The 576,716-nt window shown below is 43.0% G+C and overlaps 2 long non-coding RNA genes across 5 annotated transcripts; one reads left to right on the forward strand and one right to left on the reverse strand.

The window, feature by feature from the left end:
• Nucleotides 1-4,662: 4,662 nt before the first annotated feature.
• LOC134929359 (uncharacterized) lies at nucleotides 4,663-112,134 on the reverse strand. Of its 2 annotated transcripts, XR_010178504.1 has the most exons (4): nucleotides 111,856-112,134; nucleotides 65,720-65,883; nucleotides 8,194-8,282; nucleotides 4,663-4,845 (listed from the first exon to the last, which is right to left on the reverse strand). It is a non-coding gene; the product is annotated as an uncharacterized LOC134929359 (long non-coding RNA). The 2 variants fall into 2 exon arrangements; XR_010178505.1 differs by lacking the exons at nucleotides 4,663-4,845; nucleotides 8,194-8,282 and adding an exon at nucleotides 64,708-64,877.
• Nucleotides 112,135-112,170: 36 nt separating this feature from the next.
• Nucleotides 112,171-353,552, forward strand: LOC134929360 (uncharacterized). 3 transcript variants are annotated; one of them, XR_010178509.1, is made up of 6 exons: nucleotides 112,171-112,241; nucleotides 157,413-157,662; nucleotides 172,205-172,341; nucleotides 321,580-321,818; nucleotides 349,260-349,363; nucleotides 353,406-353,552. It is a non-coding gene; the product is annotated as an uncharacterized LOC134929360 (long non-coding RNA). The 3 variants fall into 3 exon arrangements; XR_010178507.1 differs by lacking the exon at nucleotides 349,260-349,363; XR_010178508.1 differs by lacking the exons at nucleotides 172,205-172,341; nucleotides 349,260-349,363.
• The last annotated feature ends 223,164 nt before the right edge of the window (nucleotides 353,553-576,716 follow it).

Genomic DNA, 576,716 nt, shown 5'->3' on the forward strand with positions numbered 1-576,716 from the left:
AGAGTTGGAAGTGACACAGAATTAGGCAGCGGCCTGCTACTTCTGGTTTGGCATTTGGAACGCAAACCGAGGATTAGAGATATTTATTAATAGCCAAGTATGCTTTCAGTATTTGTACTATAAGTGATGTGTACACCATATCTTTGGATGGCAGCAGCTTGGTCAATAATGAATATTAATGATGTATCTGAGCCTATATTGTTGATAATTAATAGTCTGGCCTAGTTCCTGTGTGTGGAACATGGGAGCGGATCCTGTGGTGAGCTTTTGGGATTTTATAGGCCCTGTGGGGCCTTTGGTGAGTTATGCTTTCTTTACTGGGGCATCTGGGTATTGAGAAAAGGCCATACTGGGCCCGAAACGTTGACATATGCTTTGGTGATGTATGATGTCTAAATAAATTCATTTCTTTGCTATATAAGGAAGACTGGTGAGCGCACTCTCTATGTTTGAATATATGGAGGCTGACCTTGAAATTTCCTGGAATGCCTGAGTACTTTTGCACCCCAGAAAAATGATGCTATTAATCTTGTGAGTGCCACTACTACCTATGGACTATATATATATATATATATATATATATATACATAGTGGGGCAAAAAAGTATTTGGACAGCCACCGATTGTGCAAGTTGACCCACTTAAAAAGATGAGAGAGGTCTGTAATTTCCATCATAGGTACACTTCAACTGTGAGAGACAGAATCTGTAAAAAACCTAAGAAATCACGTTGTATGAATTTTACACAATTTGTTTATTCTTGCGGAATATAAATATTTAAACAATCAAAAAGTTTAACTCAATACTTTGTAATATAACCTTGGTTGGCAATTACAGAGATCAAACGTTTCCTATAGTTCTTGACCAGGTTTGCGCACACTGTAGCAGGTATTTTGGCCCACTCTTCCATGCAGACCTTCTCTAGATCTGTCATGTTTTGGGGCTGTCGCCGGGCAACACGGACTTTCAACTCCCTCCACAGATTTTCTATTGGGCTGAGGTCTGGAGACTGGCTAGGCTACTCCAGGACATTGAAATGCTTCTTATGGAGCCAACCCTTAGTTGCCCGGGCGGTATGTTTGGGGTCATTGTCAAGCTGGAAGACCCAGCCACATTCTATCTTCAATCCTCTTACTGTGGGAAGGAGGTTTTTGCCCAAAATCTCACGATACATGGCCCCATTCATCCTCTCCTTAATACGGATCAGTCGTCCTGTCCCCTTTGCAGAAAAGCAGCCCCAAAGCATGATGTTTCAACCCCCATGCTGCACAGTGGGTATGGTGTTCTTGGGATGCCATGCATCATCCTTCTCCCTCCAAATATGGCGAGTGGAGTTTATACCAAAAAGTTCGATATTGCTCTCATCTGGCCACATTACATTCTCCCAGTCCTCCTCTGGATCATCCAGATGGTCACTGGCAAAGTTTAGATGGGCCTGGACATGTGCTTAAGTAGGGGGACCTTTCGGGCGCTGCAGGATTTCAATCCATGACGACATAGTGTTTTACTAATGGTAACCTTTGTGACTGTGGTCCCAGCTCTCTTGAGGTCTTGGCCAGGTCCCCCCATGTAGTTCTGGTCTGATTCCTCACCATTCTCAAGATCATCGATACTCCATGAGGTGAGATCTTGTATGGAGCCCCAGGTCGAGGGAGATTGTCAGTGATCTTTTATTTCTTCATTTTTTTTATAATTGCGCCAACAGTTGATCTCTTCTCACCAAGTTGCTTGCTTGTTGTCGAGTAGCTCATCCCAGCCTTGTGCAGCTCTACAATTTTGTCCCTGGTGTCCTTAGACAGCTCTCTGGTCTTGGCCATGGTGGAGAGGTAGCAGTCTGACTGTTTGAGGATGTGGACAGGTGTCTTTTATACATATAACCAATTTAAACAGGTGCCATTAATACAGGTAACGAGTGGAGGATAGAAGAGCTTCTTAAAGACGAAGTAACAGGTCTGTGAGAGCCAGAAATCTTGCTGCTTGGTAGGTGTCCAAATATTTATTTTTTACAAGAATATACAAGTACATTGTTTAAAAATCATACAATATGATTTCCTGTTTTTTTCCCCTTCAGATTCTGTCTCTCACAGTTGAAGTGTACCTGTAATGGAAATTACAGACCTCTCTCATCTTTTTAAGTGGGTCAGATTGCACAATCGGTGGCTGTCCAAATACTTTTTTGCCCCACTATATATATATATATATATATATATATATGGTGCATGTGAGGGATGGCACTCCAGGTCTGGATAGCGTTTCAATAAATTACCAGCTGGAGACAAGCTGTAGCCAATGTTTCAGAGCGTAAGCTCTTTTATCGAGACTAAAAACACAAGTACAGAGATAACATACAGTATATATAGCTGTGTACTCACCCCCGGGCTCCATAATTCCCGCCATCTCCGCACATTCAGGGAGCCTGGTTACGTCATAGGCAGCCACCGGTACCCAGGTTCTGAATCAGGAGGCGGTGACGCAGTGTGTGTACCGTCACCATGGTGAAAGCATGTCATTGTCAGAAAGGCAAAGGCAGCGCTGAGCTGTCAAAAGCAATATGCAGGTATATGATATAGCAATCAAAGTAGGAACCTTGCCAGGGCAATATACAGTATAATAAAATGAATTAAGCATGTATATACTGTACCAGTAACTTAGGCAAGCACCTTATTTCAACTTTAGAGAGCTTTTATAGTCACAGTATATGCAATAAATGTCTGATAAATATAATACAAGGGCTTGTATCGGGCCTATCTCAAGCATCCTACTATCTTGTAGGTAGTGAAACACTGCCAATTAAAAGTGTAGACAAACAAAAGCTGGTATTAATCTATCCCCCTATAGAGAGGGAGGGTGTGTCTGTAACACTATCTAGCTGCTCCTGGCTATTACATCCTATTACATGCCTATAGATAAACAGCGAGAAAGACCCTTATAAATAGTAATGGGCCGGTATGTAACTTAAATAAACCTACACTAGAACAAGAACACGAGGAGCATGAAAAAAAGTCTCATTATGAAAAAGAATGATTATAGAAAACATGTTAGAGACAGAGACTTGTTGAGACCCAACGGATGCAGTCTGGAGATTATAAATCCATCTGGCTTCTTTTTGCAGTAAGATACATCCTCTGTTGCCACCCCTGGGATTGGGTGGTACCCAGTCTATAATGCGGTATCTAATAGAGGAGAGATTGTGGTGGAAATCCCTAAAATGTCAGCCCACTGGCTGGTCACAGTCCTTTCCTTCAATGGCTGCCCGTATACTGGACCTGTGCTGAGTCATCCGCTCTTTCATTTGTCTGGTAGTTTTGCCCACGTATAAAAGGCTGCAGGGGCACTTGATATATTAAACTACATACTGTGTGGTACAGGTTACAGGATGTTGTATTTTGATGATTTTTCACAACATCGGATGTGCAAATTGATTACTTATTTGTAGAAATCTGCACGTAGTGCACCCCAGACACCGGTAGTTGCCTGCTTTTCTGCTCAAGAAATGTATAGGCTTCTCCATGGAATGTTTGCTGATGTCATTATGGACCGCAATGTCCTTTATATTTCTCCCTCTGTGATATGATGGTAGAATCCGCTGTAAAGCCGGTAAATTACGGTCATTAGCTATAATCGTCCAGATGCCTTTGGCAGTCTTCATAAGAACTTCACTTGCTGTAGTATACTGTTGGGTCCACACTACCTGATTGTCTTCTTTGGGGCTTTGTTTGTTCAATGCTTCATGTCTGGAAATGGAGAGAGATTTGTCTCTCACAGCTTTCAAAGCTTTGGGTTGATATCCTCGTAACAGAAACTTTAATAACATTCTCTCCATTTGGACCAATGTGTCCTTGGGATCACTACAGATATAGAATATTCTCAAGAATTGGGAGAAGGGTAGTCCCTTGTTCAAGGACAGCGGGTGATGGCTTCTTGCCTGTAATACTGTGTTGCGGTCTTTTTTTTTTATAGTACATTGAAGTTGATAATTCCTAATTACTTTTCTGTGCTATAAGCACATCCAAGAAGTTTATCTCATTCACACTAGTTTCCATGGTAAACTTGATCAGGGACTCCCAGCTGTTGATGTCTGCCATTAATATGTAGAAGTCTTCCTGAGATCCTTTCCAGAGCAGCCAGATGTCATCGATGTAATGTGTATATCTCACAATTTGTTGTTGTACCATTGTATTTTAAAAGAAGAATTCTTTTTCTACGGCGAACATGTATATGTTTGCAAAACTGTGCACTACGCAGGACCCCATAGCGCATCCTGAGCATTGGATGAAGATATTACCGTCAAAGGTAAAGTAATTACGCTGTAGGGTTAAACGAAGTAACTGGATGAAGAAATCCATTTCTGGACCGGAATATGATGGCTGTCCACTGATGTATTATCGCACCATCTCTATACCATGTTCATGTATTGTGCTATATTATAAAATATGTGAATAAGGATTTGTGGCTGCCTTATTACACTGGGTTCTCTGCTAGTCAGAACCAAAACACACAACAAACAAAACAATAGTGAAATTGGCACCCTAGGGGAGGTATACTCCTGACCCCTCTTATGTTAGTATCTCTTTTAATATATCTTACAGAGAGCATAAAATACACAGTGAGTTCCAATATACAGATTTTTTATTAAAACATTGCTAAAATATCAATTATGTCGTTATATCCTTAGATGCATTAACAGATGACAGCCTCCTCACATAACATGGAGGTTTGATTTCTCATAGATGAACAGATTGCTTCTTTCAAGAGATCCTCCTTCCAATGATATAGGTTGGAGGTTACATCAAAGCATAATAGAATACCCAATGCGTTTCGCCAGATAGACTTTTTCAGGTGTGTATCTATAATATTAGAGCACAGAACTCTTTAGGACATCATAAAAAATTGCATATTCAAATATATAACAATTGGAACATCACAGAACATATACAGGCTACAGACGTACAGACGAGGAGAATACAAGTTCGAATAGCGGACAATGTACAATACAGGGAAGCACATACCTTCATCAAAAATATGTGTTCATAAGGCAATGTTTGTAGACAATATTTTCCATCAAACAGGCCTCACACAGTAGAAAAGGTTGCCTATCCAAAAATATATATATACCCATTCTTACATAATTAATATAAATAACGCACTTGATTGAAGAGGCTGGTTCATTCCCACCCAGGTTACATACCTGATTGTGTCTACAAAAGGCATATGATACTTAGGACATCACAATCGTGAGAAAGGTTCACAGGAAAAACTCTGATTCATTCAACCTAATGAATACCATTAGACGTAACCAGTATTCAAAAATTCATCACACTAAATATATAATAAACACTACCAATTAGATACATGAAATAGACCCTATGTATGTATACATTGATGTTTACCCAATATCGGACATAATCATTAGTATAGAGGATATGTTAAATAACATATCCGTATACGACTAGAACTCCAGAAAAAAATGCTGACCATAAAGTAACTACATCCACAATAATAACCTCTACATTGGTTAGTCTTTGAGATTACCATAAATTATTATGGTCAATACAATTTACTCTTAGTATTAACATAAAAAATACAGAGTATATAATGAATATAGGTGAGGTCAAAATTTACCAATGTAGCCTGAAGATATTAACACAGTACATCCTATTAGGCTACAACCCTAAATCATGTGCTTCTCATCTAGTGAAAATGAGCAGTGCATCCAAATATCATGTGTATGATGTGGAGTGCACTATCCCTCCTATTTATTTGAAATTAAGTTGTAATGACATTTAAGTATCCCATAATAAATTGTTATATAACCATAGCTCCCTAGATCTGATAATTAATATACATCACTATTAGATATAGACAAATAACTTAAATGACTCTTTGCCTACCACACCTATTAGTCCCTGGTGGTCACCCATCCAAGTGCCAGCAAGGCCCAAAGCTGCTTAGCTTCCAAAATCAGACAAGGATATGCACATCCAGTGTGGTGTAGTTGCAGATAGAAATGCTCCACTAGGCAATTAGTTTAATATTAGCCTCCCCTTTACAGGAATTTCTCTCCGGATTCATATTTGTTGGTAAATGCCACATTACTATTCTGCTCTCTAAAGGTTTTCTAAGTATCATATAGTTGATTGCTATACAGCTATTACCTCCATAATAAATACTAGTAACCTCTAACCTATATATATATATATATATATATATTTATATATATATATATATATATATATATATTTCTCTATGTGTGTGTGTGATTATGTGATCAATGTGAAAATTCACAGGTGGGTGCACTGTATGGTATTTCCTGACAATGGGTTGAAAGTTATTTTAGCCTCAATTCTAGATGCTTTTTTACACTATATAAATAATACAACTATAAAATGATAACATGCAGCCCAAAATGCGTTGGAAACGCAACTGAAAACTAACCAGATGACCGGGACTCTGCATAGCGGGCTTCACAGCCCATGAGAGCCACAGCCGGAGCAGGGACCAGCTAAGAGAGGAAGCTTTACTTCTGGCAATGTTATCATGTGGCATGATGAACAGAAAGGTTGCTGCATGATGCACAGCTACCCCTATCTACACAGTACTCAGTGAAAGAGCTCTGAAACACAGTGCTCATAAATCATTCTTGTGAGACTCAGGATAAGGGATCACTTCTCAGACCCATGGAGATAAGCAGCCTCAAGTGAATGATGCATCATTAGTGGCTATTGCTTGAGATCACAATAGCTATCTACAGAGGTAGTTATACCATATATTGCTGTGCTAATGTCATATAAAGATGCCAGGTAATAGTTTTCTGATACACTACAATAGCAAGGTCAATCAACCAATGGACACTTCACTAATTCAGAATTAATTAATTAACTAATTAAGACAATTAGTACTTTCACTGGAGAGAGGGCATCTCCATATCACATAGTACCCCAGACCTATGATAGCTATGGCTGTCTGTGTCTGGCGACAGTGGCATCACTGGGGTTGGTGACACCCGGTGCACCAAGTAGCACCCCTGTATGCGCCTTGGGTGCATATTACCAAAAAGTGGGTATGGCCTCACTGGAAGTGGTGTGGCCTCATGACATGACTCCATTCTTATAACTCCAGGCACTCCCAGAGAGGCAGGGTTGCCGCCAGAGACTACTCCGGCACTGCCAGCTCCTCCCTAGTGCCAGGAGCTGGGAACTGCATGATAATGTCACAGTGCAGCACCTGGTTCCCAGTCACTGAGGAGGAGTTGGAATTGTGGTGTCACTGTCTTAGAATTTAACACCATGTGTGGTCTGTACCCCCCGCACCCACTAGTGATGCCTCAGTCTGGCAATAGCATCTCCATGCAAAGCATGGATAAATCCTATTTAACAATGACAGCGGCACTACATATACCACCACTGTCTTCCCATCGCTATCTCAGGACGGTGATAGCAAAGGTTTCTGAGAGAAAAACAAGAACACTTTATTACTAAAATAATGCATTCTTTTCTCTGCTAATTATTTTCACATTCTGTAGCTTGGTAAATCTGGCTGCATAGCAGACCTAATAGAAACCTATAAGAGCTGATTTGTGGTTGGAAATGGAGGGACTGCAGCAGATGGCAGAGATATTTGCTGCAGCCCCTCCATGTTATATGCAGGGGATCCTTAATATTTGGAGGTATCTCCTGAAAACCCATATTTTCAAGGGATATCCCATGAATGTTGTTTGATAAATAGTCCCCATAGTGCTCCACTGTATTTAGCAAAGCTAAAAATGCCTTTTTGGCAGCATTTTAGCAGAATGGTAAGAAAAGTCCATAGGATTCAATGAGGGTCACAAGTACTGTTGAAAGGTCGGTTGGTTGGTATCCGTATGCCAACATGGAGTATGAATGTGTTACAGGGTATTCCTGAATCCTAAATTTTAGAGAAAATAATATATATTTCTTACAAATAGATTAAGCTCTGGTTTTTGTCAGTAGAAAACTGGTTTAGAGTGTTTTCTCACAGACTTTTACTTAGACTAATTAACATCTCTACACATGTGCTCATAAACCCTCTGGCTTTGGCCCTGTACTAACTAGGATTCGACAGCATGGCCGGCTCACCTGACATAAGGCTTCACCCACTTCTTCTTCAAGACCCACCCATAGGTGGGACACAGGAACAGTATACCATCTAAATTCACAGAGCACACACTCACTTACTCTCCCAGATGTTGCTAGACATGACTCCAGAGGCTCATTCCAAAGGTGCAGCTCCAAACACCAGGATGCTTGGAAGCTTCTAATCATGGCTAAGTATTTGGATAAAGAAACACAGTATTGGGATTAATGGCATAGTATAGTTAAATATGGTTTTAGTGCAACAGTGCTGGTTTAATTAGGATATGATATTGTAACTTGTTTGTTGTAGATCTGGGAATACTGGATTAACATGTGGCTGGTTTGTGATAGTATATCTTGCTAATCAAAAATGTCACCATGCGGTTACTGTGGTAATGTGTTTGTAGCAATGGCATGCTGGGATGTGTAGTTCCACAACAGCTGTAGGGCTGCTTGTTGTTCACCCCAGCCTTGTAGGCATGGGATTGGGTATTATTGGCTATATTATGTTAAGGCTGTGATATACAGTAGCATAGCAGGCATACAATATGTTCTGTTTATTGAGGTACTGTGTTGGCATTTAACTGTAGATACATTTGATATGGAAAAGTAGAATCTGTGCATATGTATTATACACTGTATTGTAGCTTCTGAAACATATAGTGGCGTCTTTCTGAGATATATCACAAAGTTGTAGGAGGTGTATATTTCAGGTAGATTGGTAAAAAAATGATGGCTAGCGCCATGTGATTTTTATAGCCTAAGAAAGAATGCCATTTGCTTGAACCTTGGAGACATAGGATTGTGGCATTATTATAGTATTGTGAAGCTTGTATGGTGAAGGATGTTATTATTGCTATAATCATGGACTGAAATAAGTGTTTTTGGGAATGCATTTAGGTATAATTATTGAATACATTTGCCGGAAATGTCGTTAAGACAAGACACCATGCGGTCTGTGGCCTGGACAAATGCTGCCCCTCCTCTGCACATCTCCACACTGGCTATATCCCTCCATGCATCTTTCTCTCTCTCTCTCTCTCTCTCTCTCTCTCTCTCTCTATGTATGTATGTATGTATGTATCTATGTATGTGTGTATAATAATATATATATATATATATATATATATATATGTGTGTATATATATCTTTTGTCTTACATTGACCAATACTCTTTAATGATATATGTGATAATTCTGATTATTAATTGTTTATGTGAATACATTCTTCTGTTTTACTTTCTATGTGCCTGGTGTGCATTATTTTATGAATAGAATATTCCTAATAATTTTAAAGGTATATTTGTGCGTATGTTATAAAAAAGGTACATAATTGGTGATTAATTATAATAAATCCGTAAATTGTTAAAATAGTACATTTGCGCCAAATATATAAGTTTAATAATAAAATACAAATAAAAAGGACAAGGAGACTACTCCTTTTCAGATTGGATAGGACGAGGGGGTCCCAAACCGTAATCTTGCCTCATGGTGTCTTCATGATGACCATGAGGTTTGTACTTCCTACACCATCTGTAGATGCTTTAAGTAGTGCAAACATAAATAGCGGTATGCTAAACTTACCAATGTTTTCTAAAAACTTACAGTATGTCATAGTCTTGATATGATGATGCTGGACATTTTCTGAATGTGATATGCTTCATCAATGATACTAAGGGGCCTATTTATCATTGAATACTTGCGACATGTATTCAAGGGGAATACCCACAAAAATTAAGGATCTCCTGAATCTTCGTATCAAACACCATCCTTCCATTCCTGACAGTACCTGCTGATATGTTGACTGACAGGCCCTCTTTCTTGCCATACATTTCACAGAAATGTGCTGTATCGGTAGGTTTGTTACAACTTGCGTCTACTTACATTACTGTACATAATTATGTTTGCTTTATGTTAACAGCTGTATAATTTTGTATTTGATGAACAAAAGCGGGTCTTCCCTATGTTATTCCCACAGTCTTCCTTTTCTCCCATTTTCCCCCTATCTTGTCTTCAAGTTTTTTTGTTTTGACTGCAAAATGTTATTCTTTATGATGACTTAAATATAATTGTATTCTTTCACATCACCACCTACAATATTTTGCAACTTATCGGTACATTATTGTTAAACCTCTTTGAATTGTTTTAACTGATTTTTTCTTTATTTTTTATTATTGTTTTCTCTTAATCCTTTTTTAATTTTTTTATTATAAAAACAAAAAACAAAAAAACAACTTCATAAGGCTCTGATGTGTCCAAGCCTCCAAATATAGTACTGGGTTTCATCAATAAAAACACTCAAACTCTTGATGCATTTCTGCAAAATATTATAAAGGTGTCTTTAATCATGATATTAAAATACAGTACATAGCTGATGTATGTCAGGGTATTCTACTTAAAACCCTATTTTTCCGTTTGTATTATATTTGTTTCATGAGTTTCAGTGACTTTGTATCAGTATTAATTTATGTGTCAGGCTGAAAGTTCTCTCTATGTAAAACTTGAGAAACCTAAAAAAAAAAAAGTATTAATACTGTTTAAAGATTCTTTCACATCAATAAGCAAATGTTTAAAAAAATGCCAAATTATTTTTTGTTTTGCCTGACTTTAGCTAACATTGCACATTTGCAACCCTGTACAACTCATAATGTATCCATAAGTTATAAGAACATTCTGAAGCTTTTTTAATAATTAAAAAAATCTTTTACTTTTTTCAACTGGCAAACAAGTATTACAGTAAATAGGTTCCCATCTTCATCTAACATGACATCTAACCAATATAGGCATCACAAAATTAATAATTTATGGAAAATATTTATTTAAAGAGCTGTAATTTACCTTGCATTTACCATATGTCATTCATCCAAGTATCAATATAAAATATTCATTAGAAAAACTCATTAAATCAAACTTCTATACAATGAGGCTATGGGCCAAAAAAATACATCAATCAGTTCATTCCAAAGCTTTAAGTTGTTGCTGGTGAGCCTCGCTCTACAAATATCTCTAACTACCAAATTATGAATGTTTTACTCAGGCAGAGGAATAACCATCTATCCTCAAAGGACAGTAAATGTTTTCCCTTCATTTATTTTAATTTTAGTCAAGAAGTCAGTGACAGTACAAAAGATCTATTTTCTAAATGATGAAATAAAGCGGATATAGTAATTAATGAGAAATCTATAATTAATCTGAAGGGCAGAAGAACTAGGCTTGTATAATGGTCAACTTTGGCGTGGTGTAACTCTTTGTAATTGGTCATGACAGCACAAATTGCAGAAAAGCAATCAGCAAACATTAGCAAAACACCCATAGCATCTAGATCAAGATATATACATTAGAGCTCTAAATGAAGTAACACTGGGTGGTAATTAGTATATGAAATGTCAATAGCTAGATTCGTCAAGATTGTTTTCCAGTAAGTTTAATCAGTATATTTTTCTTCTCTGCTTTATGTTTTCATTATGTGCCTTGCAAACTGATTTTATTTTAAGTACAGCCATATGTTTTTGTTTTTGTTTTATTTCAGGATTTTATACTAAAAAATAAAATAAAAAATAAATATCTTACTGGGGTAATGCATATGTATACACTTCATGTGCTGGGTTTTCCTTTCCTTCTAGTCTGTCTATCTATAGGTCATTTACAGATGCAGTCATTTATGTTTTACTTTTGAGACTAAATTTGCCACAGCTGAACCAGCTTATACAGGTAAGTGCATGGCTTAGTGTATCATGACAGAGCTGAGTCTTGGAGAGAAACAGTCTGTTTCTGAGGCAGAATTAGGAGTTGGTCAGAGCATTCCTTACTATATATGGACTAGACCAACATTTTGTGGTTTTGTACTTTAACGTGCTTTAAGGGATGGTGATTGAGCACATTAAACAAGATATTACTGCTATAGGAGCCTGGTGAAGGATTTCTTTGCTCTTATAAAATGATCCGATTTTTACAACTTTTTGAAGTTGTTTGCAATTGAACATTAGTATTTCTTTCCAGTTTGACATCTTGTGTGCCACTTATCAATATATTACTGAAAAAAAATTAAATATATATATATATATAGTATATATATATATATATATATATATATATAGTATATATATATATATATATATATAAATATATATATACCCCCAATTCAATTGGACTCCTAATTGTACAGAGAGGATAAATACTCCGAACAGATATCAGCAAAAACATATGGCAGTGGAACTACCCAATACCAAGAGGAGTTATCTAAACGGGCAATTTCCAATCAGAGTCCCGGAGACCACTAAACGGGTTCTCTAAGAGGTGTATGACCAAAAACACACCAAAAACCATCTATAAATTGATTGTCACTTAAATGAGCAGTTCTAAATTAGAGTCCTGGTGACCATCATCTAGTTGTAAAAGATCCACTTTGTGTTTAGACCACATTAAGAATTATATAGTCCCACTGTATAATTGTATAGTTCCATTACCAATCAATATTATCTTAGAAATGGAAAACTCGGTTGTGTAAATTACCGCACCTGAAGAAGTCGCCACAGATGAAACGCATTGGAGAACATTTTTGTCATTGTTACACAAACATACCATATTGGCTCAATATTTTTTGAGAACTACTATATTCACAGTATATGTGAATTGTTTTAACTATGTTTTATGGATATTAAATTGTTTTAAATGTACATATGTTTAAGAATTTTTGGGTGTACTCAGGAGAACTGTAAAAAGGAATCAACAAGCAAACATATATCACATGTAGGGCATTCCCTACATGATCTACTAGGTGAGAACTCTATTTCCAAATATCCCTAATAGAGCACTCCCCCAAAATAACCATTAAACAATCTATTTAAATTAGAAGCCTATACTGGCAAGGGGCCATTTTTTGGGCAGCTGCCAAATACAGATATTAAGTAATAAACACTCCAATAATTTAAGTACTTTAAAATAAAAATAAGGAAATCTCTTTTGAGATCATTATATCAAATACTTAAATTAGCGCATTGAGGTACCTTTGCATATATACAGTATATATATATATATATATATATATATTTATTTATACTACCATTTAAAAGTTTGGGGTCACACAGACAATTTCCTTATTTTTTAAAGAAAAGCACTTTTTTTTCAATGAAGATAACATTAAATTAATCAGAAATACACTCTATACATTGTTAATGTGGTAAATGACTGTACTAGCTGCAAATGTCTAGTTTTTAAAGGATATCTACATAGGTGTATAGAGTCTAAATATTTCTAAAATACACAGCGCTTTATGATAATACCACCAAGAAATCTGTTAATTACTGCCCATAATTGATTAAAAAAACACACCTAATCTCTACTGCTCCCACCGGTGGTACTGTTCCACCAATTACCAAAAACCACAAAATATATTTAAACAAGGGAGCGCTAAGAACAGGGTCAGTTTAAATCACACATTTATTACAATCCACATATAAACAGCAAATAAAATCAAGGATAGTATCCGGATATTAAAAACAATATAGTGCACTCTTTATTTAGTCCCATGCCCTGAGCTCGAATTAGTAATTGTCTATTCACACAGATAGATCCGTACAATCTCCACTGGTACGCATTAATTGTGTCCAATTGTAACCATGCTGTCTTGATAATTAATTGGCTTTAAACAAGGCAACCTTCTTATTATTTGTATCCAGCAAAAATGTATCAGTCACTGGAAGGCTCCTTAATAGATAGCAGTAGGGGGAGAGCGCTGTGTAGTAAATGGATGCACAGCGGTATGCTACGACCCCTACGTCCCAGCCGCAGCACGTCTTTTGAAAGGTTACTCACAGCCGCCTCTGCTTCCCTCGGGGTGCAGACCGTTTTGCACTCGGTCCTGCTGTTGCTTTATCCCCGGTCAGGTTTCCATTGCGCTGCGTGCGGTAGTGGGATCCGTTTGTGGAAGGGCTCTGGGCACCGGAATCCAAGTAGTGAACGCCCCTCTTACGCGTTTCTCCGCCCACGGGTTTCCTCAGAGAGTTGCTTAAAATATATTTTGTAGGTATATAGAGGCCCATTTCCAGCAACCATCACTCCAGTGTTCTAATGGTACATTGTGTTTGCTAATCGCGTTAGAAGACTAATAGATGATTAGAAAACCCTTGAAAACCCTTGTGCAATTATGTTAGCACAGCTGAAAATGGGTTTGCTTGTTAGAGAAGCTATAAAACTGGCCTTCCTTTGAGCTAGTTGAGTATCTGGAGCATCACATTTATGGGTTCATTTATACTCTCAAAATGGCCAGAAAAAGAGAACTTTCATGTGAAACTTGACAGTCTATTCTTGTTCTTCGAAATGAAAGCTATTCCATGTGAAATATTGCCAAGAAACTGAACATTTCCTACAATGGTGTGTACTACTTCCTTCAGAGAACAGCAAAAACAGGCTCTAACCAGAGTAGAAAGAGAAGTGGGAGGCGCCAGTGCACAACTGAGCAAGAACACAAGTACATTAGAGTCTCTAGTTTGAGAAATAGACACTTCACAGGTCCTCAACTGGCAGCTTCATTAAATGGTTCCCACAAAATGCCAGTGTCAATGTCTACAGTGAAGAGGCAACTCTGGGATGCTGGCCTTCTAGGCAAAGAAGCAAAGAAAAAGCCATATCTGAGACTGTCCAATAATATAAAAAGATTAATATGGGCAAAAGAACACAGATATTGGACAGAGGAAGATTGGAAAAAAGTGTTATGAACAGACGAATCAAAGATTGAGGTGTTTGGATCACACAGAAGAACATTTATGAGACACGGAATAAGTGAATAGATCAGTGTTTTTCAACTGCTGTGCCGCGGCACACTGGTGTGCCGCCAGCTGTGTTATATGTGCCGCCGCCATCAGAGATACCTGCTTCCCGGACCTGGCTGCTACCGTCTTCACTGCATGACGTAACTGCGGAAGAGCTGCCTGAGCTGCCCAATAGTGATACTATACACTTATAGTATCACTATTGGGTAGCACTGACAGCTCTTCCGTAGCCCGGCCTGTGACCCTTACGACGTGGTGTGACTCACAGGTCACAAACACCAAGTCGCCATCCTGACCGTGCTGCTCCGCTCCTCCCTGTCCCACCGCTCTCACCACTGAGGGGGGAAAGAACTTTAAAAGGTTTGGGGCAGTGCTTTTTTTTTACTATGGAACCAGTGCTTTTTTACTATGGGGGACAGTGTGTGTGTGTGGTGGCATTACTACAGGGGCACAGTGTGTGTGTGGTGGCATTACTACAGGGGTACAGTGTGTGTGGTGGCATTACTACAGGGGGACAGTGTGTGTGTGGTGGCATTACTATGGGTGGCAATGTGTGGAATTACTGTGACAGACAGTGTGTTCAATTACTGTGGGGGCCAGTGCATTATTTTAATTATTGTTGGGGACAATGTGTGTGTTTTTTCCCCTTGGGGACCAATATATGTTAGTTTTATTTCTCCGTGTGTGTGTGTGTGTGTGTTGTTTTTCTGTGGGGTACTGATGGTGTGCCGTGGCAATTTTCAGATCTTGTGTGGTGTGCCGCAAATTGAAAAAGGTTGAAAATCACTGGAATAGATGCTGGAAGAGTGCCTGACGCCATCTGTCAAGCATGGTGGAGGTAATGTGATGGTCTGGGTCTGCTTTGATTCTGGCAAAGTGGGAGATTTGTACAAGGTAAAAGGGATTTTGAATAAGGAAGGCTATCACTCCGTTTTGCAACACCATGCCATAACCTGTGGACAGCGATTGATTGGAGCCAATTTCCTCCTCCAAAAGGACAATGACGCAACGCACACATCCAAATTAAACAAGAACTATTTAGGGAAGAAGCAGGCAGATGGTATTCTGTCTGTAATGGAGTGGGCAGCACAGTCACCAGATCTCAACCCCATAGAGCTGTTGTGGGAGCAAATTGACCATATGGTAAGCAAGAAGTGCCCATCGAGCCGATCCAACTTGTAGGTGCTTCAGGAAGCGTGGGGTAAAATTTCTTCAGATTACCTCAACAAATCAACAGCTAGAATGCCAAAGGTCTGCAATGCTGTAATTGCTGCAAAAGGAGCATTCTTTGACAAAAGCAAAGTTTGAAGGACAAAATTATTATTTCAAATAAAAATCATTATTTCTAACCTTGACAATGTCTTGACTATATGTTCTATTCATTTTGCAACTCATTTGATAAATAAAGGTCAGTTTTCATGTAAAAAATTTAATTGTCTGGGTGACCCCAAACATTTGAACGGTAGTGTTTATATAAATATATATAAATATATACCCCATCTGTGTAACCCCTGTCTGTCTGCCCCTCCCCTTTAGAATGTAAGCTCTCATGAGTAGGGCCCTCTTCCCTCATGTGCTTATCCTTTTCTTACTTTAATACTCCTCATCTGCCCAAATCCTGCAGTTTTTTGTCCACCTTGAAACTTATCTCTATGTCGTCTACTGGTGTAGTTATGCTTAGTTACCCTGTTCTTGTCCTATATTGTCTTCAACTGTAAGTCACTGTTTTCCTGTTTTGATTATGTGCAAATGTACTTTGTAATTGGGTGCTGCAAAACCCTTGTGGCACCATATAAACAAAGGATAATAATATATATATATATATATATATATATATATATATATATATACAGGTTGAGTATCCCTTATCCAAAATGCTTGGGACTAGAAGTATTTTGGATATCGGATTGTTCTGTATTTTGGAACAATTGCACACCATAATGAGCTATTATGGTGATGGGACCTAAGTCTAAGCACAGAATGCATTTATGTTTCACATACACCTTATACACACAGCCTGAATGTAATTTTAGCCAATATTTTTAATAACTTTGTGCATTAAACAAGGTGTGTGTACATTCACACAATTCATTTATGTTTCATATACACCTTATACACATAGCCTGAAGGTCATTTAATACAATATTTTTAATAACTTTGTGTATGAAACAAAGTTTGTGTACATTGAGCCATCAGAAAACAAAGGTTTCACTATCTCACTCTCACTCAAAAAATTCAGTATTTCTGAATATTCCGTATTTCAGAATATTTGGATATGGGATACTCAACCTGTATATATATATATATATATATATATATATATATATATATACAGGTAAAACTCAAAAAATTAGAATATTGTGCAAAAGTTAATTTATTTCAGTAATTCAACTCAAAAGGTGAAGCTAATATAGTATATAGACTCATTACATGCAAAGTGAGATATTTCAAGCCTTTATTTGTTATAATTTCGATGGTTGTGGCTTATAGTTTAATAAAACCCCAAATCCAAAATCTCAGAATATTACATAAAATCAATAAAAAAGGATTTTAAATACAGAAATGTTGGCCCTCTAAAAAGTATAATCACGCATATGTACTCAGTACTTGGTGCCCCTTTTGCATGAATTACTGCCCCAATGCGGTGTAGCATGGATTCTATCAGCCTGTGGCACTGCTGAGGTGTTATGGAAGTCCAGGATGCTTCAATAGCGGCCTTCAGCTCTTCTGCATTGTTCAGTCTCATGTCTCTCATCTTTCTCTTGGCAATGCCCAATAGATTCTCTATGGGGTTCAGGTCAGGCAAGTTTGCTGGCCAATCCAGCACAGTAATCCCACGATCGTTGAACCAGGTTTTGGTACTTTTGGCAGTATGGGCAGGTGCCAAAAGGGGCCCAAACCAAGTGCTGAGTACATATGCATGATTATACTTTTTAGAGGGCCGACATTTCAGTATTTAAAATCCTTTTTTATAGATTTTATGTAATATTCTAGATTCTGAGATTTTGGATTTGTGGTTTTCTTAAGTTGTAGCCACAATCATAAAAATTATAACAAATAAAGGCTTGAAATATCTCACTTTGCTTGTAATGAGTCTATAAAATATATTAGTTTCAATATTTAAGTTGAATTACTGAAATAAATGAACTTTTGCACGATATTCTAATTTTCTGTGTTTCACCTGTATATATTAACATTTTCAAGGTATAGGCACTCACCACTTTAGTTCAATGACATTTTATTCAGTCACAGATACATCAGGATAGCCTTACGGCTTGTATAGTGTTGACGTTTAGGCCCTTTGTGGACCTTTGTCAAGAACAGCAACAATACAGCAAAGTCATCCTGCAGCCTACAACACTGGTCTGACCCTTATATAGCACACAAAGTTAGCAAATCTCCTTCCCCAGTGACACCCAACAGGTAGTGTAATGTGTAAATGACTAAGGGCTATAAACTGTCCAACAGTCCAAATTAGACTCTCACATAATGGGAGATTAACTCCCAAATCATGGGACATACAAACTGATAAGCTCAAAAGCACAAAATTCTATAAACAGAGACATATCAGCTCTAATTACCATGATCCCAGAAGTGCCGTGCGTTCCACTGCCGGTGGAATGCACGCCACAAACCGGAACCTGAAGTGACTTAAGGTGCCGGTATCAAGGGAAGGCTGGTAGCAGCGCTGTGCGTTCCACTGGAACGCACAGCAAGGCTTAGCAACTGAGAGCAGAAGTGACCTAGCGCTCTGCTAACAACACAGTTCTGTATTGTTGCTGTCCTTGACAAAGGTCCACAAAGGACCGAAATGTCGACACTGTACAAGCCGTCTGGCTAACCTGATATATCTGTGATTGAATAAAATTTTGTTGGACTAAAGTGGTGAGTGCCTATATCTTGAAAATGTTTATTGATGGGTCTGATTGGCCATTATGGAGCACTGCCTTGTGACTTAATGAAGCTGTGAGTGTGGACCTAGGACACTATATACAGGGTGATTCAAAAGTCACAGTACACCCTTTCATTTCAAAAACTGTGCAGGAAATAGGAAAACTGAATACTCCAGTAAGGTATGGGTGTGGTGGGCTATCTTTTAGGGTATGTACTGAACAGAGGCTCCATCTTGAAATCGGCCATCTTGAATCTAGGTCAGTTTTTTCAAATGGAAAGGGGGTCGTGTAATCAGAATTTGCTTAAAAGTGTATTGCTGCAAACAGATTTGAAATATCAGTTATGGTTCAAAAGTTACAACACTATTATTAAGAGAGTATTTCCAATAGCCTTATTGGTGTACATTCTCTCACCTCTGAACTTTTTCTTCTACTGTCTTCTTATTCTTCTTCCTATTTAAAATTGCAGAGCGCCAGCAATTTTTTTCTTATTTTTTAATAATTACAAATAATAAAAATAAAAATTGCTCTATGAGCATGTTACTGTCCAAACTATGGTATATCTCCACGATGGAGAAAATTACAGCATCCTTGCGTGATAGATCGGATAAATATATGAGGATTTGGGAACCCTGGTTCGCTTATGCTAGAACCTCTATTGTCCGGGTGTGATATATTATGCTGCAGCCTCAATGGTTGAGTGTCAAACCCCACGAGTGTACCATGGATACCCTCCTTAGTGGTCTCTCGTTTTCTTACCACCCCCCCTTTTTCCCCTATCCTCCTCTTTTCATCTCTGCTCTTTTCTTTCTTTCTTTTTCTCTTCTTGACTCGTAAAATTACAGAAAATCTGTTGTCGATATTCATTTTGTATTGCTGATGCACCCGTTTTCTTTTTATGCCTCAACATATTATTCTACGGAATATAATGTATGTTCTGTTGTACTTATTGGGTATCATCATCTCTTGTTTGACCTGTACTGTTTTGCTCGACTTCCTTTCAATAAAAATATTGCATTAAAAAAAAAAAAATTGCTAAAATTAGAAAAATAGTTTAATATATTTAAATAAATGGAATTTTTTTTTTCTCCGACATGGCAATACCTTATGAGGACAGCTGGCAGTATATTTACCACCAATGTCCATGGTAAAAATGAAATAAGTAGCTTCACCATGCAAAGTATTGCAGGAGTACCCCAGCAATGGCTTCTGTCAGCTGTAGGGCTTTAGAAATAGAATGAAGCCCTGTGCCCATCAAAAAACATATATATGGAAACCCCCCAATAAATCCTGCATTTGTAACTGAGCTACCCGAAGTCCATATGCCTGGTTTGCTACTTATTGCCATTATCAATGTGCACTTGGTGCAAATGATATAATTGGGAATAGCCATATATAAGTTTACTGCAAAAACTGCACAGCTCACAAATTCCATCAACACACCCTCACTGAACTTTTCCTACATGAGACTGTTCAAGTCCAATTCTACCTCTTTAGTTGCTAGTAGAGCAGGCAAAGAATGAGAACCAATTTGCATTCTTAGAATTCTATTTATATAGCTGCGAGGAATGCAAGATACAGTACTTGACAAATTGCATTTTGAATGCGATACATTCCACCACTGATCACATGCATAGTGATGTTTAGTAAAACTGGATGAAGATGAAGATGAAGATTTGTAATTAAAATCGCAGCAATGGACAGCTTTTCCAGTGACAGCTGTCCTTTGTGTGGTTCTTCTGGGTTCATGAGCCGGGAGTCCTTCTGTGCAAGCAAGTCCATCAGTCAGCGTATGCATGAGCTGTGGAGGACATTGAAAGGAATCCTATTGGATCCCTATCTGGTAACCATGCAAAAATAAGCCCTTGGGCTTTATTAGACAACACCATCTATAGATGGCATTGCCTACTGGGTAAAAGTTTTGGAAAGTATTGCTTATCCAGAGCTTCATGCATATTAGGGAATGTGGTCAAACCTCCAAATATTTATTTTTTTGAGGTTGATGGCATTTTTGAGATTAGTGCCTCCCAGCCTCTGTGAGATAAGGGCTGTAACTAGTGGTGTGTGAGTGTTGCCATTGCATAGGGTGCAGAGCTATGGAGGCACCACCATTGATGCTCTGCAGAGCCTACATGTGGCCTACAGGGTGCCTAAGCAGGTACCAAGCAATCTGTACCACTACTGCAGAGCCGACTGGAGCATCCAAGGGACACTCTGGGCAGGTGCTCTGCAGACTTATTGAGCTGCCCTCAGCTCTACTTCCAAGAGCCAGTGGCCCTGCCCCCACAATGTGACATCACAATGTCATGGGTTTAGAGAACGTACTCGGCACAGGGTGCACTGCTGTCCTGTTACGATGCTGTGTGAGAGGATCGTGGCTCCAGCTAGCAATATTTTAGGAGGAAAATTTCTAATTAATATTTGCGTGATTAGAAATTGACAACAGGTAGGACTTTTGGAAAGTCTCTAATTTTCCTCTGGCATGTAAAAGGCTACAAAGTTTTTAGTTTCTGGAGGTTGACAATTTAAACCAAAAGACCGTGCACCTGCATATTCAATACAATACAATACAATAGTTGAATGTTCACAAAGGTTGTTTGCTGCACATCTGATTTCCTCCCAGAAAGTACCCAACCCTCACTATCTCTACACACACATGCACGCATGCATGCACACACTAGTATTGTATACGCTACTTTCTTTTCCTCTATTAAATACAGATTCGCTCAGTAAATTTAAAAATTTTCTGCATATGACAACACAAGCAAATACCTAAACTATTCAGGAAAAGTGACGAGCCAAAAATAAATTTATGGGATATGGCGGAAAAAGAATTTCGACTTTCCATACCAAGTTATTCATTATGAAGTTCTGTTAAATATCCACTTCACATGTACTGTATTTCTAGAACGCTGTTGATCTGTGATTAAATGCTTTAATAAAATTAACTGGCCAGGCTACAAACAGAACATCTGGAGTTATGTTTAAGTCAATGTCAAACTTAGACAGGAAACACCTGTCTAGGTGAAGTACATTTTTTCTGTAAATGACATTAATCCATCTGTTGTGGAAATGTATGTCACATTTGTCACATTAAACAGTAATGTCAACAAACACAGAAACCCTAAATTGTTCAGGACATAATACCTTCTAAAGTAATCCAATTTTTTTTTCATACATTTATGCCAGTTTTGTTGTGACAGCATGCTTTCATACTGAATAAACGCCTTTATTCTGGTACTTTAAAAAAAAAATATATATTTTGCCTTTGCCTTTTTACAACTGCTAAGCGCTAAAACTTCCAGATGTGAAATTAGTCTATAACAAATTAGAAGATTAGAAGCCTTTAATATAGCCTGCACTGCACACACACACAAAAAACATAAAACCTTTACCAACAAAAGTTGTAAAAGATCATTAAAGTCAGTTAAACACAGCTGTAAAGTTACATGGTAGTCGAGTTAAAAGAAGCCAAAAGAGAGAAGGATGTTTACCAAGCGAAGTCATGGCAGTTTCATTTGAATAAATCACTTTTGTTTTATTCTCGTACAAGGTGGCAGGATTATTAATGATAATATTCCATACAAATAAGTGAACAGGAAGTTTTAGTGGATTCCATTGTCCAAATTATGTATTCATTTTCCTAAAGCCTTCGTATGACGCCTACCTAGATAGAAATAAAGTCTGGGTTTTTTATGTTGCTGTTGGTCTGTCTTTGTTATTCTTTCTTATGAAAATATGTAACTTAAAAAAAGGACATGTATATTTTTTCTTATGTAAATATGTCATTAAAAAAAATCCATATTTTTTTACACGTTGAATGCTTGTTTTTTTTTGCTAAGCTGGCACGCACCTCATGAATCTCTCAGCCTGTTTCACAGCACCATGCACGTAGGAATCTCAGTGGCAGTGCAGTGTGTGTGGTGTAGTGAGAACATACAGTATACAGTAGATGAAGGGAATGCCTGGGAAGATGGTATAAAAGTGTGATGTATGGAGGAAGGAGTGACAGACCATCCCAGCACTACAGTACATACTGTCATTGTTTATTTACTTATTTATTATTATTATTACTACCAGTTATTTATATAGCGCACACATATTCCACAGTGCTTTACAGAGAATATTTGGCCATTCACATTGGTCCCTGCCCCAGTGGAGCTTACAATCTATATTCCCTATCATATGTTCACACACACATTCATACTAGGGTTAATTTTGTTGGGATCCAATTGACCTACCAGTATATTTTTGGACTGAGGGAGAATATCGGAGTACCCGGAGGAAACCCACGCAAGTACGGGGAGAATATACAAACTCCGCACAGGTAGAGCCATGGTGGCAATTGAACCCATGACCTCAGTGCTGTGAGGCAGTAATGCTAACCATTACACCATCCGTACTGCCCATATTATTGTATATAAAAGCAACATCAATTAAGTTAAATGGTTACAAAATAAAAATGCGGAAAACTACTTTACCATGTAATATTATAAGCTGTATAGGACACATGCATAAAGGCTCTAACACACACACTTAAAAATAAAGTAGTTGGGTCATTCCATAAAATATAGGACAAAATACATGAAAATTAAATGTCACATAACCGCTAACATTTTAGTATATTTATGCTGCTAAAAGATCGTAGTATATTGTGTAATAATTGAAAATCAATATATTTATCTCGTATCGATTTCCCCCATGTGTAAACATTGAACATATATGGAAATTGTTGAAGTAGATGCAAAATCGGCTAATGGGCTTCACCAACTAATAGAACTGAGACTAATGGATGGGGTATATTAATGTGACTGATTGATGAACTATACTTACGAAGATTGTTCTCATGGGAGGGTTTTTTATATTTTTCATCCAATTTCATGTTTTTCATAAATTTGTATTTTGCATGTCTAATATGTGATTTGTAATTATATTTGCACTCTCATTGATGATAGCTATACCATCCCTCTTTATGTTTGGTATACACTGGGTAATGCAGAATTACCCATTAGATTGCTGCAAGTATATAATAGGTTATCACAGTTTATGTATGGGTTATATTGATTGCGCCTGGAACTATTTTGTGTTATTTACTATAAAACAACCTATATTAATCTAACACAACAATAATAATACTCCTTTGTTTAGTACAAGCTAACTTAACATAAAACCATGTTATTGTTAATTTATCACTGATACAAAAATAAATGCAAGTAATACCAATATTAATATAAAACACTTGATTTCCTGATGATTTGGAAGTGATATATTGGGACTGAATTGGCGTTGGACAGATCACAGGTGCACACAGCGAGACCTAGCATATAGTGTATGTACAGATATGATATAATGCATTTCTACATATGTCCAGCTAGATTTGCCTTTCTGTAAATTATGGTGACAACAATATGAGCACATGGAACTGCCTTGCTAGTGGGAATGTCATGGGAGTGTTGTGGGCATGTATTAAATGCTCCATGTAATTCTGCGCCTGAAGAGAAGCTTGTGTGTAATGCATCTCTTGCACCTAGTATGGGGCTGGTTGAAGTGCAGATACTAATGATTGCAGTTGCAGTGGCTGGCACAAAATCTATGAGCAGCACACATGCATGGACCCCATATTAGCCCTATAGATTCACGTATTAGTCCTATGGATTACCGCATTAGCATTAAGTAGTAAATCTGGCTTCTGCGCTGGGCCATAACTGCAGCCACTTTGTGTGCAACTCTGTATCAGCCCCATTATGAGGAAAGCTGTGATTGGCTTCAGGATTACGTTGTAATCAGGTGGAATGCTTGACCTAGTGAGGGGAGTGCAAGGAGTGCAGCTGCTATGGGGTCCTGTGGTGAGAGGGGCCTACCTTTACTGTCACAGTTACATGTGTGATATACATTTTCACCATTGGGTGGTACTGTACATACTGTAGGGGCACTTACTAATTTTTGCCTTGGGATCTCCAATATATCTAGTTATGCCTCTAACCCTGCTCATTGTAATGTGGTATAAAATTAATTGAGTTACTGTAATGTGACATAATATAAATTGGAGGCACTGTAATGTGCACAATATGTATTGTTGCACTACAATGTGGCATAATATGTATTGGGGCACTGTAAGGTGACATAATATAAACTGGAGGCACTGTAATGTAGCAATATAAACTGGAGGCACTGTAATGTGACATAATATAATTTGGAGGCACTGTAATGTGCACAATATGTATTGTTGCACTACAATGTGGCATAATATGTATTGGGGCACTGTAAGGTGACATAATATAAACTGGAGGCACTGTAATGTAGCAATATAAACTGGAGGCACTGTAATGTGACATAATGTAATTTGGAGACACTGTAATGTGCACAATATGTATTGTTGCTCTACAATGTGGCATAATATGTATTGGGGCACTGTAAGGTGACATAATATAAACTGGAGGTACTGTAATGTGACAATATAAACTGGAGGCACTGTAATGTGACATAATATAATTTGGAGGCACTGTAATGTGCACAATATGTATTGTTGCACTACAATGTGGCATAATATGTATTGGGGCACTGTAATGTGACATAATATAAACTGGAGGCACTGTAAAGTGACAATATAAACTGGAGGCACTGTAATGTGACATAATATAAACTGGAGGCACTGTAATGTGACACAATATGTACTGTTGTACTACAATGTGGCATAATATGTACTGGGGCACTTTAATGTGGCGTAATATGAACTACGGACACTGTACTGTAGCATAATATGAACTCTGGGCACTATAATGTGGCATAATGTGAACTGAGGGCATTGTAATGTGGCATAGTATAAACTGGGGACCCTGTATGTCATAATGCGAATTGGGATACTGTGTTGCAGAATGTGTACTGGCAGCCCTACAATGTGACATAATGTGAACTAGTGCACTACTAAGGGGTGTACCATTAGCTAAGGGACTAATGTGGTTCAGAAAATGAACTAGGGCACAATCATGGGGCATAAAACAACTGCATCAGAGAGGTGTCTCTCAAGAACCTTGGGATAGAGATCCATTCAAAATGTTACGATGGGGCCTACAAAGTTCTGGTTATGTCCCTGTCCCTACTACCTCACTGGGGAAATGGGCATTCACTGTGGCCTGGTCTACTCAAAAGTCTAGATATTCTGGGAGAGTCGGCCAGTTTGCTTCAAGATGCTCTTTCCGACTAAGATGCTTCTGAAAAACATTCTTTTAGAGCTACTGATGTTACTAATCTTATGTGAACTACTGTACTATTACTACACACATTAGTAAAATAATAACATCTGGGATTATATAATAGAATACTAACAGTAAATGTACTGTACAAATGTCACCAACAAGAAATTAGTATAAAACACAAAATTTAGAGTCATATAATATACATAAATTTTTTTTTATGTGGATTTGGATATGGATTTGAAAAATTCTTAATGCTTACTAACTCTGATCTGTACTTAAACAAGATAAAAGAAACAATGTTTTGACAGCTTCTTTATATAATCTCTAGACTTCTGTTTTGCTGATCATAGTAGAACTGTGCGGCTCGGTACAGCTGTAAAAACAACTTTTCTGAAATGAAAAAGTCAGTGGGGTAGAGCATCTCTGAGTACTTAGCCATGCACATGTCTGATCTAATTGTCAGCACAGCCAAATAGAAGACAGACAACAGAAAGTGAAATTTAACAATACTTCTACTTCATTTTAGACATTTACTATACTTAGCTGATGAAAGCCCAGTAGTTATATTACATAGTTTGAGTGAAATCCAATAAAAATAGACATTTCAAGATTTTTAGAATAGTTTGTATCTTTATCTCATTAAAGACGTATTAACTCTTTCTGTACCTATGCTGCATTACAGCAGGCAATGCATGATATACTGTAGATGGCCTTATTGAGAGGTGGATGCAGAAGCACCCGCAGCTGCCTCTATTAGCTCATGCCCATCTGTGACTTTATGCAAGTGCTGCTACAAAGCTGTCCCCTTGTATTCATTTGGGCATTCCACTGTGCAAGCACTGAGACTCCCAGTTTCAGCATCCTTAGATGTACCATTGGTTGCACCATCGAAACTTGCACCAGTTCTATGGCAGATGCAGATTATTATTCCAAGTATGGCCACCTCCGTGAGTATCCAAACAATTTCAGTGATGCACCCGAAACACTTCAATAACTGTTCCATAAGACGCACCATGTCTGTGTGTGTGCACCAAGATACCTCCCTGTCATCACCCACTACATTTTCACTTTTCCGTGCATGTGTCTGTAATTGCAACTGCAGCTCTGTATGGTCACAATTGGGACACAAGCATGGTGCAAGCACAGTAGGAAAAAAATCACTTCACTGTGACCAACATCAGCAATGCATACACCTCTGAATCAGGCTAAGAGGTATCAGAGGGATCATGGATCCCTAACCATTATAAAAAGTGCTAATATATCTGTCCATGACATGTGCAGTGAGAGTTGGATGGAGGTGCATGTGTGCTCTATCCCCTTTCCACCCATCACCACCCACTCATAGCTCCCATTACCAACATTGACATGCGTGACCAGTGGTTAATCCATGTGCATTACAAAGATTATTGCTAAAGTGGTGCACTTGATCAGTGGCAACAAGCAAAGAGAGACTACCAGAAACAGATATATAGTAAAGAAAAATCCCTGGAATTATTACAGAGTTAAAAACAGAAAAGGAGAGTTAAAAAAACGGTAAACAACATGGGGTAGGTAGTGGAGGAATGAGGTGTAATGGAGCAAGATGGTTGTGGAGGTGACATGAAAACCTTGGTAAACCAGCAAAGAAATACAGTACACACAACTGGAACAGAAAAAAGTGTCAAAGCAACACAGACTAAATCTAACAGAGAAAAAATACAACAATATTGTAACAAAAATACTTTTACTAAAACAGAAATAAACAAGACAAGTGCAGGAAAGCAAGGTGGGAGTGGTAAACTAAAAGAGAAAGAAAAAAAGGAGGACGAAATAGGGCAACAAAAAAATGAGGATCAGAGAAAACAGAAGGTTAGAAAAAAGGGGGAGTGAAAAAAAGAGGAGGTAAAATAGGGATGACAGTGAAATGGGAGGAGAGAGTAAACCATGGGTAAAATGAAAGGTGTAGACAAATGGAGAAGAGTGGAGAAGTTAAAAGGGACAGAGAGACAAGAGATAGAGAGAGACAAACATTGAAAAAGTGGCAGAGACAGTGTAAGGGAGAGAGTGAGGTAAATAGAGAAAAAGATAGCGACGGTGGTCGGGGAAGAAGGGAGAGAGACAGAAGGGATAAGACAGAGAAAAAGTGAGAGATATGGGGAAAAGGGAAAGTGAGATGGGAAGGTGGGGGAAGAGATATAATAACCCTGCCCACAACAGCTACTGAGCCAGCAAGGTAAAGATAGATATTGACAAGATGGGAGAGAGTGAGAGAGAGACATGAGGCAGACAGATGGGAAAAAATAAAGAGAGAAAGCTACAGGGAGATTAGGGTATTCAAAGGAGAAGGAAGATATATAATAATGGCATGGGAGAGTAAAAGGGAGTTGTGAGAGATGATATGATATGGGAAGAGAGGCAAAGAAAAACCACTGTGCACAGCAGCTATGGACCCAACAAATAATGTATCCAATATACTATAGCAATTGCTTATACCGCTTTAATATGAGCTAAAGCGCATGCTGTCAGGAAGATGATCTAAAAAACAGTTAGGTTTTCTCTGCTGTGCACTTTCAAATTTATAGACTATGGGCCCAATTTAACAACAATGCAGGAGTTAGGTCCCCATTTCAGTATTCCACAAACAATGATAAACTTTGTCACTGTATTGCTTATGCCTTCAATAGATTCAGTGCAGCCTTTCCACTTTTAGTGAAGCCTTCCAGGCATTGCTGAGTTCCCACCAGGTGAACAAATCATGCACAGACTGGCTGTTGCATATGCGCATGACAATAAAGTCTATCGCTGCCAGCAGCAGAGTGGAGGATGCGCCCAAGGTGGAGATGGAATATGTGTGGCATAATGGGAATTGGGGGCACTACAGTGTGTTCAGCACTTTTGCGGTGCTAGGAGTATTAGCATCAGAGCCGTAACTAAACTTGTTGGTGCCATGTGCCAGAGAGAGAATTTGTATGCCACCCCCCTCCCCATTTTTCCAAAAGAGATATATGGTGCATGCCTTGTGGAGAAGTAGCATGACAACATTGATCCCAGAGAAAGCCCATGTTATGATGCCCCTTCCCATATTTATATATATATATATATATATATATATATAAACAATTGGAATAGGCGGCACTCATAGGACTTTTCAATACTGAAGATAATCAAACCCAGCAGTCAGTGTAGTCAACGTTTCAATGTAGTAGATAAATTTTCGTCAGGACATCAATAAAAAACATATACAAGCTCACCTTATAAAGCTTCACCCAGTGCACAGTTCCTGCCGCCGCGTCCCGCGCTGGTCACGTCTGACGTCATCATTGCGCGCCCGTCCCGGGTTTCCTGACGTCAGGTTGCCAGGTTACAGGGAAGCACAGCGGCCAGTGTAAACAAACCCCTCACCATCAGATACTGTAAGGAAATGCGGCAATATTAAGGATTCTATCTATCAAACAAATATGTAATCAATTAAACCGTTAAGGCAGTAATATACATAAATATATTTTTTTCTGGTGATTTTAACTATACCGCAACCACTAGAGTCATATAAAGCAGTGGAGGCTAAGTTGATCGTTCAGTCCATGAGGTTTTACTGTATTCAATTCATGAATCCAGCGTGCCTCATGCTGCAGTAATGTTCTTGCTCGATCACCTCCTCTGGGGCTTTCAGGAACAAAGTCAATCATTTTATACCGTAATGTCGAAAGATTATGCTTAAACTCCTTGAAGTGCTTGGCGACCGGTTGATCAATTTGTTTACCATCCAGTGCTTGACGGATGGCACTTCTATGTTGTGCCATGCGTTCACGTAAAGTACAAATCGTTTTGCCGATATAAAATAAGCCGCAAGGGCAGCGTATATAGTATATGACAAACGGCTAGTGCAGGTCAGGACATGATGAATTCTAAATTTCTTTCCCGTTCTGGGATGTGTGAATGTATCTCCTGGTTCAAGAAAACTGCAAGTGGTGCAGCCAACACAACGATAGTTCCCTGGCTTCTTGGTTAAAAAATGTTGTGACTTGCTACTCTTCAATGATATTAACTCCGTGATGTCCGTGTGTACCACCCAATCGCGGATATTTTTAGATCTTCTATAACAAGGTAGCAATTTGGTATTCTGCAATAAAGGAAGGTTTTTATCACTTGTGATGATTGGCCAATGTCTCTTAGCTACTCCAGTGATTTCCATACTGGATGTTGAATATTCATTTATAAATGTGATTCTATCTTCTATGTTAACATTCTTGTTCTTTTTCTTTAATAATTCAGATCTTGGAATAGACATGGCTCTATTCATAGCCATACGCAAGGTCTGTGCTGAATACCCTTTTTGCAAGAATCTCTTCGTCATGAGATTAAGTTGTTCACTTTCATCAGCAGAGTTGTCACAGATTCTCCTTACACGCAAATATTGGGAGTAAGGCAAACCCTCTTTTAGTGCTCTCGGATGATGACTTGAAGCATCAAGCAGGGAGTTGCAATCAGTTGGTTTGTTAAAAACTGTGGTGTTAAATTTTCCTTCTTTAATTTTTACATACACATCCAGGAAATTGATACATTGATCACTGATCTCAAAAGTAAACTTGATGTTAGGATCCATCAAGTTAATATCTGTCATCATATTGATGAATTCATCTTTTTCACCATGCCATAACATAAATATGTCATCTATATATCTATAGAACATACCTATTTTGGCAGACAAGTGTGGATTGCTGAAAAAAAGATCTTTTTCTACTGAAAACATGAACGCATTGGCATACGCCGGGGCAACGCAATACCCCATCGCGCAGCCAAGGAGCTGAATAAACATCTCCCCATTAAACAGAAAATAATTTCTATTTAAAACTAATCATAAAAGCTCCAGAAGAAAGTCCAGATCTGGTCCCACATATTTGGGGTTGTTAGTTAATAGCCTCCTTGCTGCTTCAATACCTCTAGTGTGTGGTATGTTGGTGTACAGACTTACGATGTCTATAGTACACATCCAACATCCCTCCAGAGAAAACTCTACTTCATTCAGCTTGTTGAGAAACATAGTTGTATCCTGAAGATAGGTGCTTTCTGCCTGAATCACCGGTTGTAAATATATATCAAGATATCGGGATACATCATAAAACAACGAATCTCTTGCCGAGATTATAGGTCTCCCAGGTGGTGAAATGGGATCCTTATGCAGCTTTGGCAATAAGTAGAAAACAGGTGTGCGAGGAGATATTTTCAGCAGGGAAACAGCAGTACTAGAAGAGATATGATTGTTATCAACTGCTTCTTTCAGAGTTTTCTCCAATTCTTTACTGAATATTATTGTTGGATCTTTCTCAATTCTGCAATACACATTGTTATCATTTAACTGGCGATAGGCTTCGGTCATGTAGTCATCGATATTGAGGACAACAATCCCGCCCCCCTTATCAGCAGGGCGGATTACAATATCTGTATATATAGACAGATTCCTTAATGCCAATTGTTCCGATTTATTAAGGTTACACAAGATATTCGACTGTTTAGTTGTTTGTGTATCTATAGTAGTTGTCATTGTATTAGTAAAGGCTTTGATCGTAGAACTAACAGAAGGAGGATCAAATAGAGATTTGTTCCTTATCGGACAGGTTTTGATGATGTTACTTTGTTGTTCTTTTTTGTTCCCGAAATATTCCTTCAATCGTAATTGGCGGTTGAAACAATAAAGGTCCACCTTACTTCTAAATCCATCGTGAGTATTGGTCGGGACAAAATTTAAACCCTTTCTGAGAACAATAATTTCATTCTCAGTGAGAGTCCTATCTGATAAGTTAAATATTACTTTTTCATCTTGGTATTCCCTCTTCCTCTGCCTTTGGCACTGTTTCCCCCTCCTCGTTGGTGTTCTCTTCTGCCATCTGGTTTTGCACGGGTGATCACTCCTAAAGGGGGACTGGTCTCTAAGGCATCCTTGCTCGCCCCTTCACCTTCGCTGTTAGAGGTATTTTGTCCGCTTTCAATGTCTGTTTCCAGTGGGAATCGACGATGTCGTCTGTATCTGGAATTGAATTGCCGCGGCCTCCCTGGAGTTGAATTCACCCAGCTGTATACACGTTTTTCTTCATAATCCCGTTTTACCGTGATCAGTTTATTCTTTTTAAACTGAATCAAGTCCTTTTTGTATTTATCCACTTGGATTTGCAGTTTTTCCATCCAGTTAGTGGCAGCATCCGTTGTCAGTTTTGCTAGATGAGCGTCCTCAAATGCTTTCCTTAATATTGCCGCATTTCCTTACAGTATCTGATGGTGAGGGGTTTGTTTACACTGGCCGCTGTGCTTCCCTGTAACCTGGCAACCTGACGTCAGGAAACCCGGGACGGGCGCGCAATGATGACGTCAGACGTGACCAGCGCGGGACGCGGCGGCAGGAACTGTGCACTGGGTGAAGCTTTATAAGGTGAGCTTGTATATGTTTTTTATTGATGTCCTGATGAAAATGTATCTACTAAATTGAAACGTTGACTACACTGACTGCTGGGTTTGATTATCTTCAGTATTGAAAAGTCCTATGAGTGCCGCCTATTCCAATTGTTTATGCATTACTTTTTGGAGGGCACCTAGGTTGATGCTACTTGTAAGGTGGAGTGCCGGGCATTTGTCTGCATATATATATATATATATATACACAGTATATATATATATATATATATATATATATACAGTATATATATATATATATATATATATATATATATTTCTGTATGGATTTGGACACAAATCCCCTTTATACCACATTCATGCACTTAACTTGAGAGCTCGTTGTTATTCAGTTACAATACCCTTTATTAAATAATGGGTGTAGTATGGTATGATGGTGGCCGGGCTCCCGGTGACCAGCATACCGGCGCCGTAAGATTGACCACCGGCATACTGACAGCGTGGTGAGTGCAAATGAGCCCCTTGCAGGCTCGCTGTGCTCGTCACGCTGTGCTCACCACGCTGTGGGCACGGTGGTGCACTACGCATGCCACGCTATTTATTCTCCCTCCAGGGGGGTCGTGGACCCCCACAAGGGAGAAAAAGTGCCGGTATGCCGGCTGTAGGGATTCTGGCGCCAGTATACTGTGCGCCGGGATCCCAGCAGCCGGCAACCTGAAGACCACCCTTAAATAACACATTTCAATATTCTACCATATCCTGGATTCAAACCTATAACCTGTTGAATTCTAATCAAACACCCTACTCATAGAGCTATTTGAGCCTGCATAAAAACTATGAACACTATATGAAGATACTGGTACTTTGTAAAAAAAAAAAAATCAACTTTGCAATTGAGTATATCTATGTAGTGTGCAGCCACATATCCAATCTCTTGCAGCCAAACACTACATAGATCTGCTCAGCTGCAATGCTGATCATTGTTTCACAAAGTGCAAGGTAAGCTTCAAACAGTTAGATTTCTAAAGCTTAGCATTATCTAGCTTTCTACGCAAGGGAAGATAGCTCAATGAATAGATTGTCTGACTGCAATGCCACGGACAATGGGTTTGAATCCTGTTTGTCAGCATCTTGAAATGTAATAAAGGACAGTGTGACTGAATAATAAAGAAATCTCAAGTTGAGTTCATGAATGTTGTATAGGTATTAGCAACAGAAGAGGTCAGGGTAGGAGACAAGAGCAGTCAGGTGATGCTGGGCTTCAAATAAGGGGGAAGCTGCAGGTAAAAGTAATGAAAACAGATAATTGACAAGTGCCGCCAACAGCGGCCCCTACCCTGCAGCATTATGGGCAGTACCCCCTGCGCACACACCTAGTTACAGCCCTGATTAGCATACACAAAAACCTATTGGTGCTGATTATGTGTGATCAATGTAGCCATGTATGGGTACTGCTGAGTCCCCAGTGGAAAAACAAATAAGGAACACAGCACAGAGAACAACTAGAAAACACTTACCTGGAAAAAAAAATACATTTAATGTGCAATGTTGCAATTAACAATTACACAACATGCAAAACATACAAATACTGAATACTCATTGCCTGTACCTAGTTGCAGCAGTGGGATGTGAACAGGCAGCAGTGAAATGCATTTCACTGGTAAACTACTAATCCTGCCAGCAATTTATTCTTATATATGTTACAGATTTTAGGTTTGTATTTTTGTTTTGCAACATTTTAACTATTGTGTTTGTTTTGTATTGTAATTGTTCTTTGCAACATTGTTCATTAAGGGGGTGATTCAGACCTGATCGCTGAGCTGCTTACTTTGCTGTCCTGCCTTCAGATAGTCGCTGCCCCAGGGGGAGTGTAAATTCGTGATGCCGCCGCCCCAGGGGGAGTGTAAATTCGTGATGCAAGGGTGCTATTGCATGTGTACACCGAGCTGCAAAAATCCACTGTGTGCAGTCTCTGCACAGCCCAGGACTTACTCCTTCAATGCAAAAGACACAGGCTGATCGGTGGCGGAACTGACGTCAGACACCCTCCCTGAAAATGCTTGGGCACACCTGCGTTTTTCCGAATAGTCCCAGTAAATGGTCAGTTGCCACCCAAAAACCACCTCTTCCTGTCAATCACCTTGCGAACGCCCGCGCGGATAAGATTTTCACACCATCCTGTCACTGACTGGCGACGCCTGTTGTTGTCCGATGCGTGTGCGTATTGCGGTGCATATGCGTGTGCAGTTATGACCTGATCGCCTGCTGAGCGAAAATGCACAGCAGCGATCAGATCTGAATTAGGCCCTAAATGTGATTTATTTGTACATGGCAGTCTTATTTTCTGGTTGTTCTCTGCAGCAATGTATAACTTTGACAATTTTATTGGTAAGGGACCCCAAAAGTTAGTTGCTATGGGGCCCAACAAGTACGGCGCTAACCACCTATCCCCAGTGGTAGTTCTCATCGGTAACATTTGAAAGTTATCACGGACTCAGTAGAGTTTTAAGTAGGGAATTTTGAATATTATTTATTACAAAAATATATATATATGATTGATCCATGTTAAGCTACGGTATGTATAGCTACAGAGACTAACAACATATCTATAAAAAAGAGTGTCATCTACTTAATCCATAGCTATATTGCAACATTCAGTGCAACAAAGTTACATGAGGAACTGATTCAGAATAGAGATCAATTGACACTTTAAGAATTTGCAAATCATATCCATGCCATGAGTATCGAACACACCACTGCACCATTTTGGGCATTGTGGGGTTCATCCTCTGTTACACTGGACGTTCAAAATAAATAAGAGGCTGATTCAAAGGTGGATGCTAATTGCACCTTTGTACGCAGTGGCATTGCGAAGATCTGCAAAATCTGCAGGAGGTGTCTGTAGTTAAAAACGCCCACTGCCGGTAACTCTGATACACTGCTACACATGAGGCAACAGCCACTTGCAACAATATACTGTATCTAAATTGAAAACCAACTCACCTGGAGTCACTCTTAGATCCTCCAGATGGCAGGTGGGCATGCTGGTTCTTGTAGTGCCATTTGGTGGATTTAGGGGTGATTCTAGGTGATTTGGCTTTTAGTTTAGTTTTTTTTTACTGTAAATATGTTTTTGTCTGTGCTGTTATCATGTAGCATAACAATAAGCAATTATATGACCTAGAGTGGGTGCGCCTTATGATGTAGCATAACAATCAGTGACACCAAAATGGCAGCCTCTGCTCAGTGACAGGAGCCGGGTGCTGCACTGTAACACTACATGCAGCACCTGGCTCCTGTCACTGTGTATGAGCTGGCACTGCAGCCATAGCACTCCCTTCGGGCTGCCTGTATCTTCCGAACCTCCTGAGTGCCGAAATCGGGAGTTCAGGCAGTGATTCCATGCCCACTTGCTAATCCATGCCCCCACATGCAAGGCCACCCCCCCCCCCCCCCATTTTGTGGCCTTCTGCACCGGGTGTCATCAAGGGCAGTGATGCCCCTAATTTAAATAACCAATTATATGACCCATAGTGGGTGCTATTATGATGTAGCATTAGTGACCACCAGTATCACAGAAGTGGTGGCTTACCCATATCTTTGCAAATTTGTGCAGTTTTCTATTTTCTATTTACATGCACTGTTCAATTCTTATTGCTGATTCTTTTTCTAATGCTGGGGGAAAACTTTTTTCTTTTTCTTATTTAGAATAACCCCTCCCTTTCATGTACCAGAGACGTTTTACTAAATTGATTGAACAGCTACCATTTTATATTGCCTTTATATTCATAAGGCTAATTATTTGTTTTTAAATGGAAGTTATATGGACATTTAAGACTTGTAGTACATCTTCCCTACGTCTGTTCCACCTTTTTGCTTTGTGTTGGTCATTTCCATTCATGGTCGGTCATTAAACTTTGCTTTTTGGGTATACCAGTCCCTTTGAAGAGCATGATTTACAAGCGGGACTATATATATTTCCCTCTACCTTACCCATAGTTCTTACTCTTATATTGGAGGAGTAATTAAGTAATGTTTACTGTTAGTAGAAAAAGTTCTATATTTATTGGTATGCCGGTGTTAAAAAATTAGATGTTGAGTTTATGGGTTGGTTAGTCATTGTGTGTTTGGTTTTGCCAGTGGGTATGCCGGACATAAGAAAAGCCAAAAAACAGTATATAATTAATATACGAATAGTCTACAAATGGTACACATGGGTGAGGAGTTATCCCCTAGCATGAATAAAAAAAGAAGTTCCCCATGGACACACATGCCAGAGGGCCTGATTCAAAGATTACATAAATCCCCAATGTTTTTTGATCTACACATGTGCAGGAAACTTAGGGGTGTATTCAATACCTGTGGGAAATTGCCATCTTGTTGGAAAGAATTCCTGACTTGTCCGAAAACACATGGATTGTCGGAATCCATGTGTGTATTGTTGGGAACGCGGCTAAACCTACAGGTTTTGGCCCTGTTTCCAACAATGTCAATACAACTTATTTTAAAGTCGGATTACCATTGTTGGAACTGGGGAGATGAGTCGGGGAAGTGGGGACAGATCATGAGGACGAGTGGGGACAGGTAGGAGGCATTGGGACCATGGATGGAGGAGAGCGTGGACAGGTGAGGAGAGGAGCGTGGACGGGTGAGGCGAGGAGCGTGGACAGGTGAGGAGAGCATTGTGGATGGGTGAGGCGAGAATCGTGGATGGGTGAGGTGAGGAGCGGGAAACAGCAGTAGCAGCATGAACGGGACAGCTCGGGGTATGAGTGGCTGTGACAGTTGTCAGGAATGGACAAATCCTGCAGGCGATTTGCCCACTCATTGAATACTGACCTGTCGGATACTTTCTGTTGGAAAGGATCTGGCAGGTATTGAATTTACCCCTTAGTGGACATGTGCAGATCTGGTACTGCAGGTTGGTTGCAATGTCCCAAAAGCCAAACATGTCAACATGCTGATGGTATTTGGAGGCGGCAATGGGTAGCGTTTCAAAACACAGAGGGGCAGATGTATTATGGAGAAGGGATAAAGAAGTGATAAAGCAGTGATAAGTGCAAGGTGATAATGCACCAGCCAATCAGCTCCTAACTGTAATTTCTCAAATCCATAAAGACTGCCTGGTGCGTTATCACCTTGCACTTATCACTGCTTTATCACTTCTTTATCCCTTCTCCAGGCTTAATACATCTGCCCCAGAGTGAGATAACACTGTTTTTTGGGTATGTTGAAGTCAGCGGCTGCGCCCTTAAATGCAGCTTGCTTGGCCCCGGCAGCATGGTATTGCAAGACATCCTGAGTAACTTGAGGGCTACTCAGATGTCCGGTGGTCACCCAGTTGATCTGATGCTACATCTTCAGATGAAGTAGCAGATCAGAGAAGCTGACAAGAGGCATATTTTTTACTTAAGACGCCTCCTACGGCTTTTACTAATAGTCGCACAGCATTAGCGTAAATCTATGGATCAGGCACTGATAGTAGGAAAATAAATCTACATAAAAGTTAATTTAAAGTCTTTTTAAATTTTGAAACAACTAATAACATATAAATCCCATTATCAATTCCAGCACAATTAAGTTTATTATACACTCTCCATGACATATACACTATATTCCAAATATGGGATCTATAAATCAAAATATCGCAAACGTGGTCATTTAGACATGCTAACAAAGCAAGCTTTCATATCAGGTGTTTTAATCATTGACTGATTCGTTCTAAAAGATCCACAGGTGGTAATAATTTTTAAGCAAATAATGTAATATATCATAAGCAACTGGTGAAGGCAAAGTTTACTGTACGTTTCAGGGGTGTTTTGGTGCCAGTATAAAGAAATGTGACTGGAACTAACAAAACCATACTTCTCAGCTTTCTCTCGTTAGACAGAAGTGCAGCCAAGGTGGCAGCAGGTCAGGCTACACTTCTGCTCTGCTGTTACTGAGCCAGTCTCAGACTCTGGTTCCAGCATTATACCAACTAGATTCACTCCCTGAGCACCCAAAGACTACAATTACAGTTAACTATGATCGCTGTGTTACCAGTGAAGATCTATTTCCATAATACGATAGTTCGGTTTACCTAATAACATTAATGGGATGATTGTCAATAAGCGATATTGGGGACGATGTCATCAAACTCCTCTTGACTTTAGAATCACATCTAATATTAGTTCACTATTACAAGTAACAACATAAATAGGTTAAAAAAAGAACTAGACCAGGACACTTCAAACATATTTATAATTATTACTCTACTAAAAAAAATGCACTTGAAAAAACTTCCTTTCTAATATTATCCAAGACCATGATATACATCATATGCTAACAAAAAGCAATGTGGCACCATCCCCCACAAAAAAATACCATGCCCAAAATATTCTGCCAGTCGGATATCAACATTATGCTCCTATATACTGTACCTACTTTAATTAGGCTTTCCATAAAATCCCTTTACTCCGGGATACTTATGAATTTCACAGGCTCTGTGGTTTTAGTTAGCTACAGAAGCTCTTGGGTGCGTGGAGAGATAGTAATTACTGCCTCTACAGAAGTCTCTCCACCCAGCCCAGCACACATGCTGATTGTGTGGGGGGGGGGGGGAGCAGCTGTAGAGGCAGTCACTCCTCTCTCTCCCTGCGTGATTTGTGGGGGTAAAGGAGGGGAACGATCGCGTCCATCACCAGTAGGTGGCACCCATAAGCCCCCATGCTGGCGCCCTACTTCATTTTTTTTTCAAATTTACTAAGGAGGAGGACAGGCCACCCCTCTCTGCTGTGCCCATGCTCCCTCCCATTACCTAGGTCTGGCACAGCTGTCGGTGCCCCCTTACTGTATGGGCCTTCTAATTGTATCACTCCATCAGCACTGTGGATAGTTTTGGTATCCATGTATTTTGTAAAACATATGGATTACTTGGGGTCAAACATCAGCAGTTATTTAAGGATTACTCATGTACTCAATGCAGAAGTGCTGGCCCAGCAGTGGAGGGGTGCCAGAGTTGTCCTCTGTTCGGGGGTGCTGCCAGTTTTGGCAGTGCAGGAATGCTGGCAGTGGGGGTTATTCCGAGTTGTTCGCTCGCAAGCTGCTTTTAGCAGCTTTGCACACGCTAAGCCGCCGCCTACTGGGAGTGAATCTTAGCTTTTCAAAATTGCGAACGAAAGATTAGCAGAATTGTGAATAGACACTTCTTAGCAGTTTCTGAGTAGCTCCAGACTTACTCGGCATCTGCGATCAGTTCAGTCAGTGTCGTTCCTGGTTTGACGTCACAAACACACCCAGCGTTCGCCCAGACACTCCTCCGTTTCTCCAGCCACTCCCGCGTTTTTCCCAGAAACGGTAGCGTTTTTTCACACACACCCATAAAACGGCCAGTTTCCGCCCAGAAACACCCACTTCCTGTCAATCACACTCTGATCACCAGAACGAAGAATAAACCTCGTAATGCCGTGAGTAAAATACCTAACTGCATAGCAAATTTACTTGGCGCAGTCGCACTGCAGACATTGCGCATGCGCATTAGCGACTAATCGCTCCGTTGCGAGAAAAAAATAACGAGCGAACAACTCGGAATGACACCCAGTGTTCAGTGTGTGGGTGCTGCCAGTGCTACCAGTGCAGGGGTGAAGGTGGTGACCTCGGGATCCGGTCTCTAGGTCGACAGTAACAAGGTCGACACTATCTAGGTCATCCACTATTGGTCGACAGTAACTAGATCGACAGGGTCTCTAGGTCGACAGGTGAAAATGTCGACATGAGTTTTTCACAATTTTTTTTTTTAAACTTTTTCATACTTAACGATCCACGTGGACTACAGTTGGGAACGGTAACCTGTGCCAAGTGCAGTGGTAGTGGAGTGAGGCACCTTGCCTGAAGCATGGCGAGCAAAGCGAGCCATGCGAGGGGACACAGTGCACTAATTGGGTTTCCCGGTCACTCTACGAAGAAAACAACACAACCCCCCCATAAAAAACTCATGTCGACCTTTTGACCTATCGACCTAGACCATGTCGACCTAAAGACCCTGTCAACTTAGGGGCCCTGTCGATCTAGTTACTGTTGACCAATACTTGTCGACCTAAACACTGTCAACCTAGTTACTATCAACCTTCCATACCACACCTGGTGACCTCAGTGCTGGTGACGGTGGTGTCATCAGTGGGGGGTGCTGGTGTTGTCATTAATGCAGGGTTTCCAGCAGTGTTGATAGTGCAGGGGTACTGGCAGTGTCCTCAGTGCAGGGGTGCCCCAGTGTTGGCAGTACAGGGGTGCAGGCAGTGTCAGCAGTGCAGGGGTGCTGGCTCTGTCAGCCAATCATCAGTTGAATTCAAATTGGTGCCCAGCATAACCCGCAAGATTCAACAGCAGAATCTTGAATTTTTAGCTTGTTTTGAGATCCGGGGTAGACAGGGAGATCCGGGGCAGGCAGGGAGATATGAGCTGCGGCTGAATCGCCTCAGATCCCGGAAGTTCGGGTGGGTTTGGTTTACATGGAAACCGAACTGCTCATCTCTAATCGTTATGAACAAAATTAACTGTGGACTAATACAAATCTAAAAATGAAACTACTATTTATTGGATTAAGAATTTAATTTTGAAATAATCTTCAGACAAGCTAATTATAGTAAATGGGTGCCAATCTGTAAATACTTCTCACATGTGTTTTTAGCTGGGTTTGTAGTCTAACTGTTTTATTCCAAAGCACTTTACTAAAAAGCGTTTGATAGTTTGCAAGCTCACATAATACATTCAGAAATGTTTGCTGACATACCGTATAAATTAGCCAGAGTTTATATTGTATGTTTTTATTTTATTTCACAATATATTATCTTAGTAGCATCAAAAATTTCTAGGCTGCTGTGAACTTTTTATGTTATGCTCTAAATTATAACTTAATCATACCTTTATGATGTAGGCAACCAATAACTTATAGTTGCTAAAAGCATAAAATAATTTTTTCTCTCTCTCTCTGTTTGTGAATATACTTGGCCGAGTAAGGCATCACAGTTAAAAGAGCACCGGCATCCTGGACAATGCTGTCAGCCTACCGGGGAGCCCATGCATCATAGTGGCAACAAGTGACCGGCCGCCTCCCACGTGACTGGGCAAAGTAGTAACAGTGACAGCAGGCAGCAGTGTGAGTCTGTGATCAGAACTTGGAAAGTGCGCAGGAGCCCTCATTGCTGTTGCCGCTGCCTGCTGTGCCCCAATTTGGACATCTCACCTATGGAGGGGAGTATGGTCCCCAGCCAGCGGGGAAGGTGAAAGCCTGCAGATGTGTGGGCACCATGCTAATCTCCATGATTCTCCTTCCACCCTTCAGAGCTGCCACTCTGTGCACAGGTACTGAGACTTTCTCCCCAACTTTGAGGACTTCTCCCATGCTACAGTGTCAGGTCTCAGGAGATAGCAGTGCCAAGTTTCAGGGGACATTAGTTCAGTTCTCAGGGGGCCGCAGTGTCAGGACTCATGAGGCAGAACAGGTCTTCTATATGTAATAACAAACAGGGCTGGCCGTCCCATTAAGCAAAATATGCATCTGCATACAGTGCCAGGCCTGCAAGGGTGCCATCTCTTTTCACCAACTGGGTCAGACATCCCACTGACCGCATTAAGGTGTCACTCCAGGGACACCAGAGGTACTTTTCATCTGGGAAGGAGTGTCCCTGTACAGTGTGTGTGTCAGTGTGCCCCTTGGAGCCAGGGAGGGAAATCTCCCTGTCTCCCCAGTCACACACTATCTCCATGTCACCCCACACTCCTCAGTCAATTACTATATGCCTGTCACCCCAGCCTCCCCAGTCACCCACTATCTCCATGTCACCCCAGCCTCCCCAGTCACACACTATCTCCCTGTCACCCCAGCCTCCCAGTCACCCACTGTCTCCATGTCACCCCAGCCTCCTCAGCCACCTACTATCTCCCTGTCACCCCAGCCTCTGCAATCACCCACTATCGCCATCAACTCTGCCTCCCCAGTCACCCACTATCTCCCTGTCACCCACTATCTTATTGTACCCTTGGGGATACTATTGTGTGGCCACACCCCTTCCTTGTGAAACCTTACCCCTTTTAAAATTTGATCCTGTTAAGGAGAGCAAAGTCTAAAATCACTTACCAAAAAAATTACGCTCGGTTTGGCCATGTATCTGACCCTTTAATAGAGTAATGATGTATAATTTCAGTGTACTGTCTGCAACCTGACATTAGAGAAAGGGGTGGGGGCCTCTGACAGTGAGGTCCACTGAGGATGTTCTCTGTTCTATGTCCTGTAAAGTACTTTAATTATAACACACATAATTACGTTTATCTCAAATTATTGTGAGCCATAAAAACAATATATACCAGCAGACAGCAGGTGACAAACTTATTGTTTTGTCTGTTTGGTATTTGGTCTGTATCCCCAGTCTGTTTCCCTGATCCTCATTTTCCCATCAGTCCACTATGCCCAAACACCAAAGCCCACTTAGAAGTCATAAATGTCAAAAACGCACTTGGGCATAGTGGATTGGTGTCACGACACAGTAACGTCATTTATAGTAAGTAGGACTACTGTAACTGCCGGGCAGAGGATCGGGGAAACAGACAGAGGACACAGGTCACATACCAAATGGACAAAAAGATAACTTTGGCACCCACTGTCTGCTGGCAGATATTGTTTTCATGGATCACAGTAATTTGAGATGTACTGTACTTTACTGTGTGTTATAATTAAACTACAATATAATACTACACTATGATGCACAGCCTTTCTCCTTCATTCATAGAAGCTGACTAACCATCTCCTGAGAAGAAGGGACAAAAAGGGGAGCTGCACATAGTGAGGACATTGACTGCTAAGGACCTGCTGCTGCTTCCATTGGAGTAACACATTTGCGCTTGGTGATATATGTTACTCTTTGCTTAGAAAAAAAATCTAAATATATATATATATATATATATAAATAAAACATTATTTTTTATATATATATATATATATATATATACATACAGTATATATTTGTACAGTATGTATATATGCAACTTAAATAAATAGTATTTAAATTAATTCAGCTACAGCTTTGGTGAGATCAGGTACTAATGTTATCCTAGAGGTATAATGTTATATTGGGCACTAATTCATCACAGTGATATTTCATTGGATTGAGAAGAGGGCTCTGTGTAGGCTGGTCAAGATCTTGCTGCATATTTTGTAAAACATTATTCCTATATCACTAGAATTTTTATTGACTTTTAACTGCTTGCTTTTTATTCAAATTATAAATTTAGTAGGTATGCTTACAAGTCACAGAAATATGATTTCATGTTATTATGAAAAATAAATGCTTTATTTTAGAATATGAATTGGCATATCAACAAAATTGAGTTGAAGATTTAAGATTTTGTTTTTGTTGAATTTGTTGCATCATCACAAATTAAACTTTGAAAGACTTGCTGTTTTTTTCTCCCAAACATACTAAAGTAATGGCGGCTAGTATATTCTACAATTGCTGCCTACAGACACCAACAAGTATTGTCTGCACTGCCTCAAGATTTTGCAAACGGCAAAAGGTTAAAAGACTACATATGTATAACCACCACATCACAACTTTAGAATTGTTTTGAAATTGTTTAAAAAAAATGTAAAAAAAGCAAAGAAATTAGGTAAAATGTAAAAAATTCAATCTAGAAACATATTTCAAACTACATAATAAAAAATCTGCAAAAGTCAAATGATACTTCTAACTTTTAAAAGCTAAACTATAAGTAATAACATCTAGTTTGTAATAAAATAAACATTATTTTAAAGGTTTTAGTTGTTCGAGTTAAACAGTATAAACATCTACTGTTAAATGTATTAAAATACATCAAAGAAATATATCAAATGTGTTTTATTTTCTTTCTTTTTTTAGTTGAGGTGTTTGAGCTGTAAGTTGATGGTAATAAAGACAAATGCTTCTGTTTTGCTGGGGTAACATGCACATAAGTAAATCCTATATAGCTGCTTAAAAGAAATGGCACTATATCTGGTTGCAGACCAAGATTAAGGTTAATATAATAACCAGTTCTCCAGTATGATTAAAAAAAAGAACAGAATTACTTAGAAGTAGCAGAAATGTAACATAAATGAAAAACACCTGTACTAAAACGGCTCCAATTTTCTAGATGAAAAATATCTACACAAATGTTTTTCATCTGCTACCTGCCCAGTATTTGTGCCAGGTTATTTAATTTCCCAGATGTTTTTAGACAATTAGCGGAATGACTTCAAGAACAGTTCAGATTCCACAAGTGTCTCCAAGAGTGACTATAATATAACAGATGGTTTAGATCTGCTGCATAAATAATTCAATAATATAATGAAATGACTGAAATGTTAAAAAAAGTTATTTATATTCCAGTATCTCATCAATAACCAGTGAAAAAGAACTATTAATGTAGTGGATACACAGTATGTTTAGAATTAAATTGGGTGGGTAGAGAATTTTGAATTCCCATGCTTATACATGGCAACTTTTTATTATCTGACTTTTTCATCATTGCTGAAGGATTTTTATTTCATACAAAACATCAGGATCAGTTTTATTATTTCCTGTTTTATAGTGATCTTACCGTTTTCCAAGTTGCATGCTTAAGTACTGTACAAATACAACACGTCTGATTTACTATAAAATATATTTTTGAGGATTGTCTCTATGTTGATGCTGTAACCATATTCATCATAATGCATTAGTTATCTTCTGGCACCATATTTATAAAATAATGTTTTGGTGAAGGAAGATTTTCAAAGGTCTAGGGAGATGCAAGCTGGATATAATGAACAGTATGCAGATCTGTGAATCATAGGGTACGAGAGAAATTATTTTAGATATGTATTTCAAGACTAGAAACCAAATATCATGACTTTGTTGAAAATTTATTTAACCTAATGATGAAATAATATGCTTTTAGTAAAACATTTAATTAAGTATAGATACTAGACAAAAAACAATTTAAAGGGCTAATATTTAGTACCCTCATGCTTTACATTTTACAGTACCTGATAACTCTACTTAACAGAAGAGTTCTCAAAACCTAGGGACAAGACTCTTATGAAGAAAGCCCAACTTTCTGCTTACTGGCAAAATTCCTTTACCAGATCCTCACTGTACCATGGGTCAGAATTTATAGAAGCATTACTGTTCCTAATAACTGACATGTCTGGCTCAAGTTCCTCAGATCTTGACATCACTCACCTCTTGACAAGGCATCGTTCAGACATCTTTATAACTGTTTTATGTGAATGTTTCTGAAGAAAGTCTTTTAGAAGTCTGTTTAAATGAATGTTCTTGCAAGGTTCCCAAGATCAATCCTCCAGTATATAGTCCTTCCACTTTAGAAAATACTAAAGGTTCTTCAGTAATCTTAAAAATCTAGACTTTCAGCTACAATGAATTCCAGTTCTTGTACTTCAACAAGAGCTAGTGAAGCTGGTAAACATCCCAGAAATGGATTTTACTTTATGGCAGTCAAAAAAGGAAGCTTTTTAATGAATTAAAAGTCTGCTAGGAAGCTTTACCTGAAAAATTACCAGATTAACTTTTGTAATTTAAATAGCCCTGTGATCTTTTCACTAGTTACAACAATTGATGCAGGCATTTGAAATATAAATATTGCATGGAAAGTTTTTCTCCTACTACATAACATTCACTTTGATGTCAATGTGAGTCTGCAAATGTTTTTGAGGATTGTGCTACTTTGGTTAGGTTTTGGCTCACTTTGTTTTGGATACCTCTTAATATCTTCATACTGCCTAAAGCAACTGGAAACAAGATCTCATAAGAGCCACAGGGCATGTACTTGGATGATCTGAAACTTCCCAAAAAGTGGTTGGATTAATTGATTAAGGAAAAAAGTAATGTATGAGAATTCTGATGTTGGTTAAAGTGAGAGTCAATTATTTGCTGAAAATTTGTCAAATAATTCAGATATTGATTGAGCACCTGATTTGTCTGCTCAGTCAGTAAATTTAATTGTAGGTGTTTGGATGTGGGCAGGTACAGATCAATATTTAATAAGTTCAAGAAACTTCAGAAATGGAGGGTGGGATGTTATGGAGTACAAGATTGCCGGAGTTACGGTATGCTGACCGATCTAGGACATTTTTAAAAAGAGCCAAATACAGGGCAAAACCATGCTTTGTAAGTGATTGCCCTTTTAAAAAACATCAGAGATCGGCCGGCATCCTCCAGTTAACTCAGACTCCGTTACATCTCTGCCGAATATATAAATTTATAGCCCATGCCAGAGATTCACATACTGTATCTGATAAAAGCATTACATGGCTAATACAGATAGAGAAAAGCTCAGCTCAAACTCATGGTACCATAGGTACAAACAGGCATCTAACATAGTGAGAAATAAAATATATAATGTTGGGTGTTGCTTGGTGCTTTGTTCTATGTTCTAAAAAGAAGCAATATCAAGCAGGACTTACAGTAATTAATTTACAGATGACCAATTATATATTAAAATACTACAACTGTAGCTAAATTATATTCAATGCATACAGAAAGTCGTCAGGTAATGTCAAACAAAACACTCTGATATACAGTTATCAATTAAAGCTCAGAGCCAGCATTTACACTCTCTAGGATCACTATTTGAGTCTCCATTCAATACTACAGCATATATGTGCTTCCCATCCATACTGATTTATTGGGACATTCCTAGGTTTCATGGACTATCCAATTGTCCCTCTGCAATGTCCCATGGGGAGTGAAAAGTTGAGAGGACACTCTCACTGCTGCTCTGAATTGAACAGAAGTGATGAATGGATGGGTGTGCCATGACATCTAAACACTGTTATGTGAGGCTTGGCCAGCCCAGCAGTTTATGAAGCACTAAGAATGCCTCTAACATAACTAGTATTAGGGGTGGGGCAGGCATGTCAAACTCGTGGACCTCCAGCTGTTGTTAAACTATAAGTCTCAGCATGCTTTGCAAGCATACCTTCCACTGATCAGCTGGTAAAGCATGCTGGGAGATGTAGTTTCACAACAGCTGGATAACCATGAGTTTGACATGCCTGGGGTGGGGTGTGCAGCCATGCCCCAGATGTGATCTTAAATGGAGGCATGATGCTCTGCTATAAGTTATAACCCCTTTATGTGTACAAGCCTTTTATGTCCCCCTTTCCAAAATGTTAGATGGTATGCTATGGATCAATGCTTTATCAATGAGTGATAAAACTTGTTGCGTATGATAAATGGTGCTCCTGTGAATCAGCTCCCAACTGTCATGTGTTCAGCTCCTATCTGTGGTGTTGAAAAATGACAGTTGGTAGCTAATTGGCTGGAGCACCAGTTATCATATGCAATGTGTTTTATCATGCACAGCGAATCAGCTCCCAACTGTCATGTGTTCAGCTCCTATCTGTTGTGTTGAAAAATGACAGTTGAGAACTGATTGGCTGGAGCACCATTTATCATATGCAATGTGTTTTATCATGCACAATGAGTTTTATCACTCACTGATAAATGGGCCATTAAGTGCCATGCTTAAAAGCTATTGTTTCCATCAGTAGTATGACATAACCCTTAATGGCATTATCATATACAGTTGTCGATAAACCCAGAAATAAAATGCATTTCATGCTCTGTCAACAAAGACAACCAGCATGCCCAAGTTCAAAAATGTACAGGAAAACATTCATAAAAGAGAATATATTTTCTGACCATTAATCTTTTAATTACTGTTTGTTTTTGGTTACGTAGAATCCTATCCACATGAATACTTTTGTCATAAAAATAATAATTGCACTATTTATGCTGATCACTATTTAGACACGGGGGAAAGAGATATCCTCGAGATTGCTCTTCCCATGCATTACGGTGTGGTCCCAGTGCCAGGCAGGAAAAACCTGGTGATGTGATTACAGATGTTTCCTGTCTAGTATTTTCCCAGATTACCCCTTTTACATTTCACCCAGTGTTAGGTCATGCATTGGGATAGTGTTTAAAAACAATAAATACAAACTTTTAAAATAAAAAAAATACATGGGCCACAACATTCTGACAACACAATTGCAGACTTTTAGCTTTAAGTCAAGAGGTTAAGCAAAAATATTGTTTGAAAAGTTTAATAATTGCAACCATTTTTATACATAGTCATCTATTTTCAGTGGCTTATATGTAATTGGAAAAAATAACATAATCATAAATAAAATATATTTTTTAATACTTTGCTGAGAATCCTTTGCAGGCAATGACTGTCTGAAGTCTGGAACAGTTTTCGAAGGGGGGCGATATAAAGCTTATGATTTATCGCTACTTCAATATTTCTTAGTAGAGAAAGTATCAGTGCTAGGATCAAGCACGGGATCCTAACACTGGAACACCAGTGGCATTGTGTCCCTCTGGGGACACATCTCCGTCTGCGGCAATGCTGGGATGGAGACTGAGATGTGTCCCTCTGGAGCTACATCTCCATTGGGAGCCCGGAGCATTGGGTCCCAGCTGCAGTGCAGTTTAAAGTTAGCAAAGACCGCCAGCCAATACAGCCCACGGGACCAGTTGCCAATTAAAAGAATGGGTGGCTTTTCTTAAATCTTTTTTTTTAAGTTTGGCTCACAGACCACCAGTCAATAAGATTCAAAAAGTGTCTCCTTCTTTTGACTGGCAGACAGTCTGCGAGCCGGGATTGGCTGGTGGCCGGTACCAACTTTAAACTGCAGTGCAGCTGGGACCCAATGCTGCCAGCTCAGCCTCCATCCCAGTGCAGAGAGAAGTGTGTTGGGTGGAAAGAGAATGGAGTGAGAGGTGCAAGGGGGGAGCGAGGTGAGTGGGAAGTTCAGGGGGTGGGAAAGGGGAGTGAGAGGCTCTGGGGTGAGAGATGTGAGTGAGAGGTGCAGGGGTGAGATAGGGGAGTGAGAGGTTCAGCGGGTCAGAGAGAAGCAGGGGCTGAAAAGCTAGCAGGGAGTGAGAGGTGTAGGGGTATATAAAGGAGAGAAAGATGCAGGTGCTCAGACACAAAGGAGAGAATATAGTAGTGAATAAGATGGTTACCTATGATGAAGATATGGACATATGAGCAGAGTAACAAAGACAACGGAAACATGACACATGGAAGACATAAGAGAGGTGAGCAAAGATTGTTCAACATATCCTGATACATTGTGCATCGCATCTAAAATTAAAAACATATTATCAAAATCCTTAAAGCTTTGGGTGGGAGTGTTTCAAACTTCCATACCCCCACTTCTAAATTCTGATTTTAAGCACTGGTCTGGAACACATGGACATCTCCAAATGCAAGGTTTCTTCCTTTATTATGCTTTACCAGGCCTTTGCAGCAGATGTCTTTAGTTGTTTGTTTGATGATTTTTCTGCCTTTAGTATTGTCTTCAGCAAGGGAAATACATGCTTAATTGGGTTGAAATCAGGAGATTAACTCAGCCATGATCAATATCAAAGTTGGCGGAATCATGGGGGCCGATTCAGACCTGATTGCTGCTGTGCGTGTTCGCACAACGGGCGATCACGTCTGAACTGCGCATGCGTATGCACCGCAATGTGCAGGCACGATGGGCCGCACCACTGGGGAGTGCCGGGCAGTGACGGGATGGTGTGAAAAAAGGTATCGCACGGGCGATCGCAAGGTGACTGATAGGAAGAGGCCGTTTGTGGGTGGCAACTGACCGTTTTAGAGGATTTTCCGGAAAAACGCAGGAGGGACCAGGCGTTTGGAGGGAGGGTTTTTGACGTCAGCTCCGGTCCCTATCATAACACTGGAAGAGTAAGTCCTGGGCTGTGCAGAGACTGCACAAACTCCTGTTTGTGCAGCTCTCCTGCACATGTGATCACACCCATGCACAGCAATTTCCCTCTCCCCCTGTAGGCGGCGACTACCTGATCGCAGGGATGCAAAAATGGCACCCTAGCGATCAGGTCTGAATTAACCCCATGGTCAAACATATAGGTGCATAGTGTGATCACATTTCTGCATCTAAAGGGCAAATCAGCAGCTGAACTAATCGCCAATTTGTAAAGGTGTATGGTGATAGTGTGATGTCATGACGCAATACAATGCCTGTTCACAGCAACCCAGGTCATTTTCAATGAATTACCCATTACTGCTTATCTTGAACTACTCATTTTGAATTCGTTATCAAAGGCAGTGCACAAAGCCCAAGCCTGCTTCCATGACATGACATTATCACCATACACCTCGACAAGTTGGTGATGAATTTCAGATACTGATGTATCCTTTAGTTGCAGAAATGTGATCACACTATTCACCTCTGTGTGTGACCATGTTTTTGCCAGCCTTGCCCCTTGCCAGGGTCTCTGTTGAATATCGCCAGCATGTTAGACTGTGCGCTTTTGTTCAGGGTCTGTGCCAATCCCAAGATATGGGTTGCAGCCAAGATCCATTTATGATTTTGTGACAGAATACTCTGGCCCTCAATATGGATGCCACTGTCAATCCCTCGCCATGAGATTTGCTGGAGAATTTCCTTGCCAGAGTCGAGAAGCAAGAGCATGATCATGCCCAGATTATGTAGTGCCTATGGACACTTATGAGTCGATACCATACTGTCACCGCCTGTGCAGATGATGCCACTACTTGCAGTGTCCATTTAAGCTACAGGAGCTTCCACACCAATGTGGATCCCGAATCCCTCAAAATTGTGGACCCCAAAAGTTGTCAGGGATTTCTGAATCAGTGATTAATTAATTTTGAGATTCAGTCTACAAAAGCTTTCCCTCCTGTCCAGACAGGCACTAGCATGGGCTTTACATAGTGGGAGAATTTTTTTTCCCCCTAGTAAACAATAGCAATAATTTGCTAGCAGCCTACAGGAAAGTTTTTGACAAACCTGGATGGGTGTCCACCACAACATTAGGTATCCTGTGACTAAGACAAAGCACCAAGTCCATGGGTCAATATGCTGTGCAGTTCAGAGACCTTACCTCTGAGCTTGGTTGGAATAAGAGATGAGCGGGTTCGGTTCTCCGAGATCCGAACCCCCCCGAACTTCCCCTATTTTACACAGTTCCGAGGCAGCCTCGGATCTTCCCTCCTTGCTCGGTTAACCCGAACGCGGCCAAATGTCATCATCCCACTGTCGGATTCTCGAGAGATACGTATTCTATATAAAGAGCCGCACGTCGCCGCCATTTTCACTCGTGCATTGGAGATTGAACGGAGAGGACGTGGCTGCATTCTCTCCCTGAAAAGCTCCATATCTGTGCTCAGTGTGCTGCAAATATCTGTGCTCAGTGTGCTGCAAATATCTGTGCTCAGTGTGCTGCAAATATCTACGTTCTCTGCCTGAAAACGCTCCATATCTGTGCTCAGTGTGCTGCAAATATCTGTGCTCAGTGTGCTGCATTTTGGTGACCAGCAGTATACATATAGTACAGTACAGTAGGCCATTGCTGTATCTTGCAGCTCTGTGTCAAGTATACTATCTCTGTGCTGCATTATTGTGAGCAGTATATAGTAGGACAGTGCAGCATTTTGGTGACCAGCAGTATACGTATAGTATAGTACAGTACAGTAGGGCATTGCTGTATCTTGCAGCTATGTGTCAAGTATACTATCTCTGTGCTGCATTATTGTGAGCAGTATATAGTAGGATAGTGCAGCATTTTGGTGACCAGCAGTATACATATAGTACAGTACAGTAGGCCATTGCTGTATCTTGCAGCTCTGTGTCAAGTATACTATCTCTGTGCTGCATTATTGTGAGCAGAATATAGTAGGACAGTGCAGCATTTTGGTGACCAGCAGTATACATATAGTACAGTACAGTAGGCCATTGCTGTATCTTGCAGCTCTGTGTCACTTCTAGTATCCTGATCAGTGCTCAATATCTGCTGCATTGTTGTGACCAGTATGTATACTGTACTGTGCGACATTTGTTATACACCTGGTGATTTTATACATCCTGTAATCTGTACTGAGCGATGTGTGAGATACACCTGGGGATTATATACCCTGTATACTGTACTGTGCAACGTTTGTGATACACCTGGTGATTATACACCCTGTTAACTGTACTGAGCGATGTGTGAGATACACCTTGGGATTATACACCCTATATACTGTACTGTGCGATGTGTGTTATACACCTGGTGATTATACATCCTGTAATCTGTACTGAGCAATGTGTGAGATACACCTTGGGATTACACACCCTATATACTGTACTGTGTCATGTGTGAGATACACCTGGGGATTGTACACCATATATACTGTACTGTGTGATGTGTGAGATACACCTGGGGATTATACACCCTGTATACTGTACTGTGCAACGTTTGTGATACACCTGGTGATTATAAACCCTGTATACTGTACTGAGCGATGTGTGAGATACACCTTGGGATTATACACCCTATATACTGTACTGTGCGATGTGTGTTATACACCTGGTGATTATACATCCTGTAATCTGTACTGAGCGATGTGTGAGATACACCTGGGGATTATAAACCCTATATTATTATTATTATTATTATTATAATTATCCTTTATTTATATGGCGCCACAAGGGTTCCGCAGTGCCCAATTACAGAGTACATAAATAATCAAACAGGAAAACAGCAACTTACAGTTGATGACAGTATAGGACAAGTACAGGGTAAATAAACATAGTTACATCAGCAGATGACACTGGAATAAGTATCAGGTGGCAGAAGACTGCTGGATGTGGTACAGTTGTAGATTATTAAAGTAAAACAAAGGATAAGCACATGAGGGAAGAGGGCCCTGATCGTGAGAGCTTACAATCTAAAGGGGAGGGGTAGACAGACATGGGTGACACAGATGGGGTACATAGAGAATGTGGAACAGAGGGTTAGGATAAGATTTGGCTGGGTTTGGTGAAGAAGTGGACCACCAGAAGGCACAAGTCAATACTTAACATTGCAACATTTTACTGGGCTATGCAGGAGAAAATTCAAAATCGGGGACAATTAAAAAAAAAAAAAGAATCGATAACTTCTACCGCGTTCAAAAAGGTCAATGGAAGCTGAAATAATGGACAACTACCTCATGGAAGCCAGATACAGTATACCAAACAGTACTTAGCAGAGTTAGGAATGAGTGCTTGTGAAATACAGTAACATTTTGTTATAATATTTCAGAAACTGCAGGGCTGGTCTCTTGCACTCTTTTGCTCTAATACACCACCTGCTTTAGGATTTATATTCAAAAACATTATGTCTCCATAATCCCAAAAACGTCAGTCTTCTTGGAAAGTGGTTGTTCCTTTGTAAGGGAGAGAGAACAAACGTTCTCAAACAATGGTTTCTCAATTTCTTTTTCCTCTGGGAAGGGATTGTGGATTCACAGGAATATCTGAGCATTTCTGTAATCAGAAAGCAGATACTTTCTACAAATGTTTATGAATAATTCCAGTGATTTTGTCATTTTCTTCCAGTGATTTGGACCAATAATACCATTGATTAGAACAAATAATTCCAGTGATTTTGTCATTTTCTTCCAGTGATTTGGACCAATAATACCATTGATTAGAATGAATAATTCCAGTGATTTTGTCATTTTCTTCCAGTGATTTGGACCAATAATACCATTGATTAGAACAAATAATTCCTGTGATATTAAGGTGTTTGTGTCGCTTAGCTTAGCCGTCCAGCGACCACAGTGCGCCTCTTTTTCTCTTTTCTTGCATCATGTGCTGTTTGGGGCCAATTTTTTGAAGTGCCATCCTGTCTGACACTGCAGTGCCACTCCTAGATGGGCCAGGTGTTTGTGCCACCCTATTGGGTCGCTTTGCTTAGTCATCCAGTGACCTCGGTGCAAATTGTAGGACTAAAAATAGTATTGGTGTGAGGTGTTCAGAAAAGACTTGAAATGAGTGGAAATTGTGGTTAAGGGTTTAAGCTGTTTTTGAGGGGTTTTTGAAAAAAAAAACACCCGAATCCAAAACACACCCGAATCCGCCAAAAAAAATTCAGGGAGGTTTTGCCAAAACGTGTCCGAATCCAAAACATTGCCCCAGAACCGAATCCAAAACCAAAACACAAAATCCGAAAAATTTCCGGTGCACATCTCTAGTTGAAATAATAAAGCCCTGGTCGCCGCACTCATGCAAGGGCTTTTGGAGTGGATTAAAGATGAACTGGCTTCCAGAGAACTGCTGACATCCCTGGTCAACTTGATAGCTTTATGTATTCTGGTAGACCTCTACCATAGAGAAAGAGCACAGGAAAGGGAACATACACAATGCTTTAATTTCAGGCTCATTTCTTGTGTCACAGCTCATGTTGTACCTCCTGAAGAACCCATACAGGTTGGGGAATCATGCCTCCCTGCTGAAGAGAGCAAAAGGAGATTTAAGAATAACCTATGCTTAGACTGTCGTGAACCAGGTAACCTTCTTATTGGTTGCCCCAGTTGTCCGGGAAATGAGAGGACCTAACTAATATAAGGGTGATCAGATAAGATGCATTTTAACACCTGCCAAAAGAAAGCTCTTCATGAGAATTTTTGATGAATATGACCCTGCTTTTGGAAAAACCTTATGAAACTTGTCACGATCCTGACTAGATTTCTCATGTTCTGTGGCTTACCTCTGCTTATTCTGCAAACAGGCATCTGCTTAACATACAAACTGCAGTCTTGATTACTTGATGGGTAGCACCTGAGCAGGAATTCCAGTGTGTGTGTGTGTGTGTGTGTGTGTGTGTGTGTGTGTGTGTGTAATTGCCAAGATCCAGTGTTCAGCAACCAGGCTCTCTGTTCATCACACCCAGCTTGCAGTAAAGTCTTTACATGCTGTTCCTGCATAGCTCTCTCAGCATAATGTCTGCTTCCTAGTGTTTAGGCCTACTAGGCCTCAATCCACATCAGAGCCTAAGCCTTGAGTACTGCTGTGACAAGTCCTGATCACCTGACTGCAGCACAGCCAATTATGTGACTGTCTGAGCTTCCCTACACCACCTGATCATCCCATCTAATCCCTGCACAGTGGCTCCTATAAGAATGCTGGGTAAGGACTGCCTGATCGCTAGTGCTATGATTGTCATACCTTTTATGAATGTTTGCGCTCAGCTGCTTCCAGGTTACCTTGCTCCAGGAGATTCCATTCTGCCCTGAGACCTGAGTTCCATCCTGCTTGCAGCTCTGCCTAGCTCCATCGGTGTTCTGCCATCGATCTCCAGCTCCATCGGTGTTCCACCATCGATACTCATCACCATCAGTGTTCTGCCATCGATCTCCAGCTCCATCGGTGTTCCACCATCAATACTCATCACCATCGGTGTTCCTCCATCGATCTCCAGCTCCATCGGTGTTCCACCATCGATCTCCAGGTCCATCGGTGTTCCGCCATCGATCTCCAGCACCATTGGTGTTCCACCATCGATCTCTAGCTCCATCGGTGTTCCGCCATAGATCTCTAGCTCCATCGGTGTGCCACTATCTATCTCTAGCTCCATTGGTGTTTCATCATCGATCTCTAGCTACATTGGTGCCCTGCCATCAATATCCAGTATCATCGGTGGTCAGTAACATTTTGCTTTCCTTTACATTGACTCCCTCAGTGGTTAACACTGCATCTGTGTCTTCTATTGTGTGCTCAGTATATTGGGACTTCATCAGTGGTTTATACTGCAACTGTGTCTGCTATCGTATGCTCATTATATTGGGACTTCATCAGTGGTTCACACTGCATCTCATATTACATCTTGCCATCGATGTTACATATGCATCTGCATTATCTGGTTCCTGTGCCAATGTTACTGCATTATCTGTGATACCGATCATTGAGTCTAATACCATCTGCCGCTATCTGTACCATCTTGCGAGCTGAATAAAAGACTTATTTTATTGTATATTCTCCTCCATTCTTATCACGCCTTCGGGCCTACGCTCAAGTTTACCATATCCTGGTTATGTATCAAAGCTCTCAGATTCACATTCCAGTCAGCCCCTACGCCTGAGATCTCCACTGGTCAGATTCGGACCTTAGGCGTGACAAAACTCTCAAGGTCATTTTGGAATCTGACGTTGATGGCAACATCATCACAGCCAAGAAAGTTCAGGGGTTAGGAATTCCTGGTGTACCTCTACAAATCTACTCTGTCATCGGAGTGGATGGGAATAAACTTCCTAAGGCTATCATTCGCTCCCGTACTACAGAAGTCACCATGCAGGTTGGTGCACTTAATAGGGAGTTAATTTCTTTCTGTATACTCCTATCAGCCGAGAGTCTGATTATTATAGGTCTTCCATGGCTATGTAAGCATGCTCACACATTGGACTGTAGTGAACCCAACATAATGAAGATCTCAATGCCATCATGCTGACTATCAGACCTGCGCATCGAGTTGTTTGGGATTTGTCCATCTCCAAAGATGACCCTCTGCCAGCTCTATATCAGCCCTTTAGGAATGTGTTCAACAAGAAAGCTGCTGAAACACTTCCTGCTCATCTGGAATGGGACTGCTGATAAAATGTTACCTCGGGAAATGTATCCTCAAGGAAGAGTATTTCCTCTATCACTTCCAGAAAATCAGGCGGTAGCTGAGTATATATGGGAAATGGAGGTAGGGGGAAGCCGCTCCCCACTCCATGGTGACCCAGTGCTGAGTTTCCCACCCAACAGAGGTGGAGTCTGTGGCAGCAGCCGGGAAAGGCAGCAGGAATATTTAACCTCAGTGACTTAGGGGAGGTCATCCAGCTGCCAGTGGATCGGTGTGAGCGGTGGGAGTGTAAGCTGAGCTGATATACCGTATTACAGTCCTGTCTAGACTGACAAGTGGCTTACACCACACTGCAGCAGCAATTAGCTATTGGTTTTAGGTGTCAGTGAAAGGATTAGTCTATAATGGCACCTGCAGTAGCCATAAATCGAAGGAGCTAAATTTCATTCCATACAAAGACTGAGGAGTCTCCGCTAAGGACTCTTTATCATTAGGGGCTTTTGCTATCACTGGAGAAACATCACTTGAGTAATTGCAGTTAACTCGGAGAGGGGGGCTCCTAGCAGGTAGAGACTGATAGCACTGCAAAGACTGGTATCCCTGCCCACCAATAATTTACATAAGATAAAGTCCCAAGGGGTTTCAAAGTATGTATAGTAACAGGTTAAAGACATAGAAGTAATAATGGCCAGTGCTGAGGGACCACTCAATAGAGAGTAAAAGGGATGCTGTAAGAAGTGAAGGACAAGTCAGCCAGCTGTAAAAACTTCACTAGCCTATCCAGGGGATCAGCTAACACTCCCTAGACTTCATTGATACATAACAGGAGAGCTACGTTGTGTAACTTGTTGAAAGCAGCATCTATGTTATGTTGGTCCTGCTACATGCATAACACCTCTGACTAGAATCACCAGCCTCTGCTATTGTAACCTGTCGGAGGATATTTGATACTCAGTGGATAGCCACCACTGCACATGACCCAGTAACACTGACTGTCCCAACCATCAGACATATTGTCAGGGATTTAACGTGACAAGTACTCAGTTCCAACTTCTATTTAGCTAGGAGAGCTGACAGTGCGGTTACAATTATAGCTCAACCGGAAGCCAGACTGTTAATTACTATAAAGTGAGGAATGCGGTGTAGCCGTGAGGACAGCGGTTCATGTGAGTTCAGCCATAATCCAAATTAAGTGGTTCTCGCTAATACTAAAGGCCCCAACAGTGCGCTCAAGGACTAAGACAAGCCGGGTTGCTCTTCACATTTGACTACTTAAGATTTCTTTTGGGAAGGATATCTCTTTTTTGTATTGCATGCGGTAATTTATGTATAGGCAGGTTATAGTATTAGAACGGTACACTGATTTATGAAAACTGGATAAAAATATGTCATGTTGACTGTTACTTATTGAAATTAAATGAAGTCTATTTACTGGTGGAACTGTCGTTGTATCTGCAAAGGAGCCTGTAACAAAGGAAACTGTCCATTGTACACCTTTCTATCTGGTTACATAACCATAACCTTATAAGATAGGCATACATGCGGAGGGTGATTACCAATAATAGCGGTATAGTGGGTGGGCACTAATCTTCCCTTTCCAATCTAGGCATTCCCAAGTCAGCCGGGGAAAAACATAATCCCAAATAGCTTGGGTGGAGGCACATTGCTCAAATACCCAGTACCCCAAGTTAAGACAAAAAAGGGGGTTACATGAATAACATTATTCAAGACCATTTATACGAGAATGTGGTAGTGTATTTGGATGACATTCTGATGTTTTCTGAGGATGTAGCAAGTAATCACCAGCATGTATATGAAGTGCTGTCTCAAGTCCAGGGTAACCAGTCCTTCTGCAAATTAGAGAAATGCTCTTTAAAGGAAAAAGTACTCACATTTCTGGGGCACATTATCTTGGGCTCTAGCATTCAGATGGACCCAGAGAAACTCTCCACCATTATCAACTGTCCTTGCCCAACTTAGTTGAAGGCAAAGCAATGCTTCCTGGGATTCTGCAACTTTTATTGACAGTTCATCAGGAACTACTTGTCTGTTGCAGCTCCCACTTCCGCACTCAATAGAAAGGACCAGGATAACAGGGAGTGGCCTGCTGAGGAAGAAGTGTATACTCCACTGAACAGTGTTTCATCTCAACACCCATTCTAAGAGAATTATACTTTAACCAGCCTTTCTTTCTGGAGGCGTTTGGGGTGGTCATTCGCGAAAAGATGAAGAGGGAAAATGTTACTAATTTGGCTTCTTTTACTGTAAAATTTCAGCTGCAGTGAAATATTATGCTGTTGGGGATAAAGAATTGTTAGCCATTAAGCTAGCGTTGCAAGAGTGGTGATACCTGTTGGAGGGGGCAAACTTCTAAGTGACAGTCTTCAACTTTAATTCCATAACTCAGTCTTCAAGGAGCCCTAATGGTCCAGGTTTTATGGATATCCATGCTTAAGCACAGGCAACTTAATTTGTACATAATTCATTTTTATTAAACCATTTGTACTCAAGCATGTATATCCTTAACTATCCTGGACTATTAGAGTGCCTTGAGGACAGAGTTTGGGAAGCAATGGTGTACACAGACCACAAGTACCTAATGTCAAGATAGCTTACTGCCTGAATTACAATCAGTTCAGATGGTCATTATTCTTTGATTATTTTTACCTGGTTATTATCTGCCATCCAGGAAGCAAAAACATTAAAGCTGATGCCTTGTCCTGGGCATTCAGTTCAACAAAGGAGCACAAAATTTGAGAGGATAAGTCAATTCTAAATCCTGCTTGCTTGCTTGGCAGGCCAAGATTCCTCCAGAGAAAATATTTGTGGCACCCGAACATCATGCAAGGCTACTCCAGTGGGCTCATTTACCAGCCACGCAGGGGTGAAGAGAGTTTTGGAATGAATCCTCAGGAATTATTGGTGGTTAACTATAAATTTAGACGTCAAGGATTTTGCAAATCAAAAGCAAGAAAAGAGTCAATGGCTTCCTTTGGCACATGGGGAAAACATGAGACATAGAGGAGTAATTGTACTTTCCTAGCTAAACTGGTATGATGTTATTGTTTGGCGTACCCCCACTCACGATAATATGGAGCAGGTTACACACATCAAGGTATCTTTATATTTTCCCACATCAAGTTCAAGGTTTAGAAATAATCCTGGGTGTCGTACCCCAACTCACACAGAAATAGAAATCTGGACTCCTATCAAGGTTTCTTTTTGTCATCCTCTCAAAAACAGTTCATGAAAATGTATCTTCAATATGTAATGGCCTCATTCACATGAAAATGAGAAAGAATATCCAATGTGCAGTAATTTCTTTATCATATGTCATGTATAAAATTTACACCAAATAATTATTTCAGTGCTTTTATTCCACCATGTGAAATATCCTTATGATTTCATATACACCATCAATCAGTGGGCCCTTCACCCAAATGCTAATACGGTGTGCGTACCCCTCACTCACACAATAAATGTGGGGGAAACTCATATAGCGGTATCTTTGTATAGTAAGAAAAGATGTATCTAGCGGGCGTACCCCAACTCACAAGTAGGTGTGAAAACTGAATCCCATCAAGGTATCTTTATCCAGTCTTTTACTCCACCACTGGTATCAAGCACGGAAAAACCTATATAGCACTTTGCAGTAGAAAACACGTGACCTCCAAACACCAATTCAAAGTGAAAAAAGGTTCAACAGGATCTTTCCTCCTCATAAATCATGTGAATCACAAACATGTGTAAACAAATGTTCCACAAAACTTATTAAAAAACAAATAGGAAAAATAAAAAAGTCCATAGGAATATATCTAAAAAAAATTCTTTAAAAGTAAAAAACATGTAAAGACGTTCCCATCAATTGTAAACAAAAGTCCATAAAAAAATTATTCCGTTGGAAAAATGGCTACTCAGACAGACCACTGTGTACAGTAATATATGATGAGGGTATAAAACAGGTCACTTTATACATAGTGAGGATATTTTCATTAAAAATAAAAATATCCTTTGGAATACAATCTTCTTACCATTTCTGTCAACATTGGGTGGGGTCCCTTTAAAATGTTTGCTATGGGGCTCATAGAATTCTAGCTACGCCCCTGCATAGCACTAGTAAATGTTTGCTGCTCCTGCTAATCTAATGACTGATCTTGATCTATATAGACTCTCAGAGTTTATTTTTATTAATGCAGTGGTACAGCATCTGTTTATTAAACACACAAGTTGTACAAAAGTGATAAAAAAAAGCACCTGTGAGTTAATGTATTAGGAGCATAATATTGTTGATATTTGCTTTGGTGGTCTAATGACTTTGCTCTCAGACAAAAAAAAAACCCACAGTGGCTTAATGCTGCTCTTGTATTAGAAAAATAATATAGTTGATAATTACCCTGGAAGTCCAGTGACTTTGCTCTCAGGCCATCATCTACGGTGAAATGGCACCTGAATCAACGAGGGAGGGACTTATATTAAATCCAAAACACATGAGATTCCACACCAAGAAGATTAAGTTTTGCCTGATTTTGGAATTCGAGCCTGGCAGGAAAACCCAAAGTAAGGATTAAATTCCCTCAGATCCCGGATGTTCAGGTGGGCTCGGATTTCAGAGAACCAAACCCGCTCATCTATAAAGCTTGCTTGAGCAAGGTCCACTTCAAATTTGGCCACTATGTCATGCTTGATGTTAAACTGGTAGACTATTACATACGATGACTGACCATCGATAAATGTGAGAAAACATTTCTTCCTTTCTGCATTTTTCTCTGTTCTTCGCTCTACACAATCCAGTTTGTATCCTAACTAATTACATCCCCTCTGTACAGTGTATACATAGCTTTACATATTTTCTCTACCTTCACTTTCACATCCTCCTGACCTTATACAAACTTCCTTGTCTGACTGGATCATACAGCCCACTAAGAACTCCTACAGTTTGGCTGGACCAATATGCAATATGAAGCACTTACCCTATTTTATGAATGCCTATTTTCCTATAGGATGTACACTTGCGAGCAGGACCCACACAACCTTATGTCTTTCTCTTATTACCAGTCTTATTTTATTACTATTTTTTCCCAATTGTGAAGCACAACAGAATATTCTAGCACTAAATACGCAACTGTTAATAATTAAATAAATAAATAAATAATATATATTACAATTTTAAGTTGTGAATGTTTTAAGATGGCTTTTAGATATATGTTTCCTTGTGATTTCTGCAAACAGCTAAAACATTACTTCATCTGTTACACCAATCATTCCTGATAATCTTCGTGATCTGTTTAGTAGTTAGCCTCCCTATTCCTATGTCCTAAATACTGTGTCTGTGCTTCAAAAAAATGCAGTTCGCATATCAATCTTGGTTGGTAGAGTTGACTGCTTCTTTGGATTGTGCTTTGGCTGGTATTACCCAGAGTTGTTTCCTTTAACAGGAATGTTAATTTACGATAGTGCACTGATCATCCTCATAAAGTAACTTGCTTTCTCAGTTAATGACTGACAATATGTTGTTTTCAAGACAAGGTGCATATAGTACATTATTTACTGATAGATCTTTAAGAGTGATGATTTTAGAGTTGACTGGAGTGAAGGTACATTTCTCATAATTTTTTATGCATAGTCATTAGTTATGGACATACCTTCCAACTTTGTAAATTGGCAATGCAGGACTCTTTGGGTTCCGAAGGGTCCCACATGGATGAAAGGGGGTGGGGCTTCATGAAAGTGGGCAGGGCTTCACAAAAAGGGATGAGGCCTCACAGGACCCCCCAATCACAACACTCAATATGCTGGGCTGCCCCCAGGCTCCCTCCGGCACTGTGACTAGATGCCATGGGACTTATCTGCTTAATGCAGGACAGTTGGGAGGTATGGTTATGGTAACTTTTTCCATCTAAATTTGGCTCTAGCTATCACTGTACAGGCTGTGCTAGAAAAAATTACAGGAGCTAATTGGTTAGTACTCTCCACTTTATCTCTTTCCAAGCTTTGGTACATCTCCCAAAAATTAGAGCTGTTATCATTATCAACATTGCTCATTGCTTTGAAAATTATGTTTAAACAGTGGTGTTAAATGCAACCTGAAGTAATGTCATCCAGCTTTTTAGTGCATTTGGTCTTTGGCTGATTGTTTTGTTTCTTCAGCAGGTTCATTCCTGGCTTTCCAAACTCGCAAGTTGACCTTTAGCTGTCTAGGGGTTCTATGCCCTAAGCCTTGGAGAAAGATAAAGTACAGTCAATCAGCTCCTAATAGCCATGTTACAGGCTGTTGTTGAAAAATGACAGTTAGGATCTGGTTGGTTGGACTTTATCTCTCTCCACTTATCTCTCTCCAAGGCTTAGTACATGGACCACAAGGTCTCTTGAATGCAAAATAATCACATTGAGTCTTTAATGCTGATTCTGCTCATGCTTACACTATAATTGCTTTCACACTCTGTTGTTCCCTGAGTAAGTAGACATGGGGGTATATTTACTAAGATTCTCTTTTCTGCCGATTTCAGCCAAGATCAATCTAGGCTGACATCGGCAGTGTGAGAATGCAACTTTTTGAGAAAAAAACACTGTAATTTACTAAACTACCATGTTTTTTACATTTGAATTCACCGATTTCGGTGTAATTCACATTGCCGGCAGTGTTTTATGGGAGAGAATAGTAAAACATTACCGGACTTTACACAATGAAGCCCAGCCGGATCAGTGAGATACATGCAGGGCCTCATTGTGTACAGTATTGAAATAGTTAAAAACAAAAAAATTGTGTGGGGTCCCCCCTGCTAAGCATAACCAGCCACGGGCTCTTTGAGCTGATCCTGGTTGTTTAAATACCTGGAAAAAATATAATAGGGTCCCCTAGTCTCTCACATTCCAATCTACTTTTTCATATGTGCAGTATTTCATTATTATTATTATTATTATTATTATTATTTCATCATCATTATCCTCATCATCATCATCATCATCATCATTATTATCATCATCCACTATGCTAATGGGGATGGTACTTCATACCATCCCCCCTCTCTATCCTTATTCCTGAACAGCCAAATACACACTTTTATGACTTTGTTATAGTACATATTGGTATGATTGTGTTTACACTTTTACTTTTCTTCTTCTTCTTCTTCTTCTTCTTCTTATTATTATTATTATTATTATTATTATTATATGGCATTAATAATCGAAAGACAGCAAAAGGCAAAATACAAGTATTTTTAAGTAAATTCATTTAAAATACCTTCTTCATGTCAGCTAATGCTTAGTATCCCACTACATATCTTGGCAGTATACGGTATGACTAAGTGAGGAATTCAATTAGCAGTGGTAAATTTTTCCATGAAAAACATTGGTTCTTCCTAATTTATTGACCAATGTTTTTTTCAGGCAATTCAATGAATGCCCTTTTTTATCATAGAAAATGTAATAATTTTCATATGAAAATACACAGAATTTGGGATAAGTTCCCGCACCCATGTGTTTTCATGATCTTAGGCAAGAAAAAATGGCCCTTATCAGGGATTTTGTTACTCCTGCCTCTAGGCAGGTGAAACAAAAAACCCCTGACAATACCAGCTATCAACGTCAATTGAACTAACCCCCAGGATCAATTTACTGCAGCTAACTGAATTACCCCTTATTGTTTTACTTTATTTACCCTTAATAAAATTTACACTGCAATGATATTAACACTGAAAATTGTTACCTTAAAGTACTGTGTAGTTGTGTTTGTGTTCACACTAAGGGTGTATAAGATCCTGCTTCAAATGGAATCAAAATGAATAATAGACAACCAATCAGAGTATTTCATTTTGTAGTTGTAACAGTTATTTTGACTTTAAGTATAATGGATTTTGGGGTTTGTTTTGTTTGTGAGTTAAGGTTTGTCTGTGTTTTTGAAACTTTAAAAGACATTTTTAGCAAAGTATATTATAGTTAATGTTAACAATTACCTTCAACCTGCTTATCAAATCAGGAAAAGCAAGCTCACTAAGTCGAAAACAATAGTTAAAATTGAGTGACTTCGATGTCCGGAATGACTTAACAGCGGCTTAGTGATGGCATTAAGTCCCTCTTAAAAAATATATTGTGCATAAAGCCAAGGGGCATGTTGCATCACAGGACATAACTGTTAGGAGAGCATTAAAGAAAAAAAACACAATAGTTTGAAAAAAATGAATACACTTTAAGAACCTTCTTTTTAAAATATTATTACAATCAGTTAAAATAAAATGAAAAAACTTTTTTAAAGTTAAAAAGTTGCCATATAATCAATGAAATTAAATAATCAAAATAAATTATTGTGTCTAGTTTGATGAGCAACAAATATTTTTTCTACTTTTGCTACAAGAAAAGTGGTGTTAAAGAGGCTGGCATGACATGTAAAATCACAAAAGCTCAAAAAAGAATAATACTCATGTATGATTGGCATATACAGCACTTTAAAAATATACAAAAATAGACTAAAAGCAAACAAATATTTTCTACTTTAATAACTCAACCTTATTACAGCTCTAAGTGATTTCTGATCATGTATTTATCAATGTTGTAGACCCATTTCATTGTCATAATTCTATCATTTTAAGTTTTATGTAATCTTATTGCATATAAAATGATAACGCAAAAGAATTATATTTCTGTAGTGTCTGCAATTGTTAGTTTCCAGTCTGTGGAAAGCTTTCTAATACTGACATCTGCATGTGGTAGAAAGGTTCTAGAATCTTTAATATACAATTGTATGCTTTGTTTTAAATACATTGAAAAATATCACTGTAATCACATTTTACAATTACAAGAAAAACTAATTATACTTCTCAATAGTTCAGCCTCTTAGATTTGATTATTGACTAACATATTACCTGTTGGATTAAGTGAGCTTGTATAGAAATACATTATTTGCTCTCGGTCGGTACACTGTGCATTTTGTGTAAAGATTTTCAATTTATAAAAAGAGCTGTTAAACAGGCTTACCATTCCAGTACCGTCCTTATAGATCCAATAAATATATTATTATTGTTGCAACTTTGGCGTGATTAATGCTGTGTACTTTGATTCTGCAGGTGGTGCTTTGATCTTGCATTCTTTCTGTATATTTATGAGTCAATCAAAAAATTATGTAGGATTGAGCACTGCACCTGCAGATGACAGAGAAAAATTATTACCATACAATAAGTAATTTTGTTATGCAGCTAATCACAGAGATCTGCTTTAAGATTTATATTCACTATTAACTTTGCTAACTTTTTGCACATTTATTCTAGTAAAAAAAATTAACTCCTTTATGACCAGAGGTTGTTTGCATCATAATGACCAGAACAGTTTTTGTGTTATTATACATTCACCAGGAATAAAATTTTTATTTCAAAGTCAAATTAAGTGTACTGTATGTTTTAATGTTTTCATCAGAAGATTTATAAATGTATTTATCCATACAGTACTGTATATAGTGTAGAAAGTATTTGTCTGTGTTATGGGCATTTTTTGTGGTAAAATGGGAAATTAAAGTAGTTAAATTAATTTATGGCAAGCAATTTAATCTGACCTTGTGCAACTAAACTTTGTACTCATGCCCACATCAAAATTTATTCTAAAATAGACCTGGTTTTATTCTCTTCAACCATCTCTCTCACGTAACCTATTGTCTTCCGGAAAATGATCAAATCCAAGGTCGGATCACTCTATGGCCATTTCTCTCATCAACAACTTAGACTCTAGGACTGGTAGGCCCTCAGGGAGACTGAATGAAAGCCTCCTGAATACTCCAAATTTCCAGTTCGCAATTTTGTATTGTCTTCGGACATACCATTCCCCACTCAGGATTCTCCCTGTTCGACCTAATGTCAGAGGCCCTTATGGTAGTAGTCAGGGGACTACAGTAAGCTATGCAAACAACAATTACTACACATCACCAGTTAGCTTCAACATCTAGAACAGATTCATATACTCCGCCCCACACAATTTTCAATTGTTATCATTCACACGTTGGGACCTTAACATTTTACTTGCTGAAAAAAAAAATCTCTAGGATGGCTTAAACAGCGCTTCTACGATAAAAGCAATAAAGTAGATTCCATACTGGCTTGGAAACTTAAAAAGCATATTGCTTCTTTCAACATCCCCATGATCTGAGACTTCCTTATCCCTCAGTATAAACCCTCCAAGATTAATGACATCTTTAAATCTGACTACCAAACAATTTACATCTAAAACCCACTGGGCCCTTCTGACTATGACCCCCTCCCTGCAGTTCACAATTACCTCTCAGTTTGTTCTTTACCAAGCCTAACCATGACAAATTGTCTTCCCTCAACCTACCCATCAATGAGGAGGAAAGTCTTTCTGCTATTGAAGCACAGAAACCTTCTAAAGCACCGAAGCCAGTTCAGTTCCCAATGTCCTACTATAAGACTTTCCATTCAGTCCTCGTTTCACCCCTGACTGATATGTTATTATTATTATTATTATTATTATTATCCTTTATTTATATGGCGTCACAAGGGTTCCGCAGCACCCAATTACAGAGTACATATGCACATAATCAAAACAGAAAAACAGTGACTGACAGTTGAAGACAATATCAGACAAGTACAGGGCAACTAAGCATAACTACATCAGTAGACGACACTGAGATAAGTATCAAGGTGGCCGAGAACTGCAGGATTTGGGCAGTTGAGGATTATTAAAGTAAGAAAAGGATAATCACATGAGGGAAGAGGGCCCTACTCATGAGAGCTTACATTCTAAAGGGGAGGGGCATACAGACAGGGGTGACACAGAAGGGGTAGGCCGAGCATGGGAGAGAGGGTTAGGATGAGATTTGGATGCATTGTTTTAAATACAGTTTTGTGTTCATAGCTATATTTCCTTCATGTCTAATTCTCAAAAATCATTCTCCAAATAAACAATCTAGCAAAACACATTTTCGTAAGGGAAATTATAAAAATAAAAAAGTAAGGTCGACTTCTGATGTGCTTGGCTGTACACTGTGTGCTCTTTTGTATCAATAAACCAACTCGTTTTCTGAAACTTCTACTAAAATTACTGTGTTGCTCAAGGGAAAAACTAATTGGAATAGTGCTGACAGTGGTGTGTGTCTGAGCGTGTGTATAAACTTACTAAATGATAGATTAATATCTGCAATATATGTTTTAAATCTATTGTGCGATTATTTCGGATAGTTGTTTCACTTCCTACTTACATTTTATTCCTTTATCTAGAGGCAAAATGTTTGCAGCTTATTCTTGCTGATACAGGTATTATTGTGAGCCATTCATTTAATACGGATGAGAAAATATTATTTTGTTTATTAAAGGTGGGATTTATTTTTTTATTTTCTTCACGTAAGTAATAATATTGTTGTTGCTCTGGAAATTTCTTATAGACAAATTATTTTATTATATGAATGTACAGGGTAGAGTCAGCACAAATAGATAGATATTTTCTGGCACACACACACACACACACACACACACACACACACACACACACACACACACAGTGAGGGGTCTGCCGGGTGGGAGGTGCACTGTGTGTGGTCCTTTATTATATCATTGTGGCTTCTTCCCTGCTATACAGAGCCATGACTACCGACATTGTAACAGCAAAAAAAGGTAGAAACAACCTTGCGCTTATAACACACTAAATGGCAGCAAGTTTCAAACACATAGAGTACACCCAAATCCTCTAATATGAACTATACACCAGTAGAGGTTTGAAACTAGTGCTGTGATGAATCCTTAATTATATATAAGGTCTTGAATATAAGGTATAGAGTAAAACACACTGGGAGGCGGAGGTGTATTCAATCTTCTCCAACAGCTGTGATGCTCATAATCTTTTCTAATTACAATGGAACTTACATAGCATTCCTTTCCCGAGTGCATGTAAAGGTATCTTTTAAACAGACATCCCATCCACACTTGAATACAGTCGGAGGTATCACAAAAAGATTCACTTACATATAATTTCTGTCTCGAATGCATGCAGCATTATCTTTTGGTCTTCTGGTCACATACACATGGATCAATTTTAAGTTTTCCAAAAAGATATTTTAATGATTAAAAGTTCTAAATAAAATCCCAAAAGACGGAACAGGGAATCACAGTAGGTGCCAGTTACGCCTGGAGTGAATTAGATCTTTGAGGACTCAAACACACGTTCCGGCTGCAGACTCGGATGCCGTGGTATAGATGGTTAGAAAGTCCGGGTTCTCTTAGGTAGCTTTTCCGACACAATTACTGGTCCCCCACACGAACGGCTTCAACGCGTTTCTGGGAATCCTTCTTGACAAAGAGGAAAGGATTCCTAGACACCATCTATTACCTCCCCCAATCACCTCTCTCTGCCCCTATTCCTCCCCTGTGTGACTGCACTTTCATTGTCCTGTCTCTAACACTATCCCCCCTCTCTCTCTTTCTTTCGCTCATTGCACCACCCAAACTGGCCAGTGCCTCCCCAGACATTGACCTCACCGCACGTCACTGCCAACCGTTAATTAATTATAACTTTTACTTCAAAATACTCATTCATGTATGTAAATCTTGAAGGTAAGGGAGCCACAACACAACTTGTTTTCATGTGTCACATTAGAATACTTTTTAATGTCTCAATGACACTAAATTATACATGCATACACTGTAAGTTTTCATTCATATATAAACTGCACTTAAACAGCTCAGAAAACTGATTGAATGTAATTTCCTACAATAAATTACTGACATTACAGATATTTAAGCATTATACAGTTTTTCAAGGATAAAAGGGATACATTTGGAAATTTTCTTAAAATGCTCTGTCTGCAACCTTTGAGATTCAATAGAACATCTTGTGATACATAACAAAATGCGTTGCACATTATTGTGGCTATCTTGTGTTCAATAGAGTTTCCCCATTTGAGAAGAAGCAAACTAGGTGCATGATATCACAAAGTAAGCTTTGAGCTGTATCTTTACAAATTTTCAAAGTTCTTGAGAAACCTTTAGGGCCAGATGTACTAAGCCTCGAAAAGTGATAAAGTGAAGAGTGATACACTAGCAACCAATCAGCTTCTAACTGCCATTTTTCAAACAGGGCCTGTGACATGGCAGTTAGGTGCTGATTGGCTGGCACTTTATCACTCTCCACTTTATCATTTTTTAAGGTTTAGCACATCTGGCACCTTGTCTTAAAACCCTTTCTCTTTATATAATGAAGAATTGTTCAGAGTATTTGTAGATTGTATCTTCCGTGTTTTTTCACTGTGCACACCAGTAATGGATTTATCGCTTGGCAACATAGGTGGCCTCTTAGTGCCTGGCAGATCCCAGGGGGCCCATCTACAGGGCTGTATCAAGGAGGTCAGCCTGCCAATCTCTATTATTATTTTACATGGCCTCCAATAGCAGTTGCTCTGTTTTGCAAGACAGGCAGCCCGCTGACATCTGTCATGGCAAGCACAGTGGAGGTATGCAAGACGCTGCTGCCTGTTGGAGGGTGAGTGTCCTCGGGGTGGCCGGGGAGTGGGCTGAGTGTCCCTGATGGAGCAGCGCATGTGACAGCTGTACTGACTACCCAACTTTGAGGGTGAGAAGTGGGAGACTGGGAATACTGGGATCGTGGCCAAGGACATGTGGTGGGGGGTAGTGACATGAGCGCAGATCCTGTCTCTCCAGGCCCTGGGGCCCAGTTGTAGCTGGGGGAGGGGGTGAGGGTAAAAAGAATGGGGTGATGATTTGGAGCGATGGGGAGGGAGAGAAGTGCAGTGAGTGCAGGGGTGTGTGGGGCCATAGGCTGGGGGTGATATCAGCAAAACTGGATAAAGGGGAGGGTGAGTCCCTCAAGATGGAGATGATGGAGGCCACATTTGGTAAAGGGCTGCCAGGGCCACAGGCTTGGGGTAATGGGGGCTACACTAGGTTTTCAGGATTAGCCAACGCATGCTTTTTTATGCTAGGCAGCGCTGAGCACCTTCAGCAGACAGCTTAGATACTGCCCAACTCCCACTACTCCAGACTGTGTAGCTGCATGGCTGTGTGCAGGATGTACTGTTATTCAACTGACTGTGGCATAGTTCATTCACCTGAGGCCGTGGTTTTGCTGTGTATGCAGCCCACGCTGTGGTTATTCAGTTTGGAGAGAGTCTAGTGTGCCAAAATAGTATATTCTGTAATGGAAGGAGGTGGAGTTGTAGGGGAGGAGCAGCACAGTGCATCTAGAAGAAAAGGGACTGACCATGTACTGTTGGTGACCCAATGCAGTGCCACATCCTCAATTGCCACATTATAGCACTAGTGCCAAGGTTTGTCTGCCCTTCTTCTACAACTTGCCTAAAGTATCTAAATATTATTTATCTAGTACAATACGGTACATATAATAAAAGCATAATTTGTAAAAATGTAAAGCATTTCAGCTAGAGATGTGCGCCATCCAAAATCTTGGGTTTTGGGTTTGTGTTTTGAATCTGTATTGGTTGTTCCCCAACCACCCTTGTGGGTTTTGGTTTTGGATCTGAAATCTTTTTTTTTTAGAAAAAATCATAAAAACAACTAAAATCACAGAATTTCTGCCTGTTTTTATTCCTACAGTATTATTAACCTCATTGACATTCATTTCCAGTCAATTTTGACCAACTTTCAGCTCACAATAATCTTTTCATCCATTATAGACCAAAGCCTGCAGCGAGCTGGCTGGTTACTGACTGACAGAGCAGTGGCACAAACATACGGCAGTTTATAGCACATCTCTGAAACATTGCCAAACAGCAGTACAGAAATGAAAAGTGGTGCAAAATGGAATTGTCAATGGGCCCTCCCTCCTACCCTTATGTTGAATATTAAAAAGGACATGCATAGCGTAACAAACAAAGTGCTTCAGTGACGGGGACTGGCATTTTTGTGACTGAAGTACCTGCTTTGTTTAGGCCCCCATAAAATAATTGTTGGGGATGGACTACTGCTGATCACTAATGAGGAGGTTGATGATGAGGGTGTTAATTACATTATGATCTTGTAAAATAAATTTCATGAATTCACTGCAAATGACATAACATGGAGGAGCTGCCCAGATGGCTAACATTCCTTCCTCTACTAACTTTGGCCTCATAAATGGAGCAGAGGCTTTCACAATCATTGTCAGGATTTGTGGAAAAATAATTCCACACTCAAGAGGTGGCTTTTTGGTCTTATGCCCAGGCATCACAATGGCTTTCTTTTTATCACGGGCAAGAACTGCAGCCATTGGTGGCTTTCTTACACACATTACATAAATGTAACATCATCATCAACATCCTCAGTGTCAGATAGTAGTAATATACACATATCCTCCTCATCCTGTTCCACTTCTACACATGAATCCTCAATTTCAATTATGTTCTCATCGCCATTTTTACTGATCCCCACATTTGCAGAAATGGTGGAAGGAGGTGAAAGAGACTTCTCTATGAGGACAGTGGCAGAAATGTCAGACACATAGCTAAATTGGACACCCCTAAATGTTCCTCAGGAATGTGCGACGGTTCTGTATGCACAGTTTGATCAGCTGCTTTATTTGTTTTCATTTTTTTGACACCTCTTCTAGACTCTGAGTGAAAAGTTCTTGTAACATCATGAGAGGCAGAAGACGATGCCTCACTGACAGTTGCAGAACCACCACTAATAAATAAAGGCCAAGGCCTGAGTCTTTCCTTGCCACTTTGTATGGAGAATGGCACATTGCCAATTTTATGTTTCTCTGTAGCTAACTTTCCTTTTGATATTATTTTCTTTACCAATGTATAAATATATTGCTTCTTTGATTTTACATGCCCTGACTTAATCCCTCTATGCCTCTGGTCATCGATGGACAGACAGATCACCCATAGGTGGGCAGAGCACCCCTTGTCAGATACACCAGACTGCACCCCTGGACTGATTCTTATACGACACATCAGCCCCTGGATGTACACACTGTATACTGGGTTTTAACATTGGAGAATCCAACAGCAGGATGATTAGATTTTGCATTGTTTTGGGATCCGAGTCTGGCTTGAAACCCCAAGCTGGACTTGGATCATGAAGTTTGAGTGGGTCCAGTTCTCAGAAATCCAGACCTGTTCATATCTAATTTCCACTCATGTGGACATAAAGCTCTAGGTAGGACAATTGGCAGTTGCAAGTTAGATCAACCACTGTAAGATTACATCAAGAAAATTATGGTTTACTGTTCACCTCAACTACCTTAGGCAAAACAAATCAGAAAATTGTCATTTAGGAAACTTCATTGTTTTCTGTCACATTATAATCCAGGTCATTGTCTTTAAAAATGTCATACCAGTACTGCCTTTAATATTCCTTAATTTAGGGAACTCTAATTCATCTGCAGGGTGTGCAGCATGCTCGCTATGTCGAACAAGTAACAGTGTTAGGTTACTCTAATGTCATTAGACTACATTAGTGCTTTTATTATTTCCTAGATAATGATTTTCCAAATTCAATTAAGAACAGGATGGCTGCTTAAAAGAGTTGTTTAATGTAAGATTTAAAATCAACTTTACATTTTGGAAATTTAATATTTAAATTTCACTGTTTGTTTCAACAATAAATTGAGGCTAATTGCATTATGTGTATCTCTTGCAATGAAAACACTGCAATGCATTTTAATGCACTCAGATGGAAATGTATTAAGCTCTCCTGCCATTTGATGGAATATGGTAATAAATAACTTTGTGAGTCCATAATTTAAAAAAATATTTCTAGAATCTACATTTTCCCGTGTTTTTAAATATTGACAGTTAATTATAGAAACCGTTGAAAAGATTTTACGTTAAAAAGTAGCCAGTTTCTAACTACCATTACATTGGGATTTCTGAGTCCCATGCTATACCATTAAAATTAAATAGGATTCATTTTCTCGAAGTGAGCATCTTAGTGCAGACCTTACAACTAAAGAAAGAGAATATCATTACCGGCCTTTTTTAATTTGCATAATGGGTTTATGCAGCAATAGAAATAGAACAGAACACCTAATACAGGAAGGAGCTTATTAAAAATGTATTATGTTCCAGCAGCTTGCTATAATGTTTATTCTTTTTTTTTCAGACTTTTTTTTTATGAGTGCTTGATAATGATGTAAGGATTTAAAAGACAAGAATGTATCTGTCAGAAAAAAAGAATAAGAAAGTGATATTTTGTTTTGTTTTCTTTTAACTACTAACAACAAAATAAATGCTTTAAATAAGATCTATCTACAGTATCTATCTATCTATCTATCTATCTATCTATCTATCTATCTATCTATCTATCTGGGATACAGTCAGAATATCGCCAGCAGGATCCTGATGGTCAGAGGGGTCTATTCATACCTGAACACAGCCGTGTGTCTGTACACAGCGGTTGCATTTGAAGAGTATGCACATGCACATTGGCTGCAGTGCGCCACCCTACACCTTTCAGCCGCATCCTGGAATCAGGATGGGTTCCTTTGAATCTCCATCTTCTGTTATTCCTTTTCATTGTTCTTTCCTATACATTTAGACCCCCAACTTGTAACCTTACCACTCTGCTGTTCTACTCTTTTGACTTTGGCATTCCTGCTCATTGCCCTAGATGGCCCGTCAGTGTTTTGCCGCTACTGAGGCCCTGGAACGATCAATACTGGTGGGTTTAGCGGCTGCTGAGCCAGTTCTAATTTTGGGCCCGGGCAGTGTTGGTTTTTTCTGTTTTCTCAGATGTGTCTCAGGTGTTACCTATGGAGAAGCTGCAACATGACATCCTAGGACACGCAACTGCATCATGCATCACCATTATATTTGAGTGTGCCTTGGCAATATTTAGATCTTGTTCAGCATGCCGCGAGTTGTAAAAGGTTGAAAATCTCTGCCCTAGATTCTAAGCTTCTTGGAACAGGGCCCTCTTCCCTCATGTTCTCACAGCCCTCTACTCTTACACTTCAATTACAGCTCTCTACTACTCAGTGACAGTCAATGGGGGTGATTCAGAGTTATTCGTAGCTGTGATAAATTTAGCACAGCTACGATCAGGCACACTGGCATGCGGTTGGATGCCCAGCAGAGGGCTAGTCCACCCCGCATGTCAGTCCCTGACCCGTTGCAGAAGTACAAAAGCATTGCACAGCAGCGATGCTTTTGAACTTCAGGAGTAGGTCCTGGTCAGCACATCTCCTGCACGCTGGCCGGGAGCTACTCATTGCTGCCTGGGTCACAACAGATGAGTGTAACATCACGCAGCTGCTGCGGCCCGTCCCCCACACCGTCCGGCCACGCCTGTGTTGGCCGGAACGTGCCCACAAAATGGCCACCAAACATGCTGCCCCCTCCCACCCAGTGACCGTCTCTGTCTATCAATCAGGCAGAGGCGATCACTGGGCTATGACAGCCGTCAGCTGTCTGGCATGTGCCGGCTCTGCAGTGTGCCGGCGCATGTGCACTTCTGACCTGATCGCTGTACTGCGATAAACATCAGCGTGCGATCAGGTCAGAATGACCCTCTATGTCTGCATTTCCTCCTGCTTGTGACTGTTCATCTCTTCCAATGGCTGCCTGCCCCCAGTAGTACACCGATTACTTCTTTGCTTCCTGATATCTCAATTGTATTTTGTACTGAGAACTGTGGTTCGAATTGTTACCTGTGCTCTATTTTAGTTTTCCGTGATGTTAAGTTCTGTATACCCTTTATTGTTCTAATGTGTGTTGTATGTATGGCGCTGCAAAACACTTGTGGCGCCTTATAAATAAATTGTAATAATAATAATTACCAGATGTGACTTGCTGACTACACTTTATTGATCATGCTAGGAACCAACTCAAGGGGCTGTGATCTGCATACTGGGTGATGCAAAGCCCAAACCTCCTTGTGGAGGTACGTGGTGAAAACCAGGGAAGGTGTGTGACGTCAGGTCTGGCCCCGATCAGCTCGTTCCGATCACACCATAGGAGTAAGTCCTGGGCTGTGCTAAGACTGCACACACTGGTAAAAACAATTTACTGGTGAGTGAGGTGTGAACGGATTTTCAGCTGTCCACTGACTGAGGGATTTTTTTGCAGCTCGGCATACATATGTGATCGCACACTTGCACGGCAAATATACACTCCCCTTGGGCGGTGACTATCTGATCGCAGGACAACAATTTTAGCAGCCTAGCAATCAGGTCTGAATCACCCCCTGTATCCAACCAGTACTGTATCTGACCTGGATTCCGTCTTTAGGTCGACAAGACTTAGGTCAACACTGTCTAGGTTAACCACTATTGGTCGACAGTAAGTAGGTCGACATGGTTTCTAGGTCGACAGGGACTCAAGGTCGACATTTACTAGGTCAACATGACAAAAGGTTGACATAAGTTTTTCAAAATTTTTGAACTTTTTTATACTTTACGATCCACATGGACTACAATTTGGAACAGTAACCTGTGCCAAACACAGCTGTAGTGGAGCGAGGCACCTTGTTCGAAGCATGGTGAGCGAAGCAAGCTATGGGAGAGGACACGGTGAACTAATTGGGGTTCCCGGTCACTCTATGAAGAAAACGACACCAAAAACAATAAAAAAAACTCATGTCAACCTACTTACTGTCGACCAATAGTGGTCAACGTAGACCCTGTCAGCCTAAGTCTAGTCTATCTAACATACCACACCCATCTGACCTGCACTGTATCTGACCTGCACTGTATGCAACACAGAAAGAGGGGTAGGCTGTGCTAAATTTCTACATATAACAACAATAACATCTGATAATAAAGATTTTAATGTTAAAAGTGAATTCACTTCAGTATAAAAATATGGACCATTAATGGTATGTTCCAATGAGCATTAAAAGATATACATAATGTAATAAGTAAACCAGGGTTACCCAATGAGCCAGGAATGGAAACAGTGTTGAAATAAGGAAGTCCGTTCCAGATTTGTTCCCCAATGATGAATGAGTCCAGCAATTTGTAGATTAGAGGAGGTGTGTATATAGCCAGTTGTAAGGCTTTGCCGCTAGAGGGTATGGTGCTCCAAGATGGCAAATGGTGAGCTCCTCTGAAGTGAATTCACTTTTAACATTAAAATCTTTATTATCAGATGTTATTGTTGTTATATGCAGAAATTTAGCGCAGCCTACCCCTCTTTCTGTTTATATATTTTGGGAGTGACTCCCCGTTGTTTATGGTTGCTGCTCGGCATAGCACCCCATATCTAAGCGCCCGAGAACCTTGGGTTATTCCTCTTCTCCACACTGTATGCAACACATATTGTATCCGATACACACTGTATCTGACCCGCACTGTAACTTGCCCTGTGTCTGGCCTACAGGTTGGGCACTGAGAACAGGCATGTGATGGGGGCATGTGGACTTGTTTAGGGGGAATCCACATCTGCTGTTGCTATTTTACACATGGTTTAGGGTTGTTTTCTTGCTGTTTGTTAACTACTACTACTTTTTAGAGATGAGCGTGTTCGGTTCTCAGAGAACCGAACCCTACTGGACTTCACTAACCGAGCCCGGGTCCGAGCCCGGTTCAGGTTTTCCCATCTGACTCAGAAACCAGAACAAGGCAAAACGTCATCATCCCACTGTAGGATTCTCACTGGGTTTGGATTCCATATAAGGAGCCGCACTTCGCTGCCATTTTCACTCCGGCATTGGAGAGTGTAGAGAGGACGTGTCTCCATCCTCAGTGTCCTGCATCAGTTCAGTGTTAGTGTCTATTGCTGCATCAGTCCAGTCACAGTGGTTAAGTCAGTGCTGCCATATGTTCAGTGCTGCTGTATAAGTCCAGTCCAGTAGTGCTGTGTTGTGCTGCATCAGTCCAGTGTTGGTGTCTTGTGCTGCATCAGTCAAGTCAAAGTGGTGGTGTCCTCTGCTGCCATATGTACAGTACTGCTGTATAAGTCCAGTCCAGTTGTGCTGTGTTGTCCTGCATCAGTCCAGTGGTGGTGTCTTGTGCTGCATCAGTCCAGTCACAGTGGTGGAGTCCTCTGCTGCCATATTTCCAGTGCTGCTGTATTAATACAGTCCAGTGGTGCTGTGTTGTGCTGCATCAGTCCAGTGGTGGTGTCTTGTGCTGCATCAGTCCAGTCACAGTGGTGGTGCCCTCTGCTACCATATATCCAGTGCTGCTGTATAAGTCCAGTCCATTGCAGTGGTGCTGTGTTGTCCTGCATCAGTCCAGTGGTGGCGTCCCTGTGCTGCTGTATATGTCCAGTAGTACTGCCGTATATGTCCAGTGATACTGCTGTATATGTCCATTGATACTGTTGTATATGTCCAGCGGTACTGCCGTATAAATCCAGTGATCCTGCCGTATAATTCCAGTGATCCTGATGTATAATTCTAGTTGTACTGACGTATAAATCCAGTGTTCCTGTCATATAATTCCAGTGGTACTGGCGTATAAATCCAGTGATCCTGCCGTATAATTCCAGTGAGCCTGCCTTATAATTCCAGTGGTACTGGCGTATAAGTCCAGTCCAGTAATACTACCATATATGTTCAGTGGTACTGCCATATAACTTTAGTGGTACAGCCATATAATTCCAGTGATCCTGCCATATAATTCCAGTGATCCTGCCATATACTTCCAATGGTACTGGCGTATAACTCCATTGATCCTGCCAAATAATTCCAAAGGTACTGATGTATATGTCCAGTCCAGTGATACTGCCCTATATGTCCAGTTGTACTGCCGTATATGTCCAGAGATACTGCCGTAAATGTCCATTGATACTGCCATATATGTCCAGCGGTACTGCCATATAAATCCAGTGATCCTGCTGTATAATTCCAGTGGTACTGGCATATAAATCCAGTCCAGTGATACTGCCGTATATGTCTAATGGTACTGCCATATAAATCCAGTGGTACTGCCATATAATTCCAGTGATCCTGCTGTATAATTCCAGTGATCCTGCTATATAATTCCAGTGATCCTGCCATATAATTTCAGTGGTACTGGCGTATAAGTCCATGTTAAGTCTGATTAACTTTTAGGAAGAAAAGCAATAACTTAGATGCACAGAAGTTCAGGCCGCTGCGACCGCTAAGCGTGTGTGTGTGTAACTCCTATCAAATGCGTACACGTTGCGTAAGCATGCCAACAACTATCTATCTATACGCAATGTGCGAGTATGCGCACGCATGGCAGAACAAGTACGCGCACGGAGGCCACTCTGTGTAGTGTTTGCACTTGATGCGTGTGACTATAATATTTTCGACTTCGACAGTCCACCCTTTAGCATTCAACAATAACTGCCACCTATAACTAATAAAACTGAAAATATTACATGTACATTATATACAAGGTTCAAATATCCGGGGAAGATGTGTAGGTGGGAAATATATAGCCTAGTGGGAAAGGAAAAAGCATGTATGTATGAATTAATGTCAGAGGGGCATGTATCATCGTGCCGTATATGTTCTAAGTAAGCTTCGAGGTATTGCGAAGTATACATTAACTCCTTCTCATCCTGTATTAAGGGTCTGTAAATGGGCAAACAAACACTACCGAGCTCTTTCTAGGCAAAGGCCATTAGCCTTCACCTTTCCGGCTTCTTATACCAACAAATAGGGAGCACATTTATCTGATGATACATGGAGGGGAAACGTATGTGTATGCTACTATATGTGGATAACTTTTATCGACTATGTGTGCCATTAACTGAAGACTGCAGAGATGAAGGTAAGACACATAAAAATACATTCACAGAAATTTGGGGTATGGTTGAATTATTTTCCGGTTGGATGTTTCTGGGTAGAGGGGGAAACAGAAAGAAAAATGGTGAAAGAAACAGGCCATGAAATTAATTTGCAATCCTTATCATAACACTGTTTCTACAGATTGGTCATAAATCAAATCTGCTGCTGTAAAAACGCCCTCGCTCCTTAGACTCATCAAATTTGTGCTTTGTTTGCACCACGTCAAAATTCGAACACATCTGAATATCAGACCAATAATTATGACAACACCCAGGATACAAAGGAGAAACTTTCTTACACTCGCAATTACATTTTGCGCCCACTCTCCTAATCCAGAAAACCATTTGAGTGGGTTCAACCATGAGGCCCAGCCGGTCAATTCATTACCCACAGCCGTGAAGGTAAGGTTGCGTTTCTGTCGGAACTCCCACTTTAACTGCAAGATCTCGTCCATCTTTTGATCGATGATCTCCGTGGGATCGTCAGTGCTATTCGTAATATACGTACAGCACTTCACACCATATTGGGTTGCCAAAGTAACACAGTACCCACCTGTCACAGCCGTGACATAATTCAGGACCATCCTGTGCTGGACCAGCTCCTTCTTGTAGGCTTGTAACTCCCTGCCCGTATACCTCATCATACATCTCGGTGATATTATCTATCAGGTTCGCTAGCGCATGGATGTACCCAAAATTTATAGTTCCTCTGGCAGTACGGGTGATGTCTAATGCGAAAAGGAACTGAATCCCGGTGGATTCATGGATCAAATCAGAGGCTGCGTGCTCTGCCCTATTTATGAGGTGTCTCTTAATGATGTGTTCATAATGGGTGTGAGTATGAGGAGTCTGAGCGTTGCAATGAATGTTTTTCATTTTGTCGCGTGCTATGGTCATAACCTCTGGTAGTACTCTGCCAATATAACACAACCCTTTGGAGCACAGAGTAAGCCACTTGTACCCTTTCCTTCCACATATGAAGTAGGCATCGTCTGGGAGAACATAAGGGACAAAATGCAACAACACCATATCACATATCTTCCTTATAAAGAAACCAATCCCTAGTTCTTTCATTCACTCAGTAAAAGTATCAGGCTGGATGATGTGGGCACAATCCCCCTGCGATACTTTTCCAGCCCGCATGGTTTTGATCCCACGTGTATACCTATACCAAAAGTACTTCCCGCTTGTGGCTATCTTACGTACAAGTTCGGAGTTGATTGGTACCTTATCAGCTCTGTGTGAAAAGGTCATTGTCTGGTTATTCCATGTCACTTACCAATTTCCTGGTTTTCGGAAAGTGGACACATTAAAACACAATAGTGACCTATCTACATGATACTGGTGGAGCTTCAAGCTAGGGGGCCTAGATATATTGAATTTCTTGTCTACTGGTCTACCACCCCGTAATTCGAGTACCTCATCTATCGTTAAAGGGTATGGCACTAATCCCAACTTACTCAGTCCTTGAGGTACCTGTGAGCACACCCAGCATTCTGTTTGGTTTAAGACCGTACCCACTAATGAGTGGTAATCACTCAATGGATGTCTACCAATGTCAATATTACTGTTTGACTGACATCTCTGGATGCACCCATCTTCGACTATGTTTTCGCAATACTTACATATGCAGTATTTATCAGACAGTAACCCTTCACATTGCCTCCGAGCTCCATGACTACCAGATCTCTTACTGATACCAGCCTTGACTAGAGTAATACGCTGCTCCTGGGGTCCTACAAATCTGTACTCTCCATCAGAACCCATTCCAGATCCTTGCTCAACGTCTCGCGGGCCCTCACAAAAACAGATTGTCCTGATCAAAAACAGAGTCACAAGAAAAAGCAAGGAACACAGTCTCTTGGTGTGGATCCATTTCTTTAAGGGACAAAAGTAGGAAGAGAGAAAAAGAAAAATGTAGTGGAGGGGTGAAAAATGAAAAATGGTACAACAACCGTACTTGACTTTGCTGTTCTCCATGCTCAGGTGCTGTCCAACAGTCCTGCCTTTTAGCTTTTCTTGAACAAATTCTCTAGTGATACGAGGTTCTCTTCACATTTCTCTTTGTCACAACTTTTCTCTGGGTCAGCAACCTTCTTGCAGTGAGACAAGTGGACCCAAGTCTCTCTCTCAGCGACCTGTTGTGCTGTCGTGCTGGTCAAGAAAACTTGATACGGTCCTTCCCACCTGTCCACGAGGCAACCTGAGCGTAAAAAAATTCGAATCATCACATAATCCCCAGGTTCAATGTCATGACAAGTACTGTTCAGTAGGTCAGGAATCGCCAGTTTTAGATTCCGTTGCTGGTTTCTCAGTTGCTGGCTCATCCTAACCAAATAGTGCACAGTTATTTTGTTACTGCACTTCAAATCATCCTGGGGGTCTATCATTACATGGGGTTGTCGCCCAAAAAGAACTTTGAAGGGTGATAAGTTAAGCGTTGACCTGGGGTGGTTCTGATGCTGTGCAACACTAGTGGCAATGCCTCTGGCCACAACATTCCAGTTTCAGCCATCACTTTGCTCAGCTTGTTCTTAATAGTGCTGTTCATTCTCTCCACCTTCGCAATTGCCTGTGGCCGGTATGGAGTATGCAGCTTACTATTAATATCCATCAGTTTGCACATGACCTGAAAGACTTCACTTGTAAAATGGTTACCCCTATCACTTTCAATCATTCTAGGGATACCACACAAATTCCTGCACAATTTTCTTTGCAATGAACACGGCAGTATTTGTGGCAGCGGGGAGTGCTTCTACCCAATTTGAAAAGAAAAAGACATCAGTACATACTAACACATATTTTAAATTCCTACAGGGTGGTAACTGTATGAAGTCGATTTGTATTACCTGAAAAGGTCCATCTGTAGGAGGGATAAGGGATAGCTCCGTTGGTATTGTCTTACCAATATTCTTCCTCAAGCAAGTAAGACATGACATTGCTTTCTTACCTGCATAAGAAGAGAATCCTGGTGCACTCCAGTAGGCTCTTACCAATTTGCACATACCTTCCTTACCCAGATGAGTCAGACCGTTTGCCGCCTCAGCTAGGCTCGGGAGATATGCCCTGGGGGCCACTGGCTTACTGTGTCCATCTGTTCAAAGTCCTAAGGATTCCTGACAATATCCCTTCGCCTTCCAGACCGCCTTCTCCTGTAGGGAACACAAATTTTGCATTTCGATTAATTGTTGCATGTTAACTGTGTTAAATGTCATCAGTTGTGTGATGTTGGTTTGTATGGTGGTGCTTGCTGCTGATTTTGCAGCTTCGTCTGCCCGGCTGTTACCAAGTGAAATTGGGTCTTGGTTGTAAGTGTGTGCTTTACACTTGATAACAGTCACTCTGTCTGGTTCCTGTATTGCTGTCAGAAGCCTCTTGATGTATGACTCATGCGCTACAGGTGTGCCAGCTGCCGTCATGAAATTTCTGAGGCACCACAGAGCCCCGAAATCATGCACCACTCCGAAGGCGTACCTAGAGTCCGTGTATATATTAGCTGACTTACCCTTTGCCAACTCACATGCTCTGGGCAGTGCTACCAGTTCAGCAACTTGTGATGAGTGAGGTGGACCAAGGGGTTCAGCTTCTATGATACCTTCATCATCTACAACTGCGTATCCGGTGCACAGGTCTCCCGATTCCGTCTGTCTGTGGCAAATACCATCAGTGTAGAAGGTAAAGTCTACTCCTTCCAGTGGGTTGTCACTGATGTCAGGTCTCGCAGTTAATGTCTGGTTCAGGTATTCCATACAATCATGTGTATCAGTGTCTGCACTAAATCTTCCTTCACCATCATTCTCATCCTCCACCCTTTGTGCATGACCAGGCACACTCGGCAAATAAGTTGCAGGATTTAGTGAGCTGCACCTCTTTATGGTGAAGTTTACAGGGGCCATCAGTGATAGTTCCCACTTTGTAAACTGAGCGGATGAGACATGTCTGGTTTGGGCGGAGTTTAGCAAGGCTGATACTGCATGTGGTGTATGGATGGTCAAGTCGTGTCCTAACACTACGTCCTCGCTTTTACTTACCAGCAAAGCTATGGCTGAAACACTTCACAAGCAAGTGGGGAAAGACCGTGCTACAGTGTCCAACTGTGCACTATAGTAGGCTACCGGTCTGCTGGCATCACCATGTTTCTGTGTTTAGACTCCTGCCACGCACCCAGCATTTTCAGTACCGTATAATTCAAAGGGCTTCCCATAATCTGGCATACCCAATGCTGGTGCTTGTGACAAACACTATTTTAGTCTCTCAAACGCCAGTTCGGACTCATCTGTGTGAGAGACCCGTTCTGGTTTACTCGAGCAGACCATTTCTTGCAAAGGTAGTGCTAGTATAGAGAACCCTGGAATCCAGTTCCGACAGTACCCACACATTCCGAGGAAAGTGCGGATCTGTTGCTGAGTTTGCGGCAGAGTCATGTTGCGGATGGCCTGTATTCGGTCAGTGGTCAGGTGCCTGAGTCCCTGCATCAGGCAGTGTCCCAAGTATTTAACCCTAGTCCGACACAACTGCAATTTATCCTTTGAAACCTTGTGTCCTGTCTGGCAGAGATGAAACAGAAGCTGTTTAGTGTCTGCCAGGGATGACTCGAATGAGTCAGAGCACAACAACAAGCCATCAACATATTGTATTAGCACCGACCCACTCTCAGGTTGAAAAGATTGCAAAAGAAAAGCCTGGGAGAAAATACTTGGGCTGTCAATGAAACATTGGGGGATACGAGTACAGGTGTACTGCACTCCCCTGTAGATGAAAGCACAGAGGTATTGGCTGTCAGGGTGGAGAGGGACAGAAAAGAATGGTAAGCAGAGATCAATGACAGTAAAGAACTTGGAGGTTGAGGGAATCTGCATGCGGATGACAGCTGGATTGGGCACTATGGGGAATTGACTCTCAACTATCTTGTTTATCCCCCTTAGATCCTGCACTAGCCTGTATACCCTCCCCCACTCTTTTTTCAAAGGGAAGATGGGACTATTAGCTGTGCTGGACATCCTGACTAGGATGCCCTGATGTAGCAGCCATTCTATGATGGGGTGTACTCCTAATGCCACCTCTGGTTTCAGAGGGTACTGGGGGATTTTTGGAGCTATCCTGCCACCTTTTATTTGTACTACTACTGGGGCTACATTCGCCATCAATCCAGTGTCCTGTTCATCTTTGGTCCAAAGGGAACCTGGTATTTGCGAGATCATTTCCTCTACCTGCGATGGACATGTGTCTATAACGGTGCAGTGTAACATTAGCCTTTGAGGGGTGTCTAATATATCTTGTACCTCCTGTGCATGGTTCTTAGGAATATCTAAGAACACACCCCCAGGGGTACAGTATATGACACACCGCATTTTACACATCAAGTCTCTGCCAAGTAGATTAGTTGGAGCCGATGCAGCCAACAGGAAAAAATGTTTGGTTTGCAAAGGCCCTATCGCAATCTCTGCAGGTCTGCTCAAAGGGTATTGCTGCACCTTTCCCATTACTCCTATTGCCGAAATCGTTTTACCCATGGTTTTTACACCTGTGGTGGAATTTTGCACTGATCTGGCCGCCCCTTTATCTACATGAAAGGGTAGTGGTACCCCAGCTACATCGACCATGACCTCAGGTTCACTTCCAAGGCCAGCAATCAATTTCACTGGCTGCAGACTATAGTTATGACCTAACCTCTATTGTGTAGTGGGACCCTCCCTCAGGGCATTGGCAGCTGCAATATGTGAGGGGGATAACTGTGAGTTATCGGGGGCCTGCCAGTCCCTCCTGGGTGGGTACCTCCTTGTTTCCCCTCTATGCGGCTCATAATCCCTTCTATATGGTCCCTGATCCCAACTATGTGTCTGGTAGCGTGGTTCGTATTCAGGTCTAGGGGGTCTATGTACATTATGTGTCCCGCTACTTCTACAATCCTGAGAAAAATGTCCTTTTTTTCTACAAATGTAACATAGTTTTGATCGTGAATTACCATCAGGGGTCTGGGGTTTAGGTTGATGGGACTTCCCTGTAAGAGACTGTATACTTACCATCATCAGCTCATCCCCTTGTGACTCCCTGTGCTTACTGATGTTGCGATCATGCTCGATGGCAGACTCTCTTAGCGCACCTACCAAGATACCTCTCCAATTTGGCAGAGATGTTTGCACTCTGGTCCTCAGTGCCTCCTTTAATTCATCCATTAGTACAGAGACAGCTACCTCCCTGTGGTTGGCATTCTCCTTAATATCCTCTATCCCAGTGTATCTAGCCATTTCCTGCAGTGCTCTATGGAAATACTCGGATGCCATTTCACTGTCCTTCAAGGTCGTGGGTTCGATCCCAGACGAGCCCCCAATTGTTAAGTCTGATTAACTTTCAGGAAGAAAAGCAATACCTTAGATGCACAGAAGTTCAGGCCGCTGCGACCGCTAAGCGTGTGTGTGTAACCCCTATCAAATGCGTACAAGTTGCGTAAGCACGCCGACATGCTGTAAGCACAAAGTAGCTACACATGCGGCGGAATACACTTTATAACCCCTAACAGGAAAGGAAATGCGACACCAATGGTATATGTAATGTTGAGGTCCAACCCAGAAACAACTATTTACTCAAAAGAGGGGTACAACAGAAATACAATCAAATAAGAGAGGAGGCTACAATCAATGAATACATACGTTTGTTCGCCAGTGCCACCCGGTCCCAGTCCTCAGTCAATCTGGATAGATGACCTTCAGAGAATGTGTCTGACCGGCCAAGAGGCTTGGCTTTTATACATTAGTCCAAATCATGAAACAATAGAAAGTGTATTCTCTTCACCCATAGGTCAAAGGGCTCGTCATTTAGAGCACGGGAGGTGTCATAGGTCGGTTTGAATAGGTGGGCGATGCCTGGACCAGGTGCACTTGCAGATGTTCTCCACTGGGTTCCCGCCGAATATCAAGAGTACAGTAAATACAGTGTAATATTAATATTCTGTTCATGCACATATATGCGCAGGAGCATGCTACTTTCTGCAAACTGCTACCGGACTATTGCTCTTGAAATACTGTACAGCTGGATACCAAACACCACCTCCTAACCTAATTCTGTCCCCTCATATCCTGTAAAGTCAAATCCCTCTGTTGTTATACCTTTGAAGCAAATGTAACTCGTTGGTGTGGTGCATGTAGGCTATGTGTAAATTATGTGCTATGTGGATTAAATATGAGATATGTCTTTGTGGCTTTTCCATGCAAATGCATATGTTACCGTATTTACTCATACCATGCGCTAATACGCAGGACCTCGTGAGCCAATATACGCAATGTGCGAGTATGCGCAAACATGGCAGAACAAGCACGTGCATGGAGGCCACTCTGTGTGGTGTTTGCACGTGATGCGTGTGACTATAATATTTTAGACTTCGACACCAGTGATCCTGCCATATAATTCCAGTGTTACTGGCATATAACTCCAGTGATCCTGCCGTATAATTCCAGTGGTCCTGCCATATAATTCCAGTGATCCTACCATATAATTCCAGTGGTACTGGCGTATATGTCCAGTCCAGTGATACTACCATATATTTCCAATGGTACTGCCGTTTAATTCCCGTGATACTGCAATGTAATTCCAGTGATCCTGCCATATAATTCCAGTGGTACTGGCGTATAAATCCAGTGATCCTGCTGTATAATTCCAGTGGTACTGGCATATAAATCCAGTCCAGTGATACTGCCGTATATGTACAGTGGTACTGCCGTATGTGTCCAGATATACTGCCGTATATGTCCATTGATACTGCCGTTTATGTCCAGCGGTACTGCCATATAAATCCAGTGATCCTGCCATAAAATTCCAGTTATCCTGCTGTATAATTCTAGTGGTACTTGCGTATAAATCCAGTCCAGTGATACTGCCATATATGTCCAGTGGTACTGCAATATAAGTCCAGTAGTACTGCCGATTAATTCCAGTGATCCTGCCGTATATATCCAGTGATCCTGATGTATAATTCCAGTGATCCTGCCGTATAATTCTAGTGGTACTGGCGTATAAATCCAGTGATTCTGCTGAATAATTCCAGTGGTACTGGTGTATAAATCCAGTCCATTGATACTGCCATATATATCCAAAGGTACTGCCATGTAAATCCAGTGGTACTGCCGTATAATTCCAGTGATCCTGCTGTATATATTCAGTGATCCTGCCGTATAATTTCAGTTATCCTGCTGTATAATTCCAGTGATCCTGCCATATAATTTCAGTGGTACTGGCGTATAAATCCAGTGATCCTGCCATATAATTCTACTGGTACTGGCGTATAAATCCAGTGATCCTGCCGTATAATTCCAGTGGTCCTGCCGTATAATTCCAGTGGTACTGGTGTATAAGTCCAGTCCAGTGATACTACCGTATATTTCCAGTGGTACTGCTGTATAAATCCAGTGGTACTGCCATATAATTCCAGTGATCCTGCCATATAATTCCAGGGGTACTGGCGTATAAATACTGTGATCCTGCCGTATAATTCCAGTGGTACTGGCGTATAAATCCAGTCCATTTATACTGCCATATATGTCCAGTGGTACTGCCGTATATGTTCAGTGATACTGCCGTATATGTCCATTGATACTGCCATTTATGTCCAGCGGAACTGCCATATAAATCCAGTGATCCTGCTGTATAATTGCAGTGATCCTTCCATATAATTCTAGTGGTACTGGCATATAAATCCAGTCCAGTGATACTGCCATATATGTCCAGTGGTACTGCCATTGCAGAGGTGCTGTGTTGTCCTGCATCAGTCCAGTGGTGGTGTCCCTGTGCTGCTGTATATGTCCAGTAGTACTGCCGTATATGTCCAGTGATACTGCTGTATATGTCCATTGATACTGTTGTATATGTCCTGCGCTACTGCCGTATAAATCCAGTGATCCTGCCGTATAATTCCAGTGATCCTGATGTATAATTCTAGTGGTACTGGCGTATAAATCCAGTGTTCCTGTCATATAATTCCAGTGATCCTGGCGTATATATCCAGTGATCCTGACATATAATTCCAGTGATCCTGCCGTATAATTCCAGTGGTACTGGCGTATAAATCCAGTGATTCTGCCGTATAATTCCAGTGATCCTGGCGTATATATCCAGTGATCCTGACATATAATTCCAGTGATCCTGCCGTATAATTCCAGTGGTACTGGTGTATAAATCCAGTGATTCTGCCGTATAATTCCAGTGGTACTGGCGTATAAATCCAGTCCAGTGATACTGCCATATATGTCCAGTGGTACTGCCGTTTAATTCCAGTGATCCTGGCGTATATATCCAGTGATCCTAATGTATAATTCCAGTGATCCTGATGTATAATTCCAGTGGTACTGGCATATTAAATCCAGTTATCCTGCCGTATAATTCCATTGGTACTGGCGTATAAATCCAGTGATCCTGACGTATAATTCCAGTGATCCTGCCATATAATTCCAGTGGTACTGGCGTATAAATCCAGTCCAGTGATACTGCCATATATGTCCAGTGGTACTGCCGTTTAATTCCAGTGATCCTGGCGTATATATCCAGTGATCCTGATGTATAATTCCAGTGATCCTGACGTATAATTCCAGTGGTACTGGCATATTAAATCCAGTGATCCTGCCGTGTAATTCCAGTGGTACTGGCGCATAAATCCAGTGATCCTGCCGTATAATTCCAGTGATCCTGCCGCATAATTCCAGTGATACTGCCGTATATGTCCAGTTGTACTGCCATATAATTCCAGTGATTCTGCCATATATATATATATATATATATATATATATATATATATATACACCCTGTTGCAAAGCAGATTACTGAGGCCATAACAACTATACTAGTGTAAGACGTGCTTCCAGTATCTGCCATTAGTGCAGTGGGACTGCAATGCCAACCCTAGATGGGCCAGGTGTTTGTGCCGCACATTTGTGTCGCTTAGCTTAGTCATACAGCAACCTTGGTGCACCTTCTTTTTCATTTTTGCATCATGTGCTGTTTGAAGCATGGTTTTTTAAAGTGCCATCCTGTCTGACACTGCTGTATAAGTCCAGGGTTACTGCTGTGTTAGTCCAGGGGTACTGCCGTATAAATCCACTGCTGTCAGTGGACTAAAAAATTGTGGGCCACTTTCGACATTCAGCCACTGCGTGCCACTACTAGATGGGTCAGGTGGTTGTGTCGCTTAGCTTAGTCATACAGCAACCTTGGTGCACCTCCTTTTCATCTTTGCATCATGTGCTGTTTGGGTACTAGTTTTTTAAAGTGCCATTTTGTCTGATGCTGCAGTGCCACTCCTAGATGTGCCAGGTGTTTGTGCCGCACACTTGTGTCACTTAGCTTAGTCATACATCAACCTCAGTGCACCTCTTTTTATTCTTTGCATCATGTGCTGTTTGGGGTCTAATTTTTTAAGTGCCACCCTGTCTGACACTGAAGTGCCACTACTAGATGGGCCAATTGTTTGTGTCGCTTAGCTTAGTAATACAGCTACCTCATTGCATCTCTTTTGCATCTTTGCATGATGTGCTTTTTGGGGCCTTTTTTATTTCTACCATCCTGTCTAATACTGCAGTGCCAACCCTAGATGGACCAGGTATTTGTGCCACAAACTTGTGTTGCTTAGCTTAGTCATACAGCAACCTCGGTGCACCTCTTTTTCTTCTTTGCAACATGTGCTGTTTGGGGACTAGTTATTTAAGTTACATCCTGTCTGCAACTGCAGTGCCACTCCTATATGGGCCAGGTGTTTGTGCCACACACTTGTGTTGCTTAGCTTAGTCATATAGCCACCTCAGTGCAACCTCTTGGCATAAAAACAATATTGTGAGGTGTGAGGTATTCAGAATAGTCTGTAAATGAGTGGAAATTAATGTTATTGAGGTTAATTAGTAGGATCAAAATTACCCCCAAATTCTGTGATTTTATCCTTTTTTTGTTGTTGTTTTTCAAAAATCATCCAGATCCAAAACCAAAACCTGAAAGGGTGGTTTTGGCAAAACCAATCCGAAACCAAAACATGATCGGGGAATTAGAACCAAAACACAAAACACAAAACGTGCCTGCCGCACATCTCTACTACTTTTAGAGCAATTATATTCTACACATGATTCTCAGTAAACTTCTGTGTTGTTCTGTTTTCTATTGAAAGTTCTTGCGAGTTGGTTCAATTGATCATTGCTTGCTCATTATTAATTTAAAAAACATTTTTAAACAGAACTAACTGGCGTGTGTTTGTGCCGCTGCTCTGTTGTGTAGTTTAGCCAGTTTAGCCAGCCTACTTTGGCCTAAGTTGGTGAACAAAATTGTGAGCTGTGAGGTGGTCAAAATTGAGAGGAAATAACTGGAAATTAATGTTATTGAGGTTAATAATACTCTAGGAATAAAAAAGGCCCAAATTATGTGAGTATAAACAGTCACGACCAAAATCCAAAAATGAATCCAAAACCAAGACTGGACAACGAATTAGAACCAAAACCAGTAAAAATCGTCTGGCGTAATCTCAGCCACTGACCTATTTTTTTCATTGTATTAACTGCTTAAGCCATAAGAAATAGAAAAAATGCTTTTGAAGAACTAGGACTCCTGCAGTAGTGAGAAATTAAACAGTATACAGGATATATTGGATCTGACATATATCAAAGAAAATATACATCCATGGAGAAATCGTATGTACTAAATGGCAGATGAAATAGAAGCATTGTGTACCATGAGTTATAATGACACCAATTAGAATGTGAATAGAACACTTTACAATAGTGCTGCTTGAGAAGTCATTCCATATGAATATGAAGATAAGTAACAGGCAATAGTAAAACAAGCCTGCTGTGATAACACACGCTATATAAATAGATAGACATAAAACGCAAGAAATAAAACTGGTCTTATCAATACTACAGTACATAATGGCATGAATATGTAATGATATGGCTATGATGTATACATTGTAAATTAAAATGTTCAACAAGAAGGCTTTAAGACTTTAATAATCTGTTATTTCTTATTTTTTACTTTCTTTCTTTGGAAAAAAATTATAAAAATCAGTAATGTAACAGTTATTTTATATGAGTACCAAAAAAAACCAAGTGGCGCTTAACAATCATATAGTATAAAATATTTAATAAAAATACACATTAAATACAATGCAACAACCTCCCGGGGGTGTAAGACAATTATTAAAACATCACAATAATGTTGTGCAGCAGTGTGATAGATCAAAACACCTGATATTTGGTTAGAATACAGGTTGCAAACATGAAAAATAGCCACTGTTGACACAAGAGTCTCGGGATTACACAAAAAACAATATGTACACACTTGAAGGTGCAGCTGCAGAATAATTTCCAACTGTGTGACTCACAGTGGCATGCCCACAGGGTGGTACCCGTGACCCGGGTTGGAGTAGATTTGTTCAACAGATATTAGCAATGTAAACAGATAGTTGAAAAAAATATATAGAAATATAAATATGGTAAGTGAACCTGTTACCGCTGGGCAGGAGCTTTCGATTCCTGCTCCCTGGTGTTGTCCCGTTAGCCAGGGAGATGATGTACACCAGAGCCTCAGCAGGATGAAGCAGTGTTGTAATATGTGGGAGACTTGATTCGGGCGTCCTCACCGAGACACTGCTGCATGCGGGAGCTCCGTGTCCCCTTTCACATTGGTCGTTTGCCGATGGAGCCGGAGTGGCAGGGGCCCGGCCAGAAGCACCGATCAACAGCCCGTCTGACGCTCGTATCACCCATCAGTGTGGTAGCGGCTGTGGCTGAGGGCCGCGCGGGGTTGAAGCTGCGGGCTGGGGCGCTTATACTGCAGCCGTCGGTCTGGTTTCCCGTGCACGGCTCAGATGGAGATGGAAGTACACAGCGGTACCGGTCCTCATGAAATTTCCTGTATTCCTTCAGTTATTTTATATGTACTGGTCTTTTTACATGAGTTACTGTACTATTAATTAATTAAAGTAAATAAGATTTTACTCGCCGGTAAATCTATTTCTCGTAGTCCGTAGTGGATGCTGGGGACTCCGTAAGGACCATGGGGAATAGCGGCTCTGCAGGAGACTGGGCACAGCTAAGAAAGATTTAGGACTACCTGGTGTGCACTGGCTCCTCCCACTATGACCCTCCTCCAGACCTCAGTTAGGATACTGTGCCCGGAAGAGCTGACACAATAAGGAAGGATTTTGAATCCCGGGTAAGACTCATACCAGCCACACCAATCACACCGTATAACTCGTGATATGATACCCAGTTAACAGTATGAACATAACAGAGCCTCTCAACAGATGGCTCAACAATAACCCTTTTAGTTAACGATAACTATATACAAGTATTGCAGACAGTCCGCACTTGGGACGGGCGCCCAGCATCCACTACGGACTACGAGAAATAGATTTACCGGTGAGTAAAATCTTATTTTCTCTGACGTCCTAGTGGATGCTGGGGACTCCGTAAGGACCATGGGGATTATACCAAAGCTCCGAAACGGGCGGGAGAGTGCGGATGACTCTACAGCACCGAATGAGAGAACTCAAGGTCCTCCTCAGCCAGGGTATCAAATTTGTAGAATTTTGCAAACGTGTTTGCCCCTGACCAAGTAGCAGCTCGGCAAAGTTGTAAAGCCGAGACCCCTCGGGCAGCCGCCCAAGAAGAGCCCACTTTCCTCGTGGAATGGGCTTTTACAGATTTAGGGTGCGGCAGTCCAGCCGCAGAATGTGCAAGTTGAATCATGCTACAGATCCAGCGAGCAATCGTCTGCTTAGAAACAGGAGCACCCAGCTTGTTGGGTGCATACAGGATAAATAGCGAGTCAGTCTTCCTGACTCCAGCTGTCCTGGAAACATATATTTTTCAGGGCCCTGACTACGTCCAGTAACTTGGAATCCTCCAAGTCCCAAGTAGCCGCAGGCACCACAATAGGTTGGTTCACATGAAAAACTGATACCACCTTAGGAAGGAATTGGGAACGAGTCCTCAAATCCGCCTTGCCCATATAAAATACAGATAAGGGCTTTTGTAAGACAAAACCGCGAATTCTGATACATGCCTGGCCGATGCCAAGGCCCACAGAATGACCACTTTCCACGTGAGGTATTATAGCTCCATGGATTTAAGTGGCTCAACCCAATGAGACTTCAGGAAATCCAACACCACGTTGAGATCCCACGGTGCCACTGGAGGCACAAACGGGGGCTGACTATGCAGCACTCCCTTAACAAAAGTCTGAACTTCAGGCAGTGAAGCCAGTTCCATTTTGGAAGAAAATCGATAGAGCTGAAATCTGGAACTTAATGGAACCCAATTTTAGGCCCATAGTCACCTCTGACTGTAGAAAGTGCAGAAATCGACCTAGCTGAAATTTCTCCTTTGGGCCTTCCTGGCCTCACAGTACGCAACATATTTCCGCCATATGCGGTGATAATGGTTAGCGTTCACTTCTTTCCTAGCTTTAAATAGCGTAGGGATAACTTCCTCCGGAATTCCCTTTTCCTTCAGGATCCGGCGTTCAACCGCCATGCCGTCCAACGCAGCCGCGGTACGTCTTGGAACAGACAGGCCCCCTGCTGCAGCAGGTCCTGTCTGAGCGGCAGAGGCCATGGGTCCTCTGAGATCATTTCTTGGAGTTCTGGTTACCAAGCTCTTCTTGGCCAACCCGGAACAATGAGTATAGTTCTTACTCCTCTCCTTCTTATTATTCTCATTACCCTGGGTAAGAGAGGCAGAGAAGGGAACACATACACCGACTGGTACACCCACGGTGTTACCAGAGCGTCCACAGCTATCGCCTGAGGGTCCTTGACCTGGAGCAATATATTTGTAACTTTTAGTTGAGGCTGGACGCCATCATGTCCACCTGTGGCCTTTCCCAACGGTGTACAATCATTTGGAAGACTTCTGGATGAAGTCCCCACTCTCCCGGGTGGAGGTCGTGTCTTCTGAGAAAGTCTGCTTCTCAGTTGTCCACTCCGGGAATGAACACTGCTGACAGTGCTAACACATGATTCTCCGCCCATCGGAGAATCCTTGTGGCTTCTGCCATCGCCATCCTGCTTCTTGTGCCGCCCTGTCGTTTACATGAGCGACCGCCGTGATGTTGTCTGACTGGATCAGCACCGGCCGGTGTTGAAGCAGGGTCTAGCCTGACTTAGGGCATTGTAAATGGCCCTTAGTTCCAGAATATTTATGTGTAGGGAAGTCTCCTGACTTTTCCATAGCCTTGGAAGTTTCTTCCCTGTGTGACTGCCCCCCAGCCTCGAAGGCTGGCATCCGTGGTCACCAGGACCCAGTCCTGTATGCCGAATCTGCGGCCCCCTAGAAGATGAGCACTCTGCAGCCACCACAACAGCGACACCCTGGCCCTTGGAGACAGGGTTATCCGCCGATGCATCTGAAGATGCGACCCGGACCACATGTCCAACAGATCCCACTGGAAAATCCTTGCATGGGACCTGGCGAATGGAATTTCTTCGTAAGAAGCTACCATCCTTCCCAGGGCTCGCGTGCATTGATGCACCGACACCTGTATACGTATTTGGAGGTCTCTGTCTAGAGACGACAACTCCTTGGACTTCTCCTCCGGGAGAAACCCTTTTTTTATCCTGTTCTGTGTCCAGAACCATACTCAGGAACAGTAGACGCGTCGAAGGAACCAGCTGCGACTTTGGAATATTCAGAATCCAGCCGTGCTGTTGTAGCACTTCCCGAGATAGTGCTACTCCGCCGAACAACTGCTCCCTGGACCTCGCCTTTATAAGGAGATCGTCCAAGTACGGGATAATTATTTCGGCCATTACCTTGGTAAATACCTCGGTGCCGGGGACAGACCAACGGCAACGTCTGGAATTGGTAATGACAATCCTGTACCACAATTTTGAGGTACTCCTGGTGAAGAGGGTAAATAGGGACATGCAGGTAAGCATCCTTGATGTCCAGTGATACCATGAAATTCTCCAGGCTTGCAATAATCGCCCTGAGCGATTCCATTTTGAACCTGAACCTTCGTATATAAGTGTTCAAGGTTTTCAATTTTAGAATGGGTCTCACCGAACTATCTGGTTTCGGTACCACAACATTTTGGAATAGTAACCCCGGCCTTGTTGAAGGAGGGGTACCTTGATTTCACCTGCTGGAAGTACAGCTTGTGAATTGCCGCCAGTACTACCTTTTCTCCGAGGGCAGCAGTCAAGGCTGATGTGAGGTAACGGCGAGGGGGAGTCGCCTCGAACTCCAGCCTGATTCCGTTGTGATACTATTTGCAGAACCTAGGGATCCACCTGTGGGCAAACCCACTGGTCCCTGAAGTTCCCGAGACGCGCCCCTACCGCACCTGTCTCCACCTGTGGAGCCCCAACGTCATGCGGTGGACTCAGAGGAAGCGGGGGAAGATTTTTGATCCTGGGAACTGGCTGCTGGTGCAGCTTTTTCCTTCTTCCCTTGTCTCTGTGCAGAAAGGAAGCGCCTTTGACCCGCTTGCTTTTCTGAAGCCGAAAGGACTGTACCTGAAAATACAGTGCTTTCTTAGGCTGTGAGGAAACCTGAGGTAAATTTTTTTCTTCCCAGCTGTTGCTGTGGATACGAGGTCCCAGAGACCATCCCCAAACAATTCCTCACCCTTATAAGGCAGAATCTCCATGTGCCTTTTATAGGCAGCATCACCTGTCCACTGCCGGGTTTCTAATACCCTCCTGGCAGAATGGACATTGCATTAATTCTGGATGCCAGCCGGCAAATATCCCTCTGTGCATCCTTTATATCTAAGACGACGTCTTTAATATGCTCTATGTTAGCAAACTATTATCCCTGTCTTAGAGTATTAATATTATCTGACTGGGTATCAGACCACGCTGCAGCAGCACTATTTATGCTGAGGCAATTGCAGGTCTCAGAATATAACCTGAGTGTGTATATACAGACTTCAGGATAGCCTCCTGCTTTTTATCAGCAGGCTCCTTCAAGGTGGCCGTATCCTAAGACGGCAGTGCCACCTTTTTTGACAAACGTGTGAGCGCCTTATCCACCCTAAGGGATATCTCCCAACGTGACCTATCCTCTGGCGGGAAAGGGTACGCCATCAGTAACTTTTTAGAAATTACCAGTTTCTTATTGGGGGAACCCACGCTACTTTACACACTTCATTCATTCATCTGATGGGGGAACAAAACACTGGCTGCTTTTTCTCCCCAAAAATAAAACCCCTTTTATGTGGTACTTGGGTTCATGTCAGAAATGCGTAACACATTTTTCATTGCCGAGATCATGTAACGGATGTTCCTAGTGGATTGTGTATATGTCTCAACCTCGTCGACACTGGAGTCAGACTCCGTGTCGACATCTGTGTCTGCCATCTGAGGTAACGGGCGCTTTTTTGAGCCCCTGATGGCCTTTGAGACGCCTGGGCAGGCGCGGGCTGAGAAGCCGGCTGTCCCACAGCTGTTTTACGTCATCCAGCCTTCTATGTAAGGAGTTGACATTGTCGGTTAATACCTTCCACCTATCCATCCACTCTGGTGTCGGCCCCACAGGGGACGACATCCCATTTATCGGCCTCTGCTCCACCTCCACGTAACCTTCCTCATCCCACATGTCGACACAGCCGTACCGACACACAGCACACACACAGGGAATGCTCTGACTGAGGACAGGACCCCACAAAGTCCTTTGGGGAGACAGAGAGAGAGTATGCCAGCACACACCAGAGCGCTATATAATGCAGGGATTAACACTATAACTGAGTGATTTTTCCCCCAATAGCTGCTTGTATAAACAATATTGCGCCTAAATTTAGTGCCCCCCCCTCTCTTTTTAACCCTTTGAGCCTGAAAACTACAGGGGAGAGCCTGGGGAGCTGTCTTCCAGCTGCACTGTGAAGAGAAAATGGCGCCAGTGTGCTGAGGAAGATAGCTCCGCCCCTTTTTCGCTGACTTTTCTCCCGCTTTTTTATGGATTCTGGCAGGGGTATTTATCACATATATAGCCTCTGGGGCTATGTATTGTGATATATTTGCCAGCCAAGGTGTTTTTATTGCTGCTCAGGGCGCCCCCCCCCCAGCGCCCTGCACCCTCAGTGACCGGAGTGTGAAGTGTGTATGAGGAGCAATGGCGCACAGCTGCAGTGCTGTGCGCTACCTTGGTGAAGACTGATGTCTTCTGCCGCCGATTTTCCAGACTCTTCTTGCTTCTGGCTCTGTAAGGGGGCCGGCGGCGCGGCTCTGGGACCGAACATCAATGGCCGGTTCCATGCGGTCGATCCCTCTGGAGCTAATGGTGTCCAGTAGCCTAAGAAGCCCAAGCTACCACCAGTTAGGTAGGTTCGCTTCTTCTCCCCTTAGTCCCTCGCTGCAGTGAGTCTGTTGCCAGCAGATCTCACTGTAAAATAAAAAACCTAAAATACAGTATACTTTCTCTCTAGGAGCTCAGGAGAGCCCCTAGTGTGCATCCAGCTCAGCCGGGCACAGGATTCTAACTGAGGTCTGGAGGAGGGTCATAGTGGGAGGAGTCAGTGCACACCAGGTAGTCCTAAATCTTTCTTAGCTGTGCCCAGTCTCCTGCGGAGCCGCTATTCCCCATGGTCCTTACGGAGTCCCCAGCATCCACTAGGACGTCAGAGAAATAAGAATTGCTACTATATTAATGGACATATCTTCTACACCTCATCCCTCCATGCTATTGTGGGCTTGTGCCTCCTTAAATCTGGTATAGTTGGAACGGAGCAGGGCAGGGGTGGGCAAGTTTAGGATTGAATATTGGTACAATGATGTGCAATGCAGATAATCAGTAGTACTGTTACTGTTTACTAATTGGCTGATTACATATTAAAACCTTTAGCTGATTGTTTTTTAATCATTCGCAGCTACAGAATGAGTTCCTAAGCATCTGTCGCTTAACATAATTGACACTTGTACTTGGTCTACTACTTTAGAATTATAAGTAAGAAAACAACAGATGTTTGCATTTAAATTAATTTGTTTTAATATTTTGTATTTGTTTGTAGTTTCTTAAATTTTGAAAATGCAACATTTGCATTTCTTAATAACTATTAAGACATTATTCTCTCTCATGTATAATGTATATAACAGTACATTACATTGTTGTATTGTGTACAAATAGGGTCTTTAGCATTTACGGTACTATTAATACTGTCAAACCACATTTTACACAACATCTCTACAATTATCTATACTATCTCAATCTATATTGTGGTGCATATGTATACACACATGTTTGCACCATACATGCGGCCAGCAAGCATGCTACTGTTTTTGAGCTAGACATATTTTGAAACTGTATGTATACGACTGTACATATGCATGAAATACTGTATGTGTATTTTACATGTGTATTTTGTTTACGCAGATTTCAACCTGTCTGTGTCCACCTCTGAATTAGCTCCACATACTTTAATTGCAATGGAAATACTGTATAACTCAGGTCATCATGGTGTAAACCTGATCTTGGATAGACCTACAGTCAGACTAAATAAGCCTTGAAGCAGTGCCCAAGGCTATTCAATTGCAGCTGGAGATAAGCCTGCAGGCTGTACTTAACAATCTTTATGCAGACTTCTGTTATCCCCAGAGCCGGCCCTAACAAATATGATGCCCTAGGCAAGATTTTGGCTGGTGCCCCCTAGCACCACCCCTGGTTCTGCCTCTGACCTTGCACCTCTTTCCCAGCACCATCACCCCTCACCCATAGCAGTCCTTGTACCCCCTATATTTTAAATAGGAACAGTTCGCAAAAAGGAGCATCTTCTTGCTGGGAAGGGGCATGGCCACACAATAGCAACCCCAATTCCAATTATGCCACACACTACTGCAACTTTATTCACATTTTATCTTGCGATAGTGTCCATAATTCATATTACATCCCACAGTTGTATCACTTTACCTTATAAACGTTACACCTCACAGTAGAGCCCCTTATTCACATTACATCACACTGAATTGCTCCTTATTCACATTACACCACACCTTATTGCTCTTTATTCACATTAGACGACACAGTAGTGCCCTTTCTGTATGCAACGCCACATAGTAGAGCACCTTATACACATAATGCCACACATTAGTAATGCATTTATACACAATTCCACACAGCAATGCCCCTTACACATATGAAACACATTAATATCCTTATAAACATAATGTGCCTTACACATTATGACAACCTTTATTAATGCCCTTTTACACATAATGTACCTTACACATATGGCACACATTATTAATGCCCTTATACACATAATGACAAACATAGTGCCCCCTACACATTTGCTGCACATTATTAGTGCCCCTATACACATAATGACACACATACAGTAGTACCCTGTTACACATATGCCACACATTATTAATGCCCTTATACACATAATGACACACATAGTGGCCCTTTACACATATGTTGCCCATTATTAATGCATTTTTACATGACACACATAATGCTCCTTACACATATTCCGAACACTACTGCACAACCAACCCACTCACATGCACACAGCACTCACACTGCCACTAACACTGTGACCTCTGCCTCTGCTTGGATACAGATGTGTCCTCACAAATCTTGCATCAATGCTAACGTCGGGCACCTTTTTTTTTTATTAAAATGCATCTTATTTGCACTGCTATATGGCTAGGATGCACAAGCAGCTTCTGCTGCTTAAACTGATATGCAGCATGCCTATATACTGTGTGAGACTGTGGCTGTATCTGCATATGAAATGCTACATACAGAATAGAGGCATGCCGCATATCATTTTAATCAGCAGAAGCTGCTGATGCCCCTAGGCAATTGCCTAGTTTGCCTATGCCTGTGGCCGGCTCTGGTTATCCCCCTCCAGAGGCAAAACAGAAATGTGAGGCTTGGGCTTTCTACCTTTATCACGGCCACCACGAATGTGTTATCCTATTAACCGCATGAGGAAAAGGGCTTTAAATTGTATTGCACTGAGCATCAACTGACTACTGTTATAGGCACCATATGATCCAATACACTATGGGGTATATTCAATTGCTGTCGGGTACTTTCCAATGGAAAGGACCCTACAGCTCTCTATTCAATGCCGGGCAAAACCAGACACATTTGGACCGTTCCCAATAGTGTCAATGGGACATTTTTTAAAGTCAGATTAAAATTATCAGAAACTGGGCAAAAACCTGTCAGGGTTGGCCCCACTTCTGACAATGCACCCGGCTCGGCGGCCTAAGCCGCCAATTCACGTCTATTCCGACAGCATTCCAACAAGTCAGATTTACCAACTTGTTGGAAAAACTGAGCCCGGATTGAATAGGCCGGAACCCCTTCCATCATATTCCAGTCGGAAACTGACGTCTTTCTAACAAGACGGCAGTTTCCGACTCTAATTGAACATACCCCAAAAGTGACAATTTACCTACAGTTATTGGATTTTTTCACTTGACAATCAGGGCAGAAACTGTCATTATTCTATGATTAAACACACCAGGGCACCAGACTTTTATATATATTATACAGATTATACCGTAGATATGTAAATATGTATTAAGCTTCTACATTGGAATTTGATTATATTAGTTAGGGGCCATTGTGCTACAGTATATCACAATTAGATACAGGCTTTTATAGAGCAAATTACAAATTTCCACAGAGGTGGGACTCCTTTTTCTTACAGGCAGCTTGTTAAGACCTAACTATAAGCCTGAGTGCTTCCCTATAGTATTATACGTTAGCCCTTTTCTTTGTCCGGTTCAGTATCTCACCTAATTGAATTCAGCCCTTAGTAATGCTATGAGTGCAGTGGTGGTCATGGGCAAGGTGCATATATTGTTTAGAAGTTGAAAATAATCCTTAATAGAATTTCATTCAACTTTTCAAAATTGTTTGGATCATTTGGGTCGCACTTAAGGGGATTATGGTATTTTTTATTGTGAAAATATTCATTGAAATTATTCCCCAAAGCACTATGGGGTATATGCAATTGCGGTCGAATTCCCGAAATTGTCGAATTTCGGGTCATTTTCGACCAAAAAAAAAAATCGCCTATGCAATTCAGTGCTTTCCGACCAAAAAACGGACTTTCAAAATTCGACTTTTTGAAATTCGACTTTTTGCAAATTCGACTTTTCTGCAATGATACAAGTGCTGCAATTCGACCAAAGCATATTCAATTCAAGTTTGGAAATTCGACAGCAGTGCTTTTAGACAGCAAATTCGTCATTTTCAATCCGCCACACTTTGGAGGGTGAAAACAAATAAAAAAATTTTAAACATGTTTTTTTTTGTGTTTTTTTGGGGGGGAATAGCAGATCTATTTATATTAGAAGGGATTAGGTATTTTTTTTTTTTTTTTTTGGAGGCACAAATATTATTTATATATTTTTTTAAAATATTATTATTATTATTTTTTTTTATGCTGGAACGGTGAGATCATAAAAAAAAATGGCGTGGGGTCCCCCCTCCAAAGCATAACCAGCCTCGGGCTCATCGAGCTGGTCCTGGTTCTAAAAATGCGGGGAAAAAATTGACAGGGGATCCCCCGTATTTTTAAAACCAGCACCGGGCTCTGCGCCTGGTGCTGGTGCCAAAAATACGGGGGACAAAAAGAGTAGGGGTCCCCCGTATTTTTAACACCAGCATCGGGCTCCACTAGCTGGACAGATAATGCCACAGCCGGGGGTCACTTTTATGCCGTGCCCTGCGGCCGTGGCATTAAATATCCAACTAGTCACCCCTGGCCGGGGTACCCTGGGGGAGTGGGGACCCCTTCAATCAAGGGGTCCCCCCCCCAGCCACCCAAGGGCCAGGGGTGAAGCCCGAGGCTGTCCCCCCCCATCCAATGGGCTGCGGATGGGGGGGCTGATAGCCTTTTGTGATAATAAAAAGATATTGTTTTTTCCAGTAGTACTACAAGTCCCAGCAAGCCTCCCCCGCAAGCTGGTACTTGGAGAACCACAAGTACCAGCATGCGGGAGAAAAACGGGCCCGCTGGTACCTGTAGTACTACTGGGAAAAAAATACCCAAATAAAAACAGGACACACACACCGTCGACAGTAAAACTTTATTTCATACGTCGACACACACATACTTACCTATGTTCACACGCCGACATCGGTCCTCTTCTCCATGTAGAATCCACGGATACCTGAAAAGAAAAGATCAATATACTCACCTCAGCCATGGTCCAGAGATAAATCCACGTACTTGGCAAAAAAACAAACCGAACACCCGCTCCATGCCGGACTGAAAGGGGTCCCATGCTGACACATGGGACACCTTTCCACGAATGAGACCTGTCAGTGACAGCTGTCACAGAAAGGTCTCTAAGCCAATCAGGAAGCGCAACTTACCGCTAAGCGCAACTTAGCGGCTAGCGGTAAGGTCACCCGCCGGTCAGCGGCTGACCGGCGGGTGACCCCACCGCTACCCGCAAAGTTCCCACCATTGAAAGTAATGGAGCGGCTTTGCGATGTGCTGTCACAGTACAGACAGCGCACAGCCAATCAGGTGAGCGCCACGGAAGTAGCGCTTCCTGATTGGCTGAAGGGACGTCAGTGACAGGAGTCACGTGATGTCCCGGCATTCGGGAGAAAGGGGTCTGATGTGAAAGTATTGGACCCCTTTCTAGTCCGGTATGGAGCGGGTTTTTGCGGGTTTTTTTTTTTTAAACAAGTACGTGGATTTTACTCTCTGGACGTGGATTTATCTCTGGACGCTGGAAGGTGAGTATAATTTTTTCACAGGTACCCTCGGATCGTCGGAGACCGTGGCAGTCGGCGTGTCAACATAGGTAAGTATGTGTGTGTCGGTAGTGTGTAATAAAGTTTTACTATCAAGGTGTGTGTGTCCTGTTTTTATTTGGGTATTTTTTCCCCAGTAGTACTACAGGTACCAGCGGACCCGTTTTTCTCCCGCATGCTGGTACTTGTGGTTCTCCAAGTACCAGCTTGCGGGGGAGGCTTGCTGGGACTTGTAGTACTACTGGAAAAAACAATATCTTTTTATTATCACAAAAGGCTATCAGCCCCCCCATCCGCAGCCCATTGGATGGGGGGGGGGACAGCCTCGGGCTTCACCCCTGGCCCTTGGGTGGCTGGGGGGGGGGACCCCTTGATTGAAGGGGTCCCCACTCCCCCAGGGTACCCCGGCCAGGGGTGACTAGTTGGATATTTAATGCCACGGCCGCAGGGCACGGCATAAAAGTGACCCCCGGCTGTGGCATTATCTGTCCAGCTAGTGGAGCCCGATGCTGGTGTTAAAAATACGGGGGACCTCTACTCTTTTTGTCCCCCGTATTTTTGGCACCAGCACCAGGCGCAGAGCCCGGTGCTGGTTTTAAAAATACGGGGGATCCCTGGCCAATTTTTCCCCTGCATTTTTAGAACCAGGACCAGCTCGATGAGCCCGAGGCTGGTTATGCTTTGGAGGGGGGACCCCACGCCATTTTTTTTCCGGGTTTTTCACGTTTTTTTACCGTTTTTTAAAATTGCGGCAAAATCCGCCAAATCGGCCGATTTTCGCCCGCGACTCTGGCGAATCCGTTTTTCATTGAATATGGTGAATTCCGGAAGCCACCTTCCGGGATTCACCTGTCGAATTGAGTCGAATTAAAAAACGGCGAAAATTGCCGCGAATTCGACCGCAATTGCATATACCCCTATGTATGGTGTTGTGATTACATCTGGAAAGTTGTTAAGGTGCTGATAAAAGTTTGGTTAACACTCACCCTTCTTGATATGAATTATTTTTGACCATATCTGCTCAATAAAGATTTGGGGGTCTATTCTTTCATGAAGCAGTTAAAAGTGAAAGAAGTCAGCCAGTAGGGAAGTCATCCATGGCAGCCAATCAGCTGCTACATATAATTTGATAGAATGCACTTTACAAATGTTACCTCCACAGTGATTGGTTGCCATGGGTTACTTCGCCACTGGCTCACTTCTCCACTCTTTTCTCTGCTTCATGAATATACTATTTAGAATATTAAATTACCTATTTTATATATAACTGGTAATGCACCTGAAGGGACTTGTAAAAATCTCCTTTCTGTTCCTAAAATTTTGTACTAACTGCAGCATAAAAACAAAACTAAAAAGTAATGGTGTTTTGATCAGTGATAGCAGAGTGTCAATACACAATTAGAGGGAGAAGTTAGAAACAATCTCCTATACAACCCAGTTAGGATACAGCGTAGGGTTTGCCATAATACCCAATTAATCATGGACACATAGGAATTACTAAGGTTCTGTGGCTGATTAAATCAAGGTAACATGCAGATGCAGACTTGATTTCACCAAGCCACAGAACCTGTGTAAGGTGTATGTATTCCTGATTAAGGAGATATTATAGTAACACTAACCGACTCTCCTGTCTTCTGATTACTTCCTCCCTCTCCTATCTCCAAGATTTTTCACGTGCTGCTCCCTACAGTATCTCTGGAATTCTCTATCTCTCGCCATCCAACTCTCCACCTCTTTACAAAACTTCAAATAGGCTCTCAAGACCCACTTCTTCACAAATCCCAGCCAAATCTCATCTTAACCATCTGTTCCACGCTCTATATGTATCCTGTCTGTGTCACCCCTGTCTGTCTACCCCTCCCCTTTAGAATGTAAGCTCTCACAAGTAGGGCCCTCTTCCCTCATGTGCTTATTCTTTTTAGTACTTTAATGATTTTCAGCTGCACCAAATCCAGCAGTCTTCTGCCACCTGATACTTATTCCAGTGTCATCTGTTGTTGTAGCCATGTTTATTTACCCTGTACTTGTCCTATATTGTTGTCAACTCTAAGTTGCTGTTTTCCTGTTTTGATTATTTGTTTATGTACTTTGTAATTGAGCACTGCGGAACCCTTGTGGCACCATATACATAAAGAATAATAATAATAATAATAATAATAATAATAATAATAATATTCAGTACTTGATGTTTGGATTATATTTTTGCCATATGGCTAAAGTCCTCTGAACAGCAGGCAAACTTACAGAAAGTGGAACCATTGGCCATGTTAATAAATACACAAAAGACTACTTAACATGTAGAGGTATAGTCATGACTAGAGATGAGCAGGTTCGGTTCCCAGAGAACCTGAACTTCACGCTCCGAGCCAGGATCCGAGCCCGGCTCGGGGCATCCTGCCAGACTCGGAAACCAGAACGAGGCAAAATGTCATCATCCCACTGTCGGATTCTCGTGGGTTTTGGATTCCATATAAACGCGTCATCGTCATTTTCACTCCGGCTTGGAGAGTGAGGGAGACAGACCTCTGTGTCTCTCTGTGGGTGGTGGTGTCGGGTGGGGTCAGTGTGTGCTCTGTATGGGTGCTTCTCCTGTCACTGTGGTGTACCTGTGCTGTTAGGGGTGCTGTCTTGGCTGTCACTGGTGTTTCATGTGCTGTTAGGGGTGCTGCAGCTGTACATGAGTGTTACTGTCCTGGCTGTCACTGTATTGTACAGGGGACAGGGGCACTGACCTCCTGTATGCTGTAAAAATTCAGGGGTGCTGTTGTTAAAATAAAAGCTCACTGGTCCAGTATGCTGTGAAAATACAGGGCTGCTGGCCCAGTCTTGTATGCTGTAAAAATTCAGGGGTGCTGTTGTTGTTAAAATAAAAACACACTGGTCCTGTATGCTGTAAAAATTCAGAGGTGCTCTTGTTAAAATAAAAGCACACTGGTCCTGTATGCTTTAAAAATACTGGGGTACTGGCCCTGTCTTATATGCTGTAAAAATTCAGGGGTGCTGCCATTGTTAAAATAAAAGCACATTGTTCCTGTATGCTGTAAACATACAGGAGTGCTGCTGTTAAAATAAAAGTACACTGGTCCTTTATGCTGTAAAAATACAGGGGTGCTGCTGTTAAAATAAAACTACACTGGTCCTGTATGCTGTAAAAATATAGGGGTGCTGCTGTTAAAATAAAAGTACACTGGTCCTGTATGCCAAAAGAATACAGGGGTGCTGTGAAAATAAAGGGGCACTGTTCTGTGTGCTGTAATAATAAAGGGGTGCTGTCCTGTGAAATGGAGAACAACAATTTGGAGAATAAAATAGTGGAATATCAGGAACCACTTCCAGTTCCTAGTACTAGTGCCAAAGCTGCTGATGCCACCAGTCATGACATTGACGATGCAATCCCATCAACGTCATTTGCTAAGGACGATGCCCAATATCATAGAGGGCATGTAAAATACAAGAGGCAAAAATTATTAATCAGAAGAAAAAAAAATCTGATGAGAAACGTAAAATTGCCAATATGCCACTTATGATACAAAGTGGCAAGGAAAGTCTAAGGCCTTGGCCTATGTTCATGACTGGTGGCTCATCGTCTCATGATGATGGAAGCCCTCCTCCCTCTCAAAAAATTAAAAAAATTAAGCTTGTTAAAGCACAGGAAAAAACAACTGTGTGTTCAGAGATATCACAAATCCCAAAGGAGAGTCCAAGTGTGTCCGCGGTTGCGATGTCTAGGCCTTACCTTCCCAAGACTGTATGGAAAGAGGAGGCTCCTACCACAATTTGCACGCCACCTGCAAGTGCTGGGAGGAGCACAGCCAGTCCAGTTGCTGATATTGAGATTGAGGATGTCGCTGTAGACGTACACCAGGATGAGGTGGATATTGGTGTACCTGGTGCTGAGGAGGAAGTTGACGATGAGGATTCTGATAGTGATGTGGTTTGTTTGAATAAGGCACCAGTGGAGACAGTTGTTGTCCATGGGATGAGAAAGCTCAATGTCATGCATGTGGAAAATACCAAAAAAGCCACCTCTTCGGTGTGGAATTATTTCTCCACAAATTCGGACAACAAATGCCAAGCCATGTGTTGCCTTTGTCAATCTGTAATAAGAAGGGGTAAGGACGTTAACCACCTAGGAACATCCTCCCTTATACGTCACCTGCAGCGCATTCATCAGAAGTCATTGTCAAGTTCAGAAACTTTGGGTAAGAGTGTAAACAGTCCACTGACACCTAAATCCCTTTTTCCTCTTGTACCCAAGCTCCTGCAAGCCACACCACCAACTCCCTCAACATCAATTTCCTCCTCAGTCAGGAAAGTAAGTAGTCCTGCAGGCCATGTCACTGGCATGACCGATTAGTTCTCTCCTAACCGGGATTCCTCCGGAGTATCCTTGAGTGGTACGCCTGCTGCTGCTGCCACTGCTGTTGTTGCTGCTGAGAGTCGATCGTCATACCAGAGAGGACGTCGGAAGACCACTTGTACTACTTCAACTAAGCAAATGACTGTCCAACAGTCCTTTGCGAGGAAGATGAAATATGACAGCAGTCAACCTGTTGCAAAGTGGATTACTGAGGCCATAACAACTATGCTGGTGTTAGACGTGCGACTGGTATCCACCATTAGTGCAGTGGTGCAGTTGATGAATGTCCCTGATACCAAATCCGGTCTAGATTCCACTTCACTCGGCATGCGATTCCCGGACTGTACAGGGACATTAAGAAAAGTGTCCTCAGTGTCCCGAAAAATGCATTTGTACCCAGTGTCTACTTAACCATGGACATGTGGACAAGTGGAGCAGGGCAAACTAAGGACTACATGACTGTGACAGCCCACTGGGTAGATGTATTGCCTCCTGCTGCAACAACAGCAGTGGCAACAGTAGCAGCATCTCACAAATGGCAACTCGTTCCTAGGCAGGCTACGGTCTGTATCACAAGTTTCCGTAAGAGGCACACCGCTGACAGCCTCTTACGGAATCTGTGGGACATCATTGCACAATGGCTAACAACACTTAGACTTTCCTGGGGATTTGTGATATCTGACAATGCCACCAATATTGTGCGTGCGTTACATCTGGGCATATTTCAGCACATCCCATGTTTTGCACATACAATTAATTTGATGGTGCAGAATTTTTTGAAAATGACAGGGGCGTGCAGGAGATGTTGTTGGGGGCCTGATAAAGTGTGGACCACTTTCAACTTTCAGCGACTGCGTGCCAAAGACTGGAGCACCAGCAAACACTCCTGAACCTGCCCTGCCATCACCTGAAGCAAGAGTTGGTAATGAGGTGGAATTCAACACTCTATATGCTTCAGAGGATGGAGGAGCAGCAAAAGGCCATTCAAGCCTATACACCCACCTGTGATATAGGGAAAGGAGGAGGAATGAACCTGACTCAAGCGCAGAGGAGAATGATTTCTGTCTTGTGCAATGTTCTCCAACCCTTTGAACTTGCCACACGTGAAGTCAGTTTAGACACTGCCAGCTTGAGTCAGGTCATTCTCCTCATCAGGCTTTTGCAGAAGCAGCTGGAGAGATTGAAGGAGGAGCTTAGATGGAACTATTCTGCTAAGTATGTGGGACTTGTGGATGGAGCCCTTCATTCGCTTTGCAGGATTCAAAGGTGGTCAATCTGTTGAGATTAGAGCACTACATTTTGGCCACCGTGCTTGATCCTAGGTTTAAAGCCTACATTGTATCTCTCTTTCTGGCAGACTCAAGTCTGCAGAGGTGTAAAGACCTGCTGGTGAGAAAATTGTCAACTCAAGCGGAACGTGATCCATCATCAGCTCCTCCTTCATTTTCTCCCGCAACTGGGGCTGCAAGGAAAAGGAGAAAAATTCCTAGCCCATCTGCTGGTGGTGATGCAGGGCAGTCAGGAGCAAGTGTTGATATCTGGTCCAGACATAAGGAGCTGCCAACAATTACTGACATGTCTACTGTCACTGCATATGATGCTGTCACTTTGAAAGAATGGATGAGGATTATATCAGTGACAGCATTCAACTAGGCATGTCCGACAGTCCATATGTATACTGGCAGGATAAAGAGACAATTTGGTGACCTTTGCACAAACTGGCTTTACTTTACCTAAATTGCCCCCCCCCCCCCCCCTCAGTGTGTACTCTGAAAGAGTGTTTAGTGCAGCCAGTAACCTTGTCAGCAATTGGCGTAGGAGGTTACTTCCACTAAATGTGGAGAAGATTATGTTCATCAAAATGAATTATAAATTCCTCCAGGAAGACCTTTACCAGCAATTGCCTCCAGAAAGTACATAGGGATCTGTGATGGTGGATTCCAGTGGGGATGAATTAATACTCTGTGAGGATGAGGATGTACACACTGGAAGGGGTGAGGAATCGGGAGATGAGGATGAGGGTGACATCTTGCCCTTGTAGAGCCAGTTTGTGCAAGGAGAGATTAATTGCTTTTTTTTTGTTGGGGCATTAATTGCTTCTTTTTTTGTGGGGGCCCAAACAAACCAATCATTTCAACCACAGTCGTGTGGTAGACCCTGTCGCTGAAATGATTGATTTAAAGTCTTCATGTCCTGTTTATACAACATAAGGGTGGGTGGGAGGGCCCAAGGACAATTCCATCTTGCACCTCTTGTTTTTTCTTCGCATGATGTGCTCTTTGGGGCCTAGTTTTTAAAACTGCCATCCAATTCAGATCCAAAACATGAGCGGAGATCCAGATCCAAACACAAAACACAAAAAGTGTCTACCGCACATCTCTAGTTATGACCTAGTAGGCCTCTGTCTCAGGCCATCTTGTAGTTGTTACGCTGTCTGGTTTAAACAAAAAAAACTATTTCTCATACAATGGTTTACTATTAATTGCTACTGCTTGATACAGCATTACCAACCTCAGAAACGATAGCAAAATCCACTAGCCAATATTTAACTGCTGACAGAATTTCATTCATGTAAAAAGATGCACAAAAAGCTTGAGAGCAGCTCAGTGGCGGATCCAGGGGGGGGGGGGCACTCGGGCCCGTGCCCCCCCCTGTCATTTGTGGCCTCCATCCGCGGTGTCCCCCCCCCGGCGTCGGCGCCGCACATGACGGGCGCCCGCTGAGATTGTGTAGCCAGTGGGCGCCCGTCTCCCTGCACAGCGACAGCTGGAGGCAGGAGCTCAGTACTGAGCTCCGGTGCTGTCACTGTGCGGCATGCGCTATGGGAGAGATGTCAGTCATGATGTCTCTCTCATAGTGCTGAGGAGCGGACGCCAAGAGGAGGATTGCAGCGGTCTGGAAGCGGGAACGGGGCTTGGTAAGTATGTTCTGTTTTCTCTTCCTTAATGCAGCGGGGGCATCTACTGGGGGCAAACTACAGGGGAAATTACTACTGGGGGGCATCAACAAGGGGCATTACTACTGGGGGGCATTACTACTGGGGGCAAACTACTGGGGGCATTATTACTGGGGGGCATCTACTGGTTGCATTATTACTGGGGGGTCATCTATTGGGGGCATTACTACTGGGGGCAGCTACTGGGGGCATTATCACTGGGGGCCATCTACTGGGGGCATTACTACTGGGGGGTCATCTATTGGGGGCATTACTACTGGGGGACATTTTTACTGGGGGCCATCTACTGGGGGCATTATTACTGGGGGCAAACTACTGGAGGACATTATTACTGGGGGGCATCTACTGGGGGCAAACTACTGGGGGACATTATTACTGGGGGGCATCTACTGAGGGCAAACTACTGGGGGACATTATTACTGGGGGTCAACTACAAAGGGGCTAACTACTGGGGGCATACTACAGGAGGGCATTACTACTGGTGGCATAACTACAGGGGCATTAATACTGGTGGCTTAACTGCAGGGGCCAAACTACTGGGGTATAACTACAGGGGCCAAACTACTGGGGGCATTACTACTGGGGGCTAAACTACAAGGGGGGCATAACTACAGGGGTTAAACTACAGTGGGGCCAACTACAGGGGGGCATTACTTCTGGTGGCTAAACTACAAGCAGGCAAACTACTGGGGGTATTACCACTGGGATTCTAAACTAAAGGGGGCGGGGGTAAACTACTGGGGTCATAACTGCAGGGGCATTACCACTGGGGGCATAACTACTAGGGTGCTAAATGATTGGGGGCATTACTACAGGCAACATTACTACTGGGGGCAATACGAGTATTGTATTAGGGGCACCACTACTATGGGGTCTATATAAGGGGCACTACCAGTGCAGTGGACATTGCATAATGAGCGCTACAACTGTGGGCATTGTTTAAGAAGCGCCACCTCACATGCACCGAAGCCGCACGCAAATGTACTTGCCCCTTACATGGTGCCCCCCCTATCATTTTCTTCTGGATCCGCCCCTGGAGCAGCTGTATGAAGGGACAGATTTATGGCAAATGTTTTGTAATATTGGATCATCAGTTCATCATGGCCTGGGACTGAGGACCTAATAGCTGTTAACATATCATTCACCGTAAGGGTAATATGTAATAGCCTGCGAGGTGCAGGCTGTTGGGGAATTTCTGCGAGTCGGCCCATATCTTTATATCGGCAATAATTTACAAGGCAATCCCGAGCTTGTTTTGCCTTGTAAATGACTGATGCTTTAAAAATATGGTCTGACTCGCAGAAATTCCTGAACAGCCAGTACCTCACAGGCTATTACATATTATCCCATCTATGAGGATTTAATTGTTTGGGTGATAAGAAAACGCTAATGTCTTTTACACAGTGGATGTGAGTTTTTGGCTTATACAAAAGGGACTAGTACCTTGCAATCTCCACTGCTCTATAAATAGGGTTATATACAGATGTGTATAGTTCCCAATCACACAGTCAGTAGAGTCCATCACTGCTCTGCCTCTTTAGATGCCTGTCAGCCAGTGCCATCGGAAGCAGTGGGGTATCCATAGGAGGCTGGTCCTACCGATCTGCTGCTACAATGATGGTCTCCGGCCACAGGGAATAGAAGCTGGCCCTCCGTAATAAGTGCAGCAATCCTATCACACACCGCCAGCTGCCTCTGCTCCACATTGCTGCTCTGTATCCTCCTAAGATGGCCGCCGCTCAACTGCCAACTGTCTCAGAACACGGCTGTAACTGCCACAGCACAAGCCATCTCTCTCTCCCTGGGATTCATAGGCCTCTTGCTGACAGGTCAGTGTCCCCATGCCACGCACAGCACTCATGGCAAAGTGAACCTTATCCCTGCTGCAAAATTAACTGTCCAGCCATGGAAACATTTAACAGGGGAAGGGGCACAAAAGTCACACTGCGGTTCGTGGCAACTCCACTGTGTCCTCATACATCTAGCCTCAATACACCACACAGTGTGAGATACCTGGTGCGAGTGAGCTGCCAGGTGACATACAATGAATCACCAGGAGACTGTGCTGATTAATTTCATATGCAACACTTGTGTGTGAGTCTTAGTCTATATACAGAGCACAATGGAACTTGTATTGGAATAAAGACTGAGTTTCACACAGGTATACAAATTTCGCATATCAAATTAATCAGAACTGGTACATCCTAGTCACATTGTGTTACAACTAAGACACATTTCCTTCAAAAAAGACACCCAATGCCAGGAGAGTATTACGAGACCTGGCATGCCGAGAGGGCCTGTTTGGCGCAACTGCAGCAGTGATGTGTGAGGGCACATCTGTAGTTTCATATTAGGGGAGTCAATGGGGAGCAATTTATAATCCCACAACTACGGATTGTCTTCTCTACAGTACACACACATAAGCTTTCTCATGACTTTTTCAGTCGTATATGAGGCTAACACATGTAATCTGTCTTTCACCTTGTTAATTTCCTTATTCATAGATTTCCTTGTTTGTATTTCGCCTAAAACCCTTCTAATTTCTCCTTAAAATGGGAGTTTTTTCTGCTTTCTGGGTTTAAGTGAGATGCTCTTTCTATAAAATGACCCCTAACAACCACTTATATGCTTATAGAGTACATTTAGCAACATCATTAAAGGCATTATTAAGGAAATAATCTTGCAAAGCTAAAGTAACAGTATCACTTATATCCATTGACGCTAATAAGGAATCATTTAATCTCCACTGGATTCCCACCATTTGGCTAAAGCTATTTCTTTCTCAATTAAGTTTGCTACTGGGGATACTGTATGCTTATACTAGGAAAGGGTTCCTACTGTGGATTCGTTTACTTTCTGCAACAACAAGCTGTCCACTAAAACCAGTTTAAGATAAGTGAGAAATAGTATATAATGCAGATGATTGTTTAACCTTCCAGACATTAGACTAGTTATTGGTGGGAAGCAATGTGTGTAAGGTAAATGGGCAATGGGGTGATGTTTTTAATGAATCCATATTTTAGATTTACCTTTTTTTGGGTAGAGTATTGCAAATTTGTGATACAGTCTCCAAACAAAATGTGCAATCAACTTAAATATTTTTTTTGCAAGATTCAATAAGAACACTGTATGTCATATTGATAATTTTATTGTAAACTTAGGAAGTCATTATCAGGCAGTTAAAGAATATGTGACAACCCTTCATATCTGTATAGGTTACAAGATGTATTTACCATATATATATATATATATATACACCATATATACATGGGTTAAAGTGAGTCGGAACAGGATGGAACTATGGAGGTCATTCTGAGTCGTTCGCTCGGAAAATTTCTTCGCATCGCAGAGTTTTTCCGCTTAGTGCGCATGCGCAATGTCCGCACTGCGACTGCGCCAAGTAAATTTGCTATGAAATTTGGATTTTTACTCACGGCTTTTTCTTCGCTCAGGCGATCGTAGTGTGATTGACAGGAAATGGGTGTTACTGGGCGGAAACAGGCCGTTTTATGGGCGTGTGGGAAAAAACGCTACCGTTTCCGGAAAAAACGCGGGAGTGGCTGGAGAAACGGAGGAGTGTCTGGGCGAACGCTGGGTGTGTTTGTGATGTCAAACCAGGAACGATAAGCACTGAACTGATCGCAGATGCCGAGTAAGTCTGAAGCTACTCTGAAACTGCTACGAGATGTGTAATCACAATATTGCGAATCTTTCGTTCGCAATTTTAAGAAGCTAAGATTCACTCCCAGTAGGCGGCGGCTTAGCGTGTGCAATACTGCTAAAATCGCCTTGCGAGCGAACAACTCGGAATGAGGGCCTATGTTCCATCAGTTCCCCTTGGAGACTTTAAGTGAGTATTGGTGGGCTTGGAGAGTATTGTGGGTTTTTTTTGCATATGTTTAAGTGAAAGTGGCACTTCTACTGGGGGCTAACTACTGGGGGGATTACTACTGGGGGCTAACTACTGAGGGGCTAAACAACTGGGTGCTAACTACTGGGGGCATTACTACTGGGGGGGCTAAACAACTGGGGACTAAACAACTGGGGGATAACTACTGGGGGCATTACTACTGAGGGGCATTACTACTGGGTGCTAAATACTGGGGGCTAAACTACTGCAGGCTAATTACTGGGGGCTAACTACTGGGAGATAACTACTGGGGGGCTAACTACTGGGGGCAAACTACAGGGGGGCATTACTACTGGGGGGCAAACTACAGGGGGCATTACTACTGGGGGCATTACTACTGGGCGGCTAAACAACTGGGGACTAAACAACTGGGGGATAACTACTGGGGGCATTACTACTGGGGGCATTACTACTGGGCGGCTAAACAACTGGGGACTAAACAACTGGGGGATAACTACTGGGGGGCTAAACAACTGGGGACTAAACAACTGGGGGACAACTACTGGGGGCATTACTACTGGGGGGCATTACTACTGGGGGCTAAATACTGGGGGCTAAATACTGGGGGCTAAACTACTGCAGGCTAATTACTGGGGGCTAACTACTGGGGGATAACTACTGGGGGGGCTAACTACTGGGGGCAAACTACAGGGGGGCATTACTACTGGGGGGCAAACTACAGGGGGGCATTACTACTGGGGGCATTACTACTGGGCGGCTAAAAAACTTGGGACTAAACAACTGGGGGATAACTACTGGGGGGCTAAACAACTGGGGACTAAACAACTGGGGGATAACTACTGGGGGCATTACTACTGGGGGCATTACTACGGGGGGCTAAATACTGGGGGCTAAATACTGGGGGCTAAACTACTGCAGGCTAATTACTGGAGGCTAACTACTGGGGGATAACTACTGGGGGTCTAACTACTGGGGGCAAACTAAAGGGGGGGCATTACTACTGGGGGGCAAACTATAGGGGGGCATTACTACTGGGGGCATTACTACTGGGCGGCTAAACAACTGCGGACTAAACAACTGGGGGATAACTACTGGGGGATTATTACTGGGGGCTAAACTACTGGGGGCATTACTACTGGGTGGCTAAATACTGGGGGGCTAAACTACTGCAGGCTAATTACTGGGGGCTAACTACTGGGGGCAAATTACAGGGGGGCATTACTACTGGGGGGCATTACTACACGGGACTGCACTACAGGGGGCTAACTACATAGGGGCTAAACTAATGGGGACATTACTACATAGGGACTAAACTACATGCGGCATACTACATGAGGGCTAAACTACAGGGAGGCTAAACAACTGGGGGCATAACTACAAGTGCTAAACTACTGGGGGCATTACCACTGGGAGAGGGGCTAAACTAAAAGAGGGGTAAACTACTGGGGTCATAACCGCAGGGGCATTACCACTGGGGGCTAAACTTCTGGGGGCATAACTACAAGGGCATAACTACTGGGGGCATAACTACAGGGGGCTAACTGACTGGGGGCATTACCATTAAGGCCATTACTACTGGGGACACTATTAATGAGGGCATTGTAAAGGGGGCACTTCATAAGGGGTATCACTCCTGGGGACATAAGGGGCACTACTACTGGGGGCATTACAAAGGGGCACCACTACTATGGGCTCTATATAAGGGGCACTACAACTGTGGGCATTGTATAAGGGGTGCTACTGCTGTGGGCATTATGTGTATTATGGGGTGCTACTGCTGTGGGCATTATGTGTATTTGGGGTGCTACTACTGTGGGCTTTGTGTATAAGGGACACTAATGTGTGTCATAACATGAATAAAGTACACTACTATGTGGTGTAATGTGAATAAGATTGTGCTACTGTGTGGCATCATTTTAATTGGGGACACTATTGTGTGACCACGCCCCTTTCTTTTTGAGACCATGCCCTTTTTTAGGGGAATATCTTTCTTGCATGGCTGCTGGGGGGAGAGGGGGTGAGTTCCACCAGCTCTCTAGGACCACTTTAAACACTGCACATATATATATATATATATATATATATATATATTTATTTACACACTGCTCCAAAAAATAAAGGAAACACTTAAACAACACAATATAACTCCAAGTCAATCACACTTCTGCAAAATCAAACTGTCCACTTAGGAGGCAACACTGATTGACAATCAATTTCACATGCTCTTGTGCAAATTGAATAGACGACCGGTGGAAATTATAGGCAATTAGCAAGACACCCCCAATAAAGGAGTTGTTCTGCAGGTGGTGACCACAGACCATTTCTCAGCTCCTATGCTTTCTGGCTCATGTTTTGATCACTTTTGAAAGCTGGCAGTGCTTTCACTCTAGTGGTAGCATGAGACGGAGTCTACAACCCACACAAGTGGCTCAGGTAGTGCAGCTCATCCATGATGGCACATCAATGAGAGCTGTAGCAAGAAGGTTTGCTGTGTCTGTCAGCATAGTGTTCAGAGCATGGAGGCGCTACCAGGAGACAGGCCAGTACATCAGGAGACGTGGAGGAGGCAACAATCCAGCAGCAGGACCACTACCTACGCCTTTGTGCAAGGAGGAACAGGAGGAGCACTGCCAGAGCCCTGCAAAATGACCTCCAGCAAGCCACAAATGTGCATGTGTCTACTCAAATGATCAGAAACAGACTCCATGAGGGTGGTATGAGGGCCCGACATCCACTGGTGGGGGTTGTGCTTACAGCCCAACACCGTGCAGGATGTTTGGCATTTGCCAGAGAACACCAAGATTGGCAAATTCGCCACTGGCGCCCTGTGCTCTTCACAGATGAAAGCAGGTTCTCACTGAGCACATGTGACAGACATGACAGAGTCTGGAGACGCCAAGGAGAACGTTCTGCTGCCTGCAACATCCTCCAGCATGACCGGTTTGGCAGTGGGTCAGTAATGGTGTGGGGTGGCATTTCCTTGGGGGGCTGCACAGCCATCCATGTGCTCACCAGAGGTAGCCTGACTGTCATTAGGTACCGAGATGAGATCCTCAGAACCCTTGTGAGACCATATGCTGGTGCGGTTGGCCCTGGGTTCCTACTAATGCAAGACAATGCTAGCCCTCATGTGGCTGGAGTGTGTCAGCAGTTCCTGCAACATGAAGGCATTGAAGCTATGGACTGGCCCACCCGTTCCCCAGACCTGAATCCAATTGAGCACATCTGGGACATCATGTCTTGCTCCATCCACCAACGCCACGTTGCACCACAGACTGTCCAGGAGTTGGCGGATGCTTTAGTCCAGGTCTGGGAGGAGATCCCTCAGGAGACCATCCGCCACCTCATCAGGAGCATGCCCAGGCATTGTAGGGAGGTCATACAGGCACGTGGAGGCCACACACACTACTGAGCCTCATTTTGACTTGTTTTAAGGACATTACATTACAGTTGGATCAGCCTGTAGTGTGTTTTTCCACTTTAATGTTGAGTGTGACTCCAAATCCAGACCTCCATGGGTTAATAAATTTGATTTCCATTGATAATTTTTGTGTGATTTTGTTGTCAGCACATTCAACTATGTAAAGAACAAAGTATTTAATAAGAATATTTCATTCATTCAGATCTAGGATGTGTTATTTTAGTGTTCCCTTTATTTTTTTGAGCAGTGTATATATATATATATATATATATATATATATATATATATATATATATAAAGATAAGAGAATTCTAGCTAACAATGATCCATAGACATGTATGTACAAAGAAAACAAGATGCCAGTGAAACACAAGGTCACAGTGATGATTGCTAATAAAGGACTCTATAGGCGTAACACTATCCTGGCTAATAATTCTTGTTATTAATGAAATAATTACTATCTTCTATTAACAGTACACTACAATACATCCATATTACACTCACATGGCATCTGGTATGATATACCAACAGCGGCATCCCATCTGCCAGTATTCCAGTTGTTAGGCTAAAGTCCCCTTGTGGGCTCACTGTGCTCACCATGCATTGGGTTCGGTGGCTCGCTGTGCTTGCCACAGATTCTATTTCCACTCAGTTGGTGGCGCGGATCCACCAACCGAGTGAGAATATTGTACGGGTGATGGGCTGGCAACCGTCGCTAAAATGCCAGCTATGTGGATTCTGGCGTTGCACTCCTGAATGCTGGGAACCCGACTGCCAGCACTTTAACTGCATCCCTTCACATGTACACACCTGTGACACCCTTATGCTTCTCACGATGTACGGTGCCACAGGTCCAAATGATGTTCATATATAATGTGATGGCATTTTGGTACACATGCACAGTTAAAAAATGAGGGCCCCATTTAACATAGATGCTTATTACCAGCAGCATATTTAGTTTAGGATTGCAGCAATATTAATGAGTATGCTGTTGGTATTTAACAGTACCTACCGCATCGGAGAGATACAGCAACGGCCCTGTCCTTGATGGCATCCTCCATGTGGCTGCTGGTAACCTGCCCCTGCCAACAATGGGTTGTTGTATCATGCACTTACGCGATGAGTCTCACATATTCACCCAGCGGGGTCTCTGCAAAGCCTGTAAAGCGTCACTGAAGCCGGAAAGTCAGTTGCTGTGTCCCCATTGCCGGCAATGGGGTCAGTATTTGCTATCGCCATCTGTAGATGGCGTAAGCACTACAGTGATAAATAGCGGTAAGCTAAACTTACCACTGTTTTTTAAATACAGCATGGAGGACATAACCCCATTTGCAAGTACTAAAGGGGTTAGGCCTCATTGTTAAAGGGGGCCCTTAATATTTTCCATAAACGGATTTACGTCCATCTCTATATGATGCTATAAAGGTGAACAGCACAGTGTTATTAGGACATCGTCATTGAAAATGATAGTCGTGCACAGTATCTTATGGATACTGGAGCTCTGTGAGTTCTCATCTTTAACATTAGTGCATGACATGTTCACTTTAAGAGCTGCTGGATAGTGCGAAAGTCAGTTGAAAATGATTAATTCACCATAAAATATCTAGACTTCATATTATGATAAACTTAGATTTATGTCAAAAAAAGAAAGCCAACTAATAGAAATGAATACATTAAGATCTATATCACACAAGTTCAAGCATGTGGAATTATCGACAACGGGCAGAAAATCAGTAAATAAACAAACTCCAAAAGGCATGAAAAGTGAATAGACAAGAATGGTGGATGCTATTCATCTCGCCTCCAGCTGTGACAAGCATCATCAAAGTTGCTTATTGTGCTGGGGTTCAATACCCTTGCAATCAATAATGCATATATCCTGATTTTGATCACAACATCTTGTATATTATTTATTTAATTGGTGTAGTGTTACACACAGAATGCAATATAATGTAACATAAAACACAGTGTACACACAACATTTCATGATGTCAGTTGTTAAAATTACAGAAATAGTTTGTAAAAGAATAAGGGGAATAAAAGGTTTACATTACGTTTACAGAGTTGAAAAAAAGTTCTTATAGTCCTTCCAGTCTTTCATAAGTGCAATATATAAAGATACCAAGAGATGGGGCCAAATTAAAAAAAATAGTTATCATTTTTTAGCTGTAATAAGATCTTGTACATTTACATGAGACGTTCTATCCATGTTGAAGGAAAACGCTGTGCAGCCCCCTGCACATATCTTCCTGTATGAGCATATTTGTAGTGAAATGTTATAATAAGCTTCTACCATCAATCATTACAAAATAAAAAACAGATTAAAAATAGGTAAATAAAATCTGTTGTGAGATGTATTCAAATCAAATCGATTGTATAAAATCACTGTCGGTATCATAACTGTCTCTATGCCTATTTCCCTATAGATTGTAAGCTTGCAAACAGGGCCCTCTTACCTCTCTGTCTGTCTGTTATTGCCCAGTCTTGTTATATTACTGTTTTTCAATTGTAAAACACACAAAAAAACATACTGGCGCTACAATATATATATAACTTAATAAATAATTAATGGCACGCAAGTAAGGTCACTATTTTTACCATCAGATCTTTTATATTAATGCAATCTATATTATGGAAAAATAGTAGCCACCCACCTCAATCATATCCTTCCTTTGCTGGCAAACCCATATAAAGTCAGCTTTGGCCCAGGACATCATGCATTATTAATCTAATACACAATGGTGGTCATTCCGAGTTGATCGCAGCCAGCAACTTTTTGCTGCTGGTGCGATCAACTAATCCCCGCCTATGGGGGAGTGTATTTAAGCTTAGCAGGGCTGCGAACGCTTGTGCAGCCCTGCTTAGCTAAAAAAGTTTTGTGTAAAAGAAGACCAGCCCTGGACATACTTACCCTGTGCGACGATCTCAGCGATGATGGGGCCGGCTTTGACGTCAGACATCCGCCCTCCATTCTCCTGGACATGCCTGCATTTTCCTTACCACTCCCCGAAAACGGCCACCAACGGACAGGTGATGCCCCGGAACGCCTTCCTTCTGTCCATCTTCTTGCGGGCGCCGCTGCGACTGCTTTCTTCGTTTCCAGCGTCATTACCCAGCGACGGAGGTCACCGGGCAACGATGCGCGTGCGCAATGTGCACGCCACGCATGCACAGTTCCGACCCGATCGCACCGCTGCGAGGAAGTGCAGCGTGCGATCAGGTCGGAATGACCCCCATTATACACAAGAAAAATACACCGTTCTTCTGATGGTTCTCGAATCCAAAAGTGCCTTTGATCAGATATCCTGACCATTTATACTTTATTTTATTTTTTTCACAATAGGTTCAATTGACAAATTTCTGGACAAAATATCAGCTTTGTATCACAACAGTAACCATGTTGGCCTTTAATGTATCAAAGGATGCAAAATATGACTTTTCCCTCTCACTCTTAAAACTTGCATTAGTTATTGAGCTCTTGGCCAAATCTTTGCCAAATCCCTGCAATACAGTTATCTGCTCTGGAGCAGCAGCACATATACAGTAACTGCCTTTATATGGCGTATGTACTGCTAACAGTAACATATCCACAGCAGCCCCTCCTATATCTCACACCAGAAACAGACTGATAAGGCACACACCCAATGTTAGGGAACACCAGCAAAATTGTGTAAGAGGGTCTTATGCCTATAACAGCTGCCCATTGTTCCCTTAGTGTTAGATGGACACACCAGTACTTAGGATACCATCAGGACTTCTAGCAGTAGGGGCTTACTCAACTGGCTGTATACTGCAGGAAATAGGCTGGAGTAATTTATTAAGTAACAACAGGCTGAGACATGAAGGGTTAAGGCAGGTCAGATTCAGAACCTCAGCGGATGCAGGTGGTATGGACTACTAATTATACAAGTAAATTCAGCTGCAGCACTGCACATATGCTTGAGGCTTGCAGTCAGTGAACAGAAGCCCCAGGACTCCCTACAGCTGGCTGTTTTCCCGGTTGCCCGGTTGCCTGCCATCTCAGTCCAGCATTTCAGTTGCCTAGCAATCAGCGAGACCATCGGACCTTGCTGCCAGAAGATGCAGAGTCCCGGTGCCTAGCAACAAACGGGAACCAGCCAGGAGTCAAGCACAGTAGGGGATTTAACACTCAGGATACAAAATCAGTACTGACAAAACAGGTTTTCTTCATTGCAGTTTTGGTCAGCGCAAACTAAGAAACAAGTTTCCCTGTAGGTGGCAGTCTTTTACTAAGCTCTATCATCAATTGTTTCAAACTACAGTACTGTAACTATTCTCATCTGCTAACTAAAATAGAAACAACCTTAACTCATGGGGTAAGTAGAGGATTCATTAGATTGGCAGTTCAATTGAATAAAGATTAATGCTTTGCTTACAGTAGGTTTCTTTACCTGTCCACTCCAAAACCCTATCCATGAAACTTCCTCCAAACATTTTCAGTCCATTCAATATATACTTTTTTCTGTGCAATGCACTGAGCCTGGATAAGACTTTGAACACAATGATCTTCTCAGGGGTGTGGCCTGAACATTAAAGGGCATTAAATATATTTTTTAAATATATTGCCTAATAGTGCAAACAGCCCAATGCATGCAGTGGATACCCTCATTATCGTTCAATGCATGGCCCAGTATCAAAGCTGAGAGAATAAGATTGCAGACCTGCTCTGGCTCCCTAGGCATCATTTGCCCATATGTACAAAATATTATCCCATTTTCTCTATTCTATCTTTAGGAATCTGGGACTATGCATTTAACAGATGCCCATTAGCACCAAAACCCTGTCTTTTGGTTTGGCTTAGGTTTCTAAATTACTTTCATAAATATTTACTGCCTTTCTCAAGGATACAGAATGAATTCAACATTCCTTCGAAGAACTTTCAGTAATACTTACAGATAAGTCAATTCCATCAGACATCAAGTCTACACTTTTAGGCTAAACTTTGCCTCTTTCAGTCTTCCTTCAAAGGTTTAATCTCAATTATATACAGTATACTAGTGAATACCTGTGCTTCCCTATGGAATTTCAAGTATTTCCGTGCATGTAACTTTAATTTTGAAGAACTTGGTAAACTACATTTTTAGTCTTTCCTTCAGGCTAAATGGCCCGGCTGTCAGAGAAGCTGACTCTGGAACAGGCAACATACAACTGGCCATGGGAGAAGCAGTCACTCCTCAGATCCACACCAATCACTTTCCAACTCTGCCCCTGAGATTTGTTAATGGTCATGGCGTAGCAGACCTTTACCGGGAACTGCAGCAGTTTGAACTGGAAAGGGTATCAGAGGAATTTTTGGAATGTAGACAGTTTCAGGTGAATGCTAAAGAAGACCATAACAATCCTCCATTTTAAAATTAAAAAAAAATTGACAGATTGTCGGTAAAAGAATCATTAAAAAATTATTATTTTTAAACCTAAATTACCTAAAAATATATACACCTACTTAGGTACTTAATTTGGTCATGTTTTATGTAAGAAACAAATCTAAATCTTATCTTTATCTGGATTAGGAGATATTGAAGAATCTATAAAAAACATATTTCACCCCTTTTCACCTCTTTGGGTACTGACTTTTGAAAAATCCCTTCTTATTGGGTGCCTACGTCACAAAATTGAGCTACTGTCCAAAGTTCAAATTCCTAGTCCTCATGGCTCCAGAGATTTTGTGATGAGTCAGTGAGTCAGTCAGTGGTATTTGGCTTTTATATATGTAGATTAGACCAATCAGTTCCAAGCTCTGAAACCAAAGACCTCTGTGAACTGAAGTGGAATGCTGATTTGTGGAGGTGCTGGAGTTCTTGAATGGGACATCAGAGATAACATTGCCAGCAGATTGATATGTGTCAAAATAATGGAAAATACATATAAACGTCTGAATAATTGTTTTTACATTCCCTCCAGGCTCCATAAGCTTTATCTGGATACCTCGAATCAATGTTGAAGGGAATGCACGATAATTACTTATTTTCTGCACATACAGTGAGAATGTCCCAGACTCTGTGCATACTGGTCCTGCAGATCAAAAACCTTTTCTCAACCTGTCACTTTCTCCTGTTCCATCAGCCTAAAAATGTAGACAAATTAATTAAACACATTGCTAAATCATTATCTGCCAGCTAGCAGCTGACTGAAAATGCCCCTTTCTTTCAAATAGTCTTGTCAGCCTATGGCATATATACCCATACGAAATTCATGAGATACATCTTGAAGGGTTTGGCCAAATCATTTGGGAGTGATGGGATGCCCATTCGGTAGACATTTGCAAACAGGCAGGAGAGGTTGTGAGGCAGTCCTTTTCCCCTTAACATGAATATGTCAACCATTTTTATTTCATTGACTGATTGAATTAATAAAATCAAATTGCGTTGTTTATGTTAATCTACTACAATACAGTACTTTATAATGTACCATACAGTAGTTGCAACCAAGGGTAGAACGTTACATTTCTGGGTCCTGTAGTCAAATTTAGGAGAAAGCCCTACTTGGGCTTCACAGGCCAACATAGGTCCTGTACATGCTTGCAAGAAGACTATGCTTTGCTCTTCTAAACATGCACGGGTCCAATGCATGCATAGTGAATGCCCAGTGCAGACCAGAGCCTCAGAAGAACCTGAACTCTCTGCAGCTATGCTAATTCCACCATGGGCTACAACTCAGTTAGCTGACACCATAGTGCATTTCACTAAAGCACCCTACACACTTGCCGATGCATTCAATTTTGATGATGATCAATCTGAATGTTGATCGATCATCATCCAAACTGACTTGCATTGCAAAGCGACGGAGAACCAATGATGGATGACCGCGGGGCCATGCATCGTTAATTGTTGGTGCATACACACTGAGCGATATGAATGATTTCTCATTCATTACTGAACGAGATCGTTCATATCGCCCACACAAATCGGCAAGTGTGTAGCGCGCTTAAGGTGTGCAACAAAATGTAAACAATTGATGTGTCTGCTCAACATTGCATTTTTTTTTAAATATGCATCTTATCATATTACAATAATGTTATTTTATTGCATGTTAAACATTTTAATAAAATATATTTTATTGGAATTTATATTATCTACTCATGTTATACCATGCAGACAAAATAATGAATAGAGATTTTTTGAAATGTGTGAATTTCACTTCCATGTAATTGTAATGCGATGTACATAATACATCAACATAATATCAAATCTATATCTGTACTTGATAATCTAGTTTGCAAAATTGTATTACTGGTATCACAGATACAAGGCTGCAGGACAGGTGCATGTACAGTAAGCACATTGATTGCAGTGCAGTCTACAGTAGGTGAGCACTCTTCCATGACTTATTCACTGAACATTTTTCTAATTTTCTTACATAATATAAATATTTATCAAAAGTTTGTGAGAACAACTATTTTAATACTATTTTATTTTTACCATCTAGAACTATTGACATTATCTACTTTAGATTTCGATATGTCAAGTAATACTTTGTCTATGGTGAATACATTTGTGTCTACAGTACACTATGGTATACCGTACCACCCCTCCCACCTAGTGTAACTGACCTCTTTGTGTTTTCAATGTAAATTCGGGGCACAAATAAACATTTTTTTTGCTGCATTTAACATATCTACTCCCTACATCTTTTATCTCACAAATGAATCTAAATGACAATTAATCACACTGACTGTAATCTTTTCATAACTCAGACTTACAGGGGTATTCAATTGGTAATTGTATCACCATGGGCTATCCTATTAGCCCCAATGTGGTGCACTCCTCCCCCCCAATGCAGGCACTTATCACGGTTTATGATTCTGGCTCTTTAAGCATAGGGCCTAAATCAGACCTGATCGCAAAAGCAAAATCTTCCTCTAAAGGGCAAAACCACATGCACTTCAGGTGGGGCAGATATAACTTGTGTAGAGAGAGTTAGATTTTGTTTCTGTGCAGGGTAAATACTGGTTGCTTTATTTTTGTACTGCAATTTAGATTTCAGTTTGAACACATCCCACCCAAGTCTAAATCTCTCTGCACATGTTATATCTGCCCCACCTGCAGTGCACATGGTTTTTCCCATTACAGAAAAAATGTGCTGTTCGCAGTTCCCTGGACTGCGATTAGGCGCCTCGCTACACAAACTATGTTTGCTCGCAGACAATGTTCTTTTATTTGTAACGGACCCTTCCACTACACTTCCCCATTTGCACAATATTTTAGATATGTACTCTGCAGCATCCTATTATAAATTGAACGCCTCTAAGACCGAAGCTTTGCCCATTAATCTCACTCACTCCTTGCCCCCATTACGCGCTAAGTACCCATATAACTGGCAAACATCCTCAATACGATATCTAGGTATCTACATCCCCCCATCTACCTCTTCTGTATTTGAGGTTAATCTCCCTTCTCTGCTGTCCTCCCTTCAGATGTTCACCAAATCATGGCTCAACTATGAAGTTGCTTGGTTGGGGCGTCTGGCCGCTTATAAGATGTCGTTGCTCCCTAAATTAATGTTCCTGTTCCGAACTATCCCTTTTATTTTCCCCAAGAAATATCTAGATAAGGCCACTACAATCACCAATTATATATGGTCTTCGCGCCCGCCTAAACTTGCTCGCGCGAGGATGTCTCTACCGAGCAGAGCCAGTGGCCTGGATATGCCTAATTTGCTACTGTACCAGGAGACCTGCCTTCTGGCCCAGATTAAAGAATTCTACAAAGATGTATGTCCGGGGTGGACGTGTCTGGAAGAGGCGACCTGCCCCTGTTTTCCCCTGAAAGATCTCTTTTGGATCCCCAAACCCCTTCGCCCACAGAGCTTAAACCTCTTTCCCTCTACCCGAGCCATGCTCCAGGTTTGGGACAAATTGACTGCGGCCATATCCCCCTCTTATCATAATATGTCTTTGATATCACTACGAACGGTGGCCGCCCTAGTCCCTAACCTCAATCTGGCAGGCTGGCAGTCCAGGGGGATGGCGGTCCTGGGAGACTTGTTTAATGGGTCTGTGCTCGCCTCCTTTTCCGATATTCAGGGACGCTTCTCTCTGCCTGACTCTGAGAGGCTTCGATATTATCAAACCCAGCACTGGTGGACTAGTCTCCACCTTACCCCCTTCCCACCACCCCCTGGTATTCTGCACGCCATAGGCCGATTTTCTAGTGCTTCTTCTATGGGGGAGATTTCCTTCTGGTATAGAACATTACTCTCACTATTCCCCGTTTCTAAATCTAGAGCCCAAATCAGGTGGGAGGTGGATGTTGGCTGTGTTCTCCATGATTCTCAATGGCAACACATTTTTATGTCATGTTTTACCATGTCTAAATGCCTGAATCACTCCAAAATGCATGTCAAGCTACTCCTTAGATTATACCTCACACCGGAAAGGTTGCATACGATTTGGCCTGCATGTTCGAAGTTTTGTTGGCGTCTATGCGGAGAGGTAGGCCACCTCTTCCATATTTTTTGGTCATGTTCCCATATTCAATTGTACTGGGTGGAGGTATTTGAGCTTATCAACAAAGTTTTGAATCTTGACTTGTCCCCCTCCCCCCTTATAGCTCTGTTGAATGTATACCCATGATCCGTGGGTGCACATCTACACTATGTCTTAGGCCATATCTGTCTCGCCGCACGTCGTGCGGCTTTAGCCCAAAACTGGAAACAGCCCACATTGCCTCCCCTGTTGAAGGTGTTACACAAAATACAGCTGCACTTCTTGATGGAGACTGAACACATCCCATACTCCTTCACCGCTAAATCTCCCTTTGTGCGTTGGATGCCTTGGCATCTGTTTACCATGGAGGGTGAGGGTGCTACACTGATATTACGTTCCCCTTCCTTAGTCATGCACCCTCCAGTCCTATCGGCTGATGAGGCCCCCCCCCCCTAAGCCTGAGATGACCTTCTTTTTGTGTTGTATTTATAATATGCCCATCGCCGCCTTTTTTGTTTTTCTTATGATGTACTTGTTTGATTGACTTTGAACTGTCTGCACATGTCTGTCATAGCGTTGTCTCATGCATTTATGTACCTACTCCCCCCCCTTTTTCTTCCTTCTGTACCCCTGTTTTGCAACACGAAAATCCAATAAAAATTATTGATGAAAATAAAAATTGCTGTTGCGATCAGATCTGAATTAGGCCCATAGTCCGCAAAAAGTGGGCTGCTGGACCCACGATAACACATGGGATCAGGGTCTTTTCCCCGATCCCATGTGTTATTGTGCAATTGTGGGTCCATTTATGGCTGATGAATATGGGCAGTAATAGGAAACCGTGATAATGACCATTGGTCATTAATCGTGATATCATGGATCAGGGCTAATTGGATATCTCTGTAAGACCTTGAGTTCAACCAGTTGTAGTGAAAACCAGTAACTGGCTAGTGGGGTAGGGTGTAGGTGTAACAAATATTGTAGGCTACCAGATTCACCCAGAAAAGTGCTCATGCTGTTATCAACCATGCTAGCGTAGGTAATTAATACGATTGGGATCCTTGGAGAATCAATTTTGTTACCACAGTAGTCCCAGTGTAATCAACATGGATATTGAAGTAAATGAAATGCACACACACAATATGCTTAGTAATAAACCTTCATCTTCATCTGACCACATTTGAACAAGGGACAGTATTAAATGTGCACCCTCAGCATCCATCACATGATGAATACTGTTTCACATTGTATTACTACTATCTGATCCTGCTAATCCTCACACTGCTGGAAATAGTACGCACCACTTCTTTGAAATTTCAGTTACACTTTGTTTTCAGATGTACTGGAGAGTGATAAAGTGGATAGAGATAAAGTACCAGACAATCAGCTCGTAACTTTCACCTTTCAAACACAGCCTGTAACAGGGCAGGAGACACTGAAAGCCGGCACATGCCGGAGGTCTGCCCACCCTCTTTATATGTCTCACTGTCTGCTTGTAGCTGTGCAGCAGGGTTACTTCTGTCCTGCAGCACCACTCTCTGCCTCCACTGCTGCAGCACCTCTTTCTTTCCTGGAAGCTGCAGCCCAAGTCTCTACTTCAGATGCTGCAGCAGCTCTCTCTGCACTAGTTGCTGCAGCACCTCTTTCTGCTCCAGCATCCCCAGACCCTCTCTCTGCCCCAACTGCTGCAGCACCTCTCTCTGCAGCAGCTGCTGCAGCACCTCTTTCTGCCCTGGCTGTTGCAGTACCTCTTTCTGCCCCGGCTGTCGCAGCACTTTGTGGCATTATTTTCACTGAGGCATTGGGAGATTATCAGATCGGTGGTGGAGCAGTTTTGGGGCATTATTATCATTCAGAGATTGGGGTAGTTATCAGGTCTGTGGGTGTCACATTTGGGGCTTTTAATTTTTTTTCAGTGAGGTCAGGTCAGTCAATGCATATATAGTGTTTTTAATTTATTAAATAAGTAAATAGTTAAATACAGCTGCTTCCATAGTGACTCTACCATGGTGCAATGTGTATAAGGGGCTCAACCATAGTGTAATATATATAAGGGGCTCTACTTTGTGGCATAATGTGTATAAGGGCACTACTGTGTAGTGTAATATTAATAACGGACACTACTGTACGGTGTAATGTGAATTGTTACTATTTTGTAGCCACGCAACTTCCCAATTAAGCCATTATTTATTTATTATTACCAGCTATTTACAGAGCACAAACATATTCCGCAGTGCTTTACAGGGATTATTTCACCATTTACATCTGACCTTTCCCATGGGAGTTTACAATCTTAACCACACACACCAACACACACACACACACACACACACACACACACACACACACACACACACACACACACACACACAAAACAGGGTTAATTTTTGTTGGGAGGCAATTAACCTGCTAGCATATTTTTGTATTGTGGGAGGAATCCGGAGTACTCAGAGAAAACACATGCAAGAATATTCAAACTCTACACAGTTAGGGCCATGGTGGGAATCGAACCAATGAGTGCTGTGAAACAGTAATGCCAACAATTACACCATCCATACTGTGATGCCTCTATATTGTTATTGCAAGCCTTTGGCACACTACTAACCCTATTTTAAACATGGTGGGCACCCAAAGGAAACTTTCGCCCTGAGCTCCACAAAGTCTAGAACCGGCCCTGTCACCAATTTAGGATTTTTTAAATATTGTTTCTTTTCAAATGTAACATGCCACCATATGTTGGCTAGGCACCCAATTCAGTACAGAGGAGGAGGGTGCCAAAACATACCCTTGCTACGGGCACCATTGCGCCTAGCTACACCTCTGACTGTGATTGGCCTGTTTCATAACTTACTTGCCCATTTTTTTTGGTAAATTTGTATCTATTTGGAGATTGATTTGAGATAACAACAGTGTAGCTTTAATCATTAACCCTCGGTCAGGCGCAGCTGGCCTGACAGGTGCCCCAAAGCTGTTCTCGCTCCCCTCCCCACCCCAAGGGGGTGCAGGGGCCTGTCCCTCCTAGTACTTTCCTATCTCTAGGTGCTGTTCGAAACCCCCCTAGTGAGTTTTCCCACAGCCTGCATGGAGTGCAGGAGTGACCCTCTTGGCCTCTCAGGCCCATTTTGCCCGAACTCGTCTGACTTTTGAACGTTCGTATTTCCTTTTATTTTCATCTATTGTTTATTTTGCTCATTTTATGAATAAAAATTACAAAGGTTGTGGATATTTTGTGGTTGTCGAATTATGCCATAAATGTCACAAAGCGATCTGCCTGCCCCATACAAATATCGTCTGCCAACCTTGCACTTCACTGTGCCATTGCATCTCTACTGCTGAACTTTCTAACAGTGATTCCGAGTGAGACTGACTCTACTGTGCCTATATTTTGAGTTTTGTTCGTAATTTTAATGTTCATTTGATTTTTTTGTCATGAAAAACTGAAAGCAATGTGGTGTTGGGTCTTAAATTTCAGTATTTTTTGTTTTACTTACAGTACTTTGAGGTTAATAAATGAGGTTTTTGAATCAGATTTCAAATATTCTCTCTTTATACGTCCTAATGAAGGTCACTGATCACCTTAAGAGCATTAGAATTGAGTTAATTAGGTGCTAATGATGATTTTCTAACAGGCGCCTGTCAGGCGCAATGCGCCCGAACCTGGGAGTCCCAGAGGTGCGCCCGACAGAGGGTTAAACACAAATATATCATTGACTGGGACCTATACTGGCAGCACCTGCAAATATAACTTCCATTTGGTCCTTTCTTAAAATTTAAATGGATTTTTAAATTCATTGGTTTGTACTTACACATCTACAACTTTTACTAAATATGTTTATTTCATGATTTTCTTTTGGTTTGTATCAGCAAATCATTTATATGAGCTTTATGCAGATGTGTATTTTAACTCCTAACAAATAAGACATACAGTAACAGACTGTGGATACAAGGGTATGGTTCATTAGGTCCACAGCAAAAGGGTTGACAGTGTCTAGGTTGACCCTAAAAGGTCAACTTGTACAAGGTCAACATGAGAAAAATGTTGACACAATCAAAAGGTCAGCATGAAAATGGTCAACATGTGAAAATGTCAACATGAGTTTTTTCGGGTTTTAAGGTGTCAATGTTTTTACTTTTAGCACATGGACCCTCAAATAGTGTACCACATCCCCTCGCATGGCTCACCAAAATATGAGAAAGTTATAGAAATGTAAATGATTGTGAATAAGTTGACCATATGCTGTGTCAACCATTGTCATGTCAACCTTTTGACCCAGTCGACCTAATACATGTCGACCAATTGACTGTCGGCCCTTTTACTGTCAACCTAAAGACCGGATATCAGGTACAATTATGTTGAACTGGAGGCACTTGTATCCAACACATAGACCAGAGCTTAGCTGTTATATATTGTACTCAAAGGACTTATAATGACCTTGTACAAACCATCCCCTCTTCACACACTTAAAATGATTCTTTAACTTGAATCGGTCCTAAGCGCCGTGCAATATTGAGGGAATTGCTGCTATAGATCTCCAGCCAGCCTTATCAGGGCTTGGGTTCCTACACATCTTAATCGTGCTGGAGTTAACAACACAAAATAACTTGCCATTTTATTTGACCTGATCACTTACCTAGTGGGGAAAGGAGGAGGATCTAGGAAAGTTGTGACTAGATAATAAGCCAGTGAGTAGGCATTTGACTCGCAGTTTCCTTTTTGTTGATGTGCCAACTACAAAGACAATCAGTACAGTGTGTTAGAGACCATCCTAGACTACTTCCACATCCTCTGTGACTTTTGATTGAGATCAGTGTTCATCTGGCTTGACGTAGGTTGCCTAAAAGTAATTAGTACTGCTAATACAGTTTTATGTTATAGAAAAAACAAAAACTAGGCCTGATATAAAAGCTTGAAAATACAAGAGAAATGCTGAAAAACAAATAACTATATTTATTAACAATTGCAGGACGGCATGCTCAAATGAATGCATTTAAGTTTTGTGGAAGTTCAGAACAACCTTACATTAGATACCATTAATGATGCAATTTGCATATTACTGTTTGAGCACCGCGTAACATTATGTTAATATGATGTGGATTCACTAAGCATTATGTACAAACTTGTAAAATTAGAAAGCTCTGCACGGATTTATAGTATAATTTATTCTTGCACATAAGTAGTTGCCTCCTTGACCTCCTGGACTTCCATAAAGGTAGGCTTGATTTGCCTTTCAACTTCCAAGCTTGGGCTAGCACAGGTGCACCAGCCAAAATGTGCATTTACAGTATAAGGAAACGAGGAGCCTCATGAGTAATATTCTCAAGACTTATCACCACATACAGTATCAAGTGGATCAGAATAAGACTTAAGTTATTATATTAGTATTGTAAATGAGTTAGTTCATATTTTTTGTTTTTCAGTTCAAAAAGTATTTGATAGTTATGATCGTTAAAGAATTTAGAGACTTTATTAATCTATATCTCCATGATAAATTGTTTATCGCAGCAGGAGGGATATTCATTGTCTGCTTTGCTCTGTTTATTCACACTGTTGTCACAAGAAATTGGGACATCATACTTCTGTATTGGGGACCATATCATGTATTTTCAGTGCAGCAGTAATTTCAGTACCTGGTTATCATCAATGTTGCCCTAACTTTTACAGTAAAAAAGAAATCTCTTCTCTTCAGCACTGCTGCTCTATATAGCCCCTGGCGATGTGCCACTGCTATAGAGATAACCCCTCTGTTGGCAAGCTGCAAACAGTAATATAGTTCCATCTGATGGTGATGGACATGCCCCTGTGAGGCACTAGACATGCCCAAAGTTGAAGCTAGACATGCGTCTTGGCTGGAGCAGGATATTACCGCTGTTATTATTTTTAAGATTATATATAATTGTTTGTACATTTTTCTCCAAATGCATTCTAATCATTATATTTAGGAGTATCTTATAGTGACATAACTACACCAAATACAATATAGCTACTAAAATATAGAGAATACCTTTACTACTAAAATTACTACTACTACTACGACTACTACTACTACTACTACTACTACTGCTACTACTGCTACTACTACTACTACTACTACTACTACTACTACTACTACAACAACTACTACTACTACTACTACTACTACTACTACTACGACTACTACTACTACTACTGCTACTGCTACTACTACTACTACTACTACTACTACTACTACTACTACAACAACTACTACTACTACTACTACTACTACTACTACTACGACTACTACTACTACTACTACTACTGCTACTGCTACTACTACTACTACTACTACTACTACTACAACTACTACTACTACTACTACTACTACTACTACTACTACTACTACTACTACTACAACAACTACTACTACTACTACGACTACGACTACGACTACTACTACTACTACTGCTACTACTACTACTACTACTACTACTACTACTACAACAACTACTACTACTACTACTACTACTACTACTACTACTACTACTACTACAACAACTACTACTACTACTACTACTACTACTACTACTACTACTACTACTACTACTACAACAACTACTACTACTGCTACTGCTGCTGATGATGATACTACTACTACTACTACTACTACTACTACTACTACTACTACTACTACTACTACTGCTGCTGCTGCAGCTACTACTACTACCGATGCTGCTACTACTACTACAACTACAAGTATTACTGCTGCTGCTGTTGATACTACTACTGTTACTACTACTACTACTACTACTGCTGCTGCTACTGCTGCTGCTGCTACTACTAATACTACTGTTGCTGCTGCTACCAGTACTACTGCTACTGCTGAGAATTCTAATAATAATGATGATAATAATAATAATAATAATAATAATAATAATAAAAAATATTATATATTATCACCTTTTTTTAGCATTAGTAAGAAAAGATAATCTATTGGTACCAATGACCACATGCAGTATTTGCACTTGGGAGTGTAAGCCCTGCAGCATAATTTCTTTCCAATGTTTCAGTACCACAAGTGAATACATTGAGGTCAGTGGAGTACTCACTGCTGACCAGACTGCAAGTGCAAGAACTTGCTAATCACCATGGTGGTCATTCCGAGTTGACCGCAGCCAGCAACATTTTGCTGCTGCGGCGATCAACTAGTACACCCCTATGGGGGAGTGTATTTTAGCTTAGCAGGGCTGCGAAGATAAAAAAATTTCATGCAAAAGTAGACTAGGCCTCGACATACTTACCCTGTGCGACGATCTGTGCGATGCTGGGGCCGGCTTTGATGTCAGACATCCACCCTCCGTTCTGCTGGACACGCCTGCGTTTTCTTGTCCACTCCCCGAAAATGGTCTCCAATGGTCCTCATCCGCCCAGGTATGCCTTCTTTCTGTCAATCTCCTTTATGGTCAGCTCTGCGACCGCTTCCTGAGTTAAACGCAACGTAACCTGGCGACCCCTGTCGCTGGGCAATATCGCGCATTCATTCCGGACCCGTTCACAGCGCATCGATAAACCGATGCGTGCGAACAGGTCGGAATGACCCCCCATATACGAAAGGTGATTGTGCAAACCCAATAGGTGATCATCCTAAAGCTGCACTCTGTTGGGTGCATTGTAAGGAAGCCAACATATTTAGTCAACATTTTAATGATCTAATACAATCTATAATTCAATTAAATAATTAGTTTTAAATTATGACATTTCAAATGAAAAATGGTGTAAGTTATAAGTTATGTGTAAAGGTTTTAAAGGTGTCACCTTTTGTACATTTTACAAATAAAAGTGTTTGGAATAATTGAATTCATCAATGTTAACAAGCTTTGATATGCACACCACTTTCATTATCTCTCATATGACATACAGTGGATACAAATATTTAGAAAAATAGAATTGTATGCATCATTTACCAACAGTATGTTAACAATTAGTTGATGATTACCACTGGTAATAAATCATAGAAACCTTTGCTTTAAAAGTACTTTTGTTACTGGCTGGAATTATGCACATCTCAAAGATTCAATTATTGAGATATCATCCCAGTGTTTACAACAATCTGTATAAACCAGATGCATTTTAGACCAATGGGTAATATTAGGGCAATTAAGTATGACAGAGCCTCTTGCTGATTTGTTTTAATGTGTCTTCCCAAGATAAATATTCCATTACCTCTGTGATTGTACCATCTTCCATTAATAATTCCTAGACCTGTTCAGGCTTTTTAACATAACAATTTTATTGTAATCTTGATTTAACAGTGCAATGCTCACAACCTGGAAGGGAAGTTCTAGCAGAATAACAGTAGCCTATATGTGGATAGATAGATTGAATGTAATTTTGTTACAGTGGGCACTTAAAAAAGGAGATTAACAAAAGCAACAGCAGGGTGATTACAGGTGCCTGATATTCTCCTATAGACTACAATTTCCAGTTTAAAACACACATTAAGGCTGTTATACTGCAATTACCAGCACTATACAATATATTCCACTGGCTCCTCTTTGCAGAACAGTATGATCTACATTTACTTATTGACAGTTATTTATATAGTGCACACATATACCACAGTGCTGTATAAGGAATTTGTCAGTCATTCATATCAGTCCAAGGCCCAATAGAGCTTACAGTCTATTGTCCTTATCACATACATACACACTAGGTTATTTTTTTTCCAAAAGCCGACTAATCTACCAATATGAGTTTTGGATTATGGGAGGAAACCTGAGTACCCGCAAGAAACACATTCAAGCAGTGGTGGCTCCAGAAGGGGTGTTGCAGCGCAGTCCAATATTCAAATAGGGGAGCCACACCAACTGTCACTCGAAAACGCTGCTAAACATTACCAGCTGGGACTCACTGGCAGTTTGTGTGGTTTCCCTATTTGAATTTTGGTCTGTACCACAGCCCCACCTCTGGAGATGTCACTGCACACAAGTACTGTAAAACTATATAATTCAACACAGATAGTGACTTGTTTAGGAATTTAACTCATGACCCAACCAAGGCACTGGCTATGTGGAGTTTGTATGTGAGGCAGTAAAGCTAACCACTACGCCAACCACTGTATGCTGTCCCAGAATAGGCTATAAATAGTCTTACACTGTACTGAATGTAGTAATGGTATGATTGTAGTACAAGTAACACCTGTATGCCAATAGTAATAATAACTCTAGTTTTGCCTCTATGTGGACTGATCTCAGCCTGTAAGGAGATGCCAATATACAATTGTAAAGTGCAATGGAATATGCTGTGCTATATAGGAAACTGCTAATAAGTAATAAATACATAGAATGTTGTCAGAAAGTTCAATCACTTTAGTTGTGCATAGTCATTAAGTATCAGCTTCAGAGTACATGACCTATTGTAAGAAGTTGTTATTTAGGTTTTAGTACATTATCATCTGCTACATTAAATAAAATGTCCATATTGTAGCTCAATCAATATATAACCCAATCTAGATCACACGCAAAGTACTGTACTTTAAGTCTATCTATGTTTGAGATCTTCAGTGTAGATTTGGGTTTATAACAGTAGCTCCCAAATGTGGTCCCTCAAGGCAACCCAACAGTCCAAATATTAGGGATATCCCTGCTTGTTCAGAGATGATATAATCAAACTAAGGGGTCTATTTACTAAGCTTTGGATTTGAGATAAAGTGGACGGAGATAAAGTACCAGCCAACCAGCTCTTAACTGTCATTTTTCAAACACAGCCTGTGACATGGCAGTTAGGACCTAATTGGCTGGTACTGTAGCTGCGTCCGCTTTATCTGCATCAAAGGCTTAGTAAATAGACCCCATAATGAGGTACTAATTATGTCACCTGTGCCTAAGCATGGAATGCCTTAAAACCTGTATTGTTGGGGGTGCCTTGGGGACCACATTTGGAAACCAATAGTCTTGGAAATGTAGCGGTAAACATCATAGAGGTAATTCTGTGACATCAGCAGCAACTGGGGAGCCATCACAGAATTATGATGTTTGAAAAGTACCAAGCCTTTTTAAGCACATTGAATTGACTGATGTTATTATTTTGACACTTTGTGTGTGGTTTGGCGATTTATAAAACTTTTTCCTATTTTAGCAGCTTGGGGTATTGTTTTTGTCTGGTAGACCTGGAAAGATGCTGATATCCAATTATGCATGACCAGGCATCCAATATAAGTTTGAGTGTGCATTAATTGACTACATTATATTCAAATTATGATTACAAATGGGGAACTGATTAACATTAGTATATTTATTGATTTATTTTTTTGGTAATTTACTGTAGTTGTTTTTATTCACTTTATTTCAGATAGAGCTTGTTATTCGCACATTTCTCCTATCTAATTATTTATGACAGGTCCACTGCTATATCAGACCAAACCTGCCAACCAGAAGCAGATCAGCCTCATTGCTGTAATCACTGGTTTCCAACCTCAGTATAGTTTAGAATATAACACCAGTGGGGTTACTTACATGTTGGGTAGAATGCATCAAGCATTGTATTTTGAATATGATGCATACCTTCAATGATCACATGCATATTGGCATTTATTAACACCAAGGGCCAGATGAAAAAAACAACAACATTTTTTAAATGGACAATCCCCTACAGGCATGGTTTTGCCTTGGAAGTGATTGCCCCTTTAAAAAAATGTCCGAGTTCAGGTAGCATCCCACATGGCTGCCAGTCTCAGACGGCATTACATCCTGCACCATATGCATGAAAATTTCAGCAAAGGACAGCTCTTTTGATAAGTGCTGTGCTTTGATGTATTAGACCCCGGGAGTCCATATGTGCATGCTTTGTATGATGCACGCGCCACCATGGAGCTTGAAGAAATTTCATTGGATCCCTCTCAGAGGGTAATGTGAACAGAAGCCCATAGGTTGCTACTGGGTAACACAATCTACAGATGATTCTATAGATTGTGGCATTTTTGTAGGTGCCATTTTTGGAGGTTTGACCGCAAAATCTGCCATGATGCATCCTGGCTATTATCTAAATATAGCTACAGAAACTAGGGAGCTCTGCTGAAATGTTATTTGGTGGAAACCACTTGGTACCTCTACAAATCAAGATTTGGTAACTGGGAGAGATAAACTGAGTTTTTGGCAACAGAATTTGAGGAGCAGAAATGTGAGGAACGCAATTAAATATGGCATTATAGTGACTTTTACCATGTCAGAAGATGTAATAATGATGTAATTTATGCTATTTTTTACACTATAACCAACCAATACAAATCTTTATGATTTCTCTAAGAGGAGCATTTCTAGTTGCTTGTAAAGATGAATGAAAATAAGGGGGCATTTAGCAAACATTACTACATATAATTCCGCATGACAATGAAGAGATTAAGAAACAGTATAGGATAATATTTTTGCAATTGGAAGCAATTACTAGTCTGAAGTACCCACCAGTTCCTAACTCCACATACAGTAGTCTTCAGTATTTCATTTACTCCTTTAGGCATCAATATCGCAATGTCAGTTCCTTGCAAGATAAATCAATACATTACATTGATAAAACAATATGGTGATCTCCCAAACTATTATGGAACATTAACTATTATTAATATTGACATTTCTATTGGTGAATTGCATTGTGAGTTGGAAAGACAAGGTCCTTATTGTTTACATAGCAAATAGACAGCAATTCAAATCCAATGATGGGCAAGTAGATTTGTTTAAAAAGTTAAAGTTTCCAATCTGATGGTTTAGATCTTTAGGATTTGAAGAATGAAGTCTCTGCATTAATGTAATCTCATTCCATTCATACGTAAGATAATTCCTGTGAATAATGAACATTACATTGGAAAATAATATGGTCAATCAATACAGTAGCATGCGTGAAAAGTAAACAACAAATATGCAACTTGGGACATATATGTGTGTTAACACAACAGGGAGGCAGGAAGTAGGGGAATAACTCTTTACCTTCAGAGACTTTCAAATACATTGAATGCGGTACATTAAATAAAGAACTTGTCATAGTGATGTCACAGAATATTTTGAGTTATTTTCATAGAGTTTCTCTGGAAAAAATTGAGAGAAATTAGAAGAAATTTAAAGTAAAGATGAAAAAGTTATGGAGAAGAGATGAAAACCCAGCTTAATTGTTTGATTTTAACAGCTTTGTAAAATAATGTTGCATTCAGTTTAGTTAGAATTTATAGTAAATAAATATACTGATGCATCCACTAAAAAGTATCAATAAATTGTATTCTGATGTCTCTCGCCTTAATGGAAACTTTTATTGCTGACGTTTTGAGATTCTTTTTTTCTTTTGATCCCGTGCAACAGATGAGCAAGTAATAGCACCATTAGCTGCCTCTTGGTCATTTAGCATCATAATTCACTTGGTAGGAAGGGATAGCAATCGCTACACATGCATAAGGAGCTGCTGTTTATTGAATCACTCTGCATACACCAGCAGATTTCATGTATATGTATGTTCACTTGTTTTATCAGCAGTTTACAGTGACAAAATATTGTATTTGCAGGGGTATATTAAACAAGATCCAGGTCAATATAGTGTGGGTGTTGATTACCTTGATTACAGTGTCATGTACTGTAAAAGGCTTGAATAAAGCATTCACCAACATATATATATATATATATATATATATATATATATATATAGAGTACAAAGCATTTTAGTCTGCGTTTTATATAATAAGCACATTGGCTCTTATAGAAGCAAATAGGCTATGTCTATCACACCCTGTCATGTAATAGCAGTAATCAATATTATACATCTATGAATTTATCATATACACAGCCTCTTATTCTTTTTTATACAGGAGCCGTTCTGTCCATTAGTTCAATATTGTTCCATTTTTAATTTAAGTCTGTACAACTTGTTCTACGCACATTAAAACAGCAATTGAGAGACTGTACATTATGTACAATGCTCCTATTGTTAGATATTTTTGCTCTCAAACTGAGAAACAGTGCAGTGGATACAACTCTTCATGTAAAGCACTTTAAAAGACAAACAAGAATAGACCATAAACACTGATTAATGTAGCACTCGAAAAAGAAATATATACAGTATGCTGTACTGTAAATAAGCTTTCAACGTTTATTATGAAATATTTCTCTAAGTGCTTCAGTACATGTTATACAATAATCATAATGTATTGTCATCTATTTTTCATTATTACCTAAATGTTACTTCTGTTGATAATTCACGTGCAGTTTTTGAACCACTTTTACATTTGGGTAACTGAAAACTTTCACTTCAATAATCCTTCCACATAAGCTAAAAATATCATGACAGACGAAAAAAAAACCAGTTGTTTTGTGAAATGAGCCATTACACCTGTGTAAGATACTGCATACTGTATCTGTTTATAATCAGTACTAGTAAAAAGAAATATATCCAAAAATAATGTGATATTCATATAACAAAAGTTAAATAAAATAAAAAAATCAAGACCTTAGTTCTGACATGAGAAATACAGTAGCTGTTCAGACTGATCTCTTACAGTATATCTTGTACTCGATAAGGATCTGCTGCAAAGATGTGTTATTGCTGTAAATGTTGCATTTTGATATAATATAGAAACACATTTTTTTACAGGAGCTAGAACTGTGGTAAATTCTGGGTTTCTTTTAATAATAGCTCTAGTATTCAGAACATTTATCAGAAGTTGTTCATTGTATACTGCCGAGTAGGGGCATATATCTGTGAAATCCATTTTCAGTACAGCACAGCTCCCAGAGATCACAAAACTGTTTTAATTTGGTAATCTGTTTATTATGTTTACCAAAATGAGAAAAATATGACATGTATATGGAGTTTTACAGCAAGGGATCTCCTTTAATTTTTTGCTGTGCTATATTCCTATCTTACTGTAACTGGAAACAGGTAGGCGTGATAAAAGGCTATGATGTACTAACTGTACACAATTCCCCTCGAGTGCTACCACTAGAGAACTAAGAATCACTGACAGCAGTTCTTCGACAGCAGAGATTTTGCTTAGTCACATGTCCCGGCATGCCTTTAAATCCTCACCGGTGTTTGGTAGTCGCATTGTGACCCAAACTGACATCATGTACAGCAAGCAAAATGAGCCAATACAAACTGTGCAGTCATGGTAACTTTCCAGACATTACGGAAACACAACAAGGCTCAACAATTGCAAGAGCTACAATTTACTATGGGAATATCCATTTAATATACCGCTTGAACTGCCAGGTTTATAGCCTTGCAAATCTGAATACAAATGTTGATGCAAATGAGGATTCATTATTCGTACAACGTCTTTGTGCTTCAGCTTAATGCAGCTTGGTTTCTGTGATGGGCTTCAGGACCAGAGCTTTCAAGGCACCAAGAAATCAGGATAGAGAAAATAGAAAGAGCAGAGGATGAGCTAAGAACAGAGACTAAGAAGAACATTAAGGTTTAACGTTAGAATATTTGCACAATATAGCAATGCATCAATATTACCATAGCTGCTGCAATAATAAATCACATTTGCTTACCCAGATTATCAGCACTGAAAGAGAAGGAGTTAAGCAGCCAGACATTATAATTACAGACAGAGCAGCCTTCTTTCAATGATTATACCATATTGTGCCCATCATCCAGAAAGTGTCCTATTTCTCTTCACGTTTCAAAATTCTTTCATAATTACAGACCTCATCAGTTATAAGACACTATTCATTCAGATCTCTACCAAGATTACATATAAATGCAAAACAAAGAAATGACCTTGTCATTTTCATTCTTCTGTATCATTCCCTCTACAGAAATATTCTCAGGGAGCACAAATTGCTATTGATAAACTGCACGTTACAAAAAAACACACAGTAAAAAAAATACATATGTTTATTAAATCATATAAAACAATCATAGTTATTTAAAAAAAAAGGCTGCAAGATGTTACATGAATAAAAATTTATAGATGTTCTGCAAAAAAAAAACCATGATTAAAACATGCATTTAATCACACAGTTCCCATTTGCAATGCATCTATCGTCACATTTTCTTAACGTATAAATACCTGTGCAAGAAAAAATAACGTACTGTTGGCTCAATAACTAAAGGATTTTTGATGGTAAACATATGCGATAATTCCAAAGTCGATGCTGTAGGCTTGTTTTGTCATCCATAAATAAAGCACATTTGCATCTGTTCAGTCAAATTAACTCCATTAAAATCTGAGGTTATAATTAGCTCCTTCCACAGTCTCGTATGTTAAAATGCTCGAGCGCTTGCCGTTTTGATTAAATCCACCATTGTCTTCCAATTGCTGGTACTAATTCTTCCAGGGAAATATTCATTTGAGGTGTTATTTTATTCTGCACTGCTGTTAGTTGTTTAATTTACGCCAAGTCCCTGCAGTGCTTTCCTGTAAGCCATCCTCTTTGTCTTGCCTTTGAAATTTACCAAATCGTACAAGAAATCAATACTTAATTGATTATTCACTTTTCTGCAGCTTCAAACAGCAAGCACACATAAGATTCTAAAGTCATCACCCTGTTTCCATTGCAGAAGGTTTCTTGGTGGCCAGGATACACCAGTCTCCATCAGCAGACCCTTCACGAGCTGTGCAGTGGCGTATGGTACCAGCCTCCGGTACAGAAAACGAAGATACTCTAATGAAACAGGAAATGTTCCCTTGTGAGACAAATCCATCTTAATGCTTTAAAAAAAAAAAAAGCTGAGACTGAAGTAATAGGATACATACTTTCTCTTGCAGTTTGTCTGTTGTTTTCCTGCTTCCACTGTCCTGACCTGTGGCATGGGGAGGGAGTGTCCAGAATGCCACCGAAATCACTGAACCCCACATTGTAAACGGGGTGACTGGCACTGTACCTTTGCTGTGCAGCAAGGATGGCAAGCACGTTTCATTGCGAAATGTAGGACAAATTCAAGCGAGAGAGACAAGGCAGAGCAAGAGACAGATGGCGGATCTGGCCACCAGCCAAAGACAGTGAAAGGAAATGCATTGCTGAATAACTGTACATCAATGATTTTACCACTTGTTGCCGTTTGGCTTAAAAAAAAAAAAAGAAAAGAAGGGGGCCTTGACGTTAGTAACAATCCCCGTAAGCGCCGTGCCACAGCCGACTTCCAACTCATAAGTCACCATGTGGGTACCACCATAGCATATGCCTTGTGACTGTTCCTATGCAGATATGAAGATGAAAACAATCACGGCAATCCAGCCATTTTGTGTAATGAAGAATTGAGGACTGGCATTCAGACACGTTGCTATGTGCCGCATATTAATGCATGCAGAGTAGACTTCCTCCCCCTTTTCCGTGAGTGGCACTAAGATGAAGACCTCTCTGGAACAGCCACAGTGTGAGCAGAGATATGCAAGGCAGCATATCATTGCTACCCTATTTAATGTGGCATGTACACTGCCATAGAACAACTGGTAGCTGTCTGTACAGACAAAAGCAGATCTCTGGGTCACATTGTTTGGGTGTTTTAAAACATACACACACAAAAAAGGGAATACAGCTGAAACAGACTGTTCAATAAATGCTTCATACCAAGGATGAAGGGAAGTATTATGGCATGCCCAGGGGGGCTTCGGAATCAAATACAATGTTTGAGTAGCACAATTTGAGGTACATTATTAAAAAAAAGCTATTTGAATTTCCAATGAGGTGACACATATCTGCATGCTAATTAGACCTGTGTCAAACTAAGACTGCAGGCTTCCCTTAGAACACTCGTCCAGCTCTGCTGAGATATTTTCTCTCCTTCCTGCATAAATTATCAGCTTTGTTCTGCTGATCATTTGCAGCAAACAAACATGAAATGTAAGATCAAAAGGCGATTCTGAAATTAAAATTATTGATTGCTAGAGCCTAGATTTCAGAATCTAATTAGAAGAGGCACAAACAAAAGCTGATATTATGAGAGATTGTGCCTGAGCAGGCAGCCAGACAGAACAAGGTCTGTAATTTATCTTTGTTTATGCAGCCAAGGATATTAAAAATGTAATTAAAATGGTAAAATGAGATGATCAGAAATAGCCACCTAGTGGCAAGTATATTATTTTAAATGAATGAGCTGTGTAAATAAAACAGTGCATTTTCCAATTACAGTTTTAACATCCCATCAAGAACATGCGGGACAATTATAGCTTTACTAATACGTTATCTTTTATATCAAGAACTGCACATAATCCGCAAAACAAACAGTATAACTTAATGCTGTTTTTACAGGAAGTGCTTAGCAACTGAGACTTCTTCACCAAATACAACATGCAGATTATTACATACAGGTATTATTACACACAGGTATGAGTTACAAATATGTGTCAACATTTTATTTTAACTAGAGATGTACACAGACCCTCGTGTTTAGTTTTGGTTCTAAATCATTGTCATGGTTTGGTTTTGCAAAACCACCCTAAAGTATCTTGGGTTTTGTTTTGGATCTGGGTTTCTATAAAAATCACTGAAAATCGATAAAAACAATTAAAATCATGTAACTTGGACCTGGTTTTTGTTGCTATAGTATTATTAACATCAGTTACTTTATATTCCTGTCATTTACATTCAATTTTGCCCACACCATACACTCTTTTGAGTGACATGGCACCTAAAACCATGAGGGAGGGACTTACATGCAATCCAGATCTTGAGATTTGTTGTTTAAATTCGAGAACCGAACTCCATGGAATGAATTCTACTTGGATCATCAAAGTTCGTAACAAAAACAGATTCGCTCATCTCTAATTTGAACCGATTAAACCTAAAATAGGTATAACTACACAATATTAATAAATATAATTCATAACTATATACAGTTTATGTTAAAGAGTAAATCTACTCTCTTATAGGGACTATATAAATTAGGTTAATAACCCCATGAGCAGATTGGCGGGGTTCTGTCTCCAAAGATCCCTAACATATGTTTCATTGGAGAACAATGATAAAATGTTTGACCCGTCTTGGTTTATGTAATAGCATATGAGCCCTCTCCAAATATACAGTAATTATCTTGGCAACTAAAATAGGACAATGAGGCTGGTGGTGGTGGTGGTGGTGGTTGGGGGGGTTATTCCAAAATTATATTTGATTGCAGCTTGTTCTGTGTATCATATCCATCTTCAATTCATTGGGGGCAGTAATTGGGTCTGACATTTTTAAACCACTTATCATACAGAATAATTAATCTATGATCTTATAGTAAGTTTTCATTTTGATTTCATCACTTCAGTATTCATTTAGCATTGGTAACATAAGCAATCATGCTTTATCTACTGTAAAGTATTACTCAAGTCATCGCAGAGATTCATGGCCTGTGGAAAAAGCACCCAGCATGCAGCATTTTATATGGTCACTTGGTAACTTAAAATAACCATACTCTTTACAGTAAAGCAGTCTTTTTCAACCAGTGTGCCGTGGCACACTAGTGTGCCGCGACCAGTTGCAAGGTGTGCCGCGGAGCCAGAGCAGCTTCCTGCACCTTCAGAATGAACTGTTGGCCTGGGCTCTTCTTAGAGGATCAGTCATGCTCCAGCTATGACCTATGCCTTGGTGATGCAGCGGTGAGATATCATAGGTCACGGCCACCGGGTCTCATCACTCAGCCAGCCCACCCGCCTGCACACCTTTTCCGTCCGCCCGCTGCTCAGTATTTGCAGCACTCCACTATGAATAACCCCCGCCAATGAGGGACAGGGAGGAGGACAGCTGACCGGTAGGGGCTAATATTTGTTATGTTAATTCTCCTGTGGGAAGCAATAGTATTTATGGGGGGAACAATGTGAATAATTAATGTGGGAAGCAATAGGATTTATGTAGGGAGCAACATGATTTATGTGGGGAGCAATGTGATTGTATTTTCTGTGTAGGCCAATGTATGTGTGGATTTTTTTTTTTTATACTGTGAGGGCCAATGTGTGTTTTTGTTTTTTTTCCTGTGGGTGAACTGATGGTGTGCCTTGGCAATTTAAAAATATTGTTTGGTGTGCCGCGAGTAAAAAAAGGTTGAAAATCACTGCAGTAAAGGATACAGCTTGCTGTATAAAAATATTCAAAGACCTTTATCACAAGAGTAACTTAATAAGACATAATTCTACAAAAAAGTAAACTTTTTTTATTCATGCTATTATTTAAATAAAAAACATTATCATTACAAGTATACAATAAGCATAGAAAATCTATGAAATGGACAACAGTTATCACCATCTCTACAGAGTAACATGATTAGTTTATTACATTTATTGCATTATTATTATTATTATTATTATTATTATTATTATTATTATATAAAACATATTGCAATGCAACAGGTGCACAATTCAAATATTTGCACCTATTGCATGCAGGATAAATACTGTCTGCTTCTGCATGTACCTGTAGCATACAAATGATGGACAGTAGGGCTGTAACTAGGTGTGTGCCAACGGTGCCTGGCCCACAGCGCATATGCACTGTTGGTGAGGAACCCCCAGCAACATCTGCAGGTCCATACCCCCCTGTATGTCTGCAGCAGCTGCAGCGCTCGACTACTTGTTACAGTGCTACATGAACCAGTAGTCATGTAGCGCTGCAGCTTGCGTCCACACTCTGTGCCACACCCTGTGCCAGTCCTGGTTTCCCAATCTGTGATTGCATCGCCGTAAGGTAAAGTTCTGTGCTCATATACACACTCCTCTACCTGCATGGGATCTACCTGTCATAATGTGTATCGGGGGCTCTACTTGTCATAATGAGTATCAGGGGCTTTACCTGGCATAGTGTGAGCTCTACCTGGCATAATGTGTATCATGTGTTCTACCTGGCATAATGTGGGCTCTACCTGGTATAATGTGTATCAGGGACTCTACTGTGGTGTAATGTGTATAAGGGCCTCTACTGTAGTGTAATGTGTGTAAGGGGTACTATTCTGTGTCCACACCCCCTTTCCAATAAAGCCATCCTCCTATATTTTTTTGGTGTGCACTGTCTGTGTTTTAAATATGGTGGGAGAGGGGACACCAACTCTTTTTTCTGGCACAGGGCACCAAAATGTCTAGTTATAGCACTGATAGACAGTCTTATTTTCACTCTGCAGTTTAGATTTCAGTTTGCACATGCCCCTCTCATGATCTAAATCTTTGTACACATTAAAATCTGCTCCATGGTTTTGCCAAGGTGCAAATGTATTTGCTTTTTTCTACTTCACTCCCAACTCAGAATCAGGCCTTGTATGTGTTAATATGAATTCTGGAAATCTGATCATTCTTTTAGGCACTTCTTGGTAAATGGTATCAGGTATTTTAATGAAGTGATAGATAATCACTGTTGTAAAACCATTAATTCTACTCTAGAATAAGCCTGGCAGTGCACTAATTAGTGCAGATAGATTAGGAAATGAGCAAATCAATATATTGAAGAAGGTCTTAGGATATATATATATATATATATATATATCTTGAAGCACAAATGTAAGCTACAAATTATTCTAATATCTATTTTAGGATTTTGTCAACACAGCTGCCAGGTCTTGTACAAGTTGCACTTAAAGTGGCTAATTAATTATTAATATGTGGTTAGAGTTCTGCTTTACTACTAACCCTGAAACCATTTTACTAAATCATGATCTGGTGACAGATGCAAGAAATTTCAAGGCGCCAGCAATGCATATTGCCTTCTGCCCATCAATCTGATGGATTAATAATTTCTAGTAAATCAGGCCCAGAGACTAGAAGTTGTAAGAAGATACATGCTTTATAGTGACAGCAGAAACCTCTGCTATCTCAAGCATAAAATCAGTAGCATGCTGGCTTATTTTACCTAGTCACTCAGCTGTTTCTACAATACATGAAATCTGCCATTCACAATTAAGCATTTTCTGGCCAATTAAAGTATATTTTGCTCATTCAAGTAGAAGATTTTTATAGAACTTTGGGTTCCTGAATAGTGATTATGATTTTTTTTATTTTTAAAAGGAATCCCAAGGGAGAGTATTATTATAGGAACTAGTCTATATACCTGATGTATTCTTTTACAAATTTTGCCCAAATAGGACCCCCTGGTTTGTCTATCATTAAATTTGTGTGTGTCTGATGCTGCTGAGAGAAGCAAGCATCAGCATGCACACAAATGATTGGTTCTAACAAGTCTCTACTCTAACTAGGTAGTAATAATAATAATAATAATAATAATACCATGCTATGCCCGAAAAATATTGCTGATATCTTTGACTATGCTTTAAGCCTAATAAACACATTGGTGTTTTTCTCCAAAGGTTGGAGTGCTGTGAATGGGTTCACTATGATATGCCGGCGGTCGGGCTCCCGGCGACCAGCATACCGGCACCGGGAGCCTGACCGCCGGCTTACCGACAGTGTGGTGAGCGCAAATGAGCCCCTTGCGGGGTTGCTGTGCTCACCACGCTACGGGCACGGTGGTGCGCTATCCCCCTCAGGGGGGTCGTGGACCCCCATGAGGGAGAATAAGTGTCGGTATGCCGGCTGTCGGGATCCCGGCGCCGGTATACTGTGCGCCGGGATCCCATCAGTCAGCATACTGAAGACCACCCCTGTGAATCTGTATACAATATACCAGTGGTTCTCAAACTGTGTGCCTAGGTACCCTTGGGCAGTGTTGGACTGGGGTGGGAGGGGCTCACCAGGGGAAAGAAGTGGTAGGGGCCCATGCTTTGGGGTGTGGCAGCCTCTATAGGAGGTGTGGCTAGCTGCCACAGATAGATATATATATATATATATATCGTAGCAGAGTCCGGCACTCAGTATAAAAGGTATATTACCCAGGTATATTATCAAGTCCAATGCGGTGCTTCTGACAAATGTAGCATGCACTGTCATCAGGATATAATACTGCACAAGAGAAATGACACATACAACAAGAACACATTAACTCACCCTACTTAAATACCTGAAAAAAACACCATAACTCCTTCCACCTGTGGGCCGCTCGAGACTCTGGCTGGCTGGCTGGCATACCGGAGCGCACTGCAGTGACGTCATCCCATTGTCATGGTATTGCACACAGCAGCGGGGCACCTCCATGTGATATCCTCCCGCCGCCATGGCAACAGTTATTTTACAGCAATCCGGTATTCCAGGAACACACAAAATTATTCTTACGGTACATAGATGACCTAATTATATTTTGGTCGGGATCAGAACTAGGGATGAGCGGGTTCGGTTCCTCGGAATCCGAACCCGCCCGAACTTCATGTTTTTTTACACGGGTCCGAGCGACTTGGATCTTCCCGCCTTGCTCGGTTAACCCGAGCGCGCCCGAACGTCATCATCCCGCTGTCGGATTCTCGCGAGGCTCGGATTCTATATAAGGAGCCGCGCGTCGCCGCCATTTTCACACGTGCATTGAGATTCATAGGGAGAGGACGTGGCTGGCGTCCTCTCCGTTTATAGAGAAGAGAGTGAGACAGTAGAGAGAGACACAGTAGTAATTTTGGGGAGCATTAGGAGGAGTACTAGTTACTTGCTGAAGTGATAGATAGTGTGACTGTATATTATCTGACTTGTGGGGGAGACACTGACAGTGGGGAGCAGTTAGAGTCTGAGAGCAGGACTCAGGAGTACATATAACGTACAGTGCACACTTTTGCTGCCAGAGTGCCACACTGCCATTGTGACCACACTGACCACCAGTATAATATATATTGTGATTGTCTGCTTAGGAGTACTACTTGCAAGTTGCTGATAGTGTGACCAGTGACCTGACCACCAGTCACCACCAGTTTAATATATATATATATATAATTGTATATAATATATATATAATATTGTATACCACCTACCCGTGGTTTTTTTTTTTTTCTTTCTTCTTTATACATACTACTATAGTAGCTTACTGTAGCAGTCTGCGGTGCTGCTGAGCTGACTGTGTCCAGCAGGTCCGTCATCAGTCATTACATAATAAATATATATACCTGTCCGGCTGCAGTACTAGTGATATTATATATATATATATATATTGATTTTATCTCATTATCATCCAGTCTATATTAGCAGCAGACACAGTACGGTAGTCCACGGCTGTAGCTACCTCTGTGTCGGCAGTCGCTCGTCCATCCATAATTGTATACCACCTACCCGTGGTTTTTTTTTTTCTTTCTTCTTTATACATACTACTATAGTAGCTTACTGTAGCAGTCTGCGGTGCTGCTGAGCTGACAGTGTCCAGCAGGTCCGTCATCAGTCATTACATAATAAATATATATACCTGTCCGGCTGCAGTACTAGTGATATTATATATATATATATATATATATTGATTTCATCTCATTATCATCCTGTCTATATTAGCAGCAGACACAGTACGGTAGTCCACGGCTGTAGCTACCTCTGTGTCGGCAGTCGCTCGTCCATCCATAATTGTATACCACCTACCTGTGGTTTTTTTTTTTCTTTCTTCTTTATACATACTACTATAGTAGCTTACTGTAGCAGTCTGCGGTGCTGCTGAGCTGACAGTGTCCAGCAGGTCCGTCATCAGTCATTACATAATAAATATATATACCTGTCCGGCTGCAGTACTAGTGATATTATATATATATATATATATATATAGATTTCATCTCATTATCATCCAGTCTATTTTAGCAGCAGACACAGTACGGTAGTCCACGGCTGTAGCTACCTCTGTGTCGGCAGTCGCTCGTCCATCCATAATTGTATACCACCTACCCGTGTTTTTTTTTATTCTCTTTCTTCTTTATACATACTACTATAGTAGCTTACTGTAGCAGTCTGCGGTGCTGCTGAGCTGACTGTGTCCAGCAGGTCCGTCATCAGTCATTACATAATAAATATATCTACCTGTCCGGCTGCAGTACTAGTGTGATATAATATATATTGATTTCATCTCATTATCATCCAGTCTATATTAGCAGCAGACACAGTACGGTAGTCCACGGCTGTAGCTACCTCTGTGTCGGCAGTCGCTCGTCCATCCATAATTGTATACCACCTACCCGTGGTTTTTTTTTTTCTTTCTTCTTTATACATACTACTATAGTAGCTTACTGTAGCAGTCTGCGGTGCTGCTGAGCTGACAGTGTCCAGAAGGTCCGTCATCAGTCATTACATAATAAATATATCTTCCTGTCCGGCTGCAGTACTAGTGTGATATAATATATATTGATTTCATCTCATTATCATCCAGTCTATATTAGCAGCAGACACAGTACGGTAGTCCACGGCTGTAGCTACCTCTGTGTCGGCAGTCGCTCGTCCATCCATAAGTATACTAGTATCCATCCATCTCCATTGTTTACCTGAGGTGCCTTTTAGTTGTGCCTATTAAAATATGGAGAACAAAAATGTTGAGGTTCCAAAATTAGGGAAAGATCATGATCCACTTCCACCTCGTGCTGAAGCTGCTGCCACTAGTCATGGCCGAGATGATGAAATGCCAGCAACGTCATCTGCCAAGGCCGATGCCCAATGTCATAGTACAGAGCATGTAAAATCCAAAACACCAAATATCAGTAAAAAAAGGACTCCAAAATCTAAAATAAAATTGTCGGAGGAGAAGCGTAAACTTGCCAATATGCCATTTACCACACGGAGTGGCAAGGAACGGCTGAGGCCCTGGCCTATGTTCATGGCTAGTGGTTCAGCTTCACATGAGGATGGAAGCACTCAGCCTCTCGCTAGAAAAATGAAAAGACTCAAGCTGGCAAAAGCACCGCAAAGAACTGTGCGTTCTTCGAAATCCCAAATCCACAAGGAGAGTCCAATTGTGTCGGTTGCGATGCCTGACCTTCCCAACACTGGACGTGAAGAGCATGCACCTTCCACCATTTGCACGCCCCCTGCAAGTGCTGGAAGGAGCACCCGCAGTCCAGTTCCTGATAGTCAGATTGAAGATGTCAGTGTTGAAGTACACCAGGATGAGGAGGATATGGGTGTTGCTGGCGCTGGGGAGGAAATTGACAAGGAGGATTCTGATGGTGAGGTGGTTTGTTTAAGTCAGGCACCCGGGGAGACACCTGTTGTCCGTGGGAGGAATATGGCCGTTGACATGCCTGGTGAAAATACCAAAAAAATCAGATCTTCGGTGTGGAAGTATTTCAACAGAAATGCGGACAACATTTGTCAAGCCGTGTGTTGCCTTTGTCAAGCTGTAATAAGTAGGGGTAAGGATTTTAACCACCTCGGAACATCCTCCCTTATACGTCACCTGCAGCGCATTCATAATAAGTCAGTGACAAGTTCAAAAACTTTGGGCGACAGCGGAAGCAGTCCACTGACCAGTAAATCCCTTCCTCTTGTAACCAAGCTCACGCAAACCACCCCACCAACTCCCTCAGTGTCAATTTCCTCCTTCCCCAGGAATGCCAATAGTCCTGCAGGCCATGTCACTGGCAATTCTGACGATTCCTCTCCTGCCTGGGATTCCTCCGATGCATCCTTGCGTGTAACGCCTACTGCTGCTGGCGCTGCTGTTGTTGCTGCTGGGAGTCGATGGTCATCCCAGAGGGGAAATCGTAAGACCACTTTTACTACTTCCACCAAGCAATTGACTGTCCAACAGTCCTTTGCGAGGAAGATGAAATATCACAGCAGTCATCCTGCTGCAAAGCGGATAACTGAGGCCTTGGCATCCTGGGTGGTGAGAAACGTGGTTCCAGTATCCATCATTACTGCAGAGCCAACTAGAGACTTGTTGGAGGTACTGTGTCCCCGGTACCAAATACCATCTAGGTTCCATTTCTCTAGGCAGGCGATACCGAAAATGTACACAGACCTCAGAAAAAGAGTCACCAGTGTCCTAAAAAATGCAGCTGTACCCAATGTCCACTTAACCACGGACATGTGGACAAGTGGAGCAGGGCAGGGTCAGGACTATATGACTGTGACAGCCCACTGGGTAGATGTATGGACTCCCGCCGCAAGAACAGCAGCGGCGGCACCAGTAGCAGCATCTCGCAAACGCCAACTCTTTCCTAGGCAGGCTACGCTTTGTATCACCGGTTTCCAGAATACGCACACAGCTGAAAACCTCTTACGGCAACTGAGGAAGATCATCGCGGAATGGCTTACCCCAATTGGACTCTCCTGTGGATTTGTGGCATCGGACAACGCCAGCAATATTGTGTGTGCATTAAATCTGGGCAAATTCCAGCACGTCCCATGTTTTGCACATACCTTGAATTTGGTGGTGCAGAATTTTTTAAAAAACGACAGGGGCGTGCAAGAGATGCTGTCGGTGGCCAGAAGAATTGCGGGACACTTTCGGCGTACAGGCACCACGTACAGAAGACTGGAGCAACACCAAAAACGCCTGAACCTGCCCTGCCATCATCTGAAGCAAGAAGTGGTAACGAGGTGGAATTCAACCCTATATATGCTTCAGAGGTTGGAGGAGCAGCAAAAGGCCATTCAAGCCTATACAATTCAGCACGATATAGGAGGTGGAATGCACCTGTCTCAAGCGCAGTGGAGAATGATTTCAACGTTGTGCAAGGTTCTGCTGCCCTTTGAACTTGCCACACGTGAAGTCAGTTCAGACACTGCCAGCCTGAGTCAGGTCATTCCCCTCATCAGGCTTTTGCAGAAGAAGCTGGAGACATTGAAGGAGGAGCTAACACGGAGCGATTCCGCTAGGCATGTGGGACTTGTGGATGGAGCCCTTAATTCGCTTAACAAGGATTCACGGGTGGTCAATCTGTTGAAATCAGAGCACTACATTTTGGCCACCGTGCTCGATCCTAGATTTAAAACCTACCTTGGATCTCTCTTTCCGGCAGACACAAGTCTGCTGGGGTTCAAAGACCTGCTGGTGAGAAAATTGTCAAGTCAAGCGGAACGCGACCTGTCAACATCTCCTCCTTCACATTCTCCCGCAACTGGGGGTGCGAGGAAAAGGCTCAGAATTCCGAGCCCACCCGCTGGCGGTGATGCAGGGCAGTCTGGAGCGACTGCTGATGCTGACATCTGGTCCGGACTGAAGGACCTGTCAACGATTACGGACATGTCGTCTACTGTCACTGCATATGATTCTCTCCCCATTGAAAGAATGGTGGAGGATTATATGAGTGACCGCATCCAAGTAGGCACGTCACACAGTCCGTACTTATACTGGCAGGAAAAAGAGGCAATTTGGAGGCCCTTGCACAAACTGGCTTTATTCTACCTAAGTTGCCCTCCCACAAGTGTGTACTCCGAAAGAGTGTTTAGTGCCGCCGCTCACCTTGTCAGCAATCGGCGTACGAGGTTACTTCCAGAAAATGTGGAGAAGATGATGTTCATTAAAATGAATTATAATCAATTCCTCCGTGGAGACATTGACCAGCAGCAATTGCCTCCACAAAGTACACAGGGAGCTGAGATGGTGGATTCCAGTGGGGACGAATTGATAATCTGAGAGGAGGGGGATGTACACGGTGATATATCGGAGGATGATGATGAGGTGGACATCTTGCCTCTGTAGAGCCAGTTTGTGCAAGGAGAGATTAATTGCTTCTTTTTCGGTGGGGGTCCAAACCAACCCGTCATTTCAGTCACAGTCGTGTGGCAGACCCTGTCACTGAAATGATGGGTTGGTTAAAGTGTGCATGTCCTGTTTATACAACATAAGGGTGGGTGGGAGGGCCCAAGGACAATTCCATCTTGCACCTCTTTTTTCTTTAATTTTTCTTTGCGTCATGTGCTGTTTGGGGAGTGTTTTTTGGAAGGGCCATCCTGCGTGACACTGCAGTGCCACTCCTAGATGGGCCAGGTGTTTGTGTCGGCCACTAGGGTCGCTTATCTTACTCACACAGCTACCTCATTGCGCCTCTTTTTTTCTTTGCGTCATGTGCTCTTTGGGGAGTGTTTTTTGGAAGGGCCATCCTGCGTGACACTGCAGTGCCACTCCTAGATGGGCCCGGTGTTTGTGTCGGCCACTAGGGTCGCTTATCTTACTCACACAGCTACCTCATTGCGCCTCTTTTTTTCTTTGCGTCATGTGCTGTTTGGGGAGTGTTTTTTGGAAGGGCCATCCTGCGTGACACTGCAGTGCCACTCCTAGATGGGCCCGGTGTTTGTGTTGGCCACTAGGGTCGCTTATCTTACTCACACAGCTACCTCATTGCGCCTCTTTTTTTCTTTGCGTCATGTGCTGTTTGGGGAGTGTTTTTTGGAAGGGCCATCCTGCGTGACACTGCAGTGCCACTCCTAGATGGGCCCGGTGTTTGTGTCGGCCACTAGGGTCGCTTATCTTACTCACACAGCTACCTCATTGCGCCTCTTTTTTTCTTTGCGTCATGTGCTGTTTGGGGAGTGTTTTTTGGAAGGGCCATCCTGCGTGACACTGCAGTGCCACTCCTAGATGGGCCCGGTGTTTGTGTCGGCCACTAGGGTCGCTTATCTTACTCACACAGCTACCTCATTGCGCCTCTTTTTTTCTTTGCGTCATGTGCTGTTTGGGGAGGGTTTTTTGGAAGGGCCATCCTGCGTGACACTGCAGTGCCACTCCTAGATGGGCCAGGTGTTTGTGTCGGCCACTAGGGTCGCTTATCTTACTCACACAGCTACCTCATTGCGCCTCTTTTTTTCTTTGCGTCATGTGCTGTTTGGGGAGTGTTTTTTGGAAGGGCCATCCTGCGTGTTACACTGCAGTGCCACTCCTAGATGGGCCCGGTGTTTGTGTCGGCCACTAGGGTCGCTTATCTTACTCACACAGCTACCTCGTTGCAAATTTTAGGACTAAAAATAATATTGTGAAGTGTGAGGTATTCAGAATAGACTGAAAATGAGTGGAAATTATGGTTTTTGAGGTTAAAAATACTTTGGGATCAAAATGACCCCCAAATTCTATGATTTAAGCTGTTTTTTAGGGTTTTTTAAAAAAAACACCCGAATCCAAAACACACCCGAATCCGACAAAAAAAATTCGGTGAAGTTTTGCCAAAACGCGGTCGAACCCAAAACACGGCCGCGGAACCGAACCCAAAACCAAAACACAAAACCCGAAAAATTTCAAGTGCACATCTCTAATCAGAACACACTTTTTGTACCATGGTAGAGTCGATTAATAACCTGAAAGGTCCTATACAATTCGTGTATAAGACAAACTTCTCAGAAATTGACTACTTAGATGTACAGTTGGTCAACAGCAATGGAAATTTAATTATGTCAGTGTACAGTAAAAGTACAGATCGAAACACGCTATTGAGATATTCCAGCCACCATCCGGTAGCCCTGAAATCTGGTCTACCATATTCACAAATGTTAAGGGTAGCCAGAATCAATCACGACAGGCAACTGCTGGAAAAGCAACTTGATGAGATGGTTCGGAAATTCATACAACAAGGGTACCCGGAAAATTTATTATTACAACATAAAGAAAAGGTACTCAGCATTCCTCGCGAGCAACTGTTCACAGGTAAAAGCAGCAAACGTGAAATAGCGGAACGCATTATTTGTACAACAAATTACACTACTAGCAGTAATATTGTGCAAAAATCCACTAAGGCCCTGTGGCCCACTGTTAGCACCGATACGGATCTAAATGCTTTAAAAAAAAAAACACATAAAGCCAGCTTCTGATGTGGAAGGAATATCAAAAATGTGGTCATGTGCACAGATATTACTAAATTTGCCAACAATCCAACTGCAGGAGCAACCCAATACAGCAAGGGATGCTACAGGTGCATACATTGCACAACCTGTAGCCATATGGACAATGGCAAAACGTTCCGACACCCACAGTACATCACTATCAAGCATTCGGTGACATGTACAACTGCTTATGTCTTCTAAATCATACGATGCCCATGCGGGTACTACTATGTGGGGAAAACAATACGACCGTAAAGGAGAGAGCTACGCAACATTGTTCAGCGATTAGAGCTGCCATAACCAGTGGAGACAGGGACCAGCCTGTGGCTAAACACTTTGCAGAGCGAGGCCACTCATTGGCCAGTGTGAGGTATATGATCATAGATCATCTGCCAGCAAATCGCAGAGGAGGCGACAGAAATAAACAGCTGTTAATATTGGAGGCAAAGTGGATAATGAGACTGGACACAGTTGCTCCCCGTGGATTAAATTAAAAGATCTGCTAGAATAGTCTCATGTAGAGTTGCCTGCTGTAGGGTCTGTTAGCATTGATTATAGGATGTACGAATTAGTGTTATAGGATTTATAATATAGCATCCATTGTGACGGAGCATAGCTTATAGTAAAAGCATACTGGCCTTATATAATGAATAGCAGTGTTATGACTACATGGCTGGTTCCTATAACCTTCTGTACTGTTTATATAAGTGCCTCCATTGCATCCCTATGCTTTTAAGTTTTAATGTTGTGTGTATTTTGCAGCTGCTGGGGGACACACGGAGGTGGCGCTGTCAGCATGAGTTAGAGGTCCATGGAGATGCAGTCGTGTCCTAGGTTACCAGCACACACACTGACAGTAGTCATGGCAACAGGAGGATGTCACACGGAGGTACCCCGCTGCTGTGTGCAGTACCATGACAATGGGATGACATCACCACAGTGTGCCCCGGTACACCAGCCAGCCAGAGTCCCATACGGCACACAGGTGGAAGGAGTTATGCTGTTTTTTCAGGTATTTAAGTAGGGTGAGTTAATGTGTTCTTGTTGTATGTGTCATTTCTCTTGTGTGGTATTATATCCTGACGACGGAGCATGCTGGCACCAAAACTGATAGTATATGTTGGCAACATATGTAACATATGTATAACTCAAGTGCACAGTCTGGTAAGCTGATCCCTAGAGGATGGGGCCCCAGGCAGTTGGGCCAAATTGTGGGTTTCCCCTGAACTCCTGTGGGCCAGTTCGACCCTGTCCTGGGGTACCTCAGAGCACTTGGAGGGTGCCTTGGATTGGTGGTGCAGAAACAATTCAAATTAATTGTGGTCCATAACATAACCAGTGCTGGCGGCTGCCAACAGAGGTGTAACTCTGGGAGGCAATGGAGTCGGCTGCTGCCGGGCTCATGCTCTGTAGCGAGGCATCTCTCTTCCCGTTCCGTGTGTTCAGTGACACCATTCAGTTAAGTAAATTAATAGCTGCTGCTATCTCTTCCTCACTGCACCTTACACCACACACTTTTTTATATTTCAATGTATTCATTAAATAATTTCAAAACACAAATCAAAAATACAAAATACAAAACCATGTTGGGCAGTGAAGGTCATACTATCAGCACAGAAGCAAACCATTGAAGAAAGAGGTACTAAAGCACAGAGCAGTTGGCATAAAACTAATTTTTTTATCAATTGTAGTCAGATCATATCCAAATACTTTACTGTTTTGTATTATCTTATCTATTATTTTATTATGATTTTCTTTAGTGTTTATTTGCATACCTATCCTTCAGATAAAGGGGGATATTCAATTCCCGCCAATGAAGCTTCGAGTGACATTTCCCGATGTTTCATTGATGTTTTTTTCACCCGGGGAAAAAAACATCTTTTTCAACAGAAAACACGCAGGTTCAGGGAAACCTGGGGCTGTAAAACGTGGCTGTATTCAGGGATTTTGCTTTGCCTGCCATTTACAGTGCGGCTGCATGACATCACACGCAGCCGCTCCAAGACAAAAGATGGTGGTAGACCGCCTGCCAAAGCAGCCAGGGGAGGCAAGGGTCATCCTCTTATTGATGCGTTCACAATTAAATTGCAAATGCATTGGGGGCAGTGCAACATACATGTTGGGCGGACTTCCCCTGTTCTGGGCAGCCCGCAGCATGTGAGTAGATGGATGAAGATCTTGCTGCAGAAGCAAAATCTGTGTCCATCCCTGAATAGTCCCCTATGTCTTTTTGTCATACTTCCACCCCTTTCCAGCTGTCACTCCTTGACTTTTAGTAAATTTTAGAACTAAAATATATATAAAAAAATCTTTCCATGGTAATATACAGTAGCAAGTATATCATTTTACTTTAAGAGATGTAGAATCAGAGCTTTCCAGTCTTGAAGGAGGAAGCAAGGTCATAGTGGTCCGAGAGATTGTGGTGGCGGGGGGTTTATATATACTAAATAGCTATTTGGATTTAGATTCCTTAATGTAGATGAGATGTTGAACATATCGTAAGTAGAGAAAGTATATATAAGTATATAAAGCAAAAAAGTTTGGCAATGTATTTTCATAATGATCCTGTATCTGTATGGAAAGGAATGCAATCCATAACCAACTACAAGAAAACATCGAAGTCCACCACCATGCTCCAAGACCTAGCAGACGAGCTGAACCACTTTTATTGCAGGTTCGCAAAAGAAGTTCCCTGCGACCCAAACAATCACCTCTACGATGCCCCGAACACCGACCAACTCCAGGCACTACAAGTCACTCAAGAAGAGGTTGTTCAAAAGGGCTAAACCCAGGAAAGCTCCAGTTCCTGACGAAGTGTCATCATCTGCCCTGAGAGCATATGTGGGTCAGCTCGCCCCCATATTCACCAAGATCTTCAACAAATCGCTAGAGCTAAAAAACTCCCTTCCTGCCTCAAAAGGTCTACTATCTTCCCTGTCACCAAGAAACCCTCTATAACGAACCTGAACAACTACAGGCCGATAGCACTGACATCTGTGGTCATGAAAACGTTTGAGCGTCTGGTTTTGAATCACCTGAAAACTGTGACTGGCCCCCAACTGGACCCCCTACTTTTGCCTATCGATCAAATTGGTGTGTCGAGGATGCAGTCAACCTGGGCATGCACTACATTCTACAGCACCTAGATATTCCCGGTACCTACGCAAGGGCCCTGTTTGTTGATTTCAGCTCGGTCTTCAATACAATCATCCCCAGCATCCTCCACCCCAAATTACTTCACAAAGGGGTCCCAGAAGCTACCTGTTCCTGGATAGTAGACTTCCTGACAGATAGGACACAGGTGGTGAAAGCGGGGGAATTCACAAATCAAGCGCACACCATTAGAAAAGGGGACCCATAGAGCTGTGTCCTTTCACCCCTGCTTATCTCCCTGTACACAAATGACTGCACCTCAGAAGCACAATCAGTAAAGATCATCAAATTCACAGATGACACCACAGTCATCGGCCTCATCAAGGATGGGGACAAATTAGCCTATAGACGGGAAGTAGACCAGTTGGCCCAGTGGTTCAGCCACAACAACCTTGAGCTCAACCCCCTCAAAACTGTTGATATGATAGTGGACTTCAGGAAGAATTCAGCTAGTGCACCTCCGCTGACAGTGTGGTATCGCTAGTGGACTCCTTCAAGTTTCTAGGGACCACAATCTCCCGTGACCTTAAATGGGGGTCCAACGCTGTCACCACTGTTGGGAAAGCACAGCAGAGGTTGTTCATCCTCAGGCAACTAAGGAAATTCAACATTCCACAGAAGCTTCTGCTCCTCTTCTACTCCACGACTGTGGAGTTTGTACCGTGCTCCTCGATACTGGCATGGTACAGCTCCGCCAGCGCGAGGGACAGATGCAGGATCCAAAAGGTAGTCAGAACCGCAGAGAAGATCATAGGGGTCGACCTTCCCTCAGTCCAGGACCTGTATCTGTCCAGAGCTAAAAAGCAGGCAATGAAGATAGTAAAGGACCAGCTACATCCCAGCCAAAGCATGTTTAACTTGCTTCCTTCAGACAGGCATTACAGGGCCATCCCTGCCAGGTCCACCAGAAGCCTCAAATGTTTAATTCCTCAAATGGTTTGCCTACTGAACTCCTGAACATTGACTGACTAGATGTACATGTAACTCACTTGTGTCCCTACAGTATTCCTATCTGTATGACTTTACTTGCCCCCCCCCCCCCCCCACACCTGTTTATCTGTTACCTACTTGGCTGTTGTATAGCAAACCAAAGACAAATTCCTAGTATATGCAAGTATATCTGGCAAATAAAACTGATTCTGATAAGACTGGTAGATAACAGCATATTTGAAGACTGTGACAAATGCAAGAAACCAAATTCATTCTACTTCCTGTGAAAGTTTTTAACATTTGCTAGTATTGTGAATGTGTGGCTTGGTGAAAGGAAGAATCCAATATCACTTCCTTTACATTGTCCAAGTCACTGGCAGATTAAAGGGTGTTGATCAGGGCGTTCACACCCCCTAACATACAGCTCCCTACCAGGTACTGCTGTATGTGTGTGCCAGAGATCTGTATTAGACCAGACTATTAGGGTGAGAGTGAGACACAGAGATGGGACTGAGCCAGCAGCAATTGTGAGGAGTTAGGTGAGAGCTCTCATGAGTCTCAACTCCCTAATCTCTCGCTCTCTCTCTCTTGGACAGTTGGGATGGGAAGTGGGAGGAGTAATGAGTGGAGGGGGAGGAGTCAGGATTCATTCATAAAGTACCCCTGCCCCCTAAAAGAAAAGTCTAAATTCTCCACTGGTCCAAGCCTGAAGTGTAGCCCACCATATGAAAGAGCTACAGGTGGGAGAGTGTCTGGAAATATAGATCTGTTTGTGACATCATCCAATCTCCGTCGGGAGCTGTGGCGGGAAGCAAGTGGGCACAATGGTGAAGTTTTCAGATATTTATTTCTGTTTATGTCTTACCATGTCTTGATAAAAGGGATGTTGACCCCTGAAATATTGACCACACGTAAAGACTGAGTCTGGATTTAGTTTAGATGTTTAGCCCCTCAGTGCCAGCAGTTTTACTTGTTTTGTATATATATATCTATATATCTATCTATCTATATATATATGTGTGTGTGTGTGTGTGTGTGTGTGTGTGTGTGTGTGTGTGTGTGTGTGTGTGTAAAACACCCCTGGGGTTGGCAGGGTTTGTCTAAATGATTCAGAGAGGTATCACAGGTGTTGGGTGGCTATGTGACTGACCTTTCCCCTGAAATGTTTCCCAAAGCTTGTCTCATAGTACTGTGCTCAGAGAGATAGGAAAGTTGATGTGAATCAGAAGTGAATCAGCAATTCCTACAGGAAGTCTTTTTTATTAATCTGCAATGAACACTGGATTTAGGATGATTGGTTAATTAACCACTTGCCTGGCATGGTCGCATCAGATGTGACCATACCAGCAAGTGTCTTATCTGAAGTGGTCACATAAGATGCGACCAGTCAGGTAAACAGTGTTAGCAGCAGTAGGGAAGAGAAACTTCCCTCTGCTGCTGCTGTCAGAGGGACAGGAAGGTTCCTCTGCCTCCCTGAACCCACTCCTCAGTGTTACCATGCTGCCGATCACTGCTGATTGGTCAGCACAGCAGGAACCCCCATCCAGTGGCTGCAGACAATTGCGTAAACCAACCTCCACAATCCCCCCTGTGTACCTGGCAGCTGTCTTGGGTGTGAAAATTAATGTTGCGATGGTCGTGATGTTACTGATGTTCCTATGTTACCGATCTTCCCAACTGATGTTCGAGGAAAATATTTTGGTTTTTTAAACTAAAATTATTTTGAATAAGGTTAAATTCATGTTCCTCATCTAATTCACTCATAAAAAAACCTGACAATATCTAAGCGATTTTTTTGGGAAAAAATGTCAGTTAAGTGGCTAAAGAACCTTGCTTGGGTGGTAAATAAAAAAAGAAGACTTTGACATACAAGGCAAACAGGAAAATACAATGTATTGTACAGTTCACATCACAAACTGTCATCCAATCTGTAAAAGACAAGTTATTAGAATCATGAAGAACAATAATTAGAATCATGATGAGAAACATCTGGAATCATAAAATTAACATAAAATCATTGTAATCAGGAAAATCAAATCAGACACTGTACATTCCATTCTATTATGTGATCACAAGAAGAATGAAGACAATATATTTTAGTTATACTAAATAATGACTTCTTAACTTTCCCTAGGCAAGGCAACAATTATCTTCACGGGCAATTATTATTGGAGCTCTTGTTAAAGTTTAGTCATTGGGAAAATGGGCACACAGTTAGTGAGGTGATTCTGGGATGGGAAATGTCAATATAATTCAATTGTTTATTGCAAAGAAGATGTACCTAGTGAAGAAATAACAATGTCCCTTACCAACGACACTTATGTTACAATACGGAGCGTTGGTATGGAACAAACTCAGTTTCATTCAGTTGTAGTGCTTGATTAACACTTGTTCCAGTGTGCCATACTGTATGTATATATATATATATATATATATATATATAGAGAGAGAGAGAGAGAGAATGAGAATCGGCACTCTGTTTTTTGCTTAGGGATAATAAATCACATCAAGAATCCAGAATAGTGAAACATTTCGGGTATTTATTACCCATCATCAGGCAGTACACGCAAACAAGAGAATACAGACATAATTACTTTTTTAAAGTCTGCAAGTGTCCTCATAATCAGCTCCGGCCCACCATGCTCCCCCGCCGCCAAAACTGGAAGTTTGGGAACAACCGCGACTTTCGGTGATGGAGCTTGGCCATGGGAACCTGACGCTGACTGTGGGGAAATACAAAACAAGAGCAATGAATAGCACCATACATATAACACAGTGAAAGTAGCAACACTTTAACCTGGTGATCTCCCCTAAGACTATACATTAGAAGTGCATCGCATAACATTATTTTGTATCATTGCTGTCAAAAGCATGTGAAAGTCAATCCTCTATATTATAGTAATTGGTATCTATTTAAGCTATAAATTAAAAAAGAGAAAGAAACCAGGACTGGTTGTTAAAAACACAGATCCTTTGCACTTGTGTTTTAAGAAATCTAGGATGGTAGGTTATAAAGTTAAAAAATAGTGCATTTAATAAGTATAATCATAGGTACCATTAAACGCAAAACTTAATGACAATTTAAATTGCTATAGTAGGACACAATCATTTGGCTCCTGTGTTGGAAAGATCATACCCCGGCCAGGACTTCCTCTGGAGAAGGTTCCACAATGTAATTACGGAGATATGAAGGATAAATTGCTGGAGTCCTAATTTGTCCCCAATCCAGCACTGCAATGTGCGATGATAGGCAAGTAGGGATGGCTTCGGTTTCCCCGTTAGTGAATATGGGCCCAGAATGAGTGCTGTCCAATTTTATGCCAGGCAGGGTGAACTAAATAGGAGTCCAAAATGACGGGATGATTTCCCAAGGATGTGTCAGTAGTGTCCTCCAATCTCAACGCGTTTCGCTGGTACAAACGACCCAGCTTCCTCAGGAGCATATTCTCAAGATATGTAGATAGTCATGCACAGATCAGTAAGATCTGTGTATGTTTCTCTATGTAAAAGTGTGTAAAGCCCTGTACACATGGGGAGAGATGTGTGCTGAGCGATCTATCAGTGACCGCTCAGCACACATCTCTCTCCCCGCTCAGCACAGCGTGATGTGTGCTGAGTGTGGGGGGTGGGCACTCATCTCACCCAGCGGTGAAATGAGCGACCTCCTAGATTGTGCCTGCATGCAGGCTAATCTAGCACCGGCGATAGCGATGCGCGGGACTGTGCATCACTATCGCTGTGGGGGGTACACATGGAGAGATCCGTGCTTAAGTTCTAAGCAATCTAGTCAGATTTCTTAGAATTTAAGCACTGGTCTCTCCAAGTCTACCCCCCTTAAAAGTGTTATAATGAAAAAAAATTGCGTGGGATCCCCCCTCCTAAGCATAACTAGCCTCCTCTGGTTCCAAAAATACGGAGACAAAAGACGTAGGGGTCCCCTGTATTTTTATCCAATATGATGTTATTTTCCAACTTGTACTCATCTGTAGGATCCTTCGTTAATAACTGATGTACTGTATCCACTGAAAGCTGTCTGTAGATCTCCTTACAGTAGTTCTCCACATCCATCAATACAACACTACCTATTTTATCTGACTATATCATTGTATTTTCCCAGTTGTTTCAAGGCTAGCCATACCACTTGTGAGAGATTGTTCCTGTAGGTGTCTGGCTTTTTTGGCTTGTTGGTAACTTGTACATCAAAAGCTCTCATAAAGCCATTGATGGACGGATTAAAGGATTGGGGATCGAAGGATGATTTAGATTTAAGGGGGTAAATTCCTCCTGCAAGGTTGCATCTCCTTTGCCTTCAAATAATTTGCATAATTTTAATTTACAGAAAAGATAAATGAAATGAATCAGTGGTACCTTTAATAACAACAAAAAGAAAGGTTACTTCCAGTGCCCTAACTGCACTACATGCAGACACATGATTGTAGGCAAACATTTTTGCCACCCTCACACAGGATGAAAATATGAGATCCAATATCCACTCTCCTGCTCCAGCACCTACATGATTTATTTGATCACGTGTCCATGCGGCCTATGTTACATATGGAAAACAATTAGAAGCTTTAAAGAACGCATGGCCCTCCATAGGACGGCAATTACAGCTGCTCTTAATTTCAAGACCTCTGACTAGCCAGTTGCTAGACATTTTTCGAAACTGCAACACAATATGTCTAGTTTCAGACATATGATCATTGATCATATACTGGATAATGGTAGGTGGGGTGATCGCCATAAGAAATTACTTCACTTGGAATCCAAATGGATTCACCTATTGGACACTGTCAGCCCCAGAGAGTTGAATGAACAATTAAATTTAAGCGTCTTTTTCTAATTATCATCCTGATCTGCTGGTTGTGTATTCTTAATTGGAGAGCATAGACACATATATAGCTCAAATAGATGCCAATTACTATAATATAGAGGATTCACTTTCACGTGCTTTTTAGAGATGAGCGGGTTCGGTTCCTCGGAATCCGAACCCCCCCGAACTTCAGCCTTTTTACACGGGTCCGAGGCAAACGCTGATCTTCCCGCCTTGCTCGGCTAACCCGAGCGCGCCCGAACGTCATCATCCCGCTGTCGGATTCTCGCGAGGCTCGTATTCTATCGCGAGACTCGGATTCTATATAAGGAGCCGCGCGTCGCCGCCATTTTCACATGTGCATTGAGATTGATAGGGAGAGGACGTGGCTGGCGTCCTCTCCGTTAGAATAGATAGAGACTCTTGAGTTGATTACTTAGTAGGAGCATTAGGGAGTACTCAGAGTGCAGAGTTTTGCTGATAGTTACTAGTGACCACCACCAGTTTTATTTATTATTTAATATAATCCGTTCTCTGCCTGAAAAAAAAACGATACACAGTCACATACCATATCTGTGCTCAGCCTCAGTGTGCTGCATAATAATATCATCTATATGTATATCTGACTGTGCTGAGTGCTCACTGCTCACACAGCTGAATTGTGGGGGAGACTGGGGTGCAGTTATAGCAGGAGTACAGTGCACACTTTTGCTGCCAGTGTGACTGACCAGTGACCACCAGTATATTGTCTGCCTGAAAAAGTTAAACACTCCTGTGGTGTTTTTTTTTTTAATTCTATAAACGCATTCTGCTGACAGTGTCCAGCAGGTCCGTCATTCATTATATTATATAAATATTTACCTGCAGTAGTGTTATATTTTTTTTGTTCATCTCTATCATCTTTATCATCTCTATATTAGCAGACGCAGTACGGTAGTCCACGGCTGTGGCTACCTCTGTGTCGTCAGTGCTCGTCCATAATTGTATACCTAGCTGTGGTGGGGTTTTTTTTTCTATCTTCTTCATACTAGTAGTTTAGGAGTCTGCTGACAGTGTCCAGCAGGTCCGTCATTATATTATATATACCTGCAGTAGTGATATATATATATTTTTTTATATCATTATCATCTCTATACTAGCAGACGCAGTACGGTAGTCCACGGCTGTAGCTACCTCTGTGTCGTCAGTGCTCGTCCATAATTGTATACCTACCTGTGGTGGGTTTTTTTTTTCTATCTTCTTCATACTAGTAGTTTAGGAGTCTGCTGACAGTGTCCAGCAGGTCCGTCATTATATTATATATACCTACAGTAGTGATATATATATATTTTTTATATCATTATCATCTCTATACTAGCAGACGCAGTACGGTAGGCCACGGCTGTAGCTACCTCTGTGTCGTCAGTGCTCGTCCATAATTGTATACCTACCTGTGGTGGGATTTTTTTTTCTATCTTCTTCATACTAGTAGTTTAGGAGTCTGCTGACAGTGTCCAGCAGGTCCGTCATTATATTATATATACCTGCAGTAGTGATATATATATATTTTTTATATCATTATCATCTCTATACTAGCAGACGCAGTACGGTAGTCCACGGCTGTAGCTACCTCTGTGTCGTCAGTGCTCGTCCATAATTGTATACCTACCTGTGGTGGGGTTTTTTTTTCTATCTTCTTCATACTAGTAGTTTAGGAGTCTGCTGACAGTGTCCAGCAGGTCCGTCATTATATTATATATACCTGCAGTAGTGATATATATATATTTTTTATATCATTATCATCTCTATACTAGCAGACGCAGTACGGTAGTCCACGGCTGTAGCTACCTCTGTGTCGTCAGTGCTCGTCCATAATTGTATACCTACCTGTGGTGGGGTTTTTTTTTCTATCTTCTTCATACTAGTAGTTTAGGAGTCTGCTGACAGTGTCCAGCAGGTCCGTCATTATATTATATATACCTGCAGTAGTGATATATATATATTTTTTATATCATTATCATCTCTATACTAGCAGACGCAGTACGGTAGCCCATGGCTGTAGCTACCTCTGTGTCGTCAGTCACTCGTCATCCATAAGTATACTAGTATCCATCCATCTCCATTGTTTACCTGAGGTGCCTTTTAGTTGTGCCTATTAAAATATGGAGAACAAAAATGTTGAGGTTCCAAAAATAGGGAAAGATCAAGATCCACTTCCACCTCGTGCTGAAGCTGCTGCCACTAGTCATGGCCGAGACGATGAAATTCCATCAACGTCGTCTGCCAAGGCCGATGCCCAATGTCATAGTACAGAGCATGTAAAATCCCAAACACAAAATATCAGTAAAAAAAGGACTCAAAAATCTAAAATAAAGCGTAAACTTGACAATATGCCATTTACCACACGGAGTGGCAAGGAACGGCTGAGGCCCTGGCCTATGTTCATGGCTAGTGGTTCAGCTTCACATGAGGATGGAAGCACTCAGCCTCTCGCTAGAAAAATGAAAAGACTTAAGCTAGCAAAAGCACAGCAAAGAACTGTGCATTCTTCGAAATCACAAATCCACAAGGAGAGTCCAATTGTGTCAGTTGCGATGCCTGACCTTCCCAACACTGGACGTGAAGAGCATGCGCCTTCCACCATTTGCACGCCCCCTGCAAGTGCTGGAAGGAGCACCCGCAGTCCAGTTCCTGATAGTCAGATTGAAGATGTCAGTGTTGAAGTACACCAGGATGAGGAGGATATGGGTGTTGCTGGCGCTGGGGAGGAAATTGACAAGGAGGATTCTGATGGTGAGGTGGTTTGTTTAAGTCAGGCACCCGGGGAGACACCTGTTGTCCGTGGGAGGAATATGGCCATTGACATGCCTGGTGAAAATACCAAAAAAATCAGCTCTTCGGGGTGGAAGTATTTCAACAGAAATGCGGACAACATTTGTCAAGCCGTGTGTTGCCTTTGTCAAGCTGTAATAAGTAGGGGTAAGGACGTTAACCACCTCAGAACATCCTCCCTTATACGTCACCTGCAGCGCATTCATCATAAGTCAGTGACAAGTTCAAAAACTTTGGGCGACAGCGGAAGCAGTCCACTGACCAGTAAATCCCTTCCACTTGTAACCAAGCTCACGCAAACCACCCCACCAACTCCCTCAGTGTCAATTTCCTCCTTCCCCAGGAATGCCAATAGTCCTGCATGCAAAGTCACTGGCAATTCTGACGAGTCCTATCCTGCCTGGGATTCCTCCAATGCATCCTTGCGTGTAACGCCTACTGCTGCTGGCGCTGCTGTTGTTGCTGCTGGGAGTCAATCGTCATCCCAGAGGGGAAGTCGGAAGACCACTTTTACTACTTCCACCAAGCAATTGACTGTCCAACAGTCCTTTGCGAGGAAGATGAAATATCACAGCAGTCATCCTGCTGCAAAGCGGATAACTGAGGCCTTGGCATCCTGGACGGTGAGAAACGTGGTTCCAGTATCCATCATTACTGCAGAGCCAACTATAGACTTGATTGAGGTACTGTGTCCCCGGTACCAAATACCATCTAGGTTCCATTTCTCTAGGCAGGTGATACCGAAAATGTACACAGACCTCAGAAAAAGACCCACCAGTGTCCTAAAAAATGCAGTTGTACCCAATGTCCACTTAACCACGGACATGTGGACAAGTGGAGCAGGGCAGACTCAGGACTATATGACTGTGACAGCCCACTGGGTAGATGTATTGACTCCCGCCGCAAGAACAGCAGCGGCGGCACCAGTAGCAGCATCTCGCAAACGCCAACTCTTTCCTAGGCAGGCTACGCTTTGTATCACCGCTTTCCAGAATACGCACACAGCTGAAAACCTCTTACGGCAACTGAGGAAGATCATCGCAGAATGGCTTACCCCAATTGGACTCTCCTGTGGATTTGTGGCATCGGACAACGCCAGCAATATTGTGTGTGCATTAAATATGGGCAAATTCCAGCACGTCCCATGTTTTGCACATACCTTGAATTTGGTGGTGCAGAATTATTTAAAAAACGAGAGGGGCGTGCAAGAGATGCTGTCGGTGGCCAGAAGAATTGCGGGACACTTTCGGCGTACAGGCACCACGTACAGAAGACTGGAGCAACACCAAAAACGCCTGAACCTGCCCTGCCATCATCTGAAGCAAGAAGTGGTAACGAGGTGGAATTCAACCCTCTATATGCTTCAGAGGTTGGAGGAGCAGCAAAAGGCCATTCAAGCCTATACAACTGACCACGATATAGGAGGTGGAATGCACCTGTCTCAAGCGCAGTGGAGAATGATTTCAACGTTGTGCAAGGTTCTGCAACCTTTTGAACTTGCCACACGTGAAGTCAGTTCAGACACTGCCAGCCTGAGTCAGGTCATTCCCCTCATCAGGCTTTTGCAGAAGAAGCTGGAGACATTGAAGGAGGAGCTAACACTGAGCGATTCCGCTAGGCATGTGGGACTTGTGGATGGAGCCCTTAATTCGCTTAACAAGGATTCACGGGTGGTCAATCTGTTGAAATCAGAGCACTACATTTTGGCCACCGTGCTCGATCCTAGATTTAAAACCTACGTTGTATCTCTCTTTCCGGCAGACACAAGTCTGCAGGGGTTCAAAGAACTGCTGGTGAGAAAATTGTCAAGTCAAGCGGAACGCGACCTGTCAACATCTCCTCCTTCACATTCTCCCGCAACTGGGGGTGCGAGGAAAAGGCTCAGAATTCCGAGCCCACCCGCTGGCGGTGATGCAGGGCAGTCTGGAGCGACTGCTGATGCTGACATCTGGTCCGGACTGAAGGACCTGACAACGATTACGGACATGTCGTCTACTGTCACTGCATATGATTCTCTCACCATTGAAAGAATGGTGGAGGATTATATGAGTGACCGCATCCAAGTAGGCACGTCAGACAGTCCGTACGTATACTGGCAGGAAAAAGAGGCAATTTGGAGGCCCTTGCACAAACTGGCTTTATTCTACCTAAGTTGCCCTCCCACAAGTGTGTACTCCGAAAGAGTGTTTAGTGCCGCCTCTCACCTTGTCAGCAATCGGCGTACGAGGTTACTTCCAGAAAATGTGGAGAAGATGATGTTCATTAAAATGAATTATAATCAATTCCTCCATGGAGACATTCACCAGCAGCAATTGCCTCCACAAAGTACACAGGGAGCTGTGATGGTGGATTCCAGTGGGGACGAATTGATAATCTGTGAGGAGGGGGATGTACACGGTGATGAATCGGAGGATGATGATGAGGTGGACATCTTGCCTCTGTAGAGCCAGTTTGTGCAAGGAGAGATTAATTGCTTCTTTTTTGGTGGGGGTCCAAACCAACCCGTCATTTCAGTCACAGTCGTGTGGCAGACCCTGTCACTGAAATGATGGGTTGGTTAAAGTGTGCATGTCCTGTTTATACAACATAAGGGTGGGTGGGAGGGCCCAAGGACAATTCCATCTTGCACCTCTTTTTTCTTTCATTTTTCTTTGCGTCATGTGCTGTTTGGGGAGTGTTTTTTGGAAGGGCCATCCTGCGTGACACTGCAGTGCCACTCCTAGATGGGCCAGGTGTTTGTGTCGGCCACTAGGGTCGCTTATCTTAGTCACACAGCTACCTCATTGCGCCTCTTTTTTTTCTTCTTTGCGTCATGTGCTGTTTGGGGAGTATTTTTTGGAAGGGCCATCCGGCCTGACACTGCAGTGCCACTCCTAGATGGGCCAGGTGTTTGTGTCGGCCACTAGGGTCGCTTAGCTTACTCACACAGCTACCTAATTGCGCCTCTTTTTTTCTTTGCGTCATGTGCTGTTTGGGGAGTGTTTTTTGGAAGGGCCATCCTGCGTGACACTGCAGTTCCACTCCTAGATGGGCCAGGTGTTTGTGTCGGCCACTAGGGTCACTTATCTTAGTCACACAGCTACCTCATTGCGCCTCTTTTTTTTCTTTGCGTCATGTGCTGTTTGGGGAGTATTTTTTGGAAGGGCCATCCGGGCCTGAAACTGCAGTGCCACTCCTAGATGGACCAGGTGTTTGTGTCAGCCACTAGGGTCGCTTAGCTTACTCACACAGCTACCTCATTGCGCCTCTTTTTTTCTTTGCGTCATGTGCTGTTTGGGGAGTGTTTTTTGGAAGGGCCATCCTGCGTGACACTGCAGTGCCACTCCTAGATGGGCCAGGTGTTTGTGTCGGCCACTTGGGTCGCTGAGCTTAGTCATCCAGCGACCTTGGTGCAAATTTTAGGACTAAAAATAATATTGTGAGGTGTGAGGTATTCAGAATAGACTGAAAATTAGTGGAAATTATGGTTATTGAGGTTAATAATACTTTGGGATCAAAATGACCCCCAAATTCTATGATTTAAGCTGTTTTTTAGGGTTTTTTTAAAAAAACACCCGAATCCAAAACACACCCGAATCCGACAAAAAAAATTCGGTGAGGTTTTGCCAAAACGCGTTCGAACCCAAAACACGGCCACGGAACCGAACCCAAAACCAAAACCCGAAAAATTTCCGGTGCACATCTCTAGCTTTTGACAGCAATGATACCAAATAATTTACTGTTATGAGATGCACTTTTAATGTACAGTCTTACGGGAGATCACCGGTATAAAGTGTTGCTACTTTCACTATTACTTTTGTTATATGTGTGGTGCTATTCATTGCTCTTGTTTTGTATTTCCCCACAGTCGGCGCCAGGTTCCAATGGTAACCCTGTCAAGCTCCGTGACTGGAAGTCACAGTTGTTCCTGGACTTCCGGTCTTGGCGGTGGGGGAGAGTGGCTGGCTGGGGCCGACTGTGAGGACACTTACAGACTTTAAAAAGGTAATTATGTCTGTATTCTCTTGTTTGTGTGTACTGCCTGATGAAGGGTAATAAATACCCAAAATGTTGCACTATTCTGGCTGCCTGATGTGATTTATTATCCCTAAGCAAAGACCACAGAGTACCGATTCTGGCCCTCATTCCGAGTTGATCGGTCGTTTTTTTTTTTCGCATCGCAGTGAAAATCAGCTTAGAGCGCATGCGCAATGTTCGCACTGCGACTGCGCTAAGTAATTCTGCTATGAAGAAAGGATTTTTACTCACGGCTTTTTGTTCGCACCGGCGAACGTAGTGTGATTGACAGGAAATGGGTGTTACTGGGCGGAAACACGGCGTTTTATGGGCGTGTGGCTGAAAACGCTACCGTTTCCGGAAAAAACGCAGGAGTGGCTGGAGAAACGGGGGAGTGTCTGGGCGAACGCTGGGTGTGTTTGTGACGTCAAACCAGGAACGACAAGCACTGAACTGATCGCACAGGCAGAGTAAGTCTGGAGCTACTCTAAAACTGCTAAGTTTTTTTTGTTCGCAATATTGCGTAAACTTCGTTCGCACTTTTAAGATGCTAAGATACACTCCCAGTAGGCGTAGACTAAGCGTGTGTAACTCTGCTAAATTCGCCTTGCGACCGATCAACTCGGAATGAGGGCCAATATTTTGCACATACTCTTAAGCACCCTGGCTGATGCAGTAGATTGAGTGAGAGTGCCAGCCCTTCCACAAATAAATATATATATATATATATATATATATATATATATATTAGAGATGTGTGGCGGGCACTTTTCGTGTTTTGTGTTTTGGTTTTGGTTCTAATTCCCTGCTCGTGTTTTGGTTTCGGGTTGGTTTTGACAAAACCACCCTTTCGGGTTTTGGTTTTGGATCTGTATGATATTAGAAAAAAAAACCCATAAAAACAGCTAAATTCACATAATTTGGGGGTAATTTTGATCCTACGGTATTGTTAACCTCAATAACATTCATTTCCACTCATTTCCAGTCTAATCTGAACACCAGAAAAAAAAGAGGAAACAGACAGCGCTAGTAGATTTCTTAATAAAATATTTTATTCTTTATTTTTATCTAGATTTTTCTTTAGCTAAAATAGCCCTTATTTCCCCCTACCTATAAATCTAATTCCACATTTTGCTTATATATATATTTTTATTAAAATTCTAGCCAATAAACAATAACACATCAATCATATATATATATACAATAGCTCTGCTCTATGTAATTCATTCTTCAATACATCACTGAAACAATTGGATACAAGTGCAACAAATGTTTTCCTTCCAATACTGAAAAAAGGGACTCCAACCTCTAAATTGATATTTAGTTGCTAATTCAGCATGAGTCAGAGACTTTTGTACTTTGTTGCTATACTGGAAGATAGCTGTTCCAATTCCTTCTTTATTATTAAATGTGTTAAATTAAGTTCCCAAAACCACACTTTACTGACCACGACACTTTAAACTTCCAGATGGATTAGTGTTTAAAAGCTGCTCCTTTTTGCTTAGAAAGTGTCACTAATTAAATAGCAGCAGTGGGTTAGTTGTTCATAAATTGATCTGCAGAGAAAGATACATGCTTTTCCTCAGAACAGAAATGAAAGTTCATACAGCTCAGCTGTTAATTAACTGATTCAGTATATGGCAGCAGCCAATTACTTGCTGATAGATTGACGTGCAAAGGTATAAAATTACTTTTGCTTAAAGCGATGATACAAGTTCATGCACCTCAGCTGGTATTTAAAACATGGCCATGTTATATGAAAAAAAGTTACCACTTTTCCTCCTGGGTCGAAATTCTTTACTCACTCCCGGCTCTGGTGCTCAAATGCCTTTTTGCAAGCCTTATCCGGAGATCCTTAGAGATTCTTCCCAGCACAATGAGGTAAACCCGTGGTAGCTGCTTATAGGTAGGTAAAACCAAGACGCGTTTCCCCGCCTGTCACACTCGGCGGCTTCTTCAGTCGGATATTTTAAACTCTGCCGCCCTGCTACTTTTTATCCCCGGCATAGCTTTAGTGCGTCTGCGCGCACTCATTGCGCTCCAAGCCTCGCCTGCCGTGTATCAGCTGTTAGCCATCAATCACAGCTATCACTGTGTATTCCAAGCCTCGTTCTCCATATATCGGCTGTTGGTCATTTCACACGGCTTTCATTATACACTTTATTGCGCTCCAAATTCTATAACTATGCCAACATTCATCAGCTAATGATAGGATCTATTTATCCATCCATATTTAATTCAACCCATTGCTCTTATAATTGGGCTTTTACTTATAACAGATTCATGATATTCATAAACCTCACATCAAGTAGTGAATGTACACAGTTAAAGTGCCGGAATGTGAGCAAAAGCAGAGAAATAAAATATAATTCAAATAGATTCTCTATCTAAAAAAATATTTTTTATTTTTTATTTTAATATAATATCTAGACTTATAACAAAATAAAAAAATATATATAATAAAAACGTTCCTTGTAAAAATGCACAGCATATACCAATCTAATGTTATTTATCAACTATGGTATCTAGATATACATTTTATCAATGATTACCTAATCTTAAATTACCATAATCTTAAATGCGTATCTTCAGGGCACTCAATGCAGCGTAATTATCATTATATTTTTTGCGCTACTGTGAAACCTTATATCATCATGTGTATATATATGTATGTATACATATACACACATCTATTTTGCACATCCAGAATATAACCTATTAGCTTTTATTTATCAGGGATATCACTTATCTATACAGATCCCCTTATCATATTATATTAGGACCATTATATCACCTTGTACATTAGTAATATCCAACACAGAAATATATGTGGTAAACTAAATGCTCTTTTCTCTTTTACTTTTATCTATCCCATCCTCCTTCCAAGTTGACCCCACCATGCAACTAATATTCTCCGACCTCCCATTGGTCGGATCCTATACATACACATAGTGTAATGTTCAGACCCCCATGGTCTAACTGATATGGTTCAATTCCACCGTATCATTTAGACCATCAGGGGCTAAGGTAGCCAATCTAATCTAATCTAGATAAAAATAAAGAATAAAATATTTTATTAAGAAATCTACTAGCGCTGTCTGTTTCCTCTTTTTTTTCTTGAGTATATTGTATTGAGGGGGTAGAGAGGTCCCCCTATTTACAGCGAGCTGCTGGTAGATTTCTCTGAACGATTCTGTGGAAACGATATAGCATATACGTACGTATTTATTTATAAATTGTCAACTAGCGCTAAGGGGCCACTTTATTGTGACTTAATCTGAACACCTCATACCTCACAATGGCTGTATGACTAAGCTAAGCAACACAAGTATGCGGCACAAAAACCTGGCCCATCTAGGAGTGGCACTACAGTGTCAGACAGGATGGCAGATTAAAAAAAATAGGCACCAAACAGTAGTGATGAGCGGGTTCGGTTTCTCGGAAACCGAACCCCCCCGAACTTCACCCATTTTACACGGGTCCGGGGCAGGTTCGAACCTTCCCGCCTTGCTCGGCTAACCCGAGCACGCCCGAACATCATCATCCCGCTGTCGGATTCTCGCGAGATTCGGATTCTATATAAGCAGCCGCGCGTCGCCGCCATTTTCACTTGTGCATTGGAGATGATAGGGAGAGGACGTGGCTGGCGTCCTCTCCGTTTATTGTTGAACTTGATTGCTTTATTGCTTAATTGTGGGGAGGACTGGGGAGCAGCTGTTAGGAGCAGTACAGTGCAGAGTTTTGCTGATAAGTGACCACCAGTTTTATCCGTTCTCTGCCTGAAAAAAACGCTCCATACCATATCTGTGCTCAGTGTGCTGCATAATATATCTGTGCTCACACTGCTTTATTGTGGGGACTGGGGAGCAGCTGTATTATATAGCAGGAGTACAGTGCAGAGTTTTGCTGACAGTGACCACCAGTATATGTTGTCTGCCTGAAAAACACTCCATATCTGTGCTCAGTGTGCTGCTTTAATGTGGGGACCACCAGTATAATTAATATTATATAGGAGGAGTACAGTGCAGAGTTTTGCTGACACAGTGACCACCAGTATACTATATATAGCAGTACGGTAGGCCACTGCTGTACCTACCTCTGTGTCATCATTCATTAAGTATACTGTCCATCTACATTCTATACCTGTGGTGCATTTTAGTTTTGAAGTTTGCTGACACAGTGACCAACAGTATACTATATATAGCAGCACGGTAGGCCACTGCTGTACCTACCTCTGTGTCGTCATTCATTAAGTATACTATCTATCTACATTCTATACCTGTGGTGCATTTTAGTTTTGCAGTTTGCTGACACAGTGACCAACAGTATACTATATATAGCAGTACGGTAGGCCACTGCTGTACCTACCTCTGTGTCGTCATTCATTAAGTATACTATCCATCTACATTCTATACCTGTGGTGCATTTTAGTTTTGCAGTTTGCTGACACAGTGACCACCAGTATACTATATATAGCAGTACGGTAGGCCACTGCTGTACCTACCTCTGTGTCGTCATTCATTAAGTATACTATCCATCTACATTCTATACCTGTGGTGCATTTTAGTTTTGCCGTTTGCTGACACAGTGACCACCAGTATACTATATATAGCAGTACGGTAGGCCACTGCTGTAACTACCTCTGTGTCGTCATTCATTAAGTATACTATCCATCTACATTCTATACCTGTGGTGCATTTTAGTTTTGCAGTTTGCTGACACAGTGACCACCAGTATACTATATATAGCAGTACGGTAGGCCACTGCTGTACCTACCTCTGTGTCGTCATTCAATAAGTATACTATCCATCTACATTCTATACCTGTGGTGCATTTTAGTTTTGCAGTTTGCTGACACAGTGACCACCAGTATACTATATATAGCAGTACAGTAGGCCACTGCTGTACCTACCTCTGTGTCGTCATTCATTAAGTATACTATCCATCTACATTCTATAACTGTGGTGCATTTTAGTTTTGCAGTTTGCTGACACAGTGACCACCAGTATACTATATATAGCAGTACGGTAGGCCACTGCTGTACCTACCTCTGTGTCATCATTCATTAAGTATACAATCCATCTACATTCTATACCTGTGGTGCATTTTAGTTTTGCAGTTTGCTGACACAGTGACCACCAGTATACTATATATAGCAGTACAGGAGGCCACTGCTGTACCTACCTCTGTGTCGTCATTCATTAAGTATACTATCCATCTACATTCTATACCTGTGGTGCATTTTAGTTTTGCAGTTTGCTGACACAGTGACCACCAGTATACTATATATAGCAGTACGGTAGGCCACTGCTGTACCTACCTCTGTGTCGTCATTCATTAAGTATACTATCCATCTACATTCTATACCTGTGGTGCATTTTAGTTTTGCAGTTTGCTGACACAGTGACCACCAGTATACTATATATAGCAGTACGGTAGGCCACTGCTGTACCTACCTCTGTGTCGTCATTCATTAAGTATACTATCCATCTACATTCTATACCTGTGGTGCATTTTAGTTTTGCAGTTTGCTGACACAGTGACCACCAGTATACTATATATAGCAGTACGGTAGGCCACTGCTGCACCTACCTCTGTGTCGTCATTCATTAAGTATACTATCCATCTACATTCTATACCTTTGGTGCATTTTAGTTTTGCAGTTTGCTGACACAGTGACCACCAGTATACTATATATAGCAGTACGGGAGGCCACTGCTGTACCTACCTCTGTGTCGTTATTCATTAAGTATACTATCCATCTACATTCTATACCTGTGGTGCGCCTCTTTTTTTCTTTGCATCATGTGCTGTTTGGGGACAATTTTTTTGAAGTGCCATCCTGTCTTGACACTGCAGTGCCACTCCTAGATGGGCCAGGTGTTTGTGTCGGCCACTTGTGTCGCTTAGCTTAGTCACACAGCGACCTTGGTGCGCCTCTTTTTTTCTTTGCATCATGTGCTGTTTGGGGACAATTTTTTTGAAGTGCCATCCTGTCTTGACACTGCAGTGCCACTCCTAGATGGGCCAGGTGTTTGTGTCGGCCACTTGTGTCGCTTAGCTTAGTCACACAGCGACCTTGGTGCGCCTCTTTTTTTCTTTGCATCATGTGCTATTTGGGGACAATTTTTTTGAAGTGCCATCCTGTCTTGACACTGCAGTGCCACTCCTAGATGGGCCAGGTGTTTGTGTCGGCCAATTGTGTCGCTTAGCTTAGTCACACAGCGACCTTAGTGCGCCTCTTTTTTTCTTTGCATCATGTGCTGTTTGGGGACAATATTTTTGAAGTGCCATCCTGTCTTGATTGACACTGCAGTGCCACTCCTAGATGAGCCAGGTGTTTGTGTCGGCCACTTGTGTCGCTTAGCTTAGTCACACAGCGACCTTGGTGCGCCTCTTTTTTTCTTTGCATCATGTGCTGTTTGGGGACAATATTTTTGAAGTGCCATCCTGTCTTGACTGACACTGCAGTGCCACTCCTAGATGAGCCAGGTGTTTGTGTCGGCCACTTGTGTCGCTTAGCTTAGTCACACAGCGACCTTGGTGCGCCTCTTTTTTTCTTTGCATCATGTGCTGTTTGGGGACAATATTTTTGAAGTGCCATCCTGTCTTGATTGACACTGCAGTGCCACTCCTAGATGGGCCAGGTGTTTGTGTCGGCCACTTGTGTCGCTTAGCTTAGTCACACAGCGACCTTGGTGCGCCTCTTTTTTTCTTTGCATCATGTGCTGTTTGGGGACAATTTTTTTGAAGTGCCATCCTGTCTTGACACTGCAGTGCCACTCCTAGATGGGCCAGGTGTTTGTGTCGGCCACTTGCGTCGCTTAGCTTAGTCACACAGCGACCTTGGTGCGCCTCTTTTATTCTTTGCATCATGTGCTGTTTGGGGACAATTTTTTTGAAGTGCCATCCTGTCTTGATTGACACTGCAGTGCCACTCCTAGATGGGCCAGGTGTTTGTGTCGGCCACTTGTGTCGCTTAGCTTAGTCACACAGCGACCTTGGTGCGCCTCTTTTTTTCTTTGCATCATGTGCTGTTTGGGGACAATTTTTTTGAAGTGCCATCCTGTCTTGATTGACACTGCAGTGCCACTCCTAGATGGGCCAGGTGTTTGTGTCGGCCACTTGTGTCGCTTAGCTTAGTCACACAGCGACCTTGGTGCGCCTCTTTTTTTCTTTGCATCATGTGCTGTTTGGGGACAATTTTTTTGAAGTGCCATCCTGTCTTGACACTGCAGTGCCACTCCTAGATGGGCCAGGTGTTTGTGTCGGCCACTTGTGTCGCTTAGCTTAGTCACACAGCGACCTTGGTGTGCCTCTTTTTTTCTTTGCATCATGTGCTGTTTGGGGACAATTTTTTTGAAGTGCCATCCTGCCTGACACTGCAGTGCCACTCCTAGATGGGCCAGGTGTTTGTGTCGGCCACTTGTGTCGCTTAGCTTAGCCATCCAGCGACCTCGGTGCAAATTGTAGGACTAAAAATAATATTGTGAGGTGTAAAGTGTTCAGAATAGACTGGAAATGAGTGGAAATTATGGTAATTGAGGTTAATAATACTATGGGATCAAAATGACCCCCAAATGTTTTTTAGGTTTTTTTTTTAAAAACACCCGAATCCAAAACACACCCGAATCCGACAAAAAAAATTCGGTGAGGTTTTGCCAAAACGCGTCCGAATCCAAAACACAGCCGCGGAACCGAATCCAAAATCAAAACACAAAACCCGAAAAATGTCCGGTGCACATCACTACCAAACAGCACATCATGCAAAGAAGAAAAAGAGGTGCACTGAGGTTGCTGTATGACTAAGCTGAGCTACACAAGTGTGCAGCACAAACACCTGGCCCATCTAGGAGTGGCACTGCAGTGGCAGACAGGATGGCAGATTTAAAAAATAGGCCCCAAAACAGCACCTGATGGAAAGAAGAAAAAGAAGTGCACCGAGGTTGCTGTATGACTAAGCTAAGCGACAAAACCACCTGGCCCATCTAGTAGTGACATGCAGTGGCTGAATATCGAAAGTGGCCCTCAATATTTCAGTCCACTGACAGCATCTCCTACACGCCCCTGTCATTTTTAAAAAATTCTGCAATTGGTGGACTTATACGGCAGTACCCCTGGACTTATACGGCAGTGTCAGACAGGATGGCACTTTAAAATACCATGCCCCAAACAGCACATGATGCAAAGATGAAAAAGAGGTGCACCAAGGTTGCTGTATGACTAAGCTAAGCAACACAAGTGTGTGGTACAAACACTTAGCCCATCTAGGAGTGGCACTGCAGTGTCAGACAGGAGGGCAGATATAAAAAAAGGCCAAAAAAGCACATCATGCAAAGATCTAAAAGAGGTGCAATAAGGTACAGTAGCTGTATGATTAAGCTAAGGGACACAAACAATTGGCCCATCTAGGAGTGGCACTGCAGTGTCAGACAGGAGGGCAGATATAAAAAAAAGCCCCAAACAGCACATCATGCAAAAATGTAAAAGAGGTGCAATGAGGTAGGTGTATGACTAAGCTAAGTGACACAAACAATTGGCCCATCTAGGCGTGGCACTGCAGTGTCAGACAGGAGGGCACTTAAAAAAAATAGTACCCAAACAGCACATCATGCCAATAAGTAAAAGAGGTGCAATGAGGTAGCTGTATGACTAAGCTAAGTGACTCAAGTGTGCGGCACAAACACCTGGACCATCTAGGGTTGGCACTGCAGTCCCACTGCACCAATGGCGGATACCGGATGCACGTCTAACACCAGCATAGTTGTTATGGCCTCAGTAATCCGCTTTGCAACAGGGTATGTATATATATATATATATATATATATATATACGGCAGTATCACTGGACTGGACTTATACACCAGTACCACTGTAATTATACGGCAGGATCACTGGATTTATATGGCAGAATCATTGTAATTATACGCCAGTATCACAGGAATTATATGGCATAGGTTATAGCAGTCAGAAGTTTTTACTTATTCTTAGACAGCTGAATGTATATATATCTTTATCTATAAAATTTGTCATTACCTCCTGATAAGTTACAGCAATTAAACATTTTATGGGCTCCTTCTGGTTGATTTGTTTTGTCACAGACAGTTAATCATCTGCACTCAGTCTTTGCAAGATGCTAGAGCTCTTTCAGACATTTCAAATGCTATTACAGCCTGCTAATTACAGGGGAAATGTAAGGTTTAGGTACACTGGACACCAGCAGTAATACCATCTGCACTGTTCCTATGGGGATCAGTATGAAATGCCGGCAGACGGTATCCTGGCTGTCATGATCCCGAAAGCGGGATCCCATCCGCCGTAATGTCAGCAGCTGGTTGATCGCTGGATAGCCCCTTGTGGGCTTGCTGCGCATGCTCACTGTGCTCACCACAGGTTCTATTTTCCCTCTGTGGGTGTCCACGACGGAATAGACTGTGGCGCCGGTATTCCAGCAGCGACATTTCACCACTAATTGGGACTCTGGCATCGACATTGTGACTGTCGGTATTTTAACTGCTTCCCTTCCTATGACATCTAATCTGAAAATGTTTTGATAACCCAACAAAAGATATTGTCCTACACGGCTACACTATGGGAAACCCAGGCAGGTTGGGTATGATAATTCAATAGTCATGTTGACATTCATCATGAGAAAAGGCTGTATATTACAGTACTGAATACTACATACAATTAAAAGGGAGTACTTATAAATACAGGAACAAAAACAAGGTTTATAGAGAAGAGTTTCCAAATGCTTGATATGAGAACTGGGTTTGTCATGGTTGTGTAGAACTGGGACCATTAAGGTTGAACACAAGACAGTTTTGGTGGACTCAGTTACATCTCCTCTTGCAGCTGAAGGAGTGTAAATAGTAACATTGGTTTAGTGAGGACGAAGACAGTGGCAGCTCCAGAGGTGGGGATGCAGCACAGTCCAAAATTTAAACAGGGAAGCCACACCAACTGCCACCCCAAACACTGCCAAACAACCCCGTTGTGGACTCACTGGCAGTTGGTGTGGCTCTCCTATTTGAATTTTGGACTGGGTTGCAGACCTACCTCTGGAACCACTACTGGGCGCAGATACATTGGGGGTAATTCAGAGTTGATCGCAGCAGCAAATTTGTTAGCAGTTGGGAAAAACCATATGCACTGCAGGGAAGGCAGAAATAATGTGCAGAGAAAGTTAGATTTGGGTGGGGTGTGTTCAAACTGAAATCTAAATTGCAGTGTAAAAATAAAGCAGGCAGTATTTACCCTGCACAGAAACAATATAACCCACCCAAATCTAAGTCTCACTGCACATGTTATATCTGTCCCCCCCTGCAGTGCACATGGTTTTGCCCAACTTCTAACAAATTTGCTGCTGCAATCAGCTCAGAATTACCCCCATTGTACATATGGTTTCAAATAGATCTCTTGCACCATGGATAGGATTGGTACCAATGTGCACTGATAAAGAAGATGGCTATGAACACTTGCATATCTATAATGGGTGCAGTACACAAGTGCTCATGGTCAGAGGGGGCACACACCACACACCCTGCAGTCATTGTATATACTTATCTTGAGGCTGCCGCTGAACAAATCTCAGGGATGTGCATGCATCGGCGGGAGGGGGCCAGCACAGAGACTGCATATGGGTCTCTTCTCAAAATACACTGCTTGCTTTGAGGACAAGTGTAAGGATTGGCTTGTGGGGTCATATGGATGTGTATAGCTTTACATACTAGTGAATATAAACATTTTGTTCCATGCATGCAATGTGGGTTCAATTACATCCGACTTGCATTCAACTATGTATCGGCCCTTTAAGGACAAACTCTACTGGTAAGACATGCAAACTATTGTAGCAAAATGTGGAATGCAGCAAATGGTTTATGGAACACTTTAAAAAAATGTCACTCCTTTGTATTTATGAGCTGTAAGCTCTAGCAGCAAAATTTTTCTTATTCTTTTATATATATATATATATATATATATATATATTTTTTTTTTTTTTTCCTTTAATCATGCTATAGAGAACAAACATGCTGGTAGTATTCTATGACATGAAATAACCCCTCCTCCCCTCCCCAGTGTAAAAGCAAGAAAGGATACCAGTATGTTATAAGGATAACTCTCAAAATTCAGAAGGAAGACAGAAGACATTGCTTGGTTATGTTTAAACCACTTGGCTGAGTCAGCATACATTTAAGAGCAGTGGGTTAAACTCTTTGCTAGAGCATTTCATGGAGCTTTTAGAGTTTTCAAGTCCTCCATTTTCAATGTTTTTCTGACTAATCGTTCTATTTTATGTAGAGATGAGCGGGTTCGATTCTCAGAGAACCTAACCCCCCTGGACTTCACGTCATGAGCCCGGATCTGAGTCAGGCTCAGGTTTTCCCGCCTCACTCAGAAACCAGAACGAGGCAAAACGTCATCATCCCGATGTCGGATTCTCGCGGGATTTGGATTCCATATAAGGAGCCGTGCGTCACGGCCATTTTCACTCTAGTCTCGGAGAGTGTAGTGAGAGGACGTGTCTCCGTCCTCAGTGTCTGTGTGGGCAGGAAAGTGGGGTTGCGATTCTAGTACTGTCTTGTGCTGCTCAGTCCAGTGTAGTCGGTGTATTGTGCTGCATCAGTCCAGCCAGTCACAGTGTTGGTGTCCTCTGCTGCTATATGTCCCAGTGCTGCTGGCTGCTGTATAAGTGCCTTGCAGTTTTGCTGTGTTGTCATGCATCACACCAGGGGTAGCGTCTCTCTTGGGCAGCATCAGTCCAGTGACCAGTCACAGTGGTGGTGTCCTATGCTCAGTGTTGGACTGGGGCATGTAGGGCCCACCGGGGAAATGGAGTGGTAGGGGCCCATGTTAGGGGTGTGGCCAGTCTGCAGAGGGGGTGTGGCCTGCTACCTCATTGGTTTGACTAACCCATTAGAGAGTGCAACGTCCCTTCATAAATATATACAGCAAATTCAGCTGCTGCATGCATGATAATGTACCAGATTAATAACAGATTACTAACAGTAAATACACCATAGTCCAGTATAAGGTAACATAGGTATAATGTATAATTCAAGTGCACAGTCTGGAACCTGATCATTAGAGCAAGAGGAGGGGCCCCAGGCAGTAGGGCCCACCGGTGGTTTCCCCTGTACCCCTGTGGGCCAGTCCAAGCCTGCCTATGCTGCTATATGTCCCCAGTGCTGCTGTATAAGTCCCTTGCAGTTTTGCTGTGCTATCTTGCATCAGACCAGGGGTAAAGTCTCTCTTGTGCAGCATCAGTACAGTGACCAGTCACAGTGGTGGTGTCCTCTGATGCCATATATCCAGTGTTACTGTCGTATAATACCAGTGATATTCCCGTATGATTCCTGTGATATTGCCGTATAATTCCCGTGATACTGGTGCATAATTGCAGTGATATTGCCGTATAATTCTCAGGATACTGGTGTATAATTCCTGTGATATTGCCGTATAATTCCCTTGATACTGGCGTATAATTACAGTGATATTGCCGTATAATTTTCGGGATACTGGCGTATAATTCCTGTTATATTGCCGTATAATTACAGTGATATTGCCATATAATTCCCATGATACTGGCGTATAATTACAGTGATATTGACGTATAACTCTCAGGATACTGGTGTATAATTCCTGTGATATTGCCATATAATTATAGTGATATTGCCATATAATTCCAATGATACTGGCGTATAATTTCAGTGATATTGCCGTAAAATTCTCGGGATACTGGCGTATAATTCCTGTGAAATTGCCGTATAAGTACAGTGATATTGCCATATAATTCCCATGATAGTGGTGTATAATCACAGTGATATTGCCGTATAATTCCTGTGATATTGCCGTATAATTCCCGTGATACTGCCGTATAATTCCTGTGATCTTGCCATATAATTACAGTGGTACTGGCGTATAAGTCCAGTCCAGTGATACTGCCATATATATGTCCAGTGATACTGCCGTATATGTCCAGCGGTACTGCCGTATAAATCCAGTGATCCTGCCATATAATTCCAGTGATCCTGCTGTTTAATTCCAGTGATCCTGCCATATAAATCCAGTGATCCTGACGTTTAAGTCCAGTGATCCTGCCGTATAATTCTAGTGATCCTGCCGTATAATTCCAGTGATCCTGCCGTATAAATCCAGTGACCCTGACGTATAATTACAGTGGTACTAGTGTATAAGTCCCGTCCAGTGATACTGCCGTATATGTCCAGTGATCCTGCCGTCTATGTCCATTGATACTGCCGTATATGTCCAGCAGTACTGCTGTATAAATCCACTGATCCAGCCGTATAATTACAGTGATCCTGCTGTATAATTCCAGTGATCCTGCCGTATAATTCCAGTGATACTGCCGTATAAGTCCAGTAATCCTGCCATATAATTACAGTTGTACTGGCGTATAAGCCCGGTCCAGTGATACTGTCGTATATGTCCAGTGATACTGCCGTATATGCCCATTGATACTGCCATACATGTCCAGCGGTAGTGCCGCATAAATCCAGTGGTACGGGCGTATAAATCCTGTGATCCTGCCGTATAAATCCAGTGAACCTGCAGTATAAGTCCAGTGATCCTGCCGTATAATTCCAGGGGTACTGGTGTTTAAGTCCATTCCAGTGATACTGCCGTATATGTCCAGTGATACTGCCGTAAATGTCCATTGATACTGCTGTATATGTCCAGCAGTACTTCCGTATAAGTCCAGTGATCCTGCCGTATAATTACAGTGGTACTGGTGTATAAGTCCAGTCCAGTGATACTGCCATATATATATATATATATATACCCTGTTGCAAAGCAAATTTCTGAGGCCATAACATCTATGATGGTGTTAGACGTGCGTCTGGTATCTGTCACTGGTGCAGTGGAACTGCAGTGCCAACCCTAGATGGGCCAGGTGTTTGTGCCTCACACTTGTGTCGCTTAGCTTAGTTATACAACTACATCATTGCCATCTTTTAGTACTTGGCATGGTGTACTGTTTGGGTACTATTTTTTTTAAGTGCCATCCTGTCTGACACTGCAATGCCACTCCTATATGGGTCAATTGTTTGTGTCACTTAGCTTAGTCATACAGCTACTTTATTGCTCTCTTTTACTTCTTGGCATCATGTGCTGTTTGGGTACAATTTTTTTTTAAGTGCCCTTCTGTCTGACACTGCAATGCCACTCCTAGATGGGCTAATTGTTTGTTTCGCTTAGATTACTCATACAGCTATCTCATTGCACCTCTTTTACATCTTTGCATGACGTGCTGTTTGGTTATTTTTTTATATCTGCCCTCCTGTCTGCCACTGCAGTGCCACTCCTAGATGTGCCAGGTGTTTGTGCCGCACACCTGTGTCACTTAGCTTAGTCATACAGCAACCTTGGTGCACCTCTTTTTCATCTTTGCATCATGTGCTGTTTGGGGCATGGTTTTTTAAAGTGCCTTCCTGTCTGACACTGCCATATAAGTCCAGGGGTACTGCCGTATAAGTCCACCAATTGCAGAATATTGTAAAAATGACAGGGGCGTGTAGGAGATGCTGTCAGTGGACTGAAATATTGAGGGCCACTTTCGACATTCAGCCACTGCATGTCACTACTAGATGAGCCAGGTGGTTGTGTCATTTAGCTTAGTCATACAGCAACCTCGGTGCACCTTTTTTTCTTCTTTGCATCATGTGCTGTTTGGGTCTATTTTTTAAATCTACCATCCTGTCTGCCACTGCAGTGCCACTCCTAGATGGACCAGGTGTTTGTGCCGCACACTTGTGTAGCTTAGCTTAGTCATACAGCCACCTCCGTGCAACCTTTTGGCCTAAAAACAATATTGTGAGGTGTGAGGTGTTCAGAATAGACTGGATATGAGTGGAAATGAATGTTATTGAGGTCAATAATACTGTAGGATCAAAATTACCCCCAAATTCTGTGATTTTAGCTGTTTTTATGTTTTTATGTTTTTATTTTCAAAAATCATTCAGATCCAAAACCAAAACACAAAAGGGTGGTTTTGGCAAAACCAACCCAAAACCAAAACACGAGCAGAGAATTAGAACCAAAACCAAAACACAGAACATGAAAAGTGCCCGCCGCACATCTCTAATTTTATGTTTGATTCAGTGCTACAAGACAGACCAATTGGGAAAAGGTTATAGGAATACCTACCTGTATGCAGTGATTCCCAGATCTGTACGCTAGGATCATCTTGTCTAATGCATCGGCCATGAGTTGCTTGAGTGTAGCTAAATCATTAGAACAGAATGCCAGTGTCTAGATCTCATTTGGTTTGTTCTTCAAATATTTAATCCTGGGTCTTGGTATATCCCTGGTGGAGTTCGACACTCATTCATTCCAAATTGGTGCAGTTACTTCATCTACAGTGGCAGGTTTGTCCATACAAGGACTTGGACACTGGAATCCTAATGCTTCTAAACATTATATTAGATTTCAATGTTTAATTTGTGTCCTTGAAAGATTTTTTTCTTTCTGACCAGAGCGTAATTTTTAAAATATCTACAGAATCTTGCTGTGTTTTGCATCAGGTAAATTTACAACACACAAACCCCTCAACTTCTCGTCCCTAGTACCTCATCAATTATTGGGTGTTTTCTGGTAGTTAGAAACAATTGAAGTTTGGTTTTTCATACTTACTGTATTTTTTCTAATTGATTTCCTTTGCAGGTGGTAAAATTGATTATAAATTATCTGAACTTAGAATGCTTCAATCTATAAAATCTTCTGAATTTCTTTTCACTCACTTGATTTGCTGACTTGAAATTCTTTGAACTTGAGGCTGTCAAAATTTGTAGAAAATAGCTGGGGTGTGGTATTGTTGTTTTCTGGTTTGATACAACATTATCTGCAGATGGGTGTGGCAATGTCATCTAAGTAATGTTGCACTGGAAATGGCATGGAAGAGAGTTTAATTCTGTTGTTGGTCTTGGGGTCCAGAGTCTTAAAGGGAAAGTAGTCTGACATAATTTAATTTCATTAAAGGATACCTATCTTCACAGGCTACATTGGATTCATTTCCCTGTGGAAGGTTTGTTTTTATTGACGATTCGGTCAAGAGTGTTAGAGAAGTACTGTATCTATAGTATAGTATAATGGTGAGTTTGGTTCCTTACTGGGAACCTTGTTGTGTGGGAAAGAACAGTAGCATTGGCTGTCTTGCTGTAGGTCTTGAGGTGCTCTACCCATCATTTGCATGTAAGGTGGTTTCAAACAGGATTCCACTTTACTGCTGAATGTGATTTGAGAAGAGTTCTTGAGTAATGTAGACCACTTATGTGCAGTCTTGTCCTAACTCAATATGTCCAATATACTCTCTGTACCTCATCCAGAGGTATCACAACAGATGTAGTAATAGCAGCGAGTATGATAAAACTAGACACTATAGTATCAAAGGGATGTAGTCAGGATCCCGGCGGTTGGGATCCCGGCAGTTGGGATCCCGCCAGTCAAAATACTGATACCGGAATCCCAACCACCAGAAAGCTGGCAGTGCCGTCACCGCTATTCCCACTCCTGGGTGTCCACGACACCCATGGAGTGGGAATAGAACCTATGGCGAGTGCAGCAAGCCGAGCTTGTAGCGTGGTGAGCGCAGCAAGCCAGCAGCGTGGCAAGTGCAGCGAGCCAGCAACGTGGCAAGCGCAGTGAGCCTGCAAGGGGCTTTGTTGCACTCATCCCCCTGCTGACATTCTGGCAGTCAGAATCCCGACCACCGGGAAGCCATACACAACCAATGTTAGACTTGTTTACATATATTTTACATGTGTTCAAGAAAATACAACTAAACACATTTAAATAACGCAATGGATAAAATGCTATTACCTCTATAAAAGCAGGGATTGACAGTTGTGCACGTTATAATCAATGTGAAGCTGGAACAAAATACAAAATAAAAGATATATTGTCCAAGCACAATATAACTGGAAGCTATTTGTAGTGATTTATTGTTTTGCGGCTGTGCATACCTCAGGGAATTTCATATTATCATTTAATTATCAGCAATATTAAAGAAAGTGATTACAATTTTCATCCAGCTTTAACTTGTTTTCATATCATATCTGGAAAGTCACCTTTCACCTACATCAAAAGGATTATTTCTTTAATTATCTGTGCTTGTGTTCTCATTAAACCGTAGCTACAATTGTTTAATGACATTCTGATTCTGCATGAAAAACATCAGGGGCGAAGTACATTTTTTATTATTGTAATGGATTTTCATATCCATAGGTCATCAGGGGAAGATATTAATTGTGCTGACTTTGTTGTACACAGAGAAAAACATGCAGGGTCAAATAATGATATGCAATTTAAAGATGGCATTCAGTAATGCACCTTTTAATACGGCATAGGCAATTAGTGTGTGCATTTCGTGATATTTGACTATTGATATTATTACCGGAATGAAAATCAATGTATAATTCAATAATTAAAAACAGGGTAAGAGAGTTTACAGGATTTCCAAATTACAGCAGCACATTCATCTATAAATTATTTAATAGCATGTTACTTGAAGTTTAAAGAGCACTATCACATTTTTTTTTGTTTATATAATTGATAGTACACTAAGTAGAGTGGTGGTGTCATTAGAATGGGTCATTACTTTCTCAATATTCAATGTTACTAATTGTTAAACTTGCTTTCTATTACTTTGGTTTTTGAGCAGCTGTACTAGTGATATGTATGTAACACATTACATACAGTACAGAACACCTGCTTACAGAAGCTGTAAGTGCTTCAGAAGACTACAAAGGACTGGTAGAGATTCTAATTATGGGGATGAACTGAAATTCATCTACTGTATGTGACGAATATAAATGTGTCTTTTTTGCCCACATAGATGTACACATCTTTACGGAACACCCACCCACTACTCTATCTGTATGCTTGGTTTTCATCTCATTATCAGTGCAAACTTTTACCAACCTATTCTTGGTGCAAATGATACTAATGGAAAGAGTCTTACTTACACCAATTTAGACCCAGTTTACCGATGTAGGAGCTCCCCATTATAGACCAGTTACACCTCTTCAGTTATGATTAAAGACACTTTGCATAATATGCAAGTACAAGCCTGTCAACCCTTATGCCTCATGCAGCACACACACACACACACACACACACACACACACACACACACACACACACACACACACACTGGCAGTGTCAATATATAAATGGCATTGAGGAACATGTGAACAGGCTATTCAATTTGTGCCCACACATTGATCTGCCCACACAAAAAAAAAAAAAAATGAGGTTTGTCCACACCTAGAAGTTGCTGGTGGACACAGTCAGACAGTCCAGGTCAGTGCTGACTGTGCACAGAGCCCAAGGGGTGAAGGGGGGGGGGGGGGGGGCGGAAGAAGCTAAGTCAGGTAGGAGCCAGTGAGACCTGCAGGGAACAGGAAAGGCTGAGAAGTGAAAAGCCAGAGGCTAAGCCAGGCCTGACTAGCTACACCTGTGAGAGACAGGTCTGGAAAGACTTTTGAGACTAATGGAGACTAGAAAGTGCCATAAGTGCAGGCTAGTCTGTTTTTTGTTTTTCATTTATGAGGAATGCTGCCAGTAAAGCTCTATTTATCATTTATTTACATAAAAAGCTTAGTGGGAGTACTCTGGCTAAGCATCTACACACTGAATCAAAGCACCCCTCTACTGAGTTAATAGTCACTGTGGATGGGTGCGCAAGCCCGGATAGAGACACTCCCCATTCACTTGAATGGTGAGCATCTCCTTACAGGTGGGCGCGCGCCCAGAGATGCTTACAATGGGAAGCGGCTCTGTGCACTCCTGGCGTGACTAGGCGTACGGATCGCCTAGTTACGCCGGGAGTGCACGCCTGCAACTAGGCGGGCAAAGACAAGCGTGGCTTCATCTGTATATAGACACAGTATATATGTAGGTATATATAATATTCATAATGTGTTATAACGACAGGAATTCCACTAACATGAATGAACGCACTAAATCACATCTGTACATTATGGGGGTCATTTCGAGTTGATCGCTTGCTGCAGATTTTCGCAGAGCAGTGATCAGGTGAAAAAACTGCATTTCTGCGCATGCGTATGCCCCGCAATGCACACGCGTGACGTACGGGTACAAAGCCCATTGTGGTTATGCAAAGGTTCTAGCAAAGTTTTCCTTCGCACTGACGACGGCAAGGAGATTGACAGGTAGGGGGGCATTTCTGGGTGTCAACTGACCGTTTTAAGGGAGTGTTTGCAAAAATGCAGGCATGTCTGAAAAAAAACGCAGGCATGGCTGGGCGTTCGCTGGGTGGGTGTATGAGGTCAAATCCAGACATGAATAGGCTGAAGTGATCGCATGCGCTGAGTAGGTTCAGAGATACTCTGAATGAAACTGCACAAACTGGTTTTGCAGAGCTCGGCTGCACATGTGTTCGTACTTCTGCTAAGCTAAAATACACTCCCCAGTGGGCGGCGGCATAGCGTTTGCACGGCTGCTAAAAACTGCTAGCGAGTGATCAACTCGGAATGACCCCCTATATTCTAACAACCGCACACATCCCAGCATAACTTCATACTTTAACTACTTCCAACTGTCACCAAAATCTCATCACAAAGCCACTGCCATATCACTTCACAAGTAAAACAACAGAGTTTAGTCACAGAGACACTACTCACAGAAAATCAGCATATCACTGCCTTACCAACAGCAGCACATCACTATGTCACTGACAGCAGCACATCACCACCTAACTGAAATACACATTTCTTACAGAAGATTTTTTTTTTATGTCAAAATGACTAAACATCTCAAAGGACCTCAATCCTCACCAAAGATGATGAATAATTATGATTTATGAAGAATTTGAACAGGACCATTTTCTTCCCTTGTGCCAAACTAAGCCTTGAAAAGTGATACATTTCATGGTGATAAAGTACCAGCCAACCAGCTCTGTCCTAACTGACATTTTTCAAACCCAGCCTGTGACATGGCAGTTAGGAGCTGATTGGCTGGTACTTTATCACCATGAAATGTATCACTTTTCAAGGCATAGTACGTCTCCCCCATTATTCTGTATCTGTTCCACCCTACATCATCTTCCCATTTAACTATTTTGTCACAACCGGGACCATTTTATATGATAGAAATACTGTACCATTCTTGGGTGTGCAATCACACTCTGATATACCCATGCCTTGGGTGGTTGAATGCACACCAAGGCTTGCATATATCAGAGCAAGAAAGCCCACCCACTAGTGGTATATCTATTACAAAAATATATATAATATAGTCCTGCACTCACATTTCAAAATCAGCAGTTGGGGTGCTTATCATGGGCCAACTATAATAACCCTAATTTATAAATCCGTAATCCAAATGCATGGAATGGAAGGTACTCTCTTTCAATTTAAGATGAATCTTAATAATAACAGGCATCATCATATCATTACAGACATATATAATGGTAGATGCTCAATTAGCTTAGTGATATCATTCAGGTGCTCAAAAGGGAGGGGTATTTCTGAGCAAGAAAAAAAAGCATTTTGTTTCCCCCAGCACCCTGAATGATAGCAGTAACCAGATATAAATCCCACATAATAATAGAATTCAGAGATCTTCATTACACATATTTGCGCAAATGTGTGGTTAAGCCCCAAAGCCGCTTCAAGGCATCTCTGTATATTTGCGGTCCCTAGCACTATATCTAGGTGCAGGGTGTGGTACCCCAAAACACCAGCATAAGCCAGAAAGCCCAGCGTAACATACCAGTGAAAAAACTATAGTGTTAATAAATTAGTATTTAGGAAGCCGAAGCTATAGAGAAGGTGATACTAAATTAAATGTAAGTAAAAGAGAAATAGTGCTAAAAAATTAATAAGTGAAAAGTGTTAATAGAATGTAAAGGTATGCCACACTAAAGCCATCCAGCTCAGCCAGTCCAGAGGCACCACACCTTCATTACCCCAATCTGGGTCTAAGATTAACCAGCAAGGAGCCACATGATAATGGCTCCTTACTACAATATGTCTAAGCTAAGAGCTACCTACATTGGAGCAACCCCATAATGCTCAATGTGGCATGTCAGGGCCTGCACCTCCTCCTAATGCATGAACCTCTCTGCCTCTCACAGCGGACATATATAATGGTAGATGCTCAATTAGCTTAGTGATATCATTCAGGTACTCGAAATGGAGGGGTATTTCTGAGCAAGAAAAAAAAACATTTTGTTTCCCCCAGCACCCTGAATGATAGCAGTAACCAGATATAAATCGCACATAATAATAGAATTCAGAGATCTTCGTTACACATATTTGTGCAAATGCGAAAAAAGAAAATGTAGAGTGCGCTGTCAGCGGCAGCCCATATGAGGAAGGTCAATTCCCCAAGACAGATATATAAAATATAAAAAGGTTATACTGGCACCGGCTGTTGGTCAAATAATAAAATTACAATATAAAAATGACACTTAATTTATTTGAACATTCATAAAAGAAAAGAAAATACTCCCATTCCTCAAAAGGAAAATGGTATAAATATAGCAACTGCTAAAATTCATATATCTGAAAATGCAGGGTAACACTATTTTTTGCTTGTTAAATATAGTGTCCACGGCTTCTGGCTAGGGCTCTATTTCCACATTGCTCACAAGTCATTAGATGACACAATTAGTTACCAGACTTGCTTCCAGATGAAAAGTCCCCCTAGGTATCTTGTGCACATAAGATCCAGATGGCAGCAGGGGAAAATCCGGGTCTGTGATGAACTTGTGTTGGAATTTTTTGTCCAGTGGATGCAAAGAGTCCATAAATTACCAGGGAATCTGTTGAAATATATACAATGCCAGTGGTCCTGCAAAGTGTGGCTCAATGCGTTTCGCTGGTCTGATCACTACCAGCTTCCTCAGGAGTATATACCCAGTCTATATCTGGCACATTATGTATACCCTTACAATTAGGGAGCAGTTGGAAACAGCTGTTGTGTCAATAAATCTAACATAACCAAAATCAAAATTCAGTAACAACAGAAGACAGTCCTTTATACAACAATACTCATTTCTATCTTTATTATTAAAAACGAGAAGCAGGAATATATAAAAAATAGAAAAATATAATCTAGAATCTATATTACATGATCATCTCCGGTCACGTGTCAATTTACAGCCAATGAACACAGAATATAGGTATGTTTGTATATTCCCACCCGGGATCACGTGACCGTCCCCGATCACGTGATCCCCGGACGGCTGGTCTCCTCCCCCGTGCATTCCACAGAAAGAGGAAGTCAGTACGCGCTCCGTGTAGCGCATCGTCCTGAATCAGAGGTAGGCGCTGCGTTCCAGTGACTGTGGAACGCAGCGTTGTAAACATAATACAATGAACTTTAAATAATCTCTTTGTATACGAGGAGGGAAAAGCGTAAGAATATACAGAATCTATAACTAGATATCAGAAGGATCGAGGTGACAGGAGATAATAATAATAACAATAACAGTTCATTCTAATAAGACCCCTATCGGCCCTGAAGAGAATAGAATCTTTAATAATAAACCAAGGTATATGCCTAGCATTCAATTCTATATTCATTTGCAGACACCAAAGGGTTAAATGCCTCAACAATTTCAACGCATGAGAGCATGAAGACTTTTGATTGTATATCGCTTGAACTACCCCCAAGTTATCGCACCAAAACAAAATCCTTTGATTACTGAGCTTATAGCCCCAGATCTCAACTGCGACAATGATCGGAAACAGTTCAAGCAAAAGCATACTCCAAGCAAGCCCGTTTGCCCGCCATTCTTCGGGCCAAGCTTCTGCACACCATTCACCTTCAAAATATGCACCGAAACCTAACGATCCTGATGCATCTGTGAAAAATTGCATTTCACGGTTGTTTACTTCTTCCTGCAACCAAATGCGGACCCCATTATACTCTCTCAAAAATTCCAACCAAACCCTACAATCTTCTTTCAATTCCAATGAAATCCGTATAAAATGGTGTGATCTCTTAACCCCCGCGGTAGCTCTTTCTAACCTACGACTAAAAACCCTTCCCATTGGAATGACTCTACATGAAAAATTTAGCAACCCAAGAAGTGATTGGACCTGTTTCAAAGTCATCTTTTTTGCAGAAATAAAGTTCTCTAAATAAACTCCTTGTCACAATCCTGACTGTAATTCTCATATTTGGTGACTTACCCCTGCTTTCTGTCCTGGATCCTGTGTCTTTTCACTCACGGAGTTAAACAGCTTGTCAGCACTGAGTTTCCTGAGTTCTCTGCCTGAGAGGTAATCAGCTCCACCTGTGGTGATCTCCTGTGTGAGGCTGAATTCAGTAATCTAAAAGCAAGCATCCTGTGTTTTGCAGAAGTCCAGGCTTCAGTGTTCTCTTGGCCTGCTAGGCCTCATTCTACATCACAGCCTTGGCTAGAGTAGTCACATGACAGTGACATCACCTAATCCTGCCCACCAATCATCAAGGACCAGGAAGTATAAATCAGGAGGCTGAGTTAGGAATCTGGGCCAGTTCCTCGTGTCACATACAGCCTTGTGAGAGTCTTTATGCTGAGCTCCCTTAAGGTAACCATTGTACCTAAGTTCCTGTGGAAACTCTGTTCCCTTGTTCCTGTATGGTTACTTGTGTGTTGCCATTTGATTTCACCATTTCCCTGAGTCTCAATGTAAAGGCACAGCTGCAATGTTTCGTCTTAAAGGCACAGTACTGAATTCCATGTTCTCCACTGAAAACCACAGCTGTCGTGTTTCAGTTTTACTACTGTTGTAGTTGGGATCTCCAGAGCTCAGGACCTCCGTGCCTCCGTACCTCCGTGCTTCCAGCACCTCCGTGCCTCCGTGCTTCCAGCACCTCCGTGACTCAGCATCTCCGTGCTTCCAGCACCTCCGTGCCTCCGTGCTTCCAGCACCTCCGTGACTCAGCATCTCCGTGCCTCAGCACCTCCGTGCCTCAGTACCTCCGTGCTTCCAGCACCTCCGTGCCTCCGTGCTTCCAGCACCTCCGTGCCTCCGTGCTTCCAGCATCTCCGTGACTCAGCATCTCCGTGCCTCAGCACCTCCGTGCCTCAGCACCTCCGTGCCTCAGTACCTCCGTGCTTCCAGCACCTCTGTGCCTCCGTGCCTCAGCACCCCAGTGTCTCTACGCACTCCAGTGTCTCTACGCACCCCAGTGTCTTCACGCACCTCAGTGCCTCTACGCACCTCAGTGCCTCTACGCACCTCAGTGCCTCTACGCACCTCAGTGCCTCTACGTACTTCAGTGTCTCCAAGTACCTCAGTGTCTCCAAGTACCTCAGTGTCTCCAAGTACCTCAGTGTCTCCAAGCACCTCAGTGTCTCCAAGCACCTCAGTGTCCCCAAGCACCCCGTGCCCTTTAGCACAGTTGTACCTGTTATTCTTCACTGATTCATCAGCGCCTTTCCAGTTCTGTCTTTCAGGAGACCTTCAGCGCCCACACGTGCTTCCTGTCTGCCGACCTCATCCTGCATGAGGAGAACCTGGATTCGGCCATCTCTGCCGCGGTTCCTCTTCCCAGTCACCGGAAGAGACCCCGAGTCCACAACACTTCCAAAACCAGGTCAGTGGTGGTATTCGTGTAGTTCTCCAGTCGCCCGCGCAGACTTCGCTAGCACCGGGTTCACAAAAACCTTAGTCATGACAGTAGGAACTGGCCCCATGGACCCGGCCGAAAGTGTTTGTCTGACGCAGGACCTCCTAAGCAATATTGCAGGACGCTTGGAAGGTCTGGAGTCGACTCAGCATCAATTGGCACAGTGTCTGCAGCGGAATTCTTTCTCCAGAGATTCTCTGACCTTCTGCTCTAAGACTCCTGACCAACTGCAGATATTCTACCAGATATTATTACAGTTACAAGAACTTTTGCCTAGTATTCTCTCTGTAATGCCTGATTTCCTCAGGAATACTACCAACGTTGTTGATCCTGTTTTGTCCCAACCAGTTAATAGAGTCTCTTCCTCTGTGCAAGGAAAAGTTGTTCATCAGAGCTATCCACGGCCCAAGCTCTCTGAAGCTGAACGTCAGCGGCGTAGGGAGCTACACCTCTGTCTTTACTGTGGAAATTCCGGTCATTTTGTTAAAGACTGCATTCTTCGCAAGCCAGGGAATGGTGACAAATCGCAGTATCACAGTGCTCATGTCTACAAGTCATCCACAGTAGCCGATCCTGCTACTGCTGACGGGGGTATCAAGATGGCTACTCGGAAAGAGACTCAAATTTATGACTGGGGTCCGGTGATTAAAAGACCTTATCCCAAGTTGGGTGTCCAGAGAAGAATATTCAAGCCATTTAGAGTCACAGAGGAGTCAGAGTGTCCAGCCCCAGGGGGGGCGTCCGTGTCTTCAGCCCCAGGAGGGGCGTCTTCAGAGTGTCCAGCCCCAGGAGGGGCGTCTTCAGAGTGTCCAGCCCCAGGAGGGGCGTCTTCAGAGTGTCCAGCCCCAGGAGGGGCGTCTTCAGAGTGTCCAGCCCCAGGAGGGGTGTCTTCAGAGTGTCCAGCCCCAGGAGGGGCGTCTTCAGAGTGTCCAGCCCCAGGAGGGGCGTCTTCAGAGTGTCCAGCCCCAGGAGGGGCGTCTTCAAAGTGTCCAGCCCCAGGAGGGGCGTCTTCAGAGTGTCTAGCTCCAGGAGGGGCGTCTTCAGAGTGTCTAGCCCCAGGAGGGGCGTCTTCAAAGTGTCCAGCCCCAGGAGGGGCGTCTTCAAAGTGTCTAGCCCCAGGAGGGGCGTCTTCAGAGTGTCCAGCCCCAGGGGGGGCGTCCGTGTCTTCAGCCCCAGGGGGGGCGTCTTCAGAGTGTCCAGCCCCAGGGGGGGCGTCCGTGTCTTCAGCCCCAGGGGGGGCGTCTTCAGAGTGTCCAGCCCCAAGAAGGGGTTCTTCAGAGTGTCCAGCCCCAAGAAGGGGTTCTTCAGAGCGTCCAGCCCCAGTGAGGGGTTCTGAGCGTCCAGCCCCAGTGAGGGGTTCAGAGCGTCCAGCCCCAGGAGGGGGTTCTTCAGAGGGCACAGCCCCAGGAGGGGGTTCTTCAGAGGGTCCAGCCCCAGGAGGGGGTTCCGAGGGTACAGCCCCAGGAAGGGGATCCGAGGGTCCAGAGCCAGAGGGTCTACAGAGTGCTGCCCAGCCAGAGGGTCTACAGAGTGCTGCCCAGCCAGAGGGTCTACAGAGTGCTGCCCAGCCAGAGGGTCTACAGAGTGCTGCCCAGCCAGAGGGTCTACAGAGTGCTGCCCAGCCAGAGGGTCTACAGAGTGCTGCCCAGCCAGAGGGTCTACAGAGTGCTGCCCAGCCAGAGAGCCTTCAGAGCGCTGCCCAGCCAGAGAGCCTTCAGAGCGCTGCCCAGCCAGAGAGCCTTCAGAGCGCTGCCCAGCCAGAGAGCCTTCAGAGCGCTGCCCAGCAAGAGAGCCTTCAGAGCGCTGCCCAGCCAGAGAGCCTTCAGAGCGCTGCCCAGCCAGAGAGCCTTCAGAGCGCTGCCCAGCCAGAGAGCCTTCAGAGCGCAGCCCAGCCCCGTGAAGAGAGGGCTCTTGCCTCAGCCCTGCCCCGTGAAGTGGGGGCTCTTGCCTCAGCCCAGCCCCTTGAAGTGGGGGCTCTTGCCTCAGCCCAGCCCCTTGAAGTGGGGGCTCTTGCCTCAGCCCAGCCCCGTGAAGTGGGGGCTCTTGCCTCAGCCCAGCCCCGTGAAGTGGGGGCTCTTGCCTCAGCCCAGCCCCGTGAAGTGGGGGCTCTTGCCTCAGCCCAGCCCCGTGAAGTGGGGGCTCTTGCCTCAGCCCAGCCCCGTGAAGTGGGGGCTCCTGCCTTGGTTCAGCCCCGTGAAGAAAGGACTCAGTCCGTCCCGGTTCCAGCCGGTCCAGCAATACTCCAGGCCCAGCCTGGTCAGTCCGTCCCGGTTCCAGCCGGTCCAGCAATACTCCAGGCCCAGCTTGGCCAGTCCGTTCCGGTTCCAGCCGGTCCAGCAATACTCCAGGCTCCGCCTGGTCAGTTCGTTCCGGTTCCAGCCGGTCCAGTGTTACTCCAGGACCAGCCTGGTCAGTCTCCTTTGGTTCCAGCCAATTCAAGCATCCCCGGATCCAATCCAGTCCTACTCGTCCAGTCAAAGATTTCTCCAGTTTCAGCCTCTAAGCTTTCGTCTGATGGTTTACCACCTATTTACTTCGATGGAGATTTACTGCAATATGCCGCTTTGGTTGAACAATTTCTGTCTCGGATGGAGTCTGATCCTTCAGGTGCAGTAACTCCTTCCAACGTTACTCGATATCTGTTCCTGGCATTCAGAGGAAGAGCTTTGGAGTGGGCCAACATGCTTTTTGAGAGTAATGATCCTGTGTTCCATGACTTACAGAATTTTAGTAATGCTGTGGTTAAAGAATTTGGTCCTAAACCTATGGAATCTGACTCGGTAAAGAAATCAGGCTCTAAAGGGAATGCAGAAGGAAGTTTGTGCTGTCCTCCCAGGGATAATCTAAGAATCTCCTTCAGTAAGAATCCGACCATTAAAATTGCTCATGTTGGAGTCTCTCCTAGCCCAGAGAATTTAAATCTCCAGTGCACCTCATTTTCATCTGCAAACTGTGTATCTATGGGAGATTCATATCTTCCATTAGACTTGGACTCAGACTCTGAATTTGATCCAGTCCATGATGCTACTCCTTTCTTGGGAGCCCCCATGTTTTCTAAGGAAGGTTTTTCTTTACAGGAGATCCCGCGGTCCTTGGTCAAAACCAAACGTTCCCATAAGAAGAAGAGGCATCAACGAAGGTCCTAAATTCTTCTGTATGAATTTCTCAAGTTCCCCTAAGATTAGATGGGTGTCCGGAGTCCACCCTCGAAGAGGGGGATACTGTCACAATCCTGACTGTAATTCTCATATTTGGTGACTTACCCCTGCTTTCTGTCCTGGATCCTGTGTCTTTTCACTCACGGAGTTAAACAGCTTGTCAGCACTGAGTTTCCTGAGTTCTCTGCCTGAGAGGTAATCAGCTCCACCTGTGGTGATCTCCTGTGTGAGGCTGAATTCAGTAATCTAAAAGCAAGCATCCTGTGTTTTGCAGAAGTCCAGGCTTCAGTGTTCTCTTGGCCTGCTAGGCCTCATTCTACATCACAGCCTTGGCTAGAGTAGTCACATGACAGTGACATCACCTAATCCTGCCCACCAATCATCAAGGACCAGGAAGTATAAATCAGGAGGCTGAGTTAGGAATCTGGGCCAGTTCCTCGTGTCACATACAGCCTTGTGAGAGTCTTTATGCTGAGCTCCCTTAAGGTAACCATTGTACCTAAGTTCCTGTGGAAACTCTGTTCCCTTGTTCCTGTATGGTTACTTGTGTGTTGCCATTTGATTTCACCATTTCCCTGAGTCTCAATGTAAAGGCACAGCTGCAATGTTTCGTCTTAAAGGCACAGTACTGAATTCCATGTTCTCCACTGAAAACCACAGCTGTCGTGTTTCAGTTTTACTACTGTTGTAGTTGGGATCTCCAGAGCTCAGGACCTCCGTGCCTCCGTGCCTCAGTACCTCCGTGCTTCCAGCACCTCCGTGCCTCCGTGCTTCCAGCACCTCCGTGACTCAGCATCTCCGTGCTTCCAGCACCTCCGTGCCTCCGTGCTTCCAGCACCTCCGTGACTCAGCATCTCCGTGCCTCAGCACCTCCGTGCCTCAGTACCTCCGTGCTTCCAGCACCTCCGTGCCTCCGTGCTTCCAGCACCTCCGTGCCTCCGTGCTTCCAGCATCTCCGTGACTCAGCATCTCCGTGCCTCAGCACCTCCGTGCCTCAGCACCTCCGTGCCTCAGTACCTCCGTGCTTCCAGCACCTCCGTGCCTCCGTGCCTCAGCACCCCAGTGTCTCTACGCACTCCAGTGTCTCTACGCACCCCAGTGTCTTCACGCACCTCAGTGCCTCTACGCACCTCAGTGCCTCTACGCACCTCAGTGCCTCTACGCACCTCAGTGCCTCTACGTACTTCAGTGTCTCCAAGTACCTCAGTGTCTCCAAGTACCTCAGTGTCTCCAAGTACCTCAGTGTCTCCAAGCACCTCAGTGTCTCCAAGCACCTCAGTGTCTCCAAGCACCTCAGTGTCCCCAAGCACCCCGTGCCCTTTAGCACAGTTGTACCTGTTATTCTTCACTGATTCATCAGCGCCTTTCCAGTTCTGTCTTTCAGGAGACCTTCAGCGCCCACACGTGCTTCCTGTCTGCCGACCTCATCCTGCATGAGGAGAACCTGGATTCGGCCATCTCTGCCGCGGTTCCTCTTCCCAGTCACCGGAAGAGACCCCGAGTCCACAACACTTCCAAAACCAGGTCAGTGGTGGTATTCGTGTAGTTCTCCAGTCGCCCGCGCAGACTTCGCTAGCACCGGGTTCACAAAAACCTTAGTCATGACACTCCTTAAATTTTTTTTTTTTCCGCTGGCAATCTACAAAGGCCTGCTTCAGTATCAATTTCTATACCCAAATAAGATAAACGGGTCACGGGCCCCTCCGTTTTTTCCTTAGCTATAGGAACACCCATAACTGAAAAAAGCGCTTGAACCGAAAAAAGCAATTCGTGACACGATGAGCTACCAGCAGGACCTGCTAACAAAAAATCGTCCAAATAATGTGTGACTCCTGTCTGACCAGTGCCAGCCTGTACACACCACTGCAAAAATGAACTAAAACATTCAAAATAAGAACACGAAACTGAACAGCCCATAGGCAAACACCTATCAACAAAAAACTGACCATCTAGTTTGAAACCCATATACTTAAATGAATCTGGATGCAGCGGCAACAATCTAAAAGCCGATTCTATATCCACTTTTGCTAACAAAGCTCCCAAACCAAAACTTTTAACCATGGAAACGGCTTCTTAAAAAGACTGATATTTAACGCTACACAAAGAAGGGTCCAGAGCCTCATTTATTGAGCCTCCTTCTGGGTAGGAAAGGTGCTGAATTATCCAAAATTTACCTGGCTCCTTCTTTGGAACTACACCCAATGGAGAAAAACAAAATTCAGGCAAAGGCGGATTTTTAAAAGGTCCACACATACGCCCCAGACCAACTTCAGCCGCAATTTTAGCTCTTACCACTTCTGGGAATTCTCTAGCTGATTTGAGATTCCTTCTGGCTAGAACTAATACCGGCCTAACGACTGGCAAATTAAAACCGAACTTAAAACCTTGCAGTAAGAATGCCACCTCCTCCCTAAGAAGATAGCGGCCTAACCATCGCTCCAAAACTACAACATTTACTGGTGACTCTGCTTTACCTAGTAACTGCTCTCTGTACCCCTCTACCCACTGACTGAGTTGTGGGCCTGTTGCAGTCCTTTGCCGCGTGACCTCCGCCACACAGCATGCAGACATGCCTATATCGACAAGTTGTTCCCCTACTACATTTTGCGTTATTAAACACATAATATTTCCCTCTTCCTGCCGTATTAAACCCTGGTCTAACCTGAAAGGGCTGTCTTCGACCCGTCGACTCCGAGACAGTCCTATTAGCTTGAGTTACTTCTAGCCATACTTCCACGTCCTTAAAACCTAAACTTAGTCATTTCTGACCATCTTGTTTCTTCCTAAACAATTCATCATACTGGCGCCAAACATCGTGCCTAGCCGTCAGAAACATATTATGCACGAGATGCAAATACTTAAGGACATTCAAAAACTCTGATGGACGAGATTCTATATAACAGGCCGCAAATATATACATTCCTGCAAGCCAATTAGGATAACTCCTCCTTGCCTCTTCGGCCGCCGCCCCCCCAGCTTTCGCTGTATCTAAAGCTTTTTTAGCATCGTGAGTAATTGCGAACATATCTACGAAACGTCCCTTCTTTATTCGCTCCCTCACCTTAGACCTAACTCCTCTCAATATTGCCGTATTCGCACAATGCACACTATCGCCTGTCGCATCCGGAGCCGAACTGCCTGCTAAACTGCGCCCTCCCTTTGAACCCTTACGCTTCCCCCTAAGATGCTGAACAAATGTCCGCATAAATTTACGCGGATTCTTCAGCGAACTAGATGTATCTGATGATTCGTCGGATTGAGACAAAATTGCGCTAAGCTGCACCCTTAAATTTTTCTCACCAGTTCCTGATGTAGAAGGGCCTGCGTCCAGATCTCCTGCGACCTCCTGTCCCACGTTGTACGACGCGCCCGTCGCAGCTTGACTCGATGAATGCGGACCATGTGGAACCACATCTGCTGCTGACATTTCGACTGCATCTATATTAGAGGGTAAAACCTGCGGGCTTGACAAAACAGCGTTAATCCCTGTTTGATCAGTGAGAACCGGCCCGCACGGCGCAATCGATAGTGACTGCACTTGCGAGGGCATAGGTGGAATAATCTCCCCCAACTGCAGTGGGGACGGGGGTCTGGTTGGTGGAGGAGCCTGGGGTAGGGGCGGTAAACCTACTTGTTGTGCGCTCAACACTTGACTTGGCAACCAATGGCCATATTGGCCGCATACTTGCGGAGCTGGTGCAAACTGAGTAAACTGCGGAAAAGCATAGGGCTGATAAAATTGCCCCAATTTCTGATTAAACTGGGGGTTAAAAAACTGCTGCTGTCCAGCAAAAGGTAAATGAACTACGTTCTGTTGTGCCACTTGGTTACAATACGGGGACCAAGACACTTGTGTTGGCTGTCCACTGGCCACTGCTTGTGACTGAAAAGGAGGGGGAGGGGGGAGCCTATAAATTGCCCCCAACGTATCTACCCCTGGTACAAAAGACCCTGGGGAATTAATAATTCTGGGGGACACCCCAACCTGACACCTAATGCCCACACCTAAACCTGGGGTGGGAGAGGCTAATCCAGTGCCTCTCCCCTGGAGCCCTGACTGGGACCCCATTGCCTCTCCAATCACCCCCTCAGCTCCTAAAGCTGTGGGTGATGACTGGACTAAATTATCCCTATTTAAAATGGGGTCCGGGGAGGGGCTTATGGCAGCGGGGGCTGATGTCCCTGACACGCTGCTATTTACTGATGGTGCCCGGTGGGGAGTGCTAGCGGGGCTGGCTGCCGCACATGTCAGCCAGGCCTGCAGCACTGCTGGTGAGGACGGCGGCTGACTGCCCGCGGCTGTCCCGGCCGGAGCACAGCGAGCGCCGGGGGCCACGTGACTCGCTCCCCTTACCGCGAAGCGCCTCGCTCCCCTCACAGCCGGGGAAGCCGCCGCTGAGGAGAGAGGCTTAGATGCTTCTACCAAGCGTCGGGGAGGTGGGGCGCTGCGCCGTGGACGGGGCATGACTGAATGAGGTGAAAATTTTATATAACTAAACTAAGCAAACTCAAAATGAATAAGGTTAACTAAAAATAATAATCTAATCAATTAATAGGTTTTTGAATGCTAAAATTAAAGTGTAACTAAGGTTTTTAAAGCAATTAAATAACAAATACCTGCAGTGTGATACAAAAAACCTTACCAGTCCCTGGATCACAAAATGGCAAGAGGAATTTTAATTCCTCAGCCACACTTAAATAAACTAATATAACCCGCCTACCTAAACACTTCCTATTGGATAACTATTTGATTGACAAACGTCAACAACCTATTAATTAATATCAACACAGAAACCAGATCCAGCTAGCTTAGTTCCATAACAAACAGGGTGCTTATATTCACTCTATCCTATACAGTCTCTCATTCTTTTTTTTATTATTTGACCAACAGCCGGCGCCAGTATAACCTTTTTATATTTTATATATTTGTGCAAATGTGTGGTTAAGCCCCAAAGCTGCTTCAAGGCGTCTCTGTATATTTGGAGTCCCTAGCGCTAAATCTAGGTGCAGGGTTTGGCACCCCAAAACACCAGCATAAAGCCAGAAAGCCCAGCGTAGCATACCAGTGAAAAAACTATAGTGTTAATAAATTAGTATTTAGCAAGCCGAAGCTATAGAGAAAGTGATACAAAAATGAAATGTAATTAAAAGAGAAATAGTGTTAAAAAATTAATAAGTGAAAAGTGTTAATAGAATGTAAAGGTATGCCACACTAAAGCCATCCAGCTTAGCCAGTCCAGAGGCACCACACCTCACACCTCCATTACCCCAATCTGGGTCTAATATTAACCAGCAAGGAGCCACATGATAATGGCTCCTTACTACAATATGTCTAAGCTAAGAGCTACCTACATTGGAGCAACCCCATAATGCTCCATGTGGCATGTCAGGGCCTCTACCTCCTTCTAATGCAGGAACCTCTCTGCCTCTCACAACAGCATATCATTAGACAGAACACAGCATACAATCAATGTTCAGGCTATGTATAGAGCCCATAACTAGGAGTGTGCGACTGGGCTCTGTGGGTGGCATCATTTCTGCCCCAAGACCCTTGCTTCTGGCTATCAGGGTGCCCGCAGTGGATCATGCAACCAGGACCTTTCCAATGCAGAGCATCATTTGGACGACCAGACAGGCAGTCTATACAGCCAATTGGGGCATCCTCAGGAATGCATCTACTATTTGATCCCTGTTATGGCACTGATGTTCCAGATATAACTGATTTCTTTGACTACACAGAGATAAAGAAAGCAAGCAAAACAGTATATCAATTTAAACTTGCTTTATTCAAATATTCAATAAGCATTTGATTGTATATTTAGCTTCAAGTGGTAATTTTGCTCTTTACACAATAGGAGGAATTCACATGTTTGAAAAGTTGGTTGGGTGTCTGTTTTCTCCTGTCTATTAAATAGGAAAAAACAGACACCCAACTGACTTTTCAAACAATTGAATACTCCCCAATATGTTCAGTTAAACTGTGGTACCGAGGAACCCCAATCTCATTTTGCAATTGAGCTGGATACATCAGGAAATCCTGGCTGTGCATGGGTCCAAGGGGCCGGCTATGTTGTGGCACACCAAGCTGAGGTTATTTTGGTTAACTTCATTCTGGTGCTGGTACTGTGGCTTCAGAGGACAAAGCCCAGATACAATATACATGTAAAGTAGGCACATGAACTTTAAGCATATAATTGGCTAAGGCATCTTTTAACAGTTACTAAGAAAATTACAAAGCAGGTGCAGACAACAGTGAAACAGAATACAAGAAGTTCTGTTGTACCACAGATACACTTACATCACAGTACTTTCTAGTCCTGTCTGTGTGTATCAAATAAAACAACACACAGTTTCCAAATTAGTGAACATGGGGTAACCCATAAGCATACATAAAATAGACCAATAAATAAAAGACGTACAGATGTGTCCACAAACACCTTTCCCCATTAAAACAATATGGCCAAATTAGCCATGCCATAGAATGTGCAACATAGCCACACCTTGTGATTTTTTTTAAAGATATGCTACTTTAATCTGCAACTTTATACAAATTCATTTGTGGGGGGAAAAATTGTGAATCCATCCAATCGCTAGTCATGGTGAAGCGTTTTAGCCGTGCTAACCATTTTGTGCCCAATGAAGCAAAAAGGGAAAGGTGTACAGTATGAGGACACATTTATATCAGTGGAGTCCGTAAATAACCAAGATAATGTATGGAGAAAGGAAGATAAAAAGAAAAGACAAAAAAATAAAAAGGGAGGTTCCCAAACAAGTTTTGTATCTGTGGGTAAAATAATCAGAACGTCACCCAACAGCTGTCTGGGGGTATATGTAATAGGGTCTGAGTTTGTCGGAGGTCCAAGAATGGCAATATTGTTAAAGCAGACATAATTTACAAGGCAAAACTAGCTTGGTTTCTCCTTGTAAATGATGGGCTCTTTAAAAACATGGTAATTCTTGGTTGACATCTCATACTCTATTACATGTACCCCCAGGTCTCATACCATTGGGTTGAGTAAAAACATTACTATTATATAATTTTGAAGAAATTATATTTCCACATGATTTAGTGTTTGCTTTATTATACTATACTAGTTACCAGCCTGCCACAATGACGTAACAACATAACAGTACAAAACACTTGAATCCCCCCACGGAGGTGAGGAACAGTGTTAGCCTATTATTATACAGAGTAGGATAATGTAAATAACATACTTTTCTTGTTTTGTATTTATTTATTTTGCTTTTTCTTATATATTAATATCACATTAGTACAGATAAACCCACATACCAAGCAGAGCATATCACTACAAGAGGGGGTACAGAATGCCATTTTGGTGTCTTTAAAGCCCTTGCCGTTGTCTAGACAGATCCGGCACTGAGCTACAATACTGTTCTCTTCTTCTAAAGTTTGAGACATAATTGATGGCTGTTCTACAGTATTTTACCCAAGGTACTGTATGTTTCATGAAACCATTTGGCACCTATTGCAATCTGGCTCCTTCTGCTTCTGCAGTTTAGATAAGTGAAGCTGGAACCTTGGTCTACCAGTGTGTCATTGAGGAATTCTTCACATTTTAGCATGTTTACTTTACTTTATTTCCAATATAACTGATCAGCAATAAGCTGTGATAGTGGGTAGATTTATTTTGTTTTTTTCTCTAGAAGCTCTATCAGAAACTAGTTCCAGGGGCGTTGGGGCTGTAGTGCCGGTGGTCAGGATCCCAGAAGTCAGCATCCCGATCATGGGATCCCGTCCGCCAGAGTGCCACTTCTTTTATACAGTTCCAAGGTGTCAGTCGTAAGATGTGGATGCCAGTAAAAACAAAGGACATATTTATTAAGATTAGAAAAGTTCCTTTTCCACCAAAATGTCTAATTCTTCCTATTTGTTAAAGGTTGCCGCTGGTGATATTGGCAGTATTTTACATTATCATCATTATTATTATTTCAATCCAGTGTCATGAGTTTAATATGTTTAAAAGAAGTACCCACAATACAGTAGGTCTTATTTTTGCTTTGCTCTATTCATCAAAGGGGGTTCACTTTCCTCCACTTTATAGCACAGTGGCATCTGCAATTTCTATGTCACCAACCAATCTTGTGCTGTTCATTCCCACATTTGCAGAGGGTGCAGAAATGGTGGAACCCTAAGAAATGTCAGTTCTGACATAGCTTAGGATGCCCTTAAGGTGTGTACACACGGTGAGATAAATCTGTAAGATTTTGACTATATAGATAAAATCTTAAGGAAAGTTAGTGCACATCTCACGATGTTACGCAGCTTGAGATACCAATTTGATCCCGATACGCACTCCCGCGGGGTCGGTATCGCAATGCTAGATACAGCAGACTGTGCAGGCAAGTCAAATTTGACTATCTAGTAGAGATGAGCGCCGGAAATTTTTCGGGTTTTGTGTTTTGGTTTTGGGTTCGGTTCCGCGGCCGTGTTTTGGGTTCGACCGCATTTTGGCAAAACCTCACCGAATTTTTTTTGTCGGATTCGGGTGTGTTTTGGATTCGGGTGTTTTTTTCAAAAAACACTAAAAAAACAGCTTAAATCATAGAATTTGGGGGTCATTTTGATCCCAAAGTATTATTAACCTCAAAAACCATAATTTACACTCATTTTCAGTCTATTCTGAATACCTCACACCTCACAATATTATTTTTAGTCCTAAAATTTGCACCTAGGTCGCTGGATGACTAAGCTAAGCGACCCTAGTGGCCGACACAAACACCGGGCCCATCTAGGAGTGTCACTGCAGTGTCACGCAGGATGTCCCTTCCAAAAAACCCTCCCCAAACAGCACATGACGCAAAGAAAAAAAGAGGCGCAATGAGGTAGCTGTGTGAGTAAGATAAGCGACCCTAGTGGCTGACACAAACACCGGGCCCATCTAGGAGTGTCACTGCAGTGTCACGCAGGATGTCCCTTCCAAAAAACCCTCCCCAAACAGCACATGACGCAAAGAAAAAAAGAGGCGCAATGAGGTAGCTGTGTGAGTAAGATAAGCGACCCTAGTGGCCGACACAAACACCGGGCCCATCTAGGAGTGTCACTGCAGTGTCACGCAGGATGTCCCTTCCAAAAAACCCTCCCCAAACAGCACATGACGCAAAGAAAAAAAGAGGCGCAATGAGGTAGCTGTGTGAGTAAGATAAGCGACCCTAGTGGCCGACACAAACACCGGGCCCATCTAGGAGTGTCACTGCAGTGTCACGCAGGATGTCCCTTCCAAAAAACCCTCCCCAAACAGCACATGACGCAAAGAAAAAAAGAGGCGCAATGAGGTAGCTGTGTGAGTAAGATAAGCGACCCTAGTGGCCGACACAAACACCGGGCCCATCTAGGAGTGTCACTGCAGTGTCACGCAGGATGTCCCTTCCAAAAAACCCTCCCCAAACAGCACATGACGCAAAGAAAAAAAGAGGCGCAATGAGGTAGCTGTGTGAGTAAGATAAGCGACCCTAGTGGCCGACACAAACACCGGGCCCATCTAGGAGTGTCACTGCAGTGTCACGCAGGATGTCCCTTCCAAAAAACCCTCCCCAAACAGCACATGATGCAAAGAAAAAAAGAGGCGCAATGAGGTAGCTGTGTGAGTAAGATAAGCGACCCTAGTGGCCGACACAAACACCGGGCCCATCTAGGAGTGTCACTGCAGTGTCACGCAGGATGTCCCTTCCAAAAAACCCTCCCCAAACAGCACATGACGCAAAGAAAAAAAGAGGCGCAATGAGGTAGCTGTGTGAGTAAGATAAGCGACCCTAGTGGCCGACACAAACACCGGGCCCATCTAGGAGTGGCACTGCAGTGTCACGCAGGATGTCCCTTCCAAAAAACCCTCCCCAAACAGCACATGACGCAAAGAAAAAAAGAGGCGCAATGAGGTAGCTGTGTGAGTAAGATAAGCGACCCTAGTGGCCGACACAAACACCGGGCCCATCTAGGAGTGTCACTGCAGTGTCACGCAGGATGTCCCTTCCAAAAAACCCTCCCCAAACAGCACATGACGCAAAGAAAAAAAGAGGCGCAATGAGGTAGCTGTGTGAGTAAGATAAGCGACCCTAGTGGCCGACACAAACACCGGGCCCATCTAGGAGTGGCACTGCAGTGTCACGCAGGATGTCCCTTCCAAAAAACCCTCCCCAAACAGCACATGACGCAAAGAAAAATTAAAGAAAAAAGAGGTGCAAGATGGAATTGTCCTTGGGCCCTCCCACCCACCCTTATGTTGTATAAACAGGACATGCACACTTTAACCAACCCATCATTTCAGTGACAGGGTCTGCCACACGACTGTGACTGAAATGACGGGTTGGTTTGGACCCCCACCAAAAAAGAAGCAATTAATCTCTCCTTGCACAAACTGGCTCTACAGAGGCAAGATGTCCACCTCATCATCATCCTCCGATATATCACCGTGTACATCCCCCTCCTCACAGATTATCAATTCGTCCCCACTGGAATCCACCATCTCAGCTCCCTGTGTACTTTGTGGAGGCAATTGCTGCTGGTCAATGTCTCCACGGAGGAATTGATTATAATTCATTTTAATGAACATCATCTTCTCCACATTTTCTGGATGTAACCTCGTACGCCGATTGCTGACAAGGTGAGCGGCGGCACTAAACACTCTTTCGGAGTACACACTTGTGGGAGGGCAACTTAGGTAGAATAAAGCCAGTTTGTGCAAGGGCCTCCAAATTGCCTCTTTTTCCTGCCAGTATAAGTACGGACTGTGTGACGTGCCTACTTGGATGCGGTCACTCATATAATCATCCACCATTCTTTCAATGGTGAGAGAATCATATGCAGTGACAGTAGACGACATGTCCGTAATCGTTGTCAGGTCCTTCAGTCCGGACCAGATGTCAGCATCAGCAGTCGCTCCAGACTGCCCTGCATCACCGCCAGCGGGTGGGCTCAGAATTCTGAGCCTTTTCCTCGCACCCCCAGTTGCGGGAGAATGTGAAGGAGGAGATGTTGACAGGTCGCGTTCCGCTTGACTTGACAATTTTGTCACCAGCAGGTCTTTGAACCCCAGCAGACTTGTGTCTGCCGGAAAGAGAGATCCAAGGTAGGCTTTAAATCTAGGATCGAGCACGGTGGCCAAAATGTAGTGCTCTGATTTCAACAGATTGACCACCCGTGAATCCTTGTTAAGCGAATTAAGGGCTCCATCCACAAGTCCCACATACCTAGCGGAATCGCTCCGTGTTAGCTCCTCCTTCAATGTCTCCAGCCTCTTCTGCAAAAACCTGATGAGGGGAATGACCTGACTCAGGCTGGCAGTGTCTGAACTGACTTCACGTGTGGCAAGTTCAAAGGGCATCAGAACCTTGCACAACGTTGAAATCATTCTCCACTGCGCTTGAGACAGGTGCATTCCACCTCCTATATCGTGCTCAATTGTATAGGCTTGAATGGCCTTTTGCTGCTCCTCCAACCTCTGAAGCATATAGAGGGTTGAATTCCACCTCGTTACCACTTCTTGCTTCAGATGATGGCAGGGCAGGTTCAGTTGTTTTTGGTGGTGCTCCAGTCTTCTGTACGTGGTGCCTGTACGCCGAAAGTGTCCCGCAATTCTTCTGGCCACCGACAGCATCTCTTGCACGCCCCTGTCGTTTTTTAAAAAATTCTGCACCACCAAATTCAAGGTATGTGCAAAACATGGGACGTGCTGGAATTTGCCCATATTTAATGCACACACAATATTGCTGGCGTTGTCCAATGCCACAAATCCACAGGAGAGTCCAATTGGGGTAAGCCATTCTGCGATGATCTTCCTCAGTTGCCGTAAGAGGTTTTCAGCTGTGTGCGTATTCTGGAAAGCGGTGATACAAAGCGTAGCCTGCCTAGGAAAGAGTTGGCGTTTGCGAGATGCTGCTACTGGTGCCGACGCTGCTGTTCTTGCGGCGGGAGTCCATACATCTACCCAGTGGGCTGTCACAGTCATATAGTCCTGACCCTGCCCTGCTCCACTTGTCCACATGTCCGTGGTTAAGTGGACATTGGGTACAGCTGCATTTTTTAGGACACTGGTGAGTCTTTTTCTGAGGTCTGTGTACATTTTCGGTATCGCCTGCCTAGAGAAGTGGAACCTAGATGGTATTTGGTAACGGGGGCACACTACCTCAAGAAATTGTGTTGTTCCCTGTGTACTAACGGCGGATACCGGACGCACGTCTAACACCAACATAGTTGTCAAGGCCTCAGTTATCCGCTTTGCAGCAGGATGACTGCTGTGATATTTCATCTTCCTCGCAAAGGACTGTTGGACAGTCAATTGCTTACTGGAAGTAGTACAAGTGGTCTTCCGACTTCCCCTCTGGGATGACCATCGACTCCCAGCAGCAACAACAGCAGCGCCAGCAGCAGTAGGCGTTACACGCAAGGATGCATCGGAGGAATCCCAGGCAGGAGAGGAATCGTCAGAATTGCCAGTGACATGGCCTGCAGGACTATTGGCATTCCAGGGGAAGGAGGAAATTGACACTGAGGGAGTTGGTGGGGTGGTTTGCGTGAGCTTGGTTACAAGAGGAAGGGATTTACTGGTCAGTGGACTGCTTCCGCTGTCACCCAAAGTTTTTGAACTTGTCACTGACTTATTATGAATGCGCTGCAGGTGACGTATAAGGGAGGATGTTCCGAGGTGGTTAACGTCCTTACCCCTACTTATTACAGCTTGACAAAGGCAACACACGGCTTGACACCTGTTGTCCGCTTTTCTGTTGAAATACCTCCACACTGAAGAGCTGATTTTTTTGGTATTTTCACCAGGCATGTCAACGGCCATATTCCTCCCACGGACAACAGGTGTCTCCCCGGGTGCCTGACTTAAACAAACCACCTCACCATCAGAATCCTCCTGGTCAATTTCCTCCATAGCGCCAGCAACACCCATATCCTCCTCATCCTGGTGTACTTCAACACTGACATCTTCAATCTGACTATCAGGAACTGGACTGCGGGTGCTCCTTCCAGCACTTGCAGGGGGCGTGCAAATGGTGGAAGGCGCATGCTCTTCACGTCCAGTGTTGGGAAGGTCAGGCATCGCAACCGACACAATTGGACTCTCCTTGTGGATTTGGGATTTCGAAGAACGCACAGTTCTTTGCGGTGCTTTTGCCAGCTTGAGTCTTTTCAGTTTTCTAGCGAGAGGCTGAGTGCTTCCATCCTCATGTGAAGCTGTACCACTAGCCATGAACATAGGCCAGGGCCTCAGCCGTTCCTTGCCACTCCGTGTGGTAAATGGCATATTGGCAAGTTTACGCTTCTCCTCCGACAATTTTATTTTAGGTTTTGGAGTCCTTTTTTTACTGATATTTGGTGTTTTGGATTTGACATGCTCTGTACTATGACATTGGGCATCGGCCTTGGCAGACGACGTTGCTGGCATTTCATCGTCTCGGCCATGACTAGTGGCAGCAGCTTCAGCACGAGGTGGAAGTGGATCTTGATCTTTCCCTAATTTTGGAACCTCAACATTTTTGTTCTCCATATTTTAATAGGCACAACTAAAAGGCACCTCAGGTAAACAATGGAGATGGATGGATACTAGTATACTTATGGATGGACTGCCGAGTGCCGACACAGAAATAGCTACAGCCGTGGACTACCGTACTGTGTCTGCTGCTAATATAGACTGGATGATAATGAGATGAAATCAATATATATATATGTATGTATATATAATATCACTAGTACTGCAGCCGGACAGGTAGATAATATATTTATTAGGTAATGATGACTGATGACGGACCTGCTGGACACTGTCAGCTCAGCAGCACCGCAGACTGCTACAGTAAGCTACTATACTATAGTAGTATGTACAAAGAAGAAAGAAAAAAAAAACCACGGGTAGGTGGTATACAATTATGGATGGACTGCCGAGTGCCGACACAGAGGTAGCTACAGCCGTGGACTAACGTACTGTGTCTGCTGCTAATATAGACTGGATGATTGATAATGAGATGAAATCAATATATATATGTATGTATATATAATATCACTAGTACTGCAGCCGGACAGGTAGATAATATATTTATTAGGTAATGATGACTGATGACGGACCTGCTGGACACTGTCAGCTCAGCAGCACCGCAGACTGCTACAGTAAGCTACTATACTATAGTAGTATGTACAAAGAAGAAAGAAAAAAAAAACCACGGGTAGGTGGTATACAATTATGGATGGACTGCTGAGTGCCGACACAGAGGTAGCTACAGCCGTGGACTAACGTACTGTGTCTGCTGCTAATATAGACTGGATGATTGATAATGAGATGAAATCAATATATATATGTATGTATATATATTATCACTAGTACTGCAGCCGGACAGGTAGATAATATATTTATTAGGTAATGATGACTGATGACGGACCTGCTGGACACTGTCAGCTCAGCAGCACCGCAGACTGCTACAGTAAGCTACTATACTCTATAGTAGTATGTACAAAGAAGAAAGAAAAAAAAAACCACGGGTAGGTGGTATACAATTATGGATGGACTGCCGAGTGCCGACACAGAGGTAGCTACAGCCGTGGACTAACGTACTGTGTCTGCTGCTAATAGACTGGATGATTGATAATGAGATGAAATCAATATATATATGTATGTATATATAATATCACTAGTACTGCAGCCGGACAGGTAGATAATATATTTATTAGGTAATGATGACTGATGACGGACCTGCTGGACACTGTCAGCTCAGCAGCACCGCAGACTGCTACAGTAAGCTACTATACTATAGTAGTATGTACAAAGAAGAAAGAAAAAAAAACCACGGGTAGGTGGTATACAATTATGGATGGACTGCCGAGTGCTGACACAGAGGTAGCTACAGCCGTGGACTAACGTACTGTGTCTGCTGCTAATATAGACTGGATGATTGATAATGAGATGAAATCAATATATATATGTATGTATATATAATATCACTAGTACTGCAGCCGGACAGGTAGATAATATATTTATTAGGTAATGATGACTGATGACGGACCTGCTGGACACTGTCAGCTCAGCAGCACCGCAGACTGCTACAGTAAGCTACTATACTCTATAGTAGTATGTACAAAGAAGAAAGAAAAAAAAAAACACGGGTAGGTGGTATACAATTATGGATGGACTGCCGAGTGCCGACACAGAGGTAGCTACAGCCGTGGACTAACGTACTGTGTCTGCTGCTAATATAGACTGGATGATTGATAATGAGATGAAATCAATATATATATGTATGTATATATAATATCACTAGTACTGCAGCCGGACAGGTAGATAATATATTTATTAGGTAATGATGACTGATGACGGACCTGCTGGACACTGTCAGCTCAGCAGCACCGCAGACTGCTACAGTAAGCTACTATACTCTATAGTAGTATGTACAAAGAAGAAAGAAAAAAAAAACCACGGGTAGGTGGTATACAATTATGGATGGACTGCCGAGTGCCGACACAGAGGTAGCTACAGCCGTGGACTAACGTACTGTGTCTGCTGCTAATATAGACTGGATGATTGATAATGAGATGAAATCAATATATATATATGTATGTATATATAATATCACTAGTACTGCAGCCGGACAGGTAGATAATATATTTATTAGGTAATGATGACTGATGACGGACCTGCTGGACACTGTCAGCTCAGCAGCACCGCAGACTGCTACAGTAAGCTACTATACTCTATAGTAGTATGTACAAAGAAGAAAGAAAAAAAAAAAAAACACGGGTAGGTGGTATACAATTATGGATGGACTGCCGAGTGCCGACACAGAGGTAGCTACAGCCGTGGACTAACGTACTGTGTCTGCTGCTAATATAGAGTCTAGACTGGATGATAAATTATTGATAATGAGATGAAATCAATATAATATCACTAGTACTGCAGCCGGACAGGTACTATATATATTTATTATGTAATGACTGATGACGGACCTGCTGGACACTGTCAGGTCAGCACAGCACCGCAGACTGCTACAGTAAGCTACTATAGTAGTATGTATAAAGAAGAATGAAAAAAAAAAAACCACGGGTAGGTGGTATACAATATTATATATATATATATATATATATTATATACAATTATATATATATATATATATATATACCGACAATAGAAATCAAAAGGCGGCACTCGAAGACTGTAGTAAACAGTGAAAAAACTGTATTTGTGCGGTCAACGTTTCGGGGACCACCTCCCCGTCTTCAGGACAAACAAATAGTGACAATAGTGAACTTTAAATACACACTTACCCCCCTCCTCTTTCTGATCTCCCCGCCAGCGACCGCCGTGGACACGCCAGCCGCACTTCCTGTCCGCGGCTCTGAATGCTTCTTTCTAACCGGAAGTGACGTCTCATTGTGGGCCGCGTGACCATGGCGACGCTGGGGGGGAAGAAGAAAAAGTGAACACTTAATCCCTAGTGCTTAAAATCAGATCATACAACATATATATAATTAAGAAACGGTAGCTTATTTTTTTAAAAGAAAGAAAACTCGCTCCGCTATCATGTCATCAATATGTATAGTTAAAAACAACATTTTTTGCAATCACTATTAAAACATTCAATGTGTTCACGATGTCTCTTGTGGTACTTTCAGTGATTAAAAATTTACTAAATTAAGACCTGTACAACCACCGGATAATTATTACTCGGCTGGTGTCAGGATAGGTGCTTCACTCCAAAATTATTTATTTGTGCACAGTAATTAATGTTCCTTAAAACAACATATGCTGATGTTTATTTTGGCTGCTGATAGATTATTCTGTTTAATTTGGAGACTTTTCCCCTATTATCATTCCTAGTTACTGCTTATAGTGACCTTCTATATACGGCATTTGCTGGCAGTTATGTATTTAAATTTAAATTTATTGCTAACCTTACAAAAAATTAATCAAGCCCAGACTGTCATTCAAACCGCCCGGTTTCAGGGTATTTAATTTGTGGATCCACCTGGACTCTAGTTGCAATAACTGTTGTCCTCGATTGCCACCTCTGGGCTGAATTGGCACATGATCGATGATCCTGTGTTTAAATGTGGCCATACCATGTCTGTTATCCAAATAATGTCTGGCCACAGGTTGGTCTGCGCTACCGGTTGCTAAGGCGTTGCGTATTGCCTGTCTGTGCTGTGCCATTCTGATCTTAAACTGGCACTCCGTCTTGCCGATGTAATAGCGCCCGCATGGGCACATAATGGCGTATACCACAAATTTAGTGCTACATGTCAGTGGCCATCTAATGGGGAATTTCTTCCCCGTATATGGATGGACAATATTATCACCAGGTGACATGTGGGAACACGTGGTGCAACCTGTGCACTTGTAGCAGCCATTTTTGCGTGTTAAGAAATTCTTTACTGGGGGTGCTTTGAATTTGGACATGTCCGTCTTGACCACTATATCCCTGATGCTTTTACCTCTTTTATGGCTAGGCATCAGTCTCTTATCTTTAAAGATTTGTAAGTCTGGGTCTGTTGTGACAATGGGCCACAACTTCTGTACCTGCTTTTTAGTGGTCGCACTCCTAGTAGAGAATTCATTCACCCATGGAATGACCTTGGTCAAATCCTTGGCCTCAGCTGGTTGCAATAGCTCTTCTCTCTTTTTACCCAAGGCCTTAACCTTGGCTGCCTGCAATAATTTTCTGGGATATCCCCTTTGGAGAAATCTTTGCTCCATTTCATCCAATTGGGATATCCTCTGTTGTTTGTCGCTATTCACCCTGCAGACACGCAGAAACTGGGAGTAGGGGAGCCCCTTAACTGTGGCTGGGGGGTGGAAACTGTCATGCCTTAACATGGTGTTCCTGTCTGTCGGTTTTTTATACAGGCTAGTGATGATCTGCTTATCTTGGATTTTGATGTGAATATCCAAGAAGCAGATCTCTGTCTTGCTGCTTGTTGCAGTAAACTTGATGGGGCTGGTTGTGGCATTATGTGTCGCCACCAGCTCCTGTAATGCCAACTCTGTGCCTCTCCAAAGCAGCAATAGGTCATCTATATACCTATAATAGACGAACAAGCAGTCCGCCACCGTTTTCTCTGCAAAAAAGAGCTCTCTCTCTACTACCCACATGTAGGAATTGGCGAACGAGGGTGCCACCGAAGACCCCATGGCACACCCCGTTAGCTGCCTGTAATAAATCCCATCAAAAATAAAAAAATTGTGGGTAAGTGTGAATTCCAACAACAAAATAAAGAAATCTACATCAGGTCCTTCATAATGTCTGTTCCCTGTTATCAGCTGTCTTACAGCCTGTAGACCCTGTGCATGGGGTATGCACGTGTAGAGGCTTGTGACGTCTAGGGTGACTAGTACGACATCTGTCGGTACCTCCTTGATGGACAGGAACTTCCTGAGCAGCATACTAGAGTCTTTTAGATGGGAGACCGTGTTCTGGATGCAGGGTTGTAGGTAAGTGTCCAAGTACACTGCGGCTGGCTCGCACAGAGACCCCCGGGCGGATATGATCGGTCTTCCCGGAGGCCTCTGTGCGTTCTTGTGTATCTTGGGGATTGTATACAATATAGGTGTTACTGGATATTCCGGACACAGCTTCCTGCCAATTTCAGCTGTTATCAACCCCTCATCCTGTGCTTCCTGTAACAAACTCCCCAATTGTGTTCTGTAATCCTGTGAAGGATCAGAACTCAATCTGCAGTAGGTGTCCTGGTCGCTCAACAATCGAAGACATTCTGTCTTGTATTCTAAAATGTCCTGTATTACTACGGCCCCACCCTTGTCCGCATTGCGGATGACAATGTCTTTGCGGTTGCTTAGATCTTTTAGAGCAGCACGTTCCTCCTTCAATAAATTATGATGTTTATGAAGGGGTATGTTTTTGCCTGCTGTCTCCAGCATCCTGTAAAAAGTTTTTATCGATGAGTTATGTGAGACTGGATCAAACCGCGACTTAGGTCCCAAACCCTGAATCCTTGGTGGTAGTATAACTTTATCTTTGCTGGGGGGGATTTTACTAAAATGTTCCTTGATCTTAAGGGTACGATGTAATTTAAATGTCTCAACAGACCACCCAAAATCACTACCAGCATTTGTGGGGACATATGACAACCCTTTGTTAAGAACACTCACCTCAGCAGGTGTGAGGGGGGTTGTAGACAGGTTAAAAATTAACGTGTCTTCCCCTTGGTAGTTTTGCCTTTGTCTTTGGCTTTGTCCTCCCCGTCGCGTTTGCCTCCTTTTCCTCCCCGAGCTGCCACCTTTGCTCGGGTCTTTACCCCTAAAGGGGTCCTCTCGTTTGAGGATATGGCTGATGATGTGTTGGCTTCCTCAGAGTCACTAGCTGAGGTATAGCCGTGCCTGCCACCACTTCGGAATCTCGGATTACGGGTGGGCCTCCTCCTGATGTTCTCTGTTTTGGTGTTACCCAACCAGGTGTAAACTTGGTGTTGCGTGTAATCCATCTGCACTTTTCTCAATTTCTCTTTCTTGAATTTCAAGAGATTGTTTTTGTACTGGTCTACTTGTTCGTTGAGTTTGTTCATCCAGGTTTTGGATTGTTCCATGGATAGAGCCGTGGCATGCTCTAGCTCAAATTTGCCAATGTTCTCTCTTGTTCGCTCCAATTCCTTGGTAGATTCCTCAATTACGAGGAGTATCAAGTCCATTGAGCATTTGTTAAGGACCGCGATCCATTTTTTACAGAACTCCATACTGTATCGTCCAATAGTGGGGATATTATGGACTCTGAAGCCCCTCGGTAGTTGTTTCGCTCTGTAATAGTCAGATAGCGTCCGGCTGTGATACAGGTAGTCCAATTCGCGTTTTTTTAAACGGAACAATTCTCGCTGGATATCATCCCCCGAGGCTGTAACCGACTCTGTGAATGCTGGCTCCTTATGTAGTATTCTTTCTGCTTCAATGTCGGAGAAGCTCAGTGTATCATATGTGTCACAGTGAAGCAGGAATGAAGTGAGGTCTCCACTTTCCTGTGCAGCTGTAGCCATGTTGTTAATTTCCAACGTGCAAAAAGCAATTTAAAGTGCAGAAATGTGCTGTGCATAAATTTGGTGCTTAATAAAGTGCTCGTGCCAGTGAGATCAGACCTGATGAAGTAGGGTGGTCATGTACCAGATAAAACAGTTACCGGGTGCCCTGAGTAGTCCTTTACGCCTGCACGGCGTGCAAGGGCTAATAGTATAATGCAAATGTGCTCCGGCACTCCGGTCCTCCCCCTCAGGGTGTATCTTGCTTCGGTGCCTTCCCCAGGGATGCTCTCCCTCACATGTACCGACAATAGAAATCAAAAGGCGGCACTCGAAGACTGTAGTAAACAGTGAAAAAACTGTATTTGTGCGGTCAACGTTTCGGGGACCACCTCCCCGACTTCAGGACAAACAAATAGTGACAATAGTGAACTTTAAATACACACTTACCCCCCTCCTCTTTCTGATCTCCCCGCCAGCGACCGCCGTGGACACGCCAGCCGCACTTCCTGTCCGCGGCTCTGAATGCTTCTTTCTAACCGGAAGTGACGTCTCATTGTGGGCCGCGTGACCATGGCGACGCTGGGGGGGAAGAAGAAAAAGTGAACACTTAATCCCTAGTGCTTAAAATCAGATCATACAACATATATATAATTAAGAAACGGTAGCTTATTTTTTTAAAAGAAAGAAAACTCGCTCCGCTATCATGTCATCAATATGTATAGTTAAAAACAACATTTTTTGCAATCACTATTAAAACATTCAATGTGTTCACGATGTCTCTTGTGGTACTTTCAGTGATTAAAAATTTACTAAATTAAGACCTGTACAACCACCGGATAATTATTACTCGGCTGGTGTCAGGATAGGTGCTTCACTCCAAAATTATTTATTTGTGCACAGTAATTAATGTTCCTTAAAACAACATATGCTGATGTTTATTTTGGCTGCTGATAGATTAAACAGAATAATTTGGAGACTTTTCCCCTATTATCATTCCTAGTTACTGCTTATAGTGACCTTCTATATACGGCATTTGCTGGCAGTTATGTATTTAAATTTAAATTTATTGCTAACCTTACAAAAAATTAATCAAGCCCAGACTGTCATTCAAACCGCCCGGTTTCAGGGTATTTAATTTGTGGATCCACCTGGACTCTAGTTGCAATAACTGTTGTCCTCGATTGCCACCTCTGGGCTGAATTGGCACATGATCGATGATCCTGTGTTTAAATGTGGCCATACCATGTCTGTTATCCAAATAATGTCTGGCCACAGGTTGGTCTGCGCTACCGGTTGCTAAGGCGTTGCGTATTGCCTGTCTGTGCTGTGCCATTCTGATCTTAAACTGGCACTCCGTCTTGCCGATGTAATAGCGCCCGCATGGGCACATAATGGCGTATACCACAAATTTAGTGCTACATGTCAGTGGCCATCTAATGGGGAATTTCTTCCCCGTATATGGATGGACAATATTATCACCAGGTGACATGTGGGAACACGTGGTGCAACCTGTGCACTTGTAGCAGCCATTTTTGCGTGTTAAGAAATTCTTTACTGGGGGTGCTTTGAATTTGGACATGTCCGTCTTGACCACTATATCCCTGATGCTTTTACCTCTTTTATGGCTAGGCATCAGTCTCTTATCTTTAAAGATTTGTAAGTCTGGGTCTGTTGTGACAATGGGCCACAACTTCTGTACCTGCTTTTTAGTGGTCGCACTCCTAGTAGAGAATTCATTCACCCATGGAATGACCTTGGTCAAATCCTTGGCCTCAGCTGGTTGCAATAGCTCTTCTCTCTTTTTACCCAAGGCCTTAACCTTGGCTGCCTGCAATAATTTTCTGGGATATCCCCTTTGGAGAAATCTTTGCTCCATTTCATCCAATTGGGATATCCTCTGTTGTTTGTCGCTATTCACCCTGCAGACACGCAGAAACTGGGAGTAGGGGAGCCCCTTAACTGTGGCTGGGGGGTGGAAACTGTCATGCCTTAACATGGTGTTCCTGTCTGTCGGTTTTTTATACAGGCTAGTGATGATCTGCTTATCTTGGATTTTGATGTGAATATCCAAGAAGCAGATCTCTGTCTTGCTGCTTGTTGCAGTAAACTTGATGGGGCTGGTTGTGGCATTATGTGTCGCCACCAGCTCCTGTAATGCCAACTCTGTGCCTCTCCAAAGCAGCAATAGGTCATCTATATACCTATAATAGACGAACAAGCAGTCCGCCACCGTTTTCTCTGCAAAAAAGAGCTCTCTCTCTACTACCCACATGTAGGAATTGGCGAACGAGGGTGCCACCGAAGACCCCATGGCACACCCCGTTAGCTGCCTGTAATAAATCCCATCAAAAATAAAAAAATTGTGGGTAAGTGTGAATTCCAACAACAAAATAAAGAAATCTACATCAGGTCCTTCATAATGTCTGTTCCCTGTTATCAGCTGTCTTACAGCCTGTAGACCCTGTGCATGGGGTATGCACGTGTAGAGGCTTGTGACGTCTAGGGTGACTAGTACGACATCTGTCGGTACCTCCTTGATGGACAGGAACTTCCTGAGCAGCATACTAGAGTCTTTTAGATGGGAGACCGTGTTCTGGATGCAGGGTTGTAGGTAAGTGTCCAAGTACACTGCGGCTGGCTCGCACAGAGACCCCCGGGCGGATATGATCGGTCTTCCCGGAGGCCTCTGTGCGTTCTTGTGTATCTTGGGGATTGTATACAATATAGGTGTTACTGGATATTCTGGACACAGCTTCCTGCCAATTTCAGCTGTTATCAACCCCTCATCCTGTGCTTCCTGTAACAAACTCCCCAATTGTGTTCTGTAATCCTGTGAAGGATCAGAACTCAATCTGCAGTAGGTGTCCTGGTCGCTCAACAATCGAAGACATTCTGTCTTGTATTCTAAAATGTCCTGTATTACTACGGCCCCACCCTTGTCCGCATTGCGGATGACAATGTCTTTGCGGTTGCTTAGATCTTTTAGAGCAGCACGTTCCTCCTTCAATAAATTATGATGTTTATGAAGGGGTATGTTTTTGCCTGCTGTCTCCAGCATCCTGTAAAAAGTTTTTATCGATGAGTTATGTGAGACTGGATCAAACCGCGACTTAGGTCCCAAACCCTGAATCCTTGGTGGTAGTATAACTTTATCTTTGCTGGGGGGGATTTTACTAAAATGTTCCTTGATCTTAAGGGTACGATGTAATTTAAATGTCTCAACAGACCACCCAAAATCACTACCAGCATTTGTGGGGACATATGACAACCCTTTGTTAAGAACACTCACCTCAGCAGGTGTGAGGGGGGTTGTAGACAGGTTAAGCACCAAATTTATGCACAGCACATTTCTGCACTTTAAATTGCTTTTTGCACGTTGGAAATTAACAACATGGCTACAGCTGCACAGGAAAGTGGAGACCTCACTTCATTCCTGCTTCACTGTGACACATATGATACACTGAGCTTCTCCGACATTGAAGCAGAAAGAATACTACATAAGGAGCCAGCATTCACAGAGTCGGTTACAGCCTCGGGGGATGATATCCAGCGAGAATTGTTCCGTTTAAAAAAACGCGAATTGGACTACCTGTATCACAGCCGGACGCTATCTGACTATTACAGAGCGAAACAACTACCGAGGGGCTTCAGAGTCCATAATATCCCCACTATTGGACGATACAGTATGGAGTTCTGTAAAAAATGGATCGCGGTCCTTAACAAATGCTCAATGGACTTGATACTCCTCGTAATTGAGGAATCTACCAAGGAATTGGAGCGAACAAGAGAGAACATTGGCAAATTTGAGCTAGAGCATGCCACGGCTCTATCCATGGAACAATCCAAAACCTGGATGAACAAACTCAACGAACAAGTAGACCAGTACAAAAACAATCTCTTGAAATTCAAGAAAGAGAAATTGAGAAAAGTGCAGATGGATTACACGCAACACCAAGTTTACACCTGGTTGGGTAACACCAAAACAGAGAACATCAGGAGGAGGCCCACCCGTAATCCGAGATTCCGAAGTGGTGGCAGGCACGGCTATACCTCAGCTAGTGACTCTGAGGAAGCCAACACATCATCAGCCATATCCTCAAACGAGAGGACCCCTTTAGGGGTAAAGACCCGAGCAAAGGTGGCAGCTCGGGGAGGAAAAGGAGGCAAACGCGACGGGGAGGACAAAGCCAAAGACAAAGGCAAAACTACCAAGGGGAAGACACGTTAATTTTTAACCTGTCTACAACCCCCCTCACACCTGCTGAGGTGAGTGTTCTTAACAAAGGGTTGTCATATGTCCCCACAAATGCTGGTAGTGATTTTGGGTGGTCTGTTGAGACATTTAAATTACATCGTACCCTTAAGATCAAGGAACATTTTAGTAAAATCCCCCCCAGCAAAGATAAAGTTATACTACCACCAAGGATTCAGGGTTTGGGACCTAAGTCGCGGTTTGATCCAGTCTCACATAACTCATCGATAAAAACTTTTTACAGGATGCTGGAGACAGCAGGCAAAAACATACCCCTTCATAAACATCATAATTTATTGAAGGAGGAACGTGCTGCTCTAAAAGATCTAAGCAACCGCAAAGACATTGTCATCCGCAATGCGGACAAGGGTGGGGCCGTAGTAATACAGGACATTTTAGAATACAAGACAGAATGTCTTCGATTGTTGAGCGACCAGGACACCTACTGCAGATTGAGTTCTGATCCTTCACAGGATTACAGAACACAATTGGGGAGTTTGTTACAGGAAGCACAGGATGAGGGGTTGATAACAGCTGAAATTGGCAGGAAGCTGTGTCCGGAATATCCAGTAACACCTATATTGTATACAATCCCCAAGATACACAAGAACGCACAGAGGCCTCCGGGAAGACCGATCATATCCGCCCGGGGGTCTCTGTGCGAGCCAGCCGCAGTGTACTTGGACACTTACCTACAACCCTGCATCCAGAACACGGTCTCCCATCTAAAAGACTCTAGTATGCTGCTCAGGAAGTTCCTGTCCATCAAGGAGGTACCGACAGATGTCGTACTAGTCACCCTAGACGTCACAAGCCTCTACACGTGCATACCCCATGCACAGGGTCTACAGGCTGTAAGACAGCTGATAACAGGGAACAGACATTATGAAGGACCTGATGTAGATTTCTTTATTTTGTTGTTGGAATTCACACTTACCCACAATTTTTTTATTTTTGATGGGATTTATTACAGGCAGCTAACGGGGTGTGCCATGGGGTCTTCGGAGGCACCCTCGTTCGCCAATTCCTACATGTGGGTAGTAGAGAGAGAGCTCTTTTTTGCAGAGAAAACGGTGGCGGACTGCTTGTTCGTCTATTATAGGTATATAGATGACCTATTGCTGCTTTGGAGAGGCACAGAGTTGGCATTACAGGAGCTGGTGGCGACACATAATGCCACAACCAGCCCCATCAAGTTTACTGCAACAAGCAGCAAGACAGAGATCTGCTTCTTGGATATTCACATCAAAATCCAAGATAAGCAGATCATCACTAGCCTGTATAAAAAACCGACAGACAGGAACACCATGTTAAGGCATGACAGTTTCCACCCCCCAGCCACAGTTAAGGGGCTCCCCTACTCCCAGTTTCTGCGTGTCTGCAGGGTGAATAGCGACAAACAACAGAGGATATCCCAATTGGATGAAATGGAGCAAAGATTTCTCCAAAGGGGATATCCCAGAAAATTATTGCAGGCAGCCAAGGTTAAGGCCTTGGGTAAAAAGAGAGAAGAGCTATTGCAACCAGCTGAGGCCAAGGATTTGACCAAGGTCATTCCATGGGTGAATGAATTCTCTACTAGGAGTGCGACCACTAAAAAGCAGGTACAGAAGTTGTGGCCCATTGTCACAACAGACCCAGACTTACAAATCTTTAAAGATAAGAGACTGATGCCTAGCCATAAAAGAGGTAAAAGCATCAGGGATATAGTGGTCAAGACGGACATGTCCAAATTCAAAGCACCCCCAGTAAAGAATTTCTTAACACGCAAAAATGGCTGCTACAAGTGCACAGGTTGCACCACGTGTTCCCACATGTCACCTGGTGATAATATTGTCCATCCATATACGGGGAAGAAATTCCCCATTAGATGGCCACTGACATGTAGCACTAAATTTGTGGTATACGCCATTATGTGCCCATGCGGGCGCTATTACATCGGCAAGACGGAGTGCCAGTTTAAGATCAGAATGGCACAGCACAGACAGGCAATACGCAACGCCTTAGCAACCGGTAGCGCAGACCAACCTGTGGCCAGACATTATTTGGATAACAGACATGGTATGGCCACATTTAAACACAGGATCATCGATCATGTGCCAATTCAGCCCAGAGGTGGCAATCGAGGACAACAGTTATTGCAACTAGAGTCCAGGTGGATCCACAAATTAAATACCCTGAAACCGGGCGGTTTGAATGACAGTCTGGGCTTGATTAATTTTTTGTAAGGTTAGCAATAAATTTAAATTTAAATACATAACTGCCAGCAAATGCCGTATATAGAAGGTCACTATAAGCAGTAACTAGGAATGATAATAGGGGAAAAGTCTCCAAATTAAACAGAATAATCTATCAGCAGCCAAAATAAACATCAGCATATGTTGTTTTAAGGAACATTAATTACTGTGCACAAATAAATAATTTTGGAGTGAAGCACCTATCCTGACACCAGCCGAGTAATAATTATCCGGTGGTTGTACAGGTCTTAATTTAGTAAATTTTTAATCACTGAAAGTACCACAAGAGACATCGTGAACACATTGAATGTTTTAATAGTGATTGCAAAAAATGTTGTTTTTAACTATACATATTGATGACATGATAGCGGAGCGAGTTTTCTTTCTTTTAAAAAAATAAGCTACCGTTTCTTAATTATATATATGTTGTATGATCTGATTTTAAGCACTAGGGATTAAGTGTTCACTTTTTCTTCTTCCCCCCCAGCGTCGCCATGGTCACGCGGCCCACAATGAGACGTCACTTCCGGTTAGAAAGAAGCATTCAGAGCCGCGGACAGGAAGTGCGGCTGGCGTGTCCACGGCGGTCGCTGGCGGGGAGATCAGAAAGAGGAGGGGGGTAAGTGTGTATTTAAAGTTCACTATTGTCACTATTTGTTTGTCCTGAAGACGGGGAGGTGGTCCCCGAAACGTTGACCGCACAAATACAGTTTTTTCACTGTTTACTACAGTCTTCGAGTGCCGCCTTTTGATTTCTATTGTCGGTACATGTGAGGGAGAGCATCCCTGGGGAAGGCACCGAAGCAAGATACACCCTGAGGGGGAGGACCGGAGTGCCGGAGCACATTTGCATTATATATATATATATATATATATATATATTAAACTGGTGGTGATTGATTATTAAACTGGTGGTCACTTCAGGTCACGTTGCAACTTGCAACTAGTACTCCGAGGCCTAAGCAGACAATCACAAAATATATTATTATACTGGTGGTCAGTGTGGTCACAACAATGGCAGTGTGGCACTGACTCTAGCAGCAAAAGTGTGCACTGTACGTTATATGTACTCCTGAGTCCTGCTCTCAGACTCTAACTGCTCCCCACTGTCAGTGTCTCCCCCACAAGTCAGATAATACACTTACAGTCACACTATCTAATCTATAAATATCACTTCAGCAAGTAGTATAGTAGTATACAGTATAGTAGTACTCCTCCTAATAATGCTCCCCAAAATACTGTGTCTCTCTCTTCTCTAAACGGAGAGGACGCCAGCCACGTCCTCTCCCTATGACTCTCAATGCACGTGTGAAAATGGCGGCGACGCGCGGCTCCTTATATAGAATCCGAGTCTCGCGATAGAATCCGAGCCTCGCGAGAATCCGACAGTGTGATGATGACGTTCGGGCGCGCTCGGGTTAGCCGAGCAAGGCGGGAAGATCCGAGCCTGCTCGGACCCATGTAAAAAACCTGAAGTTAGGGCGGGTTCGGATTCAGAGGAACCGAACCCGCTCATCTCTACTATCTAGTGTAATATCTAGTACAAAGTATACTCAAAATTGGCACTTAGTTAAAATCATATATAGACAAAATCGAAAGTACAGAGAGTCAAAATCTGTGCTTTCTGGGCTCTGGGGGAGTTCAAGGGAAATTGTATAGTCAAAATCAGGCATAGCAAGTATCTCACCATGTGTACATACCTTTACCTCAGGGATTTGTGACATTTCTGAACACACAGTTTGTTCTTCATTCATAGGGGCCTAATTATTAACCTTTTTTTAACTAAAATAATGTGAAAAAGGGTGTTTTCACACCCTTCTCACATTATTTTCGTATCACTTGAATGTATTAAATGGCTTTTTGGAGCAGTTTTTGTGAAAACTGCTCCATACCCTTTAATTCACTTTTTTTTAGTAACCAAGATCACATTACCCATACTTATAATGGGAAATGTGATCTGACCAAATTTACAAAAAAAAAGTAAACAAATACCACAATGAGCCCTGTGATAATTACGCCAGCTACAGCTGGCATTATCAGAGGTCTCACTGTGGATTCTATACTTCTGCACAGCTTTATCTGCCTCATAGCAGAGAAAGCAGTGTGGGGAGCCAGCAGTGTGATCAGCTCTGTGTGTCCAATGGACACACAAGGTGATCACTGTGTAAAAAAAAACTACTCACTCATAATCACCTACCCAGGGACCAGTGATCGGTGCTCCGGTGCTGGCTTCCAGTCATCGGAGCTTGCAGCTGCACCTGTGACTTCTGGTTGAGTAAAGTGATGCTGCAAAGTGGTAGCTCACTTTACATACCTGAGGTCTGAGCAGCAGGGAGCCCCGATGACCAGCAGCCCTCCAGGATCTCAAACCCATGCCCCCTAGGTTTGGTGAGTATGATCAGCGATGGTGGGGTAGGTTGCAGCACAGGTAGTGGGGTCACTGCGATGGGGAGGAAGCAGCTGCAGCAGGGCCAATGTCAGCAGCAGGATAAGCGCAGCCATTAAATCTTACGAAAAATACCCTGATAACGCTGCGGAGTAGCATCACAGGGACAGAGCATTCTCACAAGCTCAGACCCTGCATACAATTATTGATACATCCATGCAATGTAATCAATAATCGCATTGGGTCAATCGTATCCCCTCACATCTGCATCCTCAGATGTGGATGGTGATAAATTGTCCACTAAGTGTTATTTTCTGCACTGATTTGCCAGTTTTACATTTGACACTTTTTTCTAGACTCAGTGAGAAGGTGTTGAATCATCATGTAAGGTTACAGATGAATGCCTCACTGAACCACCAAATGCAAATTAAGGCCAAGGCTTGAACCTTTCCTTGCCAATGCACGTGGTGTTTGTAATTTTATGTTTTTCACCAGTAAACTTTCTCTGTATTTTGAAATATTGTTTTGATTTCAGGTGCCCTTTCTTTAAACCTCTATGCTCTTGAGCACTTGCTTTAGCAGATGACATTGAAGAACTAGTATCATCATGGCTGCTGGCAGCAGCTGCAGTGCTAGTACTTGGTTGCTGCTCCTGCTGTCTATCGATTGATTTTCGTGATCTATCAACTCACTGCACAGATATTATAAACACGGTGGCCTTGAACCTACTGAGCATTAATGTTGTCGTATCACCAGCCTGGCCTGTCTGAAGTTCACAGTAATAAACACACACAAGTGCAAACTAAAAATAAAAAACAGTTTTTGTTTTTATTTATTTAATAACAGTAGATGGCTTTTTTGCTATTTTTTTTATTTTTTTTAACAAGTGACCAGTAACACCAGTGATCTCCACAAACATTAGATGGCTGTTTTTTTTCAGACAGTGTGACACAAAGTTCCCAATGCCCCTGCTTGAGCCTTGAACACACCTCCCTGAATCCATCTCACACAGACACAGTGCCGCTGCCTTATATACAGAATTGTGCAGTAGTGTGAGACTGTGTAGTAGTTTAGCTGCTACTAAACTAAAAAACTAAAGTTGCTTTCACGAAGAGCCCTGCCTGCCTACATTCTAGCCATTTGATCTACAGCCTGAAATGGAATCACCATTGGCGTGACCTATATCAAATCCAAAACACACCAGATCTGACTTCAGGAAGATGATGTTTTGCCTCATTTTGGAATCCAAGCAAGGTGGGAAGTTTTGGTGGGATCTGTTTTCTGGGCCCGCTCATCTCTATTGATGTGTACACACCAGAGCCGTAACTAGGTGTGGGCAGTTGGTGCTTTGCCCACAGCGCATTTTTCCTGTGGGCGCACCATCCGCTGTCCGCATACACCGTGACTATTAGCCGGCCCCCTACCTTCAGACACCTGCTGCGCGGCCCGCTGTGTATATTACAGCAGGCAGCGCTGATCAGGCAGTCTACCCGTGTGCTTCGTCCCCCCAGCTGCTCTTGCAAAGTGTGACAGCAGCGGAGAACTGCCGCTTAGGTCGCAGCAGGTCTCAGGGGATCCACGGCGCTGGCTGAGCTGAGCTGATCGGCTCTCCATCAACCAACAGGAAAGCAAGCTGTGGCAGGTCCATTTTGAAACTTGTTATCTCCGCTCCTACAAGGCTCCTAATCACGGGACAGGTATCTTTGTAAAGGTGAGACTCTCTAGTTTTCGGGGGTACCAAAGGCAAGTCAGTGGACCACATAGAAGCAGAGATAAATAGCATTAAAGTCGGCGGCATTGACCCGGGAATTGCGGGGAAGGGAGGTGGGGGGATTAGGGGGTTAGGGGTGTTTGCTGCAACATTCACTTGCTAATGGCCGGCGGGAGAGGGGGTGACAGTGAGCTTTGGGAGGAGGAGGGCTGTGTGAATGCATAATAAATGAGTGTGTCGGTAAGTATGTGTGCCAGTTAGGGCTGGGCATCGGTCAGTAAGTGGTATCTTCTGTGTGTCTGTAAGGGGTATCTTTGTTACTAAAGTGTGTCTATCAGTAAGTATGTATAATGACGTGCGAGTAATGTCAGTAAGGGCTGCTTGTGTCAGTAAATGGTATATATTTTAAGTGGTGTCCATGTCAGTGTGTTTGTGTCAATAAGCAGTATCTGTCACTAAGTGGTGTCTGTGTCAATAAGTGTCTGTCAGGAAGTGTGTGTGTCTGTCAGTAAGATGTGTCACTAAGTGTATCTGTGTCAGTCAGCTCTTGTGTCAGTGCGTTTGTGTTAGCAAGTGGTATCTGTCAGTATTGGGTAACTGTGTCAGTAAGCGTTGTCTGTGTCAGAAAGCAGTATCTGTGTTAGAAAGTGGTGTCTGTCAGTAAGGTGTCTGTAGGCAGGGCAGTAACTAGGTGTGGGCGGATGATGCCTAGTACACAGCGCACTTGTGCTGTGGGCGCACCATCCGAATACACCCCCATTGGCCGCCACCAGCTGCAGCGCTGCCTGCTTCCATTTTTTAACCGTAGTGTTGCGCCCAGCTGCCTCTGCCAGACGTATCGCTGCTGATATACAATAGCCGTCAGCGCTGGGCAGCAGTCTCAGTCTCCACTCCTCCCCCCTCCTCTTCCACTCGTGCAGCAGCCCAGTGTCCTTCCAGCATACAGGCTGGTCCAGGGACGCGCCTCCTCCCAGCAGGGAGCCGCACAGGGGATGCCGGGAGGACGGGTTTGAACAGGGACATCCCCCGCCACGGCCGCCATGGCTGCCCGCACTCCCATGAAGAGGAAGCTCGGCTCCGCAACCGCTGCTGCCGGGTGAGTGCACTGCTGCCACCATTACATAGGTACCTGTGTGCATGTCTCTCCGCCATGTGCTCAGGCTAGGCTCCCAGTACTGGTGCTTAGCTGCTGCTGCTCATGTAAATTAAGCCACAGCATCTCTAACCCTCTCCCACCTTTCTCTCCCTCTCCCACACCTCTCTCTCTCTCTCTACCAGCCACCTTTCATTCTCTCTCCCTCCCAACCCTATTTCTCCCCCCTCTCTCTCTCTCGTGACTCTAGCTGCCGTAATGTGTGATAGGGGCTCTACCTGGAGTAATTTGTAAAATGAAGCGCTACCTGGTATAATGTGTGTAAGTGGTGCTACTGTGCGGTGTAATTTGAATCACGGAGACTATTGTGCAGCTTAATATGGCTTAATATGATTTGGTATTATTTTGTGGCCCCCGCCCCTTCTCCATGAAGTCATACCCCTATATTCTTGGCGCGCACTGGCCCTCCTATAAATATGGGGGGGGGGGCGCCGATGCTGTTTCTTGCACACAGCGCTAAAATGTCTAGTTACGGCACTGGTACACACGGTGAGATATTTTCTTACAATTTTGACTATATAGTCAAAATCATAAGAACAGTTAGTGCAGATCACAAGGTGAAAGTCACAATGCGATCCTGATTTGATGCCGATGCGTGGTCGGCATTGCAAGCCTAGATAGACTGTGCAGGCAAGTAAATTTTGACTATCTCATAGAAAAGATACTCAAATTTGACACTTAGCCAAAATCGCACTCATGTGCTTGTGATGCTGACCTAGCCCCTGTCGCATAGTGAGAATCGGGGTAAGCCCGAATCTCACCGTGTGTATGCACCTTAAATCTGACTGTACAATCTCACACTATTTTAAGTCCATTTTTGTATATATTTGTACATGCTGCTTGCATAGAAACATGCATGCACACAAAAAACTTCTTTAGACTACATTGGCTGCAATCCCTAGGTTCAGATCCAGGTAACAATGGTGCAATAGATTCATTAGTGGATTTATATTGGAAGTGCATGCTGTTAATTGCAGTCCCAGGGAGAGAATCACCTCCTCTGGTATTGACAATCCAGTCTGCAGCTAACAGAAACCACATTCAAGGTGAATCCTGCCAGTGCACTGACTGGGTATTAGAGATGAGCGGGTTCGGTTTCTCTGAATCCGAACCCGCCAGAACTTCATGTTTTTTTTCACGGGTCCGAGCGACTCGGATCTTCCCGCCTTGCTCGGTTAACCCGAGCGCGCCCGAACGTCATCATGACGCTGTCGGATTCTCGCGAGGCTCGGATTCTATCGCGAGACTCGGATTCTATATAAGGAGCCGCGCGTCGCCGCCATTTTCACACGTGCATTGAGATTGATAGGGAGAGGACGTGGCTGGCGTCCTCTCCGTTTAGAATAGATTAGAGAGACACTTGATTTACTAATTTTGGGGAGCATTAGGAGTACTCAGTACAGTGCAGAGTTTTGCTGATAGTGACCAGTGACCACCACTTTTATTTATAATCCGTTCTCTGCCTGAAAAAAGCGATACACAGCACACAGTGACTCAGTCACATACCATATCTGTGTGCACTGCTCAGGCTCAGGCCAGTGTGCTGCATCATCTATATATATTATATATCTGTCTGACTGCTCAGCTCACACAGCTTATAATTGTGGGGGAGACTGGGGAGCACTACTGCAGTGCCAGTTATAGGTTATAGCAGGAGCCAGGAGTACATAATATTATATTAAAATTAAACAGTGCACACTTTTGCTGCAGGAGTGCCACTGCCAGTGTGACTAGTGACCAGTGACCTGACCACCAGTATATAATATTAGTAGTATACTATCTCTTTATCAACCAGTCTATATTAGCAGCAGACACAGTACAGTGCGGTAGTTCACGGCTGTGGCAACCTCTGTGTCGGCACTCGGCAGCCCGTCCATAATTGTATATACCAGTGACCTAACCGTGGTTTTTTTTTCTTTCTTTATACATACATACTAGTTACGAGTATACTATCTCTTTATCAACCAGTCTATATATTAGCAGCAGACACAGTACAGTGCGGTAGTTCACGGCTGTGGCTACCTCTGTGTCGGCACTCGGCAGCCCGTCCATAATTGTATATACCACCTAACCGTGGTTTTTTTTTCTTTCTTTATACATACATACTAGTTACGAGTATACTATCTCTTTATCAACCAGTCTATATATTAGCAGCAGACACAGTACAGTGCGGTAGTTCACGGCTGTGGCTACCTCTGTGTCGGCACTCGGCAGCCCGTCCATAATTGTATATACCACCTAACCGTGGTTTTTTTTTCTTTCTTTATACATACATACTAGTTACGAGTATACTATCTCTTTATCAACCAGTCTATATATTAGCAGCAGACACAGTACAGTGCGGTAGTTCACGGCTGTGGCTACCTCTGTGTCGGCACTCGGCAGCCCGTCCATAATTGTATATACCACCTAACCGTGGTTTTTTTTTCTTTCTTTATACATACATACTAGTTACGAGTATACTATCTCTTTATCAACCAGTCTATATATTAGCAGCAGACACAGTACAGTGCGGTAGTTCACGGCTGTGGCTACCTCTGTGTCGGCACTCGGCAGCCCGTCCATAATTGTATATACCACCTAACCGTGGTTTTTTTTTCTTTCTTTATACATACATACTAGTTACGAGTATACTATCTCTTTATCAACCAGTCTATATATTAGCAGCAGACACAGTACAGTGCGGTAGTTCACGGCTGTGGCTACCTCTGTGTCGGCACTCGGCAGCCCGTCCATAATTGTATATACCACCTAACCGTGGTTTTTTTTTCTTTCTTTATACATACATACTAGTTACGAGTATACTATCTCTTTATCAACCAGTCTATATATTAGCAGCAGACACAGTACAGTGCGGTAGCTCACGGCTGTGGCTACCTCTGTGTCGGCACTCGGCAGCCCGTCCATAATTGTATATACCACCTAACCGTGGTTTTTTTTTCTTTCTTTATACATACATACTAGTTACGAGTATACTATCTCTTTATCAACCAGTCTATATATTAGCAGCAGACACAGTACAGTGTGGTAGTTCACGGCTGTGGCTACCTCTGTGTCGGCACTCGGCAGCCCGTCCATAATTGTATATACCACCTAACCGTGGTTTTTTTTTCTTTCTTTATACATACATACTAGTTACGAGTATACTATCTCTTTATCAACCAGTCTATATATTAGCAGCAGACACAGTACAGTGCGGTAGTTCACGGCTGTGGCTACCTCTGTGTCGGCACTCGGCAGCCCGTCCATAATTGTATATACCACCTAACCGTGGTTTTTTTTTCTTTCTTTATACATACATACTAGTTACGAGTATACTATCTCTTTATCAACCAGTCTATATATTAGCAGCAGACACAGTACAGTGCGGTAGTTCACGGCTGTGGCTACCTCTGTGTCGGCACTCGGCAGCCCGTCCATAATTGTATACTAGTATCCAATCCATCCATCTCCATTGTTTACCTGAGGTGCCTTTTAGTTGTGCCTATTAAAATATGGAGAACAAAAATGTTGAGGTTCCAAAATTAGGGAAAGATCAAGATCCACTTCCACCTCGTGCTGAAGCTGCTGCCACTAGTCATGGCCGAGACGATGAAATGCCAGCAACGTCGTCTGCCAAGGCCGATGCCCAATGTCATAGTACAGAGCATGTCAAATCCAAAACACCAAATATCAGTAAAAAGCCTCTTTTTTTCTTTGCGTCATGTGCTGTTTGGGGAGGGTTTTTTGGAAGGGACATCCTGCGTGACACTGCAGTGCCACTCCTAGATGGGCCCGGTGTTTGTGTCGGCCACTAGGGTCGCTAATCTTACTCACACAGCTACCTCATTGCGCCTCTTTTTTTCTTTGCGTCATGTGCTGTTTGGGGAGGGTTTTTTGGAAGGGCCATCCTGCGTGACACTGCAGTGCCACTCCTAGATGGGCCCGGTGTTTGTGTCGGCCACTAGGGTCGCTAATCTTACTCACACAGCTACCTCATTGCGCCTCTTTTTTTCTTTGCGTCATGTGCTGTTTGGGGAGGGTTTTTTGGAAGGGACATCCTGTGTGACACTGCAGTGCCACTCCTAGATGGGCCCGGTGTTTGTGTCGGCCACTAGGGTCGCTAATCTTACTCACACAGTCAGCTACCTCATTGCGCCTCTTTTTTTCTTTGCGTCATGTGCTGTTTGGGGAGGGTTTTTTGGAAGGGCCATCCTGCGTGACACTGCAGTGCCACTCCTAGATGGGCCCGGTGTTTGTGTCGGCCACTAGGGTCGCTAATCTTACTCACACAGCTACCTCATTGCGCCTCTTTTTTTCTTTGCGTCATGTGCTGTTTGGGGAGGGTTTTTTGGAAGGGACATCCTGCGTGACACTGCAGTGCCACTCCTAGATGGGCCCGGTGTTTGTGTCGGCCACTAGGGTCGCTAATCTTACTCACACAGCTACCTCATTGCGCCTCTTTTTTTCTTTGCGTCATGTGCTGTTTGGGGAGGGTTTTTTGGAAGGGACATCCTGCGTGACACTGCAGTGCCACTCCTAGATGGGCCCGGTGTTTGTGTCGGCCACTAGGGTCGCTTATCTTACTCACACAGCGACCTCGGTGCAAATTTTAGGACTAAAAATAATATTGTGAGGTGTGAGGTATTCAGAATAGACTGAAAATGAGTGTAAATTATGGTTTTTGAGGTTAATAATACTTTGGGATCAAAATGACCCCCAAATTCTATGATTTAAGCTGTTTTTTAGTGTTTTTGGAAAAAAACACCCGAATCCAAAACACACCCGAATCCGACAAAAAAAATTCGGTGAGGTTTTGCCAAAACGCGTTCGAACCCAAAACACGGCCGCGGAACTGAACCCAAAACCAAAACACAAAACCCGAAAAATTTCAGGCGCTCATCTCTACTGGGTATTACTGTGAGTGGTGGTGGATTTTGCTGCAAGGTTGCAGTCCTGGATGTAAGTAATATCTTTCATGGGTATATAACATTTTACATGATACTATACGGTATTTCATTTACTTTTCCTTAAGAAGTGGGAGAAGCTTCTCCTTCAATAAATTGGATAATCTTATTTACTCTGGCAGGTTGCTGGTTTGTACTTATACTGCCTTACATGCCAGCTTGGTATACCAGTACCCAGGGGCGGATTGGGAACAAAAAGCGGCCATGGAAAAATTTGTACTGGTGGCCCCACATGGGTAGCACCAGAGGTGTAAGGTCTAGCCATGGGCCATGGCAGCAGCACCCTCCCCCCAAGACTTTCCAGATAGTGGGCATGTCCAGCATCAAGGGGGAAGTAAAAAAAAATATATATATTATGAGCACATTATATGATACACCTTCAGAATTTAGGAAACGATATCATTCTTTAGAAATATATATTTTCTTGCTTATTATATCAACCGTATCCCAATCGCTATTCACTCAATCTTATATGTCAGCCAAGCAGGCAGACAGAGCATACACTAGATCACAGGTTCTCAAACTCGGTCCTCAGGACCCCACACGGTGCATGTTTTGCAGATCTCCTCACAGAATCACAAGTGAAATAATTAGTTCCACCTGCAAACCTTTAAAAATGTATCAGTGAGTAATTAATACACCTGTGCACCTGCTGGGTTACCTGCAAAACATGCACTGTGTGGGGTCCTGAGGACCGAGTTTAAGAACCACTGCACTAGATCATCTGCAATCACAGGCTAAGTGGCAAAGTAATTTTCATATATGCAAATTATTTTTGCATCTTATTCATTATGTCTATAAAAAGGGCCACATGTCCTTAAACAAAACTGGCCCCACGGGTGTGTCGGCCCACCGGGAATCTTCCCTGTGGACCCTATGGCCAATCTGCCTCTGCCAGTACTCCTAGTGGGTACAAAATTGGGATGCACATATATACTTGTGTTCAACTGTAAGTTTCCCTATATTCTTATCTTGAACACTTATGGTAATTTCTGATGAAACTGTTTTGTGGTACTATGTGCGCAACCTGAACCATTCTCTGTTAATTACTGGGTATACTCATGTTATTATACATTATCATTTATTAGAAGCATTTAACCATCAGCAATGTAAGTACTGACATGTACATCTTGTATAAGACTTCTAATATTTGTTTTGTTTAATAATTACTGCAATAACTGTGTATTTACATAACCATATATACTTAAAACTCTCAATCTATGGGCCTAATTCAGACCTGATTGCACCTCTGCGAATTTGCAGAGGTACGCAATCAGATAGTCGCCGCCCACAGTGAAATACCGCCACATGCAAGTCTGCGTATGCTGTGTGAAAAGCCTTGCAAACACTGGTCAGCTGCAAATCCGTTTGCAACTCACTTTCCATCAAATTATTTTTCCACTCTGTGCAGTGTGTGCGTTGCGCAGGACTTACTCCTACAGTGCAAAAGAAACAGATTGATCGGGCCGGAGCTGATGTCACAAACCCTCCCTGAAAACGCTTGGGAATGCCTGCATTTTTCCAGGCACTCCCAGCAAACGGCTAGTTACCAACCCCAAACTCCCGCTTCCTGTCAATCAGCCTGCGTTCACCTTGCGATCAAAAAAGGACGCAGGATTTTTTAACAGTTTGGCCTCGCACCTGCGCATTATGATCCGTTCACATGCGCAGTCATTTGATAATCGGCCGTTGTGCAATTTTACACAACAGCGATCAGGTCTGAATTAGACCCTTTGTGTGTAAGCTAGATCATGGTCCATGGAGAAGCAGCTAGATATACAGTATGTCTCTTTATTGATGTCTTTTACAGCTCAGACATTGACCAGCTATGTACACGGAGGTGAGCCTAGGGGGATCTCCTCTACTTTAATATATTGCGTAAGCTGGAGTCCAAACGACTGATTATGCCTCTGCATATCTCCATGTCTATAAAGAGATAAAAATGTTTTGATTATAATGATTATAATCTGGTGTTTGTCCCCCATATTGTAAATGACCCATGTTTCTAAATAGATGTCTTAACAACTATGTCACATGTTCTACAGAAGAAAAAAGGGGGGTGTTGTAGGTGCACTGTCTCTAGCATTACTGATATCATATAGCTTAGCATATAATAAATAGTGGAGTTTAGTTATGAATTGATCAATGCATGAAGCTGCAGCCCCGCGGCAAGGGACTCCACTCTGCTGCAGTACCTAACACTATAGGGGTTCAAACCTAGGGCACGGGACCCCCCAAAAAACCACAGCCAAGCAACCCCAGGGCATCGCAGGGAATAATAATGTGTAGTGAGAAGGATTAAGGGATAGGTGAGAAAAAAAGGGTGTTATGGGGTGAATTAATATAAGTGAAAAAAATGTGTAACATGTATAATAAACAAACGGTGAAAGTGCCAAATTAAATGTAATGCTGCGATGCCCTGTTGTCGCCCAGCCACGGCAGTCCAGGAGGCCCCGTACGCCAGGAGCCACCCCATTTCTGACCTATTGTTCTGAATAATTGGACTTACCTAGAATTGTGCCATATTCACAAGTGCAGTCATGCTAGGTACCCTAGTTAAAATAAATGAGGGTCAGGTGCGGGTGGGTGCAAGTCTAAGAATGAAGGTGTCTCACCCCTTCAGGTGTGTCTATACAAAACACTTTTAGTTTGCTAGGGAGGGGCCTTAGACTGCACACCTATAGCTGCCAGTAATGTGAGGTGCTACCTACTGAGACTTGTAGTTCTACAGAAGAAAAAAGAGGGGTGTTGTAGGTGCACTGTCTCTAGCATTACTGATAACATATAGCTTAGCATATAATAAATAGTGGGTTTGAACCCCTATAGTGTTAGGTACTGCAGCAGAGTGGAGTCCCTTGCCGCGGGGCTGCAGCTTCATGCATTGATCAATTCATAACTAAACTCCACTATTTATTATATGCTAAGCTATATGTTATCAGTAATGCTAGAGACAGTGCACCTACAACACCCCCCTTTTTTCTTCTGTAGAACTACAAGTCTCAGTAGGTAGCACCTCACATTACTGGCAGCTATAGGTGTGCAGTCTAAGGCCCCTCCCTAGCAAACTAAAAGTGTTTTGTATAGACACACCTGAAGGAGTGAGACACCTTCATTCTTAGACTTGCACCCACCTGCACCTGACCCTTATTTATTTTAACTAGGGTACCTAGTATGACTGCACTTGTGAATATGGCACAATTCTAGGTAAGTCCAATTATTCAGAACAATAGGTCAGAAATGGGGTGGCTCCTGGCGTACGGGGCCTCCTGGACTGCCATGGCTGGGCGACAACAGGGCATCGCAGCATTACATTTAATTTGGCACTTTCACCGTTTGTTTATTATACATGTTACACATTTTTTTCACTTATATTAATTCACCCCATAACACCCTTTTTTTCTCACCTATCCCTTAATCCTTCTCACTACACATTATTATTCCCTGCGATGCCCTAGGGTTGCTTGGCTGTGGTTTTTTGGGGGGTCCCGTGCCCTAGGTTTGAACCCCTATAGTGTTAGGTACTGCAGCAGAGTGGAGTCCCTTGCCGCGGGGCTGCAGCTTCATGCATTGATCAATTCATAACTAAACTCCACTATTTATTATATGCTAAGCTATATGATATCAGTAATGCTAGAGACAGTGCACCTACAACACCCCCCTTTTTTCTTCTGTAGAACTACAAGTCTCAGTAGGTAGCACCTCACATTACTGGCAGCTATAGGTGTGCAGTCTAAGGCCCCTCCCTAGCAAACTATGTCACATGTGTTCCTACTGAGAAAAGCAGTCTTTATAGCACATATAATTTTATTTATTTATTTATAGACAAAATGTACACTGTACAGGACATCTTGCAATATTTCAATAGTATACATAACGATAAAAGCACATCTCTTTTGCTAGTGAATAAGTAATAGGCTAGATTTTCATGAATGTTGCAGTAGCTGACACAATGCTTTCCATAAGTATAGGCTACAGCCTACAGGTGGTGCATGCGTTACAGACCCTACCCAAGAAATACAAGCACAAAACTACTGAGAACTACAGTAGCCTAGATCTTCGTGATCAAGCGGCTAGCTTATCAGTATTGAGAGTTCATAAAATATATGTTGCCAAGAGTTACCTCATTATAGAGCTGACAAACAATAGAGAACATCTATACTGCAGGATAGAAACTTTCGGAAAAGATGAGTAGAAAGTCTGCAGAGGCCATTTAAATAAAGGACTTTCTCAGGTTTGTCAGGTCTATGAGAGGCCTTTTTCTGCCCATAAAGAAGACTTGAAATGTTGGGTTGGGTACAATTGGTCGACAGTTATCATGTTGACATATATCACCTCAACATAAGAATATCGACATTGTTTGAACTATTGACATTCAGCATATCAACAATGAGTACAGTATATCAACATTCATCATATCTTCATACATTTGTCGACTTGATGAACTGTCGACAAATGGTGCCTGGTAATCTAGTGATGTGTTACCTTCTCCCAGTGTCAATGGCAGCTCCAGCATTTTCTACCAGGCTCCAGCCGACAAGTGAAGATCAGTTACAACAATGATGTCTCAGCAGTGGCATTCTGGTGAGCAACTAACTCTAACTAACTTTCTCTGACGTCCTAAGTGGATGCTGGGGACTCCGTAAGGACCATGGGGAATAGCGGCTCCGCAGGAGACAGGGCACAAAAGTAAAAGCTTTAGGATCAGGTGGTGTGCACTGGCTCCTCCCCCTATGACCCTCCTCCAAGCCTCAGTTAGGTTTTTGTGCCCGGCCGAGAAGGGTGCAATCTAGGTGGCTCTCCTAAAGAGCTGCTTAGAGAAATAAAAGTTTTGTTAGGTTTTTTATTTTCAGTGAGTCCTGCTGGCAACAGGCTCACTGCAACGAGGGACTTAGGGGAGAAGAAGTGAACTCACCTGCGTGCAGGATGGATTGGCTTCTTAGGCTACTGGACACTAGCTCCAGAGGGACGATCACAGGTACAGCCTGGATGGGTCACCGGAGCCGCGCCGCCGACCCCCTTGCAGATGCTGAAGAAAGAAGAGGTCCAGAAATCGGCGGCTGAAGACTTCCCAGTCTTCTTAAGGTAGCGCACAGCACGGCAGCTGTGCGCCATTGCTCTCAGCACACTTCACACCAACGGTCACTGAGGGTGCAGGGCGCTGGGGGGGGCGCCCTGGGCAGCAATGAAAGTACCTATGCTGGCTAAAAATACATCACATGTAGCCTCTGGGGCTATATGGATGTATTTAACCCCTGCCAGGTTGTCAGAAAAAAACGGGAGAAGAAGCCCGCCGAAAAGGGGGCGGGGCCTATTCTCCTCATCACACAGCGCCATTTTCCTATACAGCTCCGCTGCTAGGAAGGCTCCCAGGCTCTCCCCTGCACTGCACTACAGAAACAGGGTTAAAACAGAGAGGGGGGCATTTTGGTGGCGATATTATAATATATTAAGATGCTATAAGGGAAAACACTTATATAAGGTTGTCCCTGTATAATTATAGCGTTTTGGTGTGTGCTGGCAAATTCTCCCTCTGTCTCCCCAAAGGGCTAGTGGGGTCCTGTCCTCTATCAGAGCATTCCCTGTGTGTGTGCTGTGTGTCGGTACGTGTGTGTCGACATGTATGAGGACGAGGTTGGTGAGGAGGCGGAGCAATTGCCTGTAATGGTGATGTCACTCTCTAGGGAGTCGACACCGAAATGGATGGCTTATTTAGGGAACTACGTGATAATGTCAACACGCTGCAAGGTCGGTTGACGACATGAGACGGCCGGCAAACCAATTAGTACCTGTCCAGGCGTCTCAAACACCGTCAGGGGCTTTAAAACGCCCATTACCTCAGTCGGTCGACACAGACACGGACACTGACTCCAGTGTCGACGGTGAAGAAAACGTATTTTCCATTAGGGCCACACGTTACATGTTAAGGGCAATGAAGGAGGTGTTACATATTTCTGATACTACAAGTACCACAAAAAAGGGTATTATGTGGGGTGTGAAAAAACTACCTGTAGTTTTTCCTGAATCAGATAAATTAAATGAAGTGTGTGATGATGCGTGGGTTTTCCCCGATAGAAAATTATTGGCGTTATACCCTTTCCCGCCAGAAGTTAGGGCGCGTTGGGAAACACCCCCTAGGGTGGATAAGGCGCTCACACGCTTATCAAAACAAGTGGCGTTACCGTCTCCAGATACGGCCGCCCTCAAGGAGCCAGCTGATAGGAGGCTGGAAAATATCCTAAAAAGTATATACACACATACTGGTGTTATACTGCGACCAGCGATCGCCTCAGCCTGGATGTGCAGCGCTGGGGTGGCTTGGTCGGATTCCCTGACTGAAAATATTGATACCCTTGACAGGGACAGTATTTTATTGACTATAGAGCATTTAAAGGATGCATTTCTATATATGCGAGATGCACAGAGGGATATTTGCACTCTGGCATCAAGAGTAAGTGCGATGTCCATGTCTGCCAGAAGATGTTTATGGACACGACAGTGGTCAGTAGAGATGAGCGCCTGAAATTTTTCGGGTTTTGTGTTTTGGTTTTGGGTTCGGTTCCGCGGCCGTGTTTTGGGTTCGAACGCGTTTTGGCAAAACCTCACCGAATTATTTTTGTCGGATTCGGGTGTGTTTTGGATTCGGGTGTTTTTTTCAAAAAACACTAAAAAACAGCTTAAATCATAGAATTTGGGGGTCATTTTGATCCCAAAGTATTATTAACCTCAAAAACCATAATTTACACTCATTTTCAGTCTATTCTGAATACCTCACACCTCACAATATTATTTTTAGTCCTAAAATTTGCACAGAGGTCGCTGAATGACTAAGCTAAGCGACCCTAGTGGCCGACACAAACACCTGGCCCATCTAGGAGTGGCACTGCAGTGTCACGCAGGATGGCCCTTCCAAAAAACACTCCCCAAACAGCACATGACGCAAAGAAGAAAAAAAGAGGCGCAATGAGGTAGCTGTGTGAGTAAGCTAAGCGACCCTAGTGGCCGACACAAACACCTGGCCCATCTTGGAGTGGCACTGCAGTGTCACGCAGGATGGCCCTTCCAAAAAACACTCCCCAAACAGCACATGACGCAAAGAAGAAAAAAAGAGGCGCAATGAGGTAGCTGTGTGAGTAAGATAAGCGACCCTAGTGGCCGACACAAACACCTGGCCCATCTAGGAGTGGCACTGCAGTGTCACGCAGGATGGCCCTTCCAAAAAACCCTCCCCAAACAGCACATGACGCAAAGAAAAAAAGAGGCGCAATGAGGTAGCTGACTGTGTGAGTAAGATTAGCGACCCTAGTGGCCGACACAAACACCGGGCCCATCTAGGAGTGGCACTGCAGTATGTATGTATAAAGAAAGAAAAAAAAAACACGGTTAGGTGGTATATACAATTATGGACGGGCTGCCGAGTGCCGACACAGAGGTAGCCACAGCCGTGAACTACCGCACTGTACTGTGTCTGCTGCTAATATATAGACTGGTTGATAAAGAGATAGTATACTCGTAACTAGTATGTATGTATAAAGAATGAAAAAAAAACCACGGTTAGGTCACTGGTATATACAATTATGGACGGGCTGCCGAGTGCCGACACAGAGGTAGCCACAGCCGTGAACTACCGCACTGTACACTGGTTGATAAAGAGATAGTAGTATACTCGTAACAACTAGTATGACGACGGTATAAAGAATGAAAAAAAAACCACGGTTAGGTGGTATATAATACAATTATGGTTGGACGGACTGCCTGCCGAGTGCCGACACAGAGGTAGCCACAGCCGTGAACTACCGCACTGTACACTGGTTGATAAAGAGATAGTAGTATACTCGTAACAACTAGTATGACGACGGTATAAAGAACGAAAAAAAAACCACGGTTAGGTGGTATATATTATAATACAATTATGGATGGACGGACTGCCTGCCGAGTTCCGACACAGAGGTAGCCACAGCCGTGAACTACCGCACTGTACACTGGTTGATAAAGAGATAGTAGTATACTCGTAACAACTAGTATGACGACGGTATAAAGAACGAAAAAAAAAACACGGTTAGGTGGTATATATTATAATACAATTATGGATGGACGGACTGCCTGCCGAGTTCCGACACAGAGGTAGCCACAGCCGTGAACTACCGCACTGTACACTGGTTGATAAAGAGATAGTAGTATACTCGTAACAACTAGTATGACTGACTATGACGGTATAAAGAATGAAAAAAAAACCACGGTTAGGTGGTATATATTATAATAATACAATTATGGATGGACGGACTGCCTGCCGAGTTCCGACACAGAGGTAGCCACAGCCGTGAACTACCGCACTGTACACTGGTTGATAAAGAGATAGTAGTATACTCGTAACAACTAGTATGACTGACTATGACGGTATAAAGAATGAAAAAAAAACCACGGTTAGGTGGTATATATTATAATACAATTATGGATGGACGGACTGCCTGCCGACTGCCGACACAGAGGTAGCCACAGCCGTGAACTACCGCACTGTACACTGGTTGATAAAGAGATAGTAGTATACTCGTAACAACTAGTATGACACTATGACGGTATAAAGAATGAAAAAAAAACCACGGTTAGGTGGTATATATTATAATACAATTATGGATGGACGGACTGCCTGCCGACTGCCGACACAGAGGTAGCCACAGCCGTGAACTACCGCACTGTACACTGGTTGATAAAGAGATAGTAGTATACTCGTAACAATTAGGATGACACTATGACGGTATAAAGAATGAAAAAAAAACCACGGTTAGGTGGTAGGTATATAATAATAAATAATACAATTCTGGTCGGACGGACTGCCTGCCGTGTGCCGACACAGAGGTAGCCACAGCCGTGAACTACCGCACTGTACTGTGTCTGCTGCTAATATAGACTGGTTGATATTTAAAGAGATATTAGTAGTATACAACAATACTATACTGGTGGTCAGGCACTGGTCACCACTCCTGCAGCAAAAGTGTGCACTGTTAATTAATATAATTGTACTCCTGGCTCCTGCTAACAACCTGCAGTGCTCCCCAGTCTCCCCCACAATTAATTATAAGCTTTTAATTTATACATTGATGACTGTGCAGCACACTGGGCTGAGCTGAGTGCACACAGACTGAGTCACACTGTGTGACTGACTGTGCTGTGTATCGTTTTTTTTTTCAGGCAGAGAACGGATATAGCAGAGAGAAGTGAACGGATATATTATATTAAATAAAAGTTAACTAGCAACTGCACTGGTCACTGACTGTGGTAAACTAACTCTGTCTGCGACTCTGCACAATCTCTCTCTATCTAATCTATCTATCTCTATTCTAATGGAGAGGACGCCAGACACGTCCTCTCCCTATCAATCTCAATGCACGAGTGAAAATGGCGGCGACGCGCGGCTCCTTATATAGAATCCGAGTCTCGCGATAGAATCCGAGCCTCGCGAGAATCCGACAGCGTCATGATGACGTTCGGGCGCGCTCGGGTTAACCGAGCAAGGCGGGAAGATCCGAGTCGCTCGGACCCGTGGAAAAAAAAGTGAAGTTCGTGCGGGTTCGGATTCAAAGAAACCGAACCCGCTCATCTCTAGTGGTCAGGTGATGCGGATTCCAAACGGCACATGGAAGTATTGCCGTATAAAGGGGAGGAGTTATTTGGGGTCGGTCCATCGGACCTGGTGACCACGGCAACAGCTGGAAAATCCACCTTTTTTACCCCAAGTCACATCTCAGCAGAAAAAGACACCGTCTTTTCAGCCTCAGTCCTTTCGTCCCCATAAGGGCAAGCGGGCAAAAGGCCAGTCATATCTGCCCAGGGGTAGAGGAAAGGGAAGAAGACTGCAGCAGGCAGCCCCTTCCCAGAAACAGAAGCCCTCCACCGCTTCTGCCAAGTCCTCAGCATGACGCTGGGGCCGTACAAGCGGACTCAGGTGCGGTGGGGGGTCGTCTCAAGAGTTTCAGCGCGCAGTGGGCTCACTCACAAGTGGACCCCTGGATCCTACAAGTAGTATCCCAGGGGTACAGATTGGAAATTCGAGACGTCTCCCCCTCGCAGGTTCCTGAAATCTGCTTTACCAACGTCTCCCTCCGACAGGGAGGCAGTATTGGAAACAATTCACAAGCTGTATTCCCAGCAGGTGATAATCAAAGTACCCCTTCTACAACAAGGAAAGGGGTATTATTCCACACTATTTGTGGTACTGAAGCCAGACGGCTCGGTGAGACCTATTCTAAATCTGAAATCTTTGAACACTTACATACAAAGGTTCAAATCAAGATGGAGTCACTCAGAGCAGTGATAGCGAACCAGGAAGAAGGGGACTATATGGTGTCCCTGGACATCAAGGATGCTTACCTCCATGTCCCAATTTGCCCTTCTCACCAAGGGTACCTCAGGTTCGTGGTACAGAACTGTCACTATCAGTTTCAGACGCTGCCGTTTGGATTGTCCACGGCACCCTGGGTCTTTACCAAGGTAATGGCCGAAATGATGATTCTTCTTCAAAGAAAAGGCGTCTTAATTATCCCTTACTTGGACGATCTCCTGATAAGGGCAAGGTCCAGAGAACAGTTGGAGGTCGGAGTAGCACTATCTCAAGTAGTTCTACGACAGCACGGGTGGATTCTAAATATTCCAAAATCGCAGCTGATTCCGACGACACGTCTGCTGTTCCTAGGGATGATTCTGGACACAGTCCAGAAAAAGGTGTTTCTCCCGGAGGAGAAAGCCAGGGAGTTATCCGAGCTAGTTAGGAACCTCCTAGAACCAGGCCAAGTGTCAGTGCATCAATGCACAAGAGTCCTGGGAAAAATGGTGGCTTCTTACGAAGCGATTCCATTCGGCAGATTTCACGCAAGAATTTTTCAGTGGGATCTGCTGGACGAATGGTCCGGATCGCATCTTCAGATGCATCAGCGGATAATCCTGTCTCCAAGGACAAGGGTGTCTCTTCTGTGGTGGCTGCAGAGTGCTCATCTACTAGAGGGCAGCAGATTCGGCATTCAGGACTGGGTCCTGGTAACCACGGATGCCAGCTAGAGATGAGCGGGTTCGGTTTCTCTGAATCCGAACCCGCCAGAACTTCATGTTTTTTTTCACGGGTCCGAGCGACTCGGATCTTCCCGCCTTGCTCGGTTAACCCGAGCGCGCCCGAACGTCATCCGGATTCTCGCGAGGCTCGGATTCTATCGCGAGACTCGGATTCTATATAAGGAGCCGCGCGTCGCCGCCATTTTCACACGTGCATTGAGATTGATAGGGAGAGGACGTGGCTGGCGTCCTCTCCGTTTAGAATAGATTAGAGAGACACTTGATTTACTAATTTTGGGGAGCATTAGGAGTACTCAGTACAGTGCAGAGTTTTGCTGATAGTGACCAGTGACCACCAGTTTTATTTATAATCCGTTCTCTGCCTGAAAAAAGCGATACACAGCACACAGTGACTCAGTCACATACCATATCTGTGTGCACTGCTCAGGCTCAGGCCAGTGTGCTGCATCATCTATTATCTATATATAATATTATATATATCTGTCTGACTGCTCAGCTCACACAGCTTATAATTGTGGGGGAGACTGGGGAGCACTACTGCAGTGCCAGTTATAGGTTATAGCAGGAGCCAGGAGTACATAATATATTATATAGTGAGTGACCACCAGACACACAGTGCAGTTTATTTAATATATCCGTTCTCTGCCTGAAAAAAGCGATACACACAGTGACTCAGTCAGTCACATACCATATCTGTGTGCACTGCTCAGGCTCAGGCCAGTGTGCTGCATCATCTATATATATTATATATCTGTCTGACTGCTCAGCTCACACAGCTTATAATTGTGGGGGAGACTGGGGAGCACTACTGCAGTGCCAGTTATAGGTTATAGCAGGAGCCAGGAGTACATAATATTATATTAAAATTAAACAGTGCACACTTTTGCTGCAGGAGTGCCACTGCCAGTGTGACTAGTGACCAGTGACCTGACCACCAGTATATATAATATTAGTAGTATACTATCTCTTTATCAACCAGTCTATATATTAGCAGCAGACACAGTACAGTGCGGTAGTTCACGGCTGTGGCTACCTCTGTGTCGGCACTCGGCAGCCCGTCCATAATTGTATATACCACCTAACCGTGGTTTTTTTTTCTTTCTTTATACATACATACTAGTTACGAGTATACTATCTCTTTATCAACCAGTCTATATATTAGCAGCAGACACAGTACAGTGCGGTAGTTCACGGCTGTGGCTACCTCTGTGTCGGCACTCGGCAGCCCGTCCATAATTGTATATAACACCTAACCGTGGTTTTTTTTTCTTTCTTTATACATACATACTAGTTACGAGTATACTATCTCTTTATCAACCAGTCTATATTAGCAGCAGACACAGTACAGTGCGGTAGTTCACGGCTGTGGCTACCTCTGTGTCGGCACTCGGCAGCCCGTCCATAATTGTATATACCACCTAACCGTGGTTTTTTTTTCTTTCTTTATACATACATACTAGTTACGAGTATACTATCTCTTTATCAACCAGTCTATATTAGCAGCAGACACAGTACAGTGCGGTAGTTCACGGCTGTGGCTACCTCTGTGTCGGCACTCGGCAGCCCGTCCATAATTGTATATACCACCTAACCGTGGTTTTTTTTTCTTTCTTTATACATACATACTAGTTACGAGTATACTATCTCTTTATCAACCAGTCTATATTAGCAGCAGACACAGTACAGTGCGGTAGTTCACGGCTGTGGCTACCTCTGTGTCGGCACTCGGCAGCCCGTCCATAATTGTATATACCACCTAACCGTGGTTTTTTTTTCTTTCTTTATACATACATACTAGTTACGAGTATACTATCTCTTTATCAACCAGTCTATATATTAGCAGCAGACACAGTACAGTGCGGTAGTTCACGGCTGTGGCTACCTCTGTGTCGGCACTCGGCAGCCCGTCCATAATTGTATATACCACCTAACCGTGGTTTTTTTTTCTTTCTTTATACATACATACTAGTTACGAGTATACTATCTCTTTATCAACCAGTCTATATATTAGCAGCAGACACAGTACAGTGCGGTAGTTCACGGCTGTGGCTACCTCTGTGTCGGCACTCGGCAGCCCGTCCATAATTGTATATACCACCTAACCGTGGTTTTTTTTTCTTTCTTTATACATACATACTAGTTACGAGTATACTATCTCTTTATCAACCAGTCTATATATTAGCAGCAGACACAGTACAGTGCGGTAGTTCACGGCTGTGGCTACCTCTGTGTCGGCACTCGGCAGCCCGTCCATAATTGTATATACCACCTAACCGTGGTTTTTTTTTCTTTCTTTATACATACATACTAGTTACGAGTATACTATCTCTTTATCAACCAGTCTATATTAGCAGCAGACACAGTACAGTGCGGTAGTTCACGGCTGTGGCTACCTCTGTGTCGGCACTCGGCAGCCCGTCCATAATTGTATATACCACCTAACCGTGGTTTTTTTGTCTTTCTTTATACATACATACTAGTTACGAGTATACTATCTCTTTATCAACCAGTCTATATATTAGCAGCAGACACAGTACAGTGCGGTAGTTCACGGCTGTGGCTACCTCTGTGTCGGCACTCGGCAGCCCGTCCATAATTGTATATACCACCTAACCGTGGTTTTTTTTTCTTTCTTTATACATACATACTAGTTACGAGTATACTATCTCTTTATCAACCAGTCTATATTAGCAGCAGACACAGTACAGTGCGGTAGTTCACGGCTGTGGCTACCTCTGTGTCGGCACTCGGCAGCCCGTCCATAATTGTATATACCACCTAACCGTGGTTTTTTTTTCTTTCTTTATACATACATACTAGTTACGAGTATACTATCTCTTTATCAACCAGTCTATATATTAGCAGCAGACACAGTACAGTGCGGTAGTTCACGGCTGTGGCTACCTCTGTGTCGGCACTCGGCAGCCCGTCCATAATTGTATACTAGTATCCAATCCATCCATCTCCATTGTTTACCTGAGGTGCCTTTTAGTTGTGCCTATTAATATATGGAGAACAAAAATATTGAGGTTCCAAAATTAGGGAAAGATCAAGATCCACTTCCACCTCGTGCTGAAGCTGCTGCCACTAGTCATGGCCGAGACGATGAAATGCCAGCAACGTCGTCTGCCAAGGCCGATGCCCAATGTCATAGTACAGAGCATGTCAAATCCAAAACACCAAATATCAGTAAAAAAAGGACTCCAAAACCTAAAATAAAATTGTTGGAGGAGAAGCGTAAACTTGCCAATATGCCATTTACCACACGGAGTGGCAAGGAACGGCTGAGGCCCTGGCCTATGTTCATGGCTAGTGGTTCAGCTTCACATGAGGATGGAAGCACTCAGCCTCTCGCTAGAAAAATGAAAAGACTCAAGCTGGCAAAAGCAGCACAGCAAAGAACTGTGCATTCTTCGAAATCCCAAATCCACAAGGAGAGTCCAATTGTGTCGGTTGCGATGCCTGACCTTCCCAACACTGGACGTGAAGAGCATGCGCCTTCCACCATTTGCACGCCCCCTGCAAGTGCTGGAAGGAGCACCCGCAGTCCAGTTCCTGATAGTCAGATTGAAGATGTCAGTGTTGAAGTACACCAGGATGAGGAGGATATGGGTGTTGCTGGCGCTGGGGAGGAAATTGACCAGGAGGATTCTGATGGTGAGGTGGTTTGTTTAAGTCAGGCACCCGGGGAGACACCTGTTGTCCGTGGGAGGAATATGGCCGTTGACATGCCAGGTGAAAATACCAAAAAAATCAGCTCTTCGGTGTGGAGGTATTTCACCAGAAATGCGGACAACAGGTGTCAAGCCGTGTGTTCCCTTTGTCAAGCTGTAATAAGTAGGGGTAAGGACGTTAACCACCTCGGAACATCCTCCCTTATACGTCACCTGCAGCGCATTCATAATAAGTCAGTGACAAGTTCAAAAACTTTGGGTGACAGCGGAAGCAGTCCACTGACCAGTAAATCCCTTCCTCTTGTAACCAAGCTCACGCAAACCACCCCACCAACTCCCTCAGTGTCAATTTCCTCCTTCCCCAGGAATGCCAATAGTCCTGCAGGCCATGTCACTGGCAATTCTGACGAGTCCTCTCCTGCCTGGGATTCCTCCGATGCATCCTTGCGTGTAACGCCTACTGCTGCTGGCGCTGCTGTTGTTGCCGCTGGGAGTCGATGGTCATCCCAGAGGGGAAGTCGTAAGCCCACTTGTACTACTTCCAGTAAGCAATTGACTGTTCAACAGTCCTTTGCGAGGAAGATGAAATATCACAGCAGTCATCCTACTGCAAAAGGATAACTGAGTCCTTGACAACTATGTTGGTGTTAGACGTGCGTCCGGTATCCGCCGTTAGTTCACAGGGAACTAGACAATTTATTGAGGCAGTGTGCCCCCGTTACCAAATACCATCTAGGTTCCACTTCTCTAGGCAGGCGATACCGAGAATGTACACGGACGTCAGAAAAAGACTCACCAGTGTCCTAAAAAATGCAGTTGTACCCAATGTCCACTTAACCACGGACATGTGGACAAGTGGAGCAGGGCAGGGTCAGGACTATATGACTGTGACAGCCCACTGGGTAGATGTATGGACTCCCGCCGCAAGAACAGCAGCGGCGGCACCAGTAGCAGCATCTCGCAAACGCCAACTCTTTCCTAGGCAGGCTACGCTTTGTATCACCGCTTTCCAGAATACGCACACAGCTGAAAACCTCTTACGGCAACTGAGGAAGATCATCGCGGAATGGCTTACCCCAATTGGACTCTCCTGTGGATTTGTGGCATCGGACAACGCCAGCAATATTGTGTGTGCATTAAATATGGGCAAATTCCAGCACGTCCCATGTTTTGCACATACCTTGAATTTGGTGGTGCAGAATTTTTTAAAAAACGACAGGGGCGTGCAAGAGATGCTGTCGGTGGCCAGAAGAATTGCGGGACACTTTCGGCGTACAGGCACCACGTACAGAAGACTGGAGCACCACCAAAAACTACTGAACCTGCCCTGCCATCATCTGAAGCAAGAAGTGGTAACGAGGTGGAATTCAACCCTCTATATGCTTCAGAGGTTGGAGGAGCAGCAAAAGGCCATTCAAGCCTATACAATTGAGCACGATATAGTAGGTGGAATGCACCTGTCTCAGGCGCAGTGGAGAATGATTTCAACGTTGTGCAAGGTTCTGATGCCCTTTGAACTTGCCACACGTGAAGTCAGTTCAGACACTGCCAGCCTGAGTCAGGTCATTCCCCTCATCAGGCTTTTGCAGAAGAAGCTGGAGGCATTGAAAAAGGAGCTAAAAGGGAGCGATTCCGCTAGGCATGTGGGACTTGTGGATGCAGCCCTTAATTCGCTTAACAAGGATTCACGGGTGGTCAATCTGTTGAAATCAGAGCACTACATTTTGGCCACCGTGCTCGATCCTAGATTTAAAGCCTACCTTGGATCTCTCTTTCCGGCAGACACAGGTCTGCTGGGGTTGAAAGACCTGCTGGTGACAAAATTGTCAAGTCAAGCGGAACGCGACCTGTCAACATCTCCTCCTTCACATTCTCCCGCAACTGGGGGTGCGAGGAAAAGGCTCAGAATTCCGAGCCCACCCGCTGGCGGTGATGCAGGGCAGTCTGGAGCGACTGCTGATGCTGACATCTGGTCCGGACTGAAGGACCTGACAACGATTACGGACATGTCGTCTACTGTCACTGCATATGATTCTCTCAACATTGATAGAATGGTGGAGGATTATATGAGTGACCGCATCCAAGTAGGCACGTCACACAGTCCGTACTTATACTGGCAGGAAAAAGAGGCAATTTGGAGGCCCTTGCACAAACTGGCTTTATTCTACCTAAGTTGCCCTCCCACAAGTGTGTACTCCGAAAGAGTGTTTAGTGCCGCCGCTCACCTTGTCAGCAATCGGCGTATGAGGTTACATCCAGAAAATGTGGAGAAGATGATGTTCATTAAAATGAATTATAATCAATTCCTCCGCGGAGACATTGACCAGCAGCAATTGCCTCCACAAAGTACACAGGGAGCTGAGATGGTGGATTCCAGTGGGGACGAATTGATAATCTGTGAGGAGGGGGATGTACACGGTGATATATCGGAGGGTGAAGATGAGGTGGACATCTTGCCTCTGTAGAGCCAGTTTGTGCAAGGAGAGATTAATTGCTTCTTTTTTGGGGGGGGTCCAAACCAACCCGTCATATCAGTCACAGTCGTGTGGCAGACCCTGTCACTGAAATGATGGGTTGGTTAAAGTGTGCATGTCCTGTTTTGTTTATACAACATAAGGGTGGGTGGGAGGGCCCAAGGACAATTCCATCTTGCACCTCTTTTTTCTTTTCTTTTTCTTTGCATCATGTGCTGATTGGGGAGGGTTTTTTGGAAGGGACATCCTGTGTGACACTGCAGTGCCACTCCTAGATGGGCCCGGTGTTTGTGTCGGCCACTAGGGTCGCTAATCTTACTCACACAGTCAGCTACCTCATTGCGCCTCTTTTTTTCTTTGCGTCATGTGCTGTTTGGGGAGGGTTTTTTGGAAGGGACATCCTGCGTGACACTGCAGTGCCACTCCTAGATGGGCCCGGTGTTTGTGTCGGCCACTAGGGTCGCTAATCTTACTCACACAGCTACCTCATTGCGCCTCTTTTTTTCTTTGCGTCATGTGCTGTTTGGGGAGGGTTTTTTGGAAGGGACATCCTGCGTCACACTGCAGTGCCACTCCTAGATGGGCCCGGTGTTTGTGTCGGCCACTAGGGTCGCTAATCTTACTCACACAGCTACCTCATTGCGCCTCTTTTTTTCTTTGCGTCATGTGCTGTTTGGGGAGGGTTTTTTGGAAGGGCCATCCTGCGTGACACTGCAGTGCCACTCCTAGATGGGCCTGGTGTTTGTGTCGGCCACTAGGGTCGCTAATCTTACTCACACAGCTACCTCATTGCGCCTCTTTTTTTCTTTGCGTCATGTGCTGTTTGGGGAGGGTTTTTTGGAAGGGACATCCTGCGTGACACTGCAGTGCCACTCCTAGATGGGCCCGGTGTTTGTGTCGGCCACTAGGGTCGCTTATCTTACTCACACAGCGACCTCGGTGCAAATTTTAGGACTAAAAATAATATTGTGAGGTGTGAGGTATTCAGAATAGACTGAAAATGAGTGTAAATTATGGTTTTTGAGGTTAATAATACTTTGGGATCAAAATGACCCCCAAATTCTATGATTTAAGCTGTTTTTTAGTGTTTTTGGAAAAAAACACCCGAATCCAAAACACACCCGAATCCGACAAAAAAAATTCGGTGAGGTTTTGCCAAAACGCGTTCGAACCCAAAACACGGCCGCGGAACCGAACCCAAAACCAAAACACAAAACCCGAAAAATTTCAGGCGCTCATCTCTAATGCCAGCCTGAGAGGCTGGGGAGCAGTCACACAGGGAAGAAATTTCCAAGGAGTGTGGTCAAGTCTGGAGACTTCTCTCCACATAAATATACTGGAGCTAAGGGCAATTTACAATGCTCTGAGCCTAGGAAGACCTCTGCTTCAAAGTCAACCGGTGCTGATCCAGTCGGACAACATCACGGCAGTCGCCCACGTAAACAGACAGGGCGGCACAAGAAGCAGGAGGGCAATGGCAGCAAGGATTCTTCGCTGGGCGAAAAATCATGTGATAACACTGTCAGCGGTGTTCATTCCGGGAGTGGACAACTGGGAAGCAGACTTCCTCAGCAGGCACGACCTCCACCCGAGAGAGTGAGGACTTCATCTGGAAGTCTTCCACATGATTGTGAACCGTTGGGAAAGACCAAAGGTGGACATGATGGCGTCCCGTCTGAACAAAAAAACTGGACAGGTATTGCGCCAGGTCAAGAGACCCTCAGGCAATAGCTGGGACGCTCTGGTAACACCGTGGGTGTACCAGTCGGTGTATGTGTTCCCTCCTCTGCCTCTCATACCCAAGGTACTGAGAATTATAAGACGGAGAGGAGTAAGAACTATACTCGTGGCTCCGGATTGGCCAAGAAGGACTTGGTACCCGGAACTTCAAGAGATACTAAGAAGGGACTTGCTTCAGCAAGGATCATGTCTGTTCCAAGACTTACCGCGGCTGCGTTTGACGGCATGGCGGTTGAACGCCGGATCCTAAGGGAAAAAGGCATTCCGGAAGAGGTCATCCCTACACTGGTCAGAGCCAGGAAGGAGGTGACCGCACAACATTATCACCGCATTTGGCGAAAATATGTTGCATGGTGTGAGGCAAGGAAGGCCCCCACGGAGGAATTTCAACTCGGTCGATTCCTGCATTTCCTGCAAACAGGAGTGTCTATGGGCCTCAAATTTGGGTCCATTAAGGTTCAAATTTCGGCCCTGTCGATTTTCTTCCAGAAAGAATTGGCTTCAGTTCCTGAAGTCCAGAAGTTTGTCAAGGGAGTACTGCATATACAACCCCTTTTGTGCCTCCAGTGGCACTGTGGGATCTCAACGTAGTTCTGGGATTCCTCAAATCACATTGGTTTAAACCGCTCAAATCTGTGGATTTGAAATATCTCACATGGAAAGTGACCATGCTGTTGGCCCTGGCCTCGGCCAGGCGAGTGTCAGAATTGGCGGCTTTGTCTCACAAAAGCCCATATCTGATTGCCCATTCGGACAGGGCAGAGCTGCGGACTCGTCCCCAGTTTCTCCCTAAGGTGGTGTCAGCGTTTCACCTGAACCAGCTTATTGTGGTACCTGCAGCTACTAAGGACTTGGATGACTCCAAGTTGCTAGATGTTGTCAGGGCCCTGAAAATATATATTTCCAGGACGGCTGGAGTCAGGAAAACTGACTTGCTGTTATCCTGTATGCACTCAACAAACTGGGTGCTCTTGCTTCTAAGCAGACAATTGCTAGTTGGATGTGTAGTACAATTCAGCTTGCACATTCTGTGGCAGGCCTGCCACAGCCAAAATATGTAAATGCCCATTCCACAAGGAAGGTGGGCTCATCTTGGGCGGCTGCCCGAGGGGTCTCGGCTTTACAACTTTGCCGAGCTGCTACTTGGTCAGGGGCAAACACGTTTGCAAAATTTTACAAATTTGATACCCTGGCTGAGGAGGACCTGGAGTTCTCTCATTCGGTGCTGCAGAGTCATCCGCACTCTCCCGCCCGTTTGGGAGCTTTGGTATAATCCCCATGGTCCTTACGGAGTCCCCAGCATCCACTTAGGACGTCAGAGAAAATAAGAATTTACTTACCGATAATTCTATTTCTCGTAGTCCGTAGTGGATGCTGGGCGCCCATCCCAAGTGCGGATTGTCTGCAATACTTGTACATAGTTATTGTTACAAAAATCGGGTTATTATTGTTGTGAGCCATCTTTTCAGAGGCTCCGCTGTTATCATGCTGTTAACTGGGTTCAGATCACAGGTTGTACAGTGTGATTGGTGTGGCTGGTATGAGTCTTACCCGGGATTAAAAATCCTTCCTTATTGTGTACGCTCGTCCGGGCACAGTATCCTAACTGAGGCTTGGAGGAGGGTCATAGGGGGAGGAGCCAGTGCACACCACCTGATCCTAAAGCTTTTACTTTTGTGCCCTGTCTCCTGCGGAGCCGCTATTCCCCATGGTCCTTACGGAGTCCCCAGCATCCACTACGGACTACGAGAAATAGAATTATCGGTAAGTAAATTCTTATTTTAACTCCCTTTCCCCGTAGCCTAACCCTAACTGCCAGCATCCTCAGACTGTCATCATTTCACATGGTGACAGTTCAGATGTTGACATTCTAAGAATGGTGACATGGCGCCTGTCCACAGTTTGAACCTTGTTGACATTGTGGTGTCAACTTTATGAATGTCGATTAAAAACTTAATTTTACACTGCAATTGGTCTTCACAAACAACCACCAAGACTAAGGATTGATGTTTAACAGGGATGTAATGATGGTGCTGCGACAGGTTGTGCGAGGCTTAGGGGGCAGCATGGTTGAAACCCAGACACACTCTGGAGAGCAACCCTCCGCCCTTTTCTACTTGTGTGGTTCATGAACAAGGAACCCTACTGCATGGAAAGCCACAGAGTGCGTCCAGACACCAGTAGACTTTATGTATATTATACTGTACTGTACTGTACTTCAATACAGGGCTTTATTGTGTATGAATTGGGTATTATAGCTTTAACATTTACTACTAAGGGGGAATTCAATTAGCCAGGATAACATGCTAAGTTAACGTGCATTAACTTAACGCCCCTATAATTCTGCTTATCACCAGATATCAATTAGAATCTCATAAAATTGGCAATCGCACAATAATTCTTACTAGTGTTACAAGAGTAAAGTATAGATGAAATTGTGGAAATCTGCCTGTACCCCAAAAAATACAAACTAATATAGGATAACAGTATTGATGTCTATTATTGACCATAAAAAGTATTTGTGGTTCTTGATATGTGTGAAATTGCTACTATATGCATATAATAAATGCTATACTTAAATTAGGGGTACAAAAAATAGGAAAAAGTATACCTTTGGGTTATTTTAAGCAACTTTTTTAAAAATCGTAAAAAAACAATAACTCCCACCGGCGAGCCTAAAAACACCTGTCCCACCAATAAAGCACCCACTTATACCCATTCCATACCTTGTACCCTAATTTCCTGCATTTTGCGATTTTTCACCCAAAAAGTTATATATCATTATTGGCCAAATTATAATAATAAAAACTTTCCAAGTGCCATTTTTATCTTAAAATAGGGATTTTCCACAACTTTTCACCTGCAGAGGAGGTGGTGAAAAGAAATCCCTGTTAAAACTTTTGGAGAATTATCTTTGGTAAAGTTTAGCGAATAATTGGATAGGTCCATTGCAGCGAGTCATGATAAAAGCCATTTTTATGAAAACAGGTTATCACGGCTAATTGAATTCCAACCCTGCCACATCTAAATAAGGCTCATATAGTCTAAAAGATAGAAGCTAGGCTGACCAGCTGGGCTGTCTGGGTTGTATTATAAGCGTTGGTGATACTTTGATCATTTGGCCATTGTGGTCAGGTGTACTATATCTTTACATTTAGTGAGGTGTAGTCATGGTGTAGAGGGCAGAGTGTGATTCCTGATTAGTAAAAATAAAAAAACAAACACTGAGCAACATCCCTAAACAGGTAATTTCAACTTTAAACTTGTCATTTTTGTTGTACGGTCTAGACATGGCTACTAATAACAAATGCACAGACAAAGGGGGTCATTCCGAGTTGTTCGCTCGGTATTTTTTTCTCGCAACGGAGCGATTAGTCGCTAATGCGCATGCGCAATGTCCGCAGTGCGACTGCGCTAAGTAAATTTGCTATGCAGTTAGGTATTTTACTCACGGCATTACAAGGTTTTTTCTTCGTTCTGGTGATCGTAATGTGATTGACAGGAAGTGGGTGTTTCTGGGCGGAAACAGGCCGTTTTATGGGTGTGTGTGAAAAAACGCTACCGTTTCTGGGAAAAACGCGGGAGTGGCTGGAGAAATGGAGGAGTGTCTGGGCGAACGCTGGGTGTGTTTGTGACGTCAAACCAGGAACGACAAGCACTGAACTGATCGCAGATGCCGAGTAAGTCTGGAGCTACTCAGAAACTGCTCAGAAGTGTCTATTCGCAATTCTGCTAATCTTTCGTTCGCAATTTTGATAAGCTAAGATTCACTCCCAGTAGGCGGCGGCTTAGCGTGTGCAAAGCTGCTAAAAGCAGCTTGCGAGCGAACAACTCGGAATGACCCCCAAAATTCTTAAAGCTATGTGTGCAAATGCTAGGAGCTTAGGAGACAAAATTCCAGAGCTAATTGCGATAATGACAAGGGATAACCTGGATTTTGTGGCAATTACAGACTCATGGTGCAATGAGAACCATGACTGGGACATAACTATACCAGGATAAAATGTATTTAGAAAGGATAGAAAAGGAAGAATAGGAGAAGGGGTAGCAATGTATGTGAACAAAAGCATTAAAGGCTTCTGAAATACAAAATATTGAAGACAAAACTGCGGTCCTTTGGGTCACCATAGAAACCAGGGAGAAGGACATTGGGGGGTAATTCCAAGTTGATCGCAGCAGGAAATTTTTTAGCAGTTGGGCAAAACCATGTGCACTGCAGGGGGGGGGGGGCAGATGTAACATGTGCAGAGAGAGTTAGATTTGGGTGGGTTATATTGTTTCTATGCAGGGTAAATACTGGCTGCTTTATTTTTATACTGCAATTTAGATTGCAGATTGAACACACCACACCCAAACCTATCTTTCTCTGCACATGTTATATCTGCCTCCCCTGCAGTGCACATGGTTTTGCCCAATTGCTAACAAACTTGAAGCTGCGATCAACTCGGAATTACCCCCATTATTCGCATTGGGGTGATCTATAGACCACCAGGCCAGGGGCAGGATTTGGACAGGAGCCTTTTGTTGGACATCACTAAAATGGCTTTAAAGGGAGAAGTCATAATCATGGGAGACTTTAGTTTACCTGATGTAAATTGGGAGGGGTCTTTTGCAAGTTCAGCTACAAGTGCCAAATTTCTACATTCCTTACAGGGAGCATCTCTCAAGCAATTGGTGAGGGAGCCCACTCGCAAAGACTCAATATTAGATTTAATTCTTACAAATGGTGATAGGATATCCGACATATATGTGGGTGAGCACCTGGGATCCAGTGATCATCAAGCAGTATGGTTTAGTATAAAGACAGGATCCAACTCCTGTCACACAAAAACAAAGGTGCTGAATTTTAGAAATGCTGACTTTGCAAAAATGGGGAGATGTTTAAGTGATTCTTTGGTGGACTGGAGGAACTTGGAAGGAGTGCAAGAGAGGTGGGAAAAACTGAAAAGTGCAATACTAAGTGCAACTGACCTTTGTATCAAAATGGTTAGGAAAAGCACCAGGAAAAGGAAGCCAGTGTCGTTCAGAAAAGAAGTATCAACTAGTGTGAAAGCAAAAAAGATGGCTTTTAGGAAATACAAACATACTCAAAATAATAACTACAAAGAGGTGTATCTTGACAGACGGAAGGATGCTAAGAAAGTGATTAGACATGCAAAGGAAGAAGCTGAGGAGAAAATGGCCCAGTCAGTAAATAAAGGGGGAAAAACTTTTTTTAAGTATATAAGTGAAAGGAGAAAATCAAATGGAGGAATAATAAGACTTAAGACAGAGAGTGTACATTTGGTGGAGGGAGACAAGGCAATAGCAGATCACCTAAATAATTATTTTTGCTCAGTATTTACAGTTAAGTTGCAAGGACATTCATAAAAATAAGGTAGATGAAAGTACATTAACAGAGGAGAAGGTCTTAACAGAACTTTCAAAATTAAAAGTGGATAAATCAATGGGACCAGATGGCATACACCCAAGGATACTCAAAGAGCTAAAAGATGTGCTGGTTACACCTTTAACATAATTATTTAACTAAATACAGGTGCTATTCCAGAGGACTGGAAAAGAGCAAATGTAGTTCCACTGCACAAAAGTGGAAGCAAGGAAGAAGCAAGTAACTACAGACCAGTAATCTTTACATCAGTAGTAGGGAAAGTAATGGAAAAACTAATAAAAGAAAGAATTGTGGAATATCTTAAATCAAACAACTTACAGGATCCAAAACAGCATGGATTTACTGGTGGGAGATCATGCCAAACAAATCTTATTAACTTTTTTGACTCTGTGACAAAAATAATAGATCAAGGGGGAGCTGTAGATGTAGCATATCTAGACTTTAGTAAGGCATTTGACACTGTCCCACATCGCAGACTGCTAAATAAACTTGAAAGCGTGGGGGTGAATTATAAAACAGTTAAATGGATAAGAACCTGGTTGCAGGATAGGAATCAGACAGTTGTAGTTAATGGAGTGCAATCTATGGAGGGAAATGTTACCAGTGGAGTACCTCAGGGATCTGTACTTGGTCCAGTTGTCTTTAATATCTTTGTTGGTGACATTACAGATGGTATTGAAGGGAAGGTATGCCTTTTTGCAGATGATACAAAGATATGCAACAGGGTAGACACACCAGGAGGGGTAAAACAAATGATTGATGACCTAGGTAGGCTTGAGAAATGGTCAATAACGTGGCAACTACAGTTTAATGCTAAAAAATGCAAAATCATGCACTTGGGTCTCAAAAACCCAAAGGCTAAATATAGTATCAAGGGTACTATAATGAAAACTACTGAGGAGGAAAGGGATTTAGGAGTCCTTATTTCAAGTGACTTGAAGGCAGGAAAGCAATGCAACAAAGCAATGAGAAAGGCAAGTCATATGCTTGGTTGCATAGGGAGAGGAATCAATAACAGGAAAAAAGAAGTGATAATGCCACTGTATAGGTCATTGGTGCGGCCCCATCTGTAAAATACTGTGTACAGTTCTGGAGACCATATCTCCAGAAGGATACAAATACATTAGAGAGTGTACAAAGAAGGGCAACTAAAATGGTGCATGGCCTACATCACAAAACTTACCCGGAAAGGCTAAAAGATCTTAACATGTATAGTTTGGAGGAGAGAAGAGAAAGGGGGGACATGATAGAAACTTTCAAATATATCAAGGGTCTTAACAAAGTTCAGGAGGGTAACATTCTTCAAAGGAAGAGAAGTATTAGAACTTGAGGACATACACTGAGACTGGAGGGGGGAGGTTCAGGGGAAATTTAAGGAAAAATTACTTCACAGAAAGGGTAGTGGATAAGTGGAATAGCCTCCCATCAGAGGTGGTAGAGGCTAAGACTGTAGAGCAATTTAAACATGCTTGGGATAGGCATATGAATATCCTTACAAAGAATTAAGGTTCAAAAAGGGTTGAGATTGCCTAAAGGATAAAAAAAAAGGGGCAGACAAGATGGGCCAAGTGGTTTTTATCTGCCGTCAAATTCTATGTTTCTATATTTCACCATATCCAGGACCCAATCATTTGCCCAACTCACATACACCTGATTTTCAGCAATACAGAAATCCAGCAAACCTCATACTGTTAGGCGCCGGGGTCCGCTTGATGGTCTGCGCGGCCCGGCACCTAGCAACTAGAGACGCCGTGCACGTACAGCCGCCGGCTCCCTAGCAACGCTAGACGCCGGGCGCGCTGAGCCGCACGGACTCTAGCAACGGGGACGCCACTGGCGGACCGCGTTCCCCGTTGCTAGGCTTTAGGAAATTAGATATTCACCTGCTCTCTGGCCGTGCAGCAAGGCAGCTGCACGGCATTTATTCTAATCAGCCTTTAGCAGCTGATTTTGAGGACTCCTTGTTAAATACACTCCCAGGGCTTCTCACAGACGCCGGTAATAGCTTCCTGCATGCTGCCTTTGTTTGCTGAGAGTCTGTTTCCAGTCCTGCTGTATCCGGTCATTCCAGTCCTCAGAAGTCCGGTATTCGGGAGTTGTCATCTCATCCCAAGAGGTCGTTTGGTTCCCTGGAGTCCTGACTGATCACCGTTTTATATCCAGTGGTGTTCGTGAGTTGTGGCTCTGCCATGTGTTGCGGCTTAGCCGCTTTACCTTTTATATTTTGTGTTTGGAGCATTTGCGGAGGGTTCCGCTTCCACAAGTCCTCTCTGGTACTCGGCGGTGCCGGGTACGAGAATTGGACTAGTGGATATTTTGGTTGTCCTTTTCCCTGGCGGTTTCTCCGCACATATTATAGTTTTGAGTTTGCTTAGCCCCTGGCCTGGTTGTTTAGTTAGAGGGCCTCTTGTTATCACCCTGTCTCGGGTTTCCCTTTGTCTCTCATTAAGACCGGGGGGCATCGAAGTTGGGCAGACATAATCCGCCCTTCAAACGCGGCTGCCAAGGGCTCAAGAAACCATAGTCTCACAGGGGATTTCTGACAACACGGGTGAGACAACAGAGTTAGGGCACCAGGGGCTATTTTCCTGTCCTGCTCCCTTCCCCAGCATTCCGTTCCAGTGCTCCGGTCCTTGCCATAAGATCTCCTCTGACCAGAGTGCTGGAATCATAACATTATTACCGGCCATACCTAAACTTAAAATTAAACGGGGTTTAATTTTTTCTCATTCAGTTTTGTGAGAGTTTATCGGCCTCATGAATCCAACAGGTTTAGGGCCAAATCCTGGTCAGCTCTTAGTCAGCCAGATTCAAGAACTTACTCAGATGGTTCAGGATCTTTCTCTTCGGGTGAAGTCGCAGGAAGATCTTTTGCGAGCTTCCCCAAGGGTAGTCCCTGAACCAAAGATGCATTTGCCTGACCGTTTTTCTGGTGATAGAAAAGAGTTTTTTAATTTTAAAGAATCCTGTAAACCTTTATTTTCGTTTAAGACCGACTTCCTCGGGTACTGAATCTCAGCGGGTCGGGTTTATTATTTCTTTGCTCCAGGGGGATCCTCAGACCTGGGCATTTGGTTTAAGAGCAGAGGATCCGGCATTGTTGTCAGTTGACGCTTTTTTTGAGTCTTTAGGGCTCTTGTATGATGACCCTGATAGAGAGGCGTCCGCTGAAAGTCAGTTGCGCGCTCTCAGACAGGGTAGAAATCCCTCGGAGGTTTATTGTACGGAGTTTCGCCGTTGGTCGAATGACTGTGGCTGGAATGACCCAGCCCTGCGCAGTCAGTTTCGCCTCGGCTTATCAGAGTCTATAAAAGACAGTCTCCTTCAGTACCCCGCTCCTGAGACTCTCGATAAACTCATGGAGCTTTCTATTAAGATTGATCGTCGTCTCAGAGAGCGGAGGGCTGAAAAAGGAGCACCTGTAAGTTCAAGTCCGTGTGTATATTCCATTCCTGAAGACGTAGAGGAGCCCATGCAGATGGGTCTCTCCCGGCTGTCTCCTGAAGAAAGAGCCAGAAGACAAAATTCTGGTCTTTGTCTGTACTGTGGGGGTAAGGGACATTTTGCTCGTAAATGTCCGAACAAGTCGGGAAACGCTTTGACCAGGTGAATTGTGAGGGGGTTCACCTAGGTCTGCAGCTTATCTCCTCGAATAACTCCCTTTTAGTCCCAGTTAAAGTTTCCTTTGGCAGCCTCAGTTCTTCGTGTCGGCTATTGTTGACAGTGGAGCTGCAGGAAACTTTATGGATTTAACTTGGGCTAAGGCCTTAGGCATTCCTCAGTTACCTTTGGGTAGGTGTGTCACCATGCATGGCTTAGTTGGGAGTCCGCTGTCTAATGGGATTATTTTTCTCCGTACACCCCCTGTACTACTTACAGTAGGAGCTCTACATTCCGAGAAAATCGAGTTCTTTCTTACACATTGCCCAGCAGTTCCAGTTGTTCTGGGTCACCCTTGGTTGGCCTTTCATAATCCCACCATTGATTGGCGGTCGGGGGAGATTTCACATTGGGGTACTTTTTGTGATAAGGAATGTATCACGTTTCCAGTCAGAGTAGCAGCTATCATTCCAGAACTCATTCCGGTGGAATACCAGGAGTTTGCTGATGTTTTCTCTAAAGGCAATGCGGACATTCTGCCTCCCCATCGGCCTTATGATTGTGCTATTGAGTTAATTCCTGGTGCCGCATTGCCAAAGGGAAGATTATATGCATTATCTGGGCCAGAAACTGCGGCTATGAATGATTATGTAAAGGAGAGCCTTGAGAAAGGATTTATTAGACCATCAAAATCTCCTTTAAGTGCAGGCTTCTTCTTTGTGGAGAAAAAAGATGGCTCGCTTAGACCTTGCATTGATTTTAGAGCCCTGAATAAGATCTCAGTTAAAAACACCTATCCTTTGCCGTTGATTTCTGTACTCTTTGATCAGTTACGTTCTGCTGTGATTTTTTCTAAAATTGACCTTAGAGGAGCGTACAACCTCATCCGAATTAAATCAGGAGATGAGTGGAAAACGGCCTTCAGTACTCAGTCGGGTCACTACGAATACCTGGTGATGCCGTTCGGCCTGTCCAATGCTCCGGCAGTTTTTCAAGACCTCATTAACAATGTGCTCCGTGACTTCCTAGGGAAATTCGTGGTCGTTTACTTAGACGACATCCTGATTTTTTCTGAATCAATGGAACAACATGTTACCCAGGTGCGTCTGGTTCTTCAAAAGTTACGTGAGAATCATTTATATGCCAAGCTGGAGAAGTGTGAGTTTCATGTCACGGAAGTATCTTTTTTAGGGTACATAATTTCCCCTCAGGGATTTTCCATGGAACCAAAGAAACTCCAGGCCATCCTTAGTTGGGCGCAACCCACCAATTTAAAAGCAATTCAGCGCTTTTTAGGGTTTGCGAATTATTATAGGAGGTTCATTCATTCTTTTTCTGACCTGGTTGCTCCCATTGTAGCTCTGGCAAAGAAAGGAGCGGATCCTACCAACTGGTCGCGTGAAGCTGAGTTGTCCTTCCGGGCCTTGAAACAAGCCTTTGTCTCGGCTCCAGTCCTCAGACATCCTAATCCGGAATTGCCCTTTGTGGTGGAGGTTGATGCCTCGGAGGTTGGAGTGGGGGCTATCCTTTCTCAAAAGGATCCGGAATCTCTGGAGTTACATCCTTGTGCCTTTATGTCCAGGAAATTCTCCTCCGCTGAATCCAACTATGACGTTGGTAATCGGGAGTTACTGGCAGTAAAGTGGGCTTTCGAGGAGTGGAGGCATTGGCTGGAGGGAGCAAAACATACTATTTCGGTATTGACTGACCATAAGAACCTGCAATACATTGAATCGGCTAAGCGGCTTAATGCCTGGCAGGCACGTTGGGCATTATTTTTTACGCGTTTCAAATTTATAATCACTTTCAGGCCTGGTTCCAAGAATACTAAGGCTGATGCCCTGTCACGTAGCTTTCTTCCGGTTCACAATAACAATCCTGTTACCCCCATACTTCCATCTTCGGTCATCTGGGCGGGCCTCACACAAGATTTATTTACCCAGTTAAAACAGCTTCAACACCAAGCTCCTAGAATTACTCCTGCTGGTCGTCTTTACGTCCCTGAGTTTTTGAGAGGTACTGTTTTAACGGAATACCATGATAACAAAGTTTCAGGGCATCCAGGAGTCTCTAAGACATTGGAGTTAGTCTCTCGCTCAGTATGGTGGCCTGGTCTTTCTAAAGACGTCAAGGAATTTGTTTATTCATGTCAGGTTTGTGCACAGCATAAGGTTCCCCGTTCCTTGCCCATCGGGCAACTTATGCCCTTAAATGTTCCTCTCAGGCCGTGGTCTCATATTTCCATGGATTTTGTGGTTGACCTTCCCCTTTCAGCCGGATTCCGAGTCATATGGGTGGTAGTGGACCGTTTTAGTAAAATGGCTCATTTTATTGCTCTTCCCTGATTGCCTTCTGCCCAAGGGTTGGCAGTTTTGTTTCTCCGCCATGTATTCAGGCTTCATGGGTTGCCTACTGATATTGTTTCTGATCGGGGTCCACAATTCATCGCACAATTCTGGAAATGTTTTTGTGCCTCATTAAAGATGAAATTGTCGTTAACATCCGGTTACCACCCACAATCCAACGGGCAAACCGAACGAGTTAACCAATCATTGAAACAATATTTGCGCTTGTATTCAGCCAAACTCCAGAATGATTGGTCCGAGTTTCTTCCGTTGGCTGAATTTGCTTACAATAATTCTTGTCATTCCTCCACTAAAGAGTCTCCATTCTTTTCAGTTTTTGGTTTTCACCCCAGAGCTAATTCTTTTTTTCATCATTCCTCAGTCTCCTCGCTTACCTTAACCTCCCATCTCAGAGCCATTTGGAAAAAGGTGCACCTTGCTCTCAGAAAAGCGGCCTTTCGAGAGAAGAAATTTTCTGACAGGCTCCGACGTCCTTGCACTTTTAAGGTGGGAGATAGGGTGTGGTTGTCGACTCGCAACATCAGGCTTCGACAATCCTCGGCTAGACTGGGACCCAAATTTATTGGGCCATTTCTTATTATTAAAAGAGTCAACCCAGTTGCCTTTCGGTTACGTTTACCAAGATCTCTCAGGATTGGAAATACGTTTCATTGTTCCCTGTTGAAACAATACGTTTCTTCCAGTAGATTTCCTCGGAAGATCTCTCAGGGTAGATCTCCAGTGGATTTACAGGGACAACAGGAGTTCTTGGTAGAGAAGGTTCTCGATTCCAAATTGTCCCGGGATCGGCTGTATTTTCTGGTTCACTGGAAAGGCTATGGACCGGAGGAAAGGTCTTGGGTCCTGGATAAGGATCTTCATGCCCCGAGGCTCAAGAGGGCATTTTTTCGGGAATTTCCTCAGAAACCTGGCTTTAGGGGTTCCTTGACCCCTCCTCAAGGGGGGGGGTACTGTTAGGCGCCGGGGTCCGCTTGATGGTCTGCGCGGCCCGGCGCCTAGCAACTAGAGACGCCGTGCACGTACAGCCGCCGGCTCCCTAGCAACGCTAGACGCCGGGCGCGCTGAGCCGCACGGACTCTAGCAACGGGGACGCCACTGGCGGACCGCGTTCCCCGTTGCTAGGCTTTAGGAAATTAGATATTCACCTGCTCTCTGGCCGTGCAGCAAGGCAGCTGCACGGCATTTATTCTAATCAGCCTTTAGCAGCTGATTGGAGGACTCCTTGTTAAATACACTCCCATGGCTTCTCACAGACGCCGGTAATAGCTTCCTGCATGCTGCCTTTGTTTGCTGAGAGTCTGTTTCCAGTCCTGCTGTATCCTGTCATTCCAGTCCTCAGAAGTCCGGTATTCGGGAGTTGTCATCTCATCCCAAGAGGTCGTTTGGTTCCCTGGAGTCCTGACTGATCACCGTTTTATATCCAGTGGTGTTCGTGAGTTGCGGCTCTGCCGTGTGTTGCGGCTTAGCCGCTTTACCTTTTATATTTTGTGTTTGGAGCATTTGCGGAGGGTTCCGCTTCCACAAGTCCTCTCTGGTACTCGGCGGTGCCGGGTAGGAGAATTAGACAAGTGGATATTTTGGTTGTCCTTTTCCCTGGCGGTTTCTCCGCACATATTATAGTTTTGAGTTTGCTTAGCCCCTGGCCTGGTTGTTTAGTTAGAGGGCCTCTTGTTATCACCCTGTCTCGGGTTTCCCTTTGTCTCTCATTAAGACCGGGGGGCATCGAAGTTGGGCAGACATAATCCGCCCTTCAAACGCGGCTGCCAAGGGCTCAAGAAACCATAGTCTCGCAGGGGATTTCTGACAACACGGGTGAGACAACAGAGTTAGGGCCCTTGGGGCTATTTTCCTGTCCTGCTCCCTTCCCCAGCATTCCGTTCCAGTGCTCCGGTCCTTGCCATAAGATCTCCTCTGACCAGAGTGCTGGAATCATAACACATACACATCACATGTCTCCCTGAACCCTCCAAATCACTAAAATGTGCCTTACGTAAAGCATGCTCTGTTTGTAACAAATTAACATACATACAAGACCTCTTCAAATGTAACAACTACAATCTGCATGTTATAACAGAAACATGGCTCACACAGTCAGACACGTCCTCCCCTGCTGCAATGTCACATGGTGGTCTCCACTTCTCACACACCTCCAGGCCTGATAACAGTAAAAGAGGTGGGATGGATTATTACTTTCCCTGTCTTTCATATACACAGTTCTACCACAGGTTCCATCACTCACATTCACATCATTTTAAGTACATCAGGATTTACACTCCTTTCTCTCTGCGTATTGCAGCTATCTGTCGCCCACCTGGGCAATCCAAACAATTTCTGGAAGTTTTTTTCTACCTGGCTCCCTCACTTCCTATCCTCTGACATCTCCACCATCATCATGGGTGATTTCAATATTGCTACTGATAGTCCAAAATCTGCTGCTCATGCCTTCAAACTACTCTCTCTAACCTCCTCTATCGGCCTCTCCTAGTGGAGAGACTTATCTACTTATCAGGAGGGCCACTGCCTTGATCTAGTGTTCACAAGACTATGCTCAGTTTCTGAATTCACTAACACTACTGTCCCTCCCTCAGATCAAAACCTTATCACCTGCATGCTCTCTGCCATTACTTCAAACTCATAGTCACTGTAGTCCTCCAATCCTCCTCAAACCTGCAAAAATATTAACACAATTAATTTTCAAGAACTGTCCACCTCTCTGCAACAACTACTCTCACCTATTTCTTCATTTACTTCTCCTAAGACTGCTTTATCACACCTTAACCAGACTCTAGAATAGCCCTTGATGAAGTTGCTACAGCTACCCATCGCACTCCACGTAGGCCTAGATGTTAACCGTGGCACTCTAAATTGACAGGACACCTACTAAAACTCTCACGGAAAGTTAAACATCAGTGGCAATCTCGTATTCCAAGCGACTTTCTTACATATACTGTAAGACTGTCTACCAATCTTATTGTAATGTCCTGGACACTGCCAAACAAACATTTCCAAACTCTCATCTTTGCTCAAGCCTCTAATCCCAAATTATTTTTAATACATTTAAATCACTTCTGAACCTTCCCTCACCCAACCCACTGGCCACTATCAAGGCGCAAGATCTTGCTTCCTACTTCAAGGACAAGATTGATAAGATCTGAGATGAAATGGTATGCTCTTCCTGCTCAATTCTCTACTTGAACCCTCTGGCATTCCCTCTTCATTTGATCCCACAATTGAAGATGAAGTGTCAACACTCTTCTGTCCTGCTACTCTACTACCTCTCCTCTTGAGCCTTTTCCCTCACAAACAAGTAAAGCTCTGTCTCCTATGCTCATCCCAACCTTTACTAACATATGTAATTTCTCTCGCTCTCTACTGGTATATTTCCTTCACTGTTCAAGCATACCGTGATTACTCGCATTCTGAAAAAACTAAATTCTTTTTCTCAAACGACCATCCCATCTCTCAGCTTCCATGCCTCTACACGCTACTTGAGAGATTTCCCTACATTCGCCTAACACACTTTCTTAATTCACATAATTTATTGGACCCACTTCAGTCAGGCTTTCATTCCCAACACTCCATAGAGACAGCACTGACTAAAGTAGTGAATGATCTAGTCACTACAAAGTACAAAGGTCATTAGTCACTTCTTATTCTTCTAGCTCTCTCTGTTGCTTTTGACACTGTTGACCACTGTCTTCTCATACAATAGTTTGTAAGCTTGCGAGCAGGGCCTTCCTAGCTTTGACTGTTTGTTATTACCCAGTTTGTTATATCATTGTTATTTCCAATTGTAAAGTGAAACAGAATTTGCTGTACTACACATGAAACTGTTAATAAAAAATACAAACACTACAATCCCTAGGTCTTCAAGACACATCCATATCTCAGTTCCTATCATACCTATCTAATCGCTCCTTCAGTGTTCGCTTTTCTAAATCCACCTCCTGTTTGCTACCTCTTTCAGTTGTAGTACCGCAAGACTCATTCTTGGGTCCTCTGCTTCTTTCAATCCATACCTCATCTCTTGGTAAAGTAATGAGCTCTTTTGGATTTCAGTATCATCTGTATGCAGATAATACTCAAATCTATCTATCCTTCCCAGATTTGTCACCATCTGTATTGGTCGGTTTTACTGAATGCCTTCCTCCCGTTTCATCTTGGATGTCATCTCGCCACCTCAAACTTAATATTTCCAAAACAGAGTTAATTATATTTCCACTTGCCAATAGTAGTTAACAACCAGTTATCTATATCACTGTTCAGAGCTCAACAATCAATTTTTACACACAAGCTCGCTGCCTAGGTGTCATACTTGACTCATAACTGTCCTTTGCTGCCCACATTCAATCTGTCGCAAAATCATGTTACATGCATCTAAAAAAACACCTTCTTACTGGTCTTACCAAAAAGACTCTCACCACTACAATCCAATAAATGCAGCTGCAAGGCTAATCTGCCTCACTAGATGTTCATTAGTTGCAGATCCACACTGTCAGTCCCTCTATTGGTTACTTGTATTCTACCGTATTCTATATAAAATACTTTTATTCACACCCAAGGCCATTAAACAAACTACACCAATGTACATCTCTTCACTTATCTCAAAATATCTCCCAACCCAACCTCTCTGCTCTTCACAAGATCTACGTCTCTCATCCACACTTATTACTTGCTCCCATGCACGATTGCAGGACTTTCTTCAGACTGCACCCACTCTGTGGAATGCCCTACCATGCAAAATAAGACTCTCCTATAGTCTCCAAACCTTCAAGCGTTCCCTGAAAACTCACCTCTTTAGGCTGGCTTATCACATTCTAGAATCGCTCACTCAACCTTTATAAGCTTTCCTATCCAATTATATCCCCACTGTACAATCCACACATATCCTCCACATATTTTTTTCTTTCTTAATTTTCAGTTCTTCATTTTCCCTTCCTTCTGACCTTGGTTTATCATTGCTGTGATGTAATATCATGCAGCCCACCTAGAACTTTTGCAATCCGGTGCACAACTATGCAATAGATAGCACCTATCCTTGTGTATCAATGCCTATTTCCCTATAGATTGTAAGCTTGCGAGCGGGGCCTTCCTACCTCTATGACTGTATGTTATTACCTAGTTTTGTTTTATCATTGTGTCCAGTTGTAAAGCACAATGTAAATTGCTGTGCTATATAAGAAACTGTTAATAAATAAATAAATAAAATATATTACTGTCCTCTCCTAGTGTTGTAAACCTGCTGCATATGCTAACCTTGCAGTACTGAATGCATCTTGAGATACTACAGCACGCATCCAGTAAGCTGGCAGACATCTGATGTCTTTTCAAAGCAGCTGCACCAGGTCGTGAAAGTAAGTTTTTACTACTTGTTATGCAGTGGAAGGACCCTGTTTATTACAATAGCTGAGCCCTAATAAAGGATTCTCAGGACATTGCCACATTCTTGTGGATTCATTACAAATGGATTTATAACGAACTTTGGACTATTCATCCTAACAGAGTGAGTAATTCGCTTAGGTGTTTCACTCCATATATGTTTTATGTATATGTTGTTACATGTAGAAATACTAGTATTAGGAACTAGAGATGAGCGGGTTCGGTTTCTCGGAAACCGAACCCCCCCGAACTTCACCCTTTTTACACGGGTCCGAGGCAGGTTCGAACCTTCCCGCCTTGCTCGGCTAACCCGAGCACGCCCGAACATCATCATCCCGCTGTCGGATTCTCGCGAGATTCGGATTCTATATAAGCAGCCGCGTGTCGCCGCCATTTTCACTCGTGCATTGGAGATGATAGGGAGAGGACGTGGCTGGCGTCCTCTCCGTTTATTGTTGAAGTTGATTGGTTTATTGCTTAATTGTGGGGAGGACTGGGGAGCAGCTGTAAGGAGGAGTACAGTGCAGAGTTTTGCTGATAAGTGACCACCAGTTTTTATCCGTTCTCTGCCTGAAAAAAACGCTCCATACCATATCTGTGCTCAGTGTGCTGCATAATATATCTTTGCTGAGTGCTCACACTGTTTAATTGTGGGGACTGGGGAGCAGCAGTATTATATAGCAGGAGTACAGTGCAGAGTTTTGCTGACAGTGACCACCAGTATACGTTGTCTGCCTGAAAAACACTACATATCTGTGCTCAGTGTGCTACTTTATTGTGGGGACTGGAGACCACCAGTATAATTAATATTATATAGGAGGAGTACAGTGCAGAGTGCACTGCTGTACCTACCTCTGTGTCGTCATCCATTAAGTATACTATCCATCTACATTCTATACCTGTGGTGCATTTTAGTTTTGCAGTTTGCTGACACAGTGACCACCAGTATACTATATATAGCAGTACGGTAGGCCACTGCTGTACCTACCTCTGTGTCGTCATCCATTAAGTATACTATCCATCTACATTCTATAGCTGTGGTGCATTTTAGTTTTTCAGTTTGCTAACACAGTGTCCACCAGTATACTATATATAGCAGTACGGTAGGCCACTGCTGTACCTACCTCTGTGTCGTCATCCATTAAGTATACTATCCATCTACATTTTATACCTGTGGTGCATTTTAGTTTTGCAGTTTGCTGACACAGTGACCACCAGTATACTATATATAGCAGTACGGTAGGCCACTGCTGTACCTACCTCTGTGTCGTCATCCATTAAGTATACTATCCATCTACATTCTATACCTGTGGTGCATTTTAGTTTTGCAGTTTGCTGACACAGTGACCACCAGTATACTATATACAGCAGTACGGTAGGCCACTGCTGAATCTACCTCTGTGTCGTCATTCATTAAGTATACTATCCATCTACATTCTATACCTGTGGTGCATTTTAGTTATGCAGTTTGCTGACACAGTGACCACCAGTATACTATATATAGCAGTACGGTAGGCCACTGCTGTACCTACCTCTGTGTCGTCATCCATTAAGTATACTATCCATCTACATTCTATACCTGTGGTGCATTTTAGTTTTGCAGTTTGCAGACACAGTGACCACCAGTATACTATATATAGCAGTACAGTAGGCCACTGCTGTACCTACCTCTGTGTCATCATCCATTAAGTATACTATCCATCTACATTCTATACCTGTGGTGCATTTTAGTTTTGCAGTTTGCTGACACAGTGACCACCAGTATACTATATATAGCAGTACGGTAGGCCACTGCTGTACCTACCTCTGTGTCGTCATCCATTAAGTATACTATCCATCTACATTCTATACCTGTGGTGCATTTTAGTTTTGCAGTTTGCTGACACAGTGTCATCCAGTATACTATATATAGCAGTACGGTAGGCCACTGCTGCACCTACCTCTGTGTCGTCATCCATTAAGTATACTATCCATCTACATTCTATACCTGTGGTGCATTTTAGTTTTGCAGTTTGCTGACACAGTGACCACCAGTATACTATATACAGCAGTACGGTAGGCCACTGCTGAATCTACCTCTGTGTCGTCATTCATTAAGTATACTATCCATCTACATTCTATACCTGTGGTGCATTTTAGTTTTGCAGTTTGCTGACACAGTGACCACCAGTATACTATATATAGCAGTACGGTAGGCCACTGCTGTACCTACCTCTGTGTCGTCATCCATTAAGTATACTATCCATCTACATTCTATACCTGTGGTGCATTTTAGTTTTGCAGTTTGCTGACACAGTGACCACCAGTATACTATATATAGCAGTACGGTAGGCCACTGCTGTACCTACCTCTGTGTCGTCATCCATTAAGTATACTATCCATCTACATTCTATACCTGTGGTGCATTTTAGTTTTGCAGTTTGCTGACACAGTGTCCACCAGTATACTATATATAGCAGTACGGTAGGCCACTGCTGTACCTACCTCTGTGTCGTCATCCATTAAGTATACTATCCATCTACATTCTATACCTGTGGTGCATTTTAGTTTTGCAGTTTGCTGACACAGTGACCACCAGTATACTATATATAGCAGTACAGTAGGCCACTGCTGTACCTACCTCTGTGTCGTCATCCATTAAGTATACTATCCATCTACATTCTATACCTGTGGTGCATTTTAGTTTTGCAGTTTGCTGACACAGTGACCACCAGTATACTATATACAGCAGTACGGTAGGCCACTGCTGAATCTACCTCTGTGTCGTCATTCATTAAGTATACTATCCATCTACATTCTATACCTGTGGTGCATTTTAGTTTTGCAGTTTGCTGACACAGTGACCACCAGTATACTATATATAGCAGTACGGTAGGCCACTGCTGTACCTACCTCTGTGTCGTCATCCATTAAGTATACTATCCATCTACATTCTATACCTGTGGTGCATTTTAGTTTTGCAGTTTGCTGACACAGTGACCACCAGTATACTATATATAGCAGTACGGTAGGCCACTGCTGTACCTACCTCTGTGTCGTCATCCATTAAGAATACTATCCATCTACATTCTATACCTGTGGTGCATTTTAGTTTTGCAGTTTGCTGACACAGTGTCCACCAGTATACTATATATAGCAGTACGGTAGGCCACTGCTGTACCTACCTCTGTGTCGTCATCCATTAAGTATACTATCCATCTACATTCTATACCTGTGGTGCATTTTAGTTTTGCAGTTTGCTGACACAGTGTCCACCAGTATACTATATATAGCAGTACGGTAGGCCACTGCTGTACCTACCTCTGTGTCGTCATCCATTAAGTATACTATCCATCTACATTCTATACCTGTGGTGCATTTTAGTTTTGCAGTTTGCTGACACAGTGACCACCAGTATACTATATATAGCAGTACGGTAGGCCACTGCTGTACCTACCTCTGTGTCGTCATCCATTAAGAATACTATCCATCTACATTCTATACCTGTGGTGCATTTTAGTTTTGCAGTTTGCTGACACAGTGACCACCAGTATACTATATATAGCAGTACAGTAGGCCACTGCTGTACCTACCTCTGTGTCATCATCCATTAAGTATACTATCCATCTACATTCTATACCTGTGGTGCATTTTAGTTTTGCAGTTTGCTGACACAGTGACCACCAGTATACTATATATAGCAGTACGGTAGGCCACTGCTGTACCTACCTCTGTGTCGTCATCCATTAAGTATACTATCCATCTACATTCTATACCTGTGGTGCATTTTAGTTTTGCAGTTTGCTGACACAGTGACCACCAGTATACTATATATAGCAGTACGGTAGGCCACTGCTGTACCTACCTCTGTGTCGTCATCCATTAAGTATACTATCCATCTACATTCTATACCTGTGGTGCATTTTAGTTTTGCAGTTTGCTGACACAGTGACCACCAGTATACTATATACAGCAGTACGGTAGGACACTGCTGAATCTACCTCTGTGTCGTCATTCATTATGTATACTACCCATCTACATTCTATACCTGTGGTGCATTTTAGTTTTGCAGTTTGCTGACACAGTGACCACCAGTATACTATATATAGCAGTACGGTAGGCCACTGCTGTACCTACCTCTGTGTCGTAATCCATTAAGTATACTATCCCTCTACATTCTATACCTGTGGTGCATTTTAGTTTTGCAGTTTGCTGACACAGTGACCACCAGTATACTATATATAGCAGTACGGTAGGCCACTGCTGTACCTACCTCTGTGTCGTCATCCATTAAGTATACTATCCATCTACATTCTATACCTGTGGTGCATTTTAGTTTTGCAGTTTGCTGACACAGTGTCCACCAGTATACTATATATAGCAGTACGGTAGGCCACTGCTGTACCTACCTCTGTGTCGTCATCCATTAAGTATACTATCCATCTACATTCTATACCTGTGGTGCATTTTAGTTTTGCAGTTTGCTGACACAGTGACCACCAGTATACTATAAATAGCAGTACAGTAGGCCACTGCTGTACCTACCTCTGTGTCATCATCCATTAAGTATACTATCCATCTACATTCTATACCTGTGGTGCATTTTAGTTTTGCAGTTTGCTGACACAGTGACCACCAGTATACTATATTTAGCAGTACGGTAGGCCACTACTGTACCTACCTCAGTGTCGTCATCCATTAAGCATACTATCCATCTACATTCTATACCTGTGGTGCATTTTAGTTTTGCAGTTTGCTGACACAGTGACCACCAGTATACTATATATAGCAGTACGGTAGGCCACTGCTGTACCTACCTCTGTGTCGTCATCCATTAAGTATACTATCCATCTACATTTTATACCTGTGGTGCATTTTAGTTTTGCAGTTTGCTGACACAGTGACCACCAGTATACTATATATAGCAGTACGGTAGGCCACTGCTGTACCTACCTCTGTGTCGTCATCCATTAAGTATACTATCCATCTACATTCTATACCTGTGGTGCATTTTAGTTTTGCAGTTTGCTGACACAGTGTCATCCAGTATACTATATATAGCAGTACGGTAGGCCACTGCTGCACCTACCTCTGTGTCGTCATCCATTAAGTATACTATCCATCTACATTCTATACCTGTGGTGCATTTTTGTTTTGCAGTTTGCTGACACAGTGACCACCAGTATACTATATATAGCAGTATGGTAGGCCACTGCTGTACCTACCTCTGTGTCGTCATCCATTAAGTATACTATCCATCTACATTCTATACCTGTGGTGCATTTTAGTTTTGCAGTTTGCTGACACAGTGACCACCAGTATACTATATACAGCAGTACGGTAGGCCACTGCTGTACCTACCTCTGTGTCGTCATTCATTAAGTATACTATCCATCTACATTCTATACCTGTGGTGCATTTTAGTTTTGCAGTTTGCTGACACAGTGACCACCAGTATACTATATATAGCAGTACGGTAGGCCACTGCTGTACCTACCTCTGTGTCGTCATCCATTAAGTATACTATCCATCTACATTCTATACCTGTGGTGCATTTTAGTTTTGCAGTTTGCTGACACAGTGACCACCAGTATACTATATATAGCAGTACGGTAGGCCACTGCTGTACCTACCTCTGTGTCGTCATCCATTAAGTATACTATCCATCTACATTCTATACCTGTGGTGCATTTTAGTTTTGCAGTTTGCTGACACAGTGACCACCAGTATACTATATACAGCAGTACGGTAGGACACTGCTGAATCTACCTCTGTGTCGTCATTCATTATGTATACTACCCATCTACATTCTATACCTGTGGTGCATTTTAGTTTTGCAGTTTGCTGACACAGTGACCACCAGTATACTATATATAGCAGTACGGTAGGCCACTGCTGTACCTACCTCTGTGTCGTAATCCATTAAGTATACTATCCCTCTACATTCTATACCTGTGGTGCATTTTAGTTTTGCAGTTTGCTGACACAGTGACCACCAGTATACTATATATAGCAGTACGGTAGGCCACTGCTGTACCTACCTCTGTGTCGTCATCCATTAAGTATACTATCCATCTACATTCTATACCTGTGGTGCATTTTAGTTTTGCAGTTTGCTGACACAGTGTCCACCAGTATACTATATATAGCAGTACGGTAGGCCACTGCTGTACCTACCTCTGTGTCGTCATCCATTAAGTATACTATCCATCTACATTCTATACCTGTGGTGCATTTTAGTTTTGCAGTTTGCTGACACAGTGACCACCAGTATACTATAAATAGCAGTACAGTAGGCCACTGCTGTACCTACCTCTGTGTCATCATCCATTAAGTATACTATCCATCTACATTCTATACCTGTGGTGCATTTTAGTTTTGCAGTTTGCTGACACAGTGACCACCAGTATACTATATTTAGCAGTACGGTAGGCCACTACTGTACCTACCTCAGTGTCGTCATCCATTAAGCATACTATCCATCTACATTCTATACCTGTGGTGCATTTTAGTTTTGCAGTTTGCTGACACAGTGACCACCAGTATACTATATATAGCAGTACGGTAGGCCACTGCTGTACCTACCTCTGTGTCGTCATCCATTAAGTATACTATCCATCTACATTTTATACCTGTGGTGCATTTTAGTTTTGCAGTTTGCTGACACAGTGACCACCAGTATACTATATATAGCAGTACGGTAGGCCACTGCTGTACCTACCTCTGTGTCGTCATCCATTAAGTATACTATCCATCTACATTCTATACCTGTGGTGCATTTTAGTTTTGCAGTTTGCTGACACAGTGTCATCCAGTATACTATATATAGCAGTACGGTAGGCCACTGCTGCACCTACCTCTGTGTCGTCATCCATTAAGTATACTATCCATCTACATTCTATACCTGTGGTGCATTTTTGTTTTGCAGTTTGCTGACACAGTGACCACCAGTATACTATATATAGCAGTATGGTAGGCCACTGCTGTACCTACCTCTGTGTCGTCATCCATTAAGTATACTATCCATCTACATTCTATACCTGTGGTGCATTTTAGTTTTGCAGTTTGCTGACACAGTGACCACCAGTATACTATATACAGCAGTACGGTAGGCCACTGCTGTACCTACCTCTGTGTCGTCATTCATTAAGTATACTATCCATCTACATTCTATACCTGTGGTGCATTTTAGTTTTGCAGTTTGCTGACACAGTGACCACCAGTATACTATATATAGCAGTACGGTAGGCCACTGCTGTACCTACCTCTGTGTCGTCATCCATTAAGTATACTATCCATCTACATTCTATACCTGTGGTGCATTTTAGTTTTGCAGTTTGCTGACACAGTGACCACCAGTATACTATATATAGCAGTACGGTAGGCCACTGCTGTACCTACCTCTGTGTCGTCATCCATTAAGTATACTATCCATCTACATTCTATACCTGTGGTGCATTTTAGTTTTGCAGTTTGCTGACACAGTGTCCACCAGTATACTATATATAGCAGTACGGTAGGCCACTGCTGTACCTACCTCTGTGTCGTCATCCATTAAGTATACTATCCATCTACATTCTATACCTGTGGTGCATTTTAGTTTTGCAGTTTGCTGACACAGTGTCCACCAGTATACTATATATAGCAGTACAGTAGGCCACTGCTGTACCTACCTCTGTGTCATCATCCATTAAGTATACTATCCATCTACATTCTATACCTGTGGTGCATTTTAGTTTTGCAGTTTGCTGACACAGTGACCACCAGTATACTATATATAGCAGTACGGTAGGCCACTGCTGTACCTACCTCAGTGTCTTCATCCATTAAGCATACTATCCATCTACATTCTATTCCTGTGGTGCATTTTAGTTTTGCAGTTTGCTGACACAGTGACCACCAGTATACTATATATAGCAGTACGGTAGGCCACTGCTGTACCTACCTCAGTGTCTTCATCCATTAAGCATACTATCCATCTACATTCTATACCTGTGGTGCATTTTAGTTTTGCAGTTTGCTGACACAGTGACCACCAGTATACTATATATAGCAGTACGGTAGGCCACTGCTGTACCTACCTCTGTGTCGTCATCCATTAAGTATACTATCCATCTACATTCTATACCTGTGGTGCATTTTAGTTTTGCAGTTTGCTGACACAGTGACCACCAGTATACTATATATAGCAGTACGGTAGGCCACTGCTGTACCTACCTCTGTGTTGTCATCCATTAAGTATACTATCCATCTACATTCTATACCTGTGGTGCATTTTAGTTTTGCAGTTTGCTGACACAGTGACCACCAGTATACTATATATAGCAGTACGGTAGGCCACTGCTGTACCTACCTCTGTGTCGTCATCCATTAAGTATACTATCCATCTGCATTCTATACCTGTGGTGCATTCTAGTTTTGCAGTTTGCTGACACAGTGACCACCAGTATACTATATATAGCAGTACGGTAGGCCACTTCTGTACCTACCTCTGTGTCATCATCCATTAAGTATACTATCCATCTACATTCTATACCTGTGGTGCATTTTAGTTTTGCAGTTTGCTGACACAGTGACCACCAGTATACTATATATAGCAGTACGGTAGGCCACTGCTGTACCTACCTCTGTGTCGTCATCCATTAAGTATACTATCCATCTGCATTCTATACCTGTGGTGCATTTTAGTTTTGCAGTTTGCTGACACAGTGACCACCAGTATACTATATATAGCAGTACGGTAGGCCACTTCTGTACCTACCTCTGTGTCGTCATCCATTAAGTATACTATCCATCTACATTCTATACCTGTGGTGCATTTTAGTTTTGCAGTTTGCTGACACAGTGTCATTTAGTATACTATATATAGCAGTACGGTAGGCCACTGCTGTACCTACCTCTGTGTTGTCATCCATTAAGTATACTATCCATCTACATTCTATACCTGTGGTACATTTTAGTTTTGCAGTTTGCTGACACAGTGACCACCAGTATACTATATATAGCAGTACGGTAGGCCACTGCTGTACCTACCTCTGTGTCGTCATCCATTAAGTATACTATCCATCTACATTCTATACCTGTGGTGCATTTTAGTTTTGCAGTTTGCTGACAGTGTCCACCAGTATACTATATATAGCAGTACGGTAGGCCACTGCTGTACCTACCTCTGTGTCATCATCCATTAAGTATACTATCCATCTACATTCTATACCTGTGGTGCATTTTAGTTTTGCAGTTTGCTGACACAGTGACCACCAGTATACTATATATAGCAGTACGGTAGGCCACTGCTGTACCTACCTCTGTGTCGTCATCCATTAAGCATACTATCCATCTACATTCTATACCTGTGGTGCATTTTAGTTTTGCAGTTTGCTGACACAGTGACCACCAGTATACTATATATAGCAGTACGGTAGGCCACTGCTGTACCTACCTCTGTGTTGTCATCCATTAAGTATACTATCCATCTACATTCTATACCTGTGGTGCATTTTAGTTTTGCAGTTTGCTGACACAGTGACCACCAGTATACTATATATAGCAGTACGGTAGGCCACTGCTGTACCTACCTCTGTGTCGTCATCCATTAAGTATACTATCCATCTACATTCTATACCTGTGGTGCATTTTAGTTTTGCAGTTTGCTGACATAGTGACCACCAGTATACTATATATAGCAGTACGGTATGCCACTTCTGTACCTACCTCTGTGTTGTCATCCATTAAGTATACTATCCATCTACATTCTATACCTGTGGTGCATTTTAGTTTTGCAGTTTGCTGACACAGTGACCACCAGTATACTATATATAGCAGTACGGTAGGCCACTTCTGTACCTACCTCTGTGTCGTCATCCATTAAGTATACTATCCATCTACATTCTATACCTGTGGTGCATTTTAGTTTTGCAGTTTGCTGACACAGTGACCACCAGTATACTATATATAGCAGTACGGTAGGCCACTGCTGTACCTACCTCTGTGTCGTCATCCATTAAGTATACTATCCATCTACATTCTATACCTGTGGTGCATTTTAGTTTTGCAGTTTGCTGACACAGTGACCACCAGTATACTATATATAGCAGTATGGTAGGCCACTGCTGTACCTACATCTGAGTCGTCATCCATTAATTATACTATCTATCTACATTCTATACCTGTGGTGCATTTTAGTTTTGCAGTTTGCTGACACAGTGACCACCAGTATACTATATATAGCAGTACGGTAGGCCACTGCTGTACCTACCTCTGTGTCGTCTTCCATTAAGTTTACTATCCATCTACATTCTATACCTGTGGTGCATTTTAGTTTAGCAGTTTGCTGACACAGTGACCACCAGTATACTATATATAGCAGTACGGTAGGCCACTGCTGTACCTACCTCTGTGTTGTCATCCATTAAGTATACTATCCATCTACATTCTATACCTGTGGTGCATTTTAGGTTAGCAGTTTGCTGACACAGTGACCACCAGTATACTATATATAGCAGTATGGTAGGCCACTGCTGTACCTACCTCTGTGTCGTCATCCATTAATTATACTATCCATCTACATTCTATACCTGTGGTGCATTTTAGTTTTGCAGTTTGCTGACACAGTGACCACCAGTATACTATATATAGCAGTACGGTAGGCCACTTCTGTACCTACCTCTGTGTCGTCATCCATTAAGTATACTATCCATCTACATTCTATACCTGTGGTGCATTTTAGTTTTGCAGTTTGCTGACACAGTGACCACCAGTATACTATATATAGCAGTACGGTAGGCCACTGCTGTACCTACCTCTGTGTCGTCATCCATTAAGTATACTATCCATCTACATTCTATACCTGTGGTGCATTTTAGTTTTGCAGTTTGCTGACACAGTGACCACCAGTATACTATATATAGCAGTACGGTAGGCCACTGCTGTACCTACCTCTGTATCGTCATCCATTAAGTATACTGTCCATCTACATTCTATACCTGTGGTGCATTTTAGTTTTGCAGTTTGCTGACACAGTGACCACCAGTATACTATATATAGCAGTACGGTAGGCCACTGCTGTACCTACCTCTGTGTCGTCATCCATTAAGTATACTATCCATCTACATTCTATACCTGTGGTGCATTTTAGTTTTGCAGTTTGCTGACACAGTGACCACCAGTATACTATATATAGCAGTACGGTAGGCCACTGCTGTACCTACCTCTGTGTTGTCATCCATTAAGTTTACTATCCATCTACATTCTATACCTGTGGTGCATTTTAGTTTTGCAGTTTGCTGACACAGTGACCACCAGTATACTATATATAGCAGTACGGTAGGCCACTGCTGTACCTACCTCTGTGTTGTCATCCATTAAGTTTACTATCCATCTACATTCTATACCTGTGGTGCATTTTAGTTTTGCAGTTTGCTGACACAGTAACCACCAGTATACTATATATAGCAGTACGGTAGGCCACTACTGTACCTACCTCTGTGTCGTCATCCATTAAGTATACTATCCATCTACATTCTATACCTGTGGTGCATTTTAGTTTTGCAGTTTGCTGACACAGTGACCACCAGTATACTATATATAGCAGTACGGTAGGCCACTGCTGTACCTACCTCTGTGTCGTCATCCATTAAGTATACTATCCATCTACATTTCATACCTGTGGTGCATTTTAGTTTTGCAGTTTGCTGACACAGTGACCACCAGTATACTATATATAGCAGTACGGTAGGCCACTGCTGTACCTACCTCTGTGTCGTCATTCATTAAGTATACTATCCATCTACATTCTATACCTGTGGTGCATTTTAGTTTTGCAGTTTGCTGACACAGTGACCACCAGTATACTATATATAGCAGTATGGTAGGCCACTGCTGTACCTACCTCTGTGTCGTCATCCATTAAGTTTACTATCCATCTACATTCTATACCTGTGGTGCATTTTAGTTTTGCAGTTTGCTGACACAGTGACCACCAGTATACTATATATAGCAGTACGGTAGGCCACTGCTGTACCTACCTCTTTGTCGTCATCCATTAAGTATACTATCCATCTACATTCTATAGCTGTGGTGCATTTTAGTTTTGCAGTTTGCTGACACAGTGTCCACCAGTATACTATATACAGCAGTACGGTAGGCCACTGCTGTACCTACCTCTGTGTCGTCATCCATTAAGTATACTATCCATCTACATTCTATACCTGTGGTGCATTTTAGTTTTGCAGTTTGCTGTCACAGTGACCACCAGTATACTATATATAGCAGTATGGTAGGCCACTGCTGTACCTACCTCTGAGTCGTCATCCATTAAGTATACTATCTATCTACATTCTATACCTGTGGTGCATTTTAGTTTTGCAGTTTGCTGACACAGTGACCACCAGTATACTATATATAGCAGTACGGTAGGCCACTGCTGTACCTACCTCTGTGTCGTCATCCATTAAGTATACTGTCCATCTACATTCTATACCTGTGGTGCATTTTAGTTTTGCAGTTTGCTGACACAGTGACCACCAGTATACTATATATAGCAATACGGTAGGCCACTGCTGTACCTACCTCTGTGTCGTCAAGTATACTATCCATCCATACCTGTGGTGCATTTCAGTTGTGCGCAGTAAATATAGTAGTAGGCCATTGCTATTGATACTGGCATATAATTCCACACATTAAAAAATGGAGAACAAAAATGTGGAGGTTAAAATAGGGTAAGATCAAGACCCACTTCCACCTCGTGCTGAAGCTGCTGTCACTAGTCATGGCCGAGATGATGAAATGCCATCAACGTCGTCTGCCAAGGCCGATGCCCAATGTCATAGTAGAGAGCATGTAAAATCCAAAACACAAAAGTTCAGTAAAATGATCCAAAAATCTAAATTAAAAGCGTCTGAGGAGAAGCGTAAACTTGGCAATATGCCATTTACGACACGGAGTGGCAAGGAACGGCTGAGACCCTGGCCTATGTTCATGGCTAGTGGTTCAGCTTCACATGAGGATGGAAGCACTCATCCCCTCGCTAGAAAAAAGAAAAGACTTAAGCTGGCAAAAGCACAGCAAAGAACTGTGCGTTCTTCGAAATCACAAATCCCCAAGGAGAGTCCAATTGTGTCGGTTGCGATGCCTGACCTTCCCAACACTGGACGGGAAGAGCTTGCACCTTCCACCATTTGCACGCCCCCTGCAAGTGCTGGAAGGAGCACCTGCAGTCCAGTTCCTGATAGTCAAATTGAAGAAGTCACTGTTGAAGTACACCAGGATGAGGATATGGGTGTTGCTGGCGCTGGGGAGGAAATTGACAAGGAGGATTCTGATGGTGAGGTGGTTTGTTTAAGTCAGGCACCCGGGGAGACACCTGTTGTCCGTGGGAGGAATATGGCCTTTGACATGCCTGGTCAAAATATAAAAAAAATCAGCTCTTCGGTGTGGAATTATTTCAACACAAATGCGGACAACAGGTGTGTTGCCTTTGTCAAGCTGTAATAAGTAGGGGTAAGGACGTTAACCACCTCGGAACATCCTCCCTTATACGTCACCTGCAGCGCATTCATCATAAGTCAGTGACAAGTTCAAAAACTTTGGGTGACAGCGGAAGCAGTCCACTGACCACTAAATCCCTTCCTCTTGTAACCAAGCTCCTGCAAACCACACCACCAACTCCCTCAGTGTCAATTTCCTCCTTAGACAGGAAAGCCAATAGTCCTGCAGGCCATGTCACTGTCAAGTCTGACGAGTTCTCTCCTGCCTGGGATTCCTCCGATGCATCCTTGAGTGTAACGCCTACTGCTGCTGGCGCTGCTGTTGTTGCTGCTGGGAGTCGATCGTCATCCAAGAGGGGAAGTCGGAAGACCACTTGTACTACTTCCAGTAAGCAATTGACTGTCCAACAGTCCTTTGCGAGGAAGATGAAATATCACAGCAGTCATCCTGCTGCAAAGCAGATAACTCAGGCCTTGGCAGCCTGGGCGGTGAGAAACGTGGTTCCGGTATCCATCGTTAATTCAGAGGCAACTATAGACTTGATTAAGGTAGTGTGTCCCCGGTACCAAATACCATCTAGGTTCCATTTCTCTAGGCAGGCGATACCGAAAATGTACACAGACCTCGGAAAAAGACTCACCAGTGTCCTAAAAGATGCAGTTGTACCCAATGTCCACTTAACCACGGACATGTGGACAAGTGGAGCAGGGCAGACTCAGGACTATATGACTGTGACAGCCCACTGGGTAGATGTATTGCCTCCCGAAGCAAGAACAGCAGCGGCGGCACCAGTAGCAGTATCTCGCAAACGCCAAGTCGTTCCTAGGCAGGCTACGCTTTGTATCACCGCTTTCCATAAGAGGCACACAGCTGACAACCTCTTACGGGAACTGAGGAAGATCATCGCAGAATGGCTTACCCCAATTGGACTCTCCTGGGGATTTGTGACATCGGACAACGCCAGCAATATTGTGCGTGCATTACATCTGGGCAAATTCCAGCACGTCCCATGTTTTGCACATACATTGAATTTGGTGGTGCAGAATTATTTAAAAAATGACAGGGGCGTGCAAGAGATGCTGTCGGTGGCCCGAAGAATTGCGGGCCACTTTCGGCATTCAGGCACCGCGTACAGAAGACTGGAGCACCACCAAACATTCCTGAACCTGCCCTGCCATCATCTGAAGCAAGAGGTGGTAACGAGGTGGAATTCAACCCTCTATATGCTTCAGAGGATGGAGGAGCAGCAAAAGGCCATTCAAGCCTATACATCTGCCCACGATATAGGCAAAGGAGGGGGAATGCACCTGACTCAAGCGCAGTGGAGAATGATTTCAACATTGTGCAAGGTTCTGCAACCCTTTGAACTTGCCACACGTGAAGTCAGTTCAGACACTGCCAGCCTGAGTCAGGTCATTCCCCTCATCAGGCTTTTGCAGAAGAAGAAGCTGGAGACATTGAAGGAGGAGCTAAAACAGAGCGATTCCGCTAGGCATGTGGGACTTGTGGATGGAGCCCTCAGTTCGCTTAACCAGGATTCACGGGTGGTCAATCTGTTGAAATCAGAGCACTACATTTTGGCCACCGTGCTCGATCCTAGATTTAAAACCTACGTTGTATCTCTCTTTCTGACAGACAAAAGTCTGCAGAGGTTCAAGGACCTGCTGGTGAGAAAATTGTCAAGTCAAGCGAAACGTGACCCATCAACATCTCCTCCTTCACATTCTCCCGCAACTGGGGATGCGAGGAAAAGGCTAAGAATTCCTAGCCCACCCGCTGGCGGTGATGCAGGGCAGTCTGGAGCGAGTGCTGACATCTGGTCCGGACTGAAGGACCTGCCAATGATTACTGACATGTCGTCTACTGTCACTGCATATGATTCTCTCACCATGGAAAGAATGGTGGAGGATTATATGAGTGACCGCATCCAAATAGGCACGTCAGACAGTCCGTACGTATACTGGCAGGAAAAAGAGGCAATTTGGAGGCCCTTGCACAAACTGGCTTTATTCTACCTAAGTTGCCCTCCCTCCAGTGTGTACTCCGAAAGAGTGTTCAGTGCAGCCGCTCACCTTGTCAGAAATCGACGTACGAGGTTACTTCCAGAAAATGTGGAGAAGATGATGTTCATCAAAATGAATTATAATCAATTCCTCCGTGGAGACATTCACCAGCAGCAATTGCCTCCAAAAAGTACACGGGGACCTGAGATGGTGGATTCCAGTGGGGACGAATTAATAATCTGTGAGGAGGGGGATGTACACAGTGAAAGGGGTGAGGAATCGGAGGATGATGATGAGGTGGACATCTTGCCTCTGTAGAGCCAGTTTTTGCAAGGAGAGATTGATTGCTTCTTTTTTTGGTGGGGGCACAAACCAACCAGTCATTTCAGTCACAGTCGTGTGGCAGACCCTGTCACTGAAATGATGGGTTCGTTAAAGTGTGCATGTCCTGTTTATACAACATAAGGGTGGGTGGGAGGGCCCAAGGACAATTCCATCTTGCACCTCTTTTTTCTTTCATTTTTCTTTGCATCATGTGCTGTTTGGGGACAATTTTTTGGAAGAGCCATCCTGTCTTGATTGACACTGCAGTGCCACTCCTAGATGGGCCAGGTGTTTGGGTCGGCCACTTGTGTCGCTTAACTTAGCCATCCAGCCACCTTGGTGCGCCTCTTTTTTTCTTTGCATCATGTGCTGTTTGGGGACAATTTTTTGGAAGTGCCATCCTGTCTTGATTGATGCTGCAGTGCCACTCCTAGATGGGCCAGGTTTTTGTGTCGGCCACTTGTGTCGCTTAGCTTAGTCACACAGCGACCTTGGTGCGCCTCTTTTTTTATTTGCATCATGTGCTGTTTGGGGACAATTTTTTGGAAGTGCCATCCTGCCTGACACTGCAGTGCCACTCCTAGATGGGCCAGGTGTTTGTGTCGGCCACTTGTGTCGCTTAGCTTAGTCACACAGCCACCTTGGTGCGCCTCTTTTTTTCTTTGCATCATGTGCTGTTTGGGGACAATTTTTTGGAAGTGCCATCCTGCCTGACACTGCAGTGCCACTCCTTGGGGGTAATTCCAAGTTGATCGCAGCAGGAATTTTTTTAGCAGTTGGGCAAAACCATGTGTACTGCAGGGGGGCAGATATAACATTTGCAGAGAGAGATAGATTTGGGTGTGGTGGGGTGTGGTGAGTTAAATCTGCAATCTAAATTGCAGTGTAAAAGTAAAGCAGCCAGTATTTACCCTGCACAGAAACAAAATAACCAACCCAGATCTAACTCTCTCTGCAAATGTTATATCTGCCCCCCCCCTGCAGTGCACATGGTTTTGCCCAACTGCTAAAAAAAATCCTGCTGCGATCAACTTGGAATTACCCCCCTAGATGGGCCAGGTTTTTGTGACGGCCACTTGTGTCGCTTAGCTTAGTCACACAGCGACCTTGGTGCGCCTCTTTTTTTCTTTGCATCATGTGCTGTTTGGGGACAATTTTTTGGAAGTGCCATCCTGTCTTGATTGACACTGCAGTGCCACTCCTAGATGGGCCAGGTGTTTGTGTCGGCCACTTGTGTCGCTTAGCTTAGTCAAACAGCCACCTTGGTGCGCCTCTTTTTTTCTTTGCATCATGTGCTGTTTAGGGACCATTTTTTGGAAGTGCCATCCTGCCTGACACTGCAGTGCCACTCCTAGATGGGCCAGGTGTTTGTGTCGGCCACTTGTGTCGCTTAGCTTAGTCAAACAGCCACCTTGGTGTGCCTCTTTTTTTCTTTGCCTCATGTGCTGTTTGGGGACAATTTTTTGGAAGTGCCATCCTGTCTTGATTGACACTGCAGTGCCACTCCTAGATGGGCCAGGTGTTTGTGTCGGCCACTTGTGTCGCTTAGCTTAGCCATCCAGCGACCTCGGTGCAAATTGTAGGACTAAAAATAATGTTGTGAGGTGTGAGGTGTTCAGAATAGACTGGAAATAAGTGGAAATTATGGTAATTGAGGTTAATAATACTATGGGATCAAAATGACCCCCAAATTCTATGATTTAAGCAGTTTTTTAGGGTTTTTTGAAAAAAACACCCGAATCCAAAACACACCTGAATCCGACAAAAAAATTTCTGTGAGGTTTTGCCAAAACGCGTCCGAATCCAAAACACGGCCGCGGAACCGAATCCAAAACCAAAACACAAAACCCGAAAAATGTCCGGTGCACATCACTATTAGGAACTAATAAATAGTTCCTTAACTTAAATAGTTTTATGTGACATAATGTACCATATATTCTAGAGATGTGCACCAGACATTTTTCTGGTTTTGTGTTTTGGTTTTGTATTCAGTTCCGCGGTCGTGTTTTGGATTCAGACGCTTTTTGGCAAAACCTCCCTTAAGAATTTTTGTCGGATTCGGGTTGCGTTTTGGATTCGGGTGTTTTATTAAAAAAAAACCCTCAAAAACAGCTTAAATCATAGAATTTGGGGGTAATTTTGATCCTATAGTATTATTAACCTCAATAACCATAATTTCCACTAATTTCCAGTCTATTCGGAACACCTCACACCTCACAATAGTATTTTTAGTCCTAAAATTTGCACCAAGGTCGCTGGATGACTAAGCTAAGCGACCCAAGTGGGTGGCACAAACACCTTGTCCATCTAGGAGTGGCACTGCAGTGTCAGACAGGATGGCACTTAAAAAAATAGTCCCCAAACAGCACATGATGCAAAGAAAAAAAGAGGTGCACCAAAGTCGCTGGATGGCGGTCACTGGATGGCTAAGCTAAGCGACACAAACACCTACCCATCTAGAATTAGACTCCAGTATCATGTGAATTATAAGGCAATATCACTGGAATTATTTGTTATAATCAATGGAATTATTGGTCCAAATCACTGGAAGAAAATGCCAAAATCACTGGAATTAAATGGCAGTAATGTCGGGAATTATATCAAATGGCAGTACCACTGGACATATACGGAAGTGTAAGACAGGATGGCACTTTTAAGAAAATAGTCCCCAAACAGCACATGATGCAAAGAAAAGAGAAAAAGAGGTGCACTGTGGTCACTGGATGGCTAAGCTAAGCGGCACAAACACCTCAATATCACAGGAATTATTTGTTCTAATCAATGGTATTATTGGTCCAAATCACTGGAAGAAAATGACAAAATCACTAGAATTAAAAGCCAGTATTACAGGAATTATTCGTTATAATCAATGGTATTATTGGTCCAAATCACTGGAAGAAAAGACAAAATCACTGGAATTAAATGGCAGTAATGTCGGGAATTATATCAAATGGCAGTACCACTGGACATATACAGACGTGTCAGACAGGATAGCACTTTTAAAAAAATAGTCCCCAAACAGCACATCATGCCAAGAAGTAGCTGTCCCATATGTACCAAGAAGCAAAAGGGCAATGAGGTAGCTCTATGACTAATCTAAGCGACCCAAGTGTGCGACGCAAACACCTGGCCAATCTAGGAGTGGCACTCAAGTGTCAGACATGATGGCACTTTAAAAAAAACTTTTTTTTTTATGACAGGGACAAACCCAGTTTCCTAACAATTAGCAGGGCTGATTAAACAAACAGCCAGGGGGAAACTTCTGAATCCAGTTTCTAACCCTGGGTAATAATTTTTATTACCTGGGATATAATAATAATCACTAAGGCTCCACTGTAGTGATGTAGATGAGATCCCCCCCAGTGGACCTCCACATGGGAGTCCTTCCGCATCACGCTGAGGACGCTAAGGGAGTAGAATCCAACCTCTGAACCCGTGCACCTGTAGAGGGTGCAGACTTTCTGCTCGTTCTGTAGCCTAGCCTCGTGCAGTAGTAGGCCTGCCATATTTTCTTGATCTGGCAGCCCAAGGGGACTGCATCAGAGAAGCAGAGTTACATCTTCTCACTGGTGGTGCTGTGGAAGGATTTGTATTCAGAGTGTCCCCAAGGGGAGGTACCTCTTGGATTCAGCATCTGTGTTCCATTGGCGGATCCAGAGACCTCTGCGAGCCGCTACTGCCATGGAGGATGCTCTAGAATTCATCAGCCCAATGTCCCTCATGGCTTTCACCATGAATTTAGCCGAATCCTTTATGTGACCTAGAATCAAGACAACATCATCCCTATGGATTGTATCAAGGTCTTCTATTAAATTGTCTGACCATTTTAACATAGCCCTATATACCCAAGTGCATGCAATAGTAGGCCTAAGGGTGGCTCCAGTAGCTGTGTAAATGGATTTTAGAGTTGTCTCTATCTTGCGGTCAGTCAGCTCCTTTAATGAGGCCAAGCCTGGTACAGGTAATGTAATTACCCCTAATGGCCTGGACACCGAAATGTCCATTATGGGAGGAATCTCCCATCTCCTTCTATCATCCCCAGGAAAGGGATATGTCTTAAGTACTTTATTGGGGATGTGAAAAACCTCTTCTGGGTTTAACCAGTATCTTTCAAATAGGGTATTCAACTCTTCCGACATCGGAAATGTCACTGATGATTTTGCAGTTAGCATACAAGAATTTTCCTCTATTTGTATAGGTATTTCTAACACATCCCTAATGGCATTGATACATTTCTGAATTTTATATTCCAATCTATCATAGTGCCTCCCTATAACTTCTGTGTCGATCCCTGTGTCAGCATCAATGTCCGCGTTGGCCTGCAAGACCTGTGTGTCAGGAGCTGAGGGGATCCTAGATGAGATGGACTGATCCATATCTAGAGCATTCTTCGTAGCTTTTTTCCAGCAACTTAATAGAGTATGCCCTAATGAACTCTGAGGAATCTTATTTCCTAGGCTATCCAGCCATTCTGTCTCCATCCTAATGGGATGAAAACACTCAAGGCTATCCTGAGTACCTGGTACAGACTCCTCTGAGGAAGACACCTCCATAACCTCCAAAGCATTTTGTTCTGACATGACACTGACCAGTGATACTGAGCACTGATGATACTATTGAGCAGTGATACTAGAACTGACACTGAGCAGCACTATGCAGCACAAAACAATGAGCAGTTATACGGAGCAGTGAGTACTGATGAGGATACTAGAACTAACACTGGGCAGCGAGGCTGGACTATTGTACTGTAATATAATGGTCACCACAATGCAGCAGCAAGACAATGGGCACTGGTGAGGATACTAGAACTGACACTGGGTAGCGAGAACAGCACTGGACTATTGTACTGTAATATACTGGTCACCACAATGCAGCAGCAAGAAAATGAGCATTGATGAGGATACTAGAACTGACACTGGGCAGCGAGAACAGCACTGGAGTATTGTACTGTAATATACTGGTCACCACAATGCAGCAGCCAGACAGTGAGCACTGATGAGGATAATAGAACTGACACTGGGCAGTAAGAACAGCACTGGACTATTGTACTGTAGAATACTGGTCACCACAATGCAGCAGCAAGACAATGAGCACTGATGAGGAAACTAGAACTGACACTGGGCAGCGAGAAAAGCACTGGACTATTATACTGTAATATTCTGGTCACCACAAAGCAGCAGCGAGACAATGACCACTGATGAGGATACTAGAACTGACACTGGGCAGCAAGAACAGCACTGGACTATTGTACTGTAATATACTGGTCACCACAATGCAGCAGCAAGACAATAAGCAATGATGAGGATACTAGAACTGACACTGGGCAGCGAGAACAGCACTGGACTATTGTACTGTAATATACTGGTCACCACAATGCAACAGCAAGACAATAAGCAATGATGAGGATACTAGAACTGACACTGGGCAGCGAGAACAGCACTGGACTATTGTAATGTAATATACTGGTCACCACAATGCAGCAGCAAGACAATAAGCAATGATGAGGGTACTAGAACTGACACTGGGCAGCGAGAACAGCACTGGACTGTTGTACTGTAATATACTGGTCACCACATAGTAGCAGCAAGAAAATGAGCACTGATGAGGATACTAGAACTGACACTGGGCAACGAGAACAGCACTGGACTATTGTACTGTAGTATACTGGTCAGCACAATGCATCAACAAGACAATGAGCACTGATGAGGATACTAGAACTGACACTGGGCAGCGAGAACAGCACTGGACTATTGTACTGTAATATACTGGTCACCACAATGCAGCTGCAAGACAATAAGCAATGATGAGGATACTAGAACTGACACTGGGCAGCGAGAACAGCACTGGACTATTGTACTGTAATATACTGGTCACCACAATGCAGCAGCAAGACAATAAGCAATGATGAGGGTACTAGAACTGACACTGGGCAGCGAGAACATCACTGTACTATTGTACTGTAATATACTGGTCACCACAATGCAGCAGCAAGAAAATGAGCACTGATGAGGATACTAGAACTGACACTGGGCAGCGAGAACAGCACTGGACTATTGTACTGTAGTATACTGGTCACCACAATGCATCAACAAGACAATGAGCACTGATGAGGATACTAGAACTGACACTGGGCAGCGAGAACAGCACTGGACTATTTTACTGTAGTATACTGGTCATCACAGTGCAGCAGCAAGACAATGAGCACTGATGAGGATACTAGAACTGACACTGGGCAGCGAGAACAGCACTGGACTAATGTAATGTAGTATACTGGTCACTACAATGCATCAACAAGAAAATGAGCACTCATGAGAATACTAGAACTGACACTGGGCAGTGAGAACAGCACTGGACTATTGTACTGTAATATACTGGTCACCACAATGCAGCAGCAAGACAATGAGCACTGGTGAGGATACTAGAACTGATACTGGGCAGCGAGAACAGCACTGGACTATTGTACTGTAGTATACTGGTCACCACAATGCAGCAGCAAAACAATGAGCACTGATGAGAATACTAGAACTGACACTGGGCAGCGAGAACAGCACTGGACTATTGTACTGTAATATACTGGTCACCACAATGATGCAGCAAGACAATAAGCAATGATGAGGATACTAGAACTGACACTGGGCAGCAAGAACAGCACTGGACTATTGTACTGTAATATACTGGTCACCACAATGCAGCAGCAAGACAATGAGCACTGGTGAGGATACTAGAAATGACACTGGGCAGTGAGAACAGCACTGGACTATTGTAATGTAATATACTGGTCACCACAATGAAGCAGCAAGAAAATGAGCACTGATGAGGATACTAGAACTGAGACTGGGCAGCGAGAACAGCACTGTACTATTGTACTGTGGTATACTGGTCACCACAATGCATCAACAAGACAATGAGCACTGATGAGGATACTAGAACTGACACTGGGCAGCGAGAACAGCACTGGACTATTGTACTGTAGTATACTGGTCATCACAGTGCAGCAGCAAGACAATGAGCACTGATGAGGATACTAGAACTGACACTGGGCAGCGAGAACAGCACTGGACTATTGTACTGTAGTATACTGGTCACCACAATGCAGCAGCAAGACAATGAGCACTGATGAGGATACTAGAACTGACACTGGGCAGTGAGGACAGCACTGGACTATTGTACTGTAATACACTGGTCACCACAATGCAGCAGCAAGACAATAAGCAATGATGAGGATACTAGAACTGACACTGGGCAGCGAGAACAGCACTGGACTATTTTACTGTAGTATACTGGTCATCACAGTGCAGCAGCAAGACAATGAGCACTGATGAGGATACTAGAACTGACACTGGGCAGCGAGAACAGCACTGGACTAATGTAATGTAGTATACTGGTCAACACAATGCATCAACAAGACAATGAGCACTCATGAGAATACTAGAACTGACACTGGGCAGTGAGAACAGCACTGGACTATTGTACTGTAGTATACTGGTCACCACAATGCAGCAGCAAGACAATGAGCACTGATGAGGATACTAGAACTGACACTGGGCAGCGAGAACAGAACTGGACTATTGTACTGTAATAAACTGGTCACCACAATGCAGCAGCAAGACAATAAGCAATGATGAGGATACTAGAACTGACACTGGGCAGCGAGAACAGCACTGGACTATTGTATTGTAATATACTTGTCACCACAATGCAGCAGCAAGACAATAAGCAATGATGAGGATTCTAGAACTGACACTGGACAGCGAGAACAGCACTGGACTATTGTACTGTATTATACTGGTCACCACAATGCAGCAGTAAGACAATGAGCACTGGTGAGGGTACTAGAACTGACACTGGGCAGCGAAAACAGCACTGGACTATTGTACTGAAATATACTGGTCACCACAATGCAGCAGCAAGTAAATGAGCACTGATGAGGATACTAGAACTGACACTGGGCAGCGAGAACAGCACTGGACTATTGTACTGTAGTATACTGGTCACCACAATGCATCAACAAGACAATGAGCACTGATAAGAATACTAGAACTGACTCTGGGCAGCGAAAACAGCACTGGACTATTGTACTGTAGTATACTGGTCATCACAATGCAGCAGCAAAACAATGAGCACTGATGAGGATACTAGAACTGACACTGGGCAGCGAGAACAGCACTGGACTATTGTACTGTAGTATACTGGTCACCACAATGCATCAACAAGACAATGAGCACTGATGAGGATACTAGAACTGACACTGTGCAGCGAGAACAGCACTGGACTGTTGTACTGTAGTTTACTGGTCACCACAATGCATCAACAAGACAATGAGCACTGATGAGGATACTAGAACTGACACTGGGCAGCGAGAACAGCACTGGACTATTGTACTGTAGTATACTGGTCACCACAATGCAGCAGCAAGACAATGAGCACTGATGAGGATTCTAGAACTGACACTGGGCAGCGAGAACAGCACTGGACTATTGTACTGTAATATACTGGTCACCACAATGCAGCAGCAAGAAAATTAGCACTGATGAGGATACTAGAACTGACACTGGGCAGCGAGAACAGCACTGGACTATTGTACTGTAGTATACTGGTCACCACAATGCATCAACAAGACAATGAGCACTGATGAGGATACTAGAACTGACACTGGGCAGCGAGAACAGCACTGGACTATTTTACTGTAGTATACTGGTCATCACAGTGCAGCAGCAAGACAATGAGCACTGATGAGGATACTAGAACTGACACTGGGCAGCGAGAACAGCACTGGACTAATGTAATGTAGTATACTGGTCACCACAATGCATCAACAAGACAATGAGCACTCATGAGCATACTAGAACTGACACTGGGCAGTGAGAACAGCACTGGACTATTGTACTGTAATATACTGGTCACTACAATGCAGCAGCAAGACAATGAGCACTGGTGAGGATACTAGAACTGATACTGTCAGCGAGAACAGCACTGGACTATTGTACTGTAGTATACTGGTCACCACAATGCAGCAGCAAAACAATGAGCACTGATGAGGATACTAGAACTGACACTGGGCAGCAAAAACAGCACTGGACTATTGTACTGTAATATACTGGTCACCACAATGCAGCAGCAAGACAATGAGCACTGGTGAGGATACTAGAAATGACACTGGGCAGTGAGAACAGCACTGTACTATTGTACTGTAATATACTGGTCACCACAATGAAGCAGCAAGAAAATGAGCACTGATGAGGATACTAGAACTGACACTGGGCAGCGAGAACAGCACTGTACTATTGTACTGTGGTATACTGGACACCACAATGCATCAACAAGACAATGAGCACTGATGAGGATACTAGAACTGACACTGGGCAGCGAGAACAGCACTGGACTATTGTACTGTAGTACACTGGTCATCACAGTGCAGCAGCAAGACAATAAGCACTGATGAGGATACTAGAACTGAGACTAGGCAGCGAGAACAGCACTGGACTATTGTACTGTAATATACTGGTCACCACAATGCAGCAGCAAGACAATGAGCACTGATGAGGATACTAGAACTGACACTGGGCAGCGAGAACAGCACTGGACTATTGTACTGTAGTATACTGGTCACCACAATGCAGCAGCAAGACAATGAGCACTGATGAGGATACTAGAACTGACACTGGGCAGCGAGAACAGCACTGGACTATTGTACTGTAATATACTGGTCACCACAATGCAGCAGCAATAAAATAAGCAATGATGAGGTTACTCGAACTGACACTTGGCAGCGAGAACAGCACTGGACTATTGTACTGTAATATACTGGTCACCACAATGCAGCAGCAAGACAATGAGCACTGGTGAGGACACTAGAACTGACACTGGGCAGCGAGAACAGCACTGGACTATTATACTGTAATATACTGGTCACCACAATGCAGCAGCAAGACAATGAGCACTGATGAGGATACTAGAACTGACACTGGGCAGTGAGGACAGCACTGGACTATTGTACTGTAATACACTGGTCACCACAATGCAGCAGCAAGATAATGAGCACTGATGAGGACACTAGAACTGACACTGGGCAGCGAGAACAGCACTGGACTATTGTACTGTAATATACTGGTCACCACAATGCAGCAGCAAGACAAGGAGCACTGATGAGGATACTAGAACTGACACTGGGCAGCGAGAACAGCACTGGACTATTGTACTGTAATATACTGGTCACCACAATGCAGCAGCAAGACAATGAGCACTGATGAGGATACTAGAACTGACACTGGGCAGCGAGAACAGCACTGTACTATTGTACTGTAATATACTGGTCACCACAATGCAGCAGCAAGACAATAAGCAATGATGAGGATACTAGAACTGACACTGGGCAGCGAGAACAGCACTGGACTATTGTACTGTAATATACTGGTCACCACAATGCAGCAGCAAGACAATGAGCACTGGCGAGGATACTAGAACTGACACTGGGCAGTGAGAACAGCACTGGACTATTGTACTGTAGTATACTGGTCACCACAATGCAGCAGCAAGAAAATGAGCACTGATGAAGATACTAGAACTGACACTGGGCAGCGAGAACAGCACTGTACTATTGTACTGTAGTATACTGGTCACCACAATGCATCAACAAGACAATGAGCACTGATGAGGATACTAGAACTGACACTGGGCAGCGAGAACAGCACTGGACTATTGTACTGTAGTATACTGGTCACCACAATGCAGCAGCAAGACAATAAGCACCGATGAGGATACTAGAACTGACACTGGGCAGCGAGAACAGCACTGGACTATTGTACTGTAATATACTGGTCACCAAAATGCAGCAGCAAGACAATAAGCAATGATGAGGATACTAGAACTGACACTGGGCAGCAAGAACAGCACTGGACTATTGTACTGTATTATACTAGTCACCACAATGCAGCAGTAAGACAATGAGCACTGGTGAGGGTACTAGAACTGACACTTGGCAGCGAAAACAGCACTGGACTATTGTACTGTAATATACTGGTCACCACAATTCAGCAGCAAGAAAATGAGCACTGATGAGGATACTAGAACTGACACTGGGCAGCGAGAACAGCACTGGACTATTGTACTGTAGTATACTGGTCACCACAATGCATCAACAAGACAATGAGCACTGATGAGGATACAAGAACTGACTCTGGCAGCGAAAACAGCACTGGACTATTGTACTGTAGTATACTGGTCATCACAATGCAGCAGCAAAACAATGAGCACTGATGAGGATACTAGAACTGACACTGGGCAGCGAGAACAGCAATGGACTATTGTACTGTAGTATACTGGTCACCACAATGCATCAACAAGACAATGAGCACTGATGATAATACTAGAACTGACACTGTGCAGCGAGAACAGCACTGGACTGTTGTACTGTAGTTTACTGGTCAACACAATGCATCAACAAGACAATGAGCACTGATGAGGATACTAGAACTGACACTGTGCAGCGAGAACAGCACTGGACTATTGTACTGTAATATACTGGTCACCACAATGCAGCAGCAAGACAATAAGCAATGATGAGGATACTCGAACTGACACTTGGCAGCGAGATCAGCTCTGGACTATTGTACTGTAATATACTGGTCACCACAATGCAGCAGCAAGAAAATGAGCACTGATGAGGATACTAGAACTGACACTGGGCAGCGAGAACAGCACTGGACTATTGTACTGTAGTATACTGGTCACCACAATGCATCAACAAGACAATGAGCACTGATGAGGATACTAGAACTGACTCTGGGCAGCGAAAACAGCACTGGACTATTGTACTGTAGTATACTGGTCATCACAATGCAGCAGCAAAACAATGAGCACTGATGAGGATACTAGAACTGACACTGGGCAGCGAGAACAGCACTGGACTATTGTACTGTAGTATACTGGTCACCACAATGCAGCAGCAAGACAATAAGCAATGATGAGGATACTCGAACTGACACTTGGCAGCGAGATCAGCACTGGACTATTGTACTGTAATATACTGGTCACCACAATGCAGCAGCAAGACAACGAGCACTGATGAGGATACTAGAACTGAGACTGGGCAGCGAGAACAGCACTGGACTATTGTACTGTAATATACTGGTCACCACAATGCAGCAGCAAGACAATGAGCACTGATGAGGATACTAGAACTGACACTGGGTAGCGAGAACAGCACTGGACTATTGTACTGTAATATACTGGTCACCACAATGCAGCAGCAAGACAATGAGCACTGATGAGGATACTAGAACTGACACTGGGCAGTGAGAACAGCACTGGACTATTGTACTGTAATATACTGGTCACCACAATGCAGCAGCAAGAAAATGAGCACTGATGAGAATACTAGAACTGACACTGGGCAGCGAGAACAGCACTGTACTATTGTACTGTAGTATACTGGTCACCACAATGCATCAACAAGACAATGAGCACTGATGTGGATACTAGAACTGACACTGGGCAGCGAAAACAGCACTGGACTATTGTACTGTAATATACTGGTCATCACAATGCAGCAGCAAAACAATGAGCACTGATGAGGATACTAGAACTGACACTGGGCAGCGAGAACAGCACTGGACTATTGTACTGGTCACCACAATGCAGCAGCAAGACAATGAGCACTGGTGAGGACACTAGAACTGATACTGGGCAGCGAGAACAGCACTGGACTATTGTACTGTAATATACTGGTCACCACAATGCAGCAGCAAGACAATGAGCACTGATGAGAATACTAGAACTGACACTGGGCAGCGAGAACAGCACTGGACTATTGTACTGTAATATACTGGTCACCACAATGCAGCAGCAAGACATTAAGCAATGATGAGGATACTAGAACTGACACTGGGCAGCGAGAACAGCACTGAACTATTGTACTGTAGTATACTGTAGTATACTATTCACCATAATGTAGCACAGCTAATGAGCACTGATATTGAGTCACGTCCTCTCGCTATCTTTACAATGCACAAGTGAAAATGATGGTGACGCGCGGCTCTTTATATGGAATCCGAATCTCACGAGAATCCGGCAGCGGAATGATGACATTTTGCCTCGTTCAGATTTTCCAAATCAGGCGGGAAGAACCAAGGCTGACTCGGACCTGTGCAAATGACGTCGAGTTCGGGGGGGTTCAGATCTCGGAGAACCGAACCTGCTCATCTCTAGTATATTCTAATTGTAGAATAATATAGACAAGATATTCCACTTGTACTTTTTATAAACTAAAGATTTGAATCAATAAATCACATTACTTATAATATTGATTGTGCATACTATTCTTTATACAGAATTATAGGACTTTATATGATGATGTGTTTTATGATTCTGAGCGTCAACAAATGACATGATAAATAAGCGCTGGGAGATTCTTTAAAAAAAATCTATATACTTAGCTAGGGATACCTGGAACCCTATGTTTTCCTCCATAGCAGCTAAACCTATCAAGTAAAGGGATAAGTGCAGTCCTCAATGCCAGATACATTCTAATCTTGAGATTCTGTACGTCCTGCTCAACAAGCTGGAAAAAACAATTCAGCCACATTTACACCTCTATTTACTGTAAGTGCCCCAGTCTTAGCCAGATGAAAGCAAGAACCAAATTCTTTAGCTGAGTAATAATGGATGTGCACAGACAGGTATATGTCTTAAATGTGCTCTCTCCATCCCATTTTAGTTATACTATCTCAGAACAAGAAAATGAAATCCAATGTTTTGTACTGCTCTTCAAAAGTAAGTGCAACTTCCTCATACTGGGATGCTTGAGTAAAGATACTTGTCGTTTCTGGACTACAACTGTAAACTGAACACTACTGGATACAATAGATATTTATACTGTAAACGAACACAGTTGAACTTGGCAATTAGAGCTGCAATTAGAGTTTTGTATGGTATCAAGATAAAAAAAATTGTTTTTTCAATATCAATACTGACACAATATAGCCTCAACTAGTCTGGATGAAAATTAAATTAAATAATTTATGGCTATTCTTTGCAGAATGATAATTAGAGAAGTGTATGAACTGATAAACTGACAGAAATGCACGCTAGCACTAATTATACTAATTATGTAATTAATTCTTTACTATTATGTGTATTGAAAAACCATTGTACGTGTTAAATAAAAAATGAAAATCTGATGATGTTGTAGCTTTTATTAGAAGACAGAGACCATGTAATTTAAATATTGAAATTGTGAGCCAGTTTTGTTTCACCTTCAATGAAGCTTTATTGTATGTTTACAACAGAGCTGTTTGCACTGTGTTTAAAATGCATGGAGGGAGACACATTTTAGCCACAATTTAATCTTTGTAAAACTATGACTTTTTCTTTTTTTTAATTCATTTTAGAAAAAAGACATGTTTTGTATATTTATCTATCATTTGGATGAATCAAAGACAACAAATTATTCGCCTGAGATCAATTGATTATTTTATATGGGAAGGGATGAAAGCCAGAATAGGTTTGGGTAAACTTCAACAAAGAACTTCAAATGGAGGACTGAACTTCCCCAATTCAGAGATATAAAATTTAGCAGCCCAGTTGCAGTATATTAGGGATTGGATCTTGGAGAATGATAATTAATATATGCCAATACATCTATAGAGCAATCACTCTTACCAAATATGAGTATAACAGCATTTCTTCATGTTTTAGATAACGTAGTGGAAATGCTAACTGCTAAAAAAACAACAACACTACTAATGTCTACTAAAAAACCCAGTAATAATGTCTACTAGGAAAGCTTGGTTGGTTTTATGACACAGATTAAAATTGCACCCCTATGAATTGATACATTTGCCATTTGCAGGCAACCCTTTAGAATGTAAGCTTTCACGTGCAGGGCCCTCTTCCCTCATGTGCCTTTATGTCTATTACTTACCTGTCTTCTTTTCAATACTCCCTTTGATGGCATCAAATCCCTCGGTTTTCTGCCACCCTGATACTTATTTCAGTGCTGTTTACTGATGCAGCTATGTTTATATACCCTGTGTCACGGTTGTTACTTGTGGAACCGGATGAGGTCTAGTAGCTAGTTGGCTGGAGTCCTGAGGACAGAATAGCGCAGCTTGATATATGACCTGCTTATACAGGTGTGACATGTTTGGCTAAAGTCTATGGCTGGACACAGGTGTATGGACAACTACAGGGAACTAGAACACTTGGGATACCAGTGCAATAAGAGTTGAGTGACCCTTGTGGTAGTAACAGATAGCTGGAAGCTGGGATTGAACCAGCAGAACAGGATAGCTGGAAACTGGGATTGAACTAGCAGTACAGGATATCTGGAAGCTGGGATTGAACCAGCAGTGCAGGATAGCTGGATTGCTGGGAGCTGGAATTGAACCATCAGTACAGGATAGCTGGATAGCTGAAAGCTGGGATTGAACCAGCAGTGCAGGATAGCTGGATAGCTGGGAGCTGGGAATAAACCAGCAGTGCAGGATAGCTGGATAGCTGGGAACTGGGATTGAACCAGGAGTACAGGATAGCTGAATAGGATACTCAGTGATGCAGGCTTGCAGATATACTGGAGATTGTATTGACCAACAGTGCAGGTTTGCAGATATCCTGGAGATGAGATAACCAGAGGTGCAGGTTTGCAGATTTACTGGAGATTGTCTTGACCAGCAATGCAGATTTACAGATATCCTGGATATGAGATCACCAGTGGTGCAGGTTTGCAGATATCCTGGAGATAGGAGTCAGGAAGTGCTGAAGTTGGTAATGCACTGTCTCTTTAAGCAGGAGATTGCAGGAGCAGCTTTGTTCTCTGGTGATAGGCTGAAGGGTTCACCTGTCAGGGAAACACTGCTTGGTTGGAGAGTTCTCTGCAGAGTCAGATGATCAGGAAGTAACATGCAGTACGTTAGGCTAGGCTTCAGAGTGTACTGAGGCCTAGCAGGCCAGGAAGGAGCTGAAGCCTAACTATCCTGAAATGGATGTTGTGACTGACAGCGCAAGACACCGGATGGACCAGCGAATGGCGGACAGTGCTTTGAACTGTGCCACAGGTAGGTCAAAGTGCGACTGAGAAGCGCTGTAAACCTTCATTTTGTGACACCCTGTACTTGTCCTATATTGTAATGAATTATAAGTCACTGTCTTCATGTTTTTCTTGTTTAATCTGTAATTGGGCGCAGCGGATCCCATGTGGTGCCATATACATAAAGGATAATAATAATAATAATAATAATAATAATAACAACCCTAACTTCCAAGAGGGGGAACTGACTTACCCCTTCACTGCCGGTAAAAGACTACGTTTACTCATGGTGGACAACTCATTAATTTACCTGATAGAAAGCCAATGACTTATATCAAGGCAAATGATAAATTTGAAGCGATTGTACATATGGGATTGACATTCATTCAGGCTCAACACTACATTAGTAAGGTGGAACAAAGATTTGGATATAATGATTTAGACAATGAGTTTGATCGATTATTACTTCAGAAAGTCCCAAACAGAAAGGTTATATCACATCATTATGCCCTATTAAGGGAACAGATAGATTTGAATACAGAAAAAGGTTTGTGTGGATGGTTGGAGAGATTTCCTAATTTTTCAACGAAGACACTCTTAGGGGCATTTGAAAAATCAAACTGTATGCTCCCAGCACCAACATATGGGAAAATGTTTCTTAAAATATTCCATAGTGCCTATTTGTCCCCAAATAGAAGATTGGAGATGAGATTGTCACCCTCGAGCAAATGCTCAAAATGAGGGACTAGCGGGGCAAATCTTTTTCATTATTTCGGAGACTGTCTATTCATTAAACATTTTTGAAGGAGAATAGGGGACTTTATTGGTATTTATGTGGAAGAAAACTTTCAGGTAAAAACAGAATGGAACATTTTTGGCATATTTCCCCAGGGCAGTAATGCCAGAGAGGGTAAACGCAAATTATTGATGGCAGTCTTGGCCGCCGTAAGGAAAAAAATATTACAGATTTTACAAATATATTGCAGATTTTACAAATGGACATGTTTTTGGAAACGTTGTATTATATATTTTGATTGGACTGGGTAGAAGCAACAGTTACTAAAGGAAAAACACCAGAAAGTTTTTGATGTATGGAAGAATTTTATGGAGACATTATCACCATTAATCCAAGAATGAATTAAAAAAAAATTCTCAGACATACTTTGGAATGTGGGGTAGCAGTGATGGTGGTTTCGCCATGCCCTGCTATATATGTTATACTGTATGTCACACATCATATGGCTATGTTTCTTGTCTAGACAAGGTTTGGAGATATATAATGACACATACCCACTGTCAAATGTTAGATATGGGATGTGTAACCAAATTGTACCTTACTTAATGTGATCAGATTACCAGTGTTGACCTAGCTGAAGGTGTTACTTACTGGCCTTCGGAAGTATACGTTTTTGTAATAGGTATTTTAAAGAGTGGATGGGTTGATACAATATCATGCCATAACAGAATTTGTGATGCTATAGGTAGCTTATGTTTAGAAATTTCTGTTTTATGATATGTCTATATCCGAAAAATAATTTGTTTTGTATTGTATTGTAAAGTATAAGAAATATCTTATTGTAGGTGTAATAAAGAGAATAAATAAAAAAAGACAACAAATGAAACAACAACATAAAACAAATGCAAACAAAACAACTGTGCTTAAATACGGTGACCCTGAGTCTGATATTACTTGCCAGTCGATACTTGGCCCCACCTCATAATGTTTGGCAACTGCATTTGTGCTGCAGTGGATATACTGTACAATGAAATTGCTAGCAATACTGTATCAAGGCCCTCATTCCGAGTTGTTCGCTCGCAAGGCGAATGTAGCAGAGTTACACACGCTAAGCCGCCGCCTACTGGGAGTGAATCTTAGCTTCTTAAAATTGCGACCGACGTACGCGCAATATTGCGATTACAAACGAGTTAGCAGTTTCAGAGTAGCTCCAGACTTACTCTGCCTGTGCGATCATTTCAGTGCTTGTCGTTCCTGGTTGACGTCACAAACACACCCAGCGTTCGCCCAGGCACTCCCACCGTTTCCCCGGCCACTCCTGCGTTTTTTCCGGAAACGGTAGCGTTTTCAGCCACACGCCCCTGAAACGCCGTGTATCCGCCCAGTAACACCCATTTCCTGTCAATCACATTACGATCGCCGGAGCGAAGAAAAAGCCGTGAGTAAAAATACTTTCTTCATAGTAAAGTTACTTGGCGCAGTCGCAGTGCGAACATTGCGCATGCGTACTAAGCGGATTTTCACTGCGATGCGATGAAAAATACCGAGCGAACAACTCGGAATGAGGGCCCATATGCATTTCAGTCATCTCTCATTGATGGCAGCAGAGTTGTGACCTATAGTTCATTATTCTGAGTTGTGCTTGTGGATTATGCCCAGAATTTTCAGTCACACCAAACAAGGAGTAGGTGTAAGGGGCATTACCAGTGATGATGTCTGCTTTCACTGCCTATGTGTTAATAGCCGTGCCATTCCTTAGGTGTGTTCAACAAATTGGACTTACTATAATCGCTGGAGACATCCAACATACAGTAGTGACTGCAGCATGTGTAGTTCAGAATCAGGCCCAATATGTCCATACAAGTTTCAAGTTTGTAGTAAGGGGAATGGGTGAGCACAGAAAAAGATCAAAAGCTAAAAGAGTATGCTCCTATCGTCCATGCAGAACCGGGTGCCCCCACATTTCTTTGGAACCATTACTATGGGCACAGCCCAGGAACTGCAGGATTTCTTTATCACCCCTAACCTTAATATTTCATCCACCTCATGCCTCAGTGCCTGTAACACCTCCAGTGAGCTTCTGTATGCTGGCTGTGTCAGGGGTGTTTAGTTACTTGTGTCTGCGTAGTGTGTGAGTAGGTACATTTTCCCTGGCTTCCCTGTAAAGCAGGCTTGGTAGGGGAGCAGGGTGTCAGACAGATGATTTCACTGCACCTCTGTTAGCTCCTCTCCATACTGGGCATCTTCCAGGGAACCACCTGACGCAGCCACTGCTGTCAGCTCCAATAAGGTGTCTGATTCCTGGTCCTCCTACGGGGAGGCTGCAAACTGCCAGCTTACAGGTGTTTCTGCTCTGGTAGGCCCTAAACATATGTATGTGAAATTGTCTGTGTTTATTTCTGCATTACTCTCTGGCAATTACATAGTTCACATCATTAATGCACTGAACTACCGTGTACGGGCCTTCCCATGCACATTGCAGTTTGTTCTGCCTCTTTGTAATTATTATTATTATTATTATTATCCTTTATTTATATGGCGCCACAAGGGTTCCGCAGCGCCCAATTACAGAGTACATATGCACATAATCAAAACAGGAAAACAGTGACTTACAGTTGATGACAATTTAGGACAAGTACAGGGTAACTAAGCATAACTACACCAGTAAATGACAGAAGTTCCAGGTGGCCAAAAAACTGCTTGATTTGGGCAGTTGAGGATTATTAAAGTAAGAAAAGGATAAGCAAATGAGGGAAGAGGGCCCTACTCGTGAGAGCTTACAATCTAATTAGTAGAGATGAGCGGATTCGGTTTTACTCGGTTCTCAAAACAGAATCTTATTGGCTATCCAAAACACGTGACATCCGTGAGCCAATAAGATGTCGTTTTGAGAACCGAGTAAAACCGAGTAAAACCGAATCCGCTCATCTCTACTAATTAGTACCAAGACCGTCTGGCCCTCTTTAAATCTGCTTTCTCTGGAATTCTGGTCATACCAACGCTTCTGTCTAGGTTGCTCTGAGCCAACCCCATTAATGTCTGCATCCTGTCCCTGAACTGCATTACATAGTGTACCACAGAAGTCTCAGGCATGGCTGGCTTCCCTCCCCAGTCCTCTCGGATCAGATCAAAGGGACCGCGTACCCTGTGCCCATACAAGAGTTCAAAGGGTGAGCAGCCAGAGGATTCTTGAGGGACCTTGCAGTATGCAAAGAGGAGGTGCAGCAGGAATTGCACAGAAATGTACAGAGCATTTGTTTTAGGGTGGCATTAAACCTCTCTATCAGTCCATTCCCCGAGGGATGGTAAGGAGTGGTGATCAGGTGATCAACGTGCATCTTCTTGAGGGGAGGCTCTGCAGGAGGCTGGACATGAACTGCGGGCCCTTGTCGATCAGCATCTTCTTGGGAAACCCTACACAGGAAAATATGGTGATAAGGGCATCGGCCTCCTTGTCCACCCTAATTGATGAGAGGGTCACCGCATCTTGGTAATGGGTGACATAATCTACCACAGTTAAAATGTATTCCTTCCCTGAGCTACTGGGAATTGCAAGGGGCCCTACATTATCTACGGCCATCAGTTAAAATGGTTTTGCCAAACTGTAATGGGGAGGGGAATGAGCGGGGCTTTCCCCACATTCCCGGCCTTCCCCACTAACTGGCAAATATGGCAAGACCGACAAAACATGATTGTGTCATGCAGCATACATGGCCATTGGAAATTCTGCCTCATGCATGATCTGGTGTTTTTAAGGCCTAGGTGTCTGGCCAGGGGAAATTCATGGGCTACCCTAAGCAGACCCTCCCAATAAGTTTGGGTTACTGCAAGCTGTCGCTCAGTAACCTGCCCTGGTATGGTGTCGGGGACAGATCGTTCCCTGTATAAACAGCCATGAGACTTTCATTCTCACCAGCTCAAAGGAGGGGTGAGTTTTCTGCTTGACTTTGAAAGCCACACTCTCTAATGAACTCTACGTGTGTGGGTTGAATCTCTGCTGTATGCCTGTGTTTGTATGCAGCCTGTTTGCAGGTAGGGGGGTTAGGAGGATAGAATCTGCATCATGTGCCTCACTCTTTGTAGCCCTCTGAGAGCGGGTAGTCACAGCAGCTACAAATACAAACCCTCTCTTCAGGCCCTATCCTGGCAGAACCCCAACAGACATATTAGTAATGCATACAGGACCCACCTGGTCACCCCCTCCCTTCCCCCAAGGGCACATAATCCCCAACAGTGATTCATGCAGTGGCAGAATTACTGGTTTTACTGGCACAAGACAATACATTATCATCATTCTCTTGACCTGGTGTATTCGCTCCGGATACCTGCAAATCAACAGGAGTACAGCATTTTCACCAGTACATGAAGTCATTGCCCTCCCCTTGCAATATATATTCGTATGCTTTCTGGATCACTCAGTACCTGGGGAGGAATGGGATTAATGGTTGAAACCAGCAACTTTGTATTAGTACATACAGTATGTGGCTCGCATTTGGCCCAAGTCAGTACCAAGCAATACATTTGTGGGAAGATGGGGTAAAACGTTTACCTCCTGGAAACCTCTGCCTACCCACCCCAGTCCAAGTATACCCGAGCCACGGCTACTTCCAGAGTGTGTCCCCCCAACGCCACATACTGTACAGCAATTGCCTTTTTGGGAATAAAGTTCTCCGGGTCCACTAATGTGGGATATACTAAAGTCAAATCTGCTCCAGTATCATGTAGCCCCATGGACACCTGATTTCCCATGACCACACATTTTAAGTTCTTGCTGGCTCCTTCCTGGGGTTCTCATGCATACAAAATGGTTGACATGAGTTTCACTGGTGCTGTCCCTGCAGGAGAGGGTACCATCTTCTTCTTAAACAGACAACTAGCACTGAGGTGCCTGGGGTCATCACATACATAACAACGGTGGGTCGTAACCCGAACTGGCTTTCTCCTCACCCTCCTAACTTGGGAAGAAACAGGGATTGCAGCTGCAGGGGTTGGTGATGGGACAATTCCTGTAGGTTGCTTCTCCCTTCAGGCAGGTTGCCCCAGCAGCCCCCAACTTTTCTTTGTTGTGGCAGTCTGAGTAGCAGCATACTTGTCTGCAAAGCTGGCAACCTCTTCTGCCGACTTGGTTTCATGATCCAGGACCCACACCCTGACTTCTGCTGGGCACAGGAAGATGAATTGCTCCTGCAGCATGAGCATCAACATCCTTCACTTGCAATCCCTCCAGCCATTGCTGCAGGAATGTTGCTAACAGAGCAGACAGTACGGCATAAGTAACAGAGGCATTCCGTGTTAGACCCCTGAACTTCTATCCATAGGCTTCTAGGGTGATGTTAAACCGGGCCAGCAATGCCTTTTTAAATTCAACGTAATTCCCATCTATCTCCCGCGGGAGGCCAGTGAATGCATCCAACGCTTTCTCCACGTAGGGCAGGGGTTAAATAACTGGCCCAAATCCTAGAGTCCAATTGAAATTGCTGATAAGTCTGCAGATACAAATCCAAATGGAAGCATTGGAGGAGTACGATCCATGACGGGTGGTCCCCATAACCTCCAGGATTAGCTGCTTCTCATCCTGAATTCTGATTTTTATGTCAAAGACCCAAAACACAAGCTGACACCTAAACCAACCGTAAGTCCTTTCCTACAATACTTTATGGCTCCTCCTGCATGGCTTGTACCATTTGTGCTGACTGATGCCATTTGTTGACAGCTTCTCAAAGCTGCAGCAGAGATTCTACACCCATCATGGTAAGGGGTTGGGGCAATGTATGTGGCTGTGTGTGTTTGTGCGTTGCTATAAAATAATCAAGAAAAGATTCATCACCTACTGTATGCTGACACAAATCCAAACAATAAGATATGAAAAAGATAAGTATAAATTATTTACTATAACATATTTACACAAAAAAATCAACAGACATAAATTTTCCTTTTCTCATTTCCTATAAATTCCCAAATGTCAGAAAACCTACAAAGGCCATCATATGAGGTTATACTTGGTATTGATTTAGCAAGTGTTGAGACCTGATAATCAAGTGGATATTTTTATGATTGGTTAATACTGATGCATGTCAGGATAGCTAAAGAATACTCTGTTGGCTAAGGTCATCCGTAGCCCATGGATACTAATAGTTACTAATAAAAATGTTAATTTTAACTGCAGTGGCTAGGCATGATATACAGTATTTTATGAGATACACTATATACTCAATAAGCTGATTTCTTATTTTATGGGAGAAGATGCCTTTACAATGTTGTTAAGCAAATCACACAGGCATTCTGTAGCATGACATGTAAAGCATTTTGTTATTTAAGCTATTGGGTAGTTACATTAATAACCATACACCATTATGTAGGGGTCCCTATTTCACACTTATTAAAAATGAATTGCTATTCCTCTTTTAAGGGGTATATGTGGATTTAGTATGCATTATCTATTTAGCAATTTCAGCCCTCATATTCTTATTGCAAATGAAAAATTCAAAGATCCTATGGAATATGTTAATGTGCTTGGTACCTTTGGGAGATCTTCTATTAGTTAGCAGTCAAATCTCACTTTCTTTCCTAGATTAAATGAAAATCAACTTAAAGGTAGCCATTAATATAGGCATTATATATATATATATATATATATACATGTACTTATTGTGTATTTTCACATGGTGTAAATAAATATTAATCAACACATAGCAAAATATTATTATGTGGCTATAGCTCTGTGTACATTTGTTTATAATATATATTAAAATGAAAGCGACATCACAGTATTGCTTGACTATATGAAGGAGTAATTTTTTAAAATATACACTGTGGACAAGGAAGTATCTGCTTTAAAAAGCAAGAAGATTTATACAGAAATTAATTTAGTGCTAAAAGAAATGGAAATTCAATGTAATATATATATATATATATATATATATATATATATATAAAGTATAAGTGTCAAATATAGTAATATAATTAATATTTAGTTATGATTCCTATCTGACCTATTTCACTAGCATAGACTTATGTGTCTGCTACATTTGAATCTATTTAATGCTTTTATACTGTAAATCACTGCAGTTTTCCTTCCTGGTAGCAGGAAAACATGCAAATATCTAAATTTATTTTCAAAATCAGGTGATAGAGTAGGACTTGCAGTGAAATGGTGTCCCTTGATGATTGGCTGCAAGCAGGCTTGAACTGGCCCATAGGGGTACAGGGGAAACCACCGGTGGGCCCCACTGCCTGGGGGCCCTCCTCCTGCTCTAAGGATCTGGTTCCAGACTGTGCACTTGAATTATACATTATACATATGTTACCTTATACTGTACTATGGTGTATTTTCTACAGTGCATTGCTGTTATTAATCTGGTACATTATCATGCATGCAGCAGCTGAATTTACTGTATATATTTATGAAGGGGCCCAGACGTTGCACTCTCTAATGGTTAGTCAAACCAATGAGGTGGCTAGCCACACCCCCTCAGCAGACTGGCAACACCCCTAAACAAGGGCGCCTACCACTGCATTCCCCCGGTGGGCCCTACATGCCCCAGTCCGACACTGTCTGCAAGCATTGTACAATCCATGTACTAAAACCCCATTCTTTTTTATGTACTGATGTATTAAGGTGAGTGAGCTTGCTATGGTGAGTACTGGGCTCTCAGTGTATTATTTAAACATTGTGGTCACAGGCCACTGCACCCCTGCCTGAGGGTGGTGAGTGCAGGTGTGCACCCCAGTCCTGGGAATGGTGAGTGCAGTGGATTTCTGTATGTGTGTATTTGGTTAATTTTTAATTAGAGATGTGCACCAGTCACTTTTCAGGTTTTGTGGATCTAGATCTCCGTTCGTGTTTTGGATTGGTTTTGCCAAAACCACCCTTTCGTATCTTGTTTTTGTTTTTGGATCTGGATTTTTTTTAAAACATAAAAACAGCTAATATCACAGAATTGTTTTTTTTTTGTTCCTACAGTATTATTAACCTCAATAATATTAATTTTCACTCATTTCAAGTTTATTCTGAACACCTCACACATCACAATATTGTTTTTAGGCCAAAAGGTTGCACCAAGGTAGCTGGATGACTAAGCTAAGCGAGACTTGTGTGCGGCACAAACGAGTGGCCCAACTAGGAGTGGCACTGCAGTGGCAGACAGGATGACAGTTTTAAAAACTAGGCCCCAAAGAGCACATAATACAAGGGAAAAAAAGAGGTGCAAGATTAAATTGTCCTTGGGCACTCTTATGTTGCTTAAACAGGACGTGCACTGTTTACTAAGCCCATCATTTCAGCGACAGGTGGTCCCCTTGGAAAAAGCTTGCCAAGTTCTCCGAATCATAGCTAGCTACAAACATACCACCTCCATATTTGATGACTTTTCACATTATGAGAAGAAGCAAGTGGAAGAGGACAGTGTCAAGAGGGTGATTAAAAATTAGAGAGGCACACACAATCAGGGACACAGGCTTTCACCTCCACTACTATATTGGTGTGGAACAGAAAAGACTTTAACCAAGCAAATATATAATTACTACATTACTGGACAAACTGAAAAACTAGGAGCCAAAGCCTCCAAATTTGTACCCTCTTCTCCATTTTTAGGAATTACGATATCTCGGATTTAATGCTGGGATGCAAATAAACTGATGTATACCACAGGATCAAGTTTGGATATTTTCCCCTCTACAGAGTCTGGAGACTTATTTTGCGAAAATCTCCTGGGTTTCTTTTTTTCCATTTTGTAATTGCATTTTTATTTACATACTGTATTTTGTGACAGATGCCTTATTTTCATTTTTCACAGCTCCCAGTTACATGCATGTGAGCATACCCGTGTGTCCCAGTTACACACATGTGAGCATACCTGTGTGTCTTGTTTATTTTATTCATATTTTATTTTTAAATAAAGCAGCCCCTTAGATGTTTTAGCAGCCCCTTCTGAGCCCCCACAGTAGCCTGGATCAGGGAAGATGAGTTTGGGTGGGTTCGGTACAGTACTAGGCAGGACTTTGCAGTGATTTTTTTGTTATTCAGCCCCTGACCTAATGGAGCTTACCACTTTAGTCATAACTCATTTCATATTACAAGTAGGACTGTAGGAGAAAGCAATGCTGACCTCTGTTCCAGCAGCATGCCTCAGCCTGGTAAGCCAGGCATCTTCCTGGCTGTAAGACACCATGAGACTCCATTCTGGGCCCTTATTCAGTAACTGTTTGTGCATCACAGGAGCTCCTGGCCCATCTAGTGCTGCAGTCCAATAGAAAGCTGATGCAATGCATGATCACTGAAATTCTGTTCTTTTAACACCGCAAGGTCTTGCAATAACCCTTCGCAGCCCTTATATTGTACAATTATTAAGGAGAAAACATTTACAAAACAAAGGTAAAGAACCCTGTACAACAAATGCACATGCTGTAAAATAATCCCAAAATGTGGAACATTAATAATAAACCAAAATTAAGGTTGACTAATTGGAGCTATTAATTTGAGTCCCTAACATGAAATAAGTGATAAGAACCTCTCTCTAATGCTGGGTACACAGTGCACACTAGAAGATATATCTACTAGAGATGAGTGGTTTCAGACAGGGCACCCCTGGAATTATACGGTACTGCCTCTGGATTGATACAGCAGATAGGAAGCTTCCCTGGACTTATACAGCAGATAGGCAGCATCCCTGGACTTATATAGAAGATAAAGTAGATATCACCCCTGGACTTATACAGCATAGACAGCACACCTGGAGAATTACACAGCATAGCAGACAGGCAGCAGCACCCCTGGACTTAAACAGCAGTGGGGCAGCACCCCTAGACTGATAGGACAGAGGGGCAGCACCCCTGGAATGATGTGGCAGACACAGAAAAGACATGCAAGATGGAATTGTCTTGGGGCTCTCCCACCCACCGTTATGTTGTATAAACAGGACATGCACACTCTAACAAACCAATAAATTCAGTGACAGGGTATGCCACATGCACAACTGTTGCTGAAATGATTGGTTTGTTTGGGCCCTCACCAAAAAACAAGCAATTAATCTCTCTTGCACAAACTGACTCTACAAAGGCAAGATGACGCCCTCATCCTCATCCTCCGATTACTCACCCCCTTCAGTGTTTACATCCTCATCCTCACAGAGAAATAACTCCAAACCAAAAAGGTAGATTTTTTTGTATTTTGCTTAGGCATGACAATGGGCTTTTTCAACCCATGGCCAACAACTGTCTCCACTGGTGCCTTATTCATACAAACCACATCACTATCAGAATCCTCATCGTCAACTTCCTCTTCAGCGCCAGCTACACCAATATCCTCCTCATTGTGGTGTATTTCTACAGTGACATCCTCAATCTCAATATCAGCAACTGGACTGGCCGTGCTCCTCCCAGCACTTGCAGAGGGTGTGCAAATGGTGGTAGGAGCCTCTTCTTCCCATACACACTCTTGGGAAGATCAGGCTTAGATATCGCAAACGTGGACACACTTGGACTCTCCTTGGGGATTCGTGATATCTCTGAAAGCACAGTTGTTTTTTCCTATGCTTTAACAAGATTTATTTTTTTATTTTTTTGAGAGGGAGGAGAACTTCCATCTGCATGAGAAGCTGAACCACCAGTCATGAACATAAGCCAAGGCCTTAGCCTTTTCTTGCCACTCCGTGTTGTGAATGGCATATTGCCAATTTTACGTTTCTTAACAGATAATTTCCTTTTTTTTGGTTATTAATTTTTGCTTCTTGGATTTTATATGCCTTTTATGACATTGGGCATCGGCCTTAGCAGACTACGTTGATGGGATTGCATCATCAACGTCATGACTGGTGGCAGCAGCAGCTTCAGCACTATTACTAAGAATTGGAAGTGGTTCCTGATCTTTCACTATTTGTTCTTCCAAATTTTTGTTCTCCATTTCACAGGACAGCACTCCTTTATTATTACAACACACAGAACAGTGCCTCTTTATTTTCACAGCACCCCTGTATTTTAACAACACCCCTGCATTTTTACAGTATACAAGACAGGGCCAGTGTACCTTTATTTTCACAGCACCTCTGTATTTTTGCAGCATACAGGAGAGGTGTCAGTGTACCAATATTTTAACAGCACCCCTGTATTTTTACAGCATACAGGACAGGGCCAGTGTACCTTTATTTTCTCAGCATCCCTGTATTTTTACAGCATACAGAACAGGGCCAGTGTACCTTTATTTATATAACACCCCTGTATTTTTTTACAGCATACAGGACAGCACCAGCCCCCTGTATTTTACCAACAACACCGCTGTATTTTTACAGTATACAGTATAGGGCCAGCACCCGTGTATTTTTACAGCATACAGGACATGGCCAGTTTTCCTTTATTTATACAACACCTCTGCATTTTTACAGTGTACAGGACAGATCCAGTACCCTGTGTTTTCACAGCACCCCTGTATTTTTACAGCATACTGAACATGGCCAGTGTACCTTTATTTATACAACACCCCTGTATTTTTACAGCATACAGGACAGGCCAGCACCCCTGTATTTTAACAACACCCTTGTAATTTTAAAGCATACAGGACTGGACCAATGTACCTTTATTTATACAACACCCCTGTATTTGTTACAGCATACAGGACAGAACCAGCGCCCCTGTATTTTCACAGCACTCCTGTATTTTTACAGCATACAGTATAAGGCCAGCACCCTTGTATTTTATCAACACCCCTTTCATTTTACAGCATACAGGGCAGGGCCGGTGTACCTTTATTTATACAACACCCCTATATTTTTACGGCATACAGGATAGAACCAGCACCCTTGTATTTTAATAACAGCACCCCTGTATTTTTACAGCATATAGGACAGGACAAAAACCTCTGTATTTTTTGCAGCATAGAGGACAGGGCCAGTGTACCTTTATTTATACAACACCCCTGTATTTTGTACAACATACAGGACAGATTCAGCACCACTGTATTTTCACAGCACACCTGTATTTTTACAGCATACAGGACATGGCCAGTGTACCTTTATTTACACAACACCCATGTATTTTTACAGCATACAGGACAGATCCAGAACCACTGTATTTTCACAGCACCCCTGTATTTTTACAGCATACAGGAGAGGGTAGTCTACTTTTATTTATACAACACCCCTGTATTTTTACAGCATACTGTACAGAACCAGCACCCCTGTATTTTCACAGCACCCCTGTATTTTTACAGCATACAGGACAGGGCCAACACCCCTGTATTTTAACTACACCCCTGTAATTTTACAGCATACAGGACAGGGCTCAGTGTACAGCACAATGACAGGACAGCAACACCCATGTATAGCACCCCAAACAGCACAGGACACCACAATGACATGACAACACCCATAACAGGACAGCACCCCTAAAGAGCACACACTGACCCAACCTGATGCCCCCATCCACAGAGAGATAGAGGTTTGTCTCCCTCACTCTCCAAGTCCAGAGTGAAAATGGTGGTGACGCGCGGCTCTTTATATGGAATCCAAAACCCACGAGAATCCGAAAGTGGGATGATGATGTTTTGCCTCATTCTGGGATCCGAGTCTGGCGGGAAGTCTTGAGCTGGACTCAGATCCGGGCTTGGATCCCGAAGTCTGGGGGGTTTGGATCTCTGAGATCCGAAACCGCTCATCTCTATTTTTAAATAAGCTTTTTGTGATCATATATTTCTCATGCACCCTTTCTAAGCTCATTTACTTTAAACCTGTGTCAGTTGCTTCCTTTGTGATAATTTAGGAGCTGTCTTGGTGGCTGTCTCACCTTTAAAAGCCACAAGTTAATTGGTAGGACAGCTTTACAGCTGGATGCACATTTTCAATTTGACTCTGATGTGATAGCAGTTGCCAGGTTTTTAAAAATCTGGGTGATATAGTAGGACTTGCAGTGAGATGGGGCACCTTGATGTTGGACTTTTAGTTATTTGCAATTGTCATAGTAAAAATAAATATGTTTATTGAAGAACTAAGCTCCAAACCAGGCATTGAAAATAACTTTGTAATAATTTACTGCAAAGACCTTCTTTTTTCAATACCTAACACAACCCACATATGCATACTGTATATATCCTGTTTGCCTAGATGTAGCTGTTGACATATAGTAAGTATTATTACTCAGCATAATAAATAATCAGGTTATAGGCATGTCGGCTAACATACTGTTTAGTGCTCACAGCTTCTTTCATTGTTGAAGTCTGTATATTTCAAAGTATTCCTTTTCCTAACGGTTTTGTATATTATATTTTATTTTTTTCTTATGTGTTATTTTAACTAAATAGTATAGTTCTCCTTAGCTGATTTTTGATCACATGTACTGTGTATTATTGCTCCAAAAGTATCTATAGTATCTGAAATAGTCCTTTGCTACAGAAGGTGCTACAGCATACTTTCCTACTCTTCCGGATTTTGCAGGGGACTCACGATTTTTGGGGTAGTCCCCCGCACTCCCGGAAGAGTGGGCATCCCTCCTGCTTTCTGTCCACTTCCTAGTGAAGAGTGTAGAACAGTAACAGGTATCCAGGTCCGTGCAGAGCAGTTGGGACCTAGTGACGCAGTTCTATGTTAATTGCAAAGTTTAGGACCAGTCCAATTATAATTAGCACGATTTGTAGCACTTTGCCATGAGTGGGTGGGGCCTAATGATGCAAGAGCTTTTGCCCCATCCCATCTCAGCCCACCCACTTGTCCTCCCCTGGCTTCTGCATGCTTCTGCATGCAGCAGCTGTGCGAAGATATGCAAATGTTGCAGCCACCTGGATTTGTATTGAGAAGCCCACTGGTGGCTTTGCAGCTTTTCTTTGCAAATCCCAGCATACAAAAACAATAAGTTGCCCTATGGTCACACAGCATGGCTACAGGATGTAATACTCCGGAGCCATTGCAGGTGCATACTGGATCGCAGTTACAGTCTAAGGTGCATACCTAAAAATTGTCACCACCACTCCCCAAAACTGCCACCAAACAATCCATGATTGTCAATCATGTGAATAAATCCTCTTTCCATCTGTTGTTGGAAGACCATCCCAGCACATGCACACTGCTGTTTAGGCACATGTGCAGTCAGCTGATAAGTGCTCAACTGCATAAAAATCAGGTTTGTTTGAGTGCACAATATAGGACATATGCAATTGTGCACTCAACTTTGAAAACTTCTTTCAATTTCAGTTGCACATGATCTCTATAGAAATCACTGCATCTTATATTCTCGCACAACCAAAGCAAGTCTATTTTTTTATTTTTAGAAAAAATCAGCGGGACTGGAACCCTGGGGCACCCTCCCTCCTCTCTAATGACCAATTAAGCAATTGGAATTTTCCAATTAGCTTAATTAGTCCTTAATTACTCACCTTCTGAAGAAATGTCTTCTTCCTCCATCCTGTCAGGATACAGTCGTCTTCTTCTGCAATGATGTGTGTATATATGTGTGAGTGTGTGTAAGTATGTGGTAGTGTGTGTGAGAGTGTCAGTGGCGTATTTATAATGGGTGCAGTGTGTGCAGTCCCCAGGTTCCAGGGGGGCCCACACCGCACACCCTGCACCCATTATTTTTCATACTTACCCTCCGGAGTCCCGCAGTGCAGCAGCAGCGCTTCAGAAATCACTAGAAAAATAGCACAGCACCATTTTCCCAGTGTTTTGCTCATGCGCAGTAGGAAAATCACTGGGAAAATGGCCACAGCACCTTTTTCCCAGAGATCCGCGCATGCTCTCTAGACTCTAGGACAGCACTAGTGTCCCCTAGGTACCCTAGTGTCCAGAGCAACCGTGCTGCCGGGTAGAGAGGAGGGGCTCCAGATGGATCCTGCACACGGGCCTCCTCCTCTCTAGAAATGCCCTTGGAGTGTGTGTAAGTATGTTGGAGTGTGTGTGAGTATGTTTAAGTATGTGTGTGACCCCATGTGTGTGTGACCCATAGCCAAATTAAGGGGGGGATGCAGGGCATACTGTACACCGGGCCACCCTTTGTCAGCCCCCCCCCCCCCACCCAGCCAGAGCACACTGACATCACTAGCTTTCCCTCATAAGCAGCAGCAGAACCAGGAGCCAGAATGTGAACAGGACAGTATGCAGTGATAGCAGAGGCACAGGAGTATCATGTTTCATGAGCTACCGATAGAGCTTTCTGACCAGAGGAGAGAAAGGAGGGTGAAGGGAGCTGTAGGTGACACAGGGATCCAGTGGCGTAAGTTCATCACAGTTGCCCGGAGGCAAGATAAATATTGGTGCCCCCCTATTTTCTATATTAAGATACATATATGTATGTATGTGTGCGTATATATGTATGTATGTGTGTGTGTGTGTGTGTGTGTGTGTGTGTGTGTGTGTTCTGAAAAAAAAATGTTTATACATTTAATTGTCTTTTATTTTAAATCAAACATTTCTTAGCAGTCATGCTCAGGATTACAACCCATGACATGTTATACTGACAGCAGACACTTTACTGATAGAGCTATTTGCTTCTGTACAGGTGTAATTGTCAGAGAAGTAACTTCATATAGTTAGAATTATCATATTTCCTATACAGGAGCAAATATCTCCTCCAGTAAGGTGTCTGCTTCCAGTGTAATAGGTCGTGGTTTCTAATCCTGGGTATGACACTTGTAAAATGTGTATCTACAGCAGTGTTTCCCAACCACGGTCCTCAAGGCACACTAACAGTCCTGGTTTTAGTGATATCCAGGCTTGAACACAGGTGACTTAATTAGTACCTCAGTTATTTTGATTTAACCATCTGTGCTGATGCCTGGATATCACTAAAACCTGCACTGTTGGTGTGCCTTGAGGACCGTGGTTGGGAATGCCTGATCTACAGTATAATAAAAAGGGTGTGATTTGTAAGGTGCAGGGACCAGTGAGGAAGTCGGCCACTGAAAAGACAGTAGCAGCTATCAATTAACTTAATTCAATGGTGTCACAGAATGGGAGGAGAGGTGCCCCCCTTCAGAGCAGGTGCCCGGCGGCAGATGACTCCGTTGCCTCCCAGAGTTCTGCCTCTGCAGGGATCCCAGCTTCTCCTCTTCCCTGCTTGGGTGTCTGAGTCTTGTGTAAACTGCTATGCAACTAAACCATTTGGGTCTAGAGATAGATACACACACAGAGAGTCCTTCTGAGTCCTGCCCCAGTGTGTAAGTAGTACAGAGGCTGCTGCTATTCTTGCATGTGACAAGATAAATTATTTTATTTTTCTATGTGTAATTTAAGGTTAAGTTATCTTTGTTACATTACAAGAAAATGTTATATAATAGTTGTCTTTCAATTAGGTGGAGCTATAAACCAATTATTAAACTATTAGTTTAAAACTAATATACTACACTGGTTTACATTTAATATACACAATCCATACCTCCCAACATGACCCATTCCAGGAGGGACAGCATGCTCTCTACCTGAACTTCCTTCTTAATTTATGATTGCAATCACCTGTGTTGAAGTACCTTCCTTATCAATTAAATAGTTCAACACAGCTAACGCCAATCATATATTAATTGGGAAATCCAGGTAGAGAGCATTTTGTGGATATGTTTAAAATATACAATATCATGTAATTTTTTTTATCTTTTTGCAGGTCCTCTAGTCGATTTTGCCCTAGCTTGATATGACGGAGCTGACTGGCATTGTGTAATCTGTCATTTATGACAGGGAAGCCACAAGTTATCAGACTCCCTTTTATAGTGGAACCAGGAAAGCTGTGATAGTATGGTGCCCCCTGCAGTTGCGGTAACCAGCCTAGGCTATGAACTCTGATGCTTTGATCACTATGGTGGGCACATCCTGTATATAAATATATTTTTACACACAGCAAAGGTCAGTATTGATATCATTTATAATCATCTGCACTAAGTTTACACAATGTATAATGCATGTTAAATTAACTACAATGGTACTGTACATAAAAGGATATGCATTTAGCTTAGTGTACAGTATTACAATGACATTAACCATTCTGCCATTTCAATATGTGCACACATATTGACAAACATTTGGTAGTATCCTTTTTGAAACATAATTATTGTTTTGCTAATATCCAATGTGAACATGTTCAATAATACATTAATCTCAAATACGGTATATTTGCTTTCATTTTTGTATAGCAAAGGAAAATATATAAGAAAACCAACAGTATTGAATGAACAACAAGCAGTAAAGTGTAGTCTATCACAAGATGTAATTGCTACTTTTGATATCTCTGATGAAAGCGCCAAGCTAAGAAAATGGACAAAAACCTTGTATTAGACCTTTATGAGACAAAGAAACATGAAATTCATGTTGCTTGTAATAGTGATTTTTATCATTCCATCTAAAGCTCTGCTCAGTTTAGAAAATTCATACGTACCAATAAGCTATCTTTACTTTTATGACATAAAATCATATGGTCTTTGACAAGATACATTTGTTTATATCAAGTTCTCACATTTATGGTAATTGTCCATTTTTTCTAGAACACTTTATTCCAATGACACATTCCTACCATTGACCCTGTCACTTAAACCAATTGCTTTTAAAATGTAATTTTATCATTTAGATAGCTATATGTCTTATATAATTTTATATACTGTATAGGAGCTGCCGTGAACACATACAAAAGTGTGTTTCTGTAATTTGATTCAGCTTGCATTCAATTTGTCCTACTGCAGGATTGTTACCGGACTTGACAGTCTGCAACCTCCTCCATATCCAAAATTATTTGGGTGAATTGCAAATATACTGTAGTTTGTCCATAAAAAATACATCATCCATGATATGATACAAGGGTAATGAAGGAAGTAGAGACCAATTGTGAATTCTCACCATGCACGTCATTTATCTTCCCCAATTCATGGTTGGGTGGTCCCCCTAACCTGTTTTCTAAGTGCTCTATGAGTGGCATGCTGTTTTGGTTGTTTTAGGCAGTGTTTTAGTTGTTAAAATGAACCCTACAATACAAAATCCCTTTGAATGTAGAGTGAGGAGTGTTATTTGGTTCTAACCTGCTGTAATGTATTTTTAATTAAAGCAGGTGTATGGTGATGTGAGAAAGTGGTGTGGTATGTTCAATAATAGAGAAACAAATGTGCATGGCTAAGATCATCCAGGATGCACATGATTTTTTACAGTTTTGTGTGAGGTGTTTTCGATAATACATCCTATACAGTAGTCCGGACCTTTCTTCAAGCGATATTCACCTTTTCACTAAACTCAAGAGTTCCTAGATGGAAAATGTTTTGGAAATGATGATGAGTTGAAGCTTGCAGTCAATAACTGGTTCAATGGACTGTAGACTGCCAAGTACAACAAGAGGATTCTAAAGCTCATGGACAGATATGATAAATGCTTTAACGAAGGAGGTGATTATGTTGAGGAATAAACATCGGTACAATAGGTGAGATGTATGAAGCAGTGAAAAAAATGAGGTAAAATTTATCAAGTCCAATTCTGTACAATTATATGTAGCAGCCGATTGGTTGACATGGGCAACTTCTTCGCTGGCTCACTTCTCCACTCTTTTCACTGCTTCATACATCTACCCCACTTTTTTATTTTATTTATTTAGTTCAATCAAACAGTCTTCATATTCTGGATTACCCTCAGATTACTATATTACTAAATACAGCAGGCAAGTTATACGTAATCCATGAAAAACTAGTACAGATGGGTCCACGGTTATCTTGGCTAGTTTGCTGCACCTAGACACAACATGGTTTATTAACCCCTTCATCTATTGTTCTCAGCTGCAATACAATACAGAGAACAATACAGCAGGGGATTAAGTCATTACAGCATGGGAATAAGTCAGAGTGCCCAGTCTCAATTAATTCTATTAAAGGTCAAGATAAACATGGCCCATCTGTATATCCTTTAAAGTTGCATAAACTGTAATATTTGTATTACTTTACATTATGAATATATATATATTCCATGTAAAACAGCACTTTATGCAGGGTAGCATTAAGGGCACTATATCTATCTATCTATCTATCTATCTATCTATCTATCTATCTATCTATCTATCTACAGTATCTATTGATTTTATCACAAAAAGTTTATGAATAGTAATGAGTGAAATTTAGCAAAAAGTGGCAAAAATAGCTTAAAGATTAGCTTATCACTCAACCAGCATCACAGAAATCATTCAGTGCAATATTCCCGAATATCTGCTCATACACAGTAGACTATGGCACAATGCCAAATTTATATTACGATATAGTAGAAACCATGATTATAATATTACAATCATGAGATAGCAGAAAATGTATACTTTTTTTTATTTGAGGTTATACATGTAATCAATGTGTCCTCCATAAAATTAGGAGCCTGACTATGCATTTGAACATCACATTGGGTGCTCAACCAAGCTGTATTTTATTCAAGTCCCTTTTCTCTGTTTTAAGCTGTGTCTTAACTCCAGGGGAGAAGTGAGTTAGAAAAAGGGGAAAAAAAAAAGTTAGAATTCTTTCTGAGCTCAAACCTGCTGATAAGATGCTATTTTGTATTGATTTTTCCTGAAGCCAGTAATCTTGAAAGCTTGTAACAGAGGATGAGGTAAATATCATTTTATTTGCTCAAATAGGTTCAGATTAGATTGAGATGAAAAACCACGGACATACCAAATTAGGACTAAAAGCAACAATTACAGAGTATTGTTTCCAGTGGTAACTAGAATGGCTTATTTTGCTGATAATGCAGTTTGGTTCTGGATAATGCTTACTATTTGCATTCCCTATTAAATGTCACTTAATTTGCATGATGAATAATTAAAATTAGTGCTGAGAATTTTCAATGACCTACCTGCTTGTGACTAACAAGTAGTTATGTACAATGTTGCTTCACATGAATGATTGTGGGAAAATGTGCTGATATGGATTGTATCTAATGGAATTTTGAAGTTAAATCTATGTGTAGGTACAAATGATTACATTAAAAAAATCAACCGATGGCACATTAATTAGTATCTATTTTCTAGGTTTTATTCTGCAGGCCATACATTCTGCAGTGGGAAAAGAATATGCTTCCCTTTATTTATAATGTGCCTTAAGGAGTCTGCAAAGCCATACAGAGATTTCGATCTTTGTATCCAGATATTTTGTTTTCAATTTAAAAACATTAGGTATCTCACTTCACCCAAACTGGTACTCTATGTACTTTTTACAATGCAATGACTGGTGCAAAAACACCTATTATCTGGTCTTGTTATTGCTGCTAGTTGCTATATCAGTATACAAATACCCAAGCAATAACTAAGCATTTTAGCAGGTGTATTTTTAAAATAATTTTACAGTCTACTGACTGCAGGAGTCTTTTTTTTTTTTAAAGTCAGGAGCCATGCTGTGTCTGGTCCCACCCCTCACTGACTGGTACATGTCCTGTCATATAATTTTAAACATAGTAACATAGAATTTGACGTTGGCCAATCAAGCCTGCCCATGTACATGTGCACACATACACAATATTTAATATTTTAAAATGTTTGTCAGAAGCTAATTAACCTACCAGTAAATTTTTGGATTGTGGGAGAAAACCGGAGTAGCCAATGGAAACCCACACAAATACAGGGAAAATATACAAACTCCTCATGGTTAGAGCCATGGTGGGAATCAAACCCATGACCTCAGTGCTGCGAGGCAGTAATGCTAACCATTACACTAGCTATACTGTCCTTTTACACCGCCCACCCCCACACTCTGTTCTACGTTGTCCACCTCCCTTCATTCAGCCATCTCTGCCATGCTCTCTCACTTTGCTAATTCAGAAACCATATTCCTCCTTCCCCAGTCCATCCTGCAAGCCCCCTGGATGTCATGGAGAAGCAAATTGTCCATTGGCTGTGATTGTGATTCTTTTTCAGCTATTTCTCCATATGTCTGAATGACATGGGCCACCATTAATGCTATTTTGCTTCTTAATTTATGTTTTTTTACAGATGTGGTCAAATTTGGCAGTTCCCTTCAATGAAAAAAGAAGAACCCATATATTTATCTGAAATAATTAGAGATGAGCGGGTTCGGTTCCTCGGAATCCGAACCCCCCCGAACTTCAGCCTTTTTACACGGGTCCGAGGCAGACTCGGATCTTCCCGCCTTGCTCGGCTAACCCGAGCGCGCCCGAACGTCATCATCCCGCTGTCGGATTCTCGCGAGGCTCGTATTCTATCGTGAGACTCGGATTCTATATAAGGAGCCGCGCGTCGCCGCCATTTTCACACGTGCATTGAGATTGATAGGGAGAGGACGTGGCTGGCGTCCTCTCTGTTAGAATAGATAGAGAAACTTGAGTTGATTACTTAGTAATTTTGGGGAGCATTAGGAGTACTCAGAGTGCAGAGTTTTGCTGATAGTTAGTTACTAGTGACTGACCACTTTATTATTTAATATAATCCGTTCTCTACCTGAAAAAAAACGATACACAGTCACATACCATATCTGTGCTCAGCCTCAGTGTGCTGCATGATAATATCATCTATGTATATCTGACTGTGCTGAGTGCTCACTGCTCACACAGCTGAATTGTGGGGGAGACTGGGGTGCAGTTATAGCAGGAGTACAGTGCACACTTTTGCTGCCAGTGTGACTGACCAGTGACCACCAGTATATTGTCTGCCTGAAAAAGTTAAACACTCCTGTGGTGTTTTTTTTTTTTTATTCTATAAACGCATTCTGCTGACAGTGTCCAGCAGGTCCGTCATTCATTATATTATATAAATATTTACCTGCAGTAGTGTTATATTTTTTTTGTTCATCTCTATCATCTTTATCATCTCTATATTAGCAGACGCAGTACGGTAGTCCACGGCTGTGGCTACCTCTGTGTCGTCAGTGCTCGTCCATAATTGTATACCTACCTGTGGTGGGGTTTTTTTTTCTATCTTCTTCATACTAGTAGTTTAGGAGTCTGCTGACAGTGTCCAGCAGGTCCGTCATTATATTATATATACCTGCAGTAGTGATATATATATATTTTTTATATCATTATCATCTCTATACTAGCAGACGCAGTACGGTAGTCCACGGCTGTTGCTACCTCTGTGTCGTCAGTGCTCGTCCATAATTGTATACCTACCTGTGGTGGTTTTTTTTTTTCTATCTTCTTCATACTAGTAGTTTAGGAGTCTGCTGACAGTGTCCAGCAGGTCCGTCATTATATTATATATACCTGCAGTAGTGATATATATATATTTTTTATATCATTATCATCTCTATATTAGCAGACGCAGTACGGTAGTCCACGGCTGTGGCTACCTCTGTGTCGTCAGTGCTCGTCCATAATTGTATACCTACCTGTGGTGGGGTTTTTTTTTCTATCTTCTTCATACTAGTAGTTTAGGAGTCTGCTGACAGTGTCCAGCAGGTCCGTCATTATATTATATATACCTGCAGTAGTGATATATATATATTTTTTATATCATTATCATCTCTATACTAGCAGACGCAGTACGGTAGTCCACGGCTGTAGCTACCTCTGTGTCGTCAGTGCTCGTCCATAATTGTATACCTACCTGTGGTGGTTTTTTTTTTTCAATCTTCTTCATACTAGTAGTTTAGGAGTCTGCTGACAGTGTCCAGCAGGTCCGTCATTATATTATATATACCTGCAGTAGTGATATATATATATTTTTTATATCATTATCATCTCTATATTAGCAGACGCAGTACGGTAGTCCACGGCTGTGGCTACCTCTGTGTCGTCAGTGCTCGTCCATAATTGTATACCTACCTGTGGTGGGGTTTTTTTTTCTATCTTCTTCATACTAGTAGTTTAGGAGTCTGCTGACAGTGTCCAGCAGGTCCGTCGTTATATTATATATACCTGCAGTAGTGATATATATATATTTTTTATATCATTATCATCTCTATACTAGCAGACGCAGTACGGTAGTCCACGGCTGTGGCTACCTCTGTGTCGTCAGTGCTCGTCCATAATTGTATACCTACCTGTGGTGGGTTTTTTTTTCTCTCTTCTTCATACTAGTAGTTTAGGAGTCTGCTGACAGTGTCCAGCAGGTCCGTCATTATATTATATATACCTGCAGTAGTGATATATTTTTTTTTTTATATCATTATCATCTCTATACTAGCAGACGCAGTACGGTAGTCCATGGCTGTAGCTACCTCTGTGTCATCAGTGCTCGTCCATAATTGTATACCTACCTGTGGTGTTTTTTTTTTTCTATCTTCTTCATACTAGTAGTTTAGGAGTCTGCTGACAGTGTCCAGCAGGTCCGTCATTATATTATATATACCTGCAGTAGTGATATATATATATTTTTTATATCATTATCATCTCTATACTAGCAGACGCAGTACGGTAGTCCACGGCTGTAGCTACCTCTGTGTCGTCAGTGCTCGTCCATAATTGCATACCTACCTGTGGTGGGGTTTTTTTTTCTATCTTCTTCATACTAGTAGTTTAGGAGTCTGCTGACAGTGTCCAGCAGGTCCGTCATTATATTATATATACCTGCAGTAGTGATATATATATATATATTTTATATCATTATCATCTCTATATTAGCAGATGCAGTATGGTAGTCCACGGCTGTGGCTACCTCTGTGTCATCAGTGCTCGTCCATAATTGTATACCTACCTGTGGTGGGTTTTTTTTTTCTATCTTCTTCATACTAGTAGTTTAGGAGTCTGCTGACAGTGTCCAGCAGGTCCGTCATTATATTATATATACCTGCAGTAGTGATATATATATATTTTTTATATCATTATCATCTCTATACTAGCAGACGCAGTACGGTAGTCCACGGCTGTAGCTACCTCTGTGTCGTCAGTGCTCGTCCATAATTGCATACCTACCTGTGGTGGGTTTTTTTTTTCTATCTTCTTCATACTAGTAGTTTAGGAGTCTGCTGACAGTGTCCAGCAGGTCCGTCATTATATTATATATACCTGCAGTAGTGATATATATATATATATTTTATATCATTATCATCTCTATATTAGCAGATGCAGTATGGTAGTCCACGGCTGTGGCTACCTCTGTGTCATCAGTGCTCGTCCATAATTGTATACCTACCTGTGGTGGGTTTTTTTTTTCTATCTTCTTCATACTAGTAGTTTAGGAGTCTGCTGACAGTGTCCAGCAGGTCCGTCATTATATTATATATACCTGCAGTAGTGATATATATATATTTTTTACATCATTATCATCTCTATACTAGCAGACGCAGTACGGTAGTCCACGGCTGTAGCAACCTCTGTGTCGTCAGTGCTCGTCCATAATTGTATACCTACCTGTGGTGGGGGTTTTTTTTCTATCTTCTTCATACTAGTAGTTTAGTAGTCTGCTGACAGTGTCCAGCAGGTCCGTCATTATATTATATATACCTGCAGTAGTGATATATATATATTTTTATATCATTATCATCTCTATACTAGCAGATGCAGTATGGTAGTCCACGGCTGTGGCTACCTCTGTGTCGTCAGTGCTCGTCCATAATTGTATACCTACCTGTGGTGGGGTTTTTTTTTCTATCTTCTTCATACTAGTAGTTTAGGAGTCTGCTGACAGTGTCCAGCAGGTCCGTCATTATATTATATATACCTGCAGTAGTGATATATATATATTTTTTATATCATTATCATCTCTATACTAGCAGACGCAGTACGGTAGTCCACGGCTGTAGCTACCTCTGTGTCGTCAGTGCTCGTCCATAATTGTATACCTACCTGTGGTGGTTTTTTTTTTTCAATCTTCTTCATACTAGTAGTTTAGGAGTCTGCTGACAGTGTCCAGCAGGTCCGTCATTATATTATATATACCTGCAGTAGTGATATATATATATTTTTTATATCATTATCATCTCTATATTAGCAGACGCAGTACGGTAGTCCACGGCTGTGGCTACCTCTGTGTCGTCAGTGCTCGTCCATAATTGTATACCTACCTGTGGTGGGGTTTTTTTTTCTATCTTCTTCATACTAGTAGTTTAGGAGTCTGCTGACAGTGTCCAGCAGGTCCGTCGTTATATTATATATACCTGCAGTAGTGATATATATATATTTTTTATATCATTATCATCTCTATACTAGCAGACGCAGTACGGTAGTCCACGGCTGTGGCTACCTCTGTGTCGTCAGTGCTCGTCCATAATTGTATACCTACCTGTGGTGGGTTTTTTTTTCTCTCTTCTTCATACTAGTAGTTTAGGAGTCTGCTGACAGTGTCCAGCAGGTCCGTCATTATATTATATATACCTGCAGTAGTGATATATTTTTTTTTTTATATCATTATCAACTCTATACTAGCAGACGCAGTACGGTAGTCCATGGCTGTAGCTACCTCTGTGTCATCAGTGCTCGTCCATAATTGTATACCTACCTGTGGTGTTTTTTTTTTTCTATCTTCTTCATACTAGTAGTTTAGGAGTCTGCTGACAGTGTCCAGCAGGTCCGTCATTATATTATATATACCTGCAGTAGTGATATATATATATTTTTTATATCATTATCATCTCTATACTAGCAGACGCAGTATGGTAGTCCACGGCTGTAGCTACCTCTGTGTCGTCAGTGCTCGTCCATAATTGTATACCTACCTGTGGTGGGGTTTTTTTTTCTATCTTCTTCATACTAGTAGTTTAGGAGTCTGCTGACAGTGTCCAGCAGGTCCGTCATTATATTATATATACCTGCAGTAGTGATATATATATATTTTTTATATCATTATCATCTCTATACTAGCAGACGCAGTACGGTAGTCCATGGCTGTAGCTACCTCTGTGTCGTCAGTGCTCGTCCATAATTGTATACCTACCTGTGGTGGGTTTTTTTTTTCTATCTTCTTCATACTAGTAGTTTAGGAGTCTGCTGACAGTGTCCAGCAGGTCCGTCATTATATTATATATACCTGCAGTAGTGATATATATATATTTTTTATATCATTATCATCTCTATACTAGCAGATGCAGTACGGTAGTCCACGGCTGTAGCTACCTCTGTGTCATCAGTCACTCGTCATCCATAAGTATACTAGTATCCATCCATCTCCATTGTTTACCTGAGGTGCCTTTTAGTTGTGCCTATTAAAATATGGAGAACAAAAATGTTGAGGTTCCAAAAATAGGGAAAGATCAAGATCCACTTCCACCTCGTGCTGAAGCTGCTGCCACTAGTCATGGCCGAGACGATGAAATTCCATCAACGTCGTCTGCCAAGGCCGATGCCCAATGTCATAGTAGAGAGCATGTAAAATCCAAAACACAAAATATCAGTAAAAAAAGGACTCAAAAATCTAAAATAAAATCGTCGGAGGAGAAGCGTAAACTTGCCAATATGCCATTTACCACACAGAGTGGCAAGGAACGGCTGAGGCCCTGGCCTATGTTCATGGCTAGTGGTTCAGCTTCACATGAGGATGGAAGCACTCAGCCTCTCGCTAGAAAAATGAAAAGACTTAAGCTGGCAAAAGCACAGCAAAGAACTGTGCGTTCTTCGAAATCACAAATCCACAAGGAGAGTCCAATTGTGTCGGTTGCAATGCCTGACCTTCCCAACACTGGATGTGAAGAGCATGCGCCTTCCACCATTTGTACGCCCCCTGCAAGTGCTGGAAGGAGCACCCGCAGTCCAGTTCCTGATAGTCAGATTGAAGATGTCAGTGTTGAAGTACACCAGGATGAGGAGGATATGGGTGTTGCTGGCGCTGGGGAGGAAATTGACAAGGAGGATTCTGATGGTGAGGTGGTTTGTTTAAGTCAGGCACCCGGGGAGACACCTGTTGTCCGTGGGAGGAATATGGCCATTGACATGCCTGGTGAAAATACCAAAAAAATCAGCTCTTCGGTGTGGCAGTATTTCAACAGAAATGCGGACAACAGGTGTCAAGCCGTGTGTTGCCTTTGTCAAGCTGTAATAAGTAGGGGTAAGGACGTTAACCACCTCGGAACATCCTCCCTTATACGTCACCTGCAGCGCATTCATCATAAGTCAGTGACAAGTTCAAAAACTTTGGGCGACAGCGGAAGCAGTCCACTGACCAGTAAATCCCTTCCTCTTGTAACCAAGCTCACGCAAACCACCCCACCAACTCCCTCAGTGTCAATTTCCTCCTTCCCCAGGAATGCCAATAGTCCTACAGGCCATGTCACTGGCAATTCTGACGAGTCCTCTCCTGCCTGGGATTCCTCCGATGCATCCTTGAGTGTAACGCCTACTGCTGCTGGCGCTGCTGTTGTTGCTGCTGGGAGTCGATGGTCATCCCAGAGGGGAAGTCGTAAGACCACTTTTACTACTTCCACCAAGCAATTGACTGTCCAACAGTCCTTTGCGAGGAAGATGAAATATCACAGCAGTCATCCTGCTGCAAAGCGGATAACTGAGGCCTTGGCATCCTGGGCGGTGAGAAACGTGGGGCCGGTATCCATCATTACTGCAGAGCCAACTATAGACTTGATTGAGGTACTGTGTCCCCGGTACCAAATACCATCTAGGTTCCATTTCTCTAGGCAGGCGATACCGAAAATGTACACAGACCTCAGAAAAAGACTCACCAGTGTCCTAAAAAATGCAGTTGTACCCAATGTCCACTTAACCACAGACATGTGGACAAGTGGAGCAGGGCAGGGTCAGGACTATATGACTGTGACAGCCCACTGGGTAGATGTATTGACTCCCGCCGCAAGAACAGCAGCGGCGGCACCAGTAGCAGCATCTCGCAAACGCCAACTCTTTCCTAGGCAGGCTACGCTTTGTATCACCGCTTTCCAGAATACGCACACAGCTAAAAACCTCTTACGGCAACTGAGGAAGATCATCGCAGAATGGCTTACCCCAATTGGACTCTCCTGTGGATTTGTGGCATCGGACAACGCCAGCAATATTGTGTGTGCATTAAATATGGGCAAATTCCAGCACGTCCCATGATTTGCACATACCTTGAATTTGGTGGTGCAGAATTATTTAAAAAATGAGAGGGGCGTGCAAGAGATGCTGTCGGTGGCCAGAAGAATTGCGGGACACTTTCGGCGTACAGGCACCACGTACAGAAGACTGAAGCAACACCAAAAATGCCTGAACCTGCCCTGCCATCATCTGAAGCAAGAAGTGGTAACGAGGTGGAATTCAACCCTCTATATGCTTCAGAGGTTGGAGGAGCAACAAAAGGCCATTCAAGCCTATACAACTGACCACGATATAGGAGGTGGAATGCACCTGTCTCAAGCGCAGTGGAGAATAATTTCAACGTTGTGCAAGGTTCTGCAACCTTTTGAACTTGCCACACGTGAAGTCAGTTCAGACACTGCCAGCCTGAGTCAGGTCATTCCCCTCATCAGGCTTTTGCAGAAGAAGCTGGAGACATTGAAGGAGGAGCTAACACAGAGCGATTCCGCTAGGCATGTGGGACTTGTGGATGGAGCCCTTAATTCGCTTAACAAGGATTCACGGGTGGTCAATCTGTTGAAATCAGAGCACTACATTTTGGCCACCGTGCTCGATCCTAGATTTAAAACCTACGTTGTATCTCTCTTTCCGGCAGACACAAGTCTGCAGGGGTTCAAAGAACTGCTGGTGAGAAAATTGTCAAGTCAAGCGGAACGCGACCTGTCAACATCTCCTCCTTCACATTCTCCCGCAACTGGGGGTGCGAGGAAAAGGCTAAGAATTCCGAGCCCACCCGCTGGCGGTGATGCAGGGCAGTCTGGAGCGACTGCTGATGCTGACATCTGGTCCGGACTGAAGGACCTGACAACGATTACGGACATGTCGTCTACTGTCACTGCATATGATTCTCTCACCATTGAAAGAATTGTGGAGGATTATATGAGTGACCGCATCCAAGTAGGCACGTCAGACAGTCCGTACGTATACTGGCAGGAAAAAGAGGCAATTTGGAGGCCCTTGCACAAACTGGCTTTATTCTACCTAAGTTGCCCTCCCACAAGTGTGTACTTCGAAAGAGTGTTTAGTGCCGCCGCTCACCTTGTCAGCAATCGGCGTACGAGGTTACTTCCAGAAAATGTGGAGAAGATGATGTTCATTAAAATGAATTTAATTCCTCCATGGAGACATTCACCAGCAGCAATTGCCTCCACAAAGTACACAGGGAGCTGTGATGGTGGATTCCAGTGGGGACGAATTGATAATCTGTGAGGAGGGGGATGTACACGGTGATGAATCGGAGGATGATGATGAGGTGGACATCTTGCCTCTGTAGAGCCAGTTTGTGCAAGGAGAGATTAATTGCTTCTTTTTTGGTGGGGGTCCAAACCAACCCGTCATTTCAGTCACAGTCGTGTGGCAGACCCTGTCACTGAAATGATGGGTTGGTTAAAGTGTGCATGTCCTGTTTATACAACATAAGGGTGGGTGGGAGGGCCCAAGGACAATTCCATCTTGCACCTCTTTTTTCTTTCATTTTTCTTTGCGTCATGTGCTGTTTGGGGAGTATTTTTTGGAAGGGCCATCCGGCCTGACACTGCAGTGCCACTCCTAGATGGGTCAGGTGTTTGTGTCGGCCACTAGGGTCGCTTAGCTTACTCACACAGCTACCTCATTGCGCCTCTTTTTTTCTTTGCGTCATGTGCTGTTTGGGGAGTGTTTTTTGGAAGGGCCATCCTGCATGACACTGCAGTGCCACTCCTAGATGGGCCAGGTGTTTGTGTCGGCCACTTGGGTCGCTGAGCTTAGTCATCCAGCGACCTCGGTGCAAATTTTAGGACTAAAAATAATATTGTGAGGTGTGAGGTGTTCAGAATAGACTGAAAATGAGTGGAAATTATGGTTATTGAGGTTAATAATACTTTGGGATCAAAATGACCCCCAAATTCTATGATTTAAGCTGTTTTTTAGGGTTTTTGAAAAAAACACCCGAATCCAAAACACACCCGAATCCGACAAAAAAAAATTCGGTGAGGTTTTGCCAAAATGCGTTCGAACCCAAAACACGGCCACGGAACCGAACCCAAAACCAAAACACAAAACCCGAAAAATTTCCGGTGCACATCTCTAGAAATAATTTGAAAGTGACAAAAGGAATTTGCATCCAGCATTGTTATTTCCATATTTAATAGAAATCAGACTTTGCATTAGATTTTTGATTCAACAGAATAATTTTAATAATTAAATTTAATGGCAATGAACACAAATTATGGGACCTTGTTTTTTTTTGCACAATCTAGTTCTGCAATCAAGTGATTTTTGTAGCTCTCAAGATGTTTCGCTGACTATCGTGTTTAGATTTTGACAAAACCACCTTCAATGTTTTGTTTTTGTTTTTGCAAAACCACCGTCTAGTTTTTAGGTTTGGATTCAGGTTGGTTTTGTATTTTGAAAATTTATAAAAACAGCTAAAATCATATAATTTGGACATATTTTTGTTCCTACAGTATTTATGACATCAATAACATTACATTTTCAGTCATTTTTTACCACAATCTCTTGTGAGAAACAGCACCTGAAATCAGTTCCAAACCAAGGGAAGCTCTGAATCTGGAGTCATTTCAACTCAAATCCCCTAAAAGAATATGAGCTGAGAATTGGTTGATCTCAGATCTCCTAAATTTAGGTGAGTTCTGATTTCTAAAAAAAAACAAATCTCTACTCTCAATAAAACTTCTGTACCTCTCAATAGGTAGTGTGGCCCATAGTTCCTTAGCAAACTGCTCCAGCTCTCTCAGATTTGGTTGATGCATATTTCAGCTCTTTCCATACATGATTGGTAGGATTCAGATCAGGGCGCATAGTAGGCAACTTAAGAACAGTCCAGTGTTCTGTTCTTATCCTTTCTTGGGTGCTTCTAGCTGTGTGGTTTGGGTCATTATCCTCTTATAGGATCCATGTCCTGTGATTGAGACAGAGTTTTCTGCCACTGGGCAGTATGTTTCACTTCAAAATACCTTGATAGTCTTGATATTTCATTGTGCCCACCACAGATTAAATTAAGCACCTAGTTCCAGATGCAGCAAAGTAGCCCCAAAGCATAATCAAGTCTCTTCCGTGTTTCACACTATGTTCTATATGGTATTGTTTTATTTGTAAGCTTTCTTTCTATGCCTGTGAATATAGAGTTGATATGACTTGAAAAATGGCTCCAGTTCTGACTGATAGGTCTAAAGGATACATAAAAATAACAGGTAACATAGAGGGATGGGAAGCAAAAATACAAAGTTGACAAAGAGGCAGGTCATCCACAGGCATAGTAGAATAAGTAGAATAAGGATCCTTACCCTCTGTGATATAAAAGTTCCATGGGTGCCACTTTATAAATGGAGAAGAGAGGGGAGTAGAGTAGGGAATCTATGTAGTCTACATCTCAAAATGAATTTGATTTTTGGAAACTGTTTTGCAAATGTAGTAAGGGAGGAAGAATTCCAATGCTGGGCTATAGTGGCTCTGACAGATATTAAAATATGACCAATGACATAATGGGCAGATTTAGGAACTGTAGCAGGATACCAATGTAAAAGGGCTAAAGTAGAGTCTGGGGAAAAGGTGAGACCTAAAATATCCTATATAAGGGCAAATACATCCATCCGAAAAGGACAAAAAAAGGGACTTTAAAAAAAAAAAAGGAAAATGGTACCTTAAAAATGACAGAGATGCAAGTCATATATTATGCAATTTAGAGGGAGTCAAATACAATCTATTTAAAAGTTTAGCATGCATTTTGGTTTGATTAGTATACTTGGGTAAAGAGAAAGAAGAAATATAAATAGATTTCCCCTGTGGGAAGGTATGGTGAAGCTCAGTGTACCAGTTAAGCTGGACAGATCACTTATCCATTAAATCTGGGGGGTGTCAACAACCAATACCAGAAAGATATGGCACCACAGGTGTAGGATGTAGTTAATCTACTTAAAACCCAATCCAGGGGTGTCCAAAATGCAGTGGGACCAGTATTTATTTAATCAACCCAAGATTTATGTTGAAAATAATAAAACCAAGCTGAGGGACCTAAAGTATACTTAACACAAAGGTCAGTAAATGGTAGGATGGAGGATGGAGAGAAAAGATCAGTCAGGGACTCAATACCTAAGCATTACCAACAAGAAATGTGGAGATCAAGGGTATATCAAAATGGGTCTGATGTTTAAGATCCTACTGTATATTCTCAGGGTATCGAGAACTAGTTGGGGGTGGAACTGTAGAGGTAGCCAAAGGAGGTCAGAAAGAGGTAATCTTAGAAGGAGGGCATATTGTAGATCCATCCAAGGCTTAGAATGGGGGGAGAAACCAGTCACATAATTGGAAAAGTTAGGCGGCCTCTTGGTACCTAGTAAGATCAGGAAAGGTTGAGATCCCCTGCGGTTTGGAGAGTATCATAAGAAAGCATCAATCATCACATCTGATTTAATAGTTTACAGGGGATTGCATAAGGGATAGTACAAAATAAGTACATCAATTTCGGCAACAGCATCGTCTTAAATGCCGCTAGGCGGCCCAACCAGGATACCTCGTGATTCATCTTAGCAGTGGCCAAGGACATCAGCTGGGTCAGTAAGGGAATGTAGTTAACATTAGAAGGAATGTGGATTCCCAGATATGATAAGGAGGAGTCCTTCCAAGTAAAAGGAAAGCGTTTTTTTTAAAGATCGAAGAGTCAAACGGGGGATATTGATAGGTAGAGCATCACATTTAGTAGCGTTTAATTTGTAGTATGAGGCAGTACTATAATTATTCAAAATAGCTTGAAGGGAGATCAATAGGGTCTCCTGGTCAGTGCAAACAATAAAACATTGTCTTAAAAAAGACACAGATTGTGGGAAGTATTACAGACTAAAAGCCCAGGTAGGCTGAGAATAAATGGATCGTATGGGCAAAAGGTTCAATGGCTAACACAAAAATTAATGAGGCGAGAGGACACTCCTTTCTAGTGCCATTAGAAATTGGGAAAGAGGAGGAGAGAAACCCATTACTAAAAATTCGAGCTGAGGGGTCAACATAAGAGGCAGAAGTAGAGAGAAAAATGTCCGAACTTGGATAGCACCATGTGGCCACAGTGGAATCTATCAAATGCTTTTTCAGCATCAATAGAGAGGATGAGAAATTGTGACTTAGTACACAATACCCCCTCTAAAAAGTCTAAAAACCTACGAGTTAAAAACCTTATTTCAGGGCCTGCAATCCAAGAACAAAGCTCACTTGATCCGGCTGTAGCAGCTGTGGAAGCAAAGGATTTAAGCGAATAGCTATCTGCTTGGTATAAATTTGTATATCTGTGTTGAGGAGTGCTATGGCCCGATAATTCTTACATTCAGAGGGTTCCATACCAGGCTTCAGAATAGTCACAAGTTTAGCTTCAAAAATATCTCCCTGGAAAGGAGCCAATTGCAAAAGCCTCTATATAGAGCCATAATAGAAGTGAAGAAAGGACCTTGCCAAAAAAAGATTAAAAGAAAGCAAGCAAGAGCTGACTGCATGTGAAGCATAAAAAGTTCCTGAAGCTGTTGTCTCACCTTCTGAAGTTGTTGACATAAAGCACAGGTTGGGTGGGCTTGAATCTGGGAATCCAAAGACCAAAGCGTTGACTCTAAATCACTCTTTGTTTTTGGGAATGGATTTTGAGCAGAGCTCCCTTCGGAACAGAAATACTGCAGAGTACCACTTTCAAAGCACACCAATAAGTGAAGATCGAAGTGTTGTCAGGAGAATTAGGGCCTAATTCAGCATGAGTTGTAGATGTGCGAAAAAACGCACATCTACAACTTTTTACTGTGACACGCACAGGGCAAGTCCATTCTGCATGCCTGGTCCTGCCCCATCCCCCCACAAACATGCGAGAGCATCACACACCGGTGATGCTTTTGCGTGTTTAGGGTTGCCCTCTGCCTATGCAGCCTAGCTGATGGCTACCCACCATCTTTTGACCTCAAAAGATCCAGATAAGCCTGCATTGTCTGGACATCACCCCCCTAACGCCGCTGCAACACCCCTAAAATGCCACAATGCCCCCTTCTGCCCTGTGAACGCCTCTGCCTGTCAGTCAGGCAGAGGCATTGGCATATGTGAGATGCCATTGCATCTCACTGTGTGCGCACGGGCAGTGTTGCTTCTGCACGAGTGCACACTGAACTGGGCATCAGCATCCGAACGCTGTCGCAGCAGTGTTCCATGCTTAATTAGGCCCTTTGTCTGTATGGATAATGTGACAGAGTTAGTAAGAGCCTTTATAGTCTAAGTATCCATTAATTGGTACTCAGGAAATTGCCAGGGATGGGCAGTGGGGAAATGACAATCCATAGCCCATGTCCATAGGACAGGAGCATGATCAGACCACATAATGGGGATAATCTTAATACCCTAAGAATAACTATGATAAACTGAGGAGAAAAAAGTATAGCCACTCTCGTCAAGCGAGTAGGTGCACAAGGCATTATACAAGTCAAACTCTGCTAGCAAAATCTTTAAATTCAGAGAAGGACCCACATCCCGAGAAGAAGATGAGTGACCATGGGCAGAGATCTGTCTAATTTAGAGTTGAGGACTAAATTGATATTGCCGTTAGAATAAGCACTTCCTTGCTGACTTTTGGATTTCTTCAAAAGTTTCCAAAAGAAAAGGGACCTGATGAGAGTTGGGAGCATATAGGGTGACTAGGATAACCAGGGTGTCCTCTATAATGCCAGTGAGGATAAGAAACCTAGCATTTTATCCTCAACTTTCTGGTGCAAAGTAGAAGGAGTATTCTTATGCAAGTAAATGGCAACACCATTGCATTTGGATGGGCCGTTAGTAGTATAACATAGAGGGTACCTATGGTTTTTAAAGACAGTAGGTGCAGAGGAGGAGACATGCATTTCCTGAAGGGACACAATATTATCTTTATGTTGGTGGAAAGTGGAAAGAGCTAACTGCTGCTTACAGTATGTGGGGAGTTAAGCCCTTTGCCATTAAGAGAAAACACCTTAACCATTAGGCACAATGAGGTAATGAGAAAGTGGAGACAACGTAGATGCACCTGTCACACAAAATAAGGGAAAGGAACAAAAGCATAGGGAAAAAGAAAACAGGGTAATTAATGAAAAAAACTCAAAAGGCCCAGGGTATCCAGCCACAGTAGTTGTCTCAGCAAAAAAAAATACAACAACATAGTTAACGTGTGCGGCAGACTAATACGCTCCCACCCATGAGATTTTTTCCAAAATAACACACATAACTCAAAATAGTATAACAAGATGCAAGCATACTGTAATATCTCTAAATCTCAACATAATTTAGAAAAAAATAGGCATCACAGTGATTAAGAAAACCTGTAACTACATAAAGAGATACATAAAGTGTAAAACATAAGCAGACAAAATATAGTAAACTGTGAGAGCCCATAACAGATAATATGTGTGGCTGAGAAGAGAGAGCATGTCATCCGGGGTCAGGACACTGGAACGGAAACAGGGGAGGATGATGTCTTGAACAAAGGGCCCAACCATCAGCAATTAGATTCAATGAAATAACATAGCTGACAGTCTGGACCAGGTCCAGCTCAGACAACAAATATCTAAAAGGACTTAGACCATCAAAACATCTTCACCCCACTTGGGACCAGTCAGGATGAAGTTGTGGGCCCCGGCTTTCAGAGACAAAATGAGAAAAGTGGAGCCATCCTTCCATATCAAAAGCTTAACCAGGAACCCCTAGCAGTATTGTATATCCTGATCCCAGAGAGCCTTCGTATAGCTGGAAAGATTGACGCTTGGTCACCATATGGATCAAGAGGTTAGGAAAGTGTTGTATGTTTTACAAGGCAGACATATTTTTCACCAAATGTGCATCCCTGAGAATGTCCTCTTTAATGTGAAAATAGTGGAGATGTACAGTAGGAGAGTGTCTCACTGATAACTCCGATAGGCAGAACAAGGCCTAGGAAGATGAATCCAGTCAATTAATAAGTTCTGATTCTCTGCCAAAGGTGGCAATTTTTTGAAAAGGGTCAAAGCAAAGTACCATAGAGCATCATTAGACAAAGATTCTGGAATGCCCCTTATTGTAATATTATTCCTCCTAGACCTATAATCCAAGTCTGCAAGCCTTTCTTTAACAGCCGAAAGTTCTGCCAGGAATGAAATAAGTAGATTGTTGTGGGAGCAAACCAGCTCCTGCATTTTGATCTCCAAATGATTGGAATGATCACCAATATTTGCCACATCACCAGTGAATTGTTTGACAGAGGCTAAGAAGTCAGAGGTAAGGTCCCACCAGAATGCCTGGATCATCTGATGGAGTGTGCAGACCATAAATGGAGCATCAGCAGAGGGGTCAGGTCCAGGGTCAGAACTAGGAAATGAGCCTGCCAAGGAGGTTGATGCTGCAGAGGACTTTCCAACAGGCACAATATCTGAAGGGTGTAGAGTTTGCACCATCTGACAGGCATGGTGGTCATTTGAGGGGTTAAGCAGTGAGTTCACGAAAGGGCAGTAGAATAAATGTGCTGAAGACTAGATCAGGTATACAGGGCAGGCAGAGGTCTTAGGAGTGTGGGCAGAGAAGATCACAAAAGCAGCATACTACAAAGGTTCCATGAGTGTGGATTTAAAAGGTCACTGGATCATCATGGAGGTACTATAGGAACTGCCAGTTAAGACAATCCTGCAGGTGGGGTGAAAATGTAAGGCACTGACTCACCAGCTTGGAAACAATGAGGGCTGGGGTTCCTGGGAGCCAAGGAGTGAGCACTGGAAGGTGGAGGAATATGCACAGGCACTACCCAAACACACAGAGGCAGTGTGAAGGAGTACCAAGATAGTGGCTACCCAGAAAATTCCTGATGCTGTAGAAGATTTTCCAATAAAGAACCCCCCTTCTAGCAAGGGATCTGTTTGTTTATTTATTTCTGATCATGTTAATTTGTCCAATTACAGTACATCTGAGCCCTTGAAAATAGGTGACTGTGTATAAAAATGTTTCAATTCCTAAACGTTTCATACAGTACCTGTACTGTATGATTATTTTTGTTGAACCCCATGAATAAAAGCTGAAAGTATGCCCTTGTTTAATTTGAAATCCAGTGTGATGGTGTTCAGAGCCATAATTGAAAATTGTGTCCAAATAGACCTAACTTTCTTAATATCTATCTATCTATCTATCTATCTATCTATCTATCTATCTATATATATATACTGTATATATATATATATATATATATATATATATAGAAACTGGGGTAGACCTAATGAAAGCGCTAAGTATGGAGCTCAACCTCAAGGCGTACTCCCTGTTAGATGGAGTACAAAAGGGCAGATAAAAGAAAAGGGGGTGTCTTGAGGGAGCTTAATCAAGGTATAATCTTCCAGGATTTGACCACAGTTCACTTAAAAAACTCCAATTTATTTGTATAAAAGTGTTAGACAGTGAATCACATTGAATAACAAATGGCTGACATATTTAAAATTAGTGATGAGCGGGTTCGGTTTCTCGGAAACCGAACCCCCCGAACTTCACCCTTTTTACACGGGTCTGAGGCAGGTTCGAACCTTCCCGCCTTGCTCGGCTAACCCGAGCGCGCCCGAACGTCATCATCCCGCTGTCGGATTCTCGCGAGATTCGGATTCTATATAAGCAGCCGCGCGTCGCCGCCATTTTCACTCGTGCATTGGAGATGATAGGGAGAGGACGTGGCTGGCGTCCTCTCCGTTTATTGTTGAAGTTGATTGCTTTATTGCTTAATTGTGGGGAGGACTGGGGAGCAGCTGTTAGGAGGAGTACAGTGCAGAGTTTTGCTGATAAGTGACCACTAGTTTTTATCCGTTCTCTGCCTGAAAAAAACGCTCCATACCATATCTGTGCTCAGTGTGCTGCATAATATATCTGTGCTGAGTGCTCACACTGCTTAATTGTGGGGACTGGGGAGCAGCTGTATTATATAGCAGGAGTACAGTGCAGAGTTTTGCTGACAGTGACCACCAGTATACGTTGTCTGCCTGAAAAACACTCCATATCTGTGCTCAGTGTGCTGCTTTATTGTGGGAAAAGGGGACCACCAGTATAATTAACATTATATAGGAGGAGTACAGTGCAGAGTGCACTGCTGTACCTACCTCTGTGTCATCATCCATTAAGTATACTATCCATCTACATTCAATACCTGTGGTGCATTTTAGTTTTGCAGTTTGCTGACACAGTGACCACCAGTATACTATATATAGCAGTACGGTAGGCCACAGCTGTACCTACCTCTGTGTCGTCATCCATTAAGTATACTATCCATCTACATTCTATACCTGTGGTGCATTTTAGTTTTGCAGTTTGCTGACACAGTGACCACCAGTATACTATATATAGCAGTACGGTAGGCCACTGCTGTACCTACTTCTGTGTCGTCATCCATTAAGTATACTATCCATCTACATTCTATACCTGTGGTGCATTTTAGTTTTGCAGTTTGCTGACACAGTGACCACCAGTATACTATATATAGCAGTACGGTAGGCCACTGCTGTACCTACCTCTGTGTCGTCATCCATTAAGTATATTATCCATCTACATTCTATACCTGTGGTACATTTTAGTTTTGCAGTTTGCTGACACAGTGACCACCAGTATACTATATATAGCAGTACGGTAGGCCACTGCTGTACCTACCTCTATGTCGTCATCCATTAAGTATACTATCCATCTATATTCTTTACCTGTGGTGCATTTTAGTTTTGCAGTTTGCTGACACAGTGACCACCAGTATACTATATATAGCAGTACGGTAGGCCACTGCTGTACCTACCTCTGTGTCGTCATCCATTAAGTTTACTATCCATCTACATTCTATACCTGTGGTGCATTTTAGTTTTGCAGTTTGCTGACACAGTGACCACCAGTATACTATATATAGCAGTACGGTAGGCCACTGCTGTACCTACCTCTGTGTCGTCAAGTATACTATCCATCCATACCTGTGGTGCATTTCAGTTGTGCGCAGTAAATATAGTAGTAGGCCATTGCTATTGATACTGGCATATAATTCCACACATTAAAAAATGGAGAACAAAAATGTAGAGGTTAAAATAGGGAAAGATCAAGATCCACTTCCACTTCATGCTGAAGCTGCTGCCACTAGTCATGGCCGAGATGATGAAATGCCATCAACGTCGTCTGCCAAGGCCGATGCCCAATGTCATAGTAGAGAGCATGTACAATCCAAAAAACAAAAGTTCAGTAAAATGACCCAAAAATCAAAATTAAAATCGTCTGAGGAGAAGCGTAAACTTGCCAATATGCCATTTACGACACGGAGTGGCAAGGAACGGCTGAGGCCCTGGCCTATGTTCATGGCTAGTGGTTCAGCTTCACATGAGGATGGAAGCACTCATCCTCTCGCTAGAAAAGTGAAAAGACTTAAGCTGGCAAAAGCACAGCAAAGAACTGTGCGTTCTTCTAAATCACAAATCCCCAAGGAGAGTCTAATTGTGTCGGTTGCGATGCCTGACCTTCCCAACACTGGACGGGAAGAGCTTGCGCCTTCCACCATTTGCACGCCCCCTGCAAGTGCTGGAAGGAGCACCCGCAGTCCAGTTCCTGATAGTCAAATTGAAGATGTCACTGTTGAAGTACACCAGGATGAGGATATGGGTGTTGCTGGCGCTTGGGAGGAAATTGACAAGGAGGATTCTGATGGTGAGGTGGTTTGTTTAAGTCAGGCACCCGCGGAGACACCTGTTGTACGTGGGACGAATATGGCCATTGACATGCCTGGTCAAAATACAAAAAAAATCAGCTCTTCGGTGTGGAATTATTTCAACACAAATGCGGAAAACAGGTGTGTTGCCTTTGTCAAGCTGTAATAAGTAGGGGTAAGGACGTTAACCACCTCGGAACATCCTCCCTTATACGTCACCTGCAGCGCATTCATCATAAGTCAGTGACAAGTTCAAAAACTTTGGATGACAGCGGAAGGAGTCCACTGACCACTAAATCCCTTCCTCTTGTAACCAAGCTCCTGCAAACCACACCACCAACTCCCTCAGTGTCAATTTCCTCCTTACCCAGGAAAGCCAATAGTCCTGCAGGCCATGTCACTGGCAAGTCTGACGAGTCCTCTCCTGCTTGGGATTCCTCTGATGCATCCTTGAGTGTAACGCCTACTGCTGCTGGCGCTGCTGTTGTTGCTGCTGGGAGTCGATCGTCATCCCAGAGGGGAAGTCGGAAGACCACTTGTACTACTTCCAGTAAGCAATTGACTGTCCAACAGTCCTTTGCAAGGAAGATGAAATATCACAGCAGTTATCCTGCTGCAAAGCAGATAACTCAGGCCTTGGCAGCCTGGGCGGTGAGAAACGTGGTTCCGGTATCCATCGTTAATTCAGAGGCAACTATAGACTTGAATGAGGTACTGTGTCCCCGGTACCAAATACCATCTAGATTCCATTTCTCTAGGCAGGCGATACCGAAAATGTACACAGACCTCAGAAAAAGACTCACCAGTGTCCTAAAAAATGCAGTTGTACCCAATGTCCACTTAACCACGGACATGTGGACAAGTGGAGCAGGGCAGACTCAGGACTATATGACTGTGACAGCCCACTGGGTAGATGTATTGCCTCCCGAAGCAAGAACAGCAGCGGCGGCACCAGTAGCAGCATCTCGCAAACGCCAACTCGTTCCTAGGCAGGCTACGCTTTGTATCACCGCTTTCCATAAGAGGCACACAGCTGACAACCTCTTACGGGAACTGAGGAAGATCATCGCAGAATGGCTTACCCCAATTGGACTCTCCTGGGGATGTGTGACATCGGACAACGCCTTCAATATTGTGTGTGCATTACATCTGGGCAAATTCCAGCACGTCCCATGTTTTGCACATACATTGAATTTGGTGGTGCAGAATTATTTAAAAAACAACAGGGGCGTGCAAGAGATGCTGTCGGTGGCCCGAAGAATTGCGGGCCACTTTCGGCATTCAGGCACCGCGTACAGAAGACTGGAGCACCACCAAACATTCCTGAACCTGCCCTGCCATCATCTGAAGCAAGAGGTGGTAACGAGGTGGAATTCAACCCTCTATATGCTTCAGAGGATGGAGGAGCAGCAAAAGACCATTCAAGCCTATACATCTGACCATGATATAGGCAAAGGAGGGGGAATGCACCTGACTCAAGCGCAGTGAAGAATGATTTCAACGTTGTGCAAGGTTCTGCAACCATTTGAACTTGCCACACGTGAAGTCAGTTCAGACACTGCCAGCCTGAGTCAGGTCATTCCCCTCATCAGGCTTTTGCAGAAGAAGCTGGAGACATTGAAGGAGGAGCTAAAACAGCGATTCCACTAGGCATGTGGGACTTGTGGATGGAGCCCTTAATTCGCTTAACCAGGATTCACGGGTGGTCAATCTGTTGAAATCAGAGCACTAAATTTTGGCCACCGTGCTCGATCCTAGATTTAAAACCTATGTTGTATCTCTCTTTCCTGCATACACAAGTCTGCAGAGGTTCAAAGACCTGCTGGTGAGAAAATTGTCAAGTCAAGCGGAACGTGACCCGTCAACATCTCCTCCTTCACATTCTCCCGCAACTGGGGGTGCGAGGAAAAGGCTAAGAATTCCGAGCCCACCCGCTGGCGGTGATGCAGGGCAGTCTGGAGCGAGTGCTGACATCTGGTCCGGACTGAAGGACCTGCCAATGATTACTGACATGTCGTCTACTGTCACTGCATATGATTCTCTCACCATGGAAAGAATGGTGGAGGATTATATGAGTGACCGCATCCAAGTAGGCACGTCAGACAGTCCGTACGTATACTGGCAGGAAAAAGAGGCAATTTGGAGGCCCTTGCACAAACTGGCTTTATTCTACCTAAGTTGCCCTCCCTCCAGTGTGTACTCCGAAAGAGTGTTTAGTGCAGCCGCTCACCTTGTCAGCAATCGGTGTACGAGGTTACTTCCAGAAAATGTGGAGAAGATGATGTTCATCAAAATGAATTATAATCAATTCCTCCGTGGAGACATTCACCAGCAGCAATTGCCTCCAGAAAGTACACGGGGACCTGAGATGGTGGATTCCAGTGGGGACGAATTAATAATCTGTGAGGAGGGGGATGTACACAGTGAAAGGGGTGAGGAATCGGAGGATGATGATGAGGTGGACATCTTGCCTCTGTAGAGCCAGTTTGTGCAAGGAGAGATTGATTGCTTCTTTTTTGGCCCAAACCAACCAGTCATTTCAGTCACAGTCGTGTGGCAGACCCTGTCGCTGAAATGATGGTTTCGTTAAAGTGTGCATGTCCTGTTTATACAACATAAGGGTGGGTGGGAGGGCCCAAGGACAATTCCATCTTGCACCTCTTTTTTCTTTCATTTTTCTTTGCATCATGTGCTGTTTGGGGACAATTTTTTTGAAGTGCCATCCTGCCTGACACTGCAGTGCCACTCCTAGATGGGCCAGGTGTTTGTGTCGGCCACTTGTGTCGCTTAGCTTAGCCATCCAGCGACCTTGGTGCGCCTCTTTTTTTCTTTGCATCATGTGCTGTTTGGGGACAATTTTTTGGAAGTGCCATCCTGCCTGACACTGCAGTGCCACTCCTAGATGGGCCAGGTGTTTGTGTAGGCCACTTGTGTCGCTTAGCTTAGCCACACAGCGACCTTGGTGCGCCTCTTTTTTTCTTTGCATCATGTGCTGTTTGGGGACAATTTTTTTGAAGTGCCATCCTGCCTGACACTGTAGTGCCACTCCTAGATGGGCCAGGTGTTTGTGTCGGCCACTTGTGTCGCTTAGCTTAGCCATCCAGCGACCTTGGTGCGCCTCTTTTTTTCTTTGCATCATGTGCTGTTTGGGGACAATTTTTTTGAAGTGCCATCCTGCCTGACACTGCAGTGCCACTCCTAGATGGGCCAGGTGTTTGTGTCGGCCACTTGTGTCACTTAGTTTAGCCATTTAGCAACCTTGGTGCGCCTCTTTTTTTCTTTGCATCATGTGCTGCTTGGGGACAATTTTTTGGAAGGGCCATCCTGCCTGACACTGCAGTGCCACTCCTAGATGGGCCAGGTGTTTGTGTCGGCCACTTGTGTCGCTTAGCTTAGTCACACAGCGACCTTGGTGCGCCTCTTTTTTTCTTTGCATCATGTGCTGTTTGGGGACAATTTTTTGGAAGTGCCATCCTGCCTGACACTGCAGTGCCACTCCTAGGTGGGCCAGGTGTTTGTGTCGGCCACTTGTGTCGCTTAGCTTAGTCACACAGCGACCTTGGTGCGCCTCTTTTTTTCTTTGCATGATGTGCTGTTTGGGGACAATTTTTTGGAAGTGCCATCCTGCCTGACACTGCAGTGCCACTCCTAGATGGGCCAGGTGTTTGTGTCGGCCACTTGTGTCGCTTCGCTTAGCCATCCAGCGACCTCGGTGCAAATTGTAGGACTAAAAATAATATTGTGAGGTGTGAGGTGTTCAGAATAGACTGGAAATGAGTGGAAATTATGGTAATTGAGGTTAATAATACTATGGGATCAAAATGACCCCCAAATTCTATGATTTAAGCTGTTTTTTAGGTTTTTTTGAAAAAAACACCCGAATCCAAAACACACCCGAATCCGACAAAAAATTTTTGGTGAGGTTTTGCCAAAACGCGTCCGAATCCAAAACACGGCCGCGGAACCGAATCCAAAACCAAAACACAAAACCCGAAAATTGTCCGGTGCACATCACTATTTAAAATACAGACATCAGATATAAAACAATATAATGCGGACAGTTTGTTAATCCGAAGATGCTCTCTTAATTAATACATATCCGATGCTCTCATATCCGAACCAAAAGGGTTTTGGTTCGGATATGAGAGCATCGGATATGTATTAATTAAGAGAGCATCTTCGGATTAACAAACTGTCCGCATTATATTGTTTTATATCTGATGTCTGTATTTTAAATATGTCAGCCATTTGTTATTCAATGTGATTCACAGTCTAACACTTTTATACAAATAAATTGGAGTTTTTTAAGTGAACTATGGTCAAATCCTGGAAGAAAATACCTTGATTAAGCTCCCTTAAGACACCCCCTTTTCTTTATATATATATATATATATATATATATATATATATATATATATATATATATATAAAACAAGAAGACTAAAAAAAAAAAAAAAACAGATGTTATGAAACCTTGGCAAATTTTGATAAATTCGACTCTGCCGTTAAGTGACAGTGTAGGTGAAACATTTCACTTCCAAACTTTTTTTCCATTAGTTTTTTGACAGGAGTACACTAGTTCAGCCTTAATGAGATTCTAGTGTAAAAACTTCAGGGCTAAATAAAAGAAACAAATCAAAAGAACTGGATGATTGCCATTTAATGTGAGAGAATGAAAGTGCAAACAATCATTGTATGACATCTAGCTGTGCTACTCACCGCAGAATGACAGCTAGAACAATTCAAAGTTGCTGATCTAAAGATGGAAGTGCATCTGAAATGTTTGAAGCATTGAGAAGACACAGATATAAAGACGCCTGCAGATACAGTAAGCCTCTATTTATATTTTTTTACATTCAAGCTATTGTTTCAACAGGTGTTTGGGCATTTCCCACTTTCATAGTATTACCTGTATGTCAATTTATATAACCGAGACTTAGACTACATGAAATATTATATTACATGCTCTATTATAAATTATATGAATTTTAGAAGTCTGAGAGGAGATCCATGACAATAGAAACAGGATACAAGCAAAGTTTTCGTGACTTGATTCACTTTACTATGATATACTAGGGATGTGCGCCGGCTCTTTTCTCGGTTGTTGGTTTTGGTTCTTAATCTACTTATGGGGACATTTACTAAGCAGTGATAAGGGTGGAGAAGTGAACAAAAGGAGAAGTTGCCCATAGCAACCAATCAGCTCTGAAGTAACATCTATAATTTGCATACTAAAAAATGATACAAAGCTGCTGATTGGTTGATGGGGCCACTTCTCCACTGGCTCACTTCTCCGCTCTTATCACTGCTTAGTAAATGTCCCCATTTGTGTTTTGGATCTGTATTTGATTTTGCACTTGCGGGTTTTAGTTTTGAATCTGTATTTTTTTTAAATCATAAAACCAGCTAAAATCACAAAATATTGGCCTATTTTTGCTCCTACAGTATTATTAACCTCAGTAACATTAATGTCCATTCATTTCCAGTCAATTTTGAACACATAACAGCCAACAATATTGTTTACATTAACTTTAGGTCTAAAGGTTGCACCGAGCTGCCACAGCTGGCTGACTAAGCTAGGTGACAGCAGTGATGGAAGTTCAACTTTAAGCATGGCACATCTAGGAAATAATTAAGAACTAGATCTGAATGAAGGAATGATTGATTTGTAAATTATTTTAATTTATTAATTCTGAAAATGTTAATCAAGGAGGGCATTGGCGATGGTAATGATCAAACATTCTTCTTTCATCACCTTTTCTCTTCTGAATAGCTGTAACAGAAGTTAAAATAGTTAAGAACCACTTGGACCATATAATGCACATTTAATAAACTTGTTTTTTTGTTGTGAGCAGTCAACCTTCCAAAGGAAACCCATGCAAGCAGGGCAAGAATATACAAACTCCAAATAGTTAGGGCCATGGTGGGAATCAAACTCATAACCTCAGAGCTGTGAGGCAGTAATGCTAATCATCACACTATCCATACTTCCCTACTTGCTGAAAAAGAATGAGGGAAGAATTGATTAGTTAGCATACCAGTATCATTCTGTTAGAAAAATTCAGGGATGTCATAGCAAGATGGCTTACCCCACTAAGTCTCTCCTCTGGTTATGTCATTTCCGATAATGCATTTTACATCATAGGACCATTACAACTGGGTAAGTTGAACATGTTCCATGTTTTGCCCGCACGATAAACTTAGTGGTTAAGAATTTTTTTAAATGACAGGGCCATACAGGAAATGCTGTCATTGGCATTTTCACCATTCTGCAAGCGCATGTAAAAGATTGCAGCACTTGCAAGAACTGTTGAATTTTCCCTGCCATCAGATGAAGAAAGAGGTAGTAATGAGGTGGAATTCAACACTCTGTATGCAGTGGAAGTAGGAACAGCAAAAGGCCATCCAAGACTGCACAACGACTTATGATATACTGTAGGGAAAGAAATGGGAATGTATCTTAGTCAAGCACAGTGGATAATACTTTCCGTGTTATGCAAGGTTCTCAAACCTTCAGAGTCAGACACTGTCAGCTTGAGTCAGGTAATTACCCTGATTAGACTCTTGGAAAAACAGTTAGCTGGGGAAATTTAAGAAGGAGTTGAAGTGAAGAGATTCTGCTAAGTATGTTGGACTTGTAGATCAACATGATAAGATTTGGATATATCTGTTAGGTGCCATTATCATGTGGCATTATATTATATGACCCGGAAGGGCTGTTGTTATTATTATTATTATTATAATAATAATAATAATAATAATAATAATAATTATTATTATTAGTAGTAGTAGTAGTAGTAGTAGTAGTAGTAGTAGTAGTAGTAGTAGTAGTAGTACTAAGGATGGGTCTGGGGTGTGGTTCCCCCTTGATTGGAGTAGTTAGGCTGCTGTGGGGTAGCACACTACAATATTTATTTAGCACCCCGCTTTAACACTTTTATTAATCCTTAAGGTCCTTTAATTGCACCGTCACTAGTGTATCACTTTTTGTATATAGATTTTGCTTTCCCTTTAATTAACATATAGTAACACTTTACCCTCTCACACGTATGCTGCCCTGGGGTGGCTGGCCTGTGCCGGTTTGTGGGGTTCAGCACCCTGGGCCCAGATATAGTATTAAGAGTAGGACCACCAGCATCAGAGGAGCCTTGTTGAGGCCTTTTAGCTTTGCCATTTTCTGCAGATATATGTAACTAAGAACTCTGGATTTCTATTATATATAGGTTTACAAGTCATGTTACTAGTATAAATGGTGTGCTGGGGGGCCCTGGGAGTTAATCCCCATCCTGTCTCTTGCTTTGAATTACCCCTCCCTTTAAAGCACCTGAAGTATATTGTCAAATTGATATGAGCAACTTGCATTCTGTTTTGCTATGAGAGGCATAGATGGGACCAGTGTTTGGAGGGCATGCTGGTTCTTACAGTGCCATATGGAGATCATAGGGGTGGCACCAGGTAAGTTAGGTCTCAATTTGGATATATTTGTTAGGTGCCATTGTCATGTGGCATTATATGATATGACCCGGAAGGGCTGTTATTATTATTATTATTATTATTATTAGTAGTAGTAGTAGTAGTATAGTACTAAGAATGGGTCTGGGGTGTGGTTCCCCCTGGATTGGAGTGGCCAGGCTGCTGTGGGGTAGCACACTATAATAATTATTTAGCACTCCCTTTAACACTTTTATTAATCCTTTAGGTCTTTTAATTACACCGTCACTAGTGTATCACTTTTTGTATATAGATTTTGTTTTCCCTTTAATTAACATATACTAATACTTTACCCTCTCACACGTGTGCTTCCCTGGGGTGGCTGGCCTGTGTCGGTTTGTGGGGTTCTGCACCCCGGGCCCAGATATAGTATTAAGAGTAGAACCGCCAGCATCAGAGGAGCCTTGTCGAGGCCTGGTGGCGTGGCCATTTTTCTGCAGATATATGTAACTAAGAACTGGATTTCTATTATATATAGGTTTTCAAGTCATATTATCAGTATAGTTTGGTGTGCTGGGGGACATCGGGAGTTAATCCCCACCCTGTCTCTTGCTTAGAATTACCCCTCCCTTTCAAGCACCTGAAGTATATTGTCAAATTGATATGAGAAACTTTCATTCTGTTTTACCATTTGTAAGTAAACAGAAATTTTTACAGCAAGAGGGGAGGAGACAGGTGTAGTGAAAGGCCTATTCTCTCATTTGGGTGTATGCAATGTTGCAGGCCTTATCTGCTAAGTTTGTCATGCCTGTTGCATTTGATAAGTCTGTACTTGTTTATTTTATCGTGGCATTGAAATGTGTAATTTTACATCGATGCCGCAATGCATATGCATAGGCGCCCATATCGTGGTAACGCTAAGCCACACCAGGGTGCGTGCAGTTACATCTGCAGCTTTCTAATGCTGTACCCATGTTTCACGGGTGCAAGTGTTCGCACGCACCCACTATCCTGCAGCTCGCAAAGCTGTAGAGGAAGAGATCCAGATCAGTATTCCCTTAAAGTCCATGAGAAAGGCATCTTGAATCCTGAGATCAAACCAAATTTCACTGGTTATTATATACTGCATTAAAATGGGTTCAATCTGTCATCTGCCAGGAGGGCATTTATGAAATATTTTATAACATTGAGCAGTCTATAGAATGTGCATTTCCCCAGAAGACCACCAAATGCATGATGCAAAGTGCATCCTATTGTAAGTTTAGGGACAAAAAAACAATGTTCCTCCAGTTCCAAGATGGTGCAAAATAAAAAACAATCAGATTGGAATTTCCAGTGAATTCTTCAACAAAGCACAGAATTTTTATTAAACATATGCACTTTACACCTTTTTGTTTCACTTTAATAACTGTAATCTGCAAATTGTCCTTTTTGTGCAGGCATGCAAAACGAACTGAATTTTGTCTGAAAAATAGGTGCAAAGCTAAAACGTAGCACAAGACATCACCAAAGACAATTTTGCAAAGTACCTCTGCTGCATTCAATTCAACAAAGCTCAAGACAGTTCTGCTGAAAATAAAATTGTATGTTATGGAATCTACTTTCTATTTGACATAGAGTATTTATTTGTTCCAAATCAACAGAATGCCAGAGATCATTGTATAATATTTTTTTACAAAAGCATCTTTATTGTTTTCATGAATACTGTTCCTTTTTTTTATTCATTTTATCCTCAAATGAGGTGCACTTAGATTTCCATCACAGCAAATAGGTTTACTGGGCAAGATGACACCATTTGCAGAGAAGTTACCATTGTCACTGGATGATGGGAGAAGATGGGTCCCTGGGCACCTACTTTTGCAGGACAATGTAAAACAAGGTTTTATTTTGAAAAGTGAGATTGCTGAACTGAGCCAAGAAGTTGGAAAGGCCACATAAGGGACATTCCATAATGGGTAGATGACTACAGTACTTGAATTTACCACCAAATCTTTGGTAGGTGCACTCTGAATTATGAAAAATCACCATGGCCGCCAAGAGCTGGTTGGGCCTGGATATGGGGAGCATGGACAAATTCCTGAGGAGTAAACCACACCACCTTCTAATAGATAAATAAAACAAATAATACTACACCAGTACTTGTCCACCTCAACAGCTAACCCTGCCCCTCTAACAATTTCAGGCACGAGTAATCAGTACCTACCTGCTTTGTCTTGATGCCCCATCATGTCACACATAACAAAAACAGTCCTGATGTTCCCTTACTTTCATGAATAATTAATGTCATAAACACATCTAAACTAAAGAGGTGACATAATAGAAAAACTGAAACGTTTCATATAAAGTAATCAGATTTATTACAGTGTGCCTCTTGAGATCTGCCTCCCCACAAACATAAGTGTGTTTCTAGGTCATGGTGTTATTGCCTGAGATCTGAATATAGGTGTAAGCCTTGAAGTATACTGTGCAAATTGGTGCAAAAACCAAGGTGTTCTGCAGTACTCAGTCAGTGCTCCTTGCTAATGAACTTTAGAGAAATTTATATTCCTGAATAGCTGAAGAGTTGATTTAAGGGTACGCATGGTTAAAATGTTGACAACTAATATGTCAACATCTGGAAAATGTCAACATGGTCAATATGTTAACATATTGCATTTCAACATAATGAAAATTTTGACATTAGGGGTATGTGTTAGGTTACAGGTTAGCATTAGGATTAGCTGTTAGGCATGAGTCAAAACTGGATGGTCGAAACTTTGATCAACATGTTAAATTTCTTTTATGACCATGTCAACTAGAGATGTGCACTAGACCATTTTTGAGGGATTTGGATATGGCTCTAATTCACTGTCTGGTTTTGGATTTGCCAAACTGCCGTGACTAGTTTTGGATTTGGATTTTTTTTTATTAACAAAAAAAGCTAAATTTACATAACTGGGGCCTTTTTTCTTCCTAGAGTATTATTAACCTCAATAACATTTCCAGTCATTTCCAGTCAATTCTAACCACCTCACAGCTCACAATATTGTTTTCACCAATATTGGCCAAAGGCTCCGGCAAGCTAGCTGGTAACTAAGCGACAGAGCAGTTGCACAAGCATATGGCAGTTTATATCACATCTATGACACAGTGTACTGGGGTACAGGGCACAGAACAGTACAAACAATATATATATATGTATATATTTATATTGAACTTGTAGCTTGGTTGAAACAGCGTGGATTACAGGGCTTATAGATGCATGTGAAAAGGGCTCATTAGGATAAAGCACACCAAACAGTACATACAGTAGAAATATAGATTTTTTTAATTTTTCTGATTTTAAACTTACAGCTTGGTTCAAACAGCGTGTATTAGAGGGCTTACAGATGCACATGAACAAAGCGCACTAGGGTAGAACACACCAAACAGTTCAAACAACAGAATTTTTTTTATTAGTTTCTCTTTTAACTTACAGATTGGTGTAAACTGCATGGATCACAGGTCTTATAGATGCACGTGAACAAAGCGCACTAGGGTAAAGCACACCAAACAGTACAAACAATAGAAATATACAGTACTGTGCAAAAGTTTTAGGTAGCTGTGGAAAAAATGCTGCAAAGGAAGAATGCTTTAAAAAATAGAAGTGTTATTAGCTTATTTTTTATTAAATAACAAAATGCAAAGTGAATGAACAGAAGCAAAATCTAAATCAAATCCTTATTTGGTGTGTCCACCCTTAAGAACAGCATCAATTCTTCTAGGTACACATGCACATTGTTTTGAAAGGAACTCAACAGGGAGATTGTTCCAAACATCTTAGAGGAATAACCTGTGATGTTCTGTGGATGTAAACTTGCTAAAATCCTTCTGTTTCTTTATGTAATCCCAGGCAGACTCGATTATGTTGAGATCAGGACTCTGTCGGGGCCATATCATTACTTTCAGGTAGTTGTTCATCTTTACACTGAATATAGTTCTTAATTACATTGGCTGTATGTTTGGGGTAATTGTCCTGCTGCAATAAATTTGGAGCCAATCAGACTTCTCCCTGATGATATTGCCTGATAAGTACCTGCCTGTATTTCTGAGCATTGAAGCACAAAGAAATGGGCAACGTTGAGCACCGTAGACCCAGGGGTTGGCCAAGGAAGTTCTAATGTCAACATTATTGACATGGTCCCTGTTGTCCTAATATACTGAACCCTTGTAAGTAATGCATGCAATGTGCAATGCAACTGTCCTTGCAATGTGTAAGCATTTTAAGTAAGAGAAAAAATGCTGCCACTTTATGTATGTATATATATATATATATATATATATATATATATACAGATGGAGCCATTTTTATCTTGGCCTTTAATAGGATTAATTGAGCCAGGGCAGTCAGACTTAATCCCCTGCTGTAATGACTTAATCCCCTGATGTATTGTTCTCTCTGTATTGTATTGCAGCTGAGAACAATAGATGAAGGGGTTATGCTAATAAACATTGGTGTGCCTAGTCGCAGCAGAAAAGCCAAGATAAGCATGGCTCCATCTGTATATAGCAACATGTTATCCAGAAACACTCTCACAGACCTTGTCAATGATATACTCACTGATATCACCTGAGCAGGCACACATGCAAAGCTGGTTATACTGTACAAAGAGTTTCCATAAAATTACTCTAAACCAGGCATTCACAACCTCGATCCTCAAGGCACACTAACAGTGCAGGTTTTAGTGATATCCAGGGCTCACAGATGGTTAACTCAGAATACAGTAACTGAGGTACTAATTAAAGGGTCTATTCACTAAGCATTGGAGAGATAAAGTATCAACCAACCAGCTCCTAACTTTCATTTTTCAAACACAGTCTGTAACATGGCAGTTAGTAGCTGATTGACTGGTACTTAATCTCCCTCCACTTTATCTCTCGCCAAGGCTTAGTAAATAGACCCCTAAGTCACCGGTGTTCAAGCATGGATATCATGGAAGCATGGACTGTTAGTGTGCCTTGAGGACCGAGCTTGGGAATGCCTGCTCTAAACTCTCATGGGCATATGAACAGTATAATTAGTGCAGATTGTCCCTGGTTCCAGGTGGGCCCACACTACATACCCTTTGCGCCTGTAGAAAATATTTTTACACATAGGCAGTATTTAACTGTCTGTGGCACAGAAATCAGCAGGATATGATCCAGGCACCAGGTTCCTGAAGACTCTGGCACAGTGCCAGAGTCTACTTGATGCATGTGCCAGTGAAAGAGAGAGAGAGAGAGGGTGGGGGCATGGAGACTGCATGTGGGCCTCCTCTCTCTTAGGGTCTGATTCAGAGATATACAGTATGCAAACACGATTATTCGCAGTTGTGCAATTTAGACAGTCTGTGCATGGGTTTAAGTAGCACTGTGCCTGAACCATAATGGTATTGCAGATGCTGGCACAAAGAGGATTTATTTACAAAGTGATTTACAGTCATGGACTATTTGGGTCAGGCTATGGGGGAGTGGTGGTATAAATGCAGGTGTGTCATGTTGCAGGTTGTGACTGAGATCCTACATGCAGTAAAAATTCTGCGTGGTCAAATGGCTACACAGATGGTCGAAATTTGCCTGATGTGCATCTGATATTTGTGTCTTGGTACGCAAGCTGCAGATCAGAGGCACCAATTATGACCGTCTCTATACATCTCTTGGAACTGGAACATTAACATATTTTTGCAAAGCTGCTGTGGACAGTTGCAAATGTATTAGCGTATAACTCTGAATCTGAAACTGGATCCGCCTTTGCTGTTGCAGCAGAAAATCAGTAGTTTTTCCTTTTCTATTTGAGATTGTAAGTAGTTGCCTAGATATTTATATACCTAAATACTGTAGGTCATGCAATTATGACAAGTTTTTTTTGGTTTTCCATTAGTTCAGTAGTTGTTATACTCTAACAAAATAAGGTACCTCCCGGTTGTCCCGATTTTTGCAGGACAGACCCAAATCATGAGGGTGTGAAGGGGCAGATTTTCAATCAAGTTTCAATCAAAAGTGGACAGTTCCTGGCAGATTGGGGTGTGGTTTGGGCAGATCAGGGCAGAGGGCCTAATTCAGACCTGATCACTGTGCTGATAATTTTGTTTCCTGCGATCAAATAGTTGCCGCCCAAGGGCGAGTGTAAATTCGCCCCTTGCAAGTGTGCGATCATATGTGTACGCTGTGCAAAAATGTCCCTCAGTCAGCAGACAGCTGCAAATCCGTTCGCAACTCACTCACCATCTAATTGTTTTTCCAGTGCGTGCAGTCTGTGCGTAGTCCAGGACTTACTTCTACAGTGTGAAAAGTACAGGCTGATCGGATCCGTAGCTGACGTCACACACCCTTCCAAAAAATGTTTGGGCACACCTGCGTTTTTCCTGACACTTCCAGAAAACGACCAGTTATCACCCACAAATGGCCTCTTCCTGTCAATTAGATTGCTAATGGCTGTGCAATCTAAATTTTCGCACCAGCTTGTTGCTGTTTGGCGACTTGCGCCTGCATTGTGTTACATATGCATGCACAGTCAATCAATAATTGCCCACTGTGCGAAAAGGCACAGCAGCGATCTGGTCTGAATTGGGTCCAGAGTTTGGGTGGATTGGTGCAGGGTGTATGTATTCCGAATTTGGGAGGTACTGTATGATATAATATGGTGCAAAGTAGCAAAGTCAATTTTTTTTAGACAGTAAAATAATATAGCAATAACGGAAAAAAAAATGGTGTACTGCCCAACTACTCTTACACTTACATAGAAATTACATTAATGATATGTACAGATGTAGCCATGCTCCTCACACCCGTGGCATGAGTGCACAGGCACACATGGCGTGCAGTAGGTGAAACTTAATCTGCTAGGTTACGACTAGCCGAAACCACATGTATTTCCTATGGTGGTAAATGCATGTATACACTTGTGTCATGTTATATGGGCACACTAGTCAAGCCAGCTTTGACACGACATGAACGGTTGGCAGCAAAGCTGAGTGTGGCTACATCTGTGTAGACAGCAAGTATGCTTATTTGCATTCAGACTGCACCTGTTTCACTAGTGTATCTTGCGTGATCTCACACTGTGGATTCTCAGTAGGAGAGTGGCCCACCAGGGAAATTGCAGTGGTAGGGGCCTAGGTTCAGGAATGTGGCCAACCACCACAGAGGTTTGGCTAACCATTAGAGAGTGCATGGTCTGGGCCCCTTGATACTATAAGTAGTAAATACTGCTAGCGCATGCATGATAATGTACCAGAGTGATAACAGGAATACACTGTAGAAATACACCATATCCCTGTGCAGTATAATGAGACATGCATAGTATGGAACTTGATCCCTAGAGACGGAGGTGGTCCCACGGGCAGTGGGGCCCACAGGGGATTTCCACTGTACCCCTGGGGCCAGTCTGACCCTGCTTATAGGCAGTACAAGAGTGTGAAGGGCCATTATTTATGTTTTGAATCTAGGGCAAGTACAGTACATGCTGATGAAGATTATAACATGGCATGTGTACAGTATGCAGAGATGCGCACATCTCTGCAAATTATAATGGTACACTATGGGGGGAATTCAAATGTTTGAAACATCAGTTGGGTGTCTGTTTTTTCCTGTCTGTTGGGAAAAAATAGAAGCACAACTGACTTTTCAAACAATTGAATATCCCCCTATGTTTACATTAATATATCTTTTTAGCTATGTACTGTATGCTCATTTTACTTCCATCTCTACATCAGTGCCAGTGTGTTGCAGTGAGATTAGCAATCCACTAGCTATAGGAAACATCAATAACACTGTATGTTATATGCAATCATGTTTAACATACGGGGGTAACCTGTTCTTGCATTTTATTTTTTTGCAGAATTTTTGAATAGACTGAATAGATTCAATCACATCAACAATACTGTCCAAACCTATACTCTGGATTTCACAGTGATAATTTTCTACGATATTACATTGAAACTGCTCTGAAAGGTTTAAAAAATGTGCCATATTTAGTGTTTGGGTCTAACAAGAGTTTCGTAATTTATTTTTGAAATGTCACAAGTACAGTATATATAAGTGCTGTCATATTTGCAGAGTAAGAATCAAGTGTTAATATCATCAGAACCAGAAAAACAGATAAACAACACTTAGTTTATCCGGATTGCCCTTTTAATACTGTAGATGAACATCAAACTCACCTGAAATAACTAGAGATGAGCGGGTTCGGTTCCCTGAGAACCAAACTCCCACGAACTTCACCACCCGAGCCCGGATCCGAGTCAGGCTCGGGTTTTCCCACCTGACTCGGAAACCAGAACGAGGCAAAATGTCATCAACCCGCTGTCGGATTCTTGCGGGGTTTGGATTCCATATAAGGAGCCGCGTGTCGCCTCCATTTTCACTCCGGCATTGGAGAGTGTAGGGAGAGGACGTGTCTCCATCCTCAGTGTTCTGCATCAGTTCAGTCACAGTGGTTGTGTCCTCTGCTGCCATATGTCCAGTACTGCTGTATAAGTCCAGTCCAGTGATGCTGTGTTATGCTGCATCAGTTAAGTGGTGGTGTATTGTGCTGCATCAATCCAGTCACAGTGGTGGTGTCCTCTGCTGCCATATGTCCAGTGCTGCTGTATAACTCCAGTCCATTGCAGTGGTGCTGTGTTGTCCTGCATCAGTCCAATGGTGGTGTACCTGTGCTGCTGTATATATCCAGTGATACTACCATATACAATATGTCCATTGATACTGCCGTATATGTCCAGCGATACTGCCGTATAAATCCATTGATCCTGCCGTATAATTCCAGTGATCCTGCCGTATAATTCCAGTGGTACTGGCGTATAAGTCAAGTCCAGTGATACTGCCGTATAAGTCCAGTGGTACTGCCGTATAAGTCCAGTGGTACTGCCATATAATTCCAGTGATCCTGCCGTATAATTTCAGTGGTACTAGCGTATAAATCCAGTGATCCTGCCATATAATTCCAGTGGTACTGGTGTATAATTCCATTGGTACTGCGTATAAATCCAGTGATACTGCCGTATAATTTCAGTGGCACTGGCATTTAATTCCAGTGGTACTGGCGTATAAATCCAGTCCAGTGATACTGCCGTATATTCCAGTAGTACTGCCGTATAAATCCAGTAGTACTAGCGTATAAATCCAGTGATCCTGCCATATATTTCCAGTGGAACTGGCGTATAAATCCAGTCCAGTGATACTGCCGTATATTCCAGTAGTACTGCCGTATAAATCCAGTGGTACTAGCGTATAAATCCAGTGATCCTGCCATATAATTCCAGTGGTTCTGGCATATATTCCATTGGTACTGCGTACAAATCCAGTGATTCTGTGATATAATTCCAGTGGTACTGGCGTATAATTCCATTGGTACTGCTGTAAAAATCCAGTGGTACTGCCGTATAAGTCCAGTGATTCTGCCATATAATTTCAGTGGTACTGGCATATAAATCCAGTCCAGTGATACTACCGTATATATTCCAGTGGTACTGCCGTATAAATCCAGTGATATTGCCGTATATATATACCCTGTTGCAGAGCGGATTACTGAGGCCATAACAACTATGCTGGTGTTAGACATGTGTCCGGTATCTGCCATTAGGGCAGTGGGACTGCAGTGCCACTCCTAGATGGGCCAGGTGTTTGTGCTGCACACTTGTGTATCTTAGGTTAGTCATCCAGCTACCTCATTGCACCTCTTTTACTTCTTTGCATGATGTGCTGTTTGGGGCCTAATTTTTAAATCTTTCATCCTGTCTGCCATTGCAGTGCCACTCCTAGAGGGGCCAGGTATTTGTGTCGCACATTTGTGTCACTTAGCTAAGTCATAAACCACCTCGGTGCAACCTTTTGGCCTAAAAACAATATTGTGAGGTGTGAGGTGTTCAGAGTGAGTGGAAATTAATGTTATTGAGGTTAATACTGTACAATAATACAGTAGGATCAAAATTACCCCCAAATTCTGTGATTTTAGCTGTTTTTATGTTTTTTCAAAAATCATCCAAAACCAAAACCAAAACACGAAAGGGTGGTTTTGGCAAAACCAATCCAGATCCAAAACACGAGGATGGAACCAGAACCAAAACACAAAACACGAAAAGTGCCCACCGCACATCTCTAGAAATAACCCATATTTATCTAAATTTCACTTAATCTATCAGGTATATTATTTTCGAATTCGGAATGTCATTTTTTGTACGTGTGTATGAGGCTGTCAAAGCTGCACATCATGAATGCAATTTGCTTGTTTTTCCATGTGATATTTATCTTTAATATAGTGATATTGTCATTTGAGTTTATTTTATGCTGGCTCAAACATACTGTAGATAGCACAACTACTTTTGTGTCCTCTTACGTCATTGCTGCAGTGTCGCCAAACAGCCTCTCTAGGCGGGCTAGGTCCCATGAGACTCCGCTAAAGTTGAACATCGGTTTTGACGAAAATGCGTCTTACCAGGAGACTGTGCTGATAAATTTGATATGTGACACTTGTATATCTGTGTTCTACTGAGCCTCTGAATCCGTATATGAAGTGCAACAATGCAGCAGCAGTTTTTTGCCTTGACAAGCTACACTGTACATCATACATACTCAATTGCGTATCAAATGAATTAACGCAGCCTCATTGTACAATCTATTCATTTGGTGTTTTGTGACTAATACCCCTTTCAGATATAAAATCCAGCTTTAACCCTGCTCAGACATCAGTCACAGGGCAAGTGTTAATTCCGGTGTTTCAGTCCTTTTATTTCTGGGTCATCACCCTTTACAATGGACCCAGGTCTTCCAGCAGGGGTGTTTTAAGAGAGGAGGGGGCTTCTGTGCAGACTCCGTGTGGGCCACCTCCTCTGTATGGCGCAGTAGTCTCCAGCATTGGCCCTCATTCTGAGTTGTTCGCTCGCTAGCCGCTTTTCGCAGCATTACACACGCTAAGCCGCCGCCCTCTGGGAGTGTATCTTAGCTTAGCAGAATTGCGAACGAAGTATTCGCAATATTGTGAAAAGATTTTTATGTGCAGTTTCTGAGTAGCTCGAGACTTACTCTTCCAGTGCGATCAGTTCAGTGCTTGTCGTTCCTGGTTTGACGTGACAAACACACCCAGCGTTTGCCCAGACACCCCCCTGTTTCTCCAGCCACTCCCGCGTTTTTCCCAGAAACGGCAGCGTTTTTTCACACACACCCATAAAACGGCCAGTTTACGCCCAGAAACACCCACTTCCTGTCAATCACACTCCGATCACCAGAACGAAGAAAAAACCTTGTAATGCCGTGAGTAAAATACCAAACTTCTTAGCAAATTTACTTGGCGCAGTCGCAGTGTGAACATTGCGCATGCGCAATTAGCGGAAAATCGCTGCGATGCAAAGAAAATTACTGAGCGAACAACTCGGAATGAGGGCCATTGTGTTGGAATCTACAGCACATATGCAGGTCCCTGGAAACAAAGCGCCTGCCATGTTCCAGAGATCAACTTAATTACTGCTTGATTTTTGCATCGGTTGTAGAACCCAATGCGGGACTCCAGAAAGGTAAGTATTACAATATGGGTGCAGCATGTGTGTGGTGTGGTCCCCCTCCCCCGGACCCAGGAGCCAGTGTGCATCCATTATAGAAATTCCAACGTCTTCCAGTGATCCGGGTGTTCGGCCTAGCAGTGGACACTTGGAGATGTTGTCATTTGCAAGCGTTACTGTCCCCACCAATTAACTTCTTTTAGGCATGACCCGGGTCATCAAGACCTGGGTCATAACTTTCACACACAGGCTGGGGCACTGATCCAGGTTGAGAAAACTTAATGCCGATGCACACTTTATATTACAGTACCCAGCACTTCAGGGCAGTCTTAACAGCAGTGTAAGCACCTAGGCAAAGCAATGCACTGGGGCCCCTACCCATCCTCGATCTGTAGGGGTGGGGGGGTTATCAGCTGCAGCTCTGATACCCTGCGGGCGATAGGGTGTGTTTTCTGCTAAATACTCATTTACTGCACAGATGGCGGGAGATGGAGCAAGGGGGAGAACAATAAACTGTAGAAGGGGGCATTGGGCTGAATGAAGGGGCCCCAGTACATGACTTCCAGGGTAATAGGGGGTGATTAATACACAGGGGAGGGGTGGATAGTGGAGTGGGCTTAATAGTTATAATTTTCCAGTGGAAGGGCAGCTTGCTTATTGCAGAAATCTCCAGTTCCTGGAAATAGATTTCTTAGCTTTCAATGGAATAAGAAACAAGACACCTTTCAGGAGTTTCTGGGGATCAGAGTTCAGGAGCCAGAGCAATCCACTGATGAAAATATAAAACTGCATACCAGGTGTGTTGAGCTGGAGCAGGGACCAGCTGCTGGAAGGCTGATATCTCTGGTTCTGGGAATAGTAGAGACAAGTTGCCAGTGTCTAGTAAAAGGGGAGAGTCCCAGCTTTTGGAGTAACATTCATAAATCTTCTAAGTCAGACAGGAGCCGAGATATCTGGCTGAGAAGAGCAATTAACAGGTTCAGATGGGGACCACTGCTTTGAAATCAGATATCTACGGTTCCCCAGGTCTGATTTTCAAAAATCTGGTACCCCTGGAAAAATAGGATCCTCAGCTATCAGCCTAGGGCCCTTATATTCGGGGACCCTAGGGCAACTGCCCATTGAGCCCATATGAAAAGACAGCCCGGAAGCACTGCTAGTCAGAATAATTATTATGAACATTATTATGGCCTACCAATGAGCATCCAGATGACCTCATCTGGTGGGTCCCTGGACGCTGGTTGGTGGATTAGCGGTATTAATTAAAATGCTAAAAAGTGTTATATTAGCACTTTTGTAGCACTTGAATACTGTGTAGTAGCTTACTTCACTTTCAACACTCCCTAATAAGACACATTGAATGCCCATACATGCAATATTTACACATCTTTTAAAGAAAAAGAAAATGTTGTGTTGAATTTTTGAGAGCATTATCAAGATGTGATATGAAGGAACAGACTAGAAGACAAGAGCTGTGGTTACACAGTTGGATATTATTACTAAGAGATGTCATGTAATAGGCAAAATGAATAGTAACATCAATACTGGACAAATTCTAAATATGAGTGATGCCTGAATAAAAAAAAATCTTTAAAAACAATGAGTTGTTATATATCTGACAATAAGTAGTGCTATGTAGGCCACCCGCGATGCATAGCTGCGATACTGCTCATCTTGCAAATGAGTTGCAGTAAACACGAGTCACTTGCCACGAATAGTGTGCCTGTGATTGACTGTGGGCCCATGACCTCAGTGCTGTGAGGCAGTAATGCTACCCATTACTCCATCCATATTGTATTAGAATAAATGTGTCTGATTTGTAAATATTGATAGAAACAATGGTTCTCAGAAAACATCAGGAAAAAGCATTGAGGCACCCTATCATATTAAAACTAGACATGAGTGGTTATGATTTTAGGAAATCCGAATACGCCAGACAGGGGTGGATTGGCTCTTCCAGGGCACTGGCTCCATCCTCTCCATGGTGGTCATGCTCCCCCTCCCCACATCTGACCGATTCATCTATATTGCTGCAGCCCAAGCTGGAGCCGCCTTCTATGCAAATTACCTAGCCGCATCCAGCACAGTGAGAGGCCAGGCATCACGTATGTCTGGGCCGGCCTCTCACACATTGCCATGCAGTGGCTTTTCCCTCCAGCCCAACCTACCCTATAGCTCAGACTGAAACCTGGACCCAAACGGGAGCTGCACACTGCCTTGGATTTGTTTAACTGCCAGATTCGGGTCCTGTCATTTTCAGTCATTATTACTTTGATTGCAATTGCTCCGCTGTCAGGCAAGCTCTTGTTGCAGACATAATTGCTGCAAAAGACCCAAGGAAGGTTGCAACTACATCCAACAGAATCAGGCTTTTCATCAAGGTGAAACATTGGCAATAAAGCATGATGCACTCCTACAACCAATCATTACCTAATGGCATATTCTGTGAGGTCATGCCCCCTGTGATACCACTCCTCTTATCTTGGAGCATGCATGCCTTAGGTGCATGTAAATATATCTATTACCGTTCCCCTATCTAGGTGCCCCTCCCTTTCATTTTCTTCTGGATCCGCCCCTGCTGATGCCAGAACCTCCTAGATCTGAGTAAATCCAAGCCCTGGCTTAGGTTTTCTCGCCATGCTTGGATTCCAAATATGTCATCCTCCCGGTGTCGGATTCTCATGTGTTTTGGTTTCTATATATTGACCCGGTGGCAGTGAATCCACGCGATTTCACTCTAGTCATGCTGTGGTCTGCTCTGCTATGTCCATCCAATTAAGGGTTGTGCAGTGTCTGTCTCACTTGCTGTGCAGTGTCCATCTAAATGGCTGTGCTGCATCCATCTAAGTGACTATGCAGTGTCCATCTAAGTGGCTGCGCTGTGTACATATATTTGGCTGTCCAGTGTCCCTCTAAGTGGCTGGGGTTGGGATGTGTGACTGGCGGTCAAGAAACCGCCGGTCACAATACCAATGTCGGGATCCTGGTAGTTAGATGGCTGGCGTGTGGGAAAATATATATTCAAGGGTCAGGATTTCGGCATCGGTATTGTGACTGGTGGTCTCCTGACCACCGGTCACATAGCTGCATCCCAGTGGCTGTGCTGTGACCATCTACTACAAGTTGCTGTGTGGTGTCCAACAACAAGAGGCTGTGTTGTGTCCATCTAAGTGTCTTTGCTGTGTCCATCTATGAATGGCTGTTATGTTAATCCTCCAGCTGTGTCCAGTCCCCTTAGTCTAATTCTATCACACAGTGGTGCTACACTGACTCTGCAGGCTTTACCTGCTGTGTTCACATAAGCTCTGTGATTCTGTATAATTTGTTTGTACTGATCTGCGCACTGTAACCCAGTAGGCTGGACTCCAGTGTTCTTTGTTCACTTCATGTAAGCCCGGTGACTCCACGCAGTGTGAGCCAAGTTGCCATTTAAATAATAAAAAATATATTGTTGTATAATTTGTACTGTTATGAAGCACTGTATTCCATCTAATATGGTCACCATCCAACAAAAGGTATGTCACAGAGTCCCTTTAACTACTGGAAGGAAAAAATGGCAACTTGGAGGCCCTTGTAGAAACTGGTTTTGTATTACTTAAGCTGCCCACCCTCCAGTGTGTTCAGAAGGAGTTTTCAGCACAGATGGGAACCTTGTCAGTGATCAGCATAGAAGGGTACTTTCTCAAAATGTGGAAACGATGATGTTCATCAAAATGAACTACAATTTTCATGAGGAAGACCTTCACCGGCAATTACATCAAAGTACAGAGACTTCTGTGATGGTGAATTCCAGCGGGGATGAATTGATATTGTGTGAGGATGATGTACGACGATAAAGGTGTGGGCGATGATGGTACTGATGATGACATCTTGCCACTACAGACCTGTTAGCTTAGCTGCCTTAATCCCATTTGTATCTTGTTTTTTTTTGGCTCAAACAAACCAAGCACTTCAGCAATGAAAGCTGCAGTCCCTGATGCTGAAGTGCTTGATTTGTTAAAATGTGCATGTTCATTTTTTAAAACCAAAATAAGGGTGGGAGGTCCCAATGACAATTCCATCTTGCACCACTTTCACTGCTGTTTGGCAATGTTTCATAGATGTGCAATAAATTGCTGTATATTTACGTCTCTGCTCTATCGCTTAGTAACCAGCCAGTTTGCTGCAGCCTTTGGCCTAAACTGAAAGAAAACAATATTGTGAACTGTGAGGTGGTCAAAATTGACTGGAAATGACTGGAAATGAATGTTACTGAGGTTAATAATACTGTAGGAATGAAAAAATGCCAAAATTGTGATTTTAGCTTTTTTGTCTTTTAAAAAAAAATACAAAACCAAAACAAGTCATGTGTTTAGGCAAAACTAAAACCAAACTACAAATTAGAACTAAAACCAGCAAACTGGTCCGGGGCACATCTCTAATTAAAATGTACAGTGTATGTTTATTTGGTCCAGGCTGTGAAATATTTTTGACCAGTAATTAACAATGGTTTATTCCTTGAAAGACCCTTAAATCATGCTTGCCTACTCCCAGGATCGTCCGGGAGGCTTATGAAAATTGGGTGGCTTTCCTGGCCCCCCATAAGTGCAGGCAAGTCTCCTGGAGCTGGCGTCACCCCAGCAATAACCCACACACCCGGACCTCCCCGCAGCTGTCCTTGAAAGTGGGAGGTCTGGCAATCAGTGCATTGAATAGCAGGGGGCGGGCCTACAAAGACACGATCATGCATTGACGACCCCGCACTGCCCACATATGTTTAGGCCACACCATCTATTATGCCAACCAGGCTGCACCCACCTGCATGGGTGAGCCAGAAATTCGGTAAGCATACCATTAGCAAATTACCTTATACTGAACACTGTAGTAGCGAATAAGTTGATCCTAGACAGAAAGGCAAAAAGCAACTGTGGGTGAGCATTGTAATGTTATTGGAATACATATTTGAGAGACAGTTTTTATATCTGTCTATAATCTACCTTATAGTCCAAAGGGAGAATATCAAAGGAAGCAAATGTGATTTGTGCAGACAAAAAGTATTTTTTTATATTTGAGACGTGGAATGGAACCCATTTTCTTTTTGATATTCATTCAGCATTAAGTAATCAAACTCCGGGTCTCCTATCTGAATATATTTTGTGATGAGTTGCTGTAAATTATTCAGGGCCTTTGATGGTACATGTATTGGAAGAGTCTAAAAGACTCAGTAGGAGATTCAATTACCACAACCAGGCAATCCATAATATAAATAAGTTATACTACCTGTAAATGGATGTAATATTGAGTCCGATAGACTCACAGATATTTTATTTTCTGATGCTGGCAGGTATTTTAAATCATTTTTGACAGTTTTGAGCAGAATTACGTTTAATCCCAAAACCTTAGATTCATTCATTTTGATTCTGAAGATCAAACGTTCCCCACAGAGTACTCGCTAAGTATGTGAAGTCAGTAGCACATGATCTGCATATAAAGCAACTTTGTGCAACTTTGTGTCCCCAAAGGCAAGCTGTAATGTCTGAGAGGGGTATTTAGAGTATTTTTGTGGTAAGGGTCTCCATGTCTAAAGCAAATATTAAAGGAGACAGAAGGCAGGTCTGCATGGGGTTTCGGTATGATTTACCGCAGCACAGGATGCCGAATGTCAGTATACGGACATCAGCATCCTGAGTAGTAGAATGCCGGCAGGGGGGCAAGCACAAATAAGCCCCTTGCAGGCTCGCTGCACTCGCCACACTGCACTCGCCGCGATGCGGGCTCGGTTGCGTAGCACGCCACAGGTTCTATTCTCTCTCTAGAGGGGGAATCACCTACCTCTCTGGTATACCGGCGGCGGTCAGGATGGACCAAATTCATCATAAGAAACCCCAGCTTTACATGAACTGTGTAGTGGATTAGGCCTATCACTTCCATAGGCATTGATGTTGTGGCTGGTCATGCAATTACATGTCGATGAGAACACCACATTGCCACCTGCAAGTAGAATAAAATAGGTTTGCAAGTAGTATGATAAGAACGCTAGACAATAAGTTGTAATAGAAAGCTATAAACCTATAAAACCTGATGTAATTTTTTTCCTAATATTTTTGGAAATGTCTACTCCAATATTTTTATTAGGAAGATGTTTGATTTGGGAGCTTGATAGGTGTGGCAGATGCCAGTAGTGCAAGTAATCCTATATTTTGGACCTGAGCAAAATTGAGTAAGTTGCCCCTTGACACACTATACAGGAAAATGTGAATGATTCACAATTGTCACAGTCTTGGAACTCTGCAGATCTGTTTCAGGACCCTTGGGCTTTACTGGAGCAAAGGTGAAACATGGAGACTTTAAGTAATTCGTGCTCATGGAATAATTACAGGTAGTTGAGATACACTAATGACATACAGTGGTAAGGAAATCACTGACTGGAATTATATTGGGATAAGGTACTGGAACCTATTTTTTATGGATGTCAACTTGGAACAGTTTATAAAAAAAGCAGACAATAAACCTAAGATAGATTATCAGAGCCAACTACACCCTATATGGACTCTGGAGGCGTAACAAGGGCCACAGGAAAATATAGTACTGGAATAAATGTGGAAAACAGAATTCAGGCAAATAATCAGGGTCTTATGCACCCAGGGCTTTTGCAGCTAACAAACTGGAACTGCTCTGACCCAAACCTGTAACTGGAAACTACATACAGACCATATCAAAATTCTGGTGTTAACATTTTGAATGTTGACATAATGACTAAATCCCTGTAGCACACTGGCTGCCATAGCATTTTGGCGGGAAATGAAACCAACCGGTGTCATCATTAAGGACCTTTATGTGAGTTATAAAGAGATTCACATCATGTCAAGTACATTCTATCAGGATGTAGATTCCTTTCTCTCTATGTGTTGCAGATACCTATCGCCTACCTGGGCAACGCAATAAATTTTTCTGCCTGGCTCCCTCATTTCCTATCTTCTCACATCTTCATCATCATCATCAATATTGCTATTTTTAGTCCAACATCTGCTGCTCATGCCTCTAAACTACTCCGCTAAATACCTCTCTCACCTTCTCCCAATGTACTGACTCCTCTACTCATCAGGAGGGCCACTGCCTTGATGTTGTATGCATCAGACTGTGCTCAGTTTCTGAATTCACTAACACTCCTTTCTCTCTCCCAGATCATAACCTTATCACCTGCAAACTCTCCTCCATTACTTCAAACTCAATGTCACTGAAGTCCTCCAATCCTTCTCAAACCTGCAGCAATATTAACACAATTAATTTTCAAAAACTATCCACCTCTCTGCAACAATTGCTCTCACCGATTTCCGGAGACTGCTGTATCACACCTGAACCAGACTCTAGAAATTGCCCTTGATGAAGTGTCTCCAGCTACCCATCACACTCTACATAGGCCAAGATGTCAACCATGGCACTCTAAATTAACAAGACACCTACAAAAACTCTCACATAAAATTGAAAGTCAGTGGGGTAGATTTCATACTCTAAGGGCCTAAATCAGATCTGATCATAGATGTGCTAAATTTAGCACATCTACGAACATTTTCTCAGACATGCGGGGGGACTCCCAGCACAGGGCTAGTCTGCCCCGAATATTTGGCTCTGCCCCCCCCCCCCCCCCCCCCCACCATCCCTGGAACTTGTGCAAAAGCATTGCACGGTGGCGATGCTTTTTGTACCGGGTGAGTATCTTCCTTCCTGCGCATGGAGCTACCTGCCACGTCCTGGGTCGCAGTGGCTGCATGTGATGTCTAACACCATTGGCACGCCCCCTCCCACCCCGCAACCCCCTCTGCCTGTCAATCAGGCAGAGGCGATTGCAGCCCAAAGATGCTTTTAGCATCTCATTTGGCTCCCGGGGTGTGCACGCTGCGCGAGCGCACTCCACAAAAAGATTGGATCAAAAAGGATCAAAAAATGTAGTCTTAATTACCCCCTAAGTCACTTCATTACATATAAGACTATCTACCACTCCTATGGTAAATCCCTCTACACTGCCAAACAAACATATTTCCTATGTCATCTCTGCTCAAGTTTCTAACCCCAAATTACTTTTTAATACATTTAAATCACTTCTCAACCCTTCCTCACACAACCCACCAGCCACTATAAATGCGCAATATCTTGCTTCTTACTTCAAGAAAAAGACTGATAAGATATTTCATCCCAGAAATGAAGATAAGTATCAACACTCTTCTCATCCTCCTACTCTACTACCTTTTGTCTTGATCCTATACCCTCACAAATAAGTAAAGCTCTGTCTCCTGTGCTCACCCCAACCTTAACTAAAATTAGTACTCTCTCTCTACTAGTATCTTTCATTCACTGTTCAAGCATGCATTACTTCCATTCTGAAAAAACTAAGGGCCTAATTCAGACCTGATCGCCGGGCAGCAATTTTTGCTGTTCTGTGATCTGATAGTCGCAGCCTACAGGGGGAGACTATTTGAGCTGTGCAAGTGTGCGAACGCATTTGTAGCAGAGCTGCACAAACTCATTTTGTGCAGTCTCTGTGCAGCCCAGGACTTACTCAGCCACTGCGATAACTTCAGCCTGTTCAGGACTGGATTTCACATCAGACACCCTCCCTGAAAACTCTTGGACATGCTTGCGTTTTTCCAGACACTCCCTGAAGATGGTCAGTTGCCACCCACAAACGCCTTCTTCCTGTCAATCTCCTTGAGATCGCTTTTTTTGCACCATCCCGTCGCTATGCACTGATGCCCGGTGCGGTTGACCGACACGCCTGCGCATTGTGGTGCATATGCATGCGCAGTTTGGACCTGATCGCAGGCTGTGAGAAAATGCAACCTTGCGATCAGCTCTGAATTTCCTCCTAAATTCGCTCCCGAACGCTCTCTCAAACTATCATCCCTTTGCTTAACTCCTATGCCCCAAGCTACTTGAGAGACTTGCCTACACTTGCTTCACACACTTTCTTAACTCGTTCAACTTATTGGACCCACTTCCGTCAGGCTTTCATTCCCAACACTCCACAGACACAGCACTGGCTAAGATAGTGAATGTTCTGGTCGGTGCTAAGTTTAAAGGCCATTACACACTTATTATACTTTTAGATCTCTCTGATGCTTGACAGTGTTACCCCACAAACTTGCTGCCTAGGTGTCATCCTTGACTCTGAACTACCCTTTGTTCCCCACATTTAATCTGTCTCAAAATCATGTTACATGTATCTAAGAAACATAGTAAAAATATAACCATATCTTACACAAAACAGCAAAAACTTTAATCCATGCTCTCATTATCTTCCCCATTGATTACTGCAATAGTCTTCTTACTGGTTTTACCAAACAGAGACTCTCATCCCTACAATATTCACTATAACACACTTTTACTCACACACATGACCATTAACTAAACTACACCAACATACATCTCTTCACTTATCTCGAAATCTCTCCCAACACGACCTCTTTGCTTTTCACAAGCTCTACATCTCCCATCCACACTCATTATTTGCTCCCCTTCACAACTGCAGGACTTTCTTTGGGCTGCACCCACTCTGTGGATTGCCCTTCCTCGTACAATATGACTTTTCTCTAGTCTCCAAACCTTCTAGCGTTTCCTGAAAACTCATCTCTTTGGGCATGCTTATCAAATTCTAGAACCACCCACATAACCTTCATACATTTTCCTATCCAGTTACATCCCCTATGTACAGTCCACACATATCCTCACATATTTTCTCTTTCTTCACCTTCTCATCCTACTGACTCCAGGCCAACATTGCTGTGTGGCCATATCATACAGCCCACCAAGAACCTTTGCAATCTGATGGACCATTATGCAATAGATAGCAACTATCCTTGTGTATTAATACCTAGTTCCCTGTAGATTGTAAGCTTGAGAGCAGTGCCTTTCTACCTCTATTACTGTTATTACCCAGTTTTTATTTATCACTGTTTTTTTTCCAATTGTAAAGCGCAATGGAATTTGTTGCACTATATATGAAATTAAATGTATGAATTTCTTTAGCAAAATGCATTTCATTGGTGCCATATAGAATCTGTTCTATTAATTGTTTAGCAGTGTTAAAAAGAAAAAGCAGGGAATAAAATCAAGGTCACAATGCAATAAAAGAGAGGTCAGATAATTTACACTGCATAAAACTTATATTGCTGAAGCTTCCACTAGACATTTGTTTAGAATTTATTAAGCAGGGTGAATGAATAGAAGATATTTCAATGACCAATATGTAGTTTTCATCAGATCTCCCTGTTGCAACTTGGCTTTTTGCTATTCTAAAAAATATTATGTATTCTATGTGGATCAGATTTACAATAAGTGCATTTCAATAGGTTCAGGAGTGTCAGAAATGAGTTCTTTGTTCTGTGTCCTTGTACATAATAAACACAGGACAAAAAAATAAGCACTGTGATGTATATAGATGTGGAACCATGCTTAATGCACACACAGTTATTGTCATCATTACTATTTTATAGCGCACTTAACTTGCTCAGCATGGTTGATTCATATGTATATACTGTTAGAAAACAACATATTTTGCTAAACAAAAGATTCTGTACTGTAGATGCAGAATTATTAAAGGATTATTGATTATTAAATAAGATGATCAATTATAATTATGTGTATGATGTACAGACGTTTTTCATGTAAATATATATGCAGGTTGAGTATCCCTTATCCAAAATGCTTGGGACCAGAGGTATTTTGGATATCGGATTTTTCCGTATTTTGGAATAATTGCATACCATAATCAGATATCATGGTGATCGGACCTAAGTCTAAGCACAGAATGCATTTATGTTACATATACACCTTATACACACAGCCTGAAGTCAATTTTATCCAATATTGTTTATAACTTTGTGCATTAAACAAAGTGTGTGTACATTCACACAATTTATTTATGTTTCATATACACCTTATACACACAGCCTGAAGGTCATTTAATACAATATTTTTAATAACTTTGTGTATTAAACAAAGTATGTGTACATTGAGCCATCAAAAAACAAAGGTTTCACTATTTCACTCTCACTCAAAAAAGTCCGTATTTCGGAATATTCCGTATTTCGGAATATTTGGATATGGGATACTCAACCTGAGTATATATATATATATATATATATATATATATATATATAAATTCCATAGATGCAGCCCGGCACTCTGCTATCCCCGTAGGGGTATTCGCTCTGGTGCCCTCCTAGGGGTGAGCTGACCCCAATATAGGCTGGAGAGTATAGGCGGCACTCAGAGTCTGACACACTAAATTTTTAAAGAAAAGCCATGTGTGTTTAATATCGACGTTTCGGGGGTCGAACCCCCTTCTTCAGGACACAGCAAACAAGTGAGAAAACAAAACAAAACAACTTAAATACCTTACCAACCTGGGCCCCGTCATCCCCCGCAGCGTCCGCGTTGTCCGGCACCTGGAGTTCGCGCTTCCGGTCACGTGTGGCGCCCGTCTGCCGGAAGTCACGTCATCCCGCAACACAGACCCGCTTCTGACGCGGCTGTGGACAGCAGGGAACAGGTTGCCATGGGGACAGTACACGATCACAACAATGCGCCGTGTATAGTCTCCTGGCAACAACAAACATGTATTAATCTAAACTGGGCAATGTAAGATGTAAACTGGGCAATGTAAGATTGCTTAATATGAACTGAAGGTACTATAATGTTGCCCAACATGAACTGTGAGCACTACAGTGCTATAATATGAACCGGGAGTACTACAATTTGGCACATAATGAACTGGTACCACTACAATGGGGCATATTATGAACTGGCAGTACTACAGTGTGGCATATTATGAACTGAGGGCATGTAAATGTAGCTAAATATATTCTGTCAACAATACTATGTGACATATTGTGAAGTATAGCACTACTGTGGTTCAGAAAATGCTGCGGAGAGATGTATCTCGCTAGAAGCTTTAGAATGAAGCCCCCTTCAAAATGTTGCTATGAGACCCTCACAAATTCTGGATACCCTGTGCATGTGGCTATGGATCAGCCTGATGATTACTAGTGGCTGCCCCCACCTGCATGACCAGCCACCTTTTAGTACAGTATGTCACTTCAGATAATCTTGTTCTACATCTTATAACCATTCCATTCTCTCTGCATGTGCAGCTTCTTCTCTCAACTGCCATAGCACAGTGGGTGTGTTTTGTTACGTTCAGATACCTGCATCAGGTTAGGGGAGGTTTCTTTTCCTGGATCATGGACAAGGGAGTACTATTTTAGTATGTTCAGTAGTGATTTGTCTATTTTGTCTTATTATTGCTTGCTGTTTTTCCTTTCTTTCTGCCTTACTTTCTTTCATTCTTGCTCTTGCTTTCTCTTCTGTTTTCATTTTCTTGGGGATTTTATTAGTTAAAATAAAAAAATAATAATAAAGTTTTGAATCGGCCCTGTCACACTGTGGCGATAACAGCCAGGTACCTAGCTGATGTTCAGGAGTCTCCACTATCAGTGGCTCAGGGGGAAGTCAGTGAGGATTGTCCAGATGTTTCCCATGCTTGTGTGACAAGACCTCAGTGTGGGGAATTTCAGGGTCCCCGGTCTGGCGGTCACCTATTATGGCAGTGGAGCAGCTGGGTGGCTCTCTGCTGTTGGCGCAGATTGTCCATATCGATGCTCATTGTCAGCGTTCAGCTGGTGGGCAGTTGCGCAGTGGTGTCCAGTTTGAGGTCAGCTGCTGTGCATCTTCTGCCGGTTGTGAAAGCTATAGCAAGGGTCGTGGTGTGGGGATGAGTACTGCAGTGGTGGTAGGGGTAATGGCTGAACCTGGATCTCCACTGCAGTGACTTTGCTCATGATGTTGTTGCTGAGAATGCTAAGGTACACCATCAGGGCCACTATGCTGCCATTTTGAGGGGGAAAGCATGGCAAGTGCAGGTAAAATGGCTTCAGGCATGGTGTTGTATCTTCGCGGTTGTTGGAGAGTGGGAGTATTGCACCTGCAGAGTCATCTGCTGACCATTGCTCTCCAAGTGCTATGTAATCTGTTTGGAAGTTAGTATCAGCAAGGGCAGGCAAGCACTCCATGCTGATGAGGGATGGAAGGTCCTTTGCAGCAGAGGTGCAACAGATAAGAAAGCACTGTTAGGTGTGTCAGCATTTCTGCGCTGATTGTTTCAACTCTTGTCCCCATCTTAACCACCAATTCTGGTAGTGAGGTATTGGGGTCGGGGCTAGCATCAGGTTCTCAGTATTCCTTGTCCACAGATCAGAGGGGGGTGGTAGTTCATTGGTGATGCAGTTGGCTCAAGAAATTGTTCCTGCAGTTACAGAACTGCTGCTTTGGCTGCTCAGGGTCAGGGAGTTGCTGCTTCTTACTAAGGAATTTGCAAACTTTACATTCCGGAAGTTGTTCCTAGGTGTCATTCTTGACTCTGAACTGTCCTTTGTTCCCCACATTCAATCTGTCTCAAGATCATGTTACATACATCTAAGAAACATATCGAAAAATATGACCATATCTTACACAAGACTAGAGATGTGCACCGGAAATTTTTTGGGTTTTGTGTTTTGGTTTTGGATTCGGTTCCGCGGCCGTGTTTTGGATTCGGACGCATTTTGGCAAAACCTCCCTGAAAATGTTTTGTCGGATTTGGGTGTGTTTTGGATTCGGGTGGTTTTTTTCAAAAACAGCTTAAATCATAGAATTTGGGGGTAATTTTGATCCTATAGTATTATTAACCTCAATAACCATAATTTACACTCATTTCCAGTCTATTCTGAACACCTCACACCTCACAATAATATTTTTAGTCCTAAAATTTGCACCAAGGTCGCTGGATGACTAAGCTAAGCAACCCAAGTGGGTGGCACAAACACCTGGCCCATCTAGGAGTGGCACTGCAGTGTCAGACAGGATGGCACTTAAAAAAATAGTCCCCAAACAGCACATGATGCAAAGAAAAGAGAAAAAGAGGTGCATCAAGGTCGCTGGATGGCTAAGCTAAGCGACCCAAGTGGGCGGCACAAACACCTGGCCCATCTAGGAGCGGCACTGCAGTGTCAGACAGGATGGCACTTAAAAAAAATTGGCCCCAAACATCACATGATGCAAAGAAAAGAGAAAAAGAGGTGCACTGTGGTCGCTGGATGGCTAAGCTAAGCGACACAAGTGGGCGGCACAAACACCTGGCCGATCTAGGAGTGGCACTGCAGTGTCAGACAGGATGGCACTTAAAAAAATTGGCCCCAAACATCACATGATGCAAAGATAAATAAAAAAAGAGGTGCAAGATGGAATTGTCCTTGGGCCCTACCCACCCTTATGTTGTATAAATAGGACATGCACATTTTAACAAACCCATCATTTCAGCGACAGGATTTGCCACACGACTATGGCTGAAATGACTGGTTGGTTTGGGCCCCCACCAAAAAAGAAGCAATCAATTTCTCCTTGCTCAAACTGGCTCTACAGAGTCAAGATGTCCACCTCCTCCTCATCGTCTGATTCATCACCCCTTTCACTGTGTACATCCCCCTCCTCACATAGTATTAATTCGTCCCCACTGGAATCCACCATCTCAGGTCCCTGTGTAATTTCTGGAGGCAATTGCTGGTGAATGTATCCACGGAGGAATTGATTATAATTAATTTTGATGAACATTATCTTCTCCACATTTTGTGGAAGTAACCTTGTTCGCCGATCGCTGACAAGGTGACCGGCTGCACTAAACACTCTTTCGGAGTACACAGTGGAGGGGGGGCAACTTAGGTAAAATAAAGCCAGTTTTTGCAAGGGCCTCCAAATTGCCTCTTTTTTCCTGCCAGTATACGTATGGACTGTCTGACGTGCCTACTTGGATGTTGTCACTCATATAATCCTCCACCATTCTTTCAATGGTGACAGAATCATATGCAGTGACAGTAGACGACATGTCAGTAATCATTGGCAGGTCCTTCAGTCCGGACCAGATGTGAGCACTCGCTCCAGACTGCCCTGCATCACCGCCAGCGAGTGGGCTCGGAATTCTTAACCTTTTCCTCGCAGCCCCAGTTGCGGGAGAATGTGAAGGAGGAGCTGTTGACGGGTCACGTTCCGCTTGACTTGACAAGTGTCTCACCAGCAGGTCTTTGAACCTATGCAGACTTGTGTCTCCCGGAAAGAGAGATACAACGTAGGCTTTAAACCTAGGATCGAGCACGGTGGCCAAAATGTAGTGCTCTGATTTCAACAGATTGCCCACCCATGAATCCTGGTTAAGCAAATAAAGGGCTCCATCCACAAGTCCCACATGCCTAGCGGAATCGCTCCGTTATAGCTACTTCTTTAATCTCTCCAACTGCTTCTGCAAAAGCCTGATGAGGGGAATGACCTGACTTAGGCTGGCAGTGTCTGTACTGACTTCATGTGTGGCAAGTTCAAAGGGTTGCAGTACCTTGCACAACGTTGAAATCATTCTCCACTGCGCTTGAGTCAGGTGCATTCCCCCTCCTTTGTCTATATCGTAGGCAGATGTATAGGCTTGAATGGCCTTTTGCTGCTCCTCCATCCTCTGAAGCATTTAGAGGGTTGAATTCCACCTCGTTACCACCTCTTGCTTCAGCTGATGGCAGGGCAGGTTCAGGAGTGTTTGCTGGTGCTCCGGTCTTTGGCACGCGGTGGATGAATGCCGAAAGTGGCCCGCAATTCTTCGGGCCACCGACAGCATCTCTTTCACGCCCCTGTCATTTTTTAAATAATTCTGCACCACCAAATTCAATGTATGTGCAAAACATGGGACGTGCTGGAATTTGCCCACATATAATGCACGCACAATATTGGTGGCGTTGTCCGTTGTCACAAATCCCCAGGAGAGTCCAATTGGGGTAAGCCATTCTGCGATGATGTTCCTCAGTTTCCGTAAGAGGTTGTCAGCTGTGTGCCTCTTATGGAAAGCGGTGATACAAAGCGTAGCCTGCCTAGGAACGAGTTGGCGTTAGCGAGATGCTGCTACTGGTGCCGCCGCTGCTGATCTTGCTTCGGGAGGCAATATATCTACCCAGTTGACTGTCACAGTCATATAGTCCTGAGTCTGCCCTGCTCCACTTGTCCACATGTCTGTGGTTAAGTGGACATTGGGTACAACTGCATTTTTTAGGACACTGGTGAGTCTTTTTCTGACATCTGTGTACATTCTCCGTATCGCCTGCCTAGAGAAGTGGAACCTAGATGATATTTGGTACTGGGGACACACTACCTCAAGAAATTCTCTGTGAACTAACGGCGGATACCGGTCGCACGTCTAACACCAACACAGCTGCCAAGGCCTGAGTTATCCGCTTTGCAACAGGATGACTGCTTTGATATTTCATCTTCCTCGCAAAGGACTGTTGGACAGTCAATTGCTTACTGAAAATAGTACAAGTGGTCTTCCAACTTCCCCTCTGGGATGATGATCGACTCCCAGCAGCAACAACAGCAGAGCCAGGAGCAGTAGGCATTACACTCAAGGATCAATCGGAGGAATCCCAGGCAGGAGAGCACTCGTCAGATTTGCAAGTGACATAGCCTGCTGGACTATTGGCTTTCCTGTCTAAGGAGGAAATTGAGACTGAGGGAGTTGGTGGTGTGGTTTGCGGGAGCTTGGGTACAAGAGGAAGGGATTAAGTTGTCAGTGGATGGCTTCTGCTGTCACCCAAAGTTTTTGAACTTGTCAATGACTTCTGATGAATGCGCTCCAGGTGACATATAAGGGAGGATATTCCTAGGTGGTTAACGTCCTTACCCCTACTTATTACAGCTTGACAAAGGCAACACACGGCTTGACACCTGTTGTCCGCATTTCTGTTAAAATAATTGGTGATTTTTTTTGTAATTTGACCAGGCATGTCAATGGCCATAATCGTCCCACGGACAACAGGTGTCTCCCCGGGTGCCTGACTTAAACAAACCACCTCACCATCAGAATCCTCCTGGTCAATTTCCTCCTCAGCACCAGCAACACCCATATCCTCATCCTGGTGTACTTCAACAGTGACATCTTCAATTTGACTAACAGGAACTGGACTGTGGGTGCTCCTTCCAGCACTTGCAGGGGGCATGCAAATGGTGGAAGGCGCCACCTCTTCCCGTCCAGTGTTGGGAAGATCAGGCATCGCAACCGACACAATTGGACTCTCCTTGGGGATTTGTGATTTAGAAGAACGCACAGTTCTTTGCTGTGCTTTTGCCAGCTTAAGTCTTTTAATTTTTCTAGCGGGAGGATGAGTGCTTCCATCCTCATGTGAATCTGAACCACTAGCCATGAACATAGGCCAGGTCCTCAGCCGTTCCTTGCCACTCTGTGTCATAAATGGCATATTGGAAAGTTTACGCTTCTCCTCAGACGCTTTTAATTTAGATTTTTGGGTCATTTTACTGAACTTTTGTTTTTTGGATTTTACATGCTCTCTACTATGACATTGGGCATCGGCCTTGGCAGATGACGTTGATGGCATTTCATCGTCTTGGCCATGTCTAGTGGCAGCAGCTTCAGCACAAGGTGATAGTGGATCTTGATCTTTCCTTATTATACCCTCCTCATTTTTGTTCTCCATTTTTTAATGTGTGGAATTATATGCCAGTAATATATCAATAGCAATGGCCTACTGTACTATCTGTACTACTAATGCTGGTCACCAAAATGCTGCACTGTCCTACTATATACTGCTCACAATAATGCAGCACAGATATGGATAGTATACTTGACACAGAGCTGTAAGATACACCAATAGCCTACTGTACTGTACTACTATAATTATATACTGTTGGTCCCCACAATGCAGCACACTGAGCACAGATATTTGCAGCACACTGAGCACTGATGTGGAGCGTTTTCAGGCAGAGAACGTAGATATTTGCAGCACACTGAGCACAGATATTTGCAGCACACTGAGCACAGATATTTGCAGCACACTGAGCACATATACAGAGCTTTTCAGGGAGAGAACGCAGCCACGTCCTCTCCATTCAATCTCCAATGCACGAGTGAAAATGGCAGCGATGCGCGGTTCTTTATATAGAATACGAATCTCGCGAGATTCCGACAGCGGGATGACGACGTTCGGGCGTGTTCCGGTTAACCGAGCAAGACGGGAAGACCCGAGGCTGCTTCGGACCAGTGTAAAATAGGTGAAGTTTGGGGGGTTCGGATCTCAACGAACCAAACCCGCTCATCTCTACAAAAGACACAGCAAAAACTCTTAATGCATGCTCTCATTATCTCCCGTATTAATTATTGTAATAGTCTCCTTACCGGTCTTCCCAAACATAGGCTCTCACCATTACAATCGATTTTGAATGCAGCTGCAAGGCTAATCTTCCTCGCTAGACGTTCATCGTCTGCAGATCTGCTCTATCAGTCCCTCCAATGGTTACCAGTATTCTACCGTATTAAATATAAAATACTTTTACTGACATACAAGACTATTAACCAAACTGCACCAACATACATCTCTTCACTCATCTCAAAATACCTCCCTACCCGACCTCTCCGCTCTGCACAAGATCTACATCTCTCATCTACACGCATTACTTGTTCACCTACTCAAAATTACAGGACTTTATCCGTGCTTCACCCACTCTGTAGAATGCCCTCCCATGCACAATAAGACTCGCCTCTAGTCTCCAAACCTTTAAACGTTCCCTGAAAAGTCACCTCTTCAGACAAGCCTATCAAATTCCAGACCCACCCACATAACAATCAGTGCTTCCCTATCTAATTACATCCTCTCTGTACAGTATACATAACATCACATATTTTGTCTCTTTACTCTCACACCATCCTGACACTTGGCCAAAATTGAGGGGTGATCATATTATACAACCCATTAAGAACCTACCAATCTGGTGGACCATTATGCAATATGTAGCATCTATCCTTGTGCATCAATACCTATTTCCCTATAGATTGTAAGCTTACGAGCAGGGCCTTCCTACCTCGATGTCTGTTTGCTTTTACCCAGTTTTGTTTAGAGATGAGCGGGTTCGGTTCTCCGAGATCCGAACCCCCCCGAACTTCACCTATTTTACACGGGCCCGAGGCAGCCTCGGATCTTCCTGCCTTGCTCGGTTAACCCGAAAGCAGCCGAACGTCATCATCCCGCTGTCGGATTCTCGCGAGATTCGTATTCTATATAAAGAGCCGCACGTCACCGCCATTTTCACTCGTGCATTGGAGATTGAACGGAGAGGACGTGGCTACATTCTCTCTCTGAAAAGCTCCATATCTGTGCTCAGTGTGCTGCAAATATCTGTGCTCAGTGTGCTGCATTTTGGTGACCAACAGTATATAGTTGTACAGTACAGTAGGCCATTGCTATTTCTAGCAGCTCTGTGTCACTGCAAGTATCCATTCCATATCTGTGCTGCATTTTTGTGAGCAGCATATATAGTAGTACAGTGCAGCATTTTGGTGACCAACAGTATATAGTTGTACAGTACAGTAGGTCATTGCTATTGATATAATAATATTTCTGGCATATAATTCCACACATTAAAAAATGGAGAACAAAAATGTGGAGGGTGAAATAGGGAAAGATCAAGATCCACTTCCACCTAGTGCTGAAGCTGCTGCCACTAGTCATGGCAGAGACGATCCTATGCTATCAACTTCGTCTGCCAAGGCCAATGCCCAATGTCATAGTAGAGAGCATGTAAAATCCAAAAAACTAAAGTTCAGTAAAATTACCCAAAAATCTAAATTAAAAGCGTCTGAGGAGAAGCGTAAACTTGCCAATATGCCATTTATGACACGGAGTGGCAAGGAATGGCTGAGGCCCTGGCCTATGTTCATGGCTAGTGGTTCAGCTTCACATGAGGATGGAAGCACTCATCCTCCCGCTAGAAAACTGAAAAGACTTAAGATGGCAAAAGTACAGCAAAGAACTGCATTCTTCTAAATCACAAATCCCCAAGGAGAGTCCAATTGTGTCGGTTACGATGCCTGACCTTCCCAACACTGGACAGGAAGAGGTGGCGCCTTCCACCATTTGCATGCCCCCCGAAAGTGCTGGAAGGAGCACCCACAGTCAAGTTCCTGATAGTCAAATTGAAGATGTCACAGTTGAAGTACACCAGGATGAGGATATGGGTGTTGCTGGTGCTGAGGAGGAAATTGACATGGAGGATTCAGATGGTGAGGTGGTTTGTTTAAGTCAGGCACCCGGGGAGACACCTGTTGTCCGTGGGATGAATATTGCCATTAACATGCCTGGTCAAATTACAAAAAAAATCACCTCTTTGGTGTGGAATTATTTTAGCAGAAAGGCGGACAACAGGTGTCAAGCCGTGTGTTGCCTTTGTCAAGCTGTAATAAGTAGGGGTAAGGACGTTAACCACCTAGGAACATCCTCCCTTACACGTCACCTGGAGCACATTCATCAGAAGTCATTGACAAGTTCAAAAACTTTAGGTGACAGCGGAAGCAGTCCACTGACAACTAAATCCCTTCCTCTTGTACCCAAGCTCCCGCAAACCACACCACCAACTCCCTCAGTCTCAATTTCTTCCTCCTTAGACAGGAACGCCAATAGTCCTGCAGGCCATGTCACTGGCAAGTCTGGCGAGTCCTCTCCTGACTGGGATTCCTCCGATGGATCCTTGAGTGTAACGCCTACTGCTGCTGGAGCTGCTGTTGTTGCTGCTGGGAGTCGATCATCATCCCAGAGGGGAAGTCGGAAGACCACTTGTACTACTTACAGAAAGCAATTGACTGTCACCCAGTCCTTTGCGAGGAAGATGAAATATCACAGCAGTCATCCTGTTGCAAAGCGGAAAACTCAGGACTTGGCAGCTATGTTGGTGTTAGACGTGCGTCCGGTATCCGGCGTTAGTTCACAGGGACTTAGAGAATTTTTTGAGGTAGTGTGTCCCCGGTACCAAATACCATCTAGGTTCCACTTCTCTAGGCAGGCGATACGGAGAATGTACACAGACATCAGAAAAAGACTCACCAGTGTCCTAAAAAATGCAGTTGTACACAATGTCCACTTAACCACAGACATGTGGACAAGTGGAGAAGGGCAGACTCAGGACTATATGAGTGAGGCAGACCACTGGGTAGATGTATTGCCTCCCGCAGCAAGAACAGCAGCACCAGTAGCAGCATCTCGCTAACACCAACTCGTTCCTAGGCAGGCTACGCTTTGTATCACCGCTTTCGATAAGAGGCACACAGCTGACAACCTCTTACGGAAACTGAGGAACATCATCGCAGAATGGCTTACCCCAATTGGACTCTCCTGGGGATTTGTGACATCGGACAATGCCAACAATATTGTGCGTGCATTACATGTGGGCAAATTCCAGCACGTCCCATGTTTTGCACATACATTGAATTTGGTGGTGCAGAATTTTTTTAAAAATGACAGGGGCATGCAAGAGATGCTGTCGGTGGCCCGAAGAATTGCGGGCCACTTTCGGCATTCAGCCACCACGTGCCAAAGACTGGAGCACCAGCAAACACTCCTGAGCCTGCCCTGCCATCATCTGAAGCAAGAGGTGGTAACGAGGTGGAATTCAACCCTCTATATGCTTCAGAGGATGGAGTAGCAGCAAAAGGCCATTCAAGCCTATACATCTGCCTACGATATAGGCAAAGGAGGGGGAATGCACCTGACTCAAGCACAGTGGAGAATGATTTCAACGTTGTGCAAGTTTCTGCAACCCTTTAAACTTGCCACACATGAAGTCAGTACAGACACTGCCAGCCTGAGTCAGGTCATTACCCTCATCAGGCTTTTGCAGAAGCAGCTGGAGAGATTGAAGGAGGAGCTAAAACGGAGCGATTCCGCTAGGCATGTGGGACTTGAGGATGGAGCCCTTCATTTGCTTAACCAGGATTCACGGGTGGGCAATCTGTTGAAATCAGAGCACTACATTTTGGCCACCGTGCTCGATCCTAGGTTTAAAGCCTATGTTGTATCTCTCTTTCTGGGAGACACAAGTCTACAGAGGTTCAAAGACCTGCTGGTGAGACACTTGTCAAGTCAAGCGGAACGTGACCCGTCAACAGCTCCTCCTTCACATTCTCCTGCAACTGGGGCTGTGAGGAAAAGGTTAAGAATTCCGAGCCCACCCGCTGGTGGTGATACAGGGCAGTCTGGAGCGAGTGCTGACATCTGGTCCGGACTGAAGGACCTGCCAACGATTACTGACATGTTGTCTACTGTCCCTGCATATGATTCCGTCACCATTGAAAGAATTTTGGAGGATTATATGAGTGACAGCATCCAAGTAGGCACGTCAGACAGTCCATACGTATATTGGCAGGAAAAAGAGGCAATTTGGAGGCCCTTGCAAAAACTGGCTTTATTTTACCTAAGTTGCCCCCCCTCCAGTGTGTACTCCAAAAGAGTGTTTAGTGCAGCCGGACACCTTGTCAGCGATCAGCGTACGAGGTTACTTTGACAAAATGTGGAGAAGATGATGCTCATCAAAATGAATTATAATCAATTCCTCCGTGGAGACATTCACCAGCAATTGCCTCCAGAAATTACACAGGGACCTGAGATGGTGGATTCCAGTGGGGACGAATTAATACTATGTGAGGAGGGGGATGTAAACAGTGAAAGGGGTGAGGAATCGGAGGATGATGATGAGGTTGACATCTTCCCTCTGTAGAGCCAGTTTGAGCAAGGAGAGTTTGATTGCTTCTTTTTTTGGTGGGGGCCCAAACCAACCAGTCATTTCAGCTACAGTCGTGTGGCAGACCCTGTGGCTGAAATGATGGGTTTGTTAAAGTGTGTAAGTCCTGTTTATACAACATACAGGTGGCTGGGAGGGCCCAAGGACAATTCCATCTTGCACCTCTTTTTTATTTATCTTTGCATCATGTGATGTTTGGGGCCAATTTTTTTAAGTGCCATCCTGTCTGACACTGCAGTGCCACTCCTAGATGGGCCAGGTGTTTGTGCCGCCCACTTGTGTAGCTTAGCTTAGCCATCCAGCGACCACAGTGCACCTCTTAATCTCTTTTCTTAGCATCATGTGATGTTTGGGGACAATTTTTTTAAGTGCCATCCTGTCTGACAGTGCAGTGCCACTCCTAGATGGGCCTAGGTGTTTGTGCCGCCCACTTGGGTCGCTTAGCTTAGCCATCCAGTGACCTTGGTGCACCTCTTTTTCTCTTTTCTTTGCATCATGTGCTGTTTGGGGACTATTTTTTTTATGTGCCATCCTGTCTGACACTGCAGTGCCACTCCTAGATGGGCCAGGTGTTTGTGCCGCCCACTTGGGTTGCTTAGCTTAGTCATCCAGCGACCTCGGTGCAAATTTTAGGACTAAAATTAATAGTGTGAGGTGTTCAGAATAGACTGAAAATGAGTGTAAATTATGGTTATTGAGGTTAATAATACTATAGGATCAAAATTACCCCCAAATTCTATGATTTAAGCTGGTTTTGAAAAAAACCACCCGAATCCAAAACACACCCAAATCCGACAAAAAATTTTCAGGGAGGTTTTGCCAAAACGCGTCTGAATCCAAAACACGACCGCAGAACCGAATCCAAAACCAAAACACAAAACCCGAAAAATTTCCGGTGCACATCTCTACTTTTGTTCTATTACTGTTGTTCTAATTGTAAAGCGCAATGGAATATGCTGCGCTATATAAGAAACTGTTAATAAAATAAATAAATAAATTGTTTCCTCTTTTTTACCCCCGCTTATAGGTTCTTCTGATAAGATGGAGCTCATACATTCTGGGCAAAGAGGTGGCGCAAGTTTTTTGAAGTACAGTATATTGTGAATGTCTGGGTACTTATGGTGAGTCCAGTTCTGAGTCGGACTGGGGGGAGGGGGTAGTCTACTTATGTTTAATAGCTCTGTTGGTGTGGGTTCATCCATTTCATTAGGTTCTAATCATCAGTCGCCTATGCGTAGTAAGCGGTGCAGTCGTAGGTACCACAGCCATCATTCAGATTTGGCTAATTCCTCCTCTACTTCCTCCAATTCTTCTTCACACTCAGAAGGAAAGGAGGGAGAAAAGGTGGCAGAGAAGTCAGTCCAAGTGCAAGCAACGTTCCAGCAGTAGTAGTATGTCATACAGATTGGTCCAACATGACACGGTACATTGCACAAATACAATGTGCTACGTGGTTTGCAGGTGAAAATTAAGGAATGCCTTCAGAAGGGGTGTTTAAGGGGTGAAAAAGAAAGGTGGTCCTGGTACATGTTGTATTTGAATTGGCAGTGGGTTATGTACTGTATGTTTTTTCATTCTCAATATGGAGCAGAACACATGAATGTGATCCATTATTTTTATCCAATCCATGTTTTTTTTTTCACTCGGCACATAATGTATTGTACCTACAATTAGGAATTTAATGGGAAGCAGCATGGAAGGGAGATTTTTTATTTTGGCAACAAGGACATGCAGCTGCAGAAGGTTTTTGCAGGGATGGGCTGAACAAGCGATGTACTTTTCATGAGTCTTTTCATTAGGTTCTTTGGCAGTCAGTTAATTCCTATTGGTGCCGTTTGTATCTAGTCAAATATCTGGGAGGTCCTGTACTTATCTTGATTTGCGATATACTTTAAGGTGTGAGTTGGTTGATTTGGCTGGTAGGTGGCCATTTTATCAGATTGGCTGGTCAAACATTGTTCCACATTAATTCTGGCGTGGAGCTGACAGTCTGAGTGCCCTTGATTTAGCCCATAGGTGAGTTGATGCAGTGGTTGGTGAAGCAATAATGGCTAGTGGAGATTTTTGTGATTGGGCACCCAGGTTTCAAGACAGACATTTGTTTCAGAAATTTTTTGTCTTTTTGAATGAGGCAGGGGTCTTAGGTCCATGTGAAGGTTTAGGGTATGGTGGCTGCTGCGGTTCTTAGTGGAACCTTTGTTGGTTGGAATACAGTAATAGTCTTTTAGTCTGTTTTGAGTTGTTAGTGCCATGAGGTGCTATTTCCTGCCAGTGGGAGAGTTAGGTTGATTTACCCTTCTGGGTGTAGCGGCACCACTGGCCTAGGTGTGCTTCTGTAATTCGGTGGAGCATGATGGCCACAGCCTCAAGTTTTGGACAGATGGGTAGGCAGATGCCCCCCATATGTATTTGTCAGTGAAAGGGGTGTCAGATAGCCCTCATCTTTTCGAGTTGAGTGGTGAGGACGACAGTTGGCCCAATCCTCATCCTGCTTTTTTTTTAGGGCAGTTGGTCCTTTGCTTATCTTTAGAGTTAATTTTAGACTACTTTATGCTTGGCCATTCTTCTTTGACACCATATCTTTGCTCTTATAAATAAAAAGATGACCCCTTTTCCATGGCAATTCTGGTGTCCATGTCTTTATTTAGTTTAAGGTTCTATTTGTGCATGAGAGTGTGAGCAGACCTAAGACTTTAAGAACACAAAGGACATTTTATGTGACTAGAGTGTCATAAAACTCCAGACTATTGGGTCTGCTCACAATTGAGTACACAATGGGTTAAGGTATTATTGTGCAGCTGGTGTTTTTCAGGATTAGCCATTAAGCGTGGGTTTTATGTTACAGTGGGTGTGTTTTGTTAGGTTTTTATTACTATGTCAGGTTACAGGAGGTCTCTTATACTGGACCTCTGCCCACCCTCTCACCCTATTACTTTTTTGTTGTTGTTAGCTTTTAGGGAAAGTATGGTCTTTTAGTGTGTTCTGGGTGGTTACTGCCCTGATGTGCTGTTTCATTCCAATGGGAAAGTTAGGCTGATGTTACCCAACTGGGATTTGCAGCACCACCTGCCCAGATGGGCTTTTCCTCTCATTGAGTTGGTTACCTCAAGTTGTGGACAGATGGCCCTCATCTGATGTTGCCCCCAAAATGGGTGGTAGATGACATTCCACATTTCAAGATTGGCCATTGACCCTATCCTCATCCTGTTGTTTTTTTAAGATATTTTTATTTTGCGACTCTATAGTTTAAAACATAAATGTTTCCAAAGACCTTTGCTATATGAATAACAAAGAAATGTGAATAGGTACATACAGTGCAACACATACATATCTGACAAATAAACACCATGTATAATTCAACATATCTAGATCAGAATAGAACATTACATGTGGGACATGCTGCGTGAAACCCAAAAAGCAACCACTCTATACTGGTGGATCATTGTTTGCCAGTCTTGTCAGGTACTATATGGATGTTGAAAAACACTTGATAAGCATTTGTTTAGTCTGGGTGGGAAGAATAGAAATATAACTTTCCCAAAGATCGAATAATTTAGCCACTCTAGATTATTTATCTAAGGATGCCTCAATCCAAGCCATTGGAAATAGATAAAACATTTTTTCTTTAAATAAAGAGAATAGGGGAGTTTCTGGGTTGTTTTCCATAGTTGTAGGATAGTCTTTTTAGTTGCAGAACTCAAAATTAAGAGTAGTTTTCGGCAACCCTGGGATACTCATTGACCTAGGGGTAAGATACCTAGAATAGCCCATTATGGGGTAAATGGTATGAAATTTACCAGATTGACTAATGCATATGTATAAACTGTAAGCCAAAAGGGCCTAATTCTTGGACATGACCACAGACAATGGTAAATATCTGCATTATCTTCCTGACATTTGTGACATCTATGTGAGGAATAGAAACCCATTAAATAGCCAATGGGTGGGCTTATGTAAGTTCTATGGTGGATGTTAAAAAACAACTCCCTGTATGAACTAGCAGGAATAATATGACAGGAAACAGACAGAATTATTTAACAACATTTCTGCTGTAATGTCTGGGACATGTTGCTGCCACTGAGGCAACCCAGACTATAATGTGTCATTGCGGGTCATTATGAACCTTTTGCTTGCTGCTTTTTAATGCAGCAGAGTGAACGAGTCCCTACTGTGCATGCGCCGGCACGGTAGTGCGCCGGCGCATGCCAAATGGCCGAAGGTCATAGCAGGGATGCGATCGCCTCTGCCTGATTGACAGGCAGAGCCAATCGATGGGCAGGAGGGGGTGGAACAGCGGCATTTGGCTGCTGTTTCGTGGGTGCGGTCTGGCCAACGCAGGTGTGGCCGGACCGAACGGGGGTGGGCTGCAGCGGATGCGTGATGTCACGCGCAGCTGCTGTGGGCCGGGGAGCGATGAGTAGCTCCCGGCCAGCACGCTAAAGCTGCGCTGGCCGGGAGCTACTCTTGAAGTGCAAAGACATCACCGCTGTGCGATGCCTTTGCACTTCTGCGGGGAGGGCGGATTGACATGCGGGGCGGACTAGCCCTGTGCTGGGCGTCCCCCCACATGTCAGGCAGAATGATCATAGCTGTGCTAAATTTAGCACAGCTACGATCAACTCGGAATGACCCCCATAGTCACAGTCAATGTTTAGAAATTGCTTTATAATCAGGAGGATGATAAGATAAAAATGTGTCAAATTAATTGTTCCAATCCTGTTCAGAAAAATTACGAATAACTTGGCTTACAAAATGCGGGGTTTGAAAATAAGCAAAAGGAAAGGAGGACAAAAAGTCATATTTCTCAACCCCTTGGTGGAATGGGAAAGGCCTTTTGGATGCTCTATCCACAAAGCAGCCAATGGAGTTCACTACTCTAGAGGGCCACAACAGAAATGGGTTAATTGCTTGCCCATCCTGAAATTCTGGGTTACGTATAAGTGGAAGAAAGAGTGTTATGGTCGTTTAGACCTTTTTTGTGTTGCAATAATTTATGCGTGTTCCAAAGTAATGGATTTTCCGATACTGCCCCTGTTAACTCCTGGCCATGTGCATGAAAAAAGGAGACTAAACTGAGATCTTGTAAAAAAAAACTTTCTGTGTAGTATCTGTGTAAATACTAGTATTATGCAACCAATATCAAAGTGACATTGTAAAGCTGCATTGTTGTAGTGCTTTAAATTAGGGAAGTTAATACCTCCATTACATGTGGGCTGTTGGAATCTAAATAAACCCATTCTGTGTCATTTTCAATTCCAAATAAATTTTACAAAAGATGAGTTTATTTTTTTGGTGTCTTCTTTAGTAAGCAATAGAGGTAGTGACTGGAGTAAATACATCAATCTGGGTAATGAAATAATTTTTAGCAAGTTAGCTCTACCCAAGTAGGAGAGCTGTCGACGACTCCATCCCTCTAATTCCCTAATCAATGTGACTATAGTATAGCATCTTGGTTTTTTTTAGTGCAGTTATTTTTCAAGCTAATTTTGCATCACTTTATGCTAGGCTGTTCTTCATTGCTGCTATACTGTACATAAAAAGCTGCCCCCTGTCAAATCTGTTGTCCATGTAGTTAATTAGTTTATGGTTCTACTTGTGAAGAAAAGTGTGAGCAGACCTCAGCCAATGGAGAGTTTAAATAAAATTCTCACCAGTAATTATAAACTGCATTCATAGTATTATATTCAAGAGAAAGGATTGGCATTTAAGAACTACATATACTACAGTGCTCAAATTATTCTCACCAGTTCAAATTTCGATCAGACTTGGCCAATTCAAGCACCTCAGTTGTGATAAATAGTCTTATTTGAGCTTGTGTTTCAGTTCATGTTCTCAGCACAAAATGAAAACAAAAGGTATTAAAATAAATGCTAAAATAAAAATAAAAAAATATATATATATATATTGCTATTTAAAGTCAATGATTGAACATGGTCAAGCCCATTTGCCTTGTTAAAACAGAGCTATATTTTTTCAAGTTTTAGTTTGAGAATTCATTGCAAATGTTCATTTCTCATAGCTGATTCAATGAACTTGTTCAAGAACCACTTTGAAACAAATCTGAGCATCTCTACCAAGGACCATTGCAGAAATGGTAATCAGCTTTAGATATGCTTGAATTATGTTAGTGTGGATGTACCCTATTACTTTCATATTATTTCAAAGAGGATGAGCATAATATTAGAAGTTATTTATTTTTTTAAATAAAAAAATATGACACATTTCTGTATTTGTTACTAACTTTTTCTTGATTTGTATTTGTTTGGATAGTCTCCTTTTACATTCACCAAATAAGGTCATATATGTGGGAAATGAATGTTGCACTTTTTATAAAGAAGGCAGACGAAATAAAAAAATACACTTATATTGCTAAATGTTCAGTAAAGCATGAATTCAAGACTCTGCACTCTATTTGACACAAGCAATAACATAAAACCTCTATTACGATGCTATTAAAATCACAAATCTCTAATGTATCTTTAGTCCTATAGATTACTGTCTCTCATCTATCTCATGGCTGTTTTACAATTTCCTATAAGGGAACAGGGAGATGTCACAAACAAGGGTCAAGAATATCAGGCCAACAGTCTAATCCTTTCAGTACTAAAGAGGTCAGTAGTGATATTTTACTGTTAAGCCTGGTCTAACCCCTCAGCACTGAAGAGGTTACATATAATCTGTAGTAGAGTACTGCAAATTGTTGCTTAAAATGTACAGTCACACTTGCCAAGACATATTAGAATCCCAGCAAAGATCAGCAATGTATTTTGTGCATCGGCCCTTTGAACAGCTGTTTGAAAAGTTAGGGTCGACAACACACAAATGTGAATATATATATATATATATATATATATACACAGTACAGTATATATATTGTATGTATTGTGTGTGTGTGTGTATATATATATATAGAGAGAGAGAAAGAGAGAGAGAGAGAGAGAGAGAGAGAGAGAGATGAGCACTTACCAGATTTTCCATATCAGCAAACAGATATAATAATTGTCACAGGCACCTACTCAGCTTAGTGTTGTTATTCTGAGACAAACGACACTAAGCTGAGTATGTGCACAATGTAATAACCGACTGCTTCTTTGATACAATTTATCTAGTTTATTAAAATTACTGATTAAAAATCAATCTTATATAGATAGTAAGGCAAATTCATTTAGCCAATAAATTTCATATTACCATAAAACAATAATTAAAACAATTACTCTATGAACAAGCAAGTGTAAACTCCACACAGATTGCACTTTGATTGATATAGCTCCTTTAGAAAGCTTAATTGTAAGCACCTGTATTATTAAACCAATTGGAGAAGGATTATCATTCAGCCGAAATACTTCTCATACAGAAACAGGTATGAGAAGTATTTCGGCTTAATGATAATCCTTCTCCAATTGGTTTAATAATACAGGTGCTTACAATTAAGCTTTCTAAAGGAGCTATATCAATCAAAGTGCAATCTGTGTGGAGTTTACACTTGCTTGTTCATAGAGTAATTGTTTTAATTATTGTTTTATGGTAATATGAAATTTATTGGCTAAATGAATTTGCCTTACTGTCTATATAAGATTGATTTTTAATCAGTAATTTTAATAAACTAGATAAATTGTATCAAAGAAGCAGTCGGTTATTACATTGTGCGCCTTCACTCATATTTTCTTTAGGTACACATTAGATGTTAAGTGGATTTCCAGGTCCATTTTGTGAAGGCAGCCTACTTTGGGTTGTTCTCTATGTTAAGAGGCTACAGTTGGGAAAGACTTAGCGCCAGACACACATATTCTTTTCTCAAGCTGAGTATGTGCTTGTGATAATAAACTCGTATACAGTATCTGTTTGCTTATATGGAAAATCTGGGGAGTGCTCCTCTATTTGTCTTTACATTTGTATGCCCTACTTTGTAGTACCAAAGGTGACACCCCAGTTGCTAGTTTACGTTTGGAATATGTGAGTGTAGCCTAACTAGTACAGATACATAGATTGATTGATAGATAGATAGATAGATAGATAGATAGATAGATAGATAGACAGACAGACAGACAGACAGACAGACAGACAGACAGGGGTACTATGAGAGAGGAGGAGGCCCGTGTGCTGCCTCCTCACAGGGCCGAAACTAGGATTTTCGTCACCCGGGGCAAGGCAGTAATTTGGAGCCCCTCCTACCCCACTCCACCCCACCCCCACAAAAAAAAACCTATCAGACTAAAATAATCAGATTATCAAACATTTTGAAAAAAGGGGATACTACTGGACAATATTCCCCTTTGTGCCTCAAATGCCCTATGCTCACATGCCCCGCCAGCGTGTTCAATTACATGCTCCTCTGTGTGTCCCCATACATTGCACTATATCATAACACTTCATCACTGCGCTACTCCCCTATCCACTGTACTACATCACTATACTACATCCCTACACGCTGAACTACATCACTACACTACATGCTCCTATACACTGAACTTCATCCCCTATATACTACACTCCATCACTACACTACATCTCCTTATATGCTACACCACATTGGTGCACTACATGCCCCTATATACTGCAATAACATGACCACACTACATACCCTATATGGTACACTACATCACTGCACTACACCCCCCTATAAGCTACACCAAATCCCCCCATCTGGGAGGCAAAGTGGAGGTTGATACTGCTAACTGGGTGCACAGTGCGCTTCTATAGTAGCTTGTACGGTGCACTGCATGCTAGTCGCAGCATTGCATGGCAAAGAAGAGAGTTTAAGATAGTAGCCAACATGGGAGAGATCCCAGGTACTGGAGCTCACCCGCACAGCATCGGAGCCAGCTGCGGGCAGACAGGTGAGTCAGATACATTACCCTGGGAGCTGTCTGCTGTCTCACTGGAGCAGCACAGCACTGCCAGTAAAAAAAAACGAAACAAAAAACCTGCTCCTCTGTAACTCCTTGGCGCCCCTCAAATCCTGCACCCAGGGCGCATGCCCCCTTAGCGTAATAGTGGCCCCCCCTAGTTACGGCCCTGCTGCTCTGTTCAGGCCTCCTACTCTCTGCCGACAGCACTGTAGAGTATGAGCTCTAGAGGTCTCAGACTCTACTGTACATACTCAGATCTCTGGGAAAATGGCACAGTGGCTATTTTCCCAGTAATTTCTCTACTGCGCAAGCACAGAATGCCATGAAAATGGCTGCTGCACTATTTTTATGGTGATCTAACAGCACTGCTGCCATCGGCGCAGGACTCCGTAGGGTGAATAGTAAAAAAACCAAAAACATTATAAATACGCGAGTGTGTGTATGTGTATATATATATATATAGATAGATAGATAGATAGATAGATAGATAGATAGATAGATAGATAGATAGATAGATAGATAGATGTATATAGAGAGAGAGATTATGGATACAGCGCCACATGTGGGTATAGAATTTAAATTAAAAAAACACTCCCTATTACAATAAGGGTTTCAGCTAACCGCTAAATATTCAGCATGGGTAAGATGCTGTGAAAAGTACCATAGAAAAAAAAAGATAGGGATATCAGCGATCACTGGTGTTATAACTATAGTGAGAATGAGAATAATAGAGTAAGTGTACAATTCTTAAAAATGTATGATATAGCCAATATAAATATTTTACATAAGTAGTTTATTATAAGCAGGATACAAGACATAAGTTGTTTTGTTTGTATAAAAAAACAACATGTATTAAAGCAACATGTATAAAAAACTATATGCATAAAAAGTTTTATTAGATTAAAATCAGTGTAAACCATTGTGTAAAAAATGTATAGCAATATAAAAAATTATTAGAAGTTGGCTTATTTTAGTGCAGGAGGTCAAAAAGGTGTGTCCAATGCGTTTCGTCTATGTGACTTCAACAATGGGCATCACTCCTATATACAAGTTACCTGCCCAGGTGCACATATGAGATGTATCAGATACCAAGAGTGGGATGTAAAGAAGTTCAAGTTTGGTGGCCATGTGGGATGCCGACAAAACGTGAACGTTTTTTAAAAGGGGCAATCATTTACAACGCTAAACCATGCCTTCTAAATGATTGCCTCTTTACAAAAACATCTGAGTTTGGCCATATCTATATATATATAAGGAATAGCCCGGATAGTACAAGGTCAATATGAAATCTCTCATTAGACTAAACAGCAACTGAGCTGTCTAGCTATACTTTTTCAAGGCAGTGGCAGTAACTTATACCCCTTTTACACCGCCTAAAATATCCCGGGATTTTGCACGGGAGCACGCAAAATCCTGAAATTGCAGGTGGTGTAAAAGTGTCCTTCTCCAAAACCCCGGGTCCATTTTTCAGGAAATCCAACCCAGCTTGCGTGCACCTGGGTGCAGTGTAAATGGTGAATTCCCGCATCGGCACTGCGGTGTATAAGGGGGGGGGGGGGTCCCGGGTCTGACCTGTCTTGGAACCGTGTTCCAAATCCTGTATTGGATCTGGGATTTTGGTGTAAAAGGGGTATTAGTTGCTACTGCAAAGAAGACAATGGAATTACAGCCATGCACAGATGTTACTATGTAAAGATACAGAAAAAAATTCAAAACAATCTCTTATTTGATGGCGATAAAGCATTAACCTGGTTTGTTTAGTCAATAATGTTATTTTTGTCATCTTTATGCTTCTGTACCCCTTGAAAATATTACATAGCATAGCAAACTTTATACTTATTGCATGCTCCGGGTTCTGAATGAATGATGTGTTATATAACATATTGGGTTGTCTATTACATAGAAGTATTTGTATTGGACTTTCTCTTGTTTCGAAATTTAATAGACAACGTTTCAATAAATAATTGACATTGAATTTTCTATTTAATACACTGAAAGATGACATAGTTTTGTAAAGATTTTCTCAAAGGCAGAAACTAAGTGCCTTGCTAACAGAAACTCCCTCAGTTGATTCAAAATCCAGTTTATATTCCCACTGATGTCTAACAAGCTGCGTATATGGTCTTAGATTATAGACAGGGAAAAATCAATGGCATTCTGTCTCAAAGGCACCAATATAGATTATGAATCACAGCGAGGAAGTCGTGAATGATCTTAGCTGCCAATGGCTCCTAAGTATAGATATTTGCTGCCGAATATTACTATTTATACCTTAAACTGAAAACAGTGAAATACATTTAAATGAGCCATGCAAATGTGTAGCATAAATAAACACAGAAATTGTATCATGTTACAATTTAAATAATGAATAATTGAATGTGTACATTGACTATTAATGGGTAGCAGACCTGACTTTAGATTGTCCAACATAAACATTATGAGGAAAAAGGCTAATTCTCAAATGAATTAAAGGATTTTTGGCTTTCACTGATTCTTCCTATTGATCTATTTAAGGTTGCTGCAGGCGGTGATTTTGGCGCTTGCAGGCTTTTTAACATATTTTGATAGGATCTTTCTATTTAATATAGATGCAATTAGGTAGTGACACACTGCAATAGATACATTCATACATGCTGACAAAAATGTGGATACAGAAGGAGAAAATACATTTTACTTTTTTTCCAGCATGAAAATACATAGCATGGGGTAACTCATCTAGTGCTTAGATTTCCCTTACAAATATTCTCCCCAGTGCAATAAGGTCAACACAGAAATATTAAAGTACCCAAGAAAATTATAATTTCTTTGGATAAAAAAAAATGTGATCTTGTGTTCTCCTTATGGTGGGGTTTGGCTCATTGTGAACTGCAGTTCACCTAACAAATGCTATTATTTAACTAATCAGATACATGTTGCATCTTCTATATTTAGTAAAGAAAAGTTTGAATAATCACAGTAAATTCTTATTTTTTTAATTCCCTGTTTAAGATTTTTTTTTGTTAAACCTTCAAACTGTTCAAATCTTTTTTTACCTTTGTTGCACTTGTTTCATCTTCATTGCAAACATATGTCCTAATTTGCTGTATACCTAGTATAAATGTTTTCAGCTTCACCATGCCAATTTACATTTAGTTTAAAAATGTATGGCCTAATTCAGCATGGGTTGTAGTTGTGCGAAAAATCTAGCATGCGGGGGGACGCCCAGCACAGGGCAAGTCCGCCTCACATGCCAGGCCCTTCCCCCCTGCTAACATGTGAACGCTTCACTCAGCAGCGAAGCACTCGCATGTTTACAGTTGCCCCCTGCCTTCGCAGCTGGCTATCCACCATGTTTAGTCTTGCAGTGGCTGCATGCTATATCATGCAGCTGCTATGCCCCATCCTGTAAATGGTCTAGACACTCCTGCATTGTCCAGACCATGCCCCCCCAATGCTGCAACACCGCCCCAAAAATGTTGCATCAATGCCTTCTCCTGCCCCGAGAACGCCTCTGCCTGTCAATCAAGCAGAGCCGTTCGCATATGTGAGATCTGTTTGCATATGTGAGATGCTGTCGCATCTCACTTCTGAGCGTGTGCACACTCCAGAAGGGCTTCAGCATGCGAATGCATTGTAGATGCTTTCAATGCTGAATTAGGCCCATAGGTTGAACAAACTAGCCCCAAATCTTGAGCGAACCACAAAACATTTAGAAGCCATTAAGCCACTTTTTTTTAATATGGAGTATTATTTTAGACTAAAGATGATTAATTTTTATGAACATGGTAATGTTAAAGCTCTAAGAAGTTGTGCTTTTATAAAATCCTGAATCTCCATAATATAAATTTGTTTAGTCTATGTTAAACATGAACTTGATCTTTTGGTGATAGACAAAGTCCTTAGTGGGCATCAGTGTTGTGTTTAGGTATGGACAGGGTCTGGGGGCACCACTACAGTATGCTGGTGAACATCTGAAGAAAAAGTTTCCAGACAAAGGGGCATGTGAGGTAATAGCTGTCAGACAGAGGGCATTTGAGAGAAAAGCTTAGGGGCTTTTATGTGCACACTGCAAATTCAGGCATACAAACACTGTAGGGTCCTTCAAAAAATTTCCCACAACACTTGGCTATAACTTGTGGAGTTGCTGACAATTTTAGGAGGAAGATCATGGCATGGGATATTGTCATTATGTCTACAGTACTTCATATTTGCCTTTAGTCTCTTGCAGTTGTAACCAATATTTGGATATTCCTAGGAACCTCTTGTGTAACAGCATCAGGTGGCATCCAAAATCAAGAGATCGGTAAAAAAAATCTTAGGATTTTGACATTGTAGCTTAATAAGTTCATTCATTCAAACACATTACTGCTCAATATGTCAATAAAGACCAAAAGCTATGGAGATTGCTAATCCCATGAATTAATGAAGAAACACTTTAACATAATTCATATAGCCTCCAACAAACATTTACTCTCTCTATCTTGGCCCATAATAGTATTATGTATTAATAAAATAAAGAAAATATTCTGTAAGCTACATCTGACTACAAACAAGTTACACTCTCTTTGGAGGAATAGGCAATAATTATTCTTGCATAGATTAATACCATGACTGTAGTTTTTTCATTGATTGTATTTGTAGTATTTTAGTATTTGCAGTGTTTACTATAAATTTTTTATTTGCTTTGGGCGATGTAATAAAAATAAAATTAAAACAATTGAAAATAAATATTTTCAATTGAATTTAGCAAACTGGTCTTGCCAGGAAACTAGCTTCGATAATAGCCCATCGGCAGAAAGTTGGAAGCAGATTGATAGCTACCGCTATAACTTTTCTTTCAGGTTTGCACCTAACCATTGGACTGTGCTTGCATGCATCAGTAAGGACTGTTAAAAAAATGAGCTCATAGCCCATAGGCCACTATTGGCTAACACGATCTGAAGATGTCATGAGCTACTAGCACCAAGTTCCGCAATACTTCACATTACAGAGCAGAGTAAAATTTGACCGTTTAGCAGCCCCATAGAAACCTATAGGGGCTGTTTTTGCGAGCGGAAAGGACCGAGGCATATATAGCCAATATCTGCTGCAGAACCCCCTTCATACATCCTTGTGATGCTTAAATTTGGTGACTATTCAATGAAAATGGATGTTTTGAGTTTATTTCCATCACAATTACTTTAATAAATATGCCCCTTTGCATCCAATGACAGTATAATGGTTGTAGCCATATCAGAATCACTCTATATATCAGTGCCAGAGCTAGACATTTTAAATTTATATATTTATATGTTCTTAGAGTGTCTTTCTTTTTTCTATGTATGTGTCCTAATACACTCTTGCACAAAAACCTTCTCAGCATGCCAGGTCGCGTGCGTCTCGGCTTATGTTGTGCATTGTTTTCACTCGAATGTGCGTCTTAGTTGCACAAATGAAACAATAGTCCAAGTTAGTCTCATGCCAAGTTCTGATGTGCTTCATCTGCAACTTTGTACATGTTTAAAATTAAGTCACAGCCCGGTGTTTCGCGAATAGACAAAGTTTTTAAGAAAACATCACTATGCTACACTACTCAACACAGCTCACTTGCACCAGGCATCTTGCACCACATGGCGTATTGAGTCTAGGTGTATGAGAACATATCTATATACTGCTCATGATTGTCTGTCTGCATACAAAATCAAGTTCCTGTGTCTCCATAGCAGCATTCTTAAAAAATATTACTAATGAACGCATTATATGACTTTCAGAGAGTGTTATGGAAAAAGCTTGTTACTTTACTTTAAAACTATAAATAAACCAAATTATTAATAAGGGAAAAATAATATAAAGTATTAAACCCAGAGTATTATTGAAGTTGGCAAACCCTGCTCACACCCTACAGTACAGAAGGTTATAATGAATACCATAAAATTATGTATTTTACAAGGAGAATTATTGAGGTCTTCACAACATCCAGAAAACAGCTTCAAAATATCAAAATCAATTTTGTAAAAGTAATACGAAGAGGAATACACTCAGCTATTAAAGGAAAATAATAATATTCCTACAGTATCAGCTAGGTTTTTAAACACAGTATAATAATCTTACTCTTTTCAGTCTAACGTTTGTTTGTTTTTAGAAAGTAGTTTTTCTATCAATGGACCTTCCAAGCAGCTTTCATATATTTTATTTTCATGGTGAGGTATCCTTTTTTTTTTTTTGCATGCATTTTCAATGCAGCTTTTTACTTTATCATCTTTCATTTATCACACTATGCTTTTCCATATAAATTGAATTGCTGGAATTGAATTGTTTTAGCAAAATTTACACCACCTGCGCACTGGAATCCAGACTGTATCAACTTAATTTGCATCACTTTCCTATTTCTTGCTCTCCTTGGAGACAGATGTGAAACCCTGAAATGTTTGATAGAAAAAGCAAATAGGTAAACCTTATTTGCTATAAATATTACCTACTAATGATTTGAAGAAACAGAAAGTTTAATTGCTTTTTACAGAACTAAATGTCAAATGTGTTATTTATATCTCAAAACATTAATATAGAGATATTATGTGGAATATATTCTCCTTAATTGTTTACTTTGATTTATGGTAGTTAATTGTTTTTATGATTTCAGTTAAACCATAATCACATTTCCTGAATTAAATGAATATCAATTTAATAAAGTATCAGCAAAAAAATGCATGAACTTGCGTGTAATTTTTTTAGGAAAAACTGTAGAAACATTTCAGCAGTCATTATTAATACAAGCTACACCTGCTAGAAAATTCTATTGGTTGTCCACATGTGGACAAGCTAGGGACACTGGAAAATATTATCTGGCTATATTAATCACAGTGCTGCAAGGGTTAGCTTGCTGCCCCACAGGACTAAATTATTGGGTTTGATTTCCATCCACGTCCTATCTTGGTGGCGTTTCAGTATTTCTCCTGTTCTTTGAATTGGTGCCTTCTTGGTACAGTACTCCAGATTCTTCCTACAATCGTAAAACATACGGCCAGGTGATTTGATTTCTTGCCTACTGTAGTGTGCATTTGTGTCCATGTGATAAAAAATATAGGGGCCCATTTATCAACGGGCAATAAAACTCTTTGTGAATGATAAAACTCATTGCGTATGATAAATGGTACTCCAGACAATCAGCTCCCAACTGTCATTTTTCAAACACATGACAGTTAGGAGGTGAACACATGACAGTTGTGAGCTGTTTGGCTGATTACCATATGCAACGAGTTTTGTCATTCACAATGGGCGGTATTCAAATTATATATCACACCCAATCTCCTTTCTAAAATGATCCCCGTTATTGAGCATATCTCGCCCATAGTAATCTGGTTTACTGCGTAAAGGGTTGGGCACCCTCGCTACCTCTGGGGTAGCGAACTGAAATGATTATACCATGCCTGTCAGCAGAAAAAGAACGGGTATGGAACAGGGACATGCAGTCAGGGGAGGCAGTGCCTCTCCTGTCATAATGATGAAAATAATAAAAAGAAGATATTTATAGCACAGATTCTGTTATAAATATCTTCTTTTATTATTGTAGTCATTTCCCCCCTGTGTATATGGCTACATGTGAGGGTGGGAGGCAGCGGGAGAGGTGCCTCCCGCTGCTAACACTAAAAGTATGGGCAGCGGGGGCGGGCAGGGCGAAGCAATGGGCTGTGAAAGCCCATTGAAAATGTATGGGGAAGCAGCACCTATACTGGTGCCTCAATGACAGGGGCATGCATTCAGCCCTGATGAATGCACACCCCTGTCAGTCCCACAGATGTGATTGGCCCAGCGGAACCAGTGCTGGATCCTCTGTCCAATCACCCACACACGGCACTGGAGACGGAAGTGGCTGCGGGTCCCGGTGCCGGTGAGTGTCGTCAGCGGTGGGCCTGAAGCAGGAATCCCTCCACCTCGTACCTTCTCCACCACCGTCCGGCTCCGTCCTCCAGCAGCAGCACTCTCCCCTCTCGTTGCTCTTCCGTCCTCCCGTTCCCAGCCAGCAGCAGAACAGGGTCGGTCAGTACATAATTCATTCTCTCTCTCTCTCCCTCTCTCTCTCTCTCTCTCTCTGTCTCTTTCTCCCTCTCTCTCTCTCTCTGTCTCTCTCCTTTTTCCCCTCCTGTGTATTGCCTCCTTTCTCCCCCTCCTGTGTATTGCTTCAAGAACAAAGTTTGTAAGTATTTTCATTTTTACAGGTACCCCTATTGGATTCTACTAGACAAGTGGACATGATCTGCGTGGGATGTAGATAAGTAATCTCTCTCTCATTTTTACAGGTACCCCTACTGGATTCTACTGGACAAGTGGACGTGATCGGCGTGGAATGTAAGTATGTGTGACTGTGTAAGTGTGTTTTAATATATTTTTACTTTTAAGGTGTGTGTGTTGTGTTTTTATTTGGGTATTTTTTGTTGTAGAACTACAGGTACCAGCGGGCCCATTATTTCCCCCGCATGCTGGTACTTGAGGTTCTCCAAGTACCAGCAAGCGGGGAAGGCTTGCTGGCCCTTGTAGTTCCACAGCAAAAAACAATATTTTTTTAACACACTTATAGCTATCAGCCCAGCATGCACCGCACAGGGGTGCTGGGGACAGCCTCGGGCTTCACCCTTGGCCCTTGGGTGCCTGGAGGGGGGGACCCCTTGATTTAAGTGGTCCCCACTCCTCCAGGGAACTCCAGCCAGGGGTGACTAGTTGGGGGGGTAATGCTATGCCCACAGGGACCTACATAAATGTGTCCCACAGCTGTGGCATTATGTCCTTGGCTAGTGGAGCCCGGTGCTGGTTTAAAAATATGGGGGACCCCTACATCTTTTGTCCCCCATATTTTTGGAACCAGGACCGGACAAAGAGCCCGGTGCTGGTTGTCTAAATATGGGGAACCCCTGTCCAATTTTTTCAAAGTATTCAATCCAGTATTCAAAACAACCAGGACTGGCTCAAAGAGCCCGAGGCTGGTTATACTTAGATGGGGGGACCTCACGCATTTTTTTTTATTTTTTAACCCATTCAGACCCGTTTGCATTAAGTTAATGGAAGCCCTGGAGAGCAAAATTGCATTCATGTCCTCCCACTCCCTTCCCAGTACCAAGCACTAATTTTTTTTTCTATAAAAATGTACAATATATCACAAGTATGATGAGCAGGTAGGCAGCGGGCATTGGCAGCATCGGACTGAGATGCAAATTAGTGGCAGAGGGCTGGGTCAATTGATGGTGGGCGAGTTTGTAAGCCATTGGTGATGGCAGTGGGCATCGACTCAGGGGCAGTAGCGGGCATTTTCTCAGCGGCAGTAGGGGTCATCGGCAGGATTCGGCAGACATTATGGCTGTAGTGCCTCACCAGCCACTGACCTCACTGCACGCCACTGATATGGAAGGGTGTGAAATGAATTGAATACCGCCCAATGAGTTTTATCACTCGTAGATAAATGGGCCCCTATCTCTCTCTCTCTCTCTCTCTCTCTCTTTATCGCTACCCAAGCTTTGATAAATCTCCCCTATAGACTATAAGCTCTGCAGGGATGTGAATGACTATATACACTGTATAGTGCTGCAGCATAAGTGTGAGCTATATATACTGTATAACTGTCAATTAATAAATATAAGTAAAACACTGCAGAAAATGCCAAATTCTGTCATATTATAGACTGCTAAATAAATGATACTTTTAAACACCTTGCATTATTTGGACTTCTTTACTTTTCTCTCTCGATGGATTGACACATGTCCCTTAAAGATCTAAGCAAGCTAAAAGATACAGCTTAGAATATTGCATGATAAAACTTTTTGCATATGATAAATGGTGCTACAGCCAATCAACTCCCAACTGTCATTTTTCAAACACATGACAGGAGCTGATTGGCTGGAGCACCATTTATCATATGCAATGAGTTTTATCATTCACAACGAGATTTATCACTCGTTGATAAATGAGACCCTAATCTGGAGAAGTTTGGGATGGTTCACGATGTGAAATTTAGCTTTTTTCTTTTGGCATATTTGTTCAATGCCTTTTATTCATGTAATTGTAAAGGTTTTGAGAGAGTTACATTGGTCTTGTATATATTTTTAAAGGTAACAGAATCACTTATTACAAATCTCTTTAGTAAATAACCCTTTGGCAGCCAACTAAATGACTTCCTTACCTGTCATATATTTGGGTATAAAATCGGCACTAATTCAACCTCAGTGTATTCTATAGCGGGCATTTTCACCCATGCCTTTTCGTTTTGTTTTTTTGATGAATGGATGAAAATGGAACCAAAATCTGTCAAACGCCTGCAATTTCGACATAACATGTGGGTCAGCAGCGAATTCACCGATCCGTGTGGTTTTTGCCCGTGCAGATCTTTTGACCAGTCAAAAAAACGGCACAGGCATTGAATAAGTCAAATGTAAATTTGATCTAAAAATGGGAGAAAAGTGCAATTTTTTCGACTGGTCAACAAAACGGCACTAATTGAATACCCCCCTATGATTGTTAGTTTTTGCTATATAGGAGCAATTGAATTAGCCACAATACATAACCACAGCTAATTGATCCACTGGTTTATTTAAATTATACCCAAAAGCTAGCAATATCAGGGATTTTATTTCACCTGCACGGAGGCAAAAGAAACAAATCCTCGATATGTGCTGTTTTACTATGGACACAATCACAAAAATACATCCGGGATAAGTTCACTATAGCACATAAATTTTACCACCAAAAAATTTACTTTCATTGAATTGCCCGAAAAAAACTTTGGCCTAAAAATTTGCGAAAAAGCACTATTTTTTTACAATTCTTTAAAGTTGGTGGCAAAAGCTGTTTCACATATTGTATTAGTCTCAAAATACCTAAACAGGTCTAGTGCACTTGGGCTATAATTGGATGTTTTATGTGAGCGTTTGAGGCACACATGGAATACTTAAGAAAAAGTATCTGATTACATTATTAAGGTAATTATTTTGGTACATTAAAGTGAATGCTCTTAAAATGCATGTAATAATGCAATTGTTCTAGACCTTTTCAGATTAATTCACTTTGAATATAAATAGTGGGAATATTACATTCAAATGTTCGGTTTCCATTAGACAATGCCAGATCAAGAAAGAATACATTATTAGGGAAAACACTTTTATTGCTTGGATTACAAATCAATAATATGGGCTGTGATAAATACAAATATATTATATTTCAGTCCATATGCAGATCCATTCATATTTCTCTATATAGTATGTCCACCTCCTCATCCACAGAATATGCGTTTAGTTCCATAAAACATCTACAGAGTTTATTCGCAAATACCCTGTGGAAGACGCAAAATATGCTCCTCCTGGTAGGCTTGTACATGTATATTTCTACAGGTCTACATGAACCGCATTTTAATGTATTAATTAGGCTGCACCCTCCCTGCCCCATCCCATCATAGGGAATAATACTGTAAGTGTCAGATGTGTTATGTGGTTTGCTTTTTGAGTATTTGCAGAGCTACTGTAAAACATGCAACATATTCTACACAAACTGACATAGTACTCACTCTGCTTCATTCCCAGAGATATGAACATTTCCTTAACTGAATAAACCAACAGAAAGTTACGCTGGGTGATCGTTCCACTTCTCAAAAAAAAAAACACCCCCACTAAATCTTACTACTGTATGTTTACACTTCTTACACTAATGATAGCATGCTATGGAAATAACTCACTCTATTATAGTAATCTTCACTTTAAATGTCCTGAATTCCACTGTGAAGCAAGTCACAGTTATTCGAGTGATGCAAATAGTCTATCCAGAAGTTATGCAAATAGTCCATTAAGCCATAGGCGGTATGTTTGGAAATTTGCAGTCCACTGGGCAAATGATGAATAATCTACATTTTGTGTTGTTATACATTAAGATGATGAGTGTATAAGTATACAGTATATATTTATATATACACTGTTCAGTATATATATTACATGTTTATATGTTAGGCCTTCTTCTTGAAAATGAAATGGAGTGTTATTTAGAGATGAGCGGGTTCGGTTTCTCTGAAACCGAACCCGCACGAACTTCATGTTTTTTTTCACGGGTCCGAGCAGACTCGGATCCTCCCGCCTTGCTCGGTTAACCCGAGCGCGCCCGAACGTCATCATGACGCTGTCGGATTCTCGCGAGACTCGGATTCTATATAAGGAGCCGCGCGTCGCCGCCATTTTCACACGTGCATTGAGATTGATAGGGAGAGGACGTGGCTGGCGTCCTCTCCATTAGAAATTAGATTAGAAGAGAGAGAGAGATTGTGCAGAGTCAGACAGAGTTTACCACAGTGACCAGTGCAGTTGTTGTTAGTTAACTTTTATTTATTTTAATATAATATATCCGTTCTCTGCTATATCCGTTCTCTGCCTGAAAAAAAACGATACACAGCAGCAGCCAGTCACACAGTGTGACTCAGTCTGTGTGCACTCAGCTCAGCCCAGTGTGCTGCACATCAATGTATAAAAGGCAAAGCTTATAATAATTGTGGGGGAGACTGGGGAGCACTGCAGGTTGTTATAGCAGGAGCCCCCAGGAGTACATAATATTATATTAATTTAAAATTAAACAGTGCACACTTTTGCTGCAGGAGTGCCACTGCCAGTGTGACTAGTGGTGACCAGTGCCTGACCACCAGTATAGTAGTATATTGTTGTATGTATTGTATACTATCTCTTTATCAACCAGTCTATATTAGCAGCAGACACAGTACAGTGCGGTAGTTCACGGCTGTGGCTACCTCTGTGTCGGCAGTCGGAACTCGGCAGGCAGTCCGTCCATCCATAATTGTATTACAATATATACCACCTAACCGTGGTATTTTTTTTTCTTTCTTTATACCGTCGTCATAGTGTCATACTAGTTGTTACGAGTATACTACTATCTCTTTATCAACCAGTGTACAGTGCGGTAGTTCACGGCTGTGGCTACCTCTGTGTCGGCAGTCGGCAGGCAGTCCGTCCATCCATAATTGTATTATTATTATAATATATACCACCTAACCGTGGTTTTTTTTTCATTCTTTATACCGTCATAGTGTCATACTAGTTGTTACGAGTATACTACTATCTCTTTATCAACCAGTGTACAGTGCGGTAGTTCACGGCTGTGGCTACCTCTGTGTCGGCAGTCGGCAGGCAGTCCGTCCATCCATAATTGTATTATTATTATAATATATACCACCTAACCGTGGTTTTTTTTTCATTCTTTATACCGTCGTCATAGTGTCATACTAGTTGTTACGAGTATACTACTATCTCTTTATCAACCAGTGTACAGTGCGGTAGTTCACGGCTGTGGCTACCTCTGTGTCGGCAGTCGGCAGGCAGTCCGTCCATCCATAATTGTATTATTATTATAATATATACCACCTAACCGTGGTTTTTTTTTCATTCTTTATACCGTCGTCATAGTGTCATACTAGTTGTTACGAGTATACTACTATCTCTTTATCAACCAGTGTACAGTGCGGTAGTTCACGGCTGTGGCTACCTCTGTGTCGGCAGTCGGCAGGCAGTCCGTCCATCCATAATTGTATTATTATTATAATATATACCACCTAACCGTGGTTTTTTTTTCATTCTTTATACCGTCGTCATAGTGTCATACTAGTTGTTACGAGTATACTACTATCTCTTTATCAACCAGTGTACAGTGCGGTAGTTCACGGCTGTGGCTACCTCTGTGTCGGCAGTCGGCAGGCAGTCCGTCCATCCATAATTGTATTATTATTATAATATATACCACCTAACTGTGGTATTTTTTTTTCTTTCTTTATACCGTCGTCATAGTGTCATACTAGTTGTTACGAGTATACTACTATCTCTTTATCAACCAGTGTACAGTGCGGTAGTTCACGGCTGTGGCTACCTCTGTGTCGGCAGTCGGCAGGCAGTCCGTCCATCCATAATTGTATTATTATTATAATATATACCACCTAACCGTGGTTTTTTTTTCATTCTTTATACCGTCATAGTGTCATACTAGTTGTTACGAGTATACTACTATCTCTTTATCAACCAGTGTACAGTGCGGTAGTTCACGGCTGTGGCTACCTCTGTGTCGGCAGTCGGCAGGCAGTCCGTCCATCCATAATTGTATTATTATTATAATATATACCACCTAACCGTGGTTTTTTTTTCATTCTTTATACCGTCGTCATAGTGTCATACTAGTTGTTACGAGTATACTACTATCTCTTTATCAACCAGTGTACAGTGCGGTAGTTCACGGCTGTGGCTACCTCTGTGTCGGCAGTCGGCAGGCAGTCCGTCCATCCATAATTGTATTATTATTATAATATATACCACCTAACCGTGGTTTTTTTTTCATTCTTTATACCGTCGTCATAGTGTCATACTAGTTGTTACGAGTATACTACTATCTCTTTATCAACCAGTGTACAGTGCGGTAGTTCACGGCTGTGGCTACCTCTGTGTCGGCAGTCGGCAGGCAGTCCGTCCATCCATAATTGTATTATTATTATAATATATACCACCTAACCGTGGTTTTTTTTTCATTCTTTATACCGTCGTCATAGTGTCATACTAGTTGTTACGAGTATACTACTATCTCTTTATCAACCAGTGTACAGTGCGGTAGTTCACGGCTGTGGCTACCTCTGTGTCGGCAGTCGGCAGGCAGTCCGTCCATCCATAATTGTATTATTATTATAATATATACCACCTAACCGTGGTATTTTTTTTTCTTTCTTTATACCGTCGTCATAGTGTCATACTAGTTGTTACGAGTATACTACTATCTCTTTATCAACCAGTGTACAGTGCGGTAGTTCACGGCTGTGGCTACCTCTGTGTCGGCAGTCGGCAGGCAGTCCGTCCATCCATAATTGTATTATTATTATAATATATACCACCTAACCGTGGTTTTTTTTTTCATTCTTTATACCGTCGTCATAGTGTCATACTAGTTGTTACGAGTATACTACTATCTCTTTATCAACCAGTGTACAGTGCGGTAGTTCACGGCTGTGGCTACCTCTGTGTCGGCAGTCGGCAGGCAGTCCGTCCATCCATAATTGTATTATTATTATAATATATACCACCTAACCGTGGTTTTTTTTTCATTCTTTATACCGTCGTCATAGTGTCATACTAGTTGTTACGAGTATACTACTATCTCTTTATCAACCAGTGTACAGTGCGGTAGTTCACGGCTGTGGCTACCTCTGTGTCGGCAGTCGGCAGGCAGTCCGTCCATCCATAATTGTATTATTATTATAATATATACCACCTAACCGTGGTTTTTTTTTCATTCTTTATACCGTCGTCATAGTGTCATACTAGTTGTTACGAGTATACTACTATCTCTTTATCAACCAGTGTACAGTGCGGTAGTTCACGGCTGTGGCTACCTCTGTGTCGGCAGTCGGCAGGCAGTCCGTCCATCCATAATTGTATTATTATTATAATATATACCACCTAACTGTGGTATTTTTTTTTCTTTCTTTATACCGTCGTCATAGTGTCATACTAGTTGTTACGAGTATACTACTATCTCTTTATCAACCAGTGTACAGTGCGGTAGTTCACGGCTGTGGCTACCTCTGTGTCGGCAGTCGGCAGGCAGTCCGTCCATCCATAATTGTATTATTATTATAATATATACCACCTAACCGTGGTTTTTTTTTCATTCTTTATACCGTCATAGTGTCATACTAGTTGTTACGAGTATACTACTATCTCTTTATCAACCAGTGTACAGTGCGGTAGTTCACGGCTGTGGCTACCTCTGTGTCGGCAGTCGGCAGGCAGTCCGTCCATCCATAATTGTATTATTATTATAATATATACCACCTAACCGTGGTTTTTTTTTCATTCTTTATACCGTCGTCATAGTGTCATACTAGTTGTTACGAGTATACTACTATCTCTTTATCAACCAGTGTACAGTGCGGTAGTTCACGGCTGTGGCTACCTCTGTGTCGGCAGTCGGCAGGCAGTCCGTCCATCCATAATTGTATTATTATTATAATATATACCACCTAACCGTGGTTTTTTTTTCATTCTTTATACCGTCGTCATAGTGTCATACTAGTTGTTACGAGTATACTACTATCTCTTTATCAACCAGTGTACAGTGCGGTAGTTCACGGCTGTGGCTACCTCTGTGTCGGCAGTCGGCAGGCAGTCCGTCCATCCATAATTGTATTATTATTATAATATATACCACCTAACCGTGGTTTTTTTTTCATTCTTTATACCGTCGTCATAGTGTCATACTAGTTGTTACGAGTATACTACTATCTCTTTATCAACCAGTGTACAGTGCGGTAGTTCACGGCTGTGGCTACCTCTGTGTCGGCAGTCGGCAGGCAGTCCGTCCATCCATAATTGTATTATTATTATAATATATACCACCTAACCGTGGTATTTTTTTTTCTTTCTTTATACCGTCGTCATAGTGTCATACTAGTTGTTACGAGTATACTACTATCTCTTTATCAACCAGTGTACAGTGCGGTAGTTCACGGCTGTGGCTACCTCTGTGTCGGCAGTCGGCAGGCAGTCCGTCCATCCATAATTGTATTATTATTATAATATATACCACCTAACCGTGGTTTTTTTTTTCATTCTTTATACCGTCGTCATAGTGTCATACTAGTTGTTACGAGTATACTACTATCTCTTTATCAACCAGTGTACAGTGCGGTAGTTCACGGCTGTGGCTACCTCTGTGTCGGCAGTCGGCAGGCAGTCCGTCCATCCATAATTGTATTATTATTATAATATATACCACCTAACCGTGGTTTTTTTTTCATTCTTTATACCGTCGTCATAGTGTCATACTAGTTGTTACGAGTATACTACTATCTCTTTATCAACCAGTGTACAGTGCGGTAGTTCACGGCTGTGGCTACCTCTGTGTCGGCAGTCGGCAGGCAGTCCGTCCATCCATAATTGTATTATTATTATAATATATACCACCTAACCGTGGTATTTTTTTTTCTTTCTTTATACCGTCGTCATAGTGTCATACTAGTTGTTACGAGTATACTACTATCTCTTTATCAACCAGTGTACAGTGCGGTAGTTCACGGCTGTGGCTACCTCTGTGTCGGCAGTTGGCAGGCAGTCCGTCCATCCATAATTGTATTATTATTATAATATATACCACCTAACCGTGGTTTTTTTTTTCATTCTTTATACCGTCGTCATAGTGTCATACTAGTTGTTACGAGTATACTACTATCTCTTTATCAACCAGTGTACAGTGCGGTAGTTCACGGCTGTGGCTACCTCTGTGTCGGCAGTCGGCAGGCAGTCCGTCCATCCATAATTGTATTATTATTATAATATATACCACCTAACCGTGGTTTTTTTTTCATTCTTTATACCGTCGTCATAGTGTCATACTAGTTGTTACGAGTATACTACTATCTCTTTATCAACCAGTGTACAGTGCGGTAGTTCACGGCTGTGGCTACCTCTGTGTCGGCAGTCGGCAGGCAGTCCGTCCATCCATAATTGTATTATTATTATAATATATACCACCTAACCGTGGTATTTTTTTTTCTTTCTTTATACCGTCGTCATAGTGTCATACTAGTTGTTACGAGTATACTACTATCTCTTTATCAACCAGTGTACAGTGCGGTAGTTCACGGCTGTGGCTACCTCTGTGTCGGCAGTCGGCAGGCAGTCCGTCCATCCATAATTGTATTATTATTATAATATATACCACCTAACCGTGGTTTTTTTATACCACCTAACCGTGGCAGTCCGTCCATAATTGTATACTAGTATCCAATCCATCCATCTCCATTGTTTACCTGAGGTGCCTTTTAGTTCTGCCTATAAAATATGGAGAACAAAAAAGTTGAGGTTCCAAAATTAGGGAAAGATCAAGATCCACTTCCACCTCGTGCTGAAGCTGCTGCCACTAGTCATGGCCGAGACGATGAAATGCCAGCAACGTCGTCTGCCAAGGCCGATGCCCAATGTCATAGTACAGAGCATGTCAAATCCAAAACACCAAATATCAGAAAGAAAAGGACTCCAAAACCTAAACTAAAATTGTCGGAGGAGAAGCGTAAACTTGCCAATATGCCATTTACCACACGGAGTGGCAAGGAACGGCTGAGGCCCTGGCCTATGTTCATGGCTAGTGGTTCAGCTTCACATGAGGATGGAAGCACTCAGCCTCTCGCTAGAAAAATGAAACGACTCAAGCTGGCAAAAGCACAGCAAAGAACTGTGCGTTCTTCGAAATCCCAAATCCACAAGGAGAGTCCAATTGTGTCGGTTGCGATGCCTGACCTTCCCAACACTGGATGTGAAGAGCATGCGCCTTCCACCATTTGCACGCCCCCTGCAAGTGCTGGAAGGAGCACCCGCAGTCCAGTTCCTGATAGTGAGATTGAAGATGTCAGTGTTGAAGTCCACCAGGATGAGGAGGATATGGGTGTTGCTGGCGCTGGGGAGGAAATTGACAAGGAGGATTCTGATGGTGAGGTGGTTTGTTTAAGTCAGGCACCCGGGGAGACACCTGTTGTCTGTGGGACGAATATGGCCGTTGACATGCCAGGTGAAAATACCAAAAAAATCAGCTCTTCGGTGTGGAGGTATTTCACCAGAAATGCGGACAACAGGTGTCAAGCCGTGTGTTCCCTTTGTCAAGCTGTAATAAGTAGGGGTAAGGACGTTAACCACCTCGGAACATCCTCCCTTATACGTCACCTGCAGCGCATTCATAATAAGTCAGTGACAAGTTCAAAAACTTTGGGTGACAGCGGAAGCACTCCACTGACCAGTAAATCCCTTCCTCTTGTAACCAAGCTCACGCAAACCACCCCACCAACTCCCTCAGTGTCAATTTCCTCCTTCCCCAGGAATGCCAATAGTCCTGCAGGCCATGTCACTGGCAATTCTGACGATTCCTCTCCTGCCTGGGATTCCTCCGATGCATCCTTGCGTGTAACGCCTACTGCTGCTGGCGCTGCTGTTGTTGCTGCTGGGAGTCGATGGTCATCCCAGAGAGGAAGTCGTAAGACCACTTTTACTACTTCCACCAAGCAATTGACTGTCCAACAGTCATTTGCGAGGAAGATTAAATATCACAGCAGTCATCCTACTGCAAAGCGGATAACTGAGGCCTTGACATCCTGGGTGGTGAGAAACGTGGTTCCGGTATCCATCATTACTGCAGAGCCAACTAAAGACTTGTTGGAGGTACTGTGTCCCGGTACCAAATACCATCTAGGTTCCATTTCTCTAGGGTTGCGATACCGAAAATGTACACAGACCTCAGAAAAAGAGTCACCAGTGTCCTAAAAAATGCAGCTGTACCCAATGTCCACTTAACCACGGACATGTGGACAAGTGGAGCAGGGCAGGGTCAGGACTATATGACTGTGACAGCCCACTGGGTAGATGTATGGACTCCCGCCGCAAGAACAGCAGCGGCGGCACCAGTAGCAGCATCTCGCAAACGCCAACTCGTTCCTAGGCAGGCTACGCTTTGTATCACCGGTTTCCAGAATACGCACACAGCTGAAAACCTCTTACGGCAACTGAGGAAGATCATCGCGGAATGGCTTACCCCAATTGGACTCTCCTGTGGATTTGTGGCATCGGACAACGCCAGCAATATTGTGCGTGCATTACATCTGGGCAAATTCCAGCACGTCCCATGTTTTGCACATACCTTGAATTTGGTGGTGCAGAATTTTTTAAAAAACGACAGGGGCGTGCAAGAGATGCTGTCGGTGGCCAGAAAAATTGCGGGACACTTTCGGCGTACAGGCAGCACGTACAGAAGACTGGAGCACCACCAAAAACGCCTGAACCTGCCCTGCCATCATCTGAAGCAGGAGGTGGTAACGAGGTGGAATTCAACCCTCTATATGCTTCAGAGGTTGGAGGAGCAGCAAAAGGCCATTCAAGCCTATACAACTGACCACGATATAGGAGGTGGAATGCACCTGTCTCAAGCGCAGAGGAGAATGATTTCAACGTTGTGCAAGGTGCTGCAACCTTTTGAACTTGCCACACGTGAAGTCAGTTCAGACACTGCCAGCCTGAGTCAGGTCATTCCCCTCATCAGGCTTTTGCAGAAGAAGCTGGAGACATTGAAGGAGGAGCTAAGACAGAGCGATTCCGCTAGGCATGTGGGACTTGTGGATGGAGCCCTTAATTCGCTTAACAAGGATTCACGGGTGGTCAATCTGTTGAAATCAGAGCACTACATTTTGGCCACCGTGCTCGATCCTAGATTTAAAACCTACCTTGGATCTCTCTTTCCGGCGCACACAAGTCTGCTGGGTTTCAAAGACCTGCTGGTGAGAAAATTGTCAAGTCAAGCGGAACGCGACCTGTCAACATCTCCTCCTTCACATTCTCCCGCAACTGGGGGTGCGAGGAAAAGGCTCAGAATTCCGAGCCCACCCGAAAATGTGGAGAAGATGATGTTCATTAAAATGAATTATAATCAATTCCTCCGCGGAGACATTGACCAGCAGCAATTGCCTCCACAAAGTACACAGGGAGCTGACATGGTGGATTCCAGTGGGGACGAATTGATAATCTGTGAGGAGGGGGATGTACACGGTGATATATCGGAGGATGATGATGAGGTGGACATCTTGCCTCTGTAGAGCCAGTTTGTGCAAGGAGAGATTAATTGCTTCTTTTTTGGTGGGGGTCCAAACCAACCCGTCATTTCAGTCACAGTCGTGTGGCAGACCCTGTCACTGAAATGATGGGTTGGTTAAAGTGTGCATGTCCTGTTTTGTTTATACAACATAAGGGTGGGTGGGAAGGGCCCAAGGACAATTCCATCTTGCACCTCTTTTTTCTTTTATTTTTCTTTGCGTCATGTGCTGTTTGGGGAGGGTTTTTTGGAAGGGACATCCTGCGTGACACTGCAGTGCCACTCCTAGATGGGCCCGGTGTTTGTGTCGGCCACTAGGGTCGCTTATCTTTCTCACACAGCTACCTCATTGCGCCTCTTTTTTTCTTTGCGTCATGTGCTGTTTGGGGAGGGTTTTTTGGAAGGGACATCCTGCGTGACACTGCAGTGCCACTCCTAGATGGGCCCGGTGTTTGTGTCGGCCACTAGGGTCGCTTATCTTTCTCACACAGTCAGCTACCTCATTGCGCCTCTTTTTTTCTTTGCGTCATGTGCTGTTTGGGGAGGGTTTTTTGGAAGGGACATCCTGCGTGACACTGCAGTGCCACTCCTAGATGGGCCCGGTGTTTGTGTCGGCCACTAGGGTCGCTAATCTTACTCACACAGCTACCTCATTGCGCCTCTTTTTTTCTTTGCGTCATGTGCTGTTTGGGGAGGGTTTTTTGGAAGGGACATCCTGCGTGACACTGCAGTGCCACTCCTAGATGGGCCCGGTGTTTGTGTCGGCCACTAGGGTCGCTTATCTTTCTCACACAGTCAGCTACCTCATTGCGCCTCTTTTTTTCTTTGCGTCATGTGCTGTTTGGGGAGGGTTTTTTGGAAGGGACATCCTGCGTGACACTGCAGTGCCACTCCTAGATGGGCCCGGTGTTTGTGTCGGCCACTAGGGTCGCTTATCTTTCTCACACAGTCAGCTACCTCATTGCGCCTCTTTTTTTCTTTGCGTCATGTGCTGTTTGGGGAGGGTTTTTTGGAAGGGACATCCTGCGTGACACTGCAGTGCCACTCCTAGATGGGCCCGGTGTTTGTGTCGGCCACTAGGGTCGCTAATCTTACTCACACAGCTACCTCATTGCGCCTCTTTTTTTCTTTGCGTCATGTGCTGTTTGGGGAGGGTTTTTTGGAAGGGACATCCTGCGTGACACTGCAGTGCCACTCCTAGATGGGCCCGGTGTTTGTGTCGGCCACTAGGGTCGCTTATCTTACTCACACAGCGACCTCGGTGCAAATTTTAGGACTAAAAATAATATTGTGAGGTGTGATGTGTTCAGAATAGGCTGAAAATGAGTGTAAATTATGTTTTTTGAGGTTAATAATACTTTGGGATCAAAATTACCCCCAAATTCTATGATTTAAGCTGTTTTTTAGGGTTTTTTGAAAAAAACACCCGAATCCAAAACACACCCGAATCCGACAAAAAAAATTTGGTGAGGTTTTGCCAAAACGCGGTCGAACCCAAAACACGGCCGCGGAACCGAACCCAAAACCAAAACACAAAACCCGAAAAATTTCCGGCGCTCATCTCTAGTGTTATTCCAATGTTTCATGTCCAATAGTATCTATTGTTTCCTTCTAGGATCCAAAAACACTGAAATAAAATCACCTTTTCCTATCGAGAAGTCATCCCAGGAGTGCTGTTTTGATTCTAGCTAGGTACACACTAGGCTATATATTGTGAGCCCATCGGTGTGTGTGTACACCAGTGGAGGATTTCCCACAAGGCATGTGAGGCACATGCCTAGAGGCTCCACCTGCTGAGGGTGGAATGGCAGTCAGCAACCCTTACCCAGAAAATCTGGCTATCGCTCAGAGTGTATGACTACCCATGGGCACTGCCACAGCTGTCCACCACCTCTTCTCGACAGGTCCTGGCAGCCTGAAGGGTCTTTTCCCTACAATTTGCAGAGGTGTGGATAGAACTGTGGGAGAGCAGCACCGTGTACTCAGATAATAATGTCTGTTCCAGCCGCATTGATCAGGGATCTTCGAAATGGTAGTTTGAGGTTGCCCCGATTCTTCACTTTGTTTTTAGACTTGTCCCTGACAAAGCCCAGCGAGTATAACACATTGGAAGCACACGCATACACACCCCAACACAGATCTCATATGCAGCACTCAGCACCTGACACACAGGGGACCTGACACGTACAGCATCTACCACTTCTCTGGCAAGATCTCTGCTGGCGGCGAAAACAAAGTGATGAATTGGGGCAACCTGATCTTGCCATCCTGTAGTCCTCCGAGCACTGCAGCTGTAACGGACATTCATTTTTGAGTACACGGTGCAGCACCCTCAGAGCTCTATCTACACCCCTGTAAAAGAACAAGACCCAGAGACTAACCAACAGTTTACGTTTTATTGTTGTGGTGGTGAGGGGTGGCCAATATGTTGTTCCTAGGGGTGGTATGACCGCTAAATCCAGCTCTGTTGTACACCAGATATGTCTGTGAATGGTGTTGTTCACAGACATATCGTATCAGCTGTGCCTTTGGATGTGCATACGTGCGGTCCACCAACCGCCACTACACTTGCAGTAGGGCCTGATGTCCTAGCTGGGCACACAAATTCAAAAGGCTGTCCAGCTGGGTGTCCTGCCCGAGACATCGAGTGGCAGATCGGTAAGTGTGTATACTTACCTGAAGCAACGACTCTGTTGGCACGACGGCAGGTCCACCATCATGTCTTAATGGTGTGTATCTAGCCTAAGACTACCATATTGACTTTATCTTGTACTTTTTGTGTACAGTATATTATGTATTGTCCCACTATTCAGTAAAGAAGCTCTATACAATGTATACAATCTGATTGTCAGCACAGCCTGCTCATAACATCCCCACCTTGATTACTAATTAACTTTTTAATGCTCCCAATATTTTCTTCTACTGACAAGTAAATATTGACGGTACACAAAGTGCCAACACAAAAATACACTACAAATAACAGTTAAAAAAAATTATAGTTTATTTCAAAAACTTTGGCTTTCACCAGGTAAAAGTTAAAATCCATTCCACATACAGATGTCCCATACTGATATTACAGTTGTAAAATCTAAATAAAATATATAAGCAAATTATATACATTGTACAATTCATTAACTAAAACCCCATTCTTTATATACTGATGTATTAAGGTGGGGCATCCAGGTTCTCGATATATGATATTTAAGCAATACAAGTATAGCAAGTATTTTAATGGGAGAACAGGACTTACAATGAACAGAGGAAAACAAAACATTGCAATTTATATGAGATCTACCCACATTAGGGCTATATTACAGAGTTGCAATTCTGTTTTATGCTGTATTGTCAGGATCTGCGACAAGAAGCTGAAGAGCAGTGTTGTTTTATTCTGCTGCACAGACTTATAATTGTATCTGCACCATCTTTTGTTAGTTGCAGAATTAGCCTTGGCGTAAACCAAAGGAAAACTCCATTATTCTAAGGTACATTTAAGATCATATTACCAAGGTAATCTTCTTGTCTTTCTTCTGCTAAACTGTTGGATGTGCGCCAGGAAATGTTAGAAGTGCTGATGTACTATTTTTGTTATTGTACCAATGTGTAACTCAACCCTTACCTTCCTTCATTATCTCCCCAAATATATGAGGCTAATTGACAGTCTACCTTTATATCTTGATTTGCTCCTATTAGATGTCCTTATGCCCTTGTATAAACAGGTAAGTTAATAACTTTAATTACCAATGTAATTAGCTGTATCTAGAGATCCTAGGCTTAAAAAATGAATAAAGATGCCTCTAACTAGCCTTTTCATTCTGAATCAATGCTATGTGTACTGAATGACAGCAGTCATTAGTTGTGAAGGGAATTGAAAGCAGATAATACCGTCCTAATGTTTTAATTAACGATAAACAATTATCCAGCAGCACAGAAATAAACGAACAAGGGACAATGGCACAAGTGTGAAAAGACATGTCACATTTTATTTTTAACCAATGCTAATGTATGTATATATATATATATATATAGATAGATAGATAGATAGATAGATAGATAGATAGATAGAAATAGTGTATAAAAGTGCAGCAACCTATAAGACGAAAAACAAATAAAAGTATTTTTTATCAATTTGTAAACTAATAGCACTCCCGTTATTACAAATAGGGTGGCTGCTTGAAAGTCCTCAAGTCTGGCTCTATTTCCAAAAAGACAATGTTCAATATATATAAGTGATAGGACCTAGCGCCTTTCGTGCAAACAGTGTCAATAGCTCAATAAGCATTTATATGCGTACCAGATAGAAGGTAAATTCAAATGTATAGCAGGGTCTTGTTACTCCTGTCTCTCCTTTCTCCGTGCTCCAGACTCATCCGATGTATGGAGTATAAAAGAAGAACAAGATCCCCGATAGTGCAATATTGCAATACTTATAACACCTCGTGCAATAGTGAGTATTTCATAAAAATCATGTGCCCACATCCTCGTGAGAGAGAAAATATATATAATTATACCCTCTGAATCTGGGTACCTTGTATATAGCGGGGGTCTTTATAACCGCATCTTAGGTTCTGCAGGATGACTCCATACCTTAAAACCAAAGGATAGATACTCCCATACGGGAAAGAGCCAATAGTGTATTATTGTCTTTTTATTACATTTTTATTGACATACAAAACACACATAAAATTGGACTCGTACAATAGAAATAAAAAAACAGAAGCTTATCTGAAAGTCTGTGGAGGAATCTAATTAGTGCCCAACGCATTTTGTCCTTTTGTTAATCCTGTAGGACTTCTTCAAGGGGATATATCCTTTGGTTTTAAGGTATTATTATTATTATCCTTTATTTATATGGCGCCACAAGGGTTCCGCAGCGCCCGATTACAGAGTACAAATGCACATAAAAAATAGGAAAACAGTGACTTACAGTTGAATACAATATAGGACAAGTACAGGGCAACTAAGCATAACTACACCAGTAAACACAGAGATAAGTTCCAGGTGGTCAAAAAACTGTGGGATCTGGGCAGTTGAGGATTATTAAAGTAAGAAAAGTATAAGCACATGAGGGAAGAGGGCCCTACTCGTGAGAGCTTACATTCTAAGGGTATGGAGTCATCCTGCAGAACCTAAGATGCGGTTATAAAGACCCCCGCTATATACAAAGTACCCAGATTCAGAGGGTATTATTATATATATTTTCGCTCTCACAAGGATGTGGGCACATAAGTTTTATTAAATACTCACTATTGCATGAGGTGTTATCAGGGATCTTGTTCTTCTTTTATACTCTATACATCGGATGAGTCGGAAGAAAGGAGAGACAGGAGCAACAAGACCCTGCTACACGTTTGAATTTATCTTTTATCTGGTATGCATATAAATGCTTATTGAGCTATTGACAGTTTGCACAAAAGGCGCTGGGTCCTACCACTTCTATGTATGTATCTATGGGGGTAATTCCAAGTTGATCGCAGCAGGAAATTTTTTAGCAGTTGGGAAAAACCATGTGCACTGCAGGGGGGGGCAGATGTAACATTTACAGAGAGAGTTAGATTTGGGTGGGTTATTTTGTTTCTGTGCAGGGTAAATACTGGCTGCTTTATTTTTACACTGCTATTTAGATTGCAGATTGAACTCACCACACCCAAATCTCACTCTCTCTGCAAATGTTATATCTGCCTCCCCTGCAGTGCACATGGTTTTGCCCAACTGCTAAAAATATTCCTGCTGCGATCAACTTGGAATTACCCCCTATATATATATATATATATATATATATATATATATATATATATATATATATTTGCATGTATCAAGATAAAGTTTAAATCCTCATCATTCATTTATTTTCCTTGAACACTGAGTGATATCATTAAATAAATACTAAAATTGGACTTCCGGTTCCGGGTTCATGCTGTGAGCAGCGTGTCCGTGCAGCTCCCGGGACTCACTCACCACAAACAGCTTTTTACGGCTCCCCGGAGCCTCCAACAAGAAGGGACGAACCTCCCCTCCTTCCCCCCAGTGTATGGAGAAATTTCTGGCTCCGAATACCTCCGCCCGCACGCAGCTATTTCGGCAGGAGAAGCGACGAGCAGATTCAAAGATGGCGCCGGACACAGACTCGCCGCCAGCGTCTCCGGCACACAAGAAAGCCGCTTCGGAAACAGATAAGTTTGTCTCACAGAGACACCCTGATTCTCCCATCACACACGCTGATTTGGCCCAAGCTATAACGGCCACGATGGGGCCCCTATTGACACAGGCTGTCACTGACATTTCCACACAGCTCAAAAATCTCACTCATAGGGTGACCACAACCGAGACACAAATGGGGAAGATAGCTCATGACATGGCAGATGCACAGCACGACATCATCCGCCTTCAAAAGGAAAACTATCATCTTTTAAATAAGCTGGATAATATTGAAAATAGATCCAGGAGAAACAATTTGAGAATAATTGGCATCCCTGAATCAGTGAAAGATGCAGCCCTGGAACGCTTTGTTAGTCACACACTACCACAGCTGCTGCATATCACTGACACTTGTAAAGACATTGTCATAGAAAGGGTACATAGAATTGGCCCCAACCTACGTCCTGCAGATACCCGTCCCAGAGTGGTCATTTTCCGCTGCTTAAATTACCTTCACAAGCAAGCCCTCTGGATTGCTTCCAGACAAGTACGCCCACTGATATGGGAAAAAAATAAATTACTTATCTTCCAAGACTTCTCTCCTGAACTCACACGGGCCAGAAAGGCTTTCTCACCCATCTGTGCTCAGTCCATTCAGATGAAAAGGAAATTTGCCCTCCAATATCCAGCTAAACTACGCATATTCACAGGAGACACATTTTACGACTTTATCACCCCTGGAGACGCAGATGCATTCCTCAAAGAAGAAGCACAAGGACATCATGAGGACATTTCTGACACTGCATAACATCCTAAATAGCCTTCGTGATGGGCTATTCACCTCTCCAGCGCAACCACTGAAGGACAGCTATGTTGACACGTACCACTGTTTATTGTCATGATTGTTTTTCACTTATAAGCAGTGCTAATAGGCCTATCTCAGATACTACACTAAATACTATTAAATATAAATCCTCCCTTTGATTTTATGACAATATTATATGTGTAACTAGATAGTATATGGGTTGATGTGATCCCCCTTGTAGTCATTAATGACACGCAGCTTGCAGCTATGACATACACCCACTTGCTCATCCCAACCTCCCCCCCCCTTCCCCTTCCCCACCCCCCTCCCCCACCCCCCATTGGTTCGCTCCCTCCGCTATGTTTCAGCCTGGTGGGTTAGTCCCGGGCAGCTAAGGCTCCCTTGAGGTTATACCTTCCTTTACTCCGATGAATCGAAAGTTGGTATGCTGGTCATGCCGCAGATCAACTAGGTTGTTTCCTAGTGTTGTCCTAAGCAGGACTTTTTTGCATTATGTTTTGTTTATCTTCTCCATGCTATTTTTCCTCTGTCAATTCTTCCTTTCCTCCTTTTACCTTTCCATTTCAACATACTCAAAATATGGCCTACACAATGCCTTATCTCTGTCCCCTCCTCACATGGTAAATACCACATATGACACTCTCTCACCTTAAGGTTGGCTCTCTGAATGTGGGCGGCATAAATTCCCCAGCCAAACGTCGTAAAATCTTGCAATACCTAAATAAACAACACTTAGACTTAGCATATCTACAAGAAACTCACCTAACGGATCTAGAATCAAAAAAATTAGGAACCCTAGGCTGGGCAGTTGTAGCAGCGGCTCCTTTTTCCTCCAAGGCCCGTGGAGTAATCATATTAGCTAGATCCTCTCTACCATTTAAAGTGTCTAGGATTACACCTGACCCTAATGGCAGATTTATCATAGCACACGTTACCTTACAAGACATTTCATATGTATTGTGTAATATATACGCACCCAATAACTACAATAAATCTTTTTTCTCCACACTGATAGCTAAATTAACCCCCTTTCTCCAAGAAAGACTAATCATTGGAGGTGACCTCAATCTAATCTCCTCCCCACTTCTTGATCGCTCCAACACTTCTTCTAAACCCACCTCTCTACCAAAATTTGGTATCCCTCACCTCGCCTCCTCTCTCCAAACCACTGATGTCTGGAGAGCCTTCAACCCCATCGACAGAGAATACACATGCCTCTCTGCCGCACATGGCACCCTATCCCGAATAGATTATTTTTTAATTTCCCATATTGTAATCCCCGATATTATTTCTACCACTATAGAAGCCATCTCTCTCTCGGACCATGCCCTCATCTGGTTTGATCTCAAACTCTCACATGACCCTTCTGTCACGAAAATTTGGAGATTCCCAACTCATTTATCACGCTCACAATTGTTTTGTGAAGCTCTAATAGCGAAATGGGATGAATTCGCCTCTAATAATATATCTTACCTCACCTCCAACCCCCTAATATTCTGGCAAACAGCCAAATTAGTTTTAAGAGGCATGATCATCTCATACACCTCTAAATCTAAAAAGCAACTGGCCTCAACCTACTTACAATTGCAGTCAGAACTAACATCCTCATTCCAGCAATTCAAAACATCACCCTCACCTGAATACAAAGATTTATACACCAAGGCAAAAAATAACTTTGAAATACATCTCCAGTCTCTAGGCGATAAACATCTCTTTAACATAAACTTTAAATATCACAAATTTGGCAACAAGACAGGCAAGCTCTTGACCAACTTACTTCATGGCTCCCGCCCTCCTTCCTTCATACGCCCTCTAAAAACACCTGATGGTAAAATGACAACCTCTAATCAACAAGTCTCGGAGGTGATGAGATCATTCTACGAATCACTATACTCGCACCTTCCCCCCCCCCCTACAAACACCCCATCACAGAATACACTCTCTTCCGCACCTATTTGGGAATATCCCTCTCTCCCTACCATCCCGCAATCCCTCTCTGACTCTCTAACGACTCCCATCACAGCCAAGGAGATCCTTTCAGTTATCCAACATCTCCATCGAGACAAAGCCCCAGGTCCTGACGGATTCTCAGGCGAATTCTACAAATTACTAGCCCCCAAAATTATAGACACTTTAGTTTTATTATATAACCACCTCCTTATAAACCTCAATCCCCCACTCTACTTCACCTCAGCAATAATAAAAACTTTACCCAAACCAAACCGTGACCTGTCCCTCCCCAGCTCATATAGGCCCATATCTTTACTCAACCTTGACTACAAAATTCTGACAAAAATTCTATCCAATCGTCTCCAACCGATATTGCCCCACATAATTCATCAAGACCAGACAGGCTTCATTTCCGGCCGTCACTCGGTGATAAACCTGAGGAAGGTCTTCTCGGTCGTCCAGAGTATGAACATCTCTCCTCCCACCAAACCAGCCACTATCTTATCACTGGACGCCGAAAAGGCCTTCGACTTAGTGCTATGACCCCACTTATATCACACACTTTTCAAATTCGGATTCCCTAAATCATTTATTGATATAATCACAGCCTTATACTCCAACTCCACATCCCAAATTTCCTGTAATGGATCTCTCTCCTCCCCCTTCCCTATAGCTAGAGGCACTAGACAAGGGTGTCCATTATCACCATTACTATTCAACATAGCCATAGAACCTCTCGCTATAGCTATCCGCAATTCGACCAATATACCTGGAATTGCTTTAGGACCACTGGAATTAAAAATTTCTTTGTTTGCAGATGACATGATTCTTTTCCTTTCTGACCCTTCCTCCTCAGTTCCCCAAGTTATGTCCCTCATCTCAGCGTTTGGCCAAACTGCAGGTCTTAAAATAAACATATCTAAATCCGAAATCCTACCCATTAATGGCCCTCCCCCCATCACTCAAATCACCCCATCCCTTTCCACTTTTCATATAGCCAAGGAAGGTATAAAATACTTAGGGATCAAAATTCCACCGTCCACCACTAACATCTACAAACTTAATTATACCCCCCTACTAACAAAAATAGCTACACTGTATGATAACTGGAAGGATCTCCCACTGTCACTATTGGGCTGCCTTGCGGCTATAAAAAGTATTATATTTCCCAAAATATTCTACCTCATTCAAATGTTGCCACTCTCTTTGAAAACTTCTGACTTCGCCACCTTTGACAAACTAACCTCTAGATTTCTATGGAAATATAAAAAATCCAGAATTTCGCTAAACAAACTGCAAAATCCCATTAAGCACGGAGGCCTCAAAGCCCCCAACCTTCGTATTTATACTCACTCTGTTATGTTCCGATACATTTCTGACTGGATTTTAGAATCCTCCACCTACACAGATGTAAATCTTGACACAGCCATGTTTACCCCATACTCCCCATGTGCATTACTCCACGCCAGGAAGCAAGACATCCCACCACATATCTATAACAACATCATCTTCACAGATACATACAAATCATGGATCTCCATCAACAAAATCCTACACCAAGATCACACTTCATCCATATACATCCCGCTTTGGGGCAACCCACGATTCCCACCCTCGTTAACCAATCGCCAGTACCTTGACTGGAACGCTAAAGGATTATCGACAACGTCAAAAGTTTTTGACCCAGGGGGAATACCTCTCCCTTTCTCCACCCTTCAACAGACTTACCAACTCCCCAATAACCAATTCTTCATGTTTCTACAAGCCCGCCATTTCGCAACATCTATGCATTTTCCATACATTTTCCATCCGGACACACAGGATCTAATACTAATACTACTCCAATCCCTAACACGCAGACCATACAAGACTAGTCTTTTATACTCTAAACTTATGTTAGCCAGACATCCTACCTCTCCACCAGCCAATCCCTCGAACTGGTCACAAGACATACCCACAGTAGTCGAAATCTCTGATCTATGCCCTACTTTTAGTCAATCCATGAGTTGGCTTAACTCCTCTTATCTACAAGAGGTCCACTTCAGAACTATCCCTAGAGCATACATCTCTCCAGCACAGAGAAGCCATATGGTCTTGGAGGAATCAGGGGACTGCCCAAAATGCTCAGCACACATGGCCAAATTCTTACATTCCTTTTGGTCCTGTGGGAAGATCAAAAAATTCTGGCACAAAGTTATAGCCTACATTAATAGACTATTTCAAGCTAGGATACAACCTGACATCTTAGCATGCTTATGCGCAAATTTCACAAACTGGAAAATTGGTCCGTTCTCACCTCAGATCCATCCACTACTTACCATTATAGTGACGATTGCAAAAAAGATAATCCTAATTCATTGGACCACCAAATCTGCACCATCCCTCAATGAGGTACTGCAGAAGCTTAGACAGATATTCCTCTTTGACAGAAGATCTTTGATTCTGGCTAGAGGAGAGATCCTATCTAAATTTCTGAACAAATGGCACTACTACCTTATGTCCCTACCAGACGAAGAGAGACTCTCGCTAACCAAAATGTTTGACATCGCTCGTTGGTCTCTCCACTAATGTATTTTTCTTATTCCTGTATACTTTCATCTGCCAGGTTCCATTATATACTCGAGGGCTCCGCACCCTCTTCATGGTATCACTTCTCACCCCTTTAACGTGCCGCTCAGGTTCAGAGAGTCCACCCACCCCACCTTTGTTCTTTACACTTTTTTTTTTTCTCTCACTTACCCCCCCATACTAATATCGCCTTTTTCGCAACTACATTATGGTAGAGCTGTATTTTTTCACTCCTTGTTTCATCTTTCCAAACCACTCCTTTTGCCCTCTTTATTTCCTTTCTCTCTTTCTGTCCTTTCTTAGCCTCTCTCTGGGCTCATCTTCTGAGGTTCACTCTTTCTTATCCCACTTTCTATTTCTTTATAACTATTCTTTCCTCTCTCTTATCTTATATTTCGGTATACTATTCCTTACTTAGTATCGTGGAGCAACATCTTATGGCTAATGTGATATACAAATATCATCTATGGTATGGCGATCATCTCCTTCTATTCCAATATACCACTAGCTCTTTTACAGGAATAGACGACATTACTCAGGCATGATAGCTATCGATAAAGATAACTGAATAGTTCTTAACACCGTTATAGTTTACCCTTTGTGACTCAATATTGTTAAACGGGTTCAAGTGGAAGATGTTATGATGCCTTTATGCTATATGGATATTTCTTCAGTATAACATATATTGATCTGTTCCTCCACCATGCAGTGCTTCCAGGCACGTACTCGATCCAAAGATGACTAGATAAGACCAACCTACATTTTTCAACATCTGTGTAACCTATGCTCCATGTCTTATTGTATACAAATGTTGTAATTTGGAAATATACCACTAATAAAAATTGTTAAATAAAAAAAAATAATAAAAAAAAATACTAAAATTGGTTGTACAGGCATAAGACCTAATGTCTAGAAATCAATCCGTATTAAAGTTCCAAAATACGGAAAGGAGATAAAAGGTAATTACATCTGCAATTCCATGATTTTGTTGTATACAGATGTACTGTACTATAGATCTCAAGTGTTTATTCCTGCAGTCACTGGGAGCCTCCTAACACTGATGTTATTACAAATGAGTGGGCCTACATGCAAGTTTTTGTGTGAGCTTTCTTGTGGGCAGAAGACAGCAAGAACTCCTATGCTTCCTTGTTTATCTTATATGCATGCGCCATATTTCTAGAGATTTCTTTTGGAAATGTTGCTCTTGGGCCTCCCTTGACCCATGAGCCCATCTGCAGCCATTATACTGTAGATACATCCTTGACTTGACTTAAGGAATGTCTGCTTTGGAAAAGATGGGACATAAGTTTTAGGTACTGTATGGGCAGGAGAGGGCTGGGGCTCTAAAACAGTCCTGGCAATATACCTTCTGCCCGCACATTCATGAAAAGCGTGTGGCCTCACTGCATCGGGGGCAGGGATATGTTTTATGGGCATGCCGGGAGTCACGGGAGTGCCTCAAATCACGGAGACCTGGCCTCATAGCATGTAGCAAACACATTTGCAGATGTCCACTGTCTGGCGAAGTTTTCGCATGGCGTACGCATGCATTCGCACACTTGCACAGGGCGGGTTTTCACTCTCTATAGGTGGCAGCTATCTGATCGCAGACCTCTGTAAAAATGCAGAGGAGCGATCAGGTCTGAATTGAACCATAAGTTTCAACAGCAACTCACAATACACTGCAATTTACTTTAGGCTAGGTTACACACAGACAATAATTTTACGATTTCATTGTAGGAATTTATATATCTGGAACACTACGATGAAGCTCTCTCTCTCTGTTATGAATAAAGCATGCATGACTACAAAGCAGAAGAATGCTTTCAACATTCCACAACTTAACAAACCAATAAAGAAAATGAGAAGTTATCACTTATGTATTATACTACTAAGGGGGCCCCACACACTACTTTATGCCCATTAAATAGTTCAAGTAGCTCCTTATCCGGTTTTTCCAACTCAGAATCTGATGCTAAATATGTACATTTTGCTGGTCCAAAGGGGAAAATTTCCCTTTCTTTGTATTAAAAAATTATACTGTTCAGCTCACAGTCAGTTGTAACTTATGAACTTTCTCCGGGTAACTTTTGCAACAAAAGTATCTACTTCTAGCTGATCTTAGGAATCTATAATGCAGTCAGATATGGGGGGGGAAGGGGGGGACTGGAGACATCCTACTGCTCTGGCACATACAGATGGGTCCACTGTTATCTTGACTAGTTTTCTGCGCTAGGCACACCATGATTTATTAGCATAAACCATTCATCTATTGTTATCAGCTGCAATACAATACAGAGAACAATACAGCAGGGGATTAAGTCATTACAGCAGGGGATTATGTTCGACTGGCCAGTCTAAGGTTAATCCTATTTAAGGTCAAGATAAATGTGGACCCATCTGTATAATGCATAAGTGACAGGCGGTGCAGACATCACTCCGTCTGTTGAAATTTCAATAACAGGTATGTCCCTTGTATGCGTGGATATCAGCAGCCAGACCAAAAATTACTTCTAAGAGTATTCCTCAAAAACTCTTAACAAGCGTACGTATGCATTCAAAGGTAAGTAATTTAAATATTGGCACTTAATTTAATATGTAGGAAATACTGTATATACATCCCTTCACTCCTCATATCAAGGCGTTGATATGGTTGTTTTTCCTCCCTCCTTATGCTATTCTGTCAAGCATCATTCAGACGGGATTTCCTCCACATTTAGCATGAAATATAAAAACAGGAAAAAATGCATAGCATAATACTGTATGTTTTTTTATTGACACAAACACTTATAAAAACTTGGACAACACTTGATCCTTCTTTAAAATCCTAAATGACAAAACCCAAATAATTACCAGATGGTAATTAAAGGTTTGGCACATCTGAATCACTCAAATGGCAACAACATTTCCTGAGACAGTGACACTCAAAATATCTGAAGGCAGCTAATACGATGGCAGGATTCAATCAATTGCCAGAGCAAGGTAATAACTTGCAAAAGTCAGTCCTTTAGAGGCAAAGAAGATGGTATATCACCAGTCGGCATTCCGGATCCACTCCCTGGACCTCTGCTCCCTCCTGGCAATGCTGAACCTCTGACACCGCTGCTGCTCCCCCATGTGTTGCCTGTCACTCTGACTTGTATTCAGCAGCTTCTAATCAGAATCACTATTACTGTCCTGAAGGAGTGTAATCTGCTGTGCAATGATCACAATGTCTCTGCCACTATGGCAATGTCTCTCCTCCTCACTAGTTAAGGCTTACTGTACATCCTGTAATCACCTCCTCAGCTCCTCCCACCGGCTGTCGTATTGGTGAACTCCAGTCACCAGGAACAGAATTTGGCTCTCCGTAATCTGTGCATGCACGCCTCACACACCGCCCACCACAGTCCCCTGTCTGATTCCCAAGATGGCCTTGCTTAACTGCTCCAACTGCCACTCTCCTATAATGGCTTTCTTGCCTCATGAGCTCTCTCATGAGTTCCCTGCCAGACCTGCATGTTACTCTCAGTAGCCGGCGCAAGGGTGAGAGCTTCTTGTCACCACATACTGACTCCGTAGCTGTTGTCCCCACTGTCACCAATAAAATTCAGTACTATTCATATATGTAACAGCAGCATTGCACTTAAAGGTACCCACTTGTAACAGCATGGGGGGTTCTTACTGACACACCAGGAGTGGGGCAATACACTATGTAGCTGCCGTAGTGTGGGACTCCTCCTCTGCAGCTGCTAGGGTGTGGTACTCCTTCTACACCTTTGACAGAGAGTGTGACTCCTCCTGTGCAGCTGCTGGAGTGTGGGACTCCTCCTCCTCTACAGCTGTTGTGACTCCAGTTGTTATCCTTTATTTATATGGTGCCACAAGGGATCCACAGTGCCCAGTTACAGGCACATGAACAAATAAGCATAACAAGAAAACAGTGACTTACAGTTCAAGACAATATAGGACAAGTACAGGGTATATAAACATAGCTGCATCAGAAGACAACACTGAAATAAATATCAGTTTCAGGTGGATCATCCTCTGTGGCTGCTAGAGAGTAAGGCCCCTCCCATGCAGCTGCTGGAATGTGTGGTTCTTCCTCCCCCTATTGGTGTGGTAATGGGCTTCTCCTTCACAGTGGCTAAATAGTAGGGTTTCACCTCTGTGGCTGCTGGGATGTGAGGCTCTTCCTCTGTGAATGCTGTTGTATGGGTCTCCTGCTGTTTGGCTGTTGGAGTGTGGGGCTTCTCCTTTGTGGCTGCTTGGGTGTGGGCCTCCTCCTTTCCATTGGTGGTGTCTGATCCTTTTAAATGACTGAATGAAGTCTAGCATGCCATTCCATGCAGTATACTATATTATGAATAGTAAATTGTTCTGATTTATATTTGCTGTATTTAAAAAAAATATTACATCCCATATGTGGGCCAAGAATGCAGGAGCACAATTTAGACACTAAAATATGCTACTCATAGCAATTGCCTTACAGAAGAACAATATTGTGTCACTTAGTGCCCATTTAAACATACATGATTGGTCATCTTCTGTACCATGGTGACCATGTTCAGATGGATGCATTCACTTACAAGTAAATTACCTAAAGTTATTATACTTATTTATCCGAATATGATCATGAGTCATCTTCTCACAGTAGATGTCTATTTATATTACATTCAAAATTTCTACTTACAACATATTCTTTATAGTCAAGATGATCTAAGAATATAACAGTTTTGCTTTGTAAACAATTTTTTTCCACTCTTATTATTTAAAGTTTTATTCTAAAGTTTACTCCTACATTCAGCAGTCATGTAACTTTTCATATATTATGCATCTTATGAAAGCAAACACATTTTGGTAAAATGTTTTATTTAATTAATGTTTTTGTTAATTGAAAAAAAAAATTGGATAACCAGTGATGCCATTTTGATGCTCATTATGTTTCATCAACACAAACGCAAAAATAGATACAAACACAACATCATCTTGCACTGTAGCGGGTAAGTTCCTGATGACCAGTTTTTATACCCTAGCTCAGAGGTTCTCAAACTCGGTCCTCGGGGGCACACACAGTGCATGTTTTGCAGGTCTCCTCACAGAATCGCAAGTGAAATAATGAGCTCCACCTGTGGACTTTTTAAAATGTGTCAGTGAGTAATTAATACACCTGTGCACCTGCTGGGTTACCTGCAAAACATGCACTGTGTGTGCCCCCGAGGACCAAGTTTGAGAATCTCTGCCCTAGCTGGTCCTAATTAAGGAAAGGGTGTGGTTCCTCCCTGAGCTGCGACTGATTAACCCCTTCCTCAGAATGTGGGAGAGAGACACTCTGCCACAGGCACCTACAAGGCTCTGTAGCATGCCCCTTGTGTCAACATGTTCAAAACACAAAAAAAGGAATAGTACAGCTAATAACCTTTGTCTAACCCTATCCATATAAAAATTAAAAACTAACAAGCGATTTGCAAAATGGATCTTCCAAATAATTCTGCCTTTATGATATCAAAAATCTGCACTAACTAGCTGGCTAGAGTACTGTAGCCGTGCCTCTTGCATCACTGCATCCAAAAATTTGGGTCCAAAATATTTATACACAATAAATAAACAAAAAAAATATTTAAAAAAATAATTTAGGAGGTAAAAACATTTGATTATTTTCTGGGAGAGTAGCAATATAGCGAGAAGACAGCAAATGCAAACACAAAAAGAAAGAAACTCCTACCACCGGAAAATCAACTGCCAGCAGACCAGCAATTCAAGCAGTCAGCCCTGGCACTTAAATAGTAACTGCTAGCTAACCAGGTTGTCAAGATTAGCAGTAGGAACTAAACAATGGTATTTACCAAGAAATTACATACAAAAGTGGCTCCTATAACATTCTGCAGAAAAAGTGAAAAAGAGATGGCAAGACTTGAAGTGCCACTTGGGGTACAGCACAAACAAAAAAAATAATAATAATAATTTTAGGCTTTTTGTTTTTAGCTTTTATTATTTTAATTTTACACTGGGGCAGAGCCCCTGGATGGAAGAACAGATCACCTCTTTCAGATACAGCAGACAGGGCACCCCTGGACTGATATGGCAGACAGTGCACCCCAGGACTTATACAGCAGACAGGGTACCCCTGGACTGATACAGCAGACATAGCAGCACCCCTGGACTAAAATGGCAGACAGGGCACCCCTGGACTTATACAGCAGGCAGGGTACCTCTGGACTGATATGGTAGACAGGGCACCCCAGGAGTTATACAGTAGACAGGGTACCCCTGGCCTGATACAGCAGACTTAGAAGCACCCCATGACTGATATGGCAGACAGGGTGCCCCTGGACTGATATGGAAGACAGGGCACCCCTGGACTGATATGGCAGACAGAGCACCCCTTTCAAATACAGCAGAGAGAGCACCCCTTTTAGATACAGCAGACAGAACACCCGCCCCACGCCACACCAGCAGGCACAGTACTGAGATGGACACATCTGTCCAGTACACTCTCCAATACCAATACCAGAGTGAAGATGGCGCAGATCACCGGGGACTTATATAAAATCACAGTGGTATGATTACGTTTTGTCACAATGATGTCATCGAGGTGGGTGGGAAAACCCGTACCGGGCTCGGATAGCAAAGTTTGGGGGGTTCCGTTCGCAGGGAACTGACTGCGCTCATCTCTAGTTTACAGCATGTTGAGTATAGTGATGCTGCTGGCTGCTTACTGCAGTGATTACACTATCTGGTGTGGGGCGAGTGACTTCGGGTGAGGGGGGGGAGTCGGGGCAGAGACTCCCGGTGGATGCAGTGTAAGTGGCTTTGAACTTTGAACTGGGAATAACTTGGGAGGAAGCTGTGGTGGAAAGAAGCCAGTCCTGGAGCTGACCAGATTTGGAATTGTATTCCAAATCTCGGGTCAGACCCAGGGCTTAGGTGGAAAGGAGGTGTTAGATGGTGTAGGCACAATACAAATGAATTAAGCAGAATCAGATGTAGACTGCAATCAGCAAACAGACCACCATAAAGGCAGTTAATTAACACCGTCTAGCTTAGTGTTTCCCAATCCTGGTCCTCGGTCAAGAAATTAGGGTTCTCCCTGCTTAATCACAGATGGGTTAGTCAAACTGTGGGGGACATGTATCAAAGCATGAAGAAATATAAATTGGAGAGAGATAAAGTATCAGCCAATCAGCTTCTAACTGCCATTTTACAGACTTTGTTTAAAAAATGACAGAAGCTGATTTGTTGGTACTTTATTGCTCTGAACTTGATCTCTCAACAAGGTTTGCTACATCTCCCTCTGAATGAGGTGATAATTAAGCCTCCTGTGCACATGCATGGATTGCCCTAGTACCTAGACTATGAGTGGCCCATGAGGACTGCCTTTTGCAAACACTGGTCTAGCTAATGCTGCTAAGTGTCATCTTTATCAGTGTATATAATTACACCAGCCATCCTGCAGCTGCAAGTACTATGCCTCTTAACAGGTGTACGTGAATGTGTATCAAGGTATGAGCCTTAGTTGCATTTATGTGAACATGAGGGGTCATTCCGAAATGATCGTAGCTGTGCTAAATTTAGCACAGCTACGATCAGGCACTCAGAAATGCGGGGGGACACCTAGCACAGGGCTAGTCCACCCATCATGTCAGTGCCGCCCCCCTCCCACAGAAATACAAAAGCATCGCATAGCAGCAATGCTTTTGCATTTCAGGAGTAACTCCCGGCCAGCACAGCTCCTGCGGCTGGCCGGGAGAACCTCCTCGCTGCCCGGGTCGCAGCGGCTGCGTGTTACGTCATGCAGCCGCCGTGGCCCGCCCCCCCAATAGTCCGACCATGCCTGCATTGGCTGGACCACGCCTCCTAAATGGTGGCTTAATGCTGCCATCCAGCCCCCTCCCGCCCAGCGACCGCCTCTGCCTCAGAGGCGATCGCTAGGCAACGGCGGCCTTCAGCCATCTGGCATGCACCGGCGCACTACGGCGCCTGCGCATGCGCAGTTCCAACCCAATCGCTGCGATAAACTGCAGCGAGTGATCGGGTCAGAATGACCCCCCATAACCTCACTGTTCTTGCTTATGCTTGCAAGCACCTTCCCCCTTTCCATAGCTCTAAACTTAAGGAGTTGTAACGCAGGGCCTGATTTAGAGATGTAGGTATTGTCGACGTTTATGCAGTTGAGCGATTATTGGGGGTAATTCAGAGTTGATCGCAGCAGCAAATTTGTTAGCAGTTGGGCAAAACCATGTGCACTGCAGGGGGGACAGATATAACATGTGCATACAGAGTTAGATTTGGGTGAGGTGTGTTCAAACTGAAATCTAAATTGCAGTGTAAAAATAAAGCAGCCAGTATTTACCCTGCACAGAAACAAAATAACCCACCCAAATCTAACTCTCTCTGCATATGTTATATCTGCCTCCCCTGCAGTGCACATGGTTTTTCCCAACTGCTAACAAATTTGCTGCTGCGATCAACTTTGAATTACCCCCATTGGCCGATTGCACATGCATCATGGGTGCACTGTGCACCCGTCAAGTTACCTTTGTGATGTCGCCCGCAGTGAGGATTTATTTGCATAGTAACTGACAGTCAAGTGATTGACCATTTGGGTGACGGTTATGGGGGGTGGCAGGAAAAATGTGTGCCGTGACCTCTTTCGGGGCATGTCTCAATGTACGACTGTGACCCCATATGCAGAAAACTTTGCGCCATTGTCTTGGTTCACGTGGCCATTCTGCGTGACCATAAGATCATTCAGATGGTCAATTATCAAAGGATATGCAACCACTGCTGTGTGTTTCTATTAAAGATATGTGGGCTCGGATTTACCTGGTTCTCAAAATGGCATGTTATTGGCTCTCGGATGTCATGTTTTTTGGATAGCCACTACGAAAAATCTAAATAAATCCGAATTCGTGTTAATTTTGATGTTAGAAATCGAGTAAATCTGAATCCATACATCTCTAGTTTCTTTGCAGTTGTTGGGATCTGCAAAGCCGCTGGTGGGCATCTCAGGTGGCTATAACATTATATTATCTTCCCACATACGCTGGGTCCGGGTTTACTGCTGCAATTGCATTAGCATCAATGGTGGATATTACCTATGGGCTTCAGTCCTCTCCCAGTAAATCCTCTACTTCAGTGAGGTCAGCTAAGCTAGTCTGTGTGACTGCACTGGCTCCGTGGCTTTACTGTGACTGGCAGTGACTTCCTATTGGAAGTCCTACCCTCCAGAACTGCCAGACAGGGCTGCGATTAGCAGAGATATGGCTTCCTGTTGGAAACCACTCCCTGACTCATCGTCAACTCTAGCTGGCTTCTATGGGCTGCTGCCGATGCAGTTCATAGAAGTGGGGGTTGTACATGTGCACTCAAGCTGCTGTTTGTGCGCTTGCACAGGTCCTGGTGCCTTCCAGATCCATTGCGCAGGTGCCGAGGACCTGAGCTCTCTCCCTCTAAGGCATGGGCAGCGACAGCTCCCTTGCCCACAAAAGTTAGGAGCTGCCGCTGAATAGCGTACATCTCTGAATCAGGCCATCAGTATGTTTACATAGAGAAGTACTAGTTGTACATGCACAGTAAAAAGATTCACGTACAGTATGGCCAACTCTACATGAGTCTCTAAGTATACATAACCCATTCCATTCAAGTTCCACTCAAAAAAATCTCCTAAAAACACTTACAAATACATATGTACTGTAACAGTTCACATATCTTGACAGAAATGTAAAATACCTCCTCTTATGACCCTAACTTTATCTTAAATACCTAGAACTCCGATTAGACCCAGAAATTACCTATATATTTGTTAATTGCTTCAACAGGTCTTTAATATAAGTGATCTGTGCTCCAGGTGTTTATGTACTAAATACTGATGCATATAGATATTACAAGTTTACAAGTAGCACCAATATTTTATACTCCAAATGCACAATGGTCTGCAATTATTGAAGATTTACTGACTCAATGCTTTGACACTAGTGTATTTGGATTGAGGACTAGCCAGTCGCTAGGAAGAGATAAGCTTTTTATTTTATTTTTTAACAAATGTCCATTTTGTAGGGACTGGGCAATGGGTATTGGGAGTGGAGAGGCCGTAAGCTGAAATATTTCCTAGTGTAAAGAGAAACGTTTCACCATCCCTGGATATAAGAAGACAATACATCTATCTGAAAAATAAAAACAAAAATAACAGTACATAATTGCAATAAAATGATGATTTATTATGTTGAATCACAATTACATTTTTCAATTTTCCAAATGTTTGCCGGTCTTTGAAGATATAATGGAAGTCACTCATCACTTATTTTCTCTAATTAATTTCCACATATTACATTTACAGGAATAATGTACATTTGTTTTCTCCTACAACTTGAAAGATAAAGTTTGCATAACATTTATTTTCAAATTGATATAGCATGCACCATACCTATCTGTTCTGCCGTACTGCAGTCAGTTAATAACTGATATATCTATATAACTAAGTGAGAAGAATAGCTGATAATTGGGTTCTTCTGGAACTAATAGTAAATTGTGGATAATTGAAGAAAGAGGTATAATTGCCCTAACCTTAGAAACAGTGGAAATCTTCTGACCAGTCACACAAATCCATTACGATTTTATTGGGTCCTAAAAGGAGTTATGTGATTCCCTAGGATCTAATACTTGTCAATCAGGCATGGTAAATTGGATTCTTGAATAGGGAAATCCCTTGGGGAAGTAAGATATTATCTAGATCAGATGCAGTGATTTTTTTCAACTCTGTGCTTACTAGGTTCTGTTCTCTCTTTAGTGAACCAATAAAACCATAATAAGTATTGATTAACCCATTACTGAGCATTATCCACTGGTTTCTGCCTGAGTGTATTTAAACATCACAGTTGCTTCAATACTGCTATAGTACAGCTGTTTGACTTTACATGGGTTACCTTTCAAAGAAGACAGGTTCAAATTCAGCAAGTCAAAGAAGTGAATGCCATAATTATGGACACCAAATCAGCAGGCAGATATATTTATCATACAAGCTGCAACACACATCATCACTTTATCCCTGAGCTGAATGCTCACCTACATAGCAAAGGTTTGGGTAATGACTTGTTATGTAGAGTACAGCATGCCATTAGCATTTAGAGATAGCACGATCTGTGACATTTACTGTAACTTTCATAATCCTATCAAGATTTCTATAAATTCTAGATTTGTAGGAAAGCAATGTTATTGTACGTATTATAAATGCCATGCCACATATATTTATTCCTTGTAAATCATGAATTGTTAACATGGAAATAGTGTGTAGCAATGTGACTAACATTATTTTTTATTATTTTTTTTTAATTTCAACTTCATTTTTAATTATCGCTGCCCAGTTTTTTTTCACATAAATTAATATATTTACTCGTATGGGTGACGACTTTAATTAGTAGTGCATGACACCCAGTGCAGGGTTCCATTCCTATTAAATTCTCTAAATTTATAGCTGACACAAAAAGTGCAAAGCTTTAGACTTTTCTTTCTTACAGGTCAATTATTAATGTTGCTTTTATGAACACACTGAAGATATATGATGAGTTTTTAATGAATGGATTTTAAACGAATATGAATTTAAAATGTAAGAAAAAAACTGGTGACATTTTGGGGTATATTTGGCAAGGGTATATGGTAATCTGTGTTCATTACAGAATAGCCATTTGATCAAATGATTTCCAATACCTTGTCAAAATAAATTACATTCACTTAATTAGATGTACAGAAAGTATAACTGATGCTGGGACAAGTATTAATTTAGGACTGTGCTAAAACTGCCACTCCATCTTCTGACCCTGAGGCTGTATAATTCAAGATACCCTGTGATGGAAGGAAGTCTGTCTCCATAGCAATTACCTGCATCTTTTATCAGTCATTTCTGGAAGGAAAATTAGAGCAATTGTGTCAGTATAGTCATATGGGCAGAAATTGCACTCTCATTCAAACCACTTATTTCTATGACTTTGTCCCTGGTTGATGGCTGTCTTTGTCCTCAACCATGTTTTTGAAAGCTTGATTAGCTATAAGCAGATGTGCCATACTGTAACCACAAAAGCTCCCCCTTTGTTTTCTTCCAATTCCTTTTATTTTTACTATGATTGGCACAAAATTATACGCTATTTTTATTTATTAAGCAAATTAGTCTTTGAGGAAACTATAATTCAATCATTGTTGGTAAAGTGTTACTTCTGCACACTTTCTTCAGCCGAATCTAATTAGAAACACATTTGACAATATTTCAGAGTCCAGGACCACTTAGTAAAACATTGAAGGAGGAAATATAATTGATCGCGGCTGCCTGCTTCGCAACTTATTATCTGGGTACCACTAAGCCAGCGTTCCTTTCTACTTGCGGAGATCTTAGATATTGACCCTGTTGCATTTCTTGAGAAAAACAAAGCTGCATGTTTTCCTCATTTAGAACATTTACATTTTATCACTGTAGGACTTCGAAATCTGTAAAAAGCTTATATTTTGATCAATAATAGTTGCAGTTTACACTGAGCAAAATAAAAACGGCATAAGCCTTCCCTTCTGATTCCTTGTTCGGGAAAACTTGCAATTAATGGCTCTTACAACAGGAAAGATATCCCCTTCTGCATGGCTCAGCCAGGGACCTGCCAGATTAATATATTCCCAGTTTGCTAGCCATGGTCCTTTACTCTCTATCTGTCTTAACATATTGATTTTTTGAGCTGTCTTATTGGTTCCTAACATAATTATAGCAGGAGTAGGTCTCTTAGTACAGCTAATACATTTACACCATGGCATCCGGAGCAGCTTATATTATTGTCATTTATACTGTTTAAATATTGGGCCCTATTATCCTGATTAAAACACCAGAAATATGAACAAGAGAATTAAAAAAAATATATATATACAATGTTCTGCAGACTATGTTTTCGGGTAATGTTTTTATGTTAAGTAATAAATGACAAAAAATACGGGTAAAGTAGCACAGTGCCTGAGCCACACAAGCTAATTGGTTTAAAAATAACACTGTGTCATATGAAGATTAAACATCACTTGCTGCTCCATAAAATGTACTCTTTCCTCTTTCAGTATTTCAGTATACACAAGTGGCACTCATAATGTCTATTTGTTACTGGGATAACTTTACATACCCTGTCATAACAATGAAGAATTGCCAACTATTTATTTCAGTGTTCCTAATTGTTGTCAAAATTTGACCCACTCTATGACACTCTATTTTTCAAAGTCACACACGAAAGAAAGAGCATGCATTTATTAATGGGGATAGCTTTTCACTTATGCAACAGCATTCGTTCCGGGTCTGTTTATTTTTAAGTTTTCAGATTTCATTTTGGTATCTGGAAGTACAAGTTCATAAATTAGTCAAGTGAATTATTTTATTCTTGACAGTAGTAGGATTTAATTCGGGGACTGAATGGAACACTTTTATTTCATGCGTACCTGCAAAGTATTTATTTATTTATTTGCTTTTGGTAACTGGGGTGGTTGCGCTTGGCATAAAAATGACTGTTTTCAGGCACGTCAGGAGGAGACAACAGTGGATTATTTTTTTTACTTGGAAAAAATTGAAATAAAATATTGATGGTTTGAGGAATCGTGAATTAAAACAGTAGTGTGAATACAGATGTAAACTAGTTTGTAAATAACATATGGAGCATACTTTATTGCAGCATTTAGACAACTTGGTTCATCAATTAGTCATGGTTAAAGTTATATTTGTCACACCTTTTCACAGAATGTTGCTACAACATTTCAACTATAGGAAACTATAGAAGATACACTAAAGTCTACACTACCTGTTTGTTGTATTTCTAAGTTTACAATATACTGCAATAATAGTATAGACTATGGGGTATATGCAATTAGCGGCGAATCGCGGCAATTTTTCGCCCGTTTTTTAATTCTACACAATTCGACCGTCGAATTCCGGCAAGTGGGTGCCGGAATTCAACATATTCAATAAAAAACGGATTCGACAGTCCCGCTGTCGAAAAATGGCCGATTTGACAGATTTTGATCTGATTTTTAAAAAAAACGGAAAAAACGGTAAAAAACACGGAAAAAAATTGCGTGGGGTCCCCCCTCCAAAGCATAACCAGCCTCGGGCTCTTCGAGCCGGTCCTGGTTCTAAAAATCCAGGGGGAAAAATGACAGGGGATCCCCCGTATTTTTAAAACCAGCACCGGGCTCTGCGCCTGGTGCTGGTGCAAAAAATACGGTGGACAAAAAGAGTAGGGGGTCCCCCGTATTTTTTACACCGGCATCGGGCTCCACTAGCTGGACAGATAATGCCACAGCCGGGGGTCACTTTTATACAGCGCCCTGCGGCCGTGGCATTAAATATCCAACTAGTCACCCCTGGCCGGGGTAGCCTGGGGGAGTGGGGACCCCTTCAATCAAGGGGTCCCCCCCAGCCACCCAAGGGCCAGGGGTGAAGCCTGAGGTTGTCCCCCCATCCAAGGGCTGCAGATGGGGGGCTGATAGCCTTGAGAAAAACGAAAAAATATTGTTTTTTCCAGTAGAACTACAAGTCCCAGCAAGCCTCCCCCGCAAGCTGGTACTTGGAGAACCACAAGTACCAGCATGCGGGTGGAAAAACGGGCCCGCTGGTACCTGTAGTTCTACTGGAAAAAAATACCCAAATAAAAACAGGAGACACACACCGTGATAGTAAAACTTTATTTCACACATGTCGACCAGAGCCTGCCTTAGGCATAGGCAAACTAGGCAAATGCCTAGGGCATTTGGTATGCTTAGGGGCACCAGCAGCTTCTGCTGATTAAAATGATATGCAGCATGCCTATATTCTGTGTGTATTCCTGGAAATCACTGTAATGTAGCATTTCGTATACAGATACAGCCGCAGTGGCACACAGAATATAGGCATGCTGCATATAATTTTAATCAGCAGAAGCTGCTTGTGCATCCTAGCACATAGTAATGCAAATAAGATGCATTTTCATAAACAAAAGGTGCCCGACGTTAGCAGAGCTGCCAGCTGACTCATGCCAGGCATCTCTTGCAGAACTAGCGGCGGTGCTAGGGGGCACCAGCCAAAATCTTGCCTAGGGCATCATATTGGTTAGGGCCGGCTCTGATGTCAACACATACATACTTACCTATGTTCACACGCCGACCTCTGTCCACTTGTCCAAGTAGAATCCACGTATACCTGTGAATAAAATTATACTCACCTGATCCAGTGTCCAGATTATAATCCACGTACTTGGCAAAAAAAAAAAACGAACACCCGGACCAGACGGACTGAAAGGGGTCCCATGTTTACACATGGGACCCCTTTCCACGAATGCCGGGACCCCACGTGACTGCTGTCACAGAAAGGACCCTTCAGCCAATCAGGAAGCGCTACTTCGTGGCACTCACCTGATTGGCTGTATGCGCGTCTGCTGGCAGACAGCGCATCGCACAGCTCCCTCCATTAGTTTCAATGGTGGGAACTTTGCCGTAAACGGTGGGGTTACCCGCGGTCAGCCGCTGACCGCGGGTGACCTCACCGCTGACCGCAAAGTTCCCACCATTGAATATAATGGAGAGGCTTTGCGATGCGCTGTCTGACAGCTCAGACGCGCATAGCCAATCAGCAGAGTGCCAGGACGTTGCGCTCGCTGATTGGCTGAAGAGACCTTTCTGTGACAGCAGTCACGGGGGGGTCTCTGCATTCGGGGAAAGGGGTCCCATGTGTAAACATGGGACCCCTTTCAGTCCGTTTGGTCCGGGTGTTCGGTTTTTTTTTTTTGCCAAGTACATGGATTATAATCTGGACACTGGATCAGGTGAGTATAATTTTATTCACAGGTACACGTGGATTCTACTTGGACAAGTGGACAGAGGTCGGCGTGTGAACATAGGTAAGTATGTATGTGTCGACATGTGCGAAATAAAGTTTTACTATCACGGTGTGCATGTCCTATTTTTATTTGGGTATTTTTTTCCAGTAGAACTACAGGTACCAGCGGGCCCGTTTTTCTCCCGCATGCTGGTACTTGTAGTTCTCCAAGTACCAGCTTGTGGGGAGGCTTGCTGGGACTTGTAGTACTACTGGAAAAAAAACAATATTCATTCAATTTTCTCAAGGCTATCAGCCCCCCATCCGCAGCCCTTGGATGGGGGGGACAGCCTCGGGCTTCACCCCTGGCCCTTGGGTGGCTGGGGGGGACCCCTTGATTGAAGGGGTCCCCACTCCCCCAGGGTACCCCAGCCAGGGGTGACTAGTTGGATATTTAATGCCACGGCCGCAGGGCGCTGTATAAAAGTGACCCCCGGCTGTGGCATTATCTGTCCAGCTAGTGGAGCCCGATGCCGGTGTAGAAAATACGGGGGACCCCTACTCTTTTTGTCCACCGTATTTTTTGCACCAGCACCAGGCGCAGAGCCCGGTGCTGGTTTTAAAAATACGGGGGATCCCCTGTCATTTCCCCCCCCCCGGATTTTTAGAACCAGGACCAGCTCGAAGAGCCCGAGGCTGGTTATGCTTAGGAGGGGGGACCCCACGCAATTTTTTTTCTGATTTTTACCATTCCATTTAAAAAAAATATAAATATATTTTTAAAAATATATAAATAATACTTGTGCCTCCAAAATAAACAAACCAAGTACCTAATCCCTTCTAATATAAATAGATATGCTATTACCAATAAAAAAAAACCCAAAAAACATGTTTTTAAAAATTTTTATTAGATTCCGCAAAATGTCGAATTTGGAAAGTCCGTTTTTTTGACGGAAAGTACTGAATTGCTTTGTCAAATTTTTTTTGGGCGAAAATGTCCCGTTTTTCGCTATTTTTGGGAATTCGACCACAATTGCATATACCCCTAAGAGTATTTAACATTCAGTATGGCCCTACAGCTGCTGTAGAATTACACATCCCAACTTGACACAGTTTTAGCAGGCCCTGATAGCAAAATGGTGGAAGGGCATGCTGGGATTTGTAGATCCACACATCTGGAAGTCCGCATGTTGAATACCCCTGACATAGGATTAAAATGTAAAGCTGACTGTTACAGACAATTAAACGTTCTTAGGGTGAGTGCACTAGTCACCTGCTGTATTTATTCTGTAGTTCTGTAGCATATGTAAAACATACCCGCTGCTCACCAGCATTCCTCACACATGACCCTCATCCAGCAGCTGTGTTCGCACATGCATTTACGCCCACCAAATTTTGTCAAACATTCCCCTCAGCTTTATACTCACATGCTTAGCCAGATTTGTTAAAAAATGGCACTGTGCCCACCAGCTTTGGTCACATGTGCCCTCCTTTCTCACCAACTTCTGACACATGCCTCTGTGCTACCAGCTTTTGTCAAACATTCCATACTGCACACCAACATGCCACCCCTGCACACCAACATGCCCCTCTGCACACATTCCTGCTGCACACCAACATGCCACTCCTGCACACCAACATGCCCCCTCTGTACACATTCCCGCTGCACACCAACATGCCACCCCTGCACTCCAATATGCCCCCTCTGCAAACATTCCTGCTGCACACCAACATGCCACTCCTGCACACCAACATGCCCCCTCTGCACACATTCCTGCTGCACACCAACATGCCACTCCTGCACACCAACATGCCCCCTCTGCACACATTCCCGCTGCACACCAACATGCCACCCCTGCACTCCAATATGCCCCCTCTGCACACATTCTTGCTGCACACCAACATGCCACTCCTGCACACCAACATGCCCCCTCAGCAGACATTCCCACTGCACACCAACATGCCACTCCTGCACACCAACATGCCCCCTCTGCACACATTCCTGCTGCACACCAACGTGCCACCCCAGCACTCCAACATGCCCCCTCTGCACACATTCCTGCTGCACACCAACATGCCACCCCTGCACTCCAACATGCCCCCCCTGCACACATTCCTGCTGCACACCAGCATGCCACCCCTGCACACCAACATGCCCCCTCTGCACATATTTCCGCTGCACACCAACATGCCACCCCTACACACCAACATGCCCCCTCTGCACATATTCCCACTGCACACCAACATACCACCCCTGCACACCAACATGCTCCCTCTGCACACATTCCCGCTGCACACCAACATGCCACCCCTACACACCAACATGCCGCCTCTGCACACATTCCCACTGCACACCAACATAATCCACCAAACAGCAATATGTAACCCTTAAAACATAAAAACAGATATACAGTACAGCACTGCTGTGCCAAGGTAAGTGACATGGAACAATACCACACTTTAAAAATATATAACATATATTTATTATACAATTATAATTCACACGGGCAGTGTTAGCAAATATTACAATGAAAACAATTGCACGTATACTCCTAGGCAGCTGAATTTACACTGAACTAGTTCTCTCAACAGAACAACAGCCTGTAGTTTGTTACAAATAGCAACAATAATACCCAAACTCTAGAGTTCAGCAGGATAACGGGGCTAATTCAGTAAGGATATCATATTCTGCTTATCATGTAAGCAATTACCTCTCCAATACAGTACATCACATATACCAGGGGGTATACTTACTAAAAGTTGATTTGGGTCGATTTGTGGTCGATGTTTGGTCGACTTTTTTATTGATTTTGTGTTTCAGGGTTTAAATCATAAATTTACTAACAAATGAGTTTTGACATTGTTTAAAAAAAATTTAAAAAATCATTTGTTAGTAAATGTGGATGTCCGAACCAACCTAAAAGCCGTCTCGAATCTCCGGAGAAGATTCAAACCAAACTGAGGGCCTAATTCAGCATGAGACACTGCCTCAATTTTGACTATAACAATGATTAAAATAATACAAAGAAGATATTTCTAATATATTCTTTGTATTTTTCATATCCTTTATATAGTCAAAAATCTGGCTTATACGTTAGTATGACAGGAAAGGCTCTTCCTCACCTCACAGCACATCACTTATTGCCACCATGTACCCTTGTTCTGTTCAAGAGTCTGCATCTGAACCATATAGACAGGGATGAGGAAGTCATAGCAATTCTAGACAGCGTTCTACAGGAGCATCAAGGCAAGCTTGAACACGTCGCTCCATGTTGTGGAAGGTTTTAATTAACATAGAAGTGGGGCTGCAGCACAGTTCTAACTTCAACTAGGGGAGCCACACCAACTGCCAGCGAGTCAGTTTGGGATGAGAGTTGATGGCAGTAGATGTGGCTAACCTATTTTAAATTTGGACTGCACTACAGCTCTACCTCTGGAGCCGCCACTGGATGCCACAGTGCACAACACCACTGTCAGAAGCATGAACAGCTAGCATTCACTTCGTAAATGCATGAACAACTGGCCTGGATACTAATGGTGACCACTTTCAACAACTTGCTATTATTTCCTCATAGACCAAGGTATGTCTGTGTCAAATTATACTAAATTACGTCAATTTCTTTTAGAAGTTATAAGAAAAACTTTTGGGCCTGAAGCAGGTAAAACACCCTGTATACCAGTCTTTTAGCAGGTTTTTTGATTATTGTTTTTCACCTCTCACTGCGTTGTACTTGTTTTATCCTTGCATCCACCTTCCATTTTTCTTTACCCAATTTTATTCTTGTGTGTCTTTTATTGTCACTCCACTTTGCAGAGCAATAATATTGTTATCTATATAGATTTATTGTTTGATCTTTTTAAAGTATGGGTGGTTGGCCACTCCTGTGGTTCTTGCTCTACTAAGTTTTTAGCTTCTGATGGGGTCCCCATTATTCCAGTACTGGAAGGTGTGAGATGACTTGGCTTTAGAGGTATGCTTAAACATTGTTGTGAAATGAGGTTGATGGAGTTTATTGGGATTTTGGTGTTCTTGAGGTGTTGGTTATCCATTTGTGTGGCAATGTTCATGGTAAGAAGGTGGCCTTGGCTTTGTGGTGCTTCATTATTGATTATATTGCTCATGTTCTGTCAGCATGGCCAAGTTGTAGGATAGTTTGGTCATTTGTTGTCCCAAGGCTTGTTTGGTATAACATTCAGGAGCTATTGATGAAACCAGGAAGAAAGTTATTGTGGCTGTGGCAACATGTGTGGTAGCCTATGGAGGTTATGTTGTGTCACATTTCTCTATTGAGTTTAATTTTCTCATTTGTATAGGCCAAAATGAATGAGGAGGGGTTTTTCACTTTTCTTAAAAATCTGTTTAGGGTTATTGCTTTGATGATGTAGCTGGGTATGGTGGTAGGGTGTAATCAGAATGTTGCTTTGATGGGAAATAATGTCAGGTCACCAGTCCTGGTGGAAGTTGCTAACATTTGGGGGAGCTCACCTTCATTGACTGGTTAGTTGGCTGCATCACTCAAACGAGGGCAGCATCAACACCTTTCCTGGAGGGTACTCAGTATAAAAGGTTTAGTGGTTTATTCTGTGTTATGATTGTATTTGTGCACCTTGGACAGTATCCACCTACAATGCACTGTTGTGATTGGTTATTGTGCATTTTTGGAGTTTGCTGTTGCTGTTTGTCCTTTCTTCGCCACCATACCTTTTCCTTCATCTCTCTTTTAGTTCATTTGAAAAAAATAGCTAACATATTTTTCTGCTAAATCGTATGGTGGGATGTAATGCAGTCTGAGATCACTGGAGGTGCAGGTTGCCGGCCAATCTCAGGCATTTTTTAAAGGGACAATCAATGACAAGGTATGGTTTTGCCTTCTAAGTGATTGTCCCTTTAAAAAAAAGTCCAAGATCAGCCAGCAACCTGCATCTCCAGCAATCTCAGACTTCATTACATCCCGCCGTTTGTGTTGTGTCTTTATTTATAGTGTGGTACCCCGTACTTTGTGGAACTATCAGGTCACAGCATGTATGTTTAAGAATTGCTGAGGCAGGCTGTATATACCCCAGCACAGCCTTTTCCATAGGAGAACCTGCAGGGACAGCATGGGTTAATGCAGCTAAGAGTGTTTTGCTGCTGAACAGATCTCACTTGCACCTCACTAGCTCCTCCAAGAGCGGGAACCCTGGATATGGAATGTTGGCCTGGGCAGATGGAGGGGATATATGACCCTGCTCTTGTTTGCAGAGAGAGAGAGAAAGAGAGAGGACCCATGTGTGCTGCTGAAAGGATCACAGAAGCCAGTGCTGGTGATTGCATGTGGGGTCAGGTCAGAGACAGCCTCAGACAGAGTGTGAATTACAGCGCCTCAGGCAGAGTGTGATTACAGAGCATGGTCCCTTGTCCTACGTGCACAACAGCATGACCCAGGGAGAGCAGCCTCAGAAGTATGGAGCAGAGAACAGGGCAAACCCCTGTATTAGTGTGTTGCTAACAGCTGGTGCAGAGTGGGAGGTCCTGTACAGAGAGAGAGAGAGAGAGAGAGAGAGAGAGATATCCCGCAGCTCAATGCAGCAGTGTGTGAGGGACCTGAGCAACCTATACAAACTCTGAGGCTGATGAGTACCTGCCTACTCCATATAATATAAGTCTGGGGCCCCTGGTCAAACCATTCACAGGGAGAGTTTGGGACAATTATGGGACAATCATTCTGTTATCAAGTTAAATGAAACTTACACCAATTTATGGAGAAGTACTTACCAGTCTGGGAGGAAAAGTGTATTATTACTGCCAGGGACCACGCCTGTCACTGTATTCATTCTCATACTGTAATTAACTTTATACTCTGGGGATTTATACATATGCATATATATCCCTACTTCAGCCACTTTGACAACTATTGGGAAACTATTCTACCCTGAGCTCAGGTGTATTGGAATTCTGTCACAGGAACATTGGTACAGAGAACTACTTCAGACACTTATAAACTGCATGGGTAAAGTACTAGGTTGGGAAGCTACCCATGACCATAGAGTGGAATATTTGCATTGTGATGTCTGCTATTGTATGTGGTACTCTCAGAGTGACGTGTTAGTGACTACCAGAATTTCAAAGTTGTATATGTGCCCTACTTATCAGTATTACAGAATTGCAGACATTATTGGTAGAATTGTTAAGAAGGATTATTGCTGCACTCAGATCTTATGCATAAACATGTTATATTTGTTTATTGAGTACTTGCCATACGGGTAGTGTTTCCCTCACCTAACTTACCTCTTCCATATTCAAATAAACTGGCACCAGTGAGGCCGAGGTATCATCGCACAGTTTTGGTCCGTGTCTTAATACCCCCGTTACTATCTATCGAACCTGAAGCAGGAGTCATCTTCCAGGTGACTCAGTAGAAGTGCTGAGAAGATCAAGAAAGGTCACTGAGTAACCTCTATACCATGAACCGTACTTTCAGTGTACTACAATAGTTATGGTTGTGCTACAGTTATGTATAAGTGATGTGGACACATGACACCCCCAGAGGTTTATGCTGACATTGTTGCAATGCATTAAATGTCATTACAACAGTGTCAGCATTGTTCTGTTGATGTTATACTGTCAAACTATTGACAGCATAAAAATTGAGAATTCATACTGTACATACCATGTTACAGAGTGATGTACAGATAATATGCCTCCTTGTTCTCATTGCTCCCAGCCACTTTCCTAGGACGGGCCCTCTCAGGCTGAGCCATCCCTGGGAATGTCACAAAGAGAAATTCTGCAGGCTGTTGGGAATTGTAGTTTGAAACGGATACACATTTCATGCTATTTACAAAGCACAAATCACTGAGCTAGACTACAACTCCCAGCAGCTCCCGTGGTACTAAGCGACACACATACAAGCTGTAATAGCAGCTATGCTGTGCTGGGAGCTCTGTTGTCATGGTGTTACTGGTGATGAGTTGTAACCCATAGGCGTTTCTATCATGGGTGCAATGTGTGTGGTGCACATGGCCAACTGTGTCCAGAGGGTCCAACATCGCACACACTGCACACATATAGTTTTAATATTCACTTTTGCGGAGTCAAACGATGGCAGGTGTGGCAAAAAAAATACTCCCAAAATGTTCGCCTCGCATGCGCAGTAGGTAATTAGTCTCTGTACCATGGTTTCCGTAGACCTGCGCATGTGCTGTAGACACTGCACACAGGCCTCCTCCTCTCTTAAAATGCCCCTGCTGTAACCATACAGTACATAAAAACAAGAGGTGAAAAAAAAGTTGCTACAGTGTTCCTCCGGGATTGAGGGCCCTGAAGCTTAAGCTTCATTAGTTTTACGGTAGATCCGCCCTTGTTGATAGGTTTCTGTTCGGGATTTCATTTTGTGACACTAGTATTGTAAGGCACCAATATTAATTAAACAATTATCCTAGAACACCATTTGCATGGCAGCTGACTTAGGGCCTAATTCAGATCTGATCACAGCAGCAAATTTGTTAGCTAATGGGCAGAAATATGTCCCTCATTTTGCTTTTTAATTCGCACTCAAGCAGCGTTCGCACAGCAGTGAACACATCGCATGAATGCAAACAAACGCCCACCACGTACTACTGCAAATGAGCATGCAACAATGCACAAAGTAGGTGTGTATTATTTAACATCGCATGGTAGCGATCCATTCACATGGCTGCCAAACGCATCGCTAGCAACACATACACTGTCGTACATGTGCTATACTTTCGCAGGCTTGCACATGTTTTCGTTAGCTTGAAAATATTCGCACAGTACTTGTTTTTTTATGCTAAATATTTCATCCCATCCCTTTCTCAATTAAGAAACCAATTAGGCTAAGGATTTGTAATGTGATTGTCCAATTAAGTGTTCAAAGTCTTCAAAATGAAGAGTTTTGCAACCTAATTGCACAATAACAATCCTCAATTAACGCTTAAAATGTTTTTTTTTTTTTTATAAAAATCTTTGTAGCTCTATTTGTTCAATAGCAAATAATTTAAATGTGTGTAATCCTTGACTGACATAATGTACATTGCACAGTTTACCCTATATGGTTTTTGGTTTAGTGTGTGTTAAAATGGGGAGTGATAAAGTACCAAACAATCAGCTCCTGTCAGGTCACAGCGTTAGGTTTTAAGTGTCAGTTAGTAGTTCATTAAGTAGGCATTTCTCAGTCTTCATTTTAACCATTTCCAAGTGATGGAACATCTCTATCTATGTTATTTTCTTTTTACAGAACACAACACACCGTTTTTGCTTTTTAAATGTTTATTTTTTAAACATGTTTTGTGTTTTGTTTTGTTTTTCCAAAAAACTAAACTTATTTGTAAAAAATTGTCATCAAAATTATCTCCTCCAGGAGGCCACAGCAGTGGTCCTCTATCCATCCCACGATTTCCCGCATTAATGCACTGGGATCTCAAACTGCATCATCTGTAATGAATGTAAACAATACAAAATTATTTTCTCACATTACCCAATATAGAAGCAAGCCACAAAATACACTTTAACCGGTCACTAGCTAGGTCATGGATGTCGAACGTTTGGCCCTCCAGCTGTTGATGAATTATATATACCAGCATGGACTACAATGTAATAAAAAAATAACCATGCTAAAACTGGTGTAGGCCATGCTGGGATTTGTACTTCAGTCACATCTGGAGTGGCCAGGGCTCACCATTTTGGGTGTAGGCCCAGCCTCAACAGACTGTGGCCAAAATTTACTAATATTCGTGTTTGAGTCGGTTTGTGTAGTGTTTAAACTCGTTTTCTATCGGGTGCATTTTCATGCAACTTTTTGAAACTATATACGCCAAGTTACTAAGCATTCGAGTTTATTGTTTTCGTGTTTTCCGATGTCGATGCCAGTCTTTTTTTGGGGCACATTTACGGCCGTCATTGTCGTTTGTGTACGTGTTTTTGTTGTTTTTGCTGGGTTTTTATCTAAAATAAACGTGGCAGGGTTTATTTAAACCCCGGCCGCATTTTCACTTTTAGTTTCGTTTTTCATCCCCGTTCGTGATTGGTTGTGTTTCAGATGTAGGAGTGTCTGTGCGCAACCATATAAATACTAGAGATGAGCGCCTGAAATTTTTCGGGTTTTGTGTTTTGGTTTTGGGTTCGGTTCCGCGGCCGTGTTTTGGGTTCGAACGCGTTTTGGCAAAACCTCACCGAATTTTTTTTGTCGGATTCGGGTGTGTTTTGGATTCGGGTGTTTTTTTCAAAAAACACTAAAAAACAGCTTAAATCATAGAATTTGGGGGTCATTTTGATCCCAAAGTATTATTAACCTCAAAAACCATAATTTAGACTCATTTTCAGTCTATTCTGAATACCTCACACCTCACAATATTATTTTTAGTCCTAAAATTTGCACCGAGGTCGCTGTGTGAGTAAGATAAGCGACCCTAGTGGCCGACACAAACACCGGGCCCATCTAGGAGTGGCACTGCAGTGTCACGCAGGATGTCCCTTCCAAAAAACCCTCCCCAAACAGCACATGACGCAAAGAAAAAAAGAGGCGCAATGAGGTAGCTGTGTGAGTAAGATTAGCGACCCTAGTGGCCGACACAAACACCGGGCCCATCTAGGAGTGGCACTGCAGTGTCACGCAGGATGTCCCTTCCAAAAAACCCTCCCCAAACAGCACATGACGCAAAGAAAAAAAGAGGCGCAATGAGGTAGCTGACTGTGTGAGTAAGATTAGCGACCCTAGTGGCCGACACAAACACCGGGCCCATCTAGGAGTGGCACTGCAGTGTCACGCAGGATGTCTCTTCCAAAAAACCCTCCCCAATCAGCACATGATGCAAAGAAAAAGAAAAGAAAAAAGAGGTGCAAGATGGAATTGTCCTTGGGCCCTCCCACCCACCCTTATGTTGTATAAACAAAACAGGACATGCACACTTTAACCAACCCATCATTTCAGTGACAGGGTCTGCCACACGACTGTGACTGATATGACGGGTTGGTTTGGACCCCCCCAAAAAAGAAGCAATTAATCTCTCCTTGCACAAACTGGCTCTACAGAGGCAAGATGTCCACCTCATCTTCACCCTCCGATATATCACCGTGTACATCCCCCTCCTCACAGATTATCAATTCGTCCCCACTGGAATCCACCATCTCAGCTCCCTGTGTACTTTGTGGAGGCAATTGCTGCTGGTCAATGTCTCCGCGGAGGAATTGATTATAATTCATTTTAATGAACATCATCTTCTCCACATTTTCTGGATGTAACCTCGTACGCCGATTGCTGACAAGGTGAGCGGCGGCACTAAACACTCTTTCGGAGTACACACTTGTGGGAGGGCAACTTAGGTAGAATAAAGCCAGTTTGTGCAAGGGCCTCCAAATTGCCTCTTTTTCCTGCCAGTATAAGTACGGACTGTGTGACGTGCCTACTTGGATGCGGTCACTCATATAATCCTCCACCATTCTATCAATGTTGAGAGAATCATATGCAGTGACAGTAGACGACATGTCCGTAATCGTTGTCAGGTCCTTCAGTCCGGACCAGATGTCAGCATCAGCAGTCGCTCCAGACTGCCCTGCATCACCGCCAGCGGGTGGGCTCGGAATTCTGAGCCTTTTCCTCGCACCCCCAGTTGCGGGAGAATGTGAAGGAGGAGATGTTGACAGGTCGCGTTCCGCTTGACTTGACAATTTTGTCACCAGCAGGTCTTTCAACCCCAGCAGACTTGTGTCTGCCGGAAAGAGAGATCCAAGGTAGGCTTTAAATCTAGGATCGAGCACGGTGGCCAAAATGTAGTGCTCTGATTTCAACAGATTGACCACCCGTGAATCCTTGTTAAGCGAATTAAGGGCTGCATCCACAAGTCCCACATGCCTAGCGGAATCGCTCCCTTTTAGCTCCTTCTTCAATGCCTCCAGCTTCTTCTGCAAAAGCCTGATGAGGGGAATGACCTGACTCAGGCTGGCAGTGTCTGAACTGACTTCACGTGTGGCAAGTTCAAAGGGCATCAGAACCTTGCACAACGTTGAAATCATTCTCCACTGCACTTGAGACAGGTGCATTCCACCTACTATATCGTGCTCAATTGTATAGGCTTGAATGGCCTTTTGCTGCTCCTCCAACCTCTGAAGCATATAGAGGGTTGAATTCCACCTCGTTACCACTTCTTGCTTCAGATGATGGCAGGGCAGGTTCAGTAGTTTTTGGTGGTGCTCCAGTCTTCTGTACGTGGTGCCTGTACGCCGAAAGTGTCCCGCAATTTTTCTGGCCACCGACAGCATCTCTTGCACGCCCCTGTCGTTTTTTAAAAAATTCTGCACCACCAAATTCAAGGTATGTGCAAAACATGGGACGTGCTGGAATTTGCCCATATTTAATGCACACACAATATTGCTGGCGTTGTCCGATGCCACAAATCCACAGGAGAGTCCAATTGGGGTAAGCCATTCCGCGATGATCTTCCTCAGTTGCCGTAAGAGGTTTTCAGCTGTGTGCGTATTCTGGAAAGCGGTGATACAAAGCGTAGCCTGCCTAGGAAAGAGTTGGCGTTTGCGAGATGCTGCTACTGGTGCCGCCGCTGCTGTTCTTGCGGCGGGAGTCCATACATCTACCCAGTGGGCTGTCACAGTCATATAGTCCTGACCCTGCCCTGCTCCACTTGTCCACATGTCCGTGGTTAAGTGGACATTGGGTACAACTGCATTTTTTAGGACACTGGTGAGTCTTTTTCTGACGTCCGTGTACATTCTCGGTATCGCCTGCCTAGAGAAGTGGAACCTAGATGGTATTTGGTAACGGGGGCACACTGCCTCAATAAATTGTCTAGTTCCCTGTGAACTAACGGCGGATACCGGACGCACGTCTAACACCAACATAGTTGTCAAGGACTCAGTTATCCGCTTTGCAGTAGGATGACTGCTGTGATATTTCATCTTCCTCGCAAAGGACTGTTGAACAGTCAATTGCTTACTGGAAGTAGTACAAGTGGGCTTACGACTTCCCCTCTGGGATGACCATCGACTCCCAGCGGCAACAACAGCAGCACCAGCAGCAGTAGGCGTTACACGCAAGGATGCATCGGAGGAATCCCAGGCAGGAGAGGACTCGTCAGAATTGCCAGTGACATGGCCTGCAGGACTATTGGCATTCCTGGGGAAGGAGGAAATTGACACTGAGGGAGTTGGTGGGGTGGTTTGCGTGAGCTTGGTTACAAGAGGAAGGGATTTACTGGTCAGTGGACTGCTTCCGCTGTCACCCAAAGTTTTTGAACTTGTCACTGACTTATTATGAATGCGCTGCAGGTGACGTATAAGGGAGGATGTTCCGAGGTGGTTAACGTCCTTACCCCTACTTATTACAGCTTGACAAAGGGAACACACGGCTTGACACCTGTTGTCCGCATTTCTGGTGAAATACCTCCACACCGAAGAGCTGATTTTTTTGGTATTTTCACCTGGCATGTCAACGGCCATATTCCTCCCACGGACAACAGGTGTCTCCCCGGGTGCCTGACTTAAACAAACCACCTCACCATCAGAATCCTCCTGGTCAATTTCCTCCCCAGCGCCAGCAACACCCATATCCTCCTCATCCTGGTGTACTTCAACACTGACATCTTCAATCTGACTATCAGGAACTGGACAGCGGGTGCTCCTTCCAGCACTTGCAGGGGGCGTGCAAATGGTGGAAGGCGCATGCTCTTCACGTCCAGTGTTGGGAAGGTCAGGCATCGCAACCGACACAATTGGACTCTCCTTGTGGATTTCGAAGAATGCACAGTTCTTTGCTGTGCTGCTTTTGCCAGCTTGAGTCTTTTCATTTTTCTAGCGAGAGGCTGAGTGCTTCCATCCTCATGTGAAGCTGAACCACTAGCCATGAACATAGGCCAGGGCCTCAGCCGTTCCTTGCCACTCCGTGTGGTAAATGGCATATTGGCAAGTTTACGCTTCTCCTCCGACAATTTTATTTTAGGTTTTGGAGTCCTTTTTTTACTGATATTTGGTGTTTTGGATTTGACATGCTCTGTACTATGACATTGGGCATCGGCCTTGGCAGACGACGTTGCTGGCATTTCATCGTCTCGGCCATGACTAGTGGCAGCAGCTTCAGCACGAGGTGGAAGTGGATCTTGATCTTTCCCTAATTTTGGAACCTCAACATTTTTTTTCTCCATATTTTAATAGGCACAACTAAAAGGCACCTCAGGTAAACAATGGAGATGGATGGATTGGATACTAGTATACAATTATGGACGGGCTGCCGAGTGCCGACACAGAGGTAGCCACAGCCGTGAACTACCGCACTGTACTGTGTCTGCTGCTAATATATAGACTGGTTGATAAAGAGATAGTATACTCGTAACTAGTATGTATGTATAAAGAAAGAAAAAAAAACCACGGTTAGGTGGTATATACAATTATGGACGGGCTGCCGAGTGCCGACACAGAGGTAGCCACAGCCGTGAACTACCGCACTGTACTGTGTCTGCTGCTAATATATAGACTGGTTGATAAAGAGATAGTATACTCGTAACTAGTATGTATGTATAAAGAAAGAAAAAAAACCCACGGTTAGGTGGTATATACAATTATGGACGGGCTGCCGAGTGCCGACACAGAGGTAGCCACAGCCGTGAACTACCGCACTGTACTGTGTCTGCTGCTAATATATAGACTGGTTGATAAAGAGATAGTATACTCGTAACTAGTATGTATGTATAAAGAAAGAAAAAAAAAACCACGGTTAGGTGGTATATACAATTATGGACGGGCTGCCGAGTGCCGACACAGAGGTAGCCACAGCCGTGAACTACCGCACTGTACTGTGTCTGCTGCTAATATATAGACTGGTTGATAAAGAGATAGTATACTCGTAACTAGTATGTATGTATAAAGAAAGAAAAAAAAACCACGGTTAGGTGGTATATACAATTATGGACGGGCTGCCGAGTGCCGACACAGAGGTAGCCACAGCCGTGAACTACCGCACTGTACTGTGTCTGCTGCTAATATATAGACTGGTTGATAAAGAGATAGTATACTCGTAACTAGTATGTATGTATAAAGAAAGAAAAAAAAACCACGGTTAGGTGGTATATACAATTATGGACGGGCTGCCGAGTGCCGACACAGAGGTAGCCACAGCCGTGAACTACCGCACTGTACTGTGTCTGCTGCTAATATATAGACTGGTTGATAAAGAGATAGTATACTCGTAACTAGTATGTATGTATAAAGAAAGAAAAAAAAACCACGGTTAGGTGGTATATACAATTATGGACGGGCTGCCGAGTGCCGACACAGAGGTAGCCACAGCCGTGAACTACCGCACTGTACTGTGTCTGCTGCTAATATATAGACTGGTTGATAAAGAGATAGTATACTCGTAACTAGTATGTATGTATAAAGAAAGAAAAAAAAACCACGGTTAGGTGGTATATACAATTATGGACGGGCTGCCGAGTGCCGACACAGAGGTAGCCACAGCCGTGAACTACCGCACTGTACTGTGTCTGCTGCTAATATAGACTGGTTGATAAAGAGATAGTATACTCGTAACTAGTATGTATGTATAAAGAAAGAAAAAAAAACCACGGTTAGGTGGTATATACAATTATGGACGGGCTGCCGAGTGCCGACACAGAGGTAGCCACAGCCGTGAACTACTGCACTGTACTGTGTCTGCTGCTAATATATAGACTGGTTGATAAAGAGATAGTATACTCGTAACTAGTATGTATGTATAAAGAAAGAAAAAAAAACCACGGTTAGGTGGTATATACAATTATGGACGGGCTGCCGAGTGCCGACACAGAGGTAGCCACAGCCGTGAACTACCGCACTGTACTGTGTCTGCTGCTAATATATAGACTGGTTGATAAAGAGATAGTATACTCGTAACTAGTATGTATGTATAAAGAAAGAAAAAAAAACCACGGTTAGGTGGTATATACAATTATGGACGGGCTGCCGAGTGCCGACACAGAGGTAGCCACAGCCGTGAACTACCGCACTGTACTGTGTCTGCTGCTAATATATAGACTGGTTGATAAAGAGATAGTATACTCGTAACTAGTATGTATGTATAAAGAAAGAAAAAAAAACCACGGTTAGGTGGTATATACAATTATGGACGGGCTGCCGAGTGCCGACACAGAGGTAGCCACAGCCGTGAACTACCGCACTGTACTGTGTCTGCTGCTAATATAGACTGGTTGATAAAGAGATAGTATACTCGTAACTAGTATGTATGTATAAAGAAAGAAAAAAAAACCACGGTTAGGTGGTATATACAATTATGGACGGGCTGCCGAGTGCCGACACAGAGGTAGCCACAGCCGTGAACTACCGCACTGTACTGTGTCTGCTGCTAATATAGACTGGTTGATAAAGAGATAGTATACTACTAATATTATATATACTGGTGGTCAGGTCACTGGTCACTAGTCACACTGGCAGTGGCACTCCTGCAGCAAAAGTGTGCACTGTTTAATTTTAATATAATATTATGTACTCCTGGCTCCTGCTATAACCTATAACTGGCACTGCAGTAGTGCTCCCCAGTCTCCCCCACAATTATAAGCTGTGTGAGCTGAGCAGTCAGACAGATATATAATATATATAGATGATGCAGCACACTGGCCTGAGCCTGAGCAGTGCACACAGATATGGTATGTGACTGACTGAGTCACTGTGTGTATCGCTTTTTTCAGGCAGAGAACGGATATATTAAATAAACTGCACTGTGTGTCTGGTGGTCACTCACTATATAATATATTATGTACTCCTGGCTCCTGCTATAACCTATAACTGGCACTGCAGTAGTGCTCCCCAGTCTCCCCCACAATTATAAGCTGTGTGAGCTGAGCAGTCAGACAGATATATATAATATTATATATAGATAATAGATGATGCAGCACACTGGCCTGAGCCTGAGCAGTGCACACAGATATGGTATGTGACTGAGTCACTGTGTGCTGTGTATCGCTTTTTTTCAGGCAGAGAACGGATTATAAATAAAACTGGTGGTCACTATCAGCAAAACTCTGCACTGTACTGAGTACTCCTAATGCTCCCCAAAATTAGTAAATCAAGTGTCTCTCTAATCTATTCTAAACGGAGAGGACGCCAGCCACGTCCTCTCCCTATCAATCTCAATGCACGTGTGAAAATGGTGGCGACGCGCGGCTCCTTATATAGAATCCGAGTCTCGCGATAGAATCCGAGCCTCGCGAGAATCCGACAGCGTCATGATGACGTTCGGGCGCGCTCGGGTTAACCGAGCAAGGCGGGAAGATCCGAGTCGCTCGGACCCGTGAAAAAAAACATGAAGTTCTGGCGGGTTCGGATTCAGAGAAACCGAACCCGCTCATCTCTAATAAATACGCCCCAAACCATCCGCACCTCGTGGGTTTAGTTAGTGGTGAGGAGGGAGGTTGTGCTGTGGAGGTTGGTGAGTAGTTTGTTTGATGAGGAGTTTTTTGGGCGATTTCTGAGTGTAGTATTGTGTTTGAAAGTAGTCTTGTCATTCTTGTAGTCTTGTGTTTTTTGGTTTTGTCTCATTTTTTGTCCAAGTTTTTATTAATTTAATGTCCCTTGTCTTGTGTGTGTGTGTGTGTGTGTGTGTGTGTGTGTGTGTGTGTGTGTGTGTGTGAGTTGTGCAGTGGTAGTGGAGGAGTGTGTTGTTTGTTTGTTTTTCTTCTGTGTTAAGTGTTTAGACACACAATTATGTGTGACTCAGAGGTGGGTGAGGTGGAGGGTGTGAGTGAGGGGGAGGAGGTCGGTCAGGTGGAGTAGGTGAGTGTGAGTGAGGTTAGTGAGGTGGAGGAGGTGGGTGAGATTGCTGCAGCAGCCTCAAGTGACAGTGATAGTGACAGTCAGAGAGCTCCGCAGCCACGCACCACTACTAAGACTGGGCGGAATGTCAAGTTTAGTTATGCAGAAAATGTGGCATTGGTGCGGGAGCTGATTGTCACAATAAGGGTATCTGGACGCCAGTATTTACCTTTCAGGTGTCTCCTAAGGCTGGCTCAGCGTCCTAGGCCCGGTTCCCAGCTATGTTGCTAGCATTCATATGTCATGTCTCATCTCTGCTGATCCGTGGATGTTGTCCTTCCAATGCCCGGGCGACTGGCATGGCGTCACCTGCCGGCGGGGCCTCGGGCATCGTCTCCGTATTCTCAATGCATTACAGGGTATGTGGCACTCTTCACCTACTGTGGCCGCGGCCGTCCATGCTGGAGGTTTGAGACGCAAGTCGGCGTTCTCTGTGTTTACCGCCGCCATTACAGAGGAATCTCCATGTGGTGTAACAAACAAGGTTTCCCTCCACTGGCCGGTATGGGCGCAGCCATCTTTGTTCTAGTCACATGATCCTGACCTCCAATCCATAGCTCCGCTGAAGTCTGCCTAATTGCTCATCCAATCCCTGCATACCTAAGGGTATAAAGGGATTAAGCCTGCACCAGGAAATCGTCAGTGCTTTGGTTGTCAAACCTTGTTTCCAGTCTCTCTCCTGTGGTTGTTTTCATTCCAGGTTTCCAGCTCCTGTTTCCAGTTACCACTAAGAGACCCGCACCTGCTTACCACCTTGCGGTGCAGCCTGACTCTGCAGTCTTCTGTGTTTGCTCCAGCTTCCAGCTACAGTTTCATCTGCTTCCAGCGGTCAGCTTCCAGCAGTGATCAGCTTCCTTAAAGAGCCGGTGCGTCTCCAGCGGATTCCTGCATAACATCGGTACTCGCAAACCATCGGTACCCGCACACCATCGGTTCCTATATCCTCGCTCCCTAGCTTCACTCTACTATTTGGCTGGTTCCATCCAGCATCCACTCCATGTTCTAACACCTGGCTGGTTCCATCCAGCATTCACAGCAGCTACCTCAACTACAGTGTTACCGGCTTCCAGTGATACATCTGCTGGTGTGTTCCTTGGCTACACTTAATACTACGGACGGGTCTGGTAAGGACATTCCATCTCTGGGACATTAAGAACTGTACCTACTGCTACCAGTACCCTGTGGCCATTGCCAAACCCATAGTTCTCCAGGAACTGTTTTATCATATCTGCTGTATATCTGCATTCATTTACCACTGCTGTGAATACATGGAGTTTTGTTAATAAACTTTTATTGACTTTTAATCCAGGTTGTCATGGTCACGCCTTCTGGCAACCTTTCTACATCCTACTCATATGTCCAGGGGTCTGATTAAACCTCCGAAGTTTAGCTTCACCTCAGCCCCCACAACTGAGGCTTCCTCCCGTCAGCTCAGGCCCTCAGTTGTGACAGTAAGCACTGACCCTATGAATCCAGCTGGAGACCAGGTTCAAGCGGCCAGGCCAATGCAAGAACTGGCAGCCAGACTCGAACATCAGGAGGCTGCACAAGGCCACATCATCTGCTGTCTCCAGGATCTCTCTACTCAGCTGGATGGGATCCCAACGACCCTCCGTGGATCAGGGGCGTCCGGTGCGTCGACCACAGTGACACCAGTTGTAACCCCACCCACCTTACCCATTTCTGCTCCACGTCTTCATCTTCAAACGCCAGCAAAATTTGATGGATCTCCAAGATCTTGCAGGGGATTTCTCAATCAATGTGAAATACATTTCGAGCTACAACCTGGCAGTTTCCCTAGTGATCGCACTAAAATTGCTTATATTATCTCCCTCCTTAGTGTCTCAGCCCTTGATTGGGCATCACCTTTATGGGAGAAATCCGACACCCTGTTGTCCTCATATACTGACTTTGTAACGACATTCAGGCGCATCTTCGACGAGCCAGGCCGTGTAACTTCAGCTTCTTCTGAGATTCTTTGTTTACGCCAAGTGACGCGTACTGTGGGACAGTACCTAATACAGTTCAAGATCCTGGCATCCGAACTGGCATGGAACGACGAAGCCCTGTATGCTGCATTCTGGCATGGCTTATCTGAACGCATCAAGGACGAATTAGCTACCAGAGACTTGCCCTCTAAGTTGGATGAGCTAATATCTCTATGTACAAAAGTTGATCTACGGTTCAGAGAAAGAGCAACTGAGCAGGGAAGGTCATCTATCCCCAAATCTTCTGCTCCTCCTCCTTGTCAACCGTCTCCATCCAAAGATGAGCCCATGCAAATTGGTCGTTCCCGTCTATCTCCAGCTGAGCGTCGAAGACGTCTTTCTGAGTCCCTCTATCTTTACTGTGCAGCTCCGTCTCATGCAATCAATGCCTGTCCCAAACGTCCAGGAAACTTCAAGTCCTAGCCCGCCAAGGAGAGGGCCAGCTAGGAGTAATGCTCTCCTCTCCATCTCCTCATGATTGTAATCTCCCAGTCTCGCTTCAAATTGCTCAACGTTATAGGAACGTCATTGCCCTCCTAGATTCCGGAGCAGCTGGGAATTTTATAACTGAAGCATATGTTAAACGGTGGTCCCTACCCACTGAGAGACTTTCCTCGTCCATATCTTTGACAGCCTTGGATGGCAGTAAGATTTTTGATGCAGTTATTTCTTTAAGAACTCTACCAGTTCGTCTGAGAGTAGGAGTTCTTCACTCAGAATTAATTTCTTTTTTAGTTATTCCAAGAGCCACACATCCAGTGGTTTTGGGCCTTCCATGGCTTTGTCTCCAAAACCCATCGATTGACTGGACGACTACTCAAATCCTGGCATGGGGTCCTTCCTGTACTGAAACCTGTTTGTCCAAAGTGCTTCCTGTATGTTCTTCCTCCTCCAAGTCATTTGATGTTCCACCTCCTTCGTATCAAGATTACACGGACGTGTTCAGTAAAGCTTCTGCCGATATCCTTCCTCCTCATAGGGAATGGGACTGTCCAATCGATCTCATCCCGGGGAAGGTTCCACCTCGAGGCCGAACCTATCCGTTGTCTTTACCAGAAACGCATTCTATGGAAGAATATATTAAGGAGAATCTGGCAAAGGGTTTCATTCGACCTTCTTCCTCCCCAGCTGGCGCAGGTTTCTTCTTCGTTAAGAAGAAAGACTGTGGCCTGCAGCCATGCATCGACTACAGAGGCTTGAACGACATCACTGTCAAGAACCGATATCCTTTACCCTTGATTACAGAACTCTTTGATCGAGTTAGCGGAGCAACCATCTTCACGAAATTAGATTTGAGGGGTGCCTACAACCTCATCCGGATCCGAGAGGGTGACGAGTGGAAGACCGCATTTAACACCCGTGATGGACATTATGAGTACCTCGTCATGCCTTTCGGATTAAGTAATGCTCCAGCTGTCTTCCAGCATTTCGTGAACGAGATCTTCAGAGACATCTTATATCGCCATGTCATGGTTTATCTAGATGATATACTTATCTTTGCCAACAATCTGGAGGAACATCGTTTCTGGGTAAAGGAAGTTCTGTCCCGTCTCTGTGTCAATCATCTCTATTGCAAATTGGAGAAGTGCGTTTTTGAAGTCAAATCCATTCCGTTTCTAGGCTACATTGTGTCCGGTTCCGGACTAGAGATGGATCCTGAGAAACTACGAGCAATCCAGAATTGGCCGATACCTTTAACCCTCAAAGGGGTCTAGAGATTTTTAGGATTCGCCAATTATTACAGAAAGTTTATATGAGACATTTCCACCATTGTGGCGCCTATCACTGCGTTAACCAAGAAGGGTGCTAATCCGTCCAAGTGGTCTGAAGAAGCTATGCAAGCCTTTCATCTATTAAAGCAACTATTCATCTCTGCTCTGGTTTTGAAACAGCCCGACATCAACTCACCTTTCATCCTTGAGGTAGATGCCTCTTCCGTTGGAGTAGGGGCGGTGTTATCCCAGAGAGCTAAAGATGGTCATCTACATCCTTGCAGCTTCTTCTCCCGGAAGTTTTCCCCAGCTGAGCGCAACTATGCCATTGGCGATCAGGAGTTGCTGGCAATCAAACTCGCTCTGGAGGAGTGGAGATACCTGCTGGAGGGAGCTTCTCATTCTGTTACCATACTTACCGATCACAAGAATCTTTTGTATTTGAAAGGCGCACAATGTCTTAATCCTCGTCAGGCCAGATGGGCACTTTTTTTTTCTAGGTTCGACTTTAAACTCCAGTTCTGTCCGGGCTCTCAGAATCGCAAGGCCGATGCCCTTTCCCGCTCTTGGGAGCAAGAAAATGAGTCGGAGTCTTCTGACAAGCATCCTATTATCAATCCGTTGGCATTCTCCACGGTAAGGATGGACTCTACGCCCCTACCAGGGAAAAGTTTTGTGAAGTCGGTGTTAAGGAAGAAGCTCATGCATTGGGCACATGCTTCCCGTTTTGCCGGACATACAGGCATTCAGAAAACCCTTGAGTTCATCTCTAGGTCTTATTGGTGGCCAACTCTGAAGAAGGACGTCATGGAGTTTGCTTCTTGCCCAAAGTGTGCCCAACATAAAGTATCCCGCCAGTCGCCTGCGGGGCAACTGGTTCCATTATCTGTTCCCCGTCGACCGTGGACCCATTTGTCGATGGACTTCGTCACAGACCTGCCTATGAGCAACAAGTTTAATACCATCTGGGTAGTGGTTGACCGGTTTACCAAGATGGCACATTTCATTCCCCTCACCGGTCTTCCGTCAGCTTCCAAGTTGGCTCAAGTGTTCATTCAGGAAATCTTCCGACTACACGGTCTTCCCGAGGAGATCATCTCTGATAGAGGAGTACAATTTGTAGCCAAATTCTGGCGAAGTTTGTGTCAAGCCCTCAAAGTCAAATTAAAGTTCTCTACAGCTTACCATCCTCAGACCAATGGTCAAACTGAGAAGGTGAATCAGGACTTAGAGGCCTTCCTCCGCATCTTTGTGTCTTCCTCTCAAGATGACTGGGTTCAACTTCTTCCCTGGGCCGAATTCAGCCATAACAACCAATATTATTCCTCATCTTCTTCTACACCATTCTTCATCAACTACGGATTCCACCCTAAAGTTCCAGAATTGCAGCCGCTTCCAACGACTTCTGTACCAGCAGTTGATATCACCTTACGCCAGTTTTCAAACAATTGGAAAATGTTCGAGCGGCCCTGCTCAAAGCATCATTTAGATACAAGAAGATTGCAGATAAGAAGCGTAGGGCAGTTCCTGCCCTCAAAGTGGGTGATCGTGTTTGGTTGTCTACAAAGAATTTGAGATTGAGAGTTCCAAGCATGAAGTTTGCGCCCCGTTACATCGGTCCTTTTCAAATTGAACAAGTTATCAATCCTGTTGCTTACAAACTCCAGTTACCTCCATTCTTGAAAATTCCTAGGACATTCCCTGTTTCCCTTCTAAAACCGCTGATCCTAAATCGATTCCACTCTGCACTACCTTCGGCTCCTAAAGTCCAGACTCAACGGGGAGTTGAGTATGAAGTTGCCAAGATTCTGGATTCACGTTTCCGTTATGGTCAGTTACAATATCTTATTGATTGGAAGGGCTATGGCCCTGAGGAACGCTCTTGGACCAATGCTTCTGATGTCCATGCTCCTACCTTGGTCCGGAATCTCCACTCCAGATTTCCTCAGAAGCCTAAGAAGTGTCCTGGGGCCACTCCTAAAGGGGGGGGGGGTGCTGTCACGATCCGGGTTTCTGGACACCATTATTTACCTTTCAGGTGTCTCCTAGGGCTGGCTCAGCATCCTAGGCCCGGTTCCCAGCTATGTTGCTAGCATTCATATGTCAAGTCTCATCTCTGCTGATCCGTGGATGTTGTCCTTCCAATGCCCGGGCGACTGGCATGGCGTCACCTGCCGGCGGGGCCTCGGGCATCGTCTCCGTATTCTCAATGCATTACAGGGTATGTGGCACTCTTCACCTACTGCGGCCGTGGTCGTCCATGCTGGAGGTTTGAGACGCAAGTCGGCGTTCTCTGTGTTCACCGCTGCCATTACAGAGGAATCTCCATGTGGTGTTACAAACAAGGTTTCCCTCCACTGGCCGGTATGGGCTCAGCCATCTTAGTTCTAGTCACATGATCCTGACCTCCAATCCATAGCTCCGCTGAAGTCTGCCTAATTGCTTATCCAATCCCTGCATACCTAAGGGTATAAAGGGATTAAGCCTGCACCAGGAAATCGTCAGTGCTTTGGTTGTCAAACCTTGTTTCCAGTCTCTCTCCTGTGGTTGTTTTCATTCCAGGTTTCCAGCTCCTGTTTCCAGTTACCACTAAGAGACCCGCACCTGCTTACCACCTTGCGGTGCAGCCTGACTCTGCAGTCTTCTGTGTTTGCTCCAGCTTCCAGCTACAGTTTCCTCTGCTTCCAGCGGTCAGCTTCCAGCAGTGATCAGCTTCCTTATAGAGCCGGTGCGTCTCCAGCGGTTACCTGCATACCATCGGTACTCGCGAACCATCGGTACCCGCACACCATCGGTTCCTATATCCTCACTCCCTAGCTTCATTCTACTATTTGGCTGGTTCCATCCAGCATCCACTCCATGTTCTAACACATGGCTGGTTTCATCCAGCATTCACAGCAGCTACCTCAACTACAGTGTTACCGGCTTCCAGTGATACATCTGCTGGTGTGTTCCTTGGCTACACTTAATACTACGGATGGGTCTGGTAAGGACATTCCATCTCTGGGACATTAAGAACTGTACCTACTACTACCAGTACCCTGTGGCCATTGCCAAACCCATAGTTCTCCAGGAACTGTTTTATCATATCTGCTGTATATCTGCATTCATTTACCACTGCTGTGAAGACATGAAGTTTTGTTAATAAACTTTTATTGACTTTTAATCCAGGTTGTCATGGTCACGCCTTTGGGCAACCTTTCTACATCCTACTCATATGTCCAGGGGTCTGAATAAACCTCCGAAGTTTAGCTTCACCTCAGCCCCCACAACTGAGGCTTCCTCCCGTCAGCTCAGGCCCTCAGTTGTGACACTGATGAAGTATCAGCGGCAGCTATTTGGGCCTGAGTCCGCCAAGATGCCAACACGGAAGAAGACGGTGTTGTGGGCGGAAGTTGTTGCTGCTGTAAATAGTGAGGGGGTTGTCAAGCGGACAGAGGACACATTCCGCAAACGGTGGTGGGCAGCCCTATATTGCAAGATATCTGGACAATGAGGAGTCCATGCGGAGTGTAATACCTCCTGAAGTAGTCTCTGCAACCCATGTCCGGGATTCCGATCTGCTCAGGAAGAATGGTGAGCATGTGTATTTGCATTAACATTCTATGACCGTATTTTTTTTTTCAAATGTGTGTCATGTGACGTTGCATATTACTCCCATCTTCAAGTGTGTGTCAGCAAATACATTTTTTTTTATAATGTTTTTTCCAAAAGCCAATGTAACATCTTACTTTATTGTATGTAATGTGGTTTTTTTTCTGTATATTTTCCATGTGTAGTTTGGACTTGGTGTGTCATTGAATTGTCCAGCAATAATGTTTTCCTTTTGCACATTTTTACGTTTTTAATTTGGACTATGTTTTATATTTATGTTATCCATGTGCAATGTAGCAAAAACAGTGGTTGTCATGTTAGGGGCTGGAGTAGTGGAAAGTGGTTTGGGAACCACTTACATGTGTAATGTCATTAGTACTGAATGTATTAATTTTTTAGATAAACCCACTATTTGTATGTTCAGTTTGAGTCTGTATTTGTACCCTGACACAACACTGCAGTCTCCTTTTTTTTTTTTTTTGGCTTTTGCTTTTGTTTGCCTCATATAGTGGTAATGTGTGTTTGGAGTGCCACATCACAGAGCAATTTCTATATTGCATCTGTTAAATTTTTCCTTTCATTACAAAATGAAGATGTGTGTGTTTTTGGTTGTTAGTGTATGTATTTTTACTTGTGTCCTATGTCTGTGTCCTGTACATGTTTTCCTGTGTTGCACTTTCCATAGTGCATATGGCTATTGGACAATGTATTTTGTTTTATGTAGTGGTTTTTTTGGTTTACAGACCTTATTATTTTGGTTAAAAAAAAACCAAGCATATTTTACAGAATTAATGTTTATAAGCATAATGGGTGGATGTATCCACAATAGCATGAATACATGATTTTTTATTTTGGTTTTACAGTGTTGGAAAAAAGCAGTACTGCTCTTCCTACAGTAACTTCCATGACATCTGATGATGATGACGCTGCGGAAGCAGGTAAAGTGTCCATTGTAGTATAGGGTATTTTTGTAAAGGAATGGCCATAACAACATTTAATTTTCAATACTAGGTCCATGAAAAGAAGTCTGGAGCAGCAGAAGTCGGACTTCTGTAACACACCACCAAAACAAAACATGTGGCAGCAAAGAAAGCAAGGTCTGATGTCCAGGGCCAACCACAGCAGGCAACCCCGTCACGAAGATTATCGACAGTATGTTCGGTCCCCCCATTCCAAATTTTGGGCACACCTCCAAGACGTGAACCACACTCCCCTCATCTTGATTGTAAGTATCAAACTGAAATAAATTTATGAAATTTCAGATCGTAATTAAACTTTTACTTAAACGCATTAAGTCAAAACACATCAAAATCTGATATACTTACCGAAGTCAGTAAAACATGAAATGTAATCCTACAGAAATGGCCTTGTCCACATCCTGTGAATATATGCATGTCCACTTCAGCCATACAGTAGCACATTGTGTGTAAGATGCTGCAACAGAAACTCATGTTTAATGTTGGAAATTAGTAAAGTTGTTTAACAATTTTTCACATGTGTGTTTGACCTAACATTGCCAAATACATATAAAAACATTACTATGTTTGTTTTTGAAAAGCTATAAGGTAACACATTATGGATTACAGTGTGTTTTTATGGTGGAGTATGTCTGATATACAATAAAACTAATGTGTTTGCTTTCACAATGAAGTAACCAGACACATTTGCCACAAACAGGCATATGTATGTATTGAAGTTATGAGTGATGATGTTGCTAGGCAGGATATCTGAAAGCAACAGTCAATGACATGTGTTCCATGTGTAGTGATTTGTTATTATTTATCAAACATACGGATAGCTAATGGATAATTTTTCAAAATTTCAGCTTCTAGTCCTGGTAACAGCATCCCTCCGCAACAACAGCAACACAGTGACAGGAATGAGACAATCATGTTAGAAATGCAGCCATTAAGCCAAGGAATCAGGCCCCCAGCACCTGTGAGTACACCACCACAGCAAAGCACACCACCACCACAACACAGCCCAACCACACCAGTAACACAAGGCCCTGATCACGTGTTTTGGAGCATTTGGGATAGACAGCAGGCCACTAATGAAGATTGCCTGCGTAGGCAGACACAAATATTTGCAAGCCTACCATGTCACCTCAGAAGAATAACCAGAAATATGAGTAGACAAAATGAACAAACCACGAGAATTGGCAATACCATGGAACTCATGTGTGCAGACAATACACAGGTCATGGGCAACTTACAGCGCATAATGGAAGAACAGCACAGACTAATGGAAGAACAGCACAGACAACAGCAAAGCTATATGAACATTTTTCAAAACAATCAAAAGATAAATTAATCTTTATTCCGAATTGTAGACAATCAAAATGCTGCTACACGTGAACTCAATACCACCCTCACTAACCTCAATGAAACACTCAGATCCATGCACCAACAGCAAACAAGCAGCAGTAGTTCAGGTACGACTACTCCAAATATCACGCCAGTGTCCTCACCACCAAGGCGCTCCACCAGAGCACACCAACACGACAATGGTAAAGGCAAAGGCCAGTCCAAGCAGCCAACACCAAATAAATAAAAAATAGATACACCGATCTCTGTATAGAGAAGAAAATAAACACAGTTAGTAAGTGTAGGTTTTTCACAATTTATATAACACTTACCACCTTAACAATTTGTTGAACATCATTAATTATAAGTGTTACAAACAACAACAGGATTTTTGCCAACACATTTATTCTTTCACATCTTAAATTTTTTTGTGAGGAGGAGAAAGTTATTTGATCTGCACATTGATGTTAGCATGCAGTAACAAGACCACTTGATTTTTTTCTAATCATTACTCTTTCTAGATTCCAATCATTCTCATATCCTGCAGGCAGACTAATTGGCAGCAATGCAGAATGTACTTAGCATGCAGTAACAAGACCACTTGATTTTTTCTAATCATTACTCTTTCTAGATTCCAATCATTCTCATATCCTGCAGGCAGACTAATTGGCAGTCATGCAGAATGTATTTAGCATGCAGTAACAAGACCACTTGATTTTTTTCTAATCATTATTATTTCTAGATTCAAATCATTCTCATATCCTGCAGGCAGACTAATTGGCAGCCATGCAGCTTCATCCATGACCAATACAAATTACAATGTGTTTGTTAACTCTTTTACCTTTCTTCTGTATACGACATTACAAGAATAACACAATTGAGTTGGCTAAAAAGGTTGAAATATGTTGTAATAGCATTTAGATAATTCAGTGCCAAAATGAATGTCATTATTGTTGTGCCATGTTTGTGTGTGTTAAAAATGAGTAATCAGTTTAGTACACATGATGCAGAAACAAATAAATTGTATTTGTATTTAATGAGCACAAATAATGTGCATAATAATGAATATATGTGGGAAACTGTGTATTGACTTACTAATCAGCAAGTTTACTGCAGCAAACATTACGAAATATTTTTTTTTTTATGATACTAAGTTTGTGTCCCTTAAATACGATTGAGCATCACACATAGGGACACATGTATTCCTCAAGGCTTACATATTATATGTGGAGGAGTGTTTCATTAGGACACAGGTTCTCTAACTCGGTCCTCAGGACCCCACACAGTGCATGTTTTGCAGGTCTCCACACAGAATCACAAGTGACATAATTATCTCCACCTGTTAAACTTTTAAAATGTGTCTGTGAGTAATTCATACACCTGTGCTCCTACTGGGTTACCTGCAAAACATGCACTGTTTGGGGTCCTGAGGGACGAGTTTGAGACCCTGTGCATTAGGACGTTAAACACAATCTTAAAGTAAAATACTAAAACAAAAACTTTGTGGATTATGTGTGCTTGTAATAAACTATCAGTGCAAGTTTAATAACACTTATCCAGACTTCATGCATGCCACTCATAATCTGTTTTGAGTTGTAAAATAAACACAATACACATGCTATATTTGTTTTGCATAAAGCGAGGGTATGTTTGTATGTCTCAAGGAGACAAACACATTCTGAGTGATGGTTTTTAAAAGAAAAATGGGACAACATATATTAATGCTTACATAACAAATGAAAGAAGCAAACAAAACTTAGCTTAAAAAAAACTATTTATGAGTTCTTGCCTAACCTGCCTCCCTACATCTGTACTCCAAGTATCACCAGATGTCTCTAATTCCTCTGCTTGCTGGCTGCTTTCTTCTTCCTCCTCCTCCTCCTCCTCCTCCTCCTCAACATGTGGCAGATGTTGTTGCAAACACATGTTATGAAGAAAGCAGCAGCAGAACACAATTTGAGTCACCTTCAAGGGACTATACAACAAAAGGCCACCAGACTTATCCAGACACCGAAACCTAGATTTCAGCACACCAAAACATCTTTCTATCACATTCCGCGTGATAGATTGTAATTGTGTTCAGCAGGGGTATCAGGTCAGGACAATGGAGTTAGAAGCCAAGAGAAACAGCCATATCCTCCATCACCTAAAAAAAAATATAGTAATGTGATTCATGTTAAGATACAGCAACACATAAGTAACACACTGTGGGGCAGATGTATTAACTTGGAGAAGGCATAAGGAAGTGATAAACCAGTGATATGTGCAAGGTAATAAAGGCAACAGGCAAACAGATCCTAACTGATAATTGACATATTGGAGCTGATTGCCTGGTGCCTTTATCACCTTGCACATATCACTGGTTTATAACTTCCTTATGCCTTCTCCAGGTTAATACATCTGGCCCTGTATTTGGACAAAGTATACACGTGCCTACACATATCAAATTACATACCCAGCAGCCACCCATCTGGCATTTGTCCGTCCTCAAACTTATCAAAGAGGGATGACTGACTGAGGATGAAGGAGTCATGGCAGCCCCCAGGGTAACCAGCAACAACACTCATTATTTTGAGATTTGAATCACAAACCACCTGCACATTTGTGGAGTGCTCTAGATGACAATTAGTATAGATGTGCTGCCTGCCCATAGGTGGTCTCAGCTGAATGTGTGTGCAATCTATGGCTCCCAGCACATTGGGCATGCCAGCCAGCTCATATAAATCTACCCTGACGGCATGCCACTGAGACTCTTGGCTAGGGAAGCAGATTGAGGCATCGATGTGGGGCTGCAAAACAGCCAACACCTGTGTGTATTTGAAAGAAAATAAAACATAAGATTTTTGGACAGAAGTGGCCACCGACAGTAATTAAAACCAACCAAAAACAGAGGAGGTAGTTAGGTATACATCACCTGTGTTAATATTCTAGAAAATGAGGGCTGTGAGATTCCTATGACATTCCCAGACACAGCCTGAAAGCTGCCAGTAGCCATAAAGTGCAACACAGCCAGGAGTTTGTGCAGGCCTGAGACAGAGCGAGAGCGTGCTGTCTCAGGGTCTAGGCCCAGTTTGACAAGGTCATACAGACGGAAAATGTTGTTACGATTTAGACGGAACATCTGTATGACCCTATCATCGGACAATGCGTTCAAGTTTAAACGCCCCCTAAAAAAACGAGGCCTGCGCAGCCTCCGCGGAACCTGTATAACCTGCTGACCATGTTCAGTTTGTTGGCCCTGGTTACTTACAGGCTAATGTCTGGGTCTGAGGAATCCCACAGCACACAAAATATCACTGGCCCACAGTCCTGCTGCCATTTCTGAGAGTAGGTGGATTGAAATGGGCCTAAGATCCTTTTATAGGCATCCTAATTCAGGTGTGAGTGATTTGTTAGTTGCAACACATGTAAACATGCCTGAAAAAGCAAGTCTATTTTTTTGCCACTTTTTTTAACGAATCACAAAAAAATAAGATTGCAATTGAGCACTCAGAGACTAACACCCAAATACGAATGAATAGTGAATACCTGTGTTGTAGGAAATAACAGCCGCGTTTGACCGATGGTCTATTCATTCGTATTTCTGAACTTTGTCATTCAAACCATTACGAATAGTCCAAACACTGCCGAGATTTGTGCTTAGTGAATTCCCGTGTTGGGACTTAGAAAAAAAAAACACAAATCGGACAAACTCGATTTTTTAGTAAATTTTGGCCCGTGTCTCTACATCTGCTGGTGAACTACAAATCCAAACATGTCCTGACTCAGTGATAGCATGCCTTAATCCATAAGCTAAGAAAGGTGATGTTGGTATGTGTTTAAGAACAGCATTTGCAGGGGCACAGTTTGAAAATACATGTAGCTGTATCTACATTTAAAACAGCTTACAAATACATTTCTCTTGTAGAAATTACTTACTCTCCCCCAACTGCTGAAGAGCACCCTCCACCTCCTCAGGGGCCTCAGCTGCCCACTCTACTGGGTAGCTTGAGATGGGGGAAGGGGGTTGAAAGGGGGTGGGAGGTTGGATGGGGAAGGTGCTTGAAAGAGGATGGGAGGTTGGATGGGGGGAAGGGGCTTGAAAGGGGGTAGGAGGTTGGATGGGGGAGGGTGTTTGAGAAGGGTGGTCAGATTGAGAGGGGGGAGGGTGGTTGAAAGGGGCAGTCAGATTGAGAGGGGATATATTGAGAGGGGAAGGGTGTTTAAGAGGGGGGTTAGAATGAGAGGGGGAGGATGGTTGAGAGAGGGGGTTAGAGTGGGAGGTTTAGATTGAGAGGGAGAGGGTGGTTGAGAGGGGGAGGAGGATGAGGAGGAATATTGATGTGGGAGTGTTGTTGAGGGGGGAGGGTGGTTGAGAGGGGAAGGCGGAGGAGGAGGATTATTAATGGGGGAGTGTTGTTGAGGGGGGGAGGGTGGTTGAGAGGGGGAGGAGGAGGATTGATGGGGGCAGATTGTTGAGGGCTGGAGGATTCTTCCTCTTCCTCTTGGGTTTTCTGCCTTTGTGCTGTGCTCAAAAAGATAAAAACACACAAATATGTCATTATGTTTTTTTTATTAGTTTTTTTTATAAATGTTTGTCTCATATGGTACCATTGTGTTATTTGTCAATTTCCCTTTTTTTTTGTCCTTATTTTTTTTAAATAAAAAAATAATAATTTTTATTTTAGTTTGTTTTTGGTGTAACATTTATTTGCTATTCTAAATTCCACAGACATACACGAATGTACTGTGCCACAGGAGTACACAGGAGTTCTGCGGTGGACCACATGCTTTGGCCTTCCACCTGTCCCTCTAGAGTTCCTGCTCCAGCTTGTGCACTTTAATTATACATAACACATATGTTAACTTACACTAAGCAGGACTATAGGCATTTTAATGGTACGCATTGTGTTTATCCTGCTTGCTGTAATTCCTGTATATATTTATGAAGGAACACACTCCATGCGCTCTAAACTTGTAAGTCAAACCAAAGTGGTGTCTGTCTACAGCCTCTGTGTAGACTGCCCACACCCTTACACATGGTCCCCTACCACTGCATTCCCCAGTGTGTCCTGAATGGCCTACCCCCACACAGTCTATATGCATACAGTATAGGTCTTATGTGTCATTATGTGTGCTAATGTTAAGTATTTAAATGCTAAAATACACACTAACGCAAACAGGTGTTGGTGTGGATTACTCACATGCGTGGATTTGCTGGTGCAGTTACGCCAGCAACTCAGGCTGACGGCAACGGAGGTCCGACCACCGCCGCTCAAGTTGGAGGATGGTCTGCTTGCTGCGGACCCTCGCCGGCAGTACTCTGCGGACCTCCACGTAGGCCGCATGCTTCCTCAAATTAGGAATGTAAGGTCCTACACGGCCTATGCGGTGGTCCATTATTGCGGTTAGAAAATGCTGCAGCTCGCATGGTGCCAATGGCGTTTTTTCAACACGGGCTAATGTTTATACTGTGTGCTAACTGTTGATTGGCCCAAATGGGATGGTGTCATCTGTTGTGTTCTCCCCTTGCGTATGCATAAGTGACTGTTAGCGACTCTCACACTGCTAAAAATCTCACTGCTAAAAATCTCACTGCTATATACATATATATAAAACTCACCACATTTGGATGCATCATTCAGCTAATCAATCCAGGATTGTAGTATTAGTGTGGCCAGGTGGATATGTTGTTAGAAAACAAAAATCACAAATTAAAGAATAGGCTTGACTGTGAAATAGGCTTGAATGTGAAATATCAACCATGTATTAAAAATGTATGGCAGAAAAATGTCTTTATTTTAGTCCTCAAAGCTGGAGTCACATATGTTAAGCCACACACCATTTAAAATATCAATACTACCATAAACAATTGTATAATGTGTTCAGGACATAAGCATACCTGAAATACTGGCACACTATTTTTGCCCTAACAGCATTGCCACGCTGGCCCTCCATGCCCCGCATCATTGTCCGCCCAACCCATGGCTCCTCATCCTCTCTGGGCAATTCCTCAGTGTCAGGAAGCTTGACACAACTCCTCACAGTAATATTGTGCCGGATTGCACACAGGACCACAATTTTTGCTTACCATTTCCGGCGAATGCATGAGGTCGCCACCAGTGTGGATGCCAATTGTGCGCTCCACCAGCTGCATAGTGGCTGTGAGCACAGAATTAAATGCCGCTTGTGGCCCTGGCCTGGGTGTGCTGTAAGGAGTCCTGAGCCATGGGGTGAAATGATATCCACAATCTCCTGTTAAAATATAAAACAATCAAGTAGAAAATTAACCCAACATCACATAAATAACCAACTCTTTAATACATGATGCCAATACAACTCACCCAATAGCCACGTGTCTTGGCCTCCCATCATTCTTAATCTTTGCCATATCCCTGATTGCCTAATGATGTGGGCATCATGTGCACTGCCGGGGTACTTGGCATTCAGGGACAGGATCTGGAGGGATGGGCCAGAACCATCACATTCAGAGAGTGGAACAATTTCCTGTTCCTATAGATTTCTTCATTATGTTTTGGTGCCACAAGTGGAACATGTGTCCCATCCACAACCCCAATAGCGTGTGGGAAGTGACTACCCCCTTCCTGGAATTGCTGCTTCAACACGGCTAGGGATCCAACACCCAATGGCATTGATATGAACTGCTTCAATATCTTTAAAACTGCAGCAATGATGCACCTTAGAGCTTTGAAAAATACAGACTGCAATATTCCTACCAGCACCCCAACCACGTGCTGGTAGGAACCCGTGGCACAGAAATGTAACACAGCAAGGAATTGTGTCAATGCTGGTATTGATGTAGGATACCGAATTGATGTATCTAGATCACTCTCTATTAGCAAGAGAGTTTCTAGGATGATGTGAGTGGGCAGCTTGTAGCTGCGCACAACCTCATCATCTGTCATACCAAAAAGGGTGACATGGGTTTGGAAAATACTAGGCCTTGCACGCCTCTGTTGCCTTCGAGAATGAGGAGCAGGTTGGGGTTGGACGGGTTCAGAGGCTAGATATGTGGCAACCAGCATCTTGAAAAGGTTAAAAAAATTGAATCAAAACAACATCCAATGTGTTTCAACAATTACAACATGTAAATATGTACTTCATCTAAAAAACACTTACTTCCATCTCATAATCCATATCTAAATGTAGGACACCAGGAGGCAAGACATTTAAATAATTAGCCCAAAAAAAGTTTAAACATTGGATGCTTAAATAACAAACATAAATAACACTAAAAACACACACTTAGCATGCATATACTTACCTTAAACATACAATTAACACACAAATATACTTACATGGATAACTAAAAAACAAATAAATTACCCAACTCCCACCACCCAAAACACACCAAACAACATGCATATACTGTACATACCAGCAGATAGAATAGATTTAAAAAAAAAAAAAAAAAAAATGGCCTCACTTGGGCTAAAAAGATAAATCAAATTATGCACCCTGGAAAAGAACAATAATAATAATAATAATAATAATAATAATAATAATAAACTATAAGAAGCAAACTCAGACAACACTACACTCCTCCACCTAAAACATACCAAACAACATGCAGATACTTAGCAGCAGATAGAACAGAAAAAAACAGACAAAAAAAGCCTTGCTAAAAAGATAAATCAAAATTTGCACCCTAGAGAAGAACAATAATAATAATAATAATAATAATAATACAATAAAAAAAGCAAACTCAGACAACACTACACTCCTCCACCCAAAACACACCAAACTATATGCAGATACTTACACGCAGATATATATAGCAGCCTTTGTGTTTAGTCCTACGTGTATAATATGTCTAATATGTTGAGTCTATTGTACAGTTGCAATGTGCAGTATCAACTCATACGTGTAATGTGTGTAATGTATGCTATGTTCTTCCCCCTTCGTATGCTATGTATTCCCCCTTCATGTTGCTGCTTGGCGATGAATTGTACCACAAAGAATTCCTAGTGTACGTGAGTACACCTGGCCAATAAAGCTGATTCTGATTCTGATTCTGATATATATATATATATATATATATATATATATATATATATACACACATACAATTGTTGCAGTTAGAATAAAGGGAAACAGATTACAATTATAATGAAGGACAACACCACCACAAATGCTTTACAATGCATTCATTTGGTAACTACAGTATATTAAATCTAAATGCGAAAAATGTAACTTTAAAAAAACGCAGAGCGTCCGCAATACAATAATTAACAGCATCAAAACAGTGGAAGCATGAGTTTGCTGCAAACATACACAAACATATCTTACCTCTCACAACTCTCCTACTCCTACACCTCCTATTATTCTTCCTCTTCGTCACACCTCTCTCTCTTCTCTCCTCTCCTCTCCTCATCAACTCCTACATACACCCACAAACATAGGCCGCATGGAGCCAGTTTAAATAGTGTATGCAATTAAAGTACATCTAACAAATGTGTATGCATCACCTGTGCAGTTTCCCACAAAAAAAATATTGCATACGCAGGTATAAAAACACAACACACAGACTTCCGGTTCCGGTCTCATGCTGTGAAGACGCACCACAGCAGAGCTCCGTTAACCCCCGACAAGAGTATCGCTATATCGACTGTTTTACAGTCTCCCTGGGACAGCTATCCCTTATAGCCCTCAGCGGTAGCGGTACACGAAGCACCGCCGGCGCATGACGACCACATTAAGCCGCTATCATACAGCCGGGCGTCCCCGCCAGCAAGCACGTCGCGACAACTGCATTTCCGGAGCTGCCAGCGGGAAACGACACGCACCTTAAGCTGCAACCTTACAGCTGGGTGAACCCCGCCAGCCGGCGCATCGTGGCAATAGCGTCTCTGAAGCCGCCAGAGCCTGCTACCTTGAGCCGCAATCGCTAAGCCGGGAAAGATCATCAAAAAGGCCGCCCACGATCAGTGCTCCAGAGTGCCCGGGCCTACTAACGGGGAAACAGCATGAAACGGCCAGTGTAAACAGCCGTATGCCAGCCGGGTTAACACATCAGTGACGTGCCTACATAAGATACAGATTTTGCTGCATAATATACACAGTTAAACTGCTGAGCTACACTGAGCTTCTAACACTTAACAGACACCCCTCTCTAAGTATCACCCACCATAACTACAATACTCCCTGCATTGGGTACAGAGTTATTTCAAAGCCACCCAAATCTCCTTCTCCTCACACTCTACTACTGCTGATGGACCAATTCCTGTCCCCCAACACTCCAGCTAAAGCTCCTGCTTCTTCCCTCCCTGCTAGACAGGAAAAAAGGAGAACTAATACAATTATGGCTCCAGGCATCACTACTCCCCATTCTTCTCCAGCTCCCAAAACATTGATAGCATCACAGTCTCTTTCCTGCACACCACCGACTGATTGGTCTCCTGACTCGCCAATAACATAAGCAGATCTGGCAGAAGCCATAACGCAAGCTATGTCACCATTATTATCTAAAGCAGTGTCGGATATCTCACTTCAATTACAACATCTCTCACATTAATGAGAACAGAATTGGAGGTCTTTGTCATGATATGCCAGATGTACAAGGATGTATTAAACGTCTTGAAAAAGAAAATGATCAGCTCTGGATGAAGCTAGACGATGCAGAAAATAGGTCCAGAAGAAACAATATTAGGCTGGTTGGCTTACCAGAATCTGTCAAGGGAAATGATCTCACTCAGTTTGTACAATCTACTTTACCCAACTTACTCGGTATCACTGAATCTTGTAAACATCTAGTAATCCTCGTTCTCCTAATGGTCGTCCACGTGTCACCTTGTTTAGATGCCTCAACTATCTTCACAAAGTCGCCATCTGGACTGCATCTAGAAAGCTTTGATCCCTTCAATGGGAAAATAACCGATTGCTTATATTTCAAGATTTCTCTACCGAGCTGTCGAGAGCTCGAAAGGCTTTCAACCCCATTTGCACGAAATTAGTAACCGTCAAACGCAGATTCTCTATGCTATATCCAGCTAAACTTCAGATTTATGATGGAGACAAACATTTAGACTTTACCAATCCAGAGGATGCAGCTGCGTACCTTCATGGAGAATCCACGGAAGATCACACAGACATTACTGACGTCATCACTAACACAGACACCTGATTTTTAGTTTTCCTCTGGAGCCCCTATTCTTCTCTTTTTGTTTTGTTCTCCTAGATAATGGGAGTATGAGTATGGTTTAATTTTCTGATATTACCTGTTTAAATAGGGCTCATCGTTGGTATTTCTCACGCTTTACTCACCTGAATACCATATTTTGAGTAAATCGTTGCCTATGTGGGCTTCTTTATTATACTAATATTTGTTTGTCCTTATAACAAACATTTAAACCTAGAGATGTTTATCTTTATATGCTATATTTTACATAATATCCTACATTATTTTCTTTGTATCTGTTAGCATAACTCAAGTGCATTATTATGTTCAATAATACCCAGATACTATTGTCGGGAAGTTATCTGGGGTATTGTACCGGATTAGAATATATGCAGAGCATAATTTCTGTTTTCATCCTTTATTTACCTTTCGGAAGTTTGTTTGCTTGTCAAACAATTATCACATTTCATCATGTGTACATGCATTATCCCTATGTCCCTCCCCTCCTATCCCCATTTCCCATTTCTTATTTCTGATCTACAACATAGCTATTACTAACATACTGTTGCTAATTTTTACCCATTTCTGGTTTATGAATGGATGATCTGAAAATTGGTACACTAAATGTTGGTGGTATTAACTCCACGGCTAAACGCCGTAAAATTCTTATGTACTTAACCAAGACGAATATTAATATTGCTTTTTTACAGGAAACTCACCTAACACAACAGGAATCCATGAAATTGCAGGTATCGCACTGGTCCCTCATAGCGGCAGCTCCATTCAACTCTAAATCTAGGGGGGTTATATGCTGCGCTATATAAGAAACTGTTAATAAATAAATAAATAGGGGGGTTGTTCTATTAGCAAAACGTAACCTCAATATTCAAGTTCTTTCTTCTGATATAGACCCTAATGGCCGTTTTCTAATTGTCAAACTATCCATTAACCCACATGCCTTTGTCCTTTGCAATATATATGCCCCAAACATTTATAATAAATCTTTTTTTCAGATGCTTCTAGTTAAACTAACTCCCTACACCACTGATAATCTTATTGTTTGTGGTGATTTCAACTTAATCTCCTCTACTTACTTAGACCGTTCCAATACCTCTAAGACACCCCAACACCTTCCTAAACTTGGAATACCTCATTTCTCTGAAAGTTTGCAATTAATTGATATATGGCGTGCACTTCATCCTATCGAAAGGGAATTTTCTTGCCATTCCTCTGCTCACGACACATTCTCTAGAATTGACTATATGTTTATTTCACAACATCTATTCCCAACAGTAACGGACACGGCCATTGAACCCATTTTTATTTCTGACCACGCATTGATTTGGTTCTCTTTCATATTACAACCTAAACACACTTCGATTCCCCAATGGAGATTTCCATCTCATCTGTCTAATTCTGCAAAGTTTTGTGATTCCTTACAAGGGGCTTGGGATTCTTTCTATTTTTCAAACAAACAACACTCTGAAACAGACCCCTTTTTATTTTGGCAAACAGCCAAATCAGTACATCGAGGTGACATTATCTCATATTCCACTGCTCTAAAGAAAAAATATGCTCAATCTTATTTAGAAATACAACATTCTCTTTCTGAAGCTTATCAAGCTTTCAAAACCCGCCCCTCACCGTCCTCAAAATCTACGTATTTAACGTTAAAACTCTAGTTCATTGAATTTCTCTCTACAATGGGAGATAAATATAAATTCAAAGTTGACTTTCGTTTTCATAAATTTGGAAATAAAATAGGTAAGCTCCTTACTAATATTCTGAAAGGTACTTCTCCTCCTATGATAGTGCATCCTTTAAAACTCCCTGATGGTTCCCTAACTACTGACCCTCAATGTATTGCTAAAATCATGAAATCATTTTATGAATCTCTATATTCTGACTGTACATCTCCCCCTAATGAGATTCTTCAACCCTGGTCTTTCCCTCAACTACCTCAAATACCTTCCGACTTTCTCGATTCTCTCGCTAAACCTATTACTTTAGAAGAAATTTGCTACACTATTAAACATATGAAACCCAATAAAGCCCCTGGGCCTGACGGTTTTTCTAGTGAATTTTATAAATTATTATTAGACAAAATTGATACGCACCTTCTGGCATTGTACAACTCCATAATTCATTCTGAGACTCTTCCCTTATACTTTAACAGTGCTATAATAAAGGTTCTTCTAAAACCAGGCCGTGATTCCTCTCTTCCAAGTTCCTATCACCCAATCTCTCTCTTAAATTTAGATTATAAAATCTTTACAAAAATCATAGCCGATCGTCTTAAATATTCTCTTCCTCACATAATTCACCCGGACCAATCTGGTTTTATTTGGGGTCGTCATTCTGTGACTAACGTACGTAAAGTACTTTCTGTAATTCAACACTTAAAAACATATCCCTCACCTGCTCACAATATCATACTAGCTTTAGACGCAGAAAACGCTTTTGATCTTTTGACTTGGTCCCATCTTTTTAAATCTATGCAGCTCTTTGGTTATTCCTCATCCTTTATCTCTATTATACAAACCTTATACACCTCACCTACCTCTCAGCTCTACTGTAATGGTCAATTATCTGCTCCTTTTACTGTTTCTCAGGGCACTCGTCAGGGTTGCCCCCTCTCCCCTTTACTTTTCACTATAGCTATTGAACCTTTGGCAATCTCTATCAGAAACTCCCCTAACATTCAAGGTATTCTAGTCGGAAATGTCCCATTAAAACTTGCCCTTTATGCAGACGACCTATTATTATTTTTGTCTAACCCCTCTACCTCGCTACCCTCACTATTTTCTTTAATATCTAATTTTGGCACCCAAGCAGGATTTAAGATAAACACCTCTAAATCAGAAATTCTAACAATTAATGATCCCGGTAATGTCACACAGCCTCCCTCTGATTCTTTCTCTTTCTCTTTAATCAAAACAGATATTAAGTATTTAGGTCTACGCATTCCTTCTGATCTTTCTTCTCTATATAAACTCAATTATACACCGACTCTTTCGAAAATATTTTCACTTTATGGTTCTTGGTTAAATTTCCCACTATCTAGTCTGGGCAGGGTAGCAGTTGTTAACTGCATTATCTTTCCTAAAATTTTTTACTTACTACAAATGTTACCGATCAGTCTTTCTAACTCTGATTTGAAACATTTTGATCATCTTACCTCAAAATTTTTATGGCAAAATAAACGCCCTCGAATTGCTTTTCATAAACTACAGACTCATCGATCTCATGGAGGTATGTCCCTTCCAAATCTAAAACTATATACCCTAGCTACTCATTTTAGATATATTTCAGACTGGCTACTCTCTAAATCTTCCTACACTTCTTACTCTTTAGACACAGCTCTCTTTAGTCCATACTCTCCTAGCGCGCTTCTTCATTCCAAGAAATCTGACATTCCCACTCATATTCTACATCATATTTTGTTTCACGACACTTACTCAGCTTGGCTAACTATTAATAAAAAACTAGCGAGAAATCCATCTTCTTCTCCATACCACACACTTTGGGGTAACCCCTCATTTTATCCTTCACTTCATAATCCAATCTTCTTCACATGGAAGGACAAAGGTTTATCTCTTACTTCACAAGTCTTTGACCCTGGAGGAAATATACTGACTTTCTATACTCTTCAGAAACAATTCTTTTTACATACTTCTAATTTCTCCATGTTTTTACATGTTCTTTCCTTAGACTCTAATACTAGGAATCTAAACTCTAATGATTCTATTAACTCCCTTTTATGCCTTCTTAATACTATCCCCTATCGTACTAAATTTCTGTATTCTGTTCTTTTGCTTACCTCTACTATGAAACCATGGCAATCACTGGCATTAACTTGGCAAACTGATATCCCTGACATTGATTCCACCCTGATACTCACTAAACACTGTCATAGGACTCTTAAATTTTTGAAATCCTCTTATCTCCAGGAAGTGCACTGGAAAACCCTGCACAGAGCTTACATTTCCCCTGCACATAGACAACATATGGCACCAAACACATCTGATGCTTGTTTAAAATGTCATTTTTCACACGCTACTTTTTTCCATTGTTTTTGGGAATGCGGTAAGATTAAGCGATTCTGGAATAAGGTTATTGTCTATCTAAACTCTTTATTTTCCACACATGTACTCCCTGATCCATTAGCTTGCTTATGTGCAAATTTCAAAAACTGGCTCCCCAATCGAGAACTTTCCCCCCATATGCAGTTGTTGGTGACCATTGTGACACTTGCAAAGAAAATTATTCTTATACATTGGATTTCCTCCTCTTCCCCTACCTTACAAGAACTTAAACTAAAATTACTACAACTTCTCTATTTTGATAGAAATAATACTTTCCCTGATATAGGTAAACATGTTGAAACATTTTACGCTAAATGGTCTCCTTTTATACAATCCTTAGATGTGTCTACTCAGGATCGTATTATGAAAGTATATGAAAATACGGAATGGCACTTATTACGCATTCTTACTATTTCTTAATACCACATTAACATTGATTAACTCTACAATTTCATCTATATTTTTATATCTCATAAAAGATTTCCTTTTCTTAATTAGGATCAGACACTCCCCTTCCCCTTCCCTTCCTCCCCCTGTCATTTTTTCCCTCCCCTATTGTCTTCGTTATTGATATCGTTATTGTTTTAGAAAAATTAATATGTTTGAATCCTCAGCTACATCCTAACGCACAATGTATTTGATGCTGTTTCCTATTGGCTTCTTACATTGTTTACTGATTGTAGCAATTGAAGGATTATTTCTGTACTTTTGGATTCTCTCATTCTGCTTATATGATGATACATCTATTGTATTGTATATACCTTTATCTTTAAACAATAAAAAATTGTATTGAAAAAAAAACAACACAACACACATTCAGACGTACATACTATCACCATCATGGATTCAGATCCTGAGACAAGTAGAATCGATGCTGAAATGGAGGAACTCCAACAGCAAATGAGACAGATTGCAGCCAGGAGAAGAAGGCTGCAACAGCAGAATAGCCAACAAATACCTGCCAGTGCAGAGGATGAAGGAGCAGGAGCCAATAGTCAACCACCCCCATCTACTGGGCCACAAACAGAAGAACAGGCTGGTGTGAGGGCCCTGCCTGAGGAAGATGTGGGCCAAACTGAGGGAGATTCTGGTGTCAATACCCAAACCCAGCAAAGCCAACCACAAACTGAAGAGGAAGGTGGGGACAATTTGCAGACTGATGCATCACAGGCAGCAGCCAAAAAGAGAAAGTGGCAGGTCCCATTTACAAGGAGGGAGTTGGATATTTTGGTTCCACAAGCCATTGTTAAAATCCATTTTGGTAACAAAAACATGGGTGCTGCGGCAAAAGGCCACATCTGGAGAGAAATAACTGACTGGATTAATGACATTGGCCCAATTGTCTGCAGACCACAGGAAGTTCGTAAATGGTAAGTACATACTGAGACACAATGACAAACACTATAGTATACTGTACATTAACTAAGATTTAAGCAAAAAAAAAAAACAAGTGAGGTTGCCTATAGCAACTAAAACCATGACATGTGGTCCAAAAGTATGCTTCACATTTCCTTACATTGCATTTATTCTCCTTTCCCCAAAACCAATAAACATATGTAGGTGGGCCGACTTCAAGTCCCGCCGGAAGCAGAAAAAGGCTGCAAATTGGAATGCTTTGAGGGCAACAGGGGGAGGACCACTCCCTGAGACTGTGGAGTATACAGAACTAGAGGAGCGAGCAATGGTCTGTATGTCCTATGAGGAGGTGACAGGTGTGTTAGAAATGGACACAGACACACCTGACATGTTATGGCCACATGACTTGCCAGGTAAGTTTCCTAACATATATTGTCAAGTGTTTTCTGCCTAATCTTGATAATTGAGACAATTTTTTTAACAAAACACAGCACAGGAGGGGCATCTCAGTGAGTCACAGGAGGGGCATCTCGCTGAGGCGGGGGGAAGTAGTGACACCTCCAGTGTGGGGCAGGATATACCACCAGCCCAGCCACACACTGCCCCCTCACCCAACCCTCTCTCCCGGGGATTCTGTCCGAAATCGTCAGGCATGGAGTTATTAACACCCAATTCCATGACGTGATGACCCGGGAGGTACGTGAGATGTCCTTACGGCTCACTGATCTGACCACCTATGTTCGACAAGGTGTGGGCGACCTCAGGCAAGGTATGGTCGACCTCACCTCCTTGGTCCAACAATTAAACACCACAGTTGGACAAGGACTACTGGCCATCGCTGGCCTTCTTGCCCACAGTGTCAGGTAGGCTCCAACACCTAGACCATCCCCTACCCCTGCCCAGGAACAAGATCCCACTGGGCAGGGCCCTCGAAGGTCAGTTCGCAGACCAACCAGTGAACATCCACTTCAGGCGGGGCGTAAAAAGAAGTAATTTCTCTCCAGATGTGGACACATTTCCCAGCACCCATGTTTATTCAGTTCCAAATGGATTATCTATGGCTTGTGGGACCAGAATGCCAAACTCCATCATGCTGAATGGGGTTTGCTGGGTTCTCTTTTTGGTATTAGCCTGTGATGCATTATCTTGTGAACTTGTCCCACCTTCCTCTTCATATTGTGGTGTGGATAATTGGGTTTGGGTATTGTGGCCAGAATCTTTCTAAATATGACCCACATGATCCTCAGGCAGGGTCATGACACCAGTCTCTTTTTGTGTTTGATGCCCAGTAGATGGGGGGGCCCTGACTACTGGGTTCTGTCTTCCTAATTTCTGCACTGGCAGGTGTTTGTTGCTATGCCATGTTTGTTTGTTTGTTAATTTTTTTCATTTTAGAAAAAGTAAAAGTACTTTAAACAAATATACTTAGTGTGGATATTGGGCGTCATTCTGAGTTGATCGTAGCTGTGCTAAATTTAGCACAGTTACGATCATCTTCCATGACGTGCGGGGGGACGCCCAGCACAGGGCTAATCCACCCCGCATGTCAGTCTGGCCTCCCCACACAAATACGAAAGCATCACACAACGGTGATGCTTTTGTATTTGTGGAGTAACTCCCGGCCAGTACAGCTCCTGCGGCTGGCCGGGAGTTGATCGTCGCTGCCACTGGCCGCAGCGGCTGCATGAGACGTCACGCAGCCGCCGCGGCCTGCCCCCCCAAAGGTCTGGCCAGGCCTGCATTGGCTGGACCGCGCCCCCTAAATGGCGGCTTAATGCCGCCGTCCAGCCCCCTCCTGCCCTGCAACTGCCTCTGCCTGTCAATCAGGCAGAAGTGATCGCTGCTGAATGACGGCCTTCGGCCGACCGGCATGCGCCGGGGCATGCACAATTCTGACCCGATCGCTGCGCTGCGATAAACTGCAGCGAGCGGTCGGGTCAGAATGACCCCCATTGTGTGTTTATTTTTGTGGGTGTATGAATAGTTTTGTTTTTTTTTTGCTTAATCTTTAACAATTATTTATTATGCTTGGTTAAAATCCATAAAATCATTGCATCTTGCTTATCTAAAAATGCTGTTTATACAAAAAACATGTCTGTGGCTCCTTACACAATATAATGGCATGAAGTTGTTTGGTTACTATGGGTAACATGCCATATTAAATCTAACTTACAAGTGACCGAAATCATCTATATCAATGTATTAGGTAAAGCAGCAGGTAACACTATAGGTTAGGCTGCATTATGTTGGTAATGTTGTTATATGAAACACAAAACTAATATAGGTTTCTGGAAAACATGGCATGTACTGTATGTGGGCTTTTAAGGAAATTAATTGTATTTTAACACTTATAAAATACCCATAATTTCTACACAAAGCAGACATGTGGGGCATTGCAAATATACATGCATTTGCTAATAATACACGTGTGCTGCTTGCCAGTGTAACCTAATTTGATATGGGTTAACATTTTAACATTTCCTGGGAGTGTAAATGCAGGGCCGTAACTAGGTGTGTACAGAAGGGGCACCGCACATAGCGCTGCAGGGTAGGGGGCGCTGTTGGCAGCACTTCTCAATTACCTGTTTTAATTACTTTCACTTGCTGCTTTCCCCCTTTTTGAAGCCCAGCATCTCCTGACCGCCCCTTTCTCCCACCACTTCTGTCACTAATACCTATACAACATTCATGAACTTCACTAAAGATTTCTTCTGAGTAGGGTGTTTGACTGGAATGCAACAGGTTATAGGTTTGAATCCTGGGTGGGGCAGTATATTGAAATATGTTATGTAATAAAGGGTATTGTAACTGAATAACAACGAGCTCTCAAGTAAAGTACATGGATGTGGTATAAAGAGAATTTGTGTACAAATCCATTTTCTTGCAGTGGTCTATAAATGTGTGTGTATTATATTATACAAATACAAAAATGTGGGAAGGTGTATCATAGCATGGGCTTTACCTGGGATCAATCTTGTCATGCCCCTTACCCATGAGGCATGCACCTTATGTCCCTATTGGAAAAATGGGGAGGGGGGGGCACCAATTCTCTCTCTGGCACAGGGAACCAAAAAGTCTAGTTACGGCTCTGTTTTCTCACGCCTACTGCCCCTTTTTTTACATGGGGGGGGGGGGCGCCGATGCCCTATCTTGCACACAGTGCTAAAATGTCTAGTTACAGCACTGTATAAATGTACATACCATCTGTGAGAGTGCTACAGCTACAATTAAAGTGTTGATGCGTTTGCTACTCAACTGCTGCGTTTTACTAGCAATTATTAGCTAGCTACGCCCTGTCAGCCACTTGTAGCAAGAGTTCGTTAGCTGTGCGTAGCCCTAGACCTACTCCTCTGCTGTGAATGCCTGCTGTGTACCAGCAAAGATCAGCTTTGCAGTGGGGGAAAACCACAACTGCTACCCTTAGCACACTCTCACACAAGACACCCACCTTCACGCCCCTTTTCACTAGCTAGCGAAGCCATTCCCCGCACCGCCTTCAACACGCCTCTTTGTCGTTGGGCCACTGCGAACACAATAAGCATTTGTATTTCTGCACATTCGTCGCACGGCTGACTTGACACATGCACACTGGTTCTTTTGCGCATGCGCATTGGGTTAATCCCCGCTGCTTGCGATGCGAAGATCCGCTGCGATCAACTCGGAATTACCCCCCCATGTGCACTGCAGGTGGGGAGATATAACATGTGCAGAGAGAGTTAGATTTGGGTGGGGTGTGTTCAAACTGAAATCTAAATTGCAGTGTAAAAATAAAACAGCCAGTATTTACCCTGCACAGAAATAATATAACCCACCCAAATCTAACTCACATGTTACATCTGCCCCACCTGCAGTGCACATGGGGCCTAATTCCAGACCTTGATTGTAGCCGTTCAAAATTTTGCACAGCTCCGATCAGCTACTCAGACATGCTGGGGGACGCCCAGCACAGGGCTAGTCTGCCCCGCATGTCAGGCCCTACCCCCCCTCCACGCACAAGTACAAAAGCATTGCACGGCGGCGATGCTTTTGTACTTGACGAGCAGCTCCCTATCTGGCAGGGAGCTACTAGTCACTGTTCGGGTCGCAAAATGGTAGCCAAATGCCACCGGCCCTCCCCCTCCCTCCCAGAGACCACCTCTGCTTCTCCATTTAGCAGAGGTGATCGCAGGGCTGAGATGGCCATCAGCTGTCCAGCATGCGCCTGCGCACTATGGCGCCGGTGCATACGCAGATCAGAGCTGATCGGCAGCTGTGCGAAAACACACAGCAGCAATCAAGTCTGAATTAGGCTCATGGTTTTGCTCATTAGTTAACAAATTTGCAGCACAGTGATCAGGTCAGAATTAGGTCCTTATTCTGGTGTCCAGACAGATTCCATAATATGGCTTTACAGATTTGGGTGGAGGCTGCGCTCACAAAAGGGAGGGATGCTAACGAGTGCTGCTCGACCTGGAGGAGTCCTACCTCCTGTACTAGAATTTGTAATTTGGAGTGGTCAGCGCGCTCGTTATTAAAATGAAAGAGCAAAAGGTAGAAAAAGAGGGGATGTTGCGGGATAGGGTGTTGTTATATATACATAGATGTGTCAGAATTTTTCGTATAAATGTGGGTTTACAGCAATGATCAGTCTAATGGTGGTTTCTAAACATAAATTTATTGTGGTATTGGATATATAGAAAGGTCAGCAACCTTCTGAAATGATATATGGTTCCTTATCCCACCGTTCCTTCACCACTGTCAGGTGTGTCCTGCAGACTACACTTTACAAGGTATACCTCACTAATGGTATACCAAAATGGACCCCAGCTCAGGTAAATGTCAGGTGTACCCTAAGGGTCACCTTTACCATAGGTGTGGTGGGTGCCTATGTATCCTCTGAAGCTGTGTCCTAAATTGGTGTCTGGGGAGTTTTGACCAGTGCGGCGTCCCGCCTGTCAGTCCCCTTTCGTGTGCGGCACTGAGTTGTGGGGTAGTGGGCTGTGGGCTGTGTGTCACACACTTACCGCCGGGGGCAGGTCTCTGCCTGCCGCCGGTAACCTCGTCTCTTCCTTCCACCAACTCAGGCCTTGGTCCTCTTTGTCCGTGTCCTCCGTCTTCTTCGGTCCGCGCGCTCCTCCTGCAGCCGCCGGTCTCCTCCGTCCATGGGTCCCGTTCTACCACTTCCTGGTTTGCGCGTCACGTGCGATGTCACGTGAGCGCTCCGTCTGTAGTGAAAGCCGCTGTGTTCCCTTCTCCGGCCGGGGAAGGGTGGCTGTGAATAATTGTGGTGTAAATTAGCAAGTCCCAACGCGTTTCAGCATGGATGCCTTTGTCCAGGGTTGCATGTCTGATGTCCTACACCCATTATAAGCTTTAATGGCTGTAGTGATTGGTCAATCCTAGATGTCCTTAATTACCACTCTCCATTGTGATTGGAGGGGGAATCAGTCCTCACTTGTCAATCATGTCCACATGTGTGGCTTTCTTCTTAAATGTGCTGCAAAACTCAGTTCTCCCACATTTTAATTTGATTGTAATCCTGTACTCAGCATCCAAATTAACTTTGGATGTAGTATGATGTGGTATGTGTATGTTGTATTGATGGATAAGCCCAGCTACATATGTCATTAATCAGCAGTCTGGTGAGCAACTGCTGATTAAGGGTTGGAATAAATTTGATTAAAATAAAAATAAAAATAAAATAAAAACAGGTAAGTTAAGCTTCTATTTTAGTTACTTCTGGGAGTGGGTGAAGGGGCAATACACCATACGGCCGGAGAAGGGAACACAGCGGCTTTCACTACAGACGGAGCGCTCACCTGACATCGCACGTGACGCGCAAACCAGGAAGTGGTAGAACGGGACCCGTGGACGGAAGAGACCGGCGGCTGCAGGAGGAGCGCGCGGACCGAAGAAGACGGAGGACACAGACAAAGAGGACCAAGGCCTGAGTTGGTGGAAGGAAGAGACGAGGTTACCGGCGGCAGGCAGAGACCTGCCCCTGGCGGTAAGTGTGTGACACACAGCCCACAGCCCACGACCCCACAACTCAGTGCCGCACATGAAAGGGGACTGACAGGCGGGACGCCGCACTGGTCAAAACCCCCCAGACACCAATTTAGGACACAGCTTCAGAGGATACATAGGCACCCACCACACCTATGGTAAAGGTGACCCTTAGGGTACACCTGACATTTACCTGAGCTGGGGTCCATTTTGGTATACCATTAGTGAGGTATACCTTGTAAAGGGTAGTCTGCAGGACACACCTGACAGTGGTGAAGGAACGGTGGGATAAGGAACCATATATCATTTCAGAAGGTTGCTGGCCTTTCTATATATCCAATACCACAATAAATTTATGTTTAGAAACCACCATTAGACTGATCATTGCTGTAAACCCACATTTATACGAAAAATTCTGACACATCTATGTATATATAACAACACCCTATCCCGCAACATCCCCTCTTTTTCTACCTTTTGCTCTTTCATTTTAATAACGAGCGCGCTGACCACTCCAAATTACAAATTCTAGTACAGGAGGTAGGACGCCTCCAGGTCGAGCAGCACTCGTTAGCATCCCTCCCTTTTGTGAGCGCAGCCTCCACCCAAATCTGTAAAGCCGTATTGTCCTTAGAGGCTGCAGCACACACCCTATCTCTATCACCCTATTCCCCGTGGGACACACAGAAAGCAACATCATAATGTTTGTACATGGGATTATTAGATTACAGGAATGACCGTATAGATAGGGCAAAACAAACATTCAATACATTTGAACGAACTACATCATTCCTCAGCAAGGGACAAGATTTATGCACACATATCGTCCAGTTGGAACGATTACTTAAACAGGAGACGAAATTATGGTGGGACACTTTTGCATTACAATGGTATGCAGACCAGAAAACGGTACCAAAGGGACTCACCATTAAGAAAATACCCACACACAATAAAGAAAATGCGGAGTTCATGGAAAAATGGAACAACACTCTTAAAGATTGTTCGTTTAAATTGATACACATCATTATAGAACAGCACGAGAAAGATTTGGAAACAATAGACAAAGATATCATTTCATTACACAACAATCTAGAATTATACCAAAAGGACAAAGATTATCAGAAAATAGAAACATTGACACAAAACAGACTAAAGAAGGGGGAGGACATTATCATTGAAAGGAAAAAGAAAAAATTCCTTAGAGACAAGTGGGGGATCAAAACCACACATAAAGGGAAGAAAACCACACCTCCTATACCTAAATTGAGATCAAGACACAAGAACTTCACTTACACAACAAACTCACACAAAACCATCCCTAAAACATACAGACACCCAAACACAAACAAGACTTTGACGTATCAGGAATATATGACATTGTTACACTCCAATGCAACAAGATCCACAGAAGTGGAATCTGAGACAGAATCAGACATTACGGACACATCATGCATGATAGAAGCAGACTCATCTTTCTCTATCCACGAGATAGAGGATCCAAATTACGAGGCCACAATAAGACAATCCCTAGAGACAGGCTGTTTAACAGCAGTAACAGATACACAGACAGGAAAACCAAGCGACATTGGAAAGGAAAATACCACACAAATAGAAGAAACACAAAACCAATTGCCCACCACCACAACAAAAATGGAGAACACTGGGACCTAGATTTTTTAGACATAGAGGCAGGCATTGCGGCCTGCCGCACACCAGCAACACACACACAAACCAACAAAAGAAAACTCATGGAACCAGACGAGGTTGCAGGGGAGGCCAAAAAAACAAAACCAACAAGGACATAGAGAAAGCACCGTCCTCCGAAGGAATTTTTAACCTAAGCAGCTTTCACTTGGGGGATCAACATAAGAAATTACTTAACAAGGGACTCAAATTTGCTCCAACCAAAAAAATGAACAAGTTTGAAACTTACATGGATACACAGGCCTTCACTAGGAAGATCACTCTCAAAAAATTCTTCGCACAGACCCACCTACAACACATACCAGACGACAAAACTTCAACTTTCAAACATACTGAATGCAAGCCACAATCGACATTCTACCCACAACACATAAAGGGACCCATAATCAATACATTTGAACAGTTGCTAACCAATGATTTGGACAAAATTGATAATACACACAGTAAACACATAAATTTGGATAAGGGGGAAATACAGGCCTTGGAGGAATTAAAAAGCTCCAAAACACTCATCATCAAACCGGCGGATAAGGGTGGCGGTATTGTGCTGCTTGATAAAAATGATTACATTGAAGAATCAGGACGATTACTTGGGGATACACAAACATATACCAAACTGACAGGGGACCCAACACAAGAATACAAACGGCAGTTACAATCATTACTAAATGAAGGCCTATCCTTAGGGATCATCAACAAGAAAGAATTCGATTTTCTCACCCCCTCAAATCCAGTGATATCAGTATTTTATTACCTCCCGAAGATACATAAAGACTTGGAACACCCACCAGGAAGACCCATCATTTCAGGGATCAATTCACTAACATCCAATTTATCCAGGTACATAGACTCCTTTCTCCAACAGTATGTAGTCACACAGAAATCCTACCTAAGAGACACTACTCACGCGACTTCCGGTTCCGGCATGGCGGAGTAAGCAGCAACTCCTGTGTGCTTCTCCGCTGCCATCAGCACTCACCGCTCGCAAACGGATCACACAGACTCTCAGCTCCGGTCCTCGGCGCTAGTCATCTCCCGCTGCCTGCTCTCCCCCGCCCGGCACGAAACCCGCTCACGCTGTGTGCGCTCGCTCGGCGTGCTGAGGGTCGGGCCTGTGCGGCGGCTGGCAGCAGTGCTCTGAGGCCCCGGCGGATGTGATAAGTGAAGAGAGTGCATGAAGCGACGCTCGCTGCCTGGTGCCCGCTCATCTAAACACATTAAGGGACATACCTACTTCGGGGCTCCCCCGTCTCCCGTCACCCAGACGCTAATGACAGAGACGACTGGAAGGGACCATTACTGTGCCTGATAGTGATCCTCTGACAAAGGATTAGACATCCTCGGCCAAATTACTATTTCCTGCGACCCCTGCGCACCATGGAGAAGTTCTTGGGCCCACCAGCTACTCCCAAGATTCCTCCACCAGCACTGCCTCCTAGGCAGGATAAACGGCGGGCAGACCAGACTCCCCTGGCCAGCTCTGATTCTAGCCCAGTGAAACCTGCAGCGAAGAAAGCGATCAAAGACATCTCTGACGCCTCAACAAGACAGGTACATGATAATATTTCCTCTCCCGGTGCCCCCTTAACTTATAAGGACATGGTAACTGCTATCCAGGATACAATGGCCCCTCTGCTGCAGAAAGCGGTTGGGGATATTACTTTACAACTGCAACAACTCTCAAGCAGAGTTTCTAACACGGAGATTAGCTTGGGGGTCACTATGGATGAGGTTGAAAATTTAAAATCCACTGTGGGGCGTCTGGAAAAGGACAATAAACATCTCCTTGACAAAATGGATAATATAGAAAACCGCACGAGCAGGTGTAATTTGCGTATAATTGGTCTGCCCGAATCGTTTAAAGGCCCTGGGCTGGAGCAATTTGCTCGGAATACTTTGCCAAAATTGCTTAACGTTGAGGCCGAGTGTGCGGACATGGTGATAGAACGTGTGCACAGAATGGGAGATCGGTCACGTACAGGCGCTAATAGACCACGTGTGGTCATTTTTAAAACCCTGAACTTTCTTCACAAAGAAGCCATATGGAAGGCCTCTCGTAAAGTAGACCTCCGATGGGAGGGCGTCCCTCTACGGATTTTTCAAGATTACTCTGCTGAACTTTCCCGCCATCGCAAAGCTTTCAATCCTGTTTGTGCCTTTCTGGTCAAAAATAAACGAAAATTCGCTATGATGTACCCAGCTCGACTCGATTTTTCAGGGATCCTCCTTCACTGACTTTACTAACCCCGGTGATGCTGAAGCATATCTTAAAGAAGAAGCTGATTCGCTGGCGCAGGATATCTCGGATGATCCACCTGGGTGACTCTTTCTTAGTATCTCCTTTCAGGTTTCAGGCATACCATCTAAAAAGTTGATTATGATGCAGGTGTAAAGCTTTGGCACTGCACGCAGCTGTGCCATACTCTATATGTTTTGGTGATCTTTCAGTGAGCTTGACAAAATATTTTATTAATGTTATTGTATTCTACAGTTGCTGGTGGCGGCGAAGAAGCCCCCGCCGCCCTTTTGATTCTTTATGGTTGTAACCGTCTTCTGTTATAGTTTCACCCGAGGTCGGTTTACTACCATTTCCAATGCTTATGTAATGTATACTTCATTACTTTTGCTTTTGCTGTCCAACTTTCTTTTTTTCACAATCTTTAGGTTTGTCACCCTTGTCAATGTCTTCTTCCCTCATGTGTTTCCCCCTCCCACCCAACTCCCTCCAACTCCTATAGGGATGAGGTATGATGTCATAATTTATACTTGCCAGATATTATATTTTCCTTTTTTGAGGTATGGCTACGGTTAAGATATGCACACTTATTGTAGGAGGCATAAATACACCTGCTAAGAGACGAAAGATACTATCTTATTTGAATAAAAATCATATCGACATTGCATGTTTACAGGAGACACAACTGGTTCTCAAGGAAACGAAAAAGTTACAGATGTTAAATTGGTCCTTATTAGGCGCAGCATCGCTTAACTCAAAATCTTGTGGCGTAGCAATTTTAGCGAGATGCTCTCTCCCCATCGAAGTAATGTCGATGGAGGCTGATCCAGAGGGTAGATACGTGCTTGTGCATTGCAAATTGGGTAATACATGTTATCACTTCTGTTCCGTTTATGCCCCTAATATCTATAAAAAAACCTTTTTTTCCTCACTCATGGCCAAACTTTACTCTTGTGACCTCTCCTCCCTGGTTCTATATGGTGATTTAAATTTAGTCTCCTCCCTGTATCTAGACAAATCTCATTATACAAGTCGGTCTCGACCTCTCCCCAAACTGGGTGTGCCGTGGCTAGCCAAGAGACTAAATCTGGTAGATGCGTGGCGAGCTTTAAATCCCACAGAAAAAGAGTTTACATGCCTTTCAATGGTGCATAACTCCTGGTCCCGTATAGACTATATTTTGGTTGCTTCTCTAATATTCCCCAATATTCGCCAGGCCACCATCGAACCAATTTCTATCTCAGATCATGGATTGGTTTGGGTTGAACTGGCTTATACAGTGGAAAAATCTTCTCCTTTATGGAAATTCCCTTCGCATTTAGCGAAATCTGATAAATTTAAAAGTAAGTGCGAGGAAATCAGGGAGAATTTTCGACTGGATAACTCAATACATGAAGCAGAGAACCCTTCTCTTTTTTGGCAAACCGCCAAAACAGTTCTGAGAGGCGAAGTGATCTCCTATTACTCACATCTTAGGAGATCACTTAACCAAACGTACCTGGAAGCCCAAAACATCCTATCATTGGCATATCAGTATTTCAAAATACAGCCCTCACTGGAAACCAGAATAGCTTATATTTTGGCTAAAACTACCTTTAATGATATCTTGCATCTAGTGGGGGAAAAGTATCAGTTTAATGTTAGTTACAAATTTTACCGCTTTGGAAACAAGGCAGGCGGACTCCTTACTTCACTATTACAGGGATCCAGGAAACCAATGATGGTCCATCCCTTACAAAATACGGATGGCTCCCGTATCTATTCTAATGCTCAGATTGCGGCCATTATGCGTGAATACTAGAGATGAGCGCCGGAAATTTTTCGGGTTTTGTGTTTTGGTTTTGGGTTCGGTTCCGCGGCCGTGTTTTGGGTTCGACCGCGTTTTGGCAAAACCTCACCGAATTTTTTTTGTCGGATTCGGGTGTGTTTTGGATTCGGGTGTTTTTTTCCAAAAAACCTAAAAAACAGCTTAAATCATAGAATTTGGCGGTCATTTTGATCCCAAAGTATTATTAACCTCAAAAACCATAATTTCCACTCATTTTCAGTCTATTCTGAATACCTCACACCTCACAATATTATTTTTAGTCCTAAAATTTGCACCGAGGTCGCTGTGTGAGTAAGATAAGCGACCCTAGTGGCCGACACAAACACCGGGCCCATCTAGGAGTGGCACTGCAGTGTCACGCAGGATGGCCCTTCCAAAAAACCCTCCCCAAACAGCACATGACGCAAAGAAAAAAAGAGGCGCAATGAGGTAGCTGTGTGAGTAAGATTAGCGACCCTAGTGGCCGACACAAACACCGGGCCCATCTAGGAGTGGCACTGCAGTGTCACGCAGGATGTCCCTTCCAAAAAACCCTCCCCAAACAGCACATGACGCAAAGAAAAAAAGAGGCGCAATGAGGTAGCTGTGTGAGTAAGATAAGCGACCCTAGTGGCCGACACAAACACCGGGCCCATCTAGGAGTGTCACTGCAGTGTCACGCAGGATGTCCCTTCCAAAAAACCCTCCCCAAACAGCACATGATGCAAAGAAAAAAAGAGGCGCAATGAGGTAGCTGTGTGAGTAAGATAAGCGACCCTAGTGGCCGACACAAACACCGGGCCCATCTAGGAGTGGCACTGCAGTGTCACGCAGGATGTCCCTTCCAAAAAACCCTCCCCAAACAGCACATGACGCAAAGAAAAAGAAAAGAAAAAAGAGGTGCAAGATGGAATTGTCCTTGGGCCCTCCCACCCACCCTTATGTTGTATAAACAGGACATGCACACTTTAACCAACCCATCATTTCAGTGACAGGGTCTGCCACACGACTGTGACTGAAATGACGGGTTGGTTTGGACCCCCACCAAAAAAGAAGCAATTAATCTCTCCTTGCACAAACTGGCTCTACAGAGGCAAGATGTCCACCTCATCATCATCCTCCGATATATCACCGTGTACATCCCCCTCCTCACAGATTATCAATTCGTCCCCACTGGAATCCACCATCTCAGCTCCCTGTGTACTTTGTGGAGGCAATTGCTGCTGGTCAATGTCTCCACGGAGGAATTGATTATAATTCATTTTAATGAACATCATCTTCTCCACATTTTCTGGATGTAACCTCGTACGCCGATTGCTGACAAGGTGAGCGGCGGCACTAAACACTCTTTCGGAGTACACACTTGTGGGAGGGCAACTTAGGTAGAATAAAGCCAGTTTGTGCAAGGGCCTCCAAATTGCCTCTTTTTCCTGCCAGTATAAGTACGGACTGTGTGACGTGCCTACTTGGATGCGGTCACTCATATAATCCTCCACCATTCTTTCAATGGGGAGAGAATCATATGCAGTGACAGTAGACGACATGTCCGTAATCGTTGTCAGGTCCTTCAGTCCGGACCAGATGTCAGCATCAGCAGTCGCTCCAGACTGCCCTGCATCACCGCCAGCGGGTGGGCTCGGAATTCTGAGCCTTTTCCTCGCACCCCCAGTTGCGGGAGAATGTGAAGGAGGAGATGTTGTTGACAGGTCGCGTTCCGCTTGACTTGACAATTTACTCACCAGCAGGTGTTTGAACTAGAGATGAGCGCCTGAAATTTTTCGGGTTTTGTGTTTTGGTTTTGGGTTCGGTTCCGCGGCCGTGTTTTGGGTTCGAACGCGTTTTGGCAAAACCTCACCGAATTTTTTTGTCGGATTCGGGTGTGTTTTGGATTCGGGTGTTTTTTTCAAAAAACACTAAAAAACAGCTTAAATCATAGAATTTGGGGGTCATTTTGATCCCAAAGTATTATTAACCTCAAAAACCATAATTTACACTCATTTTCAGTCTATTCTGAATACCTCACACCTCACAATATTATTTTTAGTCCTAAAATTTGCACCGAGGTCGCTGTGTGAGTAAGATAAGCGACCCTAGTGGCCGACACAAACACCGGGCCCATCTAGGAGTGGCACTGCAGTGTCACGCAGGATGTCCCTTCCAAAAAACCCTCCCCAAACAGCACATGACGCAAAGAAAAAAAGAGGCGCAATGAGGTAGCTGTGTGAGTAAGATTAGCGACCCTAGTGGCCGACACAAACACCGGGCCCATCTAGGAGTGGCACTGCAGTGTCACGCAGGATGTCCCTTCCAAAAAACCCTCCCCAAACAGCACATGACGCAAAGAAAAAAAGAGGCGCAATGAGGTAGCTGTGTGAGTAAGATTAGCGACCCTAGTGGCCGACACAAACACCGGGCCCATCTAGGAGTGGCACTGCAGTGTCACGCAGGATGTCCCTTCCAAAAAACCCTCCCCAAACAGCACATGACGCAAAGAAAAAGAAAAGAAAAAAGAGGTGCAAGATGGAATTGTCCTTGGGCCCTCCCACCCACCCTTATGTTGTATAAACAAAACAGGACATGCACACTTTAACCAACCCATCATTTCAGTGACAGGGTCTGCCACACGACTGTGACTGATATGACGGGTTGGTTTGGACCCCCCCCAAAAAAGAAGCAATTAATCTCTCCTTGCACAAACTGGCTCTACAGAGGCAAGATGTCCACCTCATCTTCACCCTACGATATATCACCGTGTACATCCCCCTCCTCACAGATTATCAATTCGTCCCCACTGGAATCCACCATCTCAGCTCCCTGTGTACTTTGTGGAGGCAATTGCTGCTGGTCAATGTCTCCGCGGAGGAATTGATTATAATTCATTTTAATGAACATCATCTTCTCCACATTTTCTGGATGTAACCTCGTACGCCGATTGCTGACAAGGTGAGCGGCGGCACTAAACACTCTTTCGGAGTACACACTTGTGGGAGGGCAACTTAGGTAGAATAAAGCCAGTTTGTGCAAGGGCCTCCAAATTGCCTCTTTTTCCTGCCAGTATAAGTACGGACTGTGTGACGTGCCTACTTGGATGCGGTCACTCATATAATCCTCCACCATTCTATCAATGTTGAGAGAATCATATGCAGTGACAGTAGACGACATGTCCGTAATCGTTGTCAGGTCCTTCAGTCCGGACCAGATGTCAGCATCAGCAGTCGCTCCAGACTGCCCTGCATCACCGCCAGCGGGTGGGCTCGGAATTCTGAGCCTTTTCCTCGCACCCCCAGTTGCGGGAGAATGTGAAGGAGGAGATGTTGACAGGTCGCGTTCCGCTTGACTTGACAATTTTGTCACCAGCAGGTCTTTCAACCCCAGCAGACCTGTGTCTGCCGGAAAGAGAGATCCAAGGTAGGCTTTAAATCTAGGATCGAGCACGGTGGCCAAAATGTAGTGCTCTGATTTCAACAGATTGACCACCCGTGAATCCTTGTTAAGCGAATTAAGGGCTGCATCCACAAGTCCCACATGCCTAGCGGAATCGCTCCCTTTTAGCTCCTTCTTCAATGCCTCCAGCTTCTTCTGCAAAAGCCTGATGAGGGGAATGACCTGACTCAGGCTGGCAGTGTCTGAACTGACTTCACGTGTGGCAAGTTCAAAGGGCATCAGAACCTTGCACAACGTTGAAATCATTCTCCACTGCGCCTGAGACAGGTGCATTCCACCTACTATATCGTGCTCAATTGTATAGGCTTGAATGGCCTTTTGCTGCTCCTCCAACCTCTGAAGCATATAGAGGGTTGAATTCCACCTCGTTACCACTTCTTGCTTCAGATGATGGCAGGGCAGGTTCAGTAGTTTTTGGTGGTGCTCCAGTCTTCTGTACGTGGTGCCTGTACGCCGAAAGTGTCCCGCAATTCTTCTGGCCACCGACAGCATCTCTTGCACGCCCCTGTCGTTTTTTAAAAAATTCTGCACCACCAAATTCAAGGTATGTGCAAAACATGGGACGTGCTGGAATTTGCCCATATTTAATGCACACTCAATATTGCTGGCGTTGTCCGATGCCACAAATCCACAGGAGAGTCCAATTGGGGTAAGCCATTCCGCGATGATCTTCCTCAGTTGCCGTAAGAGGTTTTCAGCTGTGTGCGTATTCTGGAAAGCGGTGATACAAAGCGTAGCCTGCCTAGGAAAGAGTTGGCGTTTGCGAGATGCTGCTACTGGTGCCGCCGCTGCTGTTCTTGCGGCGGGAGTCCATACATCTACCCAGTGGGCTGTCACAGTCATATAGTCCTGACCCTGCCCTGCTCCACTTGTCCACATGTCCGTGGTTAAGTGGACATTGGGTACAACTGCATTTTTTAGGACACTGGTGAGTCTTTTTCTGACGTCCGTGTACATTCTCGGTATCGCCTGCCTAGAGAAGTGGAACCTAGATGGTATTTGGTAACGGGGGCACACTGCCTCAATAAATTGTCTAGTTCCCTGTGAACTAACGGCGGATACCGGACGCACGTCTAACACCAACATAGTTGTCAAGGACTCAGTTATCCGCTTTGCAGTAGGATGACTGCTGTGATATTTCATCTTCCTCGCAAAGGACTGTTGAACAGTCAATTGCTTACTGGAAGTAGTACAAGTGGGCTTACGACTTCCCCTCTGGGATGACCATCGACTCCCAGCGGCAACAACAGCAGCGCCAGCAGCAGTAGGCGTTACACGCAAGGATGCATCGGAGGAATCCCAGGCAGGAGAGGACTCGTCAGAATTGCCAGTGACATGGCCTGCAGGACTATTGGCATTCCTGGGGAAGGAGGAAATTGACACTGAGGGAGTTGGTGGGGTGGTTTGCGTGAGCTTGGTTACAAGAGGAAGGGATTTACTGGTCAGTGGACTGCTTCCGCTGTCACCCAAAGTTTTTGAACTTGTCACTGACTTATTATGAATGCGCTGCAGGTGACGTAAAAGGGAGGATGTTCCGAGGTGGTTAACGTCCTTACCCCTACTTATTACAGCTTGACAAAGGGAACACACGGCTTGACACCTGTTGTCCGCATTTCTGGTGAAATACCTCCACACCGAAGAGCTGATTTTTTTGGTATTTTCACCTGGCATGTCAACGGCCATATTCCTCCCACGGACAACAGGTGTCTCCCCGGGTTCCTGACTTAAACAAACCACCTCACCATCAGAATCCTCCTGGTCAATTTCCTCCCCAGCGCCAGCAACACCCATATCCTCCTCATCCTGGTGTACTTCAACACTGACATCTTCAATCTGACTATCAGGAACTGGACTGCGGGTGCTCCTTCCAGCACTTGCAGGGGGCGTGCAAATGGTGGAAGGCGCATGCTCTTCACGTCCAGTGTTGGGAAGGTCAGGCATCGCAACCGACACAATTGGACTCTCCTTGTGGATTTGGGATTTCGAAGAATGCACAGTTCTTTGCTGTGCTGCTTTTGCCAGCTTGACTCTTTTCATTTTTCTAGCGAGAGGCTGAGTGCTTCCATCCTCATGTGAAGCTGAACCACTAGCCATGAACATAGGCCAGGGCCTCAGCCGTTCCTTGCCACTCCGTGTGGTAAATGGCATATTGGCAAGTTTACGCTTCTCCTCCGACAATTTTATTTTAGGTTTTGGAGTCCTTTTTTTACTGATATTTGGTGTTTTGGATTTGACATGCTCTGTACTATGACATTGGGCATCGGCCTTGGCAGACGACGTTGCTGGCATTTCATCGTCTCGGCCATGACTAGTGGCAGCAGCTTCAGCACGAGGTGGAAGTGGATCTTGATCTTTCCCTAATTTTGGAACCTCAACATTTTTGTTCTCCATATTTTAATAGGCACAACTAAAAGGCACCTCAGGTAAACAATGGAGATGGATGGATTGGATACTAGTATACAATTATGGACGGGCTGCCGAGTGCCGACACAGAGGTAGCCACAGCCGTGAACTACCGCACTGTACTGTGTCTGCTGCTAATATATAGACTGGTTGATAAAGAGATAGTATACTCGTAACTAGTATGTATGTATAAAGAAAGAAAAAAAAACCACGGTTAGGTGGTATATACAATTATGGACGGGCTGCCGAGTGCCGACACAGAGGTAGCCACAGCCGTGAACTACCGCACTGTACTGTGTCTGCTGCTAATATATAGACTGGTTGATAAAGAGATAGTATACTCGTAACTAGTATGTATGTATAAAGAAAGAAAAAAAAACCACGGTTAGGTGGTATATACAATTATGGACGGGCTGCCGAGTGCCGACACAGAGGTAGCCACAGCCGTGAACTACCGCACTGTACTGTGTCTGCTGCTAATATAGACTGGTTGATAAAGAGATAGTATACTCGTAACTAGTATGTATGTATAAAGAAAGAAAAAAAAACCACGGTTAGGTGGTATATACAATTATGGACGGGCTGCCGAGTGCCGACACAGAGGTAGCCACAGCCGTGAACTACCGCACTGTACTGTGTCTGCTGCTAATATATAGACTGGTTGATAAAGAGATAGTATACTCGTAACTAGTATGTATGTATAAAGAAAGAAAAAAAAAACACGGTTAGGTGGTATATACAATTATGGATGGGCTGCCGAGTGCCGACACAGAGGTAGCCACAGCCGTGAACTACCGCACTGTACTGTGTCTGCTGCTAATATAGACTGGTTGATAAAGAGATAGTATACTCGTAACTAGTATGTATGTATAAAGAAAGAAAAAAAAACCACGGTTAGGTGGTATATACAATTATGGACGGGCTGCCGAGTGCCGACACAGAGGTAGCCACAGCCGTGAACTACCGCACTGTACTGTGTCTGCTGCTAATATAGACTGGTTGATAAAGAGATAGTATACTCGTAACTAGTATGTATGTATAAAGAAAGAAAAAAAAACCACGGTTAGGTGGTATATACAATTATGGACGGGCTGCCGAGTGCCGACACAGAGGTAGCCACAGCCGTGAACTACCGCACTGTACTGTGTCTGCTGCTAATATATAGACTGGTTGATAAAGAGATAGTATACTCGTAACTAGTATGTATGTATAAAGAAAGAAAAAAAAAACCACGGTTAGGTGGTATATACAATTATGGACGGGCTGCCGAGTGCCGACACAGAGGTAGCCACAGCCGTGAACTACCGCACTGTACTGTGTCTGCTGCTAATATAGACTGGTTGATAAAGAGATAGTATACTCGTAACTAGTATGTATGTATAAAGAAAGAAAAAAAAACCACGGTTAGGTGGTATATACAATTATGGACGGGCTGCCGAGTGCCGACACAGAGGTAGCCACAGCCGTGAACTACCGCACTGTACTGTGTCTACTGCTAATATATAGACTGGTTGATAAAGAGATAGTATACTCGTAACTAGTATGTATGTATAAAGAAAGAAAAAAAAACCACGGTTAGGTGGTATATACAATTATGGACGGGCTGCCGAGTGCCGACACAGAGGTAGCCACAGCCGTGAACTACCGCACTGTACTGTGTCTGCTGCTAATATATAGACTGGTTGATAAAGAGATAGTATACTCGTAACTAGTATGTATGTATAAAGAAAGAAAAAAAAACCACGGTTAGGTGGTATATACAATTATGGACGGGCTGCCGAGTGCCGACACAGAGGTAGCCACAGCCGTGAACTACCGCACTGTACTGTGTCTGCTGCTAATATATAGACTGGTTGATAAAGAGATAGTATACTACTAATATTATATATACTGGTGGTCAGGTCACTGGTCACTAGTCACACTGGCAGTGGCACTCCTGCAGCAAAAGTGTGCACTGTTTAATTTTAATATAATATTATGTACTCCTGGCTCCTGCTATAACCTATAACTGGCACTGCAGTAGTGCTCCCCAGTCTCCCCCACAATTATAAGCTGTGTGAGCTGAGCAGTCAGACAGATATATAATATATATAGATGATGCAGCACACTGGCCTGAGCCTGAGCAGTGCACACAGATATGGTATGTGACTGACTGAGTCACTGTGTGTATCGCTTTTTTCAGGCAGAGAACGGATATATTAAATAAACTGCACTGTGTGTCTGGTGGTCACTCACTATATAATATATTATGTACTCCTGGCTCCTGCTATAACCTATAACTGGCACTGCAGTAGTGCTCCCCAGTCTCCCCCACAATTATAAGCTGTGTGAGCTGAGCAGTCAGACAGATATATATAATATTATATATAGATAATAGATGATGCAGCACACTGGCCTGAGCCTGAGCAGTGCACACAGATATGGTATGTGACTGAGTCACTGTGTGCTGTGTATCGCTTTTTTCAGGCAGAGAACGGATTATAAATAAAACTGGTGGTCACTGGTCACTATCAGCAAAACTCTGCACTGTACTGAGTACTCCTAATGCTCCCCAAAATTAGTAAATCAAGTGTCTCTCTAATCTATTCTAAACGGAGAGGACGCCAGCCACGTCCTCTCCCTATCAATCTCAATGCACGTGTGAAAATGGCGGCGACGCGCGGCTCCTTATATAGAATCCGAGTCTCGCGATAGAATCCGAGCCTCGCGAGAATCCGACAGCGTCATGATGACGTTCGGGCGCGCTCGGGTTAACCGAGCAAGGCGGGAAGATCCGAGTCGCTCGGACCCGTGAAAAAAAACATGAAGTTCTGGCGGGTTCGGATTCAGAGAAACCGAACCCGCTCATCTCTAGTTTGAACCCCAGCAGACTTGTGTCTGCCGTAAAGAGAGATCCAAGGTAGGCTTTAAATCTAGGATCGAGCACGGTGGCCAAAATGTAGTGCTCTGATTTCAACAGATTGACCACCCGTGAATCCTTGATAAGCGAATTAAGGGCTCCATCCACAAGTCCCACATGCCTAGCGGAATCGCTCCGTGTTAGCTCCTCCTTCAATGTCTCCAGCTTCTTCTGCAAAAGCCTGATGAGGGGAATGACCTGACTCAGGCTGGCAGTGTCTGAACTGACTTCACGTGTGGCAAGTTCAAAGGGCATCAGAACCTTGCACAACGTTGAAATCATTCTCCACTGCGCTTGAGACAGGTGCATCCCACCTCCTATATCGTGCTCAATTGTATAGGCTTGAATGGCCTTTTGCTGCTCCTCCAACCTCTGAAGCATATACAGGGTTGAATTCCACCTCGTTACCACTTCTTGCTTCAGATGATGGCAGGGCAGGTTCAGTAGTTTTTGGTGGTGCTCCAGTTTTCTGTACGTGGTGCCTGTACGCCGAAAGTGTCCCGCAATTCTTCTGGCCACCGACAGCATCTCTTGCACGCCCCTGTCGTTTTTTAAAAAATTCTGCACCACCAAATTCAAGGTATGTGCAAAACATGGGACGTGCTGGAATTGGCCCAGATTTAATGCACACACAATATTGCTGGCGTTGTCCGATGCCACAAATCCACAGGAGATTCCAATTGGGGTAAGCCATTCCGCGATGATCTTCCTCAGTTGCCGTAAGAGGTTTTCAGCTGTGTGCGTATTCTGGAAACCGGTGATACAAAGCGTAGCCTGCCTAGGAAAGAGTTGGCGTTTGCGAGATGCTGCTACTGGTGCCGCCGCTGCTGTTCTTGCGGCGGGAGTCCATACATCTACCCAGTGGGCTGTCACAGTCATATAGTCCTGACCCTGCCCTGCTCCACTTGTCCACATGTCCGTGGTTAAGTGGACATTGGGTACAACTGCATTTTTTAGGACACTGGTGAGTCTTTTTCTGACGTCCGTGTACATTCTCGGTATCGCCTGCCTAGAGAAGTGGAACCTAGATGGTATTTGGTAACGGGGGCACACTACCTCAAGAAATTGTCTAGTTCCCTGTGAACTAACGGCGGATACCGGACGCACGTCTAACACCAACATAGTTGTCAAGGCCTCAGTTATCCGCTTTGCAACAGGATGACTGCTGTGATATTTCATCTTCCTCGCAAAGGACTGTTGGACAGTCAATTGCTTGGTGGAAGTAGTAAAAGTGTGCTTACGACTTCCCTTCTGGGATGACCATCGACTCCCAGCAGCAACAACAGCAGCGCCAGCAGCAGTAGGCGTTACACGCAAGGATGCATCGGAGGAATCCCAGGCAGGAGAGGACTCGTCAGAATTGCCAGTGACATTGCCTGCAGGACTATTGGCATTCCTGGGGAAGGAGGAAATTGACACTGAGGGAGTTGGTGGGGTGGTTTGCGTGAGCTTGGTTACAAGAGGAAGGGATTTACTGGTCAGTGGACTGCTTCCGCTGTCACCCAAAGTTTTTGAACTTGTCACTGACTTATTATGAATGCGCTGCAGGTGACGTATAAGGGAGGATGTTCCGAGGTGGTTAACGTCCTTACCCCTACTTATTACAGCTTGACAAAGGGAACACACGGCTTGACACCTGTTGTCCGCATTTCTGGTGAAATACTTCCACACCGAAGAGCTGATTTTTTTGGTATTTTCACCAGGCATGTCAACGGCCATATTCCTACCACGGACAACAGGTGTCTCCCCGGGTGCCTGACTTAAACAAACCACCTCACCATCAGAATCCTCCTGGTCAATTTCCTCCCCAGCGCCAGCAACACCCATATCCTCCTCATCCTGGTGTACTTCAACACTGACATCTTCAATCTGACTATCAGGAACTGGACTGCGGGTGCTCCTTCCATCACTTGCAGGGGGCGTGCAAATGGTGGAAGGCGTATGCTCTTCACGTCCAGTGTTGGGAAGGTCAGGCATCGCAACCGACACAATTGGAGTCGGACTCTCCTTGTGGATTTGGGATTTCGAAGAACGCACAGTTCTTTGCGGTGCTACTGCTTTTGCCAGCTTTAGTCTTTTCATTTTTCTAGCGAGAGGCTGAGTGCTTCCATCCTCATGTGAAGCTGAACCACTAGCCATGAACATAGGCCAGGGCCTCAGCCGTTCCTTGCCACTCCGTGTGGTAAATGGCATATTGGCAAGTTTACGCTTCTCCTCCGACAATTTTATTTTAGGTTTTGGAGTCCTTTTTTTACTGATATTTGGTGTTTTGGATTTGACATGCTCTGTACTATGACATTGGGCATCGGCCTTGGCAGACGACGTTGCTGGCATTTCATCGTCTCGGCCATGACTAGTGGCAGCAGCTTCAGCACGAGGTGGAAGTGGATCTTGATCTTTCCCTAATTTTGGAACCTCAACATTTTTGTTCTCCATATTTTAATAGGCACAACTAAAAGGCACCTCAGGTAAACAATGGAGATGGATGGATTGGATACTAGTATACAATTATGGACGGGCTGCCGAGTGCCGACACAGAGGTAGCCACAGCCATGAACTACCGCACTGTACTGTGTCTGCTGCTAATATATAGACTGGTTGATAAAGAGATAGTATACTCGTAACTAGTATGTATGTATAAAGAAAGAAAAAAAAACCACGGTTAGGTGGTATATACAATTATGGACGGGCTGCCGAGTGCCGACACAGAGGTAGCCACAGCCGTGAACTACCGCACTGTACTGTGTCTGCTGCTAATATATAGACTGGTTGATAAAGAGATAGTATACTCGTAACTAGTATGTATGTATAAAGAAAGAAAAAAAACCACGGTTAGGTGGTATATACAATTATGGACGGGCTGCCGAGTGCCGACACAGAGGTAGCCACAGCCGTGAACTACCGCACTGTACTGTGTCTGCTGCTAATATATAGACTGGTTGATAAAGAGATAGTATACTCGTAACTAGTATGTATGTATAAAGAAAGAAAAAAAAACCACGGTTAGGTGGTATATACAATTATGGACGGGCTGCCGAGTGCCGACACAGAGGTAGCCACAGCCGTGAACTACCGCACTGTACTGTGTCTGCTGCTAATATATAGACTGGTTGATAAAGAGATAGTATACTCGTAACTAGTATGTATGTATAAAGAAAGAAAAAAAACCACGGTTAGGTGGTATATACAATTATGGACGGGCTGCCGAGTGCCGACACAGAGGTAGCCACAGCCGTGAACTACCGCACTGTACTGTGTCTGCTGCTAATATATAGACTGGTTGATAAAGAGATAGTATACTCGTAACTAGTATGACTATAAAGAAAGAAAAAAAAACCACGGTTAGGTGGTATATACAATTATGGACGGGCTGCCGAGTGCCGACACAGAGGTAGCCACAGCCGTGAACTACCGCACTGTACTGTGTCTGCTGCTAATATATAGACTGGTTGATAAAGAGATAGTATACTCGTAACTAGTATGTATGTATAAAGAAAGAAAAAAAAACCACGGTTAGGTGGTATATACAATTATGGACGGGCTGCCGAGTGCCGACACAGAGGTAGCCACAGCCGTGAACTACCGCACTGTACTGTGTCTGCTGCTAATATAGACTGGTTGATAAAGAGATAGTATACTCGTAACTAGTATGTATGTATAAAGAAAGAAAAAAAAACCACGGTTAGGTGGTATATACAATTATGGACGGGCTGCCGAGTGCCGACACAGAGGTAGCCACAGCCGTGAACTACCGCACTGTACTGTGTCTGCTGCTAATATATAGACTGGTTGATAAAGAGATAGTATACTCGTAACTAGTATGTATGTATAAAGAAAGAAAAAAAAACCACGGTTAGGTGGTATATACAATTATGGACGGGCTGCCGAGTGCCGACACAGAGGTAGCCACAGCCGTGAACTACCGCACTGTACTGTGTCTGCTGCTAATATAGACTGGTTGATAAAGAGATAGTATACTCGTAACTAGTATGTATGTATAAAGAAAGAAAAAAAAACCACGGTTAGGTGGTATATACAATTATGGACGGGCTGCCGAGTGCCGACACAGAGGTAGCCACAGCCGTGAACTACCGCACTGTACTGTGTCTGCTGCTAATATATAGACTGGTTGATAAAGAGATAGTATACTCGTAACTAGTATGACTATAAAGAAAGAAAAAAAAACCACGGTTAGGTGGTATATACAATTATGGACGGGCTGCCGAGTGCCGACACAGAGGTAGCCACAGCCGTGAACTACCGCACTGTACTGTGTCTGCTGCTAATATATAGACTGGTTGATAAAGAGATAGTATACTCGTAACTAGTATGTATGTATAAAGAAAGAAAAAAAAACCACGGTTAGGTGGTATATACAATTATGGACGGGCTGCCGAGTGCCGACACAGAGGTAGCCACAGCCGTGAACTACCGCACTGTACTGTGTCTGCTGCTAATATATAGACTGGTTGATAAAGAGATAGTATACTCGTAACTAGTATGTATGTATAAAGAAAGAAAAAAAAACCACGGTTAGGTGGTATATACAATTATGGACGGGCTGCCGAGTGCCGACACAGAGGTAGCCACAGCCGTGAACTACCGCACTGTACTGTGTCTGCTGCTAATATATAGACTGGTTGATAAAGAGATAGTATACTCGTAACTAGTATGTATGTATAAAGAAAGAAAAAAAAACCACGGTTAGGTGGTATATACAATTATGGACGGGCTGCCGAGTGCCGACACAGAGGTAGCCACAGCCGTGAACTACCGCACTGTACTGTGTCTGCTGCTAATATAGACTGGTTGATAAAGAGATAGTATACTCGTAACTAGTATGTATGTATAAAGAAAGAAAAAAAACCCACGGTTAGGTGGTATATACAATTATGGACGGGCTGCCGAGTGCCGACACAGAGGTAGCCACAGCCGTGAACTACCGCACTGTACTGTGTCTGCTGCTAATATATAGACTGGTTGATAAAGAGATAGTATACTCGTAACTAGTATGTATGTATAAAGAAAGAAAAAAAAACCACGGTTAGGTGGTATATACAATTATGGACGGGCTGCCGAGTGCCGACACAGAGGTAGCCACAGCCGTGAACTACCGCACTGTACTGTGTCTGCTGCTAATATATAGACTGGTTGATAAAGAGATAGTATACTCGTAACTAGTATGTATGTATAAAGAAAGAAAAAAAAACCACGGTTAGGTGGTATATACAATTATGGACGGGCTGCCGAGTGCCGACACAGAGGTAGCCACAGCCGTGAACTACCGCACTGTACTGTGTCTGCTGCTAATATAGACTGGTTGATAAAGAGATAGTATACTCGTAACTAGTATGTATGTATAAAGAAAGAAAAAAAAAACCACGGTTAGGTGGTATATACAATTATGGACGGGCTGCCGAGTGCCGACACAGAGGTAGCCACAGCCGTGAACTACCGCACTGTACTGTGTCTGCTGCTAATATAGACTGGTTGATAAAGAGATAGTATACTCGTAACTAGTATGACTATAAAGAAAGAAAAAAAAACCACGGTTAGGTGGTATATACAATTATGGACGGGCTGCCGAGTGCCGACACAGAGGTAGCCACAGCCGTGAACTACCGCACTGTACTGTGTCTGCTGCTAATATAGACTGGTTGATAAAGAGATAGTATACTACTAATATTATATATACTGGTGGTCAGGTCACTGGTCACTAGTCACACTGGCAGTGGCACTCCTGCAGCAAAAGTGTGCACTGTTTAATTTTAATATAATATTATGTACTCCTGGCTCCTGCTATAACCTATAACTGGCACTGCAGTGCTCCCCAGTCTCCCCCACAATTATAAGCTGTGTGAGCTGAGCACAGTCAGATATATATATATACATTGATGCAGCACACTGGGCTGAGCAGTGCACACAGATATGGTATGTGACTGAGTCACTGTGTGTATCGTTTTTTTCAGGCAGAGAACGGATATATTAAATAAAACAAACAACTGCACTGTCTGGTGGTCACTGTGGTCGTCAGTCACTAAACTCTGCACTCTCTTCTACAGTATCACAGCCTCAGGTCAATCTCTCTCTCTCTCTCTCAACCCTTATCTAAATGGAGAGGACGCCCTATCAATCTCAATGCACGTGTGAAAATGGCGGCGACGCGCGGCTCCTTATATAGAATCCGAGTCTCGCGAGAATCCGACAGCGTCATGATGACGTTCGGGCGCGCTCGGGTTAACCGAGCAAGGCGGGAGGATCCGAGTCTGCTCGGACCCGTGAAAAAAACATGAAGTTCGTGCGGGTTCGGATTCAGAGAAACCGAACCCGCTCATCTCTAGTGAATACTACGTATCCTTATACTCCTCTCCTGACCAGGGAGATGCACTTACCCCACATGAAATATACCCCCCCCCCACTTCTGAGACAATCTCCCGTTACCTCAAGTGCAAGCGGAAATGATTTCCTCCTTAACTTCTCCCATTACCCTTTCTGAAATCCTAACAACTATAAAAAGGCTTAAACCTTGCAAAGCCCCAGGACCAGATGGCTACACAAACGAATTTTATAAACTTATGTCCCCCAAGATTGGTCCGTTCTTGCAGGCGGTTTTTAACAAAATTATGACTGAGGGGATTCTTCCTGATAGATTCACTGACGCAGTGATCAAAGTGTTACCCAAAGCAGGCAGAGACCTTTCATTACCGGGCTCCTATAGGCCTATTTCATTATTAAATGTGGATTTTAAGATTTTTACATCCATCCTCGCGCAGAGACTAAAACCAGTCCTGCCTATACTTATCCATAAAGACCAAACAGGTTTTATAACTGGTCGACATTCGGTAGTGAATCTTAGGCGGGTCCTCTCGGTCATCCAACATGCCAATTCCTCTACTACCTCCCCCCCGGCACTTATCTTATCGATAGACGCAGAAAAGGCCTTCGACCTTTTATTATGGCCTTACCTTTTTAAAATATTACACAGATTTGGCTTCCCTGATTCCTTCATTTCTGTTATCCGCACATTATATTCTTCACCATCTTCCTCCATTTCCTGCAACGGTCTTCTCTCAGCAGCCTTTATTTTACAAAGGGGGACGAGACAAGGCTGTCCACTTTCCCCACTCCTTTTTGATCTATCAATTGAGCCTCTTGCTATAGCTGTTAATAATTCACCACATATCCATGGTATCACCATTGGGTTGCAAGTTTTTAAAATAGCACTATTTGCGGACGACACACTTTTGTTTTTATCGAATCCAGAACAATCACTACCGTCCTTATTACAAATGATTCACTCCTTTGGAAAATTAGCAGGTTATAGAATCAACATTAATAAGTCGGAACTTCTGTTCCTGGGCAATTTATCGCCTTCTATATTGTCCCATCCTGATATCCCATCCTTTAAAGTAACCCATTCCCATTTCAAATATTTAGGTATTAATATCTGCTCTGATCTCCTTAATCTTTACAAAATTAACTACTCTCCTCTCATAGAGAACCTGGCCCTCAAGATGGATTCCTGGACGGATTTACCATTATCTCTCCTGGGGAGGTTAGAAGTGATAAAATGTATTATTTTCCCCAAGATATTTTATTTAATGCAAATGCTTCCTATTTCATTGACACGTACTGATATTCTTAGACTTGAAGCACTTTTTTCTAAGTTTCTTTGGCGAGGCAAAAGACCGCGCATAGCCAGACAGAAACTAAAATCTCCTAAAGCAAAGGGTGGCTTTGCTGCTCCTGATATTCAGGCATATTCCTTAGCTGTTCAGTTCCGCTATATTATTGACTGGCTCCATGCAACATCCCACTATGTTGATTACGACCTTGACTTAGCAATATTCTCTCCATACGCCCCTAGTGCGCTAATACTTTCACATCACGCCCAGATACCTTCCCAATTACAGAACCATATATTATTTAAAGACACTTCCCACGCTTGGTTAACCATCAATAAAAAATGTCAACGAGATCCTCATTTCTCCAAATTTACCCCGTTGTGGGGTAACCCAGCGTTTCCGCCCTCGTTGCACAATGCTACGTACTCCCTCTGGAAGGAAAAGGGTCTTGATTCCTTTCACAAGGTGTTTGACCCAGGAGGAGTCCTGTACTCCTTCTCTGCTCTTTGACAGAAATTTAATTTGTCTCCTCGCCACTTGTATATGTATTTCCAGGTGCGTCACTTTGTACTCTCTTATGATGCCTTGACTCACGCAAAAACTTCCCTGCTTCTCAAGCTATTGATGCTCTCCTGCATTCTTCCCAGGTGCGACCATTTAAGATAAAATATGTCTATTCCATTTTAATATCTTACCTACCCACTGCGCAATGGGATAATTTATTACTAAAATGGAAAGATGACATCCCTGCTTTAGTCAGCATTTCTGATATCACACAACCCTGTGAAAGATCACTGAAATTTTTATTATCAGCCTATTTCCAAGAGGTTCACCTGCGATTTTTGCACAGAGCATACATTTCACCAGCACAACGATCTCATATGTTACCCGCCGAATCCGGTGAATGCCTTAAATGTGGGAAAGCCTCTGCTTCTTTTATACATTGTGTGTGGGAATGCAGAAAAATTAGAAAATTCTGGTGTAAACTTTTTACCTATATTAACAGTATATTCTCCTTAAATATATCACCAGATCAGTTAGCCTGCCTTACCTTAAACTTTGCAAATTGGCGGATCACTACGGGAAGTATCCCTCTTCTCAGCGTGATCCTTACACTTGGAAAAAAATGTATATTGATTAGATGGGTTAAACGCTCCGCTCCTTCCCTTGCGGAAGTCAAGCAAAAACTTCTGCAATTATTGTATTATGATAGAAAATCGGTTTTAACGTCTCCATTCTTTAACACGCGAAAGTTTTGCCGCAAATGGAGCCCATTCATCGACACGCTGCCCACGCTTACCAAACAACATATCTTGAAAACCTTGGACTGCTCTATGTTATCTTATGAATAATTTGTAAAAGTTTGAGTATTTTCATTGGTTAACGTTTCATACCAAGTATTATAATTATTTCTCTCTCTCTGGCACTATCATATTGTGATAATGAGTGTTATGGGCAGGCCCTAACACTCACTCTCATCCTGCCATATCTCCCCTCCCCCTCTCTCTGCTGCCCTTCTGTGTTCCCCCTCCCCACATGTATATTACATGTATATTACACAGTACTTCCATGTTGTATGTATATTTTTTGTTTTTCGTATTTGCATGTATATGTTTGAAAAACCTTCAATAAACATATTATTAAAAAAAAAAAAGAGACACTACTCACATACTTCAACTATTACAAGACATAGTATGGACAGAAGACATGATATTGGTAACCAGTGATGTAACATCTCTTTACACAATCATAGAACACAAACAAGGGACTGATAGTTCGAGACACTTTCTTTCACAGGACACCACACTGCAACCGTTACAGACTGACTTCATAATAAAGGCCATTACATTCATATTGGAACACAACTACACTTGGTTTGAGAACGATTACTACAAACAGCGGACAGGGACAGCCATGGCGACCAGGTTCGCCCAGAGTTATACTAACCTGTTTATGAGTAAGTGGGAGGAGGATAACATCTGGAAGGGGCATGACTTTGGGGCGAACCTGGTCCTCTGGCGCAGATACATAGATGATATCATATTCATATGGAAAGGAACAGAAAGTGAATTACAGACATTTCTACTATACATCAGTGACAATGACAGAAATTTACAGTTCACAACACATTACAGTAAGGAACACACAGTATTCCTTGACCTAGACATCCACATTGTGAACAACAAGATTCACACATGTACACATCACAAACAGGTGGACGTGAACAGTTACATCTTATCCACCAGTGGCCACCACCCCAACTAGCTTCAAAGCATCCCGACAGGACAATTTACACGACTAAGAAGAAACTGCACACAGATAGAGGATTACCAGAAACAAGGACAAGAATTGAAACAGAAATTCATAGACAGTAAATGTGATCAGGAAATTGTAAATAAAGCATATAAGAAATTGGAGGACACAGATAGACAGGATCTACTGAAATACAAAGAGAGGAATGAGAAACAACACAACAAGGATATTTACTTTGTAACACAGTACAACACTGGAGCGGGCAAGATGAAACAGAGCATAATGAAACATTGGGCAATCTTGATGCAAGATGAGACGTTAGCTAGAATACTACCCCTGCAACCAAAAGTAGTGTATAGAAAAGCCCCAGATTTGAGGGAGAAACTTGTACACAATCACATCCCACCTTCAAGAATGCAACAGACAACACTAGATGGTACTAGAAAAAGGCAGGGATTCCACTACTGTGGATCCTGTTCAGGTTGCAGGACAACCAACTCCAGAACAACACAGAGCACTATAGAGTTTTGCTCGAACATCACAGGAGAAAAATATGAAATTAGGGAAGAACTCACATGTCACACAAAAGGTGTTATATACCTCATCACATGCCCGTGTGGACTCCAATTTGTTGGACGCACCATCAGAACACTAAAGATTAGGATCTCTGAACATATACAGAATATAAAGAAAGGATACGAGAAACATAGTGTATCACAGCACTTTAAGGAGAAACACATGCAGGACCCGTCCAAAATACAATTTATGGCCATACAACAGGTAACCAACAATTGGCGAGGGTGGGACTACGTGAAAAAAATTAATAGAGAAGAACTCAGATGGATCTTCAATTTGAAGACCATTACACCAAGAGGACTCAATATAGACTACAATATTGTTGCAGCTTTATAATCCGATGTAAATACAATAAGGGATTAGGTGCGCCAAGGGGGCAAGTTGGTGTTTATTTGAAAAGGGGATGATGTGTGAAATGATGGTCAAAGCACCCTACTTTTTATCCACGAACTACAAACCAACACAATCTCCAGACATAGAGAGCCAACCACAAACGAAGACGGGAGAAAGAGAATCGCTACTGCATGGCTGATAACATCGTGACCTCGCACCCTGATCACGTGATCGGAACAACCCGGAAGGTAGAGGAGAACGCCGCTGGAGAGGAACGGAGAAGGCCGCCGGCAAGAGGGAACAAGACGGGGCTACGTGAACGAGGTAAGGGACTCTGTAGGAGAGGAAAGGACACGGCAGATAGCCCAGCAGGGCTAGAAGCAGTCGTCCTTCTCCCTCTCCAAGACGGTGACCGCTTCCCCTTCTGACACAGCCAGTCACAGTGTTCTCATAAGAGCGACACTGTGCACTGACGGAGTCTAGGGGCGGACGGTATGTCCGGAGCCCTCATCACCTAATCCTAGCATACACCAGAACCCCTTGCCGCACCGACCCTCCGGGGGGACCCCCATCCGTTTTCTGCAAATCTTTTTTCTGCAAAGAACTTTTTTCATATTTATCCTGACTAAACCAAAGTGTACCGTATACAGGCTCTGGACAGCATTATAAGACTATAGGCACTACTGAAGGTGGGACGCCACTGACCTGAGTGCCTTCATACACTAGACTAATCCACTAACATTGTCCAATTACGGATATTGAGATAATTACTATAACCTATCGAGACATTCACTCCCCCCCCCCTTTTTTCCTCCATACCCATATCATCCCCCCCCCCCTTTTTCTGATTTAATAAAAGAATACTTTTTTGTGATATTTACAATTCTTTTGACCATCATTTCACACATCATCCCCTTTTCAAATAAACACCAACTTGCCCCCTTGGCGCACCTAATCCCTTATTGTATTTACCTTATTTGAAGTTGGAGGAACTTCTGCAAATAGGTAGCAGCCTTAGGACATACCAAATACCCACCTGCATGAGCGCTGGATAATCTCTCCTTTTCATTATAATCCGATGTATTGCACAGAAATATGACATCCCCCACCCTTTTTTATGGTACCTATATTTCCCTTCATTCTCTACCCATCCGTCCACACTTTTCCCCCACCCCCGTCCTTAATTGAATTTATTTAAATTTATTCGTATTGCCCATTCACCCACTCCCAGAAGTAACTAAAATAGAAGCTTAACTCATACCTATTTTTATTTTATTTTTATTTTCATTTTAATCAAATTTATTCCAACCCTTAATCAGCAGTTGCTCACCAGACTGCTGATTAATGACATATGTAGCTGGGCTTATCCATCAATACAACATACACATACCACATAATACTACATCCAAAGTTAATTTGGATGCTGAGTACAGGATTACAATCAAATTAAAATGTGGGAGAACTGAGTTTTGCAGCACATTTAAGAAGAAAGCCACACATGTGGACATGATTGACAAGTGAGGACTGATTCCCCCTCCAATCACAATGGAGAGTGGTAATTAAGGACATCTAGGATTGACCAATCACTACAGCCATTAAAGCTTATAATGGGTGTAGGACATCAGACATGCAACCCTGGACAAAGGCATCCGTGCTGAAACGCGTTGGGACTTGCTAATTTACACCACAATTATTCACAGCCACCCTTCCCCGGCCGGAGAAGGGAACACAGCGGCTTTCACTACAGACGGAGCGCTCACGTGACATCGCACGTGACGCGCAAACCAGGAAGTGGTAGAACGGGACCCGTGGACAGAGGAGACCGGTGGCTGCAGGAGGAGTGCGCGGACCGAAGAAGACGGAGGACACGGACAAAGAGGACCAAGGCCTGAGTTGGTGGAAGGAAGAGACGAGGTTACCGGCGGCAGGCAGGGACCTGCCCCCAGCGGTAAGTGTGTGACACACAGCCCACGACCCCATAACTCAGTGCCGCACACGAAAGGGGACTGACAGGCGGGACGCCGCACTGGTCAAAACTCCCCAGACACCAATTTAGGACACAGCTTCAGAGGATACATAGGCACCCACCACCCCTATGGTAAAGGTGACCCTTAGGGTACACCTGACATTTACCTGAGCTGGGGTCCATTTTGGTATACCATTAGTGAGGTATACCTTGTAAAGGGTAGTCTGCAGGACACACCTGACAGTGGTGAAGGAACGGTGGGATAAGGAACCATATATCATTTCAGAAGGTTGCTGACCTTTCTATATATCCAATACCACAATAAATTTATGTTTAGAAACCACCATTAGACTGATCATTGCTGTAAACCCACATTTATACGAAAAATTCTGACACATCTATGTATATATAACAACACCCTATCCCGCAACATCCCCTCTTTTCTACCTTTTGCTCTTTCATTTTAATAACGAGCGCGTTGACCACTCCAAATTACAGATTCCATAATATGCCATAAGCATACACTCAGTTCTAACTGAGTGATAGGTTTTACATTTTACAACAAATCTAATTATCTGATATTAGTAAGCCATCCGACACTGATGCATTTATCTTTTTTCTTGTTTATTTCATAAAGAAATATTATTAAAACAATATTTACTCAAACATTCATTTTACTAAATATACACCTTTGTATAAATCATAGCAGGCCCTAATTATATAAATGTATAAATTCCCTCTCACCTGGGGGCCAGTTATATATTTCTAGGGGTACTGTGACTATTGTCGCAGACAGAGACCTGTACATACTCTGTTCTGCACATGTGCAGATCTCGGTCTGCGATCACAGGGGGTAATTCTGAGTTGATCGCAGCAGGAACTTTGTTAGCAGTTGGGCAAAACCATGTGCACTGCAGGGGAGGCAGATATAACATGTGCAGAGAGAGTTAGATTTGGGTGAGTTATTTTGTTTCTGTGCAGGGTAAATACTGTCTGCTTTATTTTTACACTGCAATTTAGATTTCAGATTGAACGCACCACACCCAAATCTAACTCTCTCTGCACATGTTATATCTGCCCCCCCTGCAGTGCACATGGTTTTGCCCAACTGCTAACAAAGTTCCTGCTGCGATCAACTCAGAATTACCCCCACAGTCTGAAGACATAACATTGGACCACTATGAGTGAACATTGGTTATCTGACTAACCCTCAGGTTAATAAGGTTGGCTGGTGTTTTCTCCACCACAGTCAGGTCTGTTTTTGTGTTTGTTCCTGGATGGGGCATTAGTGAGTCCAGTGCCAGATTAAGGTCTACATGGGCCTGGAGCGGAAATTTATTGAGGGCCTATTGAACTGTATCTACTCTGCAGTAGTTGCAACCAGCATGTTAGGGATGTGACTACTGAGATGGGGGAAGGTGTCCAGTGTTTTGGGGGTTTAGCCTACACAAGGTGTCTGGTCTATGCTGTGGGGTGTGGCTAGTACATAAGAGGGCATAGCTACCGTATACCATCAACCACCTCAAACAACCTCACCTCTTGGCTTGTATGAAGTATACACTTAACTTACATTAAGTATACACTGTTATATTATTGACCATTGCATACAATGCCCCTCACCCCCAAACTATGGTTTATTAATAAAATGCAGCTATTTTTAACTATAAAGTGCTTTACCATAAACATACTTGAACACGTTAAATTTTTCCAATATTTAGCTTTCAACAAATGCAAGGTGCAGAACATGAAAACATAATAAATATTAAATAAAACTAAAATATGCATTCTGCACTTTATGGAAATGCCGCTACAAAGCACTTCCCTTGTGTACGTATGTGTGAGGACTGAGACCAGGAGCGGTCCTTGGTGCGGGCAAGCAGTGCCTTTGCCCGGGGCGCTGCGGCCTGGGGGCGCGGCCGCAGTCACCCCGCAGGCACCGCCGCCTGCCCGCACTCCGCTCCCCGCTCCACGGCTGCAGCAGACGCTGTGGGCTGTGTGGGCGTCCGCTGCAGCCGGCTCCAGGCACAGACACTAGAGGTCGTTATTGACCTCTAGTGTCTGTGCGGCGCTATGGGAGAGACGTCATTGACGTCTCTCCCATAGAGAGGAGCGGGCGGCCAGACTGACGGAGCAGCAGCAGCAGCAGCAAAAGAAGCAGGAGCGGGGCAGTGGTTAGTATTGTTTTTATTATTTTGTGTGTGTGTGTGTGTGTTTGTAAGCGGGGGGGCACAGCGACAGGGGGCAAATAAAGAGGGGGCACAACAACTGGGGGCAAATAAAGAGGAGGCACAAATACTGGGGGTACATAAAGAGGGGGCACAACTACAGGGAGCAAATAAAGAGGGGGCACAACAACTGGGGGCAAATAAAGAGGAGGCACAAATACTGGGGGCACATAAAGAGGGGGCACAACTACTGGGGGCAAAATAAAGAGGAGGCGCAAATAAAGAGGGGGCACAACTACTGGGGGCAAATAAAGAGGAGGCACAAATACTGGGAGCAAATAAAGAGGGGGCACAACTACTGGGGGCATATCTACAGGGGCAAATCAACTGGGGGGCACAGCTACTGTGAGCATAACTGGCCACGCCCATCCCCTATGAAGCCACGCCCTGCACACTAACTGTTTTGCCACGGGGGGGCGCCAGTGGTAACTCTCGCACTGGGCGCCACAAGGGGTAGAACCGGCCCTGACTGAGACGCCCACTTTCAGTGTCTATAGACTCTGTACTACCGCCTGGTTCTTCTGTAGATGCCACCTTTGGTCACACCATCAAAACTTACACCAGCCCTTGCAGATTTTAATTATGAGTGTAGTCCCCAATGTGTATAATAAAGCATCTGTGTGCGCAAATACTTTAATAGCCACCTCCCAGTCATTGCCCAGGAACGCACAGCACATTTCCAAGACCTTTCTGATATGGGTGGTAATTCAGACCTGATCGCTGCTGTGCGTTTTTGCGTACACACACCGAACAGCTGCATTGTATGCGACTAAGAATCGGGCACTTAGTGCATTATATCCACATGTATTACACACAAATATCAGCCAATTTTAAATGTACTTGGGGTAAAAATTAGTTCACTATATGATGCATCACCACTCAAATTATTTTGTACTTAAAAGCTTCATAAAATCTGATTACACAATGTAGAATATTGGTCCCAAGCAATGTCTGGCTGGGACATGACAACTGATTAACACAGGCCCCTGGAGGAGAAGGTACTGAGACTGATGGAGAGTAAAAATAATAGCTGAAGGGAAAGAAGACTGAGAGGCAGGTGGGACATAGGGAGGGTAGTAGCAAGACAGAGAAGGGCAAGAGAGAGGGGGAACTGTATATAAAGACTGTGTAGCGGAAGAAAAAGAAAGTGCAGAATAAAAATAGACAAAATGGGAAAGAAAAAAAAGGCAAGTGTCAGATAGATTAGACGACAAAAATAGCAGAGAAAGGAGAAATTGATTGGGAAGAGATAACATAGAAAGAGGGAGATGGAGTAAAGTCAATATTGGCTGCAGCGGGGACCTGGCAGGGTGCCGGCAATGGCAAGTGCACACACACTTGCAAATGCTGGCTGGGGGAGTGACCGAGGAACCGGGGGCCTTGAGGTCCTGCCTCGTCTGAACTGTTCAGATGAGGGATGGGGTCATTAACGATGTGCGGGAGAGTGCATTGTCAACGATGTTGAGTGTACACGTTAGGTGAGATAGTAAAAGATATCGCTCAGAATGGCCCTTTTGAGTGATATCTTTTACTTTCTTGTCTAGTGTGTATGGGGCTTAAGAGCCGGGGACAACTGCTAGTATATTTATACAATTTAATCTGTGCCACTTAAAAGAAAAAAACAACAACCCATAACATTTAAAATATGGTAATACAATATATATAATAGCACTATATAATAGCACTTACAAATGCATGCTGGGGGAAATTCTATTAACATTGTGGGTATGTAGAGGATATGGTATGTACCTTGCCGCAACTATTGCCATGGGCTTAGTCACGGCAAAATGCATCTCCTGGAATAAGTGCTGGGTTACAGCATGTGGTAACACTGCAGATAGCCCTAGTTAATGCGGGCATACCGCACAAGCAATTGAATAGCTACAGGCACCTTACCCATGAGCTACATCCCCGTGATGCTAATTGACTGTACACCATTGTGTTCTGTAACTACCTTAAACACATCAATATGCACTGCAGAAGCACAGAACAAAATACAATGAGCAATCCGTATTACACACACACACACACACACACACACACACACACACAAACACACACTTTATCACGTTTGCATGCATGGCACACGCGCATGTACAGATGTGTCCACATACATCTTTGCTATATCCCACCATGTACCTCACAGTTTTGCATGCCATAGACTCAGAGATTTAGCCATGCCTTGTGATTTTTCTTAATTTGCTTCTTTAATATGTTACTTTATACATATTATATTATGGCAAACAAAATTTTTTAAATTCATCCACTCGCTACTCATGAAAAACAGCTTAGCCATGTTTTACATGTTGTGCCAAATTTGTAAAAAAGCAAAGATGTAAGTGGACACATCTGTAGTTACAATTCAACAGCCAAAGGCCTGCCACCCACGCTACCAAACTTTCACCATCATCTCCCCAAACAGTAGCTCTCGCTAATCTGCAGCATACAGCTGATGCACCAGGTTTCCCCCTCCCCAAATATCTGCACCCTAACAAACCTGGAGCTGTTACATTCACTAACCTGGCATCTTCTATGCAGGATCAGGGGGTATTGGTGCAGGGCCGGCCCAAGCTTAATTTTTTGGTAAGCAAATTTAGATTTTGTCCCACCTTGATGGGATCAAATTCTTAAAGGGACAGCATGCATTGCAAAAAAGGTGTGTGGGCATGACCACACAATAGGACCCCAAGGGTACAGGGAGATAGTGGGTGACTGGGGAGGCAGTGGGTGACTGGGGAGACAGGGGTGACTTGTAGATAGTGGGTGACTAGAGAGGCAGGAGTGACATGGAGATAGTGGGTGACTGGGGAGACATGGGTGACAGGCAGATAGTGGGTGACTGGGGAGGCAGTGGGTGACTGGGGAGACAGGGGTGACTTGTAGATAGTGGGTGACTAGAGAGGCAGGAGTGACATGGAGATAGTGGGTGACTGGGGAGACATGGGTGACAGGCAGATAGTGGGTGACTGCTCCCCAGCTGGTGTGCTGGTGTGACATGGAGACAGTGGGCGACTAGGGAGGCAGGAGTGACATGGAGATAGTGGGTGACTGGGGAGGCAGGATTGACAGGGAGCATCTAGATAAAGAGATACCAACCAGCATGACATCAGCAGCAGCCTCCCCACCCCCACCTCCCCACAGATGAAAAGTACCTCTGCGCTGCACGTGTCCCTGGAGCGGCACCTTCACGTGGTCAGTGTGGCCCAGGAGACAGGTGGCAGCATCGCCATGTATGGTCCATCCGGCAGTGTGAGACATCACTCTTGTAGACCTGGCGCTGTACAGGCATGCATATTTTGTCTAATGGGCTGGCCGGCTACGTATTGGTGTCTCCAGCTCTCAGCCTATGGTACCAAAGCCCTGCTTCCCGAGTCCCATATGTGCTGCTCAGCTTCTCCCTTCCCTCAGTGAGCCAGTGCCTGCTCGCCACCTCCTCCAGTCACATGGGCTTGGGGGTCCATGCACATACCCCGCACCACAAATATACTGTGTATATGTGTATACACAGTATACTGTATGTACATTCACATATCCCCTGTATATACATACCTTTCCCATATACACATAACCCCAATATACTTATATGCATCCATCCTGTACATGCACATACCCCCCACATGTATATATACAACACTCTATATATACATTTACCCACTAAAATACATATATACATACCCCTTCCCTAATAAACATATTTACACCCTCCTGTAAATACACAAACACCCAATATACAGTACATACTGTATATACACTAGAGATATGCACCGGACATTTTTCGGGTTTTGTGTTTTGGTTTTGGATTCGGTTCTGCGGGCGTGTTTTGGATTCAGACGCGTTTTGGCAAACCTCCCTGAAATTTTTTTGTCGGATACAGGTGTGTTTTGGATTCAAATGGTTTTTTTTTCAAAACCCCCCCAAAAACAGCTTAAATCATAGAATTTGGGGGTAATTTTGTTCCTATAGTATTATTAACCTCAATAACCACAATTTCCACTCATTTCCAGTCTATTCTGAACACCTCACACCTCACAATACTATTTTTGCACCGAGGTCGCTGGATGACTAAGCTAAGTGACCCAAGAGGGCGGCACAAACACCTGGCCCATCTAGGAGTGGCACTGCAGTGTTAGACAGGATGGCACTTGAAAAAATTGGCCCCAAACAGCACATGATGCAAAGAAAAGAGAAAAAGAGGTGCACTGTGGTCGCTGGACGGCTAAGCTAAGCGACACAAACACCTCAATATCACAGGAATTATTTGTTCTAATCAAGGGTATTATTGGTCCAAATCACTGGAAGAAAATGACAAAATCACAGGAATTATTTGTTCTAATCAATGGTATTATTGGTCCAAATCACTGGAAGAAAATGACAAAATCACTGGAATTATTCGTTCTAATCAATGGTATTATTGGTCCAAATCACTAGAAGAAAATGACAAAATCACTGGAATTATTTGTTCTAATCAATGGTATTATTGGTCCAAATCACTGGAAAAAAATTACAAAATCACTGGAATTATTTGGCAAGATCACTGTAATTAATAATTATAAATCACTGATATTAATTGGTAAAATCTCGCTATCGCCTGCCTAGTGAAGTGGAATCTAGATGGGATTTTGTACCGGGGACACAATAACTTCATAAATTGTCTAAATCCCACTGCACTAATGGCGGAAAATGGGCACATGTCTATCAGCGCACTGATTATACTGAGAACTGATTATACTGATCACTGATGATACAACGGAGAACTGACACTGAGCAGCGAGAACAGCACTGGACTATTGTACTGTAGTATACTGGTCACCACAATGCAGCACTGACACTGAGCACAGATATTAAGCACTGATCAGGATACTAGAAGTGACACAGAGCTGCAAGATACAGCAATGGCCTACTGTACTGTACTACTATAATTATATACTGGTGGTCCCCACAATGCAGCACACTGAGCACAGATATTACCAGGTGTATCTCACACATCGCACAGTACAGATTACAGGATGTATAATCACCAGGTGTATAACACACGTCGCACAGTACAGTATACAGTATGCAGCTCTGGAGGGATCAGTATTTGGCAGGAAGGCGAGGCCTGGTCCTGGCAGCAGAGTGACAGGCGGCCGTATAGTAGCAGTCAGCTCCAAATCTGGCAGTGTGTGTAGAGGGAAGGGGTGAGGGAAGGGAACGGGCGCTGGAGTGTCTGAGCAGAGGGCTTGGAAGTTCAGGGGGAGTGAGGCAGGCGCTGCTCTTCCATAGCAGCGCACAGTGGTGGTGACGGAGTCTGACAAAGGAGGGAAGAGGAGGATTGGGGCAACTGGCCGCAGGGGAGCACTGTGCCGCAGCCATCACCTGCAGGGGGAGTGGAGGGAAACACATCCTATCTGCCCCAGATAAGTGTCTTCTGATCAGAGCAATTGAGGGCCAGAGTTTTTCTGAAAGGTGGAAAGGAAGGGGTTCTTTTTCATGTAGACTGGAAGGACTACAACAAACTTGGAGTGACTACACTTTTCACCCTAGTTCGGCAGCCCTGATGCCCTTTAATACACAGATGAATGAAGACTCCATTTGGAAAGGCGGCCGCTCAGCGATCAAGAGCTGATGCAGCACATGCAGGTGTTTCTGCAAATATGATGAAGAAAATAACATCTCATAAGAAACATCAAAACAATATATGACCAAGTAAACCAATCTCCCAGCCAAGGCGAAATCTTGTAGACTGCTGAATACAGCATGGGTGGAAAGAGGGCAGTGGGCCAATAACCCAGTGGAAAGGAACAGTTCTGGATCAAGTACCAGTGAATTCCTCCCTCTATCTTATAAAGTATGATGGATTTGATTGTGTCTATGGACTTGAGCTTCACAAGGATGAAAGGGTGTCTGCTCTTGACGTTCTACCAGACAGAGTTGCCTCATCCTGAATCAGCGATGCCCATTTGGCTGACACAATGATTGGTAAAGCAGTGGAGCATATGTTTGAAACAGAGGATGGTTCCAAGGATGAGTGGCGAGGGATGGTATTAGCATGAGCACCTATTATGAACACATGGTTTAATTATTATATAACCCAGGGACGTGCAGTCAGGGGAGGCAGGGGAGGCAGTGCCTCCCCTGTCATAATGATTAAAATAATACACAGAAGATATTTATAAGACATATTCTGTTTCATAAATATCTTGTCTGTATTATTGTAATCATTAATGCTGTTTAAAATGCTGCCAAATCTAGATGGGAGGCAGCGAAAGCGCTGCCTCCCACTAACTATAGTACAGTGTCTGAAGCTTGGGGCGGGGCCAAGCCGTGGGCCGTAAAAGCCCATTGGAAAAAATGAGGAGAAGCGGCACCAGCAGAGTTGCCTCATTGATGGGGCTGAGCCTTCAACCCACCTCATTGGACAGCGCTCAAGGGGCGGAATGCCAGATGACCCTAAGGCCGCCCATGTTCTCACTTCTCTTCCCTGGAACTTCACCCCGTATACGGGCACTACAGGTAAAGAGCGCTGCTGCGGGGGAACAGAGCGGAGGTTTGCTGACCGCTCACAGCAAAAAGACACTCTGCATGGGGGGGTTGCCGGCCGCTGCTGCGGGGGGAGAGAGGGGGGTTGCCGGCCGCTGCGGGGGGAGAGAGGCGGGGTTGCCGGCCGCTGCTGCAGGGGGAGAGAGAAAGGTTGCAGGCCGCTGCTGCAGGGGGAGAGAGAAAGGTTGCCGGCCGCTTCTGCAGGGGGGTGAGAGGGGGGTTGTTGGCCGTTGCGGAGGGAGAGAGGGGGGTAGCCAGCCGCCGCTGCAGGGGGAGAGAGAAAGGTTGCCGGCCGCTGTTGCAGGGGGGAGACAGGGGGGTTGCCGGCCGCTGCGGAGGAAGAGAGGGGGGTAGCCGGCCGCCGCTGCAGGGGGAGAGAGAAAGGTTGCCGGCCGCTGCTGCAGGGGGGAGAAAGGGGGGTTGCCGGCCGCTGCGGAGGGAGAGAGAGGGGTAGCCAGCCGCTGCTGCAGGGGGGAGAGAGAAAAGTTGCAGGCCGCTGAAGGATGAGAGAGGGGGTTTGCTGACCGCTGCTGCAGGGGGAGAGAGAAGGGTTGCCAGCTGCTGCAGGGGTGAGAGGGGGTTGCAGGCAGCTGCAGGGGGGAGATAAGGTGGTTGCCGGCCGCTGATGCAGGGGGAGAGAGAAGGGTTGCCAGCTGCTGCAGGGGGGAGAGAGGGGGGTTGCAGGCTGCTGCAGGGGGGATATAAGTTGGTTGCTGGCCGCTGCTGCAGGGGGAGAGCGAAGGGTTGCCAGCTGCTGCAGGGGGAGAGAGGGGGGTTGCAGGCTGCTGCAGGGAGGGAGAGAGGGGGGTTGCAGGCTGCTGTGGGGGCGGGGAGAGAGTGATGGCAGGCTGCTGCGGTGGGGGGGGAGGATGCCGGCAGCTGGGGGGGCAAGAGTGGAGGCTGCCAGCACTGCTGTATTAGCCGGCTGGGTGCAGCGTGGCAGTGCAGGTGGGCACAGTGCTGCAGGAGGTGACGGTGCAGGTGGGCGAAGTTTGACAGGCGGTAGCAGTGCAGGTTTGTGCATAGTGGCAAGGGGTGTCAGTGTAGGTGGGTGCAGTGTGGGAAGAGTGGTAGTGTAGTGTGGTAGGGGGTGGCAGTGTCGGTGGGTGCAGTGTGGCAGAAGGTGGAGGCACAGTGTGGCAGGGGGTGCCAGTGTAGGTGGATGCAGTGTGGTAGGGGGTGGCGTTGCAGGTGGGTTCAGTGTGGGAGGATGTGGTGGTGCAGGTGGGCGCAGTGTGGCAGGGAATGGTCAGACCCACCTCCATGTGTGCCTCACCAGGCAGTGACCTCACCGCACGTCACTGATATAACCTTTGAAAAGGACCCAGTCTTATATATGTATCAACTTTTAGATGACTATAAAGAAGGAGATCTTCGGATCATGCCAGACTCAGATGATTCCCCTCCAGCTGAAAGAGAACCAGGGGAGGTTGTGGACAGCCTGGTGGGCAAGCAAGTGGAATATGCCAAAGAAGATGGCTCAAAAAGGACTGGCATGGTTATTCATCAAGTTGAAGCTAAACTATCTGTGTATTTCATTAAGTTTGATGACGATTTCCAGATTTATGTCTACGATTTGGTGAAGACATCCTAAATGGGATTCTGTACTTTTTTTTTTTGCCCAACGTAATCTAATGTAAACATTTGTAGAAAGTCGCTGCTTTCTGATTACAGAAATGCTCAGATATTCCTGCGAATCCACAATCCCTTCCCAGAGGAAAAAGAAATTGAGAAACCGTTGTTTGAGAACATTTGTTTTCTTTCCCTTACAAAGGAACAAACCAGTTTCCAAGAAGACTGACGTTTTGGGGATTATGGAGACATAATGTTTTTGAATATAAAACCTAAAGCAGGTGATGTATTAGAGCAAAAGAGTGCAAGAGACCAGCCATGTAGTTTCTGAAATATTATGACAAAATGTTACTGTATTTCATAAGCACTCATTCCTAACTCTGCTAAGTACTGTTTGGTATACTGTATCTGGCTTCCATGAGGTAGTTGTCCATTGTCTCAGCTTCCATTGACCTTTTTGAAAGCAGTAGAAGTTATCGATTCTTTTTTTATATTTTTATATTCCCCTATTTTTAATTTTCTCCTGCATAGCCCAGTAAAATGTTGCAATGTTAAGTTTTGACTTGTGCCTTCTGGGGGTCCATGTCTTCACCAAACCCAGCCAAATCTCATCTGTTAGGGTATGTTAACCTGTTCAGGTCTGGTCTATAAACTCTCTGCAGTCATCAGTCAGAATTCTGTTTCTTTTGCAACCGGTTGGAGATCAGTGAATGAAAAGGTGACACAGGATCATGTGTAACCTAAGCAGTCCATAGTTGACCTGCCTTAGGGGCCATAATAGGTTTATTTTTATAGCTTAAAGACAAAGGATTCATGTTTGCCAATACATTTAGCCAATCAGAATACACCATGTATGTCTCAAAAACTATAATACATCAATTGTCATACAAGATTATAATTAGCAATTAGAACATTCTAGAAAATGGTTATTGCTTCGTTTATCAGTCTTTCGGACATAAACTTCTTTCCAATTAGCCTTGGATACATCTGGCGTTGCCTTGTCCTTGAACACTTCATGCTTTAAAACAAGATATTCGGGGTATATAGTCTGAATATCTGTACAACATTTTTAAGGATACATGAACCCATTTTGTGATTAACAGTAAATATCTTAATCAATGCAAAAAAGCGTGAATCAATATATTTGCTATACTGCGGAAGCTCCTACACCATCATTTCCCCTCTTTTTGATTCTACTTTTTCTCCCTATTCTACAGACACTAGGCCTGAACTATTCCCTTTCAGTAAACCAGTCCTCTGGACTTATAGCCCAAACCTTGGGGATTACCCCTAACAACAACCAATGGATAAGCAACTTCATTCTTCTGGCTGGAGAGTCACTGTCAACTTCTTCGAGTGGGATGCATGTAATCAGGTATCACGACCTTTCACCTTAATTTGAGGTAGGCATGGTTAGCAGCACTTGATATGGACCATCATATCTTGGTTCAAAGGTCTTTCTCACATGTCTCTTTAAATAGACCCAATCTCCTGGATTTAGCTTATGCATAGCTGATCCTTCTGGGTCTGGAATGGAAGAAAACACTCGGCAATGGAGGTTAGTCAATGTTTTACAGACCTCCTGTACATAACCTGTTAAATCACCATGATTATGTTGTAATTGTTGTGGATAATAACAACCTGTTCTTAGAGCTGACCCAAACAATATTTCATATGGAGTCAGTTTACTAGGTCTCATAGGTGTGGTCCTAATATTGAACAAGACTATAGGTAGGCATTCTGGCCAAGTTCTTTTGGTTTCTGTCATCATTTTCTGTAGTTTTAGCTTAAGGTCAAAGTTCCACTCGCCTGGGGGCGGTAAGGCACGTGGAAGGCCTGCTGTACCCCCAAATCTTTCATTATATGCTGCATGACTTCTCCTGTGAAATGTGTACCTCTATCTGATTCTATAACCTCAGGTATCCCAAATCTACATACTACTTCTGCTATCAGTTTCTTTGCAGTGGTTTTTGCTGTGGCTTTGCTTACTGGCCAGGCTTCGGCCCAGTGACTAAACATGTCCGTTGTTACTAGTACATATTCATATGGATCGCTTCGTGGCAACTGTATATAGTCGATTTGTAATCTTTGAAATGGGTAAGAGGCTTTGGGTATAGTTCCTAGAGGTGTCTTGGTTCTTTGTCCTGGATTGCTGATTCCACAGATCCAGCATCCTGCTACAAAGTTTGTTGCAGCTTTATTGAAGCCTGGAGCTATCCAATGCTCTTGTACTCTATTCACCATGGCTTCCTTTGAATGATGTACTTGTCCATGAGCTACTTGTAACATAGGTGGAAATAGAGCTGCTGGTAGACAGTACTTTAATTCTCTTGACTTCCAAAGTCCATGTTCATCTTCTTCTGCCCCCAATCGTCTCCATTTCTCCTTTTCTCCTTGTGATGCTTGTTGTTGAATTTTGATCAGCTCCTCTTCACTGGGCATTTGCTTCACATCTTGAGCTACTAAGACTTGCTCAGGTTCTTTTGATTGTAAGGCAATTCTCTTGGCTTCTGCATCTGCAAATGCATTTCCTTTAGCTTCCATGGTTTGGCTCTTAGTATGTGCTTGTACCTTGATTATGCCAATCCTTTTAGGTAGTTCCAATGCTCTGAAGAGTTCCATAATCAAACTGGCATGTTTGATGGGTTTTCCATTTGCACCCCCTACTTTTCCAAATAACAGTGTAATCCTGGGACTAGATGTTAGCTGTCATGTTTTCAGCATGTATGCAGGCTCTGGTCATTGCTATGAGTTCTGCTTCTTGTGCTGACATTCTTGGTAGCAATGGTCCAGAGTCTATGACTTCAGTTTCAGTTGTTACTGCATATCCTGTCCTTGGGGATCCATTATCATAATATCTTGATCCATCGACGAACAGGTTCATGTCTGGATTGTCCAGTGGTGTATCTTGGACATTAGGAAGAGGTAAAGTCTCTAATTCCATGAGGGCTAGGCAATCATGTGGAAATGTTTGTGCTGTATTTTCTGCGTTTGTAGCAGCATAATCCTCCTCATCTGACGATTTACCATCATTACCATGTCCCCCTCTCCTCCCCTCTTTTGAATTGTTGATGGGAAGGAGTGTAGCTGGGTTTAGTACAGTGCATCTTGTGATGGTGACATGGGAGGCGCTTAATAGTGCTACTTCATATTTGGTAAGTCTGGCTGCAGAAAGATGCTTGCTTTTTTCTTGACTTAGTATTTCTGTTACAGCGTGCGGTACTTGTATACACAGTGGATGATCAAGCACATGGTCTGTCACCTTTTCCTTCAGTATTGCTGCTGCTGCCACTGCTCGTACACAGGATGGTGCTCCTCTGATAATTGGATCCAGCTGGGCTGAATAGTATGCCACTGGTCTTTGTTTTGGTCCGTATTTCTGGGTGAGCACCCTTAAAGAATGCCCTCTGTTTTCATGGCAGAATAGGTTAAAAGGCTTTTTGTAATCAGGCAATCCCAATGCTGGGGCTGTTATTATGGCTTGCTTTAGTTTTCTTACTGCTTCTTCAATGGTGTCCCTGTTTTCTGCTGACGCCTCCTTTTTTGTTAATTCATATAGGGGATGCATCAGTAATGAGGCTGAGGGTATCCATTCTCTGCAATAACCAATAAGGCCCAGAAAAGCTCTGATTTCCTTTAATGTTCTTGGGGTTTTTGCTTGAGTTATTGCTTTTGTTCTTTTATCAGTAAGATGCCTTGTTCCTTGGGATATGCAGTGTCCTAAAAAGATAACTCTTTTCTGTACTAGCTGTAGTTTGGCTTTTGACACTCTGCAATCTTCTTCTGCCAAAAAGATGAGTAGTGATGCTGTTTCCTTTTTTCACTTCTCTTCTGTCTGTGCAGCAATAAGCATATGTCAGGAATCGACTCACCACAGTGACATCCGTCCGTCGGTGCGGACTCCGTCCGGGGTTCCTACGTTCTGCTGTCATCCGCACCTCTGCCGCCAGACGTCATCCTGGGCCTAGGAACGCTCCTGTGACAGCGGGTGTGTGAGCACGCCGCGTTCCCGCCGGGCCGCGGCATGGGCGCCGCCATGACAGTCTCCATCGGTCAGAGTACGGCGGCCAATCCGGTGCTTGTCCACACCTCCTTTTCCGACTCCAACCAATGCCTGCACACCAGGGGGTATATCAGGAGCTGCAGGGTGAGCCTGTGGTGATCCTGAACTTTGTGTCACTCCTGCGACCCATGTGTCTGGATCTGTTACCTGTTCCTCCGTGTTCCTGGTTACCTACCTACATCTCCGTGTTCCTGGTTACCTACCTGTGACTTTGTGCTCCTGGTTATCCTCCTACAGCTCCGTGGAACTACAAGCCTCAGCAACACCTGCTTCTGCTTACAGGCTTCACACTAATCACCAACCCAGTGTGCTTCAGCCTAGCAGTAGAGACTCGCTCCAGGTGCATTCCATCTCCTCACCTGTGATGCAGCTTGCTTGCTGCTTGTGCCTCATCACCTGCACTGTGAACGTTGCCAGTCTCCTGCCTCTGCTACCAGGTTTGCTGTATGTTACCATCTCTGCTGGTTCCATGTTTTAAACTGCTCTGGTTCCCATACCAGATTATAATCTATCAAGTTATCATTCATCAGTTGTCATTCATCAGTTATCATTCATCCATTGTCATATCTCTATTGCCATAGACTTTCAGCTCCCACGCTGTACCATTGACATTGCATTCCTTATTGTTTATTTCTGCTGCCTTTTGTGAACTTTGTGTTTAATAAACATCATTGCGCCCATGCGCAGAAACTTAATCCAGCCTCCTCACTTTCTCCCTCCTACCTCCACTGACCCACTAGCGCCCCCTCCGGGGACACAGACAAAACCAAGTCTGACAGTATGTTCAGGATCGATGGACTCGGACGGTGGTCGGAGTGTGGGGTCAGAGGCCTTACAAAATCTGGTCTCCCGCTTGGATGGTCAAGAGGCTGTGCAGCAGCAGATGTTTCAGTTCCTGCAAGGGATGTCCTCCCGGATTGATACACTACAGCAAACCCTGCCTAGTGTACCTGCTACTTCAGTTCCAGTTACTCCAGCGCCTGCAAGTGTTGTGAGTTCTTCTATGCCGGCTGCATCAGCTCCAGTGTCACGCTTGCACCTGCCCGTGCCTAGCAAGTATGATGGCAGCCCAAAGTTATGTCGCGGGTTTCTTAACCAATGTGAAATCCAGTTCGAATTATTATCACACAATTTCCCCACGCCAAGGTCCAAGGTTGCCTACATCATCTCACTACTCTCTGGTTCTGCCTTGAGTTGGGTGTCTCCTCTGTGGGAACGTGCTGATCCTCTGATGAACAACTACGCTGAATTCGTGTCAACCTTCAAATGAATCTTTGATGAACCTGGTCGTGCAACATCAGCCTCTGCAGATCTTATTCAACTTCGTCAAGGTACCCGTAGTATGGGACAGTATGTCATCCAGTTCCAGACGTTAGCCGCAGAGATTCAGTGGAACAATCAAGCCCTGGTAGCAGCCTTCTGGCATGGACTTTCAGATCGGATCAAGGATGAACTGGCAACCCGCGATCTCCCTGAGCAATTGTCTGATTTAATTTCCCTGTGCATTAAGTTGGACTCTCGCATTCGCGAACGCAACAGTGAACGTGCTCGTAGTGAGCCGCGCAGGTCAAGAATGGTACCTTCTGTACAATTTCAGCCTCCACCTTCTGATGAGCCTATGCAAATAAATAGGTCCCTCCTAACTCCTGAGGAGCGGTCAAGAAGACTTCGTGAGAGACTGTGTCTTTATTGTGCGGCTGCAGGTCACCAGATTAATTCTTGTACAGTGCGTTCGGGAAACGCCAGATCCTGACTTGTAAAGGAGGAGTCAAGTTGGGATCTTTTAGACAAGCTCCTTCAAATCAAGACCTTACCCTTCCCGTGACTTTAGAAACTTCGGTTGGTCTTCAATCTGCATCTGCGTTAGTGGACTGTGGAGCCGCAGGAAACTTCATCACTCAAGCTGCGGTAGATAAGTTTTGTTTGCCTGTCTGTGAACTCTCATACCCAGTCTACATTACCGCTGTAGATGGTAGCCGAATCTCCAAGGGGAATATCTCTCACCAAACTGTACCAATAGTTCTGGGAGTTGGGTTCCTGCACTCAGAATTAATAAAGTTCTTAGTTATTCCTCAGGCAACCCAAGAGGTCGTTTTGGGTATGCCCTGGCTCCAACTACATAATCCACAGATTGATTGGTCTACTTTACAACTTACTTCCTGGGGTTCACATTGCCGCCAGGCCTGTTTAGCCCAAGTTTGTCCTATCAAGTCTACTGAAGTTAAAACCCAGTCAAGTCTTCCTGTGGCTTACCAAGATTTCTCTGACGTCTTCAGTGAAAAAGCCGCTGACGTTCTGCCGCCCCATAGAGAGTGGGATTGCCCCATTGACCTCATTCCCGGAAAGAAACCACCTAGGGGGCGTACCTATCCGTTGTCCGTTCCTGAAACTGAAGCGATGAGCAACTACATCAGGGAGAACTTACAGAAAGGATTTATCCGTCCCTCATCTTCACCCGCTGGTGCGGGCTTCTTCTTTGTTAAGAAAAAGGATGGAGGATTACGTCCATGCATCGACTACCGGGGTCTCAATGACATTACCATCAAAAATAGCTATCCATTACCACTCATCACCGAATTGTTTGACAGAGTTAAGGGAGCCCGCATCTTCACTAAGTTAGATCTTCGCGGTGCCTACAACCTCATCAGAATCCGGAGTGGTGACGAATGGAAGACAGCTTTTAACACTCGAGATGGTCATTACGAGTACCTGGTAATGCCATTCGGGTTAAGTAATGCCCCAGCAGTGTTCCAGCACTTTGTGAACGAAATCTTCCGTGACGTTCTGTACAAGTATCTTGTGGTTTATCTGGATGATATCCTCATCTTCTCCCAAGACCTCTCCTCTCATCGTCTACAAGTCCGTGAAGTCCTCCGACGTCTTCGTGAGAACCGGCTCTACGGTAAACTGTCCAAGTGCACCTTTGAAGTTTCCTCTATACCCTTCCTGGGGTATATAATTTCCGGATCGGATCTCCAGATGGACCCGACAAAGTTGGAAGCCATTGCCAATTGGTCCATTCCAAATTCTCTCAAGTCTATTCAGCGATTCCTGGGATTCGCCAATTACTATAGGAAGTTTATCAGAGGATTCTCAACTCTCATCGCTCCTATTACCAACTTAACCCGGAAAGGGGCAGATCATTCCAACTGGTCAGAAGAAGCTTTGGTGGCATTCCAGAAGATCAAGCTGGTCTTTATGTCTGCTCCAGTTCTGTCTCAACCAGATGTAAACAAGCCGTTCGAGTTGGAGGTGGATGCCTCTACGGTAGGAGTTGGAGCTGTTCTCTCCCAGAAGGGAACTGATGGGAAGATTCACCCTTGTGGATTCTATTCTCGTAAATTCCTCTCTGCAGAAGCTAACTATTCCATTGGAGATCAAGAACTACTAGCGATCAAGCTGGCCCTTGAGGAATGGAGGTATCTCCTGGAAGGGGCCAAATATCCGTTCAACATCTATACGGATCATAAGAATCTGCTTTATTTAAAGGCAGCCCAGTGCCTTAATCCTCGCCAGTCCCGGTGGGCTATGTTTTTCTCTCGTTTTAACTTTAAGCTTCATTTCCGCCCAGGTTCTCAGAATATTAAAGCTGACGCCTTATCCCGATCTATGGAGTCCGAAGAGGAAACGTCTGACTCAGTTCCGCATTCCATCCTGAGTCCAGTGGTATTTGCTGCATCTCAAGTTTCTCCTGCTCCTCCTCCTGGTAAGACTTTTGTTTCCCCAGAACTCCGTCCCAAGTTGTTGTCTTGGGCTCATCAGTCCAAGTTCACTGGACATCCTGGTATCCTGAAAACCTTCAAATTCCTCTCTGAGACGTACTGGTGGCCAAAGATGAAAGCTGACATCAAAGATTTCGTGGCATCCTGTCCTAAGTGTGCGCAGCACAAGACTCCTCGTCAGTCTCCAGCAGGTCAGTTACAACCATTATCTGTTCCCAGCCGCCCATGGTCACATCTGTCCATGGATTTTATCTCCGACCTGCCCCCTTCTCAAGGATATAATACCATCTGGGTTGTGGTGGATAGATTTACCAAAATGGCCCATTTCGTTCTTCTCCAGGGTCTCCCTTCTGCCCCAAAACTCGCCCAAATCTTCCTACGGGAGATTTTCCGTCTGCATGGACTACCCTCGGAAATAATATCCGACCGACGTGTTCAGTTTGTAGCGAGGTTTTGGAGAGCCCTCTGTTCTGCCATGCAAGTTAAACTGAAGTTCTCGTCAGCTTACCACCCTCAGACGAATGGGCAGACAGAGAGGGTAAACCAGGAGTTGGAAAACTTTTTAAGACTTTATGTTTCATCTTCTCAAGATGACTGGTTGGATCTGCTCCCGTGGGCCGAATTTGCCCACAACTTCCGCTACCACACCGCTACTGAGACAACTCCGTTCTTTGCTGTATATGGACAACATCCTCGTGTTCCAGATTTCCAAGAACTCCCTCACATTGATGTTCCTGCTGCCACTGCTGTCCTGAGTCAGTTTTCTTCAACCTGGAGGAAGATTCATGCTTCCCTCAAGAAGGCCTCCAGCCGGTATAAATTCTTTGCTGACCGCAAAAGACGTGCAGTTCCTAGCCTGAAACCTGGTGACAAGGTTTGGCTTTCTACTCGGAACCTCCGTCTTAGAGTCCCGTCGATGAAATTCGCACCACGTTTCATCGGTCCCTTTTCTATTGACAGAGTCATCAGTCCTGTGGCCTACAAGCTTAAGTTACCACCTTCATTACGAATACCTAATGCCTTTCATGTCTCTCTCCTCAGACCATTAGTCCTGAATCGCTTCCAAAGAGCTCTTCCAGTCGGCCCCAAAGTTCGAACTCAGCGGGGCGTGGAGTTCGAGATAGAGAAGATTCTGGATTCCCGTTGCCGGTACGGTCGTCTACAATATCTTATCGACTGGTCCGGTTATGGTCCGGAGGAGAGAAGTTGGGTGAATTCGTCAGATGTCCATGCTCCAAGGTTGGTCCGTGTCTTCCACAGCACTCATCCTTCCAAGCCACGTGGGTGTTCAGTGCCCACCCATAAAGGAGGGGTTACTGTCAGGAATCGACTCACCACAGTGACATCCGTCCGTCGGTGCGGTCTCCGTCCGGGGTTCCTACGTTCTGCTGTCATCCGCACCTCTGCCGCCAGACGTCATCCTGGGCCTAGGAACGCTCCTGTGACAGCGGGTGTGTGAGCACGCCGCGTTCCCGCCGGGCCGCGGCATGGGCACCGCCATGACAGTCTCCATCGGTCAGAGTACGGCGGCCAATCCGGTGCTTGGCCGCACCTCCTTTTCCCACTCCAACCAATGCCTGCACACCAGGGGGTATATCAGGAGCTGCAGGGTGAGCCTGTGGTGATCCTGAACTTTGTGTCACTCCTGCGACCCATGTGTCTGGATCTGTTACTTGTTCCTCCGTGTTCCTGGTTACCTACCTACATCTCCGTGTTCCTGGTTACCTACCTGTGACTTTGTGCTCCTGGTTATCCTCCTACAGCTCCGTGGAACTACAAGCCTCAGCAACACCTGCTTCTGTTTACAGGCTTCACACTAATCACCAACCCAGTGTGCTTCAGCCTAGCAGTAGAGACTCGCTCCAGGTGCATTCCATCTCCTCACCTGTGATGCAGCTTGCTTGCTGCTTGTGCCTCATCACCTGCACTGTGAACGTTGCCAGTCTCCTGCCTCTGCTACCAGGTTTGCTGTATGTTACCATCTCTGCTGGTTCCATGTTTTAAACTGCTCTGGTTCCCATACCAGATTATCATCTATCAAGTTATCATTCATCAGTTGTCATTCATCAGTTATCATTCATCCATTGTCATATCTCTATTGCCATAGACTTTCAGCTCCCACGCTGTACCATTGACATTGCATTCCATATTGTTTATTTCTGCTGCCTTTTGTGAACTTTGTGTTTAATAAACATCATTGCGCCCATGCGCAGAAACTTAATCCAGCCTCCTCACTTTCTCCCTCCTACCTCCACTGACCCACTAGCGCCCCCTCCGGGGACACAGACAAAACCAAGTCTGACAGCATATCATTGACATATTGAACTAACTGGGTGTCTGTAAAGTGCGGTCTCCATTTCTGCAGGATTAATGCCATTGCCTCTGAGAAATCTGATGGACTGGTTGCTCCCCCTTGGGGTAATCGTGTCCAACAATATTTTTTACCTTCGTGAGTGAATGTTAGAAACTTCTGGCTTTCCCATTCATCAGTAGATAATCTGTTTTTCCCTCCTTTTGAATCTTGAGATTCAACACCTTTATTGATTAATGCTAGAAAAGGGTTGCTGAGTTGAGGGTAATACATCGTCTGATGGTTACTTGTCGCACTTTGGCAGTGCTACTTCATACATGGTCAGCCTTGCCACTGACAGGTGTCTGGTTCTTGCTTGTTGAAGCTTCTCTGTACCTGCATGTGGACCCTGGATGATAAGTTCATGATTCAGCACTATGCCTGTGCTCTTGTCCTCTTCTAGGACTACTGATTCATCACTGTGTCTGTGCTCTTATACTCTTCTAGGACTGTTGCTGCTATCACTGTTCTGATGCCGGTAGGTGCTCTTTGATTACCGCTGTCAAGCTTGCTTGAGTTGTAGGCCACTGGTCTTCACCTCAGTCCATGATTTTGCATAAGGACTTCTATGTATTGCCTCCTTCTTTAATAGTCAGGTAGTTCTAGGGCTTGAGATGAGGCAACTGCTGGTTCCAATTGTTCAATAGCTTAATTCATCTGTTGCTGTATGTAGGATGCGGACCCTCCTCCCTTTCAGTGTTGTCATACAATGCTTGCATGTAGACTGGTGCTAGAGGTATCCGTGTTCTGTAGTGTCCTACTAGGCCCAGGAATGATCATCTGACTTGCTTGACACTAGTTGGCATCTTAGCTTGCAGTCTGAATCTTTTCCTTCTCACTTTTGTTAGATGTCGGGTACCTTGGGTGTCCTAGGAAGATTACCTCTTGCTTGACTAGCTGCAATTTCTCCTTCTGAGGCTCTGCAGTCTTGGTCTTCCAGAAACTTCACTAAGGACACTGCCCCTTCTAGGTACTTCTTTTAGTGGTGGTGGCAATCAGCAGTTCATTCACATCCTGTATTTAGCTGTGTGTTTTGTGGATAAATCACTTGGTGATATAGCCCCTCCACATGGCTATCCTGGTCCAGTAGTATTGCTTCCTTTCTTCTACAACTGGTACTGCGGGAATGAGCCAATACTGAACTTCTGTTTTAACTTGCTTCTAAATGGCTGTTTGTTCTTTCCTCTGATAAGTTGCTGGAAAGCTTAACTTCTGCTGGTGTGTACTGTATTCTCCTTGGATAAGCTTTAGTACATTGTGCTTCAGCAAAGTCACTGGACATGTACTCCGAGGTCAAGAACTGGGCTGGTATTGGTGACTGCAGTTCTTGCATCTCCTGTCCTTTTAAGAATTTCTGATATCATCAGTTCTTGTGGTATCTCCCTCTGCTGTCTTCTGCGTGTGCTGGCTCCAGTATTCATTAGGCACAAACGTATTTCTCCAGTGGGCAAGGTGACTGTAATCATACCTTCTGCTGTTTCCTCTGGAGACATTATGTTCACTGGGGAGTACCTGAAGAAGCTTGTACTTCATATTGGCAGAAGAAGCATCATTAATTTGTCTTCTGGAACTTTTTCTGTCTTGTTCCTTATTATTTGCTTTAAACCCCGGAGCTTCTGTTGCTTTAAATCATGGCATTATCTCTGTAATCTTGCCATGTAGCACTGACCACTTGTCAGATGTCTTTCTTTGTCCTTCTTAAAGCAGACTTCCTTTAGTCTCCAAACTTTCATGCGACCTTCATATTGTTTCTCAACTTTTCTTTTTCCAATCACCTCTCTTTATGATTCATTCATTATTCTTCATACTTTGTCCTTTCTTTACTTGCATATTCTTTCTCACTGCTGCTGGCATGTCATCTTCTTAGTCCAAGTCCACCCAGGCTGGTGTTCAACATAATGATGTTCATGCTGGGAGTTGTTGTTCCTCTTTGTCTTACTTTTCCTGTGAGAGATAGACTTGTATAGCAGCTTGTATTTCAGGTTACATCTTTGCTTTCTTGCAGGGGTAGGGCTTAACCTCCCAATCCAGTCGTTGCAATGGCTTGATCTGTAAGTAAACGTAGAGGAATCTGGTTGTGCATAAAATCAGCTCTTGAAACCCTTGTGTCTCCTGTGGGTAAAGTCACTTTTATCGAACTGCCAGTGGTGACTGAGTACACTGTTGCCGACACAGGAGTTGCACACCCTCATATTCTATCATCTTGTGTGTCGTATAGTGACTTTATCATAGTAAGTTCTTATGGACTCAGTCTTCTCCTGTTTCAAGTCTGGGGCTGCTGGTGCCCTGAGTGTCTGTGCATGACACCATCTCTTAAGTCTTGTTATGTACATCTTTCCACTTTCAAAATTCTCCTATTTTCCTCTGTCGGAACGTCCGTTATGGCTGGGCAATCATCTACTGCATCTGCTTTTAACATGGTGCTTACTGTTTGGGCAGTTCCTGGTCCTAGTATAGCCTCACACAACTGGTGGTAGTCGACCCATGCCGGTGTCCATATGGTTTGAATTCTTTCCATATAGGCATAAAATGCTGTTGGGTTTTTTCTAGGATCTGGGGACTCTGCAACTATATTTGCGAGGTCATTGCCATACCATGGTTTGTGGTGTTGGCTCTGTACGATGTATGGTTCGTTCGTCCTGGCTGCATTATCTGGGTTGCGTATTCTCTGTACTTGTGCTGGATACAAAGAAACAGGCAATGATGACCGTCTTTCAGTATTTCTAGTCGCATAGATATCTTGGCATGGTGGTTCATGGGGTGAAATCCAGTTTCCACAATTTGGGCAATGTTCATATCCTTCTGGAACGCAAAACTGACATACCGGACACAATCTTTCTGGAAAATATGTCAGTTTATTCTGTACATTATGCACCTGGGCATGAAAAGCTGTAGAGGCTGTGTCTTGACCTCTTGCTTCTCCTCTTCACCTGATTTGCACCCTTTCGCCTATAGTTCCTGATTGTGGACAATTGTTTACTGGACTCATAGCTTGATTCCAGGTGTCCACCACTCGTTTAAACATGAGGGGAGCTTTAGGTGGCTAGTTTCTTTGGTTGGTCTTGTTAGGGTTTCTTGTGATAAAGTATCAGGACACTGGGGCATATTCTGTACACATAGCTCAGGTAAATCATTCGGATTTTCAACCACAGATCCTTTCAAGATAGGGCTGATTAGTCGTCACTCTTTTCCTGGCTCATCTTTTTTTCAATTTTACTGTTAGTGAGCTTGCAGATGATTTCATTCTGTTCATACTATGGGTACCTTGGTGTGCATGCATGTCTGAGTATAGGGGTGGGGTATAGTGTGCAGGTGCTGTTGCTGAAATTACAGGCAGTGAGTTTAACGCTGGTTGTGGTGCTATTGAGTACTCTGGTACAATGGGGAAATAATTTTCCTCATCTCTTCCTTTATTCTCTACTTCTAATTCTTTTGCTACAGTGATCCAGATGGATGCTTGATCTCTATTATTATGCTTAATTATCCAACTCTTGTTACAGGAGGCAAAATTTTTTTCCATTTCTCTAGGTCTAGTGTCCCTTCTGACGGAGAACCTGCTGTTTTGTAAATTTTTCTTATTCCTTTCAGAGCTTTCTTCCCCTCCCTGTTACTAACAATATCCAGGGGTTTGAACCCATCCTGATGTGGTATTTTAGTAACCCCTTATGAGGGACTTAAAATCTCCTTTCAGAGCTTTCCTCCCCTCCCTGTTACTAACAGTATCCACGGGTTTGAACCCATCCTTATGTGGTATTTTAGTAACCCCTTATGAGGGACTTAAAATCTCCTTTCAGAGCTTTCCTCCCCTCCCTGTTACTAACAATATCCACGGGTTTGAACCCCTCCTGATGTGGTATTTTAGTAACCCCTTATGAGGGACTTAAAATCTCCTTTCAGAGCTTTCCTCCCCTCCCTGTTACTAACAATATCCACGGGTTTGAACCCATCCTGATGTGGTATTTTAGTAACCCCTTATGAGGGACTTAAAATCTCCTTTCAGAGCTTTTCTCCCCTCCCTGTTACTAACAATATCCACGGGTTTGTCGGGCCCTGACATCTTTACAGACCGCGCTCCCATGCCTGGGTGAACGTGCGCAGAACCCCTCCTGATGTGGTATTTTAGTAACTCCTTATGAGGGAATTAAAATCTCCTTGTGAGACGCTGACTCTGAAGAATCTCTTCTATCCTTGTACCTAAAGAGCTCCTTAAATCCGTCTGTGGACAAATGACTGGGGTTGTAGTGTTGCCACTTCCTCCCTGTATTGGTGGAAAATCTGTTAGTACTGCTCCCCAAGTGAGACCTGCATAATAGATTATTTCTTCTGGATCACTGAGATGCGTCCCTAATATTATTGTTAAGTCACTCCAAGGGTCTATCTCTCTGCCTATATAGACTCCTGCTTGTACCAGTACCCCTGTTGTTCCTTGTGTTCTTGGTAAACTCCCCACTATTCTTGGAATACGTTCACCTTGTGTCTCTTTCAGACAGTAGCTGTTCTTTATTACTGACCCAATCCTACCCCTTAACTGTCTTGCATAGGGACATACAATATATACAGTACAATGTGTGCAGGAGAATCTAGTTACTGACACTGGTTTCATTATTCAGCAGACAACCCGACTCCCCCCCACCTTTTCAAAAGCATATTGGCAGAGTACATACAACAGTGCAAGGATACAAAAACAAGGATGACAGTAAATGCTATATCTGTTATCTGTGTGCACGGCAGCTGTTTGAGGCTGCACGGGCAAATGGGTCTTAGACCTGGGATTATGTGGTTCCTATGCCAATAGGTTATGATGTTAGACCAATCATTCTCAATGTAATGTTCCAACAATTCCCTTTTTAAAATGACAACCTCTTGTACAATAAAATTAATCATCATTTTCCACATAACCAAATGAGACTTCAGTGCTTGTAATTGCTACCAATCTCGGTGCTACAGACCCTTTGTATTTTCTTAACACAACAACACAGGTACAAGATTTGCATATACCTCTTTGGTTATTTATCAATTCAAACTGTTTATCAGCATTAGAATACACCTTGGCCATACGCCACCTTTTAAAAATGTAAGTTTTCTGGATATTTGATTAATTCCCCCTGTGCACTTGTGACAAATTAGCTGAAGATATTTACTCACAATTTAACAATATGACATACATGTATGGTACCTTAAAAAATTTCTTCTGACTGACACTGGGCTCTTTAAGATATTCTCTGACCTTCCCGACTGGACTTCCGCAGATTCATTCAAGAAGCGCTGATTCAAATGAGCAGGTAGAAATCTACACATTAAATCTCACTTACCGGTTTTTTTTATCAGCGGTTCCTGAAAGATCAGAGGATTTGTTGCCAGTGGAGGAGATGCTGGAATATCCCGGACGATGCTCCCAAAATGTTAGGGTATGTTAACCTGTTCAGGTCTGGTCTATAAACTCTCTGCAGTCATCAGTCAGAATTCTGTTTCTTTTGCAACCGGTTGGAGATCAGTGAATGAAAAGGTGACACAGGATCATGTGTAACCTAAGCAGTCCATAGTTGACCTGCCTTAGGGGCCATAATAGGTTTATTTTTATAGCTTAAAGACAAAGGATTCATGTTTGCCAATACATTTAGCCAATCAGAATACACCATGTATGTCTCAAAAACTGTAATACATCAATTGTCATACAAGATTATAATTAGCAATTAGAACATTCTAGAAAATGGTTATTGCTTCGTTTATCAGTCTTTCGGACATAAACTTCTTTCCAATTAGCCTTGGATACATCTGGCGTTGCCTTGTCCTTGAACACTTCATGCTTTAAAACAAGATATTCGGGGTATTTAGTCTGAATAGCTGTACAACATTTTTAAGGATACATGAACCCATTTTGTGATTAACAGTAAATATCTTAATCAATGCAAAAAAGCGTGAATCAATATAATTGCTATACTGCGGAAGCTCCTGCACCCTTACATCCTAACCCTTTTTTTCAATGTTCTCTATGTACCCAATCTGTGTCACCCCTGTCTGTCTACCCCTAACCTTTAGATTGTAAGCTCTCACGAGCAGGGCCCTCTTCCCTCATGTGCTTATCCTTTGTCTTACTTTAATAATCTTCAACTGTACCACATCCAGCAGTCTTCTGCCACCTGATACTTATTCCAGTGTCATCTGCTGATGTAACTATGTTTATTTACCCTGTACTTGTCCTATACTTTTATCAACTGTAAGTTGCTGTTTTCCTGTTTGATTATATAAATAAAGGATAATAATAATAATAATAATAATAATAATATAGGGTGTATAATCCCCAGGTGTATCTCACACATCACACAGTACAGTATATAGGGTGTATAATCCCCAGGTGTATCTCACACATCGCTCAGTACAGATTACAGGATGTATAATCACCAGGTGTATAACACACATCGCACAGTAAAGTATACAGGGTATATAATTAATTACCAGGCGTTTCACACACATTGCACAGTACAGTATATAGGGTGTATAATCCCCAGGTGTATCTCACAAATCACACAGTACAGTATATAGGGTGTATAATCCCAAGGTGTATCTCACACATTGCTCAGTACAGTATACAGGGTGTATAATCACCAGGTGTATCACAAACGTTGCACAGTACAGTATACAGGGTGTATAATCCTCAAGTGTATCTCACACATCGCTCAGTACAGATTACAGGATGTATAAAATGACCAGGTGTATAACACACGTTGCACAGTACAGTATACATACTGGTCACAACAATGCAGCAGATATTGAGCACTGATCAGGATACTAGAAGTGATACAGAGCTGCAAGATACAGCAATGGCCTAACTGTACTGTACTATATGTGTACTGCTGGTCACCAAAATGCTGCACTGTCCTACTATATAGTGCTCACAATAATGCAGCACAGAGATAGTATACTTGACATAGAGCTGCAAGATACAGCAATGGCCTACTGTACTGTACTATATGTATACTGCTGGTCACCAAAATGCTGCACTGTCCTACTATATACTGCTCACAATAATGCAGCACAGAGATAGTATACTTGACACAAAGCTGCAAGATACAGCAATGGCCTACTGTACTGTACTATATGTATACTGCTGGTCACCAAAATGCTGCACTGTCCTACTATATACTGCTCACAATAATGCAGCACAGAGATAGTATACTTGACAAAGAGCTGCAAGATACAGCAATGGCCTACTGTACTGTACTACTATAATTATATACTGGTGGTTCCCAGTACCACAATGCAGCACACTGAGCACAGATATTTGCAGCACACTGAGCACAGATATGGAGCGCTTTCAGGCAGAGAACGTAGATATTTTCAGCACACTGAGTACAGATATTTGCAGCACACTGAGCACAGATATTTGCAGCACACTGAGCACAGATTACGGAGTTTTTCAGGGAGAGAACGCAGCCACGTCCTCTCCGTTCAATCTCCAATGCACGAGTGAAAATGGCGGCGATGCGCGGCTCCTTATATAGAATACGAATCTCGTGAGAATCCGACAGCGGGATGATGACGTTCGGCCTCGTTCGGGTTAACCGAGCAAGGCGGGAAGATCCGAGGCTGCCTCGAAACCGTGTAAAATAGGTGAAGTTCGGGGGGGTTCGGATCTCGGAGAACCGAACCCGCTCATCTCTAATATACACACCCCTTGTATACACATACACATACGTACTTCAGGGACTACTTATAGTGTAAATAGTATTCAATACCATAAGAGTGCCGGTCCTGATTTGGACTATATATATATATATATATATATATAGAAAAAACAAGTGAGAGAGGCGCCCCTAGTGCAATACAGACAATATAAAATGAACCTCCACCAATAGCACCCTAAAATTAGAGGTGTACCGTGTGGGGTGGTCTCATACCACTGTTGATCAACGTTTCTCACAATAAACAAATGTCGTTCCCCGCTTCTAATAAATGGACGCTTTGGTGTACCGGTCACGTCTGCACTTGTGGTCTCACCATGTATAATGTAAAGGATAGAGTAGAGTACAACATAGTGTGATACCGTTTAAAACATTTATTTAACATTTAATACATAAAAACAAGTTGCCCGTACCATGAGCTAGACATAAAACAGCTTATCTGTAAATAGGTGTATCCGTCTGTCACTCAACGCGTTTCGTCCGTTGCTGTGCTGCTGGACTTCCTCAGGAGTGCATGACATAATGGCTCATATGTGCCTATATTTATACCCCTTTGTAAAATGGGTAGTGAGCTTCAATTAGGCCGTTACCGGAAGTGACATCACTTCCGGTTTCGAGTGAAAATAAAACCAACTCTTAATCTTTAGGAATAATAATGTGATGGTTCCTGTGTTTAATCCCTGTTTGTGCATTGTGTAATGTGGTTTCCCCAGTGTGTGCATATGAGCGGCGTGTCCGCTCCCGGAGCCCGTGACTGCCGGAAGTCACGAGCGCGCCGGGCAGCGCTTCCGCCCTCAGATCTTCCAGCCTCAGATGTATTGTTTGAGCATGCGCGGGACTCAGACGGTCACAGCGCCGTCCGTCCCCGCTGCTCGCATATGCATCTGACAGCAATTACACACTCATAGTGGGATCCCAGATACACCATGCCGTAACTGGGGACAAAAAATAGCTATGGAGCATATATTAAAATGGTGCTTTGTGATACGCTTCCTAGTCAATTGGTTTTTTATGGTCAAAATCATTAACCCAGTAGTTCATCATTAGAATATATGAAGGATTCGGACATTTCATTTAGAAGATTATAAACAATAAACAATTATTATAAAAAATTGATCATTATTTAAAACCACCATAATTATGGGTAATTAGAAATTATATTGAATATAGTAGGATAATTAAATCATACTGGGGGATATTAAGTAATTAGGATCAATTAAAACATAATTCATTAGAAACTGCATATAAAATGACCTTAAAATATAGGAAAAGGTGAATGCATATTTTAAATATACTCAGGACTAAAATATCATATATATGTATATAAAAAATATATATACACATAAAAAATATATATATATATATAAAAAATATAAAAAATATATACATATAAAAAAATCTCGAAGATTAATTAATAAAAACAGGAATGCCCATAATATAATATCATGTTTTCACAAAAAAGGGGCGATTTCATAATTATCATTGAGGCCTCTTGGGGCCAATGTTTTGAGTTCATAAATCCAATACATCTCCCTTTGGGAAAGTTTTTTCTCCCTATCTCCACCTCTGGGACCCAATTTGACATTTTCTAGGATTCTCACAGTCAATTCTTTTGTCTCAGATCCATGGAAATTTTTAAAATGTCTCGGGATGATGTGGTGTTCCTGTTTATTCCGTATACTTCGGACGTGCTCCTGAATCCTGATTTTGAGTGGACGTTTCGTTTTCCCTATATATTTTAATTTACAGGGACATTCTAACATGTAAATGACCCATGACGTATTGCAAGTTGTGCGGTCTCTTGTTGTGTAGGTTTTTGATCCTTCTGAGTTTGTAAAGGAGCTAGATCGGGGGTGTACAAATTGACAAACGTTGCAATGTTGGCACTTAAAAAGGCCTTTCATGTCCCATTGTGTTTTTATCTTTGGTTTCAATGAGGTAATCATGCTTGGTGCAAGGTGGTCTTTTAAATTTCTTGCCTTTTTAAAAACTACCATTGGTTTTTCCGGTAGAATGGTGTTTAAAATGGTGTCCATCTTTAAAATCCCCCAATGTTTATTTAAGATGGCACGTATCTGTTTTTCCTGACAATTGAACCTTGTGATAAAATTAAAACCTTGTTCTTTTGGGGTTCTGTTTTTATACGTTAAAAGGGTATCTCTTTCTGTAGCGTGTGTTTTATTTATTGCCTCATCCACTAGATCCTTCGGATATCCTCTTTCTAGGAATCTTTCTCCGTACAATACGATTTGTTCTTCACAATCCTCTACCTTACTGCAATTTCTTTTGACTCGGCAGAATTGCGAGTATGGTATATTTGTTTTCCATTTTGTTGCATGATTACTTTTGAAATGTACATAGGAATTGCTGTCGACTTTTTTCACAAAATTTTTTGTGACAATTTTATCATCTTCTGCCATTAATATCAAGTCCAAATATTCAATTTCAATGTCATCTGTTTTGTGGGTGAAGGACAGATTAAAATCATTATTCTCAATATGTGCCATAAAATCATAAAATGCATCCACTGTACCGTTCCAGATTAAAAGTATATCATCGATATATCTTTTATATAAAATGATGTTTTCTAAAAAAGGATTATTAGCATAGATGTACTTCTGCTCCCAGCTTCCCATTTGAAGATTCGCGAAGCTGGGTGCGAAAACCGTACCCATTGCGGTTCCGCATGTCTGTAAATAAAAATCCTCTAAAAATGTAAAATAATTGTGTTTCAATATAAAACCAATTAAAAAGCAAATTAGATCCTTGTGTTTAATGTCCAGGTCAGGGTCATCATTTAAAAATTCCAGACATGATGTAATCCCTTTTTCATGGTTTATGGATGTATACAATGACTGGACGTCAATTGTTACCCATAGATATCCAGGTTTCCATTCTTGTTCTTTGAGGATTTGCAGCAATGATGTTGTGTCCTTGACATATGATTTCAATTTTGGCACATATTTTTTCAGGAAGATTTCAACGTATTCCGATAGATTTGCCGTTAGTGAATTGATTCCTGCCACTATAGGTCTCCCGGGGGGGTTTATCAACCGCTTATGAATTTTTGGTAGAAAGTAAAATATTGGTATGGTGGGATAGTTGGTCATTAAAAATTGGTATTCATCCTTAACCAGGACTTCTTCATGTAGGGCTTTTACCAGGATTGGTCTTAATTCATCCACAAAAGCCTGTGTGGGATCTTTAGATAATTTTTTGTATGAGGTGGTGTCACCTAGTAGTCGAAAAGCTTCTGTTTCATAGTCCTCACGGTTAATGACCACTAGGCCACCTCCTTTGTCTGCTTGACGTATTACTATATCTTTGTTGTCTTTCAGATGTTTGAGTGCTTTCTTCTCAAAATTGGAAAGATTCTTTCCCGATCCGTGTTCTAAATGTTCTAGGTCTTTCTTTACAAGTTCATAAAAAAGATCTATTTGGTTGCTTTTAGATTCAAGTGGATAAAATTTTGAAGGAAGTTTAAGTCCTGATTTCGACGTGTTAAGCTCATACTCATTAGATCCCGTATTCTTTTTCTGAAAATGTCTTTTCAAGGTGAGCTTCCTTACATATTTGTTCAGATCGGTAAAGACTTCAAAATGATCCATCTGTGATACAGGTGCGAAGGAAAGTCCTTTTGTCAGCAGTGTATTCTCTACAGTACTTAGTTGGTAATTTGATAGATTAAAGATCCCTTTTTCCCCCATCATTGGAATTTTTACGGCCTCATGTTTCTTCTTTTTTTGTACTCGCTTAAGGCCCCCTCTTCTTCCTCTTCGAGTCTTCTTTTTAGCGGTGAGGCTCTTCTTATTACTTCCTTGATCTGTCGTTCTCCCTGTGTTCTCTGTCCTGAGGCTACTGGTGATAAAAAATCGTCCACATCTGTTTCGGAGTTCAATCTTCCTAATGTTGAATATCTGTTTTTTGTTTCAAAATGTACTTTCCTTGGGGTACCTGGTTGTTTACTATATTCCTTCTGTTTGAAATATCCTTGTCTTTGTGGGTGACTTCTCTGCTCCCAGTTCTTATGGTAATCCCCGTTTCTCTGATTGTCCGAGTTCCTGATTCCATTCCATTTTTTGATTTTATTATTCGTGTAGTCCATCCGGTCACGTTTGTATTTCCTTTCTTTGATAAGTACTACTTCACCCTCGATCTTCTCTAATTTTTTCACCAATACGACTTCATTAATTTTGTAGTCTTCTTTTCCTTTATATGGTTCCAAGGTGATTTCATCTTTTTTAATTTCCTCCTCTATGATGACTAAATCCCTCTTTTTTTCTTCTATTATAAGGCTCATTAGTTTTATTGAGCAGTCATGTAATATTTGGTCCCATTCCTTCATGAACTGTTCATTCTGAATATTAAAAGTTGGTTGTTTAAGAACCCTCAGGCCTCGGGGTACCCTGTTTACTTTAATGTATTGTTCCAGGCTGGTGATATCCCACCAAATCTTCATTTCCTTTACAAGTAATTTTTCAATGTGCCAGAATTTATCGTCCAAATTATCATCAATCCGGGGGGATTGATTCTCGTTCTCATTAAAGATTTTGTGACACATGTCTCCTCTCCTTGGTCCCCCTATTTGAGATCTGAGGGAAGCCATGTATACAAGGAGATTTGAAGGTTGCAGCCCTATATCCAGGTGAACAAAATAATTCAGAGATAAAAAGGTGATAATTGGCGCACTAAACCTTCCTCTCGTAATCCGTGTGTTATACAGTGAGTTCTTTAAATGTCCAGAGCACTTCCCCTAAACTCTCTGTGGTGGCAGCCTATTCTCCAAATGATCTGCTGTTCCAACAGATCTTCAATCAATCTAGAAAAAACAAGTGAGAGAGGCGCCCCTAGTGCAATACAGACAATATAAAATGAACCTCCACCAATAGCACCCTAAAATTAGAGGTGTACCGTGTGGGGTGGTCTCATACCACTGTTGATCAACGTTTCTCACAATAAACAAATGTCGTTCCCCGCTTCTAATAAATGGACGCTTTGGTGTACCGGTCACGTCTGCACTTGTGGTCTCACCATGTATAATGTAAAGGATAGAGTAGAGTACAACATAGTGTGATACCGTTTAAAACATTTATTTAACATTTAATACATAAAAACAAGTTGCCCGTACCATGAGCTAGACATAAAACAGCTTATCTGTAAATAGGTGTATCCGTCTGTCACTCAACGCGTTTCGTCCGTTGCTGTGCTGCTGGACTTCCTCAGGAGTGCATGACATAATGGCTCATATGTGCCTATATTTATACCCCTTTGTAAAATGGGTAGTGAGCTTCAATTAGGCCGTTACCGGAAGTGACATCACTTCCGGTTTCGAGTGAAAATAAAACCAACTCTTAATCTTTAGGAATAATAATGTGATGGTTCCTGTGTTTAATCCCTGTTTGTGCATTGTGTAATGTGGTTTCCCCAGTGTGTGCATATGAGCGGCGTGTCCGCTCCCGGAGCCCGTGACTGCCGGAAGTCACGAGCGCGCCGGGCAGCGCTTCCGCCCTCAGATCTTCCAGCCTCAGATGTATTGTTTGAGCATGCGCGGGACTCAGACGGTCACAGCGCCGTCCGTCCCCGCTGCTCGCATATGCATCTGACAGCAATTACACACTCATAGTGGGATCCCAGATACACCATGCCGTAACTGGGGACAAAAAATAGCTATGGAGCATATATTAAAATGGTGCTTTGTGATACGCTTCCTAGTCAATTGGTTTTTTATGGTCAAAATCATTAACCCAGTAGTTCATCATTAGAATATATGAAGGATTCGGACATTTCATTTAGAAGATTATAAACAATAAACAATTATTATAAAAAATTGATCATTATTTAAAACCACCATAATTATGGGTAATTAGAAATTATATTGAATATAGTAGGATAATTAAATCATACTGGGGGATATTAAGTAATTAGGATCAATTAAAACATAATTCATTAGAAACTGCATATAAAATGACCTTAAAATATAGGAAAAGGTGAATGCATATTTTAAATATACTCAGGACTAAAATATCATATATATGTATATAAAAAATATATATACACATAAAAAATATATATATATATAAAAAATATAAAAAATATATACATATAAAAAAATCTTGAAGATTAATTAATAAAAACAGGAATGCCCATAATATAATATCATGTTTTCACAAAAAAGGGGCGATTTCATAATTATCATTGAGGCCTCTTGGGGCCAATGTTTTGAGTTCATAAATCCAATACATCTCCCTTTGGGAAAGTTTTTTCTCCCTATCTCCACCTCTGGGACCCAATTTGACATTTTCTAGGATTCTCACAGTCAATTCTTTTGTCTCAGATCCATGGAAATTTTTAAAATGTCTCGGGATGATGTGGTGTTCCTGTTTATTCCGTATACTTCGGACGTGCTCCTGAATCCTGATTTTGAGTGGACGTTTCGTTTTCCCTATATATTTTAATTTACAGGGACATTCTAACATGTAAATGACCCATGACGTATTGCAAGTTGTGCGGTCTCTTGTTGTGTAGGTTTTTGATCCTTCTGAGTTTGTAAAGGAGCTAGATCGGGGGTGTACAAATTGACAAACGTTGCAATGTTGGCACTTAAAAAGGCCTTTCATGTCCCATTGTGTTTTTATCTTTGGTTTCAATGAGGTAATCATGCTTGGTGCAAGGTGGTCTTTTAAATTTCTTGCCTTTTTAAAAACTACCATTGGTTTTTCCGGTAGAATGGTGTTTAAAATGGTGTCCATCTTTAAAATCCCCCAATGTTTATTTAAGATGGCACGTATCTGTTTTTCCTGACAATTGAACCTTGTGATAAAATTAAAACCTTGTTCTTTTGGGGTTCTGTTTTTATACGTTAAAAGGGTATCTCTTTCTGTAGCGTGTGTTTTATTTATTGCCTCATCCACTAGATCCTTCGGATATCCTCTTTCTAGGAATCTTTCTCCGTACAATACGATTTGTTCTTCACAATCCTCTACCTTACTGCAATTTCTTTTGACTCGGCAGAATTGCGAGTATGGTATATTTGTTTTCCATTTTGTTGCATGATTACTTTTGAAATGTACATAGGAATTGCTGTCGACTTTTTTCACAAAATTTTTTGTGACAATTTATCCACTTGAATCTAAAAGCAACCAAATAGATCTTTTTTATGAACTTGTAAAGAAAGACCTAGAACATTTAGAACACGGATCGGGAAAGAATCTTTCCAATTTTGAGAAGAAAGCACTCAAACATCTGAAAGACAACAAAGATATAGTAATACGTCAAGCAGACAAAGGAGGTGGCCTAGTGGTCATTAACCGTGAGGACTATGAAACAGAAGCTTTTCGACTACTAGGTGACACCACCTCATACAAAAAATTATCTAAAGATCCCACACAGGCTTTTGTGGATGAATTAAGACCAATCCTGGTAAAAGCCCTACATGAAGAAGTCCTGGTTAAGGATGAATACCAATTTTTAATGACCAACTATCCCACCATACCAATATTTTACTTTCTACCAAAAATTCATAAGCGGTTGATAAACCCCCCCGGGAGACCTATAGTGGCAGGAATCAATTCACTAACGGCAAATCTATCGGAATACGTTGAAATCTTCCTGAAAAAATATGTGCCAAAATTGAAATCATATGTCAAGGACACAACATCATTGCTGCAAATCCTCAAAGAACAAGAATGGAAACCTGGATATCTATGGGTAACAATTGACGTCCAGTCATTGTATACATCCATAAACCATGAAAAAGGGATTACATCATGTCTGGAATTTTTAAATGATGACCCTGACCTGGACATTAAACACAAGGATCTAATTTGCATTTTAATTGGTTTTATATTGAAACACAATTATTTTAAATTTTTAGAGGATTTTTATTTACAGACATGCGGAACCGCAATGGGTACGGTTTTCGCACCCAGCTTCGCGAATCTTCAAATGGGAAGCTGGGAGCAGAAGTACATCTATGCTAATAATCCTTTTTTAGAAAACATCATTTTATATAAAAGATATATCGATGATATACTTTTAATCTGGAACGGTACAGTGGATGCATTTTATGATTTTATGGCACATATTGAGAATAATGATTTTAATCTGTCCTTCACCCACAAAACAGATGACATTGAAATTGAATATTTGGACTTGATATTAATGGCAGAAGATGATAAAATTGTCACAAAAAATTTTGTGAAAAAAGTCGACAGCAATTCCTATGTACATTTCAAAAGTAATCATGCAACAAAATGGAAAACAAATATACCATACTCGCAATTCTGCCGAGTCAAAAGAAATTGCAGTAAGGTAGAGGATTGTGAAGAACAAATCGTATTGTACGGAGAAAGATTCCTAGAAAGAGGATATCCGAAGGATCTAGTGGATGAGGCAATAAATAAAACACACGCTACAGAAAGAGATACCCTTTTAACGTATAAAAACAGAACCCCAAAAGAACAAGGTTTTAATTTTATCACAAGGTTCAATTGTCAGGAAAAACAGATACGTGCCATCTTAAATAAACATTGGGGGATTTTAAAGATGGACACCATTTTAAACACCATTCTACCGGAAAAACCAATGGTAGTTTTTAAAAAGGCAAGAAATTTAAAAGACCACCTTGCACCAAGCATGATTACCTCATTGAAACCAAAGATAAAAACACAATGGGACATGAAAGGCCTTTTTAAGTGCCAACATTGCAACGTTTGTCAATTTGTACACCCCCGATCTAGCTCCTTTACAAACTCAGAAGGATCAAAAACCTACACAACAAGAGACCGCACAACTTGCAATACGTCATGGGTCATTTACATGTTAGAATGTCCCTGTAAATTAAAATATATAGGGAAAACGAAACGTCCACTCAAAATCAGGATTCAGGAGCACGTCCGAAGTATACGGAATAAACAGGAACACCACATCATCCCGAGACATTTTAAAAATTTCCATGGATCTGAGACAAAAGAATTGACTGTGAGAATCCTAGAAAATGTCAAATTGGGTCCCAGAGGTGGAGATAGGGAGAAAAAACTTTCCCAAAGGGAGATGTATTGGATTTATGAACTCAAAACATTGGCCCCAAGAGGCCTCAATGATAATTATGAAATCGCCCCTTTTTTGTGAAAACATGATATTATATTATGGGCATTCCTGTTTTTATTAATTAATCTTCGAGATTTTTTTATATGTATATATTTTTTATATTTTTTATATATATATATATATTTTTTATGTGTATATATATTTTTTATATACATATATATGATATTTTAGTCCTGAGTATATTTAAAATATGCATTCACCTTTTCCTATATTTTAAGGTCATTTTATATGCAGTTTCTAATGAATTATGTTTTAATTGATCCTAATTACTTAATATCCCCCAGTATGATTTAATTATCCTACTATATTCAATATAATTTCTAATTACCCATAATTATGGTGGTTTTAAATAATGATCAATTTTTTATAATAATTGTTTATTGTTTATAATCTTCTAAATGAAATGTCCGAATCCTTCATATATTCTAATGATGAACTACTGGGTTAATGATTTTGACCATAAAAAACCAATTGACTAGGAAGCGTATCACAAAGCACCATTTTAATATATGCTCCATAGCTATTTTTTGTCCCCAGTTACGGCATGGTGTATCTGGGATCCCACTATGAGTGTGTAATTGCTGTCAGATGCATATGCGAGCAGCGGGGACGGACGGCGCTGTGACCGTCTGAGTCCCGCGCATGCTCAAACAATACATCTGAGGCTGGAAGATCTGAGGGCGGAAGCGCTGCCCGGCGCGCTCGTGACTTCCGGCAGTCACGGGCTCCGGGAGCGGACACGCCGCTCATATGCACACACTGGGGAAACCACATTACACAATGCACAAACAGGGATTAAACACAGGAACCATCACATTATTATTCCTAAAGATTAAGAGTTGGTTTTATTTTCACTCGAAACCGGAAGTGATGTCACTTCCGGTAACGGCCTAATTGAAGCTCACTACCCATTTTACAAAGGGGTATAAATATAGGCACATATGAGCCATTATGTCATGCACTCCTGAGGAAGTCCAGCAGCACAGCAACGGACGAAACGCGTTGAGTGACAGACGGATACACCTATTTACAGATAAGCTGTTTTATGTCTAGCTCATGGTACGGGCAACTTGTTTTTATGTATTAAATGTTAAATAAATGTTTTAAACGGTATCACACTATGTTGTACTCTACTCTATCCTTTACATTATACATGGTGAGACCACAAGTGCAGACGTGACCGGTACACCAAAGCGTCCATTTATTAGAAGCGGGGAACGACATTTGTTTATTGTGAGAAACGTTGATCAACAGTGGTATGAGACCACCCCACACGGTACACCTCTAATTTTAGGGTGCTATTGGTGGAGGTTCATTTTATATTGTCTGTATTGCACTAGGGGCGCCTCTCTCACTTGTTTTTTCTAGATTGATTGAAGATCTGTTGGAACAGCGGATCATTTGGAGAATAGGCTGCCACCCCAGAGAGTTTAGGGGAAGTGCTCTGGACATTTAAAGAACTCACTGTATAACACACGGATTACGAGAGGAAGGTTTAGTGCGCCAATTATCACCTTTTTATCTCTGATATATATATATATATATACATACACATATATATATAAATATGTATATATATATATATATATATTAGAGAGAGAGAGAGAGAGAGAGATACAAACACACATACACAGACAACCAGTGCATAAGTAACAGCAGCCAGCAGGGACACTAATAAGAGGCACTTCACCTGAGCTGGGCCGCCTCCTTGGAGCTGTGTTGGGTGGTGTGTTACTGTACAGTTGACTTCACAAAGTGTGTAGGAGGCCACAAGGAACTAATATGTAGTGGTAGGAAGGACAAGTGTAGCCTTCGACTTCCACTGCACTGCCCCAGAGCGGGCACCAGTCACTCAGGTAGCAGCCCTAGCTCTGTATTGTGATATACAGCTAGTATATTCCGGTCACTTTGTCTCCACCTCAGCCACAGCCCCACAGCACACGTGTCAGGCCAGAAAGCGCTGTCTCCACGGCAGCAGCTCCTGGGTGTCACATACTATGTCGGTGTTCAATTCATGGGGGAGTGGGCTCCAGTGGCAGTGCCGGCAGGGGGGAGAGTCAGTATCAGGCGGCTGTGCTCGCGGAGGAAGCAGAAAGGCTCATGGGCCCTCTGGCGGGCGGCGGCTGCACTGGCAGAGGAAGTGTGGGTGTCTCCGGTGGCTGTGCTGGCAGAGGTAGGGGGAAGGGACCGGGGCTACCGGTGGATGTGCTGGCAAGGTGTTGATGACATCAAGCTATTGTAGCAAGAAACAAAATCCTATACACACAAGCACAGCAGAAGGCTGTGGGCCTATTTTGATGTGGGGCCTTGAGCTGCAGCTCCATCAGACCCATTGTTAATCCGGCCCTGAGTGGGTCAGTGGTGGTGCGATGGAGGAAACAAGGAGGTTTGAGTAAATTCCTGCACATGTGCGCAAATGTATTTATTGTAAAACACTCGGATAATATTGGCAATTGGAGCAATGAAAATATAATCATAATTCAGCGTGGAACCTGGTAGAGTCTCTGGAATAGAAAGTTACTTAGAGATAATTCAGTCTGGAAACCAATGGTAACAGGGAGCAACCGATGATCGGCCTGGAAACTGATGGTGACTTGGGGGCTAATTCAGACCTGATCGCTAGGCTGCATGTGTTATGCACACCAGTGCCTGCAGGAATGTACTGGTGTCTGAACTGTTATGCACACCAGTGCCTGCAGGAATGTACTGGTGTTTGAACTGCTATGCACACCAGTGCCTGCAGGAATGTACTGGTGTCTGAACGGATAGGGATGCAAAACAAATGAACTCACAGACAGACTGGGGAATATGACATTACGTACACAGAAGGTGATAGGGTAACAAAATAAACACAAAGTGAACAGAGAAGCCCAGAGGCTAAGAAACTGGGTGTCTCCCTAGTATTAATAATGCTCAGATGGAAAAAGCAAGATGTTGTGTTTTAATACGTAGAGAACCCGAAATGCTGTTGCTAAGGGCAACAGCAACCCTAAAGGGTTACCAACGGGTGTGGCAGTAAACTCCTTGGTCAGAGATGGAATGATAGACACAAGGAGAGTCTCCACAATCCTAATCCTCACTTGCAGTGCACAGGTTCAGTTTACTGCCACTAAACTGACCCCTGAACACCTTGCACAGTGAGACAGGATTTAGGCAGGCAATTCTGGGAATACAGCCGCAAACTTGCTAAGTTCACAGAGTAGCAAAAGAACCCCAGCAAGTTAAACGACTGACTCCAGTCTTACTGCTAGGTTTGGATTGGCAGAGTGTAATACCAAATCCCCAGGCCTATTTGCAGTAAGCAACAACAAATACAAAGCTACACAGTACTGGCTAACTTTTAGGAACTGACTAACCAACAAAGATTCAGCAGCATCTGCTTAACCTGAGAAGAGGCCTTATATAGCAGGTGCTGTCCACGCCTCACTCAGACCTCACAGACTGTGAGCACAAAAACCAGCACCGGATCCCCTGCCGTGCACAGAGCCTGTAACAACTGCACAGCAAAAGACCCGAACCGGAGTATCAGCTGCGCTCAGGTTACTCCGCTAGCACTTGTCTCCCGGTTGCCACGACGACGTGGCAGCACAGGGCAGGAGACCCTAACAGTGCCCCCCCTCTGACGAGGGGTCAAAGAACCCCTACCACCGGGTTTATCGGGGAACTGCGAGAAGAAAGAGCGTATCAGTCTGGGGGCATGAAGGTCACAACTGCGCACCCACGACCGCTCCTCCGGGCCATACCCCTTCCAGTGCACCAAAAATGACAGCCGACCCCGAACCATCTTGGAGTCAAGAATCCTTTCAACAACAAACTCCCTCTGGCCACGTATCAGAAGAGGAGAAGGTCTTCCACTGGAAGAAGGATTACTAATCGCCCGTTTTAAAAGGGAACAATGAAATGTTTTATTGATACCCAAAGAACGGGGCAGATCTAACTGAAATGCCACCGGATTGATAACCCTGGTGATCTTATAAGGGCCGATGAACCGGGGGCCTAACTTATGAGATGGCTGTCTCAACTTCAAATTCTTGGTAGACAACCAGACGAAGTCTCCTAATTTGAAGCTGCAGGGTCTTTTCCGCTTATCAAAAACCCTTTTGGTCACTAATGACACAGACACAAGGGCTTTCTTCACTTTCCTCCAAATACCTCTAAGGACAGAAACCACAGAGGAACCACCAGGCGTGGAGTCCAGGGGGTCAAAAGATTTGGCCTTAGGATGATGCCCATACACACAAAGGAAGGGATAGATCCCTGTAGCAGAGTGAGCCGCGTTGTTATAGGCAAACTCCGCCATGGACAGATGAGCAACCCAGTCAGTCTGACACTTGGAGACATAACACCTGAGGAACTGCTCCAAGGACTGGTTCACCCTTTCAGTCTGCCCATTAGACTGCGGATGGTAGCCTGACGACAAGCTGACAGAAATCTGGAGATCAAAACAAAATGCCCTCCAGAATTTGGCCACAAACTGGGATCCGCGGTCAGAGACCACATCAAGTGGCAACCCGTGGAGACGCACAACATGCAGCATAAATAATTCAGACAGGCGTCTGGCCGATGGCAGCCCAACCAGTGGAACGAAGTGCGCCATCTTCGAAAACCTGTCAACGACAACCCAGATGGCTGTCATCCCCGAGGATTTGGGCAAGTCCACCACAAAATCCATTGAAATGTGGGTCCATGGCTTAGATGGGATAGAGAGTGGATGTAATGGGCCAACAGGAACCCCTCTAGGAGTCTTATTTCGGGCACAGATGTCACATGCCCGAACCCATTGATCCACATCCTTAGCCACCGAGGGCCACCACACCGCCCTAGATAGCAACTCCCGAGTTCTGGCAATACCCGGGTGACCTGCCGACTTCTTGGCATGGAATTCCAGGAACACTCGCTGTCTTAACCTAGGAGTCACAAACAAAAGACCTACCGGAAGGTCTGGAGGAGCCTGCTCCTGTGCTCTAAGGACTAATGATAAGAGGTCCTGGGTAATGCCCACTTTAATACATGATGGGGACACAATGGGCAACGGCTCCTCGGTGGTCTCCTGGATTGGAGCAAAACTCAGCGAGAGCGCATCAGCCTTCATGTTTTTTGACCCAGGGCGATATGTTATCAAAAAATTAAAGGGAGCAAAAAACAAAGCCCATCGTGCCTGCCTGGCATTGAGACGCTTCGCTGACTCTAAATATGCCAGATTCTTATGGTCGGTGAGAATTGAGACCACAAACTTAGCCCCCTCAAGCCAGTGTCTCCACTCCTCGAGTGCATCCTTAATAGCCAACAATTCCCGGTTACCCACGTCATAATTCATCTCGGCAGGCGAAAATTTACGGGAAAAGTAAGCACAGGGATGAAGGCGATTATCAGACACTCCCATCTGAGAAAGCACTGCCCCAATACCCATCTCAGAGGCATCCACCTCCACCACAAAAGGACGCTCTGGATCTGGGTGTCGCAGCACCTTGGCCGATACAAATGCCCTTTTGAGACGGGCAAAAGCCGCTTTAGCCTCACAAGACCAGTGAGCAACATCCGCCCCTTTCTTAGTGAGTGCCACCAAGGGCGCCACTATAGACGAAAATCCAGCGATAAATCGTCTATAAAAATTTGCAAAGCCCAGGAAACGCTGAAGCGCCTTCAAACTAGTGGGCTGCACCCAATCCAGGACTGCCTGTACCTTGGAACCCTCCATTTGGAAACCTTCTGGGGAGATAATATATCCTAGAAATGCGATTTGCTGAACTTCAAATTCGCACTTCTCCAGCTTCGCCCCAAGCTGGTGGTCTCTGAGTTCCAGGAGGACTAAGCGTACATGCTTCCGATGTTCCTCCAGGGAATGGGAGAAGATTAGGATGTCATCTAAGTATACAACTAAGAATCTATCCAAATATTCCCTGAGTACATCATTCATGAAATCCTGGAAGACTGCCGGGGCATTACAGAGCCCAAAAGGCATCACCAAATATTCATAATGCCCTGAGTGGGTATTAAAGGCAGTCTTCCATTCATCCCCCTCTCTTATTCGGATTAGATTGTACGCACCGCGTATGTCAATCTTAGAAAAAATGGTGGCAGTACGAAGCTGGTCAAACAAGACCGAAATAAGAGGCAGTGGGTATGAGTTTTTAATCGTGATACGGTTCAATTCCCTGAAGTCGATGCAGGGTCGCAACGAACCGTCCTTTTTGCCCACGAAGAAGAACCCCGACCCAACTGGAGACTGTGAAGGTCTGATAAATCCCTTAGCCAAGTTCTCCTGAATGTACTCTGCCATAGCCTGAGTCTCAGGACGTGACAGGGAGTACAACCTGCTCTTGGGAAGCTTAGCATTTGGCAACAAATCAATGGCACAGTCATAGGGGCGATGGGGAGGTAGTACCTCTGCAACTTTTTTGGAGAACACATCCGCAAAATCTGCATAACACCCTGGCAATCCTGGCAAACTTAGCTGCGAGAGCCTGACTGGAAGGCTCAAGCAACTCCTGAAACAATCAGTACCCCAACTAAGAATCTCCCCAGAGACCCAGTCAAATTGAGGATTGTGGGCCCTTAACCAGGGTAACCCCAACACCAATGGGGCAAAAGTACAGACAGTCACATAAAAGGACAATTTTTCAGAGTGTGTGGCTCCAATAAACAAAGAAATCTGGCTAGTGCAAGAGGTAATTTTACCTTGGGATAATGGTTCCCCGTTTAACCCACAAATCTCAATTTCCGATGCAAAGGGTACTAAGGGAACAGAGTGTTTCAGGGCGAATTGGCGGTCCATAAAAACCCCGTCGGCCCCACTGTCCACAAAGGCCTCAGTCTTGACAGTTTGACCGAGGATCTTCAAGGTCACCGGAATGATAAAAGTCTTCTTGGGAAATTCTGACTTCTGGCCTGACAGGATATTTCCCATCACCCTCAGGCCCTGAAGTTTTCCGGCTTTTCTGGGCATGATACTACCACATGACCTCCATTCCCACAGTACAAACACAACCCCTGCTGTCTCCTCCGCGTCTTCTCACGCGAGGAGAGGCGGGTAGCCCCAATCTGCATAGGCTCCTCGGAAAATTCCTCAGAGTCTGAGGTTCCCTTGGGAAAGAAGGAAACCTCGGTCTCCCTTTCAAGCCTACGCTCTCTCAGCCGTCTATCCACCCGGATGGATAACTGCATGAGCTGATCCAAGCTATCAGGCAAGGGATATTGTACCAGTTGGTCTTTTATCTGGTTAGAAAGACCTCTTCGGTACTGGTGTCTCAGGGCTGGGTCATTCCACTGGGTATCATGGGCCAACCTCCGAAACTCCGTACAGTAAACCTCAACTGGCCTTCGCCCTTGCTTAAGGATCGAAATCTGAGCCTCGGCTGAGGCCGTCTTGTCAGGGTCATCATACAGCATGCCCAGTGCCGTAAAAAAAGCATCAACACTTTTAAGCGACGGACAGTCAGGCTGCAACCCATATGCCCAGACCTGTGGGTCTCCTTGTAGCAAGGAAATCACTATGCCCACCCGCTGAATCTCCGACCCAGAAGACTGAGGCCTAAGCCGGAAGTATAGCTTGCAGCTCTCCTTGAAACAAAAGAACTGCGAGCGATCTCCAGAAAAACGATCCGGGAGATTTACTTTCGGCTCCTTAACCCCTGAAGGTGCTGCTGCTGCGGGAGCTCCGCCAGCGGCATGGGAGGTGTGCATTTTAATGGACAAATCATTAAATTGTTGAGTCAGGACCTGCACCTGATCGACCACCTGTTGCAACGTATTTTGAGGGGTATGCTCCATATTCCCACAAAATTTCAACAGGAGTATTAGGCTGCTGAATATGTTATGCACACCAGTGCCTGCAGGAATGTACTGGTGTCTGAACTGTTATGCACACCAGTGCCTGCAGGAATGTACTGGTGTTTGAACTGCTATGCACACCAGTGCCTGCAGGAATGTACTGGTGTCTGAACGGATAGGGATGCAAAACAAATGAACTCACAGACAGACTGGGGAATATGACATTACGTACACAGAAGGTGATAGGGTAACAAAATAAACACAAAGTGAACAGAGAAGCCCAGAGGCTAAGAAACTGGGTGTCTCCCTAGTATTAATAATGCTCAGAAGGAAAAAGCAAGATGTTGTGTTTTAATACGTAGAGAACCCGAAATGCTGTTGCTAAGGGCAACAGCAAAACCCTAAAGGGTTACCAACGGGTGTGGCAGTAAACTCCTTGGTCAGAGATGGAATGGTAGACACAAGGAGAGTCTCCACAATCCTAATCCTCACTTGCAGTGCACAGGTTCAGCTTACTGCCACTAAACTGACCCCTGAACACCTTGCACAGTGAGACAGGATTTAGGCAGGCAATTCTGAGAATACAGCCGCAAACTTGCTAAGTTCACAGAGTAGCAAAAGAACCCCAGCAAGTTAAACGACTGACTCCAGTCTTACTGCTAGGTCTGGATTGGCAGAGTGTAATACCAAATCCCCAGGCCTATTTGCAGTAAGCAACAACAAATACAAAGCTACACAGTACTGGCTAACTTTTAGGAACTGACTAACCAACAAAGATTCAGCAGCATCTGCTTAACCTGAGAAGAGGCCTTATATAGCAGGTGCTGTCCACGCCCCACTCAGACCTCACAGACTGTGAGCACAAAAACCAGCACCGGATCCCCTGCCGTGCACAGAGCCTGTAACCACTGCACAGCAAAAGACCCGAACCGGAGTATCAGCTGCGCTCAGGTTACTCCGCTAGCACTTGTCTCCCGGTTGCCACGACGACGTGGCAGCACAGGGCAGGAGACCCTAACAGCATGTTTTTGTACAGTGGGTGATCAGATCTAAACTGCACATGCGTATGCAGTTGCACCATAATGCGCAGTTGCACCACAATGCACGGGTACAAAGCGGATCGCCGCTCAGCGATGGGTTTGTGCGAAGGATCCATTTGCATGGGCATTCGCAAGGAGATTGACAAGGAGAAGGCGTTTGTGGGTGGCAACTGACTGTTTTCTGGGAGTGTTTGGAAAAACGCAGACGTGTCCAAGCGTTTGCAGGACGGGTGTCTGAGGTCAATTCCTGTCCTGAACAGGCTGAAGTGATCACAGCAGCTGAGTAAGTCCTGGGCTACTCAGAGACTGCACAAAATTTGTTTGACAGGAATCTTTCTGGTTTAGGTTTTGTATCTGGATGATTAAAAAAAAAAAAAAAAGCTAAAATCACTGAATTTTGGGGTAATTTTGATCCTACGGTATTATTAACCTCAATAACATTCATTTCCACTCATTTTCAGTCTGTTCTGAACACCTCACAATTTTGTTTTTAGGCCTAAAATAGCTGTATGCCTAAGCTAAGTGACACAAGTGTGCGGCACAAACACCTGGCCCATCTAGGAGTGGCACTGCAGTGGCAAACAGGATGGCACTTTAAAAAAATACTAAGCCCCAAACAGCACATCATGCAAAGAAGTAAAAGAAGTGCAATGAGGTAGCTGTATGACTAAGCTCAGCGAAACAAGTGTGCGGCACAAACACCTGGCCCATCTAGGAGTGGCACTGCAGTGTCAGACAGTATGGCACTTAAAAAAAAACTAGGCCCCAAACATCACATCATGCAAAGAAGTAAAAGAGGTGCAATGAGGTAGCTGTATGACTAAGCTAAGTGACACAAGTGTGCAGCACAAACTTCTGGCCCATCTAGGAGTGGCACTGCAGTAGCAGACAAGATGGCACTTAAAAAAATCTAGTCCCCAAAGAGCAAAAACCGTGCATGCCTAAAGGCGCAGATTAGTGTATACGTCCTATTTAAAACACTATCATTTCATAGCCATGTGGTTAATAAATGATTCTATTGCGTCAGACATTAGAAGCTTATCTGTCATGGCTTCAAGAGTAGAACAATACACAATTGATAAAAAAGGTTGCGCTAGAGAACCGATTAAATAGATTAAATAACCAATATAGAAAAAATATATAAAAATGTATTGCACATAAAAATAACACATGTAATGGACTGTAGCCAGATAATTAAAAACCAACACCTAATAAACACAACTATAGTAGGTAATCAAGTAGGTATTATAAACCAAATTGTATCAACTCTGTTAGTTAAGGTGTCTCAATATCCTCAATACTGGATGAATAATATTATATAGATTCAGTCCCAAATACAATCAATTTATCCATATGGATATAATTACTGTTGAGCTGGGGTCCCGTAGATACCAATAAACTGTAACAATGCACCCGGCTGATTACTAAAATGGTGCTCACACTTGTTTCCCATTTGCCGCATAGGTATAGCAATAGGTGTGCGCTACTTGCTGCTACTTACTCTGTCCAACTTTTTGCTTGTATTGGGGACCTGTTTGCAGATATGAGGAGAAGTTGAGGCCCAAGCTTCACCGGACTTGGCAGCTCGTAGCTGGCAGTAATTAATATACAACGCCGAGAGCGGCTTCCTAGCGGCAATGTCTTATGCGGCTGGCGGTTTCCGGCTGTGGGACCAGTGGTGTGAGACACTGATGATCAGTGGATGCCGGGCAGGATTCACAGAGCTCAAAGGAGTTTGCAAAAGCAGTCCTAGACGCGTTTCGTAACTTCCTGTTACTTTTTCCATAGGTGATACTCCTTTGCTTAAAGAGGGCCTTTTTGTATGTTAAGTTCACACACCTGTCATGACTTCAAGGAGGTGCTATTAATTAACTGGTGTGTTCACATCATACTCAATATATCCTGAATCAGGCTACAGATAGTATAATAAACTTATTCATTATGTAACAAATAATCTATATAATAAAACAGTAATAATGAAATGACAGACATTGTACATGAAATAAACACACTTTAAAAGAATCCAAGGAAAAACATTGCTGATATAATAACTCACATAACTTTATCATTCCAATTCAATAAATATAACTCATTCTATACTGAATGTTTTTTCCTGAAGAGCACATCATGCAAATAAGTAAAAGAGGTGCAATTGTGACACTCTGAAATTGACCCCTGTTTATTAGCTGGCCCAGTCATGCTGAAGGGGTTACCACCCCTCCTCTTCTGATGACATCAGCAGCACCACGGTAGCCCTTACACAGGGGACACAGGGACCCAGGGAATTCCAGCAGTAGCTCCTCAGAGAGGGAAGACTGGGAGACTGTGGATTGGCCAGTGGAGAGAGTGGGAAAGGAAGGAGGCGGAGTTACCTCTGATGAGCTGCCTGGGGAGAAGGAAAGAGAAGAGAGCCACGCGGCTGAGGATGCAGTCTTCTGAAGCGGGTGACCGTGCTGCTGAGCACTGTGAGAAGGGCCGGTGTTACCTTCTCAGGTGGAGTCCGGAGGAGAGTGCCCACATAGCCAGAGACCTGGGAGAGCTGTGCAGCATCCGGGGGAGCCACAGTAGCTGGAGTCACACACTTCGCATGGCAATGCTGTGTGAGCTGAAGGGCTGCCGGGACATGAATACACTGGCAGTGCCAAGCTGAACAGCGGCTGGCCAGATAGAGAGAAAGTGAGAGAGCAGTATCCAGTATCCAGCCTGTTGCACAGACCAGAGTATGGTGAGGAGCTGCGACTATCGAAAGGTACCTGAGGTAATCGCTGCCACCCTAATCCTACAGTAGAGACATACCCCAGTATAGTGGGACAGGAGCAGTTATCTCATCCTAAAACCCATCTGTTGCCAACTAGAGTGCTCCCAGTAGCCCGGTTTCCTAGTGACTGAGGAGGGACTCAGAAGTTATAGTCAGCGTATCGCTCCCCTTATCAATAAAGAAAACGGTATGACCGTGCTTACTATACTAAACAATGGGATTTGCCTAGAACAGGGAGTATACGGACAAAGCTTTAGTCCCATGAAATAGGATTTTGCAGTCAGCCAACAGAGATTAGAGTGACAAACTCTTTAATGCAGAGACTGCTTCAGTATTAATCTGTAACAAGACTCTAACAATTGCCTGCACGTTCTGAGGGATCACTGTGCCTGCTTTAATCAACCCTGCTAGAACTGCTTTTGCTATTGTCAGTGCGTATTTGATACAGAACTGAACTGTGCTGTTAATGTACCTGTTTGGAGACAGCTCTTATTCTCACACCATCTTATTACTGCCATAAAACTGCTACAGGATGTATGACGTGCTGCTTATAGCCAGCTGCTCATGCTATTTCACTGCTTTGCTACCGCACTGACTGCATGCCTGCCGTTAATAGGAAGGACTGAACTGTAAAGCTATCTATTTAGCTAAGGAAAGGGACTGCTACATATTCTTTCTCTAGGTTAATACAGAACCTTTTAGTCAACTACTGTAGTTACTGACCTTTTGGGTAATGGACTTGATGTAAAGAGACTGAGTCTCATTACTGCCACCTGGTTGACATTTAAGCTTGGTTATTAGAGGACACTGGTATAAACTTATGGTGAACTGCATACTGATAGTGGCATACCTGCCCATCCTGCAACACCCATTTTCCTGTGCTGTTAATATTACAATGTCTCAAATGTCATAGTATGCTACTGTGTTTTTGTAATTTGCATTGTTCTACCTGCACACAGTTGTTTTTGTTTGCTCTAACCAAAGTTAAATTTACTGCAGTGATCTTTAATTATCCTGCCTAATAAACCCTGAGTCACCGTCCTAATGTGTGGTGACTATTATATTGGGTCCTCTGGGGTTGGGATTCCTCATTCTCTCTGCCTAGGGTTCGAGCAGTAAGTTCCGGTCCAAGAGGTGATTCCAGGTGAACAATACAGGTACATCCACCTACACCTGCACAACACATGCACCATATTTGCCTCTTACACAATGAGGTAGCTGTATGACTAAGCTAAGCGACACAAGTGTGCGGCACAAACACCTGGCCCATTTAGGTTTGGCACTGCAGTCCCACTACACTAATGGCGGATACCGGACGGATGTCTAACACCAACATAGCTGTCAAGGCCTCAGTTATCCACTTTGCAACTGGATGACTGCTTTTATATTTCATCTTCCTCGCAAAGGACTGTTGGACAGTCATTTGCTCAGTTGAAGTAGTACAAGTGGTCTTCCGACTTCCCCTCTGGGATGACGATCCCGGCAGCAACAACAACAGCAGCAGTAGGAGGAAGTGGTTTTTGATCTTTCCCTATTTTATCCTCCAAATTTTTGTTCTCCATTATTTTTCTGGAGTTATATAACAAAATTAAGCACAGGAGAGCGTACCTCTACACCACACAGGGCAAACCCTGTAAAAATTATTTGGATTAAATATTAATAACCCCTTAATTTGGAATAAATAATACACAGCACATGACAGCACCACTGAATTTATATGCTAGCATTACTGGACTGGATTTATACGGCAGTACCACTGGACTGGACTTATACAGCAGTATCACTGGACTTATACGGCAGTACAACTGGACTTATATGGCAGTACCACTGGACATATACAGCAGTATCACTGGACTTATACCACAGTAACACTGGACTGGATTTATATGGCAGTACCACTGGACTTATATGGCAGTATCACTGGACTTATACGGCAGTATCACTGGACTGGATTTATACGGCAGTGCCACTGTATAAATATGGCAGTACCACTGGACATATACGGCAGCATCACTGGATTTATATGACAGTACCACTGGACATATACGGCAGTATCACTGTAATTATATGGCAGTACCACTGTAATGGATTTATACGGCAGTATCACTGGACATATACGGCAGTATCACTGGACATATACTGCAGTATCACTGGCCATATACTGCAGTATCACTGAACTGGATTTATACGACAGTACCACTGGATATATACGGTAGTATCACTGCATTTATATGGCAGTACCACTGGATATATACTGCAGTATCACTGGAATTATATGGCTGTACCACTGGACTTATACAGCAGTACCACTGGACTGTATCTATATGTCAGTACCACTGGATTTATACGGCAGTGCCATTGGACATATACGGCAGTATCACTGGACTGGATTTATATGGCAGAACCACTGAACATATATGGCAGTATCACTGGATTTATATGGCAGTACCACTGGACATATACGGCAGTATCACTGGAATTTTATGGCAGTAACACTGGACATGTACGGCAATATCACTGGATTTATACAGCAGTACCACTGGATTTATACAGCAGCACAGGGACACCACCACTGGACTGATGCAGGACAATACAGCACCACTGCAATGGACTGTACTTATACAGCAGCACTGGACATATAGCAGCAGAGTACACCACCACTGTGACTGGACTGATGCAGCACAAGACACCACCACTGGACTGACGCAGCACAACACAGCACCACTGGACTGGACTTATACAGCAGCGCTGGACATATGGCAGCAGAGGACACCACCACTGTGACTGGACTGAGCAGCACAAGACACTACCACTGTACTGATGCAGGACAACACAGCACCACTGCACTGGACTTATACAGCTACACTGGACATACAGCAGCAGATGACACCACCACTGTGACTAGACTGATGCAGCATAAGACAATACACTGGACTGAGCAGCACAAGACAGCACTTGAATCACTGGAGTGAAAATGGTGGCGACTCATATCTCCTTATATGGAATCCAAAACCTACGAGAATCCGACAGCGGGATTATGACACTTTGCCTCGTTTTGGTTTCCGAGTCTGGTGGGAAGTCTCGAGCCGGACTCGGATCCGGGCTCGGGACTTGATGTTCAGTAGGGTTTGGTCCTCAGGGAACCGAACCCGCTCCTCTCTACTTTATACAGTCAAACCTCTGGCTTAAACGTTAGTTTGACAGGTAAGGCTCTGCCTCACCTGCCTCACCCCACCGCACGTCACTGGCATGTACGGCCGACAGAGGGAGCCATTAATAACCCCCGGGAATGTGCATCGGCCGTCATTTGCGGCATTCACAATGTGCGATATTTTAGTCAATATGGCTCAGATGGGGAAAAATGAGCGATATTGACAAAAATATAGCACCATTCTGCTGATGCACCAGCTTGAATGAGCCTCACGGCTTCACAAAGACCATCAACCTCGATTCTCTTGGCGCTCAGGATTACAGTCCAAAGGTCCTCAGACTCAAAGTAGATATGAGTCATGCACTCAGAACCTTAAAAGACACAAAATGACACCTCATAGGGCAATATATCCAATTCTTCTATATCGGTGCAATAATGATAAGTAAGGACTCCTACCCCTTGGAGTGGTCTACATTTTAGGTAGACAAAAACCGCATGTGTTATTTCTAGTCGTACGGCCCACACTGGATACTGCATGTATTCATCCTCCAAGAGAAGAGATAATCCCAAAATAGTATAATACTGTTTTTAATAAAATATACAATAAAAGAACAGTGACAGTGATGCTAGCCTCTCACCCGGTGAGTGGTTTACTCCAATAAGGGCAGACAAATGAGCATAAGAATGGAAAGTCCAGGCATCCCTGCAGGCTCCAAAACACACCAGGCTCGAGTCAGGACCACTGCTTTCTCCCTCCGCCAATGCGTTTCGATACTTCCTGTATCTTTGTCAAGGCATGGAGGAAGTAATGACTCCTTAGGTATTTATACCTTTCATAATCACTTTGTAAAAAACCTATTTCCAGACATAGACTACTAACTCTAAAACATTCCTATAGTAAAAATGGGACACATTCCCGTATGGGTAGTTGGTCCGGGATTTGAATCTATCCCGAATCATGGTGGTCGATTGACTTCAGCTGTTTGTGCCCGCGAGAACGCTGTATCGAACGTCCATCTAACTTCCTGTTTCCGCCGGAAGTGACGTATCGTGCGTTCCACCGCGGCGGTCGATGTTTGACGGTCATCCTACTTCCTGTATATACCGGAGGTGACGTTCTCTGCGTTTCACCGGCATCTCATGTTTTCCCCAAACTTCCGCTATTCTTTAGTTCATACATGATGTCTTATACGGAAATATTTGCAGGTCATCTGTCATTCCATTGTTCCATATAGATATCTCCTTCAAAATAATGACATACATTTGTATTATCTATGCATATGAAACATGTCCCTATAATGCCTTAAATAAAATGCCCAACGATATGCATGAATTAAAATCAGAGAAACCATTTAACCTCAAAGTCTTTATTTAGACTGGAGGGAATTAAGGTCTTATATTTATAGATAAAACTCATCTCCTCTTTGGCTAGCTTCGTTGTTATGTCTGTTTGTCTCGGATTTAGACTCACTTTTTTTAGCCCATAAAATTTTTTAATTTTAGATACATCTATATATGTATATAAGACTTTGAGGTTAAATGGTTTCTCTGATTTTAATTCATGCATATTGTTGGGCATTTTATATTGCCCTATGAGGTGTCATTTTGTGTCTTTTAAGGTTCTGAGTGCATGACTCATATCTGCTTTGAGTCTGAGGACCTTTGGATTGTAATCCTGAGCGCCAAGAGAATCGAGGTTGATGGTCTTTGTGGTGTTGTATTGTGTTATTGGAGTGTAGGTGACGTGACGCTCCACATCAGCCGATTCACACAGGCAGCTATTTGCGCACTGGTCAGGTGTTCAATCTTTGTTTTTGTATTTGGAGCCTCACGGCTTGCCCACTCAGATTACATATATTATTTTTGAACATTACATACCTCATGATATTGAAATGTAACATGATTGAGTAAAGATCAGACAGACTGATTCAGAAATGCACATTAAGTGACCTCAATTGCAATCACTTTTTTATGCTTGGAAATAAATGGATATATCCGCCTGCATTGGATATATCCACCTGAGTCTATATGACCGCCGCACCAGTCATCACTATTGGTAAAAGCACCAGCACTGACCCTGGTGCAAGACATTTAAAACAGATGGATCCCTGTTTATGCAAAACACTGAATAGATCGCAATTCTGCCTACGCATCTATGACATGTGAAAGCCCAGTTCCTCCATTCCTACCCAGCTGCAAGTGAAGATACGACAGAGATCAGTACAGCGCTGAATGACCTGCATTTTCTCTAAGTTGCATGTGCAGGCCACGACACGTCTGCAATTTGATGTAAATTGCAATACCTGTCTGCAGGCGGACTTACATACCATTCATAATCAGTTCCTACGTATTCTGTAGACTAGAGTAGAACTAAAATGTAGAAAACATAGTTGGTGCCTAAGTAAATCAAAAACATTTCTTATTTTGAAATCTAAAGCAAATACTGTAAATCCAAACCACTGCCTGGTCTCAATGAATACAGTATTTACATTTAACTATAAGGTTTCTGCCTGCTTCCTGCTTTATACTATCTGTGCTCTGATTTAATACATTTTTAATGTATTAAAATGTTAAAAACCATTTTATAAACCACTTGTAACTTCTATATTATATTACAGAAAAAGCATTTATTAATCAAAAACAGAGATTAAATAAAGCGCGACAGAGTTCCTTTTTGATTCTTTTGCCTTTCAAAATTCACAATTCTATGGCTGTGTCCTAAATTCTTTGTGGGGTCACTGATGAGTGAGTTTCATACTGCTAGTGTCAATGGTTATAAGGATAAAAGTAAATATAATAGGAGGAAGGACCGCAATCCCGCAGACATTAAAGGCACCATGTTTAAAAGAAGCTTGAAGATGATTTGATTTGTTCTTATTATTCTTAAATACATCACCAAACACACTGTATAGTTTTTTGTTTGACAGGGTTACAAACCTAATTTATGTTTTGTACCTGCAACTCCTCTTCATCGCAGGACATTTCTTTTTAAGTGTTAGGAGCATAACTATGGTTGGCTCATTGTGCCTGAGAAGTCAAATCTCTGAGAACTGCTATGTTTGTCTAGCAGACAAATAAGTAAGCGCAGTGTCAGAGCAGAGCAGTTTTATGCCCTGTGGCAGCCCGACCCTGAACATTGGGCATCATGATGTCAAACAGAGGGGGCGGGGCCACAGGCACCAGGTAGTAAAGCACTAAGGAAGCAGTACAAGCTGCAGGATACAAGCCCAGAGCATTCAAATGCCCTGGACACAATTGCAAGCCTAATAATAGTGCTGTGGGGCAGTGACTGTGCTGCCCACATTGCCCTGCATGATGTCACCGCTCACATAGGTATGGCCCTGGCAAAGCATTATGTCCACCTGTTTGTGTGTAAGACTAGGGAGGTAATTCCAAGTTGATCACAGCAGGAATTTTGGTAGCAATTGGGCAAAACCATGTGCACTGCAGGGGAGGCAGATTTAACATGTGCAGAGAGAGTTAGATTTGGGTGTGGTGTGTTCGATCTGCAATCTAATTTGCAGTGTAAAAATAAAGCAGCCAGTATTTACCCTGCACAGAAATAAAATAACTCACCCAAATCTAACACTCTCTGCACATGTTATATCTTCCTCCCCTGCAGTGCACATGGTTTTGCCCAACTGCTACCAAAATTCCTGCTGTGATCAACTTGGAATTACCCCCCTAGTCTTACACACAAACAGGTGGACATAATGCTTTGCCAGGGCCATACCTATGTGAGCGGTGACATCATGCAGGGCAATGTGGGCAGCACAGTCACTGCCCCACAGCACTATTATTAGGCTTGCAATTGTGTCCAGGGCATTTGCCCAACTGCTAACAGGGCATTTGCCCAACTGCTAACAAAATTCCTGCTGCGATCAACTTGGAATTACCCCCTAGGTGTTCTTGTGTACATATATGCTGTATGTTTATATTGTGACACAGACAACTGAAAGATGATGCTAAGGACCAAATTTATCAAACCTTGGTGAGTGATAAATACTGTAGCATGGTGATAAAGTACCAGCCAACCAGCTCCTGACTGTCGTTTTTCAAACACAGCCTGTAACATGCAAGTTAGGATCTGATTTGCTGGTACTTTATCACCGTGCTATTTATCACTCTCCAAGGCTTGATAAATGGGGCCTTAGTTCTGATTTAACACCCAGCTCCATCACTCAGGATTCAGAAAGCTTTTACAAAATATAAACTTTGCAAACCCTAGCACTATTCAAACATACTCGAACTGACTATCATAATGGCCAACTGGTCCAGCATTCCACATTAATTGCTTCAATCTCTGGATGCAGCACCTTTTTATAAATTTAACTGGCTAATAGAAGCTACAACATCAGCTCAGCCCCTTCAAGGAAGAGAAAATGTCTCCTCTGACAGTGACAAAATGCCAGAGGAGCAGAGCCTGTGGCGGGATTGGATGTGACTGCATTTGGGAAAGACCACCTGCCTGTGGTCTCATCCCATGTGATCATGCGTGGCAAGTTGCTAAAGGCCAAGCACTATCCCAGCTCTATCCTAATTCTATGGTTTTAAACTCATATCTTTTTCTCCCAGGGGGATTATTATTATTATAATCCTTTGTTTTTGTAACACCACAAGGGGTCTGCAGCGCCTTTCAAAGTAAATGAACATGAACAGAATGAACAAAACAAGACAAAATAACTTAAACAGTACATTGCAGTGCATGACAACAGTGTAAAAAGAGCCCAAGAGATAGGCACCATTGTAGGCAGTAGGTAGTAGATGATGGTATACAGTATGTAGAGAAGACACCCTTGTTTGACTGCCTCTCCCCGTAGAATGTTTAAGATCCTCATAGAGTGGTTTCTTTTATTCCTCCAATGGGAATCTACTTTTTCAAAGAAGCATTGATTTAAAACTTGAGATGAGCGGATTCGGTTCTTATCACATCCCGAGTCTTCCCACCAGACTCAGAAACCAGAACGAGGCAAAACATCATCATCCTGCTGTTGGATTCTCACGAGATTTGGATTCCATATAAACAGCCGCGCATCACCACCATTTTCACTCTGGACTTGGAGAGTGAGGGAGAGAGACCTGTCTCTCTCTGTGGGTGGTGGCATCAGGTGGGGTTAGCGTGTGCTCTGTAGGGGTGCTGCAGCAGCCACTGTGGTGTACGTGTGCTGTGTTAGGTGTGCTGTCCTGGCTGTCCGGGCTGTCACTGGTGTTTCATTTGCTGCAGTTGTTCATGGGTGTTGCTCTCCTGGCTGTCACTGTGTTGTTGTTATGAACACCAGTGCCTGCAGGAATGTACTGATGTCTGAACTGTTATGCACACCAGTGCCTGCAGGAATGTATTGGTGTCTGAACTGTTATGCACACCAGTGCCTGCAGGAATGTACTGGTGTCTGAACGGATAGGGATGCAAAACAAATGAACTCACAGACAGACTGGGGAATATGACATTACGTACACAGAAGGTGATAGGGTAACAAAATAAACACAAAGTGAACAGAGAAGCCCAGAGGCTAAGAAACTGGGTGTCTCCCTATTATTAGGAATGCTCAGATGAAAAAAGCAAGATGTTGTGTTTTAATACGTAGAGAACCCGAAATGCTGTTGCTAAGGGCAACAGCAAAACCCTAAAGGGTTACCAACGGGTGTGGCAGTAAACTCCTTGGTCAGAGATGGAATGATAGACACAAGGAGAGTCTCCACAATCCTAATCCTCACTTGCAGTGCACAGGTTCAACTTACTGCCACTAAACTGAATACCTGAACACCTTGCACAGTGAGACAGGATTTAGGCAGGCAGTCTGAGAATACAGCCGCAAACCTGCTAAGTTCACAGAGTAGCAAAAGAACCCCAGCAGGTTAAACGACTGACTCCAGTCTTACTGCTAGGTCTGGATTGGCAGAGTGTAGTACCAAATCCCCAGGCCTATTTGCAGTAAGCAACATCAAATACAAAGCTACACAGTACTGGCTAACTTTCAGGAACTGACTAACCAACAAAGATTTAGCAGCATCTGCTTAACCTGAGAAAAGGCCTTATAAAGCAGGTGCTGTCCATGCCCCACTCAGACCTCACAGACTGTGAGCACAAAAACTAGCACCGGATCCCCTGCCGTGCACAGAGCCTGTAACCACTGCACAGCAAAAGACCCGAACCGGAGTATCAGCTGCGCTCAGGTTACTCCGCTAGCACTTGTCTCCCGGTTGCCATGACGACGAGGCAGCACAGGGCAGGAGACCCTAACAGTACCCCCCCTCTGACGAGGGGTCAAAGAACCCCTACCACCGGGTTTATCGGGGAGCTGCGAGAAGAAAGAGCGTATCAGTCTGGGGGCATGAAGATCACAACTGCGCACCCACGACCGCTCCTCCGGGCCATACCCCTTCCAGTGCACCAAAAATGACAGCCGACCCCGAACCATCTTGGAGTCAAGAATCCTTTCAACAACAAACTCCTTCTGGCCACGTATCAGAAGAGGAGAAGGTCTTCCACTGGAAGAAGGATTACTAATCGCCCGTTTTAAAAGGGAACAATGAAATGTTTTATTGATACCCAAAGCACGGGGCAGGTCTAACTGAAATGCCACCGGATTGATTACCCTGGTGATCTTATAAGGGCCGATGAACCGGGGGCCTAACTTATGAGATGGCTGTCTCAACTTCAAATTCTTGGTAGACAACCTGACGAAGTATCCTAATTTGACGCTGCAGGGTCTTTTCCGCTTATCAAAAACCCTTTTGGTCACTAATGACACAGACACAAGGGCTTTCTTCA

This window comes from Pseudophryne corroboree, chromosome 5 (assembly GCF_028390025.1).
Source record: "Pseudophryne corroboree isolate aPseCor3 chromosome 5, aPseCor3.hap2, whole genome shotgun sequence".
Classification (NCBI taxonomy): Eukaryota; Metazoa; Chordata; class Amphibia; order Anura; family Myobatrachidae; genus Pseudophryne; species Pseudophryne corroboree.